General features: G+C 48.6%; 1 protein-coding gene, 4 long non-coding RNA genes and 1 pseudogene across 57 annotated transcripts; 4 read left to right on the forward strand and 2 right to left on the reverse strand.

Moving 5' to 3' along the window:
* Nucleotides 1–4,857: 4,857 nt before the first annotated feature.
* On the reverse strand, nucleotides 4,858–318,298 carry CELF4 (CUGBP Elav-like family member 4). 50 transcript variants are annotated; one of them, XM_084964519.1, is made up of 15 exons: nucleotides 317,834–318,298; nucleotides 238,076–238,158; nucleotides 81,225–81,273; nucleotides 33,993–34,118; nucleotides 33,504–33,583; nucleotides 32,959–33,102; nucleotides 31,870–32,017; nucleotides 29,920–30,069; nucleotides 25,863–25,928; nucleotides 24,216–24,296; nucleotides 19,202–19,285; nucleotides 14,611–14,689; nucleotides 13,984–14,155; nucleotides 7,045–7,131; nucleotides 4,858–5,080 (listed from the first exon to the last, which is right to left on the reverse strand). In XM_084964519.1, the coding sequence occupies exons 1-14, from the start codon at nucleotides 318,117–318,119 to the stop codon at nucleotides 7,078–7,080; spliced, it is 1,602 nt and encodes a 533-aa protein (XP_084820645.1). In that variant the 5' UTR covers nucleotides 318,120–318,298; the 3' UTR covers nucleotides 4,858–5,080; nucleotides 7,045–7,077. The 50 variants fall into 50 exon arrangements, 47 of the variants coding, with proteins under 47 accessions (XP_084820645.1, XP_020951964.1, XP_020951965.1 ...); XM_021096305.2 differs by having other exon boundaries at nucleotides 24,216–24,299; XM_021096306.2 differs by having other exon boundaries at nucleotides 25,866–25,928; nucleotides 33,993–34,121.
* LOC110261198 (uncharacterized) lies at nucleotides 13,327–46,364 on the forward strand. 2 transcript variants are annotated; one of them, XR_014807879.1, is made up of 4 exons: nucleotides 13,327–13,427; nucleotides 13,804–13,932; nucleotides 43,423–43,616; nucleotides 43,784–46,364. It is a non-coding gene; the product is annotated as an uncharacterized LOC110261198 (long non-coding RNA). The 2 variants fall into 2 exon arrangements; XR_002345098.2 differs by lacking the exons at nucleotides 43,423–43,616; nucleotides 43,784–46,364 and adding an exon at nucleotides 27,597–27,769.
* On the reverse strand, nucleotides 179,730–190,809 carry LOC146402809 (uncharacterized). Its single transcript, XR_014807883.1, has 2 exons — nucleotides 190,331–190,809; nucleotides 179,730–184,788 (listed from the first exon to the last, which is right to left on the reverse strand). It is a non-coding gene; the product is annotated as an uncharacterized LOC146402809 (long non-coding RNA).
* Nucleotides 288,389–293,150, forward strand: LOC146402810 (uncharacterized). The gene is made up of 2 exons (XR_014807885.1): nucleotides 288,389–292,012; nucleotides 292,995–293,150. It is a non-coding gene; the product is annotated as an uncharacterized LOC146402810 (long non-coding RNA).
* An 852-nt stretch (nucleotides 318,299–319,150) lies between the features above and the next one.
* Nucleotides 319,151–407,221, forward strand: LOC146402811 (uncharacterized). Of its 3 annotated transcripts, XR_014807882.1 has the most exons (4): nucleotides 319,213–319,413; nucleotides 320,019–320,461; nucleotides 399,075–399,531; nucleotides 403,052–407,221. It is a non-coding gene; the product is annotated as an uncharacterized LOC146402811 (long non-coding RNA). The 3 variants fall into 3 exon arrangements; XR_014807881.1 differs by lacking the exon at nucleotides 403,052–407,221 and having other exon boundaries at nucleotides 319,151–319,413; nucleotides 399,075–401,481; XR_014807880.1 differs by lacking the exons at nucleotides 319,213–319,413; nucleotides 403,052–407,221 and having other exon boundaries at nucleotides 319,729–320,461; nucleotides 399,075–401,481.
* Nucleotides 407,222–422,523: 15,302 nt separating this feature from the next.
* Nucleotides 422,524–439,909, forward strand: LOC110261397 (uncharacterized; annotated as a pseudogene).
* Nucleotides 439,910–576,716: the final 136,807 nt, after the last annotated feature.

The raw sequence follows: 576,716 nt of genomic DNA on the forward strand, positions 1-576,716 counted from the left end.
TAAGCTCACTGCACAGATGTCCCTTATCCACCTTCCCCAGGTGGGGAATTTCCGTTTGAGGTCAATGGCGTGTCATTCCAACATTGACTCTGCAGACCCTGTGCCAGGAGGAGCTGGAGATTTGCCCAGCCCAGTGGCAGTTGAACTTGGAAGGTGAATGTTGGACTTGGAGGCATTCCTGTTCTGGGATATTCTGTGTGCTCTACTGGTGCCCTGTGTGCAGGAGAGGGTAGGACTCAGCTCAGAATAGGAGAAATGTTGGGTCTTTACAAAAACCCAGGAGCTCCCTGGTGGCTTAGTGGGTTAAAAATCTGGCATTGTCACTACTATGGCTCTGGTTACCGCCTGTAACCAATTCCTGGCCCAGGAAACTCCGTATATCACTGGTACAGCCAAAAAATTAAATAAAAAGTGTAAAGCGTGTGTATATATACGTGACTGGGTCACTTTGCTATACAGCAGAAATTGGCACAACACTGGAAACTCTATCATCGAAAAAAGATTTTAAAAACTTTGAAAATGAAAATAAAATGAAAAACCCAGGAGGAGAACGGAACTTGTCACTAAAAGGTCGAGGAAACATTCTTCACAAATTAGCATCACACAGAAAGGAGGGGGAAAGGGAGAGAAAAAAAGAGAAAAGTAAGAGAGGGTTTAGGAGTTCAAAGGGGAAGATGAAGAGCTGAAAGCCCTTTGAAAGTGCTGCCAGAGCAGGGGCTGGAGGGTAAGGGGCAGCCTGAGCCAGTGCCTACCCTTGGAGGAGGCAGAGAGAGGCCTCAAGACCCCACAGTCACCACCACAAGGGTACAGCTGCCTAGCAGGCCAGAGCCAGCCTTTACATGTCAATGCAGCACCAAAAACATTGAGGGAAAACCGAGATATCTACCAATGAAATGACTCCATTACTGGGAGATTGTCTTCAACCAAAATTCATAAGTTGATGTGTATTAAAGCTATGCAGTGTAGGTACAGGGGTTCAGTAGGCAAGTATCTCTACTTTTCATTATGCTTGACAGTTTATAATAATAAATAAAGTCTTTTAAAAATAGGGGAGCTCTGAAGAAATCACTCCACTGCAGGTGGAATATAACCAGCCCTTCAGTGAATACAGAGCCCTGGATACAGAAAGCCCACTGCACTGCACCATCTTGAGCATCCAAGGATTTTGGTATCTGCGGGGGTCCTGGAACCAATCTCCTGCAGATTCTGAGGGATGACTGTACTAGCAGAGGAATATAAGCTGTGACTATAAGCAGAAATTAATGAGAATTGTGTCTTGGGTTTTCTTAAATACCACTGCAAATCAGGGCTTCTTAACTGGGGGAAGATGGATGAGCTTCGGGATACCCAAACTCCCTGTAATCGTGTGCAAAGTGACCTGAGAGTTTTCTGCAACTTTTCAAGGAAGCTATGACTCCCCCCACACACCCCTGCAGGCTAATAAATTGTATTCTCTCTTAAATGTGCTGTGCATGCATAGTTACTTGGTGTGTGCTTTTAAATAGGTTTATTTTATGGGACCGGTGTATTCACATCTGGGCCTGTGTTTTCCATCTCTTAGACAATGGAAGAGGACAAATGTGGCCACCCCCCTGCACAGCTCAGCTCCCTGGGCCCCTCCTGCTCCTGAGTTGCAGCAGTGAAAGTGAGGGAAGACTGTGTCAGAGAGAAGGTTTCCTAGTGGGGGGTTGATGACAAAGAGAGGCCGATGAGGTTCCCTGGGGTCTGAGATAACAGGGGGGCTAAGTGTGGTTTGTGTTAGGGGATAGGGAGGGTCTCATCTGGAAACAATCTCCACACTGAAATCAAGGCTCGAAGGCCTCCCCCAGATAATGATGTGTAAAGGACCACAGGTTAGCATTCGACCATGGCGACTGGCCCCTGGCCCTGGGAAGAAAGAGGAGGAGAGAATGGAGCACATGATTCAGGCATCAATCAGCAGCTGGAGCACTGAGCATGGCTCTCTCCCATGTCCCCTGCAGAGCGGACAGGTGGGGGCTGAAGCCATTCCCCACTCTCTCACAGGTGGCCACAGACTGATGAACACCCAGGCCTCCCTTCTTCCAGCCCCATCACACAGAGGGAGATGGAGACCCTTGGTGGAACCTGCCCATTCCTAGACGGAGCTGCAAGGCTGAAGGCTGGGGCCGGGGGTTAGATAGAATAAAGGAAAAGGGCTGTCCCAAGACAGGGCCTGACAAAGGCTGTGGCTGGTGTGCTTATCTGGTTCTCACCTCAGGAGGACTTGCCCCCCGACCCCCCTACCCCTCTAAGTTCTACTTTACATTCTTCCTCCTTTGGAACCCTCCCCCATACCTTCCTTCTTGAACCTCCTGTGGCTCTCAGGGCTTGGACATTGCCCTGGCTCTGTGTCATGATGCAAAGACGGCAGCACCCCAAGCTTCTCCCTCTCCACTGTCCTCCCACCAGAAGCCTGTCTCTGAGGGCGTTGTCTAGAACCTTCAGTTTTCTCCAACCATGCAAACTGTCAATGCAGTGGAAGGTGCAAGACCAAGAGCAAGATGCTCTGCAGCCAGTCTTTGGTTGCATCCTCATCCTTCCTTTACTGTGGGCCCTGCTTCTACTGCCTCCTTCCCTATCTCCTCACAGCACTTTGCCCCCAACCCAACTCAAGTCAGGTGGCTCGATTTTCCTTCCATCTGAGAAGAAAGGGGCTTCCTGCTGGGTTTGGACACTGTGGGTTTGCAGTGGAGACTTCCGGAGGTGCACACCAATCCAGAGATTTCTCTAGAGGGTTCAGGTAGCAAACAGACTCCATGGAGGGAAGGAACAAAGCTACTCCCAATGGAGCAACCTTGGGACCCAGAGGCCTGCCTGGCCAGATTCCATGAACCACAGAGCACTGGAGAGCCTTTTTTTTTTTTTTTTTTTTTTTTTAAACTGTGCTTTATTTAGGGCTAAGCTGGAGAAAGCGTCATCCAATAGTTACAGAAGGTTACAAGGAGTTTTAGGGAGTTGAGTGTGAAAAGAGCAGTTGTACTGAACTGCAGCAGTTTGTTGTTCTTTTTTCTTTTTCTTTTTTTTTTTTTTTTTTTTTTTTTTTTTTACAATATCTGGACATCCTAAAAGGAGGAGCCAAGAGAAAGAAAAAGAAAAATTTTTAAATAATAATTAACCAACAAAAGAAGGAAAGGAAAAAGAGGAGGCCTGAGAGGAACCAGAGAGTTGTTTTCCTAAAGAAAAAAAGAAAAAAACATGGTAGGTCGGAGGGCAGCCCCCCTCCCCCAGCCTTCAGATGAATTAGACCTCAACAAGGAGGGTGGAAAGGCAGAAGGCCAAAGCAAGTCTTCCCAACGGTGCAAATAAATTATAATAAATATGTTATACTTTAAAATATATGTGTTCTTAAATAATTCAGTGTTTTTTTCTGATTCTGAGTTTTTTTAAGCAATGTCTTTAACTGCTCTAAAGTCATTTACCAAAGATAAATATCGTGCTTTCATTAAATAGTTTTCCTTGTTTTTTTTTCTCTATCATTACAATTAAAAGTCCTACAAAATATGCAAATTTATTTACAGAAAAACAGAGCCGGCATCATTTAAACATCCCTGTTTTTCAAAATTCCTTGTAAACAGTTTCAGAAATTCTTCAAAGATTTTTTTTTTTCTCTCTCTCTTGTTTAAGGTTTTTGTGTGTGTGTGTGTTGTTTAGTTGTTTTAAGATGAAAGTTCCCAGGTCTCCCTTGCCCGGAAAGTCTCTGGAGCAAGCATGGAAGGCGAGTGAAGCAGAGGTGTCCAGGGCTTGCGGAGAGCGGGCGAGCGCGCGCAGCTCCCAGAGCAAAGCGAGGCGAGAGCGGAGGGCCTTCCTGCCAGGGGCGTGGCCTCCACCGGCGAGGGGGCAGCCAGGGGCCCACAGGTCTGGGCGGTCCGGACTGGCCCTCGGGGTCAACGGCGTCCAACAGCACTCGCGGGGAGAAGGGATTGATGCTCAGTCTAAACTCTACAAAAGTACAGTCCTACAACATCTGGGATTTTAGCAGTAACGCTAACTTCTATAGTTTTTTTTTTTTTTCCTTTTTTAAATTTTTTGCTTTCCTCTAATTTTTCTTCTATTATATAGGTATTTTAAACTTCTCCTTTTTTAAAATTCTGTACAACTATTATTTTAAGAGGGGGGGAAGAGTTAGAAGCATTTACAGACTTTTCACAACCATTATCTTGCCTTGTCAGTCCCTTTTTTCCCCTCCTTGTTTCCTCACACTTCACAGTTAATGAGTTCTAATACTTCGTTGCTTTCCCCAAATATCCACCAATTTGTTCATCTTAACAGCTCCATCCAGACATATAATACAGAAAACCATAGGAAAGTGTCATAGACTTGAATGAGGGTAATCAAAGCGCCTCTCAAAGTATCAAAGAACTATTATCTTGCTGTTTTAAAAGCATTGAAGCATTATTTTTCCTTTTTTTTTTTTTGTTTTTTGTTTTTGTTTTTTTTTTTGTCTTTTTTAAATTACATTTTTCATAGAATCGCTCTAAGCTGTTTCAAGAACAGCCATGAGGCAAGAGGAGGTTCTCCTCGGTTCTCCCCTCTATTTGACCTAGAGCTACACATCTGCAATAAAAAGTTTGGTCCTTTGGTCCCTAAATAGCTAAAGGAATGACAGATAGAGATGCTCAGTGGCGGCCTCCCAGCCGCCCCCTGGGGACCAGGTCCCACCACACCGCTTGCCCCAGCCTGCCTCAGGCGCCCACGGGCTGAAAAAGCCCTGGGATTGGGAAGCAGCGGCTCTTCCCAGTTCCCAGCCCTGCAGCCTCCCCATCTTGTCTCAAGTGATTTTGTTTGAAAGTTGCCTTTTTTGTTTTGTTTTTCTCATTTTTCTTCATCTTCTTCTTCTTTATGTCATATATATATATATATTTTTTCCCCCAAACACGTGCCCTCTGAACTCCATAGACGCTATACTTTCCTTGAAGAAATGCGACAGTCACAGAGTGTCTGGAGTCTTCAGCTTGATTGATATTGGCTGATATGTCAAAGGTGTCATCCAACAGTTCTCATTTATAAATATATATAGAGAGAGGTTTGTTTTTTAATGTAGCCCGTTCAGCATCCTGCCCTAAAATGAAGAAAATCAGGGCTGATTAAGCCAAGAGAGGAAACACAAAACACGTCCAAACACCAAAAGGAACCTGCCTCGGGGAGGGGTTAGGGTGGGAGCTCTGAGGGATGGTGGGAGGGAAGAGACCAATATGAGAATTAGTCATGATCATGATACCAAAAAAAGAAATCGACTCTTCTAATCAGAGTAAGAAACCACTGGGAGATCTAATGGTGATGGTTGTAGCTGAGGTTTGGTTGTTGCGCAAGGGTTTTTGATTTGGGTTCCTTTAGAGTTCTGGATTGGGGGTCGGCGAGCTCTAAGGGAAGAATTTGGGACTGTGGGATATGAATTCATAATTAAACTGATCTCTGTGGGATCTAGCCCAGATACAATATGTATACAGAAGCCTAGCAAACAAGATGGAAAACAGCTAGCAGCCCAGCCCACTCCTCCCCCAGATCCCTGACATGAATTTTACAGACTCCTTGCCCAGTTTCCCAGCCAAGGTCAGTGGCTATTTGCGAGGCTATGTATATATATGTATATCTGGATATATGTGTAGAATAATTCACCTGCACATATGTGGATATACATGGATATGTGTGTATGTATATGCATAGATACACACATACACACACACACACACACAATATTTTTCTCATACATGCCAGGGAATTTAGAGGAAATTCAAAACTTCGAGAAAGTGATAGGAGAACCTAAAAGAAGTTAGAACGGATTTAATCATCAAAGTTAAATTGACTCAGACAGTCCTCGATTTGGTTTTGAATGGTGGCTTTTTGGTGTTTTGTTTTGCACTTCAAAGAAAAAAAATCATGATCTGACTAGAATCAGAAAGAGAATGCTTAATCATTGTGAATTAACAAATGAGACTCGTCTCCATTCTAGCAAGCAGCTTCCACTTATACATGGGGGTGACTGGTTACATCAAGAAAGTTAGAACTGCAAAGCCCCCATTTGAGGGGACAACGTCATGCGTATATCAATCCATGCTGGCAGGTTTTTCACACTGTTGATTCAACAAACAGCAAACCGTACACAGCAATCTAAACAATTACAACACCAAATAAAATAATAATAAAATTAAAAAACACTTGTCAAGGACCCTTTTTCAGTTGTAAACAAAAAGGTGCATTTTGCTTTTGTCAGTACTGTTTTTTTCCAAACCAACCAAAAAGCCCTCCCCAACCCCCAGGCCCCCACCTCCCCTCCCCACATTTAATTTAGCAGAAGTGGCTACAATACAAACCTTACAATTGTTCCCGGGCTCTCTCTCAAAGGCCTCGGGCTTTGAACTCTAGGTTTTTGGTTTAGAATTTTGCTTTTTTAAAATCATTCTGTTACTGCAGAGATTTTGTTTTTGTTTCTCCTTTTGAAGTGAGATTTAAAATAGCCTAACTGGAAAAAGACCAGACCTAGGAAAGTGTCAATTGAAAAAGGCCCCCAAATTTCTAGAAAAAAATAAAATCACAATATTTTCAAAGTGCAAGTAAATCAACCACGCATAGATTTTTTTTTTAAAGAAGTTTTCCTTATTTTTAAGAAAAAAAAATAATGGTTTGCACAGTTAAATGATCCCATGTCCGATCATTCGGGAATTCATCTTTATTTTTACTGTATTTTTTTTTTTTTGGTTCTTTTGTTTTTTTCTCTATGTGACATCTAGAGAAGCATAAAAAACGCTGAACAAGAAAAACCAAACAACAGAAAGTAAAACCACTGCAAGCACCAAGAACGAAACGAAAATGAGCACAGCAAAAAAGATTGTGGCAGCACAAAAGTCAAGAAAATGCACGTGTGATCATGACTGGCCAATCATCAACTGATACAACATCCAAGAAAAACGCTCCAATCACAGCACCTCCACGAAACTTGACGGCAATTGTCATGCAACCGATTCTTAGCCTTGTTACATGACGCCATCATGTCACACTGTGAACTTTGAGTTGATTTGAACTTACGGATGGGGGACTGTTTTCTCCACTCTCATGTGATTACGTGAACTTTATTCCTAGCTCAGCGCGAGACTGTGGTGGATTTGACTGGCCCTGGTTGGGTTGTTGGAATTTGATTGAATGACAAAAGAAGAAAAGATTTATATATATATTTATATATGTAGAGAGAGAGAAAGAGAGGACAAGAGTGTGGGCAAGGGGGGGAGGAGGTGGAGGGGGCGGGGAGTGTGGGGGGATGGGGGGGAGTAGGGTTGAGGGTGAAGAAGGGCAAGGAAGAAGTTAAAACAAAATTAAAAGGTTTATACAGCACCAGACCACAGCATCAATCTAAAAGCTCTGATGAGAGAACACCAGTCAAATTATAGGAGAACTGAAAAAAAACTCAAAGGATGGAGGAAGCCAGCAGACAAACGACATGGGCACGTCAACACACACGCACACGCACGCACGCATGCGCACGCGCACGCACGCAAGGTTGTTTATGAAGACACGTGATACACTGTGAACAGCAGCAGAACCTCACACAGGGCCACTAAGGGCATCCGTCATGCGCTGGGAAGAGGAGGGAGGGTGTAGGCCATTTGGCGAGGAGGCCAGAAAAAAAATAATGAAACAGCCCCTCAAACCACCTTGGCCGGCAAGCACGCTCTCTGCTTTTCATCACCCTGGATTTTTTCTCTCTTGCCCAGATGCCTGCCTCCCCAACCTTCCGGTGGCTTCAGCCTGTGGACCAGCAGGGGTGGGGTGGGGTGGGGTGGGATGGGGTTGGGGGGCAGCCTGACAGGGTGGCCCTGTTCGGCTGGGTGGGTCACAGACTGGCTAAAGTTACCGCTGTATCCCTGGGGTCCATCCGCGAAACAGCTTGCGGCCCAGTAGAGTCCACACCGACAGCCACTTGGCCCTCCCACCCTGTCCGGTCCCGCCGCATGGGGAAGGGTGCCTTCAATAAAAGAGCTCCCAGGGTGTGAGGTGTGATCCTCTCCCCTTCCACTGTGCCTCAACCCTCTTTCCTCGGAACCTTCAGAAAATGAACACTTTAAGTTTTGAGATTTAGAGTAAATCGCATCAATATTCTTGGGGTTCTACAAACACACCCTGGCACTCCTGGTTTCATTTCCTAATCACCTTACTCCCTCTGCTTTGCTCCCAAGAGGCCACATGTGGCCAAAGTGAGGCTGCTTCAGGGAACATGAAGCCTTTAGTAGCCCTGCAGGGTAGGTGACACAGGACAAACCACTGGACAGGGGTGTGCGATGATGGCCCTGGATCTCCCGTCCCTGCTGCTGTCACTTGTGATTTGCTGCCCTCCCCAACTCTCCCTCCCCATTTCGGTTCCTTCACCCCCTACACCCCTTGGCCTACCCTCCAGCTTTCTAAACTGATGGGGCTCATAGGCCCTGACCTGCCTTCTTTACTGGTGGTGCCCTAACTGGTGGAGGCTGAGTTCCCTTCTCTGTCACGCATCATCAAATTATTTCAATTTCAGTTGTCTTGAGCACACCACACCACTTGGAGTTCTTTGACCCCACCCAGGGCATCTGGGGTCTCCAGCCGTACCCACTCCTCATGGTTAACCCCTGAGCTCCTCCCCAGCCCCCACTCCTCTGCAGCACCCGGGGGCCTGTGCCAAAGCCTATGCATCAGGCTTATCTGCAGGGTTTCTGATGCACTCAGCTTCTCCATGCAGCGGCTTCCGCTCTCAGCTTTGTGCTTTCCTTCAGGGAGTGTTGAAGGGAAGCCTGGGATTGTGACATGTTACTGTGGATAAGATGCAAAATAGCTAAGAAGTGACTATTTTAAGCCTAAACCCAGCCTCCAGCTCTGCCTGCTCAGAGGAGCCCCCAGTTCCTTTTCCTCCACGGAGCCCTGCCCTGCCTGCCTGTCCAGGCTGGGTCCCTGCTCTTCCAGGGCCCATCATGGGCCTGCCTGCATCTCCAGCCCCTCGTGAAAAAAAAGCCCTTAGACCCACCACGCAGGATGGCCAACTGGCGGGCCCTTGGGGTGGGAGAAGAGGCCTAAGAACTGAGAAGGGCAGTGCCATCAGGGGTCAGCCATGGCAAATGCAACTAAGGGACCTCTAGGGATATGCCCACCAAGTCCAAGTCCAGAGCACCTTCCAGGTGTCCACACCACTGTGCTTCTTTGCTGGCTCCCAGCTTTCCTCCAGCCCTTCAGTGCTTGGTGCTGCCTGACCCTGGGGGTTCAAGCCTGACTGTAACACAGCCTCTCCCCAAAGCTCAAACTGGGGAAATTTCTCAAACATGCTCATCTCTGAACAGCATGGGGAAGCTTGGATCAGGCCTGGGAAGCCCCACCTCAGGACCTGGCTGAGGAAATTATGGTCAGACTGAGGCAATTCAGATGCAGGGGCTAAACAGAGCTGGCCTCTAATGTTCTGAAGGCCAGGCCCAAAGCCACAGCCCAGCACCAGGTAGGTCAGACCCAAAGCACCCATGCCTACAAAGCTCGGAGCGGATGCTGTGCAAAACCACACTCAGAACCCAAGTCCAGGGACCAGGGATGGGGCTTCCAAGGGGTCAAACACGCCGCTCAGCTTGACCTCCCCCCACAGAACCCCAAGGCTGGGTGCCTGCCCACACCCACCCAAGGTGTGAGCCAGTGAGGTCTGAGAGGGGACAAGGGGCTTGAGTGTCTGCCTGGCCCTGGCCACATTCACGTTTTTGCTCATGCTTCTGGCCTGTGTTTCCTTCCTCTTACTTTCCCATCTTTGCACAAACTAAGGAGCCCAGCAGCTAGAGTGGCAGGGAGCAGCAAAGAAGCCAGGGACCCTACACTCCCATCCATCAGGATGGGCAGACCCCACCCTATCCAGGCTTCATTTTGTGAAACCAAAGCCCAACCACGTTCCTCCTCCCTACAGCTGCCCTGCCTGGGCTGGGGGGTGGGGGGCTCTCCTTCCCCAGACCCCCATCACTCCACTTCTGACCCTTGCCTCTGTCTTCACTGCTGGCTCTGAGATCACCTCCCTGTTGCCCCTTCACGCCTAGCTATGGATTGTCCCTCGGTCCCTGCGTAGGTTGGCTCTGCCCTTCTGAGCACCTAGGACTCATCATCTGTAAAGAGCCTTTACTGCCCTAAAAAAAAATCATGCAATTTTTTAAGCTGCCTTTTTTTTTTTTTTTTTTTTTTTTTTTTTGGTTCTTCAGGGCCATACTTGTGGCATATGGAGGTTCCCAGGCTAAGAGTTGAATCAGAGCTACAGCTGCCAGCCTAAGCCACAGCCACAGCCATGCCAGATCTGAACCGCATCTGTGACCTACACCACAGCTCACGGAAATGCCAGATCCTTAACCCATGAGCGAGGTCAGGGATCAAACCCTTGTGCTCATGGATACTTGTCAGGTTCCTTACCGCTGTGCCACAATGGGAACTCCCTAACTGCTTCTGTGGTGCTCTTTCCTCCCTCCCTCACTGGCAGCAGCCACTTCTCACTGCAGTCCTGGAGCCTGGCCCTTACCTGGTACCCACCTTCTGTCTTGGTCCTGGGTGGGGAGGCCTGAATGCACCACTTGTTAAAATCCTGTCTGAATGAAGCTAACGGGTCAACTCTACTGTAGGAATCTACCCTAGGTGGGGGAGGGGTAGTCAGATGGCTGACCCCAGAGAAGTGAGATGTCATATGTGTCCCCTGATATTCAGGACATTCTAGGATGGGAGGCACGGGGTGGGTGAGGATGGCAGTGGGGTTTATCATTCTCCTCACTTGAAAGGGTTAAGAGCACAGCCTCTGGAACTCCCTCCCCTTCTTTCTTGGCTTCAAATCCTGGCTCTACCACTCAGTAGCTGATTGGTAAGTGACTTAATCTGTCTGTGCTCCATCGGTAAAATGGGAATGATAACTACTCACCTTATAGGCGGCTACAGTTATGTCTTAGAGCTGCCACCTATAAGAACTCTGCCTCATGCATGGTAAACACAGCGTGAAAGTCTGCAGTTCTCAGCTTCCTGACCTTTGTATTCCCCAGTGGAAGAACCACTCTGCTTTTGAAGCCACTCCTTTCAAGCCCCCAGCCCAGTCACGACTACTGGCTGGCTCTACCCTAAGGGGCACTTCTTACCTACCTCCCAAACAACAAATCTGCCTTCCCCACCCCTTCATCTGGAATTTCTCTGACCTAAATGTTCTCTCCAGTGATAGGTTTTAGTTTTACATTGAAGTCTAAGAGACGAAGGGGCAGGCTGCTTTTGGGGGAACCACAAAATATACCCACAGGGGCCCCTAAGAATCTCAGGACATGACTATGAAACATGCCCCCTGCTTAAAAAGTCCTCTGATGGGAGTTCCCGTCACAGCTCAGCAATTAACGAACCTGACTAGCATCCATGAGGATGAAGGTTCGATCCCTGGCCTCACTTGGTGGGTTAAGGATCCAGCATTGCCATGAGCTGTGGTGTAGGTTGTAGGCATGGCTTGGAACCCATGTTGCTGTGGCTGTGCTGTAGGCTGGCAGCTACAGCTCAGATTCGACCCCTGGCTTGGGAACCTCCATAGGCCTTGGGTGCAGCCATAATAGACAAAAAAAAAAAAAAAAAAAAAATTCCTCTGATGGCTCCAACACTTGGGTTTCATCATTGAAGAAATGCCTCAAGGGCAGAACTAAACATATTTAAGAAACCGTGTTCCAAGTCACGAAAGGGCTGCTTTCACTGCACTGTCTCTTCTCAGGAAAGGCACCCATCCTCTGGCTGCCGCAGTGACTGTGTGAGCACAGAGCCAGAAGCTCCTTGAGGGCAGGATGGTGACCATGCATCTCTGCACATCCTGGCACTGAGCCAGCATCTGGCATGGGGACATGCCCAAGCTCTGAACCACAGTGTGTGCCCATTTCATGTAGGCCACAGATGGGCAGGGGGGAAACTCAGAAAGCAAGAGAAGCGGACTTTGCTTCTCTAGCCTTGCAGTGAGTAGAGGCTTCAGCCCCCTCCTGGGTGGATGAAGGGTATACTGCTGGCAGGGGTGGGATCTGAGGGGAGGCTGGGAAACTGGAGAGTGCCCTCCCAAACTCTGGACTCTAAACCTCCACTCGGACGTCCAACTGCCACGTGCCTGACCTCTTTCCCAACCCCTCTCCATTTCGGGTCACGACTTTACTCTTCCTGTCACTAGGGCCAAAAGCCAAGTGTCATCCTTCATGCCTCTTTCTCTCACACCCCCTCTAATTCCTTATAAACAGCACCAATTTGGAGATCCCACTGTGGCTCAGTGGTAACGAACCCAACTAGTATCCACGAGGTCGTGGGTTTGATCCCTGGCCTTGCTCAGTGGGTTAAGGAACCCCTGTTGCCATGAGCTGTGGTTAGGTTGCAGACACTGTTTGAAGGTCGCAGATGCGGCTTGGATCTGGCATTGCTGTGGCTGTTCTGTATGCTGGCAGCCACAGCTCCAATTCAACCCCTAGCCTGGGAACTTCCATATGCCGTGGGTGCAGCCCTAAAAACAAAACAAAACAAAAAACTAACAGCACCAACTCCCTCACATCACATCCACTGCTGTCCCCTTTGACTGAGTGGTCCAGACATTAGACCTCTGCTTCAGGTCGGACAGGCTATCAACACACTGGCCAGCGATTCTCCTGAAATGCAAGTTAATCTTCTACACAGGGCTCTCCACTGGCTCCCCTGGACCCACACACCCCCGTTTCAGAGGAGAGGCCTCAGTCCCTACAATGGCCTGTGGGTCCTACATCAGGTGGTCCTGCTCACCTCGGGGATCTCCTTTTCCACTATGCGCCCCACTGCCCATACTCGATCCTCCCTCTCCTCCAGTCACTTTGGCCTCCTGCTGGTCCTTGCACACACTCCCTTTCCCTCACCTTGGAGCTTTACCCTGGCTGTTCCCTCAGTGTGAGGACGTGCTCTTCCAGACCCTGGTATGGCTCTCCGGCTCCCCTTCTTCAAATCTTCACTCAACTGTCACTTTCTCAATGAGGCCTACCCTGACTATCTAATTTAACAGTAACCAACCATTCTGATGCACTACATAAGTTACTCTGTGATCATATGCTTTTGTTTACTGTCTGACTCCCTTCCTAAGGACAAGGACCCTTATCAGTGTTACTGCTGAGTACCTAACTACCTGGCCCTCAGTACTGCTGAAGCAGCGGAAGGCTGGGCAGCCTGTCCCTGGCCTGTGAACCAGCTGGGACTGCAGGAGTACCCCGCCACAAGGAAAACCAGCTGAAGGTGGACTTTTGATGGCCGGGCACATCTCCTCCCTCCCCCCTTCCCCAGGAAGCTGCTTCACCCAGGGGAGCACGTGGCCTGGAAGAGGAGTGGCCGACTGTGCCTCCAGCTGTATGGCAGGACCTAGGCAGAGCAGGAAAAGGTGACACCTGCCCACTCGCCATGGCCTCAGTAAAGCGGGCAGGGTAAGTGGCCCCAGTCCTATACCATCACCCTCCTGGGCTTCTGTCCCATCCTGTTTTGGTTTTGGGGAAAGCTCCCTTTGAAAATCCTGTGGCTCCTCTCCGGATTGAGCTGTGGGGAACTGGAGGGGTGAGGGGGTCAAGTGTCTAAAAGCCACCAGCCCTTCAGGCAGGAGAGCTGGGGAGGGGAGAGTCAAGGAATCTGGGAGAAGGCCCCGGCATAGGCCTGCAGCTCCCCTCTGAGCCTATGCCGCCCTCAAACTCTCCTAGCCCGAGCTTGTCATCTGCTCACCCCAGGGTTTTCTGGCAAACAAGATCGCCAGCGCAGACCTCCTCAGAGCGGTTCCCTCACTCCTGCCCCCTCTTGGCTCTGCGGCAGGGGGATGACCACAGCTCTGCGCCTGCCCCCTAGGCACCGGGCAAGGAGCAGGTCGAGCCGGGCGCAGCGGGTCCAAGGCACAGCGAGGGTCCAGCCCACAGAGGCCAGAGGAGGCGGCGGGTCCGTCAGGTATCAACCTCCCCAACCCCCCATCCCCGCGCCCCGGCGGCCCCCGGTTACCTGTGCGAGTCCTGGTCTCCCCCGGGGGACGCTCCCGCCGGCGCTCAGTACGGGCGATTGGCGTCTTTGGGCCGCTTCAGCTGCACCTTGAGCCTCTTCATGCCGATCTGGAAGCCGTTCATGGCCTGGATGGCGGTCTGCGCGCTGGCCGGGTTGTCGAAGCTCACGAAGCCTGGCGAGACACGAGGGACGAGGGCCTGGGTTTCCACGGGGCCACCCCGGCCGGGAGGGGGCGGGTGGGGAGAGAAGGTCCGGGGGCCGAGGGCAGGGCGGGGCGGGCGGCGGCCCCTCCCCGCTCCCACCGCCCCTCCGGGCAGGGGCGGGGCTCGAGGCTCCTCCCCCCACCGGGCCCCGCCCCCAGCCCGGCCTCGCGCCCTCCACAGTCCGCGTGCGCGCGGCCCCTCCCGCGGCGGGCACAGCCGAGGTTTTCGGCTCGCCGGCCCGCGCTGCCCCCAGCTGGGCCGCCCCCCGCTGCATGTCGGCTCTGGGCGGCGCCGCTCTCCCGGACGCCCTCTCCCCCGGGCGCCGCGCCCGCGGCGCTGCGGGGACTCGGAGAGGCGCCCGCCCCCCACCCCGGCCGGCCCCGGCACCTCAGCCCCCGCCTGCGGTGGGAGAGGGCGGACACACCTGCGGGTGGAGGAGTTTATTGGACACTGTCCTCCCTGACAGGAGGGGGCCTGGCAGCGGGAGGGCGCGGGGTGCCGGCCTGGGGAGAGAGAGGAGTGCGAGGGGAGGGAGGGGAGGCGCCACGGAGCGAACTTCACCGCCGTTTTCCGGCCGCCCCCCTCGCGAGCGCCGCCCGGCCGCGGGGCAGGGCAGAGGCAGCGGCCCCGCCACCCCTCCGCCCGCCCCTGTCCTGGCCGAGGCCCAGGCTCCGAGTGGACACCGGGGTCAGTCCAGACCAACTCGAATTAACCCGCCACCTCGCCCCCAGAGGCCGTCCGCATCACCCTTTTGTTTCTTAAAACACCCTGGCAGCAGGAGCTCTGGCCCAGGACTAAGCACGTGCCCTGTTGATGTGTCCCCGTGAACCCCTCATAACGCTAATAATGGTATAATAATAATAATAGTGAGCTGAGGGCCTTTTTCATGTGCTACAGACTGCAGGAGTGTTGTTTACACGTTGACTCCTCCCAACATCCCAGGACAGACCATCCGTGGCTCCCAATCATCTTCTCAAACATGCAATTCCCACATAGGAATGGATTCGGTTCCCATGCTTCAAAGTCACCTTTCGGAGCCTGGAATGCATCTCTTTACAGAGACCACACTACTTTAGCATTTCCCCAAATGGCCCTAATAGATGCTACTTTAGAAATGGCCTTTTGTGGTCAAGTAGGTCAGATCCCTCTGGGACAGTTCAAGGCACAGGAACAAATAAAAACATCCCCCCTCCCACCCCAATTTCTCTCTTCTTTCTAGCATTGTTTAACCTAATATTTCCTGGCATTTATTTGACTTTAGAGGCCCTTTCTCCTGTGCAATGGCCCTAGATCCTGCTAAATATATGAAACTAAGCTTGGCAAAGTTCCCAGGCTATGCTACACACATGCCTTATTTGGGGTGTGTGTCCCCAAGAGGCCATCCAAGGGTTAGATGTACAGACCCCACTGAAGTTGAAAGCTGCTTTCTTGGTTCACTGTCTATGGGCCCGCCTGCAATTCCTCCCTCATTCTCCCAGTGTAGTGGCTCTTTCTCCCTTTTTACCTCCACCCCAGATGCCACCTCCACCAGTCTCTTTACTCTTTCTCTGCCCTGCATTTGTGCACATTTGCCCTTGCAGCCACATGTCATCAGAGATGGGGGAGGGGTGTGTGTGCAGGTATGTGAGTGTACACAAAAGAGCAAGCATGTGAGCTCAGATCAGAGCTGGGCCCTGGGCAACATAACCAACATCTATATTACTCTACATACCAAATACATAGGAAAGATGTGGGATAATCCATAGTTGGAGATCAATGTGAGTCATCTTTCCACCTCCCTGTCTCATGTCCTCCTGGCCCAACCCTTTCCCGCCAACCTCAATGTCTGGTGACTACAGTGAAGCTGTTAGCAGAGCAGTTTTCAAATGTGTGAATGGGGCATCTGTTACATGCTTTTCCCCAGATTAGAGAGGGTGGGTGAACTAAAAGCCTCTTTCCGTCCTGGGCCAAGAGAGCCTGTGGGTGACAGGCCCCTCCCTAAAAATCAAATATGAATAAGGTGGGGAAGAGATGGAAGAAAGATAAAAAGGCCTGAGGCGTAAAAGGATGGAGAGAAGGTCACAGAGGAGAGGCACTCAGCCTTTGGGACCAGTTCTTGAAGCCTAGGGGTTGGGAAGGATTCCACGCTTAACTTTTTTTCCGGAACTAATTTGGTTAACTGGCTAGAGTCAGGGCAGGCAGCATCTCCCTTGCTTACCTGCCCTGGGCAAGGCTCTGGGCACCATCTTACAAGTTCACCATTTCCAGGCCTGTGTCCCTTCTCCCAGAACCCCCTGCCCCATTCCTCCCACTCCTGAGAAAGCTCCTGACTCCCAGACTGTGGGCAGTGGTGAGGCACGATGCCTTCCTGCTGGCCCTCCAGCCCCTTTTCCAGCTTAGAAGCCATTTGTGCTGCACATCGGCTCACGAAGGCCACTGGATGATTCTGTTTATGCTTATAAAGATCAAGTGGGGCCTTTTAGGAGTTCACTTTAATAGAGGATCACACGTGCAGCAAAACAGCCCCGCCTTTGGGGTGTTAAGGGGCCCTAGTGCCTCCAGAGGGTCTGCTCTGGCCAGCTCCCTCCCATAGCCCATCTTGGGTAACCTTCACAGCCTCTCTGAGAGCTGACGCTAAAATCCCCATTGCACAAACGAGGGCAGGGACCCAGGCAATAAACCACTTGCCCATGAGCACGGGCTGGGCAGAGCTGGGCAGGCTCCGCTGCCAGAGCTGGTGACGGAGCCCAAGAGGCTGAAGGAGGAGCTACTGGATCAGTCAGCTTGACGGGAGCCTATCCTTTCTTAAGGCCAGTAGATATTCAGCACTAGATGTTTGTTCTGGAAGAGTGAAAAGAGCCTGAATAGAGGTATCTGGAGGGGGCCTTCCAGAAAAAGCAGGACAAAAATCTTTGCTGGAGAACTTGAATGCACTCATGGCAAGGGTGGTCTGGGAACAGCACAGCACAGATGCTCAAGGAAATGGCTGCAGACTGAGCCTGCTCCGGCCCGAGTGCCCAGCATGTTCTGGGCTCTTTGCAGTTTTCTTCTGATTTGGGGAACATCTGAGGCTTACTTAAAGAGTAAGTTTCTACACCCATGTTTGTTTCTACACCCATGATTGTAATTTGTGAGAAACACCAAACAGTAGAGGGATGCAAGCCAGTCTTTTCTTTTTGCCTTGTTTTCCCATTTCCCAGAAGCTGGGGCAACTCTGTGCCACAAAAGTACCACAGATCTTCTGTGGCAGCTGCCAGAGGGGAAGGGACAATGTGCAAAGATTCCAATTGCCTTGGGGGACATACTTTGCACCCTGAAGCCCTTCATGGTCCTGGAAACCTGGTCTCCAAACTGGGATCTCTTTAACATGTGCTTCTTGGTTCTTCTACGCTCTTATACCTTCTCCCCTCCCCTGCCCCAAGGGGTGGCCTGGGTTCCCTAGCCAAAGCGGGATCATCCTCTGTCCTCACAGCCCCAGAATGTGGGGGTCAACCTGGAGGTACTAGGCTTCTGGAAGACTCAGCTCTGGTTCCATGTGTAGCTCTTGAGGGACTGGACTCCTTAAGCCTTGGGGACTCTTGAATGGGTCTAGCCCCAGAAAGAAGCTCTCAGGGAGGCAGACGAAGAGGTGGGAGAGGGGCTGAAGAGGAATGTAGGGTGGTGGTGTGGGGAGGGGGTGGGTTTCCAGTTCTGAAGCAAATCAAAACTCAGGATGCCCAGTTAAAATGGAATTTCACACAAACAATGAAATACTTTTTGTAGTACTAGTATATACCCAATATTGCATGGGACATATTACATGTAATACCTGGGAAATATGTATACTAAAAATGCATCCATCATTTATCTGAAATTCCAGTTTAACTGGGCATCCTGTTTTAGCTGACAATCATATTCCTAAATCCTCCCAAGATCTGTCTCCCATCTAACACCTGCCACCAGGAGAATTTCCCCAAAGGATCTTCGCCCCATTACTCCCACCATCGTCCACTGCCTACCACACCACCTGAGGCATCTTCACCTGAATGGTGGGAAACCCTCCCCAGCACAGACCCGCCCTCACAGCTGATCTCCCCTGAACCCTCCTTTCTCCCCAAAGCCTCCTGCTTCCTCATTTACTAACCTTGGACTCTTCCTCCTCCCAGCCCCCATGCCCTCATCCATTCTATTCCCACTGCCTAGAATTCCCTCCCCTTCCTGTAGGTCTCTTTGCATCCACCTGCCTTTCTCACTCCATTACTTGGTGCCTCGCAGATTTCACTGCTGTTGAATGGATGTAATTTTCATCTAAGCTCAGACCTGAGGCTTCCTGAGGGCAGGGTACCAGTTTCCACTTCCTGACTCCTCAACAATTCCAATTCGGCTCTGGTGGCCTGAGGGGGGTGGGTGGGGAGAGGAGGGGGTCACTGGATGGCAAGAGGGGAGCAAAGAGCAGGGTAGACAGAAAAGGAGGGCGGGGGCAGGACAGAGAGGTGGACAGAGGACGCCCTGTGGCAGGCAGGGTAGGGGTCTCAGCAGGGTGGACCCCCCCACCCCAAGGATCATGTTTTTTTTTTTTTTTTACCTGGGAGGAGGGGCCTTTTACCCAGTGGGAGGGGCCACTGGGACTTGACAGGAGAGGGATGCTGGAAGAATGGGTGTTGGCAGACTCTGCTCCCTGCCCCTCCAGCCCTACCCAAGGTGGATCCCTTTCTCAGTGGGTGGGAATGGAGTTTTTTTTGGCTGTGAGGAGAGACTGTCTCTTGGACTGGGACTGGGGAGTTGGGGGGGCCGGATGGGGGCAGGCAGGGAAAGCCAAGAAGCCAAAAGAACAGAAGACAGAAGAGGGGTGAGAGATGGGGGGTTGGGCACAGGGAGCACTTCCGGGACTGGGGAGCAGCGTGAAGGAGCAGGTTAAAAGCAGTTGGACACCAGTAAGTTGGTGCGAGCACCGCCCTGTCCTAGGTGAAGCTAGTTGGTTTGTTATCTTTACCCACCAAAGCATTTACTTTGGTTAGTCGCCCGATCCACAAACACTTTCGAGGAGATGACATTACCGAAAGGGAGGAACATCTGCATCAGCTCAGCGTCCCCAAACTCCTGGGGCAGATGGTAGATGAACAGGTTACAGCCCTCGGGCCCTGCGGTGAGGGGGAGTGGGGCGGGGGAGGAGGGATGGCGGGGTGGGGGAAGAGAGAGACAGAGGAGAGGTGAGCGAGTTAGGCAGCGGCAGCAGGGAGGGGTGGGGTGCGAGGTTAGGAGGGGGGGTCTCATCCAAGATCCGAAAGCGGCCACAGAAAAGTGGGCTCTGCTGAGCCCTGGGTCTGAGCTCTGCTCTCCACCGTGCCCTTGGGCAAGTCACTGAACCTCTCTGCGCCTCAGTGGTCTCTTCTGCAAACGGATCTGCAACAGGGTACCTGGCAACTCTAGGGCTCCAGGGGTGGAGTCGACCAGCAATGGGGGAAACGTGCCAAGGCCTGGTCAGTTGTGGGGGTGAGATGCTGAGGAGAGGCTGGAGGAGGGAGACCCACTGGGCCCCTGCTCAGGTGAGGATGGAGGGAACCACCCTGGGGCAGCCATGCTGTGGAAACCTCACTTCCCCTACCCCCACAGGCAGGACTCTGGGGCCTGGAATCCCCATCCTCCTCCCTGACTGGTCCCCAATGACTCTATCCTCTGCTGCCCTGAATCTTTCTGTTTTTTGGTTGTTTTTGTTTTTGTTTTTTTGCTTTTTTAGGGCCACACCCGCGACATACAGAGTCAGGTCCACATGGAGGCCAGGGGTTGAATCAGAGCTGTAGCTTCTGGCCTATGCCACAGCCACAGCCACACCAGATCCAAGCCACATCTGTAACCTACCATAGCTCACAGCAATGCCAGATTTTTAACACACTGAGCAGGGACAGGTATCCAACTGCATCCTCACGGATACTAGTCAGGTTCATTACCACTGAGCCACAGCGGGAATTCCTGCCCTGAATCTTATACTCAGCCCTGATCCTGAAGGTGGAAACCAAGATTTATCCTGTTGCCTCCAGCAAGCTAGGTGAGCAGAAGGGGCTTCACCACAAGGCTCTGTGGTAGGAGACCCACCAAGCCTCAGCATAGGAAAGACTCCCCATTATTACATGTATAACAGCCCTGCCACTTCCACAGCATCAACTACATGCCAGGCTGTTCCATGCACTTTATCTGCATGTTAATTCCCTTAATCCTCACAGCAGCCCCCTGCGGTAAGTACTATTGTCACCCCCATTTCACAGATGGCAAAAGTGAGGCCCAGAGAGGTTAAGTCACCTACCCAGTCACACAGCTAGTAGGTGATGGAGCCAGGATGAGAACCCAGACCCAGGCCATTGGCCTCTGTCTCTGTGCCTTCCTCTCTACCTACCATAAACCTCAGTGCCCCAGAAACCCTGAACCCTGGTGAGGTCTTTGAAGTTCCGAAATTTCCAGATAGCTAAGGTTTACTTTTTTTTTTTTAATGGCCAAAATGCTCAGTTTTAACTCTTTGAAAGGGAAACCTCCCCAAGGTCCATCTTTTCCCTGCCATCCAAAATAGAGTAGGCCACATATAACAACCTTTTAAAGTGTGGTCATTTCCATGCTTGTTTCCCACCTAAGGAAACCATGCAGAGGAAACAGCTGCACTTTCTAAGAACGAGATAAAAACCGAGGTTCTGATCAGAGGCTGGTGGAAACCAAAGCACAAACTTTAAAGCAAAGGCTGTAAAGCACCAACATGGGCAGATACGTAGCTTTCCCAGCCAGAACCCCGGCTCCCTGGGAGGCGCGAGGCTGACAGATAACCCAGTTTTGAAGGAAGCATCAGCTCTGGAGTCTCTCTGCCCTTTTCTCCCCACCCCCCAACCCGCCTTCCCCAACTTCCTCCCTCCACCCCCTTGAGGTTCACAGCTCATGCCAAGAGTCCTCTGACCTCCAAAGCATTCCCCGGAACCAATGACTTCCTTGGTCCTGGTCCCTGCCCTGCACCTTCTGCCCATCCCCCACCCTCTGGCTTCCCCTCCCTGGACTGCTGACGGCACTTTCAGAACCGGCGCAAGATACTCCCTCACCCACTGCTGGGGTCCCACGGCTGGATTCCTGCAGCTCTGGTGGCCCTCCCCTCACCCCATCTCCTCTACCCACGGTGTGTTCTCACTGCCCTGTGAATGAATCCCCAGCTAGACGTGAGTCCCCTTGGGGCATGAACTAGCTTGAAGGCCTAATCTAAGCCGCATCTCCTCCAGGACCACATCCAGGTCCTCCCCACACCCTCTCGCCTCCAGGGCTCCAGGAGTCCATAGCTTGTATTCAGCAGTCTGAGGCTTTCTCTCCTGTATGTCTGGAAGGCTTTCTCTCCAGCCAGAAGGGGGCGCGCTCTAGGGGCAGGGGCCTCTGCCTTTCCCCATCCTCCTAACTCCTCCCCCCACCTGTGCCTTCCCCTCTCCCCCCATCCCCACTCTTCCAGGCTTCCCGGGCCTGGGCCCCACCCCCACCCCATGCTGATACCCACCTTTAACTTGAGGCCCTCCCTACAAGCTCAAGCTTTCTGCAAGCTGCTTTGTGTGGATGCTATTTCTGTTCTTAAAGAGACAAGAAGCCACCAGGCGCCCAGCCTCTGGGCTCAGTTCCCTCAGCATAGAGTGTGGCTGAGCCTCACAGGGACAGCTCTCCCAGCCCCAACCTGGCCTTCTACCCCTCACCCCTCAACAGTGAGCCTACATATTGTCCTGCTCCAGCTACCCCGGAGCCCTTAGTGCATTCCCTGAACCACAGACTAGAGAGCATCCAGCTGACATAACTGCAGGACTTTGGAGATCAATCTGGTCCCATCCAGCCTTCTGAGAGATGGTGAAACAGAGTGCCAGAGACAGGTGACTGCCCTGTGCCACCGCCCCTCACACAATAACCCAGGCCAGTGTGTGAGCAGACAGCCTCAGGTGCTTTGGGCACCTGTTTTCAGGCTCAGCTCAAAGAAAAGAGACCTGGAAGGGGAGTCCTGACAGCAATCATCGTGTCCTGGTATTTCAATGGCATGACACAAGGGAGGTGACTGTGGTAGAAAGAGGCATGGCTGGAGAAACACAGCCTTTCTCTCCTCTGTGCTTCACACAACCCTGGACATGGCTTTGGGCTGGCTCTAACCCCCCATCAGCCTGTCTCCCCCCATTTTCAGGCTCCTCCTCATACTTTGCAGCACCCAGGCCCTTCCCCTTCCATCCTCCCTGCCTCAGATGTCCATCACCCCATCCCTACATGTTGAAGACATCATCCTGCAGGACCCCAAAGCCTTGCCTGATGACACACTCCCAGGGATGTGAGCTCTCTAGGTATCTGGGTTCATGTCTCACATGTCCCCAAGCCCTGCTCCCCACGGCACTAAAGTCGGGGAGAATGGGGACCACAGTGGGAGATTCCCCTGCCCCAGGGGGGACTGGCCACACAGGGTTGGCTCTAGGGGGCAGGGCCTGGGGGTGGGGGGAACTGAAGTTGCTCAGAAATGGAGAGAAGGTATGCAAAAGAGTTTCAGAGCTAGATGCATGTGTTGGTACAAAGTGTGAGGTGTGGATGGGGCAGAGAACAGATGGAGGGACTGGGTTTGAGGCCAGCGGTAGGGGCTGTGATGTGTGTTGGTCAGAGCAGTGCTAACCTGCAGTTCTGGGGGAGAGGGGCAGGGTTTAGAGATCTCTGAGCCCACAGGCCAGAGTGATGCAGGGAACTGACTATGAAGCAAGGGTGGGTCGGCTTGAAGCCAGTGAGGTGATAAGGGCAGGAAGGGCCCGTGGACACAGCTCTATTCTGGGCCTGGGATGCCTGGACCCTACTGTTTGTGGTTCTGACCTGATAGATGTGGCACTGGAAAGCATGGGCTGGAGGGAGGAGGGCAGCAACAAGGGCAGGCTCCAAGCCCAGGGCCCAGGAAGGGGACCCTCTGATGGGCCATCCAACACCCCTACTTCACAGACAGTCCCAGGTGTGACTCGGAGCTGCAGCAGGGCAAGCCTGCAAGAGCAAGCAGGGGGTCTCTGTGCAACCCTCTGGGTTCCTGTAGCTAGATCCTCAGAGGCCTGGGGAGGAGATGACGCAGACCTCAGAAGCTTCCCCACGCATGTGAAAGATGATGCCTCAGGTACAATTGTGCAGGAGGTGACGAGCTGGTGGGGGAAGGACTGCGTGCTTCACGGTGAGAAATTGCAGGCGGCTGCTGGAGTTTGGAAGGCAGACTCAAGCTCATTTGACCCTCGCACCCCACTAGGGAATGATCGTCACTGTCCTCATTTTCAAGGTGAGGAAACCAAGGCTGATAGAGGAGAGGCTGAGCTGAGAGACACCCAGAAGAGTTTGCTTGAAAGACCAAGCTCTCAGCTGTCCAGGCTCTGGAGCCTGTTCAGAGCCTGTCTGACTACAGGGCTTTGGACCCGCAGACCCACAGGTCCTGTCCAGGACTGGCCCATATCCCACAGCTCTGGAACAGTCCATTGTGGAGGCTACAAGCCATAGATGTGGAGACCACTGGAGCACCCTGGGGCAGGCGTGGTGGCCTGACTGGCAGGATGATCCTTTTCCTGGGGTAGGAAGAAAAGACCCCCTCAAACTGAGCTCTTTAACCTTCCTGCATCTCTAAAAGGGCTTGTTATCCAGCTCCTGCAGGGCTCTGGGCTCTGGAATGGAAGGGCTCTGAGAGTCTTTATGGATTCCAGACTCCTGAAGCCCACTAGCCTTGCTGGCCTGCCCAGGGCCTCCAGATGGGGCTTTCTAGGAGCCCCCCTTTTCACTAGGCCTACATTGGAGCACCCCCATCCCCTGCCCTGGGATCTCTAGGTGACCCTCCTGGTTTCCTTGAGGGCACAGTTTCTGTCCCTGATGAACTGGTCTCCCTGCTCCCGCTCACCACACCAGCCATGAGCAATCCTATTTCTCTCCTTCCTTTCCACTGGCCTTCCCTGACCCTTCATACAACACACAGACATAGTCACCTTGGCAACACCCCAGCGGAAGGCCCAGGTGAGCAACCTCTTTGGGGGGGAGGAGGAGGGAGGGGCATAGGAGCCCTGCTTGCAGACTCACCTTCTCTCTGTTGCTGGGGGATCATTGGAGGTGGCTGAGGAAAGGCCTGGCTTATCTGACCATAGGCAGCAGGGTAGGCGGCTGCTGGAAGGCCAGAGAGAGGAGGCAAGAGCGAGAAACGGTGACAGCGACGCCACAGGGAAAGACAGGGTGAGAGGCAGGAAGAAAGAGAGAAGTTTCAGTTTTGAGCAGCAGAAGCAGATCAGCCCCCCAAACGCACTTCAGACAAAGCCAGTTTTTCAGCAGTCATGACCGAGGATCGGCACAGGGCAGACTAGAAGGGGGGGTGGGTGTGCGTATGAGTGAGTGTGCACAGCCGTGCCGCTGTTTACATGGGGCAGGCAAGTTTAATCCACAATGATGGACAACCCATGGGTGTGGATCATCCACAAAAAAAGGCTAACTAAAAACACCTGAATGCCTGGAGAGGCTCGCCCCGCACCAAAGATTTCCTCTTCTCTGAGTCTGGCACACATACCCTCACTCCCGCTCAAAGGGCACCCATGTGGGAGGTAGGGAGCCACCCTTGGTGTAAACTTGGCCTCTGCCATCCTGCCAGTGGGAGGCCCCCAGGGCAGAGGACTGGGCTGAACAGATCTGATGCCTTCTGTGTTCAACTGGAAAGGGTCGGAGGTGGAACAGGAATGGCTAGCCCCCTCCTCAGCCTGGTCTGGCTCCCAGAGAGGCTCAGGGGGGCTCAACGGGCAACAGAGAGAGCTTCTCCTGGACTCCAGATGTCAGTGGCCAGCTTCATTTGGGTTCTCATGATGGTGACAGGCAGCCCCATCACCCTCAGCGAGGAGGGACCCTGACCAAGCCAGAGAGCAGGACAGGCTGGGTGTGAATGAGTGTGTGGTGGTGGTGGTGGTGGGGTGAAGGCTGTTGCTCATCCCAGGAGTGCGAGAGAAGTATGACTGACAGCTGGCCTTGAGGGGCTCTGTGTGTGTGTATGTGTGTGTGTGTTGCCCAGTCCAGGGGAGGAAGAGAGGTGTGGCTGTGACAGCTGGCCTTGGGCTTCCTAGTAGCTCCTCACTTTCCCATTCAGTGACCAAGGCCATCTGCTTGCCTCTCCTTTTTTCTGTCTCTGGCTGCCTGGCCTCCCCTGTTCCCCATCCTCTTTGCTCGGGGGCAGGGTTGGGGGGGGGCCTCCTGTTGCCGGTATATGGCTGTGGGATGCAGGGGATGAAAACTGCTTCCCTTCACACATATCCAGGCATCTGAGCTTCCAGGGCCAGAGGCTGTGGACTGTGAGGGCCACACCAGAGCTCCAGCCTCGCCTAAGCTGCTCAGAGGCCCCAGTGCTCCTGGACAAACCAGCCCTGGCAGCACCACGGGGCAGGGAAATCTGGCCTCAGAAATGAGTCACTTCACAGCAAGGTTAAAGCTTAGCCTGGCCCATCTGACCAGCCCTCACTGCTATGATGGGTAAGCTCTGCCAGACCGTCAACGGGCACCTGCAGAGAGGGGGAGCAGCCTGGTGGGGGTGGGGTGGGGGGTCTCCTTCTACTGGATCCCTGCCAGTCCCTCCCTGCTCCCCCCTCCCTCACAGTGCTAGATCCTGGCCTGGGTGGGGAGGGGGCACAGGTGCCCAGGCACAAGGAGGTGCACGCAGCTGGGGGACCACCGTGGGGACCCGCGGATACTAACGACCTGCATACTGCTGCACTCCCGCGTAGGCCTGCTGCAGGGGGTCCGCGGCGGTGGGGCTCTGCGCTGCAGGGGAGCCAAGGGGGCAGAGGTCAGAAATGTGCCCCCAAAACCATCCCCTCCCTCACCATGCCCACAGAGATGACACTGTGGCTGCACAGTGGCCTCTGTCCTGAGGCAAGGCATCTGAGGCAGGAATTCTGAGTGAGCTCCCCCCTTCCCCAGCCCAGGGCCCTTAGTAGGGTGGCAGGCTGCCCACCCTGGCTGGGGGATGAAGGCTGAGGCTGGCGGTGGCGGTGAAAGAAGATGGATGGTTCACAAAGAAGGCTGGGAAGGGCTGGGAAGGAGACATCAGAGGATGGCTTGACCATAAGGGACTTGGTGGGGAGACACAAGAGGGATCTGTCCCTGGAGAAGGGCTCTGGGAAATAGGACAATGGGGCTAGAGGCTGTCAGGAGGGCCATGTCCTCATTTATCCACAGAACTCTTGTGAGCAGAGCCCAGCTGGATAAAAGATAAGGCATGGGACACCTCACCCTACCACTATTTCTTCCTGGGCCACCCGCTCCTGCTCAAATAGAGGGAGTCCTTCCTGAATGCTCAGGGAGTTTGCATGAGGCATGGAGCCATCTGTGCACATGGCTGAGACTCCCTCAGCAGGACTGACCACACCAATGAGGTCTGCCACATGGGCTGGGAGAGAAGCAGTGCCCACAGACACCAGAAAACCAGAAGATCAAAGATTTTTTCCACCTGATCTTTTGCCTGGGACATCTATTGCCCCGGGTGAGAGGATCATTGGGTTGATACTTTGGCAAGCCACCCAGAGAGCAGGACTGGGGGGAAAAGCTTGGTTCACTTCCATCACCTTTGTTGTGTCTATGGTGGGCACTGTCTTCAGTAACCAAGGCCAGTGATGACTGAGGTTGGGATGGGATGATCATGGGGACCCAGGGAGATGGTGGGGACAGATGAAGACTTAGGGCATTTGGGGCAAGCTGGAGAACTCAGGGAGGCAGAAAGAAAACCATCCAGGGTCATCTGCCTGATGACCCAGGCCAACCAAACTAAATGGCAGTGCCAGATTTTGGAACCTGTAGACCAGAAAGAGTTCCTCGAACTTCCTGTCTGAGCTGTCATCTCTGAATATCACACCAGAACACTAGCACCCAAGTCTTGGGGGGTCGAGGGGAAATCTTGGGGCAGAAGTCCTTAGAGACCATGTAGATGGCCAGCAGGGGAGCTGAACCCTGGAGGGCACTGCTCAGGGTCAGGGTGAAGATGCAGGCTCCTTCCCACCTGGGGTTGTCCAGACAAAACTCTATCCCTTTATTTCCCCCATGATGGGCAATGGACCTCCCAGTGGTGAGGTGGTAGTGGTGGTGGTGCTTGGTAGGTGGGTATCCTCCTCCCTCCATCTGACTCTTTCACCAGCCTGAGCTCCCTGGAGGGAAAGCCATGTCTTGCTTGTCCTCTTGGGTCTTCCCAGGTGCCCGACCACATAATGCTTTTCATCCAATTAGAAAAAACAATCTCTTCTCTGGGTACGGTTTGGTGCCCTGTGCAAAATATGACCTGCACAATTATCTCTCCCAGCACAGTGCCAGGATCATAGCAAGTGATCAGCAAATACTGTGATGTAAGGAAGGAATGGAAAATCCTTATAATTTGTGAGAGCCACCCCTTCAGGGATGTTATATGACAGTAAAGGCCACACTATGTGCTTCCAGCAGGATGTTGATGAAGCAAGAAGGAAAAGCAGAGAAGCTACCTGTGACTAGGAAGTAGAGAAAGTGTTTCTGAGACCCCTCTCCCTGCTTAATGACCTCATTAGTAACTGCCAAAGACTGAACACTTTGAAGGATCTCGCTCATTACAGCAGCTCCAAACTCCGCATTTAAAGATGGTAAATTAATTTTTTTAATGTACTACTTTTTTTTCCTTCCTTCCCTCCATCCCTCCCTCCTGCTCTGTCAGGGGATTGTTTATGGGATGTGGCAGATTGTTACAAATGGGGGAGAGAAACATTTCCAAATTCCATGAGGGAAATAGCTCACAGATGCTGGCGGGAGTGGGAAAGGAACAGGTTTGTCAAAATTGAGAGATCCAGATGGGCTTGTGGGCAGGAAGGGGTGGGAGGAAGTGAAACCACCCAGATGTGCTGGGGACTATCTCCCAGCCCATGAACCTGAGGTAGAAGGAACCCAGGAACCTGAGATGGGTGGGGTCTTTCTCACCTCCAGCTTGCAAGCCCCTCCCAGTCTGGAGCCCTCACCCTTAAACAACACTCCAGATCCTCCAGGCCCTGTTGCTTCACTCTCTAGGCTTTTCTGGCCTCTTCACTCTGCACTGATGGGTGAGTTGCGGGGAAATCCCTGGGATGAGATCAAGAACAACTGCAAGTTCAAAGTGAGGAAATTATGACTTTGCACTGTGACCCTGTGCTCTACTGATGCTGGTAGAATTTTTATACTTCTGGATGTCTGGGCCTTACTCCAGACACTAAAATCAGAATCTCTGGGCTTCTTTGGTTTTTATAAAGTCACACAGTACATTTTTTGTTTTGTTTTGTTTTTGTTTTTGCTTTTTAGGGCCACACCTGTGGCATATGGAAGTTCCAAGGCTAGGCGTCGAATCAGAGCTGCAGCGGCCAGCCTATGCCACAGCCACAGCACCTCAAGATCCAAGCCAGTTCTGCGACCTCCACCACAGCTCACAGCAATGCTGGATCCTTAACCCACTGAGCGGGGCCAGGGATCAAACCCGCATCCTCATGGATACTAGTCAGATTCTTTTCTGCTGAGCCACAATAGGAACTACCACAGTAGATTCTGATGGGGAACTAGAGTGGAAAGCACTATTTGGCACCCCAAGGCTGAGCTCCTCTATCCTAGTTGGGCCAATCTCCTTGCCATCCCCTGCCCCTGCCAAGACAGCCCCTCCACAGCAGTGTGCTCCTTGCTCATCTGGATTCTTCCATTCCCACCCATCTGTTAAAGTTTGATGTGAGTGTCTCCTCCAGAAGCTCTGTTGGGCTTTGTCAGTCTATAGAATAAACTCTCCCTTCATTTGAATTCTTTAACATCTTGAGTCAGAGAACATTCACTCTGGACCAAACTCTGCTCTAACTTATAGCTTCACTATGATTCTGTTGATATATATTGTGTTCCTGACTGGATTTTGACCTCCCAGGGGATAGACCCATGTCCTGCCCTCCTTCTGGGGCCCTCCCTCTCATCTGTCACAGACTGAGCACTTATGGGGACTTTGTGACCTCATCACTTGTCCTACAGGAAGGAGGACCATGCTGATCTCATCTGTACTACACTGCCCCTTGCCTGTCTACTCTAGGGCTTTGGGCACAGCTTCCCTGCTCCAGTTCCAGTCCAGCCTCAAGACCAGAGAGAGGAGCTGCTCCAAGTCAACTTGGACACTCTCACCACAGGAGAACTGCTAAATTTTAGAGGAACAGAGTTAATCCTCCTTGATCTTGTATGCCTGAATTCCTTACAGTAGGACCTGGGAACTGTCCGTGGTCCTGGTCCTCTGTCCAAAGTGCTGACCAGGATAAAAAATGCATATGCACCAAGGGACTGAACCATTATGTATTAGCCATTTATACTTTCCAATCTATATACTTCCACTTCTTCACCCCCCAAAAAAAGAGTCTTTTCCTGATTAACACTAAATATGCGTTTTTTTTTAATCTTCTATCCCCTCACTTCTTTGGGGTCAAATTCAATCTCAATTAATTTGCAGTTACTAGCCTCTCTCTACCTGGTTGGACAACTCTATTCTCTTTTCTCCCCTGAGGGCAACCCAGGAATGGGGTTCTTTCTCACTCATAAGATTGAAAAATCCCCAAGGATCTGTGTTCTCTCCCACTAGGAGGTCCCTGAAGAAGGCTGGCTCTCCCTGATCACATTTAGGGTTCCACCAAGGAACAAACAGAGAGCAGGAGCCACACATTCCCTGTTATAACAGCAAGGGCAGAGACAAAATGAATGAGAAGTGAGTATGCTATATGCGGAAGGAAGGGCTATCAGATGTGCTTACCTGGGTAGGGGTGGATGCCATTGGCAAACACAGCTTCTGCAGCAGGTTGCCCATTGGCCTGTGGTGGGAGGCCTGTGAAGCCATTCACCCCAATGGGGGATGGGATGCTAGGCACAGCTGGTGCAGTGATGCCCGGAGGGGTGCTGCCACCTGGTTCCAGAGGTGAAGAGGTATGGGGGGGGGCAAGCAGAACAAAGGTGAAGGCCAACCCATGGAGTTCTACCCTGGTAGCTCCAAGGGCCTTGGGATTGACTTGGATTTCACACATCAACCATCAACTTAATCCTATCTGTGAATCAGGCCTTGGGGTACCTCCCTGTATGTAACGATTTTACTCATCTCAACTGTATATATACTTCAAGGCAGAGTCCCAAATCCCACCTCCCCCAGAAAGACATCCCTGACCACTGACTGCTCAACTTTGGACCAGCAGCACATAGACCTCTAGGTACCCTTGACTTTGACCACAGTGATCTTGCTCACTCCAGCTCCGTGAGGATGAACTAATCTTTATTTAGCCACCAAGGGGTTTCTAAGCTATGGCTCTGTTCTCTGCTATCTCAATGGGATCACTGATAAGCAATCTTCCTCCCCATGAAGGAGGTCTTGCTACTTAGAGGAGGTCTTAATTGTGACACTCCCTCACACTGTGGGAGAGAAGCCTTTGCAGAGTTCAGATTCAGCCTTACTCATAGACAAAGTAGACATCCTGGCCTCCTCCAGTTAAGACAAAGGTGATGCTTATTGTGGTGAGGGTTAAATTGGGGTCAGATGACAACAGGCAGTGCCCTCCCTAAATCAGGTGAGTGGAAACCAAGGTGAGGATGGCATGGTGATTGAGGCCATCAGGGCTGGAAAAGGCCTTCCTTCTTCATATAGGAAGGCCTATAGGGCTGGAAAAGGCCTTCCTTCTTCATATAGGAAGCAGGGTATCTCTGTAAATAAGGACCTGAGGCCATCAGGAATGTCTCCAGGTTAAGGATCAGAGCTGTGGGGTGGTGCTCAAGTTGGACCTAGAGATGGCACAGTTTTTTATAGCTTTTAGTTGGGAAAGGAATAGCATGGATGTCAAGAAGGCTGCGGCTACAGCTTGAGGGCAGAGCCAAGGAAGCTTGGTGAACCAGAGCCTGGGGTGGTGGGCCAGCCCTTGGGGCTAGACAGAGATTCTTAACTTTAAAACTATTGACATTTATGGCCACATACCTCCTTGCAAGAAGCTATCCTACACATCGTAGGATGTTTCCCAGCATCCCTGGACTCTACCTACCAGAGTCAGTTGTGACAACCAAAAATGTTTCAGGATATTGCCAGATATTTGGGGTGGGAAGAAGGGGCAAAACTGCCCTGGTTGAGAATCACTGAACTGGACAATAGCCAAGATCCAATTAAAAACATGCTTTGTAAGCAGGCTGCTTCCAAACCCTCTGTCCTTTAATAACTCTTCTGGTTCTCTCTTGCTTGTTGGGTAGTTGTCTTGGAAAAAGCCAGTGAATCTAGGTTGGGTTAAATGGACATGAAAAAATGAGACTCCTTCTGTGCTTGGGCCAGGGACCAAATGGCCACAGAATGGGTAGGGCTCTCCTCACCACCCCCACCCCCTGCCCCATCCTCTCAGACCTCAAAGGGAGATGTTTTCATGTCAATTTCTTTCTGGATATCTATACTAGAGATCAACATGAATTGCTTCCTGACATGGCTAACCAACTTGAATGAAATTCTCATATCACAGACAGCAAGGGGCCCACATCCCATCTTCCCATCGGTCCTCAGGGGTCAGAACATTTTTAAGACAAATTGCCAGAAGGTGAAGCCCTAACTGGGTCCAGACACCATGTGCTCTTGACACAGGATGGTCCATTGGTAGCCGAAACTGGCCAGAGAAAAGGTACCAATTTGGGTCCAGCGGCTTTCCTGCTGGACCAGGCCATGTGTTGGTACCTGCCCACTCACCTGAGGTTGGGGTCATGGGTGCGGCCGCCAGGCCGTTCATGTTGAGGGCCGCCATCTGCTGCATCTGGGCGGCGGCGAAGGCAGCCATGGGGTTCAGGTAGCCACCCTGTGCGACTGATGCCATTAGTGCGGCTTGTTGCTGCATCAGCTGGGGCAGAGGGAGTGGAAAAAATATCATGCGCTTCCAGGGGGTCAGCCCTCCCCACCAAAGGGCTCAGCTCCCATAGACCAGCTAGGCCCTGAACCCCAGGCAGCTCAGACACATGTCCCCACCCCCAACCTCAGAGAGCCCTGCCACCTTTCCCATATCTGTCCTAATTCTCAATGGCAATTAGAGACCACTCCACACCAAGAGAAAACTGTGTTCAAAAGTAGTAATAGGATCTTTGAGATTCTAAAGTTGTAGAGGGGTGGCGGGGGGGAGGGAGGGACTGGCTCCATGGGTGCCAGTCTGCCCTGCAAAAGGACCATTGTTCATGGAGACATGACATCCAAAGCTCTAGGGAAATGTTGGATGAGCCTCTGAAGAACTAAATGGGGATCAATTTCTGTTCAAAATGGTCCTAACTCGGTGTCTGTAGGATAGAGGATGCAGGAGAGTCATGACTAAAACCTCGGGCACCCCCAGTGTTCTCACAGAGGTGAATGGTGACCACAGACAGTGTTGAAGCTGGCCGAGTTTGGACACTGCTGAAAAAGTGAGGTGAGTTTGCATTTTTAGAACCAGAACCCTGGCCTGCCTCAGTGCCAGCCATGTGGGGGTTGCGAATACATGTCTGGGAGGCAGCTGAGGGGGGAGGCTGGCAGAGGCTGCCCCAGGGTGGAAGAAAGAAGTTGAGGGGCTAGGGGCCTGAGGGAGGACCTGTGGGGGAGCACAGGGAAAGTGTAGAGGAGGAGGGTTTTGGGGGACCTCAAAGGACCCCTACCAGGGGTAACCAGAAGGACTGAGGACACTCTTTCATGAGTGGTGGCAGGGGTATTGTGGTGCCAACAGAACACTTGAACCTCTTATCCCCTTCCAACTGGGGCTTCCTAGGATTTGTGGAGAACTGCCGCTCCTGGCCCCCACCCCGCTGTGCCCCCACTTACTGCCTGTGCGTAGGCGCCGTAGGCTCCGAACGGGATCGCCATGGGGTTGAACATGCCCATCTGGCCAGCCATCTGCTGCATTCGCCGCATTGTGCGCTCCTTGTCAGTGTCGGCAAACTTGACCACCAGACTGGATGAGGCTCCCTAGAGCCGGAACTGCGCGTGAGGCCCACCAGCCCTAACCGCCTCTGCTCCCTGACCTGGGCCCGCCCGGTCCTCTCCAAGAAGGGCTAAGGGGGCAGGGGCGAGGGGTGGGCGGCGACGGTGACAAGCACCAAACCTCACCAAGAGATCTGGAGTCTTAACCACTCCCCACCCCCGCCCCCCGCAACAGGCTTTTTCTATCCGGGTGACCTCGGGCCAGTTCCTTAACATCTCTGGGCCTCAATATCCTTGTCTGAGAAATGGGGCTAAACGCCTTCCTGTCTCACAAGGAGGCTGTGAGCGCTGCATGCGTTTGGTACCACGGCTGCTCAAGGGGGCGAGGATATCTCAGTCCCCTATTGCCTCAGTCCCGGCCCTACCCCAGTGCCCTCCACACTCACCGGCATGGTCTGGCTGCCGTGCAGCGCGTTGATGGCGGCTTGAGCCTCGGCGTGGGAGGAGTACTTCACAAAGGCACACCCTGGGGGGACGGGAGAGGCTGAGCCAAGGCGCCAGGGCCCAGGGGAAGGTCAGAGAAGCGCGAGGACTGTAAGGCAGGACCCAGGAGGGGCCGAGGGGAGAGGCGGCTCCCAGAAGGAAGCATAGGAACAGAGATGGTAGTGAGACAGACAACGACAGACAAGGTGACAGAGAAAGACCTGGACCGGACAGAGGCTTCAAAAGCCCTTAGGCCTCCCCGTCCTGGTCTGGACTTGCATCATAGTCTTTCCTCCCCCCCGCGAGGCCAACCCTCCCCTCTTCTAAGCAGCCCTCCCCACTCGTGCTCACCCGATCAAGCCAGCTCCAGATGGCCTGTACTCAGCTCTCCCGGGGGGCGCCCCGCCCACCCACTTGCCCCGCCCACGCCCCGCCTCCTCGCCCCCACGCACCCTTGCTGTTGCCGTCAGGCCCACGCAGGATGGTGCACTCCTCGATGTTCCCAAAGGCCTCGAAGAGGCGGCGCACATCGTCCTCAGACTGCTGCTTGTTGAGCATGCCCACGAAGAGTTTTCTATCTTCTAGAACAAAATTAGGAGATGCTTACCCGGGCCGGAGGCACAGGGCGCGGGATCAGCCCGTGGGGAAGAGAGCACAGCGGAAGGACGGGTTGCAGAGGGGGAGGGTAGGATCTGGGTAGGGGGCAGGAAGGGGGCTTTTAGCTAGAGGGGGAGGAATAACAGGGAGAGGGAGGGTGGGTGGGGCACCACGATGGGGTGAGAGGGTTAGAAGGAGAGGAAGGCAAAGCCAGCCTGTGTGGTAAGGTAAGCACGGGAGCAGGATTGCAGTGACTTTGCCCATTCCTGCCTAGAGGGCAGGCCTCACACTGAGGTGACAGAGCCAATGCTCTAGCCACTCATCCAGGACACCCACCATGTTCCCCTCTTCCCCACTCTTAGATACATATTATCTTCCCCACCTACCTTCACCCCCCAGGTGCTAAAATTAATGTAAAACTGGCAAGTCTGCCACAGGGCCTTTGCACATGCTGTTCTCTCTGCCTGGAGTGTCCTCCACATCACAAGGTTGAATCCTCTCCTGCTAGGTCTCAGTTTAAATATTGTTTCCTCATCAAAACCCTTCCTCCCACTGCTTTATATTCTCTGACTCAGCCCCTCCTGTGGTCCAGCATTCAAAGGAAAATTATTTACTGCCTTGCCTGAGTAGTGAGTTTCTGTCTAGCTTCCCACTCCCCACTGTATGCTCCCTGAGGGAAAAGACCAGGCCTCTGCTGGAGCATCAGTAGCAGGCACATAGTAGGCCCTCAGGACTGAGCTATGGAATGAAGGAGTGAATGCCCTGTGTCTTTCAGGAGCACACCTCTTTTCTTCCTCTCATGTTTTTACCTCCATCTGGTGCTTTTCCTCTTGATCCTTCTTATTTATGCTGCAAAATTCAGGCCTGAGCACTTTGGAGGGCTCGTTCCTAAAGTCTGGTCTCCCTCAGCATCTTCTGCCCATAATTGTATTGAGTACCAAGAGGTTTGCTGACAACACTTAGGTGTGTGTTTAGGGTGAAAGGGATCACATTAGGATGTGTGGTGCCATAGGAGCTTGTGACTGCTGTAGATTTCCCAACCCACAAGCTCGTACTGCCATGTGACATTCACGCCTCCCAAGGAGGTAGGGTCTGTGTTCCTTCCTCTTGAATCTGGGCAGGGCTGTGCCTGCTCTAACCAATAAAGAACGGCAGAAGTGATCAGTTGCCTTGCAAGGCTAGGTCATAAAAAGGATCAGCCTCCCCTCTCGGCTCTTTCTTTTCGGCACGGTTGCTCTGTGGAAGCAAGCCACCATGCTAGCTCACACTGGGGTCCACGTGGAAAGGAACCCAGGCCTCCTGCCGACAGCCAGAATCAGCTGCCAGCATCAGCCCCCAGACGGGAGTTAATGAGTCCTGAGATGATTCCAGTCCCCAGCCAGTGAGTCTTCCGGCTGAGGCCCAGACAACCTGGAGCGGAGACACAAAATCCACGAGCTTAATAAATGGTTATTTAACACCGTTCTGTTTGGAGCTGAATCGTTATGCAGCCATAGTTGCTGGAACAGGCTGGCAGACACCCACTAGATATTCGTCCACTATTCAATAACTGATGCACACAGCAAAGGCTGCAGAAATGCCCACTCCAAACCTGCAGGTGGACATGTGTTCATGGTTTTCATGGAAGGCAAAGAGGGAAGGAGGGGGTGCGTAGGAGCTGGCTAGGGGGTGGGTGGGCCACCACTAGAGGAGGAGGCATGATCGGGTGAAGGGGGTAGAGGGAGAGGAAGACAAAGCCAGAGAGAGCAGTAAGGTAAGCAGGAGCAGGACTGCAGAATCAAGTCCTTCTGGACTCAGAGTGGTTGGTACCTCCTGCACCATAGCATCTCCTACACACACAGTACCAGGAGAGTTCACATAGAGTGAGGGGCTGTCCTGGGGTCTAGAGCAAAGCAGAGGAAAGCTCCAGGGTGCCCTCCTTCACAAGCCACCCCAGAGTCCTCCTCTTCAAGAAGGCCTGCCCACTGCCCTGCTGGTGCCCTCAGCCCCGGGGCACTCAGCGCTGGGCAAGCTCTTAGTGATGAGGTGTTCCTTCTATGTATGGCCAAGGTGTCACAGCCAGTTCCTGTGATCGATGCTGGATCAGGGCACACCTGGAGGGCTTCAGCCAAATTTCTAGGGCTGGAACTCCTGCCCGGCCACCTGCTCCAGCCTGGGTGCTCTGCCTGGGTGCTCAGACCCTGGTAGAGCTGGGCACACTCCCACCCCATTTCCAGGCCTCATCAACTTCGAACTCAGGGCTGGGGGAAGCAAAGACTGGGAGACCAATAGAAAAGAAGAAAGAAGAAGGGGGGAAGCTGAGGAGGGATGAGAGGTGATGGAGTTTGGAGCCGAAAAGGAGGGAAAATGTTGGAGACAGAGGAAAAAAGAATTAGAAGCAAAGAGTAGAGAGAAGAGGGAGGCAGGAGGGGAGGGCAAACAGAGGAGAGAGGGGCAAGGGCTTATGCTTAACTCTCAGTAGCATGAAAACATTTTACATAAAGTGAACTGGATTTTGAAAACTTTCATGGAGCCTCTGCTTCCCCAGATTGACAAGATGCTCCCCCACCTCCAGCACCTTCTAAAGATTCCAATTAAATGAGATTTTCAGAAAGACAAAGTAATGAAAAGCTGCCCCCTGCTCCCTGCTTATTCCTGACCCTCCTGCTCAAACATCTCCTAGGAAGGAAGCAGGAAAGGAAGAGAAAGCCCATCCTCTGAGCCTGATTTAGATTCTGGGGCCACAACCCTGTGCCTCCTCTCCTGACATCTGAATATAATCCTCTAGTATCAATATGACAGCTTTCTGATTGCATTAAAATTCTTCCCGACGTGCCTTTCCATCCAGCCATTTCCCTTTTGCCCAGTTTTTCTTTTTTTTTTCTTTTTAATGCTAAACCTGAGGCATGTGGAAATTCCCAGTCTAGAGGTTGATTCGGAGCTATAGCTGCAGGCCTACGCCACAGCCACAGCAACACAGAATCCAAGCCACATCTGCGACCTACACCACAGCTCAGGGCAACACCAGATCCTTAACCCACTGAGCAAGACCAGGGATCGCACCCTCATCCTCATGGATACTAGTCGGATGGATTCGTTTCTACTGAGCCACAGCAGGAACTCCCCAGGTTTATTGTTGTTGTTGTTAATTCCTTCTTCCCCTCCCTGAAATGGCCCTCAGTTCCAGGCCTGAGCCCTTCCTGCTTGGGGATTTTCCCAGTGTGCAGCGGGACTGGCTCCCCTCTCCTCCTGCCCATCTGGATTTCCCCAGCCTTGACTTCTGGAAGGCTGCCAGGTACCAGAGAAACCTGGCCCCAGACTCACTTCCTCTTGGTGGACCTTGGATTGACCCCACCCAACACAAAGTTTGTTTGTTTCTAGGGCCCTCCAACTGGTCCAGGTTGCTCTGAATTCATTTCCAGTTGGCTTTGGTAATGAGTGAGTGATGCTAAGGCTGCTCTTTCAGACCAGGGACTGGAAGGACCCTGAGTCTAAAGGTGGATCTCCTCCCTCAGTCCAGGCCTATTGGCTCACACCTTCCTCATGTGGTGGATGCTAGGCTTCCAGAGATGCTACAGGATAGAGGCTGGCCAGCAGTCATCACAACAGTAATGACCATGACCTAGGGTTCTCCATCCAGAAGGAAGAGGAGCATCCCCTTGATTTGCCCTGCTCTGACTCAGGGAGATAGAGGTCATAGAGGGGGATGGCCCTCTCCTCCCCTCATCTGGAGAGAAGAACTTAAAGTAACATTTGGACCAGACTCAGGGTAGTGTAGCTGACCAGCTGAGATGGACAACCTCTGCCTGTGTCCCCACCCCCTTGTGCCCTGCTGCTCCTCTGGTCACTCTCCCGAGGTACTATCCCCAAACTGTGTCAGATGATAGGTGATATCATTTGGCCACCGTCTTGAAGCTTATGCCAACCTAGTGAGAGTCTCAGAGCATGACTCCATTTCCTCAGTCTGTCCCCACCCCTACCCCCCTGCATCAGTGACATGGACCCCTACTGCCTGGGACAGGCTGAGCAGTCCCTGACCACAGACCACCTGAGTGATGCAGGATCCCTGGGTGATGGTGGGGTGCTAGTGCCCTCACTTTCCCCTGTGAACACTCAGCCTGAGCCCATTTTGGGCTGTCCTCACTGCTCCCCTGAGGAGATGTTCAGGCAGGTGCTGCTAGAACCGGGCCACGCAGGTCACCTTGATGGGAAGTGAAGCCAGGGTGAAAATGGGCTGAAGATGTCCCTGAGTGGGAGGTTGCTGAGACCACTCGGGAGCCCAGAGATGTGGGTGTGCAGCTTGACAGAGCCTGATTTAGGGAAGGCAGCTCCATTAAGCCCAACTTCCGACTTCCTGGGCTGAGCCCAGAGGCTGGCACAGGAAAGCTTTGGCTGTTACAGGCTCTTCTAGTGACCTGCTGGGTGATGGGCAAATACCCCAAACCTCCCCTGCCCTTGAGTCTTCACATGGGCTCCTCCTGGTCCAGGGGCCGATCCAGGGGTGCATGCTCCTGCAGTCATTCAACAACTGTTTGCTGAGCACCTTCTCTGTGTCAGACACTGTTCCAAGCACTGCTTCTAAGCAGGAAGCAAGAGAGGTGAGTTTGTTCACTGGACTTGACTTCCAAATAGGGAAAGAGGTCATCTACAATGAACAGTTTCCCAAACACGATAAAGGCCCGTGGGGCTACCACGCAGTGGCCCCCAAAACTTCTGTACCCTCCCCAGGAGTAATAAGGCTGCAGAATAGCATAGCTGAGGAGGATCCCAGAAAACACCAAGGCTCCCACTGTTTTTAGATAAGGAGGTCGGGCAGGGAGGAGCCCCAAGACGCCCATTTGGGGGTCTGGACTAAATCCAGGCTCTTGGGGTCTCTTGCCTATTTAATCCTCTTGCTCTTTTAAACTGCAATTACCTACCTGTGTCTGCAGGGGTGAGGGAAGCTGGGGTGTGACACCCCAGAAGGTAGGCACTAGTTCCAGCCCTGCCGGAACCTGGAGAGGGCAACTTAGCTCTCTGTGCCCAGATGTCCTGCTTTCACTATAGGGGAATGGGCATAATCAACCTGCCCTCCACCCTCAGGAGCTGTGGGTAGGGGGAGCCAATAAAACAATGGATGGGAAAAGTACTCAGTCCGTCTGGTAAAGGTGTTTACAAGCCACTTCAAGAGGGGCTGGACCAGAGCCTCTGACCTTCCGCCTGAGTCTACCCTCTGACCACTCCCTCAGCAAGCATTTACTGAGCACCTACAGTGTGCCTGGGACTAGGCTGAACAGAGAGTGTGAGAAGAGTCTTGGGGCAGGTGTTTCCTCTTTGGCGGGTGTTGGGGGGTGTGTGGCTCTCATATCCCTGGAGAATCCAGTCTTTGGCCCCAGAGCCTCTGCCACAGAGCCTCCCAGGAAAGAGGACAGCCAAGCAATAGCCCTGGACTGCAGGGTAGAGAGGCCAGTTGGGAAAGGGGGCAGTGACAACACCCTGAGGGCTTCTAGCAAGAAGTGGGCTGGAGTTACGTCCAGAGGACAGGGGCAGGGGCTCCAGGCCCGAAACAGAAGTTGAGCAAAGACTGAGAGGGGGGAAGGTCCCATTTGGCTGTTCTTTTCACCTGCTTCCAAGGGGTCCCTGCCCAGGACAGGGCTGCAAGAAGGAGGACCGGGGAAGTTGGACTTTACTTTCGAAAAAGTGCCTCTTGCCTACTCTCTTCCCCATCAACACACATATCTCCCAGTCTTCTGGCCTTGGGAGTCCTCTTCTTTTTCCCAAAACCTCAAGCTAATTCTGAATTTCAGTTTCCCAACCTACTAGCATTGGGGGACGCCTCCGGGAAGCCTTCAATGCTGGTGAAAAGGCAGGAGAGTCTGTGGAGTTCCTGCTGTGGCTCAGCAGGTTAAGAACCTGATTAGTATCCATAAGGATGCAGGTTTGATCCCCGGCCTTGCTCGGTGGGTTAAGGATCCAGTGTTGCAGCAAGATGCGCCTTAGATCTGGCGTTGCTGTGGCTATGGTGTAGGCTGGCAGCTGTGGCTCCGATTTGACCCCTAGCCTGGGAACTTCCATTCCATATGCTGCAGGTGTGGCCCTAAAAAAAAAAAAAAAAAGCAGGGAATCTCATGCTTCTTCTCATTCACTCAGAATGTTTGGGCAGAATGGGGCTCCGGCTGGAAGGATTGCATTTTAAAAGGAGAGCCTGAGAAAACAGAGAAACCAGCTACTGATGGCAAATTGAGGGCAAATTGGGGGATTGTGGAGATGTTTCAGGGTGATACCTTAGGGTCTCCAGACAAGCAGAGAGCATCTTGATGGCTGTGAGGGATGAGTGGGCCCCAAGGGAGGAGGCTATGTGTGGCAGCAGCACCGCTTGACTTGCCAAATGCTGGGGCCCTGGCACTAATGCTCAAATTCCAGTTTAATTTTCAAAATTTGATTCGCTCATTACCATCGGCATTAAACAATATTTCCTGCTTAAGGATAACCGGCTGCTGGGGCACCGCGGATGTGCATTCAGATGGTTAATGCCTTTTATGGCGCAATAGACTTTTACTGTTCTCTTCCCTTCAGCTGCCAAGGGAGGGTCTGTAGGGGGGACCTGAGCTGGGGAGAAGGGGGACCAGGGGCTTCTGAGGTTTGTGGCTGCTGGGGTGGGCAGAGAGGCTGCTAGCAGACCTGGAGGGCCTGGCTGGTTGTGGGGGGGCGGGGATGTAGCGCCAGACCTATAGGAGACTCCCTCCTAGGGACCCTGGAGGTGTAGGGGGAGAGTCTGGGGAGTGAAAAGAAATTTCCAGACGTTCACAGTGACTGAGCTGGAGGACTCTTTCCTGCATTTAAGCCTTTGGTCCTGGGGGTGGGCAAAATGGGGCCAGAGCCCAGAGCCGCACCTGCCCGACAGAGGTCATGCAGCCGGGTCCTCAGCATCTCTCAAGCTGTTTGTTTACTATGGGACCAGGGGACATCCAGAGCACCTCCTGGATCCTAGGACCATCTGCTCTCCCTGGGGAGTGATCTCGTGCCCCCGGGCCCATGGCGGTGAGTCTGAGGTTCTTTCTCGGTAACTTCACCATGGATAGTGGGGGAGGGAATGGGGTGGGGAGGATGGCCCTTGAATCAAAGACACACAGACTTGACTTTGACTGGAGGGCTGAGGTCGGGGGCCTCTTGTAGAGAGTTACTGAGGCTTGTTTGTCAAATCCTGGTTGACTGTGCCGTGTTATGCAAGTCACACACCATCCCTGGGCCTCGATTTCCTCATCTGTGAAAGGGGGAGAATAATTGTACCCATGTCATAGGGCTGTTGGGGGAGGAAATTCATTGGGGCACCTGAGGTGTTTAGCACAGGGCCTGGCACAGAGTCGAATGCTCAGTAAATGCAGGTCATGTGCATGTGGGCACCTTACCCAGGGACACTAAACAGGGCCAGCCTTCAAAGCCAAGCTTGACTTTGCCTCCTCTGATCAAAAGGCAGCATTTGGGGTCCTCTGAGATACTCCTGGGCTCTCTCCAGGTGGTCTACCTGGATTGACCCATAAGAGACCATTTCCCCTGAAGTTATACTGAGCCCTGCTACGGGCCCTTTCCAGGAATTTCCAGAACCTTCAAGCCCACTGGCTTCTAAAAGACAAGTAGGTGTCAAAATGATCATCTGAACCAAAATCCGGGCCATTTTCAATCCCGACTCCGGGGGCCTCCTCTTCTCCTCTCCTCTCATCCGTCCTCAGACTAGTGAAGAGAGAAGAGGGAGGATCCTTCCCCTCGCCCCGAGGAAGGCAGCACGCCAGGCCGTCTCAGACCTGCCTTTCAAACAGGGGAGCAGTGGACAAGGCAGGGGGTCGGCACCCCCTCCTCTCCTGCCTGGGATCCCACAACCACCTGCCCTCCTGCTGGTACAGGAGGAGTTTCCAGGGTCCACACCAGGGTTAAGGGCATGCATTTGGGTCCCTCTGCCGCTGTGTGACCGGGTCACTGGCCCTCCAGAGAGCCAGTCCCTGCACTGGGGTCACAGGCCAAACCTAGGGGAGTTCTCCACGTAAGCCACTAGGTAGCGTAGCCGTGCCCCTCTTTGTCCCCACAACACAGGCGGTGGCAGAGCCAGATACAGGGGCGCAGCTGGGCGGGGAGCGCCTGCCTCCCGAGGATAAAAGCCTTCCTGCCTGGGAAGAAGGCTGAAGGAGACATCAAACCAGATCAAAGGCTGCTGGTGGGGGGAGGCACGAAGGGGAGAGACGGGGCTCCCCGCTCCACTGGGGATGCAAATGAGGACCCTCAGCTGCTCTGGCCTCCAGGGGAGGCAGCGCCAGGCCTTGATCTGTGAGCTTTCTCCAGACTCTCTCCTTTTGATGTTGGGGTGGGAGGGGGCAAGAGACTGGAGAACGAATCCGGGCTCCCCCACTCGCATTCTACCAGCCAGCTCTGCCTTCTGAATGCTCTGGGATGGGGCCCGGGCCATGAGTCACCCCCTCTCAGTCTCCTCTCATCCACCCAGGCCCCTCCACAGCCACAGGAGTCAGTTAAAATCCAAGGCAGATACTGTCTACCTCTTGCTCAAACCTCACCGTAGCTCCTGTCTCACGGAGAACAAGGCCAAGTCTCTGACCCATGAGGGGCCACACAGACACCCTGCACACTGAGTCCCCTGCTCCCTCCATCCCTCTGCTCAGATACGTGGGTCTCATGATGTCTCAGGATGCACACTCTGCCCCAGAGCCTTTGCATGGCTGTTCCTTCTCTCTGAGATCATGTCCCAGGCACCTGCAGGACAATGAATTCCAGGAATTCTTGGAAAGTGGGAAATGGATGTCTCCCTGGAGATGAGAGGACAGGGGCCACAGTGGGCACAGAGATTGCAGTGATGAGCTCTGCGGGCGTGTGGGGTGGCGAGCGGTCTAGGAGGTTTGAGCTGGCCCTAGAGGATTCACACGCAGGGTCTGCCAGGTGGAAAAGGCAGGTGGCAGGCATTGCAGGGCAGGGAGAGCATGTACAAAGGCAGGGATTCTGATGGGGCATGCGGGGTAAGGAGCTGCAGTGACATCCCCCCCTTCCTGTTCTCCCACGCACCACATTCTCAACACTTCCATAACAGCCCAAGCCTGGACCCTCACGGCTGACCCCTGGAAGCCTAGCCTGGGACTGAGATCCTGGGTGCAGGCTCCTCCTTGGCTGTGTCCATCCTCCCTGCCCACCAGGTCCTCCCTTGGCTCAGCCTAGCTCCCAGTTCACAGCACCCAGGGGTTCCTCTGTGGTCCAACTGGACTCCTAGGCTCACCCAACTCCGTGTCACCCACGTGTCTTTTTTTTTCTTCTTTTTCTTTTCCCTAGGGGTTGAATCAGAGCTGCAGATGAAGACCTTCACCACAGCAAGAGCAACGCCAGATCTGAGCCATGTCTGCGACCTATACCACGGCAACACTGGATCCTTAACCCACTGAGTGGGGTCAGGGATTAAACCCGCATCCTCTCGGAAACTATGTTGGATTCCCAACCCGCTGAGCCACAATGGGAACTCCACCCCAGTGTCTTCGTGATGAGAGCCACTGCACCCCAATCCCACATCAAAGAACCTCTACTGCCCCCAGATGGCACCGGTCAGACCAGCTCCCTCCCAGGGAGGCCACGGCTTGGCTCTCTTACCCCAGGAGGTAACAATCATTATCACAATAGCAACAATAATTATAATCAGAATGGCTCTCATTTACCAAATGCTTACCACGACCCCAGCCCTGAAATAAGCCCTTTGCAGATACAGCAGATATTTTACCATTTCTGCTGCACAGATAAAGAAAGTGAGGCCCAGATAAGTTCAATATCTATCCCAAGAACAGTCCCTGGGAAAGCCAGGACTCAGACCCAGGTGGTCAGAATGAAGCTGAGCTCAAGGTGACCCTTTTTCCTAGCAGAACCCAGCACTGCCTGGAGACTCACTCTCCATCCCTTCACGTCTGCACAGACAGCTGGCAAAGGCCTAGGGACCCCACTGCTCTGTGTGGGCCAGGGTTTCTGTTCAGAGCCCTGAAGGTGGGCCAGGTGGGGCCCTCACAGGCCGATGCTCAGCTCTAATGGAGCAGGTTCCCAGGGTCCCTGGTTGCCCAGTGACCCCCAGTTTCACTCGCCCCTCTGTCCGGAGCAGGGCCATTTTGAAGTCTCCTGGGTGACTAAAGAAGTAAGCTCTGTCCTGATGTGTGCTCAGGCCTTCCTCTTCCCAGGATCTGGGCTACAAGGTCCTCTTTCCCCACCACACAGAGAGTTCCCTCTACCTGTAGTCCACCGTCTCCAGCCCCTGGTGTCTGCCCAGGACAGAGGTGTGTCTCTGTGCCCTTGGGGGTCTACAGCATGTCTGAAGAGGCAGAACAGAGCCTGGGGACTGTCACCACCCTGGAGGTGGTGGCTAGGGGCACGAATGGCCCCAGCACCCTCTTCTCTTGCATTCTCCGAGGTGATGGGCGGACATGAGGGCCCTGAGTTGAGCGGGAGCTGAGTCCTGGAGGTTCAGCAACGGTGAGGGGTCCAGACACCCTACCCACACCCCTTTCTGCCTCCTTTACCGGCCCTTCAGCCCTTGACCTTATGCCTCTGAGTCTGCGCCGAGCCTCCCAGCAGGAGCCTGGGGCACGTGGCCATGCTTAGCAGAAGTCACCCTTCACTGGGGCTGCAGTGCGCAGCCGGCTGACTCTCTAGGTAACTGATTATACATTTGATCTGCTACCTTATCCTTACCAGGAGTGCGCAGCGCACGACAGACGGCCTGGTGTTCTGTGGGGACTTCTGCGGCTGAACCCTGTTGTCTAATGGGGTTTCCACTGGCGTCTGGCACACTCTCCAGCATTTCTCCCATTGCAGGATAATTTATAGCATAATGGGGCCTTTTTTCCTTTATATCATGTGGGAGCATAAATTATGGCCAGTTTGTCCTCTGCTCTCAAGGAGACAGACAAAGCTGGGCTTCATTCCAGCAAGGAAAGGAGGTTTCTAGAGGGGGTGAGTAGGGGCAGAGTGGTCCATGGGGGGTGGGGAGGGGAGGGGCAGGAGGAGGAGAGACCAGGGAATGCCTAAGAACATTTCATTGACGGGGCAGAGAAGCTAGTCTAGGTGGCCACAGATACTGGGGAAGAAGTAACAGTACCCCCTCAGGGGGAACCACTATAGGGGAGGGGCGCTTGTCAGCCGAGCCTTAAAGATGCACAATTGTCTGCCACCTGCAGACACCCAATCAAAGACCAGACTCTAACCCTAGCCACAGGCTGACCCTCATGTTGGCAACAGATCGTCCTCAGCCTTGCGGAGAGAGTGGAGCTCATGGGTCCATCTCCCTCTTCCCCACCGCCTCCAACCCCCAGCCACAGCCAAAGACAGAATGCCAGGCAAACCTCCTGCCCCTCTGACCCATGGCCCATTTAAAAAAAAATTTTTTTTTAGGGCTGCACCTGCGGCATAGGGAAGTTCCTGAGTCAGGGGTTGAATCAGAGCTGCAGCTACCGGCCTACACCACAGCCACAGCAATGCCAGATCCGAGCTGCGTCTGTGAACTACACCACAGCTCAGGGCAGTGCCAGATCCTTAACCCACTGAGCGAGGCCGGGGACTGAACCCCCATCTTCATGGATACTAGTTGGGTTCTTAACTCATTGAGCCACAATGGGAACTCCCCCATGGCCCATTTTGAACACTGAGGACGAGGTTTGCTTTGCATGGGATGAGGGAAGAGGAGGACACCCCAGCTTCTAACAGCCTGCCGCCTGTCCTCCTGGGGAGGTGCACGTACCTCCAGGTCAAACACAGCAGGAGTCACACCTGAACCCGGATGCTGTAGCTCCCAAGCCCACCCCCAACCCCTGGGCACTGTGACAAGGACTTCTGGTGACCCTGGGTGGGGATGGGGTCTTCAGAGGTCACCTGGTCGAGCCTCCTCCAATATGACCCAAGGTGGTGATGACACTTCCTGAACATTCTGGCAGAAGTCCCCCTGGCCCTCATGCCAGGCCCAGGAGACAGCCTGGAAGAAAATTCCCTCTTTTGTGCCCCGGAGAGCTCAACCCTGCCCAGAGTCCAAGTCCTGCCCCCTAAAGCACCCAAGTCAGCTCCTCCTCCTCAAGACACCCTTCTGAGGATAACAGTAGTCTTGGATCTTGTAAGATGGTTTTCAGCGCTGGCTGCTATGAAATTCACCTGTGGGCTAACAAAAGGTGCCCTGCCAGCCCCAGAGATATGGATTGGTGCAGGCATTTGCTTTGTTTTTTGTTTTTTGCCTTTTTAGGGACGGACCTGCAGTACATGGACATTCCCAGGCTAGGGGTCAAATCAGAGCTGCAGCTGCCGGCCTACAATGCCACAGCCACAGTGATGCAGGATCCGAGTCATGTCTGCCAGCTACAACACAGCTCACAGCAGTGCCAGATCCTGAATCCACTAAGCGAGGCTGGGGGTCAAACCCACCTCCTCATGGATCCATAGTCACCGCTGAGCTATGAAGGGAACTCCCAGGCATTTGTATTTGGTTCTTTGTTGTTTTTTTGTTGTTGTTGTTTTTTTTTTTCCTAAAGCTGCTCAGGTGATAGATAGCAGCACACAGCCAGAGCTAGGAAGGGCTGGGATGGTCCTTCTCCAGGCTGCTCCTGAATCTCTCCTCCAGCATCTCACCTCTGCCCTCTGCCTGCAGGAGCTCAGCCCTTTAGATTGCAGGATTCTGGGTGTGCCAGTGTGGGGGAGGATAGCACCCACCTTCTCTGCCTTGACACTTGAGCCCAGGCATCTCCCCATCCTTCACGAGGCTATCCTAGAAAGACACTGTCCCACTCCTTTCACGGTTTAGCAGGCCTCCCCCTTCTTCATTTCTCCTCTCCTGTGCCTCTCTTCCCTCCATCCATTAGGCCAGCCCTTCTGTGAGAGGAGGGTCCCAGGCTCCTCTTTCATTAGCCCTCTAGTTTCCATCCCATCAGTCTTTGTTCCAGCCATCCAAGCCCTCCTGGAGTCACTGCTGTCCTCACCCCCTTCCCCTTGGAACTGGATGGTTCAGGCGTAAGTACACAAGGACTCGTTGCATTAAAAATGACTAATAATGGACTACAGATAGACACAGAGATGGATGGATGAGAGACATGATTAATACATGCCAGATATCCAGATTAAATGTTGGAAGATAGATAGATACACAGATGAGAGAAAAATGATTGCAGAAAGCAGATAGATTTATGATCAATGGTACAGAAGCAGTGAGAGGTAAATATGGATGGATGGATGGCCAAGATGTTTCTGAGGACTTCAGATAACTGGGACGAAATGTAAAAGATGAGAAAACTAGTCATGGCTACCCATACCTGTTGGGGTATCAGCTCTCAGGGAAACAAGGAACCCTGTTCTGTTCAAGACCTGTCTCTAAGCAACTTCTTTCAGCACCAGTTCCTGAATCTCCACTTGTCTGATGGGTTTGAGGTTGACATAGGTTGCAGTGGGGTTGGTTTCCTGGGGACCGTTGAAGCTTTCCTTTAATTTTTGCCTCTGAGCCCCGATGATATCTAAGAAGGACCTCCCTTCCTGTCTGTCTTCCCCTTAGATGCATGCTCCTCAAAGGCCAAGGCCATGCCCTACAACCCCAAAGAGCACATTGGTTCTTGGCATGAGGCAGGCTAGACTGGCCCTTGAGGTTAGATGGCAGGTGTCAGCCCATATGCTACACACAGATTCATCTATTCACTCCTTCTGCTGGGAACCATGGCCTCAGAGAGGACAATGTGAGCTGACTCATTGGAACCCTTGCCAGGAGCCAAGCACTGCTCTGAGCACTTTAATTTTATGAGATGGGTACCACTATCATCCCCATTTTACAGATGAAGAAACTGAGGCACAGAGAGGTCTGGCTACTTTCTGGAGGTCCCAGAGCTAATAACTGCAGGGTCTCGATTTGAACCCAGAAGGTCTAGCTCCCAAGCTTTCATCCACTGTGCAGAAGGCATTACCTACCCCCATACACTGGATGGTTTCTGTTGAGAGAAAGGGCTGTATGATTTGCAAGATGTCATTATTTCTAATGACTAATGAGAGTATGAGGGGAGTGTCAATTGCCTCAAGAGAACACATTATTTTGAAGTGTGGCAGCATATTAACTAGGGGTGTGTGGCTGGCACTGCTAACTACAGAGGATTCTGCTTTTGTCTCTCAAAGGTGAGAGGCCCTCAGGTTGGTCATATTTAGTGACCATGAAGTTCAATTTACAGAGAGGCAGAAAGCCTACTGTGGGGTGGCGCAGGACCCCTTCTATTACCCTCCAGTCAGTCATGCAGTCAGTTGACAAAGGAGCAAATCTGATCCTTGGGCAAAGTGTTTCCAAACCGGGGCCAGAATGGCCCAGCTAGAGAAGGGCAGAGCAGGATGGGGACTGACAGAGGAGGAGCTACATGGTGGAGCATGAAAACTTTGCCAGGGTGGGCCAGCAGGACGGCTGGGGCCACATGCCCTGAGGACAGGCTGCCTGCCTCCCTTCTCTGGAAAGAGTTGGGCAAGGAAGGGTGGGATAAGGAAGGAAACCTGAGACAGGAGCACAGAAGAGAGAAGGTGAAGGATTTTACTCAACTCCAGTACTGTTTGCTGGAGAACTGTGTTTTGAAAAAGCCAGACACCACCCTCCCACCAGCAGGTCTGGGGGGCGGGGGTGGCTGGAAACAGTGGGGCCCACTCTTCCTGGAGCAGGTGTGTCTGGATGTGGAAGAGGGAGAAGACCCTGGCTCGCTGGCTAGGCTGTCCCCACCCCAGCACCCCCGACTCCCCCAGAGCCAGATGCTTCCGCAGGGGCTGGTGCTGACTGGGTACTTCCACGGTTCTGCCTGCTTCTCACTGCCATGCTGCAATACCACACGGTCATATCCCCATTTGACTGATCAGTCAACCGAGGCTCAGAGAGGCTGAGGCACAGGCTGTGTTTGGCAGTGTGTGGCATCGGTGAGACTGGAGCAGGGTATCTCACCAGCTCTGGTGTGCACAATAGAACTTGACCCCCAGCCCCCACATGCCTGCCCCGGGCCTGGAACGCATCCTTTGGGATCTTTCTATGCCTTTGGCCTCATCATTGCCCTCTTCAGGGAGGTCTTTGAAATGTGGTGGCTTACGTCACCTCAACCGGACTGATGTTGCTAGGAAAACGTCCTCTAGGATCAGAGGGACTAGAGAAGCATTTAGGCCTGGGTGTGGAAAAGGAGAGGCAGGGGAGGCGGCATGATGGGGGCAGGGCTGGGGAAGAATGCAAGGAGTGGGGGAGGGGAGGCTGGTGGCAGGAGAAGGGCTGTGACCTTGCTGTGCTGGGGAGGCCACAGAGGGTGGGGACGGAGGGAGGGGTGTCTGTAATATAACAGGACACACAGTGGGGCTAGATGTATAAGGGCAGTGGGGAGTGTCCCATTTGTTACAGCAGCCCCCTCACCCCCAAAGATAGGCTTAGGGTGCAGAAGCAGAGGCTGAAGAGGCTGACAAGAGAGAGGAACAAGAGGAGAAGAGGGGTGCCTCTCAGCCTAGGTGCCCCCCTTAGTGGCCTCAGGGAGTTATGGCCCTGCTCCCCACTCTCTCCTCTCCCTGCACAGCAACCAGATGGCCCAGGACAGTAGTGCCACTTGACCTTGGGGTCCCAGGCACTGCAAGCTCTGTCTGTTGATGGCATCAGAAATACTTCACTCCTGGGTCGATGTGACTATTTTTCAAATGCATGTAGATGCGGTTGTGATTTAAGAAGTAGCAATTCATTTAAAAGCACTGCTGACTTCAAGGTAGCTTATTGCCATTTTGAACTCTCTCAAACAATGGATACTCAGTAAAACATCTGTCAAGGTGGAGGGGGGCTGATGAATTTTTGATGTTAAAAATGGCTCTTAACCTTGAAAAGTCTGGGCATACTGATCCAAGGAGGGCAGCAGGAGCTCAAAGAGCAAAACATTGCAGGAGCGAACCCTGGGCCTGGCACCATCTCACCCCCAAGACCTCAGCAGACACCAGTGCTGTCACAGGGTGGGGGAACCCCTGCAGTGGGACCCTGGAGCACCCTGGACCTGCAGTTAGGAAATTTTCTAGCCCTGAACGAGTGCCCCAAAGCTGCCACCTGGGCCAGGTGTTTGCCCTTCTCTGAGCCTCACCCTCAAGCTCATCTTTCATGGGGCCAGGAGAGTGGGAGCGATCAAGTCCCAAGGCAGCTTTCAGTTAAAAACCAGCAGTGGATGGTATGTAACTCTGTCGATGCCAGAAGAGGATCTTGCTGTCTTTCTGCTGCTAGAAGTGCCTAGCTTAGTGCCTCACATGACAAGTGCTCAATAAAGGCTGCTGGAGGAAATAACCATAACCCAGATATTCATGAGGTTTGGTCTGAGAACACTAAAGGTTAGGAAGAGAGCCTGGACCCACAGCTACGTCTCTTTCCATCCCACATCTGGCGTTACCAGGATCTACCTTCGGCAAAGATGAAATGGGAGCCCACGTGGGATTTAGTGGACGTGGGCCTGGTTTTGGTTCCCACCAACTGGGATCAGCTCTGCGATGGGGGCGAGGGGTTAGCCTAGTATCAGCACCTCTCCTGGGCGATGGGGTAACCAGGCCAGCAGTTACGGGCTGACCTGAGGCCATGGCGATTTCGAATCCCTTTGAATGACGGGATCACAGGGTGGTTACCTCTACTCATTGGCCCTCCCCACCCTCCACCACACCGGGGACATCTCTCCGGGGTCTCCAGGGTCCACTGAGAACATCCTATTTGGGCCAACTCTGTTAAGGGAGCAAACCATGATTAGATCCAGCCCTTTTGTTTGTTTTTTATTGCAGCTTTTGAGGACCCTACTTGTAGCACATGAAGTTTCCCAGGTAGAATCAGAGGTGCAGAGGTGCACCAGCTGGCCTATGCCACAGACGCAGCAATGTTGGATCCAAGCCGTGACTGCGACCTACACCACAGCTCATGGCAATGCTGGATCCTTAACCCACTGATTGGGGCCAGGGATTGAACCCAAGTCCTCATGGATACTAGGCTGGTTCATTACCACTGAGCCATCATGGGAACTCCAATCCAGCCCTTTTTAATCTTTGCAAAAATTGTCCTGTCTCAGAGTTTCTGTCATAGCTCAGTGGATAATGAACCTGACTAGTATCCATGAGGACCTGGGTTCAATCCCTGGCCTCCCTCAGTGGGTTAAGGATCCTGTGTTGCCTGTGAACTGCGGTGTAGGTTGCAGACACAGCTCGGATCCAGCATTGCTGTGGCCGTGGTGTAGGCTGGCAGCTGCAGCTCCAATTGGACCCCTAGCCTGGGAACCTTCATATACTCCGAGTGCGGTCCTAAAAAGACAAAACAATAAATACATACATAAAAACTGTCCTGTCTCTTGTCCCAGCCCAGCAAAGCCCTGTGCTCCCCTTGAAGGCCTTGTTAATTCTAGAGCACTAATGGTGCACACCCAGGTGATGAAGTTTTCTTTCCAGGGTAGGCACATTTTAACAAGGCCCTCCAAAGCCTTGATCCAAAAGAATGGAGGTGTATGGTGACAAGTCAGGCCCTTTGATACAGGGTGGGGAGAGGTGTGATGGCTTGGGACAAGGAGGCCTTCCTAAGATCTCAAAGCCCCTTATATAAGCGCCCATCCGTTCTGCCTCAGGCGGGGCTGTGCTTGGAGAGGACTTCCTGAAGAGCGGCCTGCTGCCTGCCTCGCCTGCCTCACTGCCAGCACCCTGCCACCGGAAGTGACCCATGCAGGCCAAATACTTAGCACAGTCCCTGAAACGGAGGAAAGTTGCCTGGTTATTAGCGGTGCCTAATGATATTTGCATAGATTAACAGACTTTAATGCAATCACGAATGCCACGATCCCGAGAAAATAATGAAGAAATCCATTACCAAGTCATAAAGTAACTAAGTCAATACAGTAATAATTTGATCCCATATTAGTAATAATTTCATCTCCTGCTGCAAGGCGATTTTATAATGTGCACCGTTTCTGGACACTTTTATAAATTTCACCTTTGTTTGAGATCATTAATTAACAAAAATTTTTTAAATATACTGCTGGTGTTTTATACAATACACTTGTCATTAGCTTAAACTGGCAGGCTATAATAAAATTTATTAAGATGGATGTGTTGGCATTGCTAACTTCTCTTCAAATGGCCTGTAACCCTCTCACTGGTAAATCCCGGGGGCTGCCTGGTGGCAGTGGCTCAGATAGACAGTCAGGACTGGTGGGAACCCATGATATGTGGTGGGTGAGGAGGGAAGCCCTGGTTGCCTCCAGCCACTCTATTAGTTTCCTAGGGTGGCCACAACAGAGTACACAAAGCAACAGAAATCTGTTCTCTCACAGTTCTGGAGGCCAGAGGTCACAAAGCACGGTGTTGGCAGGGCTGTGATTTCTCTGTAGGCTCAGGGGAGAAGACTTCCTTGCCTCTTCCTCGTTTCTGGTGTTTGCTGGCAAATTCTTGGCATTCCTTAGCTTGCAACAGCATCCCTCCCACCTCTGCCTTCATTATCAACATACCATTATGGGTGTGTGTCCTGTGTCTCTGTGCTTGAATTTCCTCTTTCTTCTAGGGACACCAGTCCCACTGGATCGAGGGCCCACCCTGTAATCCAGTGTGACCACATCTTCACTTGATTATGTCTGCAAAGCCCTTATTTCCAAAGAAGATCACATTCACAGGTTCCAGGTGGATGTGAATTTTGGAGGGATGCTATTTAATCCACAACAGGCACTAAGGGCTCCTGGGATCACAGCACCTCCTTCCCCAGGAAGGAAGGAATAGATAGAGGCAGGCTGAGGGGCTGAACCTGCCAAATGAGGCAAGGGCTGGCTAATGGAGATGGATGATTTCCTAGAAGGTTCTCGGACAGGCCAAAGAGGGCCTATAGACCACCTGAAATGGTTCGTCCCATTTCTTATCTATAAGTATTTCTCCTGAAGAAAGAGTTCTTAGCTTTCATCAGATTCTCAAAGGGTCCAGGACCCCCAAAACTTCTTACCCAAATGCCATGTGAAGTAAGAAGGGGTCAGGGAGGGAGGGACCACAGAAACTAATCAACTGACCAGCCAACTAACCAACAAAGTACCCCCAGTACAAAGTTTTACAAAATTTCCAGAATCTTCCAATACTCTCCATCCCAACAGGCAAGGAGAAGGCACAGTGGCTCACATGACAGTACATCTGGAATGACACCTTCCCTGGGGAGGCGTCTTTGGGGTTTGAATGTATAACCCAGCATTTCATCTTCCAGACAAGCTGTGGGCATGAGTAAATTTAAAATTCAGCTCCTATGACTTCCTCTCCCCTCAAGTCCTTGATACAAATGTTCAACAGGAAGGCAAGAAGATAAAGTCCATGAATGTCTCCAGGGACCTCCCTCCCATCCACTCAGCCCTGAGCAATGCCCGGGCAACTTCACCATTTCCCCCATTAGGTGACATGATGCCAGGTGGCAGGTGACATGATGCCAGGTGGTAGGCCAAGCAGCGCCCACTTAAAACCCATGCCCAGCCACCACCCCGGCCCACTCTGGGTGAACTCTAATGGTTCCCAAGCCACCATCACTTTCCTCCAGGGGTCTCTCAAGCCGCCAGTTTGACAATTGGTTCTAGAATGTTACCGAAGGCTGTCCTCAAGAGTGACAAGCTGCCAATTTTTGGAATCCAGTCTCTACCTTTGGAAAATTCGAACCTTGTTCATTGCAGGCTTACAGTGCCTCAAAGATAACTCCCGGCAGCTCCAAGAACAGGTCTGCCTGTTTCATCTGTCTTTCCCAGCCATGGCTCCCACTTTGCTTGAGCCTGGAAACTCAATCTAATTTATAGGGCTAGGTTTGATCTCCTTGCCTTGCATAGATGTTAATTTCCTTTTTACAGTGTTTATCTATATGTCTCATCCTGAAGGCCAATCTCTTGACTGGAGGAGATGGGAGGGATGCAGAAGTTAAACTCTGTTTTCTCTTAGACAGCAGTTTACAGCTTGCTTTCTAAGCAGATATAATTGGTGAGTCTCAGGCAGGAAGGCATTCCCCCAGGGCACCATTCCAGCCCTTTTGGTGTCCATCTTTCTGTGCCATGTGGGGGAACGGAAGTCCCCTTGCCAGCTCTAGGGCTCTGGTTTGACAGCAGAGGGGGGATGTGTTTCCTCCTGTTGTGCCTCCCCTTTCCCCAGGGGTGGGTGTCATGGAAGCAGGGGTCTCCCCTGGATGTTGGCTCAACCCACTCCAACCTCCATCCTAGAAGCCCTGACTGATAAGGGCTGGGATGATCCAGCTTTCCTTCTATTCTTTTCTATCAGGACATCATCCAGTGGTTACTGGTGCCCAAGGCCTGTCTGATACCGGAGAAGCCCAGACTTGTGACTTTTTCGAGAAAGTGGCTGAATCCAGTTTGGGATGGAGTGGCCAAGAAGCTGAAAGGGCTCTGCGTTGCGGGTAAATGAAGGAAACACCATGAATTCAATGCCAGTGGTTCCATGGAGGATTGAGGCTAAACACATGGGCATGGGTCAGACCATATTCCATGCGGAGAGGGCCCAGAACCTGCTGAGGCAGGTATGCTCCCTGGGGGCTCCGGGAAAAGGACAGTGTCTGTTTCTGGAGTCCCTGCAGTGCACCAGTCATCAGCAATGACATTCTTCTTTTTTTTTTTTTTTTTGCTTTTTTTTAAGGGCCATACCCACAGCATATGGAGATTCTTGGGCTAGGGGTCCAATTGGAGCTACAGCTGCTGGCCTACACCACAGCCACATCTGTGACCTACACCACAGCTCACGTCAATGCTAGATCCTTAACCCACTGAGGGAGGTCAGGGATTGAAACTGCAACCTCATGGTTCCTAGTCGGATTCATTTCCGCTGTGCCACAATGATAATTCCAGAAATGACATTCTTATGGTTATAGTTATTTTACAGTTGAGGAGACTGAGGTACATAAAGAGGTTAAGAAGCATCACTCAGTTGCACAATTAGTAAGGGTGGAATTTTATGATCTGTGCCCACCCTCCCACTGGTAGCCTAAGGTAGCGGAAGTAGAACTCGCAGGTGTCACTCTTTTTTGGGGGTAGGTCCTTGCTGGTGTTGGAGAGGAGCCTGGGTTCTACCATAGTCTATGGCCAAGGAGCTGGAGCTGGGTGGCCTGTGGCCAGTGCAGTCACTTTTCTGGGTCTTTGTCTTCTCTTGGAAATAGGCTAGAAATTGGCGGATGGGATTGTTGAGTCCCACCGCTTGGGGCATGGTGGTCTTCGAGGTGCTCTGATGCCTTCAGAGACCTCAGGGGCAACCCCAGCCCCTTCTCTGTCCTCCCTGCTTACTCCATGCAGGATCCCACCTTCCAGCCACTTGGCACACCCAGGGGCATACCTGCCTCTGGGCTTTGCTGATCAGTTGTCTTTTAGGGAATTTGTTTTGAATGTATTGGCTGTTCGTGTTATTTATTGCTCAGCCTGGGACTCTTGTTAGGGTGAACGGGGACTCTATCCAGACACCTGGCAACTCCGGACCTGTCCTGACCTGCTGGGACTCACAGGAGCCCTAGTTCTGTACTGTCTCCCTCCCCTGCTGACCTTGGTTCTCCCCCATCTTGAAAATCTGAGTAACACCCCTCCCTATAATTAATCACTATAATTAACAAATTGTTTTTAAAAATCAAATATAATAAAAAAAATTTTTAAAAAGAAAGAAAACTGGAGTTCCCGTCGTGGCGCAGTGGTTAACGAATCCGACTAGGAACCATGAGGTTGCAGGTTCGGTCCCTGGACTTGCTCAGTGGGTTAAACGATCTGGCGTTGCCATGAGCTGCGGTGTAGGTTGCAGATGCGGCTCGGATCCCACGTTGCTGTGGCTCTGGCATAGGCCGGTGGCTACAGCTCCAATTCGACCCCTAGCCTAGGAACCTCCATATGCCGTGGGAGCGGCCCAAGAAATAGCAAAAAAAAAAAAAAGAAAGAAAACCTGTGTAACACCCCTTCCTAGAAGCCCTCCCTGACTGCTCCAGTCCACACAGGGTGCCACCCAGTCCATCCATGGTCCGACATTATTTTCCTAAGGGAGTCTTTCTCCTGTCAGACTGGGCAGGGTGGGGGCTCAGGGGTTGGTGAGTCAGTGGTGAATTGGAGAGCACCTCCCCACGCCACCCCTGCCAACCAAAGGCTAAATCAAGGAGCAAAATATCCCCTCTGGGCCTTTCCCAAGGACCCACGGGCCTCTTCTGAGCCAAGTGAGGAGCACATCAGACAGAAACCAGACTGCAAAAGCTCTGACCTGGACCAGAAATCAATTAGGGCCATAGCAGTGCAAGGGGGAGATAAGAGGGGAGCAGGGGAAATCAAAGGCTAGACAGCCAGGGGCTGGAGGCCAGGGGACAGTCAGCTGGAAGGAGAAGAATGCTTATAAACCTCACTCTCTTTCTCTCTCTCCTTTCTTGCCCATTGTGTTCACAAGGCAGATCATCTGTGAGGTGTGACCTGTGGCTGAGGGCCCAGGGAGGCCCCCACCCACTCCAGACAAGGGGTCTTGAATCCTACCCTTAGGTTCACCTCTTTGAGGTAAGCATTGATGTCCTCAGGATGCTCTTTTAAAATGCAAAATCACTTTATCCTGTAGTCAGCCTCTAACACTTCAACACAGATTCCTTTATCAGATGGCAGTTCCTCCTGCCTGCAGCTGCCTCCAAGCTCTTGACAAGGGGCAGGAGGAGGGGGTGGAGGAGGGGTGGGGGAGGGGTGATACACTTTCCCAGGAGACAGGCATCCTCTCAGGCAGCTGACCCCTCCTGGTTCTGCCCAGGACACACTATCCTTAGGTCTTTTTTTTTAAGATAAAATTTACCAACAGTGAAATGTATAATCTTATGCATATAATTATGCATATAATTTAATATGTTTTGACAAGTCCAAACACTGATATATTCCACACCCCTATCAAGATATAAGAATATTTCCACCTCCACAAAAGGTTCCCTCATGACCCTCTCTGGGCAGCATCACAAACTCCTTAAAGGCACCCAGTATTCTGACATTTTTTAGCACAGTTCGGTTTTGCCTGTTCTAGAACTGCATGTATAGCATGCTGATGTGTGCACTGAATTCTTTCACTCAGCATCATGTCTGTGATATTCATTGTGTTGTCCTGGCCACTCTGAGGCCGTCTGACACTTCCACGCAGCCCCCTGTCCTGTCCAGGCGCTCCGTGGAGCTTGCTGGGTGACTGATGGTGAATGGCTCTTGGGAGACCTGGGAAGGGAGTCTGGCTGGTGCTGTGCATGCCGCAGCTCCGCAGTTGGTCAAAGGATTAGAGGTATCCAGTGAAGCTGGAATGAGAGGCCCAGAAGAATGGGCTCTGAACCCAGGGATATAGATAGGACTCTAGGGGGACTACAGCTGACCAGCATCATGTTAGGAATGTGCATAAAACCACTCAAGGATGTGCAAATGCTCCCTCTTCTGGGGAGAAGGACTGCAGTTTTTCTCACTGTGACACCCACCCACCCAGGTTCGAGCCACGCCCACCTCTCCTTTGTCACCACAATGACTTCCCACCTGTCCCCTGCTTCCACCTCATCCTCTATAGTCTGTCTCAATGCAGCAGCCAGAGCAAGCACAGTGCCTCCTGCCCCTGATCCAAGCCCCCCAGGGCTCCGTGTTTCACTGTGAATGAAACCCAAAGCCTTTTAAAGGGTCTGCTAGATCCTACATATGCTCTGTTCCCATTCTCCTACCCACTCCGTTTAGGCCTTCCCTCGTTCCACTCCTGCCAGGCTGGGCCCTGTCCTGACCTTGAACACCAGGTGAATGCAGAGCCTTTAATGGGGGTTGTTACTGGCTGCCCAGCCCCAAGTGTAAGTGCTGGGAGGGCAGCTGATAGCCCAGCACTTGTGCTGGTCTGCTGCCGGCGAGCTGACTAACCTTCTGTGACGCAATTGAATGGTTGAATGAAAAGTTTCCCTCAGTTTCCCAAAGGAGTCTGCGACCCAGAAAGGTTATGAACCTCTAGGCAGGACCAGAGCAGCCAAGTCAGTATCAGTCCAAGGAGAGAGGGCTCCCCACCCCCGGAGGGGGGGGCCATGAGGCTAGCGGGAAAGGCCAGACCAAGCAGACAGCGGAGGCAAAATGGAGAGAAGAGAGGGGACTCTTTATCAGCAAGCAGGACTAAGAGTTCCTAAAAGCAAAACAGCTGAGTCTCTTAAATGCACTTGTTGCAAAACTTTCCTTGATTTAATGTTGTTTTTCTGCACCCATCACTTAGAAGTGAGGCGGATGAAGCGGGGTGGGAGGGAATGATTCCCCAGCATCTCCCAGATGGGAAGCTCCTGAGAGCAAGGGTCCTGGGGTCTGATAGGGGGAACAGGGATCAGGTAGAGGACCCAGGGCAGAAAGGGAGCCTTGGAGACGGCTTGGAACCCTCCTACTTGGAGCATCTGGCTTATATGAGGACAGGAGGAGCAAGGGAGAGGGTAGAAGGAAGAAAATCCAGGACCCTGGCTGGGCGGGGAGAGGCTTGGCAGCCTGGCTGAGGACGAGGATGGAAGTCACGGAGGATGGAAGTCACCATGGACTTGGTCAGCTACCGCAGCAGTGAGCGCTGCAGCCTCCAACTCCCTCCCTCCCTCCCTCCTTCGTGTCACTTAATGTTTGCAGTTAAGTATTTACAGATATGTTCCCATGGCAACTGAGGCTTCAAAGTTACTCTCGCAATTCTGTTTTCTCAAATATGTTTCTCTGGTTGATTGCACAGAGGTTTTTGGAAGGTGGCCAGGCCACTGAGTTGCATTTCCAGCCCTGTGCTTCTGTGCCTTTGACCCTCCCCCTCCAGATTCCTATGCAGTTTGTCTGCCCCCACTTCTCACCATCTAAGTAGACCCTCCCGGGGTTGCCCAAAGGTCTGGAGCTCAGAGCCTGCTCCCCTCCACCATTTGGGGAGACCTGAGTCTGAGGTCTCTGAGTGTCTTGAGGTTCCTTGAAGAAGGGGCCTTCCCCCTTCACTTCTGACCCCTGTCACCTGGCCCAGGGCTTGGTAAATATAACTCCTGCATTGCAGACTTCCACTGACTGCACCCCAAGTGAGATCCCACATTCCAGCCCTCTCACAGCACCGCCTGCGTGGTCCCTGCCCTGGGCACCCAAGGCATCCATTCAGAGCCCTTGCTCTGGGCCTGGGCTGGTTGCCAGGAGACAGAGAAGAACAAATAGAGCCCCTCCTTGCACGGAGCTCATCTTTGAGTGGGGACTGGAGGAGGATGGATGAGGAAAAAAAATCAAAAATTCCTGCGCCAGGAATAAAATGAAACAAGTGGCAGCTGGGGCACCTGGGGTGACGTCAGTTGGCAAGTCAGAAAGGTCTGGGTGAGAGGGATGGTTAGCTGAGATGTGATGAAAAGTGATTATACAGACAGGGGACAGCAGCTGTGAAGGCCGGAGCAAGGATATTTGAGAAGCCAGGAGGCCAGGGAGCTGGAGCCAGGGACTGAAGGAGGGGGTGGCTGGAGACAGGTGGAGGCCAAAGACAAGGGGAGGTAGGGGACTTAGACTCCCGCCTGAATGGAAACTTCTGGAAAGTTACACAGTGAAGAGACAGGCCCTGATGGGGCTCCTGTGTGGAGAATGGGCTGTGGAGGTAAAGGCAGAGGCAGGGGGATGGAAAGAAGGGGTTCAGTCATTAGAAAAGAGGAGGCTCAGAGCAGGCAGGGAAGAAACAAATGTGCCTCAGCTAGAGTGAGGGGTCACTTGGAGCTTCCACAGCCCCTGGGTCCTTATGCACTCTTGTCCCTGCCTAACTCCTCATCACTGCCTCCTCCAGACATGACACGGCCAGGAAGAAGAGGCAAGAGCATCATGCCCCTGGAGTTCCCATTGTGGCATAGCAGAAATGAATCCGACAAGCATCCATGAGGATGCAGGTTCGATCCCTGGCTTTGCTCAGTGGGCTAAGGATCCAGCGTTGCCATGAGCTCTTGTATGTCACAGACATTGCTCTGATCTGGAATTGCTGTGGCTGTGGTGTAGACTGGCAGCTACAGCTCTAATTGGACCCCTAGCCTGGGAACCTCCAGATGCAGCATGAGTGGCCCTAAAAAAATAAAATAAAATAAAAGAGCATCATGGCCCTGCCACAGTAAGATGTTCATTGGTTGCTTGTTGCACTGGATCCTGCACCCCCCAAGGGCAAAGAATCCTTTCCCCCACAGCCCCAGAAGCAGTGAAGCTAATGATGTGAGGGCTCCAGGACAGGCCTGAGGACAGGCTTCCTCCCTCATCTCACTGAACCCGTGGCTGCTTCAGGCAAGGCAGGGAATTGGACCAAATTCTTTTCTCCCAGCTCAGCGTGGTCTGACTGTGCCTCCCAGGGGAGCTGACTCCCCTGCTCTGTGCTGTCCATCCTCCACTTCCATGAGCCCCAGGAGCCTGTCTGGGGAGGTCCTGGGAGCTGGCACCCAGGCTGGACTACCCCTCTGTGTTGGACCCTGCCCGCAGCAAGAAGGTGCTGACTTTGCTGATGGTTCACTGAGTGGCTGTATCTCTATCAGAAATGATTTAAGTCACAGGTTTTGTTTTTTGGTGTTTTTTTTTTTTTTTTTTTTTTTTTTTTTTTTTTTTTTTTTGTCTTTTTGCCATTTCTTGGGCTGCTCCTGCGGCATACAGAGGTTCCCAGGCTAGGGGTCTAATCGGAGCTATAGCCGCCGGCCTACGCCAGAGCCACAGCAACGCGGGATCCGAGCCGCGTCTGCAACCTACACCACAGCTCACGGCAACACCGGATCCTTAACCCACTGAGCAAGTCCAGGGATCGAACCCACAACCTCATGGTTCCTAGTCGGATTCGTTAACCACTGCGCCACGACGGGAACTCCAAGTCACGGGTTTAATTGATGTTCCGACTATGATACTAGGAAACATTCTCATGTTACCGTACATCATGGAGCGGGGATGTCTCTCTAGCATTCAAGCCTTCCCCCTTCAGCCTTTTCCCTGCTCTGCTGTCCTTGCCACCACTGTGCTGACCTCTTGATGGCTCTGGCCTCCAGGCCAGACAAAGTAGGAGGCAGGCTGTTGCTGCAGGAAAGCGGACCTGCCCTAGTTCTTTCACCTGGAGCCACAGGAGAGTGTGTGTGGGTTGGGGCTACTCTCTGACCCTCAGGAACGTGTGACCTTATTGAGGAGCAAACACACACATACACACAATACACACGAAAAGGCTTGGACAGAGGCTGGGAGAGGTCAAGGATAGGTGGTGCAAGCAAGGAAGGCTTTCTGGAGGAGACAGGCTTTGAGCTGGACTTTGTGCCCGAGTAGGATTTGGAGAAGGAATGAAGAGAGAAGGAGCTGAGAGCAAAATGTTGGAGACATACACATCTGGATGCCAATCAAGTTGTTATCATTTATTTCTGTGTGTAGCTACAGGCAAGTAATTTCATTCTTTTGAACCCAAAATGCCTCATTCCTAAAATGGGCATGTGATCTTATCATTAATGAAGAACCACCGCCCCCTCTATTCTGGATGCCACACTTCTCTGAGGATGATCGTACCTCGAGGTGAGTCCCAACAGGACTCTTCATGCGGGCTTTTCCTAAGTGACGCTGTGCCCACCTTGTCCTCACATTGGAGGGCAAGGACAGCAGGAGGGGCGGGATTGAGGGGGCCCTCGAAAGGCAAAGGGAATAGGAAATAGAAAAACATTGTAGTTCTTGAGTTCGGGAAGAGAGTTTAGCATTGGTTTGAGGAATGTCAATCTGGTAGGGGCTCATTGTGGGAGAGGTTGGAGATGGGGAGAACCTGGCCAGGACCTTTGTGTGTGGGGGGTGTTCCACTCCCAGGCTGCTTTTCTCTGTATCTGTCTGGCACCTCACCCTCTGCAGGAGCCATTTCAGGCTGGTCTCATGCCACCCGCACCTCTCTCCCTGCCCTCCCCCAGCCACCTTTCTCAAGATCCTCTCAGGAGGGAGCAAGACCTCCAAGAATTGGACTTGGGCTCAAAGTCAGCTCAGAGATGCTATCCCAGGACACCCACCACACAAGCCCCCTCATTTTCCCTCTGAGAGCCCTTTGTACCCCTTTCCTTTCCCTCACACCCTGAACTCTCTTGTGGGAGGTCCAGGAGGGCTACCACCCCAAAGCTCCATCAAGGAGGGGTGTGACTCCATAGCTGAAGTGACTTCTCGGCATCATGGGTCTAGCTTCCATAGCTGAGGGCAAGGGTCATTCAAAAAAAAATGCACAATTGAAAAATTCAGATGATTCAAAGAGTGAGCGAGCAAGCACATCACTTTGTTTGGACTTTGGGATGCAGGTCGACTTTTTCACTCTGAGGGCGCTGGATACTGTGGGAATTTAGCCATTTTAAGAAAAGCCCCAAGAATACTCTGGAAGAACTGTCTGCTGCCCCCTGGCCACTTCTTCCTGGTGAAGATCCGTGGATTTACTCGCTTAATGTCCCCACCACATCGGAGTCCCTCCCCCCTTGCTTCTCTACCCTCTCTTGCTGCTGGCAGTGGAGTGGAGCACCTGTCAGGATCCACAGGATCCTAAGCCTCAAAAATATCCCCTCCACGCAGGGAGCCAGAGGTCTCACATGGCCTCCATCCTCTCACCATGGCATGCAGCCCCCTCCATTAGCACTCACGTCAGCAGCCAGGGACAAGCATGTGGGCTCTGGAAGCCTCCTCTGAATGAAGGGCAGACTGGCCTGAGGTCACATGCGAGGCAGGGACCACAGCCAAACGTGCTGAGGTGACACTGGGTAGCACAGGACTCAGCCCAGGTTTCCTGGAGGTGGTGCAGGTGATAGGGGTGGAGTAGGCACAGGTAGTTGTAGAAGTCCTGGTAAAGGATCATAGATAGGGTACCCTAGGGGATGTTGGGGGATCACTGTAAGTTAATAAAATGCCCCCAAAAGCTATCAGAACAAGGCAGGCTTGCTTGACTAGTGGAGGCTCAAGAAAGGCCTCGGGTCATTGGGTGGGGGATGGGATGAGACCTGCATTCAGATTCAGACTCAGGACAGGAGTTTGAGGACCACCCTTCTGCTGATTTGAATACACACCTTATTGGATACTAAGGAGGAGCAACTGCTCAAAGAAAGAGGAAGAGGCGGTCCTTTCCGACCCCCACTCCCTTTGGATGATAAAACTGTAGCCCACCAGATCGTCTGGGCAGAGCTTCCGTGCCTGCGTACTTGCATCTCTCACAAGCATTCTTCCCTAATAAATCTATTTCTTGTCTATCACTTTGTCTCTTGCTGTCTTCTGCGTGGAGGCATGAAGAACCTAAACCTCAGTGAGTCTAGACATTGGATGAGTGATTCTAATTTAAAACTATGGGTTCAAGTCCCAATCTGGGCTTAGGCTGGGTTCGAGTCCTGGCACATGGGTTCAAGTCCCAAGCTGTGTTCTGGCTAGGTTCAGGCCATTAGTGCTGTCAGTTTCACAGAGAGGAAGGGATAGGACTCATGGGGTCAGAAGCATGGGGACACTCCAGTGGGGGTGCAGCAGAGTTTCCTGGGAGCCGCAGTGGTGGAGGACTGTGGGTAGAAGCACTATGGGGGATCATGGTGCGTCAGCAGGTGAAACCCTTCTCCCAGACCCGCCCTAATTGCAAACCTTCCAGAGGGCAGAGTGGCAGACCCACCCCTACCATCCTTGTTTCCCAGGCCATTCTCCTTCCACATGATGCTGTCACGGAGTGGACAGAAGCAGCCAGGAGCACCAGCTGTCTGAGAACAGGGAGTACCAGACAGGTCAGGGCAAAGAGGGCGTGAGATGGAGCTATGGGGGTGCAGAGTGGGGAGGGGGCCGCTGTTCTCCAGGACTCAGGGGGGGCCCTGGAGGGTGCTGAGCAGGCAGGGAACTGAAAGCATAGGGGGATGGTCCCTGGAGGAAGAAAGCTAGTGGAGGAGGGCAGTCAGGGACTGCCCCAGGGTTCTGAGCACTTCCGCTGGCTCTTATTCGAGGGCCGCTGGACTGAGTGAGAGCCGTTCACGCTGGAGGCTGGGGGCAGAGGGTGGGTGTGTGCGGCAGTGCAGGAGGCTCTCTAGACGCTGGATCTGTGAGGAAGGGGGCGCTCTGCTGGGATCTGGCCTGGTTCTCTCCTCCCACCCCCGCCCCTGAGCCCCCGCGAGGCGTTGCCCAGCCTGCTCAGTCTTCTTTGTAACAGAGCGAGATTAACATTTGAAATCCTTGCAGAGAGCTCCCTCCTTCACTCCCCACCCCTCACTTCTCCCCAAAAAGGGAAACCGTCATTGAAATTGAAAAATGGTGCTCAGTGAAGGGTTTAAAGACATTTTGAATTTAAAATATATTTTAAAGGTCATTTTCAGCCGTAATTATGTTATAATGGCGGGGCTCTTAGCAAGAGGCAGAGTCCCACAGTAGCAGGAGGCCAAATGGGAAATGGTAAGAGCCTGTCTCCAGAAGCCCTCAGGATGGGCTGGGGGTCAGGGTTGGGGTGTGGGGAGGGGGGAGAAGGGGGGTGCAACACCTTTCCTTTTGGAGCCAGTGTCATGGTCACCACTGGGTCCCCAGGAACAGAGGGCCACACAGTTAAATTTGGCCCTGGCATGGCCCACAAAGACCTCCCCTGGAGTAGGACATCTGGGTTTCTGGGGCCCACAGAACCCTGGTGTGGCAGAGCCTGGTGGTCTGGGCCTCCTTCTGTCCCACCTGTCCCCACCTCCACCCCTGCAACCCAAGTAACAGCTTTTACTTCTGCTTCTAGGTTTCCAGGCACTCATTCTGGGGACCTCTGGGCTGCAGTCTCCCCAACTCTTTCTGTTTCATCCAGGCCTGTATTCTCAGCTTCCTGAGTTGTGGGGAGGGGAGGGATGAGTCCACAAGGAGCCCGCGTCTCTACACTTCTAGACTGTGACTCTGGTCTACATTTTTGGGAACAGATTGAGGACATGACTACACTGGCTACTTATTTAAGCCTCAACGCTTTCTATCCTATATCCCCAATTAACAAACCCACCCACCCTTTGGCCCACTTTTCTCCCTCTCAGCAGGTGCACCCGCTCTTTGCAGGAAGCTTCACCCACACAGATGCACAAGCTTCTTGAAGCCACACGTCTGAGGGCCTATTGTTAATTCTAGAAGGGTTGGCCAGGCCCCAGGGGGTTCCTGAAGAAGGCTGGCCAGCAGGCTGTGGGGGGAAGAGACAAAGACAGAGGGCAGGGGAGGAGGGGTGTGTCTGGGGATGTAGGAAGAGCACAAAAGACCATGGAGGTAACCTGGGAGGGCTTCCTGCAGGAGGTGTTTGGGGCAAGAGCCCATGTACAAACCAACAATAGTGAAGACCCAGGCGCAATGCAGTGCACAAATAAATAAGCTGTGGCCTCGGCCCCTCCCAAACTGCGGACACTGCTAGTCCGCCTGGGGAGAGGCAGGTTGGCTCACCAGGCTTCTGCGGGTCGTCAAAGGCAGCAGAGCCCGGCTAACGGGGTGAGGGGCGCAGAACTGGCTTGGGACAGTGTTCTTCGCGCATCGCCCGACCCTCAGCCGCTCTATCCCGTGGGCTTCCCTTGGGAAAGGAGCAACCGATCCCGTGGTAGGCCCCTCTGCCACGCGGACTGACACGATGCCTGGGTCGCCTGGAAGGGCAGGCAAACGGAGGTGGGGGCTGGTGGTCCCAGGGTTCCAGGGGAAGAGTCAGCGGGGGGCGGGGAGGGGGGTTGACGGGGTCGCGGCCCGGGGACCAGAGCCCTGGAGGCGGTGAAAGATGGAGGGAGGCAGGAGAAGGCAAAATATAAAAATATCCTGGAGAAGTGCAGCGCTGGGCTACAGTGTTATTAAACTAAAGCATCTTATAAAACTCAAGCCATTAATAACAGGCTGCCGCCACGTCGGCGTAATTTATTCAAATTGCGGGTCCGGGATAGAGGAGCAGATGTTTCAGAGCTGCTGGTGTCACGGAAAGAGTTCCAAGGGAGGAGGGGGCGGCGCCGCTTTCCTGGGGGGGTTGAGGGGAGGAGCTTGGGGCTTAGCGACAGGCCCCGCCTTCCTAGGAGGTGGAGACCTCACCCCTGGCTGCCGGAAACTGGAAGAGGACAGCTAATTAAGCTCAACAAGTGCCAGGACAGAAAACTGAGGTCGAGGACCTGCAGCCAGGTCCCCTTGCCCAGAATGTCACTGCTCCCATCCTATCCAGTTGAAATGCCATCTCCTACTCAAAAGTGTCCTAGATTTTTCCAGACCCACTGCAGGATGCTGGAAATCAGAGGGACCCGCCACCCAGCAGCTGGTGACCCCAGCAAGTAAACCTCTGGGCCTCAGTTGCCTCATCTATACAATGGAGCAAAGTTACTACCTAATAGTAATGAAATCATGGATTTGAGAGAAGGGGAAATACAGTCACCCACCGGAAGGAACTGGCTCCAGGCAAAGGGAAAGGGTTAAGGCCTTCGGGATTCCAGTACTGCAGCTAGTGGCCCTCATTTGTGGTTAACTCAATGTATTAGAGGTCTTTTCTGGTTTCCTAATGGGCTCATGGATTTTAGCCCAGTCCCAACCAGACTCTAACCCCTCTGTGGCCAAGAATCTTGTAGGTGGGGCTCATCTGTATGTACAGCATTTTGTGTACACGGTGGTGGTGGTAGGACAGAATCTGTGTGTCTGGGGGCCTGGGAGGTGGGGTGCGGGGGAGTTTGGGGTGAGGGTGGGGTGGGGTGGGGGGTAAGGGTTGTTGGGGGAGTAGGACTCTGGTGCCTTTCTTCTCCACTGAGGAAGAGGCAGAAAAGCTCTCGCCGTCCTCCCCTTGGGCTCCTGTTCCTTCAGCACAGTTTTGGCCTTGACCTGGGTCCTAGTGGAGGGACAGGGCCTCAAACTTGGAGTCTGGCTGCCATTTCCAGGACAGAGACCAGGAAAGTCAGCTTGGCCTCTGGGATGTGGAACTTCTATAGATGAAACCCCTCCTGCTGGATTCTGCCTTTCCGGCAAAGCAAACATCTTCCCCATGAAGCTGTTTCTGACTCTAATTCACTCCCCTCTGAGAGTGTTGAATGCTTGGGGGTTGGGGGTAAGGTGGAGATGCTGCCCAGCCGACATCTTCACACTGTGAGTCTGAATCCCCACCAGGCAGAGAACACAGAAGGGGCCCAACAAATTCTGGGTGCCCTGAACTCACTATTTAAAATAGATGAAAAAATGTTTTCTCCTCTTTTCTTTGTTTGGCAGATCTAGATGCTTGCTTATTGAGTAGGCTTAAAGTGGGGCTCGGCCCAATCAAGGGGTGTTCTGTAATGCTCCCCTTGGGTACCCAGTGCTGTGCTTGGGTTCTGTGCCCACTGCTGACAAGAGGCCTTCAGCAGCCCTTGAATGGCAGACACAGTGAGCAGCCCCTGGATACGAGGGTGATGCTCTAGAAATGTCCCAATTGGAAGCAGACACGTCTCTTCCCACAGGCCCAGCCCTGATGGTGCCACCATAACGTGATGAGAGGAGCATGAGGAGGCCCTTCTGTCCCCCACACAGCCCTGACCTGAAATGACACTGCTAGAGTGATGTCCTGTTAGGAAAAGATTGCTTAAACACGTTGTTCTGCCCTTGGTAGGACAGCATCAGTGCCTTTATCAGATGCTGATGCCAGAGCAGAGAGGCCACGCTTGCCATCTCTGGGGTCTGGCCTGACGGTTACCCTGGTCATGAAGGTGGGTGGGGGACTGGCTATCAGAAGCCCAGGGGAAATGTGGGGGCCACCAATAACCCCCCCACGCACCCAGGGGAGGTGGGGTGACCGGGACGGCAGAGGAGGCTTGCTCTCCCCACTCCCACCCTGACCCCCCAAAGCACTCCCTGCCCACGTGGTGGGGCGGTCACTGGCTGCCGCTGGCCCTGTGCCTCCGTTCCCCACAAATTGGATCTGCTCATAGCTCAAGGTTCATTTCAAATGAAGGAGAAAGCACAGCCCCACACTCGCGGGGCAATCAGCGCACTCTGTGATGAATGGAGCCTGTGTCACTCAGTGAAAATGAATATTTCTTTGCGATAATGGCCAGATGGTAGCAACTCTCCGATCCAAATTAAAACATGCATGATAAATGCCAGGAAAACAGAGGAAGACAAAACCCCAACCTGGAGTGAATTCTCTCTATAAATCTTCCCCCTGCACCCCCTCCCCCTCCCCCACGGCGGCCCTGCTAATAGCCATTAAATTATTAAGACGCACTGCAAGGAGAATGCCAATGTCAGCAGCACACGCCCTGCTGCCCACATCTGCCCCCTGCCTGTGGGCCTGACTTAGGAGGGACTGGGGGTGGGAAGATGAAAGAGGGGGATGCTTTTAGGCCAGCAGAGGGCCAGGATGATAGAGAAAGTTCTTGTTTAGAGAGCCCAGCAAGAGCCTGGCCTCTGGTGCAGGGCCAGACACACCTGCCCCTATGGAGGGCACAGTCTCTACTGAGATGGGAAACAAACATCCACTGCCTGACTTCATGGCTCAGACAGAGGGCAGGAGAGGGGTTCCGAGCCAGGAAGAGCAGTGAGGACAGACTAGAGAAAGCATTCTAGCAGGACGGATGCTGGTGAGGTCTCTAACCACCCAGAGCCGGGCAACTGAGCAGGGTTGGAGAGTATGTCCAGGGGCAGGCATGTGCCTGAAAGTGGGCATGTACTTTCAGTGAGGTCTGAAGGCAGCAGGTCCTGGGTGGGGCATGGGTAGGAGTGGGGAGCTCTTTGGGGCTTGTATTTTATGGTGACAAAAGGGTTAGTGGACTTAGGGTTTAATTCCCAAGCCCCTTGCCCCTTCCTGCACAGCTGGAGGCTGGATGGGTCTCTCCCCAGTCTCTCTGACACCCTGTCCAGCTCCCCGCAGGTGGCCAGTATCCCTGCATCCAGCTTCCACCAATCACTGCCGTCTTCCCTCATCTCCACTACTTCTAGCATCTTCTAGGAAACCCTCAACTCATTAGCAGGGCATTCCTCGGAGCCTTCTCCTTGGCCAAATGGTTTCCTTGTCTTTTCCAGACAGGTTCTATGCCTTGGGGCCTGCATCCTTGTCTCACAGCCTTCTCAGCCTGAATCCCCTCCAAGAGGAAGCCTCCTCCAGAATGCCTTCCATGACTGCTGTCACCTGCACAGCTTTCCCCTCTGCCAGCTGTGGCTCCTGCTCTCTCCAATGCTCAGCTGGTGTTCTTGGGACCGTAAACTGATCTCCCCATCAGACGGTGAGATTCTTTAGGGTCCAAAACTCAGCACAGACTTGAAGACATCTTCCTGAACCCCCATGCATCTGTCTTTCACGGTCTGTCAGCTCTCCAGGGAGTTTTTCTTTGTTTATTTGCTTTTGTTTTTGCTTTTTAGGACTATACCTGTGGCATATAGAAGTTCCCAGGCTAGGGGTCTAATTGGAGCTACAGCTGCCAGCCTACCCACAGCCACAGCGATGCCAGATCTGAGCTGTGTCTGCAAACTACACCACAGCTCATGGCAATACCGGGTCCCTGACCCACTGAGGGAGGCCAGGGATAGAACTTACATCCTCATAGATACTAGTGGGATTTGTTTCCACTGTCCCACAATGGGAACTCCCCTCTCTACACTTTTAAGTCACTTGCCATTGGCCATTCGTGTCATGACTTAAACCTCCTGTGTCACCTGGGCCTGTTACTCTGTTGGGATGTGGCAGCTGTGATGTCATGAGTTCGTCTCTGATAGGGTCAAAAAGAAAATCTGTGCTGGCTGGTCCCTGCTGACCTCCAGCCTCTGGAAAGCCTTCCCTATGGTCAGGTGCAGACGGACAATGTCCTGGGTGCCCAGGCTGGCTCTCCTCTGCTGGGCAGACATGCATTTTCTCCACCTGCTCCTCCCAGCTGACCCTCCATGCTAGAACAGGCCTCAGACAGGCTCATCCTGCTCCTGGCTGCATTCGCACCTTGGGAAGTTCAGCCTCAGAACTTCCCCGAATCCCTCTACACGCTTCCCTGCAGTGGGGAGCTGAACTCATCCTGAAGGCTGTGGTCCAGCCTCATCCTTTGTGCCTCTAATGGATGACACTGATGCTGGGATGACTTCCTCTGGGCCTCAGTCCCCACCCTCACCCCCAAACCAAACCTGAGAAGGCAGCAAGGCATGGGTGCTGCCCAGAAGGGCTGAGGTGTGAAGGCTGATTACTGGCTCTGTGACCTTAGGCAAGTCACCTTCTCTCTTTGAGGAGAATGGGAGTGCTGCTAAGGAAAACTTGCAGCCGGTTGCAAGGCTCTCGGTGCTCTTACTGGAAGCTCCAGATGATCTGATGGGAGGACCGAGGGCTTGCCTCTACCCGGTTTTCTTCCAGAGCCCTGGCTTGAGTTTAGCTGCAGCTGTTGCAGGCATTGCCTGGTTCTCATGTGCGTTGTCCTGGTCTGGGTGGGGAAGGAGAAGGACTCTCTAATAGCCGATAGGCATGTCTGAGCAGGAAGACTGGACAGCAGTATAAAGTAGAGAAATGAGCCCTGAGATGGGCCTGGTGAACTTGGATGGATGGGTGAGAAGAGACAGGGTCCCCCCAGATACAGACACTGTGCGTGCACATGCCCTGGAGTGTGAGCAGCAATAAAATCCACAATGTGCCACATCTGGTCTTCCTATTGTAGACAGTGGACCCTCTTCTCCAGCTAAACCAATTTACATTATTATAAAAAAAAAAAAAAAAAAAAAAGATCTAAGATGCCACATTGTTGCCTTGCTTGTCTGTTTTCATGTCTTTGCCTGTACCACAGCTCAGAAGCTACCTCTTGGTAAACCTGTCATCTCAATAATCACCTCCTCCAGGAAGCCTCCCATGTCCCACCTCGTCCTGGTAAATTCGCATGCTCAGGACAGCTCTGGCCCTGGGCAGTATGATTTCTGTTTGCGCTTTGCTGATCACACCTTGTCAGAGGTCCTTACCCCCATCAACCTCTCATTTCCCATGGAGACTGGACTCTAAAATAACCGTAGAAGCTGTCATCAGGGACGATTCCACAGCTCATCAACTGCCTTCCACCTATGGCAGCTCCAAGGGAGTGTCACCAGTCCCTTTGCAACAGGAGGTGGTGAGACCTCACATTCGGGAGGTGTGATGCCCAGCACCGGCCCTGCTGGTCTCCCTGCTCCGGCTCCCTCCCCCATCTGGCTGAGCCACCCTAACCTACTGTTTCTTGTCGTTCTGTGCCTCAAAGCCTTAGATGGCTTCCTTTCACCTAAATGCATCAATTTATTTATTTATTTTTTCTTCTTAGGGCCACACCTGAGGCATATGGCAGTTCCCAGGCTAGGGATCGAATCAGAGCTGCAGCTGCCGGCCTACACCACAGCCACAGCAACAAGGGACCCAAGTCCCATCTGTGACCTACACTGGGGCTCGAAGCAACGCTGGATCCTTAACTCACTGAGCGAGGCCAGGGATCAAACCCCCATCCTCATGGATACTAGTTGGGTTCATAACCTGCTGAGCCGCAATGGGAACTACCAATGCATCCATTTGAAGCCCTTCTGGAAATCAGTGTTCCCATATCTTGCCCTCTCCCCACTGTAGACCTCTCACTCTGGCCTCTTCAGACCCTCCGGGCTTTCCTTCACTCGGGTTACTTTCCCACCTGGGAAACTCTGCCCTTCTTATCTCAAATCCTGTCCCCTCTGAAGGTCAAGCAGATGTTACCCTTTCTGATCTCTCTGGTCCACGCAATCTCTTCCTGCCTCTCATCCCGCATTCGCCTCCTGCACAACCTCACCACTCCCATGTTGCTATCAGGCTGTTCCAAGTGGGATGTGTCAGGGACCAGGAGGGCACTGAGTACATCTTGCCCAGGCGAGGGCTCACTCAGTGACATGATGAAGACCGCCGGGCCCAGGGAGGACTCCCCGTGACATCTCTCGCTTCTCCTGCCCATCTCCTGAGGAAGCAAGCATCTTCCTCCTGCACTGCCTACCCTGTGCCCACAACAGGACTCCATAGGAAGTAGCACAGTGTGGGAGACAGAGGGCTGTGGTCCCCTCTCTCTGTCATTTCTATTCCTGTCATCAGCCCCTTCAGCCTGGGCACACATGAGGCAGCTTTTAAATATCATCCAGGAGCCCATTTGTAATGATTAATATCCCATTTCCCCTGAAACAGTCTTTTGCTAAATTAGCCGGGGCCAGAGGGAATTTGGTGAGGAGCCACGAGTTTCAACTTAACTTGCCGAATGGATTAAAAGAACCTTAAAAACAAAATGCAGATCAATCAACACCCCTTCCCCCAGCTGAAAACCAAAAGTCCATTTAAGCTCAGCAGGTTTGCAGTTAATTATAATTTCACACCTAGGGCGGGAGTTACCGAGGTATTTATTATGTGTGTCGGGTCCCTCTCCAGGGACCCTTCCCACCAGCCGCTTCCTTCTCCAACCACAAAGACCTGTCTTCATGCAGCTGCTGTTTGGGTTTGGTTGTGGAAACCAGAGGACCTTCCTGGAGTTTTAAAATTTATTTTTCAAGGGAGCTTGAGAAAGAAAGAGACAAAGATCATTTTAGGTCAGAAGGAACAAGGGTTATGGAGAATGAAACCCCAGGGTGGGAGAGAAACTTGCATCGTGATTTAGGGAAGCTAATTGTTGAAAATAATTAAACCAAAGTAGGAAGGATTATGGTCAGATATGTGGTAGGACTTCCAGCCCATCGAAGAAGTCAAGCCCTGGGTGGGCCACTTGGCCTGGTGATGAGATGTCTAATCCTCAGCCCTTCCTGAAGGCAGGCAGCCCCTGTCCCAGGCTGCTCCTTTGGGCAACACTGCCGTCTGGGGAGTGGGGAAGTGCTTTAGGTCTGACACAAATTTCCTGAGCTGAACACTGTAATGCCTTTTCTTAAACATCGGTCCAGAATAAATTAGGGACAAAAGTGCAAGAAAGATCTGCTAGGACATTGGCTCTGGGGCTGGTGTTCAAGGGAAAACATTACAATCTACAGCTCGAGAAATTCTGGTGGGAATAGGGCAGGATGGGCTGACAAAACAGGGTTTCTGAACTCAGGAGGAGGTTCAGAGAGGCCCTGGAGTGGCTTTTCTCCTTGATGGTTTTTAAAAGCAGGAGAAGCTGAGGGATGGAGGTGGGGGTGGGCTGGTGGGGGTGGGCACAATGGCTCCTGCGGCCTCTCCAGGTCTCTGGGGTGCTGCTTCCTGGCCGAAGGTTAGCTCTCCCCTAGCCAGAGGCGCACCTTGACCCCTCCCTCTGTGGGAAGGGAGCATGATGTTGAGCTGAGGAGCCAAGGATACTGGGGTCTGCAGGGGCTGAGGGCTACTAAGGAAAATCACTCCCCAACCCAACTCCATCACACACACACGTCCAGGGGCCCACAGTGGAGCACACATACTGCCTGCTTCCAGGAGCTTCTTTGGGGGCACAGAAAGAGCTGGGGGCAGGGGTGTTTCCTGCTCTGTGCTGCAGCCCCTCTCCTTTAGCTGGCTGCTTGGGGCCTCGGTCACTGGACCCCTTCTCAGCCCAGGGTAGCACGCTCTGACTGGGGTGGAGGTGGTTCCATGCGTTTTGAGTTCTCTCAGGCGGGCTACAAACTAGGAGCCCCAAAGTAGAGGTCAGGATGTACTGGATGCAGGGGGAGGCTCCTGATTGATACCCCAAAGGGGAGGGGACAGAGGGGGCAGGGCTTTTGCTATGGGATTTGATTTCAAGACAGTGGCTTGGCTGCTGCAGAAATGAAGCAGCTCTTGGGGCCCGAGTCTCTGCCCACCCTGCCCCCAGGGGACCCTCACCAAGTATCTCCATAGGAATTCACACTGGTCCTCCAACTCTTCCTTACCCCTGCCCCCTCCCCTCCCCCTGAAGTGCATGTCCCATCAGGGGCCATCTAGAATAACACAGTGTTGAAAACCTTGTTTCCTGCAGTCTCAGTATCATTTCAGTTGCATCTTCAACGTGCTGTGGCCCTGGCCCTTTTTAGCCTTATGATTCTGGTACCTCCTCCTGCCTGGGCAAGGGGCTTCCTAGCAGAACCCTGAGGAGTTTCTGTTCCCCCAGAAGCTTTTGTTAGCTGAGTCATTTGTCCCCTCTAGAGATTGGAAAATGGAAACTTCTATATATTGAATTTTCAGAAAGCGGGGTCATTTCATCTGCAGCTCGCGAGGCCGCCTACGGGACGAAATAGCTAGAAAAGTCTGGATGTGAGAAACCCAGCATCGAGGGGCCACCAGTGTGGCCCTGGGTCCTGGGGGCCCCAGGACCTCAAGGGGAGGCCCATGCCTCTCAGCTGGTCCCCCACAGGCCCCCGAAGGCCTCCTGACAGCACACTGTCTGAGTCTGTTTAGAAATAAAATCATGCTCAGAGGAGAAATGAGGAACTTAATAGGATTTTAAAAGCCACAGGAACTGATGGGGCTGCAGATGGTGGAGGGGCCGGGAGGACAGAGTCGGGCCGGTTTTATGGCGGGGAATGTGGCCTTGGGGAGGGCCTCGGAGCCACGTCCACATGCATCGTGTCCAACCTCATTAGTTGGCCCAGTGGGACTCCACTGCCACACGAGTGCTGGCCGTGGTGAAGGGGACGGACACCCTGAAGATGCCGATAAACGGACAGGGAGCAGCGAGAGGCTGCAGGAGCCTCTTGGCTGAGTGGCTGGCCCGCACCTGCCTTAGGTCAAATGGAAATGAATGATTCACAGGCTGTCACACCTGCCCACAACCCTCTGTGGCTTCCTCGGCTTGGCCTGCCTGTCCCACTAGAGACAGACTGAGACAGGAGTGGTGGGGAAGACATAGGCACTGCCTCCCTGGTCTGTAAAGGGGGAGACAGAGGTGATGGAAACTGCTGTGGGGACCTCCAGCTCCAGGCAGTTCTGTAGGATCTGTGTGTGTGTGTGGGGGGGGGACATAAAAGAAGTTCCTTTGGTTCTAGAAGCTTCTTTCTGTAGGGGGTCCCTGGCTAGAGCTCAGAGCCGCTCTCCTGGAGGTCTTCCAAGCCTCTCCCAGGCCCTGCAGCTTGTGGGGAAACCATAGGACTTTATAACCAAAACTTCAGCCCCCTGCTGCGTTCACTCCATACCCTTCCTTCTGCCATCATGGGGCGTCCGTCCAGGCTCCCCTCTCAGGTTGTCTCAGCTTTATCTCCCTTCCCTGGACCTGACAAAGCCCTCCTCAGGAAAACATACCGGGATGGGCCAAGGAGGGACCATGGGAGCACCTCAGGGGTCCCCCCTGCCTGAGTGATACCCCAGCTAGGGCTCTGCAAGGCTCATGTGTTGGCTGGAGCCTGCGCCTGTGGGGTTTCCAGTCCAAGAGCTGAGGGCCATGGGGGCCAGCCTGCAAAGCTGCTCTCAGCCTTGCTCCCGTCCCTTCCAGGGGGCTCCTCAGCACCATCTCTGCTCCCTCTGAGGGAGGTGGCCCCCTGAATCCCGAGTCCCCTCTTTCTCAGGACTCCCACCCAAACCATCTTGGTTTCTAACTTCTCCAACTCATCAGTCTGACATCCTGCTGCATTTTTCTGTCATTTCATGTGGCTGAGAAAAAAACCTGTGGTCCTAGTCTGTAGCCCACCCTCAGTCACTGAGTGGCAGTTAGTTTCTACATCACTAGGAGCAAGTGTGAGACTGGGGGTGTGTCTGCGGGTGCCTTTGTCAGTGTGCATGGATGCACATTAGTGGAAAAGGTGTGAGTGCAGGATGAGGCCTGAGATAGCAAAGACTGCTTCTTCTTTTTTTTTTAGGGCCTCATCTGCAGCATATGGAAGTTCCCAGGGTAAGGGTCAAATTGGAGCTTCCGGCCTACACCACAGCCACAGCAACACGGGTTCTGAGCCGTGTCTTTGACCTACACCACAGCTCATGGCAACACTGGATCCTTAACCCGCTGAGTGAGGCCAGGGATGGAACCTGCATCCTAATGTGTACTAGTCAAGTTACATTACCACTGAGCCACGATGGGAACTCTGGCTAAGGCTTCTGACCTGTAGATGGCTACTGGGAAGAGGAGGGGGTGGTTTCTGGTGATGGGGCCAAGTTGGGGGTGGGTGTTTCTAGGGGACAGTGCACATCTGCTGGTGTGTGTCTGGGAGTGGTGGGGATCGGGTGGGATCTGGACAACGACTGCTGGGCTGGCCCAGGTCTCGACCACTTTCCCTTCTCGGGGGCTCCTCCTTGGCTGCTGACCTTTGTTGGGCCCTTTGCAGGGGGTACACTCCCCAGCCAGGGCCTCTCCCAGTTTAGGCCAGAGAGTATCCCCAAGGAGGTTTGCTGCCTGAGGCCAGGCCTCTCAGAGCCTAAAAGGAGCCCCTACAACCTGGCCACTTGGGGTGGGGTGGGGGTCCCGTCCTCCGAGACCAGGAAGGATTGGGGGGCAGGGCTGCAGGGCAGCACATTCTGGGCACCTGCCCAGATGCTGAGAGTGAACCCAAGAGGCTGAACCTGTGGAAACCAGTTCAGACCCTGACTGTGAACTAGCTCTCGGGGTACATCTGCCTGCCAGGAGGCAAAAGTGCGTGCCCAAGAAAGCATCCTTGCCTCTGAGTTGGCCCCAGGCAGGTGGGGATGGGGTGCCCTCCCCCTGGTACCTCTCTGTCTCCAGCCTGCCCCACTCCCCTAGTTAATAAACTGGCTTGTTTATTTGGGGGGTGAATCTGAGTTGGAATATAACTTGATCTAGCAAGTTTGGTGGGATTAACCGGCTCCTTCTTACAAAGGGCTGAGTCCTAGGGAGATTCTTTTGGTTTTCTTTCCCTGTCTATCTGGAGCCCTGGCTCTTGGTGGTGCAGCGGGCTATCTCTTCTCCTCCTGCCCAAGCATGTTGCTGCTGTGATGCCCTCTCTGCCTAGTCCCCCCGCAGGATCAATGGCTCCTGCTTCTGATGGAGACAAGCACAACTCCTTGACCTTGTGTTCAAAGTGCCATTTTCACTTCGTGTCCTCATTGTCTCCTGCCAAGTCTATATCTCATGGTCCAATTTTCACCTCCTCCAGGAAGCCCTCCCTGCCTGCTCCAGGCCACAATGAGCTCTCTCTTCTCTGACCCCTTGCAGCCCTGGTCTCTCATGTCTTATGGGTAGGTCTGGGAGTTCCTTGTCCAGCCTGGCCCTGCCTCTCTCATTTGGGACCCTGTCCCTCTCCCCCCAGTCACTTCAAGAATGGGCCTAGAGGCATGCCATTGCCTGTGGCACCTTCCCACTGCCCCCTGGATTGGAAAGACTATCCTTGGAGTCAGAGGAGTGCAGAGTACCTGTGTGCTGGTGACTGGCTTTGAATTCTGGCTCTGCTACCACCTCGCTGTGTGACCTGAAGCTAGTCACTTAGCTCCTCTGTGCCTTGTTTGTACCTTTAAGTGAGGCCATGAACTTCCACTCCCCAAGGTGGTTGTAGTGATTTGTTTAAAATCCCAGCCCTTCGAGGGTGCTCTGTAAACAGCAGGTGTCCTGAGGGGGTGGAAGCCCAGAGAAGCGGTGTCAGGGCCAAAGCTCATTCTGGGCAAAGAAGGGACTAGAACCCTGGACAAGAACAAGAACTGCCATCCTGGACTCTTCCTAGGGAGCACCAGGGAGCCCCCAGCCAGCCCCTCTTCCTCACATTCCGATACCTACGCCTCCACTCTGGAGGAAGGTTGGAACTAACCCCACACCAGAGAAAAAGGCACTGAGGTCCCTGTATGTTCCTGACAGGGTGCTGGCCTGTCAGCATCAGCCAGCAATTCCTACCAGGGACCGGAGCCCTGAAAGGTCAAAAGTGGTTCCAGTACACAGGGACCCGCCAACATTCCTCCATGCCTGTCCCCAAACACCCCCCCCCCCCGCTGCCCCGACTGTGGACTGATTCGACCAGGGGATGTTTGTAGCAGCATGACACTTGGAATAAGAAGCTGAGACCTCATGTGACCCTGCAGTAGGCTGCAGCCTCCTCCCGTGGTGAGCAGAGACTTCCTCCTTCTCCGCCCTACCCCTACCCAGCCCAAGACCCCCATGTGTCTCCCCAAATCCTGCTCATGGGCATGGCCCTCTGGTGCACCTGGAATGCAGCTGGAGGGTCCTGGGGGCACATAATGGCCAGACCCTGCCCTGAAAGCCAGGGTGGGGAGACACTCCCTCTCCCTCTGGGGCCACTTCCTCTTCCTGCCCCTCCTTCTCTGCCCAGCTCCCTCCCATCTTCCCTTCTAGCCACTTTCTCCCAGGCCTTCTTCCTCCTGCCCCTTTCCCTTCATCTTCTGGGCTCTTTCCTTCTCATCACATCCTCCTCCCCCCTCTCACGCCCATCTATGCCTTCCATACGCTTCTCCTGTGCCAATTTCTTTCATCTTTATTTATTTAGATTTTTTTTGTGTGTCTTTTTTCTTTTTAGGGCTGCACCTGCGGCATATGGAGGTTCCCAGACCAGGGGTCCAATCGGAGCTGTAGCCACCTGCCTACGCCACAGCCACAGCAAAGCCAGATCCGAGCCACATCTGCGATCTACACCACAGCTCATGGCAATGCCAGGTCCCTAACGAACTGAGCGAGGCCAGGGATCGAACCTGCAACCTCATGGTTCCTAGTCAGATTCGTTTCCGCTGCGCCACGACGGGAAATCCTCTTTCATCTTTTTTTAATGTTCACCTCTCCCCCCTCCTTTCCCCTTCCCTCCTAGAAGAAGTATTTAATGGATATTAAATTATTTTAAACTTTCCCCCTTTTTTTTTTCAAATAGCTTGGTGATGATGCTGACTCAGGATCATCTCACTGTTTAATATTGAATATGCAATTAATAGATAGATGTTTAGGTTTGGCTCTCTTCTCTCCCCCCCCCTACTGCAGGAAGAATAAAAAAAAAAAAAGCTGATTAATCTGCTTTGGGTCAAGTGTCAGCATAGGAGATATATGGGAGAAAGGAGATGAGGTTAGCAGCTTGGAGTCGGAGAGCTATTGCCTCCAAGCCAAGTAAAGGGAGAGATGGTTTGTGTTTGAGCTCAGAGCCGCCCCGGCCAGGCAGCGGGCTTCTCATCACAGGGCTCAGGCCCTGGACTAAACTGGCGGGGTTTTGAGCTGTCTGGTTGCCCTAGAGGGGCCTCCCTTCCTCTAGGGGGCTTCTTCATGCCATCAGGTGTGGAATGTCCCTGCCTTCAAGGTGCCACCTCCTCCGAGGTCTCTTGGCTGCTTCCACCTCTGGGGCCCCTCCTCTGTGGCTGTGGGGGGGGGCCTCTGACTGTCCAAGCTCCCTCCCTACAGTACAGGAGAAAGTGCTTTCTGCCAGGGGGTCTCAGCTGCCTCCTGGCTCTGCCACATGGATAGGGGGTGGCAGGCGAGTCACTGCCTGACGGGGTGGCCCTGGGCTCAGATCCTGCTGGGCCTGCCTCCTGGAGACAGGCTACGGGGGAGGCCTTGCTTCTGCCCGGGGCCACCAAGGAGAGGGCTGGACCGCACGCTGCTCCCCACCAGGGCAGGGGACCCTGGCCTGGGTGTTTGAGGACCTCAATATGCAGAGAAAACTGAGTAACTGAACTGCCAGGAAAGGTGTGGAAAGTAACATAATGTCTTTTTTATCAAAGGAAATCTTGATTACTCCATTTTGCTCTGGTTTCAGCTGAAACGTCCTCCTGCCATCCAATCCTCTTTCCCTCTTCTCCCAGTAACAATTTGTTTCAAATTAGCCAACCAAGAAGAATGTGTGCCCCGACCTGACCAATGGGAAGGGGACAGGTACATCACCTGTGTTAGCAATAAATAGGGAGGGGCTTTTCTTCTTTGTGCATGCTTTTTGAGTACCGGCGCCCTTCTGCAGAGGTAAAGAGCCTTGTTGAGATCTCCCCGTGTTCACATGTCTCATTTTCAGACACTGACGATCCGAGCCATTCCCCAACAAAGGGGCGGGAGCAAGCAGCAGGCAGGCCACCTGTGGCCGCACTACAGTTCCCACAGGATAGGACTCTTGACTCTGAATTTTTTTGTTTTGTTTTGTTTGTCTTTTTAGGGCCGCACCTGCCACTTATGGAAGTTCTACAGCCACAGCAATGCGGGATCCCATCCGCATCAGCAACCTACACCACAGCTCATGGCAATGACAATCCTTAACCCACTGAGTGAGGCCAGGGATCAAACCTGCGTCCTCATGGATACTAGTGGATTGGCGGTGGCAGGGTTACCGCTGAGCCATGACAGGAGCTCCTTGACTCTGAATTTGTGAGTAGCTTTTGCCTATTTTACATTTTGCTATTAGTTTCCTGAAAAATTTGGAGGGAGAGAGAAATTCCTCAGTGGTCGTTGAGCTAACATTAGAGTCACCTGTTTAGGTCCAGCCAGGGGGAGAGCAGGGACAGAAGGTGCTGGCATGGGCGTGGTGTGGGTGTGGGCACTTGCGCTGGAATCCAGGATGGCGGTTGCCCAGCAGAGGAAGCCAGAACCTGGCCTGGTCTAGCCTCTGTATGTAGTGGGAGTGAGGCTCTCTTTGGTGGAGAGAACAGAGACCCCCTGGGGGAACAGGGGCCTGAGTTTGTGAGTGAGGCTGTGTCCTCCTGTTCTGTCCCCTTCCAGATATCTGCCTGTCCGTCCACCTGTATCTAGGTTCAGGATTTGTTTGTTTTTGTTCTTGCTTTTTAGGGTCGCACCTGCTGCATATGGAAGCTCCCAGGCTAGAGGTCGAATTGGAGCTACACCTGCTGGCCTACACCACAGCCACAGCAACACAGAATCCGAGCTGCGTCTGTGACGTACACCACAGCTCATGGCAATGCCAGATCCCAGACCCATTGAGCAAGACCAGGGATTGAACCTGCATCCTCATGGATACTAGTTGGGTTCATAACCCACCAAGCCACAACTCCCTAGGTTGAGGATTTGACCTCAGTGGTCTCACACCCCAACAGGCAGCCATCCTCAGATTTGCCTGCTCTGGTCCAAGCACAAGACTGAAATCCTGCCCTCCCAGCCTGGCTGCCTTTCAGCTGGTCCAGTCCCCAGACTGTGGGGTTTTCCTTGGTGACGTGGAGGCGGGCACATGGGGCGGTGGAGTGCCCAGGAACTGCTACTCGTTTACTCAGGGCAGGGAAGGAACCCTACCATCCAGCAGACCTCAATCCTCTCCCCTCCTTTTCATTCTGTCTCCACTCCAGAGCCCTGTCCTAACCCCACCCATGTCCCCAGGGGGCAGGAGGAGGCAGCAGGGAGTCACTGCAATGCTGCATCAGGGGAAGGGAGGGGAGGAAGGAGGGAAAGGAGGGAGGGGCAGAGACAAATGGGCCCTCACGTGAAGGGGGCTGGCGCAGGCAGCTACTACCTCCTCGGCTCTCGCTGTCCGCTGGCTTCACCTGGATCGGCCGGTTCATCTGCAAGGGAGCACAAAGGGGAAGTGTTAGAGCAGGCCTGGGGGCGGGGGGGCAGACACACCCGCACCCGGAGGTACACAGGTGTTCACAGGGACGAAACACACAGACCATACCCACCCAAACGTACAGAGCAGCTGCCAACGTGCGGGTCTTCATTAAAGCCCCACCCATCTCCCCGCCCCTATGCGGTCCCCAGGGCCCCCACGATTTCAGGATTGGAGACCCTGGTGTCCTCCCTCTCAACTTTGAGCAGCTCAGAATCTGAGGCGTCCCCACAGCGCCTCTCTGGCCCGCCCTGGTTCACTGGAGACAGCTGGTTTTGCCAGAACAGGCTGGTCTCTGGACAAAGACGGACTCCTGCCTGGGCTGGGGCATAGCAGCGAGTTGCACCCCATCTCTGCAAAATCTCAGAGATGCCTACCTGCAGGTCCCAGGGGTGCCCGAGACTCTGGGCCATGCAGTTCCCGGTTGGAGCAGAGCTCAGGGCTGGGGCTCCTGACTGCAGCCGGGCTGTCCCCTCGGGGGTGTGCAGAGTGGGCTACTTGTCTCCGGTGGTGTCTGGGTGCCAGGAGGACAGCAGGGCATCGCCCGACTCCCCCAGCCTCCCAGCCGCCCGCTTCTCTGGGGGATCCATGTCAATGCCCCATTCTGGCCACTAGGGGGCTCTGAACTCCAAGCATCCCGGGCTCCGCAGCCTGTTTTCAATCCTGCTGCTGGCGGCAAAGGGTGGGCTCTCAGCCTCTGAAGTCCCAAGATATTTCAAACAATAAAAATGGTAGGAATCATGCAAATGGAATCGTACTTTCTGTCTTTGCCACTGCTTTTGCTTGTCATGTACCTCCCTTACCCCTTATCCTATGTGCATTTCTCTTACAAACCCTGAGAGGCAGGCAGCACAGGTACTTAATGCCCCCATTTTATAGATGGAGAAGCTGAGGCAGGGTCACCGGGTGGCAGGACAAGCCTGGGAACTGGGTCTGCCAGGACTATTTTGGGGCTTCCATCCAGGTGACTTTTTGTTCCCAATTCCCCTGGTATACAGAGGCTAGACTAGCCAGTCACAAGCTTCCTTCTGGTCTAGGATTCAAAGTGAGTTTTGGCTGCGTCAAGATGACTGGGTGGGGGAGTGTGGGTGTCCGTGACTCAGCAAGGTGAAGATGAGGCCAGGGGAAGGGCAGAGCCACTGCAAAGAAGGACAGAGGCAGGAAGCAGGGCACGGAGCAAAGGAAGCACAGGTGACCAGGGGGTAAGAGAGGATGCTGGGGGAGGGGGCAGTCCACTGAGAGGGGGTCTGGGTGCCATCATTTGCCATCCCTTATGGAGTTGAGGGAGAGGAAGGTGCTTTATACGTAAGCTCTGCCAGCAGAGGAAATTGTGGGGTTACGGAAGCTCCGAATCACAGGGAGAAAGAGGAGGGCCATAACGAAATGCCCAGCTTCATTTAGGGGGTCCTGGATCCCCCATAAACCATCTCCTCTCCAGTCCTTGAACAAAGGGTCCAGAAGGCCAAGCGGGCCCTTGGCTATGGGAGAAGGTCTCCACTCCCAGTTTCCTGTTCTGTGCCTTCTGAGGATCCACATCCAACCCTTTTCTAGGGCGTCCCTCCCTTCTGGAATAGTCCTTCCTCCTAGTCTCCCCAGAAGCTGTAATATTCTCCTCCTCTAGAAAGGCTCCACAGCTGACCTGGACCCAGTTCTGGCCATTATATTCTCCTGGGCATGTTTCTACAGCTTTCTTGCTTATGTAATTATTATAATTCTCTGAGGGAGGGATTATTATCTGTCTCTTGCCAATGAAAAGCCAAGCTCCCAGGAGTGGCAGATCTGGGATTCAGCCAGGGTGGGTAGACATGGTGCTACCAGGGTGGGTTGGCCTTCCTGTATTTCATCTCGTTTGACCCCAAGCTGCTCTGGAAGGAGGGGAACTGGGAAAGACATCCATCTGGCAAGGGGAGATTGGGCCATCAAATGGAATACAACCTCTTCAGCTTGCCTCCCCCCACCGCCCAAACCTGGCCCCCACCACCTCTTGCATCACTCCCTCCTCCAAGTGTTTCCCTCGGCCTGCAAGCTCCTCTCCCAGCCTCCTGCCCTTGACCATGAAGACGTCCTGGTCCTCCAGTGGGAAAGGTCCTACAGGAATTCTCCCTTTTGCATAGAGAAGGTACAGTTGAGGTGGGGGATTGAGTTGCCAGTGGGGCACTCAGGTCTCCCCCTACCACAAATACACAGCACTTCTACACCTACAGAAACATGGATAGCTGCTAAAAAATTATATTGTTGGATTATTGTAACTTCCCCTAGGATGTATGCCAATGGATTAACTTTAACCAAGGAAACAGTTTCAGAGAGGTTAAGAAACTAGCTCGAGATCACACAGGTGGCAAATGGTGACCAAGATGAACTTGGGACTGGGAGTTCCTGCCATGGCACAGTGGGTTAAGAATCTAACTGCAGCAGCTCAGGTTGCTGTGGACAGGTGGGTTCTATCCCTGGCCCAGGGCAGTGGGTTAAGATCTGGCCTTGGTGGAGTGGATTTGATCCATGGCCTGGGAACTTTCAAATGCTGGGGGATGTAGCTAAAAAAGAAAAAAAACACAAATGGGAGTTCCCATTGTGGCTCAGCTGTAATGAACCCAACTAGTATCCATAAGGATGCAGGTTTGATCCCTAGCCTCGCTCAGTGGGTTAAGGATCTGGCATTGCCATGAGCTGCAGTGTAGGTTGCAGACGCAGCTTAGATCTGGCATTGCTGTGACTGTGGCGTAGGCTGGCAGCTACAGATCTGATTCAACCCCTGACCTGGGAACTTCCATATGCCACATGTATAGCCCTAAAAAGCAAAAAAGAGAGAGAAAAAAAAGAAAAGATGAACCTAAGATTGTCGACATCCGCCTACATATTTAGGAGATGCTGGGAATGGCCCAGGACCTTTCAAAGCAGAAGTGTGGGGAGCAGGGTGAGGGTGGGGGGATTCAGACTTCTCCAGGAGGGAGTGGGGCGAAAGGGCATGTGTGACTGAGTAGTAGCAGGCAGGGGTGTGTGAATAGTACCTAGCCGTGCCTCTGTGGAGGGCGGAGGGTGAGAGGAGGTCGCAGAGGAGGCTCCATCCTGGGGCCAGATCACACCCAGGCCGACCCCAAGTGCTTAGCGATTTTGTTGGGAAGAAGGGCACGGACCCGGGAAGACACAGCAAGTCTCTATGGGGTAGCAGGTGGGGTGAGTCCCGCAGATTGACAAGGGCTGGGGCAGAACCGTGTCCATCATGATGGGACCCATTTTCCATGGTAAATTAAACAAGGCAAATGGAATCTTTCTGTGTGTGGAGCCTTCCACCCCAGGGTACGCTACCTTCAGGGAGTGCCCACTGTCCTTGGTACCTGGGTACTGGTGAATGCTTTGTCTCATGGACTTGAGCCTGATTCCCCCAGTACCCCCACCCCCACCCCAATCCCTCCCTGACCTGACCGTATACTCTCTCCTCCACAACTGGGCTTCCTGGCAGCGGGGACCTGGGGGCCGATCCAGCCTCCCCCCTGCCCTCAGCCATGAGCTGGGCACCCACGATAGAAGGCAGTCGACTTGGTTCCCATGGACCCATGGCTCCTCGGGTCATATTTCATGTCCCATTATGATCTAGGGATGGTCAGCATCCGCACAGCCTTTGCGGGGCTGTCAGAGAGTTGCCAGACTAGATGGGGAGAGAAAATACGGCCCGTGCTTTCTTAATTCTCAGCAGAAATAAAGTGTCAGGCTCAGTTGGGAAGATTTCTGAGCTGGAGTAGGCTCTGCGCAGATGCCTCGGGCCTGAAGGCATCTCCACCAGTGTCTCTCTTCCCTGTTCCAGACTCTGGCCCCATCGGGCCTCGCCAAGGCCCGCTTCTGTCCTGGGGAGAGGAGACCAGACCAGGCCACAGAGATGGTCAGCAGGGCAGGAACAGTGAGGAAGGGGAGAGAGGACACAGATAGGAAGGGGGGAGGGGCAATTGCCATCTCCTTTCTCTTCTTCTAACTTGGGCCATGGCCTCAGGACCTCTGGGCTACGTGAGCCCCAGGGTGGCCCCTGCAGGTAAATGTCAAGGACACTGGAGCCCATTTCTTCATGTCTTTCCTTTAACCCCCCCCTCCTTTTTTTTTTTTTTTGTTGTTGAAACATTTAATTAATTAATTAATTTATTTATTTTTATAAGGATTTTTTTCCAGTGTTCTGTCAAATTTCTATAGTTCAGCAAGATGACCCACTCACACATACATATATACATTCTTTTTTCTCACATTATCATGCTCTATCATAAGTGACTAGATATAGTTCCCAGTGCTACATAGCAGGATTCTTTTTTTTTTTTTTTTGCTTTTTAGGGCCACACCCGCAGCATATGGAAGTTCCCAGGCCAGGGATCAAATTGGAGCTGCAGATGCCAGCCTATACCACAGCCGTAGCCATGCCAGATATGAGCCATGAGTGCAATCTACACCACAGCTCACAGCAATGCTGGATCCTTAATCCACTGAGGGAGTCCGGGCATCAAATCCACATCCTTATAGATACCAGTCAGATTCGTTATCACTGAGCCACAAGGCGAACTCCTAACCCATCTCTTGATCCCCTGTTCAGCTGTCCCTCTCAGCCACTGTATTATCTTTCTGGGGGAGGCCTGAGGCTCTGGGCTGGGCATCAGCATCCCCAAGTCCCCCTGTGGCCTTCAGCCCAGGTGATGCCTCCGGGCACCTGAGTAGGGGAACAGCTCCCTGAAGCCACCCTCAGGCTTCTGGGGTCAGTCCTCTGGGGACATCACTGACTCTCGTTGTCTGTGTTCCTGCTTCCAGCCCTGGGGGCCCCCTCAGGGATAGCCAGTGGTCCTAGTCCTGGATTGGAGCCCTCCCCGTTCCCAACTGCAGCTGATGTTGGGCGGCGGTGGTCTGCTTAGGCTGTTTCCCCTCCCTCCCCCATCTCTGCCACTTTTTGCGTCAACACATATCCATGCATTAAACAAGACATTCCATTAATTTCTTCATCATCATAACTTAAGCTGGGACATACCCTTTAAATATTCATTCAGCTATGAAAACTGGGCATTAAAATTTTAATAATGTCAAGCTCATTTGAACCGGGCTCCTTGGGGACGATTACGATACAATTAGAATAAATACGATGATTGAGCTGGTCCAGAGGCTTCACCTGTCCGTCCGGTGTGGCTTCCTGTGGAAGGAGAGGCCTGTGGCCAGTGGACAGACAGACAGAAGGATGGACAGGCTAGCCGGCTATTTCTTGACTGCCTCTCCATCTCCCATACCCTCTCCCTCCCATCTCCGTTCCCACAGGTGTCTGTGCATCTCTGCCACACGCTGTGGGCCAGGACACAGGGGCGTCTCTGGGAAGCTGGCCTGATTAACCCTGAGAGCTCCAGTTACCCCTTTCCTTGTCCTCCTGGTACAACCTGGGCTGTGCTCCTGGGCTTGTTCCTGTGTGAGAGACACTTTCCTGTCTGTGCGTCTCTCCCCTACCCTGCGAGGAGCTCCTTAAGGCTGGAACGAGCACCCCACTTGAGCAGGGGCAGCCTTCAGAGGGAGCTCCTGGTCCCTGAGTGCCCTGGGTGTTCTGCCACCAGACCAGAAGGGGCTGTCCTTACATGGCTTCTCTTCCACTGCGTTACCGTCCCAAGGACTGACATGGAGGTTTTGGGGGTGGGGCTGAGCCCCCACTGTCCCTTCTGCCTGGCACCTGCCTAAGTCAGTGCTGGTGAGAGCCCTGGGGACATCCAGAACTCACCCCTTCTTTGCTCAGGACAGTGCTCACTGCTTAAGTGACACTGAGGCCCTTTCCCTGGAGCTGGGCCTCCTCCACCTGTCTCCTCAGGAACCTGAGCCCTCTGCTTCACAGCAGGGCCTGGAAAGTTCCCCATTCCTCCTCAATGGTCATCCAAGCTCTCTTCTTTCTCAGTACAACTTCCTGCTCTTCCAATAAGACTTCCTTGGTTCTTTCTCAGGCCCCTTGGTGACACATGGCCCCATAATACTTTCTCTCTCTCTCTCTCTCTTGTGTGTGTGCGTGTGCGTGTGTGTGTGCGCACGCATGCGCATGCAAGCACCTGTGTACATGCACGTGACAGAGACAGAGAGACAGTTGTTTCTCAAGCAAAAGCAGAGAAGACCTGATTTTCTACTCACAGACACACACACCCCCAGACCCTAACTCAGGATTGAGCACCCCTGGGCTGTGTGTGTGTGTGTGTGTGCGTGTATGTGTACAGACACGTGCACCCATGCCCAAGCTTGCACAGTACTTATGTGACATGGCACAGAAAAGACCTCACCCGGATTGGGGACTGGAATTAAACCAGAAGAGAGAGGAAACGAGTACAGTGCCTCTTGCAAGGTAGGCTCCTGACAGACATCAGCCTCCATAGTGTTAGCCAATCTGTAACCCAGAAATGCCTTGGATGTCTGGACTGATGCCCTGCAGGGGGCCAGAGGAGGGGGAGCAGGGAGGGGAGATGGTTGGGGGGCAGGGTTACCGTGATGGCCTATGGAGGTGGACAGAGGGCTCTCCAGCTGGCAGCTGAGCTCCCGGATGTACTTCAAGGGTGGGTGTCCAAACCTCAAAGCTGAGGATCCTTTCTGGCCCTTTTGGGGATGTGTGGGTGTCTGGTGATAACCACCAGAAGGGCTCAAATCTCTCCAAACCATGAAGTAATATGGTGATGCTGATCCTTCTTGTCCAAACCTGCAGTGCACACTGGAGACAGTTCTTAACTCTATGTGCGCTTGTGAAGAGCCTGGCCTTTACTTCTCATTGGTCCCACTGTTTGTTCTCATCCCCCCCATAGAACTCAGCTTTCATGCGGTGTGACCCCCACACCAGCACACATGACGGTCACGGAAAACGTGAAGCAGCAGACTTTGTGTTCTGGGGCCTCTTGGGACATCTGTGCCCCAAACCCAACAGCATCACTGCTCTGCAAAGAGAGATATAATTTGCAGGGCTCTTGTTCAAAAAGCATCATTAAAACGCTAGAATATAAAGCTTCCCCTTTCTTCCACGGTCCTTCTCTTTCTTGACTTGTCATTTTTTATTTGCTATTTGATGTCATTTTAAGGGAAGAAAAATATAAATTTAAAATTATTAGCATGGATTTTAGCATTCATCTTTATTTTGCGTGATGCCAGTTTTAAATGCAAACATCAGAACATTTAAGTCCTATGCAGAATCACCAAAATTACACAATTCGTTTCTGTGACTCATGCCTGGAGGGAGCCGTGAGCCTGCCAGTGGAGAGAGATGCAAGGTTGACTCGGGAAGGTTAAGAAGAAAGACAGGGTTCCCCTCAGGCCTGGAGACCCTCACCAGTACCCAGAGCCCCTCCTGCAACATGGGGAATGGGCTGGGCCTGAGGACCCACTCCCGCTGGGTTCTCCCTTCCACTGATATCAGACTGACCTGTGACAACCCAGCTAAAGATGGGCCTCAGAAGTCAAGGCAGACATCACTGTGCCCCTGACCCCCTGCCCTAACCCATGGTGGACAGGTGACCCTCAGGAGTATTACGAATGCTGTGCCAGGGACGTATTGGCTACCTGTGCATGAAGCTCAGCTCTCCTAAGTCAAGGTCTCTGTTGGCCAGACAGACATGCCACAGTGCTGCCAGCCTGGGGTACCACAGGGAGAACAGGCCTGCTCCCCGCCCCTCCCTAAAGCACAACCAGGCCACTGCTGGCTGGCCTCGAGGGCACAGCAATTTCACGTGGGAACCGGAAGGTGCATGGATCGGGCAAGCGCTGGGAGGCAGAACCGCTTATAAGCAGAGCCTGCTCCATGGGCTCCTTCACGCCACAGCCTTCACTTATGAGACACAAGTTCATAGATAAAATTTTAGGAGTTTCAAGGCGACGGTTGAAGAACACCAAAGCCCAAGCCTGGGATGCTTCTGAGTGTGGGGCCCTGAGTGACAGCACAGGGGACCTGCCCATGAAGCTACCCTAAACACAGTGCCTTTCTGGGTCCCCATCACTCTGAAGCTTATCTCCATCCACTGACTCCAGGCATCAGACATCCTTGACCATCAGGTGTTTGCAGGCTGACCGGTGCCCAGGCTTTGGTTACAGGGACCGTTACTCAAAGATGGATCTTTGATGAATTTGGGCCCATTTAGAGAGGACAGATGGAGAATGTCCAGCCTTTAGTAAAAAGGCTGGTGATGAGGAAGCAACTGTCCTGTACAGAGAAGAGAACTCATGAATGGGAGAGGGAGCCACAGATGGGCGGTCTCCAGGCACCTGCCCTCCACCAGGATTTTGCCTTCACAGCACTTAGCAATTCCTAGTGAATAAATTACTTAATGGAGAAACTGCTTGTTTCAAGCCCCAGGAGGGTAGATTCTGAATCCTGAACTCTGCTGGATCCTGGGGTTGTGCACAGTAAGCCCTCAATCACCTTAGAATGGACAGATAAAACCCTGCCCCCAGGTTCCTGAAGTCCCCTAAAGACAAGAAGCATGGCAAAAGCAGGGCATCTTTTTTGTAGCTTGTTGTAAATATATTATTTTAATTTCCTCCTTTATCAATTGCATATGGTTCACGCCATAGAGAGGGGTCAGAGAGTCAGCATCCCGTTTGCTGTCATCATAAAGTTCTGACTCAGGGGCACCATCAGCAATTACTACAGAGTGACACGTGCCTTGGCTGGAGCTCCCTAACCACGGGCCAGACTTCTAGGTGACCCTGGCCAGGCCAGTTGGTGGCGCTGCTCCCCAGGAGTGAGCAGCAGGTCCCAAGGCTGCTTGGGGGTGCAGTGGGCTTTCTTCCTTTTCTGCTCAGACACCTCCCATACCTCCCTCAGGTCTCAACTAGTCCCTGGCCTTGCAGTACATCAGGGATTCCGTTGAGATGCCCATTCTCTCTTTCATTGCCTCGCCACAACTTGGAATGGTTCTGAACCATTATGGTCCCCAATTTGTAGATTTTTTTTCTGTTGTTTAACGTCTGTCTCCACTTTAGGAGGGCAGGCCCATGCCTGTCACGTTCTCACTGCACACCCAGAATGGGGTGTGGCACCCGGCACACATTAGGTGATTAATAAATGCTCGTGAACCAAATGGATGACTGAATCTTTGATCGACCCCATGCCCTGGCATGGTCCCCTCCTGCCTCAGCCACGCCCCAGCGGCAGGAGTGTCCAGAGGTCGGCAGAGGTCACCTGCTGAACAGCCCTATTTCAGGTCCAGAGAGAAAGGCCCTTTAATCCGCCCTCCTCCAGCAAAGTGGTGTTGTTGTACCTTCGGATTAAGAAGGGTTTACTGAAGCAGTGATCACGGTTTAGAGAGACAGCAAGTGAGCGCAGACCAGACAGAAGAACCGGAGGTTATTGTTAAAATATGCAAATCCACAGCCCATTGAAATGCAAGCCCTCCAGATAAGATTTTTAATAAATCTGGTTCCGCTCCCACTCGCGCTTCCAGGAGGCCATCTGATGCTTGTTGGGTCAGGCATGTAGGCCCTGTCAGCTCTTCACCCCTCTCCTTGTTTAGATGGTCCAGCTCATGGCCGCCCCTGAAGTGGTGGCGGGGGGTGGGGGTAGGGGGTTGCAGTGCCTGCCAGCCAAAGCTCTCGGCCGGTCCCTTGCAATGCACTTGAGGTCACTTCTGGGTCCCCATAGAGACATCTGACCCCCATCCTTCCCACTTCTCACCTTCGCCCTCACCTCCTCTCATCTGTCTGAGGAGTAAAGTCCTAAGCCTTGTGTCCTCCTCCAGCGGAACTCTGGAGTGGATCCACCCGGAGACACCAGTCACTTTGCCAGCCATGGCTCTGGACTCACTGTCATCTGCTGCCCTCGATGTGGCCCTTGAGGGGAAGGAGGGAAGGTGGTGGATGAGAAGTGGCCTAAAAGCCCCACTGCTTTAATGACTGTCAGGACAGGAGAGTGTGTGGACCTGCATGGGCTCCGCCATGTGCCTGGGGGAGGACAGGGAGGCACAAGTGACCATGGCAGGTGACAGTAATAAAGGGCTTCCCAAGCCTCAGGCCTCGCTCTGAGCACCTGGTGTGGCTTATGTCCTTCTACCCTCCCTGATACCAGATGAGTTAAGTGAACGAACTCTTGGGGTGGGTGGAGTGGAGGCCTGGGGAGCCAGGAGGGTGTTCAGGGGCAGGGGTGGAACAATGTGGGTGATTTGAGCGAAGAGCCAGCAGGGTGCTGGGGAGTGTGAGGAAAGTCTCAGAGAGTGACAGCAGGCAGGTCAGGTGGAGGCAGGGAGCCTGGTGGTGCCCCAGGAGGGTCTGAGCCTGTGTTGTGGGCTGTGCTGTCCCCTATCAGTTTTTTGCAGGAATGGCCTTGCACTAGGGCCGCATTTAGAAAGAGCAAGAGGGCAGGGTGTGTTCAGCACCAGTGGAGCCTGGTCTAGGGTGAATGCTGAGATCAGGAAGCGCCAGCACTATCTGGATATCTGGCCCCTTCCCTGTCTGTAGGCAGGTGGGGTGGGGAGCTCTGTGCCCAGTTGGTGAGGAGGCTGGGCGGGGCTCAGGGGCCTCTGCAACCCACGCACATCCTCCGTGGTCCAGCCCCACAAACAGGCCCCAGGCAGTTGCTATGCAACAGGCTGCTCTGCTCTGCAGTGTCCAGCAAGCAGCGGGCGGCGCTGACGGATCCTATTGGTGGGACTGCCTGGGGCGGCCCCCTCCCCCTCTCTCTGCTTTCCTCTCTCTCTCCCATCCTTCTCAAAGCCTCCACCCTCTTTGCTCTCTGAAATCCAAGTTAACAGAATGCCTTCCCCTCACCCACTGGGGGCGGGGGTGGATTGGCACAAACAAAGGAGGTGATCCCTCCTTAGGGCTGGTGAAAGGTCTCTTCAACTTGTTTCCAGAAGGGAGGAGCTCCCGGTCAGCTTTTTAGTTTTCCTTAGCCCCTCACTGCCCTGGGGTAGCCTTTGAGCCCCATCTCCATGGGTGGATACCTCTGGGAGGCTGCAGCAGGTAAGGTGGAGGAGAGGGATGAAGGGAGAAGTGCTGGCGATGGATAGAGAAGGTGGGCTCAGCCCTCAGCGGTGGTCAGGGCTTCCCAGATCCACGTGGCCAAGAACAGCCTGTCTCTTTGTCTCCAAGCTCCGTGTCCATCTCACCCGCTCCCACCAACACGCCAGAGCTGCCCTGGCCAGGGTGGGAGGGCCCTTGTGGTCCTAATTAAGATCTGCTGCTGTGGAAACGAAGCTCATTAGCCTGTACCGCCAGGCTGGGTCACTAACCCTCTTCGGGGTGGGGGTGTGCAATTTAAAAAAAAAACAAAACAGCAGTGGATAGATAATTCTGGATGAAACGAGGCCTGATGTAGTTGGGAGGCCTGGATTTCAGTCCTAGTTTTGCTGTATGGGGGGGCAGTTACCTGACCTCTTGGGGATGGAGTGTGGCAAACCCTGAGAGTGTGATAGCTCAGGTGACACACTAAGCACAGTTCCTGGCACCTAGTTAAGTGCTCAACAAACAAATGACAGCTATGCTCCCCCTCCTTTTCCCTCCCTTCCTCTCTAGGCTCCTTGTCCCCCACCCCTACCCCAGAGCCTCTCGTCCACCTGCCCTGGCTCTGCCCTCTCTGGCCCTGTTTCCTGGCACAGCAGTGATGAATGATGTGACCCTTCCCTCTGAGAGCACACTACCATCTGAAGAAGGGCCTTGCCGAAAGGTGTTCAAGCCCACCCTTCCCAGGCCTCAGCTATTCATCACCAGCCACCCATCACCTGGAAGTCCCTTCCTTGGCTCAGGTGGTGGCCCTTCTGCACTGTTCCCATATGACAGTGGTGGGGGCGGGGCTCCCTCCTGCACCAGGGTGTCCCAGTTCCACTCCAGGCAGCTCTGGTGACAAGAAAGGATGTGCTTCTAGCCCCCCTCCCCCCCCCCCCCCCGTTTCCTCTCATCAGCTCTGGTACCAGAGCTTCGCAGGGCAAGGCAAGCCCACCTTCCAAGGCTGCCTGCAGCTACACGGACCTAAGAACATTTTTTTGTTCTGTTTTTTGGGGGTTTCTTTTTAGGGCCACACCCACCACAAATGGAAGTTCCCAAGTTAGGGGTCCAATCAGAGCTGCAGCTGTTGGCCAACACCACAACCACAGCAACACCAAATCCGAGCCGCATCTGAGGCCTACACCACAACTCACGGAAACACTGGATCCCTAACCCACTGAGCAAGGCCAGGGATCGAACCCGTGTCCCCATGGATACTAGTCAGGTTCATTACCACTGAACCATATGAGAACAGCTTTTTTCCGTGAAACCAAGAGAGCTCACACCTCACCCTTGGCCGTGGGGCTCTGGGCGGGGTGGGGGGGCTCTCTCCAGCTGGGTCTGATCTTTCCCAGCCCACAGTGGAACCACTGCCTTCCTGATTTAGACTCTGAGCCTCTTAGCAAGGTGAGTGGGCAGGAATGAGAAGGGGAGAGGGTTCCCTCCCTGAGGGCTGGACGGAGACCCTGGTCTCTGTGCCCCAACAGGGCCGCCTTCCCTCTGCTCCTCCCCATCTCCCTCCAGCCCGCCCCGGAGTCAGATGCTCTCACTCCACCACCTGCCGCACTGGGCTGCCCTGGACTCTGGCCTCTGTGGCCAGGTATAGCCCCCTCCATGGTGGGGGGTGGGGTGTAGGAGGGGAGGCTTTCCCCTGGCGCTCCCCCATCCCAGGACCCTTCCTCCTGGTCTCACGGGGCATGGGGGGTGGGGTGGGGCTCAGTCTCAGGCCCGGAGGGACAGATCCCGGGCAAGATAAAGGAAAAAACAAAGCCCACACCACAGAATGACAAATCTAGAGGAAATTGCTCTTAATCCCACACCACAGCCTGAGGATGCCGGCCAAGCGCAAACCTGAGTCATCCTAGAAACAGCACAGACATTGGCTTTTTGGAATTTGTTTTGTCTCTGGGCTTTAGATTTAATCATTCTCTCTCTCTCCTCCCCCCTTCCCCAACCCCCGCCTCCCTCTGCCCCTTGCTCTCGGTTTTCTAATACGAGGCTGCACCACCAGCTCGTCCAAGTCTGTTTTCCTGGCATTAATTAACACAGCTCTCCAGCCTCCAACAGGCTAAATGATGAATCAGGTTAAATTCCAGACAACAGCCGCACACCACCATCAATTAGCCATCTCCGGGGCAGCTTCATTAATAAGCATCGATCATGGCCAACCTCCTAGAACACGCCAGGGTCTCTGGGTCACGGGCACTGCCCACGGGTGTGTCAGGCTTAGGTGTGAGTGTGATCGAGTGTGTGCGAGGGCTGGAGTGCCTGGTGGGGGTGGATGTGTGAACATGTGTGTAAGAATGCGGGTGTGCAGAGTGAGTGGGTGAGTGGGAGTGTGTGGTACGTGTGTTGTGGGTGTGAGTGGGTGCTTGTCTGTCAGTGCGTGCATGTGAGTGTGTGTGTTTCAAGAGGAGTGTGTGGGGGTGGGATGCTGGAGTGCATGGGTTCACACTCCAGGCAGCTGCCCCCTCCTTGTCTGCACTGTGCCCTCTTCTTTTCCAAATTCTCTGCCCTCCTTGCATGACAATCCCTGTCCCCTGAAAGGGGGGTTCTTTCAGGTGCCACTGGCCCCTTACCTTCTCCCCTGCTCTCCCCTCAGGAACTGTGCCAATCCCCTTCTCTTGAACTTGCACCCCAAGGAGGCAATTCCCAAATCCCGCCCCAGCCCCACCCTCTTTCCCTTTGCATTCTGGATTTTTTTGGTCTTTGGCCCTTTTGTGTGACCTCCAGCCGGACCTGGGTTGTCTGGCTTTAGAGACGTCACTGCCACCGCCCAGTGGCCAGGCTCACACCCTCCAGTACCTTCTGTGCCCACAGGTTGGAATCCAACCCTATTCCAGGCACTTCCATCCTCTATCTGGATTGCCCCCTCATCCTGCCTTGTCCCACATTTCTTGCAGGAAGCGGCCTGATTCTGAACCATGAGGCTTCAGGGGCACCCCCCTACACAGAGGCTAACTCCCACCTCCCCACTAGAGACAAGGTCCCCCTTAGTCTGGTGGCCGCCCACCCCTTGGGCTGTCTCCATGGCAGACTCCTCTGCCCCCGGTGGCCTGACTCCTGGGGGACTCCCTGCCAGATTGCGCCCCCTATCGGCCATGGCAGACGGCTGTATCTCTCCTTCTTTCTCTTATCCTCCGTGTTCAGAGCACCGCCTCCCCTCGATTTGCAGCCTTTCTGAGTGGGTAGCCTCCGTGGGACCAGTGCTCCAGAGCAGTTTCCAAAACTGCTTCAAAGCAGGTGGCTGGGGTCACTCTCAGATGCGCGCCCGGGGCGCTGTGCCCGGGGAGCCGTGGGCCCTAGCGCACGTGCGGGGATGAACATGGCCTCCCGAGGCGGCCACAGCGGATCATCTCCTTAAAGGTTAATTAAGAATCTGAAGCCGGACGGCATGATGCGGCCAGTGACGGCGGATGCGGCGTCTATCCAGACCATTAAACACTAATTAGGTTTGGAAAGTCTATTGAGCTCCCGAGGTCTCATCAAGGCAGGCGCTGGCCCCCGGGTGCCCTTCGAAATGCCAGAGCTGTCACCCCCAACACCCTGGACCACCCTCCGGACTGGCCCCGAGACCCCAGGCTTCGGGCAGAGTCCCGCTTCATTTCTCTCCATCTTATTTTCTCTCCCTGGCCCTGGCCTCCTCACTGCTGCTGGCAGTGTTTGTCTGTGGGTCCGATATCTTCCTTCTCCCTGCAGCCCTTGGCACTTACGTGGCAGCATCGCTCCTGTCTCTATTTCCTCTTTAGTGCCTTAGGGGGCTGATTAGAAAGGGGCATGCGGCGGCCCCCAGTCTGGTGGATGGGAAGCTGACAGTGGCTGCAGAGCTGGCCTGCGTCCCAGCGTCCAGAGAGGAGGATGTGGTGGAGAGACGGGGAAGAGCCACCAGCCCCGCGGCCTTTCTTAGGATTCTCCCCACCTTCAGAGCCTGATTTAAGAACATCCCGAGACGTTCTGGCCTCAGAGCTTCCCTGGGGCTGAACTCTGCCTGTGGCCTCACAAAGACCCTCTCCTTTTGCCTGTCCCTCCAGGGACCTGGTTCTCCTGAGGCCTTTCTTTACCAGGGTCTAATTTCATTCCCCGCTTTGGAATTCAACAAGTGTGGCCCCAGGAAGCTCTCCTGACATTCATTCATTCCCTGCCTCATTCCTTCATGCCTCGGTTTGATTGAAACCAGGCCTTATTCTCCCAGGACTTAGGGAGAAAGTACTCAGGTAAGGACACGCCCTCAGTTACTGCTGCTTCCCTGCGATGCACCCCCCTCCCCCCTCAGAGGACAGGAACAGGTGGGGGTCCTTGGAAGTCCCTTTTCTATTATCTCCCCCTCCCCGCCCCTCCCCCACATCTGTAGCATAAATGGCTTGTCACAGAGCGAAGGGATTTTCCATTCAGTGACAGAAGAATGCCAAATCTGCCAGGATTAAAGATTGCTCCACGCATTTCTGGGTCTCCCAGGCCACAGAGCAGAATTCTTGGTTCGGTTTTTCTAGAAAAATTGTGAAGTAGAAATAAGTTTATCTCCAGGATCCCCTGCAGTGCCCAGGTGTATTTCACCCTGACCCCCTGCCCTATGTTAGTGACAAACATGTCTGAAAACCACCACTGTCACCATCACCACTGTCACCATCACCACTGTCACCATCACTGTCATCACCTCTATTATTATCGTCACTACCACCACCACATTTTATGAATAGAAAATGGCTTAACTCAAAGGGTTGTTGTATTTTGTTTTTGTTTTGCTTTGTTTTCTTTTTAAGGCTGCATCTGAGGCATATGGAAGTTACCGGGCTAGCGGTTGAATCGGAACTGCAGCTGCCAGCCTACACCACAGTCATAGCAACATGGGATCCCAGCTACATCTTCACCCTTTGCCACAGCTCATGGCAACACTGGATCCTCAACCCACTGAGCAAGGCCAGGGAGCGGATGCGAATCCTCATGGATACGATGTTGGGTCCTTAACCTGCTGAGCCACAACAGGAACTCCCAAAGGAATGGTATTAATGGTGGAATTCTGGATGCTGGGACAGGCGAGGGGGATGTTTTAGGCCAGGTAGAGCTTTCTTGGGGCCCCTCACACCACATGGCATGGGCGGCCCCCCACAGCCTTTCTATCTGTGTGATGTCATGGGAATAGCACAACTTGCCATGAATAGCTGTGTGACCATAACTTAGTTCCTTAACCTCTCTGTGCTCCAGTTTCATGGACTTGATAATCCAGGATAGATCTCTACCTTCACTGGATGTTGTGAGCAGAACAAGTTCCAACCTGTGGGTAAAAGTGCCCAAGACCAGGCTCAATGTAGGTTAATTTGCTTCCTTCCATGTTTCTCTTTCGACAACACCCAGTGCAACCTCCCATAGAAGGCAGGGAAAGGAGATGGGTGGTGTCCCAATCATTTGACTCCCTCCACCCCCTTTGACTCAGTCCCCAGGGTCCCCACCATCCTGTGACAGGCAGGACTGAAGTAGGCCTGTGGGCTCGGGCGGCGCTGCCCAATTTCACAAGCACAGAGTATTATGATTGCATTGATTTCCATCATAAATCATATTTCCTATCTTCTGCCTCGCTCTCCCACGTGCCCCAAGTTAAGCCTTGGTATTTTCTTTAGCTGCTTCCACTGTCGAGCTTGGAGATGATATTAGGATAATGATGATAAATTTTACCCTGCCGCCAAGCCACTCCCTCTGTGGGGTGGGGGAACGGGAGTGTTTGTCCTCCCCCAATGGAGCCCTTTACTGGAACGCAGACACTTCTGCTGGGCCTTGGGAAGGAGTTCCCCTGAGCTTGGCTGTGAGGGTCCCACACCTGGACACATGGACACACGGGCCTATGCGTGGAGTCACGTGTGTACAAAGGCTCGGAAGCTTTCTTCCTCGGTGTATTTTGGGTGGACACGTGGTGATGCTGTAGCCGGTAACACCTGGCTGGAGGTCCCAGTCTCTGGATTTCCAGTGGTTTTTTCTCCCATAATGATCCTACAATAACCCTCGGGCTGGTGTCTGGACCTGTGCATTGGGTGTCAGCACACGTCTTCCTACAAACCCTGGGCTCAGGAAATGCCATCCATTCCCCAAAGGCTCGGGCATCCTTTCTGACCTCAGAAAGGCTGCATCCGTTTAGAGGGGAAAGTTGGTTTATGGCTCTCTGACCTTACACCTTTGCCAGCTGGGCTGGGCTTAGCCCTGATGCAGCTGGGATCCCTTGAGTGGGTGACAAAGATACTGGGTCCTGGGTGCAGCGTCGCAGCAGTTCTTGCAAGGCTTTGGGCTAAGCCCCATTGTGGGGGGAGTCCCAGGGTTGTTGTGGGTTCTCTGACCTGGGGGCCCAGCATCAGAGCTGGAAGAAGATTTAATAGGGATGAGGTTTTGTGTCTGACGTTCATTCGTTCACCTACTCACCCATTCAGAAACTATTCCTGATCCCAGTGCCCACTCCGGCCCAGCAGCCCCACAACCTTCGGGTGGACCTCAGCGGTCAGCGCCCTCTCCATCGTCTACCTCACACCTGCTGAACTGAGATCTCCAGGCAGGGCTCAGCCAGGTTTTCTCAGATGGTGGTGCTAAACATAATGGTTCTCTTTTTTTTTTGGTCTCTTTTCTAGGGCTGCACCTGCGGCATATGGAGGTTCCCAGGCTAGGGGTCTAATCGGAGCTATAGCCACTGGCCTACGCCAGAGCCACAGCAACACTGTGGATCAGAGCCGTGTCTGAGACCTACAGCACAACTCATGGCAACGCCAGATCCTTAACCCACAGAGCAAGGCCAGGGATCGAACCCCCAACCTCATGGTTCCTGGTCAGATTCGTTAACCTCTGAGCTACGATGGGAACTTCCATAATGGTTCTTGAAGAATGTGTCCATGTTGATGGAAGTGACAGTGACAGTGAATCACAAATTCAGAAGGTGACGGGGGTGCCATCCCATGCCCATAGGATACCAGTAGCAATGTCCCGGCAACCTCCAGCACTCTTACAGCCCCAGCTGGAATGCCTTCCATGACGGGGCACTCACTCTTCCCGTGGTCCCATTTCTTTCAAAGATGTCAAGCCAAAGCCTGAGCCCTCACAGCTTCCATTCCTTTGTACTCTCGGCTTTCATATAGGAAATGCCTAAATTCTCTTCTTGAGGACAACTGGTCAAAGTAGAGAGGATGCTGAGAACCACCTTGGTGGGTGGGGAAGAACACCAGCCTTTAGGACACCCCGGGGCGGGGTCTCAGTCAGATGTGATGGGCTAGGAAGTCAGATGTCAGCAGATTTGACTGTAACCTGCAGGCAACTGATGGATCCGTGAGTGCGCGACCAACTCCGTGGTATGGCTGTGTGTCCTGCAAGCTGGACTCTCCCTGAGAAATTGGTTGCCTTGGTGATCCTAGAGGAACAGAGGGGGTAGCACCCACTTTGTGCCACCAGCTCAGGATTCTAACCGCTGCCGATGACTGTAGGGGAGGTCCGGGCCACGGGATGACGACATTTGGGTGGAAATGTGTGACATGCCTGGACAGAGGACAAGAACCTCCCTTGGGACCCACATTTTAGGGGGTGTCTAGCACCTTATGTGAGTGAGGATGGTTGTGGGGTGTGGGAGGTGGGGTGAGGGCATTACACTGTCTCTAAAGGGCTGCAAAATGGTGGGGGAAGGGTGTCAGAAAGTGGCAGGAACATATTCTGTTCCAACAAAGGGCCGGGGACTTTATTGGAGCAAGGGGACTGGCATGCAGCAAGGGGACTGCCACCTGTCTTATGAGAGGGCTCCCACAGAGCCTGGGCTACACTTGCACGCATGTTCGGCTAGGCTTCACAGCCACTTAGGCTGCTTCTGACACTAGGATTGCATCATGGTGAAAGAAAGTGCTCCTGGGAGCCAGAGAGACTAAGGCTTTCATTGTGGTTCTGCTACTTCCTGGCTCTGTGACCTTTAACAGCTTACTTGACTCTGCTGAACCTCAGTTTCCTCATCCATAAAAAGGGAAATGATAATTCCTATAAGTAAAGGTTGCTAGGAATATTAAATAAGATATTCACATGAAGCTGCTAACCATGCTTGCCTCCCAGCAGGTACTTATCTCTCTAATAGATTCCTGAGGCCACTAGGCTCAAGATCCCCCTCCTCCAGGAAGTCTGCCTGGTTAACCCTCCCCTTCTTTGACTGCCCTGGGTCTCTCTGGTGGGCTTTGCACACTCTCCTTATTTGTGATCTGCCCATTAATGGGTGACTGCCCATTTGCACTGTCTATGGGGCTTGGTGTGTGTGTTTGTGTGTGCGTGTGTGTCTGTTTGTCGGTCCCAGTCTAAGAGGTTGGAGAAACACTGGAGCTCCTTTTAGGTACCACCTTCAGCTTCTTTCCTCCTTCATCCCCCTCTACCTAGCCTCTTAGAGCCATCCCTGGTTATTCTCCCCTGAGAGGGTTATGGCCATTTTGCATGTGCACAGGAATTTAGACCAGGGGAAAATAACAGTGTTCAAGTGAAAGTGCACATGAGCACACACACACACAGCAGCAGCAGCAGCAGCACATAGCAGCTCTCTACCTCCTCCCAAGTCCTTCTGCTCTGCCAGCAGTCCCTCGGGGCCCTCAATGACAGCAACCTTCTCTGAGCAGCTTCAGCCTGGTGAGCACAAGGGTTGGGCCCTGGCTGGCTCCACCTCTCACAGAATAACTTACCCCACTTGAGTTCTATTTTCTGTTGTGGTGGTCTTGGTGGGGAGGGGTCCCTGCCTCCCCAGGGTTGGGGAGGCCTCTGGGAGTCAGTGCAGAGCAGGAGTGAGGAGAGAGCATCTATTCTCCCTTGTGCTCTGTAGCCACAGGCAGCCCAGCCCCCCAGGGCTGAAACTGCCCCTCCATCCTCCAGGCAGCCCCACCCTCCCAGGGAGCAAAGGCCAGAGTCGGGGGGGGGGGCGGGGGGGGAAAAGAGAGGATGGGAGTCCCTGCAGTCAGCTCCTGGTTTTGTGATCCTGGGCAAGTTAACCTCTTTCAACCTCAGTGCCTTCATCTCGGAAAAAAACAGGGGAAGCAATAACTCGTGCTTGAGCTAGTGTATGTAAAGATGTGTTGTGAGTCTCCCGGGACAAAACCAATGCAAGCGAGTGTGTTTAATTTCACCATTTCTATTAGTGAGAGGAAGCCCCATGGGGTGCAGCCTGTGATGGATTACACGATAGGCCCCCAGTGTCCTGTCCCTCACATGGTCCCCAGGGCATACGTGTGCCTGTGTGAGCACGCACGCCAATGGGGACTGTGTGTGGCGCCGTCTCCATGCTCACATCAAAGGAGGTCGTCCTGGAACCATTTGGACACGTGAGCTTGAAATTGTGTGCGTGCGACAGCAGGAGAGAATGAATGATGTGCTGAAAACAGACCAAGGCCAAGTGGGAACACACAGAAGATATTCGCTGTGATTATGTTTGTGCTGCTCTATGAATTGTGTTTTCTATCCTTACTCCCTAAAAATTTTACTTGGTGAGAAGAGGGAAAAAGGAGTGTGAATGGTTTTGACTATCTCTGTGTCCGTATGTTATCTGCTGGAGTTTTCTTGTGAGGCCCTGTGTGCATTTGAGTTGAGCCACTGACAAGCCACTGGCCGTCGATGATTCTGTGTGTGAGGACCAGGGATGTCACTTCTCAGGATGACATCCCAGAGGCTCTAAGGAGCCTGAAACCTCACAGGGCGCAGTGTTCCACACAACCACCAGATGGCGCGCAGGTGCAGACTAAGGGAGCAGAACTGTGGGTTTGGCCCAGGCAAGGCTTTGTGTTCAGTCTCCACACCTGACCTCACCCAAAGGGGTGGGGGTGGGGGGGAGCATGTGTGTCGGGGGGAGGGTGGCAGGAAGACACCGCCTAACTGCAGACGCGGCACCTGTGTGTACAAGGGGTGGCTAATCTATTCACACGGCATCCTCCTCCTTGCCATGACCCCCCCCACCACAGGCACAGCCCACACTCCATGGCCTGCAAACCCTGGCTCCCTTGGAATCTGTGTGCAAACAAGCTGGTGCCTGCATGTGTGTTAAGCAAACCCCATCCAACCTCACCTGCGCAGACCCTCACCTTTCACTCCTGCCAGGCTGCCCCTCATCATGGTTTGCCCCTCCCCCCTTTACCCACATCACCAAGAACGTTCCCCTTGCCAAGAACGGTCTCCCTCCACCCCAACCCCTACTCATCCTTCAGAAACCTAGGAGTATTAAATAAGATATTCACATGAAGCTGCTAACCAGGCTTGCCTCACAGCAGGTACTTCTCTTTAATAGATTCCTGAGGCCACTAGGCTCAAGATCCTCCTCCTCCAGGAAGTCTGTCTAGTTAATCCTCCCCTTCTCTGAGCCCCTTCGCTGGGAAACTCATTTGGTCTCCCCAGCATCAACCCCTTGCCCCTACCCTTCCCCCACCATTTTTCTTTTTCTCTGACCACCTCACTGCCCACACTGTTTAGCCACTGCCTGCTAGAGATGGGTTATTCCTGAATCTCCCCAGATATGCTGAGTCCTGCAAAGGCAGTGTGGTGCCCAGCATGGGGGGCTGGCCACCCAGAGCAACTGCCAGGTATAAGCCAGATCATCCAGGGGCACATCTCCCCATCTTGCCTCCCTGTGAGCCAGTGCCAAGGACAGACTGTTGGAGGACACCTTACAAGCAGCCTCTGGGACACAGGACTAGGGACTCCAGCTGTGGCTGAACTCCAGAGTGCTGAGAGGCAGTGTGAAGAAGTGGTAACATGGAGTACAGTGGCTCCTGGGGGCTGTTTTCAAGACCCAATGGTGAACTATCCATTTTTCTAGGTGGGTAGGGAAAGATAGCTCTCTTCCATGGCTGCAGCACAAGGAACCCCAGTTAGACTCTGGGAGAACTTGTCCTTGACATGACAAGGAGAGGCTCTAGTGAGAGGCATGAGAATTCTTGTCCTCTAATAGGGGCTAGATCACTGTATACCTTTGCACAACTTCCTGTAGTTTCCACTGTGTCTGCCATCCATGCAAAGACAGCCCCCACACCCCTGCCCCGTTACACACTGGCAAAGGGTTTGCGGAGGTGCATAGCTCCTTAGGAACCTGAAGACAGCAGCTGTAGCTGTTCCCCTCTGATGATGAGGGGCACGTGGCTGGCTGGAGGGGAATGACTCACCCTAGCTGCCCAGCATGCCTGTGGCCCGGCAGCCTGTGGATTTCAGCCCGTGTTGCGCGCAGGAGACCTTCCCCTGTTTCAAAGCCTCTGAGAGAGAGGAGAACCCTCCCTCATCCCCTCAATGCCTGTAGCCCCAAATTCCGCTCTACTCGAAGAAACTCTCTTCCTGTTTGTCCAGAGTCTGCGCAAGCCCATGTATGAGGGATGTTAAGACGCAGTGAGGAGGGGAGAATGGAAGCAAGAGAGTAGAGATGAACTGTGTAATGTGAACTCTCCAGGAAATATGAGCGGCTTCCTTGCAAGAAAGCAAAGAACTTGCCTTTTTAAAGTTTTAATTGTTCTGCAAAAGACCCTAAACGGGAGAGAAAGTGGCGGAGCCAGCGATGGATGAAGGAAAGAGAAGTGGGGGGATGGGGCAGAGAAAATGAGAGGGAGAATCCGGCAGAGGTCCGGGGGCCCAGGGCTGAGCAAAGGTTGGAGCCTTAGAGGGTGTGGCCTGGGGGCGGGGCCTCCACCAGCCTCACTCTGAACCTGGTGCGGGCTGGGGGTCCCCCGAAGGGCGGCTGCTGCCCACACAGGGTAAGAGGAGGATGCTTCACAGATGTTGGAATTAACCAAGAGCTTTGCTTAGGGGATGGGGCAGGCTTTTTGCTCCGTAGAGTGGTGCGTGGGGAATCCCTAGCCGGACTCCTTGCAGAGTGACTGGGCTCCTGGTAAGCTGGAAGGGAGGACACTTCAGGGTGGGTAGCCCTGCAAGCATATGCCTTTGGGGCAGGCATCCTGCAGCTCCAGGCTGAAGGGAACATGGAACGAGGCCCCAGGGAGGCTGGAGACCCTGAGACAGAAATGCAGGAAGCCCGCCCTGAGGCTAAGGTCTCTCCACAAAACCCCCCTCGGGGGTGGGGGGGCCTCTCTGGCACCTGGAAACTCATGCTTATTTCAGCTTACCCACCCCCGCACCCCTCATTCCTCAGCACCTGGTCTGGGGCCGCCCCCCCCTCCTAGCGTGGACCTGACCCGCTGCACCCCCAGGAGTTCTGTCCCAGTTCCTGGAGTGGCAGCTGGGCAGGTTACACACATTTAATTACTAGTAATTAAAAAACTGATTACTCCAAATGGCGCCTTCCTGGGGAGAGGCATGCTGTGCCCGTGCCCGTCCTCCTGGCCCACCGTGGACGCCATCCGTGGGGTGTGAGGCGGTGACGTCACACAGTCACCTCCCAAGTGCGGTAGGGGCAGGAGAGGGTTCGCTCTGTGCAGAACAGCGCCCACCTCCTTTGCCTGGCCCACCCAGTGCCTCACATCACACCATCCAAGCATCACCTACTGAATGAGTCACAAGTCCCCTTCTCCACCTCCTCTGAATGCAGAGCCAGAGGGAGGAGACACGCTCAGAATGTGACAAGTCAGAAGGAATGTGCTCCATGGGGAAGCCCGGGGACGATGGGGCTCTAGGCCCTTAGGAAGGGGACCAGAGATGAACGGAGTGGGAAATAGGCGGGACAGAGTTGTCAGTTTCATAGCTGCCTCCTGGAGTTGACTTGCTTTAGCGGTCATGTGACTGCTATGTGGCAAATATGGATGACTCCGCTCTGAAGGACCAGTCCAGCCCAGGGCATGAGGTCGACATCGTGTATATAAGCAAACTACACACAAATGATGGTCGACTGTGAAAGGGCCGCTGACTGGTCAGAGAAAAGTATTGGGGGGTGGCCAGTTGAGAAAGGACAGTTGGAGAAGGTGTCTCCCTGAGGGTAACCACAGGGAGACAGTGGGGGGTAGGGCAAGGTGGGGAGGGCTCTTGGGGAAAGGGGAGCATCTCGTGCAAAGGCCCTGGGATGGGCACAAGGAGGGGTGGGGTGCAGGGAGCAGGATTGAGGAGATTCAGGAAGGCTAGGGTGGCTGTTGGCGGCAGAGCAGGCTTGGGCTGGGCTGGGGGAATCAGCAGGGCCCCTGGATACCATCCAGTGAGTCCTATTCCAGCAGCGCTGGGGAGTCCTTGATGTGTGTGAAGGAGAGGAATGCCTGATCTGAGCTGCAGAGGGAAGGAGGGGAGAGGGTGAAGGGGGATGGGAGTGGTGGGGATCACGAGAGGTGAGCTGGATATGGGCCTCCAGGACCTGCTGGTGGAGGGGTTGCTGCCTGAGGAAGCGGTTCCCAATCACAGACTTTGGGGGAAACCTCAGGGGACTTACCAGGCTTTGTGGCATGGGTGGGAAGAGAAGGGGAGCCCTGAGCACTAGAGGAAGGCAACAGGAGTGTCCAAAGTCTCCCTGCCACCCCATCCTCCTTGGCAAAACAGGTGGTGACAGTGGCTGTGCAGGGAAGCTTTATCCACAGCCTCACATGCTGATGCACTGCTAGGCTCATCAATTTGGAGACCGCGATGCCAATTACTCATTTATTAATAAAGAGTTTGGGGGAGGGTCCCCACCCGGCACCAGCCTCTCTGTGCCTGAGTATCTGCTTTTATCCTGGAAAGTGTCCTGGAGGGGCTCACCCTGCCCCCTCTGCTCATGCAGGTCCTCCTCAGCCACAGAGGTCTGAGCAGCTGCATAAGTTTTGCTGGAGGTTCCTTCCTGGACCTGCCCCCACCTCATTCCTACCAGAGCACCAGTCTGGGGGCATCAGAGACAGCCCTACACCTGCCTCACACCTGCCTCCATCAGCCCACACCTGTCCTATACCTGCTTCACACCTGCCCTATACCAGCTCACACCTGTCCTACACTTACCTCATACCTACCCTACATTAGCCCGCACCTACCCTATACCTGCCCCATGCCTACTAGATCTCTCTGGCCCCACAGGGAGAGGAGGCTCAAACAGAAGTGGGAGGAGCCAAGAGCAGTGCCCCTGGGGATTTGGGGTGTGGGAGTACCCAGGGTCCCACTCTAGGAAGGGGTAGGGATTAGGGTGGAGGAGCCAGTGGGTCCCAGGAGCAGGTAGGAGGGCTTCCTGGAGGAGCAGGAGGGCAGGGAGCAGAGTCTGAGCCTCCAGATCTTGCCTGCCTCAGCCTGGCCTGGAGGGGCAAGAGCTGGTTCTGGACCTCAGATTAAGGCTCCTTTTGCCCCTTCTTCCCGCTGATTCTAACTCTCTTGGCTCAAACTGGGGCCAATCAGGTGGCTCAGGGGAGCCCAGGGAAGAGGCTGACGGGCCTGGTGCTGGTGGGGTGGGGTGCTTGAGGTCAGCCCGGGTGTCTCTCCCCACACCTGGCCTCCAGGCCTGCCCATCCCAGTCCACCTACCAGTCTCTGGCCCCCAGTTCCCTGGCCTGCCTCCCTCTACTTCCACTGTGTGTCTGGGCTCTTCTCTCTCCATCCCCTTTTCTCTCCTTCTCTGAACAGCTTTGCAGGAAGAACATAGCCATCACCAGCCATTTGATCCCTCTCAGCCTCAGTTTCCTCCTCTGCTAAGCAGGGTCACCTCTCCTTTACTTGGTGATGTGAAACTCAGATGAGACACACAGGAACCTACTGAAAATTGTCCCAGGTCATCACCCCTCCCACGCTGAGTCCTATCCACCCCTAGAGCACAGGGGAGGGGGCTTTGGGCCCTTCTTGATCTATAATCCCCCCATGCTCCCCATCACACAGGCCTCGGGGTCCAGAGGGCCCAGGCTAGGTCTTCCCTTTCTCCCCCACCCCCCACCCCCCCCCCCCCCCCCCGCCTTTTCCAACTGCCTGGATCTGCAGCCTGAGGGATAGGATGTGACTGGGAGCCTTTGAAAGTCTGGGGCAGACTTCTTTTGTGGATTCGCTCAGCATCCAAGACAATCAAGGATCCACCACTCCCCAGCTGCCTCCTTCTGCATGCCTTTCTCACCACTCCCTTCCTTTCCTTCTCTTCTGCAAGGATGCTTTTTTATCCCACATACTGAGGTCCAGGAAAACACCTGGAGGGCAGCCACCCAGGGCCACCCTGTGGCAGTGCAGCCCCCAGAGCCGAGCCCCTGTCCTGCTGTCCCCAGAGAGATGCGGGGCTGGGCCAGGAGAGGTCTGATGACACTCCCCACCCCTGCCACGGTGTTTCCCTGCTGCCCGACTGCTCAATGCACCTCTCCAGAGGTGGATGAGCAATGTGTGAAGGTGTGTCTGGGGCACGTGAGAAGAGCCCTGGGAATGCCAAGACCAGGTGGGGGGCTGGTCTGTGGTTTTTTTCCATTTCTGAAGATGACTCCTGCCCTCCCTCCCTGAACCTGCAAGGACAGGCACTGTCCTGTCCCTTCCCTGGGGGGTGTCTAACAGGAGCAGGAAGGAGGTGGTGGAGAAAGTAAGAGGCTTCCAGGTCTAGGTCAGGAGCCTGGGTGGCCTATCAGCATGCAGATGCGGCTGCCTGGGAGGCAGGGTCCTTTCTGTGTATAGTTTATGGAAGAAGGAGGCAGTGGGCAGGGAACACAAGGGCTTCCAGTAGAGCAGGAGGGGTACAGCGGGCCTAAGGCAGAAGTCCTTTTTTTTTTTTTTTTTTTGCTTTTTAGGGCCACATTTGTGGCATATGGAGGTTCCTAGGCTAGGAGTCTAATTGGAGCTGTGGCTGCCAGCCACAGCCATGCAGGATCCAAGCCACGCCTGCGACCTACACTGCAGCTCACGGCAATGCCAGATCCTTAACCCACTGAGTGAGGCAAGGGATTGAACCCACAACCTCATGGTTCTTTTCCGCTGCACCACAATGGGAAATCCCAGAAGTCCTTTTTTATCCAAAAGGCTATAGAAAGATGTACCCATTCACTCTATTTGCACATACGGAGCATGAATAATTCAGGTCAAGTGACTGAGGCCCTGCTCTGGGGCGGCTGGTGCAGCGGACTCCTGAGGACAGAAGGGGTTGGTCAGAGCAGGGGGTGGGAAGGGCATTTGGGCAGAAGGAGGCAGGTGCAAAGGCTCAGGGACAAAGCTGGGAGTGGAGAGGGGGCAGGGCTGCTGGGTGGGGGAGGGGCGGTGATGCCCAGAGTTCACAGCAGCAGAGAGAAGTGGGGAGGTGCAGGGGGTTGGGGAGAAGCAAAGAGGGACCGGGTTAAGGTGGCCCTGGTGTCAAGGCCAGGGGAGGCGACTTGGTCCCTGTGTCTGGATTTGGAGGGCCACTCGGGCAGGCTCCATGAGGAGTGGCCCAGGGAGGTCCTGGGGACCTAAAGTCAGAGCAAGACTTAAGAGAATTCAGTGTCCGATGGGGTGGATGAGGGCCATCAGCAACCAGGGCCAGGCATACGACAACAGAACCGTGTTCCCACCCTGACAGCTAGGATAGGCAGGGACCATACTGTCCAAGTGACGGTGCCCATTCCAGAAAGTTCTCAATTCAGGGAGAGAGAATTGCAAGTACCTTGATTATCTGTTCCAGGAACTTCCTGAAAATCCATATTCGTGAACAATAAACCACTTGAGCTCCCCCTCTGTGGATCAGACAGCTGGGCAAACCTGCCCCCGAGTGGTTGTTCCCATCAACCTGATCTGCTCAAAACCCTCTGCCAATTCCAGGCCATTATACCTTCAGCCTGGCAAGGGCTGAATTCTTGACTCAACTTCAGCCCAACACCTCTAAGCCCACTAGGTCCACCTGGTGTCTGTCCTTGTGGAGTTTCGTCACCCAGTTTTAGCAAGAATCCTGTCAAGTCAAGATCCCCCTTACCTGCTGTCTTCCCTTAGGAATTTTCCATCTACTGCCTGCCTGCTACCCCCGCTTGACTATACAAACCCCACCTGCCTGATTTCATTTTATTTGGAACTGAGCCCGGTTCTAAACTGAGGTCTCCTATCTCCTATTTCAACAGTCCTTGAATAAAATCTGTTTTTACTGCTTTTCTTTTTTTTCTTTTTTCTTTTTTCTTTTTTTTTTCTTTTTGCTTTTTAGGGCCGCACCTGCAGCATGTAGAAGTTCCCGGGCTAGGGGTTGAATAGGAGATAACAGCTGCCAGCCTAGGCCACAGCCACAGCAACTCAGTATCCGAGCCACGCCTGCGACTTACACCACAGCTCACATCAACACCAGATCCTTAACCCACTGAGCGAGGCCACGGATCGAACCCACATCCTTATGGATACTAGTCGGATTCTTAACCCACAGAACCACAATGGGAACTCCTGTTTTTACTGCTTAAACTGCTGCCCAGCTCTGGTTTTATTGCCACAACCCCCCTCCCCAGACCCAATCAGGTCCCCACGTTGCAAGACCTACCTTCAACCAGACCCCCAGCTCTATCAATACCCCTCCCTTCTGATACAACACTAAGATGGCTTAGGAAGGGGGGCAATGGACCTGGCTTTCTTGGTCAGTGGGTTACTTTGCTGGTTTTTTCAGGGAGACAGACTGAAGGAAATCAGGTGGCTTTTCAAGGATTCTTTGATATCTCAGAGTCTAGAAGATTTGAAAAGTCTGGCTTCAGGGTTGTAGGCTTTTCTCGTAGAAGACCCTAAGATTCTAGGATTCCCATTCCCAGAGTTCAGGCTGGCTCTGACCTGAGTCCTGAGGGTCATCCAGGGGAAGAAGGATGGGTCAGGATTCTAACCCAGGAGGACCATAGACCTGGTCTTGGATCTTACCCTCTCCTCCAGGAAGCCCTCACCCAGAGGGCTTCTCCATACAGCCTTCAAGGTGACCTCCAGGTCGGTCACATCCTTACCCATTTCCACCTTCTCCTTTCAGGTTTTATTTTTGGCCAGGTAATTAGCATAACTCTTCTCATTAATATTATAGTTAAAAAAGAAAAGGTGATGGTGGGGAAGAGAGAGGGTTGGGAGGGAGGGGCTTGCATATGCCAGTAATTGTCTTGACAGCCAAGATCCTGGTGCAATGAAAGTCTACTTTAAGTGGCCCAATTAGCATAAGAAACGGCTCGCCAAAAGTTCTGAAGGCATCGTGTTGATTAATGCAATTTATCTTGCAAACCAGCGGCAGACAGCTGAATCGCTGCTAATGATTATTATATACATTTATACATATTATGTACATGCGGCCTCCTCTCCAAGAAGGGCATCTCTTCCCTCCCTGCCCACCCGTGGCCCCAGGCCCCGGAGAGCCGCACCCGCCTCCACCTGCCCCAAACCTGCCCCCAGGCCTCCAGTGGGTCTCCTGTGTCCTCATCTGCAATTGACTGGTTGCCCAAATGGGTTGCCTGTGATATGAAGGGGCTGGTTTTGCCCTGAACCAGTTGAGCCAGTGTCTAGAAAAAGTGCTTTCCAGAAGAATCTTTGGGGGTCCCATTGTGGCTCAGTGGTAACGAACTCGACTAGTATCCATAAGCATGTGAGTTCGATCCCTGGCCTCCCACAGTGGGTTGAGGATCCAGCGTTGCTGTGAGCTGTGGTGTAGGTTGCAGACTTGGCTTGGATCCTGTGTTGCTGTGGCTATGGTATACGCTGGCAGCTACAGCTCCGATTCGACCCCTAGCCTGAGAACTTCCATACGCTGAGTGTGTGGCCCTGAAAAGACAAAAAAGAAGAACCTTCACTGCTCAGGTGAAGCTTCAGGCAGACACGGGAGTGGCGAGGAGAGGATGTCAGGACATGGAGAACTGGATACATAGCAAGGTTCTAAATGCTCAGCCAAAGGCGCAGTTTGAACAAGGGCTGTATGTGAGGGATGCTGGCAGCAACTGCCTCCCTTCTTTCTCCAGCATCAAGGGCTGCGGGCTATTATCCTGGGTTCCACACCGGAGTACTGGGAGCAGCAAGGGCAGGGGCCAGGCCAGGGCCACGTAAATGTGCTCTGTCTGGGGAACGAGACAAGAACAAAGTGAGCCACCAACGTGACCATGAAGGCAGCCAGTTCTGAGTGTTCCTAGAGTTCCAGGACCATCCTCCAAGCTGGGGCACACCACTCCATCCGTCCTTACATCACCTCCTCCCTATTCTCCAGAAAAGAAAGAAATCTGGTGTGGAGCCTTGACTCCTTAGTTGCCCTTCTCAGCAACCAAATTCGGGTCAGAATCTAGAAGGTGGATCAGAGGTTGGGGAATTGGCTCAGATGTTGGGAGCTGCTACTTGGAGCTTCAGGTAGGAAAGCCTCCTGGGAGGAGGTGCTGGGCTCAGCCAGCACAGGGGAGGCATCTGGGCATGCAGGAAAAGACAGAGGCTGGGGCAGGGGCTGAGCAGAACAATGCCATTGGGGTGGCTCCTTGCCCAGGGCAGGGGTTATAAGAATGCATCAGAAAGGACCCTTTCTTTAGGGCCTAAGGGGCCAGGAGTAAACTTGACTGCATATATGGTTTTATAGGTAGAGTAAGACTCCTGGGGTGGGGGAGGGGGGCAGATGGAGCACTCCCAAATCCCAGGGGACAGCAGTGGAGCCATAATGTTGGCTCCTTGGGAAGGGTCTGAGGTGATGAGGTGTGGTCCTGGCAGACCCAAAAGGGCTTGGAACTGGCTAGCCACAACAGGGTTGAAGTGGAAGGAGCAGCAGGAGGAACCAGGAGCCACCCAAGGGGACGCAAAGGCTTGATGGCAGAGATGGTGTTGACAGTAATCAGGATGCCAGGTGGATGGTGGGGGGCTAGGGAGGAGGGGGCGGTGATGAGCTTGCCTCGAACTCTGCTAAGACTTCAGGTGCAGCTGTCCGATGGAACAGTGGGGTGGGTGGCGGAGACTGGTCCTTCCTTAGGACGAGGACTGGAGCCAGAGGTGTGAGTTTGGAATTTTTCTGTTGTTGTCTTTTTTGAGGGGGTCATTTTAGGGCCACACCTGCTGCAGCATGTGGAGGTTCCAGGGCTAGGGGTTCAATCAGAGCTGTAGCCGCCAGCCTACACCACAGCCACAGCAACATGGGGTGTCTGTGACCTACATCACCACTCACGGCAACACCAGATCCTTAACCCAGTGACTGAGTACAGGGAACGAACCTGTCCTCATGGATGCTAGTCGGTTTCGTTAAACGCTGAGCCACGACGGCAACTCCCCGGAATTTTATTTTTTTAAGACTTAGACTCTTAGGGGAGGACCCAAGTTTTGCTGAGCACCTACTGCATTCCAGGCAGTGTAGCCAGAGATCCCTTTCCCTCCCAACAGCTGTAGGAGGAAGTGGTACTATGGCCCCATTTGACAGACAGTCAAATTGAGTCTAGGTGAGTAGCCTACCAAGGTCTCGTCGAGTAAGGGAGAACCAGCCTAGCCTCACCTGATGCAGCCTGGCTCCAAGTTCACTGCGGGGTCGAGGGGGAAGGGGCACTGTGGACTGAGGGGTGGAAGTATCAGGCTGGGGGGTGAGTGGGGTGCACAGGAACTGGACGTTTCCATCCTCAGGTGGGGGAATATCAAGGCACCTCTGTTAGGATGTTTCCTCCGTGGACCCATGAGTGGCTACACACAGGGTAAACTGGAAGACATCCTGGTCCCCACGAGCAAGTGAAAATGCATCTGTTCTCTCAGCAAGCCCCTGGTCCATTCTGGGTCAGGTTCTGGGATTGGAGGCTGCAGGAACCATCTGGCTCCTGATCCCCTGACTCCTCCCGCTGTGGCCTGTGGGAGGCTTATGATGATGGGATTTTTACAGGATGAACCAAGGCCCAGAATGGGGGACCAGGGAAGAGGCCCTGATCAAGCCTTGCCCCACCCCATGCCCACACACACCACAGCCTCTGTCTCCATCAGCCACAGGCTCCTGGCTCAGTGCAGGGCCCGGTCCCAGGTCCTTTCTTGAAAATGTTGCCATGGGCATGCTGAGATTCTTTATTTTCTGACTCAGGTGGCATCTGTGGCTCGGGAGAACACCCACATCTTCTTGTTTTCTATCAAGAAGCACAGACCTATGGACAAAACCACCTTGGGGCCATCTTGGCCACTCTGTCCAGTTTTTGCTTTTTAATGGGAAAATAGAGTGTGGCACTCATCCACTTTAAAAATGAAAAACAGGGAACATAAAACTTGATTTAATAAAGATACCAAATAACAAAATATTCCTCTGTTCTGTGTTATGGCAATTGAAAGGAGAGTGACAAAAGTGTAGGGAAGCCGCAAAGAGGAAGAGAGGGGACTTGTGGAACAGGGGCCAGGAGAGAGGCTCAAAGGGAAGGACGGGGAAGAAGGCACGGGAAGGACAGGGGTGAGGAGAGAAAAGGCAGTGATGAAGACAGAGCCTGGACGCCAGTACACAGGGGATCCAGTGTCTGGAGGGACCCCCACCATTGAGGGCCCCTGAGGCCCTGCAGTGCCTGTGCTATTCTGCCTGAATCCTCTCCATGGTCCTGAAAGGCATCATTCTGAAAGAGAGGGAGGCATGGAGGCCTCCAGAGCTTCAGCAGCTTGCTCAAGTCTCCAGCTGAGCCGAGTTCTGATCTTGGTCTCCCTGACCCTGATCCACATCTGTCCAGTGGCAGCGGCCCAGCTTGTGCCAGGCGCTTTGCACGTGCCAGGCGCTCTGCAACAGGTGTCCACGCCCTTCACCTCTGCTCTGCCCTCCACAACCGAGGCTCCTCCACACGGCTCCCCCGAGTGACCAGGGCAGCCCCCTCGAGGGCCCCCTCTCTCTCCTCTTCGTCTTTCACCAGCCTTCGTGCTGCTCCTCCCGTAGGACCCCAGGCTTGGCTGCCCCAGCCCCTCTCCTACCCATTCTGCCACCCGCCCTGTGCTCCAGCTACTGTCTCCCTGGGTCACACTGTGTGCTTTTCAACCTCTAATGCCCCTGGACACCATGGAGGTTTGTGCAAGACCTGGTGGGAGTTTTAGAGGAGGGTGTAGGGGTGTCAGAGGAGGTTTCCAGAGGAGCTGAGGTCTGACTTTGGGACCTGCAGGCAGCTGAAGGGCCAAGGGCATCCAGTTGAGGGAACAGCAAGTTCAAAAGTAGAGGGTGAGAGTGCTGGCTGCACAGCTGGAGCAGGACTTGTGAGGGTGGGGGCCTGGCAGGGAGGCCAACCCTCCATAACTATCCTTATCTGTGCTCTCTGAGTCTAGGTGTGCTTTAGACCCGGTGGTGAATCTTGGCTGGATCTGGGCACAGAAGCACTATGCAGGCACAGGGTGGCCAGTGGGCTGCAGGCCCGCCCTCTCGGGCTGATGGACAGCTTGCAGGCTGTGCCCAGTCACCATGGTCACCTGGTGGACGATAGGCTCCAGGAGGATACCCACTGTATCTGACTTGTTCCTGTGGCCTGACACATAGGAGGAGCTCAATAAAGACCTGTCCAATGAGTGAACAGACAGTGAGCCTCAAGGAGAAAGATAAAGGTAGGTACCTTGGAACCTTGGCCCAAGCGGGAGGCTCTCAAGGGCTGGTCGGTGGCCATCTCTGGGCCTGGAGCTGAGAAGCCCAGGGCCGTCTGGACCCCAATGCGACAGCAATTGTTGCCTTTCAGGCTGGAGCTGCCCATTATGCTTGTTCAGGTCTGCCTAAACCCCACTCCAATCTCCAGCCACTGCCACCTCTGGGCCCTCCCCATCTAACCCAGGGATGGAGCCTCAGGGGCACCAGAGGCCTGAAGGCTCCAGCTGAGTGCCATGTCCCCACTGCTGGGCCAGGGACCTCACCCCTGCACAGGTGCCCCAGCTGCACAGTAACCATCCTGCACTGAACTGAGTCTGAGAACGCCTTCCTTGGAGCCCTTCAAGTGGAGAATCCTCCCTGTGGTCTCTTGTTAATATCACCCTGAGAGCTTAATATGTACCAAGCCCCACTCAAGGCTGGGACTACTGATATTATCCCCATTGGATAGATGAGGAAACTGAGGCCTAGACAGGTGAAATCACTTGCCCAAAGATATGCACCTGGTTGGGGTGGAAGCCGCCTGGAGGCAGCAGCCCAGCTCCATCCTGCGCTCTGAACGACCATGATGTCCTTCTGGAGGAGGGAGGGGTCCCTGCTGGCCTGGCTTCTGGGTTCTGGCCGAGCACCTACAGATCTGTGAGTAAGTTCTGGGGGAGGACCAGTGGGAGGGCTTGGGAACCGCTGAGGCTTTGCAACCAGAAGGGCCTGGAGTTACGTGACTGTGAACAAACTACCCACCTGGCTAGGTCTCCACAGGGTTGTCATAGGGGAGAATGTTACTGCCTTCCTTGTGGCAGAGTGGGGCTCCATGAGGGCACATGCTCTACTGCAGGATCAAGCGCAGGCACGGCCCATGGCAGGTGCTCACTCAATTCCAGCTCTTATTAGCAGCCCCTGCAGTGCCCCCAGCCATGTTGGGCACAGATTAGGCCTTGAGAAATTTGGCTGGAGAAGGCCTGTTCATATAGGACAATGGGCTGTCATTTGTATAGGTGCGTTTGCATCGCTGCAAGGGATCTTCTGGAATGTGGCATTCCCTCCTAGGATCTGCTCAGCAAACTCATCTACCCAAAGGGCAGAGTTCAACTGAGAACTCTCCTGGACACAGTGGGTTAAGGAATGCGCCAGACCTGAACAGAGGTTTCGGGAACTTGACCCCTCCACCCCACTGCAGCTGGCCAAGTGGCTCGAGCTGGTTCACATCCAAAGAAGCAGGCCGAGCTCAGCGGGCTGGCAAGCACCGCAAAGGCAGGCTGCCCATTAACAGTTATTTAGATTCTTGTGTTCAGGACTTTTGAGGCCGGTGCTCCTCCCGGAGGTGCAAATCCAGCCTGGGGGCTAACAAAATTAGCCTGCTCAGCAGACAGTCACTCCCCTACTGAGCTCAGAGGTGTGGCCTGGAGTGGTAGCTAGGACCCCCCCCCCCCACCCTGCAGGTAGACCCCTATGCAGTGAGTGGGGAGGCAGCCTCTCAGCTCCACATTCTTTTCTGGCCTTTTTTCCTCCTGAGGGGTCACTCCTGCTCATCAAGGACATTTTAAGTGGCTTTTAAAGCCTTTGCTCACGTCTCAATGTTAAGGCTCCCCTCAGAGCTGCCCAGCTGGGAGCAGCCTGGCCCATTAGAGCTGCTCAAGGGGCAGCCCCTGCTGAGGAGGGCTGGGGAGGGGTCTGGGGGTACCGAGGAGGGGGAGGGAGATGCACGCTAGGGAGGGAGAGGCAGGGGGAGGCCAAGGGGAGCTTCAGAGGGTGGACTGCGTGCACCCTGATGTCCAGGGCACAAAGGCCAGGCCAGGCCATGACGCTGCGGGAGCAGGAAGCCAGAGCATCAGAGAAGCCCCGCAGTCAGGTCCCCACCTGGATCTGTGGTCTGACAAAGGACTGCAAAGACTGCGCATCAGGGGGACCCGACGGGCAGTGTCCCTCAGTCCTGGTGACAAGAGCAAAGAGCTCCAAGCAGAGATGGGCCAGGAGGCTCCGAGGAGGGACAGAGGCCTGGCCACAACCCTTCTGGCCCTCCTTGCCACCTTGACCCTTAGGACCAGAAAAGGTCCTCACTTCAGAATTGGATGAGTGGGGCTCCTTAGGTCAGACGCCCCGCTCTGGGTCCAGCTCTGAGGTTTGTTTGTTCCAGCCCTTGGCTGCCCCTCCTCCTCACACTAAATGGCATTTAAATGTTAATCAAGTCAGGGCTGCCTCTGCTTCACTCCCTGGCGGCTGCCGAAGGTTGAGGCCCTGCCTGAGAGGCAGCCCCACCTGAGCTGGGATTGGCAGTTCCACAGGTCCGTGCAGCCAGCTGAGCCCTGGGGCCAGCAGACCCCGGGCTCCTAGGAAAGGGCTCGTGCCCCAGGCTGATTGCCCTGTGAGGCACCCTGCTGCCCCGACACGGGGAGGACCCCAGGGCTGCCACAGCCCAGAGTAAACTTACCCTAGACTGATCTGAGGGTCCTGGGGCCTCTTGGACCCCGCTTTCCTCGGTAACCCTCCCCAGTTCTCCGAGCCTCCCTCCCTGGCCTTTACCCTCCACCTCTTGTCCATCACCTGCCTGCCTCCCTGAACCCTCCTTCTGGTGTTTTTTGTTTGTTTCTTTGCTTGCTTGCTTTTTAGGGCCACACAAGTGGCATATGGAAGTTCCCAGGCTAGGGGTTGAATCAGAGCTGCAGCTGGACCCTTAACCCACTGAGCGAGACCAGGGATCGAACACACATCCTCATGGATATTGGTCAGATTCATTGTGGCTCAGTGGGTCGGATTCAACCCACTGAGCCACAGTAGAAACTCCCTCTTGTTTTGTTTTTTGTCTGTTTTTCCCCCTATTTCATTCTCACAACACTCTCTGCTTTTGCACACACTGACTCAGGGTTCAGGAGGGGTCTGGGCAGCCTTTCTGTCTGGATGAGAGGGGGTGATATTTGCTCAAGATCCCTCAGGAGATGGAGAGGCTGGCGCACGGTAGGTCCTCTCTAGGCTCTGCTGGTTTATTTCTCCATTTCCCCCGATTCTCTCTGAAGCTCTATCCTTTCTCTTTAAGTCTGTCTTAGGCACACACCCCACAGAGCACAGGGTAGAATCCCACCTTTCCAGTGGCTGACTGGAGGCCACAAGAGCAGAGATGCCCACTGGGCCTTGGAGGGGGGCCCTGGACCTGTATTTGGGGGTGTGTGTATTTGTAGGTGGAAGGATGCAGGGCTGGGTGAGGTTGGAAGACGCTGAGGATTGCTTTTGTGCCTCAAAAAAGCTATTAGGAGCCTCGAGACAAAGAAAGGGAACTTCCCACTCAGTCAATTCCCAGGTACAGAAATTTATCACCTACTGGAACACAGACAAGAAATAGGAAAGGAGGAAACACTTTTCTAGGTATCCAAAATCAACATAAAGAATATATGTTGCAGGTTAAAAAAAAAAAAAAAGTACACATGTTCTTCATACCCTCGATTTTCTCAGGCCTTCTCTTAGAGCCTTATAACTCTTGCTTTAGATAGAAACTTAACATACAAGAGCTCTTAGCACACAAGAGGTTGGAATTAAGACTTTCGAGGGGCTGCAGGTGTTAAGAGAGAGTAACCTAGTAGAAGTGGAAAGTGTCAGCTGCCAAGCACCTTATAGGGAAAAGGGTGTGATCTGGCTCCTCTTTGGTTATTTAAAGTTCCTTACAGTGGCTTCTCCATAACTGAACTTTGGGCCCCAAAGAATGTTCCCTATGTGATGCCTGACCCCCTCCCACTGCTGTGCACCTCTCTGGCAATGGCTCACTGGCCGAGTAGCTCTCCGACTCATGCTCGGCTCCCTCCCCATTCTCTGCTCTTTTCTGCCTGGTCCCTATCTATCTACAATGAGCCCTGTCAGGATGGAGACCACATCTGCCCCTGTGTCATAAGGCACAGACTGCATCTAAAACCCAGGCCCCTCTGGGTGCGGAGACTCTGAAAAAGAATGCTAAAGGGAGCAGTCTCCTTGCCCAGAGGAGGTTTCTTTGTTCTGAGAAATTCTTCATCCTCTGATTTCTTTAACAGGCATGTGTCCAGGGAATTTTTGATGGTAAGGTTTGCGGAGCTTCCCCCCCACCCCGACTCTGGGGAACCCCAGAGGGGGTGCACTGCCGGCCCCTCCAGCATCCTTCTCTCCTTCTGGGCTCCTGTCTCCCCTGTCTCCTTTATAGCCAGCATTGCCACATGCATATTGTTCTTGGTGCCACATGCATATTGTTCTTGGTTTGTTGCTTTTTCCCAAGCTAGGTCTTTCCCTGGGGCGGAAGTGACAAGTGTCCTCTCACTGCTCCCTGGCAGCCACCCTTGGAATTGGCCCCACCCATGACCTGCGCTCCAGGACCCCTCCTAAGTGTCAGGCACTTGGCACTCAGGCCAGAGCAGGGAAGGAGAGCTGGGAATGAACTCCCAGGGTCCTGGGACTTTCTGGCTCTGCGGCTGTGCACCTCGGTCCAGGTGCTGCGATCTATAGGTCCCAGCCCAGCAGGGGATTCTCCTGGGGCGCCCTTTCCCTCAGGGCCCACCCTCAGCAGTACCCCAGCCCCAAGTGTCTGCTCAGTCCCCTAGAGGACCTGTCTGAAACCCTAAGGCACTATCATTTCCCCTTGGTCCTAAAGAACTTAGAATTAGGAGGAGAAACACACTGCTCACAGTAGAACTAGTCTCAGACGCTGTCATAGGGAGTTCCAAAGGAAAAGAGGGATGATTTCTATGCAGTCCAGCTGAGGGGTCCAGGAAGACAGAACAGAAGGGAAGGCGGGTCCAGAAAAGGAGGGCCCACCTGAAAAGCAACAGGTGCTGAAGGAAAGGAGAGAGAGGAAGTGGTGGGGTGGGGGCTGGGGCCATCACTCAGTCCCCAGGGTGGTAAGAATCCAACTGAGTCTTTTTTTTTTTTTGCTTTTTGGGGCCACACCTATGGCATATGGAAGTTCCTAGGCTAGGGGGTAGAATCAGAGCTGCAGATGCCTGCCTACTCCACAGCCACAGCAATGCAGGATCCGAGCTATGTCTGTGACCTGCACTACAGCTCAGGGCAATGCTGGATCCTTAACCCACTGGGCGAGGCCAGGGATCAAACCTGCACCCTCATGGATACTAGTTGGGTTTGTTACTGCTGAGCCATGACAGCAACTCCTTTTGGTTTTTTTGGTTTTTTGTTTTCTTTGCTTTCACACACTCGTTTGGCATTCTTACCGCATCCCCTCAGTGGCATCTGAAGCTCTGCTCCCCTGGAAATGGAGCCAGTAAAAGACCCAGGGGAAGACCAGGAGGTGGGGCTTGGAGAGGGTCACAGAATTCTTGGGGCCCCCAAGCACCTGGATTAGAATCCAAACCCCATCTACCTGCCAGGCTTCTGCTCTTCCCACTAGACCCACAGCCTCCTTGCCTGGGGTGGATCTGGCGCCCCACTACCATCCCACCCTCCTCTCTTCTGCTTGCACCTCTCTCCCCATCCCCTGTGCAGCTTTTCTGGGTGGTCCTTACTGGTTTCCTATTTAGGAGATATTTACCCCAAATCCTGGTGGAAGTGCTAAGCTCTGCAGGGTCTGGAAGTAGGGGAGTTGGGATCCTGCCTCTCAGAAGCTTGAAGCTGCCTTTAGAGATGAGATCTGGGGGATGAGACCTGGCAGGCGATGGGGCCAGTGTCACTGGAGGAGGGGATGTCACAGGGTTTTTGCTGGAGACTTGAGAGATGGAAAAGATGGGGCAGGTGGCCAGGAAGGAAGTGGTGTAGTCAAGGGGGTGGGGCCTGAATGGGGACAAACATGGGGAGGGGACAGAGGCCCCTGGAAAGGGTAGGCCAGGCCTCTTGGCCTCTCTAGCTTCCTTCTACCAGCCTGGGTCCCTGAGCTGCTGTGGGACTGAGAGGGAGGGAAAAGATGCTCTGGGGATGTCTTTCTTGTCCTGCAAGAGGCACTTGGGACAAAAGGGACAGGGGAGCCCTATCTGACTTTCTCATGATGAGCTCAGGTGCTGGGTGCCCACCCAGTGGCCAAGTGGTGTTTCCAGCCTCCCTGCTCCAGGAACAGGGAAGCAAGGGAAGGAAAAATGTAAATCAAATCCAGAAGACTGTTTTTTTTTTTTTTTTTTCCTTAAGAGAGAGAAAGAGAACGAGAGCACAAGTGACATTTGGAGCCATAATACCTTAAAGTCAATATCATTACCTCTGATATTTACTGTCAGCTCTGAGGCGCCGGTGAAGTGGGAAAGTTCATCCATCTCTCCCTATGCCAACCCCCTCCCTCCCCTTTGTGCAATTCCAGTTAATTGTTTGGCTGCATCAACGCCCCCCACACCTGGCTAGCCTTCCAGCAAGGTCAGAGAACCACTGCGTGCTTGGTGAGCAGGTGGGTCAGTGCAGTAGTTGCTCAGAGCCCAGGGACAAGGGCTGAGATTCTCAGAGCCAGGTCCCAGTACCCCTGCCCCCAGGCCTGTGGGTCATTTGGGTCTGAAGCTCTATCTGTGACCTGGGTGTGGTGACCCAGATCAAGGATATAGATTTCTTTTTTTTTCTTTCTTTCTTTTCTTTTTTTCTTTCTGTCTTTTTAGGGCTGCACCTGCAGCATACGGCAGTTTCTAGGCTAGGGGTCTAATTGGAGCTGCAACTGCCAGCCTATACCATAGGCACAGCAATGCCAGATCCGAGCTGCATCTGTGACCTACACCACAGCTCACTGCAATGCCAGATCCTTAACCCACTGAGCAAGACCAGGGATCGAACCTGCAACCTCATGGTTCCTAGTCAGATTCGTTTCTGCTGTGCCATGATGGGAACTCTAAGGATATAGATTTCTTTCAGTTATTCATCCATCCATTAGCTGACAACGTAACCTTCCCCTCCCGCCCACGCCCCTGTGTATGATGCAGGTGAACCCACCATGCGGCCCCGTCCCCAGATGCAGCCTCCCTCCCCGTGACCTCTTGCCCTCGCCCTCATACTCATGTCTGCACAAATGTCTCTTTCAGCCCTTGCTGCCCGCTTGACCCTAGGGTCTTGATCCATCTCCCATCAGGGAGACAGCAGGGCCTGGCTCCCGGAAGGGGAAGGGAGGGGACCATCTCCCTGACCCTGGCTCCTGGCTGGCCTCTCCATCCACTGCCCATCCTGACTGCGGCAGCCTCCCATTGGCCCTCTTCCCAGGGGCCTGGTTTGATTTCAAATCCAATTTTCTGCCATAAAACTTCCTCTTTCTCTCTGTCGGCGGACAGCCTCCGTCACTTTCAGCCAGCAAAGTCATTTTTCCAGCCTGACCCCAGGGTTTGGGGCCACCTTGGCCTGGAGGGAGCAGGCAGCTGTGCCCTGCCCCTCTCCTCCCCCAAGTGCCTGAGCTCAGGCCGGCCTGTGAGCTGAGTCCTGGTGCAGCAGCCACGCTGCACAGGTGAGCTGCCCAGGACCACCTGTGCAGTCTGTGCCTTGAAAGGTGCAGGGAGGCATGTGCTGTCAGTGTACCAGCGTTGGGGCTGTGAGGACCTGGGTGAATCCCTAGAGGCCGCTGTGTGGGTGTCCCTTAAGGACACAGGGCCTGCATACAGGAGCCCAAGCAAATCTCAGTGGCATCTGCCTCCTGGGGTCTGTGTGCTTGAGGAAAGAGAGAGGCAGGTGGTGGTGGGGTTGGGGTGAGGGTAGGGTGAGGCTTACTTAGAGATGCTGCCACTGGGAGATGCAAGCCTGCTGCCCCCTGGTCCTGTTCCACTACTGCGTCTCTGCCCTGGCCTGCAGCCTCTACCACAGGGCCCCCAGCACCCAAGGGTGTGAACATGTGACTCTCTCCCAAGACACTGTGGGGTATGAGGGGCATCAGGAGGCTCAGCTGGGTCCCAGGTCCCAGGGGTCCCAAACTCCAAGGACCATGCCAACCCCTAGATTCCTCTTCACCTGATCTCCTGGAGGCCTAGTTCTCTAGGTCTTGAAAAGAATCTACAAGTGGCCCTGGGGACTCCATGTAGGAGAGAGGGAGAGGTAAGGGCAACTACTCCTCCTGACAGTATGAGTGTGGTTTTTTGTTTTTTTTGTTTTAGGGCTGCACTCATGGCATATGGAAGTTCCCAGGCTAAGGGTAGGGGTCTAATTGGAACTGCAGCTGCCGGCCTATACCATAGCCACAGCAACACTGGATCCTTAACTTACTGGGCAAGGCCAGGGATCGAATCTGCATCTTCATGGATACTAGTCAGCTTCTTAACTCTCTGAGCCACAATGGAAACTCAGCAATTTTCCAGAGTCTCAGGGCAGCATCCTGACCCCTCCCTCTCCTTGCTACAAACCATCACTTCCTCTCTAGTCCCACCATTGCTGCCCCAGTTCCACTCCTTATTGCTCCACACCTATGCCTGATATTACCACTCAGCTGCTCGAAGACATGCTATGAAGGATTAACTCCCCGGCGCTGAAGGATTAGTCTAAATCCTCCAGCCTGGCATTCAGGGTCCTCTGTGGGCTGGTCCCAGTGACTCTCCCAGAATCTCTGCTTCCTCTAACCCCATTCACATCTTCTGCTCCTGTCAGGCCAGGCCACTGACTTACACCCTCTGGGGACCCAGTTACCACAGACCACAGCATAATTTTTTTTTTTTGCCTTTTAGGGCTACACCTGCAGCGTATGGAGATTCCCAGGCTAGGGGTTGAATCAGAACTGCAGCTGCCAGGCTACACCATACCACAGTAACTCAGGATCCGAGCCACGTCTGCAACCCACACCACAGCTCACAGCAATGCCAGATCCTTAACCCACTAAGTGAGGCCAGGGATTGAACCCGCATCCTCATGGATACTAGTTGGATTTGTTTCCATTGAGCCACAGCAGTAACTGCCCACAGCATATTCTGAAAGACACGGCCTAGGGAACCCAACACTGGGTTCCTCACATGAGGATGTTACTGGGCCTCTCTGTGCCCTGGGGCCTTGGGCTGCACAAACTGCATGAGGCCTCAGCTCCCACTCTTCCCCGACTTTGGGTGAGATATGCAAAGCCTCTGCTCCCTTGCTCTTGGGGATCTTGTCTGATTCCCCTGGCTTGCCTCAGTCACATGCTCTTCCAAAGCAGATGGTACCTCCTGCCTGAAATCAAAGAGAGGAGAACAGAGAGGGCCAGGGAGCAGGGGAGACCCTAACTCCCCAAACCTGCAAGCCGAGGGCCCATTAAGAGGTGCCACTAGAAAGCTTCTCTGGGGATAAAGCCCTTTCATTCCTCCTTCTGGGGAATCAGTCACCCTACTTTCCTGAGCCCAAGGAGAAACAGGAGAGGATGGCTGCCACCCTCTGTCCAGGGTAGAACAGTCTTCTCAGGATTATATGCCAATGGAGTTGCTCTGCTGCTCCAAAGCTGGGGCTGGGGGGCTCCACTCTTTCCACCTTGGTTTCCATCCACCTTGGTTTTGGATGTTATTGGAACAATTGGATTTAGAAGGTGTGTGGTGGGGTGTAGGTACCTCTAGGATTTCTCCATGTGCAAGAGGAACTGAGGAAACCAGCTGTACTTGGAGGGGACTTTGAGGCCGTCTGGCCTTGAAGTGTTGCAGAAAAGGAAATAGGGAGCTTGGCAAGAGCGAAGCCATCTTGCTACCACCGTCCATCTTGGTGAACTTAAGGTGACCCATACAAGGGCTCTGAGAAAAACAAAGTCATTAGGACTTGAAAAACTTCGGGCCCCAACTGTTCTCGAGATATTAGAAAAATAGCTAGATTGTACTTGAGGTTAATCATTAAAGTAACAATATAAGACATTCTGTACAGCTATACGTCTTTCTGTATCCTGAATGTAACTAAAGGTTAATGTAGCATGTTAGACAAGTAAGCAAGCACTGTAAATGTATCTCCCCCTTTCTGTTTGGGGTCCATGATTGGGAAGCAATTCCCTGTGGATCTTCAGGTGTAATCAAGATGTGCTCCATCTTCCTCGAGTGTCCTCTGAGGTGATTTCTGGGAATTCTACAACAGCCTCTACATGTCCGGACCGTAAATCTCCACTGAAGTGTCCATTTCATCTAGGTACAGTCATGTCACCACCCCAGGGGCCACACATCCCTCGTATAGCCAGGAGAGTTGGCATCTTTCAGTGTTTATCCTAAATCTGACGTCCAGTAGTTGCCATGAGTGGTGCTCATTTCAGCCTTTGGAGTTACAGAAAACAAGTTTTCCCCAGGAGCCCACCCCGGAACGACTGTTTTCCTCCCTTGGCTTAAACCATGTCACGTGTCATGTGTGTAAATTCTCCTACGTCCTACTTTGTGTCTCTGAGCACACCTGGTGTTTACCAGCCTCTCCTTGGGCCCCAGGACTGGTTGGAAAGCACAGAGCAGGGAGGGACCAGCACATCCTCCTTCCAGGATCAGCACGTCCTCCTTCCAGATACGGCATTTGTCTTAACTCAGTCTAAGGAGAACCCCGTTCCAGGGCAGCTGTGTTATACTGGAGATTCCTATCGCACTGCCAAAGATGCTGGATGCAGCATTTTCTCCTTTCTGTGTATCTGAAGTTAGAATATCAGCCCCAAGTAAAAGCCTCCAAATTTCTCCCTATTGAATGTGATTTTGTTGGAATCTACCCATCACTTTCATCTGCTAAGATATTTTTACATTCTTTTAACAAATTAAAAAAAAGTATTTATTTATTTATTTAGGCTGTGCCCGTGCCATGCAAAAGTTCCCTGGCCAGGGATTGAACATGAACCACAGCAGTGACCTGAGCCACAGCAGTGACAACGCTCGATCCTTAACCTACTGAGCCAAGGGAATTCCTTTTAAAAAAGTTTTTAAAAATACTTTTTATGCATCTTTCTTTCCCCTTTCCTTCCTTCCTTTCTTCTTCTTTTTTTTGGGGGAGGGGGTCTTTTTGCCATTTCTTGGGCTGCTCCCACGGCATATGGAGGTTCCCAGCCTAGGGGTTGAATCGGAGCTGTAGCCACCGGCCTACGCCAGAGCCACAGCAACTTGGGATCTGAGCCTCGTCTGCAACCTACACCACAGCTCATGGCAACACCGGATCCTTAACCCACTGAGTGAGGCCAGGGATCGAACCCACAACCTCATGGTTCCTAGTCAGATTCGTTAACCCCTGAGCCACAAAGGGAACTCCTTCCTTCCTTTCTTTTTTTTTGGTGTTTTCTTTGTTTGTTTTTTCAGGTCTTCACCCTCAACATATGGAAGTTTCCAGGCTAGGGGTCAAATTGGAGCTTCAGCTGCTGGCCTATACCACAGTCACAGCAATACCAGATCTAAGTCGAATCTGTGACCTACATCACAGCTCATGGCAATGCTGGATCCTTAGTCCACCGAGCAAGGCCAGAGTTCTAACCTGCATCCTTACTGGATACTAGTTGGGTTCCTTACCTCTGAGCGATAATGGGAACTCCTATGCGTTCTTTTTCTGTCATCTAATGGATATATGTACCTTTTCTCTCAGTTTTAAGCCACCTAAAAATTGGGTCAGCCTGACGAACACATATGTAGCCAAGTCTGACAGACACATCAGTCAACCACTGATAACAGATACGGTTCAGGGCAGGACCAAGGCCAAAGGCAGCCACTTGATCCTGGAGACACCTCCCTTGGTTGTTACACTCCCAATTGCTACTCTGCCCTTGGAAGAGGTCTTCAGGCAATCCCAGACTATTCTTCCCCAATTGCCCATAAGACCCTCAAGAGAAAACTGGCTGAGGGTTACCCGACCGAAATTGACCTGTCTGCAAAGGAAACAAATTGTCTGGCCTGGCTTCCTGGGTTGTCCTTGATAGCCTCAACCCACCACTTCTTTGTCTAAGCTCTGACATCCTATCTCTTTTAGAATCTTGCTGAGGGCTGGCACGTACTCCCTGTTTTGTTGCTTGAGGAACCAACTTTCTCTTTGGTGGAAACCTGATTTACATTTGCCTGTCTCCACCTCTCAGCATCACTCCCACTTGCCACGCTTTCTCCGAGATCATTAACCAAGAATTCAGTCAACAAACGTTTACCACCCATGCTAAGAACAGGCAGTAGAAAGCCAAAAATTTCCTGGTACCAGGCCTGGGCAGTACCAAGGTCCTAGGGTGCTCAGCCAGTTTTTGGGACCTGATTACTGACCAGAAGCCCTAGAACCCTGGCCTTGGAGGATATGCATGGCCCCTCCTGGGACATCTCATCCAATGTCCCCTTTTCTCAAGGTCTGTGGCCATGCCTCTCCCAGTGGAAAGATCCTTCCTTCCACACAGGACCTCACACTGAGCATCTAGGGACTTCTTGTGATTTGCATGTAGAAAAGCTCTTCCAGCAGTACCAGAAACCTGGTGTGGGTTTTCTCGGTTTGTTGCTGCATTGAGAGGACAGGAAAGGAGAAGCCTGTCTAGCTTCCAGGACCTGGAATCTTGGGAGCTGGAAGCAGGCAGTCAAGGCCCTCTGCTACCCCCAGGGAGGGTGACCATTCACTGGCCTGGGTGGGTGCCCAGTCCTGGGGATGGGTCAAGGGTCACTGAGATATCCACCCGATTCAGGGGCTCTGGGAGAACAAGCCTGTGGGGCCAGAGAGGTCACAGGATGGCCTGGGGACAGGCACCATTCAGACCCTCAGAAGCACAGGTTTCTTTCCTTTCCTTCCAGATGTGCAGTTGGAGCTGGTTAAAAACAGCCTAAGTAATAGAGCTGTAGAAAGAAGAATATTCTTTTTTTTTTTCCTTTGGTCTTTTTAGGGCTGCACCTTTGGCACATGGAAGTATTCAGGTTAGGGGTTGAACTGGAGCTGCAGCTGCTGGCCTACGCCACAGCCACAGCAACATGGAATCTAAGCTTCGCCTGTGACCTACATTGCAGCTCGAGGCAATGCCGGATCTTTTACCCCAGTGGGTGAGGCCAGGATCAAACTCATATCCTCATGGATACTAGTCAGGTTCTTAACCCACTGGGCCACAATGGGCCCTCTGAGGAACTTTTTTTTTTTTTTTTTTTTTGTCTTTTTAGGGCCACACCAGTGGCATATGGAGGTTCCCAGGCTAGGGGTTTAATCAGAGCTGTAGCTGCCAGCCTACACCACAGCCACAGCAATGCAGGATCTGAGCTGTGTTTGCGACCTACACCACAGCTCACAGCAACGCTGGATCCTTAACCCACTGAGTGAGGCCAGGGATCAAACGTGTGTCCTCATGGTTACTAGTTGGGTTCGTTAACCACTGAGCCACAATGGGAACTCCTGATAAACTTTCTTTTGAGCAAGTGATTGGTACAAGCTGTTGAGGGCTGGGGTGGGGTGGTGCCCCGGGTCCTAATGAGAACCCCGAGTGTTAGAAGGTTTCAACCTAGGAGACTCTATCGACAGGACACCTTTTACTGGATCCCGTAAGGTGTGTCACTGTCTCCTTACATGTCACCACAAGCTAGGAAGACACACAGGGAAAAGAGGATTCCATTTTACAGGTGGGGATGCTGGTGGCCAGGAGGCACTGAGGCTAGATTGGACCCTGCCTGGTAAGTAGCAGCTGAGCCACATGGGGGGGGCGCCACTGAGGTCAGTACATCCTACCCACCCACTGACCTGAGACTGCAACAGCCCTGGACCTGTCCCAGATGCTGAAGAGCCCCACGGGGGAGATAAACACCCATGAGGCAGAGCCCCTCACTTCTGGATGAACTTGGTTGGAACAAAGAATGTTGTCATGGTAACAGTGATGCTTAGTTACTGATGATAGGCAGGTCTGAGTATTTACTCACTTGATTTGCACCACAATCCCATGTGAGCAGCACTTAGGATCACCATTTTATGGATGCCGAAACTGAGGCAACAGAGAGGCTCATTAGCATGCCCAAGGCTGCCCAGCTCCAGAGCCCACTGTGTCCCAACACCTCCCTGACCCCAGTGGGAGGAGGCTGAAATGTCCGTGGGGGCACTGCACCGATCAGTGGGAGAGGTGCTGGACAGTCTGGCCATCCAGGTGGCGCATGGTGCCAGCTGGAGGTGGAGGCACGGCAGCGTCCAGGGATGAGTGTCCCTGCCAGGCTGCTGGTGGACGTGAGGGGCCCAGGTGGGCAGGTTCCTTCCAACACGACAGCTTCAGGCAGACTGCCCATGGGCTCCCTGATGGCGGTTGATCTACAGCTGCCGGGTTAAAGGGCTGCTTTAATTCAAAATAATATTGGGGAGTCATGCGCCACCATACATCAGCTCTCTTGCCAAATGAAAAATTTGAGGGGAGAATGTGGGAGGTGAGCGATGGACTGGGAGTGTGCATTTTACCCAAATCTACAGCAATTTACATGCTGGAGAGAGAGCTGTTGTCACAACCAAGCCGCCAGCTCCCAGCCACAGCCTCAGCCCAGAAGTCCCCTATGCAGCCTCCCCACCCCTGCTCCTGAGCCCCTAGTCCAGTCTTCCGCAGGCTCAACAAGATAAAACCCCTTTCTTTCTTTCTTTTTAAAAAGTTATTGTTTTAAGTTTCCCAGTGGCAGGATTTTATTTTATTTTTAAAACTTAAAAACTGCAGTGAAACGCATGATGGGAAATTTAGTATCTTGGCCCATCTTAGCCTTCCCCTGCAGGAGGTCTCCTCTCAGATCTTCAACCCCTCTGGCCACCATGGGACTCCCTGTTCTGGAGTCTGGGTGTTGGCCGAGACCTGCTAGTGTGCAGAGCTGGGTCTCCGTGGTCTTGCTGTCTGCCTATACGGTGCCCTTTCCCACCAGGTGCTCCCAAAGTCTTAGGGGGATTATTATTATTACTTTGTTTCTTTTTAGGGCCACACCTGTGGCATACAGTTCTCAGGCTAGAGGTCACATCAGAGTTACAGCTACTGGCCTGCCCACAGCCACAGTGAGGCCAGATCTGAGCCGCATCTGTGACCTACACCACAGCTCAAAGCAATGCCGGATCCTTAACCCACTGATTGAAGCCAGGGATCGAACCCACATCCTCATGGATACTAATCAGGTTCTTAACCCACTGAACCACAACAGGAACTCCTTGGGGGGATTATTTTGAATCTATCCAGATGGAAAAGCCTCAGGAAGGCCACCGCGTCCATTCCTGCCTGGTTCCTCACCTGCAGAGAGTGACCGCCCTATGTGAGGAAGGCAGAGTAATACTATACTTGCCCTCAAACCTCACTCCTGCTTCTTACTGGCCCTGCAGCTCTGCATCTGGCTCTGTCTACCCAAGCTGTGGCCCCTCCTCTGGGGAACAGAAATGGAGTGAGTTGGTGGCATTGGGCTACCCAGCGGGGGGACAGTGTGCACGTCGGCATGACCGTGCTGTGGGCCTGTCCAGTCTTGGACATGTGTTTTCAGGTGGAGCCTGTGCATGGGGTGGCCGTCACTTATCCATTAGCTGCAGCTGGTCAGGGCGGGGCAGGGGGTGGGGGTGGAGCATGAGGGCCCGAGAGTGTGTGTGTGTGTGTGTGTGTGTGTGTGTGTGTGTGTGTGTCAGTGTCCTCCAAAACCTCCTTGCCGCAGAGTATAAATATTTATACAGATACCTGCCATAAATCTGCCCGCCTGGCAAACAAATGAATTGCAAGCGTAACTTTGGGGGATTTTACGAAAGTGCTTGGGTGGTGATGGGGTTGAAGAACGAAGGGGGCATGAAGGTGACAACGCTGCGGGGTCCGGTCTGGGGCAGGCAGCTGGGTCCCCTCAGCGAGGAGCCTGCCATGGCCTGAACTGTGATGGCAGTGTGGGCTGGATGCAGATGGCCCCCAACCAGAACCCCTCTCACTGACCAACCGCCCTGTATGAAGAATTTATTTAATCCTCCACAACCCTGTGAGGCGGAGGAAACTGAGTGGCAAGAAAGGGAACCACAAGTGCCTCCACCCTGGGGCCTGGCTTGGAGCTGGAGGCCTGAGCGTGGGGATGGAGCTGGGGCCACAGCCAAGCTCCCCTCCTTTTTCACCCCCAAACATCTGCTCCTGATGACCCCCGCCCCCCGCCAGCCTCCCAGGTCACCAGCTCCACCTGCCCCACCTCAGCCCTTCCCCACGGGCCAGAGAAGCCCTTTTTAATTGGGTCCACAGAACTTTATTACCTGGGAGCTAGTTCTTTTGCTTTTCCTGTAACAAATTATCCTAACGATGTGACCCGGGACCAGATGTTAATTGCAATGGAAAGTAATCAATTTTCTTTACTGAGCCCAGACTTGGGGGCAGGTTAGTCGGAGCAGAGATGGGGGTTCTTAATGAGGAGGGCACAAGAGGCATCCAGTGGACTGGGCAGTGCACCCACGACTGCCTCCTCCTGTCCCCATCAGCCCTCACCCCTTCCTACAAGGACAACCCCCTGTCCAGACCTTTCCTGACCTGGCAGCCACCCACTGCTCCAGACCACATCCCTCTAGGGGCCACCTGCCTTCAGGGGCTCCCTGACCCCCATGGAATCAGCTTCACCCTCCTTCTCCTGTCGTCTTCCCTAAGCCCCTTCCTGGCCTGATTATCCTCCTCTTCCCAGCTGGATCCCCCTGCAGCCCAGCCTGGACGCCTCTGCAAACACTGCACCCCTCTCTCCTCTCTGCCTCTCGAGGTGTGCGCTCTCTTCCTCTCATCCCTCTGGCCGAAGCGCAGGACTCCTCTGACCTTCAAGCCTTTCCAGGGCCTATACCCGGTGCTGGAGAATTCCAGGATGATGTGGCTGCAACAGAGCCCCTCTCTTTCCTGCCATGATGCACCTTCCCCAGGAACTTGGGGCTCTTGACTGGAGAACAGGAGTCTAGAACTCTATAGCCTTGCCTTGATGGAAAATGGGTGCCCCTGCAAAGCGGGCAGTAGTGCTGATCTGGCTCACCTCCTGCAATGCCGGATGGGGCAGACACAGCTTCCCCCCGGCCTGGTGATTGCTGGGTCCTAACCTGAGTTCAGTTCATAGGGGTGGACATGGAACTTTGAAAGTGGAGGCGACAGTCCCGCCCTACCTCTTGGGTGCCCCTGGGGTTTTATTCTGAGTATTGGCTTTTAGCTGGCAATGCTGGAGGGTGAGCCAGGGCTGGGGAGAGAATGGGCAAGAGACTCCTGCGAGGCAGGAAGGCAGGGAGTCCGGGCAGGAGGGCGTGGGGGACACTCTTTGGATGGCCCCTCCATGGGTGGACTGGATACTTCAGGAGCCGCGCCCTTTGTTTAAGGCTCTGAGATTTATACAGGTCAAAGGACGACTTCCATGGGGTCCCACCCTGGCTGCACTCACAACTACTGGAGGAACTTAGAAAAGAGAAGAGAAGAAAAGGAAAGAAAAGAAAAGAAAAGAAAAGGAAGGAAAGGAAAGGAAAAAGAGGATTTCCTGTTGTGGCTCAGGGGTAATGAACTCAAGACTAGTATCCAAGAGGTTGTGGGTTTGATCCCTGGCCTCGCTCAGTGGGTTTAGGATCAGGCATTGCTGTGAGCTATGGTGTGGGTTGCAGAGGAGGCTCAGATCCTGAGTTGCTGTAGCTGTGGTGTAGGCAGGCAGCTATAGCTCTCATTCGACCCCTAGACTGGGAACTTGCATATGCCACGGGTATGGCCCTAAATAGACAGAGAAAGTAAAATAGGAAGGAAAAAGGAAAAGAGAAAAAAGAAAACACCCATCCTAGTCGAATTCAACTGGAGTCTGGATGTGGAAACCTGGTCTGGGATGCTTTTAAGCTCCTCGGTGGTTCTCCTGTGCTAGGGCTGAAGACAGAATGGGCTGAGCAGGTGCCAGTGGAAGGGTCACTTCTAAAGGCCTTAGAAATTGTGTGCGGGTGGGTGGGGGACCAAGAAAATAGCCAGGAGAGAAAAGGGAGAAAATGGATTGACATGAATAGGCTGATAACCCAAGTCTTAGGACTGGGCTGTCAGGAAAGACAAATGTGCTCGTGAGAAATGGTTTGAGTTATTCAAGTTGAACGCTTCTGGGGTCTGAGTCAGAGGCAGGACCCCCATCTGAGATGGTGCCTGCTTGGTCTGGGACTCAGGCTGCCCAGCACTCACTCACCTGGACAGGGGTGAGGAGAGACAGCAAGGGCAAGAAGAGGGGTAGCTGGTGTGCAGAGAAGGAGAGGGAGGGGTTCTCGGCCACCCCTTGCTTGGGTCACAGCATGTGGGTTCTGGCATCACAGGGCTCCTCAGCGGTGGGGCAGCCCGATGCGGGGAGTGGGAAGCCCAGCGCGGGACGCAGGCCATAGGGGTGGCCAAGGACAAACTCGCCCGACTTGACAATTTCCCTGAGAGTCTACAATTCTATTAAATAGGATAATGGATTTTAAAATGCCCCGAAAAGCAGAGCGTGCTGGAAGATGGGCGGCGTTATTGTTATTAACAACCACATCCTTCTTAGAACGTCGGGAGGAAATAAATCAGACAACGCTGGCAACCAGCAAGTCCCTTGGAAGCATTCGCTGCCATGAAATAAACACACATATATTATAAACCCCAAATTAAAGGGAAATAGCACCTGAGGGGTAAGCCCTGCATTTGTTTTTGAGGGTCTTCAGAAACCCCACAGATGTTGGGAAAGAAGATCTTTGAGGACATATTTTTTTTGGGGGGGGATGCCCACACCTACTGGGGAAGGAGCAGCTGGAGGGTGCATGGCCTCCATGTTAACATGGGGGGGACAACATGGGGGTCCAGGAAGCCAGATGGCCCCAGGCAGCAGCACCTCCTGAGCCCCCAGTTTGACGGCATCAGTTTGTCTTTTGTACTCTTCAAGGCTGACGAGTCTCCTTCTCCAGAACGTTCCCCACTGTTCCCCCCTAACCTCTCACTCCGCTTTCTCAGCCTCTTTGGTCCTCCTGTCCTGTGTCCCTCCCTGCCACCCTGCTCTTTGGCACCTGGTGTCCTGCCCCAGCCAGAAGACGCCTCCTGGCCAGACTTTCATGGCCTGTGCTTCCTTGTGTGGCGGAAGTGGAGGTGCAGTGGCTAAAAGGGACTGGAGGTTATTTTTTCCTCTCTTACCTCATTAAGCTTAGCTTCCAATTACGTGTTAATGATGCTGGCCACCTTTTGGAGGCTGGAGTTTACTGCCGTGTCTTTAAATTTAATCACCTCCATAACAGCCAGCTCTGGCATCACAAATAAGAGGCCAGGAGAAAAAAAAAGTACAGTCCTTTGCTCCTGAATGAGCCGGCAAAATCTGGGGCCCCACTGAGACCCTCAGTGTCTCCTCACCCTAGCCAAATTCTAGGAGATTCTGAGAACTGTCTTCGAGGACCTCCAGCTGAACTCCCTCTGGTTCTTCATTTATAACTGCACCAAGGGGGATGGAGGTCAGACTCAGGGAAGGACTTTCTGCCCATGTGGGGATGCTCGGAGCCGGAAAGGCTTCTTCTGAGAGAGTGCTTGAGAGAGCCTATAGCCCTGGCTGGCCCTCCCCTTCTTCCCCCCATTTTGTGCACGTGGCACATGATATTGAAAAAAGGCGGGGGTGGGGGTTCAATGTCAGGCTCTCAAGGAGTCTCAGTGAGGAAGCTTAGAACCATCAGCTCCTATTCTGACAGCCAGAATGGAGTGAGAAGCTGCCATTTTGCTCTGGGGCCTTTGCCCCTGGACCCACACTCAGAGGATGGAGGAGTCCCTAGGGTCTATAGGTTCAGGACAAGAATTCACGACTACATTTTCCGCAGCCCAGAATGGATGTTCCTTTTAGCTTGGGGCTGTGACCCCCCACCCTCATGCCCAGTCCAGTATTTGATCTGAACCCAAGGGTGAGTCACTGGGAACAGGGATGAACCTCCCCAAACTGTTGTGCTTTTAGAGATGCAGAGGCAAATTCCCTGACCTTAGCTCCCTCTCAGACCAGCTGCCCTCCCTGCCACATCCTATCAAATCCCACTCCTCCTGCTCCTCACTTTATCTGCTGCTGTCCCTCTAGGGAAACTTCTGTTTTCCTCAGTGCCTGTGTGGTGCTGAGGGCTCCTATCCTGGGCCTCGGATTAAAGGTCTCTGTCCAGAACTCTCTCTCCCTGCTATTCCTACCAAGCCGATCCCCACGTGTCCTTGCCCAACCCCACACCCATGTCCTCCTCTCTATCCTGCTACTCCTAATACTCTTCTACAAGTACTCTAGCCTTCATCCCTCCATCGGCATCCCTCCCTCCCTCTTATCCACTCACCCACCCATCCATCCATCCATGCATCTATGTGCCCATGCAGCCGTCTATCATTCATCCATCCACATCCTTCTATCTATTCATCTACCCATCCACCCACCCGCCTGTCCATCCATCCATCCATCCATCCCAGCACCCATGCATCTATGCATCCATGCAAACATCCATTATTCATCCATCCACATCCGTCTATCTACTCATCTAATCATCCATCCATGCATCTATGCATCCATGCAGGCATCCATTATTCATCCATCCACAATCTTCTATCTATTCATCTACCCATCTATCCGTCCATGCACCCATGCATCTAGGCACCCATGCAACCATCCATTATTCATCCATCCACATCCCTCTGTCTACTCATCTACTCATCCATCCACCCACCCACCCATCCATCCATCCATTCATCCATCCATCCAATAGCCTGTGTTGAGGGCCTATTTGATGCCAGGCCCTGCTCTGGTATTGAGATAAAATCCAGTCTGGCCTCTTAGGAGGCCACACTGGAGTAAAGAATGTAGACAGTCTACTAGCAATTATATCACAAAATCAGGGAAAACTTCTGGAGAAGGTGAGCTTTAAAGGACAACTCACTTTCCTTCTGGACTCAGCTCAGTTCCCTGGGTTGCTTAAGGCTAACTCACACCATATGGGGGCTCCAGAAGGCAGATGGGCTCCCCTAAGTGGGAGCCCTGCAGGTGCCGTGGGGTAGGGACTGACCCCTCTAACACACAAGCATTCCCTTAACAAGAGGCAGAGGAGAGCCTTGCCTCTGCCATTTGAAGATGGTCTCTTGGATGACAGGGGTGGCACCCTTTATTTCTCCACATGTCTTCCCACTGCCCAGGCCAGGACTCAGATGCTGCAGTTTCTTAAAAACCTGGCTCAGAGGCTGTCCTGTGGCTGATTTGCTGACCCTCCAGCTGCCATCTGGATGAAGGCTCATGTTCCTGTTAGTCCCCAAACCCTCCCTCCTGCTTGACCCACTTCTTACATGTAAAGAATTCACAGCAAGATCCCATCCAGTCCCAGTCTCAGCCTGAGCTCTTTCTCACTCATCAACACAGACTGAATGTTTATTGATGGGCCCAGCGGGAGGCGAGAAGGGGGAGGGGAGTGGCAACACAGGGGCTTGTAAAGGAGCCTCCTTCCTGCTCCTGGGAGCAGGAGCCTAGGGCTTGGGAGGGGCCCAATGGTAGTAACTGGCACTGAAGGCCACTTATTACATTAAATCTCATGGTCCTTAAAATGACCTGGGAAGGAAGTTAAAGCAAAGGTAAAAACAGCAAATATAACCCATATTGCAACAGAACAAAGGGTGGGGGAAAAATGTATACATGTAAGAATAACTTGATCCCCATGCTGTACAGCGGAAAGAAAAAACAAAACAAAACAGTAAATGTTTCCTGAGAGCTTTCTAGGGGCCAGCACTGACTTTTAAAGTGCTTGGCATCTGTTATCACACGGCAGCCTGATAATGATGAGATGGGGACTGTTACAGCCCCATTTCATAGATGGAAAAGCCAAATGCACAGAACTCAGACAGCTTGCCTGGGCCCACAGAGCCCATGTCAGCAGTCAAATTATGCACTCTGGTTCTTGAACATGGAACCACTCTATGCTGCGGCTCCATCTCTCTCAGCAGAAGCCCTTTGGAGAGAATAGGAAAAGCAGATCCAGGGAGATTCCAGGCCTACTCCCCTAACATAGAGCTGGTCCATAACTCACTCAGGCTCCATCTCATGCATGGCAACTGCAGACTGGGGCTTGTCCCCCTCTGGCCTTGTCCTCTAGGCTTTGGAGAAGAAGGCCCACTGCTTGCACAAGTCCTGGTTTATTCCTTCCAACTGGACAAAGGCCAGTGAATTTACACATACACACACCCACATGTGCACACTCATGCATGTGTAATGCCTTTTCCATCTGCAATGCAACTAGCAAGCTAGCTTTCTCACTCTTCAGAACACAGGAGGACCAGGAAGTAGGTCATAAAGGCCCCTAAGGTTTATTAATCCCTTCACTGATTCGACAAATGTAAAATATTTACGGTCCATGTATTAAAACTCTTGTGCACTTTGCTCATAGAAGACCCACTCCAGGGCTATTAACTGCTAGTTTACAAACAATGCTGAGAAGTTGCTCTCTGCACCCATCCCCAGAAATATGTGCGCCCTGATCCAGTCACTATTAGTTCCCACGCCAGGAACGCAGCCTGGCACACATGCTCCTGGATAACTGAATGAAGCTTAGTGATTTTGGTTTCCATCACCAAGGCTGATGGGCAGCTGACTGACTGAAGGACCAAGCGATCAGGCAAAGCCACCACCACTGGGAGAAGCAAGAAGCTCTAGAAAACATGGCAGGCAAAGAGATCGGTCCACCCCCTCTGACAACACCACCCTGCAAAAGACAAATTCAGGTCAGGGGAAAATGCCAGGTGAGGTTTTTATACTGAATAAGAAAACAGGGCACCGAAATGCATTTTGGGAAGATATTACCTCCAAGTAGCTAAAATGAAAGTTGGAAAGTTTTGATGCTTGAAGGCGGCAATCCTTAGCCAGCTGAGAACTCTATTATACACAATCCGTAATTTCCAGATGGTTCATGTATAATACAAAAGTCTGTAATATTCAGCCCCAGGATTCCTTCCTCCTGTGTCAAATGCCATGTGGCATCTGTAAACCCCTTCTTTCTTTTCAAAGCACGTCCACCTCCATCCGTTATCTCCTTTGAGTCCCATGACATTCCTGTGAGGTGGGGAGTCAGGTAGTAACCTATTATTTGACAGAAGAGGAAACAGAGGCCAAAAGAGATCCCAGGTCTTGTACAAGTTAGGACTGAGACCCACACAGAGCCAACATCCTGCTGCCTCCTGATCCCCTCTTCCTGTGGGCTAGGAAGGCAGGACCCTCAGGATCTCCAGAAAGAATGAATTGTTCCTCAGCCCAGCATGCCTGTCTGGTCTGGGGGCCCAGATAATTCCTCAGTTTCCGGTAGACCCTCCAGACACCCTGACCATGCTAACTGCTCCCCACCAGCTCTGCAGGGCCCTTCCCCAGTTCTGAGCTGGTATCCCTTCTCCAGCTAATTGTGAGGCTGGGTGGAGAGGCTCAATGCTAGGTGCAGGGGTGGGGAGTGGTGAGGTTGCGACATGGAGTGAGGTAGGTGGATAGGTGGATAGATAGATAGATAGATAGGAGCTGTGCAGATTGGGGGGATGGGGGGACAAGTTTGGCTACTCTGGTCTTGTTATCTCGATTATGGGGGTGGGGGAGGGGAGACTCTCTGTCCTTCCTGAGCTGCTAAATGCTGTCACAAAAACATTTATTAATATGCAAATTCTAAGTGGCAATCTGGACCCAGTCGGGTTGTGCTAATTTGCACATTAATATCTGTCTTCAGGCTGAGCCTCAGCTCTGGAGAGGGAGCTGATGGGGCTGGGAGTGAAGACTGGGGAAGGAGGGAGCAGGAGGCACAGGGCGGAGAGGGGCCTGCAGGGGGCCAGTGGCCCTCAGTTCAGCGAGTTCAGTCTATGATCAAGGCAGGACCAGATACTGGCCTCTTGCCCCTTCTGGTGCCTGGAGGGTCCCGGGGCCATGATGGGAGTCGAGCAGGAAGGGGATGCTGTAGAAGCCTTGGTCCACAGAGAGAGCTGGTGCTGACAAAGAGCAGAGTGAAGGTGGTAGAAGAAATAAGTGGGGAACATCACAGGACACTGGCTAGACAGGGTTACTGTCACCCCACTCATGGTAATGGGCATCTTCTGGGTGGGGGAAAGGCTAAGGGGCCCTCCTGACTCACTTGTTCCTTCCTGGACTACGGCCCATCCCCCACACAGAGAAGTAGCCTCTCCTCTCTGCCCTCCTCAGTGGACTCATATGCCACATTCCGTCTTCATGAATCTGGAGCCATTCATCTCAGATTTGCTGGGTCAACCTCCATCCCAAACCTTCCCTTCTTTTTATCTCCACAGACAGAGTTATATTTGAAACACTGAGTCAGACTTTCATATTAAGAAAACAGATGATCACTGGAGGTCCTGTCGTGGCACAGTAGAAACGAATCTGACCAGGAACCATGAGGTTTCGGGTTTGATCCCTGGTCTTGCTCAGTGGGTTAAGGTTCTGGTGTTGCCGTGAGCTGTGGTATAGGTCGTAGATGCAGCTTGGATCTGGCGTTGCTGTGGCTGTGTGCAGGCCGGCAGCTACGGCTCTGATTGGACCCCTAGCCTGGGAACCTCCATATGCCACAGGTGTGGCCCTCAAAAGACAAAAGACAAAAAACAAAACAAAACAAAAACAAACAAAAAAACCCCCAGATGATCATTGTAAACTATAAATGTAATAAATTTATTGAGTAATACAAAAATAAATAAATAAAAAAGAAAAGAGTGTTCACTTCTAAGGGGTTCAGCAGTGGTGGTGGTGGCAGTGATGGGATGGGATGTTAAGAGGAAAATGGGAGCTGGGTGCAATGTCTCTCTCTACCTTAGCTGGTCCACACCCGTGGTTAATCAGACAGGCCAGTAGCCACCTGAACTGATGTGCCCTTTCCCTTCCAAATTTCTCAACAGACAACACCCTTCTGCTGACTGGCTATGTTCTCATTTTGATTCATTCTTCAAACCCTGGCCTGTGCATCAAACCCTCTCAACATCTTGTCCATTGGAGAATAGACTTGTGGTTGCCAAGGGGTGTGTGTGGAGGGAGTAGGATGGACTGGGAGCTGGGGTTAATAGATGCAAACTATTGTTTTTGGAGTGGATTAGCAATGAGATCTTGCTGTGTAGCACTGGGAACTATGTCTAGTCACTTACGATGGAGCATGATAATGTGAGAAAAAAAGAAAGAATGGATACATGTATGTGTGACTGGGTCACCATGCTGTACAGTAGGAAAAAAATGTATTGGGGAAATAACAATTGATTACAATTAAAAAATGAAATTAAAATAAAAAAATAAAAAACAAAAAAATCCTGTCCAGAATGCTTTTCCTGTGTCAACTTGTGCCACCCACCAGCAGTTAGGAACATTTCTCTGATTGTTTCATGTCTGAGTCTTGTTTCTCTAGCTACCTGAGAAGCTCTTTCCGTAGGAGCTGGCAGGGACCAAACATGTGGCCTGGGTTCAAAACACACTTATCAATTTTCCAAAGCATTTTTTTCAGTTAACACTTTTCACTTCCATTCAAGCTTGTGAAATGTCCAGGCTGTTATTTCCAGGAGCTATACTCAGAGGGCTCAAGTGTGATGTTTATCATTCACAAGTTTAGATTTAGGGATTCACTTGGTTTCAATGTAGCTAAACTTGCAATTCTGAAGATGGCCGCCAGGTGGTGATCTATGCCTTGGTATAGCCTTTTTGCTTTGCGCATATTTTCTGGAGACCATGAATTAATATACTTGTTTTTTACTTTTCTACAATTTAAATTTACCTGCTCTTATGTTTCAGGCATATTCGCTCCCACCCACAAAAGAATGTCTGCTGTGGTGGGACTGACAAGTTGACCAAGAGGGCAACAACATCCTGTGATGTGTGTTGAAATAAACCAAGTGTTCTGAAAGCTGAAGGGAATAATCAGTTCAAAGAAGGGGAAGCCTTCACAGGAGGCAGCACCCAGAGAAAGGTAAGTAAGGAGAAAACAAGAGTTTACAGGAATGTGTGTGTTCCTGGGAAGGGAGGGCCCCTCTGCAGAATGAGAAGTCAGAACTTGCAGAGAAACAGAGGTGAGGATGGGGGAGGAATGAGAAATGATGTGTCGGATGGGAGAGCATCTGGAAGAAGAGCAGGGGCTTCAGCAGCTCCTGGGCTGGACCACCAGGAGCCTTAAACACCTTCCCTTCACCTGCAGGTAGCATGGGGTACGTCAAGAAGATAGCAAGTGTTTAGGAGTTCCCGTTGTAGCTCAGCGGTGACAAACCTGACTGGTATCCATGAAGACAAGGGTTCGATCCCTGACCCTGCTCAGTGGGTTAAGGATCCAGCTTTGCCATGAACTGCGGGGTAGGTCACAGATGCAGCTCAGATCTGGTGTTGCTGTGGCTGTGGCAGAGGCCAGTAGCTGCAGCTATGATTTGACCCCCTAGCCTGGGAAATTCCATTTGTTGCACCTGTGGCCTTAAAATAAATAAATAAATTAATTAATTAAAAACAAACAAACAAACAAACAAAAACCTGGCAAGTATTCCACAACGTCTAGAGGAGTGGTTTTGGGGCAGAGTGGGTGAAAGCTGAGCGTGCCAGCCTTCTGTGGTTGGGAGCTGGGCTGGAGCTACAGGGCTCTGAGGAGAGATGGAGGAGGGTGATGCAGAGATGCAGAAAAGCAAGCCTGGGGAGCGGGGAGGGAGGACTGGATGGTCAAAGAAGGGATGGGTAAGGTGGAATCCATACAGACAACCCTGAGCTGTCCTGATCTGGAGACGGCGTAGATGACAACGACACCATTAACCAAGAGAGAACACACGCTTTCCCACTCATTATCCTTAGAAAAAGTCAAAATAGAACTTTTGATTGAATTAAATTAACTCGAACACGGCGCCATTAAACAGGAGATTGCAAAGTCTTATAAAACAAGCCTATAAAGAAAAAACCACCTAGGTACAATTCAGTCCCTTTCTCAATAATCTTTAACTGTTATGGTCCTAAATAGTTTCTCTTTTCCTAAATTGTTTCCCTTCTAGGGTTTCAAAGAAGAAACCCTTGACTACACGTTCACCCCTTCACTCTGCTCTCACACCTCAGGGTGTGCATAGAGCTGGGTTCTGTGAATTCTCTTCGCAATAAAAAGGTTTTATTGCCTTCAACAGGATAAGTCTGTGCTCTCTTGCAGTGACCTGAAGAAGAAACCGACAGCAGAAGAAAATGAAAAACACACCTCTCATCTGGTTCTGAGGATTTCTTGGCTTGCAGTTTAAGGGGGTGATGTCAGAGAGACAGGGTCCCCAGGGCTGCACTGGAAGCTCCACAGTCTCTGGTGCCTCACTTGGGGTAAGTGTGGGTATTACTTTGACCTTTGCCCAAGGAACAGATTCTAGCAGCTCAGGGACAGAGATGACCTTAAGTTCCTCTGGTCCCCTGTGTTGGGCATGATTTGTGCCCAAGACTATTCAGCAGAAAGCTGGACGCGGCCCCTCCTTTACTGCCTCCCTGCTAATTTTCACTTTGCCCGCAGTCAGGAGGTCTCGGTCAGCGGAGGTCTCGGTCAGCCGAGCCCCTCAGGAAAGCTGGCCCTGCTCCCTCTAGCAATACTGGGGCAAGGCCCTCAGAACCTGCCCCAAGGCCCTGGCTGGCCTCTGCCTCAGTGGTCTGATCCCTGGGTGGCTGGAACCACAGCTAGTCAACGGCTTCCTCAACCACCAAATCTTTGGACAGACCCAGAGGCTGGCTATAAACCAGAGGATCCTGGACTGGGGCCTTTTCTGGCCTCAAGAGGCTGGTGGAAGGGTCCAGGGCTGGCTGAAGCTCCAGATTCTTGTACCCTGGCAGCTCCCTGTGGGCTGGATCTCATTTCTGCAGCATCCTGAGCAGATTACCAGTATGTTCTGCTTTCTGTTCCAGCCCTTTGCTCCTTCCAGCTCTGATCCCAAGAGATGTGGGCCTGCCACCATGCCCCACCCCCTCAAAGCCAAGGCTCAGCAAGAATTATGGGCAGTGAGGGGTTTTGAGACCTACAGCCCAGGCCAGCCTGCTCTCCCGGACCCTCCTCTTTCCCACTAGTCACTTGTCCTTGTCCCTGTTTTAATGTAACGTGCCCTGGGTGTACAGTGAGTTAAATGGCACTTTCCTTGGAGCTGATGTTAGGAAGGGCAGGGACCATCTGAGGTGGGAAAGGGTGCTTCTTAAAGAGGAGAAGGAAGGTGGGCATGAAAGAGTCAGCACCAACCTTAGCACCTTTGTCAGGCTGGATCCTAATGATGCCAGAGCTGGGCTCAGAGGTGGGAATGGGAAATGCTGTCCCCCTCCTGGAATGGGCTGCCTGCTGGCCTCTGAGTGCTGCTCTGGCTCCCGCTCCTTTCCCTCCTCTCCCTTCCTCTCTGATTCCTGCCATCCTCCTCCCTCGTGCTCCTCTCTACCTTCTCTCCCTCCCCTAGGACCAGCCTGGGCTACAGATGTGTCCCTGCAGGTCCTGTGCTGGGATCCTTCCCTGAGGGCCATGTACATACTTTCACGTCTGTTGCTAGTGGGAGGGAGGAGATTATGGGGCCTTTCCAGGTCCCCCGAGGGCGCCTCCTAAGTGTAGCTGGCTCCTCTCCTCTGGAGTCCCTCCCCATCTCCAACCCCTCTTCCCCATAGTTTCCCTCTGCTTCTGCCCTGAGCACCTCAGCCCTCTCCATGCCAGCCCCTCTGTTCATCAATCCCAATGCCCTGGAAGGTGACCACTATTCATCAGTGGACAAGGATTTCCTGGGCGCCTGCTGTGCACAGGCAGGTGGCTCCTCCTCGTGGTCTGTCCTGAGGCTCCTGCTGATGCTTCCCGCCCTTGCTTCCCACCTGGGGCAGAGTCAGCCCCTCAAGAAGGCTAACAGGCCTGAGATCCTGTGTACATGAACAGGGTGGGAGCTGGCCTCCCAAATTAATTTTTTAATTATTTCTTAATAGGGCCTGTGGCACCTGTGGCATATGGAAGTTCCCATGCTAGGATTCGAATCGGAGCTGCAGCTGCTGGCCTACACCACAGCCACAGCAACAGCAGATTGGAGCTATATCTGTGACTTACACTGCAGCTTGTGGCAGTGCGGGATCCTTAACCCACTGAGCGAGACCGGGGATCGAACCTGCATCCTCATGGATCCTAGGTGGGTTTGTTACCGCTGAGCCACAGCAGGAACTTCCTGATGGTCAGTTTAAAGTGAAAAGAAACATGGCGGGAGAGAGGAGTTGGTCAATAAGCTTACAAGCTGGGGACATACCTGAAATGTGGGGCTGGAGCCAGGTGCTCTGATGTGACAGGGACAGAGAAGGGAGTGTTAGGAGTGAGCCTCAAACCTCTCTCAAAGCCTCCCAGCCCTGCTTTGCTCCCAACGGGAACCCATACCCACAGGCGGCCAGTCTAGCTGCTGAGCCCGGCAGGCCACAGGAAGGCAGGGCTCCTAAAATTTATGGCTAGACTTTATGACAATGGAAATATTTTTTTAATTGAGGTTTGCACCACCATTACACTGCTAATTTAATTATTCCCTATATTTCATCCATCACCATCTGATCCTCAGGAAGCAACTAGCTTGTCTTCTTGACAAGAAAGCACCAAATTGATTAAAAGTGTGTTGGGGAGGGGGGCTGGGCTGTGATTTGCTCACTCTGCCTGGCCTATGGGTGCCCGGGGGAGGAGGATGGTGGCAGAAAGCAGAGAGCCAAGGTCTGCTCCCCAGGGCTGCAAAGTATGGTCACCTTCCATAAACCTGCCCCTGGCGGCCACACAGTCATAACCACGCCCACTCACACACAAACTCTCACACTCACACACACGCTCAGACATATTTACAGACACAGCCTCAAGTACACCAGCCAAACACTCAGGCCACCCACACCCAATCTGTCACCCAGGCCCCACACAGGGAATCCACACAGGTCCCAAACCTGCACGCTGCACCTGGAGAGGCTCACGGGTCTTGAAGAGGACACTGTCAGGAAAAGGTCTGGGGCCTCGAAGCTCCATGGATCCTTCCAGGGAGGCCCATCGAGTGTTCTGGGGAAGAGGATGCCTTCTGCACTGTACTCAGGGCCCTGAGCCCATCCTGTTCCGCCCAGGGGAGAGGAACCAGCAGCTCCGGCCCAGTCAGCACCCCAGAAGATCCTCTAAGATGTCTCTACCTGCTCCTCTGTGTGTGCATATACGTGTGTGAGAGAGTGTGGATGTGTGTGTGTGTGAGTGTGTGAGAGAGCATGCGTGTGTGTGTGAGAGTGTGTGCATGCGCGCGTGCGTGCGTGTCAGGGCATGTGGCCCTGTGGGAGTCCCCACTGTGGTGCATGGAGGTGCCTGCGGCAGTTTCTCCATTGGATCTTTCTCTTCTTTGTTCCAGGACATCCCTGATGGCCCCTGGAGCCCTGGGAAACACTAGCGGCTGCCCAGGCCCTGTTACTCACACCATCTCTTGGCCATCCCAGGCGTGGCTTGATTTTCTAATAGTTTTGTGCGTGTGGGTTTTCTTGTCCTACCTGGAGCATTGCTAGGGTTTCTTGTCCCTTTTCCTCCTCTGGGCACACGGGGATGCCCAGGGAAGTTGGCTAGGATGGTCCTGCTGCTGGGCTAGTGGGGGCAGCTGTAGTGTGCTGGGGTGGAGAGGTCTGGTGAAGTCGCTGGTTAGTAGGGTTTAGCCAGAGTGGGGATGGGGCAAAACCATGGAGGGAGGGAAGTTAGGAAGGAAAAGAGGGAGGAGGGAGAGAGGGAAGGAGGAAGGAAGGGCAAAGGGAGGAGGAAGGAAAGAAATGAGGGAGGGAGGAAGGAAGGAAGGAAGGGGCAGTCAGAACCAGAGCCAGAAGGAGGAGCTGGACATGGACTGATGGAGAGGAGCGAGGTGGTGGAGGGGGCGGGGCGCGGTGGCGGCACTGCCATCAGTCACTGTGAAAGCTCCAGGTGCCTGGTGCAGGCCCAGCGGACCCCTGACCCAGCCTGATCAATCCTAATGGAATGGAGCAGAGGGGCAGCCGCTGGAGGGAGCAGGCCGCCCGTCCTCCCTGACGTCCCTGTCCTTGTAACTTTGTCAGCTGTCACAGCGGCCTGGAATGCATGGGCTGCTGGCCTCAGTCACGTCTGGTCTCATCTGGCTGGACAGGCTGCCACTAGATAGGGGACATGAGGAGGAGAGGGAATGGATGGCCTGGGGAGGGGGTCCCAAATCACAGCCATAGGTGGCCAGAGATAAAAGCAGTGGGAACGGGCTGAAGGAGGCTTCTGGGCAGAGGGACCCTGAGCTCTAATTCGCACCTATTTCCCAAGAGGGGCAACAGAGCAGGGACCCCAAACCTTCCTGTAACCATTAGGACACATGGACACATCCTCAGGCATATTGCCCCTCTTCAGGGTGCAGACACAGGTTTGTGCTGGCAATAATTCACCCTGGTGGCCCTCTCTCCTCTCTGATGCCCTGTAGAAGCAGCTGTCTGTCCTGCTGGCTCTTAACTCAGGAGGCAGTGGTGGTGGGGTGGGGTGGGGGTTTCCTGGCTCCAAGTACACCTGTGCCAGAGCAGTCACCTTGTTTGGTCTGTCTTTCAATCTGGGCAGCCCAGCCCCTTTCTGTCGTTGCTGGCATCTGTTGGCGTGTCTGTCTTTCCCACCAGACCACCGCTTCCCTGAGTTGTTCCTCTCCAGGCCCAGGAAGCCCAGGCCTCTCCTGCCTCCCAGCATGGGGAGCAGAACCCAGTGGCAGCTCAGTCCACACTGGCTCTGGGAGGAGTGAGTTCTCTTTGAACCCTGGGTGGGACTGGGCACAGAGAGAGGGTTGGTTTCAGGAGCCAGAGGAGGACCAGAGGGAGGACAGGAATCAGGTAAGATGGGGGAGGGAGGGAGAGGCAGAGCTGGACCAGCAGGACACGGGCAGTTGCCCGGGGTGGGGTAGGGAGCACTCTTCAGCTGCATCATTCCGCCTGCTTTATCCCACCCTGAGAGCCCAGATCCAGGGCACAACAGGTCCCAGGGTGGCTTTTAGGGTGTGCAGCTGAGAGTGGGGAGGGGTTAGTGATGCTGCCTGCAGCTGGGTCATAGGAGCTGAATTCAGGGGACCCCGGGGGTTAGGGGGGGCCTCTCTGTTCCCCTTCAACCAGAATTACTTCCATGATGATGGTTCAGCTACACCTGCTCATGACTCCTCATCACTATGGTGGGGGACATGGGAGAAGGAAAGGTTTGCCCTGAGAATGATTGGAAGCTGCGTCTGGTGGGGGCTCCATCACAGGACAGGACTAAGACCCCTGTTGCCTGCCTGGCCACACCCAGGACACACAAGAAAGCGCTTAGTACACCACCCTAAGCCATCCTCATTTTAACTCCTAGGTGTGCACTTGGCCATCTGTTTTGCATACGGGGCAACACCTGAACCTGCTGTTGAATGGCTCCTATTTCTGTGCGCAGCCTTCGAACGCCACAGCGGAGCTTGGCCCACAGCCTGTTGAATCTGACCCCTAAGAATCCAGATGAGCTGAGCAAAGAGAAGGGAGCCCACTGCAAGGCTAGGGTCTGCCTTCCTTAAAACCACAGCCTGTTTTCTGCACTTGGAAAATTCCTTTGTGCTCACAGGCAGATGAGATGTTGCCTAGTGCAGCCTGGCAGCTCTCCCGAGTGGGCCATTTCCCAGGAATTCCTGGTCCCCAAAGCACTGGACTTGAATGTGCAAAAATCCATTTTGCATTTCAGAAACTCAGACCTATTTTGTCTGTTATTCAAAGCATATGTGTATACACACATATAGACATGTATACAGATACACACACACACACACCACACTGCATCTTCCACTGTCACAGAGGCTGTTGTCCCTGTTTTGGTACATCTGAGATAACTTCATAAAGAAGGAGACACTTGAAGAAAAGAGTAGGGATCTAGGAGGTGAGGAAGGGGCAGAAGAGAAGCAGCCTGTTGTGCTCTGGAGCATGTTTGGGGGCACTTCAGGTTGTCTCAGCCCAAAGTCACTTCAGAGGGGACTTTCCTGCCACTCCAGCTCAGACTGTCCCTCCCCTTTCTGTCCTGTCACCTGCTTCATTCTTTGCGATGGTGTTAGCAGGTGGGACCTTTCAGAGGTAATTAGGTTTAGATGAAGTTATGATGGTGGGGCCCCTCATGATGGGATTAGTGCCCTTGTAAGTAGAGACACCAGGGGGCTCACTTGGCTTCTCTCTCACTGCCATTTGAGGACACAGCTGTCTGCAACCCAGGAAGAGAGCCCTCACCAGGCAATCAACCCTGCCAGCACCTTGACTTGGATTTCTCAGCATCTGGAACCATGAAAAATAACTCTCTGTTATTTTGGCAGCCTGGTCTATGGTGCTCTTGTTACACAGCCTGAGCTGACTGATGCAAGTACTATGTGTTGAATGGACACCTGGATTAGGGGAACAGAACAGAGGCTTGGAGAACAGCTCTGTTCCTCTCAAGAAAACACCGGTATCCTCCCACTACCTCAAGGGTGGACCAGCTTAGCCTGGCAGCCAGAGGGGAAAGCCTGCCCCAGACTACAGACCTCCCTGATGAATGAAGCTGGGACTTGCTCAGAGCCACTCAGGAGCATGGAAATCTGAGATGGTATAAATGCTACACAAAGGGGACCTTCTTTGCTTTCCGGGAATTATCAGGCCTGCCAAGAAGTCACCAAAAATCCCTTTGGAGAATCAGCTATCTCCCTGCTTATGTGGGAATCTAAGACAAAATGACCTTTTGGGGCAAACTTTCACCATCAGGAGGGGCTGTCCAGCCACATGTGAAGGGAGTAGTCGGGATCTGCAGAAGCCAGTGCCCTGAGCACTCAGGCCCAGGTCAGTTTGGGCTTGACTGGATTTGGGCTGCCAGGGGTCCTGGGGGAACACACTGATGGGGGGGAGAGCTTTGCCGGTAGCCTGAGGCCCTCATCAGGGGACTAGCCCCAGTGGAGGCCTGTCCAGAGCTGGTAGGGAGGTAGGGGGTTTCCTGCCAATGGACTGGATTTTGGAGTCTGGCCTGCCATAATCCAGTCCAGCGTCTGAGTCTCTTTTGGTGATGGGGGTGCCCCTCTAGGCAGATTCCTTCACCTCCTAATCAGCACCCCCACCCCAGCCTTGGCATCCTCTGAAGGTGAGCCACACACTGGGGAACCACATGCGCTGAGTGCAAATAAAATTGTGACATTCCTTTATGTGCTTTTTGTGCGAGCCTGTGTGAATAACACTAACAATTGCGACGGCAAAGGCCAAGGGAAGGGGAAAAAAAAGGCAAAAACACCCCACCTCCTCAGAGCGTAGCGCCAGCGGCGGGTTCTGGGATTTGCATGACAAAAACACTCGACAAACAACAACAAATTGCCAGCTTGTCGGAGGCCGCGGGGCGCTCGCGACAACTGGCGAGCTCTCCGGGCGGCGGGCGGCGGCGAACGGCTCCAGGGCCCGCAGGACCGGCCCGCAGCAGATGCTCGCGGGGGGCGGGGCGGGCCGGCCTCGATGCCAACGGAGCCGTGACCATGGCCCCAGCGCGCTGCGCAACATCCGTCACCCACTCCAGACCAGGAGCCGGGGGTGGGGAGGGGGGGAAGAGGGGCGGGGGCGGTACGGGGGCGGGGGCATATCTCTGGGGGGGCGGAACTAGGCCTCCTTTTCTCCATCGCCTGGCGCGTAGACGCGGGGGCACCGCGGGCATCCATCCCAGGCAGCCTGTGGGATGGGGTCCCTGACCACAAGCTGCCCTCGGCCCAGCGTCCCCACCAGAGGGACAGCCCGAGTCTCCCTCTTCTGGCTGCCTGTCCAGCCCCAAGGCTGTACTGGGAGGGGAGAGTGCGCCTGCCCCTCCCTGTGGCGGTCTGGCTCCCCCCACGTGAGGCCCGGGCAGATGGCTGGCCAGAGCTAAATTGATTCATAATGATTTGTGTCTCTCCCCTGCCCAGCAACGGGTAACTTTTCATTAGAGACACAGATGTCTTAATAACGCTATGCCAGTGTCCTCCTAGGGTAGCTCCAGCAGCCACTCCACTGCAGAGGTGGGGGGTGCAGAGGGTGAAGGGAGGGGACAGCTGGAGAGTCCCAAGGAGGGTTGTCTGCCCAGCAGGGTTGCCACCTCCAGGCCCCATATATGTGGGGCCCGTTCCCCCACAGTGCCTGCTGGGGGTGGGAGGGGCACCTCCTAGCCTCTGGGTAGTGTGGATGCTCCTGTGGCCCCTCTGGTGGCCCCTCACTCCTTCCCAGCTTCCCTGCCATTCCCAAGGCATGGCCTTAAGGGACCCCGGTCACCACTCCCAGAGCCTCCAGTCTTGCTCTCAGATAACCCCCAAACTCCAAGCCCCCAAATCCATCCAGAAGAGAGTTCTTCCATAATGGAAAGTGACCCTCTAGCCCCAGGGCCACAGGGGTTACCACAGCTGCCTGGCCTCACCCACTACTTCTCTGTCTCAACGTGCCTTCACTGGGTCTTCTCCCCTGTGGAATGTCCACTCTTCCCCCAGAGCCCAGACACAGAGGGAGCAAGGGGGTCACTCCCTTAGTGATTTTTCTTCATCCTTCCCGTAATGGCACCCCACACTTGGTGCCTATTAGGTCCTCCCTGGAGATATGTAGATGGAATGAGTGTTTTCCTCACCAGCAATTCATTATTTTGGGATTAGGAGCCCCTCTCTGGGCTCCCCTCATAAAACATCCCTGAGGGGTTGGGTTAGGGAGGAGGGAACACTAGAGTCCCCATTTGCAAGTGTGACTGTGTCACTTGGAGCTTTCCAGCCTGGGGGGGAAGACTCCTTCAGCTACTAGGGGTGCTGAAGACCAATCCAAGCCTTCCTGGTGGGCAGGGGCCAGCTCTGCCAGGCGGGCTGTGAGGACTCCAAGTAGCGCGCGCACGCGCGCGCGCACACACACACACACACACGTACCAGACCCAGTTCTGAGACCCCTCTGGTGGTGATGCTCCTATGAGAAGAGGAAGGATCAGGCATAAGGACGCTCTGCCTTGGATGCTCCCCACAGCCCCACTTGCATCCTGCTCTCTTGTTACCCTGCTGCCTCATGGACCCCAGCAATTCCCTCTTGCTCTTCCTTGGAATCGTTGCTCAGCACTGTTCCACCTGCTACTCCAGGTTCTTGCCTGTCTAGGTAAACCCAGCCCACCATGGTTCCAGACCAGATCACGGACCCTGTCTTCTCTGTAAGGGTGACTTCTTTCTCTCCATCCAGGCCACCAGCACAAGGTCTCTGACTTCTTGCATTTCCCTGGGGACCCAGCAGAGGTAATGGGATGCTTCCCTCGAGGCTGGCAACTCCTCTACTCAGCCCACTCCCCACCCCCACCCCACCCCCGACACCTGGCCTCAGATTTCCTGATGCAGCCCCACTGGTGCTACCATACAGTGCGTGCTGCCAGGCTCCAAGAATGTGTGGTTACAAGACAGGAACCCACATTCTTGTCCTAGCTGTGCTGCCCTTTTCCCATCTGTAAATTTTGGCTGTTGAGAACATGCTTCAAGATGGTGGATGGGAATAGGCTTTGTAAAGGATTAGAAACAGACAAACACAAACAAGGGTGAGTCATGTCTAGAGGGTGGGGGAGCGAGCAAGAAGCTTGCATGGCTCACTGTTGTGGTCCCTGCATTGAGCTCAGCTTAGCAGGTGTTTAACCAGTCCTGATGGAGGGAACACAGCAGCCCTGCCCCCACTGAGAGATGGCAGGGGTGAGGTCAGTGGGTTGGACAAAGTGCGGGTCACTTGGAGGCCAAGGTTGGGGCCAGTCTGCGTCAGGGGATTTGGGTTTTTTCCCCTGTGCCTTATAGGTTGTGAACCTGTGACTTTAGTGTCACCAAGAGCATGGCCAAAACACCAAGTGTTCCTCGCAGACAGCCCTCCTGAAGGAAGCCAAGAACCCATCCTTTCCACCTCCCCCAGCATCTCCCAGGCACTCTCGCCCTGCCTGTGTCTTTTGTTTTTCTTAATTAAAGTAGCAAGAGCCAGGATTCCGTCTCAGAAGGTGCAGCCTTGTGTCTGGATGTCTTCATCTCGGCTGTGCCATTGTCGTGCCTGCCTGCACTGGCAGCTGGGTGCTGGGGCTCAGGGGACCCAGGGCAGAGGTGAGCGTGGGAGCCCTGAGCCTGTAGCTCAGCCTGCATGCCTCCCCACTCCCCCCTGCCCCCCCCCCCCCGTCACCTCCAGCTTCCACAAACCCTTACTCCTCCCAAACCTTACGGGGCCCACAGCTCTCCCCTCTGCGATGTGGAACCCCTCACCTGGCTGTGGCTCTGGACTTTCTGAGTTCTCTCAGTGCCGGCACACCCAGCCTTTCACCTCACCATTGGAGAAGCTCGAGGCGCATCCATGCACAGGGGAGTTTGGGCAAACAGTTCATTCCTTCACTGAGATGTGCAAGGGCCCTGTGCTGTGTGCCTGGTGCTGGGCTGGACAAAGCTCGATCCCTGCCCCCCTGGGGACTTTCCAGTCTAGGCTGGGTGGGGGCAGGACCGGCTGGGTAGCTCAGGAAGGGCCTCTGCCTTCCTCAGGTTCCTGTGTCCTCACCTGTAAACTGAAGCCTTCACACTGTGCCCTGAGGGGCCCTGAGGAGTCATTGGAGGAGAAGGGGTGGGTCCAGGCTCTGAGCCCCCTCTGGCCACTTCCTGTTGAGCTGCACAGGTCATGCTGCCCAGAAACCAGACCCAGGGTGGGGAGATAGTGCCTGGTCCTCAGCAGGGACTGTTCAGGGATGCTGAGAGGCAGGTGTTGCTGGCTTTTCATCAGGGAAGAAGTGCAGGCTCAGCTGGGGGTGGGCCTGAGCTGGGACGGGTCTGTCTCTGAGCCTCATGCCTCCTAGGAATCCTGTGCCCCGACCCTGGGGGTGGGGGGTGGCCTTGGATGGGCTTTGTTCTGATACAAGTTTGCTCTACTCTTTGAAGCAGGGTCTCCTCTGGCCCTCTGTCCTGGTTCTGGGCTGATCCTCCCTCCTGTCGCTCCCCACCCAGGACTGGGCCAGGCGGCAGGGCTATAAAGGGGCCCTGGGTCCATCCAGAGTGTGAAGGGCAGGTACGTCAGGGAGGATGAGTGTGTCGGTTAAGGACCAGGAGCCACCAGCCGGCACTGCTGGGAGCCTGGGAGAGCTTTTACAGCCCACGACTGTCGCTGCCTCCCCTTCCCTTTTAATAACAGTCCAGCCAAATTACTTCCTCCTCTAAAGTTCTTAAGTCTGGAGGTCAGAAGGGAGTGGGGCTGGGAAGCGGGCTGGGATGACAGTGAAGATCCTGTGCTGGGGAGAAAGGCCTGTGTGTCTGAAGGAGAGCTGTTCTATTCCGTCGGCCAACAATGGAGAAGGGAGCCTTCCTGCATGGCGGTGGACCCACTCTCGGGGCTGCTTCATGGCCCGGCTCTGGACTGTGAGGGGCCTTGGGGAACTGACCTGCTTCCATCTTGAGGAAGAAGCTGGTCCAGGATCTACGGTCCAGGAGCAGGGTGGCTGGCTCCCCAGGGGCTGTGACTGCTCCCTCCACCTCCATCTCCCCTCCTCCCTGGCCTGCTGCAGGGGTCCTCCCCAGGATAGGTAGGTGAGGAGGGACCAGAACAACACCACACACACTGCCTGGAGTCCCAGGCCTTTGCCTCCAAAGTGTGGGGGAGATGGGCTTGGTGGGCAGAGCCTGGTGCTTGCAGTCACCCCAGCTGCCACCGTGAGGCAGGCTACCTTAGGCGGTCCCATCCTCTTCAACTGGGCGCTGGGGTGACCACATGGCCCCCAGGGGCCTGAAAGGACTAACAGAGCCCCAGATGCGCATGTGCCATGCAGGTGGCCCACACTCCACACAGTGCGCCTTGCCACCGTGATGGCTCCCTCTGTGGTCACCTGCCCTCCTTTCACTCTAGGAGACCCACTTTTGGGTCAGCATCAGTAGGCCCCCCATTTAATGCCTGTGCTGCTCCAGGTAACACGGCATCTAATTCACAAACAGGAGAATAATTCACAGGTGTTTCTCCTTCAGAAATATTCCATCACCAACACGATGCCTGGGGTGATGAGGAGGCTTTTCCTAACAGCTGGATGACCATCAGTCTAGAAGGCCCCAAACAACAGGTGCCACAGACCCACCAGGCATTGCCTGCTAGTGCAGGGCAGGTGTGTAACAGAGCCACACACGTGGAGTCCTCGCTCTTCCTGTGTTGTAGTAGATGCACACCTCTGTCCAGGACTTGGAGGCAGGTCCAAGGGCTTTGTCCAGCTAGTCCTGACCTTGAACACACCTGCCTATCCAACCTAGCAAATCCAACTTTTCCACAGATGGAGAAGCCTGTGTGACCTTGGGCAAACCAATTCAGAGCTCTTGGCTTCAATCCTCCCAGTTGCATCCTCCTTGGGGTCTGCTCTGGTGCAAATAGCCTCTCATGTGCTGTTTCTCATCCATGCAGATGAGTCTCATGGGCTTAGGCTGGTTGGAGGCAGAGATGCCAAGGGAAAAGCAAACGCCACAGGCAGCCTTGGTGAGGCGGTTCATTCCTGGTTCAGCTTGGCTGCGCTCCCTCGCCCCCAGCTAGCTGATCAAACACTAATCTAAGTGCTGTGAAGGAATTTTGAGGGTGCGGGTAACATCTATATCCATTGGACTTTAATGTAAAGGAGACCATTCTCCATTTTGTGGGTGGGCCTCAGCCAGGCAGTTGAAAGAACTTAGAAGCAAGTAGAGGCTTCCCTGAGGAGGAAGAAATTCAGCCTCAAGACTGCAGTGCTAGGTCCTCGAGGCCCTGTGGATTTCAGACTTATCAGTGTCCTCAGAGTCAGGTGAGCCAATCCCTTGAAACAGATCTTTGTTTGTTTATTTATTTATTGTCTTTTTGTCTTTTTAGGGTCACACCTGTGGCATATGGAAGTTGCCAGGCTAAGGGTCAAATTGGAGCTATAGCTGCCGGCCTACACCACAGCCACAGCAATGCCAGATCCAAGCCACCTCTGCGACCTACACCACAGCTCATGGCAACGCCAGATCCTTAACCCACTGAGCGAGGCCAGGGATCGAATCCACAACTTTACGGTTCCTAGTTGGATTCGCTTCTGCTGCGCCACTATGGGAATTCCTTGAAATAGATCTCTTAATATACATATGCATGTATTTATGCATATAAATACTTTTAGTCTGTATTAACCTAGATAATATGTGTGTGTATATATGTGGGGTTCTGTTTCTCTGGAGAACTCTGCTGATACACTTTAGAGAGATGTGTTTGCTGCTTTCATGTTCTTTCAGTAAATACGTGAGAAATGAATCAGGTTGGACTTCAGTAATGTGACTCATGTGCAGTTGGGCACATCCATTGGTCTTAAACACGTCCTCGTCATCACCAATCTACCTGCCAGACTTGGAACTCCCCATCCACCCCATCCGCCTAGGTTCCTAAAGGCAACCTGGATTCCATGAGCCCAGACAAGGTTCCCTGGGCTATATTTTTTAAAAAATTGACTGGTATCTCGTTTACTGTTCTGAGCAGATGATGTTCTCTGTTTATGAGAGAAATTAGGCCAAATCCAACTTTTCCACAGATGGAGAAGCCTGAATTATTTATCATAGGATCATGAATTTGGTTCTGGCAAATGGCAGGGCCGAGGGCGGCTGATTTGTGTTTCATTGTTGGAACAGCTTGATCCCAGCAGGTCCTGGACAGTCTTGACGTAGTGCTGCCCCTGGGCAGAGGCTGGTGGTGGGGATCCTGTTTCTGCTGGCCTCCACTGGTTCGCAGAGGCTGTGGGAGAGTCCCTGACTTGGCCTTTGACCAGCCACTGGGAGGCTCAGGCTTCACGGGGTGAGAGGGGACAGCAGAAAAGACAGTGATATCAGCAGAGAAGATGGTCCTTGCCACTCCCCTTCTGCCATCAGGCCATTCTTTCCTTTAAGGTTGAGCCCTTTCATGTGGGGCTGCGTCTGGCAGCTCAGCAAGCAAGACTTATCCTTGGCTCCTGCTGGGCACAGTAGCATCGTGGAGGAGAGCGTGGGCTCTGTGTTTTTTGGGAACCACCTTTCATTGTGATCTGGACCATCTTATGAGCCAATACTAACTCAAGTTGACCAAGTGCTGACCACAGGTCAAGTACTGTCCAGACATGAACTCATTTTGTCCTCAGAAGAGCTCAGGGAGCCAGTTTCACAGGCAACGTGGACGGGAAATTTCAGCTGCTTGACCAAGACAAACCCATCACCTACCAAGTTCAAGGCGCTTTCAGGCCTAGCTCAAGGCCCCTGCTCCTGCCCCCACCCCCCGACCTTGTCCTGACTTCCCCCACCTCCACACACACCCAGGCTCCCACACCACTTCCCGTGGCTGGGTGTGGGCGGGCACCTTTTCCCTCACTGGGCAGGCTTGCCAGCTCCAGGGAACGGGACAGGGGGCAGGAGGGGTCCCCAGGGAGGGAAGGTGGTGGGTTGAGAAAGATGCTTGAGCTGAAACAGCCAGAGCAAGGGAGAGAGTCAGGGAGGGTAGGAGAAGGGCAGGAAGGGGGATGCTTGGAAAAGGAAGAGCGTGGTAAAGAAGGAGGGAGGAGCCAGCCAGCAATGCTCATTGGACTAAATACAGTCCCGGGACAGCAAGTAATTCAGGCCTGAGTCAGCAAGTTTCACCCATAATTTCTTAAGCATCTGTCAGGCCACTGCCTCCCCACCCCCCACCGTGAAAGGAGCAGCCGCTTCTCAGGGAGCCAGAGCGAAAGCCTCATTTAGCAAATGGAGGGAAGGCTTAAAAATACCACAAGGAGTCACCCTCCATGATGGCGAGGCCACCCCCTCTCCTGCTGCTTTCCACATCCCTCCCCCAGTCCAGAAAGCCACTCCCTGGCCCCTACCCTGGGAAGGGCTGGGGACAAATGGCAGGAGTGGAGGGGAAGTAACAGTGTTTGCACATGACATCCTGTGACACAGGGACCACGGAGTCGTGTGCTGCTGGGATGGTCTGTGTGGCTGTACAGGTGTGTGACGGTGCAGGGGGAGGGGGCCTGCCTGGGCCTGACTGTGTGCACAGCTCTCCTGGTATGCGGCTGAGAGGGGGCCTTGCGACAGGGTGTGTCAGTGCAGGAGGGGGTGACCTCGCAGGCGAGGGCGACGGATGCTATTCTGTGTGGTCCCGCCTGGCAGAGGGGTGGCGCTGGGCAGAAGCGTGAGTGACACATGCCAGTGTTGCCATATGTACACATTCAAATGATGTGTGATGGGTCTTGTGTGTGAGACATACAGTCATCATAGCGGTGACAGAGGCACATGGATCCTCTCAGCTGAGACTGTTCTCAAGGAAAAGGCCATCATCCCCTCTTCTCAGATGGTCTTGGCTACAGACCCCCCAGGTTTGGCCCTAATTTTCCTTTCCTGTCCCCAGAGGCCACCGCCCTCCCTGCCTCAACTCTAGGTGCTACTGGCTAGCCTTGCCCTGGCCTTGCCCCTGCTGTGAAGCCATCTGTCCAGGAAGCCAGGCTGGTTCAGAGCCAATGTCTTCCCCCTTGCATGAGACCTTGAGCACCATCCATTCTTTCTTTTTTCCCTCTCAGGGCCTCCACATGCCTCATCTCAGTTACTCCCACAATAGCCCCACAGCTGTATGGACCCTACTTCATAGCCAATGACAACTCAACTCGGAGAGGCCACAGAATGTGCCTGGGGACAACCACTCAGACCCACCATGCTCCTGTCCAGCTCATGGCCAGTTCACCATCCAAGGAGAAGCAGAGGGTCCCAGCCACATGGTGGGGACTTCTCTGCTCTCTGGACTTCATTCCACATAGAAGGACGCCCCCTTTCCCAAATAACCTGGGGCTCCTTTGAGCAGGGTGGCTCTGGAGTTAGGTGTTTGTTTGTAGATTATTAACTGGTTGACCAAAAGGCTGGATGTGTTCAGGCGAAGGGAGACAGGGAAGGAAACTTGGAGAGAAGGGCTCTGGGCCATGCCCAACAGCGCATGTGTACACCTGGGTGCCCAGGAGCAAGAGCCCTTGTCATCACCCAGCCCTCTCCCCTGAAACTCTCTGGTTCTTGGGGAGCTGCACTCACAGAGGACTTGGGGGTGTCCCAGGAAGACTCAGAGAATAGGATGGAGGGTGCGTACCTTGCAGCCAAGGCCAGTGAGAAGCCCTTAACAGTGCAACCTGAAGCCCCTGACCTTCCAGCCTCTCCCTGGAGTCTGCCCCGGGGGCTGACACTCCATCATTAACACTTAATTTGGGGGTTCACCACTGCCCATCCCCTGCACCCATGCTTTTTCTTGCTGCAGCATTTTCATTTACTCTGCTCTCTCCTAGAAGCCATCTTTTCTATTTGTCTCACCAAACAGACCCTCCTTGTCCAGGCCCCCAGCCCCTCACCCAGCCCTGGGACCACGGGGATATCTCCCTGCAGAATCTGTAGGCAGGTGTCACACCTTCCCGGGGCCCTTTTCTTTAGATCTCTGGTTCCTCCGGCTACTCCTTGCAGGATTTGTTTTCCAGATACTTCCTTCATCTTACCATCTGGTCATTTTCACTAACAGTTGAATGTCTTGTCATTTTGGTGTCATCTGGAGGTTGCAGGCGATTGGCCTCCCAGTTAGGGGGGTATCCTCAGGTGGGGGCGTGTTCCATGGAGATGATCCCCCCAAGAGCCTCTTCACTGGTTCATATCTCTGCACACAGGACAGCTCAATGGTCCACAGCCTCAGGACCAATATGCTCATTCTGGGTCAGGCCCCTGTCCTTTCCATGTGGCATGCATACCAGCTCCTGCCTCTATGTGCCCAGGGTGGGGGCTCTGCCCTGGGCCGTGGAGACCCAGAACTGGGACAGAAGTGCATGCCAGCAATGCCAATGATGCCTCTCTTTGTGTTGCAAAGTGCAGAATGGGCCTTTCTCAGCATATCCGCGGTTGACTTCATCTAGGAAACCTGATTGCGAGTGTAACACTGGCTGGGTGAGTGAGGGTGCGGGTCAGAGTGGCCCTAAAGATGGTTTCCGGTTTTTCTGAGCTCATGGCTGTGTCCTCACCTCTGGAAAGCAGTAGGAGCCCCTTTCTCTACCTGTTGAGGGATGGGGGACTGTGGCAGCAGCCAGGGTAAAGCCTGGGAGTGGGGTGCCTGCGTGAGATGGCAGTGTAAGCAGAATTCCCGCCTTCCTGGACCCCCCTATCTGTCCCTGTCCTTCCCTGCACACATCATTTCCATCATTTTAGGACAAGAGTGGGCTTGGGGGAGGGGGCTGATCTGGCCCCCCCTCTAGCCGGGAGTGGAAAAATCCATCACACACCTAACATATATTTTAAAATAACTTACACGCAGAACACCCCACGCTCCCATTTCTGTGTCTCAGATCTGATTATCTGCAGCTCTCTCTCTCTCTCTTTTTTAATAAAAAATTGCTATAAATCTTTTTGTCACAGGAGATATAAGACGCAGGTTTGCTGGAGAAACTGCCTTGCTGACTTGTTTTGTAGGTGGTTTGGTGTCCTGCTCTGCTTTTTTTTTTTTTTTTTTTTTAAACTCCCCTACAGCTCCAGCTGAATTTCAAAGAAGTTGAGAGTAAAGGAGAGATGTCCCTGGTTGGCATTAAAGGAGGGAAAGAAGTTAGTAGGGTCTGACAATTCCCACCCCTTCTTTACCCCAGGAATCCTAAACATGTTTCCACCACACCCTGGTCCTGATTTGGTCTGTGGGACCCAGCCCACGTGACCGAGTTCATTTAAAAAACCTCATTCCTGGAGTTCTCACTGGGGCACAGCGGAAACAAATCCGACTAGTATCCATGAGGATGCGGGTTCGATCCATGGCCTTGCGCAGTGGGTCAAGGATCCTGCGTTGCCGTGAGCTGTGGTGTAGGTCGAAGATGTGGCTCAGATCTGGCGTTGCTGTGGATGTTCTGTAGGCCAGCAGCTATAGCTCCAATTCAGCCCCTAGTCTGGGAACTTCTATATGCCGTGAGTGTGGCCCTAAAAAAAGCAAAAAACAAAACAAAACCAAAAAACCCACAAAAAACAACAAAAAACCCACAAAAAACCAACACCCACTCATTCCTGTTGGAAAGAATCCTTTGCCTCCGGTATGCATCCCGACTTTGCAGCCTAGGTTGACCGTCTTGTCCCAGGGGGTCCTTTGGGGAAATGTGATGCTGGGCATCAAAGAGCCTGGTCTGTGGGGCTCCCCAGGATCTGCATCATAAATAAACCACAGATGGACATCTTTGAAGGTTACTGTTTGCTGGGAAATTGTCCCAACACACCTGACCCATTTGTCACCCAGGTCACAAAGCAAGTTAAAAGGAAAGGATATTCCCTCAAACCCTCCACTGGGGGTCAGAGTTGAAGAAAAAAAAACCCAGTAATGCTGCATGTGGACCATGGCCCTTTGAGTGCAGGACCCTTCAGGCCTTGTGTTCAGCAGGTGCTTAGCAGGCTGGAGAGGGGAGGTATGAGGCATGTCTCTGAAAGAGAGGCCAGCAAAGGTATCATGGGGTGGGAGGAGGAAGGCCGTGAGCCCGGGAGTAGAGGGTGACGGGTCCAGGGGTTGGTGAAAGAGACCCTTCTGAACAAAATGAACATCTGGGAGAACCTCTGCTGGTCTGCTTACCAGTTCAGAGTGGACCCTCAGGCCTCACGTGGACACACCTCAGGGAAGGTGCACGGCTTGGGGCAAAGGACACAAATCATGGTGGGATAGTTGGCCACTCACTGTTCTTTGGACCAGGGCCAGTTTCCTTACATTTTTGTGCCTCTGTTTCCTTACCAGGGCAGCAAGGATGATGGTTTTGTCTTCAGAGTTGCTATGGTGATTAGAGGTACCCGGAAAGCTACCCTACAAGCCTCAGGCTGGGCACATGGGGATTCTCAGTCATTGTCCCCGCCCCCAACATCACTCCAGGGAGGTTGCCACACTGTGTCTGTCCCAGGCCCTTCCAAGTCCTCTTTACAACAAGGCGGGTTTTGCCAGCACAGCACAAGTGAGCAAGACACAGCGCTGTCCGGCCACTCCACAGCCTCCCCATCTCGTGAGCTGCCGCCAGAGGAGGCGTATTTCATTTGTATTTAATAAAGTCCAGGAGCGCGGCAGTATATGAATCACAGTGTAAGGCACAAAGACGGATACCAGCTAAATGTATATGTATGTGTGTGCGCCTATCTATATATACACGCAGGCACACAGTTATTGGGGTTTTTCAGGCCCACTACCGTTATTAATCCGACTCAAAGCCTGCAGCCCGGTTTAATATATTAAGTGAAATGGTAAGTCTTTATCCGTCTTTGCCTCTGCCTGCTCCCTACCTTCTGTCTGCTCTCCAGGACAACACCACGCATATGCCATATTAGATTCCATTTTGGTCCCGTTCTGATAAGCAGGAGATTAAATAATGAATGAGATTCCCATTAGCTGAATTTTTTTTTTTGGGCATATTTCAGGCAACCTTTTCCCTTTTTAATCAAATCGGCTCTGTACCGCAGAATATTTTTACATTGATTTGAAAGAAAAGGATTTTTTTTTTTAAGGCCTGGTTACACTGACATGGCCCTGTGTACAAAACCTGCCCCCCTCCCGCCCGGCCCCTACACATGCGTTGGGAGTGTGAGGGGCTGGGGTGCCGCTGGGGGGCGCAAAGTGGGATTTAGAAAAGGCCTTGCTCCTCCACCTTCCCTCTTCCGCACCTCACTCCTTCCCTCCCTCCTCTTCCAGTGTTTTCTGCTATTAGACTAAGGGGCTCTGGGGAGACACATGGTCCCTTTGTTTTTGTTAGAGAGTAGGACTCTTCATTGAAATGTTACCCTATGTGTGACAGGAACTATGTGTAAGGTGCTGATCCTTCTGGAAGCTTCTTTCATTGAGTTGAGGCCACTGCCTTCCTCAGGGAAAGATCCTGAGATAACCCTACCTTTCAGAGATGAGGGACCCAGCACCCAGGTTCCCAGAAACACAGGGCATGAGAATCTCACCCTTAACACGCTCCCCCCACCCCAACAGCTTCTCATCCGCCCTGACTAGACACACATTCTTCATGTAAAAATCAAGGTGTTGTATTTTCTCCTCCCAGGGGATGGATATGAGAGGAGAAGCCCTATCAAATTTGGAGATCTCATCACACCTCACGCTTTGATTCTTCCTGCTTTCTAAATGTACAAGCAGGGTTCTGAAGACACAGGCTCCAGCCTCCTGACCATGGGCCCGGGGCTCCCCTTACTGAGTCCCAACAATGCACCAAAGGGCGTGATAGGTGATTTAGGGTCAGGCCTTTCCACGAGGCTTCAGGCAGGTATCCCACTGAAGAGACAGGAGACCGGGGCTCGGCATGCCCAGGTCAGGTGTCCACAGGCCACAGCTAATAAGTATGAGAATCTGGATTCAGGCCTTGGGCCAAACCGGGATGCACACTCTCTCCCATGTGGCTTTGCTGGTGGTATCCCATGGTCTAGCTCTGCCTAATGCAACATTCCCATTGCTTCCTGCTCCGTGGTGTGTGGGGGCATTTCTGTCCCCTTCATTGCTCCCCCTGTCCCCAGCTCTGGGCCCAACTGGGCTCAGAAGAGGCCTTAGTCTCTTGGCTACAGGGGACTAATTGAGGGGGTCAAGGGTCTGGTGGGATGAGGGGGTGCTAGCTGCATTCACCATAACCTAGTCCTGCATGGGCTCCTCCGGACAGCCGGTGGAGCAGACAACTCACCAAGGCCCCTGCACCCAGTGCTCAGGACACCTGAAGGCTAAGAGGGGGCTGAGGCGGGGGGGCCGGGCCTGCTGACTCTCCTCAGACATCTGAGGCCACACAGAAGAAACCTAGAGCCTGACCTTCATATCTTGTGTCCTGGGGTTCTCCCTGGGGATGTGATTTCCCACCCAAGCAAACACTCTCTTTCCCATGGGCTCTCAGAGACGACTAGATCGAACTTGAATGTGGTTGGTGCCGAGCACTCTGAGAACCTGGACTGATGGCTGACCAGGGGCAGGCGGTGTGATGTGCTGTTTCCCACTGAAAGGAAAACTGGGTTCCACAGGAAAGGCAGAATGCTAGAGTTGGGAGCAATCTTGGGGGCATCTCGGCACCCTTGGGGATGCTTCTGGGCTAGGGCAGCGGGTCCCTGCATGGGAGGCCGCCCTTGCTGTGGAACACCCTGTGCTCTAAGCATGCTCTTCATGCTGAGCGAAACCTGCCTGCTCTAGGATACCCTGATAAGGGCCAGGCAGGCCCAGCCTCACCCCTGAAAGCCGAGGGTGGGGGGCTACATGTGGGAGGAGTCGGATGTCCAGGAGGTGAGTTGGTAGAGCCTGGACGGATGCCCTCCTAGCCTTCCGATTCCCAACGTGGGGGAGAGGAAGGAGGGGCTGTGGGGGAGGGGGCCAGTCCATAGCCAGTGACAGACAGGAGGCAAAGGGAGCTGACGGTCTGCTGCAAAGGATAACAGATGTAGTGGACGCTTGCAGGGACCGAGACTCAGTTAGCAGATGGTTCCTTGCATTATCCTGCCCAGGCCTGACGGGCATCCTCCTGGCTCTCTCTGGGCAACCCAGACGCACACCTCTGGGGAGAGTGAGCTGCCCAGGGCCCAAGTCTGAATGTGGCTCTGGCTCTAAGGTTTCGGTTGATGCTTTATACTGGGGATGCGAAAGGCTGTCGGAGGCAGAGACTGCGGCCTTGGGGACGTTTTCTGCTGTTGACCGGTCAGAGGCTGCCCCTCCCTGTGAAGATGTGTGTGAGGTCCTTGGGAGTGTGTGACACGTAAAGGACAGAAGGAGGAGATAAGAGAAGCAAGCTGTGGATGCCCTCGCCCCTGCCACCACCACACCCTCCCCCGCCCCAGCCCCTGCTTCCCTGGCAGCCTGGCCTGACACCATCCCTGGTCCGTGTTCCAGGTCCAATTAATCTCTGCTCTCCTCTGTCTCCTTCCTTCTCCTGCTCCTGAAGACAAGGGAAGGAGAGTGTGCCCTTTTGGCTGATGCCTCCGCTGAATTATTTGAGAGATGAGACTTTAAATGGATGTTTAAAGGGCCAGAGGCCCAGGCCTCCATTCCTGGGCACCTGAAGGTCTGGGCCTGTAGGTAGGGAGGTGCCCTCTGCCCTCGCCTCCCTGTGCTGCCAGGACCTCGGGCTGATGACCTGAGGATGGGGCCTGACATCACTGCTGTGCTTGTGTACATGGGGGCATCCTTGCACATGTGTGTGCTGGTGGGTGCTGTTTCAGCACGCAGTCCTATACCCAGTTTTGCTGTGTACATGTTGAGGAGGGATGGACGTGGTGTGTGAAGGCTCCATGTGTGCCCGCCAACTGTTTCTCATGTGCCCGTGTGTAGGTGTGACAGCATGAGCCAGGGTGTCGTGAGTGAAGTGCCCCCTTTTGTGAGCAGTTATGAGGAGGGTCTGGGCAATGGATGACTCCGTGGTTGGCAGGAGCTGACATGCAGGAGTGCTGTCCCCTTGTTCCTGGACCTCTGTTTCTGTGATGTCCAGAGTCAGTGAGAGGTGCTGCTTTCCCAGAGACACAAACCAAACTGCCTATATTTTAAGGAAAGGGTCTTGGGATTTATCGTGAGTTCAGAAATCTAGAAGAGAGGGAACGAGTGTCCTGAAATGTGAGATCTGTGTGTGTCTGTGTGTGCATGTGACTGTATTGAGTTTGGTACAACCTGATACCTTGTTAGCCACTGGTTCCTGGTTGTGTGTGTAGGGGTATGTGTGTGTGTGTGTGTGTTTATGTATATATGTGTATGTATATGTAAGTGTGCACATATAAGTGTGTATGTACGTGTGTGTGTGTGTGTGTGTGTGTGTGTGTGTGTGTTGAGAAGGAAGTAACTGGAGGTCCAGCTTTTGTCAAACTATCTCCAGGAGATGAGGTTGTGGGGGTTCATTACTGCTCTTTCCTTTTCACACAAAACTTCAGGAATTGATTGGCACTTAGGATAAGTAAGACACATGAAGTCCTGTAGCGCCCACCAGGTCCAGCAAATTGAGCATCTCTTGAATCCAGGAGAAGAGCCAACACTGAGACAGGATTCTCTGCAGGGTCTTGTGCAGAGGGGTAGACAGAGTGGCTGAAGATGAGGTTGGGGCTGGATCCCTGTGTGTTGGGCTCCCAGCCCTCGCGGCTGGTTCTGCTGTAGTGACTGTGCCTCACTCTCAGCAAGGGGCTCTGCCCATGGCCACCCCTCTCAGGCACTGTTACTCCACATTTCTTCCAGTAGCCAAGAGTGACAAGGGTACCTCCTCCTGTTCTGCCTCCTCCATGGAGCAGGTCCTGCCCACTTAGCACCCTTTTCTTTGCTGTGTGTTGTTGTTGTTGTTTTAAACTCACTCACTCCTGTACTACTGGTCAACCATACACACTGCTGCCAGCCAGGTGCTGGGGGATGAGGAAGGTAAAACCACAAAAGACCTTGGAGTCTGCCTTTTGAACTTCAATTCAATCCCATACAAGTTCACCAAGCATTCACTGAGCACCAGGCAGAGGACAAGATAGATATGACACCTTCTTTCACAGAACTTATAGCCTGATGGAGGAGACTGGTAATGATTGTGTTTATAAACCAGAGTGTCTTGGGCCATTTGGGATATAGAAGAGATGGTTGGTGCATGCAGAAGGTCGCCAGGCTGGAGTTCACTGAGACACACAACTTGTCCAAATCAGAGTGGAAACTTCCAGGGGGCAAGGACAACATTTTTCTTCTTGCCATCACCTCCACAGCCCTTATCCCAGGTCTGTCTGGGTTTTCATAAAATATGAAAAGACAGATGAATGGATGGATGGATGGATGGGTGGGTGGATGTCATTTCTATCACACTCTGATCTCTTAGCTTTGGAAGCATGGATTGGTCAACTAGGTCAGAACTCAGCGCCGAGTGGTGGCAGTGACACTCACTGCCTGGCCCCCGGCTCATCCCAGGCTGTGGGGGATGGGCAAAGGAGCCTCCCCTCCCAACCCAGGCTGTGCACACACATTACTGGCTTGCTCCTCAATCATGCCTTTTCCAGCTAGCTGCTCCTGTCACAGCACATCTTGTTAGCCCTGGAGGCTCAATGAAATGGAAATTCATGTTTAAATTTAAAAACAACATATTGACCCTGGGAGCCAGCGATGTCTACATTTTTAATAACTTACTCAGAATGAAGGCTTGGATGAGCATGTATGTTTCTCCGTGTCTGTGTGTCCTGCGTGTGTGGACTTGTGTGTGTCATGGGGTACCTTGTGTTTGTTTATGTGGGTGTCTGTAGTGTTTTCACCCGAATCAGTGAGCATCCCTCTGTCTGTGTGCGTGCGCACGCGCATTCGCTCTGGAGAGCCGTTGTGTGTCCCTTTGAGGATCCAGCTGTGTGAGGCTGTTGTGGGGTGTCCCAACAGGGGAAATAGGCCAATCCTTGTCCCCACTCCTCACACCCCTCCACTCCTCTGACATTTGCTCTGGGGGGGGGGTGGTCTCCCTGTTCTGCTGTCCCTCTTTAGTCGGGCCCTCTATCCAGGTGATCCCATGGGCCAGCTCTGGAAAAAAATCCCAGTCAACTAAGGCCGGCCAGGTCCTCAGAGAGCCCTTCACCCCTTCCATCTCTTGGCTGAATCAGCCTCCACCCCTTGGGACAAGTCTTTCCTTCCCACTCAAGCCCCACAGCCTCCCAGAACCCTATTCTTCCTCCCTCTGTGTGCCATCCCCTGGTATGAAGGCAAAACAAAAAGTCTGACAGGCTGGAAGCCCAGGATTTGGCCCTGTACCACCAGCTGTATAGTTGAGCTAAGGGTCTGCACCCTCTGTACTCCAGGTCTCCTCTGTAGGGTGTGGGGGGCACTGTCAGCTGTCCTGCTATGATATCTTCTCTCAAACCCTGTCTGATCACTGTTACTCTGTTCCAAGTACATTCGCTATTGAGTCATTGATACCTTTTCTGATTTCCACCCTGATGCAGCAGAGATAAACACCAACACTAGATACATGGCAGAGGCTCAGCAAACACTTGCTCACTGACTGAAAACAGTACGATGCTAGTTTCAAATTTCTTATTCTTCCATCCATCCATCCATCCATCCAGCCAGCCAGCCATCCATCCATCCACCAATGGGTTCATTCTACACACATTTCTTTCTTTCCTACTATATTCAAAGATTTAGAAGATAGCTTCTGTTCCTGAGATGTTTGCAGCTTACTAAGGATCATGGTGTGTAGGGAAGAGCAAGGTAAGAAAGGGCCAGGATGCTCTGGGGAGGGCTTGGAGGAAGAAGGAGGATGCCTGAGAGGTGGGATCAGGAAAGGTTTAATGATGGAGGTGGTGGTAGCTGAATGGAGCCCGGAGGGCTGGGTGGGTCAGTTGGGGAAGGAAGGAGAAAAGGAGGGGCCCTCCCTGGTGGGTGCATAGGAGGCATGTTTAGAGATGAGCGAACCACTTGACTTGTCCTGCATGAACAAGTAGGGGGCAACAGTGGAGAAAAGTACCCATCTGTAGCCTAGAGCACTTTCTTTCCCATCACCTTGCCAATCTCTCATTACCCTTAGGATAAAAGCAGAGAGGCTCAATTAGCCCAATGATATTCAGAGATGGGAAATTTGGTCCAGGATGGTTGAGTGTCTGGCCCAAAGTCACACAGCAAGTGCGTGATGAAGTAGGGACCACAACCCAAGTCTCTGGACACTTCAACCTGGGTTGAAGCCCATCCAGAAAGTTTTTTAAAAGGTCTTATTTTTTAACTTCAAGAGAAGTGGGAAAGGGTCTGTGAGCACTTTGTTTCTATTACCTATTGAAATTTGACATAATGCCGTGGCAGTTCCCCCTTAATATTCTGCTGTATATGGAGCCTGACGATTTCCACCATCGAATGTGACAGGTTGGGAAGATTAAAAAGAGGAGCTAAACTAGCAGCAGTTGGAGATGAGGAAAAGTAGCACATTTATGAATAATTTCAGCTGAATCCTCACAACACGACACTCCCTGGACAGAACACATTCATTATCTTATTCACCACGACTACTGCAATATTAGTGATTTGTTACCGAATCAATTATTAATTCATACAGGAGAACGAGGCTCTGTCACTTAACTCTTCTCTGAACATTGGGCCCAGGGTGGGGTTGGGAGGCGAAAACAGCCAGATTTAACCTTCATTCCTTCATTTGGGCTCTTCTAGAATGTGGAAGGACAGTTAAGGGTGGTGGCAAGTGAGAGATCTGGTTAGGGGGAGTGTGTCATGCTCCCCCAAAGCTGTGACCTGAAACCACAGATATCCAGTACACCTGGGGAATGTAGCGCCCAGAGATCTGTCAGGGTCATCTGAGGACATCCATCCATCCATCCATCCACCCATCCATCCATCCACCCATCCATCCATCCATCCATCCATCCATTCATCCATCTAATCCTCTACCCACCCATCCAAACATCCAATTTATTGCCTGCCATTTAAAGTAGCCGACTCAAATAATTTGGTCTATAATCCTCCCTCCTCTGATAACCCATGCAAATCCTTCCAACTATCAGAGCTCTGCTCAAGTGATCAACCCCCAGGACCCACCCCCCACCCCCACCCCCATTCTCTAGCTCTCCAGCTCCTAACCCAGAATTCCCCAGCCCTTTTGCTTGAGGTGGATCCACACTTGACCGAACACAGTTTTCATATGAATGTTCTTAGGCCAAGACTTCTTTTTTTTTTTTTTTTTTTGTCTTTATTGTTGTTGTTGTTGTTGTTGCTATTTCTTGGGCCGCTCCTGCGGCATATGGAGGTTCCCAGGCTAGGGGTTGAATCGGAGCTGTAGCCACCGGCCTACGCCAGAGCCACAGCAACGCGGGATCCGAGCCGCGTCTGCAACCTACACCACAGCTCACGGCAACGCCGGATCGTTAACCCACTGAGCAAAGGCAGGGATTGAACCCGCAATCTCATGGTTCCTAGTCGGATTCGTTAACCACTGCGCCACGACGGGAACTCCAGGCCAAGACTTCTCAAAGTATCTTGAGACCTGCTTCATATCACCTGACTTGCTCTTTAAGAAGGAATACTCTGGAGCCCCACTGTAGACATACTGAATCAGAGCTCTGGGGCTGGGACCTCAGAACAAGCCTTTTAAAGATTCCCACTGTGGCTCAGTGGAAACAAATCTGACTAGCATCCATGAGGATACAGTTTCAATCCCTGGCCTCTCAGTGGGTTAAGGATCTGGCATTGCCATGAACTGTGGTGTAAGTCACAGATGTGGCTCAGATCTGGCATTGCTATGGCTGTGGCATAGGCCCACAGCTGCAGCTCTGATTCGAACCCTAGCCTGGGAACCTCCATATGCTGTGGGTGAGGCCCTAAAAAAAAAAAACAGCCAAAAAAAAAAAAAAAAAAAGAGGACTGGGCAGGGAGGGGGCTGGGGGGGGCAGTCCTTGGGCATACTGCTGGGCCAGCCTAGGAAGCTCCTCTGTCTTCTCAGGCACCACACCCAGGGCTGAGCTTTTGGGCAGCTGAGGGGCTATGGGATTCCCATGTCTAGGCTTTCCTCCCGCCCTTTCTCACTCTGCACGTCCCCTGTTGCTGCACTGCACCTGCTCTGTGTTGAGGAGGTACAAACGCATAGTGCTGAAATCAGGAGGCTCTGAAGCAAGGCGGGTGAAAATGCTGGGGTGGCTGTGTCTCTGGGGGTGGGGAACAGAGAGGGGAGGGGGAAGGGTGGGGGGAGAGGGTGACATAAGGAGGAGAATATGAAGGAGGATGAGAAGGAAGGGGAAGAGAAGAAAGGAAAGAAGAAAGTACAGAGGAAGAAAGAGTGAAAGAAAAACATTAAAGGGGGAAGGAAGAAAGACAGGAAGCAAGGAAGGATGGAGAGAAAGAAATAGTAAATAAAGAAGCCGCCTCCATCGCGGAAGGCTGCCTGCCCCTGAACCAGCACAGCTGTGCTTTCTGGACAGGGAACCTGTGACTAGGCTTTGAGGGGAGGAGGCAGGTGGGCTGGGAGCTGGATCTGGGGGTGAAGCCCATCTGTAGCGGGGGATCATGTTGAGGGGTGGGGGAGGAGGCGCCTCCAACCCAGAGACAGAGCAACAGACTTTCCCTTCTTCCTGCCTGATTCTCTGACTTGACCTGTGGTCCCTCCCACATCTTCCTGGGGCCCTGCCTGCAAAATACAACAGGCCCAATGAACTTCTACCTTTGGCCAAGTGGAACCAACTCCCTTTGGCAGCCTGCGGGGCCCTCAGTGACCTATCAAGGTGCTTCTTGCATGTTAGACCAGTAGCTGGAATCCCCTCCCAGGAGAACACCCTGCCTGGAGCCTACCTAGACAACCAGAAATAGCCAGGGGGGCCAGGGTGACATGGGCCAGGGTGATGAGGACCACAGAGCCCTGCCTCATCCTAATCTTGGCCTCATCCAGACCCTGCCCAGACATCCTGTCAGAACCTCTGGGCATCACAGACTCACAGATGGTGGGTAAGAAATGTCACCTGCTTATAATGAGTCATGTGGGTGATAGTTCATCTGAAGGATGTTCTGGGGCCAACTAAGCCCCAAGTTTCTAAACACGTCCTCTTAACTCCTCAGTTCCCCTAGTACCATGGCTGGCACCTGCCAACACCCTTGTTGTGTCTGATCTCCTGAAGTGTCACCAGTGAGGTACATCATGGAAACACATCTCTCCTTAAGGCAAAGTGGTCTGACCGAAGGCCCCAGCTGTGTCCCCACCAGACTCTCCTTCTGCCCCCTCTCCACAGACTGAGGATGCAACAGGGTAGGTGTGTGGTTGGAGAAGGCCAGCAGCCCCTGTGCCCAGATCTGCAGCAGGTGGTCATTACTGCTGGATAAATAAACCTGGCGGGGGGACATTGTCGAAAAATCTAATTACTGTGTGTCATGTAGGTTTCAACCTTGGTCAAGTACAGGCAGGTTTGATTTATGTGGAGTTGTAAGCTCTGGGCACTTAGGCTGTCCTGGCTGGTCACTCTTTAGTTTGTCTTTTTTTAGGGCCGAACCCGAAGCATATGGAAGTTCCCAGGCTAGGGGCTGAATTGGAGCTATAGCTGCAGGTGTGCACCACAGCCACAGCAATGCCAGATCCAAGCCACATCTGTGACCTACACAGCATAGCTCACGGCAACACCAGATCCTTAACCCACTGAGTAAGGCCAGAGATTGAACCCTCACCCTTATGGATACTAGTTGGGTCTGTTACTGATGAGCCACAATGTGAACTCCCTGACTGGTCACTCTTAGTGGCTCTGCTCCCTCTGTTCAGGACCACAGCCCCCTCTGAGCCTCCAAATGTAGTGCCAGCTTTTCCAGATTTGGGCTCTTCTGGAATCTCAATCCCTTAGAGTCAAAATTTTCAAAGTGAAAGAGACTTTAGAGGCCCCCTAACCCAACCTTGAAAGAGCAGTGAAGAAGGAACCGGAAGGTTTGGGTTTGGCTCCAGTCCCCCTCACTGCGTGGCCCAAGCTAGGTCCCTCTCTTCCCTGATATTTTCCTCATTTTCCAACTTTAACGTGGGATAAAAACACATCCCTGCTTATCTCATACGGTTGCTGTGAAGATAATAAAAAAATATTGCAAAGTCCCCCTTACACAGGAAGAAGACCATTGAACAGTCTTTTTAGAGGAGAAAGTGGTGCCCAGAGAGATTCATATCTTGCCAAAAGGCACCTGCTGTTGGGGAGCCTCTGGGTCCCCTGAGAGCCAGACCTTCCTTCTGAGCAAAGGTGAGGTGCACTTGACAATTCCTTCTGGAAGACTCGGCTGACTTTCATGCTAACCTGGTATCTGCCACGGAGCCGGTGCACAAAGAGTGGGGTGGGAGGGGGGCTGGATGGAGGGGACCTGCTGGATTCTTTTGACAAGGCTGCAGCTCAGAATCCTGCCACAGACTCCTGGAATGCAGGACCCCTCTGTCCTCAAGGGCAGGCGGTGCCCTATTCCTCTGCATTTCCTCAGTGCCTACGGCAGGGCTTTACACCCAGGAGGGGCTCAATCAATGCGACAGAACATATAGGCTAATTGCTAATCAATATTGGGTTTACTTTTCTATGTTTGATTACATGGGCTTACAAATGAATTGCACTTTTAAGTGATGAAACTGCATTTCTTTAAAATGATTCCAGAAGCATCTTCGTGGCTGCAGCTCAAGAAAGGTATACCGGGGAGGAGTTCGATGTCTCTAGAATCATGCACTTTGCAAATCAGGACAAGAGGCAGGGGAGAAGGGATGAGGGCTGAGATCTGTAACCCCAGAGAAACCTCCCACTGGGGGCCCTGCCTCCGGGCTGCCAGGAGCTGGAGTGGAGGCTGAGTGTGAGGATTCGCAGCGTTCATGGAAGCTGAGTGGAGCCCTCATCCCACCCTTTTTGGGGAAGGGGTCAAGGAGAGGGACAGCTCAGAGCCCCCACTGGGAGAGGCCCAAGGATCTACCTCAGGGTATGGTCAGGGTGGGGAGGGGGAGGGAGGTGGCCTTGTGTCCTGGACTGCTGGTCAGGAAGTCAGCTGGCTGCCCTCCCCCTGGCAAAGTGGAGATAACAGCACCCTCAGGAAACCCCAAGGGTACCCAGGAAGGTCCTATCCTGTGAGGGTCCCTGCAGGATTTTTTTTTTTTAAGGGCTGCACCTGCTGCATATGGAAGTGCCCAGGCCAGAGGTCAAATTGGAGCTGCGGTTGCCAGCCTACACCACAGCCACTGCAACGCCAGATCCGAGCTGCATCTACGACCTACACCACAGCTCACGGCAACACCGATCCTTAACCCACTGAGAGAGGCCAGGGATCAAACCTGCAACCTCATGGATACTAGTTGGGTCATTACTGTTGAGCCACGACGGGAGTTCCTACAGTATTTTCATTTTTAAGGATAAAAGGAGCAACAGTTCAGCCAGGTTCCTGGCCCATCTGCTTCTCTTCACAAGTCCCTTGACCTCAGGCAGGGCCAGTTCACAGCAAGGATCCTGGGGAGGGACCCAGCCCTGTGGTGGCACAGGGTGGGCAGAAGGGATGTTGTCCTCTGCGAAGGACTCACAAAACGGCCACTCTGGGCTTCTGGCAGCTGCATCTCGCACTCATGTGAGCCATCTGCTCTCCTTACCCAGCAGCACGTGGATCCAGCAGCACTTGGCGCCCTGCTGGGAGGCTTGGGGGCGGGGAGGTGGGCCAAAGACTTCCCAGACTTGCCCTTGCCTGAAAGAGGCCGGCCATGCAGCGAGGGGACATTGGCCTTTCGAACAGAAGGAGCTGCAGGGGCTGATTTTTATCTGGTGCCCAATGGCCGGTAGCAGCTGTGAGGGGCAGTGTGGCCTCACAGTTAGGGTGCCAACCCTGGAGCCAGACCTATATGGAGTGGAAAGCCTGGCTCCGCCCCTCATCAGCCATGTGACTCTGGGCAGCTCCTTCACTTCTTGGTGTCTTAGTTTCCTTATCTGGTAATAAGAATGGCAGAGCTTAGCTCACAGGGCTTTTAGGAAGAGTGAAGGAAGCAGCTGAGTATGTGAGTGCTGGCCTGTGACCAGGAATCCTCAGGGAAGACTTTGTGTAGGAGCTGGGACTTGAACGGGTGGAGAGAGAGGAAAGTGCAGGGAACTATGTGAGCAAAGTTTGGGAGACCCACAAGGTTGCTGTGTCCCCCTCTGCCTATGAGGTTGCTCTCCACAGCCTGACAGGGGGCCGGGTGGCCTGTGCCCCTCAGGATGCTCCAGCTCCTGGCAGAGAGCAGGGCACAGTGCTTGTCTCCTGAGCTTGGGGGCTGTGCCTGCCCAGAGGTGTGTCTGCTTCAGCAACAGGCAGAGCAGCGGGAAGCTTCTGAGCCCACACTGCAGGCCAGAAGCATCGCCAACACTAGGAAATTGCGTCTCCAGTGTCCCTAGCAGGTCAGAGGCATCTAGCTCTTGGGACGTGGTCTCCTGATCCCCGGGGACCTCAACGGTCTGGAAGCCTGTAAGGGACTCTAGGGCCTCGCCTTCCCCAGTAAGACCCTGACCCCATGTCTTATTGCTCTGTCCTGGTCCAGCTGGAGTAAGGACTAAGATTCCTTGGCCAATCCTCCCCCTCCCCCAACTCACTCTTTTCTTCTTTCCTTTTCCACCATTTGATCCATTGGCTCTTTGGTCCTGACCTGCTCACCTCTGACCCCATCACCTCCCTCCCAGCCTCTCAGGGCACAGGCCCGCCCATATTCTGTCAAGAGTCTTCCAGCCCATGGAGGCAGCGGGTTGTGGGGGCGGGGGGGGGGCGGGGTTGCAGGACCTCCTTGTCCCCCCACCCCTCCCCAGTTTGCAGAGGTAGAAACTAAGGCTCCAAGGATTGACCAGGAAGCATTACAGGCAGGGCTGCACCCAGAACACAGGTCTCCACCTTCCCAGACAAAGCTGTCCCTGCTCAGACTCCCTCTCTATTGCCTGCTGCTGCAGATGCCACTGGGTCTCCGCCACCTTCTTAAATGCAGGAGGCCTCGTCGCTGCCACTGTGGGCATCACAAAGCTTTTCCTTAACCTCGTCAGTGCACAAGCATCTCTGCCTGTGGTGGAGGAGGCAGTCCTTGGAGTCCTTCCGCTCTGATTGACGGCCGCCCCTGCTCTCGATTGTGTCATGTGTGTGAGTCATGTCTCCCCAGCCAGACAGTGACCTGGCCGCCTGCCGCGGCAGCCACGTGCTCCCTTCTCCAGAGTCCCCGGGGCCTGAGCACACAGTGGGGACTCAGTGGAACCCACTGAGTGATAAATGGATTGGAGATGCTGGCGTGAGGGTGACTGAGGTCGACCTTTGCTCTCTGTGTGGAGACTGCGCTCCTGGAGCAAAATAACGGTCAAGCCATCCCAGGACAGTCACGTGCAGCCTGTGAAATGCGAGCTGTAAACATCTGATGTGAATTCAAGCCTCCCTCGGTTCATGTGGAAGCGTGTGGCCCGATTCTCTCCGTGGAAGGCAATCCTCACGCCTCCCTTAAGTCACCCACGTTGGTGTCTTTTTAGAATGTAGCAGAGTGTGAACAAACACGGAGACGAGATATTCCTGGATCCTTGCCCTTAAGAGCTCTCATTTCCAAAAGCCAGTCCTTTGGGTGGAACTCAGATCTCTCTTGCTGTAAGAGATGCCACTATGCTGTGGGCCACAAAGTACTACCTCCATTAGGCAGGTGGGAAAACTGAGTCCTGGGGCAGATCACAGAAGGGGTTAGTGTCTGAGCAGGGACCAGTCCTCCAGCCTCATTAGGCACTTCCAGCATCCCTTCCTCTGTCCGCAAGTGCAGCGAGGGGAGGGAAGGGGATGGCAGCCTGTGTTACCCTGGGATGGCCTGCAAGCGGCAACTCTTGTGGCCGATTAAGGAAAACAGCTGCCTTTTCCCTGCTCCAGCCAGGCCTCCAGTGAAACAAACAAGGGAGACAAATCAGGGAGAAGGGAGGGGCCTGTTGGCTGCCAGGGTCCCCTTCCCTCACCCTCTTTGCAGCTTTGACTCCAAGCTCCTGCCTTTATTGAGTGCACCACTCAAAAGGCAAAGCCATTCCTGCAAGTGTCAGGAGGAAGTGGGGGAACTGGGAGAGGAGACTAAAACCTGGGGGAAGGAGCAGCCGCACCCAACGAACAGAACAGGAGACTGAACGTGTATTATTGTGTGTGGGAGTGTGTGAGTGTGTTTGTATATGTGTGTGCTCCTGTGCCTGGGGGGGAGAGTGGAGCTCTGTGTCTAACGGACGCTGCCTTTTACAGTTGCCCTGGTGACATTCATGGCCACAGAGAAGCCCATACCCTGCCAAGTCTTGGCAAGGAAACTGGCCAGAGATCACCCCCATTCCTGCCTTTCTCAATGGAAAAGGCTCCCTCGCTTTACTTCTCTGGCAGAAATGACTCATAAATGCTCTAGCTCGTCCTAGCTTCTGCTGCGAGCACAGCCCACCCCCAAACCTCTTCCGGGCTCTTCACAGGACACACGGTCTGTCCCTTGGCCTCATCCTCCCAAGCCTCATTCTCTGACGCTCCATGGGGCTCAGAAAGATCAGGAAGCACTAACAATGTTGGAGTCTTAACTTAGAATGGACATCCCCCCCCACCCCAAAAGCTTGCTTACTGGCTCAAGACCAGCACAGTGCAATGCCCTGATGCAGGGCTGAGAGTGCTAGAGGGTGGCCTGGGGGCAAAGGAAGCAGATGTGGCAGACATGGGTGGACCCTGTCTCTTGGCTCTTCCAAGTCTGATTGGGCTATGAGGGTCTTCTTGATGAAATTAATGGCACTGAAGATTTGATGGGAATTTCCCAGGTCTCGTGGGGTGCTGACTCCAGTGGGGACTGGCTTTCATGAGGAAGGGAGCTTCTATGGGACCAACTTGGGTTGGGGAGGCTGCCTGGAGGGGTGGAGCCTGAGGTGGGTCTGCAGTGGCGTTAAACAATGTTGTTGGCAGAGGTGGGGCCTGAGTGCTGCGCCCTTGAACTCATACTTGGCAGAGAGCAGGATGCCTGCCTTCCTATTCTTCTCGTGTTTTCGGCACATGTGTCACTGGATCACTGGATTGCTGTCTTCCTCTGAACCCAGGGCTGGAAGGTGGGTGAAGCTACTACCATGAGGAATTAAAATCGTGGAGAAACCCGCAGTCCTGCCAATAGCATGGTCTTAGTCTCCTGAAGCCACTGCCAAGCCCTCTGAAAAAGGAGAGTAAGCCTGCCTATCCTCCTTTCTCCTTATCTCCACTCAAAACCTTCAGGAGAATGGCTTCAGGAGGCTTCCAGGAGGCTGGCCGTGGCTGAAATGCTCATGGATCTTTTGCTGGGGTTCATCATGCCACTCTATCTCCCCCATAAGGAGCGGAGCCTCGGCCAGATGCCAGGCTGGCCTATTCTGGGCCACCTCTTCCTCTTTGAGCATCTCTCCCCTCTCCCCTCCTAGGTCTCCTCTGAGAAGCCCTCCAGGACTCACACTGCTTGGGCCTAGTGAGACAACATTCTGTTCCATGAACTTGGGATGATCTTGCCCCCTTCTCCAATACTGTGGCTCCTGCAAGGCTCTGATTTGCTGGTATTCTCAGTGTAGGAGTGAGCTACTCTTGACTTTATCCCTAGAAAACCTACACAGGGTAAAGTGACAGGATCTAAGATGAAACCCAGCCAGTGCCCAGGGGTGCTGCCAAGGAACACTGGGCTATCTTGGGAGGCTTTGGGGAGGAGGGTCGTCCAGAAGGAATGGTGGAGGAGTGGTCTGACAAGGAGGAAGAGGTGCAGAGAGGACTCAGAGCGGGGACTGGGCTTGTCAGCATCAGAGGAAGCTGAAGAGGGAAACATGCCTCTCAGGCAGAGAGCTCTGGGCTTTCCCCCAGATGTCCTGTCTCCCTGCCTTGAGGGTCTTCGCCTGGCTCCAGAGCCCAGCACCTCTTGCCTGGGGCACTCTGAGCATCTGTGAGCTTGTATAAGCAACGCTGCCCATGCAAGCACTCAGCGTTTGTGCAAATGCGTTGTGGCTGGGGTAAGGGCTTCCCAGCCGCTTGCTAGCCATGCGTGTGACCACCACAGGGACGAGTTGCTCCTGAGGCTGTGGTTGAGGATCACCTCTGCACTCCCTTCAGCTTCCCCAGCTGGGTGGTTAGGATGGTCTGCCCCCACCCCAGATCCCACTGTCTCCTGTCTCCTCCATCTGGCTAGAAGAGGGGGTCCAGACTCCCCACTCTCACTATCAAGTCCAGGGCACTGGGCTCCAGAGACTCCTCTCTGGCTCCTTGTCCTTGCTAGACTCTGGCCACCTCTGTGCTGTCCCTCACTCTGCTCTTTCAGACCCAAGGGCATTCTCTGTCCCCTGCATCTGGTCCTCTCCAGGAGTGTCCCTGACCACTGTGGTCCACACAGCAGGCCTTCCATTCCCGACACTCCTGTCTCTAAAAGCCTGTGCTCCTTTTGGGACATTTGGTCTTGCCCTATGCTGTCCGGGGACCCAACCGTCAGGGGTGAATGTGGGACTCCCAGGTGTAGAGAGACACCTTATTCCAATGATCTGGGTTTCCCTTCCTGCCAAGCCCAGGGCTGGCACCGAACCGTGCTTGCCCACGATTGGAAAGATGGATCATCTGACCATGATGTCACCTGACCCTTGCAGGGTGACACAGGCAGAACCCCTTAGGTTAAAACGGGGAAGATATGTACACATCAACAAAAGTCTTGGTTTTGACGCAAAGACAAGGCCCTTCCTGGGTTCTAACCCTCTCCTTGTGCCCCAGCCCAGATGACAAAGGGGGTCCCTGAGAGCAGCCGCCTCGAGAAGCCTTCTGCCTCACCTCCCAGCTTGCCACCTGATTTTATTTAATTGCCCCCAGACTTTATTGATACCTCCTAGATTAGAGTGCCTGAGACCTGGAAAATTCACAATCACATGCTTTTTTTTATTTAGTGTAATATTTAGTATATCAAAAGTGATCAACATAACATAATCACATGATTTCTTAAAAAAAAGGAGAGGAGTTCCCGTCGTGGTGCAGTGGAAACGAATCCGACTAGGAACCATGAGGTTGTGGGTTCTATCCCTGGCCTTGATCAGTGGGTTAAGGATCCAGTGTGGCCATGAGCTGTGGTGTAGGTCACAGAGGCGGCTCAGATCCTGCATTACTGTGGCTGTGGTGTAGGCTGGTGGCAACAACTCCGATTAGCTCCCTAGCCTGGGAACCTCCATATGCCGCAGGTGCGCCCTAAAAAGACAAGACAAAAGACAAAAGAAAAAAAGAAAAAAAGAAAAAAAAAAAAAGAAAGAAAGAAAGGACAGAAGGAAAAAAGACAGTGCACTGCTTTTCCACCGAGTTGTTCATAATCATCTAATTAGAGCAAATGTGGTGCACTTGTCCATGGGGAAGAAACTTCATGGAGATTCAAAAAGGAAAAAAGTGGGTTCCCTGGGAGTGTTCTAGGGGCAGGAACTGGCTCCCCGGCACAGGCTAGACCATTTGTTATCTGCAAAACCTAATGCAGTTTGGTAAAGGTCCTAGGGCCCCTGTCTCTGCCAGCTTGGGGACGTAGTGGAAGATGATCACGCCACAAAACATGGAACAGGGCTGCCTGTTGAGGGGACTTTTGTCTGTACAGTGTTTCTCTGATAGGTGCTGGGGGTAGGGCGCCCTGCCTCAGAGAGGACACAGGCAAGGATGGTGCTGGTTCCTTTGCTGTTGACAAGGGCTGGAGGGGCAGAAGACATGCTGGCAGGGATGGACAGTGGCCACTGGAGTAGGATGCAGTCCCTGCCCTCAAGTGGATGTAGCCCCAACTCTGGCTATGGGCTGTCCCCCTAGCAGGAGAGGACTGCTCAATCTGCCCCCAAACATGAGTCCTGGCTGTGGGGCCGTGGAGGCGGGCCTTCACCTCTTCTCCCTACTCCTGAACTTGGTTCCACGATTCTCTTGCGGTTAAGAGCTGTGTTGTGTGCTCTCAGCTGGCAGCCCAGACTGTCATTTCCAGTGTTTCCAGAAGAGCAGGAGTGGACAGAGAACTGAGCAGGAGGTGAAATTCAGGTACACTGGTCCTCTGCCTGACACAGACACTTGAAATGACAGAGGGGAAGCCAGGCACCCTCTCTGGGCCTCAGTACCCCCTCGTGGAAAAGGAGAGCACTTACGGGGGTGGGGGGCTGCCTTCTCGGCTGCCAGCTGTGGTCCTACCTAGGGTTTGGTGGCAGGTTGGGGGCTGTACAGACTCTGGGTCTGGAGGGGGACTGATGGCCCTGTGAAAGAGCCTTAAGGAGGGGCTCAGGGCCATGCAAGACCTTCCTGGGGACCTGATGGGGCGGAGCTGTGGGACAGCCTGTGGAGGAAGCCATGACAGCTCACAGAGGCAATAACAAGCCTGCAGAAAATTGAGAGTGACAATTGCCTTTCAGAGTGGGCCAAGCAAGGCCAGGCTTGACGGTTTCCAGGGCACCAACCTCTTTCTTCCATCAGAAAAGCCACAGAAACTCCCAGCTCAGGGAGGTGAGCAAGGAGGTCATAGGGTGTGGAGGGCTGGGGGCAGGGCGGCCCGATGGGGGTCCTGCTTCCCTAAAAGTCTCATTAGGACACACAGAAAACAATTTGCCAGGCCATGTTGCGTCACCGCCTAGGCGGTTTGCTGCACATTAGATTCATTATTTTACCAGGTCAATGCCTCTGACAGATATTCATTTGTGGGAGATGAGCACGGCTGCTTCTTTTATCCCCACGGATTACTTGGCTCTTCTGCAAAGCGATACCAGTGACTTGCAGAGACTTTAATCCCAATTGCTCCAGACTGTTTACAAGGAGAAAAAAAAATCTGTCCGCACACACAAAAAAGCCAAGTCCCCGTCTCCGAGTCCTGCCCCTTCTGCAGGGCAGAGGCTGAGCCTCAGAAGAGACACTGATGGATGAGGAAGCGGCCCTCCTCCCCACCCCTGACCCCGGGTGAAGCCCTCAGTCCAGAGCACATCCTGTTGAGGGTCTGGGGAAGATCTTTGTCTTGTTGAGTCCTCTTTCTTCCATCAGCTGGAAGCTGGTCTCACCTAGTCCCACCCAGAATAATGGTGCAGGATCACTGGCCCCGAGAGAATCATGGGGTGACATTCTGAACACTGCTGTTCTCTCTCTTTTCCTTCCTTCCTTCCTTCCTTCCTTCTTTCCTTCCTTCCTTTCCTTTCTTTCCTTCTTTCTGTATTTTTAGGGCTGCACCCATGGCATATGCAAGTTCCCAGGCTACGCGCTGAATCGCAGCTTCAGCTGCTGGCCTACACCACAACCACAGCAACACCGGATCCTTAACCCACTGAGCGAGGCCAGGGATTAAATCCGCGTCCTCATGCATACTAGTCATGTTCATTACCAATGAGTCGTAATGGGAACTCCACCCACTGTTTTCTTTAAAGATCTCAGTAGCCCAGGTGGGAAACAGCACAGGTGGCTGAACTGGTGAGTGACTGGGGACGCCTCGCAGAGGGGCTCCCACAGGCCAATGCCCAGCCCCCCAACCCAGCTCCTCCCTGGGCTGCAGGGCATCTGCTCTGTGAATGGCACAGGATCATGATGGATCTCCTCATGTCCCCAGCTGGGTCCCTCTGGGGAGCTGAGTGCCTCACACGGTCTCAAAGAGGAGGGGACCCGAAGAATCCCAGTCCTGCAGAGTCCTCAGTGTGACAGTGTTAGAGGCTGGCCTCGTACCAAAGACCTGCTGTGTAATGCTTTGCTTTCCTTGCAGTCTCCAAACTTTGCACAGCCACACTCTACCAGGCCTGCCTTCTACTGGGTAAAGCATCAGGGTGTGTGTGTGTGTGTGTGTGTGTGTGTGTGCGTGCATGCAAGCGTGCCCATGCATGTCTGTGTGCACCTGTTGTGTGCGGCCTCACCTACCTGTGAGTATGTCCATCCACATTCTGGGGGCAGTGGCTACCTGTCCAGTGGATGAGTAATTAATTGGAGGGTGATAAAGCAATTAGCCCCAGAGCTTTCGAAAATAATGAATGAGGGTCCTGTAGATGTCAATATTTGAAAATACTAATTTAAGGCCTATTAGCTGAAACAAATTTTAATTAAACAGGGAATAATCAGGGTGATGAGAGGAAACTAAAACCTTTGGCCAGTGGCAAAGTCCCCGTGAACGCAGAGAGGAACTGTGTGGATCTGGAGCTTGGATCTGGTCAAGGTGGGCAGGGATGGGATGAAGAAGGCAATGCCAGCTTCTTGCTCTGGGTCTCGATCTTCTCATCTGTAAAATGGGAGGGCCCCTCAGGGCTGCTCTCAAGTAAACTTTTGACTGTGAGGAGGGAGGTGCGAGGCTGGGGGGAGCAGACTCTGAGCGTATCTACTGGGGCATGGCTATGTTTCCAAGAATGTTTACAGGGTGTCACCCCATAGGACCCGGCACAAAAGAGCTTGGCCAACAGCAGTACAGTCTTTGGAAGGACTCAGTCCTTAGGTTTTCCTGCACAGGATCATAGGAGCCCTAAAATCTCAGCTTGGTACAAACTTTAAATCAGCTCTCCAAGAAAGAAGATCTTCTGTCAGTGGGATTATGTGGGACAAGAGGTTCTGCTGGAAAGGTTACTCCCTACCCTGCCATTAGACACCTTGGACTCCTGACAGGACGCTTTTCCAAGGAAAGCGCCTGTATCCACATTTCTCTCACCCAACTCTTCAACCAACCCTCTCTTGGAAGAAGGACCCTCCCATGGATGTGGGCCGCTACAGAGGGAAGTCTGAGGGCCAGGGAGGTGTGTGTTTAAGTCTGTGTGTGTGCCTCTGTGTGCGTCTTTGCATTTGCCTCTTTACGTGTGTCTGTGTGTCTGTGTGTGTCTATACTTGTGCCCATCTTGAATATGTGTATGTGTGCCTATGTGTGCCCATGTCTTTGAATATCTATGTGTATCTATGCATATGCTCATGAGTGTCTGTGTGTGCATCTGCTGTGTGTGTATGTCAAGGGGCCAGGAGTTTCCAGGTGGGCAGAACCAACCCCACAGGACTGCCCTTTTCCCAGGGCCTCAGCCTCAGCAGACAGAGGCAAGGACTTTGGCTCCCACCAGGGTCTTTGTTGGGTTATTTATTTATAATTTGTAATTTATCATTCCACAAATGATCGGAGGTGGAGATCATAGTTAGCCTGGGGCTCCCCTCTGGCCGAGCATGGAGGCTATCCTCTAAGGCTTACCCCAAGAGCCCAGAACAACCTCATCTCCTCTTTGGACTGGTCTCAGCCAAAGACAACACACTTGGCCTCATCCTTCCTTCCCCCGCCTCCTGAGTCAGACACCCACCTGCAGTTCCTGCTTCCCACTTAGCCTCCAGCTCCTCTGCCCGCTCCCTTATCTCTGGGCTCTGAAACCAAATGTCCAGGCCAGCTGTTTCCTTCTAAGATCTTGTCCTTTTCTTGGGCCCCTCCTCCTGCAGTATCTCCCTGGGGGCTGTGGTGTGGGACGCTCGCTCTCCTGGCCACCCCTCTTAAGAGGTGGACTTCAGCTCTGCACCAGATCCCTAGCCACCCGGGCCTCACCTTGAGCCTACTTTGTGGGCAGGAACCACGTGACCTTCTGTCCAGTCCCCTGCCCCTACCTTGGCTGAGGGGGGCTGGGGGCCCCATGCACTCAGTCAGTGCTGCTGGAATTGAAAGTTGCATAATAACCTGGGGCCCCTTGGAAACTTTTCATTTCAACACAGAGACTGATTAAATAGCAACAAAAATAAATTATGTATACAGGGTGGTAAAAGCATCCAGAGACCGGAGACTTGGGGTCTGTGCCTCATATAAATGCAAATGCTGTAATAGCATTGCAGTGGGTCCCCACCCCCACCCCACATACACCTGGGGAGGGAAGGTCAGAGCTGGGGTGGAGGGTGTATAGGCAGAGCGCCAGCAAGCTCAAGCCTGCTGGGGCTTTAAACAAAACCTAAAGCCAGGCATGAGACCCAACCCAGTGCAGAAAGAAAGTGACTCCAGATAACTAAGGTTTAAGGCTGAGTGTGTAAACAAAAGGCTGCAGAAACAGTGTATATGTCTTGAGTCTTCGGGGTGAATGGCACCGAATCTGGGAGGTGCAGGTGGAGTGATGAGAGGGGTGATGAGCAGGGAGTTGGGGGCCTGTTTTCCTGGCTCCACAGCAAACATTGCCTCCTGGCCTCTGCCACTGACCCCCGAACCCCCAGGGCTGAGCCAAAGGGACCCCTCCTCCTGGATGCCCTGCCCAAGCTGCTTGCCTCTTGGGCGTCCTACTCCCCAGAGGAGGTGTTTGCTGCTTCTCTTCACCCTGGGCATCTTGGTTAGTGTTCACATTAGCAGCTCTCACTTGGGCTGTCGGCAGGGTGGAAGCTTTTTATAACCGCAGGTGTCTCTGGGCAGGGCCACCTCCTCCGTGCTCTTGGTCTTGCCAGCTTCTCCCTCCTCCCTGCTTCTGGGGACTGCATCCCAGGGCCCAACTGCTGGAGGCCTGGGCACTGAGTCCGGCCTGGGTCCAGGGATAAGGAAGGGGAGGAAAGGGCTCTAGACCTCCATCAGGTTGGGCATCAAGCTGAGCTGTGTGCCGGAGCCTGTCCAGTCCCCTCTGTCTAGGGACAGCTCTTCCCTGGACTGTGCCTTATCCATCATCTGGCCACCACGTAGTCCCTCTCGCATGCCCTAGGCACCCAATCAGAACTGGCCAACAGACTGATTACAAAGTCATTATGCTGAGGACGAGCACTTCTTTTCCTGTTGGGCTACCGTCCCCTTCTTATTTTTGTGTCTCACTCCTTTATCTTTTTTCCTTCCTTCCTACCTTCCTTCCTTCCTTCCTTTCTTTTCTGTCTTTCTGTCTTTCTTTCTCTCTTTCTTTCTTTCTATCTTTTTGGGCCGGACCTGCAGCATATGGAGGTTCCCAGGCTAGGGGTCCAATCAGAGCTGTAGCTGCCAGCCTACACCACAGACACAGCAACGCCAGATCCAAGTCGCGTCTGTGACCTTCATCACAGCTCACGGCAATGCCGGATCTTTAACCCACTGAGCAAAGCCAGAGATCAAACCCACATCCTCGTGGATAATAGTCAGGTTCATTACCACTGAGCCATGACAGGAACTCCCCCATTCTCTTTCTACTACACAGCTGCTCTGTCCCTTAAGTTATGTCAAATCTCTGTGAACTGGTCATCCTAATAAGATTAAAGTACTAAACTTCTGAGGCAGGTGAGTACAGCACTTTATACTTTTCAAAGGGCCATCTTATTAAATCTCTCCTCTTCTTAACACATCTGCAAGGCTCTCAGGGCAGGCCCCATCCTGCCCAACTCATGGATGAGGAAACTGAGGTCCCAGGAGGCTTGTTTGCATTTGCATAATTAGGACTCCTCAATCCTCAGGGCCTCCATCCTGTGGAAAAGCTGCAAAGGCATGAAATAGGTCTCCTCGCCTTGACCATTTAATTTTCCACTGATTGCAAGGAGTGAGGGGCATGAAGGGTGCCTGTCCACTGCTGTCTCTTCTGGGGCAGGGAGGCTGGGACACCAGGCAGCTGAGCCTGGGGGCCTGCTGGGTCCTCCTTTTGGGTCCATTCCTGCTGGGTCCCCAACCTCCAGGTCACAGTGGCTGAGGAGCTGCCAGCATTGCAGGGGACCTCACCTCTCATCTGTGCACTTCACCTCAGATAGGGGGAGGGGACTGTTGCGAGGGTCACCTGCCTGCATGGGGACTCAACCTCTGGAACTTGCCCTGCCTGGCCCCATCCCAGGAGTCTCCCCACCCCCTGTACCCTACCTGTGCCCAGAGCTGGGAGGACAGGTGGGAAAGAGGACATGTGCTCTCATTACTTATTTGAAAAGACTAAATTAGAGAAAGAGGGAACAACCTTTAGAGAAATCAGGGAAGACAGCACTGTCCTCCGATTTTATAAACAACGATGACCACAGAGTGCAACGAAGGCTGTGTGGACCAGGCAAAGCAAATTCCAGCAGCAGAGGGATGAGGAGGAACTATAAGATGCCACGTAAGCATCTTACTGTGGAGATGCAGGGAAGAAGACAACATATTCTCACTCATATAGATTGGTGAAGAGTTCCCATTGTGGCGCAGCAGAAACAGACCCAACTGGTATCCATGAGGATTCGTGTTCGATCCATGGCCTCGAACAGTAGATTAAGGATCTGGCATTGCCGAGAGCTGCTGCACAGGTTGCAGACTCGGCTAAGGATCCAGCATTGCTGTGGCTATAGTGCAGGCTGGCAGCTGTAACTCTGATTGGACCCCTAGCCTGGGAACTTCCATGTGCTGCACCTGCTGGTCTTAAAAAAAAAAATAGATAAAAGAGTGAAAGAGACAATTCATCCGTGTCATACTGAAAATGAGGGGCCACTGACACTGTTTCAGGGTTATCAGGGTCATTCAAGGCAGGTCCTGAAAGCCCCGGAGGACAGTCCCCAGGACCCATGCCTGGGTACCTGACAAAATCCCCGTGGAGAGACTGGCTCTGCAGGTCCAGACCTGTAGCCAGCACCTCCTCCTACTTACTGCTTTACACCTTTCTCAACAGTCCCCTCTTGCAGGAAGCCTTCTTGAATTGACCTCCTGCCTCTGATGATTTTCATAGTATGTTCTCTAGCTGCCTTCAAACTCTTCATATTTGTTCTTGGTTAGAAGTGATCCTGCAGGTACTGCCAAGTTGCCTTCTAATGTCCAGATCCTGCCCCAACCCCTGGGAGGCACAACAGAGGAAGGCGGTTGCCACGACACATATTTCTGATGTTCCTTAAAAGCAATGCATGGATGGCGTGAACTGGATGAACTGCTCTTGGAGGTGAGGAGTGACGTGGACTGTGCCCCTGTGGAGGGCCGCCCTTCCACCTTTCCACATTCAATGCCTCCTGCACTGACCTCTGCTGGTGAAGTGACTGTGCCTCCAAAAATGCGAGAGCTGGAAGAGACTTGCAAGACCACCTGGGCCCATCCTTCTTTCTGCAGGTAAGGACAGGAGGGGCTGTCTAAGGAAGACAGCCGCTCAAGACTGCCTGGCAGCTAGAGGCAGCCTGCCTGCAGTCCCGGGCCCTGGTCTGGCCTTGCCAATGCACTGTAGCAGGTGGGGTTGTCTCCACAGTGAGGGTCATTCTTTTTCTACTCTCTGGTCCCCAACTAGACTGAATTTGAGGCCAGGATCATGCCTTCTGCTCTGTCTGGGTCCCCAGCATGTCCACCAGAGCACAGAGCACACGGTAGGCAACACATAGTAACATCAGAACCATCGTTTTTGGAAGCTGTCTCCAAGTGCCGTGTCATGGCCATACTATTTTTATCTAGGAACATCTACTAAGCACTGCCAACAACAGAATGGGCCACCTGGCAAGTGGAGTGTCCCTGTTGGAAGGTGGGTGCAAGCAAAGACTGGTGAACATGTGTGAGAGATGCCGGGGAGATTCCTAGAGTGGGCATGAAGATGGACCACAAAATCCTGACGTTTCATCCTCTCCCTAAGGTTTCATGATTCTGTCTCTCTGAGGATGAAGGGACAGATGGAGAAGTAGGTTGGGTAGCACATGTTTGGAGCCCCGGAAGACGGCTTGCTTTGTTGAAACCAGACCTTGAGATTAGCGAGCTCCTTCAGGACCTGAAATGTCTGGAAGAGGCTGAATTCAGAAGGTTTTATTTTTTTAGGCCCGCACCCATGGCATATGGAAGTTCCCAGGCTAGGGGTCGAATTGGAGCGGCAATTGCCGGCCTACGCCACAGCCCCAACAATGCCAGATCCAAGCCACATCTGTGACCTACACCACAGCTCATGGCAATGCTGGACCTTTAACCCACTGAGCGAGGCCAGGAATCGAACCTGTGTCCTCATGGACACCAGTTGGGTTGTTTCTGCTGAGCCACAGGGGGAACTCCCAGAATGTTTTAAATAGAGAAATCTTAGCTGATCACTCAAGACCTGGGAGGTGCTGTTTAGCATGTGACAAGAGAAAGGAAGTGACAAATAAGACAAGAGACAATCAGGCCTGGTGTCTGACTTCACTGAGCTTATAGTTTTGTGGGGAGAAGAGAAGCTGCGCATAAACTCTGAAACATCAACCATAAAAAAGCAAATTAATAATAAAGAGCTCAGAATAAAGAGAGAAGCTGTGTTTCAAGGCCATACGCAATTAGCTGCCCAATGACGGATAGAGTCGACAAGGTCTGGGGTGACTCCGAGGAGGAGGGAGCACTCACTTGCGGCTGCAGGGCTCATGGAGAGCTCTGGAGGCTGGTCTGGCACATTTTTAATCTGTTGTGACCATTGGGATTTGACTTCCAAGGACCATCCAACTGAGCTCATCAACGGCTGGGAAGCCCAGACCCACTCCAGCAGGTCCCCCGGGGGAGGGCATGGGTTACCCCTCATCTTCACTCGAGTGGCTGCCTGTGGCTGTCCCTGAAGGCAGAGCTGACAAGCAGGGGGTTTGGTCACTGTCCCCCTGCCCTTCCTGCCTCTGCAGGTGAGTCTGCTGCCTCTTTTTTTTTAATTAATTAATTAATTTCCTAGTTTTATCATTTATTTTTTTTCCACTGTACAGCATGGGGACCAAGTTCCTCTTACATGTATACATTTTTTCCCCCACCCTTGTTCTGTTGCAATATAAGTATCAAGAAAAGAGGACTTGAGGGCATGCTGATGCCTCTCCTCCCCAGCAGAGAGCTTGGACCGTAGCGGCTGGTCTGTTGATAGCAGGACCCCTGGCTGCAATCAACCAACACCTACCAGCCAGCAACCTGTTCCAGGGGAGAAGGTGGGGAAGAAACTCTGGTCCTTATGCCCAACTCCCCAACTGTCCCTGTGCTTGGTTTGGGATGCAGCCCATAAGTCCAGTCCCCAGCCCCCACTTTCACACCTGAAGCCCTGAGCAGGGAAAATGAGTGTGTCTTTTGCCACTGTGCCTGGGGGAGTCTGGCAGCTTGGTGGTGGTGTCAGTAGGGATTCAGATCTTTGCATCTTCTCTAAAACCCCTGGGGGGAGGAACAGCAAGTCCACAGGAGGGGAAACCCTAGGGGGTATAGCGAAGGGCCAGAGCAGGCCCTGGCCTCTCTTGGAATGGTTCCCATCCCCCCCCCCATTTGGGCTTCCTTTGGCCCATTTTTGGGGGCTTAAGGGGGTGCCCATCACCACCTCCCATGTTTCAGGACTTACTGCCTCAGCATCCTGGCTGCCTGAGAACTCCCTTTTTAGCTGAGCTGAGACAAAGGGGCATTTTTCCCGCTGAACTTTGTCCAGAGAAGAACATGATGAGCATCTAAAAGCCACGAGTGGGCCTCACATATCTTGAGGGAGGCCCAGGGCTTGGCTGGTTGACCGGTGACAGCCCACTGCTTTGTTCCCCGGGCCTGGATGGTGTGTGTGTGTGTGTGTGTGTGTGTGTGTGTGTGTGTGTGTGTGTGTGTGTGTGTGTATGTGTGTATTGGGGGCGAGGTGCTTCTGGCTTGTGGGGTGTGTCTGAGCACCCAATGCGCCACGCGAGTGGTTCTAGCCTGGGTCTGGGTGAGGCTGCTGTTGCCTTCCCCGCTCCACCCCAGCAGCAGCTCCCACACCTCTTGAATGATCTCTGCTCCTCTGGCCACTAAGTTTCTCTCTCTCATCTTAGGAAAGTCTCCGATCCTCAGTTTTATTTGCCGAGCTGAATGAGACAACTGACAGGTTTTGAACTGAAATGATCAAGCTCTTCTCAGCTCAGGATCTCAGCAACACCCACCTGCCTGGGTTCTCTGTGATGAGTCATCACTCAGGTGCCTCCCCAGCCCCCATCTCAGCACACACCTACCAAGTCCCTGGTTCTGGGCAGCAACTCCCAGCAGAGCAAGCTACTCCCTTTGCTTCAGCCTCGATTGACACCCTGGTCCTCTAGCCCATCCAAGCGTGTCTTCCCGGAGGGACAGAACCACCGCCCCCCTGGGTGGGGGGTGCATCTCCTGGGCAGAGCCCCATCCCAGACTCAAGAAAGCCTGCAGAGAGGGGAGGAGAAAACTAGTGGACATGAGGAAATGGGCTCTGTGGGTTAGAGGGCAGGGGCTGGAGGGCGGGTGGGCAGTGCTCCAGGACCTGCTACTGGTTCCTCGGCCTCACCCCTCACCTCTCTCAGGAGCTGGGGAGGGCAGGTGGAGGGAGCTGGAGGCAGCAGGAGTGACTTCACATCTTTGTTGCTGTAGCTGCTGGGCTGAAAATAGTCCTCTCTAGGGCAGGCTGGCTCAGGGTGTGAAAAGCTCCGCTCCCAGGGAGCAGCAGGAACCAGCCAGGGAGAAAAATGAAGCACAGGTCTGGTGCTTGCTTGCTTAGCTGAGGAACACAAGCATCAACTCGGCAACCCTGCTTAGGCTAAGTTTGTCTGAGATGGATAACTACATGCTCATCCCACACAGCTCACTGCGACCCTGGAGATGCCCTGGAGGAGCTCAGACCCTTATCAGTGCCTCCCCATTTTCTGGGGGCTTCCTGCCCCTGGGCTCTGCCCTAAAAGCTGCACACCTGGCAGCATCTTATCCTCCAGCTACTCCAGACACAGGTTGTAGCACCTTTACTTTACAGATGGAACCTGAGGCTCAGAGAAGTTAATTCGCCTGCCTAGGGTCACACAGCCACAGAGGTGGGGGTCATGTGCCAGGGCTGTGCTTCCCCAGCAAACATTTCGGGCTGTAAAGGCTCTCCAGTTCCCTTTCCTATCTTCCTGTTGCTACCTGCTTCCTGCACAGGACAAGTGATGTGAGCTACTGTGTCCTTGTGCTCCCTAGGGGGGCGGTCAGAAGTGGAGGCCTCCTCCCTGGATGCTGGAGGGAGTTTGGGGGCCAGACCGAACGGAGCACTTCCCTCCCTTGGCCCAGTGGTCAGCATCTTAGCGCCTGCATCAGCATGATCACGGGTCACTTTGTATATTCCCAGCACGATCCCCAACCTTCATTTCCACCCTAAAGTACACCAGATAATTAAGTCTCTTTCAGGCCTCCTCAGTATAATGCAGATTAATTTATTATTTAAATATGAATAGAATATTAGCTCATTGTCTTAATAGTTCTGATAAATGTTTGGGGGGAGGGCACAGGATGGAAATCCTCCCACTCGCCCCCTCCCTCCACCAGAATGGAAAGAACCCTGGGGCTGCCAGCAGCTGGTTGGCTGGACCTGGGGGTGGGGGGAGGGGCTCCAGACCCTGGGGTGCACAGGTGGCTTCCAGCATGTGCCAGGTCCTCCATCCCCTAGTTGGTTCTCTTAACACAGGCCCGGCCTCCTGCCCAAGAAAGAAGGGGAAGGCAGGGCAAGCGGGACCCACAGAGCAATTTCCCAAGCTGGAGGCTTTGCCTCAGCTCTGTGGACAGGTGTGGTGGGGTGAGGGGGCAGGGAGAGAGCTCTGGAACTAGTTTTGAGCATCCACGGAGCTGGGAAGCCCCTCAACCCCCTAGTCTGGCCTTCTCAGAAATGCTTCTGGGTCAAAGACATCTTCATGAAATAATCCAAAGGGTGCTTTTGGTAGTGTTGGTTGTGTGTGTGTGTGGACAGGTAGGTCCTAAGGAAACTAGGAGCATGGGTGGCAAACCGTCTTGGCTTTGCTAACACTCTGCTTCCCCACCCCTTCCCATCCTGGGTCCCAGGGGACCAAGGTAAAGCCTAGGAGGGCAGGCCCCCTCCTGTGAGGCCTACAGCTTCTCCTAGAAACAATCTCTGGTGAAGGGAAACTCAGGCTTCTGGCCACTTCCATATCCTGCAAAGATGCCCCCTCAGCTTTCTGATCTCCACAGCAGGCACAGCAATAATAAGACCCTTAATATCTGAAGTAGCACACTGGCACAGGGAACGGAGCCATGGGCCTTCCTGCTAAGCACTTCTGTTATGGACAGAATGTTTGTGTTCCTCCCAAAAGCATATGTTGAAGCCCTAACCCCTAATGTGACAGTATCAGGAGGAGGGGCCTTTGGTAAGTGGCAAGGTTTAGATGAGGTTATGAGGATGGGGCCTCATGGTGGGATTAGTGCCCTTGTAAGAAGAGGAAGTGACTGGAGTTCCATCTCTTTCTACCAAGTGTGGTCCCAGCCTGAAGGAGGCCATCTGCTAGCCTGGATCTGAATCTGGCAGCACCTTGAACCTGGACTTCTCAGCCCCTGTTAACCATGAGAAATAAGCACCTTTAGTCGGAGCCACCAAGCCTGTGTATTTTATCAGAGCAGCCTAAGCTAAGACAGCCTCACTTTCTTTCTTTCTTTTTTTTTTTTTTTTTTGGTCTTTTTGTCTTTTTGTCATTTTTGGGCCATACCTAAGGCATATGGAGGTTCCCAGGCTAGGGGTCAAACTGGAGCTGTTGCCGCCAGATCCACAGCAATGCCAGATCTGAGCTGCGTCTGCGACCTACACCACAGCTCACAGCAATGCTAGATCCTTAACCCCCTGAGTGAGGCCAGGGATCGAACCTGCAACCTCATGGTTCCTAGTCGGATTTGTTTCCACTGCACCATGACGGGAACTCCATTTTTTTTTTAAATGATATTTATTTTTCCATTATTGCTGGTTTACAGCGATCTGTTAATATTCCACGGTACAGCAAAGAGACCCAGTCACACCTACATATATTTTTTTTTCTCATGTTATCCTTATCTTGCTCCCTCATAAGTGACTAGATAGTTCCTAGTGCTATATAGCAGGATCTCTTTGCTTAACCATTCCAAAGGCAATAGTTTGCGTCTAGGAATCCCAGATTCCCAAGACAGCCTCACTTTATAGATGTGGAGACTGAGGCCAGAGAAGTCAAGTGTGGCCCTTTGGCTGCAGAGGGAGTGGGTGGACACAGAACACACAAGGTGACTGGTGTTCCGGGTGCCATGTTGCCCACTGACGTAGGAGGAGAGTGTCCACCTTGGGGGTGCTTGGTAAGGCAGGGAGGGGCAGGAGAGGATGGCTGTGGGGTCGAGGCCCTGCCAGGGCACTGACAGTAGAAGGCATCTCCTCACAGACAGAATAGACGCAGCTCAAGCAGCAACCCCTGAGGGATGAGGAAACTGAGACCAGGAGGTCAGAGCTTGTCGAGGGGAGGGGAGGCACCTTGCCTCCCAAAGCCCTGTGCCCCCACAAGGTCTGAAGACCCCTGGCTGTGCCCCACCTTGGGGTCATGTTACCCTAGTGCCCCCCACCCCCAGGTCTGTAGTCGATCGGGTGCCTTTGGCACAGAAGGTATTAAATCCAGCCAGGAAAAATATATGGGACACATCGTGTGGCTATGGTTCCTTCACACCACCCAGTCATACAGCTGGCAATTAATTTCCCCTATAAATGAAACACCTTTCATATCACTTTATCTGGAGAGCTTGAATTGACAGCAGCGGGTGTAATTTATACATACTTTTTACCCATCTGTTAGCATTCAGGCTTCAGGCTGCTCATGGTTTTTTTTTTTCTTTTTTCCTTTTTTTTCAATTCTCTCCCCAAATTGAAAGGATTAGGTTAGGATTAGGTGAGTGTTTTAACCAGATATTCACAAAGATGGATGGCCGGGTTTCCAGACGGCCAGTGCCCAGGGGAGGCCCTCACACAGCGGTGGCCAGGTGGGGCTCAGTGATCTGGGAAATTGCCTCCACCTGAGAGCCAGCAGCCCTGCAGGCTGAGGCTGGCGCTGCAGAGGGCCCCAGGGACACCCCAAGGCCACCTTTCATTTTACTGATGAGAAAACTGAGGCTTGGAGAAGCAAAGGGACACGTGCAAGGTTGAACAGCTGGTTAGAGGCAGCGCCAGATCTGGACTGGGGTCTGGCTGGAGGGAACCCTGGAGGGAGGGTGGCCCTGTTTTACCCTAGAAGGGCAGAGGAGTATGGAGGAGACTCGAAGTACCTGGCTGGCCAGGGTACAGTTCCTCCTGCCCCCTCGGTGTCCATGGAAGTGGACATGATCCTTGCCTCAGGGTCCTGGGGTGTTGAGATGAACGAGGCAAGGCCCTGCCTTCCAAGGTCATGGGCAGACCCCCAGCCCTTGAAATGGCCCACCTCTGCCTCTCAAGGCCATTGCAAGGTGTCTATGGCCACTGCCTCCTTCAGCTCCTCCTCCTTGCCAAGACTCAGCCCTGAAGCCATTAGCAGAGTGACTCTGTCTGGTTAGAACCAGTGAGATAGTTCTGTATTAATGCAGGGGCCTGAGGAGATTTGGCCATTAAATGTTACATTAGACCCAAGGTGTCCTGTACATGCTCCCGGTGGAGTTTTTCAGGCAGCCTTGGCTGGGGGGCCTTGGCGAGGGGGAACGTGCTGGAACTGACAACCAGGTGGAGAGGGGGGGATGCTGGGCTGTCCACTCCCCCTGGAGCTCTGAGGACATCCTGGAGAACTGCGGAGGAAGGGCAGGCGTGTCCTTGCCTCCCATTCAGCCCCAGCGAGCCCTGCTGGCCATGGCTGGGTGCCCAGGTCGTCCCTGGCCCAGCGGGGCAGCAACCCAGCTCACCTCTCAGTCCTGGGCAGCCCTGATTTCACGTCTCCCACAGTCTAGGAGCACATCCTCCTTATTGGTCCAGATCGCCCGAGTTTTAGCTCCAAAAATACATGCATGGAGGTGAGGGAACAGACAGAGGAGAAGCTGTTTCCCCTTCTATGGAGGAGGTGAGACCCGCAGGAAATAATTAGTGAATGGCACTGGCTTAATTTAAAATACAACTAACTGCATTCTAAGGGGCAGGTGACTGCTGCTCTGAGTGGCCAGGGAGGGAGAGAGGGCTATTGGCTGCAGTCATAGTCTTTCTGTCATCCTAACTACCCAGCTGCCTAACCACCCATCTCCCCCCCATCTAAATACCCATCCACTTAACTCCGCACCCACCAACTAGCTATCCATCTGCTTATTCTAGGATCTTGGGTAAACTGTGCAATCACTCTGGGCCTAGGTTTCTTTGTTGAGATGGAGAGAATTCTCCTCGGATATCCTTCTGAGCTTGTTTAAAGGATCTGATGGACCTGCAGCTAATTTGTAAAGTGGTACAAGGAATATAAATACCAGATGGTGAGTATGTTACAATTGTTGTTACTACAACACTGAGGAGCATCTAAACCCTTTCTGACTTGAGATCTTTTCTGACTCTCTCCTCCCACCCCCTCACCAGTGACTCTGCATATCCATGGAGGGAAGGCTTGGGGATTTGTTTTCGAGTTCTTCTCCCAGCCCTGTAGGGTGGGGCAGATCTGGGAGGAAGCTCCAGCGACCTAGTCACTTCCCTGTTTCAGACACTGTACAGGGAGCTGGCTCCCTCCATGACTCCCACAACTCAGCTCAGGAGAAGGAACAAACCCGAGGAGGGGGCACTGGGGAGCAGGCCTGTGGGGGCTGTAAGAACATTAATGGCTGGGCTGGTTGCAGGGAGACCACAGACAGATGCGGGCTGTGCTTGCGTTTTCCAACGCTAGAGCCTCACAACCAGAAAAAAAAAACAACTGGGAGCTTTAAAAGCAGGAGGCTAATTGTTCGGATGGGAAGATATTATTGACAGGAATGGGGCAATCAGGAAGGAGGTGGGCAGCGAGCAGGGTGGTTTGGCTCGGGCAGCCCAGTCCAGCTGGAGTGGATGTGGTGGGGCAGCCGGGGGGCCATCCTCTTGAGCCAGGTCGTCTGCCTTGTGGTCACCCTCGTTTTTTTTTTGACTTTTTAGGGCTGCACCCATGGCACATGGAGGTTCCCAGGCTAGGGATCAAATCGGAGCTACAGCCATCCGCCTACATCACAGCCACAGCAATGCAGGATCCAAGCTGAGTCTGCGAACTACACCACAGCTCTTGGCAACAATGGATCCTTAACCCGATGAGCGAGGCCAGGGATCGAACCTACAACCTCATGGTTACTAATCGGATTCGTTTCCACTGTGCCACAATGGGAACTCCAAGGTCACCCTCTTTTGGGGAAGTTGCACTTGAAACAGAAGATGACATCTATCTACCCCGGGGTTTTGGGAGTGGCAGCCAGACCACATCCCCATCCAGTACTAAACATATGACCCTGGAAGCCTTCTTTTCTTTAAGGCCCAGTTCAGTCCCCATCTCTCAGGAAGCCCTCCTGATGACTGCAGCTCAGAGACCTTCTCTGAACTGCCCTGGATCTCCGACTTTGAACTGCAGAGATCCTTGATCTTACACCATCCTCTTCTGGACCATTTCCTTGAGCTGGGCTCCCTACCAGGGCCTAGCACAGGGCTGGACAAGCTGCTGGGCCTGCAGGCTGGGAAGGGAGGATGAATTACACAGGAGCTTTAGGAAAGTGGAGGGAGTGGGGTTGCAGGGGAAGGATAAAAATCATCAGCAGTGGTTTAGTTGAAGGAACTACTTGCAAAAACTAGTAACAAGACCTCAACGGGACCCCAAGCCTTGGGCCCTTCACTCACTGCTGGGTCACTGGGTCTTGCCATAAAGATATGAAGATGGAAGTTGAGGATCCACATTCAACATGCACCAAACTTTTTTTTTTTTGTCTTTTGTCCTTTTAAGGGCTGAGCCTGAGACATATGGAGATTCCCAGGCTAGGGGTTGAATCAGAGCTAAAGCTGCCAGCCTACGCCAGAGCCACAGCAACGCGGGATCTGAGCCGCGTCTGTGACCTACACCACAGCTCACAGCAACGCCGGTTCCTTAAGCCACTGAGTGAGGCTGGGGATTGAACCTGCAACCTCATGGTTCCTAGTCGGGTTCTTTTCTGATGCGCCATGGTGAGAACTCCAAACTCTTGATCTTAGATTGATTCTGGCTAGTCATTTGAGAATACTTAAAAACCGCAGATCTCAGAGAAAAAAAAATCATCTTTCCTTTGAAGCAGAAAATGGCCCACTTGCAAATTAATGGCTGGGTGGGCCAAAATCCCTTCTAGGAAGGGAGATGGGATGGCCCGTCCATATCTCTGGAGGAGCAGGAGGAAGTATGGCTGGTTTGAAGACATCCCAACATCAGAAACTGCTGCATGGGGTTGGGCCCAGGCTGTATGGTGAGCAGGGAGAAGGCCCTGTGGTGACTCTTGGGAGAAGGAAACCAGACAGGCTGCCTTCATCCGCAGGGCACACTTCCAAATATCAGGTAACAGATCGTGCTGTGTTTCTCTGGACGTTTGTTAAGAAGTGGCCTGGCAGCCAGTATTTCAGGATGCTAGAGGGGCGGGAGTTACATGCCCAGGAATGGAGGCAACTTGGAAGTCTTAGACTTCTCCAAGGAGCACGTGGCTGCGCTCCATAACCTCCCTTCTCTGCCCTGCTAAGCTCTCCCTTTCCTGCACAGTGCCTGCTATCAACCACACTGCCTTCTCTGTTCCCTGAAGCACTGGGCTAGTTTATACCTATCTTCCTGTCTTCTCCATGCTCCGAAATTCTGAAAAAGAAGGGAAGTGGGCAGGGGATATGACATCAACTGGTTAGAACCAACTAGGTCCAAGATGGTGGAAGAGTCAACTCCTAACAGACCCTGAGCCTTATTATGGGCTCATTGTGATACATTAGCATATGCAAATGGCACGTCCATCCACAGGCTCCGTGACAGTTCCCAGGCTGACCATAAAAGGCCAAAACGTTGGCAATGGCCCAATTCCTGAAAATCCCTACCCCTTCCCCACTGTTGGGACAGTCCTCCCACTGGTTAGCCTATGAAATCATTTAGCCCATAAAAGCTAACCACCCCACATTTCAGTGCCACTGCCTTGCCTGTGGGGACAGATGGCATTCTGTCCATGGAATGTTTATCTCCCAGGCTGCTCTCACCTTCTGAGGTGGCCCACACTCTGTCCTTCTCTTTCAATGAATCTACTTCTCACCTATCACTTTGCTTCACCCCAAATTCCTTCTGCACTGGGGCATAAAGAACCAGAACTTCAGGAAGTCCTGAGAACAGGTGTGTGATTTTAATGAAAAGACAGTGGGTTCAAGTACCAATCTGAGTCTTGGCTGGGTCTGAGCCCCAGCCCGTGGGTTCAAGTCCCAATCTGGGTTGAGTGGTTTCAATTCCACGGGGGCCATAATCCCACCCCTGAAGCCACCAGTACACAGTGTCCTAAAGCACAGGTGGCTACTTCTGTTTCCAGTGAGTCGCTCTTGGGGAGCACATTTGAGGACCCAAATATGAGCTAACCAGGAGGTTGGAACCCTAATTCTAGGCAAGGCCCCTGTGCAGCCTGGTGGGTTGTGGGGTCCTGTCTCCTGTGAATTAGTGCTAGCTTGTAGGGCCTTGCAGGGGGCACAGCTCTTGCCAGTCTCTGCCTGGTGACTTCCTGAGATTTCTTTCCTTTCCTTTCTTTGCTTATAAAAGTAGAGGAAGAAGAGACTGGAGTCATCCTTCTGCTTGTTTAAAGGCAGACACACAGGGAGTTCTGTGGCACAGCGGGTTAAGGATCTGGTATTGCCACTGTTGCGCCTTGGGTCACTGCTGTGGCATGGGTTTGATCCCTGTGGGATCATGGGACAAGGGAAGATCCAGGAACTTCCACATGCTGTAGGTCTGACCAAAAAAAAAAAGTAGATGCACAAGGTCAGCTCTGGGTCAGCAAAAGAGGTGAGGGAGGTTTTTCCAACTGTACCCCTACCCTGTCCCCGCCCCATCCCAGTACCAGCACACTGACTTCTGGTGTGGGTGGGCAGTAGAGGATAAAGCATCAATCCATCCCTCGAGGCTCTCAGAAGAGGGGTCGGGCTTGCCTGCGCCTGGATTCTGGAGTCTGGGGGAGCAGGGAGCAGAGCCTGAGCCCTCTGCATCCCTCCCTCCCCACACGGGTCACCAGCATGGAGCCGAGCCTCTTACTAAACACTCATAAGCTCAATCCCTTTTGCATCCAGTTCATCCAACCTTCATCTACCAGATATTTATTGCCTACCACAAAATGCCCGGCAAGCTGTCAATTAAATACACATTCAATGTGCGTATTCTGAGTGTGGAGGCCTAAAACAGATGCTGAAATTTAGTGGTTTATGTAACTGAATATAGACCCAAGGAGCACATGTATCCATGAAATTCTCATCACGATCTGTGATGCCTGGCTCTCCGTCTCCGCACTGCCACTGAGCACTCAGCACTGGGGGTGCCACCTGGGACCTGTTACTTAATTTCTTCCTGCCTCAGTATTCCCATCTGTGAAATGAGCCACTGTGCCAATTAAACGAGTTTATACGTGAAGTCCTTAGAGAAGACCTATTAGGCTGTGAATTTCTACTGTGTGTGAGAGGCTGAGGGAGGTGCTGACCCCACGGCCCTCGGCCCCATGGCTTTACTCTGCCCCCAGTGCCCCACACCCCTAGAGACCCCAGTGTGGGCAGGGTGGAGGAGACCAGTGTCTGAGTTAGGACTGGGGGACACTGGTTGGTCAGGAGCTGCTTCCTGAGGCTTTGACGGGCTCCCTGAGAGAGGCAGCTGTGCGGGGGAGGTGGAGGGCGTCTTCCTTGAGTCCTTCCATAGCACTGGAGTCCATTTATGGCGAGGTCACTTATGAATATTAAATTCTTTGCTCCGGGCTCTGAAGAGTCCCACTGCCCTGCTCTATCCAAAAGCCAAGGTTACAGACAAAATAAACAAAGCTGCCCTTCTCCAGAAGAAACACACACATTCTCTCTCTCTCTCTCTCTCTCTCTCTCTCACACACACACACACACACACACACACACACACACACACACTCACACCTGCAGTATCAGAGGGGGGAGGAGGAAATGTAGGAGGTGGGGCTGAAGCAGCAGTTTCCACACCCCCAGCTCTCCGGGGATGGGGTGCTGCCTCTCCTGTCCTGGCCCACAGGCTCCCCGTGAAGCCCTGCTCCTCTAGCCTCCCCAGGGAGTTTCTCAGACACCAGGTGCCATCAACCCAAAGCGAGTGAGCAGTCTGACTCTCCAAAAATAGAGGGAGCTTCCAGGAGAGGGTGCTGTTGGAACATCCTGTGCGTGGGATCCCGGGCCTGCCTGCGGGTCTGCAGTGGGTGTACACAGACGGTCAGGCTTCAAGTGCAGAGGGCTGGGGCCTGTCCCCTTGGGAAGGGGGAGGGGCCTCCCCATTCTAACTTTGGTGCACTTGCTAAAAATGCAGTGAGCCTGAGGGTGGGGCCCTGGAATCTCCAGCATCTCCCTGCTGGCTGCCCTAGGTACCGGCTGAGGACAGGTGGAGAAGGAGGGGGGGTCACACATGATGACAGGATGAACCAGCCTCCTTAGGCACCACCCCCCACTCCCACGGGGACAGAGGCCCCAGGGGCTGGTCTGAGCCTCGGCGTGCTGTCTTGCTTCTTCCATCCCTCCCCTGGGAACAGAATTAGAGTCAGGAAGGGCTTTAGTCAGTGTTTTCGGGGGGCTGAGTCCCTGATGAGAGTTTGGAGCCTGCTGAGGAGGGGTCTGGGGTCTGTAAGTCAAGATGCTGGCCTCCAAATGCCTCTGTGTAACTCAGGGTTGTCACCTCATGGGGCAGGGCTACTGCCAGACAGCCCGGGCTGAATTACAAGGACACAGTGATTAAGACAATTAAGCAAAGGAAAAGGTGGGAAGTGGGCAGGGAGAGAGAGGCTTGCAGACGTGCCAACAAGGTGACAGACACAGGGGGACAGAGACAGAGAGACGGGCAGGGGGACAGACACACCGACAAGAACTTGGGAAGAAGGGAAAAAAGAGAGGGAAGGGTCTGATTCATTTCCTATCTCCCACGAAGCTTCCTCCGAGAGGCTGAAAGAGGATGTTTGCTGCAGGAGAGGAGGTGGTGGCCACAGGGACGCCCAGCAGCTTTACGTGGTCTGTTTGCCTATCACCACGTCATCCTCCTCCTCCTCATTATCTACGCTTTGAGTGTCGGAGCTGTGCCAGGCACCACATGTGCGCCAGCTTTTATCCTCATGAATACCTACCTCAAGGCGGGTATTAATATCTCCACGTTATGGAAAGGGAAAGGGAGGCTCAGAATGTTGGAAACTAGGATTCTGACCTGTGACTTTCTAGCACCGTCTTCCCCTCGTGCTTTCTCACTGCTCCAGAGAAGCTTCCAAACATGGAAGGTTTGCTTCATCAGGAAGAGACCAAGCTGGGCTGTGAGGGTCTGTCCCGGTGGGCTGGACTGGGATGTGTGTGTCTGTGTGTGTGTCTGTGTGTAAGAGAGAGAGAGAGGCAGGGCCTGGGACTGTACATATACTGCAGCTGCCCATTCACTGTTTTTTTTTTAGGGTTGCACCTGTGACATATGGAAGTTCCCAGGCCAGGGGCTGAGTCAGAGCTGGCCTACGCACAGCCACAGCAATGAAGGATCTGAACCGCCTCTGTGACCTATACCACAGCTCATGGCAATGCCAGATCCTTAACCCACGAGTGAGGCCAGGGATCGAACCTGCGTCCTCATGGATAGTAGTCAGGTTCATTACCGCTGAGCCACAATGGGAACTCCCATCACTCTTAAACATTCACTATCCACATGCACGTGCCTAATAGACTCGGAGAACAAGAACCTTGTATTCAAGGTGCTCCCCAGGGGAGTAAGAGGGCTAGGCAGCTCCTGATCCCTTTCCCTTCACAGCCACAGCCTAGAGGGGCCAGGCCAAGCCTGGGTGATGAGGCCAGCCCCCCAGGGTTCTCACCCGGGGGTGCTCCCCTGGGAGGACATGGACAAGGAGCCAATTAGAACAGGGGACAGAACACTTCTTGCTGCTGCCCAGTGAGGCCCTGGGTTCCCACCACCAGGCCCCTGATATGAGGGAGGGCAGGAAAGCCTGAGGCCACTGATCCCGCAGGATCGGGTCTGAGTCCTGGCTCTGCTCCTTAGGAGCTTCGTACCTTTGGTTAAAGGTCCTCAACCTCTTTGGGACAGCTTTACCTCCTACAAAATGGGCCCAGGCTCCAAATGGAACGATCAGATGAGAACCCATGAGAACCCCCAGCACAGTTCCTGGCACACAGCAAGCACTTACTGCATATTTTCTGACATTTCTTTTTCTTTTTCTTTTTTTTTTTTTAGGGCCACACTGCGGCTTATGGAGGTTCCCAGGCTAGGGGTCAAATTGGAGCTGCAGCTGCCGGTCTATACCACAGCCACAGCAACACCAGATCCAAGCCGCAGCTGCGACCTATACCGCAGCTTAAGGCAACACTGGACCCTTAACCCACTGAGGGAGGCCAGGGACCAAATCCACATCCTCATGGATACTAGTCGGGTTCGTTTACACTAAGCCACAGCAGGAACTCCTGCTGACATTTCTTTAATTACTAGCCTCATTATTTATTCTCTTTTGGCTTCTCAGCCTTCCTTTCTCCCTACTCCTTAGCCCCACCCCCCTCTCCGCAAACCCTCAAGCCTGTTTTCAGAGGGTCTAGCAGGTGCTGTGCCTCTGCTGTGCTCGGAGCCACTCATGGGAAGGCCACGGGGTTTCTGGGGTGTGAAATTAAGTCAGTTCAATACTCCTGAGCATTTTCTCCGCAGAAGCCTACCATCAGCACAAGACGTGTCAGCCTTTCTCTTCCCCTCAAGGAGTTTCCACCCAATAGGAGGAGAATGGTGAGTGCACAAGTGACTTTACTCTCTCCTTCATTCATTCACTGTTAAACATTCCTACACTATAGTCAGCGATCCAGCAGGCTGGGAGCAGTTGCCCAAGTGAGGAAAACAGAGTGGCATTCTGCCCTGGCATGAGAAGTAGAGTAAAATACAAGATTCAGTCTCATAGAGGCAGGGTCTCATTCTGGGGAGGCTAATGAGATGACACGCCGGGGGGGCGGGTGCTGCCTGTGCCTCCAGCTGCCAAGGGACCCCGGAGCCCAGGAGCCAATCTTCACCAGACGCACTTGGAATCTGAGTTCACACAACTCCAGTCGTATCAGGGAGAGGATTTGTCCTGATTGTAAGCCTCATTTCAGTTTCAGCCGAAGTTTCAGAAGGGCCTCGTGTGTATTTTCTCACTGCATCCTCTCGACAGCCCCGGGAGGCAGCCAGGTTGGGACTGTGTCCACAGCTGTTGCTCGAGACACCACACGGGGAAAGATGACAACTCGCCTGCCATTCCCCACGCTGACCATCAGAGGAGGGATGAGACCCCAGCCTCCCTTGTGTCTGGGACTCCCATTAGGCCCCATTGTCCCCACCTGGATCTCCTTCTTCAACAGCTTGTCCTCCAGCTCCAGAGGCCCCTGAGCAGCCCTGGCTCCCTCAGCACATTCTTGGCAGACAGAAGGCGTGGAGCCCTCTCCAAAGCTCAGTTGCGGTGCCTGGCGGGCCCTGGGGGTGGTGGTCCTATCTGTACCCTCCCTGCCTCTGGAATCTGACCTTCTCTTATGATTTGCATCTACTCCATTGTTCATGTTTGGGCCTGTGTTCCCGATTTGTCGATTGTATATCTTTTCTGGGGGACACTCATGATGTGTTCATCCCCCCGCCTCACCCCAATGTGTGTGCTTTACAAGAGCCGATTGAGCAACCAGCGGCCAGCACCCCTGGCTGGGTGTCCCCCTCACTGTACACAGGCAGCCCCCTGGACGCCTGGCTCCCATTCTGCCACCAGTAACACCTCTTCTCAGAGCTGCCCCGGCCTTAGCAAATGGGGGTTTTCTGCACTCCTCACATTAAAACTAGCCAGAGCCCAGAGGCCATTGAAAGGCCAGTTGTGCAGAAAGCAGCATAGTCAGTACAGATAACTGTGGAATCTCTTCACCATCAACACGCATCCGCTTCTGGCCTTGAACTTGGGGGACCAAGTGTCCTTGAGCCAGAGGCCTTGAGGCTTGTGGTGACAATGGGAGCCTGAGGCCGGGGCAGGTCTCAAGGATGTTTATTTCTCTTCCGGGAGGTCATAGGCCCTTCTGCAGAGAATGGGGCGAGGCCTCTCTGACCAGTGCAGCCCCCTCCATGGCTGAACCCCCTGGCCAGGCCCACTTCCCACATGGCCCCCGGTTGCTTCATGCAAAGGGTTTCCTTATTTCCCTAGCTCTGCTCTCAGCACCCACTCGAGGGTTATGGGGGGGATGCCCAGTTAAGAGGCACTTCTGGCTGGTGGGGTGGGGAATGCAGCCACCTCCACACCCTTCTTCTTCTGCCTGAGCTCTGGGAACAGGCACTGGCCCCTGACCGCGCTCTAGCATCTGGGAGGCTGGCGGGAACTGCCATGAGCTGCTCTGACCGCCTTCAAGGGCACTGCCAGGAATAGATGTGGCCACCCCACCGCCTGCGTGGGTCTGGCAGCCTCAGTGTGCCCTTTCTCCAGCCTCTCTGTGTGCCTTCCGAGGCCGCCTCTGTCGGGGTGGGTGTTCCCTAGGACGTCTGGTCCTGGCTCTTCCCGCGACACAGCCCAGCAGGTGCTCCCCACCCACCTCTTGGCCAACAAACTGCAGCCCCTGGTCAGTCAACTGACCTCTCGATGTCAGTGCGATGCAGGCTGAAGCCCCTGGAGGGTTAGTCTGGACGGGAGCCCTTACTGATAGAGTTGCACCCCTTTGATTTGCAGCCAAGAAGCAAAGTCAGGGAGATGAGGTGACTTGCTCAGTCACAGCTTGCCAGGAACAGAACCAGGCCAGCAACAGCAGCTCCTCATCCCAGCCAGGAGTTTGCAGGAAAGGCGTGGCTCTGAGGCTGGAAGATGGCAGGGCTCTGGGGGAAAAGGGGCACCAGAACTCCTTTGGGCAGGTGACATTCAGGTCCTGAGAAAAGAGGAAGGACGTTGTCCCAGGACAGGGGAGAGAATGGGTTAACTCTGAGCACAGGTGAGCAGATCAGTGTGGCTTTGGCCCCTCAGTGGGCCCATGGGGGACAAGGAGAGGGAGAGGGTGGGCTGGGACTATGCGGAACCGAGAGAAAGGGACGTCAGACACTGAGAGCTCAATCTGGACTCTGCATGCGAGACTCCAGGCAGGTGAGTGGGAGAAATTCTGCCACCAGCCATTGCCATGCAGAGTTTACTGAGTGGCCCCTTGATACTGTGTGACAGGTCCTGTTCCAGGATCTTGTGACAGAGAAGAGAACAAGGTTTCTGTCCTCATGAAGCACACAGTCTAGTGGAGGAAGACCAACACGCAGGTCAGGAGGGAGTAGGCTGTGTGGGGATAGAAACAGTGAAGCAGAGGAAGAGGGAAAGGATGCTGGCTCTGGGGCCAGGAGACAGCTGTTTTTTGGGGTTTGGGTTTTTTTTTTTTTTTTTTTTTTTTTTTTTGCTTTTTAGAGCCACACCTGCAACAAATGTAAGTTCCCAGGCTAGGGGTCAAATCGGAGCCACAGCTGCTAGCCTATACCACAGCCACAGCAACACAGGCTCCTTAACCCACTGGGCGAGACCAGGGATTGAACCTACCTCCTCATGCATACTAGTCGGGTTCATTACCATTGAGCCACAACAGGAACTCCCAAGAGAGCTGTTTTATACTGAATGGCTAGGGAAGACCTCTCTGCTAAGGTGACATCTGAGAAGAAACCTGAAACAAGTGGGTGTGTGTGGGAAGAGTGTCCCAGGCAGAGGGCATAGCAAGTGCAAAGGCCCTGAGGCAGGAGTATGCTGGACCAGCAGGTGAAGAGCCATCTACACCCCGTGGAAGGAAGAGTATCTCAGCTCACCCCCTGAGACCAAGCCTTATCAGAGGCCCTCCTGCATGCAGCCCCCATCTCTTCCACGGCCAGGCAGGAGAGCTGAGACACCTTTGCTGAAGGTAGATATCAGGACTGAATTCAGAATTTGTGACCCAGTCAGGAAGAGAGGAAATGAGACTGAATTCTGAAACTTAAGGATGTGTCCCCTATTTAGCATGAGGCTCTCTTCTCTGCCCACCCTTTCCACATGCGGGCTCTGAGCAGGACTCTATGTCTGCCCTCTGGTGGTGAGAACTGGGGCAGAAGGGGGCCTGAAGTTCCTGCCTGAGGAGGGAGTCCAGAGGAAGGCCCGAGGACTTCCTGGAGGAGGAACCCAAGAAGTGTAGGTCTTAGGAGTGGCCAGGCCAGGGCTAGAGAGGTGCAAAGGCTCAGAGGCTAGATGAGTCGGTGTGCATGCAGGGGGCAAGGGGAAACCAAGAGGCCCCACAGTGGATGGTAAAAAAATTCCCCCATAGGAAACGGGGAAAGGAGGGGGTTCTGGCCACGTGTCTGCTCTCTTCTCTGTTAGGAGTTCTTTCTCTCTCTCCTTCCCTCTTTGTGCTGGTGTCTGTGTTTCTGATGAGACTGAGTCTGCAGGTGCACTGTTGGGATGTCTCTCCGTCTGTCCCTAGGGCTCTCTGTCCCTGTCTCTGTGCCGCCTGTAGTCTCTCAGTTTCCCCGCGGTGCCTCCTTCCCTGTCTGTCTGGCTCTGTCTCTTTTGGTCTCCATCTCTCTCTCCCTCCCTCTCTCCTCCCGCCCCCTCTCCTCTTTCTCTCTGAACAGGAAGAGGCCTGCGAAGCACTGCGATTTCCCTCCCGCCCGCCTCCCCCACCCCCTGTCCCTCCCCAGGTTTTTTTCTCTGCTCCTTATTCAAGGCAGATAAAGTGCACACAGCTGCTCCCAGCTGAAACGGGCCTTAATTGCACCCCCGTTGCCATGGCGATCCCTGATGATCTCCGTGGCTGGAATGTTGCCCTCCCAATCTCCCTGCTGGGGCCTCCAGGCTGCACAGCCTTGCTGGGCCCTGAGCTGACCCCACGTGGCACCCTGGTGGGGCAGCAAGGCGGTCTCAAATGCCTCCCCCCCTCAACCTCAGTCTTGGTCACTCCTCGGGACATTCTTGGGATCCAGAGCGATAATGCACACACTCCTGGCCAGGGACGAGGCATTCCTCTGCCACCAGCCTAGTATTTAGAGGGTGGGAGGGAGGGGATCCAGGTCAGAGCGCTGTGCTCCAGGCCCCATCCCCCCACCTGTGGACCTGCCACAGCCACACCCACAGCGAATGTGGGAGTCTTGTCAATGAGAAGCAGCCATTTCCATCTGAATGAGCCCTGGACATGTGGGGGGGGGGGCACTGCAGAGGGGAGGGCCCCAAAGATCCCTTCTAGGGTGACACAGTTCTGCAGAGGGGGAGTCACAGAGTCAGGCTGCTGTAGAAGGAGAACGGATGGTGACCCCCCACCCCCGAACACCCCAGGAGGAGACAGACACTGAGGAAACCTCCGTGGGATGTGCCTTATGGTGCCTGAGGTCCCAGCACTGCCCCGCTGTGGTCCAGGGATGTAAGACTGTGTGCACACGCGTGTCATGTGTCTGCATGCGTGTGTGTTCTCGTCCACGTCTGCTTGACACTCGCCTTCACAGGACCCTCCCTCGGAGCTCAAGCTGGGCCGCATTAGAGTGTGCATTCACAGCTCAGTGGCTCCTGACAGGGGTCTCGGGGAGGGCAGCCGTATTTAGCGCCCCAGTCAGCACACCCTGAGGAGCCATCAGGCATGAAGTGGGATGGATCTGAGCAGCCCACAAAGACCTGCTGCTGGCCCCGTTGCCTTGTCCTCACTGCTCCTCTCTCTAGGTATCCAACCCCAGCCCTCTGTCTCTCAGGACCTGCAAGGGAGTGGAGTTCCCATAATGTGGGCCCCATGGGCCTCTCCAGGCCTCCTCCCTCCAGGCACATCTCAAGGAGGGGGCTGTTCCCACACTTTCTGTCTACCGGCTCGCCACCCCTCCTGGGTGTCTGAGCCCCCTCTTGCCAAGCAGGCAGGCAGGCGAGCAAGGCTCCATCCTCTAGCCCCTGCAAGAGCCCATGACTCTGCCTGGCTGCCGCTGGCCCCTTCTCTGGGCGGCATGTACTACCTGCTCACCAGCCAGTAGGAGAGCCTGGGGGGATGCCAGCCAAGAGTCCCTTGGAACAGAATGGAATATATTTGGTGGCCCTGCTCTCCACCAGCGATGGTGGCAAGTGAACGCACATCACCCTTAGCCCTGCTTGGGGCTATAATAATAGTAATCATAGCAGTGGGAGTAGTGACAGCTACTGCTTATTAAGTGGTGGCTACGTGCCGGGGGCTGTGGGTAGAACTCCACACTCGCCATGGCCAGTCCTTGAAGCCAGGACTGTGAGCTTCACACAAATGGGAAATGTGTCCCCTGCCTAACCAAGGTGGCCCTGTGCATGGGGCCCTAAGGTGGACCCAGAGATGGTATCTGGCTTGCCCCAGTCCTCAATGAGCAGTTTCCCCATGGGCTGGTCAGCCCCACAGCTCCACAGCCCCACAGCCCCACAGGCTCTTAGGCCCCAGCGCCTCCTGCCTGAAGGAAGGCCACAGGTGTGAGAGGCTAAGAGGTCACCTGCATTGCGCTGGAAGCAGAGGGAAGACTTTTTGCATGAGAGTCTCTGTTACTGGTGCCCCACCATCAAGTGCCCACCCCATCATTAACTTTGAGTCCATGGTTTGCTGCTCTTGGATCATCTTCCCTGTCTCAGACCCCACATTTGTAGGTATTCCATTAATATTTGCTAAGTAAGGAAGGAAATGAAAGATTGAGACTTCTTATCTTGTCTTAGGGTCTCACCCTGACTTCCTTTATCTCATCCCTGAAATGGCTACAGAATTCACCTTCTTCCTTTCTGCACAGCTGAGACCCCCACACAGCCCCAAACCAGGCTGTTGCCTCCTGTTCCTTCCTACTCCCTACAGCCTGAGTGAGTCTTAAACAGGGCTGGCATATCACTGATCTGCAGCATCATGCTCGGCCCAGTCTTCCCTTTGATACCCTTCCCTTTTCCTGAACATACTTCCTACACCTGGTCATTGACCTTGAGGCTTCCTTTACCTGGACCTCCCTTCCTCCATTTCTCTGACTCTAGAAATAACATCCCTTTTGGTCTAATTTAGTTGCCAGGACTCCTACTGACTCATCTTACTAAACCAACCATAGTAATGCCACGTGCTGTTGCTATTTGCTGAATGAACAGAAGAACACCAAGGGGCTTTCAGAGAAGAGGGAGTCTGAAGTACTCCCTAACTCTCAGCTCAACACTAATACTCTAGCCAAGCCCAGGTGAGCCCTTGGGGCCATGGGAAGGGGATTCCAGGTGGAGGCAGAGGCAGAGGCAGAGGCAGAGGCAGAGGAGAACTGGCTCCTGCTAGACCCCTTTGCTTGGCCTGGAGGTGCTGCCCAGACTAAAGGCTATAGGGTTTAAGACAAGAGGCTGACGCTTGAACTGAAAGATATGGATGGACAGTTGATTTCAGGTAGAGCAATGGCATGGAGGTGGGACAATGTAGTGGTGATCAACATGCAGGAGGTCGGCCAGCTCATGCTGAGGGGAGGATGCAGAGGGACCACCGGGGGTCCCCAAGGCACTGGATGTGAGTGGATGGATGGCGGCCAGGGGACAGAGGTAGTAATTGGAAGAAAATGCCCAGAGGAGCCTCTGGCTCATCTTTACTCCTGATGGTAAGTAAGGTGAAATAGACAAACATCTCCTAAAAGGAATCATGGAATCCCCCCTCCCCTACTTCATTCTCCCACCTCCTGTGTGGTCTAACCCAGGTCCTGTCACTCAAGCTGATCTTGGACCTTGCCTGGAGTTGGACTGTGAGCCCCTGGAAGGCAGCTGTCCAACAAGCCAGCCTCACATCATGCCCCTACCCCACCAGGCTTTTCTCTCCATTCATCTGTCTTTCTAGACAAAACCCAATTTCCTTGCTTCCAGACAAACCAATCGCATTAGGAAACGGGAGGTTGCAATTCATGCAAAAGCAAAACAAAATGGAACAAAATAAACATTAGAAACAACCTTGCAAAGATTCATCCTCTAGGAAGCAAAACAAGTAACCTTCACTGGGCGGGAAGTGGTTTCTCACTGGGAAAGGTGCTGGCAGGTGCCAGAGTCTGACCACACTTAGACTCCATGCAATGAGGTGGGTGAGGTGGCTCTGTTCTGCAGAGAAGCCCTGGAGCTTAGAGGCTCATTCTATTCAGTCCCAGTCAGACTACCTGACTCTCGGTGACCCCCCTCCTGGTTGGACAAGGAACTGCATTCTTTGCAGGTCTACCTCCTGCACCCTTAGCACCTGCCTCAGGACAGTCCCTCACATCTTACCAGATGCATGAAACAGGCTTGGATGTGCTAAGGACCTTAATGCAGAAAGCAGCCATCAGTTAACTAGTAGCCATTGCCCTCCTACCTTGCTGTGGCCACACTTGGAGGACACAGGCACCTAGCCCTGGTGTGTCAGTCCCCGCAGGGCCAATGTCCCATCCTATCCCCGTTGGTGAGAGTGTTCTCCAGGGCTGCCTAGAGTTTGCATTGCTAAGTGGTACTTTTTAGGGAAAAAACATCTACATTCATATATATTTCTCTCCATCTCCACTCAAAATCTCGGGGCTTTTAAATATGAGAGTCCTTTATTTCCTTGAAACAGCAGCTGCTTTCATTTAGTTTGATGGATTTAAAGCATTTAGAGGCGGGAGGAGCCGAGGGAAGGTGGTGGATGTCAGGCTACCTACTCGTACCCTGCAAAGGATGACGTGTACCTGGTGCACAACACCTGGGATCTGAGCAAAAATGAATCCTCTCTTCTTTTGTCTTAAGGCTTAGTATTTAATTTGTTCCAAGGGTGCTTGTAAGTGAGATTCCCCCTTTAAAAAATTTCTCCCCCTATTCTTCTCCCTTGCCGTCTCCTCCTCCACTGCCTCCTCTTCCATTCTAAGACTCATTCATGGATCCACTTGCCCTTCACCGTGGTGTTTCCTTTTCCTTCTGTGAAAACACAGCTGGGAGCCAGGGCCACACCTGGACTAATAGGAAGGAACAAGCCTGGGGGACTCCCCAGGGGTGAGAACCCTCCTCCCCCTTTTCAAGACCTGGTGAGTGAGGAAGCAGGGCTGAGGCTCTGAGCCCAGGGTGCTTCTGCCCCCATCTCACGGAGTCAGGGCTGTGCATGGAGTCTCAAAATTTGCAGTAGGTAATGAGAATGGTAGATGGATGGTGATTCTCACGCAGCCAGACCTGAGGGACACAGACTCTCAGGACATGATGTCATGGGTCGTCCTCAGAGAAGCGCTGACCCTAAACTCAGCCGGGTCTTCGGGGCTCTGTGGAGTGGCCTCCCCTGACTCCTCAGGGGTCCACAGGTTCTCTATCTTTGGCTCTTTGGGTTTGTCTCCCCACCAGACTGGAAGCTCCCTGAGGATCAGACATCTTCTTCATGCTTGAAGCTCCAAGGATCGTGATGAGGGAGTCCTGCAGCTGATTCTGGGCTCCGAGGCTTCTGCTCTCATCCTGAAGGTCTCCGGAGTGTCTGGAACCACCCCTGGCACCTGTGGCAGAGGGGACCCAAGGCCTCCATCCTGCTTCTATGCCAGCACCTCCCTCTCTGGCTGCACACATGCCCTGAGGCTTTTCCTCACATCAGGTTAACCCTGGGCCTCCTCCTTCTCTGTGCAAGCTTCCTGGGTCTTTCTCTTCCCTTCTGAGGCCTTGTCTGCATCTCTATATCCTGGAACTTACTCTCCATCACACTTCTTGGTAAGAACTCAAGAAGAGGACTGGGTGGGGTGGGCCCCCTCTCTCAGCCCTGCCTGGCCCACTCAGGTGTTGTTTCTGGCTTTCCCTCACCCCGGCTGGCACTTTTTCATCTCCTTCCCCATTCTCCTGGCCTCTTGGCACAGGCCATTTCACCTTCTTCTTCTCCAGACTCTGAGCTGGTGCTGGTTTGGTGAAGGGACAGGCCTGCTTCCTCCAGCTGGGGCTTCACCTTCCCTGGATGGACGGAGGGGGTGGGGTAGTGGCCTGCCCAGTCCTGCCCTCTGACAGTACCCAGTCCCTAAGGGAACCTTCTCAAAGGGCTCAGGGCCACCCAGCTCCTTGACAAACCCGAGTTTCCTGAGGGCTGTATCTTGCCCAAGGGCATCGGCTGCCATCTTCTGATTGGATTTTCTTGGGTCAAAAACAGAGTCGGCTTTCTTAGCCCCCATTGATAGCTGGGGAAACCAAGGCCTGGGCGGTCAAGTGATACACAGTCCTGAATAGTAGAACTGGGATGGTGGCCTCCTGTGGATGCTCACTACAGGTCGCGTTCCTGGTGAACCGCGGTGATGCCCAGGTTAGGGGGCTGAGTTGTGCAGACAGATGTCTCTGGGCTGCCTGCCCAGTGATCGCTTTCACCAGGTGAGGGGCAGGGCCTGAGGCTGGGTCTTGGGACCCTCCTCTAGTTCTAGGGTTCCACATTTGGGGGTCCAGGCTTCATCCCACTTCTCCATTCCTTTCCCCATCCTTGGATGTGACAGTGACCCATGCCAGCCTGGCTCACAGGCCTCCCTCTCCCAGGCCTCCTGTCACTGGCCCTTCCTGGAAGCATCCTTCCTGGGGTGGCATTTCTCCCGAAAGGGTCGCTGAGACCCCAAAGGTGCAGTTTGAGTTGGAAGGGGCTGGCTCTATTGCTGGGCGCTTGCAGAAGCCAGACTGGCTCCCTGGGACTGGGAGGGCCTCTGAATGTCTGTGGTTCTCCTTATAGGGTGAAAAGCAGGCTCTATGTGATCACTGTCACCCCTACAGCTTGCTTGATGCTGCCTCCAGCAGATGACCGGTGATGGTTGCCTTTAGCTGTGTCCTGGGCCATTGCTGAACATTCCTGATCTTCCTCCTTCTCTGAGGGGTCTCCCCTCCTGAAAGCCCCCTCCAGGGGCACCCTGAGGCCTGTGGCTGAGAGTCCCATTAGGTCTCTGGGCATGAGCAGAGCTTGGAGAGGGGTGGGGGAGGAAGCTTCGTCAACCCACCTCCCAGGCAGTGGATGAGCAAATCCTGGGAGTTAATAGGAGCCACACAAAGCCCTTGATTTGCTCCAGAGATCAAGGGTCAGTCTGAATAACTCATTAATTAACCGAGCAAGGCTTCCTGCTATTGACAAGGTCTGGGAGCTCGGCCTGGGAGCAGACCTCACATCTTGCAGCCAGAAGACCCTCCCCAGCTTTTCCTCCTCCTCCTTTCTTTTTTCCTGCCAGGCACCCAAAGACCTGGGAGACACCAAGAAGGCCGTTCCATCCTCTCATCTCGGCTCTCCCGAGGCTCTGACCTGGCAGGTCTGTGCACTCTGACCCTTCCCCTTTCAAGCCTGATCCCTAGTGATCTTGCTCCAATCCCCGCCCACTCCTGCCCAGCCCTCGGGCTTCCAAGGATCCAGGCGCGTGCTGGCTCCCACACACCTTCCAACGCTGCTCTTGGACGTCTATCACCAGGGAGAGAATGTGATGAGCTGATTCACACTGAGGCTGCGGGCTGACAGTGTTGGGAGAGTAGGTGGGTGGGTGGTGATTTCATTTCAACAAGGTTCACGCTTTGACTTGAAGAGTGTAAGCTCTAATGATGGGACTGCAGCATCAGAGACAGGCTAGGCAGTGGGGTTATTTCGATCAAGAGTCCTTCCTCGTGACCGCTAAGACCAGGGAGTAGGGGTGGCCTCTTTCTGTGTCCGTGGCCAAGGCTGCTCTGTCCTGGGCCACTATTTCCTCCTCTATGAGGGTTCAGCTTCTTTCCCACAGTGTGAATGTCTAAGCACCTGCTTTGGTTATCTCCACACCCATGGCGGATGTCACCTCTGAGTTTTCAAAGTGCACATGGGAACTCCCGCATCTGAGTGTTCTTTGTCCTAAAATGAACGCGTCACTAGAGGAGACATCATGGAGGAGACTGGCCATCCCACCAAGTGCTGCTGGAGAGTGGATGCTATCAGTCCCTAGGGGCCCACGGGGAAGGTCCACTATGGGGCTAGTATGGATAGCACTCTCCTGGCACGGACAGAGCTCTCTTCAGTCTGCTCCTTCTGGAGAGCAAAACATGGTAGGCCTCGACGCAGTTTGCAGCACTGCTGTTATTACTTGCAGAGCTCAGCCTTGCCAATTGACATTTGCAGAGCCTACTACTGCCTGCAGAGTCAGCCGTTTCCGGAAGGTCTCGTCACTGGCTTTAGAGCCTGTTGCTGTTTGTAGAGTCTGGTATTAGCAGAACCAGCCCTTGCATGCAGAGCTCATTGCTAGCCACAAAGCTTGCTTCCATTTGGAAAGTTTCCTGGCGTTTGCAGAGCCTGACATTGCTCGCAAAGCTCAGAGCAGTTTGTAGAGTCTATGGTTTGCAGAATCAGTCCTTGCTTGAGGAGCTCTCCACCAGCTTGAAGAACCAGGTACAGTTTGTAGGGTCTATGGTCTTTGGCAGATGCTGGCTTTGTAAGCTGAGCTCATCAGTAGCCACAAAGCTTATTGCTGTCTGTAGAGCTTGTCTCAGCCTGCAGAAACTTCATTGCTTGCGAAGCTCCTCTTGACTGGAGAACCTGGGTCTATTTGCAAGTCTGACATTGCTCACAGGGTTCTTCACTGATGATAGAGCCTAAGATACCGATTCTACTTCCTATGCCTGGATTATCTGCCTCGTCGTGAATTTTTAAGTATGGTATGTGTGCCTGTACCCCCGAGTTTTGAAGTGTTTTCTTACATTTCTCTCCAAGATGTTCAGATTCTCTCTAAGACATTTGCCAAGTCAGGCTCCACATCATCCTGTCTGGTCTCTGTGGATGCCCATGATACCGGCTTAATGCCTAGACTCAGTTTCCTCTCTCAAGCCAAGGTGCACTTGTTTTCTCTCTCCCAGTGCTAAAAGTCTGTAAAACCAACTGTCTCATCTTTGCTCAGAGCTCTCGAACTCCCAGCCAGGTGCCTGGGTTCTCTTCATGGCTGACTTAGTAAGATCTTATGTCCTACAGTCTACATGCTCTCCTGGGCATGGAGACCTAACATTTTCATATTCACAGATGCTTACAGATGTCATGGATGTGACACCCTGGCAGTAGGAGAATGAGGACCAGATAGAAGTGGAGCATTTGTGCCACATGTAAGTCCAATTCTGTGCCCCAAGGGGCCATATGACCTTGGCCTCAGAACCTGGAAGGACTCATAACTATCACTATCAGTGCTGCCTTGTGGGCCTTTGTGCCCCATCAGGACCGGTTGGGGTGTCATCACTTGTGCAAGGCTGTCCTTGGCCACAGCTGGCACACCCAGTTACCTGTGGACACATTCAGTCCCTAAAACCATACCAACTTAGGAATCCTGTGCTGGACTGAGTGTTTTTTGTGGGGACAGTCTTTTACCTGCATATGTCCTTGGAAGACAGGGTTGGAAGGGCATGATTTGTGATTTGTCATATTGAAGGCCTTTTCAGAAAACCAGAGGGAAGATCAAAGAGCAATTTCCAGGCTCTTCTCACTAAAACCTAGCAATTCGAATTGTAAATGGACAGGCAGCAGTGACCAAGGGAGATGGAGCAATGGGAATCGACCCAGATGTCATTGTATTTCTTCAGGACTTTTCCCAGGTATCACCACTGCCCAGGGCTTGCCACATCTCAACCCAGGTGGCTCCATGTAGGGACCTTAACATCATCCATTCACCCAGACTTCTGCACTCAAGAAATCTGTAATATGAAAACTTAAGACAGGAGGAGGTGATCACTCATTTTTACATAAGGAGTTCTTCAAATAACTCCTGGATACATTTAAAATGGAACATGCTCCTTCCCATGGCCCAGCTATAAATTCAGCTCTTGTGCTGTGGGGTGCTCCCAGCTTGTGGTCAGTTCTGCTCTAGAGACCCCAGGAGCCCAGCGCTGAGGACCTCATTTGACCATCGACTATCGGGGGTCTGGATCTTCCTGACTAGCTCTGCCCCCCTTGCCTTGGGAAGGCCAGAGGTTCAGCTTACACACAGAATCCACAATCCACGCAGAAGGAACTCTCTCCCTTCCTTAAAACCCCATTTTCTGTCCTTTGTTCTTAGAAGAAATTGAGCTCTAGATGCGTCTCACTGTTGGCTTTGTCCACAGGGCCTGAGGCAAGCGCCGCTTAGGAGATAATTCAGAGTGCTAATGGCATACAGATGCATGCTAATTCATGTGCACACACACAAATTAGGCTGCAATTATCACAGGAACTCTTTGCTGATGCTGGTTACCATTTGAACCATCACTCAGCCTTGGTTACCGCAGACGGCTGGTCAGTATGGCTCAGCATGAGGCCTGCCTCTCAGGAAGAAACTAATGGAACCTTGAGTCAACGTCAAGTCACAGCCTGGCGCTGTTTCAATGTGGGAAGTGGGTCTCCCAAGGTTGGCCGTGGGAATGGAACAGGCCTGCTGGAAAATGACATTTAGATCCCATCAGGGAAAGGAAAAGCTAGCGACAAGTGCCAGAGCGTACACCGCAGTGCGTGTGGAAAGCCAGGGGGGTAAAAGCACAGGTATGTACCTTCATTCGACAGCTCCTTCCTGGTTGTCTCCTGTGTGCTTGGGGAGCGTGGGACTCAGAGGATGAGATGTAGGCTGATAAGTGACTTGTAAGACAAGAGCCACCCACAGAAGCAGCCAGTTAACCCACAGGCATGGAGGCTGATTCATTGTTGAGTCCTGTAGGAATTCACTGGGGTCTCCTGGCGGAGGCAGGTCTTGAGGTTTGTAGCCAAGGATGGGGATGATTTTAGTGCAGGTGGGAGGAAGGGCAGCATCTCAGGCAGCCAGAACTGCCTGCCAAGCCACGTGGTTGTACAGCAGAATGGCCACCGAGTCACAGCTGTGGCCTCTGCTTGGTCAGCGGCTGCCATTACCACCTCCTCTTGAGTGCTGCGCCAAAGGAGGCTTCATCGTGCATATATTGTAGGAAAAGAGCCAGAGGCCCAGAGCAGTTAAGAGATCAGCCCCAAGCCCATAGGGTTGGTCTGGAATTAGACTCTACATTACGTCTGTCTGTGAGGATGCTCCAGACAAAGCAGATTGGGGGTAAGTGAGGGGCGGTCTTCATGGTCCTACTGAAAGGGCTCCCAGGAGGACCAAATTCCAGGGAAGAGGGGAGTATGAGCCAGCCCCAAAGATGGTCGTGATGGATAGTGGGCAGCAGGGCAAGGCAAGTGATGAACTTTGCACTTACTACAGAGTGCTTGATTCTACGGAGCCCCCTGGAGCCCAGCAGAGGTGGGAGGGGATCTGGGGATCACCCTGAATCCACTTAGGACAACTGATGTCTTAGGCAGCAAAAAGGAGGAGTGAGGGTTGCTCATCTTCTGGGGGTGTTCAGTGGCCACATCTCCTGTCCCCACCCTCCTCCTTGCTTCCCTGGAGGCTTTCCCTTCTGGCTGGCATCCGTGGGCCCCGCTGGCATCCTGACTTCTCTGTTAATCCCTTCCCTGTGGACATAAAAGAAAAAAGGGCTGCGGGCCTAAAGGGATGGCTGGAGGTAACTTATCTTGGCCAACTGGGGCCACACTGTGTGGAAGACTCAGCGAACGCCCTGAATTCTTCACAGAGTGCTTCAGGGAGCCCAGCCTGCACTCCGCAGGCTGCGGGGAAGGGACCCAGCCCTTGTCCTCAGGGAGCTACTGTTTGCAGAGGCTCGATGAATACACCCAAGTCCCCGGAGAAGCTCCTCTATGGTTCTGACAAGAGCGGTGACACAATTCGAAAGTGCAAATTGAAAAGTTGGAGCCCCTAGTTTGGAAATTATTAAGACCTTTGAACTGGTGACAGCAAAGCAAAAACCAAGTGCCTGGCTGCTGAGCACAGGGCACCTGCCCACGGCCCAGGGAGAGCAGGTCAGGAAAGGAACGGTCTTGCTCCTAAGGACCCAGCCACTCCGTCCCCTCTTTGACCCTTGGACACCAGCCCTCCAGGTCTAAATGGAATTACCCACTGGGGCTTGAGACGACTTCCTGGAGGAAGAGCTTGGCAAGGAATGGCCTCTGTCATTTCCCTGCACCCTCTCCAGACCCTCTTCCCCCTGAGATCAGCCCCATCCCAGCGCCCGACCCGCATGGCATCCAGGCTTAGGAGTGATCCTGCCAACCTAGCACTTTTTTTTTTTTTTTAATCTTGGTGGGTAGTTTTTCCATCTGCCCCCACCTGAGTGTGACACTTCATAATCAGGTTCCTCCCTCCCTCCCTGCAGGGCCATTGAGTCCCTGATGAGGCCTCCCCTGGTTGATGCTGGACTCCAGGCCCCTCCTCCTGACCCTGAACTCGAGTTACCCTCCCTGATAGGGCCCCCAGCCCTGTGGCATATTTACAGAAACGCCACTCAGCAGAACAACCCAAATCAAATGAACGTTAGCGGGAAAGCTGCTAGCTTCCAAATTAGCGGTGCATAATTAGTTTCATGCAGAAACCTCTCAGAAGCACCGGGCGCTGGCTGGTGAGAGAGACAATTAGTTTTTGGGAGGATGAGGAGGAAGAGCAGGGAAGGAATTGGGAGGGGGAAGCAGAGTGGGGAGAAGGTGTTGGGAAAGGGGCGTGGGTTGAGTGAAACACAGATGCATTTGTGCAGCAAAAGTCCGCATATTGATGGTCTGCAGCACCTTTTCCTTGGGCTGTGGGCTCAGGCTCTCATAGCCCACCCAGTAGGGCCCCGCTCTGCTCATCCCCAGTGGTCCAGCTTCAGAATTCCCCCAGCTGGGCCTTTCCAGGCCCCTGGTTGGGGCTGCACGTTGAGACTCTTTGGACCACACTTGGGCCCTCAGGGGAGATGTCCAAGCTTTGCCCACGTCTGCCCCATGACTCAGGATTCTGCCTGGAGTGAGCATGGCTGCTCTGGCTGGCCCAGTGTTCTGTGTGTAGAGGTGTGTTCTATAGAGAGACTGGTTGAGAATCATAGCCTTTGTGAATTCCAGAGCTCCTGGCACTCCCTGGTTCCAGTAGCTCCTTGAAGGGAGGCATCTCACAGCTGGGGAGTATTGAAGCCTGGCTGCAGCTTACCCTGGCTGGATAGTATCACCTCCAGACTTCCAAACGCAGCTCGCTCAGCCCACTCCACACTGGTGACCAGCCCGGGCAGGGGAGGACCCTGGCCTGCTGTCCTCAGATATGCTCCAAGCATAACCACCTGCTTGGCAAGTATTCAATGTTGGACGAGTCCCCAACAACTCTTGGTGAACCCTCTGGACACTTGGTCCAGCCCCCCCCGCCATGCACTCTTCTCTCTCTGCTCCCACATCTCAGGGGGCCTGCACGTCCCTTGGAGGATTCACGGACCATTCCCTGTCCTCATCTATGGCTCCACCTTCTCCTCCTGCTTCCCTCACCACTGCCTTTCCAGGCCCAACAACGTGACTGGTGACAATCTCTGACCAACTCAACTGCATCCTCTAGATGGCGGGCATGGGGGTGGGGCACCGGCAGCCAGCACGATGATGAGTGAGGAGGGGTTGGCTCTGAGGTGGGCTGTAGACATTCGCTCTCCTCCCCCACCCCCAGATACCAGACAATGGGCTCTGTACCCTGGAAAGGATGGCGACACCAATCTAGTGGAAGATTCTCACCTCCTACCCCCAGCCTGACCTGCCTATGAAACACCAAGGGGCTGGAGCACAGGGCAGGCTGTGGCCATCTTGGCACAGCTGCCACTCCTTTTGGTCCTGGGCAGGTCTCCACACCTCCTTGGGCCTTCCCTAGTTCCCTTACCTATCAGTTGGACATAACAGTACCTGCCCTCACTTCCCCAAGGTTTTGTGGGGGGGCCAATGGCAGCAGATAATCAAAGGCTTTCTATCACTGGAGCTGTGCTACCCACTCACAGGTGTTATGCCCAAGCCATGGAGATTCTAAAGCTCATCACCATGGTGAACCTGGCCGAGAACTTGGGAGGACACTGTCTCTTGGGCTGGGGTTCCACTGGGTCTCCTGGCCCAGAGGTGGGGAGATGCTGTGGCCTACCCAAGGAGAGCTCTTTAGGTGGAGGCGTGCAGTCTTTATTGCTTATTATATATTATTTATTTAGTCTTAATTTATAATTGCATGATTGCCAGAGGATCTCAGTGCCATAGGGACAGAAATGCGCTGCCCACTCCGCAATAAAGAATGCTTTTCCTGCCATAAATAAACAGAATAGCAAATCAACTACCCATCAAATTGCCTGGCCCTGGCACAAACAGAATGCCACTAATGAGACACAACACCCATTAGCTTAATGCTTTACCAGGGGAAGAAGGCTGGCCTCTGAGTGCCAGCCTGGACCACAGCAGGGACTGGAATGGGTGGGTCTCCATGTGGGCACTGGTGGAGGGCTCCACCTTTGAGCACCCCAGTGCCAACTAGGCACACCCAAGGGGCTGGGGCTCCTCTCAGTGGGGTCACTGCTGTGGGTTCAAGCTGATTCTAGACAGCCCTTGTGTGCCCAGTGTGACTGTGTGCCCGTGTGCCCTGTCCTGGGCTGGGTGCTGTGGCCACCATCTGAGGAGTCTTGTGTATGTTCCAGGAGATACAATTCACAAATACAATGTGAGCAGGGAGCATAGAGTAAAGGGGCACATGGCAAGGAGCATGGAAAGTTGTGGATTTGGGGAGGGGAGTCAGGGAAGGCTGCTTGGAGAAGGGCATGAGCTCCTCCTTCGAAGACAAGCAAGAAACAGGGGAGGATGCATTTAGTTTCACAACATGAGCACAGGCACGGAAGGGGGAATGAGCAGTGAGCTGGCTGTGGAGATGGGTGCCCAGGGGCTGATGCTGGGAAGGGCGGGGGGATACAGATTGCCAAGGGCTCAGGAGGAATCTGGGCTCTGTTTGGCAGCACCAGGGGGTCATGGAGGGTCCTGAAGTTCTGGGAATATGAGTGTGGCAGAGGTGAAGCCACTGGAGAGCAGGTTAACCAGGGCTCTTTCCCCGACTGCCTTCCGCTGCTGGCTGGGACTAGGCTCTGGGAGGGGCGGGCACAGCTCCCTCTTGCTCTGTCTGCTCTTTATCACTGTCAGCTGCTTAAAGCCAAGCCTGAGCGGCCGCCCTCCCCAGCAGAGCTGAGCTCCCCAAAGATAAGATGAATGTCTGCAGGCCACAGAGCTGAGATGTTCTGGAGGAAGTGGAAGAGGAGAAGAAGGAATAAACACCCGTCACATTAATAAGAGTTTGGAAGAAGCGAGGGGCTGAAGCCAGGAGTCTCCAGATGGTGTTTAGTGAAATGACAGTTTGATGCTTAAGAGGAAAAATGGAGAGGTGGGATGCTGGGAGCTTCGATTTTCTTGGATGGGAGTGAGGTGGGAGTACATGGACCCGGGGTGAGACCTGTGCTCACCCAGGCCTGATGGGGGCCCATTCCAGGTCACAGCAGAGAGGGGAAAATGTCCACTGAGGGGCCCAACCAAGTGGCTCTCGTCCCAAAGATTCAGGCACACACCAGTCCACACATTCCAACATCATCCCCACCATGGAGAACTTAGCAGGCGATTTCTTGTGCCAATGCTGAGTCTATAGGGATGGGCAAGACCCAGTCCCTGGCCTCAAAGAATGCATGGTCCAACATGAGGGACTGACTGGCCAATCCACTCTGGCAATTGAGGAATGCACAGGAACTTCAGGAAATACAGGGCGGGGGTATCTTATTCCTCCCTGTCCAGATTGGGGAAGGCTTCCTGGAGAAGGTGACCAGTAGGCTGAGGAGTTTGGAAGGCTGATCTTGGTTTGGCCTGGCAAAAGAGCTTGGGATACAGGAGAATGTCAGGCAAAGGACAGCAACAGAACAGAGCATGGGCTAGGATGCTGCATGGGAAGATGGTGGGGGGTGTGTCAGGAGCTTTTGGATCCTGGGGTGTCCTGGACCCTGGTGTCAGGTGGGAGTGATGGAGAAGAGCTGGGCTAATGGTCAGGGATGGGTGGGGAAGGGCCTGTCCACAGGGCTTGGCTGTCACCTAGGGGTGTTCACGGGGCCCTCCCCTGCCCCATTCCCTTGTCCATACACAGCATCAGCAGGAGCATCAGAAAGCTTCTCTCTGACTTGCTCCCACAGTGACTGAGATTTCAACCCGAGTGCCCGTCCTTGGGTTAAACAAACCATGCTTTTAGCATCCATCCCAGATGGTTCAGGCACTTTCTCTGCTTTCCCCTGGGAGTGGGCAGAGACCTAGAGTCTGGAAGCCGTGGGGGCTCAGGGAGCACTGGGCCGCAGGGGTGTGGGAGGCCATTTCTCTAATGGGAGAAACTTGGCCCTGGTCATCCTGGTGGAGGCTTTATCCGTTAGCCCCAGGAGCCACGCTACTCTGGGACCAAGAGTCCGGCAGAGACCAGGCCACTGCGGCCCAGGCTGGGGATGAAGTGGCAGAGAGGCTGGCGCTGCTGGTGGTGGCCGGGGTGGGGGTGGGGCAGGCGAGGGAGGGGAGCGGGAGACAAAGGAGAACGAAATGCAAGGAGAGTCAAGGAGGAGTTGCCGGCTTCTGAATCCATTCCGTGTCGATTTCCCCCCAAGTCACACAGCTGCCAGGGTTCAGACAGATGCCGTGATTAGCATTTTAATGCATTTCAGAGGACCTTGTCCAAACTGCTCTGGAAATCAGAAATCGAGAGTTTATCTTCAGCTGTCCCTGTAGAGCTACGTTCTCTTTCAATTCCAAAGGCACCAGAGGAAAAGTGTGCATGCACACGTCTCCGTGTGCCCACCTGTGGGTGTGTGCCGGGATCCCAGCACGCGCATGTCTTCCTCAGTGTGTTTACGTGTACACGCACATCTCACCTGAGTACAGAACTCTGTGCTCACATCTATGCCGGGCACGCCTGTCAATGTGTGTGTGCGCCTTTGACTGTAAGTGCAGGCATGCACCTGCATGTGCCCACAGACAGTGTGCATGTGTGTGCTTATTCCACATGTGCTTCTGCAAGTGTGACTCCATCCAGGCTTACTCACGTGGAAGAGGGGGAGCTTGACGCAGGATGAAAACAGGTCAGTACTGAGTGACTCGGGCTGTCAGGGTGTCCGGGCCTCAGGTAACGGGAAATGCATTTCAAATGCGGCTGTGGCTGCTTGGCCTCCTCCCAAATCCATATTTCCAGACAATACAGGCCAGCGGTATTTTCGAGCAATGTGGAATTTTTGGACTTAGAATTCTACTTCTTTTGGACAGTGTTGGTGTCCTGGTCCGGCCTCTCAGAGGTCTATGGAGCCCCAGACAGGGGCTGAGGCAGCTCCTAGTGGATCCGGGAAGAAGGTGGGGTTTGCAGAGCCAGGAGCCCCATAGGACACATCCTGTGTGAAGCAGGCTGCCCCTCACCTTCGGACTGGTGGTCACCAGCCAATTACCTAGCTTCAGATAGAAGGATTTCCTTCTCCTTTGTTACCCTCTCTGGACACATTCCCCCTGGGAGGTGTGGCTCTCAGCCCCAAATGCAGATTTCCAGGACACCCTGGAAGACAATGGGGCATTGCTTTCCTACCTTAGGGAGAGGTGAGATAGTGCCAGCTTTTAGGGATCTTGGCAACACCAACGGCTGCTTTCTGGGGGCCAGCTAAAACTCTGGGCCTTTAACCCCTGCCAGGCCAGTTCCCCCTTGGTGTCCTTATGGCGGGGTATCCACTTGTAGTCTCTTGAGGCCCCCAGGGTTGCTCTGGACCCAACTGATGGCACAGGGACATCAGTCAGGGGGATGCATCCATGGGAAGGGGGGCCAAGAAGCAAAAGACAATTCCTTGAGAATTTGCTTAATGTAAATACACCCTCTATTTATCTTTTGGCTGTTAATAAATTCATGCATTATTAGAAAATCCCTCATACCAGCAGACCACACTGCGTTAGATCAGCTCGTTTTAAGAGATTTCCTGTTGGCAGGATTCAAAGCCCACACCTGCAGCCAGCCCAGGCACAAGGATTTAACTCCACGCCACAGATAATTAGATCAGTTAACCTCGCAAATTAAAACAAGCACATCGCATTAGCTCAGTTTATCCTAAAAGAAAATATTAAGTTTCCCCAGATAAGTCATTTAAGAAGAAGGGAGATGACACATACTGTCTTTCCAGAACCAGGAAGGGCTTGAACCAGCCATACGGTGGATTAGCCTGATAGGTGACTGATTGGGTTCTGGCCCAGAGGTCTAACAGGGGCTGGATGTGTTTGTGGGACACAGCAGGGCAGGGTGTGGACTGAAGCATGCAAATAGCGGCAAAGCTCCGTGGGGTCTAAGAGGAGAGAGGGACGTCAGTGGTGTCTAGCCTACTTTGCCAGCTCATAATGCGTACCATCCCCGGTGACACACTGGGAGTTCAAGAATGGGGGTTCACTCCATCAAGGAAAGCGTGCTGAGAAGTTGTGAGCCACCTGTGTGAGAAGGTCAACACTTAAGGAGTTGGTTGAAGTCTTGCTAAGTTTTGAACCCACCAGATTATAGAGGGTAATTTGCAAAGTCCGTCTTTGCAAAAGCTATGGCGCAAAACATCTTGATCAACAAACGGAGAGTGTAGACAACCTTACCATCTGCAGGAATATGTCGTCTACCTAAGAGAGGGACATCATCTGCAAGTGGCTCATGAGTTCCCACTGTCACACCACTGCTGGGCTAATTGCATGTGCTTCGTATCTGCTCATTAAAGTAAGCTTGGCAGGACATTAACTTGGAAGCACTTGGACTTTCTACTCAAAAATCACAAAACTGCTCTCAGCAACCCCCTCACAAGGATAACAACAGAAATGGGTATCCCCTCAGCTCCTCTAATTGGGGCAGGTTGACCAGATTCCTCAGTCACGGAGCCTCTTTGAGATCAAGGCCATGCTGCAAACGCGAAAAGACCCAAATGTGGCATCTCGGCAGAGCCATGCTCAGTTGTCCATGGACCTTCACAGACAATGTGCTCTCTTTGGGCTTCTGTGCCTCCCGTGCAAAATGGTAAGGAGACAGTGGCACTAAGGCCTTGCTCCCTCTAGTTTTCTTCTCTCTCTCTCTTTTTTTTTAGGGCTGCATCTGTGGCATGTGGAAGTTCCCGGTCTAGGGGTCAAATCAGAACTGCAGCTGCTGGCCTACATCACAGCCACAGCAATGCCAGATTTGAGCTGCATCTGTGACCTACACCACAGCTCGCAGCAGCACCACACCCTTAACCCACTGAATGAGGCCAGGGATCGAACCCGTGTCCTTATGGATACTAGTCAGATTCATTACTGCTGAGCCACAGCAGGAACTCCTCTCTCTAGCTTTCAGAAATCACTGGGGCATCATTTGCAACATATGGATTAGCAGGCCACACCCCGACTTCATGACTCTGTTTGTGTGTGTGTGTGTGTGTGTGTGTGTGTGCGTGTGTGTGTGTGTGTGCGTGTTTGTGTGAGTGAGAGAGAGAGAGAGAAAGAGAGAGAAACTAAACCCCTATCCTCCTTGGCACTTTTTACACGTCTCAGAAACTTCCCTGTGCAGCCATCACTCTCCTCCTGAAGTGGGAAAAGCCCTTCAAGTGGTTTTTTTGGGGAAGTGAATGTTTCCCTCACCTGCCTCAGGGTCCCAAAGGGAGCCTAATTTCCCCTCAACCCTCTTCCAGCAGGCCTTCCCAAAACCACCATGCCCAAGGCGTGCCAGCTTTGCCCACTGAGGCTGTTCCTCTCTGACTCTGGAAGCTTCAATGGCTCCCGAGTACCCAAAGAGACTAAGTTGCTCAGTAGGAAGTTTAAGTCCACCCCCACTGAGGTCTCAGGTCGCCTTTAACTCGAGACCCCCAACTTCTTCCTGAGAGCCCCAAACTCCAGCCTCCCTTCCTATCTCCTCCTCTGCACATGCTGTCACCTCATTAGAATGCTGTCACCTCATTGGAATGCTGTCCCAGACCCTCTCCATCCACCCAAATCCTGCCTGTCCTTCCCAGGACGGCACCCCTGGTACTCAGCGCAGGGTGGCTGAAAGGCCCTCTGTAGACACAGCTGTATCCCCTGACTGCTCAGAGATGTGAATTTCAGTCCAAAGACTCAATCCATTGTCCTCTAATTGCTTGGCATGTACATCGTTTCTTCTCTGCGGGAAGGAAAGCCCCAGGGCAGCGGGGTCCTTGGCCTCTCCCTCTCCCCTCTACCTGCCAGGCAGCGCCGACCTGGGCTGAGCTCCTGGTGGGTGCTCAGGAAACACTTACCAACTGAATGAAAAACCTTCTCTCAGGCTCTGAGCTGGGCCAGCTGTCGGATGCCAGCTGTCAGAGCTGCTGGGAGAGGCCGAATGCATATTCATTTCAGATCCCTGGGTCTCCTGGACCATCCTAAACCATGTGGGTGCCAGGGTATCATTCTGCTTCTGCTCTCACTGGTTAGGCTTTTACATCTCCTGGGTTCCCCTCACTCAGCTTCCAGGGGTGCTGCCCTTTTTGGGGAGTAGGGGTTGGTGAGTGGGGTGTGGAAAGGAAGGTGTAAGTCCCATGTGGGGATTGTGCAAACTGTCAGTTTACAGCTAAGCTCACACCCCTCAGGGGAAGCTGGGGTGGGAAGGGGCAATCTTGAACCAAACTCTTCAAGCACAGCCAGGCCTTGTCAGGGGCAGGACCGGGGTTTTCCAAGGATGTTCCTGCTGCTTCCATAGTTGGCTTCCACTCTGGGAGATGTGTGGGTCCCCCATGTGGCTGGCCCTGTGCTAGCCACGTGGCTGGGAGGGCTTGCTGCTGTGCACCCTGAGCCAGTCATCCTCCAGCCCAGGGCAGACAGGGGTGGGGACAGATGGAAGGGCCAGGCCAGGAGACTCGCTCCTTAGCAAGCTGGGGTGGAGGGAATGGCCGCAGCAGCAGCAGCAGTGGAGAAACCACCATATGGTTCCCATGTGCGCCCAGGATGTTCAGCACTTTGCTGGCGTCACTTCATGCATCAGTCCCTGGATGGAGGCACTACTGGCACCCCAGAGTTGAGCAAAGGAAACTGAAGCACAGAGAGGGGAAGTCATTTGCCTAAGGTCACACAGCTCAGAGTGGTGGAGCTGGGTTGGCTGAGTTTACAGCCTGGGTCTGCCTCATGATATGGTGGGTTTGGCCTCAATACCCTGGGGCTCCTCAAAGAAGGGACAGATTGGGAGGGCTGGAGTGGGCATGGGGACTTCCTCTTGGATGGAGGCTCGGAGTGCGGGTCAATTGGTTGAGCTGGGGTTGAGGGCGGGGTGGGCACCACGGCGCCGTGGGCCCACTTATGATGGAGACACAACTAAAACGCAGAGAAAATCATGGAATCTTGGTTTACTTCCTGGAAATGACTTGTCCAGTGTAGGAATGACTTGTGTTGCTCTTCCTCCCCGGTCTTGCTCTCCCCATTTGACTCAAACTCAGCTTGAACACTGCGGTGACTGGAGGCTCACTAGCTCCTGGGATAGCCCATGCCTTGTGGGGTGGGGAGGGGTGGGCGGCCCTTTCTCTCATGCTGCAGGGAGAGCCTTGAGGCAGGGCCTGAGGAGCAGAGGACCAACCGCATAGATCATCCCGGGGCCATCTCTGGCCCCTTTCCCCTGACTCCCAGTGCAGCCCTGACAAAGTTATCATGAGGACGGATGCTCACTTCTCAGGCAGGCTCGGCACAGAGCACACACGCCTTACTCCATACCCTAACAACAGGTCAGAGGTACTATTGCTTCCATTTCTGAAAAGTCAAGTTGTCACCATTGCTGCTGTCCTGAAAGCCGGCATGGCCACTTTCAGATGGTGTGCACCCACCAGGCCACAAAGTGAGAGTGGGGATGGGACTACAGAATGCCTGTGACCTGGGGGCAGCTGTCGGGTGGCACAGTGGCTTTTGACTCTTTAATATGTAAGCCACATACAGAGGCACAGAAGGATGCAAGTTTAAGAATGATGAAGATAGAGTTCCCAGCGTGGCACAGTGGAAACGAATCCAACTAGGAACCGTGAGGATAAGGGTTGGATCCCCGGCCTCGCTCAGTGGGTTAAGAATCTGGCATTGCCATGAGCTGTGGTGTAGGTTGCAGATACGGCTTAGATTCTGCATTGCTGTGGCTGTGGTGCAGGCCGGCAGCTGTAGCTCTGATTTGACCCCTAGTCCAGGAACCTCCATATACCCCAAGTGTGGACCTAAAAAAAAAGAACGATGATGAAGATAAACATACAGTATCTAAGGGGCTGAAATCTTCATCCCCCACGAAGAATTCCATGGAATTAGAAACCATGTCAGTAGTTGGCTAAACATGCTGACTTGGCAGTACTGTGTGGAAGAAGCGAGAAGCAGCTCTTTAAACATACTGTGAAGCTATTCTTTCTGAATCAGCCTCCTCATACAAGACTGGGTCATGATTCTGAGCTGAAGGCAAACACTGCAGGTGTGTGGGATGGGGCTGCTGCTATGCCTAGCTTCTTCTGTAACATCTCTAGGAGGCTAATAAGGGAGACTCTCCTGGATCGTACCCATTATCCATCCTCTCTTCCGCTTCACTGACCAAGGCAGTTTTCTTTTCTTTTCTTTTTTTTTTTTTTTTTGGCAGGGGTTGTGCCTGCAGCATGCAGAAGGTCTCTGGCCAATGATGGAACCTGCACCGCAGCAGTGACAATGTCAGATCCTTAACTCACTGAACCACCAGGGAACTCCCCAAGGCAGTTTTTGATCATGGCAGATATGTGCCTCATCCTTGGCAAGATAGCCCCTTTCCCCACCTCCCTTGTAGCTAGAGCGGTCAAGGACACACAGTTCTTGGCCCGATGGGACACACACACACAAGTCTACTGGGGAGGGGCCTGTGGGAAATCTTTTGCCCTCCTGATAAAAAGAACAGACACAGCTGGGCTTATTCTGCTTAACTGTGGGTGTGATGGATGGAGCTGGGGCAGCCATTTTATAACCATGAGGGAAGAGACTCTGATGCTGACATTGTTATGCTGCCAAGCCAACATCAGACCCCAAACTCTGTGATATAGAACAATTCAAAGCTTCATTTGTTGAAGCCACTGCAGCCGAATGTATTTCTAATGGACAGGGTAGTCACCAAAACTGAGGTTCAGGGAGGTTAAGTGGCTCCCCAAGGGCACCCAACCAGGCTCCAGGAAGAGCTGGGCTGCAGTTCGACACTTCTTTCCATGCAGAACAAGACTTCAAAGTCAGGTCTGGAGTGTGGTGACACTTGTGGGGCCACCACCCTGCCTCACGTGCCCCTGTGGAGGTCTAGCAATCATGCAAGAGTCTCCTGTGGGAGTAGCCTGGTCTTGACCTTGGGGTGACAGGAACTGGCGCCACAGGATGCCCTGGAGCCAGACCACTCCCTGATGAGTGAACCCTCCCCCCTCAGTCTCCTGGTCCATAAACAAGCACTGGTAAAGCTTACTTGAAAGCATCTGTCTGATGCTCTTTTGACACATAAATGATACAATGAGCCGTCAGTGAATGGTTCTCGCCACCATCACCTTTCACCTCTTATTCTTGTTTTCTGGGGTCATCACCTAAGGGAACCACTTGCACTCAAATGCCTTTTTGAAGTCTGCTTCTGGAAATACTCAAACTAAGTATACTTCAGAGCCCAAATTAGGCCAATGGTCACCAACATTTTTGAGCACAGATCCAGCCACAGTTTAGATCTCTGGTTCTGTTGACCTTGCTCAGACCAAGGGGAGGCACATGTGGATTAGAGCAGTCTGGAAGAGCTAAGTCCTGAGGCCCTGGGAGGGTGTGGTGGGCAGGCAGGGGAGGCAGGGCCTTCTGGAGGAGGGAAGCGGATGCCCAAACCAATCCAGAGAGAGCAGGATGTCTGGGTCCCCTCTGCCTGGAGCTGCCTGGGCCCTGCAGGCTGTGCAGCTGAAGGTTCTGAAGGGCGGCAGGGGTGAGGAAGGCCTGCTGTATCCTCCCTCCACATGCTCCCCATTCTCACCGCTACCTCCGGGAGGAAAATTCAGACTCTCCTGGCTCCCCAAAGTCTCCCCTCCTTGCTACCTTTCCAGTTTCCCCTCCCTGATGCATACTTGGATTCTATCTCCCCCTCCACAGGGTCCTTTCTGGTCCCTCCACTCATGGTCCCACCCTCTTTTGAAACAGAATGAAACAGAATGAGTCCAAATCATACATTTGACCATTTTATATTTTTTGGGGTCCTATTATTATTTCATGAATGAATTAGGAGTCACTGGCTGTTACTGTGGCAAAGGACACCGAGGTCTGCCATACTCACATCATAGTTTTGTCATTCGCAATCATAATACCTGGATTTATAGCAATCCACAACATATGAAGGACTTCCGCATAAGATTTTCACTATAGAATTAGGAAACAGGCTCAGAAAGATCATGAAGCTTGTCCCAAGTCATCCAGCAGGTTGGTGTCATCCCCACAGGCTGTAAGTGCTCTGAAGGGTGGAGTGGAGGGTTCCACTGGGCACAGAGCCTGGCACACTGTCCTCACACTTGCTTTGTGTGCACTCAGCCACCAGGAGAGGAAGCCACCTGCCTGGTGCCCCCTGGTGGTCTCATCAAGAACACACCACAATCACCTTAGATCCAAACACACTGGAGCCACAAAAAACTGGGGCCCTGAACTCCAGCCAGTTTCTCTTTATAATTATTTTCATGAAGAATTGAAGAACAGGTGTTCCCTTGTGGCACAGTGGGTTAAGGACACAGCATTGTCACTGCAATGGCTCAGGTCACTGCCCATGGCACAGGTTTGATCCCTGGCCCAGGAACTTCCATGTGCCACAGACATGGCCAAAAAAAAAAAAAAAAAAAAAGGGAATTGAAGAACAAAAAAACCCACACTGCTTTCTGCCACCATCACCCAGGCAGCCCATCTTTGACGGGACTTGGCAGCCCACCGTTCTGGAACGATGCAGACCCACGATGCAGACGCCTGGCTTTCTGCTAGCCCACACGCACGCTCTCTAGAAGAAACCCCTCCAGTCCTAGAACACGTTCCTCCTGGAGCAGGAGTTCACACTGACAATCTGTTTCCGTGCCTCATGCTCTGGCGAAAGGTCAACAAACCCCCACACAGCCTTCCCAGGATGTACGTGGGTGTGCCTACCGAGGCAGCCTGGGACCCCATCCCTCTGCCAGCTGACTCACATGTGTGCGGAAGCCTTCTCACTCCTGCTGCCCGCTGCCCAGACGCTCACACCTGTACCATCTGCCACTTCCTGGGACCAAAGCACCTTCCACACAGGGGTTCCTCCAGGCACCAGCGATGGCAAAGTCCTGTTTTTCCAAATGTAACCTCACAAGATGAACTAAGCTGAAAGCCCTCTGGGGAGGGGGGCAGTGTAAACAGGAGAGGAGCCTTGACTCTAGATGTCCTGGAATGCTGCTGGGTGATGCCAAGGCCGGGTGAGGTCAACGGGCAGAAAGAGAAGGTTGCCCCACCTCCACCCTGCTCTGAATCAGCTCCAGGCAAAGGAGCAGGTACAGGAAGCACTGGGGACTTCAAGAGCCGAAAAGGTACAGGAGCAGCGAGAAACGCAGGGTGGCACTGGGTGCCACGGGGGATTGGAAAGCTCTCTGAGGGGTCATAGAAGTGTCACAGGGTAAATGATGTTAGATTTTGGCCTCCAAGGATGATGAGAAACTCCGCAGGAACAGAGGATGACAGGGAAAGAAGAGAAGCCTAAAGGAAGGTGACGGGCTTGGGCGAAAGCTGCATGGACTTGGCGGTCTGTGGCCGGGAGAGGGAGTCTGCGCCCAGCTGAGCCCTGTGGGTAACTGGAGCTTGAGGAGTTTCTAGGCTGTCAGATCTTTCTGTCCCCATGATATGCTTGGCCAGCCTATGATGCATGTGTTGGAGGAGGAGGAGCCTGGAAGCAGAAGGCCATTTCGGTGGGACGGGGTAGGGTGGCCTCCTCTAGGCTCCTAGTATATCCTGAGGTCTCTCGCAGCTGAATTCCTGGGCTCTGCCCATCATCACCATTTTTTTGTGTGTGTGCGTGTGTGTGTGTGTGCCTATAAAGATATTTTCTGGATTGTGAGCCATCTTCACATTTGCCTCCCAAACATGATTGTAAGTTCCTTCAGCGATGGGCTGTGTCTCCCTCATTTTTGTCTGACGCCAAGCACAATACCTCCCTCAAAAGAACTCTGCACAGGGCAGGTAATCCTTAAATGTTGCTGCTGATGATCTGGGTGATGGCAGTCGTGATCCACACTGTGCCAGGGCAAGGGCTGGACAAAGCTGAGGAAGTCTGCCTGGTTTCCTTTGAAAGACTCCTGAGCCGAGGGCAGGAAGAAGGCTTGGGACCAAGGGGCAGAGGTGGACACTGGGGGTGGGTGGGGATCTGGCCCTCCCCTGAAGCCTTGCCCTGGAGCCAGCCATCAGGGGCGGGCAGTCTGGCTGGTGGTGCATCAGGGAGAGCCAGAGCTGACCTGCACTTTATTACACTTGTCACAAATGGAGTTGGGCCGTGGAGGCCAGGAGACACTTATCTTCCTCACCCTCCTACTCTCCCCTCCTCTCCCTGTCATCTTCAGTAATATGAGTAATGCCAAGTCTATTATTCTTAGAATTTTAAAGAATGTCAGAGCCAGCAGGGGCTCCAGAGGCAATCTGGCCTGTTGCCTCCTTTCACAGTCCAGAAGGTGGAGGCCTTTTAGAGGTTCTGAGATGAATGCTTTGTCCAAAGTACCTGGCTTGGCTTGGGTGGAGCAGGTTGGACCTGGTACCCAGGTTCCCTGATACCAGTCCAGGCTGTGACCATCATCTCACATGGCTTCTTATTTACTCCTTCAAGTTAGAGATGATGGCTCTGAACATGAGGCTCTCTGGTTCCTTCAGACAAATCAGTGGGGGAGTCTTGCTGAGTTCTGTTGTGGGGGCCAAAGAGAAGGTGTGAGAGTCATTCACCTGAAAGATGGAGATACCTCTGCTCCCAGGTGAGGGTGGACGGGGGTGGGAAGAGAAGAGTGTTCAGCTTAGGACACAGGGCACAGATCTGGGCAGGAGGAGGGGTTCAAGACATCTCTGTGAGGGATGAGGGAGGGAAGCAGAGGGGGCTGGGGGCCAAGGGCCAGAGTGAAGAGCAGAGGCAAGAGCTGAGGGCACCTCGGATACAGACTTAGCTCACCTGGCACTGAGTCTCTGGATTTAAAGCATCTCTGCCTTCTCTCCTGGAACCTGCTGCTTCATCGTGCTGGGAGGGCGGGAGGGGTTGCTGTGTGCTCAGCCCCTGCCTGTGGCCTGGGTCTGTGGGCAGGTGATGAGGGGCTGCTAGGCTGTCAGATCTGCTTCCTATCAGGGTGGGGACTCTTCCAAAGGGAGGGGCTGGAGAAACTCCACATGTGGGTGGGCTGCGGAGCCCTGGGTTCTGGTCCTAGCTCAAAATCGAACTTCACCTCATTTCAGGTGGGTCACACATTCCTTGTGGGCAGAATTAGAAAACTGAGAGGGAAGTTGGTGCTGAAACCGGGCCACTCTTGGGTGGAATGTGGCCTGTAGGTTTGAGTCTGTAACTGGCCAACCGGAAATGATCTCTAAGGCCTCGATCAGTGGGTTAAAGATCTGGCGTTGCTGTGAGCTGTGGTGTAGGTTGTAGACGTGGCTCAGATCCTGCGTTGCTGTGGCTGTGGTATGGACTGGCAGCTGTCGCTCCGATTCGACCCCTAGCCTGCGAACCTCCATGTGCTGTGATTGCGGCCCTAAAAAGCAAACAAACAAACAAACAAACAAAAAAAACTCTATTCAAGACCTTTCTCTCCCTGCCCTGGAAGAGCCCTAGGGTGGCCCATTTTCAGAGTTAAGGGTTGAATTGTGCCCTCCTCTCCCCACAAAAGATGTTCAAGACCTATCCCCGGTACTTGTCATTGCGACCTTATTTGAAACAGGGTCTCTTCAGAGGTCATCAAGTTAAGATGAGGGCATTAGGCTGGGCCCTAATCCCATACGACTGGTGTTCTTTTCAAAAGGGAAAAATCTGGACACAGAAAGAGGCATGCACACAGGGAAGTTAATGTGACGGCATAAGAACACCATCTGCCAACGAAGGAATGCTCGAAGCTACCAGAAGTGAGGCGAGAGGCACGGAACAGATTCTCCCTTCCAGCCCTGCCATAGTGCCAACACCCTAATCTTGGTCTTCTAATGCCAGAACTGTGAGACCATAAATTTCTATTGTTTAAGACACCCAGTTTGTGGGACAATAGCTCCCAATACAAATACACTAGCACCCCAAATAGCGCCCAAGCCAAATACACTTAGCAAGAAGGACTACAGGACTAGGGAGCAGGAATTGTGCAGGGATCTGTCTTGTGACCTCACCATACGCAGCGGAGACATGTACTGATGGGACCCAACCCACTGTCTGGAGACAAGTCCAAACCTGCATCTACGGGACAGATAAGTGGAAATACATCACATCTCTAAAACAAAACACTTTGATTGTGCCAATCACTGGAAGTTGTAAAACTACCCCGAAGAATTAACAGCCTCCACACATGCTAACTACATCCATCATAAATTTGTCTTTAGTTTCTGTTATCATTTCACTGTCTCTGGGGACCCCTGTCTTGTCATCATTTGCCCTTTATAATTTATTCATCTTGTTCTTGCCTGCATCCTTTCGACGTATCATTCATCTTTATAGTTGTACATAAAATTATATAGATCCTTCCATGGCGGGGCTGTAAGGAGGGAGATGGGCCTCACCAGGGAAGTCCCAGGAAAGCTGGGGGGGGGGTCCCCACTGGAGTACTCCGTGAATGTCAAGGAAGAGGTGGGGGTGGGTGGAAGGAGAGAGAGGGAGGGTGTGAGGGCAGGAGAAGGAGAGGAGAGAGACTGGAGAGGTAAGTGAGAAGGATGAAGAAAGGCTGGGAAATGAGAGGGGAAAAGAGGAAGAAGAAGGTGACCAGGAGGGAGAGAGAAGAGGAAGAAACAGCCATCAAGAGAAAAGATAAGGAGTTCCTGTCGTGGTGCAGTGGTTAACGGGTTCGATCCTGGCCTCGCTCAGTGGGTTAAGGATCCGGCATTGCCCCGAGCTGTGGTGTAGGTTGCAGGCGAGGCTCGGATCTGGCATTGCTGTGGCTCTGGCATAGGCTGGCGGCTGCAGCTCTGATTAGGCTCCTAGTCTGGGAGCCTCCATATGCCATGAGTGCGGCCCCAGAAAGACAAAAAAAAAAAAAAGAGAGAGAGAAAGAGAAGATAGTGGCACTCTGGAAAAAGAAAGTGGGAGAAAGGAGGGACAGAGGTGTCAGAAATCCAATTGAGTTCTTTTTTTTTTTTTTTTTTTAATTTTCCATGGTAACATTTTTCCTGGTAAATTCAAAGAAGGTCATGTTGAATTTCCATAGAAATGCTGCATCCTGAGTGGTGGGGACTGAGTCAGGAGGCTGTGTGATGGCAGCAACGCTGCCCGTGGACCAGGCTGAACCGAGAGGTGGTGGTGGGAGACAGCAGGGAGGAGTGTGTGGGTTTGCTTTGTATTCTCAGGTTGCTGGAGTGAGGGCACAAAAGCCAATCTTTAACTAGTGAATTGGAACTTTAATGTTTACCAAGCAGATCCAGCTCCCACCCTCCCCCAGCCTCCTCCCCCTGCAAGCTCCCTCTTCTCCCTGCTTGCAGGCCTCCTGCTAACTGGACCCATCCCTTCCCTCTCAGCAGCCCTGGTGAGGAGCTTTTTCTGCTGCCACCAGAGCAAAGTGCTGGCCACTGCTGGCCAAGTAGCCTAGTTTTCTCTGATCAGCGGCATCTCTCCCCAGAGGCCCTATGCTCCTAACTTTGCAAACAGATGGGCTCTTCCTGGAAGACAATTTCCTGCAAAGTCCCAAAGGCAGGATGAGCTGGGACTACCCGACAGGGCCTATTTTAAGGAACAGAATTCTCCTAAGAGGCCTCCTGTGCACACTCCTGTGCACTTTTCTGTCCAGTCACAGCTCCTGACCTGTCCTGGGTGCCCTGTCTTCTGGGCTGGTTCTCGGACCAGTGCTCTCACCTGATGCCCATCTTCCTCCCAATGCTCCATTCCCACCCAGCCCATTTCCTGAACAGACTTTTGAGTGACTCTTGCACCCCATAGTTTTCTGGGCTCCCTCTACAGCAACTGGTGGCACTGGAAAGGAGAGGTGGATATTTTGAGTTTCGGTAACAGGCTTGGGGCTGGTCCTGGCTTGGCCAATTATTAAGTGTGTGACCTTGGGCAAACTGCTTAATCTCTCTAATTCTGGGTCTCCTCATGCCTGTGGGGACTCGTGACATCTTCCTCATAGGGGGTTGTGAAGATAAAATGAGATATTGGAGGTAACGTGCTTGCATCATGCCTGTCAGATAGTAAGTGCTTAATAAATGTTAACTGTTATCATTGAGCTATTTTCTACACTACCCTTACTTTATAACAGCTGTGTTATTTTATAACAACATGCTGTCTTGTATCATTGATGTGTGTGTGGCCTCTGTCTCCAACTTAATGGACAGCTCTGAGAGGAGGGGGGATGCATTTTTCTTTTGCCTATGTCTACCTGGACACCTGGCACATTCAGGAAATTCTTATTGATGGATTGATGTTGACAGTACCCTATAAATGATGAAACAGGGAGTTCCCTGGTGGTGCAGTAGGTTAAGGATCCAGCATTGTCACTGCTATGGCTTGGATCACTGCTGTGGCATGGATTTGATCCCTGGCTCTGGAACTTCCAGTGTTGAGTGTGTGGCCAAAAAAATGATGGAACAAGCATTGGGAATGAGGAGGTGGGCTGGAGAGGGCAGGGGGCCAGGAGAGTGTGAGGGAAAGATGGAGATGGAGAGTTTGGGAAAGTGGAATCACTCTGCCTAGATGCCAGCAGAATACACTGCTCCAAGGGACCCCGATGAAGCTTTGTGGTTTAGTAATCTCATTCCACTGAAGTCATGCCAAATTCAAAAACAGTAATCCATTTGTAACACTGTTCCAGGGATGACTCCATCAGGCATCTGAGGGACTTTGGTAAAGCTGGTTCCCAGGGACACTGACCTCTTACTTGTAAGAACAGCCACTGTGATCTGGTGCTTGAGCTTCCACTTATCCCAAGAGAAATGTCAGCTCCCCTTCTCCTCCCCAAACAAGGATGTATGCAAGGGTGCCTCTAGTTCTGTCTCAGTTGTTTTGTTATTGTTCTGGGTGGTGGTGCGCACAGGACAACAATGGGGTTGTTTTTCTTGCTGCCAACAGGTAGCTGGCTGGGAAACAGAGTGGGCTGCCTGCACCATCTTCTCCGCTCTTTCTCTCCTCAGTGAGAAAGTGGAGGGCTGATTTTAATGGATTGATTTTAATGGATCTTGAAGTCTGGAAAAGTGTCTAAATTGCTGAGGTTACCAGCTTCCAGGTTCTTTTTTTCAATTCCTTTCTCCTCAGTCAGACACAGAGCATGCTCGCTCACCAGGGCACCTAGTGTGGTCACCCCAGACAAGAAGCAGTCTCTTTCCACCCCCTAATTGAGCAGGCGGCCATGAGCACCACCTCAGCTGGTGGGAACACCCATTATTCGGTTGAGTGGGAGCATTTTTGCTTGGTCCTGTTCCAGCATTTGCTAGGGGCTCACTTTCTCTGATCCCAAAGGAGAGAACCAACCAACAATAATAGCACTGGTTCTGCTTTCTGGAATCCAAATGACTCCACTTTAAAATGTGGTCATTTTGGTTGTCATTTGTCTCCATGTGAGTTTGTGCAGGGACAATGTTTTCAGGGAAGTTGGAGCTGCAATCTTTTCTTTTCTCCCTGTTACTGTCCACCTCGCCCCCCCCCACCCCCACCATGGCCTGGGCCTACCCTGAGAATTGTGATGAGGTGTCTGAGACCATGGGTCTCCCTGTGAAGCCTTTGAAGAAAGGACAGCATTCCAGGTAACACAGGGGGGGCTCCAGGCTATGTTTTAGCTCTGGTGTTGGACTTTCTCCTGTCTCCTGTCTCCCAACATACATTCATGACTCTTTTTGTCCTGTCTCCCAAACTTGCCCAACTTGTCTTTGTGGTTTCAGAAAAATGCCACTGGATCTCCCAGTATGAAGGATTAGCACAGATTATGGGGAACAGTGTTAATTATCGGTGGAAGGGGGGCTGGCGAGTCGCTCCAATGTGCTCCTGATTTCCCCTGGGCCTTTCTGCCTGGTAATAAGCCTTCTTTAATCTGGCAGGCCCCTTGGTGAAATCAGCACCACGGACAGTGGTATTGATTGCTTCTGAGAAACCATCACAGCTGCTCAACCAAATTACCTTTGATATGTGACCTTTAATGTAATTACTGCAACATCAAAGTATTTCTATAAATTATTAAAGAACTAATACACTCCATCATTTAGCTGTTCTATTATATGTAAAATAAACAACCACAAGTTAATGTTAGATCCTGAACAATCCACACTTGCTACTGAAATTCTCCCAGTCCCCAGCCTCTCCCCCTTCAAAATCCTAAGCAACCCCCCCCCACCCCCCGCCGGCTTCTCTTTCTGTTTCCCCATCTAATTCCAGGCTTTTAGGCATCATGAAACTCCCCAGCAATCTTTCTCAAGCTGATAAAGGGCCTCCCATAACAATGTGGTATTTTCTATTCCATTTGGGTGGCTCTAAAATATCCATCACAATCTCCCCCAAAACAAAGTACCATAAACACTTTATTAATCAGCACAAACCTTTCTCAGAAGCCTTTGATTATCTTACAATATGGCTTTATGCTTCACACATAACATGGGGCGATGTGGAGCATATTTCTGCCATCTTACAGAGGGCACCCAGAAAGTAATTACTATAATATATGTGCATGTAGCTGCGCCACTAAAAAACCAACTGGGGAACGGCCACTGTGCCAGAGCTGGGCTCCACACAAAAACCTGTGCGATGCACGATTTCCATACATTTGCATCCGCGGGTGTGTTATTAAGATGACTCAGCCTCGTGCTTTGCAATCACAAATACCAAAATACAATACAAAGGCTGTCTTCAGGGAAGGAAGGCCCTTCCCACAACTAACGGGGTAAAGAAGGATCTGTGATGCAAAGAAAGGCTGCCCCCGCCCTGGGTTACGCTTTCTCTCTGTCCACCTGGTTAACCTTTCCCCACTGTGGGGCAGAAATGGAACCGTGTGTTTACATATGGTTTGCTTGGTAAGAATGTAAACACGCATGTGTAAATACTGGTGAGCATACATAGAACACACGTGCTTCCCTGCAGAGTCCATTGCATAAGCTTAAACAGTGTACATTTTAAAATTCTTTAAATTATGCCCACAAACACTCACATCTTTCCATTTATCTTTAGATACTCGGTGAGCCGTATATCTCCCCCCCGCGCCTCCCCCATCTCTCTGAACCCACAGGAGAGACCGCGCAGACCCTTGACCCGAGGAACACTTCTTATTTTATGGTGATGAACTAGCCTCGATAATAGCCATGGCTGATATCACGCCCAGTTAGGGGGGCCATAAATAATTCTCTTCTCCCCCGCACAGAAGCTATAAACCAGGGCTGAGGCGCGATAGTTTATCAAAGACGAGGGCTGGCTCCTTAAATAAACCGCGGTGATCTCACTCGCGGCGCCGAGCCCGGGCGGGTAGGCGCTCCCTCCCGCCCCAGCCCCCACCCCAGGAACAGCCAGTTTCCGACGTCGATCCGCCAGTGCTCTGGCGGCCCTTCCACTCCGGGCCCCGCCGGGCCGGCGGAGGCAGCTCCGGGCTCCCGGGGGCAGGGTCACCCCACCTCCTCGCCGCGGACTGCCTGCGTGGGCAGTGCGCGGAGGAGGGACCTGATCGGCTGCGCCCGGGAGGGCCTGGGGGAGCGGCACCCGAGCTTGGCGGCCACCGCCAAGTGCGTCCCCCGCCCGGAATTCCGTCGGGCCTGGACGGCGACGTGCGGAGGCCGCCAGGCAAGGTCTGAGCTCGGCGCCCACGCGCGCCGGTCCCAGCCCGGCGCCTCGCGGCTTCAGGGGGCCCGAGGGGCGGCGCGCGAGCTCCAGAGCAAGGGCCGGCGCCGCGCTCCGGAGCCGGCGATCCTCCAGCCGGCTGCGCCGCCGCCGCCGCCCGGCCTCCCGAAGTCGCCCCCTGTCGGCGCGTCGGTCGCTCGCGCCTTGGCGGGCGCCACTTACCCCGGGCAGAGTCTTCTGCTCGTGCAGCGCGCTCTGGGCCTTCAGCGCTGACTCACGCTCGCAGTAGGTGAGGAAAGCGCAGCCTGGGGAGGGAAGCAAGCGCCGAGAAGGGTCAGTGGGGCGCCCCCGGGCCGCCCACGCGCCCTCCCGCCCGCCCTCCGGTCTCCAGCCCCTCCCTGCTCTTGGTCCCTCTCCCCACCTCTCTTTCTCTCCTGTGCGCTCTACCAGAGCTTTCCTGCCTCTCCGTTTTCCTGTCTGTCTGCTTTTCGTCCCTCTGGTTTCTATTTCGCCTCTTCGGTGAAGTCTCCCCACTCTGCTTCTTCCCCCCGCCACGCCCCCTCTCCCCGCATGTCTCTTCCTGTCCCCGTGCCCCGGTGTTTGTTTCCCTGCTGGTTCTGTTCTCTTTCAGCTCCAGCCCCAATATTTCCCAAAAGGGGAAGCTTCCACCCTTCACCCCCCGCACCTCTAGTTACACTTGACCATGAACTCTTGTTCTGGTCCCTTAGGAGAGATGATTCAGGGACCCTACTGGCCTTACAAATAACGGCTCCATCTGTAAGGAGGACCCCAGGCCAGACTGTCCTTATAAAATGAATGGGGCTGCCCATGTGTCCCCTGCATTGGTCTGTTGTCACATCTGCAGTGATGTCTTCACACTCCCACAGAGGGTTTGGGGACTTGTTCTGCCTCTAATTCCTCCCATGACTCCAGCATATTACACCCCCTGTCCTGCTTCAGTCTCCTCCTGTGTGAACTGAGGGGGCTGACCCCATGGTCTACAAGGTCCAGTCCAGTTTTCCCTCAGCGTGATTCTGACAGTGCGTCACCAGGGAATCTGGATTTTACAGAGCATTGTGCCTTACTCATGGGGTAACTTTTTAATGCCGTCCCTTCAGGTACTGTGACAAGAAGAAGAGAATGCTTGCTGATGAGAGGGTCTTTCTGGGAGTTCCCTCTAACTGCCCAATGTCAGGGCCTTTTCCTCTGCCTACACGTGTGGCTGAGGGTGGCTTGAGGGTCTAGGGCCTTAGGGAAAGTGAAAAAAAAAAAAAAAAAAAAAAAAAAAAAGCCTTGGAGTTCCCATCATGGCTCAGTGATTAACGAATCCGACTAGGAACTATGAGGTTTCAGGTTCAATCCCTGGCTTTGCTCAGTGGGTTAGGGATCTGGCACTGCCATGAGCTGTGGTGTAGGTTGAAAATGTGGCTCTGATCCTGCGTTGCTGTGGTTCTGGCGTAGGCTGGCAACTACAGCTCCGATTAGACCCTTAGCCTGGGAACCTCCATATGTCACAGGTGCGGCCCTACAAAAGAGCAAAAAAAAAAAAAAGCCAACTCCAGCCACCATCAGGCTTGAGTCTTGGGGTCACAGTGGCCTCAGACTTTCCAAAGCCGCATATGACCCCAGAGAAGGCACCCTGTGGACTGGCCACCTCCTAAGTTTCACTGTCTCTCCCATGATCTGACCTCCCAGCCATCTGACCTCCCAGCCTTTTCCTTTGCTCTTACAGTTTCCTCACCTGGTATGCCTTCTCTCCTCATTTTCAAGTCTCCCAATCCCATCCATCTTTCAAGATCTGATCAAGGCCCGCCTCCTCCAGGCAGCCCGCCTTGACTGGTCTAGTCCATCTGAAGTCAACCTCCCTTCTTGACTGCTCACAGCTGGCCATTTGGTCATTCTCACGGCCATTTATCAACTATTTCCTGAGTGCCCTTGTGCCAGTTTTTGTGACAGGTCCAGGAGCCCAGGGCCTCTTCTTATGAGGCCTGTAGACTGCTGGCACCAGTCTGGATCCTAGTCACCAGGCTTGCTCTGGCCTCTCATCTTCCTGGGCACAGAATGCTTCAAGCATCCTCTACAGTTCCTGACTCCTCCACCACTGCCACCAAATGAAAACTCACTTCCTCCTCGTCCAGTGTGAAAATTGGTCCCACTTCCCTTCCCCTCCTAGCTTCAGAGAGGACATGGAAGGGAATGTGTGTGTGAAGGAGTCATAGAGATGGCAAGAAAGACACAGGGAGAGAAAGCTGGGAGTCTGAAACGCTCAGCTTCCATGGGCACTCTGCCTTCCCTAGTTCCAAATCCTGCCCTGAGCTGGGAGGAGCTGTGAGTGCCGAGGAGCCTCTCTCCCACTCCATCTCATCCCTCCCCATCCCGACTCCAGATCGCCCCTCCTCCCCGCTCCCCGCTCCTCCCTCCTGGTCACTGCAGATGGTTATTGATGGAGACACCCGGGGATTGAAATGAATAGCGGTCAGAGGGCCCCCGTGACGTTGTCCCTCGTGCTGCTGCCTGCCTCTCCAGGGGCCTCCGTTCCTCCTGTCCCCTCACTGGCCTTGTCCTCCACCCATGCCTGCCTGCAACTGGGAGGCAGCCTCTGTCTCACTGCAAGCAGGCAAGCCAGCTCAGGACAAGGTCAGGGGCAGGTTTGGAGAGGGACGAGGAGGAGGGAGGAAGGGGAGGAGGAGGAGCAAGAAGGGAGGAGGAGGAGAAAGGAGAGAAAATGACCACATTGTTTCTGTGGCCTAGGATAACAAGGAAAGGAGTCCAGAAAAAAAAAAAAAAAAAAAAAAAAAAGAATCTGTTGCTTTTATCCAGCTTCCAGGAATTTCTGCCACAGTTTTCTTTTTCTTTTTTTTTTTGAGATCGAGAGCTCACAGCAGGGTTGTGAGCTGGAATCTTGGAAGGACCGTCCCCCACCCCTCGGGCTCTGTATGACCTCCCCTGACATCCCCACCCTTGACCTGTCACCTCCTTCCATTCTTCCCCTGCTCACTTGCTCGCCTCCTTTCTGCCTCTCAGCCCCACCAGGCACACTCTGCCCTCAGACCTCTTCACTGGTGGTTCCCTGTGCCCAGAAGGATCCCAGCCTGATGCCTGCAGGCTTGCTCCTTTACTCCTCTCCACCCCCCAGGTTTCTCTGCCTCTCCTGACAGCCTCATTTAACACAGCACTGCCCCCTGCCCCACACAGAACACATGCCTGCTCTCTGACCCCGTGTCCTATTTGCTCTTCTCTTTGGTTTCCCTCACCCCGACAAATTAATATCTTGTGTTTGCTCCTTGATTGGCAGTCTCCTGAGCTCAGATGAGGTTGGGACTTGATTTTGTTCTGTTCCTGCTTGGTTCCCAGTGCCCAGAAAGGGGCAGGTGATAGAAAGATGGATAGATAGATTTAAATTTTTTGTCTTTAAAGGGCTACACCTGTGGCATATGAAAGTTCCCAGCTAGGGGTCGAATTGGAGCTGAGACTGCCAGCCTATGCCATAGCAACTTGAGATCCAAGCTGCATCTGTGACCTACACCACAGTTCACGGCAACGCTGGATCCTTAACCCACTGAGTGAGGCTGGAGATCCTCGTGGATACTAGTTGGGTTCTTAACCCCCTAAGCCACGGCAGGAACTCTTAAATTTTGTTGGAGTATAGTTGGCTTACCCTGTTGTGTTAGTTGCAGGTGTGCAGCAGAGGGAATCAGTTCTACATCTGGTGGTCAACACACATTTGTTGAGAGCACTGAATCCTGAACACCTTGGCTACTTTGGGGGTGCCAGTAGATGTAGGGACACAGCAGTGGTGCTGGGAGGTGATTGCTGCCCCGAGGCCACAGAGCCGTGCTAGACTTCTGTAGTAGAGGCCAGAGGTTGCCTGTGAGAGTTGATAGGGAGACCTAGTGGGAGTGCTCTTGTCCCCAAGGCTTCCTTGAGCCCATCTACCCGAGTCCTGAAAGTGCAGTCACTGTCACTCCTCTGCTCTCCCCCAGCAGATCATCCCCTAAAAAGGCCAGTGCACGGTTCCAAATAGGAAGCCATCTCAAGCAAGACCTCTACCAGCCAGGGGTCACTTCCTAATTCTTCTCTCTGAGCCCCATTTTCTTCATTTCTGACTCCATTCAGAGGCTGGTGGAGAGGGTTAACACCCTCTGCAGAGCTCTCTAGTGGCAGAGTTGTGTAGCCCGAGGGGTCAGAGACAGAGTCCCTCCTCTGTCCCTTTGCACCTCCACAAGGAGGGACCAGCCTTATACAGGGGCCAGTGGGTACACACACACCGGCCTGCTCACACCATCTCTTCAGCCAGCCTGGTGCTGCATCTGACAGTCTGAGAGACAGCTATCTCACTATGGCCCTTTGAGAAAGGCAGATATGGATATACAGTTATTAACTGTTGACTTCTGGTGTTGGAAGGGACCACTTTTGCTCCCTTGCTGGGAGCAGAGCCCTGAAGGAGCCTCCACTTGGCAAGGATAGGGGGCTTCAGGAGGGGAGCGTGCCTTCACAAGGTGCTGCAGAGGGCAGCAGGCCTGGGTGGGGACTGAAGTGGGGGACCAGGGTGGCCAGGGGAGAGAGGGCTCACAAGCATCACCCACAGGACACTCACTAAACTATTTGTGACTTCCTGTCCTCATGGCTGCATCTTACAGGAGTTGAGGAGGGGGCTTCAGGCTGTGAGGGGAGTGCAAGGGAGCGGAGCTCGGCTCCGTCGTCATGAAATCTGCCAGGCTCACTCTCTTGTAACAAGCTGAGGTGTCTCCTGAGACCTGCTCAGTGAAGCCCCTTGGGAACTCCCATTGTGGTTGGGAAATGGGCTTCTCAAGGAGCAGCTGCATTCTGATCCAAGACAGAGTGAGGGACAATGCTGGTCCTGGGCTCTACCTCTGAAGGCTTGAGAAAGTGTGACCATGGAGCACCCTTCCAGGGGATAGCGCTGGTGGCAGAGACATCTCTCCTGGCCTTCAAACCCAATGCTTCCCTTCAGAGTCCTGCCCCTACTTGTATACTTGTGTGCACAGAGGAGAGTACGTGGGTCCACTGCGGCTGTTTGGTGTACAATAAAATGGAAAATCATCAAAAGGTTTCTCAGCGCCAGAATGGTTTTTGTGTGGAGTTCTCTACAGTGGTTAAAAAGATGAAGTGGTTCTAAATGTCCAGCACAGAAAGACACACTATCAGATGGGAGATGAGTTGCAAAATAACAGATGACTATATACACAGCAGAAACCTCTCCACCATTTCCATGCGTGCCTGGATCTGTGCCCACACCATAGCGCAAAGCCTGCAAGGAATCTCACCAAGATGAAAACAGGGAGGGAGGGGTGTCTCATTTTTTGTTTTGTTTGACACATTTAGACCCAGAATGTATTCATGGATCACTTGCATCATCAGCTTAACAACAACAACAACAACAAACTTTGCTAAAAGAGGAAGATGGAGTGTAAAGGGGGTGGGTGGAAATGGGTGAGCCAGACAGGATGCAGGACCCATGGCCTGTTCCGAGGAGACAGACAAAGATCATTGGACATTAGCCTCTTGGCAGATTCTTCATGAAGGAAATTATTGTGGGTGGGTCTTGCTATGGCCCTGCCTCAGAGCTGCCTCTGAGCTCTGGGAGTTGAAGCAGATTCTTTCCACCTAGAAAGCTGTAAATGGTATTTACTTGGGTCCTGTGGCTCCAACTCCCAGAAGTTGATGTCTGGGGGATGGAATCCATGATGGAGCACAGAACCCTCCGCCCTCCCAATCTCCCTGTCCCGTTCTCCTGGGGCCAGGCCAGCGGCACTAATAGCAGGATCGGAGGTGAGAAGCTGCAGGAGGTGAGGTCTGACCTTGCCCCTCAGCTCTCGCCTTTCCCGACCCATGACAGGGATGGTACTCCCAGCACCAGCTCATCACCCGGCTCTCCTGCCCTTCAGGGTCAGCACTTTCTAGCTCATCGCCTCCTGAATGATGGGCTTGGGTGGACTAGAACTGCAGCCTGGTGGAGCAGAAACAGACTTTGGAAATCGAGGGGGGTGGGTGTGGGGCAGGGAACTGTCGCACTGGCAGACAAGTCACACCACAGTGTTGCTACCAGCCGCTGATGGCCTGGCCTCCTGCACGGGATGGTCCCCACTCCCCCCCCACCCCCACCCCCTGCAACCTGCCTCTCCTCTGCTGCTCCTGGTTCCACTGTGCATACTAGACACTGGTCCACATCACATTCCTCATGCTGCCTTCTGACATTTTCCCACTCAACTGTTCTTTACTTGTCCTTCTGTTCATCAGTTTTACGTCTGTCTTGCGGCTCTGAATAGACTGTCAACTCCATGAAGGGTGGAGACTTCGTCAAGGGGATGGATGAGGGTGGGGGACCATGAGTGAGAGTGGCGGGGTTTGAAGGCAAAGAGAGAGAGCAGGATGTGCAGGGGGCAGAGGAGGAAAGGAAGAGGAGAAGGGTGTGGCCTGAAGAGGTTAAGCCAGCCTGGAGGCAAGCAGAGTGGGTGTTCCTGCTAGGGTGAGGGCGGGTGGCATCGCCCTCCCTAGCAGGGCAGTCTGCGCTGAAGGGGCGAGGGGCGCTGCTGATTCCTGAGAAGGTGGGCGGGTGCCCTCTCCCATGTGAGGGAAAAACACAGCGCCGCAGAATTAATTGCACGGAGATGGCAGTAATTTACAAAGCCTCGGTGTTCGGGGATAAAAGGCCCTTGTCATTGTGAAGTGAAGGAAGTACAATTTCCTGCCCAACTCGGAACAGGGCTGAAGCCTGGGGTGTAATCATCGAGGAAGAGAAGGCTCCCAAAGCCCTCCCTCCTCCCACCCCAGCCGGGCCTTGGCTTCCTACTAATTGAATTACAGAATTAGCCAGAGGAAGGTGGCCCTAGAATAGGAAGCTCTGGACTTTAATAAAACATCAGCTCCTCAGGCCCTGCGCTTGGCTTGCCTAGAGGAAGTGAGAGGAAGCAGAGTGCAGGAATGTGGTGGGGACCCCGGAAGGGGGCAGGAAATCCACCAGCCAGCCAGACCTAAGGGTCAAGGAGGAGCTCCCATTCAGAGTGATTTTTCTGCCCCACATCTCCACTCAGCCATTCATTCACTGTGGTGCCTAAAGCCCCACCCAGACTCAGAGCATCCTTTCCTGAGTGGTTCTCATCCTGGAGTTTACAAAACAGACGTGGGCCCCCAGTGCAGGGAAATTAAGGCAGACTGTCTGGGGGTGGATAGAGGGTAGGAGGGAGAGGGGAGGACTTCCAGCTTCCCTGGAAAGAGAGTTCCTTGTTTTCTGAGGCCACATCTGTCCCTCCATCCAGCCCCTGTCCCCCATGGATTGGTGCTGCCTCCCTGGTGCTTTCTAGGGGCAAATGCCTCCTTCCCACATGTGGGGAAGACAGCTGAAACGCAGTTCCTAACAAACACACTCCTCCTCTAGGAATGTCCCCCCACCTCTGGGCCTTCCCCAGGTCTACACCTCCTTCAAGACTCACTGCTTGGTCCCCACTCTTCAGTGAAACCCTAGGAGCCTACCTTGGCCATCATGGTCTCACCTTCCATAGATTCCTATGTGGCTGCACCCCTGACCACTGCTCGTGGCTTGCCCCAAGGGTGAGCCTTCTAATTTGTGAGCTCTTGGTAACAGGCAGAGAAAGAAACCACAGGGCTGGCCCTGCCCTGTCTCTGCCTCCTTTCCCAGTGCCCAGTGCAATCTCTCCAGGACCCCTCCTGGCCATTCCAGTCTCCCTAGTCCTTTTCATCTGGACCTTCCTCCCACCCTCTCTCCCTCTTCCCCTCAGGAGTTCTCTGCTGATGTTCTCTCTCCAGAAGAGAGGGACAATGACAGCTCACCCACAGAACATGACTCTTGCTTCTCCACCTCCATCTGGGGAAACCCAAGCCTCAAAACAGCAACATTTTCTCTGGTTGCCTCCTCCATGCCTCCCTCCTTTGGAACCCACATGTCCTTCTAGGAGTGACTCAGCACCTGCTCCTCCAGGAAGCCTTCCTTGACTACACCAACCCCAACAACTTTTCAAACCCTTAGTGATGGCCCTTCTCATTTTGCAGTTAGAAGATCCATCTTGGTCTACCTTACATTTAAATGTGTCTGCCTACGTGGAAGAGTTCTACTTTAGGAGCAGCTAACTGCAGGGTCCCCTTCTTCTACAGTTGATAGATATTCTTGAATGCAGTGGTTGCTCAACTCCACTCTGGCCCTGACTGGGTGACAGTGAGCTGCATGGCTGGGGCGAGACAGCTGGCTGCAGGGGAAGCCGTGTGTGGAAAGGGTCTGGGATGGGACATCTGCCCTTTGCCCTCAGCCACTGGAGGTGGTGGGAGCTGCCATCTTCCTCCAGAGAGTCCTGGGGGGAGGGATGATGGGGCTGCCAGCCAGGGGGAGAGACGGATGGTGCCCTCAGCCAATGAGTGAGGGCTGTTGGCCTGTTCCCGTCTACAGGGCCCTCCACTGCTAAAACCCTACCCTCAGCCCCCAACCTGTCTTCGGGCTCAGCACTGCCCTCCTGAGTCCACTTTCTTTAAACCAGACACCCCGGAGGAGTTTGAACTGCAGAGGAACTCCATGTTCAAGTGTTTCTCACAGTTAAGCTGGCTGTGTGACATGGGGAATTGGTCCCGGCTCACAATGTCTGTCTCAGCCCTCCTGCCCTCTGTGGCCACAAAACACACAAAATAAAGAGATGGGCCTGGGGCTGTGGGATCTCCCAATGGGAAGCCCCAGGGAAGGGCACCAGCCCTCTCTTTCTCTGCTTGCTGGACACAGGGTGGAGCCCAGTACATTCAGACCCAGGGATCTAATTGGCTCTGGACCTGGGAGGATGAAAGGACCAGCGGGCGGGCCTTTGCCAAGTGTCTGTCCCCGCCACTTGCCCTTGTTTACACCCTCAGTGCTGGAGAATTACATGTCTGGTGTCGGCTGCAACATCTTTATGGCACTGTGAAAAAGGACAAAAAAGGGGGCACGACATATTAATGGCCTCTCCCCCTTTTCAGCAAAGAGGTCTCAGTCTGTGGTTAGGGCTGATGGGCCCATGAGGCTCAGGCTTGGGGGACTGGCCCAGGGAAGATGTCAGCCTTTTTAAGGCCAAGCCCATGGGACAAATAGAACCTGCTCTCTGACATGTGCTGGCAGCCTCCATGCCCCTGCTCTGAGCCGGCAGCTCCCCGCCCCCCGCCCCCTGCTGGTCCCCAGCACAGCACAAAATGCTCCCTTTTGCTCACACAGAGAGTTTTTACTTGCCACCCTGCTGTCATGCCCGTGAGCGTATGATTCTTACACCTCCGAGTGGACCAGGGTGTTATCAGCATCTGACAACTGGGGGAGCCTGTGTGACTTGCCTGGTGGTGGAGCAGAGGCTTGGCTTAGGGCTCAGTTCCTGTTACCCCCTCCTATGCCCTGGGCAAAATCTCAGGGCCGTGTGAGTGGGGAGCTTGGGGTCCTGACAGGGGATGTCTTTCTTCCACACCCCTACCCCACGGCTGGGATTTGGGGTAAGGGGCTCAGGGATGACTGCATTCCCTACCTGCAAGGACCTGGGTCAAGTCAACTGAAGTCTCAGGGGTGGGGCCCTCCCCGGACTGCATGTTCCTGACCTTCCTCCACCCCTGGAGCCCTCCCCAGTGTGAGTCAGGCTTCTCCACAGAGGGCGATATCTGAGCATCAAGGCTGAATTTGAAATGCATGGGGAGCGGAGGAGGGTTCATTCCTAACACAAATACCAGGGTAAATGCTAGAGCTGAGAAACTGAGCTGTGCCTCCTAATTAAGCTGGCCTGGAAGCTTAGATCTTCCTGTTTTGAATTTTCTCAGATCAGGGTATTATCTGCTGAGAAACCAGGCGTGACTCCATGGGAAGGGACCACTGGCTCACTGAGCACCACGTGAAAGGGGCTCTCAGGGGCCTCATTGATGTGACCCCACAATTGCTAAACTGTGGGACGTGGGCAACAGGCAGGGTCTCTGAGGAAGCAAGGCCAGTCTGACTGATCTGAAAGGCAAACCACCACCCTAGTCTCAGCCTCTGCCCTCTGCCTGCCCATCTCTGTGCCCACCTGAAAGGGTCTGCGCCTTTCTCCTACATGGCTGTAAAGGCAGAGCCCCACTGGCTGACTTCAGCCACACTGCTGGCCCAGTCTGACATGTTAGACTCCTCAGTGTCCAGGAATGACATGGCGCAGGATCTAGTGTCCCCAGCATTTGCTGGACACGTGCAGGTCTTAGGCCCACAGACGGAGCTCCGTGAATGCTTTTGGAGTTGCGCTGAATTCCCCTTGCTGGAGCTTTATGGTTGAATGGGCTAAACTGGCGGGGGTGGGGGTGTCATTCCCCATGAGGCTCCCCTTCCCTATGCAGAGAGGCTTGTGGAGGACTCCTTCCCTGGCATGGCCCCGAAGCCCCTGGCACACAGCCCGGAGCTGTCCCCAGCATAGCCACAGAGACTGTCCTCTACCCCCATGATGCCCTGTGCAGTGGGGGTCAGCCTCTCTACCACTTTCTCCCACGGAAGGTGAGGTGATCAAACTTGCAAGGCTGGGGGCTGCAAGTTTATCTCTCCATCCCAGTCACCCTGAACCATGTTCCCCCACAGTGGGTGTGCACGTCACCCCTTTGCTCCTCCTCTTCGGTCCCCTTTGGCCTTTGCTCCTGCTTCTCCCCCCATTGGCATGCCTTCCCTGCTCCTCACACATCAGAGCGTCCTGCTTTGGAACACTCCCCAGCTTCCCAGCCCTCGCTCATTCTCCTCCTCCCACTGAGCATTTCCAGGTCCAAGTGTCTGAAACATAAAAACAAAGGCTTGAAGGGAGTTCCCATCGTGGCTCAGCAGTAATGAACCCAGGTAGGATCCATGAGGATGCGGGTTCGATCCCTGGCCTCACTCAGTGGGTTAAGGATCTGGCATTGCTGTGGCTATGGCACAGGCTAGCAGCTGCCGCTCAGATTTGACCCCTAGCCTGGGAACTTCCATAGGCTGAGGGTGTGGGCCCTAAAAAAGCAAAAAACAAAAAACCCAAAAACAAATAAACAAAAAAACAAGGGCTTGAATTGTTTTCTGCTGTTCTCACCTGTGGGAACTGTGTTTCCCCAACTAGACTGCAGCTCCTGAATCTGTGTCTCTCCTCCTGTATCCTGGACCAAGCCCTGGGATGGGGTCTCACGAGAGCACTTGAACTTCTCAGTATTAGGAGGGGAGAGTCAGTCCACCCCCTTTTATTGCAAACAGGTATCCAGGACCTGCCAGGTGAGGCGAATTAATCTCACCTCTCCGTCTCCTTCCTAACAGGCCCTAATTCGCTTAAAGAACAAAAAAAAATTGAAGCACACCAACCAAGAAATTCCAACCTCAGCATCCAAGACAGGCTATTTTGAAAAGACCAATAGCCAGGAGTCCTGTATTATAGGATCAATGTTTGGAAAATGTGATTTTCTTTTTAAAAGCAGAAAAACAATCTCCCCCGGTCCAGGCAGGCCATCGTCCAGCTCTCACTGGAGGATGCCTTTTCCCTCATGATCTTGGCCACTTAAGCCACTCTTCTGGCCGGGCTTTGGGCTTCACCCAACATCAATAAGATAGGTTCAATCACAGGCATTTAGCAATATTTAACCTGAGGGCTGTGGCAAGGAAGCAGTCAGCACATGTGACTGGGATGCCGGCCTCAGTGAGTCGATCCCTCAAGCCAGAGAGCCCTAGTGCGGATACTGTTCACGTTTTAAGGAGGCATGGGGGCTCTGGCTTTTGCTTTTAAGTCAGCTGTCCCCAATCCTGAGAAGAGCCAGAGGCATGCACTGTCCGCCTTCCTTCACTACTGGCTTACACGTAGTGCCCAAGGTGGCAAGAAGCTGTTGGCAAATGGGGAGGGTGATCTATGGGGGTGGGGTGAGACAGAGCCTGGCATGCAGCTCTATTTCTTCTCGTCCCAGAGACCCATCCGCATGCCCACAGGACCCACCAAGAAAGAGGAATGAACTAACTAACCAGTTGACTGGTACTCAAGACCCAACAAACCATGGGACCAGGACCAGGGTACTCTCATCTGTGGATAGTGTGAAAAATGCCCCATTCACTCATTCGTTCATTCCACAACCATTTATTGATACTCCACCATTTGCCAGATGATGAAAGATGTACTCCCTGCTTTAAAGGAGGCACTAGGTAAAGACACTTGCAAGACCAGGTGACATGCTCATAACAAGTATAATGAACAAGCCAATGTTTGGGTAGGGCTCATCAGTGGCCCAAATGATAATCACTTCGTGATTTGGGGCTACATATGTTGGGCATTAATCTGAGTGATTTACCTGTGTTTTCTCACTTAATATAATAACCCTGTAAAATAGTGCTTTTTTTTTTTTTTTTTTGCTTTTTAGGGCCGCACCTGCAACATATGGAGGTTCCCAGGCTAGGGATTGTGACCTACACCACAGCTCACAGCAATGCTGGATCCTTAACCCACTAAGCAAGGCCAGGGATCAAACCTGTGTTCTCATGAGTCCTGGTCAGATTTGTTTCTGTTGCACCATGATGGGAACTCCTAATATACTGCTCTTATCATCCCCATCTTAGAGATGAGGAAACGAAGGTACCCAAAGGTGAAAAATTTGACCAAGGTCTTGCAGCCAGGCCCATGGTAGAGATGGGCTGAGAGTTGGGGCAGGCTGCCTGTTGAAACTGTAACCCAACCCTGGACTCTGCCCCTCTTGGAGGAGATACTCAATTCTGCCTGGTGGGGAGAATCAGTGCAGGGCTGCTGGAGTGAATCTTGAACCTAAAGAGGCCTCTAGGGAAGGATGTGCTGGGAAAAGGACCCTGCATGTGCAGAGGCAATGGGGTGTGGGCTGCAGGAATGGTTCCAAGGGCCGGAGCCCCAAAAACCCAGCCCCTTCAGAGTTCCTCCCCTGCATCTTTCCTTGGCTTTCCCCCGTCTGTTCTTCCTTTGTTCTTCTCTCCTTTCTTTTCTCCCCTTCCCTCCTCCCTTCCTTTTTTTTTCTTTTTTTTCTTTTTGTCTTTTCTAGGGCCGCACCTGCAGCACATGGAGGTTCCCAGGCTAGGGGTCCAATCAGAGCTATAGCTGCTGGCCTATGCTAGAGACACAGCAACACAGGATCCGAGCCGCGTCTGCGACCTACACCACAGCTCACGGCAACATCGGATCCTTAACCCACTGAGCGAGGCCAGGGATCAAACCTGCAACTTCATGGTTCCTAGTCAGATTCGTTAACCACTGAGCAACGTCGGGAATTCCTCTCTTGTCCATCTATTTAACTTTCATCCTGACTACTCCAGGATACACCTTTTTTTTTTTTTTTTTTTTTTTAACCATCCTGAAACAATGGTAACATCTGACCCTTGGTTTCTGTCAACAACCAGTTGGTGCCTCTGGGAAAACCATTTAACCCCCATGGACAGACAGTTTCTCTCAGCAGGATGTCTGGAGTCCTGGGAGAGGGCTGTGACCATGGAGAGAGGTGGATCTGGTTCCCACAGAAGCCTCTGCCTCGTTCTGGAAATCCCCCTGCCCCTGCCGTGTTGTTTGGATAGTTTCTGTGGCATCTCCCCGCCCCCAGGTTCCTTACCCAGGAAATGGGGATAATGACACTTATCTGCTGGGGTCATGAGGATAATGACACTTATCTGCTGGGGTCGTGGGGATCCAGCAGAGTGCGTGGCACATAATTAATGGGGGGATTACTATTGCTACCATTGTCAGTAGCAGCAGTTGTGATGTAGCGCTAAAGATTCCCTGCAGTGTGAAAAATCGCTTTGGCATTTACACTGTATGGTGGTGTCTGCTCCCCCTGTGTGGGACCTGCCCCCCCCTCCGCCCCCGCCCCCACTGCACATGCTCTCACTGGACAGGGACCCTGTGTATGCTTCCTGCCCTCACACAGGGCAGCATGCAGTGGGGCTGAGTGACTGATGGCTGGCATTGAAAATCTGGGATGCGAGTGTGTTTTGTTTACCTCGTGTATCTAATATGCTAATGACAGGAGGCAGTAATGAGCTGGCAGAGACCTGGGTGACAAAGAGCTGGCTTCATGCTTCCCCAAAGAGGCACCTCAGCGTCAATTGTTTCTTTTGTGGGAGGAATTGTTAAGCCCCGGGAACATGGCCTGGGAGGGTTGGGGAGACTAGGCTGGGCCTATCTCGCTCTGGAGCAGTGCAGGACCTGGCAGCATGGTGAAGGGACAGCTGGGAAAGGGTAGGCACCCTCTGAGGGTGGGCATGGGCTACTCTGCCCTGAGCACTCTCTTCTGTGTTCCTCACTGACTTCTGTGAGCTCCCTGATGCCAGAGTTGGTCCATCCACCATTGACCCTGGTGAACCCTGCTCCTGGCACAGGGCGTGTCGTGGTGACAGGAAGCCCAGGGTGATGGACAGATACTGGTTTGGCATTAGGATGCTGACCGAAGGCAATCTTGTGATAGGAATGATACAGTCACAGTTTGCTCGGTCCCTGTCTCACCATGGCAAAGCATTGGAATGTAGGAGATTTTACAAACTCATGAAAGTCAAAGTACATTTTCAGAGACAGAGAGAGGACTCACGAGCATGCAGGTTAAAAAGAAGGCCTGATTCATTCTGCAATAGTGTTTAATCCCACAATGCGGACCTGAGTGGAGACCCAATGTGATCTTCTGACTGGTCTTGGGCAGGATACCTTATCTGCATGGGGAAGAGCTTATATGATGGCCAGGCGAGGAATGGGTGACATTTCTTCTCTAGCAGGGAGTGAGCAGCCCAGGCTGGTCAAGGTGGGGGAAGGGACTTTACAGTGAGACGTAGCCAGAGGCTTTGGGTTTAATTTCCTTGAAGGGGATTTGACGCCTGTAACAGGAAGACCGCAGCCTTCAACCAGTCACCAAATTCCTCTCTGGACCTCAGTTTTCTTTTCTGTGAAATGGGCTTGATGCCCCTGCCCAGGAGTGTGTGTCCCCAGCATCCAGCACAGTCCTGGCATAGAGTGGGTCCTCGTACACCTCAACTCATCAGTAAGTGAATAAATGGGGATGGGGTGGGGGATCCCGAAGCGTAGGGACATTGTTTTTTTTACAGATGAAGAAAGGAACGTGACTGTAGGTCAGGGTGAGGCAATGATCCCAAGAGCACACAGCTGGTCAGAGGGAGAAACAGCCCAGGTCCACTGGCTGGCCTCCTGGGTTGAGTGAGGAGGGTGGGCCTGTGAGAGGGCTGTGGAGCCCTGCAGCCCTGAGGACGAGAGAGCAAGCTAGTGCTGAGCGGTCAGTGTGGAAGGGCCCAGACAAAACGTGCAGACAGTGTCAGCAGACAGAAATGCATCTCCGGAGTTCCCGTCGTGGCGCAGTGGTTAACGAATCCTACTAGGAACCATGAGGTTTCGGGTTCAATCCCTGACCTTGCTCAGTGGGTTAACGATCTGGCGTTGCCGTGAGCTGTGGTGTAGATTGCAGATGCAGCTCGGATCCAGCGTTGCTGAGGCTCTGGCGTAGGCCGGTGGCTACAGCTCTGATTGGACCCCTAGCCCTAGCTTGGGAACCTCCATATGCAGTGGGAGCGGCCCAAGAAATAGCAAAAAGACAAAAAAAAAAAAAAAAAAAAAAAAAAAAAAAAAAAAAGAAAAGCATCTCCAAGGCTTTGTACCAAATGGAAGGGAACAGGCAGGGGAGACTCACGGAAGGGAGGGAGTGGGTGGCCACCCCTCACCCTGAGTCCAGAAGGTGCCCTGCCCTCTGCTTGGGAAGTGGGGGTGGGGGGCGGCAGACAGGGCTGGAGGATGAGGAGGCACAGGTCTCAACCGCTCATTTGTCCTAGAGGCAAGTAGAGTTCTAGCCTCTGTTCTCACTGCCCTGAAGAAGGTCTGGGGGTGGAAGGAGTAGGCTGAGAAGGGGGTTTTGTGGGCACCCAGGGCCAGGGGTCAGTGAGCTATACCAGATAGAGCCAACCTGAGGCTGGAAATTATCACCTCCTTGAAGGATCTGACTCTGCAGCTGGTCATGTCTCAGTCTTTGCATCCTCAGGTTCTACCCTTTTTCTTGGCTTCCTAGAAATTTCCTTTAGACCTTGGCTTTGTCTTGGATGAGCTGACTGTCCCCCCTGTCCAGGAAGGCCAGTTTGGGGAGCCAACATCCAGAAGGAGAAGCTGGGCATTAGGGTGGTTAAAGGAATGGCTGCTGGGTCTTCTCTCTGGCATTTCTGCTCCTAGTCAGCTGTGGCCCTCACCTGCCACTGATCAGAGGCCCCTGCCCTGGCTTTACACACCCTGTGAGGTGCAAGGCTCACCTCAGAGGTCCCCAGTGGTGCCAGAAATGTGGACCAGAGGCCAGGCTAGGTGAGAGCAGAGGGTCCACAACTTGAGTGGGCAGAGATGGGAGCGGCAGGGATGTACAGGGAGACCCCCTGTGCACCCTGCCGCCCCGCCCATGGAAGCGTGAGAAGATCCAAGGCTGGGAGCTGCAACTTGACTTCAAGGCCAGATGAGGGTCCTGGCCTTGTGGGGACCATGGCTTCCTTATCCATAGAATCCCAGCCTGAGCAGCAGATTGGGATGGAAACCGGCAGGCAGCCTCAGAGTTCTGGATTTTAATCCTGCTTCTACCCTTTCCTCCTTCAGCTTGAAGGTTCAGGCGGGACAAGGTGGAACCCCAGTTCCTGGCAGCTCAGTTCTCTCCCTAAGCGTCCAAGGGCACCTGCTTTTTGCCCAGTCTGGTTTTGGGGGATGGAGGGAAGGACAGGAGAAAGAAGGGCTGCTGGATTTCAATGACACCCAGCCTGGGATAGGGACACGGAGGAAACTGAGAAAGGGGGTATGCGACCCAGTGGCTGAGCTTCTGACCTTGGACGCCTGGGGAATCCACGGACAGCATGGGTGAGCAGGGGGCCTTTTTGGAGGCAGGAGTGTCCCTCCACCTCAGTCCCCCAGCCTTGACAGAGGGGGGCAAGGAGCGGGGTGCATGTCATTCCTAGTGATTGCACTGAGCATGCTCTACGTGGGGACCCGAGGAGCAGCAGGCATTTGCAGCCAGAGATGTGCTCCCAGAACCAGCACCCCCCACCCACATTGGCCAGCACAAGCGAGCCCAGCCTTCCTCTCTCTTCCCTTCCTTTCTCCCTCTTTTTTTCATTTCCTCCATGGCCAGGTGCCTGTCCGGCTACATAGGAAGCGGGGGAGATGCCGGGGCTCAGCAAGCAGTGAGAGCCATCAAGTTTCTGCATCCCCCGTGGTTTCAGCGGTGCAGGCTGCCTCTGCCTCCCACGACCAGTCCCTCCCGTGAACCGCGAGCCACGGTGCTGCCTGTTTTTGTCTGCGGGTCTATATATAGCGATGGAGATGCACACTGTGGAATTGGATTTGATGTAGCCCTCTGGACTCAAGCTAACTTTTGGGGAGTAGTTTTCTTGGGAGCCTGCCAGTCCAATTCCTCCCTCATGAACACTAATTACTGCACAGACCTTCTCCATGAAATCGGTGCTGAAGCCATTTCCATCCAGGCGGCTCTCCAAGACGAAATTTTTCTACTGGGAACCGACAGCCGCAAATAAACCTACCATCTACTTAGCAACAGAGAGAGCAGAGCAAGAGGAGCGGGTGGGAAGCGGGGAGGGAGGGGGACGCGGGGAGAGTGGGAGGGAGGGAGGCTCTGAAGAGAGGGCCCAGCTTCTTCCTTCTGTTCTTTATTTCTCAAAAAGAGTGTAATCAGCGCTCTCGAGAAAGGTGGCGTAGGGTGTTTTGGAAGAGAAAAAGACAGTGCAGTGGCTCAAGTGCTGCAGTGAGAGAGATCCCTGGCCTCTCCAGGTTTTATTCCCTCCAACCCCACCTGGGCCTCTGTCATACTCCAGCTCCCTAGGTCTCACCTCATTGAGGAAGGCCTCTGTCCACACCTCTGCCTGATGAATTCTCACTCATCAGCTAGGGCCTGGGTACCATCCCACCTCTGCCAGGCCGTGACTCCCTGACACATCTAGGTAGCACCAATGCCTCCCTCTGAACTCAGAGGCCCGGGCCAGGCACCCAGCAATGGGGTCTGTACTGCTCTGTGCCCCCCTTGGAGTCTGTGTATGGACTGCCGAGGAAACAGTTGGCACCAGAAGGGACGGGAGCCTTATAAAGCCAGGGCCCCCCTCAGTACACCCCTGAGAAGTCGATACCCTCTCCTTGATTTCACCCAAGACAGACCTGAGCTCAGCGAGGTCAGGGAGGATATTCATGATCACTTGCTACCCAGGGAGAGGCAGGGCTGAAATTTAACTATACGAGTATATGTCCCAAGACCAGATGCTCTGTCCTCCCTCCTGGCTCCTGCGGGGGTTCCGGGGCAGTGCTTTGCTGCCTGCCCACCTCTGCCTCAAAGGTCAGTCTGGGACTCTGCACTCAGCCCCTGTTCTGGGAGTGCTTGCATCTAAAGGACCATAGAATTTCCCCCCTGAGGTTTCCCAAGGCACAGGGCAGGCCCAGAAAGCTCTTGTGACTGGCCATTTGCCAGGTTTGGGCACTCCAGCCAATGAAGCCAGGAAGGCCTTCAGAGCTGCGGGGGTCACGACAGGCTGTGCCAACCTGGCCCCATGGGTAGAAGCACTGTTCCCTCCCTTGGCAGAGCTCCTGCCTCCTGTGCCCAGTGACACTCCACGGTAGGACCCCAGCCCATAAGTCACTTTCCCAGATCTCTTAACTTCTGGTTTCTGAGATCTACAGCCCAGCATAGGACACTCCCTCAAAGTGATTAAAAGGGGTCTAGTACCACTTATGCTGCTGAAGCTTGGTGAGTCCTTTCACCTCTATGGGACTCAGTTTCTCCATCCATCAAATGGGTGTGATGATCCCTGCCCTAGTTCCCACACCTGGCTGGGTGTGTGGGTCCCAAAGGAGATGGAGTGGTACTACGTAGATGCCAGCCGTCTCCCCTCAGGCCCCTCTTCCATGCACCTGGTGTCATGCTCATTCTGAACTCTGCTGTCCTCCAGACTCTCCTGTCTCCTGTTCCAGGCAGGGTGGATGAGGGAGGCCAGGGCTCAGCTCTCCTCTCCAGTGAGAAGCCACCAGACTCAGAACTCCCACTGGGAGGTGTGGAGAGGAGCCCCCAGAAGATCTCTCTCTCTTAAAAGAGTCCCAGGCTGGAAATCAGGAAAGTGGGTTTATGCCCAGGTCCTTATTCGTAAGGAGAGCAGAGGAGTCAAATGAGCTGATCCATATGGCCTTTCCCTTGCAGGTGCTGTGAGGTGGTGAAGAATGGGGCTCACACACTGCTTGGCCCCACCACCTTAGCTGTGTGGTTTGGGACAGGTGTCTTTAGCTACTGTCTCCCTCAGTTTCCTCACCTGTAAAATGGGAGATTACTAGCACTCATCTCACTGGGTTGCTGAGAGCTGAATAAGAACATATGTGCTCGGCTTGGGGTCAGTGTGCTGGTCACTGTCAGCTCTTAGGCTGCAGGCCATATGGTCCAGGCCAGTAATGAAGCACCTTCTCAGGGTGTGTGTGTGTGTGAAAAACAGAGCATCCCAGAGGCAGGACTCAGTTGCCTGGAAGTGTGGGTGTCCTTTGACATCTGCAGAGCCAGTCCCAGCTCCTAGCATCTGGCTGCTGTGTGAGGACTCCTCAGAGGACAGGCCCAAGCTGCTAGGGAGGCTAGTCACCACCAGGCCTGGGTGAGGCCACCATCAGGCAGCTAGGCCACCATCAGGCCGTCGAGGCTGAGCCTGGTGAAGGGAGGGAGGGATTTCTGGTCAAGGAGAGGAAGGAGCTGACTGTCTCAGCAGGAAGTGGGATCCTCACGCAGCTCGATCCGCTCACCAGCTTAAGTCTGAGTGGCTGCACCTGGCCAATACCCTTGAGCCCGCTAACAGTTCAGTCAGGCTGCCCCACGGCACCAGGAAAGCAGTCTGGGCTTCACATAACCTTCCCTTCAACAGCTCTTATATTTTCTGGTCTTGCTTCCCCACTTAGATTCCTGGTTAATCTTCTTTAGTAAAATTCTAAGCTCCTGTCATCAGAGATAAGCTGAAAGGGACACACTTATCACTGGGGCTGCCCTGAGGGGAGTGTGGCAATGGGCATATCTGTCCTGGATGGAGCTCGGGCACAGTGGCTTTTGGGGCCCAGTTGGGGATGACTGTGGGACCAAGACCTTTCCCCCTAAGAAGTTGCTCTCCATCCAGGGAAGCACCCCCCAAAGAGCATCCTTGGGGACAGAGAACCCCAGAAGCAGGCAGAGGAGCATGACCATTAGGGATGCAGGCTTTGGCATCAGACAGATGTAGGTTCCTGTCTGGACTCTCCCACTTCCTGGCTGTGTGATCTTATCCTATGTGAGCCCTACTTTTCAAACTAGACAGTGGAATTGATACAGGCCTGTCGTGACACACGTGACATTTCCTCTGCAGCGCCAGGCCCCACTGGTGTTCCTTTTGTGATGTCATTGAGCAGAGGTGTCCTCTGGATTTTGCAGCCTTCCCTGAATTGCCCTGGGACATGCTTTTCTGGAGGACAGTAAGGTGGTGGCTTTGGCCTCATCGGCAGGGGTCCCTTCCCTGGCTGTGGGCCCGCTGAGCCTTTTAAAGCCCCAGTCCACATCTGGGTCGCCCCCTCTCCTGCCCACCCCGCTGCCCCCTGTTCTCTCAGCGTTCTCTGTTTCTCCTCTCAGGCAGGCAGCTGAGCTGAAAAACAAATCAAAGTTGCTTGCATGTCTTGGAGCCCATGATGCTCCTGCGAAGCGATCCCTTGCTTCCCATTACCCACCCCAATAACTCTTGTATATGGAGTGTGAAATAATTAGCGGTGGCAAAAATAATTTAGGAAACAAGAAGAAACTAATTGTATAAGCTTGTTTGGGGAAAACACAGCCAACCAAAAAACCCACTGTGTAGAGAGGTGTGGACAGACCGACTGGCTCCCCCGAGGTCAAGCCCATGGCTGGCTAACCTGGCAGGGCTCCATCTTTCCAGACTGGCTTTCTCCACCAGGATCTGCCGAGAAGGGCCCACTGGTGCTGGGGCCAGGACAAGCTATCCTCATGGAACCAAGGGTGACTTCCCCAAACACATCTCCGCTGCCTTTGACTCAGGCCATCCTGCAGAGGCAGGCGGGGAGGGAGGTGGATAGGGGAGGAGGTCTAGTTGCCTGGAGCAGACTCATGTGGTCACGTGGGCTTGGCAATCTCCTTGAACCTGAGCTGGGGTCACTGACAGGCTGGCACATTCCTGTTCCCTCTCCTACTGCCTGCTTTTGCCACTCAGAGGCCCCAGCCCCAACAGATGCCCACCGCACAGTCAGCGTGTGCGCACATCAGTGATGCGGTGCTTTCCTGGGAAATGAGGAAAAGCATCCAGTACTGCGAATTTTATGGCCCTTCTGACTTGGAAAACTTTGCTTTCTCCTTGGGCTCTTTTCCATCCCCCAGCTCTTTTCCCGTCCCCCCCTACCTCCCTGCCACCCAGTGCTCCTCACTTTCTGGGAAGTGGGGAGGTCAGGAGCCCTGGTTTCCAAGTGACAGATGAAAAGGAGCGAGAAATGGATGGTTTCAAGATAAGGGGATGAGGGGCCAGAGAGATGAAGTCATCACAGTCACCAGGAAGGCAGCTCTGGGTCCGACCCAGGCTGCTGTTTCTCGCCTTCCTGACCATGCTGGACAATTCAAGACTTCAGGGTTGGATGCCTGCTCCTCTGGACCCCCACCCTCATCTAAATGGAAGCTGGGCCTGGGGTGGGGAGGAAGCTTCCTCTTCCCTTCACGCCCCCTCCTCCCCCGCCTCCTTAGATGAGGAGCATTTGCATTTGTCTAGAACTGATTTATGAAGTTATTTCTTAGGATAGAAACCTCACCTCTCTCTCTATAAGCACCTGTCTGCTAGCTTCTCGCTAATCTTCTCTTGTCTGAGCTCTTAGGCCAACCTCCTAATTGTCCCTTGGCCGCTAGTGCGTCAGTCTCAGGCCAGCACGGTGACTGTCCTAAGGCTAGGTTCTGATCTGTCACTTTCTTGCTTTGAAAGCTTCTGTGACTTTCAATTTCCTCTAAGATCAGCACATATTTATTTCTCAGCCTTATTTCCTTTGTGACATTGGTGTCTCTCATCCCCCTTAGTCGGGTCTCAGTATTAGAGGAATTAGTTTATTACTTTTATTTTTGGCTGTGCCCACGGCACATGGAAGTTTCTGAGACAGGGATAGAACCCAAACCACAGCAGTGACCCAAGCCAGTGCAGTGACAATGCTGGATCATCAACCTGCTGTGCCACCAGGGAACACCCAGAGGAACTACCTTATTTACTTATTTATTCTAAATATTTTTTATTTTTTTATTATAGTTGATGTACAATGTTCTGTCAAATTCTGCTGTGTAGAGTAATTATTTTAAATCTTGGCTCCATAGTAAGAAGTCAAGCAACTGAGAGCAGACCTGGGTTTACTGGGTTGTCTCTCCCCTTTGCTGTTTTCACCTGGAATCACAGTGGCTCCCAGGTGGTCCTTAAGCCACAGTGGCCTGGTGTCCATCTCTCAGATACACTGCTACCTACTAAACATTGCTACCTGGAAGGTGCTTGGCGCCTTTGGTTTAACTTGTGCAAGGGAGCGGCCATTACTTTGCCCACACCTGGACCCACCCTCTTGGAACCCAAGCCAGAGATTTGGGAGGGCTGCCTCCTCCTCCTTCATCCTCCCATGCTTGCAACCAGCCCAACGTGGGTTTCTCCTCTCCGCCGTGCCCCTGTCCACACCCAGACTGAGCATCACTTGCTAGGTTTCTCTCCTGCAGCTGCCAGGAGCAGTCACCTCCTCCCCAGCATCCCTGGGTGGGCCTCTCCTTTATTCCACTTCTTTTCCCTGATTTGGTGGAAATCTGATGCCAAGTTGCCCTGGCAGATGAGCTTGATCAGGGCACCTCAAAAGCCAAACTAGGAGTTCTCTTTGTGGCTCAGAGGTTAATGAACCTGACTAGGTCCCTGGCCTTGCTCGGTGTGTTAAGGATCTGGTGTTGTGAGCTGTGGTGTAGGTCACAGACTCGGCTCGGATCCCACGTTGCTGTGGCTGTGGCGCAGGCCAGCAGCTGCAGCTTTGATTTGACCCCTGGGCTGGGAATTTCCATATGCCTTGGGTGCAGCCCTAAAAAGCAAAAAAAAAAAAAAAAAAAAAAAAAAAAGCCAAACTAAGACATCAGAGGCCATGGAGTCAATGGAGATTGTGGTTGGTGAGCCCTGGGGAGGGAGTGGTGTGTCTGCACTATCAGCCTGGAACCAGCAGGCAGGCGAGGCAGGGGATAGCATCTGAAGGCAGAAGGGTGGTTCCCTCCAGGGAGGCCCCTCTGGGCCCATTTGCAGTGCTAATTGCCTGACAGAATTACAGGGCAGGTGTCCAGGACCTGGGCTGTGGTCTCATTGCACATGCGACAGCTGAGGTCTCTTGTGGGGTGGGAGTCGGGTGGAGCGGCACCCCGCAGCTGATGGATAGCACTAGATATGCTTAGGTAGGGCCTGCCTGTCCTCCAGGCTGACAGATGCCACAGGTGTAGCCGCAGGGGACATGAGCCAGCTGCTTGCATCACATCTGCAGTGTGCCGTTCAAGGTCACGCTGTGAGCTCGAGTGCTTTGGTGGGCTTGGAGCCCCCTCAACATCATGGGTGGGTCCCCTCAGCTAACCATCTCTTCCTGGCTGGGGGAGTAGAAGTGGGAAGGTGGGGTGGGTCCTTTCCCTTGGAGTCAAGCCATCTCAACTGTGCACGTTTTGACACAAACCTTAAGATTAAGGTCTCTGTGCTCAGGGTGAGAACAGCCATTCCTGTGGCTTGCAGCTCACCTACCTTTGAGGTCACCTTTCCTACTGTACCAACCTTTTCTGCTGCCTCCTGAGACTTCTGCTTACATTTTCCCCAAAGCCCCATCCTGACTTTTCTGGGAAACCAGCTTCATCCCACTGGTGGGGCTTAAGGGATCAACCATTGAAGTGGACTCCAGCCTGTCTTTTCCCAACTTATACAAAAATAAATTCCATGGCAGAATGTGATCAATTTCATGTCTACCCTTCCAGTTAAAAGAAAATATTAGCACCTGCAACTGCCTGTCTTTAGTATAATCTAGAGGATACTGATTTCACATGGAGTTTAGGCAGTTTGAGTTCTGGAGTGAGCCACCATAACGCTGGGACACCTAGGCACTGGGTACCCTGGCCAGGTGGGAGAGCCATGTGTGGATAGTTGGAAAACCCAGGAAATGACACCTAAATTTGTGTCACCTCTCAGACCCGATCTATCTGAATCTTAACACGGTCATCTGTAAAATGGGATGTAAATTATCAATTGGGGTATCTCCTAGGATTAGTGAGGGCATGATATACAGTAGGCATGTGCTAAATGTTGAATTAATCTTGATCAAGGTGGAGACCTTGAAACAGACAAGTAGGCTTTAGTCGTATGATCTGGCGATTCCTCTCAGCTATATATTCCAAAGAATTGAAGACAAGCATTCAAATAAATATTTGTTTATATGTATACACATGATTCATAATAGCCCCAAAATAGAAACAACTCAAATGTATATCAACGGAGGAGTAGATAAACAAATTGTGGTATCTCCATACAGCGGAATATTTTTCAGCCAGAAAAAGGGAAGGGAATTCTGATCCACCTAACAGTATGCTCAGTGAAAAAAAGCCAGACGTAAAAGGTAACATATTGCATGATTCCATTTATCTGAAACATCTGGAGTATGTAATCCATAGAGACAGCAAGAGGCCTGCTGGTTGCCAGGGACTGGGAGAAGGTGGGAGTGGGGAGTAACTGTTTAATGCACATGTGGTTTCCTTTTGAGGTGATGAAAATGCTTTGGAACTTCATAGAAGTGAAGGTTGTGCAACACAGTGATTGTACTAAATGCTGCTCGATTATACAATTTTTTTTTTCCTTTTTAGGGCCACACCCGCAGCATATGGAAGTTCCCAGGCAAGGGGTTGAATTGGAGCTGCAGCTGCCTGCCTGCGCCACAACCAGAGCAACATGGGAACTGAGCTGCATCTGTGACCTACACCACAGCTTGCGGCAACCCTGGCTCCTTAGCCTACTGAGTGAGGCAAGGGATTGACCCTACATCCTCATGGATACTAGTTGGATTCTTAACCCACTGAGCCACAACAGGAACTCCCAATTGTACACTTTTAAATGGTTAATTTGAAGGAGAAGAAGAAAAGCAAGAAAACATCCGGGAAACAAACACATTAAAGCACATAAGCATTGCCTTCCCTCTCCCACAGGTAGAATGTTCCAGCTTGGGCTTCTCAATTGCACATGAGGCATGTCCTTGCCCCAACCTGTCAGAATATTAATTAGGCCCTGCTGGCCGAGCAGGGACACTGACCTTCTTTCCCAGAGATGGCATGGGTCCACCATCCAAGTATGCCTCCTGGGCCCTCAGGATGCTTCAGTTTGGAGGATCCCCTATTCCTCCAGGCTTCCTGAGTGACCCCAGCAAACTTTTCTCAGCCACAGAACAAGCTCTGGCCAAAGAGACATCCCCATGTCTGTGGGGGAAAGCCAGCATGAGCTCCCCAACTCTCTGCCTGGGAGGATGTCTGAAGCTCCAAGATGAGCTGCTTGCTCTGGTGACTCCATCCTTAGAGAATGAGACTCGGCCTGCCCTTGGCCCTGGCCCAGGCTTCCTGCTCATCATATGGTCTGAGGGGGTAGCTTCACATTGCCCTGTGGGCTTGCACAACAGTAATATCTCCTCCCTGGACATCTGTTTTCTCTTTGGAAATGTCTCCTCTTCCTTTTCCAGGTGCTCCCACCTACACCTGGGACCCCTCCCATTACAGCACTGAGTCAGCCAGGAAGACATGGCAGCAGTCAGAGCAGGCCCAGAGCTGTGCCTGAGAGTGAGGTGGGGGAGGGTTTGGCACTTGGAGACGTTTCTGCAAAGAGTCCAGCCTCTAGATCTTCACCCAGGGGCACCACTTACCATTTATCATCCCATCTCCTGGTCATGGAGGAGTCCCCTCTGTGTCCCCAGTTCCCAGGCAGCTCTGTGAACTGTTGAATGAGTGAATGATGGATAAATGAAGGGTACAGCCTCTTTCAGGAAGTGCTCGCCAATCTCTCCCTTCCCTAAAATCCACATGTGTTTAGAGCCAGAACCACAAGCTGCCCTAGTCACTCACTCACTCATCTTTCCAACAGGCAAGCATCAGCTGTTCTTGCAAGCCAGGCACTGTGCCAGCCCCAGTCCCATGGTGTGCTGCCCAGGTGACTGATGTTTGAGTCTGGACTCCCTGGGTGCACCAAGCTCCCTGTGAGGAATGGGTCTCCCCACCTCTAGGGGCCCTCCATGGGGCTCTAGCCCATCACTCTCAACCCAAAACGCTTTGCTCCTCTGTGCTCTCCTCTTGGGAAACCGGCTCAGGCTGAGTCTCCCTCAGGGCATGGGCCCCAGAACCCTCACCACACAGCTGCTCTCCTCCAACTTGGCTTGGGACACTCTGGATCTCATTCATGCATTGGACCCCTCTCATACCCCCAGCACTGCCTCTGATTACCCAGGGGTGGATCGCCCCAAACTGGAAGCCCCCGCAGGGCAGGAACACAGATCTTCCCGTCCCCACATCCACCACAGCACGTAACACTCAATAAATATCTCCAGCTGGTAAAAAAGGAGAGTGGCTCTGTGAGCTAGGTTGCTGGATTCCTCTTTTCCTCATGGCTCTCTGCCGTTTTCTTCTTTTCTTTCTTTTTTTAACCTGGAGGGAATACAACTTCAGCATCTCCACCCACTTTATAAATACTTTGACAAATGGTTTCTCTGCTGCCGTGCTTACCCCAAGCAGAGGCATCTGTCATTTTGGAAGCAACAGTTTACAGCCCTTCCGACCTTTAATGCAGAGTCAGCGTGCTGGGGGGAAGGGGGGGTGACATAGAGGAGGGGGTGGGCAGCCAGGCCACTGTAGTTCATCAGGCCCAGAATTTAAAAAACAAAAGAAAGGAAGAAAGAAAGGCAGAAAAACCTTACCCAACTCACAGAGTAATTGCCGTTTCCTTGGCAACGAAGCATCAGTCTGGGGCCCTGGGCTCTGCCATCCTTCCCAGGTCTGGGGAAGGCAAGGGACAGCTGGGAGAGTGTTTCCCACCCTCCTGTGGCATTTGGAAGAAGGATCTGTTTTCAAGTCACTCTTCAGTCACCTTTATTGTTTCTCTCGGTCTCTCAGCTGCAGTTCCTACTTTCCAGCCCAGCATTCAAGGGAAGCATGGCAGGAGGTGCTATGGTGAGGACCCTCCGAGCCAGTTCCTTACCATCAGTGCTTCGTTTGAGGAGATGAATCTCTCCTCCACTCCCTCCTCCTCTCTGACTTCTCAGGAAGTGACTTTCTCTCTGGGAATCTTGCAGAAGGACTTGGCCTTTGGGGCCCATGAGTATACCACCGAAAGCAGGGAGCTGAGGGGAGAGGCCTTTTTTTTTCTCTTTAGGGCCATGCGGCACATGGAAGTTCCCAGGCTAGGGGTCAAAATGGTGCTGTGGCAGCCAGCCTACACCACGGCCACAGCAATGCCAGGTCAGAGCTGCGTTTGCGACCTGCACCACAGGTCATGGCAGTGCCCAATCCTTAACCCACTGAGCAAGGCCAGGGATCGAACCCGCATCATCATGGATACTAGTTGGGTTCGTAACCTGCTGAGCCACAACAGGAACTCCTGGGAAGAGGCCTTCTGAGACATGCGGAAATCCTAGAGGCTGGGAGCGGTCTGGTGTGATCTCATGGCACAGGGACCCAAGCAAAAGCAAAAAAAAAAAAAAAAAAAAAAAAAAAAATGCTTCCTCCAGAGGTTCCGCAGGAAAGGAGGAAAATTCCACCTGCCCACCACCCACCAACCACCTGGACTTGCTGCATGTAGAGACTGGGGATGGAGCAAAGGCTTCCCTTCCCCAGTATGGCTCCCTTCATCCTTCTAGAGTAAGCTCTGGTCTCCCCTTCTCTAAGAAGTCTTCCCTAGTTGTACCACCTCTAACAGCACCATCCTGCCCTTCTGCCTGCCAGCCACACCCCTCCCATTTAGTGCCTGTCTGTCATTTGGGAGGTGAGGTGGCCCCCCAGACAGGGTAGGAGCAGCCTGAGAGCAGGGCTGAGTTTCATCTTTCTGGGTGTCTCTGTGATGACATGGGTGTTCAGCAAACCTGTGTCCATGGATGAGGCATGGGCTCATCCAGTCAGAGCCTTACTCCAAAGAGAAAGGCTCCCAGAACTATTGGACAGGGTGAGGACCATCTTACTGAGGAGCTTGCTTTTTTCTGTTCTTGCAGTTATCCCAGGCTTTCCTTAACCAGGACCAACCTTCTCTTTCCTGTTTCATCTATTAGGCTATTCTCTGCAGCTCTTCTTACTGTTCTGAGACACACCTGCTCATTCCCACTACTCCGCCCAAGTTCACGCTGATCCTAGCCCCTGGAATACTCTCCCTGGTCCTTATGCTTATTTTTATCCAACCTGTGCCTTCAGGCCAAGTTCAAATGCCCCCTCCTCGATGGAACCTCCCTGAGGTGTTGAGGAATCTTTTCACCCCTTGTCCTGCTACAACAGCTGCATTTCTAATCAGTTTTCCCGTATGTCCTCCAATTGGTTCATAATGATCTAAGTCTGTCCCTTTTCCTTTCATGCAGGTGGGTTGCATGTGTGTGTCTGTGTGTGCGTGTATGTGTACATGTAAGCCTTCTGACAGGTGTGGAATGGGCACCTCTGAGCCCAGCAAACAGAAGAGATGCTGACATTCCTGGAGAAATGGTGGAATCAGTGTGTCTAGTTCACAGCGCTTCTTGGTACCTCTGTCTGCATCTTCCCCATCCCAACCCATCGCAGATGCCCAGAGCTCTTATGATCTCTGGCCCTGGTGTTCAAGGTAATCTGCTCTTTGCTCCTCTTCCCCTCATCTGAAGGGGTCTTTGACTATGAGCAAAACATGAGGCCCCCTCCCCACTGCCACTCAGGAAGAAGGTATTATAAGCAGGAAACAAAACTGCCTGTGAAGGTAGCAACGGTTCCTGGTACCCACTAGGTTGGCAAGTGAGGGCTTCTCCACAGTGTGGCACATGATTGGCAACTATTTATTGAGCACCTACTGTATGCACAGCACTGCTAGATGCTAAAGAGTGGGAAGTGGAGCTTCCTTCCTTGGACATGGTGTTGACCTCAGGGAACTCAGAGTTCACTTGAAGAGCAAGGCTGATGCACAAACAGACAAATCACATGAGGAATCAGGGGGAAGTAAAACTCTGTTGGCCACTCATCTGAAATTGACCCACTGGGCCCCAGTCCCAAGCCCACAGAGGCCCTTGTGGTAAATAAACATCTTAAGGAAAGCAAAGGGAATTAGAATTTTAGAAACCTTCCGGTGGTAATAAAATCCGGGGTGTAAAATGGGTTAGGAAATTTATTTTTTCAATATATGATTTTTTGTTCCCTCCCTCCTCTGAAAATCCACATATCTATTTCGCTTCAGGTTGGGGCTCCTTTAAACGGTTTTATTAAAAAAATCATTTACTCTGGGCTTTTCAGTTCAACTTTAACTGGACCGGGTGGAAATTAAAAAAAGGATATTTTAAAAATAAATTATATAAATTACAGCCCTAATTATAAAGGAACTTTTAAAAATGTATCCAAGCATTACAAGAAATTTTTTTTTTAAATGCCCCATTTCCCTGTTCCATTGCAGGAGCATAATTTAGAGACTTTTAACAAATCCTCATCTGTTGGAAGAAGCGGGCACTCCAGGCCCATTTGACTGTGTCTCTTTCTGCGTGCTATTATTATTTGATAACTTTGGGCTTAAATCTGCATGAGAGCCAATTATCTCTCTTTGTCATCGAGCTGGCTTGCTGTTCGGCCGTGGTTTTTACAGTACGGTGAAAGCCTGACAGAGCCTGGAGGAGGTGGATTTGCGGTTTGGATCACACTCGGTTTTGCCTCCCCCGTGACTTCCTTTAGTCCTTTTTTGCTTTCTGCTTTTCGCCCTTACCAATGCAACAAGTAAGTCCTCCTCCCAGTGCTGTGCGGCTCTCTCTGCCCCGCCCCCCCAGGAGTGTAGCAGGGCCCCTCATTCATGGAGCTCATTGTCTTCCCCGTGAGACCAAACAGACCTACCTAAGGGATGGACACAAGGCTGGTGCTGGATCAGGACCTTGGCAGTGAACTGAGGACTTCCTTAGAGGTGGGAGTGCCACTCTCTGTCCTAGGGTCCACCTCAGGCCTGGGAAGTTCCTGTTTTTGTTGCTCCACCAAGAAGAGAGGGGAGGTGATGACCAGAAAGGACAGACAGAGCTTCCAGAGGGGGTGGGGGGCCTCAGCCCTGCCCTGAAAGACTGGACCGGGTGGAGGAAAGGAAAGAATTCCTGGGCAGCGGGGGGAGTAGGGGTGGTAGTAGAGACAGGACCCTGGCTGGACTGAGGTACTTCATCCCACAGGAAAGGAGATGCTTGGTCTTTGCCACCTGGATTGGGCTGGGCACCTGGAGGCACCTGATATATTTTGGTGGAGTGAATGAATGAATGAATGAATGGATAAATGAATGATGAAGCTATGAAGGGAAAAGGATGGAGAGGCTGGAGATGGATCAGGAGGGTTAGGGTCTTAGATCATTCCTCTTCTGGTTAAAACAAGAAAAAAAAAATCACTTTCTGACTTGCTATCATCCTAAGCACAGCAACCTAGGCTGTGCCTTCCCTGTGCACCAGGCCTTTGCCTCTGCTCCCTTCTGGGCCTGTGCACATGCTGTTCCCTCTGCTGGGGGGTTCTGCCCCCATCCACCTGGGTCTTTCTTCCATCACCGTTGCACCTCACTTCCTCTTTGAATTTCTTTTTGACCCCAAAGTCCAAGTCAGCTCCCCACTGACTCAGGTTGTCACTAACTCTTCTCTCCTGGTGCTGACTCTAACCTGGCTCCTGGCCAGCAAAGGGAGCTTAGGGAAGACAGAGCCCTGACCATGGCCACGGACTAAGCCTTATCTCCATCTGGGCATTTCACACAAAATATAAATGACCCTCGACAGTGGCTAGAATTAACTACACGTGGACCAGGTGCTGCGGTCAGCATTTTATATAAGCTGTCGCACGATTCCTCAAGCTGAGCTTTAGAGACGGTGAATAACTTACTCAAGGCTAAACACAACAGACATGGTCGGAAGCTGATTTAGAACCCAGGCAGGTCTGGCTCTGAAGTCTTAGCTATTTCCACTCCGCTATTGGCTATGAGGGACTTGGGCTCAGAGAGGGTGTCTCACCCCACAGCTGTTGTGGCCTGGGCAGTGGTCTCCCACAGCGGCTGTCCCCTTAGCTTAGAGCTTGGCCCTGGGGTACATCATTGGGCTGCCCCCCTTTTCATTTCCCAACCTACCCTCCCTCCCCCAGGAGATGTATTAGGACAATAAGATGGCCTGTTTTATCTCCATGGGAGACTGCCTAGGCCTGAGAGGCTGTGGGGGCTGTGCCTTCTACTTTTGGTACCACCCTCTGCCCACCCCCCAGCATGGGGACTGGGCGGGGTGGGGGGGCAGCTGGCTCTGTAGACTCTGTCTTCCACCTGGCCCTGAGCAAGTCAGGAATTCAGTGGGAATGAGTTGCTCCCCATCGGTGAATTCAGTTGGAAGGCTGGCATCTCCAGCTGAGTGCCCTGCTCCCCCTTCCCACTCAGAGGGTGCCCAGCAAGGGGCCAGCTGTTTGCATTTGGAATTCTGGTGTGGTCTTATTCCTGCTAGAGGGCATTTCTTTTATTTTTCAAATGAGGGCTTCCTGGGAGGTGATGGGAAACTCCACAATTTTTGCAAGAGTTATTGGGCGGGGGTGGGGGGTGGGGGGATGGGGGTGGGGTGATATTGTTCCCAGAGTGGCTACCAGGCAGGGGTGGGCTGGGTCCCCTCAAGAGCTGCCTGGTGGAGGCTGCAACATTCAGCCCACTGCATGGACCATTTTCCTGTTATCATTTTAGCACAAGAGGTCACATGTCTGGGAACCCTCTCAGTTCAGGTCACCCCCTGCCCCTTGCCCTGGTCCACAGGGTGCAGCTGCTGTGGGCACCACTCCCAACTTCACTTGCCTCTCTCACTGGTGGAGTCTGGGAAATGGCTTGTCATGGGTGGTGGATGGAGCAAGGCTGTGTGATGGATACGGCTGTCGCTCTGGTTAGGATGTACACTATGTGGTGATATCTTGCTCTGTGGACCCCCTGGGGCCAGGGACGGGCACCTTCAATCCCACGTTCAAGTCCATCACCATTCCACAGGATTCCCTGAAGTGGGTCACCTGAGTCTCCTGGACACTTTAGGGGAGGCAGGGTTGGGGTAGAGATAATTGCATAGCACAGATGAGGGGCTGTAACAGGGGGAGAGTTTGTTGCAGTGCAAGAGACAGTGCTGGGACTGTGGGGGGTCCCACGGCTTGCTGGGTGGGGCTGGGTCCCATTGGGTCCTCCATGCTCCCTTCCTGGCCACCCAGCTCTTGATCGAGTGCTAACCACTCCAGGGCACTCTGTGGCCCCCCGGGGGGAAGGCCCTTTTGGTGGCTGCTTCCTGGCCTCCCACTGCTGGCTGGCAGGCAGGCGGGTGGGCGGGCAGGTGGAATATTACCCCTAAGATAAATGAAGAAGAGTTTCAGGCCTTATTGGATTATAGTTTTTATTGAACTTTATAAATTCCAATTAGCAGACCCCTGGGCAATAAGCGACATGCAGCCCGTGGCTCACTTTATGGCATGATTATGACCCTGTTTATCCTCCCCTGAACGAGAAGTATTAATGGAGGAAACAGAAGAAGTGGGGGCCTGAGAATACATAAAAACAGATATTGGTGACACAGAAATAAACAGACAGGGTCAGAGAGAGAAAATAACCTCCGGGCAGGCTACGGGGGATGGAGGACCAGAGATGCTGAGAACCCACGGCATCAGAGCCACAGCCAGCTTGCATGCCCTCCTGGCCTCCCTTCCAAGGCACGGAGCCCCCTGACCCTTGATGGCTGCTAGGGCCTGGAGAGCACCCCCCCACCCCGCCCCTGCCACCCCCAGGCAATCTTGTTTGGGCTAGAGTTTGATTTACTAAGTACAGGGCCTTGGTTTTCACTCTGTACCGCCAGGTAGCCCGCTGACTCAAGAGGCCCCGACTCCATTGCTGAGCAGCTTGTGGGCAGCCCAGTGGTTTCTTAATGCTTCAGAGGCGTCCCTTGCTCTTTGAGAATTGGATGGACACTCAAGGCATTTGTCCTAGGAAAATGCCCCTGGTGCAAGCACAGCCATGAATGCACACACACATGTATGCACACAAACAAGCCATTTTGCATAGAGTTTCAAGGGTGGCATTGGATCCCTGAAAACTGATCATGGGTTTCCCGCCCCTCTCTCAGGGGATTAGAGCATCAGGTGAAGAGTCCTGGAGTTGGATGAAACACAGACCTGTCTCTTGTTATTTCCACCTGGAGGTGCTAAGAGTCTGCAGAGAGATGGGCAGCTTCTATGGTCCTGGCCACAGAGATGGAGGTGGGGGGTGCTCTGAACCCACCTGCTTTTCCTTTCTTCCTGGACACTTGAGTGTGTCCTCACTGTACACCGCCACCCCCCTCCCCCCCAGCTTTAAGCCTTTAATAGCTGGGACCCAGAATAGCAACTGGGGAGAGGTGGAGTTTGCGGGTCAGGGGTGGCCACCTTCTCCCAGATTGGAACCCTTGCCAGACTTGCTGCATTTCCTGAGAGAAAGAAGCTTGCTCAGGGGCGCGGTGCCCTCCTTATTTTGTCTGGCTTTGTTTTGTTCCTTCCTCCCCCTTCTGTGGGTCATCTTTCTTGGAGGCTTTGGTGGAAGATTAAAAAAGAAAAAAAAAATTCCTCCTATCAGCACTTTGCCATTGTATGGAAGCACGAACACAGAGGTACCCAAGGAGGCTTTTGTAGTTTGAACAGAATGAAAAATGCTTCAGGTGTTGTCAGTCTGTGGCGGTATGTAAATAAGACACTGCGGAGATCTGTGAGCAGCCCAGCCCTCCCCTCTGTCTGTCTGGGTCCCTTAGGAGTTGCTGAGGATCCCTGGCTGCCAGTGTCCCCCCAGCGGGCCCGAGCCTCACTTGCCCTCTGTGCCTCTGTGATTTATGGAGCCCTGCCAGGGCTTGTCTGACTTCAGATAAGAAATGAGAATGTATGTAAGTTCCAGTGGTCATGAACCACCCGAGCCAAGACTTTTCTAATTCCTGTCCTCTGGAGGGAGGTTAAGCCGGGGGGGCCAGAGCAGGAACTGGGGACTTAGGTGAGGGCCGCAAAGTCCTGGGCTGGCCGACTGGTGGGAGACCAGGTGTTCTCTTGAGGCCTGGGGAGAACCACGAGTGAAGATGGGCCTGTGGATGTTCTCAGGGACCAGGATCCTGTGTCCCCAACCCCTACGGTAAGACTAGGGCTTCCCAAGAACTTGTGGCCCTGGAGGAGGGGGGTTGGGCTGCCAATCAGAGAGACCATTCCTCAACTTCCCAGGTCTGTATTCTCTCCCCTCAAGCCCCAGGCACCCAAATTGGCTGAACTTGACCACAGAAGAACAGGCTGCCTTTTGCCCTGGCCCAAGCTCCCAGGAACAGCTCCTCCTCTCTGCCTACATCCTGGGCCCTTGGCAAAGGCCAGTGGTGCACAGGTCCAGGCCCGGAGCCACAGAAAGCACCCGAGGGTGCTGTGGGCATTGTACCTTTCAGAGAACATTTTATGGGAGTAGAAAGAAGGCCTAGAGAGGGACTGTTTGGTCAGCTAGTGGTTACTTCCGAGCATTTCAGAGAACAGGCTTTGACTCTGGTTTCTCTGCTCCAGAAGGCCTCTAGGTTACCTGTTGACCCAACTGGTGGAGGGCAACAGATTTGGGGTTTTTGTTCCCCTGCGTAGTTGAAGCAAGACAGGTTTGTGTGGGCAGAGGGATGACAGGACCCAAGCGCAGAGCTGGAGCCTAGAGGCCTCTCTAGCCCCACCGGCTCCTTGGAACCCGGAAGTGCTTTCCAAGGAAAGGAAAGTCCTTTCCTTTCAGGGTCTGCCTAGTTCTGTTGGCACCCACACGAGCTAGGGCAGAGGCTTCAGCCTAGATCCTAAGACATGGGCTTATCCCTTCCCACCTAGACTGAACAGTCTTATGACATCATATGTTCCTTGGTGGTCACTTGGTTCCCATCATTCTGCCATAGCCCTAGCAGATGTTCAGCCCAGGATCTGAGCAAGCAGAGGGTCAATGCCAAGTTCGCAGGTGTTGGAATGCAGATGGGCAAGCCTCAGGGCCTTGAGGCCTTTCTTGGCCCCTCTGCAGTCACCCTGCCATGGCCCTCCAGGCCCTTTGTTATGTGAAGAGTCCCTTCAAAAAAACCAGGGGACCTCTGAGATCCTTTGAAAGAGATGAATAAGACATTTTCCCAGGCAGCCTCTTGCCAACTGGGGATGGGGGGAAATGAATGTACCAGGGGGCTTTAGGGCTTCCACCAATGACCTTCCCCAGCTTCTGGAGGCCTTGGGGGCACATCGTGCAGAGTGGGCATGGAGGCAGAGCTGGCCTTCACAAAGCCTGGGCTCTACCCCACCTCTGTCACCCCTTAACCAAGGGACTGTGGCCTTGTCACTCCCCTAGCTGGGCCTTTGTTTTCTCATAGCAAAGTGAAGGAGTGTGCATGGCCGATCTCTGAGGTCAGTCTAAAATACATGGATTCTCGCCACTGATGTTGCAGGCACAAACACAAATTAGCACGTATGGAAAACTGCGGGTGAGTGATAATGCCCCTCAGCCCCCGCCCCAAACACACACACGCTCTTCTCTTTCTCTTCATGCCCCCTGTAATAGATCATACAGGATGGATTACATTAATTTTCTATAAACTATATCAACTTGAGTGACATGTCCTTAAGGGTTGGCTGATTGATATCTACAATGCGGTCTTATAATCTAAAATCATATTAATATTAATATTAAAGATTTTCTGTCCTTTACGCGCACCATTAAATCTGGAGTATAAGGTGAAATTGACAACATACATTTTGACAGCTTATCTATAATAAATATGCAAATCTTGATGCCCACATGTCATCACAGATGCACCGCAGCTCTCTGAAGATCAGAGCCTGCCTGTCTCCCGCGTGACATTTCCAGCAGAGGATCAGAGCACCCGTCTAGGCTGCAGGAGCAGCGCTGTGTGCGCCTTTGCCGGCGGTGACCCTGGCCTCTCCTGTCTGCCTGTGAAAGCCTGTCCTTCATCCTGCCACACAGGCAGGGGGGCTTGAGGAATGACAGTCACCGAGAGCAGGGGACGCCATCTCATGTACTCTAGAGAATGCAGGAGAGTCCAGCTTCTTTTTCTTAAGTCACAGAGGGATACTAGATGTCCCCTTCATCCCTCTGGTTACAGCAGTTTGTCATCACTCAGCACCCAGTAAGTTTAAGAGTTGGGGCCCTTAAGTTGGCAAACCTGGGTCTAACCCCATCTCTACTACTAACTTCTGCTTTTTTTTTTTTTTGCTTTTTAGGGCCACATCCATGGCATATGGAAGTTCCCAGGATAGGGGTGGAATCAGAGCTGCAGCTGCCAGCCTACATCACAGCCACAGCAACACGGGATCTGAGCCACATCTGCAGCACCACAGCTCACGGCAATGCCGGATCCTTTAACCCACTGAGTGAGGCCAGGGATTGAACCCACATCCTTATGAATACTAGTTGGGTTTATTACCACTTAGCCACAATGAAAACTCCACTAACCTCTGCTCTTAACCTCCCATGGCCAGTTTCTGCACCTGTAAGCAGAGAGGGGAAATGTGAGAACTGAATGAGATCCTAGAAGCTGGGTGCCCAGCACACACAGTGATGCCTCAGGAAAGACAGCCCTTAGATTGTTTTTTTCTAAAAGTGTCCTACTTCCTCTGACCCCTGCAATCCTTCCTATTCCTAATTCCTTGCCCTTGTCACACAGAATCTACTGCTTTGCACACCGACCATCTCAGATTCTTCTCTGCTTCTGGCCCATGCTGGACACGAGCACCACCACCAGCAGGTATACACATCTCCCTGTGTCCCCAGACCTGGCCCAAGACCCAGGGGGAGCTGAGAGGGGATGGACTGAGATTGGGACAAAGGAATCAATTGCAAGGGGAACATCTAGTCACCTCTCTGCTGAGACTCTGCCAGGTCCGACAAGATGGTTGTGTGTGTGTGTGTGGTGTGGTGTGGTGTGGTGTGTGTGTTTTGGAGGGGGACAATGAAGTGAGCTTGTAAAATGTATTATCCTTCTCACATTAATAGGAAGGTTGGCAGAAGAGCTGAAAGTGGTGCAGAGGGATTTTAAACAGGTGCATCCTTGTTGATTTGATAGAGCTCCAGGCCCTCTCAGTGGTCCCACCCTCATTGTGCATCTGCTGACAGGGCAGCAGGTGCCCACCAGGGGCCCTGGGGCCATCCTTCTGATCACTGGCTTCCTTCTAGACTCTCTGAGCCCACCTTGCAGGTGACATTGGGTCTCCTGGGTTTGATCCATTGGTTTGAGCCTCTTCAAGTTCCTGGCATTGCATTCACCCTACTCCCTGTCCACTCCCTCCACAAAACCATCCCATATCAGGCCAGCCCCAGGGAGCTGTCTCTGAACTGCAGGATTTCCAGAGTGAAGACCCATAGGACAATGCTCCTTGTCACCTCCTTGTATTGTTCTGTAATTGGTTGGCAGTGGACCGTTCTCCACAGCTAGACTGAAAATGAGGGGGGTGGGGACTGCTTTCTCTTTCTGATCCTCAGAGTGGCTCACTGTGTGGTCAGGCACAAGTGCAGATGTGCAGGTTTGCACCTTTCAGCACTCTGGCTCAGAGTAGGAACAGACGTGAGACCCCATGGATCTGGAGATGGGTGGAGAGGTTCAGCTGTCAGCATCTCTTGAGAGACAGATCACTGTTGACCTGGACCCACTTTCATGCTTCTCTGGGTCTCTTCTGGGGCCAAAGGCAGGGCTCAGAGGGATCCCAGACATTCTTCTGGGATATCAGAAAGTCCCTTCATACCTCCTACCTCTCCTGCAGGGTGGTGTTTTGGAGGGAGCTACATTGTTCACCATTTGTACCTGCCATGCATCTCCATCCCTGGGCTAACCCTGGCTCTGGGATCCAGAACCTGCTGCCCTGACCAGGGCTAAGAAGGTTAGTGAACCAGGCTGGAGGGACAGGCTTGCTGGGGGAGGGCCACTGCTGAGAGAGCCAGCTAGCAGGTACCTGTCCAACTTGGTCCTGGGAAATTCAGGCTCATCATGGGGTACTCATCAACAGACTCCTTCAGCTTAGGTAGCGAGCAGAATGGATCCTAGGGAGATGGCAGGACCCCATGGTTTGCTGAGAGGAACCCTACCTACAGAGATTTTCTGGGCTCCCATACCCATTGTCTCACAGAATCTCTTGCCACGAACCCCTCTGGTCCTTCATCTCAGTGTGAAACTTGAGTCTCCACACTGTCTTTAATACAGAACCACCGATCACCATCATCTACGATGAATCAGTCAACAAAGGGTAAAGAAGGGAGGAGGAGGGATGGAGAGGAAAGAGTGTGTGGCTTTGGGCAACTCTCTCAGGTTCGCTGAGTATCCACAACATCTGCCCTACACATTACTGCCCATTGCTTTGTATATTCATTCCATCTTTCAACAGACTCATACTGGCTCTGAATTACACAGGCTGCCTTGGATGCTGTGGATGGGCTGGGGGTGGGGAGGAGATGGACCCTGCCCCTGCCCCTGCCCCATGCTCTCAGAGCCTGTCTTCTGGTGCTGTAGAAGAGGTTAGTTAAATGAGCTAATGTTTGATAATCCCCGGGTACAGCGCCTGGCAAACCTCCATAAAGCTGGCTCCTCTCTCTGCCTTGAATGAGTCTCATATGGTTGGAGAGAAAAGGCCACTTAAAGTAGGACCAGATAAGATTATGGGGGAAAGCTAGGTAAGGAAATGGGTCAGGCTGAGGGGTGCCCATGGCATTGGCGTTGGTGGCTGGGGAGGGGGCGGTGACAAGGTGGGTGGAAAGAAGGAAAGTGGCTTTGAATGCCAACCCCAGGAATTAGGATTCCATGCCTTTTAAAATTCCTTTCTTTCTCCCTTCTCATTCATCCCTTCCCTGCCTCTCTCTTCCTCCTCCCGCTCCCTCCTCCTCCTCCTCTTCCCCTCTCCTTCCCACAATTAACCCCAGGCTGTCATGATTGCTCCCCGCGGTGACAAATGTTTCTCCTCTCTCCCCATCCCCCCCCTTTTTTTTTAAATTTGTGTTGACTTGACTCGACAAGCCCTAATCCCTGACTCAGCTCCCACTTCTTGTTAAACCAAAGGTAAATTCTCTCGGCGGCCGGCGGGGCGGCCTGGAGCAGGAGGATCTACACCGCGGAGCAGCCGCGGGAAATATTGATATTAGCCGACCTCTGGCGCCGGCCGCCCGCGGTGAAAATAGGACGCGAGGCCAATCAATTACAGAGCCATTAAGGGCAGGGAGGCAGGAGGCAGCGGAGAAAAGACGGGGCTCCCCCCGCCAGGCATCGCCCCCTGGGGGTGAGGAGCTGCATCCCGCGCTGCGCTCCCCGCGCACTCCGGCTACATCCCCCAGCGGTCAATGTCAGTGACCTCATCGCGCGTTGGGGAGACCCCAATGGGCCCGGCGGGAGGCGGGGGCGCTCCGAATCTCCACTCGGACCTATCCCGCCCTAGGCTGACGCTCTCTTTGTCTCCACCTCCCGCCCTTTTTCTGGAGTTCCTGCTCTCAAGCCCCCTCTTTCTCTCTCAGCCAGCTCTCCTCCTTCTTCTCTTTGTTACAACCTCTTCTCTTTCCTTGGTGCCTTTAGCTCCTCGGACCACCCTGCTCTTGTTTTTGTCTGCCTTTCCCTTCCTCCTGAGCCTGCCACGGGGTGGCTCCTGTCACCCAGTGTGTTCTGAGCTCCAGTGGGACTGGTCCTGCAGCATTCTGTCTGGGATGCTGGCTGGTCCCTCCCTTCAGATCTCACACCCATTAACATCTGTTTTCACCAGCAGGAACCAACATCAGGTCTTTCTGATTTGGGGTCCATGACTTCTGGAAACACTTTCCATTTGTAATGTGTTCCTTCTCACTCAGATAATAGCCACATGTTAGGTGAGGACCCCCACATCTAGACCAGGAAACAGCTGTGCTCATGACAGACAGAGCCCTGGGCTGCTGGATTTCTGAGAGGTGTGGAGGGGAGTGGGAACAACCTTCAGTGTTTGGGTGGAGGTGAGGGTCTGGGAGCAGACAGGTTGTGGACTTGAGCAAGCACTGTACTTTTCTTGAGCTGACCTTTCTTATGGGTGTGGAGAGAATGAGGTATTGGACTCATTTGGTGATTGGTTGATAGGTCTATAACATTTCTCCAAACTTCCACAGATTCTTAGACAAACAAATGGCATTCAGGAAGGCTTAAATTGATCAGCTATGATGCTGGAGGGAGTAAGTTGTACTTTTTCCACTTCAAATAAAGATTCTGCATTTTACAAAATTTGACAACGTAATAGCCATATCCCTTTCACAATGTCCTTTGTTCGCCGTTCTCAAAGTGTGGCCCCAGACCTTCAAAATAAGCCCGTGGGCCTCACCTGGGAAATTGATTAGAAAGACAAATGCTTTTAGAAATTCAGATTCTCAGGCCTTCCTCTGGGGAGGGGCTTGGCCATCTGTGTTTCACAAGCCCTCTCTGAAGGGCACTGAAATCTGAGTGTCACTGACCTCAATTATCCCCTCAGCTCTGGAAGGCAGATGGGGTGAAAATGATTCTATCATCATTTTACCTCCGGAGGACCAGTGGCAGAGGACCATTGCATGGCCAGATGGTAGCAGGGTCAGGGGTGGGACAATTCTTGGCTTCCGTGTGAGGCAGCCTATAAGGGTGTTAGAGGTGCATTTTATTTCAACTCTCAAGCACCGCTTCGTGGAGGTAAATATTCCATTCCGAGAGGTGACTGTCATTTGCCTGGCTGTGGGTCTCCTGTGACCTACCTGTAGGAGGTAGAAAGTTTCCAGATTTCTGAGGCTCCTCTGGCCTCAGTGCTTTGGAAGTGGGGATAACTTGAGGGGATAGCCACTTACATGAAAAACAGCATGATTCTTTATGATTGATTTTTTCGTTGGGCCATTGAAAGCAGCTTGCCGTCGAGCTGTGTCTTTCACCACCCACAACCTACCCCAGGGTCATGTCTGGTGCTCCAAGGCCCCCACCTGACAAACAGGTTCCAAAGTCCAGGGAGAAGGCAGTTCCGAGCGCTTGGGGGGCTCTTGGGAGAAGCTTTGGTGTCCAATGGGTAGAGTTTAGACCCCAGCTTTGCCCCTGACGGACTGTGTGGGACCTTGGTCAAGTCTTGTATCCTAAACATCTTGAAAGAGCCCAATTGGTAGAGTGTGGTCACCACCCAAGTTCAGAAACCAGCTTCTCTGGGCCTCAGTTTCCTTGTCAGCAGCTGGACCAGGAGCTTCTCCAGCTGTAACAAACTGCAGCTAATACTGTTAATGGATATAAGCCCCAAACAGCAGAATCCCCAATGCACTGCAATGGTTTTCCCTCTGTCCCCACCTGCTGCCCAGGAAGATGAGCCAGCCTGCCGTCAAAGATCACAACCATCAAGGAAAACATAGCAAGCCCTGTGCTTTGGAGAGCTGACCCAAAGCCAAAAAATGACACCTAACATCAACTTGCCACCATCAATCCAACTTGCGGCCCTCTGGCTACAGGAAGGCTTGCCCGCTGAGGCTGTCAGTGTGGAGACCACAGGTTTGGATCCCACACCGGAAAAGGGTCACCTACCCTGGGCTGACTGAAGTAGGAGAGGAGCTCAAGCCTCCAAAAAACTTTTTCTTTTTTAACCTTCCGTTATCCAGAAAACAAAATTAATTAGACCCCTCCGTTTTCTGAGAACTTGGGTTAATTAAGGTTTATATGTAGTGATCCCCCCTGCCCCCAGTAGTACAGTGAAGTGATGTCTCCATGAAGAACACAGTACTTAGTGAAACTGCTGGGATGGGAACGGATCTTCACTGAGCTGTAACGTCAAATCATGCTTGCAGACAAACCTGGCATTTCATTGAGTTGCAGCCCAAGGTGGGCAAAGAAGCAGACTGTGAGGTGACTGCAGGGGAGAGAGAGGATGCCAGCTGACTTTCCGGGCTTGGGGTGAGGGTGGAATAAAAATGTTTGCTATTGTCATGTCCAGCAGACGTCCTCTGTGCCTCTTCCTGCCCCTTCCTGCTCCTCCAAGGAGCCACCCCAGCTACGGCTCTTTTGATCCCTCTCCTGTGATCGTCAAGCCAATAGCCTGAACCACACGAATCTGCACTTGATTTTGGAATGTCCCAAGTTGCTCCTTAAATCTCTGGGTGTGTTCCACTCACTCCCCAGCTGGGTTTTCGGTTCTTGCGGGCTAGGAGAACTCCCAGGTCTCAGACAGTTTCAATGCACAGCAGGTGCTTAGTAGATACTTAGAATCACAGACAGGTGGAGCTAAAAGCATCCTTACAGATCAACTGGTCCACACTTAAGCTTGAAGGTGAGGAAACTGAGGCCCACCATGCAGAATGACTTGTTGAAAGCCTCATAGCTGGTGTCAGGGCAGGAACTGAAACCCAAATCTTGGCAAATATAAAGTATTTTCTGACTATGCACTATGTTACTAAGGAGGTTGGGAAAGCAAGAAATAGAAAAAAATGATTTAATGAGAGCTTAACTAGGTACATTCTCTTTGGAAATAAATGTCCATCAAAAGGTAGGAAGCTCAGAAATAATTTCACTTGCAAGAATTTATTTTACAGGTGGGATCACACATGTGTACAAGTGGTGTGCACAAAGATATTGATTGTGTATTATTTATTTATGTCTTTTTAGGGCCACACTCAGAGCAAATGGAAGTTCCCAGGCTAGGGGGGTGAATTGGAGCCGTAGGCCTAGGCCTACGTCACAGCCACACACAGCAACACCAGATCTGAGCCTCATCTGAGATCCATGCCATAACCTGTGGCAATGCTGGATCCTTAACCCACTGAGTGAGGCCCGGAATCAAATCCAAATCCTCATGGTTACTAGCTGGGTTCCTTACTGTTGAGCTATAATGGAAACACGTGTGTGTGTGTGTGTGTGTGTGTGTGTGTTTTAATAAAACACAAAACTAGAAATGGAATGTTTCTCAGTAGGGGCCTGGCTATGTAAATGAGTAAATATCTGGATAACTGAATGCTCTGCAGCTACCAAGTGGGATGAAGAGGCTCCACATGAGTGTCGATCTGGAAAGAGCCAGGATATACTGGAAAGTCAAGGTGCATGGCAGTGTGGGAAGCATGTCCTGATTTCCACAACAGAAAGTGTCTGTGGGTGTGTTTGCGTGTGCCTGTCTGTACTTGACATATTTCTGGCAGAAGACACAGGAAACTGCTCCTTCTGGTGAGTGGGAGGGGGTCTGGAGTGGGAGGGGGAATCACACTTCATTGTACACCCCCTTGCACTTTTTACCATGTGCATGTGTTATTTTTATAATAATAATAATTTTAAAGCCTCAACATTGCAGTCTGCTGGATCTGTGTTTCCCCTCCCTCTACCCAGTCGCCTCTCTTGCTGTTATTCTATAAATTGGTAACTTGGAGTCTAAGCATCATCCTTTCAAGTAGGTAATAAACAACAAACAAGCCATCTGTTCTTAGCACATCACTTTACTTTTTAAACCCCCAGATTGCTGCTTTTCCAGGGGGCTGAGGCTCCAGGGTGGAGCACCCCACAAGGTGGAGGTGCAGTATAGGGTTAAGAACCAGGCTCTCAAGTCCAGTATTTATTAGGCAAGACCCTCAGTGCTCTGTGCTTCAGTCTCCTCATCTGTAAAATGGGGATAGTAACAGTTCCAGCCTTCCTGGTAAGCAGGAACAGAGCTCCTGTCTGTCCAGCGTTCTGTCCCAGACATGGGTCAAGGTACCTGTGAACCTGGAGACACTGTCTCTGACCTTGGGCAGTTCAGACCTGGATGCAGCACAGCAGGCTTGCTGCATGAAGGAGCCTACCCAGGAAGCAGATTAATGAGGGCATACCTAAGGAACCCAGCCCCAGCTCCCTCGTGATGGAAAGTGGGGAGAGGGAAGTGGGCAGGGACAGAAAGAGGGAGATAAGATGCTCCAGCAGGTGAGTCAGCTGGTGCCTTGCCTTTCTCTGGGTCCAGGAAGCTATATGTTTTGGATTTTCTTTGCAAGCAGCTGGCAGATCTCTGGACAAGCCGGTCATGACCCTTTCGGGGAGATTGTGGTTTGATACTGGTTGTGAGATAAGAGCCTAGATTCTATTCCCCAGGGGGGTTCCAGTACCCAGCTCTCCACCCAGCGGCCACCAGAGCTTGGGCAGGAATTTGACTTGGTCTCGGTATCTCCACCTGAAAAACGCAGGTACCTGGGCTTCATCTCCAGGGATTCTGACAGTGCACAGTGGGGCCTGGAGGGGGTTGATACAGCGCAGCTGGGTCCTGAGGGAGCTGCTGCGGACAGTCCTGTGGGTTTGCTGGGGGTAGGGGTGGGAGTCCAATCACAGAATGGATGCTAGTCAATGCACAGATTCAAATGCTTTCGGTTACATCAGAGTTGACACTGCTAACTGCTGTATTGTCCATGAAGACTGCATTTCCCAGCCCCCGTCTGCCCCACCCCAACTCTGTCCCTCTTGCAAAGAGGACCGTGGACCAGACTCTGGTCCTGAACTTTGGATGAAGGTGTAATAATTATTTATTAATAAGACTAACACTTAGGCTCTTCACAAATAATTCTCACCATGACCCTCTAAGGTTCTGACAATTACTGTGTCTGTTTTACTGGGGGCGGGTGTGTGTGTGTGGGTGGGGAAACAGGCAGGGAGAGGTTAAGGAACTTGTTGAAGGTCTCTCGTGGGTCATCCAGCTCCTCAGTTCCCCTACTGTGTGCCATTCCAGCAGTCCCCTGTCCCAAACAGGCTCCCCCATTCTGGACAGGCAGAATGTCCAGGGCAGTTCCTTGGTGCAGTTTCCTCTTGTGGACGACCCCAGGCAAGAGCCCAAGTGTCTGCAGCCTCAAAAGAGATGAAACCCCTGCCCCTGCCTGCCCAGCAGGCTGCTTTGAGGATGGAGAAGGGCTGACAGGGGGCGCATATGGCCACCACCATCGTTCCCCATCCCTCCCTGGATCCCTGCCCAGACGGACAGATCACATTTGTTTCCTGGGGCAGCCACTCTTTGTTCCCCTTCCTCCTCCTGCTGGTGATGTGGTCACCTTCCCAGGAGATAATGCCCGCGTGGTTCTGTCCTGACAAGCCCTTTCGGCCCTATCTCTAATCTTCTCTGGGTTTAGGATTAATAGACTTTTTCCTCGTTTAGGATCAATAAGTACAGAGAGAGAGAGAGAGAGAGAAAAAAGGAAGGAAAAAAGTCAGCAGGATTAAAAAAACAGGCTGATAAGAATCTGGTCCAGGTCCTAGAACCCTTATGTTGCCAGTGGTATCTTTCAGCTGGGAAGGGGGTTCGGGGGGGTTGGGTGGGGGGAGGAGGAGCTGGGGAGCCACCTGTGAGAAAATAGGCTCACAGGCTTGTGACTGAGGCCCCAGGACCCTCAGCCTCAAGCCGAGGGAAGGTTCCAGCCTGAATCTCGGTCTGGGAGGACTCTCTGAGTCCTGGCTTGCCTGTCCTGTCTTCCTCCCACGTTCCAGAAGAAGCATCTTTCCCAGCAGCCGGTCCCCACCATTCGGGAGCTGGGTCCCCAAACTACTGCCTTCTAGGCTCCCAAGATCCCTCAAGGGTGTGGACTGTTTAGCTGAGCTTGGCAGCCCCGAGTCCCAGAACCCGAGGTCTTTCTCAGTATTTCACAAAGCCTAATGGAAACTGCACATGTCCCCTTGATGAGCCTGCATGGGGAAAATAAAAATAGCACCTCGCTGCTTTTAGCAAGAATTATACCTACTCCGTGTGGCTAACACTGGTTGTTGCACGCCGCTCTGCAGCTCTGATTAGCCTTTGATTAATAAAAAATGGGATGGGAATCAATTATTTATTTAATAATGGCAGTTTGTTTTAAAGGCAAAAGCTTTAAGAAAGCAGAGGACACGGGGGTGCAGCGGGGTAGGGTGAGAAGGTGCTGAGAGAGAGGGTCTTTGCTGGGAGGAGTTTGGGGTTGGAGGGTTTCTGTCGTGGAGTTGGCATCCTGTGCGCAGGCTGGAGGGCTGGTTTCCTTGGGCTCTCAGAACGTAGGATGCAGCCCCGAGTGAGGGGAGCCAGGTCCCAGCATCCCGGGATCTGGTGCAGCTGGAGTCATTGAGTGCAGGGGACTGGAGTTCAGGAGGGCAGAGCACTGTCTGCTTTGGTCCCTGTGGGGGTGATGAGTGCGTGAAGCCCAGCCCAGCCCCCTCATGCCCTCCCTGTTACCTCTGGCCTCAATCCCTGGTGGACCAACCCAGTAAAATCTCCTTGAGCAATGCCTGAGCATGTGGTCCCTGATCGTCGACGACCTCCCGGCCTCTAGGCCTACACGGTTTATGCCAGCTCCCATCTACCCATCCATGCAGGAGCCCATTGCCCAGCCTGGTCCTGCTCCTCTCTGCCACCAGCTCAACCCGCTTTCTCCTTGTGGCCGGCACTGCTGCTGGTCTCTGCATTTCACAATCACATACATTCATCAAGGCCAAGATGGAAGGACGCCCCGAGCGGCAGCTCCCCAAGTCATCCCGCGGGAGACAGCCTTTCTTCTTCTGAGCATTCCCGGCACTTTGAATGTGTGTTCCTGGGGCAGTTGGGGAAAATGCGGCTTTGTACTTGATTTCTTTGTAGGTATTTTGAGGCCAGGGATGGAATCTCAGTCACCTTTGTTAACCCCTGCCCGGGGTGTGTGGAATGTGGATGGAGGGGTGGAGGCTATCTTTGGGGGAGACTGTACCCCATTTACCTCTGAAACCACTTTCAGATTGAGAAATGGACCTTTAATGGAAATGAGAATAGCCTCTTTGAAGGACATAGAGGAAAGAGATGCTTTTGCACCTGAGAGAAGCAGAGTAGAGTACACGGTCAGGATTTTAACATTTTTTTTTTTTTTGGCTTTTAGGGCTTCACCCGCAACACATGGGGTTGGGGTCAGATTAGAGCTGTAGCCACCAGCCTACACCACAGCCACAGCAATGCTGGATCTGAGCCGTGCCTGCGACCTACACCACAGCTCACAGCAATGCTGGATCCTTAACCCAGTGAGCGAGGCCAGGAATCAAACCTGTGTCCTCATGGATGCTAGTCAGATTTGTTTCCGCTGAGCCATGACAGGAACTCCAACTTTTTAAAAAAAATTTCTGGAAGATAAAGCAGGCCAGGAAAAAAAAAAAAAAAAAGCTCGATGACACCGTAGTATTTCTGATAAAAATGAACTTGGCCTTTATCTATGGAAATAACTGCCCTTTCCCTCAACAGTGATATTCAGGCTCAGTTTCCTCATCTGCCAATTGGGAGGTTAATTAATGTTCCACCTGTTCACAGGGCAGTCACAGACTGCACACGAGAGAAAAGCAAAGCGAGAACTTTGCAGAGGAGAAAGTGCTCTGTCCATAGGCATGAGCTGTCTGTTTAGGTAATTATTGATTATCTAAAGTTATTGTGTTTGTGATCCTCTGGAAAGTGGGATGGTGCATAATTATTCAAGCTCCAAAGTCCTTCTTCCCGGTTCCATTATCTGGATATCTCTCATGGAACTTAAATTTCCCAGAATGATCTGGGTTATTGCCATCACTTTCTTCTGAGCTTACTGGTATGGGCGGCCGTTTCCAGCATGAAGCCTTCCAGCAAGCTCCAGATACCACACCCTTAGCTTCAGCTAGGGTTTCGGGTGCAGGTTTGAAGCAGAACTACATGTTCGCTTATGCACAAATGTCTCCTCATCCAGAAAATTTCCAAAATGTCTGCTTTCACAGGCATTATCCTTTGGCCTCACCCCAAATTCCATGAATGGGAGGTGGGGAACACCAGAGATGGGACCCGATTTGCTGAGCCACATAGAGCCTGTGAGGTGTTCTGCCTCTCACATGGCAAGTGACAAGTTTGAGAGTCAAGGGTTTCCATAGTGGAGTTAGTGTTCCTGGCTCCCAATCTCCCCAGCCATTGTCCCCTACAGAAGTGGTGGTGGTGGGGTCACCTGAATGAGGGGTTTTCCATTCAGAGAATCGATCACCTGGTAATTCAGGAGTGGCTTGAAGAAGTGTGGCGTGTGGGACCACTAAGCTTTTAAAAGAGATGAATTCAAGGGCGACAATTCACACGGCAGGGGATTCTTTCATTTCTAAAAGGATTTCTTCTAAGGCTCTACTGATGAGCAAACACAGCACATTTCAAATGGGATTCATTGTAAAATAAAGAGGAGAAGAAAAAATGAAGAAGACAAAAAGGAGATAATAACAATTTGCATTCGCTGTTTGAGGAGCAGCTCTTATGAAAAGTAAGGCCCACCTGTTTCTCATCAAAGCGCCTGCAAGTCCCTCTCCTGGAGAAAGTGGGGAGCTGCAGAGATGGGGAGAAATTTGGGGGACGAGGATAGAGGTGTTACTGTGATCAAGTCTGTCCTTTGATTGGAAGGACATCTGTCATCTCCCTGGCAGGGGGCAGGGGGCAGGGAGCAGGGAGCAGGGAGCAGGGGAGGTCTTTGAGGTGGGGGCTTGCACCAGCCAGTTCTCCACCGTAAGCTGCCCGTTGGAATCTGCTTCCATGTGGTGTATGGCGGAGTTTTCCCAAAGACAGATCTGCTGACCCTGCCAGGGCCATGGATCTGGCCACTGGGTCTTGACAGATTCCTCCTCTCTCGTTTGTTACCAATGGGCTCCTGGCTTTGGCAATATTTGCCTCACGGCATCAGCGTGGCATTTCCCGTATTCACACAGTTAAATTAGTTAGCTGGATAGAAACCTCAGAGATGATGTATCTAGTTGTCAGTCGTGACTTGGTGCTAATGGCACTACAATTTGGTTACGGCCCTCGCCGTCATTAATCATCTGCCCCCAGCCGGCTGTATATGGGGTGCTGGGGACGAGAGGGTGGGGCCGGCTCTGGCAGAGAGGTGCCAGCACCCAGGCCAGGCCTCTCACTATTCCTCTGGGCAGCGTTCAGACCCAGTCACCGGGCAGGCCACCGCCCCTTGGTTCCCACCGTCACCGCCGCCACCGGCGCTGCGCACCTCTATTAGCATCATGCTACTTATGCTAATAGCAGACCGTACACTATTTCTGAGCATTAACATCTGCTCCAAGCAGCCGACTTTCACTTACAGAAACTGATTTCAGCTCAGTCAAGCAGATAAACAGAGAAATCAAAGCAGGTGGCTGAAAGTGAAGGAGAAATTCTCAATTCCTGCATTCAACCGATGAACTTCACTAAAACCATAATTAATATTCAGATAACTATATTCCGACACATAGAATAAACAAGATCATTTAAAGGATGCAAAATACATCCCCAGGGCCAGAGGGGAAGGAGAGGGAGGGGAAGAGAGGGAAGGCAAGGCAGAGGGCTGAATATGAATGCAGACACTTCCTGAGCTGGCCTATTGTCTGCATGGGCTCAGCCTTGGAGAAGTGGAGACACACCTCACAGAGCCGACAAGCCTGGTGTTTGCAGAGTCCCTTTTGCAGCTGCTGCGGCCCTGGCCATTTGAAACACTCTATGGAATAAGGGAGCGGAGGTGCAGCATCCCAGAGCAGGGCTGGCAGAAACCACCCTCTGCACCAAGGAAAGCCAGGCTTCTGTGGCTGCCTCCCTGCATCCAGGCCTTCTCCTGCATGGCATGGTCGGCTGGCAATTCTTCCTGCCCATGGTCGGTAATTATACAATTCAAAATAACATCTCTGTATAATTTGGATGAAGTGGAATCTAATTCTTTACACTCAAAGCTATGAGAGGGTATATACCTCATTGAGTTAATTTAAGTTTTTTGTGTTTTTTTCCCCTAGATGTTTATTTCAGAAATAAGATGAACACCACCATCCAGGACAAACTGAAGGCAAATGTTCCTGTTCTCCAAAGATCAGCGGCCCCAAGGCTCTGAGCGGCAGACTTGCTAACCAGCAGACAGTCACATATGACTCTCTGATGCACATGGCAAGACCTTGGACCTGACTCACTTTATGTTAGCATAGAATGATAGTGGGAATAACAGGAAAAGTGAATGGAACCCATCATCTGATAGGATATACATTCTTGTCTGTGGGTGCACATGAGTGCATGTGTGTGTGTGTGCGTGTGTGTGTGTGTGTGTGTGCGCGTGTGCATGTGCCCACAGGCATGGGCCATAGATAATTTAGAGGTGTGATTTGAGTGTATTCATGTACTGTGAGCTCCAAAGGTACAGTAAGCGACAGTAAGTGACCAGTCCCGTTCCAAACTGGAGCCCCACTGGAGACTGAGGTGGCCACCAGGCCATGGGGCAGGGGCGGGGGTGGGGGAGGGGGAGGGGGGGCGGCAAAGGAGCTAGATCAGGGGAGTCCTGCTCGCCAGGCTCCAGGTGGGCTGAGCTGGGCCCATCTGACTCCATTCCAGCTGTTCCAAGCGGAGAGCCAGGTCCATCCCCCATGAGAAGGCCCACACTAACTTTTGCTCTGCTTTTTTTTTTTTTTTTTGGTTTCTGTGGCTGCAAGGGCCCTGTGGCTAAACAACAATGACAACAAAATATTATTGATAACTTTAATTTCCACCTGGGGGAAACAGCGTCTCCTTCCCCACACCCCTGCACATATGTCCTGTTTATGTCCCTTCCTCTGAGAATGGTGTTGACAATGCCAGGAGCCCCGAGCTGCGTCCTGGGTGCTGTCAGTGCTCCTCTGGAACCACTTGTGCTGTAGTTGAAATCTCCCCTGATGCCTGGAATTTTTTTTTTTTTTTTTTTTTTTTTTTGGTTTCCTTGGAAATGACTCCCTTTCTGAATCACAGCTGTTTGTGGCAGTTGGGGGAGGTGGGAGGATATTACCTGGAGGGCTGTTGGGAGGGGTTGGGAGGGTGGCAAACAGGCTTCCCCAGGGAAAGCTGAGCACTGTGCAGGCCACCATGGCTGTGGGCTGAGGCTTCTAGGCTTCCAGAAGCCCCTGGAGATGGGCTTTCTGGTAAAAGGTGGGTTGGAGCCTGGACAGCCTCCCCCCACCCTTTCGTGCCTGCAGCCTGACTCTCTTCGGCGAGCTCTCCTGGCCCCCAATCCCCTCCCTAAAGGATCTGGCTGAGTGGCAGCAGTATTCCTGGGTGGGGCTGGTGTGTCCCAGTTACAGGTCCACTGCGGGCCCCTGTGGTGGGCTGGTGGCTTCCTGTCCACCGCTGCCTAATTGGAGTGTCAAGACATCTGTGTGAGGTGAGCCAGGCTGAGGTAACCAATGCTGTTCACCAAGGCCAACTTGGAGCCAAGAGAGGTGCTGACACGTCTGAGACAGGGAGTGAGTTAGTGAGACAGGGTGGCAGCCCTGGGTCTGGCCCCCAGCCTGCCAGTCAGATGGGTTTGCACTGGCTCCATCTCACCCCCACACAGCCTGCAGTCGTGCACATCACAGAGCCATGGCACCCCCGTGCATCTCTCGCTCACCCCTCATGCACACACAGCTCTGTGGGAGGAAGAAGAAGATGCCTCTTGGTGCATGAGCTCTGGGCTGTGGAGGAGGCAGGAGGCACCCCGCCTTGCCAGGTGCCTGATTCACAAGACTCATACACTTATAACCGAGGCAGACGTGGCCCGGCATGGCCCTGTGCCGTCCAGCCCTCATGGGCCTGATGCCATCTCCCAGCAGTGCTGGTGGATGCAGGTCCTCAGCCTGACATTCCTGACTCTCTGCTGGCCTCTTGCCCCTCCCACCCCCGCCTTTCTCCTCTGAATCTACTTCATCCTCCATCTCCTCCTTTTCTCCCTTCACATCTCCAGCTCTGCGCTCTGCACCAGTTATCGCCACCTCGATTGTCACTGTCATCTGAGTCTCCAAACTGTCATCTCCCAAAAGATGATTGCTGGTTCTCAGAGCCAGAAGAATAGCTGATTCAGACCCATCTCCTTTGGAATTCGGGAAATTTCACCCAGCCTGGACAGAGGTGGGCCTGTGCGTGCTCTGAAGACCCTGGGCTGCTCAGCAGGGAATGGGGCCTGCTATTCATGAGAGAGGGTCCCTGGGGGTGTCTTCTGCAGAAGAGCAGCCCAAGTGCTACCTGGCTGTAGCCTTTACCACTGAAGCAGAAAGTCTGGTGCCTGTTCAGGTCTCTAGAGAGGACAAAGTTCCTCTGTCTGCAAAAGGATGTGAACACTGCAGGTCTTTGGGGACCGTTTCAGAATTCTCTCTCCCCCTACCCCCTCCACACACACAGACTAGCAGGAGCTCTTTCTAGCCTCTGAATTGGCTGTGGGGGTGGGCAGATGAACCCCAGAGGTGGTGACAGATGGCGAGTCTCCTCCCTTTGCCTTCTCCAAATGGGAACTACTTTAAGCACGCCCATTTTATGTCACAACCAGGCTCAGGCTCGTCTTGGGAGAAACCTCTTTTATTCAACTGCAGGTGCCACCTTTATGAATGTGCCTGGTTCTGGGAGGGCCGTGAGATTTCTCTTGCCCACCCAAGCGTGTCCCTGTGAGCTGCTTGGATAGTTCTCCCATATGGTATCCCACAACGGCACACCCCACGTGAGTATGTGAGTCTGTGCCCTGTGCGCAGAGGGTCCCAGGCTCTGAATCCAGAACCAAGGGCGGCCACTCTATGGTGGAAGCTGTGCAGTAGTCCTGGTGCCCTCTGCTGGCCACATCTGAAAACACAGGCAGCCTCCAGCCCGTGGCTGGGCAGGACCTTGTGGAAGTCTTCCAGGATAGCCAGAGCTGGCTGAGCCGGGATGATTCTGATCTGTCCCTGCGAGCATCTCTGAGGGACCCGCTCTCTGAACCTGACACACCAGGATAGGTTTCCCCCTTCCCTCATCTCTCCATGGGGAAGGGGCCTCATGCCTGGTTCTGGTCTTTAAAAGCCACATGGTCCTGGATCCCACCGCTCTGGACCTTATTTTGTCCTCTATAATGTCTCAGCCATCCTCAGAGCCCCTTTCCAAGGCCACTTCCGGTTTGTAATCTTTCTCACACAGGACCCCGTCCACATGGAAACATCCACTTCACCTCTGGCTGCCAAGGCCTTGGGCCCCTTTCTCAGGCTCTCAATTCCTGGAGGGCAGAGACCTGTTCATATCTTTTCTATGGTGGAATCCCTGGCAACAGCCACAGCTGATTTTACACAGAACAGGCACTCCGCAAATACCTGTTGAAGATTTGCTTTAAAATACCTGCCCTGGACCAGAAATTCCCTCAGGTGCCCCCTTCCCCCTCAGCTCTGATTCTTGTTCCCCTGTCACTTGTGGGTTGATCTCATCTCCCAGGTGAGATATTAGATCCTAGAGGGCAAAGTGAGAGGGAATCACTGTCCTGCTGCTTCACTGAAGAGAGAAGGCAACGCCAGACCCAAACCATGTCTGTGACCTGCACCACAGCTCACAGCAATGCCGGATCCTTAACCCACTGAGCAAGGCCAGGGATCAAACCACATCCTCATGGATACTAGGTGGGTTTGATACCTCTGAGCCATGACAGGAACTCCAAGAGAAGGCAGTTTTGACTTTTTAGAACGGTCATGCCCACAGCTCTTTCTCTCCATCCTAAACAATAACCTCTTCAGAGCAAAAGAGAATCTGTAAAGCACACGAGAAGTCCCACCTCCATCTAGATTTTAACCATCCTCCTCCGTGTACACCTTTCCTCTTTTGCACCCTCCTCCTTGGCCCCACACCCATCTCTGCCCCACAGGGCAGTCCCCCTGCAGCTCCTCACAGGCTCACTCCCCAGCCCCCGGACTGCACAAGGATGAGGTGATCCTCGTGTCTCATCAGAGTTCTCAGCACCCCCCCACCACAAGTGACTCTTCTCCAAGGCTGCCCCACCCAGCAAACACACTGCCTCCTGGAAACGGCAGGAACAGCCAGTGTTTATTAATAGCTCCCGATGTGCCGGGAGCCACGCTGAGAGCTGTGTGCGTATTATCCCACGGAACGCTCCTAACAACCCTCTGCCACGCTCTGTTATTCTCTTGGCTTTATAAAGAGAAGGCTGAGGTACAGAGAAGTTAAGTCACTTGCCTAAGGTCACACAGCTGGAGAAGGGGAGAGAGAAAGCATGTGAATCCAGGCAGTTTGATTCTGGAGCCTGTGTTCATAGCACTCTTTCAGGTGTGGCAGGAGGTCCGGGGGGTAAACAAGGACTCGGCACCTATAGGACACACATACACACACACCCACACACACAGACACACACAGCAGTGAAGCCTGCTCCTGCCCACGTCAAGTGTCCATACACACACACACACACACACACACACACATACACACGCACACACACGGTCAGGTTGGCATGCACACATGTGATGTTCCCCTGCCTTACCCGCCTTCAGTACTTTAGAGCAGTGCTGTCTGATAGGGTGTTCTGCCCTATAGGGAAGGTTCTACACCTGCTCTGTCTATCACAGAACCACTAGTTGCTTGGAATGGTTACTGAATGCTTGGAACGTGGTTAGTGCGACTGAGGAACTGAATTTTTAATTACTTTTCAATCAATGTATGTGTAAATCGCCACATGTGGATGCCAGGTGCCCAGCTGGTGACGTCATGGGATGGTTGGGGGGATGAAGAGCTGTGATGCGGCCATGCAGGCACTGCGGCCTGGCACGTCAGAGTGCTTGGCAGTGGGTGCGTTTTTACTATCACTTGGTGTGCTCTAAGGGTGCATCACTTTACGTCCCTGCCTGTCCTCCCATCCTGCTACCCAGGGGCCTTTTGAAGCCCACCCTCCTGACAGTGGGCTCTGACCCAGGCGTGGCCATGACGGTGACAAGGAGGGACAGTTTGTCTCCGGGGTGTCTGACAGGAAGAGTCAGGGGGTTGCAGGCCAGCAGAGGGTGGCCTGTGGCTCTGGGGTGGGGGGAACCTTTCACGCCCAGTCTCTCTTGTCCCAGTCCAGCCTCCCAGAGCCTTCCAGGTGCCTAGGGAATGATCTCAGCTCTAATTTGTAAGTAAAACAGCTTATTTCATTGTGTGTTGCTTTTATTAGTTTCCACTTTAAAAGAGAGAAAGAAAGGGCCAGCAGTCTGTCCTGGGCATTTGGTGGTGGCTCTGGGGGCCACATAGAAATCCCTGCAGGGTGCTTCTCTTCCAGAGGTTCAGAGCAGTCACTAGTGAGGTCAGGCAGTGGGGGCGGTCAGGCAAGGGTGTGCGGGCTGCAAGGATGAGGGTGATGGGGCAGGCGGGGCAGGGAGCCTCAGAGGCTGCAGAGCAGGGAGGAGGGAGATGGGCGACCTACATCTCTGTCGTGAATCCGGCTGACTCACCCGGACAGTCCCTGCTCCCCGTCCTGGGCGGAATGCAACTTCGGCATCCTGGGAAAGAGATGGTGGCCATGGCCTTGGCATAAGCTGGAGGGAATAAAGCTATGTTAAGGGCTTTAGGTGGCAGCCTGAGAAGGACAGATTCAAGCTAAGTTCCATGAGACGGGGCAAGGGGTGGGGGGATTGAGGCAGGGGGAACAATGAAAAATCGAGGACTGGGTGGGCATCTGCTGAGATGCTGGGAGCAGGGGGCTCCTGGGACCATGTCTCAGGCTTCATGCATGGCTGACTCAGTGCGCAGCATGCACTGAGCTAATGATGACCCAAATGATGCTCAGACCACACTGGGGAAGAGCAATAATCGCATCTGTGCAGTCTTGTTAAGTCTGTCCTGTTATAAATAACTTTACATCCCATGATAACAGATACCTCTCACATTTAGACCTCCAGCCCAGATCTTCACTCAGCTCCAGGGTCATAATCCATTTGCCTTCTTAATTCTCCACTCGGATGTCTAGTTGGCAACCCACTCTTAGCATGGCCAAGATGGAATTTTGATCTCCCAACCCTAAAATGTGCCAGCCCGGTAAATGGCACCATCAACGGTCAAGTGGCTCAAGTCTTTCTGGGCTCCCAACTTTCTTCTCACTCCACATCCAATCTATCAACAAGGGACCCCCTATTTCCTGAGCACACCTTGAACCCAGTTATTTCTCACATCTTCACTGCCCATCCTAATCCACACCCCCATCATCACTCTCCCAGCTGCCTGCGTCCACAGACATGCTGGTTCCCCACAGCAGCAGCCAGAAAGATCTTCAGGAAATGAATGTGAGATGAAATGGTTTGCAGCTTTTCATACAGTTAGAGTGCAATTCAGACCCTTCCTTGACCTGACAAGCCTGACACAACCTGCCCCCATCGTCCTCCCACTCCCCTCTCCCCATCATCCCCATGAGGCATTCGTCATACTGGTTTTTCTCCTGTCCCTTATACACACGAAGCCTATTCCTGCCTCAGGACATTTGCACCTGCTATTCCCTCTGCCCAAAGAGCTCTCTCCATCTCTGCTTGGTGTTTGTATCTCAGTTTCACTGAGCTCCTGAGGGAGACCTTCTCTGCCCACACAGTATAGAACAGCTTCAGTCACCCTATACCTCATCCATACACTTTAATCCTCAGCATGGCTCTTACTTTTTATTTTTAATTTGTCATCTAACTTCCCTCATAAAAACATAAGCTCCAGGAGAGCCAGGAGTTTCTCTGCCTTGGTCACTGTTGTGTCTCCAGCTGCTAGATTCGTGCCTGGCACTGAGTGGGTGATCAATAACTATTTGTGAATGAATGAATTATTTAATCCTGATGGTGTTTGTCTGAGAAGGCTTTTTGCCTGGGGTAGAAGTGTGAGCTCATGAATGTGTTTCCTGGACTGGCTCTTGTGTACGAATTGCAAGACTAATTAAACTCATACATATTTGTGGAAATGCAAATATAATTTTATTTACCAATGACTGTAATAAAGGTAAATGCTCCTTACTTAAACAAACAATTCACTTTGGGAATAGAGCTGTAAACAGAAGCAATAAATAAACACTCGTTATTGAGTGCTTACTGTGTATGCACTGAACTTCAGGAGCCGGCTCATCTGATCTTCCATCATGGTGTTTACACACCAAGATTTTCTCACCCCCAGACATGGGACTTAATCGGCGCAGGCACTCTTAACCTGGTCTGTAACTCTAGAGGGCCCTGTTTGGCATTCTGGCTCTGCTGCTTCCTCACTGTGTGACCTGGGAAATTACTTAAACTCTCTGTGCCTCCGTCTCCCTGTCTGCAAAATAAAGAGGGAATCTGACCCTTCCCCTAGGAGAACTGGGGGCATTAAATGACATCGCTTGGTTTCGTGCTGAGCACATGATAGATGATAAAGGCATGTTAACCATTTCTTTTATTATCTTCTTATTATTATGCTTATTACCATTCTCCACGCCTGTTCTAGATGTTTCTATATATTCTCATTTAATTGCTGCAATGCTGCATGGAGTCCGTGTGGTTATTTTTGGCTTACAGGCTGGAGCTCGGAGCTCAGGGAATAAAAGGCCTGTGGTCATCACCCAGCTCTTAAGTATTCAAATGCAAGTCTTTTGGACTCCGGATCCAGTGCTTTCTCTGAGGCACCACCACTGCCTCCCCTTGTTCTTTGGGAGAAGAGGATGCTAATGAGGCCCAATCACCACTCCCCCTTTATTCTGTTTTAACTCCTGACCAAGCCCTAGTCACAAGCTCTTCAATCCTTCCAGTTACCTCTGACCCCTGACTGTGGTTTCTGAGTGACCCTTCAAATCTTCTCACACTTGCTTCCAGCCTCCAAGAGTCCCTGAGGGTTGTGTGACTCTAGATGCTAAAACCAGCAAGAACCTCCCCTTATAGGTGATAGACTGTGAAACAGGAAACGTTCTTAGAGGTGATCGATTTCCTTGCCATTCCCAGGTGAGAAAGTGGAAATCTCAAAAAGCTCAGTGATTTATTCCAGGGACTCCTGGACGAGAACCCAGGGCTTCTGCTGACTTCCAGACCTTGACCACAGGAGCCAGGCATCCCCCACCTGACCAGGGCACACACTGGTGTCTGATGGTTGTGGGTGGGGCTAAGTTGTGATTCCTTTCTTTCTTTTCTTTTCTTTTCTTTTTTTTTTTTTAGGGCCGCACCCACGATATATAGAAGTTCCCATGCTAGGGGTTGAATTGGAGCTGCAGCTTCCGGCCTACACCACAGCCACAGCAACACAGGATCTGAGCCATACCTGTGCGATCTACACAACAACTTACAGCAACGGTAGATCACCAACCCACTGAGCGAGGCCAGGGATTGAACCTGCATCCTCGTGGATATTAGTTGGATTCATTTCCTCTGTGCCGTAAGAGAAACTCTAAGTTGTGTTTCATTTATGCTTTGGGCATTGTTTTCCCCAGTGTTATTTCCTCTCAGAGTCTGTGAATCTCTGAGCGCAGGGGCTGTGGCTCTTCCCTCTGCTTCTCACATGAAACGTGGCCCAGCACTGGGCACGCTGTAGGCGAGCAAGCTCAGTATATGTGACTTCTGGGTGGAACTGCCAGCCAGACCTGAAGCAAATCACCGTGACGTTCACAGGAGTATCCTTGGGAGTTGGGACAATGGCTGCTTTCTCTTCTTGTCCCTTCCCATCTCGCTGGCTTTTTGTTATGAGTATTGCTCACGATGGAAACATTTATAATAAACTTCATATTAAAAAAGCAACTGGCCTTTGCTGGAACTGGGGTGACTGTGGCTCCAGGTGAAAGAAGGCGGCTCCCAAGAATCTGTGCCTGAGGTGTGTCTGGTTGAGCCTGGGGGGCATCTGTTGGTGGCTCATGGGAAAAGGAGAGGATGGATGGACACGATGGACACACACTGGCCAGGGGAGGGTGCAGTGGGGTCTGAGGCTATGGTTGGGGGTTCGAGCTGCTGCTGTTAGAGGCTTCCTGGAGGAGGTTCAGCGGAGGAACAGGTCTGGGTCTGGAGGAGGCAGAGGGAAGAGGGTGCACTGGGTAGGGACAGTTTGAGCAGAGGTGCAGAGTGGGAACTGGTCTCCCAGGGAGGTGGGAGCACAAGGGCAGCCAGGCCAGAGGGGGGTGTCTGGGCTGGGATCCCTACCCCTTCTTTCTCTCTCTCACTTGTTATACAGCTACAGTTTCTCTCAGGCTTACTGTGTTCTAGGCACAGCGCCAAATGCTTGGCTTAGATTACTGCATTTCACCCTGGAAATAAACCCATTTAGACAGTGTATATGCCCCCATTTGCCAGATGAGGAAACTGAGGCTGGCCTAGTCAGTAAAGTGTCTTGACCGAGGACACATCTTGTCAGTGGAAAAGCTGGGGTTTGACCTCAACACTGCCTGTCTCACAGCCCCTGAGCCCCCTTGGGAGTGTCTACCTCCCACTGAATGGGGTCTGGAAGGCCTGGGAAGCTGTAGGAGGTGTCAAGCAGGGCCATGACTCCATGGGGCTGGGAGCAGAATAGCTCTCCGCCTGAGTGTATCTGTGTGTCTATATATGTGTAAGTGCGTCTGTAGGTGTCTGTGTATGTCTGAATGAGTATATCTGTATGTGTGAATGTATCTGTGTGTCTGTATGTGTGTCCGTGTGTGAAGGTATCTGTGTCTATGTGTGCATCTGTGTGTGTGTTTATCTGTGTATGTCTGCATGAGTGTCTCTGTGTGTGCATCTGTGTGTGAATGTATCTGTGTGTCTGTGTGTGTTTCTCTGTGTGTAAGTGCATCTGTAGTATCTGTGTTATCTGTGTGTGTATGAGTGTGCCCACGAGTATATACAAGCGTGAAGGGAAAATGTGAGAGTGTAATCTCTGGACCCCCTTCCTGGGGAAGCTGTGTATTTCCAGCATTATGGTGGCCTGACGAGGGGTTTTATGGTGTGACCATGTGGTCTTGGCTGTGTGGAGGTCACTCTCCTGGGGAAGAAGGCTGCAGCCTAGGGACCACAAGGCAGGGCACAGGAAGTTAGGGGACACAGGGAGAGTGTCCAGCTTGGAGGCCGGAGGAAGTCAAAGTATTCTGAGAATGTGGACTAGGCACTGACCATGGGGCTGGGCGTTGCCATTAGGCCACCCTGGGGGTCAGGCATGGAGCCCCCTGAGCTGTTCTTCAACTGCAGAGTCCCTGCCCCATTTTCAGGGAATTCCAAGGTCTGGGGCAGAGCCGTCTTCATTTCTCACCAGATTTCCAGGGAATTTGGATACAGGGGCTCCAGCAAAGGCTAGGGAGGATCAGGGTCTGGCTTCGGCTGCAGGAAGATAAGGCAGGCTTCACCTACGCTCTCTGTGTGCCCGGGAGCTGCCTGCTGACGATGTTTCAGGCAAAGCACAGATGACAGCCCTGGATCTAAGCAGAGGGTAGTGCCCTGGTAGAGGCCAGCATGGTGTTTCCCTCTGACGCACTGGATCTGCGGCTGAGACCGAAGCACCCCGGGCGGGGTAGAGGGAGCAGGTGGGGAGGCTTTCCTCCTGCTGGCCTAGGAGCAAAGTGAGTTCACTGTGGGGCCAGTCTTAGGGAGAGCTTACTCTTCATGCCTGCACCCCGGAGCTGGATCAGCCCCAAGGGCTCCTAGATGAGGCAAAGGAACAGGGCACCTACAGCTAGACACATGGGCTGGGCCCAGGGACCCTGGGCAGCATCTGGACAGAAATACAGATCTGAGAGGGCAGAGAGGCATTCAGCCTGGGAGCACTTCCCGGGAGCCCCACGCTGGCCTCTTTTGCTCTGTCCTTCCCTCAGGACACACTGCTTCCAAACGCTGCCTCTGGCCTTGCTGATCGGGTTTGAGTACCATCTGCTCCCACCCAGATGGAGGCAGTGGGGAGGGGGCCCTCTCTCTCCTGTAGCTGCTGCTGCCCCCCGCCCTGCCCCGCGCAGCTCCAAGAGGAGCTGGGTGCTTAGGGCTGCATTCCAGGGAGCCCCGACCTCCTCTTCCTCATCTCCCAGGGGGAAGCTGTGGGCAGAACGTGAGAAAATGCCACAGATGGTCCAGCCGTGCATCCGCGAACGTAGACAGGTCTCTGGAGGACAGGCTCCCCTAGGGTCCCACGCATTCAGGCTGCCCACACCACATGTGTGTGGAACTCTTCCTCCTCCAGATCTTCCCCCACTCCTCCCCCACACTCTGGCCAGAAGCCCCTCAAAAGACCCCACACTCACACATGCTGGCAGAAAGCTGCCAGAGTGCCCCCACCCCTGGGGAGCTGGACCCATCTTTTCCATTGTTTTTCACATGCACTTAGTAGAAACGCTAGTCTGAGACTTACACACAACCTGTCACTTAAAAACTGGCCCACCTGGACCTGTTACAGCCCACACACGCCTGAGTCCACTCAGCACATATGAGCGAACACAGCTAGGCAGCTCCTTGTCTGGGCCTCCCTGGCAGAGATTGCCATGTGCTTATATGTAGTGGTGTGTGGGCGTGGGTGCGAGTGTGCATGCAAACACACACACACACACACGCACACACACCTCACAGCAGCTACAGTGAAAGGCTCTAGATCCCAGAGCTCTGCTCAGACCCAGAATTTCAGGATGGGGGCAGAGGTCCTGGCTTGAGATGCCTCTGGGTTGAGAGAATGCAGGAGTGGGGGTGGGGTGGTGGGAGTGGGGGTGGGGCGCTCGTCTGAATAGCAAGTCCCAGGATGAGGGAGCTCTGTAACCAGGCAGGAACAAGCAATAGCCCCCTCTGTTCCCTCCCATCCCTTTCCAGAACCAGGGCAGAAATCACAGCTCTCCTACACACCTGACATACATACAACCCACACGGCATCAGCACACATGTAATGCACGGGACCCAGTAAAGCCGAACACAAAGAGACAACACACATCTACACAGCATGCCTCAGGCACACCATAGGCCAGAAACAAGTCACACTGACTCTTCAGAGCCATCTCTCTGCCACGGTCCCCAGAGCTGCCCACAAAGCCTCACCCCGCATGAATGTCAGCAGGGCAAGGCCGTGTGGGACAGGGCAACACACCTGGAGGTGCCTGGAGTACCTGCTGTCCAGTACAGCTGGCCCGAGTCTGTACATGGCAGAGCACACCTGCCCCACTGTCCCAGGAAAGCCTCGGTTTCTGAACGGTTTACTGGTCCTTCAGGTGATGATCATTTAATGAACTCATGCCCCAAATCTCAGTTATTTTCTTCTAAAGAAAAGAAAACCACACCTTTCCTATTCTCTGATGATCTCTTCGCTGTTGCTAACCCTTTGCTCCGTGTGTGTGTGTGTGTGTGTGTGTTCTCTTAATAGAGATGCGTCTGCCAAGCCTGGGACAAGTGTTGTCCTGCATACGGACAGGAGCCCTGCAGGCCCAGAGTCGGTCTGGTGGACAGTGCAGGGCTCAGTGCAGGAAGACATCCTTCCTCGCTCAGAGCCACATAGTGAGGCAACCTAAGTGCCAGCCTCCAGGACAGGCCAGCTGCAGACCCACCACTGCCCTCTCATCCCTTCCAGTTCCTCTTTCCTGGAGAGCACCTTTTTCTCATGGGCCTGCCTTTCCCTGTACAAGATCTGCCCAGGGCCGATGATGTGTGGGCTGGGGGCTGTCCTTGGAAGGCCTGCCTCGGATTTCTCCAGGCTTTTTCCTTGGTCTTGGTCAGATGAGTAGAAATCTGGCTGGGATCCTGCGGGTGGATGCAGGAGGGCAATGGCAGAGGGAGCCTTCTCAGCAAATGCCTCCTGCTGATTTGACATCTACTGAGGATTTGGCCTTGACCTTATGGGGCTCCTGTGCCACGCAACTGTTAGCCAGAGGACCATTGGCCTCTGGCCTAGGACTGAAAAGTGAGTTGAGAGGCCCTCCCTGCCTCCAAGTTGGGCCCTGGTCATCTTCCTTTCTCAAAAGGAGCAGGTTTTATTTCTCTTGCTAGAGAGTTACATGGCTAAATTGTGTCCATGGCTTTGTGGTTTATTAAGCCTTGTTGAGGTCTGGTGTGTGAGTGTGTGCTTCACACACATAGAGATACACACAGACAGGGAGACAAGAGATGCAGACACTCATAGAGACACACACGGACACGGACAGACACACATATAGATACACATGGAGAGGGAGACAAGAGATGCAGATACTCATAGAGATATACACAGAGGGACAGACTATATAGATGCATATATATTCATGTCTGTCCCTCTCTGTGTGTATCTCTATGTGCGTCTCTGCATCTCTAGGTTTCTACATGCCTATGTCTGTGAAATGTGTTTGTGTTTGTGTGTTCTATCTCTGTTCTGGGGGGTGTGCGCTGGTGGATATGGATATCTATATGTGTCCATATTTGAGTGTGTTCCTATGTGTGTCTGTGAATGGGTATTTCTTCGTGTGTCTAGAGATGCGGGTGTGTATGTGTGTCTGTGCACCTGTGTATGCATAAGAGGGTGTGATGGTGTGAGTTATCTCTGAGTGTCTGCAGTGTGTGTGTGTGTGTGTGCGTATGTGTGTTTTCAGAGCCTTGGTAAAAGATTGTGTGGAATGATTTAAGAAAACGTTAGCCTTTAATGTCGCAGGGTTTCAGCATCCCCATCTGTAAAATGAAGGCGATGGAAGAGATGATCTTTTTATTTACTTCCATAAAGGGAGCTGCACTCATGGAAATGTGGTGGGCTTGAGAATATGACAAATTTGGTTGCACATTCTGGCTCTGCATCTCTGCAGCGTGTCAGCTCCTTCGAGTTACTGCTTTGCGAGCTTCCGTTCCCTTGGCATTCAAAGGGGCACAGTGACATCTCTGTCTCAGTTTCATCACGAGGGTTGGATGAGATAAAATAAGCAAGAGTCCTGTGTGTACGCCGTGTAGTAGGTGCTTCGTCAATATTCTCTCCCGTCCACCCTCAGCCCTACGTTCAGCCCGGGCCTCCTATTTCTGAGGGAGCAGGGCTTTTGCAGCTCCCTGTCATCTGACGGGGGTGCTGGCACTTAATACATGACAATGACCCTGGAGATTTTAACTTTTACACCTTGTTTTTCCTTCTCGCAGCTCATTCCATCCCAACCATGACCTTATGAGGCGGGGTGAACAGAGGTCACTGCAGTGATTGGAGAAAGGAGAAAGCTGAGACTCTGAGCTAGGTGGCCTGGCAGGGCGAGGACTAGGCATCCGGCTCCACCCTTAGTGCATCGGCCACCTCTGCAGCAAGCAGTGTCCAGCGCGCAAACACTGCCTGCTCCCAGGGGCCCCTCTGAGGATCCAGCCCAAAGCGGAGGAGCCTTCCCACGACTCCCGATGCACGTGGACCACCCATTCGCAATGCACGACTCCCGATGCTGGACAGATGCGAGGAAGTAGCCTTCTGCGCAGGAATCACAGGGGAGCTTTCATGAAGGGTGGCCAGTCACTCCCAGAGCCGGCTCCTTTCTGCCTGTACAGAGCAGAATCCCTCTTTCCTCAAACAGCTGAGGGTGTTGGATGCCCAGGGCCAGATTCAGTAGCCTCATCACCCATCTTATTTATCGGATCTGACTCTAGGTGATGTCTGCTGGTTTCTCCAAATCCACATCATTAGCAGAGCAGAGTGGTCTGGCCCCTGGGGGAGGAGATGGTACAGGCTTCACATTCCGGAAGGCGCTCCATCTCCCGAAAAGAGTTCTTCAAAGGCGGGGGGCATTTTATATCATATTTAACTTTGGGTAGGTTTGTGAGAAAACAAACAAATAAACTGGCCATTCCTTAAATCCTTGTTGCCTTTTGGCCAAGGGCTGCCCATCAGGCCAGTCCCTGGGAATCTGCCTGCCTGGTCATTGGCCAGGCCTCCACCCTCTCTGGTTCTCTCAGGCCCCTTCCCTAGTTCACCAGTGCCCGTTCTGAGCCTGAGCCACTCTGCGCATCCTGGCAGGATTTGACCAGGTTGTAATTTTCCTTCATGATCCTGTTTCCATTTTTCTTTGTAAAAAAGGTATCAACTCTACCTGGTTGCAATAGGGATGAAAGAGGTAATATATATACAAGAAAGCACTTTATAGATTAAAATGCTATATACATGGAAGGCATACTATAATATAAATGAAATATATAATTTAACATCTCTGATACAGTCTATAAGGTGCATGGCCTGACTTTAAATGACCAAAACACCTTTGGGACATAGGTTATCTAGGGATGATATTTCGTTTATAATGTGGTTGAGAGTATGTACTGTGATCCATCAGATTATATAATATCTTATGACATCTCATATTCCTTGCACAGAGGAAAGCAGAGTCAAAATCAGTCGACATTAGGCTATTTTGGCATTCAAAACACAAGTCCCAGATTTGTGATTTTAACAGCTGAAGCTGGGAGGGAGAAAACTAAAAATACGAATGGAGAAGATATCTCCATCGACCGGCAACGTGGTCCACTGGGCGGGGGGGATCCGTGGGAAGGCAGAAACCCCAAGAATAGGTCTGGGGAAGGGGAGCAGCGGGGAGACGGCCTCTCGGGAGGAGGTGGAAGAGTCACGCTTGGCAGTGATGGTTCTTACTATTTATGACGCCAGATGAGGAGCTACAGGGCTGGTGGTGGCCCCCGAGTCTGCTGATTAGCTGGAGATTATATTGATGATGTAATAAAAATTCACTTTGTCTATTAAGTTTCACCAGGACAATCAGGAGAGATTAGATAAAAATCAGAGGAAATGAATAAGAAGACGGAGGAGGAAAGCCACCAGCCTCCTCCGTCCCTGCCATGGTCCCTGTGCATCTCCTCTTTTCCTGCCCAAAGTGGGGCATGGGCCAAGAAGCCCCCAGCCCCGCCCCCAGGCAAAGCTGAGCTGGCAACGTCCCCAGGCGAGAGCTGGGCTGCTCTCAGCGAGGGACTCGGCGCTGCAGCTACGGAGCTGGTTTAAGTTTACTGACTGTGTTTAATATTTGATTAGACCTCTGGCTTGGCAGCCTCCTGGGTGTACCGGCCCTGCTGGGAGACTGGCAGGGTCTCAGCCCCTCTGCTGCCCTGTGGCATTGGGTGTTGGAGGGTATTCCACGTGCAGCTTTAGACTGGGGGGCCCATGCCCTGTGAGCAGCCAGAGGCCTCCCAGACCTACAGTGGTTCCCTCTGGCCTAAAGGGAAATTCTCCCATTACAGAGGTTTCTTCAGGTTATGGCCTGGGCTCTACAAGGTCCTGGGTGGAGGCATGTGTCACCAGAGATGGGAATGCATTAATGTCCATTAGCCCCCAGGGACCCATGTGCCCAGTTTGATTTGTCAGATCAGCAAGGGGGCAGAACTTCGAAGGGATAGGAAAGGGAGATTATTTAGGTTGAGGACTGTTGTTCCCTGAGAACCCTGGGGTTGGGGGCCTGGAGGGGTCTGGGGGCACTGGAAGACCATGAACCTGCAGGGAGCTGCCCTGTGAGGTTACCCCAGCTCTGTGACGGAGTCTAGCTCTGCTCCTCCCCAGAGGAATCCCAGGGATCAGGAAGATGCCAGGGGTCAACTCCGTGGAAGGCCTGAAAGAGGGGAGTTTCTCTCCCCTAAAGAGGTGGCCACCAACACTACCGTGTTCCGGGTCCTAAAGGTCACCTGGTCTCCTCCTGCTCCTCTGGGCTGAGTTTCTCTCCCAGAGATGGAGGAGACACCCTTGCCGATCCTCTGCAGGAACTGGGCTGCCCAGACACCCTGGCACCCTTGCCCAGGAGTGCTGCCCCCACTGGGACCCATGCTTCCTGAGATCTGCCAAAATTCCTCCTGTTACAAGACCACAGTCACCCCAGGAGACACTGTCCCCAGCTTCACCCCCTCTGTCTGGCTGCCTGCAGCCACCCCTGACCTGGGGGCCAGCACAGAGGAAGGGCAGGGGGCCAGGGGAGATTCCAACACCTAGAACACCGTAGTTTACCGGGACATTCAGCTGAATAAGCCTGTGGGGATGATCTGGATGCCTGCCTAGGTGACAGAGAACATGGGCATGGGTTTAAATATTCCATGAGTAATTTCTCAGCCCAAGTGGGCTGCAAGTGGGATAGCTGAAGGACACTGCAGACCCAAAGCAGATGAGGCTCGTCCTTGTAGGTCCACTGTGGGTCACCCGCTTCCTCAGAAATATCTGCAACCCACCCACCTACCCCTGGCCATGGCCTTTTCTGCCTCAGATTTCTTTAAAGTGAGAAATTCCTCTCTCCACCAGCCTGAGAACCAGACTTCACTGCAGTGGGACAAAAACGAAACAGAATAGAACAAAACGAAACAAAACAAGCGGGCCGTCAGCAAGCCAGCCTCTTGGTTCTGCCTTATTCCCCTGAGCCAGCTCGGCTTCTGCCACCCTCTCTCCCTGGGAGCCTGGGGCCAAGTCCCCTGGGTAGCAAGCTGATACCCCTGTCTGATTACTCCTCTTTTAGGGGTTCCTTCATTCTCTGACATTCACTTTGGGTGGTTTATATTTGTAGGTTTGCTGCTTTCTAGCATACCCAGTTATTTTGGGGCGGTGATGGTGGGTCCCCACCTTCTGAGGAAAGAGCTTGACCCTTAGGAGACAGCCTGACCCTCAGAGCATTCGGGTCCCATGTGAACCTGCCTCTTTGTGCCCCCACCTCACCCAGGTCTTCCCAGTGTGGGGACAGTGTGAGTCTCACCAATAAGGGTGGACACCCCACACGCTCTCTGCTTTGCAGAAGGCTGCCTTACGGGTGGGCGTGAGACCCTGCTGGGGATGGCAGGTAGGTGTGAGACCCTGCTCTCCACATGGGGGTGGTTGGGGAGATGACCTGGAGGCTGACGGCAACTGCTCTTGCCCCTGCAGGATCCTCCTGCCTCTGCCAGCTTTGGGGACCGTCTCCTCCCAGCTGTGCGGTCTCTGCCATGGACTAGATGACATTGGTCAGTACATTCGGAGCTAATATTTCACCAAGAAATGCAGGAGAAAAAAAACCAAGGCTTTGGAGCCTGTGGAAACTACAGACAGAGGTCTCACCCAGAAGAGAGCAGGAGCCTGGTGGCTCCCAGCTCTAGCTCTGTGGCTGCCAACTGAGCCCCTGCTCTGTTGCTCCCTTTCCATCCAGCTGCCTGCCACGGGGACCTGGTCTGCAGAGTGGTTGCTCACTGCTGCCTCTCAGCACACTTTCCCAGCTGAAACATCGCCTGGTCATCTGTGTTCCCCTCCTCTCTCTCGAGACAGACTCAGCTGCCCTGTCCCATCCAGCCCCAGGCCTCATCCTTTGCTCTTCATCCCAGTGGCTTTTCAAACCTGTCTGACACAATGACAACAGAGCTGACTCTACAATAAATCTAATAATTTAGTTATTGAAGTAGTTGAGGTGAGAGCAAAGGGGCGGTCTTAGTTTTCCATTAAAAAGAGTTTTAAAATTTGCAAGAGACAATGAAGCCTGGAAGTAAGCCAGTGATGGCTCTCCTGCTCTGTGCCACTCACTCCGATGGCCCACAGGGCTTTGGTGGCTGCCTAGGGTCTTTGCTGGTCCTGGGTGGTGGGTGTGCCAAATGATGACTAACTGATGGTCCTGTGCCCAGGCCTGGTTCATCAGGCACAGGGTTGAGTGCGTGTGTGTCTTGTGGGGCATTTGGAAATCCCTTTGCAGAAGCTGAGGAATATAACAGTTTGGAGTTGGACCCATGCCAGGCCCCTAAGTATGGAAAAGATTCTGGCATCTCAACAAGTGGGATGAAAGATAAAACTCATGCTGAACTGTACACTATTTATTTCTGAAATGAAACCAAACGCACATGTGTCCTGAACTATACAATACTTTTTGGGTTTTCTGATTCTCCTCTCTCGTTTCACGTTGGCTCTGTTTTGCTGGTGCCCCAGGCCCAGGCTCCGAGTCCCACAGAGCCTGGTCCTGCAGAGGGCTCCCATGCATAAGAGGAGTGCCCTCCTCACCCTCCTGCCAGGGTAAGGAGTAGGGCGGCCAGAGAGGTTTGGAAGCTGAGCCAGGACTGCGGCAGGAGGTGCCTTGGCTTCAGGGGCCCAGTCAGAGAGCAGGAAGTTCTCCCTCTCACCGTCAGAGGGCAGGCGACTGCTGGAGGAGACAAGAGCCCTCCCACACACACTGTCTGGGGGCCCCTCCTCAAGGCAGGGAAAGAGTCTACAGGAGGGGCCTGGCTTATGGGCTCAGTCTTTGGGGCGGAGGAGGGGATAGAACATAGTGGGCAAGGAGGATGCCCTTGGCTGCCCTGAACACCTGATCTGGGCTGGGAAGGGCAGGGTGAGAAAGTCCTAGGTCTGGGAACTGTCCAGGGTAGCTTACGTGGCTGGGGCTCAACTAACAAGGCTATGATGTTACACGGGGGAGGGAGCAGAGGCTGGCCAAGGCCCTTGGATCCTACAGCTGGCTGTAAGTCTTGGCGGGACTCTGAATGTGCCCACAGCCAGGAGGGGTAGGCAGGTTAAGAGAGGATGGGGTGTGGATTAGCTGCTGACGCTCAAGTACTCCCACACCAGCCACAGGGACCATTTCCTCTCCTTCCTTTACAATCAAAGGCATCTCCCCTGCAGCTTAGCAGTTCTATTGCCCATCATCACACCACCATGGGACCTGGCCTCTAAGGCAGCCTCCCTTCCAGCTGCTTCCATAGGCTCTGGAAACAGAGAGAAGAAATAATCCAAAAGCTTACTGGGCTTTACCTATACAACCCTAGTCCCCTCTCCTTCTCTGCTGAGTGCTCCCTGCCACTGGATTCTTTGATATACATACACTTCTCCCTCAGGACACAGAACATGCTTCCAAGGTGCTTCCCAGGGTCGTCAAGGAGGACCAGGAACAGCCTGAGCTGGAGCTCCAGCAGGCAAGGCCGTGAGGGGTCAGGGGCATGTCCAACAGCAATTCTAAGGCTAAGGACACATGGCCTTCCCTTTCCTTCTCACTCACTGTGCCTGTAGGTGAGCCTCAGTGAGCAATGGTTTCCTGAAGTCCAGACAACCCCAACCCCACTAGCAACACTGGCAGGACAGGACCTCTGAGCTTCTGGTTCTGCTAGTCCCAAGAGCCCAATCAGGTGATGGATTGGATCCAGTGTCTTTCTTCCTGGGACCCCTAAGCTGCAAAGTGCACACATGGACATCCCTGGGGGCTGGTCTCCCACCAGGTAACTGGGGATGTGGCTTCAGGCCCACACCAGCCCTCAGAGATGGAGCTCTTCCCACAGCAGGTCCAGGAATGCTCTCCGTGCCCTATCCGGTGAGACCAAGCCAAGCCAAATATTGATTTGACAGAAAGATATGGATAGGTTGGGTGGATAATAGTTAGGGGATCCTATTTCTTTCCTTTCCTGTTCAGAGAACACCTCTCCTCCACCTCACCCTGCTGGAGGCTGGGTGAGGGAGAGGGTGCTGGTGGGTCACTCAGGGACGCCTCCTTCTCCCTGGGCTCCTTCCAGGGGTTTGAGACCACGGGACCTCTGGGAACAAGGTCCCCCTTTCCCACCACGGCCAGCACTTTCAACATCTTTGCCTCCCCATGTATTCTTAGAACCAGTCAATATGATTAATTTTACATGGGCATAATTTCCTGCTCTTGCTGTGGAGTCCTCCCCAGCTTGCCCATCAGCAGTGACATGATACAGTTTCTGGTTATATTGGTCAACCAAGATATTGATATTATTAATAATGGATATCTATATGCTGACCTTTGGCCACACAACTGAATCACTCTGGGCTGGCTGTCACATTTCTTTAAGAGGTATTGATAAGCCCATTACTGGAAGGGCACGTACAATCTTAGGTGTGTGATTTCACTCACCTTCAAGCATCTCCTATTAAAATCCACCCTTGTTGGATAAGCTGGCTTGGGGGACATTGGTGTGTACAAGAGAAAGTCTGCATGTGTGTGCTTCCGTGTGGTGAGTGTATGTGCATGTGTACAGGTGTATGTGAGTATACACGTGAGTTGTGTGTGTGAATGGGTGGGTGAGTCTGTCTTGAACACCGGCCCTTTTAGAGCTGATCAAATAGTCAATTAGAACATTATAGGGAGGTAGCAGAATCAGAGAGTGCCTACAAATACACTGTGATGTAGTGTTTGATCTTCGGATGCCTCTTGTCTCCTAGGACTAGCGCAGGAGGCTTGGCTTTATAAGGATATTATTAGGTTGATGCCTTGTTCTCTGAGTGTACCTGCCAGGCAAGAGGCAGCACTTGTGGGGAGCAGTCTGGCCAGAAGCAGCCACGGGGAGGTGCGCTGAGGGTCACGCTGCAGACTGGACTTTGGGGGCTTGCTGCTCCCCACCTCAGTCTCTTAGCTGTGCAGCAGCAGCCATTCCTCCTGCTCTGCTTTCTTCAGGCCAGAGTGTAGGTTGACTCAGCTTGGCCTCTCAATCTTCTGCACTGAAACTCCCAATCATAGGAATGCTCGACACTCCACAAGGTCTTATTTTGTACACAACGGAGGTGTGGACCATTGCCTAATAGAAGGGTGCTCTGGTAGAATGGATGCATTGCGTGCTCATGTGTGTGCATGCACAGGCACACAGATCTCACTGCTACATCGCTCTGTCACTGCTGTCATCTCTGTGATTGCTGTCATTCCTATGTGGGTGGACAGTGGTGTCAGGGATGGTGCCTCCATCAAATCTGTCTACAGTGATCCATTCCTGCTTGGATGCAGACGTGTTCACTTGTCAGGGGAGCCCCTTCACTTGCCCCCCGTAAAGGGAAGCCAGAGAGCTAGAGAGATCTTTTGGATCCTCAGACATAGTGTGTGAATAAACCAGACATGGATTAATTAGGTGTGACTGCATCATTAAATTAGAATAATGAACAAACAGCCACGTATGGCATTCAAATCTGCCTAGAAGGACTCCAAGGGTTGCTTTCAAGTAAGTCACCTGTCAGTTTGGAGGCTTGGGGGACTCTGGAGGGTGAGGTCCTGTCCTGTCTTGAGAAGTGGATTCTTTAGGCACCACCTACTCCAGGCGAGAACCATCCTTCAATGGGCGCCCAGACTCCACAACTGAATCCAAACAATGGCTTGGTTCAATACAGCATCATCTATGCACGCTTCAGCTGCGAGCATTTCTCAGAGTGAAATACGACAGCAGCACAGGTGCTCAAGAGACAGGAGGGAGAAGTTAAGAGGTGTGGGCAGCGGATGTGAAATGTATTGATCCCATAATATTTATGTGGATGTGCCCATAGTCGCTTGTGAACGTGCCCCCTCCCACAAATATTTACACACACACACACACTTACACTCACACACACATCTTTTGCATTTCCATGAACCCCTTTTTTTTAAAAAAAATTTTACCGACACCTCCCATTTCCAGCCAGATAGATTTGAAGGTGAACCCAGTCTCAGTCATGTAATTTTAGAAACGGCAGCAAAACAGCAGCCCCATGATCTCGGCAGGCAACACCCCTCACCATCCCCATCCTAGGACAGAGCAGCTGTGCAGGAAGATCTGTTTGTCTTTAACAAAGAGGAAGAAGCCACCAGCTAAGAGGAAAGAAAAAAGGGAAGGAAGGTCGCTAGCCTCACTGAGAGAGCAGTGGGATAGCTTAATGCATGGGGGGCTTTGTAAGTCAGATCTGTTAAGTGTCTGGAAACCTTTGATCTGGAGCCACTCTTAACAAAGGTGATAATTAATTAAAGCAGAGTGTATTGCAATAAAGTAACATCGCGGTCAGTTTATGCGCTGTCCAGAGCTGGCCTTCGGAAGTCTCTGTCAATTAAACTCTTGTTGGAGACCAGCGCATTATCAATTTTTTTCCCATGAGCTTTGATCAATATTTTTGGCTGTTCTGTCCTTATGGAACTGGAACAACTTCTGTCCCCACGAGGGCACCCATTTATTTACATCTTGCAGATGGTCACATAGGATTTGTTACTGAGCTGAGCTGCTGGGAATCACTTTGCTTGAGTGTCAGTCAGAGGGGAGATACAGGGAGGCTAAGGGAAACCAAAGGTGGAGTGAGTGGAAAGGGAGCAGTTCTGCGAATGTCATGGTCTGAAAACATCCCCTTCGGCTTCCAGGGGGGCTCAAAAAGGAGGGCAATTACCTTGGGGCTGCCCTGGCTGCTTTGTTGGTTTCTGTGGGTAGGGCTGTGGCTTGGGCTTTATATCCATCCAGGGGCCACTGGAAACTGGATGAGTGGAGACAGAGGAAGCTCTTAGGGCAAAGCACATTAACTCTGGGAATTCCTCTGCCACCGTTCCATTTCTACCCCATCATTGTCTTTTTGCCCAGGCATCTTTATGTGCATCCCCACGTTGCCAAGTAGAACATGGATCTTTCTCTTCAGACCCACTGTCGGGTTTTTGAGGGCATCTTAAATAGCAAGGAGAAGAAAGAAAAGAGGGAGATGGAAGGGGATGATAAAAAGGCTCCAACTAAATTGGGGCCTCTGTTCCCCTCCCCGAGGCTATTTAGGTAGGATTAGATGCTTTCTGTGATTCTTGGAGAGTCTGTGTATTTGAAGGGCTGCAGAAAAGTGAAAGAGGTGAATGTGCTTCCCTTGTAGAGAGCCCAAAAGGAGGGCTGCTGGGTTCCTGGCACCCCCGAGTGTGCTCAGGCTAAATGCAGCCCTCTACTTGCAAGGCATCGCTTGACTGACTTGGTTAAGTCCTGTGTGTGTGTATGTGTGTGTGTGCGAACGGTACAAGAGAACAGTAGGTTTGGGATGCCAAGGGGCAGCAGGTGGAGTAGGGAGCACAATGGGTGGAGGCAGAGATCTCTGCAGAGAGCCGGGCTCTGTGGCTGGACACAGGTTTCGGATGGAAGGTCACGGTCATTTCTAAAATGAGTCAGTAGGTGAGCAGAAGTAGCCAAGCCTTTGAAGGGCAATGAGTAGGGGAAAATGAACCCTCTCCCCAACCTGGACTATTGGGGGGCAGTATCAGGCAGGTGAAGAGAAGCACACCTCCACACTGGAACTAAGATCCAGTTGACAAATCCAAGCCACGACTTCCGAGGTGGGGCATGTGCATAGTCACAAGGACAGTGTCATCTTCCCCTTTTCTTCATCAACTATCTCCTTGATCATGTATACAGCCTTGTAAGATGAAACAGCCCTTAACATCATCTCCATGCCACTTGAATTTGTCATGTCTTATACACACATACATACCCCGCCCCCATACTCACACTCACACCAACACCCACACAGGCTGCAGCATCTTCCCTCACCTAACCCTTCAGTACCCAGAGACACAACACAGATTTTCACACCCTCGAGCCCTTCTCTCAGTATGTCACATGGGATTTCCCTTCCAAGTTCAGAAGCTGCTGCAGTTTCAGCCACTGTCAACCAGCGCTCCCAGCTTCCGGCTGGCATTTTGGCCCTCCAACTTTCAGTTTTCCTTTTTATCTGCCTAGGGTGTTGGGCCTCAATGTTCTACGGCACCTCACTCACCTCTACAGACAACTCATTCCAAATCCTCTGCAGTGAGATCCCTCCCAGGTGGGTTTGGAAACTGACCACCTTCTGGTGAAGTGGAAGGTGTGAGTCCTGCAGTGTTTTCCCCAAATCCATCAGAGGCAAGTGTGATGGACTCTTTTCTCAGCCAAAGAGGTAGCGTCTTGGATATTTCCTCAGGCATCACTCAGAAGACCCTCTCCCATCCTGGTCTCTAAATGAAAATAGTGAGAATGACGATGATGGTGATATGGTGATGATTATGATAACACCAGTGTCCTTGCTGGAGTGTGATTAGATCACTGAATGTCAGGAACGCCCCCTGACAATCAGCTCTTTGAAAGCACTCGGAGAACTTTACAATAGGCATGAATGGAGGTGAGGTTTGCATATCTATGGCATCCATTTTTCTAATTGTTTTCCTTTGCCTTATTTTTGAGCTCTGACTTCATTCAAGAAATGCTTTCCCTTTTGTTTTTTTGTTTTTGTTTTTGCATGAAAAGTCGCAAACATCAGCCAACTAGAGCAGGCAAAGAGAGAGTGAAAGTATACCAAGGGGGTTCTTTCAACCCCATCTAGAAATCCCATTAAAGTCGAGTTGGGGGCGGGGGTGGGGGAAGAGTGTTAACATCTCGTTGAACTGCAGTAAAATCTAGGCCAGCTCTGGTTCCCATATGTGTGGGATGCGCTTAGTCATGCTTGCTCATGGATGCATATACGTGCACATGTGCATATTAATTTATCTCTCTGTGTGTATGTGTATGTGTGTTGATTCTGGAAGGAATTCTGTTTAAAAGAAGGAAGTCTGTTTAAAAGATAAATGAAATCATGTACAACCAGCAAATAACCCCCAGAGTCTTAAATAAACTAATCATTTTCCAATAGTTTTTTCTTTGCTCCTAAATAGAATATCAACATCTGGAATTTGGAGATTTTTTTTTTTTTTTTTTGATGGGGGCAATGATTACTATTGCTAATTTTCTTTAGTGAAACTTAATTTTTAAAGTGTTTTTCTACTTTTCTTATTACAGCTATCACGTTTCTCACAAGGCAAATCTTTGTTTTAAAAGCTATACGTGTGTGTCCAGCCATCCTGCCAGGGTCTCTCTTTGGGCAGAACTGAATTTTTATTCTTCCAAGTATTCTCTTTAAAGTTCCTCTGAACTGAACTGATGCCCATGCTGATACTTCAGCTGTACTGTCTCTTAGACTCATTTGCAAACAGAAATCAGATAGAACCTCACTAGCTTTAATTCACATATCTCAGGAAAAACACCAAAAAAACAGTGAGCTCTCTCAGCTAGAGTCAATGGCGAAAACTCGATGTTCCAAGAATTGTTACACCTTACACAAAAATATGAGACAGAATTTTATGATAATGGTAACAAAGTGCCAAAATACAATTATAACCCTTGCCCTTTCCCTTTCTCCCAGCTGCATCCCAAATCGAGGGGCTTGAAGAATCTCATACTCAGATACCATTGAAACGAGAGGTTGTGCATCCGGTGATGGGTATATTTTAAAATGATATGCTCTCCGGAGCTCAAAGCACAGAAGGTTCCCTTACTTGGTCTCCACCCTCCCTGTCGATGTAGTATGAAAGTGTGAGGGGGTGATGTCCCCCTGCAGCTGTGGCTCCTGGTTTGGGACCCCCACTCCCAAGTGGGGCTGCCAATAGAGTAGATTTTCCTCAATGCAGCAGGGGAAAATCTCAATGCAGAGAGGTCACCCAGGCCACAGATCTGTTCTGACTGGTTAACAAGAGGGACTGTGATATGGACTTGGTGGTTTAGATTAAAATGCATCACAGGCTCTGGGAACAAGCACACATCAGTAGTAAAGGCTGTTTAAACCTTTGGGGACAGCCCTATGTTTATATTACATTAATTCATAAATATTATACTAAATACCACTTAAATTGGACTTAAATGACTTCAAAGATAATGCATTATAATACGGCTATCCAGAGAGCACTAGCCTTTATGTCTCCCAGGAACTCAGTCTTTGCTGCCTCTTATCCTGCTAGACAAGACAAAAGTTATGAATGGATTGTGGCTTGTTCATGTGTGATCCACTCACTGTGTATGTATATGTATTAGCAGGCATGACTATGTGTGTGTGTGTGTATGTATTTTTAGTTACTGCCTCTGTTCTCCAGGAAATACAAGTAATGAAAGAGAAATAAATAAAAAGTGAGAGAAGGGAAGAATTAGACCAATGGGTGACCTGTTTCCCTCTCCAGGGGAGAAAAATTCTATAGGAAGGGGCAAAATTTGTCCTCAGCTCACTTCCGTTGCTTTCCTGGGAGTTTGCCTCTCCCCTCTTTAATCAATAGCACAATGTTTTTCTTTTTGGAGCCTAGAAAAACAATCTTTCTCAAAGTGCTTCTAATGGGGGAGAGAAGGAGACTCTGAGTTAGCCGGGAGAGACTTTGCATTAAACTGGGTTTTCTTGGCTAGGTGTTGTTTCTTCAAATTGTTCTGAGTTTTTTTTTTTTTTTTTTCTTTCTCTCTCTGCCTAGCACCCAGATCTCCCCCTAACCATTTCCTTTTTGATCTCCAGGGGGTGAATTTATCTTGACAATAATTACCCCAGACCACAACTGCTATCTGCTGCCTCCCCAGCCCAAGAACCTTTCTCTGATATGGCTGGGTTTGCTCCACAACACCCACCTACTCCCTCCTTCACAGACTCCCAATTTGACTGGAGTAATTGCCTTTTAAGGTTCACTCTACGCATGGCAGGTATTCCATTAACCCTTAGAACTCTTTTCTTCTTTAGTAACAAGAAATGGTAGGTGGCCAACAAACAGATACCCACCTGAAATCTCATGCACTTAATTTAGTTTTTACTTATTTTTTTTCTTCTTTTAACCAGTAACATACATATTCCATCCTCACTGGAGGCCAGTATCCTGTCATGTCTCTCAATTTTATCCCACTATGACCCATTAGAGGTTAGAAATTCAAGAAGGGGAAAGAAAAAGACACAAATATACCCTGAAACCAGGCTTAACAAAGGCATGTGTTTGTCTTTTTTCCCCCCAGACTCATGTTGTAATTTAGAGTTGGGGGAAATTTAGAAGCCAAATGCAACCCTCATTCTTCAAGCCTCATCATATTTTTTGACTTAACAGTAATTAATCACCAATGGCAAGCGAGTAATTTTTTAAGGTGGCCGGAGGCTTATTTTATCAGGATTAGCTAATAAATCAGGCTGTATCACTGAAGAAGGAGTTCAAACTCTTCTAGGACTGAATAAACCAGACCTTGGAAACTGTCTCATTTATTCAGCTCTCTTGGAGCTTCCAGGCACTGTTAAAGACATTGTAGCCCAACCTTGCCTATAAAAATCTGAGGGATGGAGAGGCAGGAAGTTTCATAGGGAGAAATATATGCTCAGGTTCTGAAGGGTGAGCTTTGACAATGAGGCACCCAGCATTCCAGAGCCAACAGGCCTACCTGTCCCTGACTGAGCCAGTTTAGGGAAGATTATTTAGAAAATGAAGTTTTGCTTGTCCTAGAAATCTTGACCAGATATGTGTATGTATAGATATATGATACAATACATATGAGATAGCTATATCTTAACCTTCTCTACCTTCCTGATGCAAATGATGATAATTCCACTTCTTTTCTATAATACAAGGGAACCCAAATAACATCACAAACAGAGTGATGATACCAGCAAGGGGTCATGAGAATAAACAAGGAATATTGTTTAAGATTATCTTCATTTGAAATAAAGAAGCAAATAAAGTGCTCCAACCCAGATCTCAACGGAAGCTCAGCTTTCCATAACTGTCTTTTTTTTTTTCCTCTAGTGGGTTATGCTTTTTTTAAAAAACTTTAAAATTTCAACCCCCCAAGAACCTATAATTAGGATGGGCAAAGAATTTCCCACCTCTGCTTTTTAATTTATATTACTGCTACTTTAAAATCTGGGGACATATTGGAATGACAAAGGTTTGATACAAACCTTGATTAGCTTCTAGGGAGCTTGATTGGAAAGGAAAAAAACTACAGAGATACTGTTGACTTGAGAGGGAGGGTGAAAAAGGGAGAAACAGATATTATTTCGAAGACTGCCTCCCCATTCCACCTTTCCAGTTTCTCTTCTGAACAGACAGACATTTTCTCCATATTGAATAAAGGTTGGTTTCTCTCTCCAATACAGCCCCCACCCTCACCCCACCCCAACAAACCCAGTATATTTCCATTCTGCTGTGTTTTTGTGCTACTCAACATGCCATTAACTTTAAGATTTACTCCTCAGCAGGCAAGCTGGAAGATGCTAAAGCCAATAAAAACTGCTCTCTGGGACTCCAACTATGAAGAGTTTGGAGCTCTGCTTAGTATTTGGATGAAGGGAGGGCTGGAGAAGGAGGGAGGTTGTGATAGTGAAAACCACTGCTGCTTAGAGAACCAGACAGCTCCGCGCTCTGCACCTAATGTGCCGGAGGATCAGCTCTGTTCATAGCCCATTTGTGGCCAAGGATGAGGCTGCTCTCTATGTGTGGGTGGGTGTGCGTGTGTGTGTTTTCATCTTTAAAACCACCAGTTCCAACACAGCATCTTCAGTAGCTCTCCACACTACTGTTTATTAAAAACGGAACGTCCATACACATCCCTTACAACTTCCTTAGCCCGGTGCTCCTTCTCTGCCTGACGATCAATCTCTCTCAGAAAGCATTTAACTTGCCCACACAGCTCCAGCCCCGATTAATTCCCGCTGCACATCCTATACATTACTGTTAGGGAGCAAGCACTGGGCTAATTTCGTCACCCACCAGCCACCCACACACATTCTACAACTGAACACGTTTGGGGATCTGCTTTGAAGATAATAAAACAAGAAGAAAACAAGCAGGCTGCAGATAATTCCCACGACCACTTTCCTAAAAAGTTGCTGGGTTTTAATTCTTTGATCATTCTGTTTCCCCCTCCTCCAAGCACTCACTGGCAATGATTGCTTCACGGGAAAGAAATAATGCACTATAAACCTCTCTGCATGGTGAGTTTGGGATAATTTAGGATACACCCTCCAAAATGCATATCTTCCACACACAGATTTTTTCCCAAAGCCTTGCTTTTCTGAGGAGGGGATCATCCAGGCTTCCTTGGCCCCCCCACTCCACCCAGGGGAAGGCTGATTCCTTGCTAATTCTTGCTTTAGGTTTTTGTCCCTCCTTCCTTCAAACATCCAAACCCCCCACCACCACCACTTACACCACAACCGGATTATTGAGGCACACAGCTCGACAGGGAGAGTTTACTGTTAAATTGATAGCGAAATAAAAATATCTCTTTGCATTTGTCACCTCTCTTCTTTTTAGACGGCTGCGCTCCTGCTACTCTGGCCCGGAGCGGATCAGACCATCCCCTCTTAGTATTTTCAGCACCACGGCGATGGACAGCACCCTAGGTACGCGGTAGGCTGAGAGCCCGCCAGTCTGCTGCCACCGTCCCGGGCTCGGCCGGTGCAGCCGTCCCCATCCCAATCTTTCAAGTCGCTGTACGCAAAAATCCAAGCCCCGTTTTCCCTCGATCCTCTCTCTCCTTTTCTTCTTCTGCTCCCACTGCTCTCCCCAAGGCACCGCGTCTATCAGTTTCTTGCCCAAAACCCAGCCTTGCCCCAGCAAACAGCTCCCCACGCACCCCAGTCCTGGTCTCTGCTGCCCGAGCGCCTCCCTCCTCGGCGTCCGCCCGAGGCTCCCTCTCGCGCCGTCTCCCGCTCGCTCGTTCGTCGCCGGCCGGCCGGCCCGCCCGCCCGCTCCTTCTCCCCGGCAAAGTTGGGAGGGAAAGGTGCACTCACCTTTGTGCATGCCTGTGAACCTGTCCTTCAGGACCGTAAGCTCGTAGATCTTGCCGAACTCCTCGAAGAGGGGCTTGAGGTCCTTTTCATCCAGGTTGCGGGGGATCTGCCCAATGAACAGCTTGATGGCATCGTGGTCCTTCATGGGAATGGTCGACGGGTTCCCCGGGCTGTGGCTTAATCCGTTCATGTGCCCGGTGCTGCCCGGGCTGCTGCCGAGCCCGTTGGTACTGAGGCTCGCGTTGTCAGCCTGTCCGTTTGCTAACGTGGCCATCTTTATATACATAGAGAAAATCTTCTTTCCTTTTATTCTTTCTCGCTCGCACTCTCTCGCTCCTCTCCCTCGCAAGCTCGCTCGCGCTCACACACGCACACGCATACACACACTCGGGTTCTCTCCCCCTCGGTTTCTCTACACCTCGCTCTCCTCTCGCTCTCTGCTCTCTCTCTTTCTCCTCTCTTCTCTCGCTCGCTCGCGCTCGCGCTCTCTCTCCTCTTCCCCCCCCTCCCTCCCTCTCTTCTCTCTCTCTCTTTCTCTCTTTCGGTCTGAACTGATTCTTTTTTTTTTTTTTTTTTTTTTTTTTTTTTTACATTGAACAGACAGGATCTCTGTCCTTTCCGTTTAAACAGGCTGGACCGGTTCAAGTTCCCTATCAGACCAGGGGTGGGGGCGGCTAGTGTGCGCGCGCGGAAGAGGGGGTCGCGGGGAGGGGAGTGGGCTAGATTTGGTGGGGGGGGCTTCGCGCGGCAGCGGGCGGCGGCCAGGAGTAGGGCGGCTTGGGGCGGCGCCGGCCCCGCCGCGCCTCCCCCGTCGGCGGCCCCGGCGAACAGCGGTGGTACAGTCCGAGACGGCCCCCGGCTATAAATAGCGCCAGGCGCATGGCTCTTCGGGAGGCGCTGAGATTCCCGGCCCCGGCGGCCGCGGGGACTGGGTGCCTGTTAGGAACCGGGCTTCTGGTCTCCTCTTTGCCTTTTGGGAGTTCTTTTTGTAATAGCAGCGGGTGCAACTTTTTTTTTTTTTTGTATTTTAAAAATATTGATTTTCATTTTCGTGTTGGTATGTAGGGGGGCGTTATCCACCGAGCTGCTCTCTATTAGGGCTCCAGGCGGGCGAAGCAAAGGCAGGGATGGCGGGCGGGGCGGCGGCGAAGGTGCAATGGGCTCTTTTTTCTCCCATCTGGTTCCCTTTATTTATTTATTTAGACTAGAAAAAGCGAGCCGGCTTGGAGGAAGTCCGTCCGGCGATCCGAGTGCGCATTGATCAGTGTCGAGAGAAAAAAAAAGCTACATAAATATATATTATGTGGATAAATCTGTAGACAAGAGCGCTCTCTCTCTCTCGCTCGCTCTCTCTCTTGCTCTCTCTCTCTCTCTCGTGCGCGCTCTCTCTTTCTGCTTTTTCCCTCCTCGCATCCCCAACCTGCCAGAGCAGCCCCAAATCTTCGCCCTCCCGCACGGCATCTACCGCCACCCGATCCACCTTGGAAGACGGGTCTGGGGAGCAGTTGGGCCGCGCCGGGGGGACGGGGCGTAGAGATTCGGGCCCGACCCTGGTCCCAGCCCGCCTGAGAAGGCTGGAGGTGGGTGTTTCCGTCCCGGACGGCCTTCCCGCCCGGGAGCGCGGCGGCTGGACTGGCAGGCGGATGGCGGGAGGAAGGTAGGAGCCGGGTGCCTCGGCCCGCTCGCCCGGCGAGGAAGGAGGCAGGTTCTGGGCACGGTGGCTGGTGAGCCAGCGCGAGGGACTGGCTTGATTTTGCCCTTGTCTGCTTTACTGGTTCAAATTGAAAAAAAAAAATTTTTTTCCCCCTCTAAATCCACCATCAAAGAAATAAAGCCCCCAATCGCTCTCCGGGCTGCGGCAGGACCCAGGCTCCCGCTGCGTGCGCTGCCCCCTCGGACTTCGTTTGCAGCACCTCTCGCTCCAGAAGTGCGAGGCTGGGAGTCACGTCTGCTGGCGAGAGCCAAGGGTCCGGCTGCCCAACCCGGACTCCGCCAGGTTCCCCATCAAGCCCGCCGGGGCCAGGACGTCGGCTGCGAGGGAGAGGGAGTGGCTGGCGCGGGAGCCGGGTTCAAGCAGCCCCGCCTCTGGGGGCGAATGCTGGTGGTGAACTTGGCTTGGGAAAACAGATTTTCCTTTTAATGATATTTACCTGCACTCCATCCTCTCCCACATTTGCGTTTCCAGGGCAGCCTCTTCTGGGCTTCAGAAGCCGGAGAAATTAAAATAATGCTCCTGCTCCCTCGCAGGTTGCGGGGCAAAGCTGCTGGTGTGACCCTGGCTGGGCCCCCATCGATCCCTTTCCGGTGTTTTGGGTTTCTCTTTTCTTGCCCTCGGATTATGTGACTTTACTAGACGATACGTTAAAAATGTTATTTAAAGAAATGAGACCCTAGCTGCCTGAAAACCGAGACCGAGCCCGTTTGGTACAACCACAACGCCGAGCTCTCCAGCGCCAGGAGGAGGCCCGAGGAGGCCCCAAGGTTCGCAGCCCCAGGCCCCGAGACCACCGGGGACACCTCTCCCTGAGGATCCAGGGCCCAAACCAAACAGCAAGTACAATTCTGAGAACTGTGGAACTTCATCCTTTCTTTTAAAGATTCTTCTGCCTTTGCTTGATGGAATCTTGTGTAAGTATAGTTGATTCATAACTCGGCTCAGGGCTTACATTATCCAGTGTTATATGATGGTCTAAGAAATGTCAAAGCTGAAGGAATGGAACAGAAACTCACTGGACAGAACCTCTCTGCCATGTGGCTGTGGGCTTGGTGTGCCTGTGAAGTGCTGTCATGAGGCAGTATGTCCCCCTAGTATGCACACGGAAGGTTTGAACTGGTGGCTTGGAGGTGTATGCATATGTCTGGTCAGGATTGTGAGTGCCTGTGTGGGTGCTGTGTGGATATGTACAAAGACCTTGTCTGTATCCACAATCTGCCTTGTGTGTGTGTGTGTGTGTGTGTGTGTGTGTGTGTGTACACCTACCAGGCTGAGATCCCTTCCTCCTCTTTTCCTCAGGACTGTCAGTAGAGGCAGGTAACTTTGTTCAAAACATCTCCTGCCACTGCTCCTTACCTCTCAGGATATCACAATGGCGTGGGATGTATTTTCTGCCATAACAGGGGAGTTAGGAGAGTAATTCCTCCTTGAAGTCTCTTTTTCTCCCTCCCCACACCCCCAAAGTGAAGCAAGGACAAGAGGAAGAGAAGAAAGCAAGCCAGTGGGGGAGGAGGGCTGGGGAAAGAGGGATCTGCACAGGGGAGGGGGTTGAGGTTCACCATCCACTTCTTTCTGACACCACCCCAGCCCCTCCCCCCAGGTTCACGTAAATTATTCACAGGTGTTTCATTATTCATATTATTATTAATAATAATAGCCAATACATAAAGAAAAGCTATCCCTGGGCAGGAGTGAGTGGGAGAGGAGAGCTGTTACTGAAAGGGGGGCATCTGGTTATTTCAGATGCCAGCAAAAACTCCTCCACGTGGTACAGTTCCAACTGCCTCAAGGGCTGCACTTCTGCCCCCTGCACCAGGGTTCCTCCCTGTGTCTCTCTACCTGTGGACCAGAAGCTATTGGGAAGCTATGAGATAGCTCCTGCCTTAGTGAAGGTTTCTCACTCTCCCCTCTCTCCTATTTGAGGATGGCTTATTTTGGACCTGGGTTTTGTTAGGGGTGAACATATTCTCTGCCTCCCAGCTCTCAGGTGTGTGGTGAAATACCCCACCTACTTGCTGGGGCTGAAATAATTCTTGATCTCTTAAAGGCGCAGAGCAGGATCTCTTAGGCTCCCTCCTCTCTGCCACAGCAGAATGTGAGGGATAAAATAACCCAGACAGGTGTCTCAAAATAATGCCACAAAGAAGTAGAATCCCTTAGAAAATAGTAAGGAACACGGAAATGTTGGCACTTTGGTCTCCTTGCCCTTGAGAGTCTAGAAAGACTTCAGTTAAATTTTTTTTGACCTTAGATCATCAAAGAGAAATGTAATTAGGGTAAGAAGGGGCAAAGTATTACTCACTGTGACATTTAAACGGATTTAAAACTTTTACTCCAAGTGCCACTTCATCGCCACAATTATCCCAGCCACTGAGAGACAGAAGGCTGTCAAATGAAAGGGGGCACGAGGAACAACTGCTTGTTTGCTCTCTGAGTTTGGGATTTACATTTTGTTACTGATTCATTTCTGGGGAAGTACGGATCTCCTTGTGGTGGGGATCTGGGCTCAGGTGGTGTCCTGCAGGCCTGGCCATTGCCCTCTGCTCTTTACTCCACTTTGCCCTTCCTCTTCCTCAAGGAGGAAGGATGCCCTCTTCATGCATCCCTCCAACTGGGCCACTGTTACTCCCTCCCTTTGGCATCCACTAAACGTTGTCCCACAGTCTTGGCCATGGCCACATACCCTCAGACTTGATCTGGCTCCCCTGTCTCTGAAGCTTCTCTCTCTATCTAGATTGTGAAGGAAGGCAGAGACCAAGTCATCTGGCCCAAACCCCTTCTCGGCAGCCCCCCTTGACAGTCATGGGCACACAGTAGGTGCTAAAGGATACAGTTTCTAGACACCAATGACCAGTCTGACTCTGTAGGGGGCTGTATTCATTCAGATGGCCTCTAAGGATGGGGAGCTGTGGAGTCCCAGGCAGACTCTCAGATCCCAGGATGAGATCAAGCAGTTTAGAACACACAGAGCAGCTTGGCTTAGAGGCACCACCACTCAGTCATTCTTGCATTGATCCAGTCCTTCCACACTCTCACTGGAAGCAGCAGAGAAGGGAAAGGCCTGGAAAGAACCAGGCTGTCTCCTTAGAGAGACCAAAGTCATACCAAGTGAAAAGCCCCAGAGTGGAAAACAGCAACAGATGGTTAAATGTCTTCCAGGCCTGAGGAGTTCCACATCCACATGGGAGAAAACAGAAAACAACCTAAGTTGCATGTGATGATCTGTGATGGGGGTGGCAGCCTGGAGGAAAGAGGGGCCCTTGTGAAGGCAGGATGCAGAAGGGAGTGGATGGCAAGAGAGCTGGCCTTGGTGCTAGGAGGGCATGAAGCATCTCATTTCTCCAAGGTTTCGTTGAGAACAAGTTGAAAACAGAGCTGCAATCTTCATGGGGCTCCCCTAACAGACCAGACCTCCAATTAAAGTTTTTCTGGAGTGACTACTCTGCCCAGCCCTGCAGAGGGCAGCGAGGGGCGGCTGGAGAGAGCTCTGTATTATTTGGGCAAAGAAACCTTTTCAGAGAGGACTGAGTAATCACACAAGGGCACGACCCAGCTGAGGAGTGGAGTAAAGGTGCCAGAGATTTGTGCCAGGGGATCCCAGAAGGTGGTGTTTGGGTGGACAGAGGCATCCGGGGAGGTGCTCTGATAGAGCTCTGGTCTGGTCCTGCAAGAAGGAGTGGGTTGTCTTGGGAAGAGAGGAGACAGGTTGAAGCAGTGGGTGGAGCTGATGGGCCTGGAGTGGGTAAGGGGCTCTAGGTTCTCAAGTGACAGCGAGGAGGTGGAGGCTTCTCTGTGGAGGTGGGTTGAATAGGCAAGGTTAGGCTTTGAAGGCAGTCTTGGAAGTGTTTCTCATCTTCTCCATAAGTCTAGGGCTTCTGTCCTTGAATAATTTGGGAAGGTTTAGTGATGTAAGGCACACCGATTGAGGTGGGAAAGAAGAGGAAAACAGTGCTTGCCTTCTCTCAGTTAACATTAGCAGCCACCTGCCACCCAGAGTGCATGGTCCAAGGGCCCCTCTGTTCTGTCCTGAGCCCACAGCAGGCCTGGCTGGGGGATCAAACCCCTGGAAGGAGGAAGACAATTGGAGGAAGGATGCTATGTGCTTTGGGAAACCCAGGGCCAGCCCAAAAGGGACTGGCTTCCTCCAGGAGTGCAGACAAGTGCCAGGGCTGGTGAGGAGGGGTTTCTGGGCTTCTTTCCTGGCTGGCTGAGCCCTTGGGACACATGGCCTTGGACTTGTGGGGGCTCTTGTGCCTTGAGCAGTGGTGGAAAATGTTCGGGGACACCTCCAGCCTTTGTGTCAGCATGGATGTGCCCTCCAGGCTCTGATTCCAGGCTTTCATGTCAATCTGGGCTTTGCCTCACGTTTGCTGAGGGTGGGCAGGAAATGAAAGGGCAGCATGCATAGGAGGCAGGATAGTGGGGCCCCGGGCATCAGCATCAGGCATCCTGCATGCTGCCTGTGGGGGCTGGGCAAGCCTGAACTCAGTGAGAGGGATCTGAGTCATGGCTTTCCTGACTGTAAAACGAGACTGTGGTCCTTCCTTCCACCCTCCTTTTCTTCCTCATTTCACATCCAAGAAGGGGAGACAGTGGCGTTTCTGTGAGGCCGACTCAATGGTTCTCATACAAAAGCTGTTAAGGGGAGAGTAGGTACTTAGGGTCAAAATGGGCTACAGAAGGATGTAGAGAAAGTTAACTTCTTTGAACTCAAGAGTTAGGAATTTACTCTTTATCTTCCCAGAGAATTTACATAAAAAAAAAAAAAATGAGCCAGCCTGGGCAGCTCTCAGTCCAACAGAAGCAGGTACTTTTAAACTGCATTTACATAAAGCTGGCTTCAAGTTCTGCCTCACTCCCTTACTAACTCTGGGATCTTGGTCAGTTTCTTTAATCTTTTTGGGGCTCAGTTTCCTTCTTTGTAAAAAGCAAGAGGAATAGAAGCTACCTCATAAAGTTGTGATGACTAAAACAGTAGACGTAGGTGAAGCACTCAGATCAGAGTCTGGACAGCCAGCAATTGTTGGAGCATCACTGATTGGCCACGGGGTAGAGTGCCGGAGGTGCTGAGGGGCTGGCCCAGGCCCCTCCCACATTCTACAGAGGAGGAGGAGGTGCTTCTCCCTCCTGCTGGGGCTTGAGCGGGTCCCATAACTTGCTGCAGGACTGTTTCTCAAAGTGCTCCTGGGAGTGGGCAGCCTTCAGGGAGAACAAGGCTTCCTCATAGCCTCTACCTGGGACCTGCCCTGGGTACCAGGTTGTCGGCTCTCCGTGGCCCCTTCTTACCTGAGAGGTGTTGCCTGCCGAGGCAAGTCCTTTTAATTGTGATGTTTTACTAATTAGTTTTTAATTATGTTAATTTATTGTAGGCGAGCCCTGAGGTTTCAGACACACTGGGCTCACTTTAGAACCTGGAATGGTGAGTCCTATTTATTACACATGCAGTGCTGTGGGTAAATGTCACTTTCCTGTGGGCCACGGTTTCTCTGATAATGTTGCTGGATGGACAGCTTCTCTGCCCTCTCTAATCTGAATTCTCCCCACTGCTGCCAGGCTCCTAGTCTGGCATACCATCTTTTGAATAGTGCTAGGGTTAAGAAAACCAGTGTCTACTGGCTCTGAAGTGACATGGAGTGAGTTGGCTGGGAGGGGACAGGGAGATCCCAACTGGACGGGGACTTGCGTGAGACTGCAGGACATTTACAGCAGGTTGGATCTTCAAAGGGTTGTTCTCTGAGGGTCTCAGACTCACCCCTGGTCCCTCACCCAGCAGCTGAGTGTTGATGAGAGGTCAACATGGAGGCTGTGGCTGCATAGCCTGGGGAGAGTGAAGGAGGGGTGATGAGAATGGAGAGGGCACATGGGCAGTCAGGTCGGGCAGTGATGGCCATGGCAGGCTGTGTAGGCTTGTGTTTTTGACTGGCAGGTGGCCATAGGGCAGGGGTTTGCATTAGGCTGGGCCCATAGGAAAGACTTAGGTCAAGAACTCACTGACCATCTGCTAACCAGTTACTGCTGCTTACATGGAAGAGTGTAATCAGTGGCAGAAGCCTGGGACCAAGAAGGTAAAGACTGGGTATTTATGAAGGGTGGGTGGGAGGGAAGAAATCTAGATGTGCTGAGTGGGAGGGGGCACTTTAATGGGCCCATTTTTCATAGGTCATTTTTCCCGTTCAAAGGATAAAGGTTTGCTACCACTAGGAATATTTTAAAAAGATGCTGTAGATTTCCAAAAACCATCCTCTTCTCACCAAATAATTTCCAGATGGCAACCTTATTTTAATAAGTGTAAAATCTTCCAGAATGTATAAGCAAAGATGTATATATAAATTCTGGCCTCTTACTAAACAGACACATTAATATAAATTTTGCACAGAGTAAAATTTAAAGCAATACAGCCTGTAAGTACAACTGGGTATTTATTGCTTTAAACTATGTAAAGACCTCAGTTACTCTAGTTACATACATGCATAATATGTGAATTGTCTATAGAGTGTGAACTTTGAAACCAGACAGGTCTTTTTTTTTTTTTTTTTTTTTGTCTTTTTGCCATTTCTTAGGCTGCTCCTGAGGCATATGGAGGTTCCCAGGCTAGGAGTCTAATCGGGGCTGTAGCCACTGGCCTACACCAGAGCCACAGCAACGTGGGATCCGAGCAGCATCTGCAACCTACACCACAGCTCATGGCAACGCCGGATCCTTAACCCACTGAGCAAGGTCAGGGATCGAACCCACAACCTCATGGTTCCTAGCCCTCAGCATCAGTTTCCTCATCTGAAACATGAGCATGATAACACCATGTATGACTGTCGTGAAGAGATAATAAGATACTAAAAGAGGAGGAAATATTTAGTACTTGCTACATAGTAGGTGTCTAATAATCTCAGCTGTGGTAATTGGAAGTGTATTAATCAAAGAGTAAACTAAGAATTTCTTTTCCAGGAGTTCTTGTGGAGGCTTAGCAGTTAGCGAACCCGACTAGCATCCACAAGGACATAGGTTCGATCCCTGGCCTCACTCAGTGGCTTAAGGATCGGGTGTTGCTGTGAGCTGTGGTGTAGGTTGCAGAAGCAGCTCGGATCCCTTGTTGCTGTGGCTGTGGTGTAGGCTGGCAGCTGTAGCTCTGATTCGACTCCTAGTCTGGGAAACTCCATATGAAGTGGGTATGGCCCTAAAAAGACAAAAGACAAAAAAAAAAATTTCTTTTCCAGGTATAAATATATAAGCTGCGGCAGAAAAGAGCATTTAGACTATGTGTAATGGGATGTGAAGATTTTCTAAGGAAGAGAATAGTGGGGTTTCTTCTCAGTGTGTTGGGGAAATAAGTGTGGTCTAAGTCTTTCTTTAAGTCTCTCTTGTGGATGCAGTGTTGTTGTGAGGGGGTTTTGGGGAGCAGAGCCAATGTCAGGGAGGGATCCGGGTGAGTTTCTCCCAACACTGCAATTCAGTGACGTCCACTGTATTCAGACTTAGGAAGGGCCCTCGCTGCAGCACACACATAGCACCCCTCCCCTTACCTGGGAGCCTGCACCCACATATCTGCATGTCCAGACCCCAGGGAGGCTTCCACACAGGCCTGCCAGCCCAACACCCCCTCATCGTGCAGGAGAGGGTGGGCAAGCTCCGTGACTCACTCCCTGGCTCTGTGCCCTCTCGCTGAGTCACAGTGTAATTGATCCCTCCCTGCACCAGGTCCTGCTCTCATGTGACCCACAGCAGGGTCATTTCCAGACCAGGGCTGGGGAGGCCGGCCTAGGGAGAGGCAATCCAGGGTTTTTAGAACCTGAGGATGGCCCTGAGCCTTGCATGGTCTTTCCTGGATGTCCACAGAGATGCTGCATTCGGAGGAGTTGGGGGTTGGTCCACCACCACCACCATCCTTCAGTCTCTGTCAGGGTAGGGCTGTCTCTGGAAAAGCTGCCCCAAGAAATAATAAAGGCAGTCCTTGGTCTGTGGGAATCTCCTTGAAGATACCCATGGTGTTTGTGTGTTAGGGGTGACAGTGCCTCATTCTTGTAACCAAATGGAGTTGTGGGCTTGGAGGAGCTGAGAGGTGGGAGGTGGGGGGCTGGGAATATATGATTCACACATCATATAAGGGCAACCTCATGTCATCCTTGGCCCAGAAAGAAAGAACCACCTCTGGTACTGAGGAAATGTGCAACTCAGGCTAGCAGGGGACAAAATCCCAAATCCTTCTGGCCTGGTGTAAGGTCATCTCTGCCAAGATCTTCTCCAATAGAAAGATCCGGAGTGTGGTCTACAAACCTCCTGACCAACAGCTGTCACCTTGGCCATGCTCCTGACAGCATCAGTACCTCACCGGGGACAAGTCATGTAGTTGCTTTGGGTTTCTGTATTCTTCTATAAAATGGGCATGCAGTTCTGTTTCTGCCCCAGGGAAGGAGCTAATGAATATGCAAAGCTTGGAGAAATAGCTAATAGTATTGTCACAAACCTTTCCCCACCACCACCTTTCTCTGTTCCTTGTGCTTGTCTCCACTGAGATCTACACAAAGATCTATGCCCTGTTGGGTCTTTCTTTTAAAAATTTTTTTATTATAGTCAATTTACAATGTTCTGTCAGTTTCTGCTGTATAGCAAAGTGACCCAGTTGTACATAAATATATACATTCTTTTTCTCACATTTTCTTCCATCATATTCTATCACAAGTGATTAGATATAGTTCCCTGTGCTATAAGCAGACTCTCATTGCTTATCCACTCCAAATGCAATAGTTTGCAACTACTAACCCCAAATTTCCAGTCCATCCTACTCCCTTCCCCGTTCCCCGTTGTTAGGTCTTAACCACTGCTCCCAAGTCCTAGTTCTGAGATGATCCCACTCAACCACCCGATCACCCCACTGAGGGCAGAACGGGGTCTTGAAGGGACTTCATGCCAGGAGTCACTTCTGTGGTCATCAGATAACTGAGAGGCTTAGTACTGGCTCTGATGGGACTTGGGAAAAACTCGCTGTATGATTGGGTCACCTACTTCCTTTTTCCGGGCCTTCTCTGAATCACAGGATGGGGACAGTAATCTTTGCTCTGTATACATGGTGGGGAGCAGGGAGGATGGGAGGTAAGGAATGGTGGGATTGCTCCCCCAGTGTAGGGTGTTCATACTAATAGGGCGGCTCCTGTGCCTACCCATCCTGTCTCTGCCTCGGCCCAGCCCTGGCCTCAGAGCAGCCCTGAGAGCACAAAGAGCGGCTCAGTTCTCACATCCATCCTCCTTCTCCTGATTATTTCTCCCAATCACACTTAATAGCTGCCTGGCTTTTGGCTGCAGCCCGGTATATAATAACCTGCAATTATTGTCCACTTAAGCTGTCCCCAGGGCCTTGTCTGTTGCGCTGCCCAGGCTCGCAGCACCGGCCTGCTGATTTCGTCAGAATGGGGAACCAATGGGAAGAAAGCTCTGAAGGGTTGGACTGACAGCTTGTTTGGAAGGGCTGCCAACTCCAGCTGTAGTTTCTTTAGAGATGGGGCCCCAAGAGGTGGCCCCTCCAGTTACACCCTTGTCCAGCCCGAGTGCCCCACCTTTCTGGGGCCTGATACTCTGGGCCATCCCCAGGCTTCCTAGTCCTCTGGCCCCTGCATTTATGCAAACACTGTCCTCATTTAAGCCTCTGGGCCTTTGTTTACCCTTAGCTGGTGCTACCAAATTCTTGCTACTGTCCAGCCTCTGTGTCATTCCTCCTCTCTGCATCCTTATATGGAGGCATTGGCATTTTACATATCAGGCTATTGAAGATCAGAGAGGATAGGTATCTCTCCTAGGGTCACACAGCCAGGAAGTGACAGAATGACAGGCTGATTCCTTGGCTCACTTACTTAACTCATGCTGTGCTGTCAGCTCTCTTTATTACAAGCCCTACCCTGCCTTGGTGGCTCTGCTCTATGCCATCTCCTTTGGAAAGGCATCCCCAGTACGACAGTAGCACTGGTCTCTGCTACTCTGAACCCTACCAGCTCTTGAAATGGAACCTGGTATCCTCGGTCCTATGTGGGCATAGCTCCCATGTCCTTTACCATTTTGAGTCACAAAGCATCTCTGTGTGCAGATTGAATAAATCTGAGCTTTTGTCACTGTTCACATCTCCCCTTCCCAACACTGACTTGTATTCTCCTCAGCATCTCTCCTGGGGCTTGAGCCTTGCAGCTCCAGATGAGGGCTCTTACCCACCTATTTGGGTTATCACTCTGACCCAACCTGGCTCTGATGGTGGTGATGGTGGTGGCAAAAGTCAATTTCTAAGCTATGAAAGAACATGCAGATCCTGCGCTACCACTAGCAGATGGCAGAAATTTAGGCTATTTTTTTTTTGTGTGTGTGTGTCTTTTTAAGGCTGTACCTGTGGCATATGGAAGCTTCCAGTCTAGGAGTCGAATCAGAGCTGAAGCTATTGGCCTACACCACAGCCACAGCAATGCAGGATACCACCCATGTCTGTGACCTACACCATAGCTCACGGCAACACCAGATACTTAACCCACCAAACAAGGCCAGAGAATGAACTCATGTCCTCATGGATCCTAGTCGGATTGGTTTCTGCTGAGCCACGGTGGGAACTCTGAGGCCATTGGTATTTTTGCACATCTCAGAATCTAATAATTAAATGACCAAGGGCACAAGAGAGAGTCCCTACTCCAAGCCAGGCCCTCTATCCTGCATGCTGGCCATCTTGGCATATGCCTGTGTCTGTCCAGGAGCACATCCGTGCCTGTGTTCACATGGTCTAGAGTGTAGGGGTGACAGCAGGCTGTGGGGCCTGTCAGGGCCTGTGAGGACCAGAATCAGGGGTCTCCTGGTGTGTTAGGCCTCAGGGACCTGGGGGCTGAGAGCACTGAAGACTCCTGTGTGCAGAGGGTCCCCTGGCTGCAGTCTGACTGGCAGTCACATTGGGTTCTAGGCTGTCCACAGAGGAGGACCAGGGGCCTAAGGCCGAGTCTTTGTTGCGTCTACCCACTGGTCCAAGCCCCACGCTAGTCCTCTGCCTCAGCCCTACCCACTTCCAGGCTCACCTTTTGCCTGAATGTTCTCACAGGCTCCTGTTCCCAGATCTAGATTCTCAGCAAGAGAGCTTTGTGGGGACACAGTTTGGGGGTAGCCTGAGACCGCCAAGTCTGAGGCTGGCCTGAAGTTGTCTGGTGCCTCAGGAAGGAGCGGGCTTCCCTCCCCTGTGCTACCATAACTCTTAGGTTCTAGCGGGGCAGAGGCCTCAGCTAGCACCACGTGTCACATCCTCCCTCCCCTGCAGTGGGTGGTGCATCTCCTTGGTGTCTGCTAGCCCTGCCTTACCTCTCAGGCTGGAAATACCCTTGCCCCTGGGTACCTGGCCCTGAGCCTGGGGTAAAACTTATTAGGAAGGGCTGAGCAGAGCCTTTGGCAGGGGCAGTGCAGGCCAGGCCAGTTCCAGAGCCAGTCATGCCAGCTACCACCTGCAGTAGCATTTGGGGACTTAACACTGAGAGGGGCAAACAGGCAGTGGCCTTTTTTATCTTTCTTTCTTTTTTGTTTTTATTTTTTGGTCTTTTTTCTTTCTAGGGCCGCACCTGAGGCACAGGGGAACCTCCATAGGTTCCCAGGCTAGGGGTGGAATCAGAGCTGTTGCTGCAGGCCTACACCATAGCCACAGCAACACCAGATCTGAGCCATGTTTGTGACCTGCCACAGCTCAAGGCAATGCCGGATCCTTAACTCACTGATCGAAGCCAGGGATTGAACCCTCAACCTCATGGTTCCTAGTTGGATTTGTTTCCGCTGCGCCACGGTAGGAACTCCCCGTTTCTTTTCTCTAATTGCCATTTTACTCTCCAGGCCCAGAGCCTGGGCTCTTCTGCACTAGGGAGAGTGCAAATGTATTCGTTGGTGGTCAGTCACTTTCTTTCAGGGCAACTAGTCTTTTATGGCAAATCCTCCATCTTTGGATGTTTTTCCCCGTCTCTCCCCTCTGGCCAAGATGGCACTGAGGTAGAGGGAAACTTACATACTCTGTGGTGGGGAGGGAGCCTTGGGTTGTCTTTGTGCCATTGTCTGGGCCTCAATGGGCTTCTCGGGGATCTCCATCCTGGGGGTCCTACAGTGAGAGCTGTCAAGTTCCCCTGCCCATCAGGCCCCAGCTGGACAGCGTGGTCACAGCAGCTTCTGAGTCCCCGTCCCTCCTCTGCTCACCTACAACCTCTCCCCCTCACCCAGGGGGCCAGGGGCAGACCCCAGCTTCCAGTCCTCTTCCTGCATTTCCCACCTCAGACAGCAACCGGACAGCTTCTGGAATTCTCCCACACCTCAGGCAGGTAGGATGCACAGGGAGAAAAAAATTGATGAAATCTCTTTAGCCCCATTTTCTGCTGAAATCCATTCTCCTTTTACTCACCCCTGGGTGGTAGCCCCAGGGTGCCTAGAACCACCCAAAAGGGAGGTGTTGCCTGGTGCCCAGCTTTCAGCTTCCTTTGAAGATGTGTTTTTTTTTGTCTCCCTCCCCCTTTCCCACTTAAGGTCCAGCTCTGGGGTAGGAGGGATAGTCTAAATATCAAGTACACCTGCATTTCCTTGTCTCCCCTCTCGGCTCTTCTCCCCAAATCGGGAAGGCTTCTGAGGTGTCTTCCCTCCTCCCATTGTGCCTGAGAACATGGGGGGATGGTCCTTCAGCTGAGGCACCAGCCCAGCCCATCAGAGCAGGACAACCAGGGCCATTCGGAACCTTCAGTGAAGCCAGGTCCTGCAGTCTGCTTAAAACATTTATAATAGAAAAAAACCAAATATGTCCCTCTGGGGTGGTTTTTAAAACTGGTTTTGATCATTTGAAGAGTAAATCCGTAGCTACTTAGAAAGCTCGACAATCTAAAATGATTCATTTGTCAAATATTTAGGTTAGTTGAGATTTAGCATTTCCTAGTATGTGGAAGAGGTGTGACTATAAATTGATCAGACAAGTTTTATGCATCAGCTCTAATGTACTCTAAGTGGTCCTTCAGTGAGAGCCAGACCCTGAAGCAGAGGTTCTACGTTCTCTGTGGGCACTGTGTGTGTGCGCGTGTGCGTGTTCACATGTTTGTCAGGCACACACATGGGTGAGTGCCTCATCCTTATTGGGGTTTATTATATTTTCTTTGTGCTACTAATGCCTTTGGCCTCTGGGGGTGCTCTATATATACAGATACAGAATTTGAGAAACACAGGATTTTCCACCTGAAAAGAACCTTAGGCATCTTCTAATCCACTTTTCTCCTTTACACATCTGGCAATTAACATCTGAAAAGGTAAAGTGACTTGCTCAAGGGTCAGATACAGAACCCAGGGCTCTATCTCTCTCCCATTTGCTCTCTCTCATACACGCCCCCCCCCACATCCACACACACCCACACCCACACACACCCTATAGTCATGAACGGCTATTCCCTCATTGTTCAGCACATCTTTGTTTCTTTCCCTATCTTCCTTGTGATTCCTTTTCACCTCGTCTGTCTGTCTGTCTTTCCTCCTCCCTCCCTGCTCTGTGTTCCTGCGCCAGGAGCTGAGGTTCTATAGGCAGCAGAGATGCTGGCTCCCAGGAAGCCGCTGGCCAGGCCAGGGCCCACAGTGTTGGGGGAGGCTGAGGCACAGTGCGCCCTGTGCTTCCTTGTTTGCAGGGAGCCTAGAGGGGCAATGCCTCTGCTCTGGGGGGAGAGGCAAAGAGATGGGAGGGGAGTCAGCTCCAGGGCTTTGCAGTCTGAACTGATTTTCCTGGCTCCCTCCCTGGGGGAAGCTGATGTTCTGTTAGGGCGAGGGAATGGGCTCCCTCCTGCGTTGAGTCCCTTTTTCTAGCCTGAGCCCTGTGTGGCCTCCAGTTCAGATACCCTTTTAGGGAAGATGTATGTGTTCCTAGCCTCATGTCCAAGATGCCTGGGAAAGTACTCCCCTCCCATCCAGCCCGATGCCCTAGTGCTGAAGTTTGGCTCCTCAGCCTTAATAGACTCTGTGGAAAGGACTATTTTGATGGGGCTCGTCTTCCAGAGAGGTGTGGAATCTCAGATTGAGAAGGGATATTAGAATTTATCTTCTTTGTGCCACACCCATCGGAGGACTCCATCCTCAAGCATCCCAGGAGTCTCTCCTGTCTGCCTAACCACCTCCAGCCATGGGCTAACTCCTTTGAAAAATCCTGCCATGCCTCATTTCTCTCAAGATGTTCCCATCTCTTCCCTTTCCTGTGCCAGAGGTCTTGAAGTAGGTAGCTACCCTTTGCTGCCTCTACTTTGTTTCTCATGTGTTCTGTAATAGGCTTAGACTGGCTTCTGTCTCTCCCACTTTTCCAAAATTATTCTTACTCATGACATCAGTGGCTTCCTTAGCCAAATCCAGTGGCTACAATTTTAGTCTCTGTGTTAATGTGACTAACCACTTCTTCCAATCATCTTCTTTCTCTTTTAAGAAATACATTGTTCTCTCTTTGTTCACCTGCTACTTCCTATTGGTCCCCCTGACTGGGTCCTTTCTCTGTTTAGTCCTTAAATGCTGGGTAATCCTGGTCTCAGCCTTGAATTTTCTTCTTTTTTTTTAGGATTTGGGTCTCCTAGGGCACTGCATTCTTGCAACAGATGGTGATTTTCCTGTCACAAGCTGAAGGTCCTGATTGAGTATGTCCAGTCTCCTCTGCCTTACTGACCTTCAGTCTCTTACTTTTAACTTCTAGAGGTTTCCTTCGAGAGACCCTCAGACTCAGGGGTTCTCTCTTCCCATGAGAAAAACAATCTCCCCTATCTGAGGTTCCTGTTGCTATTAGTGGCTCCATGATCTGCCCAGTCATTCAGCTGGACTGTGAGTCATTCCTGACCACACACTCTTCCTCAGCCTCCAGGTGCTCTTGGCCACCGAGCCCTTCACATCTTTACCTCCTCCTTTCCAGGCCCTCAGTTTCTCTCCCTTAGGCTGTTGCTGTAGTCTTCCAGCTGGTCTCTTTGTCATTGGCTTTGCCTTCTCTCACCCACATGTACTTCGCACAGAATGGGCTGTCTGAGTTCTGGATCTTCTCACACAAACTTGCCTCCTCAAAAGCCTTTGATGGCTCCCTATGGCCACGAGGATAGAGCCCTATCTCCTGGGCTTGGTATTCCCTCATAACGCACCCTGTCCTCTGTGATTCCTTGAGACCTGTCTTCTGTCTCTTTTCCCTTCCACCTGTGCTTGGTTCTCCCAGCCCCAACTGCCACCAGTCTCTTTTTTTATAGTCATTTGCACAGTTGTCACTCATTGATTAATTATGGGTTGATTCCTCCCTGCTCCCCAAGCCTCAGTAGATCGTAAGCTCCCCAAGGGCATGACTGCATCTTTCTTATTCAATTCTCCACCTGGAGCCTGGCATCCTGTGTGCACAATAAATCTTTATCTGACTGGGTGACCAAAGAGCTTATGTCAGTTTGAGTAGGACCTTGATCCTGTAGATGAGCAACAGGGTGCAGAAGGGCATCCTCACTACAATGGCAACTTGACAGGTTTTTGCGTTTCAGGAAGATTGCATGGGAGCTTCAGGCAGGATGGGGTGGAGGCAGGTGGTATCAGGGACCAGGGACTGGCAATAGTACAGGCCTGGGGTGCTGGTCTGAAATGAGCGACTTTTCTTCTCCTATCCCATATGTTTCCCATGGAGAGCTGAGGAGATGGAATCAATTTGTGCGTAATTAAAAATGAGCAGAATCCAGGAATGGGCCTATAATAAGCTCAGCACATAACTGTGAAATGACCTTACCTTACTGTGGGAAGGCTTTCTCTCATTTTCTGGTCTTTCTAAATCTGTTCTTATTTTATTCCTTGGTCCCCATCTCCATCTCTTCCAAGGGTGGAATCCAAAAGAGATGCTCTTTGTTCAGAGTAATGTTCTGATGGGCTGCTAATTTGTTCATCTTGCTGTAACTCTCTGTAATACACATGCACCTTTTGGATACCACATCTGGAGGCTTCTACCCTGGGGAAGAGTAGCATTGCAGTTGGAAGAGTACAAAAAGTGACTGGGGTTCTGAGGTTCAGATTGGCTAAATTGGTAGTTTTTCCTAGCTATGATTTCTGTGTTAGGAACAAGAAGCATGAGCTCATGCTTCTTTCTCCCCTGGCCCATGTTCTCCAGCCCAGTGACAATTTAGGAGACTGCTTTTCTGCTCTTTGTTATACTAGGTTCTGCCCCATCTCTCTAAAGCAATCTTATAAATCATTGATGAGAATACTTCTATTTTTGTCTTAAATATCCTAGCCAAGAAAGCCTTATGAATACTTTCCAAATCAAGTGCTGGCATTGCACGATGCTTCCTCATTGATGGCAGCCCCATTTCATTGTTTTTGCACTTCTTGGCTCTGCCACCCATGCCAGCAATGCCAAGTCTCAGCTTGGGGGTGGGGACTGACCCTGGCACCGAACCCTCTGGGGACTCTATTTCTTAGGCCGAAGCTTCTTTCCTTCTATCCCATGCCTGCCCCCAAACTTCTAAACCTTGAAATGCTGTAAGTTATGACTGGAATTTATTCCCAGTAAGGTCCTGCCATACAACCTGCCTCTGAACCACTGCCCTTCCATCTCAATCATCATCCATTCTGTGTCTAGGAATTCAATGCACTTGAATGTCAACCCACATTTTTTTTTGCCTTTTTAGGGCCACACCCACAGCGTATGGAATTCCCAGGCTAGAGGTTGAATCAGAGTTGCAGCTGCAAGCCTGTGCCACAGCCACAACAACGTGGGATCTGAGCTGCATCTGTGACCTACATCACAGCTCATAGCCATACCAGATCCTTAACCCACTGAGTGAGGACAGGGATTGAACCAGCATTCTCATGGACACCAGTTGAGTTCTTTATTGCTGAGCTACCACAGGAACTCCTCCACCTAAATTTGAAGGTATGAAGTTCCAAAATTTAAAGACCCTCTCCTGTAGTACATTCCAAACCCCACTAGTTCATAAAGACCATGGGCTTCACCACCATATTCTGGGCATTAGCATAGGGTCTGGTACATGGTAAGCCCTCAACAAATATTTGTCGAGGAATGAACTGAAAAATACATGAATAAATGGATGGCCTAAAGGATTAGAAGCCCTATGTGCTGGATGTCTGCCTCTGCCAGAACCATCTGGACCTGACACCCAAAGATGGTTAATATAGGGTTTTCTGAGGCTCATTGTTAGTCTCTAATGAGAAATTGAGATGGTTCAGAAGCATCTTCCCTGTTCACCCTCCACTTGTTTGGATTTTTTTCTCTTCAATTTTTCCAAAGCATTCATGTTAATAACTTACATTACCTGTTCCTTGCTTGTGTATTGTTTAGCTTGGTTCTTTCATCTGAGTTAGTCTTGTGTTCCTGACCAGAGCAGAAACACCTGGAAGGAGAAATTATGTCCCTTCACTCTGTAGCTCAACTGCAAGAGGGGGCAGTGGGTGTTTAATAAAAGGTTTCCAATTGGCTGATGGAACAAATGGGGCTCAAGCCTGATAACTGTTTTTATTTTTAATGGTTAATGGTTAGAATTGAAGCCTAGGAGGGAATTCATGGTTTATTTTTGGTCCTCTTTATCATGACTGGCACACTGTCTCTGCCTGGTAGTAGTAAGTGTAGCAGATTTACATAATCTATTTAATTGTTTTTCTTTTTAGGGCTACACCTGCAGTATATGGAAGTTCCTGGGCCAAGGGTCACAGCTGAGGCCTATGCCACGGTCATGGCAACATCAGATCTGAGCTGCCTCCATGATCTATGCCTCAACTTGTAGCAATGTCTGATACTTAATCCACTAAGTAAAGCCAGGGATTGAATCCACATCCTCACAGAGACAACGCTGGGTCCTTAACCCACTGAGCCACAATGAGAACTCTGTGTAATCTATTTAATTGGTAGGTAGAGATTAGGAAGAACATTAGGTAAATCAAAATTATCCAGGGCACTGGACAACTTCTGGTATATCTTTGCAACAATTAGATACTTCAAAGAATTCATCCCTTGGTATTTTGAATATTGCTTCAATAATTTTCTTTGTTGTGATGTACATGCCAGTGGAGAATCATGACCCAGGAACTCTGGAACTGTCCATCAGTCGAATACAGATTGGGGTGACGCTCGCCATGATCAGTAACGGGGCTTGCTGACATCAGTGGCTTACTCCCTACCCTCATGGAGCTTACAGGGCTGGGGGAGGCAGATGTGGTTAAGGCCGAATGTAAATATTTGAACACACAGAAAAGGATGAAGTTACTTCTCATCAGGAACCTCATGCGGAAGTCTGTTTACACTAATTGTTAAAGGAGAAATTTGATCTTACAAGCCAAACTTGTACCTAATTCCTAGTAGGTGCTTCAAAAATGTTTTTTGGCAGCCTGAGACAAGACAGTAGTGTTTTAGGAGAAGGAAAAAAAGAGAGGGCTGAGCAAAGCTCATTTTGGACGTGGTAGGTTGTGTTCTGGGCCTGAAACAGGGTGTCTGAGCCAGTAACTGGGGACAAATCTGGTTGGTAGGTTGGAGGCTGAGTATCAAAGTTCTTTTCATTTTTTTATTTTTTTATTAGAGTATAGTTGATTTACAGTGTTGTGTCAATTTCTGGTATACAGCACAGTATCCCAGTCATATATAATTTAAATAGATTATACAGCACAGTATATATACATTCTTTTTCTCATAGTATCTTTCATCATGTTCTACCCCAAGATATTGAATATAGTTCCCTGTGCTGTACAGTAGGACCTCATTGCTTATCTTATTTCTTGAGTTGAGCTGCAGATTTGAGACTTCAATCCCAAGGCAACAAGAGTCTCTGAATGCCTTGGAGCAGATCCGGGCTGTGTTTCAGGGAGGTCAGGCTGTGTTGATGAGAGGGATGTGTTGGGATGGATGGAGCCGGAAGCAGGGGAATCCTTGTAAGGCAACTGCAGACAATTGTGTGGGGGTAAGCAGGGTCCTGAACCCCAGTGGTAGCTGAGGGTGGCAGAGGGGCTTTGTGAAGACAGTATCTATAGGACTGGGAGCTGCCTTCACCAGAAGTGTGTCCTTGCAGCCTCTCCTCTCCTTCTCCCATCACTGGCACATTCCCTAATGTCATCTCTTCCAGGAGTCTGGCACCTGCACCTCCCACTCCACAGGGAGGCTCTCACTCACGGAGGAAACTGGCTTTAGGCAGGTGTATGTGGATGTGAGTTCACCACGATCCCTATTTATTTATACTTAGTTATTTAACACCTTCCTGTGGCTTGTAAGGATTTGCGGAGGACAATGTGAATGTACATAAGCATGTTTTCCCACCAGGTGGGACCTGCAATTCTAGTCTGATTTCTTGTTCAGCAGCACAGTTGAAGGTAAGAACTTTGGGGTGGGTGAGTGGGTGGGAATCTCAGCTCTTCCAGTGGCCAGCTGCATGACTGTCACCAAGTTATGTGTCTGCTCTGAGTGCCAGTGACCATACTTGTGGAGTCAGCATGAGCATAACTAACTTAACTGCCTGGGTTTGCTGTAGGGATTGAATGAGATCAGACATGTCAGATGCTTAGTATGGCACCTGGGCCACAGGAAGCACTCAGATGGAGAGTCAGTATCTCCAAGCTCTTTACCTCGTTGTGACTATTATTTTTTTGGGCATTAGTGGTTCTTCCATGTGGGTATCCTACACTTTCTAAGCCCTTGCCAGGTTGTCCTGTTTGGGACCACCTACCTCACTGATGAGATAAAGAAGCACATATGTTCCACCATGGCACCACCTTCTGCCTAGTTCCTGCTACTCCCTTGCACCAAATCCTGCCCATTTTGACAGACTGACCCAGGAGACATACCAGCAGGTGATAAAGGGGCTAGCATTTCCATTTAAGACTCATTCATTAGGAATACAAAATAAAACATGACCTCTGTTCTTAGAGGCTTCTTAAGGGGAAAGGGAGACACAAGCACACAGATAATCACAGAACCATGAGGCAGGTGATAAAGAGATGGTGCAGAGCTGTGAGACAGCCCAGCTGGGTTTTCATCTGAGTCAAGAAGGAGCAGGTGGAAGTTTCCGTTGTGGCTCACCGGTAATGAACCCGACTAGTATCCATAAGGACATGGGTTCGATCCCTGGCCTCACTCAGTGGGTTAAGGATCCAGCATTGCTGTGAGCTGTGGTGTAGATCTCGGACCTCTCTTGGATCTGGCATTGCTGTGGCTGTGGTGTAGGACAGCAGCTGTAGCTCCGATCAACCCTTAGTCTGGGAACTTCTATATGCCTCAGGTGTGGCCCTAAAAAGACAAAAAAAAAAAAAAAAAAAAAAAGTAAAAAAAAAGAAGGAGCAGGTATTCACCTGGCAGACAGGGGAGGGAGGCATTGTGGTTCATGGAAAGATCAGTAATCCAGGAGCACAGTGTGTTGGAGAATGTTGGGGAAACCCCAAGTAGCTCAGGAAAACCAGACTGTGTTTTTTCTCTTCAAGAAGATGAGAAAAATCTGTTGGCAAGGATGTGGAGAAAGGGAACCCTCATACACTGTTGGTGGGAATGTAAACTGGTGCAGCCACTATAGAGAACAGTATGGAGGTTCTTCTAAAAGTTAAAAATAGAACTACCTTATGATCTAGCAAATTTCACTTCTGGGTTGATACCCCAAGGAAACAAAAACAGGATATCTGCACCTCCATGTGTATTGCTGCATCATTCACAATAGCTAATGATGGAAATGACATAAGTGCCCATCAACAGATGAATGGATATGGTTTTATGTATAATATATAATATTATTCAGCCATAGACAGAAGGACATCTTGCCCATTTGTGACAAGATGGATGAACCTTGAGGACATTATGCTGAGTGAGATACATCAGATAGAGAAGGGCACATACTATATAATATCACTTACATGTGGAATCTAAAAAAGCCAAATTCATAAAAACAGAGAGTAAAATAGTGGTTACTAGGGACTCTGGGGTGGGGGAATAGGAGAGATGTTGTTTAAAAGTCCAAACTTGCAACTAGTAGATGAATATACCCTGGAGATCTAATGTACAGTATAGTGAATAGAAATTGCATTCTTAAAAAAAAATGAAACTGCATTCTTGTATTATAATCATCAAACTTGCTAAGAGACTCAACCTTCATTTTTCCCACCACAAAAAAGAAATGATAATTATGTGATGTGATAGAAATGTTAACTGTTGCTACAATGGCTCTCATATTGCAGTATGTAAATATATCAAATCCACATGCACACCTTATATTTACACAATGTTATATGTCAAATATAAACCAATAAAAACTGAAATAAACCATGTTAATTCTAAAAAAATCTGCAGAGTTCCTAATGGGCTATTTTTGTATCAGGAAACATTCAATAATGGGAAAATCGAGAGCAGGTATGGGGGCAGGTGGACTGGGGACTTTTAATGGGCCATCCAGGTGAACCTCAGATCACCCCCAGCCCATTACTGCTTTCTTTTACAACTGGTCTTTACAGTCAAGCTGTATACTATTTTGCCTGGTATGAAACTAAAATGAAAAATGAATAACTTCTTTTATTTTCCCAGATTTATATAAATGTCTTAATTTTAATTACCTTTTATCCTTCTTTGACTCTGTCGAGAGGTATTCAGTGTCAAAGACTTTCTGGCTTCATCAGCTCAGGGCATCACATCCATCCAGCCCCACTTCTTATCCTGGGCAGAGGGTAACAGCGCTGTTAAACAGCTGTCTTGAATGAACCTGGACAGCCTGTCCCCACACCTCCCTTGAGGCCCTCTGATGGGCTAGGGGCTCCTCATTGGTATTCCCACCTCTCATAATGCTGTAGGAGTTGCCCCAGTGGGTCCATCTGAGAAGAGCTTGCAAAGGGTCAGGGGAAGTTCTGTGTGGGCATCAGGACCCTGCTGGCTCCAAGAATTGCCCTAGTGACTGCGGGGCAGACTGAACCTGCTCTGGGACCATCTACAAGGGCCTCAGGTCCACCACTAGGTTTGGTGCCCTCTGGGTCTTTGATTCCCCATCTCACATGTGTTCCTTTTCATTCCTGCTAAATGCTGAAGGACCAAGGGGGAGCCATTGTTGTTGTTTTCCCTGTGGAGTGTATGAACAGTTTAGCTTCTTCCTCATGTAATTCAAGGGCCATGAGATCTGAACCTGCTGACCTCCGGTATCATTTCTCTTTCTCAATTCAAACCCTTTGCCCTAGTCAGGCAGTGTCCAATGTCTCATTTCCAACAGGATCCTTTGAGCCTGTAGCTCTTGCCTCTGCCTGCGATGGCCCCTGCTCTCCATCATGAGCCCCATCCCAGTCTGCTCAGTCTTTGGAGCCCAGGCCCAGGATCAAACCTCCTGTGAAAGTCCCTGGCTTTGGTGCCCTCACATCTTTTCAGAAATCTGACCTGGGAGTCCCAAGAGTGTTTAAGGGCTGAGAACTCAGGCGGGAACCTCACTGTTAACTCATATCCATGAACTTGATTTTGGGGAAGCCAACTGCTCCATCAGCTTCCAAATGGTGGGCACTTTGTTCTCCTGTCTTCTCTGAGATGGTCTGCACAGGACAGGCTGCAGGAAGGCAGTAAGCACGAGTGGCTTAGCAGTGGGCTGCTCACTTTTGTTTTGTTGAATTTTCCTCTTCAAAATAAGCATTTTCATCTGCAGAGAATGAAGTATGAAATCCAAGCCTTGGAGCTTGAGGGGCGCTGACCAAGCTTTTGCTGTATTCTGACCTTCACGCAGGGGTATGTTCAAACCTCTGAGCAGGTCCTTGCCCATCCCATTGAGCAGCTTCTGTTGACTGTCCCTGCTCTGGAATTGTATTTGGCAGAACTGAAGGTCCCTTCTATATGTCTGACCACAGCCTCCACACCAAAAGGCCCAGTGTGCAGCCTCCTCCATGCCAGGTTCTGAGGGTAGATGGGGAACATCTCAACAGAGACAGAGACTGTGCCTCTGGAAGCTTGGGGTATGGCTTCTTTCCTGAGGGCAGTGCTGAGAGGGTAGGAGATTTGCACAGCAGTAAGGCTTCCAGATGTGGGAGAGGAGCCAAGGCTAAGTCAGGCCTATTTCCTTTTGCCTCTGGTGCAATTTCTTTCTAGTCTCTTCTCTCTGGATCTCTGTTTTCTCCTCTGTCAAATGCACATAACCCACTGCTCACTGACCTACAGGATTGTGGGATGATGACTTGAGGTGAGGTGAGGGGAAATATACTTTGGAGGATGAAGGCTGCCTCTGAGTGAGCAATCAGCACCCTCTCGCCCTTTGTGTGAAGTTAGTGCTGCCTCACTCAAATTTAAACTCTGTTGATTACCAGATTTGCCATTCTTGTTTTCATAGGTTATTGGGTGAGTGGGCTGTACTCTTTTTAAAATCATCTTTTAAAAAAAAATCTCTGGATGTATGGTTTGTGCATTGGTATAACATGCAACCATATTAGTTCATCATAGCAGGACCCATTCTGCGTGTGTGTGTGTGTGTGTTGGGGAAAGTCACACCATGGGGGCTTCTTTTGGCTAAAAAAGAATGCAGAGATATTGAGGTTTATCAATAGGGAGTTCTGTGGCTTCCTACCCCATCACTTTTAAAATCAGCAATGAACTAGGCAGAGCTTGGATAGAGGTGCCCTAGAGGACTTGGAAGTCTAAACCAAGGCAAGGTTTCACTTGGGAAGTAAGTGTTTATTCCTAAAACATCATATTGTGCTCAGGTAGAGCTGCTTTCTCAGCTGTGGAAAAAAAGTCTGTCCTTAAGCCTTGGAGGGTAAGAATGGGACCCTGTGAAAAGGCCTACGTTTGAAATGGAGTCCATTTGGAATCACATCAAAGATGTCTTTGGATACTGGAATTATCAGACCTGCTCCTTCCTGTTTTATTGGAATTCTTATGACCAGAGTATGAGTTTTGGAAATTTGACTGATTTTGTTGGTTTGATTGATTATTAATTAAGTGCTCTGGCCTGCAGATAGACTTTTAATTTTAATTCATTTTTTTTCAAGGACTGCACTCACAGCATATGGAATTTCCCAGGCTAAGAGTGGAATTAGAGCTGCAGCTGCTGGCCTCTACTGCAGCCTAGCAATCTGAGTCTCATCTGTGACCTACACCATAGCTCATGGAAATGCCAGATCCTTAACCCACTGAGCAAGGCCAGAGATTGAACCCTCATCTTCATGGATACTAGTCAGATTCGCTTCTACTGCACCACAGTGGGAAGTCCATAATTTTAGTTCATGGTCAAGATTTTAAAAGCCAGAGGCTGTGGAAGGTCTGAATCTTTTAGCTCTTATTCCTGGGGCTGAGCAGAGAGGGTACTTTGTTATAGCCTGCTTCCCAGCTGTCTTCCCACTTTAGGTCACTTGCCTGGGCCTCTAAGGGTTTGCATTTACAGCCCTGAGATGGTCAGTTGTATTGGTGGATTTCTGTGGGCACTTTTATGTTGACAGGCTAGAGATGTACGTACACCTCAAACTCTTTGTCTTAGCTGGTCACAACCAGCTTTCTGAACTCAAATCAGTCATTTCCCACCCACTGGGCTCCTGCATTTTCTCCACTGTATTTCCAAGTATGGGTGACTGAATGTTCGTGTTTCCCCAAATTCATATGTTGAAATCCTAACTCCCATTGTGATGATATTAGGAGGTGGGCTTTGGGAAGTGATAAGGTCATTAGGATGGAGCTCTCATGAGTGGGATTAGTGCCCTTCCAAAGGGGCCTAGAGAGCTCCCTCACCCCTTCTGCTATGCAAGGATGCAGGGAGAAGATAGCCATCTATAAAGCAGAGAGTTGGCTTTCAACAGACACTGAATCTGCTGGCACTTTGATCTTGGACTTCTAGCCTCCAGAACTGTAAGAAATAAATGGTTGTTGTTTAAGCTACCCACATTTTGGTATTTTTGTTACTGCAGCCCAAACAGACTGAGACACTGGATGTGAGGCAACAGCCCCATGGGCTTGGGCAAAAGAGAGGGCAGGGCTGACCTTGGCTGGATCCCAGAGAATTAAGCAGAGGGATCAGCTTTAAAAGTGGTTCAGGTGGTGGGGTTGCAGAGCAGAATTACTCAGTCCTGGGTTGGGAGTCTGCAGGGAGATATGGTGAGCCTCTAAATGTGTTCCATATTTGAAATTCCATTTGGCTCTTCAGATGTAAATTCTCTAGGAGTTCCCAATGTGGCTCAGTGGGTTAAGGACCCAACGTTGTCTATGTGAGGATGCAGATTCGATCCCTGACCTCAGTGGGTTAATGATCCAGCATTTTCACAAGCTGCAGCGTAGTTATAGATGTGGCTCAGATCTAGTTTTTTCTTGGCTGTGGTGTAAGCTGCAGCTCCAATTGGACCCCTGGCCCGAGAACTTCCATATGTCACATGTGCAGGCATAAAAAGAAAATAAATACATAAATAAATGAATTCTCTAGAAATTTAATCCCTTTAGAAAAAAAAATTCTCTCCACAGGCATTAGAAATGTGGGAGAAATGAAAATGTATGTAATCGTCTTTTAAATATATTTTTCCATAATACTGTCACTTAAAAATTTATGAATGTAAATACTTATTAATTATAAATGGTCGATAATGTATGCATAGAGATATGAAAACATAGAACAAAGTCATATGCTTTGAGTAGAGAATGAAGAGATCTTTATTTAAACAGCCATATCTTTTCTAGAACAGAGCACATCCATTTTAGATACTTAGAGTCCTAGACCAGGGGACCTCTTAAGGCTCTGAAGCCCTATGAAAATACATCTTCTCATTTTCCATCCAGTGAAATAGTTAAACAATTCTGTAAAACTCTGTCTGTTCATCGGTTATGTTGTCTCTAGCTGTGCTCTAACTAACATTGCACTAAGAATTGCATTTTTCTCTCTCCTGACTTAGATTTAAATCTTGCAATCACCGCTGGGAAGTGAGCTGTATCATCTTGAGAAATCAGACCACAGAGACGGGCCTGCAGCTGGCAGGCTGGGTCATCTTTAATCGCTTAACCCTTCATATCAAAGGATGGGGTGTAGCAGCAGATTCCTCCTCGAGAATTTGCCATGGCAGATTTTTCTCAAGGAAAAGCTGAGAGTTGAAATGAAACAGAGTGTGTATAGCAAGAACCTTGCCTTTGAATGGTCTTTTGTGCTTATACAAATGACTGGTTTTACATGTATCTCCACATATCTCTCTTGTGGGTGTGTGGCTATGTCTAGGGGCATGTGAGACTGTGATGCGTACATACATGTGCTTTTATGTGAGACTATGCAGTGAGTCTTTATGTCTACATGTGTGCATGTAAGTATGTGCGTGTGTATGGATGTGTGGTGCATCCAGGGAGAAATTTCCCCTGTATCATAAAATGAGACCCAGGCTATTTAAGGCTGGTATAGCAGATTGTATGAAAAAGTGTCTGTGGAGTTCCCATCATGGCTCAGCGGAAATGAATCTGACTATTATCCAAGAGGATGCAGGTTAGATCCCTGGCCTTGCTCAGTAAGTTAAGGATCCAGCATTGACGTGAGCTGTGGTGTAGGTCACAGAAGCAGCTGGGATCCTACATTGCTGTGGTTGTGGCGTAGGCTGAGCAGCTGCAGCTTCAATTAGACCCCTAGCCTGGGAACCTCCATATGCTGTGGGTGTGGCCCTTAAAAAAAGAAAAGAAAAAGCGTCGGTGATAATTTCTCCTTGTATTTATACTCTCCTAAACTGGCTCTGAACTTACCCAACTATGTGCTTATCTTCAGTCAATGGGACATTATCAAATGTGACACAAACAGACCTGGGAAGCAAGGGCATGTTGAAGCTGTTGTCTTCATCTGATCTTGGAACCCTTAACCCATGCAATGTCAATGAACAGAGTCCACTGGAGATATGTAGCCCAGTGGCCCCGGCCGTCCCAACTGACAGACATGTGAATGAGGCCATCCTGGACTAGGCAGTCCTCATCTCACCTGAAAACTTTATGCAGCCACAGGAGTGATCCCAGGGAATCCATCAAGAGAACTACCCTGCTGAGCCCCACCCAGACTGCTCACCCACATTACCATGAGTTAGTACGAAATAAGTGGCTTTTCAGGATTTCCTGTTGTGGCTCAGTGGATTAAGAACCTGACTAGCATCCACGAGGAAGCAGGTTTGATCCCTGGCCTTGCTCAGTGGGTTAAGGATCCAGCTTTGCTGAGAGCTGTGGTGTAGGCTGGGGGCTGCAGCTCTGATTTGACCCCTAGCCTGGGAACTTCTATTTGCCACAGGTGAGGCCCTAAAAAAATTTAAAAAATGGTGTTTCAAATTACTAAGTTTTGGAGCGGTTTGTTACACAGAAAGAGCTAATTCACTGATCTACTGTGTAATAGAGGAAAACCTCTCTCCATTGGAGGAAGGGGTGTTGGGTGAGAACTTCCATGTGTGAATCATAGGGAGACATGTTATTCCACAGACAAAAGAAATAAAAATTATCCAAATTGTAAGATAAGAGGTAAAATTGTCACTGTATGCAGATGACATGATACTATACATAGAAAACCCTAAAGATTCAACCCAAAAACTACTCGAAATGATCAACAAATTCAGTGAAGTGGCAGGATATAAGATTAACATTCAGAAATCAGTCACATTTCTGTATACTAACAATGAAATATTAGAAAAGGAATACAAAAATATAATACCTTTTAAAATTACACCCCCCCAAAAAAATCAAATACCTGGGAATACACCTGACCAAGGAGGCAAAAGACTTATATGCTGAGAACTATAAAACATTAATCAAGGAAATTAAAGAGGATGCAAAGAAATGGAAAGATATTCCATGCTCCTGGGTTAGAAAAATTAATATTGTAAAAATGGCCATACTACCCAAAGCAATCTACAGATTCAATGCAATCCCTATCAAATTACCCATGACATCTTTCACAGAACTAGAACAAACAATCCAAAAACTGATATGGAACCACAAAAGACCCAGAATTGCCAAAGCAATCCCGAGGAACAAAAGCCAAGCAAGAGGCATAACTCTCTCATACTTCAGGCAATATTACAGAACCACAGTAATCAAGACAGTGTGGTACTGGTACCAAAACAGACATACAGACCAATGGAACAGAATAGAGAACCCAGAAATAAACCCAGATACCTATGGTCAACTAATCTTTGACAAAGGACACAAAAATATAAAATGGGGAAAAGACAGTTTTTTCAGCAGGTGGTGCTGGCAAAACTGGACAGCCACATGTAAATCAATGAACCTGGAACACACCCTCACACCATACACAAAAATAAATTCAAAATGGCTGAAAGACTTAAATGTAAGACAAGATGCCATCAAACTCCTAGAAGAGAACATAGGCAAAACATTCTCTGATATCAACCTCACAAATGTTTTCTCAAGCCAGTCTCCCAAAGTATCAGAAATAAAAGCAAAAAAACCCCGATGGGACCTAATCAAACGGACAAGTTGTTGCACAGCAAAGGAAACCATACCCCCCCTCCCCCAGAAAACAACTTACAGAATGGGAGAAAACAGTTTCAAACAAAGCAACTGACAAGGGTTTAATCTAAAATATACGAACAACTTACACAACTCAACAACAACAAAACCCCCCCAACAACCCAATTGAAAAATGGGCACAAGACCTGAATAGACATTTCTCCAAAGAATATATGCAGATAGCCAACAAGCACATGAAAAAATTCTCGACATCACTGATTATTAGAGAAATGCAAATCAAAATGGCTATGAGGTACCATCCCACACCAGTCAGAATGGCATCATTAATAAGTCCACAAATAACAAATGCTGGAGAGGGTGTGGAGAAAAGAAAACCTTCCTGCACTGTTGGTGGGAATGTAAATTGGTACAATAATTATGGAAAATAATATGGAGGTGCCTTAGAAATCTATACATAGAACTACCATATGACCCAGCAATCCCACTCTTGGGCATATACCTGGACAAAACTTTCCTGGAAAAAGACACATGCACCTGCATGTTCACTGCAGCACTATTCACAATAGCCAAGACATGAAAACAAACTAAATATCCATTGCCAGATGATTGTATTAAGAAGTGTGGTATATACACACAATGGAATATTACTCAGCTATAAAAAAGAATGAAATAATGCCATTTGCAGCAACATGGATGGAACTAGACACTCTCATACTAAGTGAAGAAAGCCAGAAAGAGAAAGACAAATACCGTATGATTTCGCTTATATCTGGAATCTAACATAGGGCACAGAAAAGAAAATCATGGATATGGAGAACAGACTCGTGGTTGCCAAGAGGGAGGGGAAGGTAGTAGGAGGGACTGGGAATTTGGGGTTAATAGATGCAAACTATAGCCTTTGGAATGGATAAGCAATGGGATCCTGCTGTATAGCACTGAGAACTATGTCTGGTCACTTATGATGGAGCATGAGAATGTGAGAGAAAAGAATGTATACATGTATGTGTGAGTGGGTCACCTTGCTGTGTAGCAGAAAATTGACAGAACACTGTAAATCAGCTATAATGGAAAAATAAAAATCATTATAAAAAATAAATCAAATACCATATGATATCACTTATAACTGGAATCTAATATCCAGCACAGATGAACATCTCCTTAGAAAAGAAAATCATGGACTTGGAGAAGAGACTTGTGGCTGCCTGATGGGAGGGGGAGGGAGTGGGAGGGATCGGGAGCTTGGGCTTATCAGACACAACTTAGAATAGATTTACAGGAGATCCTGCTGAATAGCATTGAGAACTTTGTCTAGATACTCATGTTGCAACAGAAGAAAGGCTGGGGGAAAAATGTAATTGTAATGTATACATGTAAGGATAACCTGACCCCCTTGCTGTACAGTGGGGAAAAAAAAAAAAGAGTAAAAAAAAAATCAAAACAAAACAAAGAAAAGCATTCTTCATAATCCTGTTCTCACTTTATGAATTTAAAAATGTGAAAATTAGCTCTTATTGGAAGACTCACCATTAATTCTCACACAAAAATGCATGTTAGCAAGACAAGCTCGAGCACAGGACGATGGTGCTGGCATGCTCCAATACTTTACTGAGTTCTTGGAAAGAAAAGCCTAGGGAGGAGGCTACAGTACAAAATCTACGTGGAGGCTACAACTTGTTCTTTGGAAGGGAAAGGATTCATCTCATCCCAGCCCCCAACCTGTCTGCATGGGATGGGCATCCCTTCAGCCGCTATTACCCAGGAGCTCACCCCAGGCATCTTGACTCCTTGAAGAACAGCGCCTATCACATGAGGCTCTGAGAGAAACAAGATTCTCTTCCTTGCCTGAGGCTTGCCTTTCAGGAGCCTGCCACCTCTTTGGATAATTTACTCTAGGGATGATTGTCCCTCTTAAGGGAAACCATGGGTTCTTTCAGGGACAAGACCTTTACCCTCCAGATGCCCAGGATATCAGGATATAATGTCCAGCCTCTTCTAGATGTCGACTTACATGCAGAAGTAGAGGTTGGGTGAGAAAATGTGTGTGTGTGTGTGTGTGTGTGTGTGTGTGTGTGTGTGTGTGTGTGTAAATGCAAGAATTTTGGCTCAGAAGTCAGGGCACATGACTTTTGCATTCCCAGCTCCAGTCCTATTTGGCGTGACTTGAGGGGGTTTAGGGAAGAATCTAATCCACTACTTATACCAGTACTTTGGGTCTGAAAGATATTTTATTTCTAAGAATCTTCCCTCAAAACAGAGGAATACTCCAACCTTTGTTACCTGTTAATATCTAAATAGGAAATAGCAGAGGTAAGGCCGGGTTAGAGGTGTTGGAGCTCTTAGGGGACTCTGATGCATGCGTGGACTCCAATACTTATTACCTGTCTTTAGGTTTAATCTAAGTCTGGTCCTGACCAGTCTTCTTGTAAATAAATACATCTCACACACTGCCCCCAAACATGTGTTGCATCAGCTAGGTCAGAGGCTCAATATGACTCACTTTTTTAGGGGGTGGGGATTTAAGGATATTATGTTTAGGAGAGGAAAAAATTGAATTATTATATTATTATTAACACAAAAGAAACTGGCTTTATTAAGTACTAGCTATCGCCAAGCCCTATACAAAGCCTTTTGCTCATCGGTGTGTATTATTATTGCTCCGATTTTACACATAAGGAAACTGAGATGCTTCATCGGAAAGTTCAAGTTCATCTATGGCTACTTACTGGCAAGTGTCAGAAAGGAAAGTTGAATACAGCAGGTCTGTCTGATGTTAAAGCACTGCTTTTCTAATTTTAATAAATTATTATGAAATATTTCAATCATACAGAAAACTTCAGAGAACCACACGGCAAGCACCCATGTGCTTATCACCCAGTTTTATTTAGCACCCATGGAAGGCTGCCTTCAAGCTCTGTGCTCTGTCTTACTGTTCTGTTGCTGTGCAAGCACTGCAGTGTTGCTTTATTCTAACTCTTGATATGGGCAGGGCACATCTCTTCATGTTCTTCCTTTTTGTCCTTATTTAATTTTGACCTTTTACTCATGCCTTTTAGGATCGGCTTGTGTCTCTCCACAAAATGTCCTGTCAGATTTTGGATTGTAATTGCATCTAATTTATACATTAGACTGGAGGGTGTTATTAGACCTTTAGAGTCTTCTCAATAATGCAAATGGTATATCTTTTCATTTATCTGTTTCTTTTATGATTCTCAGTAACATTTTGAAGTTTTTCCCTATAAAATTAATTTCTTCTTTCCTTCCTTCCTTCCTTTTTTAATTTTTTTGCTTTTTACGGCTGCACTTGCAGCATATGGAAGTTCTCAGGCTAGGGGTTGAATCGGAGCTATAGCTGCCAGCCTAAGCCACAGCCACAGCAGCTTGTGATCCAACCACGTGTGTGACCTACACCACAGCTCATGGCAATGCCAGATCCTTAACCCACTGATTGAGGCCAGGGATTGAACCCACATTCTCATGGATAACTAGTCAGGTTCATAACCCACCAAGCCACAACAGGAACTCCTCTATAAAATTCTTAACTTTATTTTAAAAATTTTCTTCTTAGGAGCTTTATAGATTTTCTTGCTATTGTAAATGAAACTTTTTTCCCTACTATTTCTTCAAATCATGTATAGAAACATTATTCATTCTCCAAGGATTATCTTTTGTAAATAAGGATTGCTTAACTTTTTTGTTTGTTCTAATACTTAATAGGAGCCTTCAGGTTTTCTATGTATACAAATTATTATTGCACATAAGGCTAGGTTCTTTTCTAATTCTTATATCTCATTCTTTTAATCTTGATATTATTACTTGGCTAGGACAACTAGTACAAGTACTTTTTGTGTGTCTGTTGAGAAAATCCTATGCCTTATCTTTCTATTAGGGCATCCTTATATTCCTTTGGTAAACGTATTTGGTCAGACTTCAGAAATTATATTCCTGAAGTTCATTAGTTACTATTTTACTTAGAATTTTCATATATGTGTTCACAAGAATGTTTTATAATTTGATTAATTGTAGTGTCCTTGTCACATTTTGATACATACTTTGTGTCCCTGTCACAACTAATAAAATTTGATGGGTAACTTTCCTTCATTTTTTCTTTCAAAATTTTTGTACAGGACATAAATGGTCTATTCCTTGCAGATTTACTAAGTCATTTTAATACTGTCTGTTTCTGGTATTTTTTGGCAAAGAAGATTTTGATATTTGATTCTACTTCCATGGTTCTTAGTTTATTCTATTTCTTCTTGAGTCAATTTTACTCCTTCATATGCTTCTTAAAAACTTTCCATTTCTGGAGTTCTCATCGTGGCTCAGTGGTTAACAAATCCGACTAGGAACCATGAGGTTGTGGGTTCTATCCCTGGCCTCACTCAGTGGATTAAGGATCCGGCGTTGCCATGAGCTGTAGTGTAGGTCGCAGACATGGCTCAGATCTGTTGTTGCTGTGGCTCTGGCATAGGCTAGCAGCTACAGCTCCGATTAGACTCCTAGCCAGGGAACCTCCATATGCCGCAGGTGAGGCCCTAGAAAAGACAAAAAAAACAAAACCCAAAAAACTTTCCATTTCATGCATTTTGTGGTTGCCTCCAGCTGGATGCATGTGTTAAGGCTCTTGCACAGTAAAATTGAGGTATTTCATATCCAATCACAGGATCTCTCTTTGTCTAGCCTCACTTCCTGGCCACAATTATGACCTTTTCTTCCTAGAATTTCATTGTCAAATATCTTCACAAACCTGTTGCCCCTGGCTTCCAGCTCTGAGAAGTACACTTAGTCCCTTGATTTTCTCTTCTCTTTCTTGGCCACAACCATTATCTTGCTTTTGAGCTTGGCTATGTTTCTATTGATATTCTCATAAAAAATTTTAACTGTTTGTAGTAGAGAGGGTTGTTAAGTGAGAATACACAGAGTCATCTTGATTAAAAGTTCTCCAGCACCCAATTAACCATGAGACTATGATACCTTTTTAAGTAATCATATCCTTAGGCAATATCCAATGATCCAGCCCTAATATTGTTGACTTATTTAAAACACACACACTATTTTTCCTTGGTGAGTGTGTGGATGAAGTATACATACCTATACACCTACAATTATACACCACAGGGATTTTTTTTTAAATTAAAGAATAGTTGATTTAAAATATGTGCCAATTTCTGCTGTACAGCAAAGTGACCCAGTCACATACACACATGTATATACATTCCTTCCTTCCTTCCTTTCTTTCTCTCTTTCTCTCCTTTTTGCACCACACCCATGGCATATGGAAGTTTCCCAGGCTAGGGGTCGAATCAGAGCTATAGCTTCTGGCCTACACCACAGCCACAGAAACGAGGGATCTGAGTTGTGTCTGAGACCTACACCACAGTTCATGGCAACTACAGATCCTTAACCCACTGAGTGAGGCCAGGGATTGAACCCACATCCTCATGGTTCCTAGTAGGATTCATTTCCGATGCACCACGACTGGAACTCCTACATTCCCTTTCTTATAGTATCTTCCATCATGGTCTAATCCAAGAGACTAAGTGTAGTTCCCTGAGCTATACAGTAGGACCTTGCTGCTTATCCATTCTAAACGTAATAGTTTGCATCTAGTAACTCCAAACTCGCAGTCCATCCCACTCTCTTTCTCTCTCCCCCTTGGCAACCATAAGTCTGTTCTCTAAGTATCATCACAGGGGTTTGAACACAAAATATTTGTATAGTATTTCCAGTGCTTAGAATTGGGTTAATCTTTGGTCCTTGACAAACTCGTATCACTGTGTGTTTGTATGTAGACTCTTTTTGCTGCATGTGTGTGTGTATTTGTCATAAGTACCCAAGCTTATGTACCCACACAAGTGTCATAGAACTAAACAGTGGCACACCGTGCCCAATCTTCTGTGTAGTTTTTCTAGCTCTTCATTTGCATCCCTCAACATAAGCTAGTCACTTTTCTGAGTCTTGAGCTCATCATCCCCGTTAAAAGATAGGTTTATTATGTATGTGCATTTCTAAGACTATATTGCTTGGTTGGTTATTTTAAATTTTTCAGAAAAAGAAATGTTGTCTGTAGTCTCCTGGAACTAACTTTTTTTCAACAGTATGGTATTGCCAAGAGTCAACCATAGACTTATGTGTAGCTGCAGTTCATTAGTTTCAAGTGCTTCACAATATTTCATTGTGATGTACTATAGAATTTCCTTATCCATTTGGAATGTTTCCAGATTTTTTTCTTCCAAGAGTAGTATTGCTAGGAATCCTTTTGTACATCCTTCCTGATGCACATACATACGAGTTTCTCTTAAGTACATACCCAGAAGTGGAAATTGGGCCTTGTAGGATACAGGACTGTTTAACATTATAAGATAATGACAAATTCTTTTCCAGTGAGGTTTTACCAGTTTCCTCTCCCCTGTCAATCCTTTGTATCCATAGTGTCTCTAATGTTTAATAATGTCATCTTTCTTAATTTTTCCAGTTAAATGGGAATCAGACACAACTTGTTATGCAATTCCTTGATATTTCCTCAAATGTTTATTGGCCATATGTGTTTGGTCTTCTGTGAAGTGGTTCTTTATATCTTCTGTCCCTTTTTTCCTGTCATTCCGTTTGCTCCTTTCTTACAGATTTATAGCAGTTCTTTGTACATTCTCGATACTAATCCTTTGTTGGTGATATGTATTGTGATTACAAGTTTTTTTTTCAATTTGTAACTTACCTTTTCCTACATTCTGTGTGTCAGATCTCATTTTGTCACTTTCTTCCCTCTTTTCACCTCCCCTCATTTAACACTATTAACTGTCCTCAGAACAAACCAACTTGACAGAGTCTTGTACCTTATTTCTTAATGTATCTGCATTTTGGTTCCCATGATTTCAAGGAACCATCTGTTAAACACCTGTTAGTGTTCCACTGGTGGACAAATATCTTCAAGTATTTAGGTGAATTTTAATAGGGGGTCCTGAGGCCTAGGATTGTGACTTGGAAGAAATATTTCTGGGCCAAGTGGCCACCATATCTCCACTCTTAACCACCGCTCCATGGGCAGTTAAAATATGTGTAGGATTCACATCCTATAGAACTCTTTTGAAATACAATTCCCTGGGAAGCTTTCATTTTTCTCCAAGTAGTAAAACTCCCACTTCCTGATAGTTTGGAAGATAGGTTTTGTTGTCATAATGCTTTCTCTGTGTGCTGCTTTGCAATCAGAGTTTTCACCACTCAATGGATCCATCACCGAGTAGCACATTACAGCAAACGCATATCCGTTTGCCTCTGTTATTGTCATAATCAAAAGGCGGGGCTACACTGAAATATTTGCTTCGTGCATGCATATCTGTTATCCGAAGGGCCTTTTAACCTAAATGGTGTGCTTTCTGTAATGTCTTTGGTTAATGAATGGGTCTGTGAGGGCCTCAGAGCGGTGCAATGTGGGAAGAATGCTATAATTTCTTTTTAACATGCAGGAATTTTGAATACGAGAAAATGCATGCCAAATTTTATTGCTTCTAAATCTGAATAATTGTATTTCTGGGCTGTGCATCTGGGTAGATAATAAAGCCACAAAACAATTTAATGAAACATATAAAAAATAAAATGACATTACTAAATATTATACTATGAAGAAACTATTTTTTGCATATTGTCACCTAATCTTTCAACCATATAGCAACAAATAATGCAACCATAATTGAAAGTTTTATTATCCATCTGAGTAAATTGAGCTCAAATTTACCTTGTTCTCGTTAGTTGGTGGGCAAGCCTATTGGGGCTACTGACAGGATTTCATTTCTGTGGTGAATTATTTTTTTCTCCTTTTCTATAGAATCTAAAGTGGTCAATAAATAGCCCTGCTGCTTAATCGATTCTGAACCCAGCTCTTCAGAAAGCCACTCCTTGGCCCTGTGACCCATGCTGGCAGCCAGCCCTATATCTGCTGAGTTTCAGAAACTAGTTCCCCAGATCATGACGCTTCCTGGTTTTAAAGCTCCACGAACATACCAAGGACCCAATCAATGTCTTTACCCTCTGCTGCATGCCACGTTCCATTCACACTCCACTTGCGCAGCCCTGGAGGGTAATGCTCCATCTATTTTTTTTTTCTTTTTTTCTTTTTAGGGCTGCACTTAAGGCATGTGGGATCTGAACCTGCATCCTCACAGACACTATGTTGGGTTGTTAACCTGCTGAGCTATAACGGGAACTCTTGGATTCTCCATCTTGTATGTAGGAAATTTGATTGGATTTCTGGAGCAGAGACTGGGAATATGTTGACCAGTGTGGGCCTACTGAAAATGTCTCTCATTCCACTTTGTAAAAGGTCCACCAGCTGACTCCATGGTGTCAGATGGGGTGGGGGCTGTGCCATTGGAAGAAACCTCCTAGCACTTTTGATCTTGAGACTCACATGTGATCCAGCACTGCGTGGTGGACACCAAGACTTGTGGAAATTGGCACATCTTTGTGGGAAAAGCTCTAGTGATTTCAAAAGTGATTTTTGGTTAGGTTTATTACGAAGTGTTCCACATTTTCCTGGAGCCTCAGTTTGGAGAATCAGTCAACCCAGCTTTTTCCCTGCTTCCAAATCTATTGCAGTGGACCTCTTGAGTCTGCCTCAGCTGTGGGTGGCCCTGTGAGAGAGGATGCTCTTTTATCAGCATCCTCTGGATACCTCACCACTCACTGGGCTCCAGTCCTCACAACTCTTCTTTCTTTCTCTCATGTCTGCACTGGGGAGAGTCAGTTAGCAGGATGGGCTAGCTTTAGGCAAGTGAAACTTCCAGAATGGTTCTCCCTATACAGAGCCCTGGGATGGGGTCTGAGCCCTGTTCCATTAGAGTTTTTTTGTCTTGTCTTATTTTGTTTTTCAGGGACCTTGCCCTCCTCTCCTGCCACTTGGCCTGGGTCATGCCAACTCTGTTCATCTGGTGTGTTTCTTTAACGTCATACTTCAAGAGGAAGGGGTTGGGGATTTTCATCTCTTTCCTTCCAAAGCCTTGATGTACTTACGCAGCTGTATGTACACCTATACCCCCAACTTCTGGCTGCATATACAAAAGGGTGGGTCAGAGGAGGAGATCCAGCACCTCTGGACTTACTGCTGCTAGAGGCCATTGACCAGTCAAAAGTTTCCTTCATACACTTCCCCTCCCCAGGCAAAGCAAATCTCTGGGAGCATCTTAGTGATGCTTTTTATCTGCATACATGTCCTAAACTTCTTGAATGTTTTCCACTTCAAAGATAGTGAAATCGCATTAGGATTAAGAAAAACTGAAGTTCCCATTGTGGCTCAGTGGGTTAAGAACCCGACATAGTGTCTGTGAGGATGTGGGCTCCACCCCTGGTATTGTTCAGTGGGTTAAGGATCCAACGTTGCCATGAACTGTGGTGCAGGTTGCATGTATAGCTTGGATCTGGTGTTGCCATGGCTGTGGTGCAGGTCGGCAGCTGCAGCTCTGATTCAACCACTAGTCTGGGAATTTCCATACACTGCAGGTACAGCCATAAAAAGGAAAAATAGTCACCACCCAAAACCCTACATTTTTGGCAGTAAGGTCGTGGTGATACTTTGGAGAAAACATTTTCAAATAAGACTTCTAAGAAATGTGCTGCTGGCTATGTACCAGGGCTTTTGACTCATCCTCAGATCCTGGAGGGGGAAATTGGGGTAGCCAGGAAGGGGCAATGAAGAAGCCAGTTTACTTCCTCTTGCCTTTTGTGTAATTCAGTATGAAGCTTTGAAAACAAGTGGTTGAGCCAATCTTTAATTTGCCTAGGAGCTCTTTGGGGGAGAATATAGGCTCTCCACTCCCCCAGTGAGGACATCTACACTCTTGACCTCTCCCCAGGCTCCCTTCCATGGGCTAGGGGATGGAAGTGAGAAGTGGGGATGGTGGTGGAACACTCAGGCCTCGTGCTCTCTCTGGTCAGATGCAGTCAGTCTGTAGGATTCTGGCCCATGTGTTCTCCAACCTGGTGTGCAGAGCAGGGCCAGCCAGAGCCCCTTCAGCTTTTGGGCAAAGGACTGGCTCGTCCACTTGGCCAAAGAGCTAAACTATGTTGACCTTCAGTTGGACTCCTATGGACCTCTTTCAGTTGGCTTTGAGGGGACAAGGAGGAAAGGCTAATACTAATGTGCCTGACACTGTGATGGAGAAGAAACTGAGCTCAAACTGAATTTGGAAGCAAAGCTTAACAGGAGCGCAGTTCTTTTTTAATATTAGAGTATAGTGGATTTATAATGTTGTGCCAATTTCTGCTGTACAGCATAGTGACCCAGTCATACATCTATATACATTCTTTTTTGCATACTCTCTTCCATCATGTTCTTTTTTTTTTTTTTTTTTTTTTTTGTCTTTTTGTCTTTTTGTCTTTTCTAGGGCCGCACCTGTGGCATATGGAGGTTCCCAGGCTAGGAGTCTAATCGGAGCTGTTGCTGCCAGCCTACACCAGAGCCACAGCAACACCAGATCTGAGCCATGTCTGTGACCTACACCACAGCTCATGGCAATGCTGGATCCTTAACCCACTGAGGAAGGCCAGGGACTGAACCCAAAACCTCATGGTTCCTAGTCGGATTCGTTAACCACTGTGCCACAACGGGAACTCCTCTTCCATCATGTTCTATCACGAGATTGGATATATTTCCTTGTGTTGTACAGTAGGAGGTCATTGCTTATCCCTTCTAAATGTAATAATTTGCATTTACCAATCCCAAACCCTCAGTCTGTCCACTCCCCCTTGCCTACCTGGCAACCACAAGTCTGTTTTCTTTGTCTGTGAGTCTATTTCTGTTTTGTAGATAGGTTCATTTGTGCCATATTTTAGATTCCACATGTAAGTGATATCATATGGCATTTGTCTTTCTCTTTTTGACTTACTTCACTTAGTATAAGAATCTCTAGTTACATCCATATTACTGCAAATGCCATTATTTCATACTTTTTATGGCTGAGAGTTTTCCATTATATATGTGTACCACATCTTCTTAATCCATTCATCTGTCTATAGACATTCAGGTTGTTTCCGTTCTTTTAGAGACTTTTTTTTCCCCTCAATTGCTGTAATTTTTAAAAAACTGAGGTAAAATGCACATAGCATCTACCATCCTAACCATTTTAAAGTATACAGTTCAATAGTGTTAAATGCATTCACATTATTGTGCAAAACTCTTCATCTTGCAATACTGAAACTCTGAACTCATTAAACAATTCCCCATTTCCCCCTCTCTCCATTCCTGGAAAACTGCCCTTCTACTTTCTGCCTCTATGAATTTGACTCCTCTAGGTACCTCATACAAGTAGAATCATTCAGTATTTGAATTTTGTGACTGGCTTATTTCACTTAGCATTATATCCTCAAGATTTATCCTTTCTTTTTTAGGCTTATCCTTTTCTTTATCCACTCATCTGTTGAGGAACACTTGAACTGCCTGCACCTTTTGGCTATTGCGAATTATACTTCTATGAACATGAGTGTAAAAGTGTTTCTTCAAGATTCTGCTTTCAGTTCTTTGGGGTGTATACCTAGAAGTAGAATTGCTGGATTATATAGTAGTTTTTTTTTTTTTTAACAAAGTATCCTTTAAATTTTTTTTTATTTCCCCAATACATTACTTTTTTTATCCTTTTGTCCTTTTAGGGCCGTACCTGCAGCATATGGAGGTTCCCAGGCTAGGGGTCCAATCAGAGCTGTAGCCCCTGGCCTACACCAGAGCCACAGCAACACCAGATCCGAGCTGTTGCTGCAACATACACCACAGCTCATGGCAACGCTGGATCCTTAACCTACTGAGCAGGGCCAGGGATTGAACCTGCAACCTCATTGTTCCTAATCAGCTTCATTTCCACTGTGCCATGATGGGAACTCCAATACATTATTTTTTTTCTGCTGTACAGCATGGTGACCCAGTTACACATACATGTACACATTATTTTATCTCACATTATCATGCTCCATCATGTGGTATATATACACAATGGAGTACTACTCAGCCATAAAAAAGAACAAAATAATGCCATTTGCAGCAACATGGATGCAACTAGAGACTCTCATACTGAGTGAAGTAAGTTAGAAAGAGAAAGGCAAATACCATATGATGTCACTTATATCTGGAATCTAATATATGGCACAAATGAACCTTTCCACAGAAAAGAAAATCATGGACTTGGAGAATATGGTAGTTCTATGTTTGACTTTTTGAGGGACTGCCATGATATTTTCCACAGCAACTGCACCATTTTACACTTCCAACAATACTATACAAGGGTTCCAAATTCCATAAACATTTGCTTCTGTTTTTCTTGAAAATGACCATTCTAATGGATGTGAGGAAATAGCTCATTGTGGTTTTGATTTGCTTTCCCCAAATGATTAGAGCTATTGAACTTCTTTTCATGTGCTTCTTTGCCATTTGTTTATCTTTTAAAAAGAAATGTCTATACAAGTCCTTTGCCCAATTTTAATCGTTTTTTCCAGTTGTATAAGATGTTTATATATTATGGGTATTATTTCCTTACCAGGTATATGATTTGCAAATATTTTCTCCCATTCTCTGAGCTGCCTTTACATCCAGTTGATTGTGCCCTTTGACGGGCAGTTTCAATTTTTGACATGGCCCAGATTTATTTATTTTTGCTTTTGTTGCCTGTTCTTTTAATATCTGAGAAATCTTTGCCAAATTCAATATTGTTAAGTTTTCCCCTATGTTTTCTCCTAATAGTTTTAGTTTTCGTTCTTATGCTTAGATTTTTCATCTATTTTGAGTTGTTTTATATATGGTCCAAGGTCCAACTTCATTGTTTTGTATGTGGATATCCAGGTTTACCAGCGCTATTTGTTGAAAAGACCATTCTCTCCTGATTTCATGTTCTAGACACCCTTTTGACAATTCATTTAACTATATATACAAGGGTTTATTTCTGAGCTTTCTATATAATTACAGTGGTTTATAAATCTGTCTTTATATCAGTTCTGTACTGTTTTGATTACTGCGGCTTTGGAATAAGTTTTGAAATAAGGAAGTATGAGACCACAAACTTGTTCTTTCTCAAAATCTTTTTGGTCATTTTGGCCCCCTTGAAATTACACACAAATTTTTAAATGGTTTGGACTATTTCTGTAAGAAACAACATTATAATTTTGACGGTGATTGCATTAAATCAGTAGTTTGCTTTGGGTAGTACAAACCTCTTACTGACATTATCTTGCAACTGATGAAGACAGGATGTTTTTCCATATATTTGTGACTTCTTTAATTTTATTTCAGGAACACTCTGTAGTTTTCAGCATATGGATCTATAACCTCCTCAGTTAAGTTTATTTGTAAGTATTTTATACTTTTTATGCTATTGAGAATGGGATTGCTTTCTTATTTTTTGGATTGTTTATTGTTAGAGTCTAGAAATACAATTGATTTCAGTGTGTTGACTTTGTAGCCTACGAGGTTGTTGTATTTGATTACAGGCTCTAATAGGATTTGTGTGTGTATGTATGCGTGTAATATTCAGAGTTTTCTACCTGTAAGAACATTTTTAGGAACATTTAAACAAATATTTCCTAATCAATCTTGCAATTCCTCAACAGGTTTTCTTATCTCTCACCTCCCTGACTTTCTTCCTGGTATCCATTTCTGGGAGCTTTCTTTGTTTCTAGTTATGTTACTTTTATTAATCAATTTTGGTGACTTCAGTGTCTTTCTGGTAACCTCTGGGCAATGCCCCAACTCTTCCTTGGTGGGGTTAAGAAAGGCTTCAGGATCTGGTCTTGGCTCCAGAAACCCTGAATTATTCTAGTTCTTTGAACATGCTCTAATTGCCTCAGAACATTTGCATGTTTCCCTCATATTAAATGCCTACCATCTCCCTGACCACTATCTCTGGCTCACCCCATATGTCAGGAAGCCTCTTGAGCTGGTATAACTGGGTTAGGAGACCATAGTACATGGGCTTTATCCCATGATACATTCACGCAGTGTTTCCATTGTTTATTTCTGCATATCTCCCTGACTAGACTGTGGTGCCTGCATTGCATACAGGGTACTGTGGCTTGCCCCTTCATGTCCTTGGTACCCAGCACAATTATGGACAAAGAGAAGGTGCTCAGGAAGAACATACAATGTGCAGCTTTGGAGATAAAGTATTCCATCCTCCAAGGGAAATGAGGCAGCATGGGCTGGAAGTCAAGGGAGCTTGGGAGGGGTCTGCTCTCCCTTTCCAATCTATTAGGATGGGGGTAATTCTACCTACTTCATATAGTCCACACCAAACAAAATTTCATGCAAATAATGCTTGTGAGAATCTACTACCATCTTCTTCCTATAGAAGAAGATGGTACACCAAGATGGAAATGGGTAAGATAAGAAACAATATTTACTTGGAAACTGATTAGGGTGAAACATCCTAGGGAAGAATGCAAATGAATGCAAGGACATAACACACACTAAATACAGAACAGAATAAATGGGGTGGGGAGGATGGAAGGTGGAAGAGGTTTGACAGTGTAAAGAGCAGACTGGAACCCAGTGTCATAGTTTACAATCCTTCCAATAAAGACTGTAGAGGGCTTGGGGCTAGGGCATAAACCATGAAATAGATAGGAGTCCTGCTCTGTTTTCCAGGGTTAGGGAAGGACCTTTCTGGGGACAGCATATGGCCCTTTTCATCAGTCCAAACTTTTCAGTCTCAGTCATCCCACGGAGTAAGGATTACAGCTTCAAGAAAGAAAATGCTATCATATGATGAAATACTGTGGTTTATTAAGCTGCCATTGTGTCCTAGGCTTGGTGCTGGTCCTTGCATGGCTGTTCCATTGTTTTTCTCTCAAAGACACTAGCTCCATGTGACAGATGAACCACTGAAAGTTGTAGACTTGATCCACTTCACAGTGATAGGTATTTCTGGAAAGCACTCCATTGACCATGTAAAACTTGATAAGGATACTTAGGGACTTAATAACCATTTGGGGGCTGGAGGCAACTTTCTTTTTTTCCGAAGTATAGTAGAGGCAACTTTTAATAATGTATTTTTTGAAACTACAAAACTGTTAAGATGATAATTTCAAAGACTTCTACCTCCTTATCGTTAATATTTAAGAAATCAGGTAAAAAGTATCTTCTACTCCCCTGTTGTGCGCACCATGCTTGGCTTAGCACTTTGAGAGCCAGGAGAGAATCTGGAGTCAGCGTAGCCTTACAGACCTGATGTTGGATGTATTTTCCCACATACAGCTCTGAAGAATATCAGCTCTGAAATCGAAGGGGTTTTTCTTTTGTTCTCAGCTGTATCCTTATAGTCAGAAAGTGCCCAGTACATAGTAGATAGATACTCAGTAAATGCTTGTTGAGTGAATCCATCAATACATGAAGTTTCACTCTCAAAAGACAGTTAAAAGCTGTACAAAAATAACATGAAATCCAGATCCAGGATGTGTTGCCTGAGCATTCTATGTCCAAAGTGAAAATGACAGTACCTCTGCCATTATTGGAGAAGGTCAGCTGCTTCCACTCACTTGTTCTAGTTGTGGGCCTGGAGTTGAGTATTGAAGGATGGACAAGTGGCTGGGAATAGGAAGGGCAATTCTGGATGTGTGAGAGGCTTGAGTTAAGCAAAAGATGTGGAAAGGAAGATGAGTACAGATGAGAAACTGAGGCTTCAAGTGGGAAAAGGACCTGTGCAAGATGTGCTGCCTGGGGAACAAGTAAATTTAAACCCAGGCAATATGATTCCAGAGCTTAGCCCTCATTTCTTTGATAAAACTAGATGATAGCTGGGAAGAGAAAGTCTGTGAAGATCTGTCTCAAAGGCACAAAGGAGCTGTAAGATACAAGATTTACGTATATTTCCTGTCCATGGAAGTCTTCTCCACTCAGGATATGGAAACAATACCTGTCCATTTCCAAGTAGGTGAATATTAATTAGAGAACAATTTGGAAATTTTGGGATTAAAAAGTAGTGCACAAAGACAGGACATTTCTGTACCAGCAAATGGTGAAAAATAAAGGGTATTACAAAGAGTATTTTCATACAACTTGATTTCTGCATAGAGAATTCAGACAGACTGGTTTTGCAGACTTCAATAATCCCAGGATAAAAGGTACTATATAAATGCAAAGTATTATTATTATTATCCAGTGGTAGAAAAGAAGGACATTTCAAAGAATGTTTCAGTAGAATACAATTTTGTTTTGCACAGAGAGTTCAAGGGAAAAAGCTTTATTTTATAGACTTAAATAATATCGTTATGGAGCTACAGTAAAATAAATAATACAGATATGGTGTTAAAATAAATAATACAGTTAGGAGGCTTAAATAAATAATGGTGGAGAGAGAAGAGAAATTAAGAGTCCTGGGAGAAGGCGGGAGGGAGATGCAATTTTGAATTATAAGTGGTAGAGAATCGAGGTCCAAAAGTCCTAAAATATTCAGGATGTTTCTACACTGACCAAAAAGATGGCATTGGACAGTTCACAGTTTGGGAGTTGATTTGACAGTGTGTTTTTATTTTTTAGTGATAGGCTCTTCTCATTGTTTCAATGATTGAACTATTAAAACTTTTGGCTGAAAAATTTTAAAAATAATTAAATTGACAATTTTTTGGCATTTACATGAACAACATCCCACCCCATCTCCCCCGATACTTGTTCCTTAATCCTCTATTCTTTTGTCCAATTATGGAAAAAAATGACCTCATTTTCTGCAAAATTCAGAGATGCTTCCTTTAAAAAGCCCATCCCATCCTGTATTCCAGAGAGCACTCCCACCTTCCTCCTCAGTGGATGTGAGTCCTTGCCCAAATGTTGTGGTTCTGATGTTTCTTGAGGGTTTGTGTTCCCATCTTTTTATAGAGATGAGGTCGCAACATTCTGGGCAGAACAATGGAAGCTCTTGCTCAGCCATCAACTTTTTTTACGACCTGAATTCTGAGGAGAGTGATATGGGTACTCTCAAGAAGGAGCAGGGGAGGAGTTGCCATTAGCATGATGGTTGGTTCTGAGCTTGGGGTGAGGACCACAGAAATCAGGCTCCTGCAGGTGGGAGAATTGGAGCCACCGGGGGTCAGAGATCCAGAGAGCTGAAGGCAAGGTGAGGTTTTGCATTCCTAAGGAGGGCATGGGATCCTGAATTCTCCAGGCTGTGGGAAGGGGGGAATGACTTCAAGGTGAAAAGGCCAGAAGAGGCCCATACCTATGCTTGGAGGACAGAGAGATTGCCAAGAGGACATGATCTTGAAGTCTGGGTCAGTTCCAACCTGGAGGTGGGGGTGGTGGTGGTGGGTTAGTCCTGGGCTGGAGGTGGAGATTTTAGCATGGACGAAAGGGCCATTTCCAGCCCAAGTACTGTTTTACTGGACCCTCCCTAAATTGGAGAGGTATTTATTTTTTTAAGATTTTTATTTTTTCTATTATAATTGATTTAAAATGTTCTGTCAGTTTCTACTGTATAGCAAAGTGACCAAGTCATATATATTCTTTTTCTCACATCATCTTCCTTCATGTTCCATCACAGGTGATTAGATATAGTTCCCTGTGTTATACTGCAGGACCTCATTGCTTATCCACTCCAAATGCAATAGCTTGCATCTACTAACCTCAAACTCCCAGTTCATCCTACTCCCTCCCCCTCCTCCTTGGCAACCACAAGTCTGTTCTGCCAGTCCGTGAGTTTGTTTCTTTTCTGTAGACAGGTTCATTTGTGCCATTAGATTCTAGATATAAGTGGTATCATAAGATATTTGTCTTTTTAAACTCTTGGGGCAAGAGAGAAATTCTTGCTCAGAGCATCAGTTCCCTGCTGGGGATTCTTGCTAGAGTGTTACCTTTCATTCTCCACTCAGATGTCCTTAAACACCCAGGTGTCATTGCATTTGCAAAGAGCAGCGTCAGGGAAGCCTCATTTCCCAGATGACAGGGTGGTGTCCCTCTGCTCTCAATGGCTCTGTCCTCTACTGGTCCTTCAAAGCCTAGCATTGGGTCACAGCCTCCTTTAGCTTGACCTTGGTCCCCTTCAGCCCAGCTCCGGTGGCCTGGTGGGATAAGAGCTCACATCATCACTTCTCAGATACTTTCTTTTTTTTCTTTCTCAATCAGTAAATAGAGGATGGACTCCCATCTTCTCTCACCTCTATCAGCTCACCTTGCTCCGATGTAAGGCATGTGGTATTTATCATTGAAGAATTATGGATTTAAAGAGAGGCAGGAAGCTGTGGCTAGCTTTGGAGTTGGGGAGGAGTGGGGGGAATGGAACGAGCCCCAATCCCAAACCTCCTGTCCTCAGGATGTTGCAATGCCCCTCTGAGTTTCCTCCTTGGCTCCTGAGGTTACAGGTCAAGTTGGACCACCCCACAGGGAGAGAATCTGGAAAACCTCTGGCGAGAGAGAGGGGAGGTATTGGGGGGGTATTGTTTCCTCCCCAGGAGCAAGGAGTTGGATGTGATGTTACGTAACTTTGAGGGGAAAGAAAAAACACAACAAACAAAATAGAAAGTCAGGGAAAATATAAATAAAAAAGAGTGCAAAGTTTTATTGTCAACTGCTGCTGTCACCTCCTGGAACTACAGTCGTATCTAAGAAATATGTGACATACTAATAGGAAGTAATTTACCCAAGGATGTTTTTGTGCCTTGAATTGCCTTTCCCACTCAGCTGTGGGAACTTTGTGACTGTATATGCATGAGAACCGGCGCAGTGCCTCAGAAACTTCCCAATTTGTGCACAATGTGACTTTTATAAGGCCATTAAACTCATCTCCGGGAAAAGTGCTCTGGAAAACAGTGATCCACGAGATCTCAAGGAGGCAGACAGAAATGGCAAAATGATGACCAAACCCTCTTGGCTAAAGTGACTTTGAGGGGCTGCTCTTCCTCATCTCACCTGGCTGTGATCTCTCTCTCTCCGTCTCTGCCCTTGAGGTCTTGCGATGGCAGGCAGGCTTCCTCTGTACCGTTTTTAATTCAGAGGTCACTGCCATTTTTTTCTTGCTGTGGTTGGGTGGGGCCTGAGGTTGGGACTCAGGTACACAGGGCTCAGTTCTCAGTGAACTAATGAGCCCAGTAGCTCTGTGGCTAACCACAGAGCTACTGTGACCTCAGGGAGCAGTGGTGAAGCTCCCATTTGGCCCCTCAGAGGCTATGCCTACAGATGGGAATCCAGGCATTTAAAAAGCCGGCAGATCCTCAGTGTTTGGGGAGGAAGGTCCAGAAAGAGGAAAGGTATAGGGAAGCTGGACGGAGAGCACACAAGAGGAGGAATGAAGAAAGCAAGGAGGTTCTTAGAGATGGCAAGAGGGGAAAGAGGGGCGGGGGGTGGATAAGAGAAGCGGATAGTGGATGCAGCAAAGGAGGACAAGGAGGTGAGAGAAGAAGAAAAAGATCAGGAGACTGACCTGCTTATGTTTTTCTCCTCACGTGCCTTTGTGTGCTTGTTCTGTAAACACAGGCAGGGCCACGATCAGAATATAATCAGAATATAGAAGCCACGAAGAAATGAATAGCATCAAAGTCAGGAGAGCTTCCACCAGGGTGGGTGTGGCCATGGGGAGGGCAGGTTCTTTGACCACCTCCCTGCTTCTTCAGCAATGGTCTCAGGTCCTGCCACAGTCCACCTCGGATGTGGCATGCGCAGTCCAAAGCTGCTGGAGGACCGGTTAGGCGTCCTCCTGGCTGAGAGGGGCAGCGGGAAGTGCTGAGCATCCAGAACGGCTGGGGTTCAGCAGAGATGAGAAGTCAGGGATGGGGTGAGGGGGCCGGGAGGGGGCCAGTAAGGAGTTGAGAGAGGGGTGGGGCAGGCCGCTATAGCCTCATGGCTGGACCATGGAGCAGGCTCTGTGCGCAGAGCCACCAGGAAGAGAGACCTGAGGGTACTCACAGGGTGTGGGTGACTAGGCAGGGACAAGGGAGGGAAGGAAGCCAGGTGCCTTTAATTTGTACTCTGGCCTGTATATCTCTCTCTGTGTCCTAGCTTGGGAAAAAAAGAAATGAGCCCTTTATCAATTTTTAATAAATTGAAATGACAAATAATCCATTTAATAAATTATTAACTGAGAAAATTACTGAAAACTGAAATATCAAACAATCATGAGCAAATGCTCGAAGCAGCGTGTTTATTAATAACAAGTCCTGCCTTAGAAAAGCACTGATGCTGTGGTTCAGACGTGGTCACTGTCCCCACACCTGCTGGGGCCTCCACAGGGTGGAGACCCAGACAAGGGGAGCAGTTACTGGAGCCCTTGGAGCCCACAGCTTGACATGAAGGCAGCTCTTGGGGAAGTGTTACCTGGATGTGTCACTTTGATGGGCAGCAGGACAAAGTCCCCAGTTTCTGCCATCATGATCTTGGAAGGGAGCTGGAAATAATCCCATCCCTGGGGTTTAGTTCTTAAAATTAAGAGCTACACGTTCAGAAAAAATTGAGTGTGTGTGTGTGTGTGTGTGTGTGTGTATGCACGTGCATGAAATTCTGTATATATAAAGGATGACGTCAACCCACAGTCTGCCTGGTGTGATGATCCGCTGAGCTGGCTGTCCTGCAACGGGCCTGACAGCCCACACAGGAGGCCTAGGATGCTTCATGGTGGCAGAGGATCTGGCCTGGGGTCCTGGTTGGGGAGGGCTCAGTATTGAGCCAGGAGGGGGCTCCAGTGTCGATTTCAGGAGTCCTATCATAAAGCGCTCTTCAGTGCTCCTGAAAGGCAGTTTGATGTTGTGGAATCTAGGCCATTGTTCACTCTGGGAAATGGAAGTTCAGAGAGGTGGGACTAGCCTCCAATATCAGCGCTAGTGGTGGAGAGGTGGAACCATCCACGGCACAGGTTCTTGGTCAAATGCCCTTTTGGTTATGGCTCCAGATCTTCAGGCTGGTTCTTTTTTTATTTTTATTTAAAACTTTTTTTTATGTTTTTAATTTTGAAATTAAAGTGTAGTTGATTTACAATGTTCTGTCAATTTCTTCAGTACAGTAAAGTGATCCCAATATATATACACATATTGTTTTTTCTCATATTATCTTCTATCATGTTCCATCACGTTGATTGTATATATTATAGTTCCCTGTGCTATACAGTAAGACCTCATTGCTTATCCAAAGCCCAGTTCTAAGCTGCTGGTCCCCAAGGAGCTTCCCTCTCACCCCAGTGCTTCCCCTCTGCCCTCTGGGAACTTCTGCTTCCACATGGAGTCACACAGATCTGTCCAGGGCAACTGGCTCAGGAGGACTCTCGCCACATAGCTGACCACCGCCTTCCTTGCAATGTCCCTGGCCTGTGGTCAGAGACTACAGGCATCCCCTAATCCTGAACACTTCCTGTCTCTAGAAGCGTAACCAAGGCTGCCTGCCTGCCTGCTTCTGTTTTCCCAAGGCTGCAGTAACCCGGAAACATGGTTTCTCCATTATATTCCTGCTGTGGGGCTTGGGGCTAGCCAGGTGACCTCCTTGTGTCCTAGTTCCTTTATCTGTAAAATGGGGATAATAATAAGTGGGGTAATTTGATGACTGGGATTGAAACAGTCCCATTATAAAAATACAATGCAGCAGTTCGAGATGACAGGCTGTATGCTTGAAGATGGTGCTGCAATGGGTATTTTTAGGAAGGAGGGAAGGGGGGAGGGATGGGTGGTTTATAAATGTTTGTTGCATTAAAAAATGTGCTAGTTGGAATTGTGCAGAACAGAGTATCATTTGTTTCTCGAAAAATTCACTGCTGTGGAAATGAATTAGTTTACATTGAATATGTGATGGTTCAGAGAAAGGGATATTAACCCAATTTGCATTTCTTTGAACTGAAATAAATTATTGCCGTGTTTGCATTAGTTGGGTCAACTGGCTGTGATTGGGCAGACCCACAGTGGGGAGGACTGGCCCTGGGCTCAGAAGGTTACAATAGGGTCAATGTGAGCTGATCAGCAAGCCTTCTCCAAATCAGGACTTATTAACCTTTTGGAGGACTGTGGACCCCTTTGGGATCTGATGAAAACCACTCTTAGACCTACCTCATGTAATTGTGCATGGATCTCAGCAAACTCGAGGTCCTTCCACCTGTTGTGGTCCAAGGTGTGGTCTGTGGTTCAAGGTCCAGTGTTCATTGCCTTGGTGTCTCATGCCCAGATCATAACCCAGGTTGGTTAGAGCCCAATTTCTGAGGCCCCTAGCAACCATGGAAATAAAAGAGGGGGACAGCCAAAGACAAGCTCATATGTGTACTCAGAGCTGGGGGCTGTGGACATATCATATCCCCCTAAGACAGTCCCAGAAATGAGAAGAAGCTGGCTATGCCACCTGCACCTTATCAATCACCAGAATTGGTTTGGGGAGCCTAGCTGGCCAGCCACCACCCTGCCCTCACTTCGCCATGGCTGTGTCTGCTTTCATTGCATGCTGAGCAGAACAAACAGTGCCCCACCTGACCCCCTCTCAAGGGCAAGGAGATGCCCTCCAAGCCTGCCCCTGGCCTGCCCCCAGGAGTTTCCTATCAGTGTGGGGAGGGCAGCATTAGCATAGAGCCACCCAGCCTGAAGCTCTGTATAAGCTCATTCGTGCCTGACAAATGGGGCATGAATCAGTGGGGTTTGTGAACCCCATTCAGCGTATGTGGACAGCAGGGGCCTATTGTAGATGGGCGTCAAAGGTAAATCCAGAAGAAATGGAAACTAGAAGGATTCAGGGACATGTGCCTGGAATTTGCTGTTAACTGTTGGACCAGAGCAGCCTAAGCACCTGAACTCTGTAACATTAGAGGAGTGAGGTCATTAGATGGAAGAGGATGGAGAACACCACTTTGCCTTTCCCCCAACAGAGGCTGGTCAAACTAGCTAATTAGCAACCAGTGGCCAGAGAGCCTTATATAATGAGTCCCCAAGCTGAACTCACTTCTGTTGGAAAGCAGCAACTACAGGGCAAGAAGATGACAAGCAGGGACTTAATTTAAAAAATAACTTCAGGGCGAAAAACCTTCTATATCACTTCTCTGCTTAGAACCCATTAATACTGCTTTAGTGATGTCAGGATAAAGCCCAAACCCCTTAACTCAGTATATGACTCACCCACTCCTCTTGACCAGTGGTACTGAATTTCCTGAAGGTTTCAGGCCCCCTATTACCTTTAAACTTTTATTTCTGCTGCTTTCTCCACTAGGGCATCCTCTCCTCCTTTGCATGGATGTCATGCCTTCTAGGCATTTTCTCTGGACCTTAGACCAGGTTTATGCCTCTGTGAAAATACCCATTGTGTTATATTACCAATAGCAGGAGAGGCTGATGGGGACAAGCCAGCCAGAGGGCTCCTTGGGGAGAGCCACGATTTTATTTTATTTTATTTTGCTTTTTAGGGTCACACGTGTGGCATATGGATGTTCCCAGGCTAGGGGTCGAATCAGAGCTGCAGCTGTGGGCCTACGCCACAGCTACAGCAATGTAGGATCTGAGGCACATCTGTGACCTACACCATGGCTCACAGCAATGCTGGACACTTAACCCACTGAGCGAGGCCAGGGATTGAGCCTGAACCCTCATGGTTATTAGTCAGACTCATTACCATTGAACCACAACAGGAATTCCAAGCAGATCCACGGTTGATTCTCTGTTGGGCCCATTGGCCAGCCAGCCTGGCAGGAGGAGCTTGGTAAATGCATCTTGAATGCATGCATCCATAAGGTAATGACTAAATGAAGCAAAGGACTTCAGTCTCATTGTCTTGCATTTCACCCAACCCACTGACTCCTTCTACAGCTTCCAATATGGCTTGTATTTACTAAGCCTCTCTCATCTGTAAAGTGGGGCTAATACTATTTACCTGATGATTTTTTTGTGAGGGAAAATGAGTTAATAAACATAAAATGCAGTGCCTGACATTCACTAAGTGCTCAATGAATGCTCGGTATTATTGTTCTCCATAGATAAGCTGAGTGAGACCAAACCAATGCTGTCCTGAAAACAAGAAATATCACTTCCTTAATCATCCGACCCACTGTTAACAACTAGTTAGTGAAAATGCTTCTAGAAACCAATCTCCAGGAAAAAGTAGAACTCAGACGTGGGACCAGGAATCAGACCTTTGGGGACCATCAGAAGCCACGTGGGCTGCCAGTGTTGCCAGATGTTACCTGACCCATGGTGGTCAGGCAGGGATGGAGGAAACTCTTAGTGGATCCTGTGCCAGCCCCTGGCTAGGCTTTACTTAAGTCAGGGAAAGAATTCATGCTGGGTAAATGAGGTAATGAATGTGCAAGTGCTTTGCAAACTGCAAAGTGCTATACAAATGTGAAGCATTATTACACTCATCTATTTCTCTTCTTTGTGCTCCTAGGGTTTCCTAATAAAAGCTCTTTTTGAAAGCCCTAGGCTGGCTTTAGTTTAACTAAAGGGAAAGGGGGTGTGCAGTGTGGTAGGTAGGGGGAGCCTGGGTACCTTGAGGGTAGCTGAGGTCAGGGCTAGAAAGGGGGGACTTAACTGGCAACAGGAACTGGAATATGAAAAAACAATGTCCTGTGCTGATTCACCCCCCTGTCCCAGGGCCATTTCCCAGGGCCAGGGCCATCCTGACACTGCTCAAATCATTCTAGATACCTCCCTTGCTACCAACTGTCTGAGGCAGGGGGAGAAGTTATTTTCAAGACAAATCGCAGGCACCGCAAATAAGAGTCATAAAGTTGCCACTCAAAAAAAAATCATTCTAGAAAGACATAATGGCTTGTTCAGAGAAGGTTGAGAGCAAAATCTAGGGCCCTGGTGGCTATGAATAAACATGGAGTGGAGTGTCGTGGGCAACATCCCTAATTCCTGTCTCGTGGTTTTCCCAGGCCATTGAAAACCATATCTGTTTTGTGAAAAGGACACAGACTGGCCTGGAAAAGGGAAGAACTCTGATCCCTAATGCCCTAACACCAGGCTCATTTGCTTCTACCTATGTCCAGCCTACTGCTGGGCCTCCTTCCCTACCTCACAGCCATGGTAACCAGGCAACCACAGGAACTCGTGATGGGTTATGTCTCTACTTCAACAAGGTCCAGCCAGCCTGAACAGGGGACCCCAGGCACCAGACCCATTTCCAAGGCAATTATTCATGAATTAATGGTTAAACTCAACTTGCTCAGTGTGTATATATTTGGCAGGGGCTGAGTAGCCCCACCTAGAGAGAGTCAACGTGAAATCTCTTATATCCCATGGGGGTATGAGAATGGAACCTTAGATGATCATAAGGATAACCACCAGGATAATGTCTATGATTCTTTATGAGAGCTCTGTCTCCTTAAATTCTTAGGAGCTGTCTACACCATTGACTTTGCAAAGCGCTAAGCTGGAAACAGTAGATAGCTCTTAAGCTATAAAGCTTTAGCATGAAGCAAGTATTGTGTCTCCATATCTGCCTGTTCACTGCTCCATACCCAGCACTTAGCACAGTTCCTCATTAGGATGGGGTCAAATGTGCTTGTTCAATTAGTGAATAAATGAGAGAATGTGAGTGGACCATCCCAAGGCAAATTTCAAAGGTTTCAGTAAGACAGTATTGAAATAGGTGCTTTGCCCAAATGTCAACTGATTTTCACATGATCAACCATATAATACTATCATTTCCTCAAACAAATGGGTGTGATTTGGAGAGGCCGTTGAGGATGCAAAAGGCAAGGTAGGTGGTTGAAAAACTTTATAAACCAAAAAGAATTTTATAAACTCATGCAGGGAGTGAGCATGGCACACTCAATAGACAGTGAAAACTGGAGGGGTCAGATGTTAAACACTATTTGAGTCATTGGTTTTGTTCACCACTTCTTGAGGTCTTAGAAAAATACATCCATTCTTTCCCACTCCACACCTCCCCTAAAGGCGTTTAAAAACTGCACTTAGGAAATTGCCATTTTGGCTCTGAGGAAATGAACCCAACTAATACCCATGAGGACGCGGGTTTGATCCCTGGCCTTGCTCAGTGGGTTAAGGATCCGGTGTTGCTGTGGCTGTGGTGAAGACTGGCAGCTGTAGCTCTGATTTGACCCCTAGCCTGGGAACTTCCATATGCCACAGGCATGGCCCTAAAAAGGCAATAAATAAATAAATAAATAAATAAATAAAAACTGCACTTAGAATTGAAGGGGGGAGGGCTAGAAAGTCATTGTCTGGTCCTGCTGTTCTCAATATTCAGAGCATATCAAAATCATCTGTGAAACTTTAGGAGCCATAGCTGATGAGGGTCCATCACAAACCCACTCCATCAGGCCTTCTAAAATTAGCCCATGGGGTACATGTTTTCAAAAGCTTCATGGATTATACTGATGTTCTGAGAATGACTAGCAGGGTCCTTCATTTCACCAGTTCCACTGAGTACTTCTATGACATAAAAATGCATTGCTTATTTATATAGCATTTTCTAATTTGTGAACTTTCTTATAGAACGCCCCAAAGCAGTTTCCATATTCCACGTGCCCTCCGATCAGGGTAGAAATCATCCATCAAGAGAGAGTTCCTATTGTGGCTCAGAGGGTTAGTATCGATGAGGATTGGGTTTGATCCCTGGCCTTGCTCGGTGGGTTAAGGATCTGGCATTGCCATGAGCTGTGTTGTAGATAACAGAGGCGTCCAGGGTCTGGCATTGCTGTGGTTGTGGTGTAGGCCAGCAGCTGCAGCTCCAATTTGACCCCTAGCCTGGGAACTTCCATATGCTGGTGTGGCCCTAAAAAGCAAAAAGCAAAAGAAAATCAACTGCCAAGAGCAGGCTGACCACTTGCTCTTGTTTTTAAGGTTGAGTATACTGAGAGCTCTAAGCGCAGCACAGGTGAGTTTGGATGATGATGGAATGAAAGATAGAACACAGGGCTGTGGCAGAGAGGGTCGGGGAGGGGGGCAGAGCAGGACACCTGTGGCACTTCCCCAAGAGTTTCAGAGGCAGCATATTCCAGGCCCAGTTGATTCACCTATTTTTCCTTCATTAATCAGTTGTTTACTAAAGTGCCTACTACATGCCAGGCACTGCAGACACCACGGGGTGTGGGACAGCAACTTAGCCTCATAAAACTGACAGTGGGGGTGGAGGTGCAATGGGAAGAGAGAGAAATAATCAATCAATAATTTTTATATAAATTTTAGTAAGAATGACAGTCAATAAAGAAAGCCCCAAGCTACATGTTGCACTGCTTTTTTTTTTCTTTTTTCTTTTTTAGGGCTGCTCTCACAGCATATGGAGGTTCCCAGGCTAGGGGTCAAAATGAAAGCTACAGCTGCTGGCCTACAGCCACAGCAACACAGGATCCAAGCCACATCTGCAACCTATACCACAGCTCACAGCAACACCAGATCTTTAATTTACTGAGTGAGGCCAGGGATCGAACCCATATCCTTACAGATACTAGTTGGATTTGTTTTCATTGAGCTACAACAGGAACTCCGATGTCACACTGTTTTGACTCTACCCAACCTGCATGTGTTGATGGAGGTGGCTACCTGTATCCCATGATGCACTGGGCCATTACACCTTGTTCTTTCCCAGGGACCTCTTCCTGTGAACCCTCTATCCTCCACCATCTCCCTCACTTTCTCCATATAACTTACATTTTAACATTTGGTGATGCCAAATATTTTACAGATGAGGCAGCTGAGGTCTGAAGAGCTCACAGCCCAGTGAGTGGGGTGATGTACTTGGCTTCGGCCATAGGAACCACCCCCCGCCGCCCCCAGTCCTTTTTTCTCAAGCCTCTGCCTAACTTGGCCTCTCTTCAGCCTCCAAAGAAGGTTGCCTCAATTCCTTCTCTGTCTTTTAATTTTCTTTATTACAGTCAAGACTTCAATTAACTTTTCTCTGTAGAATGACTGTATTAGGTAAAAGTTTGTGTGCGATCCAATAAAACGTCGGATGATATTGAGCATACGTCAGGCAAAGCCTGCAGCCCAATAAGTTATTATGTGTAAATGTTACAACTTTATTTTGAGGAGAATACATGTGTACTATCAAGCCGTTTTATGGATACGCAGCGTGATTGATTATAGCACGCAGATCTGTCACAACAAGATAAACTCAGATAGAATAATCTGTGGATATTTAGGCCTCTGCAATTTGTTATCAAAAGACGCCTCTAGAAATGATAATTCCTCTCATTTCAGCAATTTCTCTGTGCCACTCCCCAATAAAAACCCATTTCCCAAGAGCTGACTTCTGATGCTGGGAGTCCTTGTCTGACTTGTGCCTTTTAACTGTTGTTCATGATGAGCCATGGAAAGTTGTATTTTCCATCAAAGCCATCACTGGCAGTTGGGACTTGGCCCAAAGGGCAGGTGTTGGAGGCGGGGATCTAGGGCTATTGCCTTAGAACAGCCTCGGTTTGTCAGCTAACAAACAAACAAACATGAAAAAAATGGCCATGATTTTAGCCCTTAAAACAGTTTGGGTAAAAATGGATTACATCAAGTAGCAGACTATTTTGCAGATCAGCCCCAAGCAACTTGTTGATAAAAAATAACTAGATGGAATTCATCAGCAACTTTTCAAATAACCATTTGTTTGTGTACAAAAGAGTTGCTTGATTGAATTAAATCAAGCTCAATCCCCCAGCATTTCCTCGAGGCCATTGCTGACTTCATGGTGGGGAGAGGGGTACTGTGACTTTCTTTAGTCTCCTCAAGGGTCTGGGGCCACTCTTTTGATGAGTCATCAATGTGCATTCCCCCTTGGATTCCCATCCAGGGTTATGACCTCTCTCTAATTGTTACACATTTTTCACAAGTATGGAGAGGAGCCTGGTGGAAGGGATTTCTAGATCTGGAGGGGAAAGCCCTGTGTTGGTATCTTCCTCTACTTCCTGTGGCTTCCATGACCCTGGACAAGGCACTTCCTCTGAGTCACAGCCCAATCCTCTGCAAAGCTGTCCTACCTAATTTGCAGGGTTGTGAGGAGAAAATAGGTAAATAAAATATTTAAAGGCACCTTCTAACTGGTGCAGTTCCACTCGAGAAATACCTTTTTTTTTTTTTTTTTTCCATTTCTTGGGCCGCTCCTGTGGCATATGGAGGTTCCCAGGCTAGGGGCCCAATCAGAGCTGTAGCTGCTGGCCTACGCCAGAGCCACTGCAATGTGGGATCCGAGCCGCGTCTGCAACCTACACCACAGCTCATGGCAATGCCGGATCCTTAACCCAAGGCCAGGGATCGAACCTGAAACCTCATGGTTCCTAGTTGGATTCGTTAACCACTGAGCCAGACGGGAACTCCAAGAAATACTTTTGAATATACTCAGACCACTTTGCTTGCTTTGGATGCAAACATGGTCACTTCTGTTTTATTGTCCAGTTCAACCACTAAGACCTTACTGGCTTTTATTATCAGAAAGTCCGGTTCCTTATTTCTTACTCTGACCATGCACATTCTCCCAAGAGTGGGGAGAGAATTGAAAGCTCCATCTGATCATGACACTGCAACTTGGGTGTGGTGTCCTTGCTGTATTCTGGTCCACAGGGCTTATGTTTTCTGCTGGGTGTGTTGGTTCCTCTCCTTTTGGGCCTTCAACTTCTATCAGACTAGATGGGGCTTCTTCACAGGGTTGTCTTGGGGCTCCAGAGGTGGAAATATAAGAAACTAGAAGACATTTTGCAATCTAGGCTTGGAAGTCACATCTACTGTTCAAATCCACCTCTTGATGGAAGATGATTTGCTGCTAAGGATTTGTGGTTATTTGCAGGTAATGACAATAGTAAACCTTTTTCTTAGGGCAAAGGGCTCTTTCTCAGTTTCCATTTGTGTTCTAAGAGGGTGATTTCACTTTTGCTAAGACAAACACACTGGGTAAAAAAAGATCAGGTAGCTACAGAGTACTTAGGGATAAGAGGAAAGAAAGGCTAGAAGTACTGTGTTAGTGTCTGGCGGGGGCTTGAACCTGGCCCCGGGAAAGTATAAAGGCCTCCTTGAGAAAACAAAGTTAAGACTGAGTCCTGAAGGATGTCAAGAGACAGCTGTGTTTGGGGGTGGCAGGGAGTAGAATGTAAGGATCAAAACGAAGTTACACCTCCTGCAATGGGCCACACCAAGGGACCATTTCCAGCTTCCAAGCTGCATGCAATATTTCAGAAGATGCAACCACACAGAATTTCACCAGATATTATCTTGTTGCAAAAAGGTACAAGAAGCCATGAACCTATCATCAAGTTTCTTCAACACTTGGATCTTTGTTGAATTAGAAAAGTATGGCAGGTTGTTGGTTCTCCTGGTCTTAATTTCCACCAGACAGAAGTCAACCATGATCTCCATCCCTGGCCATTGCAACACTGTATTCTATATTTAGCCTTCCAAACCTCCTCAAGTCCATCATCTCTTGGAATTCATACAAAACTCTGTCTAGCCAGATAGAAAAGTCTTCATTGAGTGGATGAAGAAATAGAGGCTCAGAGGGGCTAAGAAACTTGCTCGAAGTTTCCAATTAGTGAGGGCTTGATCAAGGACAGAGGGCCAAAAATAGACCTTTCATGGAGAAATACACAGAAAGAAGCCTCCAGCTTGGCATCAGACCCATACCCTCAGGGTCTCCCGCACCTTGCACAGGTCTTGCTAAACCCAACCAATCCGAATGTCAGTACTTTCTTGAGATGTTCTTTTCAATTTACTTCCCTACACATGGCCAAGTGCCTGACCACAACATTGATGTAGTGCTTCCAGCCCCCACGTGGCCAGAGCATGTTGTCAGAGCAAAGGATACAAGGCTATTATTACATGGCATAGACGCTACAACTTCCACATGACAAGAGGTCAGTCTCTGGTGGGCAGGCGAGGAACCCTGGAGCCATGCCTTATTTAACCAAATCAGTGCACACAGATTGCCCAGCTGTTAGACATGGAGGAAGGACCTCGGGAGCTCCAAGGGAGAGGCCTGGATTAGAATATTTGACAAGGGGATGATGATTAGACTCCCTTTGTGCTGTTGAGAGCAGAACTAGGGCAAACTGCTGAGCGTGTCGGGAAGCAAATTTTAATCCACCACGAAGAAGAACTTCCTACCCCTTTAGAGCTGCCAGAAGGAGAAGATTTTGTCTTAAGTGATCTCTTATCTGTCATTCAGGGGAGTTGCCAGTCCCATTGCTGAAGAGTGAGAACTGACAGAAGAGGCTTTTTCAGTCAAACTAAAGCCCATCAATTTTTCTTTATTAGGCCCAACCATTGGTCCTAATTTTAGATTCTGGAGCAGCATCAAATAAAGCTAATCACTCTTGCACATTTTACAAGAGGGGCTTGTAAATGAGTTTCTAATTGGTGGAGTTTCGGCATGGTTCTAAAGTGAAATGAAGAATTTCAGGCCAGAGGGGAGATATTTTGGGGCAGTGTGGTCTTTTCAGAGCCCTTAAATCATGCTGCAAAACTGACCAGCTACCATCAGGGAGTGGGTGAATAAATGAGAAATCCATTGAAATTTCAGTGGCTGAAGACTCTTTTGGTGGAAACCAAGTAGCAACTGTAGGGCTTTAGAAGTTTTCTTGGAGTCTTAAGTAATGCCCCATGTTCATTAGGCTCAGATTGTGAAGTTGAAGTTCCCAATCTAGGAATTGGCTGCACTGGATGGGTCAGGGGCGGGAGCGGGCTTGGAAATGATTTCTGCCTCTTGTCCACATGAGTGGGGAAAGAATGCAAACTATGAGTGCAAGCAATGCTGACTTTACCCACAAGTTGAGCTTGGGAGGAGCTTCATCCCCTCCTCAAGTCCCTGGCACTGCACATGGAGTGTCATTACTGGAGATGCCCTGGTGGTCACTGTTTGCTGAGAGAAACATTCCATATCACCTGAGAGGTCTTTGAGCATCTTGCTGGAAATCAGGCACGGACAGGTGTCACTGTCATCAAGATGTGTGTTTAGGGCCTCCGCCTCCCCTTTCCCTATCACTCCCCTTCTGCCCTCCTCTCTATGCTATTATTTTGGGCCACTTTTGGTCTCAATTATTGCAGAAGCAAAAATATTGTTTGGATATCATTCTGTGCAGCCCGTATGCTTAGCCCAGGGAGGGTGGCACAATGAATTTCCTAGGTTTTTCCTGCTCTATCAGTCTTTTTTGTTTATTTAACCAACAAGTATTTCTCCTTCTTTTAGGTGGTAGCTAGGAAACACAGCCTGGTTCCCTGGGCATGCATCCATCCATCAATGCATGCATCCATGCATGCATACCTTTATTTGGACAAGCACTTACAGGGCTTTGATATAGTCAGACACTGTGATAGACACTAGGCACACTCTCAGAGTAAAATAACCTCCTCGAGTGAGGAGCTGAGAGATAAACCTGCAAATACTTACTGTCCAGCATAATGATACAGTAGCAGCCATGGAGGTGTGCACAAAAGGCAGCAGGATCCAGGAGGGGCCAGGCTGCCTGGAGAAGTCAGGGATGGTATGAAAGAAGTTTTAATAATTGAGTCAGCATTTTCCAGACAGAGTAGCAGGCAGGGAAATCTCTGTGCAAGGTCCAGAGGTAAGAGGCAGCATGCTATGTTTAAAGAGAGGTTCCAAGAAGGTAGGGTCTACATCTGCTCACCTTTGTATAACTGTTCATAGTGGACCCTTGCCCTTTCTAGAATACACAGGTGTGCATATATCATTGAATTTATGTGCATGAGTTAATTTTTTACTTTCTAGCAAACTAATACTTGCGCATGATTACAAAATGCAAATTTATGACAACACTTACAAAAACCTAGCAGTTCCTTTGCTTCCTGGTCCTCACTCCTGAGCCTTGTTTCCTAAACAACTCTTTGTTCTTCTAAGAGCTAAAAATGGTCAGATTTAATAACTTACCTAGTTTTCTATATACCTACCATTGATTCTTCTCCAAACTTTCTGGCAGAGCTTTGAAAGCCCCTTAGACAAAGTCAAGCCCAGTGGGTGACTGAATGGTGGTGTTTTTTTCTTAGGACCATCCCTCTGGGCACCCAAGCCCTGGCTGTATTGAATATGGACTGGTCCCTTCTAGGTTCGAAGCATCTCTCATGCCTCGGTTTCCCCCACACTGTCTCATTGGATGACCTGCTCTTTCCTGGATCTCACATCCTCTTCATTTCACCTTTTTACTTTGCTGAAGATCCTCTACCAGAAGCTTTTCATGAAAGCACACATGGGGTACAATTTTAGAGCTCTTGCGTATCTAAACATGTGTTTATTATCTCTTCACATTTGACTGACCACTTGACTAGATACACAATTCTAGGGTGGAAATACTTTGCTCTGCTGTATTTTAGAGTCTAGTGTTGCTATTGAGAAGTCTGATGTTTTCCTGACTTTTGCCTCATGTGTGTGTTCTCTTTTTCATCCCCCTGTGAAAATTTTTACTTCTACTATTTATCCCTGGTGTTTTGAAATTTCATACTGAGAGATGCAGTGTACATCTTTTTTCCATTCATATGTTTGGATTTTTGACGGAAACTTTATGTATGTATGTATGTATGTATGTATGTATTGTCTTTTTAGGGCTGCACCCACGGCATATGGAGGTTCCTAGGCTGGGGGTCTAATCAGAACTGTAGCCCCCTACCTACACCAGGGCCACAGCAATGTGGGATCCGAGCCGCATCTGCAACCTACACCATAGCTCATGGCAATGCCAGATTCTTAACCCACTGAGCGAGTCCAGGGATCAAACCTGCAACCTCATGGTTCCTAGTCAGATTCATTAATCACTGAGCCACGACGGAAACTCCTGATGGAAACTCTATATCTGGAATTTCACATCCTTTAGTTCTGGAAATCTTTTTGGGATTTATTCTCTTAACTGCCTTCCTTGTTCTCTCTGGGCTTCCTTTTAAAATTTTTAAATTTATTTTTGTTTTTTATTTTTATTTTTTTGCTTTTGGGGGCTACCCCTGTGGCATATGGAGGTTCCCAGGCTAGGGGTCAAATCAGAGCTGTAGCCCCTGGCCTACACTGAAGCCACAGCCATGCAGGATCTGAGCCGCATCTGCAGCCTACACCACAGCTCACAGCAACACCGGATCCTTAACCCACTGAGCAAGGCCAAGAATCAAACCTGTGTCCTCATGGATGCTAGTCAGATTCGTTTCAGCTGAGCAATGATGGGAACTCCCTCTCTGGCTTTCTTATTTTCGGGGAGCCGAGAAAATACAAGAAGCCGAGGAAGGGAGCTTGCCTGAACCATACAATTCCGAGGGCAAGCTCATAATCAGGAAAAGGGGCCTGTCTGAATGGTACAATTCCAAGGGCAGGTTCCTAAACAAGGGGATGCCTGCCTGCACGGCATAATTCCGAGGACAGACCCCAGAAGACAATAAGGCTCGCCTGCTGACATAGGTGGAAAACTAAACTTCCCAGAAAATAATTTCCATTTTGTGTTGCTGAGTGGGGGTTGTTCCATGGATGACTTAGTCTTTTTTGTTTTTCACTTGCTCTTCAGTTTTCCTCAGTCTTTCCTGATTATTTGCTTAATATTCTCATTTCCCATTCTTATTTTCCTGTGGTGATTTGTGATTTCACAAAATCACAACAATCATATAATAAGAATTTCATCCTGAAGGACTTTCCCCTATTCATATCCAACTTAATTAAAACAGAGTGTTTATCTACGAACCAGTTATACAGTAAACTTTAGAGTTAGGATTTTACTGAGGTCTATAGAAGTTAGACATATATTATTCTTGATCAAAAGAAACCCAGCTGTGAGTCTTGTCCTTGATTTTAGAAACTTTTAGTGGTAGCTGGCTAAGTTGATTTGTATTTTCTCATACTGTCTCCCTGCCAAGGATGCTTTAAAGATAGACACTAGTCTAAAGACAGGATTTTTTGTTTTTGTGCCTTCTTCAGCTTGTGGGAATTGGCTGGCCATGAGATGGTTTGTGCTGGGTCTCCTCTTTCTCACATGATATGCTGCACCTGTTTGTCCTTGAACTGTACTCATTAAATTTAGTTAAGTTGAAGATTTTAGAATGTAATGTATTGCTACTGTACCATGTAATAAAAAAACAAAGCCTAATAGTTAACCAATGTACTTTTAACACTATGATGTAATCTGTAGTGAAAAACTGTCTACATAATCAACCATTGTTGCTAATAAAGTTTGAGCAGTCCAGTGCCCTGAAAGAAGGGACAAAGAGGCTGACTCTGTTCCATTGCCGACGTCGTCCATCTCCGATCGGGATGTATATACCCTGGCTGCCAGAGTTGGCCTCTGGCACTTATTGAAATGTATACTAAGATACTATTGCACCTCCTTGAAGGATGCTTTAATTTTCTTATTATTTGTTTTCTTCACTCCATCTCGTTGTCTTTTGTTGACTTGGTAGAGATTTCTTAGATTTATCTTCTAGAAGTCTATTTAATTTTGCATTATAGTTATTTCATATGTAATACCCATATGTTTTTATTTTCCAACTTTTATAATAGCTTTCTGTTCTTGTTGCATGGCTACTTACTTTTTCTGAAGATATTAACTATAGTTTTTTTCAAAGGAATTATTTTGCCTCCTGTTTCAACTTTGTTTCTTAGGTCCCTTATTTCCAATTTTTTTTTGTTTTGATTTTTGTTAGGTTCTCTTAAATGTCTGCTGATCCTTGTCTACGTGTTCATAGTACAGAGTAAAGAATCATGTTGCTGTCTGGAATTCTGTGGTTAAGGGTGGACCCTGTTGACTGACAGGCTTCAGTGTGGAGTGATTGGGCCCTGGGAATTTGGTTAGTCAACTCACAAATATTAGACTTTCTAGTAATAAACCATCTGGTTTTCTGTTTTATTGTGAGTCTGCTGAGAGCCCACAAGGTGAAGGAAGGTGGGGGTATCTCATCATTGTGTCTTATTTTGTTTATTGATTGATTGTCTTTTTAGGGTGGCACCTGTCAAATATGGAAGTTCCTAGGCTAGGGGTCAAATCAGAGATGTAGCTGCTGGCCTACACCACAGCCACAGCAACATGGGATCTGAACTCACAGTAATGCTGGATCCTTAACCCACTGACCAAGGCCAGGGATCAAACCTGCTTCCTCATGGATACTAATCAGATTTGTTTTTGCTGAGCCATTATGGGAACTCCATTACTGTATCTTTAGACTTGACTTTATGTGGCTGCTTTATGTGGCTGAAAGAGACAGGCCTGGGGCCTGACCCTTAGACAATTCCCATTTAGGGAAGAGGAAGAGGGTGAAATTAATGAAGGGGCAGAGGAGTAGTCAGATGTCAGGAAGAGAACCAAGGAAGGGGATCTGATCGACAGCCCAGATGTCCAATCAGTTTTCTTTAGGCAACCACTGAAGATGTTACAATGGAGGCAGAATCCAGCTTGTGGGGAAAAAGGACATGGAAGAAGGAAAACTAAATTGCCCTTTAGGGACTGAACTCTCCGTCTCACCGGAAACTTGTCCTTCCCTCGGCATAGCTGGCTTCAGTTCATGTTCCTTCTGAAGGTTTTGAGTATATTCTAGAGAAATAAGGAATGCATGCACATTAGCCATCAGAAGTGATTGACAGGAGACAAGAGGGATTCTTAAATGTATGAAAGTAAAACAAACACTTTATTTAAGGAAAAGGCAACTTGAAAAAAAAAAAGCCTAATAAATAACTCAGTACAGCTGGCTTAAGCACTTTAAAGCCAGTGTCTGTGATAAGCAATGAAAACATTAATATAAAATGCTTCACCATAAATGAGTACAATTCAGGCTGATGTATTGCAGCTGAGCCGGCTGTTGGATGGCATGCTTTTAAAGTGATGTTTACAATCAGTATTTTTTCCTTTGGTAACTAGAAGGAGGCAGAAATGGCTGGAAGCTTTGCCAGGGTGTGGCTCTGAGCCTCAGGAGGGAGGGAGCTCCGCCAGGCGGCTGGCCTTCCTCTACTGCTGTTCCTAACCAGCTCAAGATGGGGCAGGCAGGAAGCTCAGAGCAGGGCGATATGGGGCTTGAATGCAGAGCTGGGAGCCTGGGTCCAATCAGGAGCCAGCTCTGAGGTCTGTAGACAGTGGATCTGGCATTCTGGGCTCTCTATCTCCCCAGCTAGTCCTGGAGGTCACATGGGATGTCTCCCAGGTGCTCTGAGACCAGTGTCTTCATGCCCCAGCTAATTCTCCTTCTCTGCCCTGCAACTTTTTTTTTTTTTTTTTTTTTTTTGTCTCTTTAGAGCCACACCCGCTGCATATGGAGATTCCCAGGCCAGGCATTGAATCAGAGTTACATCTGCTGGCCTAAGCCACAGCCACAGCAACTCAGGATCCTAGCTGCCTCTGTGACCTACACAGCAACTTTCAGCAATGTCAGATCCTTAACCCAATGAGCGAGACCAGGGATTTAACCCATGTCCTCATGGATGCTGATTGGGTTCATTACTGCTGAGCCACAACAGGAACTCCTGCCCTGCAGCCTCTTGGCAATGATGCCCATTGAGCTCCTTACCTCTGAAATCCATGCAAAAGAAGCAAGTGCTTCACTCTGACATTGAAAAACATAAAAATGGAAGGGAAAATACTACCATTCTACCCCAGAAGAATCAGATAAAATGGCCATACAAAAAGATGTAAATCCTTCTTTTTAATGTATGGGAAATCTAATAATCATCCTCTAAAGGATATTCCTTTTTTTTTTTTTTTTTTTTTTCTGGCTGTGCCTCAGGCAGGCAGAAGTTCCAAGGCCAGGAATTGAACCTGGGCTACAGCAGTGATAATATTGAATCCTTAACTGCCAGGCCACCAAGGGAACTCCCAGGACATTCCTTCTTATTAGTCCATAACAATAATAGTAAGAGCAGCTCACATTGCTGAGTGCCAACTTATGTGAGGCCCAAGCAGAGCATTGGTGGTCCCTTCTGGGGACATATCCACCTGCTTCCTGTGGTCCTAATTTTGTGCCTGTGTAGGTAACCTCACATCTGAAAGCCCTTTCCTTCTCCCTGTCTCAGGCTTCACCAGGATTCTGCTCCTCCCTTGTTGCCAGAACACTCTATGCCAAGTTTCCGGCAGCCCTGCTGGGTTGGCTGGGGAATTGGAGCTGTTCTGTTTTGTTTTGTTCTTTATCATTGTCTTCCATGAAATAAATCACAAGACCCTTTCTTTAAAGTGTTCGACTGTCAATCATTACTGGGAAAATACAACAGGATAGATGGTGAAGAGGTCAAAGATGCTGGGTCCTCTTCGTAGCTGTAACTAGTTAGTGGACCCTTCCTTCCTCCCTCCCTACTTTTCTTTCTTTCTTTCTTTCTTTCTTTCTTTCTTTCTTTCTTTCTTTCTTTCTTTCTTTCTTTCTCTCTTTCTTTCTCTCTTTCTTTCTCTCTCTCTCTCTTTCTCTCTCTCTCTCTCTCTCTCTCTTTCTTTCTTTCTTTCTTTCTTTCTTTCTTTCTTTCTTTCTCTCTCTCTCTCTCTCTCTCTCTCTTTCCTTCCTTCCTTCCTTCCTTTTTTTCCTTCTTTCTTTCTTTGTCTTTTTAGGGCTGCACCTGTGGCACATGGAGGTTCCCAGGCTAGGGGCCAAATCAGAACTGCAGCTACCAGCCTACACCACAGCCACAGCAACACCAGATCCTTAACCCACTGAGTGAGGACAGGGATCGAACTTGCATCCTCATGGATATTAGTTGCTGAGCCACAATGGGAACTCCCTGAATTCTTTCTTAAGTGATGACTCCAAAGATTCCCAAGGAGGGGGCTGAGAGCCTCTGTGGCTATGTCTGGGGTCCCACCGACAGTCCTGGATGACTCTGGAGCAACACCAGCCTGTTTAGGCTCACCTCTAACTCCCCCTGCTAAGTCCGCCCAGGTTGGGAGCCTCCCCACTCCTCCCAGTTCCACATCAGAGGTGGGTGGATGGGGCTGCTTCTCTGGATTTCTCTCTGGACTTAGACCACCCTACATGCTTTCCTACTAGCTTCCTATGGCTTTTGCTGCAAGAAACCCCAAACTTCGTGACTTAAAACAACATAAATGTATTATCTTATAATTCTGGAAGTCAGAAATTTGGTACAGGTCTCGCTGGACTAAAATCAGGCTGTTGGCATTCCTCCTGGAGTGTCCTGAAGTGAATCATTCTTCTTTTGTGCCTTTTCCAGCTTCTGGAAGCCGCCCACATTCCTTGGCTTATGGCCCCCTTTTATCTTGAAAACCACCAACAGCTGGTTGAATCCTCACACCCGGTCACCCTGGGTCACCCTGATGCTGACACTCTGCCTCCATATTATACCTTTTAGGCACCCTTGTGATGACATTAGTTCCACCCGAAGAATCCAGGCTCATCTCCCTATTTAAGCTCAGCTGATTAGCAACATTATTTCATCAGCAATAAATTACTTGCTTCATCTCCCTCCCACCCCACCACATAATAGGATATAGTCACAGGTTCTGGGGATTGGGACATGGGCAGCTTTGGAGGGGGGAGGCATTGTCTCATCTACCACAACTGTCCACAATTGACTTCTGCTCCTTGAAATTCCCCCCTTCTTGAGATATAGAAGATCAGCTGTAAAGACTGCTTTCACTTTCAGGTAAAACTGGCCTTTACGTGAAGTTAGGCAGACTCACCTAAGTTTCTTGTGAGGCCCCATTGATAGGCAGGTGCCAGCTTTCCAGGAGACTCCATCACCTAGCAACTGGAAGTCTCTTCTGAGGCTGCAAAGATCCTCTGTCCCTATTAGGTCTCACTATCAACGCACTCTTCTGGTCTAAGGGAGCCTCTGACCACAACACAGTGGAGTGGCTGAGGGGCTGTTGTGCCTGGAGCACCACAAAGTGTTCTGCTGCCGGCTGTACTCATTCACAGGGACTTTATGATGATATGCTCTAGTGTTCCAGTCCCAGTCCTGGGAATGGTCTCCTAGAATGCTCATTTGTCATCTAAAATGATCTGAACGATCAGAACCAAGAAAAAAATGTACACACACACACATATATACACTTATATGTATGTGTGTATATATATATATACACACATACATACATACTATATGTATATATACACACACACATACACATACATATATATGTATATGTTCTAAGAAGGAAAGGAGAAGGATCATTTTGCCAACCCCCTATCAGAGGAAGGCCATCTGCTCCCCCAGACATGTTCAGGCTGCCATTACATCCAGTGCACATCATGCAGCTCTAGGACGATGTTTTGGATCAACCACTATGTCACCCTGGGCAAGTTACTTCATCTCTTTAAGCCTCAGTTTTCTTGTTCCCCAAATAGAAAGACCTAATGTGAAGAGGGAGGGAAAAAAACACACCAGATGTGGAATTCTCCTCTCCTTTCTTCCACCACTAATAGCCTCTCCTCACCTTTCAAACTCAGTATCCACACTTACCTCTCATTATCCTTATCATGGTTTTGTTTTTTTCTAAAAAGCCTGGGAATAACACATAGCTATTTTCAGGCTCCCCTCCCTCCATGTCTCTCTCTCTCTCTCTCTCTCTCTCTCTCTCTCTCACACACACACACACACACACACACACACACACACACACACACATGCGCACGCCTGGTTTGTGAATGGAGAGATGCTAAACCCACAGGAGGAAAGAAAGAAGGATGGAGTAGGGAGGCTCAGGAGGTGGAATCATGGATGGAAGAGGGGAAGACCTCTGGGTTCAGAATCATCTAAATTAATTGCTCACACAGCTTTTAGATTTGAAAGTCCATTCCCAGGGCCCAAGGCTGCTCCCTAACCTCTTTCTCTTCTTCCATAGGGGATGATGATAGCTGAGCATCGTCATTGAGTAGGAGGTGGAGTAGGAGGTTTTTCAGTGGCTGAATGCACCAGGAATGATTTCTGGACAAAAACCAGCCCAAATAACTCCCTTCCTTGTAGAAAAAGCTTCACACAAAGGGCCAGGAAAACTCAGCTCTTTGGCATTCTCCAATCACCCATGTGCTTTTTTCCAGACCCAAGTTATAAATCTGAATTGAGCAGATGTATTATATGGAAATGCTTTAAAACATTATTAGGAACAGCTTTTGCATTAGTGGTAATAAATCCATACCTGTAGTCACTCTTCATTTCTGCCTCATTCGTTGATAACTTGAAAAATGTAAATTCTGTTCTAGTGTAAATTTAAGCAAACGAATTGGTGCCCCACCCCCCTCACTCTTCTGCTCCTGTCCCTCCTGATCTACTTGTCCCACTCCCACAGGCCTGCCCCACAGCACCACTTGGGAAGGAGAGGAGGGAGGAAGTGGAGAGCTCAAATCTCCAATCATTGACCTTGACTTCCAGTCCACTGTATGACCTTGAAGGACTTAGGCACCTTCAGTGCCTCATGAGATCAGATACTTCTAAATGGGTCTCAGTGATCTCTGGCTGGTGGTGTTGCCACCATCTGTGTGGACTAGACCTAGGGACCTTTTCTTCCTCTTCCTCTCTTTCCCCTCCTCCTTCTCCTTCTCCTTCTTCTTGTTCTCCCTCTTCCTTCTCTGTCTCCCCCCTCCTCCCTCCCCTCCTTCTCCTCCCCTTTCTTTCTCCTCCCCTTCCTTCTGCTCTTCTTCCCTCCCCCTCGTTTGGATTTTTAGGGCTGCACTGGTGACATATGGAGGTTCTCAGGCTAGTGGTTGGATTGGAGCTACACCACAGCCACAGCCTCATGGGATCTGAGCCACATCTGTGACCTACACCACAGCTCACCAACACTGGACCCTTAACCCACTGACCAAGGCCAGGGATCGAACCTGCATCCTCATGGATGGTAGTCAGATTCGTTTCTGCTGAGCCAAGACTGGAACTCCCCCCTTCTTCTTCCTGTTCTTTTATTCTTTTTCTTGTCCTTGTTCTTCTTCTTCCTCTTCCCCCCTCCTCCTCCTTCTTCTTTTTCTTATTCTTCTTCTATGGCTGCATCCATGCCACATGGAAGTTCCTGGGCCAGGGATTGAAATGGAGTTGCAGCTGTGACCTACACCATAGTTATGGCAACAATGGATTCTTAACCCGCTGTGCCAGACCAGGGATCAAACCTGTGCAACCCAAGCCACTGCAGTTGTATTCTCAAACAACTGCACCACAGTGGCAACTCCAGTACTTGCTTCTAATGAAAACAATATTGTGAAAGTGATGGGAGGCCACTTCTGAGATTAAGTTATAAAAGATTAACTCTCATATCTCTTCTTTTCTCTCTCTCTCCTTGGCTTGCTGGCTCTGATGAAGCAAGCTGTCAGAGTAGAGAGGATCTGAAGGTCACCTCCGGTTAACAGCCGGTGGGAAACTGAGATCTTCAGTCCAATGACCCTTAAATAACCCAATCCTGCTGACAATTGCTGTGTGAGCTTGAGGCAGATCCTGCCTCCTCCGAATCTTGAATTAACTGTGGCTCCAGCCAACACCTGGATTGCAGCCAGTGAGAGATTCTGAGGCTGAAGCTATGCCCAGATTCCTGATATACAGAAAATGGAAACTATTAGAGGTAATATCAAATAATAAATGAAGTTTGTTTTAAGACACTAAGTTTTGGGGTAATCTGTTATGCAGCAGTATGTAACTAACACGCCCCTTGTGTCACAAATCTGTAAAATGGAATCGTTCCCACCAGCCCTCCTAAGTATATCATGAAGAATGGGGTATTATGACATATTTCAGGAAGTTCCCATTATGGCTCAAATCTTACAAACCTGACTAGTATCCATGAGGATGCAGGTTTGATCCCAGGCCTTGCTTAGTGGGTTAAGGATCTGTGTTGCTGTGAGCTGTGGTAGAGGTCAAAGACATGGATTGGATCCCATGTTGCTATGGCTGTGTTGCAGGCCAGCAGATACAGCTCCAATTTGACCCTTAGCCTGGGAACTTCCATATGCTAAAGGTGCAGCCATTAAAAAAAGCAAAGCAAAAAAAAAAAAAAGAGAGAGACATATTTCAATGTTGACACTTTGTTCTGATTATTGCGTCAGTAATAGTCATTGATTTATTCCATAAATACTTACTGAGCACCAATTATAGTTTGATGCTGTGCTGTGAATGCTGGCTACAAAAATGAAAATGACATTCTTGTTTCCTTTGATGAAGTCATGGCCTTTATGAGGAGAGTGATATATTGTTTGGAAATAGAGTGAAATATGATATATTAAAGGTTCCCAAACACCCTAAAATGATTTGGAGTTTCAGATGCCATATACAACCTTATATAACAAAATTGTTTACTAAAGTAGCAAATCTCTAAAGAGTCCTATTCCTCCTTTCCCAGTAGGAGTGCCAACAAGAAAGAATGCATTTAAGAAGAACAGCAGGCTTAGGATTTGATGAGGCCTTTGGGCATAATTCCATAGTCTGTATAGATATGCTTTGTCATTTTGAATCCAGATCCTAGGAAACACTCGATAGTGGCCCCCACACCATTCCAGACACTTGGCTCTGGCCTCATGATGTGCTCCATCCATAGCAGACCCTTTAACGCTATAGTCCTTTAACACTATTCCTAATCCCTCCAGAGTTTGCTGTGATTTCTCCCTCTTGCTGAACCTCCAAGAATCCCTAAAAGTCTAACTACATATTCCAGTACCAGATTTCTCTTTGGTTTCATGTATGTTATTTGCTCACCCATTCATACCCTTTATGCCACAAAATGAAATGGAGGCTCCAGCACCCCCCGCCCCCGAAGGTGAGCGCCAGTGCTGGGCTCCAAAAAGAGCAGACTAAAAAGAGCATTTGTTGAGGACTGGTTGTTCGCCCAGAACCCTTCCAGCACCCAGCTTCACAGTGTGACGGGAGAAGAGAAGTTTAGTCTCTGGATAAATTAAACCACTGTAGCCCAAACCAGGACATCCCATTGCCAGTGAGCCTGAGAAGATTCCCACTCAGCTCTGCATCACAACAAAGGCTGAAATTTTGGTACCTTAATGACAAGAGAGCTTAAATGAAGACCATGCTTAGCTTCATTGCTTCCTTGTGGACGACACTTAAATCGGTCATCTCCATCCATGACCACTCATGGATCCAAGTATTAACCACTTGCAGACTATCTCTGTTCAGAAATTCCAGCTTTAATGCAATCATGGCCATGCAAACCCATGCAAGTTCTCTCAGCATCTGGTCCCCACACATTCAGGCAGCAAGTGCCTTGGGGCCTTTGCACTGTCTTTTCTCTGTCTCCACACATAGACATGGCTTCTTACACCTCAAACCCTTATCCTGACTTCACTTTCATAAATAGTCCTTCTCTGACCATCTTATTAAAAATTGTGATCCTCATCCTCCTCCCCAACCTTGAGCAGCATTTGGCCTGTAGTCATCCCTCAATAAATGTTTTCAGAATGAAGTGGAGTGTTTGAGCAGAGGCCGGAAGCCCATATTTTTTTTTTTTGTATGTGTGGTAAAATATGCATAAGATAAAATTTGCCATTATAGTCATTTTTAAATGTACAGTTCAGTGGCATTCAGTACATTCACACTGTTGTGCAACCATCCCCACTACTATCCATTTCCAGAGCTTTCCCTATTATTCCAAACTCACACTCTGAACGCATTAACTCCTCATCTTCTCCTCCTCCCCTCCCCAGCCCCTGGAAACCACATTCTACTTTCTATCTATGAACTTGATTCTTCTAGGTGTCTCATGTCAGTGGAATTTTTTTGCAGTTTATTTCACTTAGCATATTGTTTTCAAGGTTCAACCACATCACAGCATGCATCAGAATTTCCTTCTTTTTACAGCTTAATAATATTCTATTTAAAATATAGATCACATCTGGAGTTCTCGTTGTGGCGCAGTGGTTAATGAATCCGACTGGGAACCATGAGGTTGCGGGTTCGATCCCTGGCCTTGCTCAGTGGGTTAAGGATCCGGTGTTGCCGTGAGCTGTGGTGTAGGTTGCAGACGCGGCTCGGATCCCGTGTTGCTGTGGCTCTGGCGTAGGCCGGTGGCTACGGCTCTGATTAGACCCCTAGCCTGGGAATCTCCATATGCCATGGGAGCGGCCTAAGAAATAGCAAAAAGACAAAAAAAAATATATAGATCACATCTTGTTCATCCACTCATCTGTTGATGGTGGAAGCCCATATTTTTTTGCAGAGAGGACGCATGAAGGACTATAATGTGGGATGGCAGGTGAGCTTGGTCACCCCTTGTGTTCCTCCTGATGGGTAAGAGCCACAAAGCTGAGTCTCCCACAGATTTGTGGTGCTCATTAAAGGACAGGGACTTCTGAACCACGAGAGGAAGCCCCTACATTTTGGGTATGGAATTACTTTTTTTAAAAATATTTTTTATAATTATTTTAATTTTTTTCATTATGGCTTGTTTACAGTGTTCTGTCAATTTTCTACTGTATAGCAAGGTGACCCAGTCACACATACATGCATACATTCTTTTCTCTCACATTATCATGCTCCATCATAAATGACTAGATATAGTTCCCAGTGCTATACAGCAGAATTACTCTTTTTTTTCTCCAGTACTACAATGAAAGCTGGTGATAGGATTTAGTGAACACTGTGAGGATGAGTTATGTACCTTATGGTTCATAAATAATTAAAAAATGGACTCTATATCTCCAAACATTATTGATATCAATTCTTTATCAAATAGGTGACTTCAGGCTAAACACTAAAACCAGAAAAGCAAAACTTGAAATAAAAACAACAATGACTACAGTCTGGAACAATAGAGACATCACCTTGCCAGTGAGCCTGAGGGGATTCCCACCCAGCGCTGGCAGAACCCGGGGACTTGCTGGCTGGTTGGATACCATCCGGTCCCCTGAGAGGGCCCTCATGTTCCCTCAGCCATGGAACTGCCTCTTTTACCTTCTCTCATTCTGTCTTGTTTCCTCTTGTTTGTTCTGTTTTTCACCCAAGAATGTACCCAGGAATGCTTATTTAAAGGTACATATAACTGTTTTCCTTCTGATTTGACCTTGTACCCCCAGGTAGCGTTTGTTTCTTCTTGGATGTATTTGATGCAATTTAGGGCACTAAGGATGCTTCTTGAGACAATTAAGTGAGCATCCTCCCACCTACTGTCCTTGGGCCCCCCTCTTCTCTCCACCAGCCACTAAGGGCCTGATAGAACACACTAGGGGAGCTACCTGCCTCTCAGGAGAGGTATTTCCCCACTGCTTTCCTCCCTAGAGGCAGGACAAGCTGGGGGACATCTGTCTGATTCCCTGCTTTGGATCAGTGGGTTGTGGGAAAAAGCATCATTTGATTGTTAATGGCAAGATGTGGAAGAAAAGCAGAAGACTAATGAATTCCTGAGGTGTGGGTGTTTGGGACTTGAGATGCTTTGAGGATCCATCTTTTTGGGAACTGGGAGAGATCCTGGGACCACTATGACAACCAGCAAAGGTGGGATTTGGAGGAGAGGAGAAATCCCCAGCTAGAACTCTGAATGAAAATGTTGGAGTCTAGGGTGCCATTAAGACAGTATTGGACTCCAGTTCCATGGGGTTTCTACAGGCTTCTGTGGGCTGTCTGGGGCCCCAACCACCACGCACAACATGGTTTCTATGAGAAAATGCATTTTGAGTACCAGAAAAATGACATACACTCAAACTTTTGGAGCAGAGCCTGCTCTTAAGTTGGAGACTGCTTGAATACCACATTCACAGCTAAATTATATGGATAGGCCTATTTTTAAGACATATGCCTATTTCCAAGACACTTAGCTTACGTAACAATGGGAATTGGAAGAAAGAATTGGTAGAAGTGCTCTTGGTGAGGAAAGGGGAAGATGTGAATATTCACTGTCTAAAATGCATTTCATTCTATATACAAGGGGAGTAGAAGACACAGAATACCTAAAATATTTCAAGGTTTGTATAGTTTGAATTTGAATTCTACAGTAACAAAGAAGATTGAATTAAATGAAGAGGTTAAGGTATGACCAAGGTCTGCACTCTATAGGATTTGCCCAAGTCATGAAGTACCCTTAGTCTCTTGTCTCCCATTGGGCTTCCAGGAAGATGCATGATGGAACACTCAGCGTCAGATCTAATTTTTGTTGCCCCAGATGGGCCTAACCTGCAGAAGCCAGGAATAGCTTTGCATAGGACCCTGTCTTAGTGCCAGTTTTCCAGAGACATGTGCTGCTCAAGGTCAATATCCATACCCATTGATCACCAACTCAGTGTTAAAAACCCTGGCTACTCTGAGTCTTAAAATGAACTAACTAGATTCAGTTCATTTTACCTTACTTCAGATAACTCAGTTCAACTCAGTAATTCATGGAGTTAAATGAACTCATTTCAGTTTAGCTACTTGAAATCAACAACTCAAATCAGCTCAGATGAGAACAGCATTCAACATCCCAAGCATTGGTTAAACCACTTTAGTTGGCTGGTGGAATGTTCTTAACTATGGAAAGTCACGAAGATGGTTCAGTTGGCCTTTGGGTTGGCAGAGAGATGTGGGATGAATTGTCTCCTCCTCTCCAACTGTGTGTATTTTATTCATAGACTGCCCTTGTATCCTCTACAAAAATAACCAATGTAAATGCTGTTGTTTTTCAATTGTGAATTTAAGAAGCAGAGTTTTAGTTCTGATTCATGCCTCCTGTTTGGAAGAGTGGATGGTGTCTCATGACACCAAGAAAGATATGGAGAAAAAGTGGGCAGGACCAGTACCTGAATTCTTGGGGAAAGCTGGCTCTTCTCCACTGTGTGATCACCATGGCATCTACACCCATTCCTTTGCCTTCAAGTGGAGGTGGCCTCTATATCTGGAAAGGAAAGACATGCAGTGTACAGCTTCTCCGTGCCTGGCATGTTCATTGATACAGGCCTGTTTCCCATAGGAAGAGCTACTCAAGTCTAGAAAGATGGATCTATGTGTTGAGAGGGGCAGTGAGTCAAGGAGGGAGGGAGGTATGGATGCTTTCTTGTATCTTGATCATCACAGGGATGAAGAACTCCAGCAACATGGCAAGAACACTAGGCACTGGGTTAGGAGGCCTCAGTTCCGCTTTGTGCTCTGTAACAAACCAGCTGGGTGATCCTGTGCCATCACTTGCCTTGCGTGCAAGCCAGTTGCTAACTTGTCTTTTAACTCTATAATCTGAGCCAATAGTGGTAGCTATGAAGGAAAGATAAGCTGCCTACGTCTCTGGGCACAGTTTTGGCTGGCTCTAACATTGGATAGCTGGAGCTGGAGCAATTTTCAGCCTACATTTGTTTACTCTCCACCTTAATCCTGACCAAGCAGGATAATTTTCAGTCATCTAGCTCCATGAGCCAGTAGAATCTGAAATTGACAGTTTGGTTGTCAATAGATGTCACTGTTAAATTTTTTCCTTCAATACTAGCAGTCTCATCGCTGCCATCAGCACCATGAAGATACTATAAATATATGCCTGACTCTGTATTAATTACTTTTCATTCACTATCTCATTTAGTTTTCAAAATAGTTCCATAGGGAGGTAATCTCCCCATTTTTCAAATGAACAGGCTGGATTTCAGCCCACATCTACATGATTTTGATACTCAGTCCCATAAACCCTAATGATAAAACACCCAATAAGGGTTTTCTGTTGCCCTTTTCTATATTGCCATCTAGTTCTTTGGAAGGGACAGAATATTGTCTTGAAATCCAGCCTTGGGCTTCAAACTTGAAACTCCTGAGTTTTGTCTTGACTCTCTAGTAAGCTTTTGCCTAGACTGTGAGTGTGGATTCTGTTCCTTGCCTTCCAAGGTAGTAGATAGTTTCTGGCTCTAAACAAACTAAAGACCCCTGGCCAGGATGCTACTCCCACCTGAGTTTGATAACACTGGCCATCTGGGCCATCCTGCTGGATCTCCCCAACCTCTAAACTGAGGATCTCAGGGTCCATTGGAGCCAAGACTGACTTCATCACAAAGCTTTGGGGCTCTTCGTTGCTGACTTGAAGTCAACCCTATAGCTTTTGTAATTTCCTGAGCCCTCTCCTGGGCATCCTCCCTCACCTTCACCACCTGCCCTGCTGCCAAGCCCGCAGTACAAGTCCCATTTTAGTTCACTTGATTTTTGCAGAGCATGGTGATCAGCCCCAGACTGGACGATGACCCCAGGGGATCAAGTTAGCGTAGAATGTAGGGATTGCCCAACAGAGCTCTATAAATATACCTTTTGTTTTAATCTTGTGTTCCTTTCCACACCCACTTGCTTCTTTGCCCAGGGAGATCTCTTGAACTCAGAGCCACAGGGAGAGAGAACTTTTCATTGAGGTGGCCCAGTCTTGTTCTGCCTCTGCTCCTTGTAGAATTTGATTGTCTTCCATCTTATTTGTACTCCTTGCATCAGTTGCTGGCAGGCACACCTTTAAAGGAGTTTATCTTAAAATCCACTCTCTCCTGAGAAACAATCCTGTGAACTGAGATTTCTAGGGATGGGTGTGTAGGAGTTTGTGCATATGTGTATGTGTGTAATTAGTGGGATGGTTTCCACTAACTTGGGAGGTCAGAGCTTGCTAACATGGGTTGGGGATACTTAAATGCCCCCTAGCCTTAAGTCTCATCAAACAGACAAACTTCTGCTTGCTATACCACTATTGAATTAACTGGCAGTAATGTTGATATTGTGAAGGGGAGCCAGGGCTTATTAGTGAGTTAAAAATGGGTTACAGCACCATGAGTTTAGATCTTATTTGTCTAACTTAATGACTAACTATAACATATTTTTGGGGGCTAAGACTCTAAAGATCCCTAACAATGCAAATATCATCCTGTGGAAATATCAGTTAACAACAATTAACCATTCACATTCTCGTATAAATTAACTCGCAGATGACTCAATTACCAAGTTCAAGGTCTTTCCATATCTGCAATAACTAATAGATGATCCATTCATTTACTCCATGATTTACTCATCTGAGAATATTTTTCTTATGCTCCCACTGTGTACTCTGTCCTATACAGGGAGACCAAGAGAAGGAGAAAACCTGGTCACTGAGGGAAGTTTTTAGGGACCTAGAATTCCCAGCAGGAAGCAATGATACAGATAAATTATAGTGAGGAGCTAGATGGTGTTATAGACAGCTGCAAATGGTTGAAGCAGGTTTATATGGGGCTGAGATTAGCTCTGAGGAAGAGCTGAGGTCTGCACTGAAGTTTTACTCTTGGAATTGTCCATATAATGTGATGTGATTCAAGTCAGAATGAATAGTATAAATACTGCAGAAGGTGAAAATGGATGGACTGCAGAACCTAGAAAAAGCAGAAGGCTTTCATTAAACCTAAGGATTATGCAATGGTAAAGCATAGAGAAATTCCTTGCTCTTTATTCCCTGTCTATCTGCCTGATTTTATTCTCTCATTAACACTGTCTCTGTCTGGTGTGAATTTCTATCTCCCACCCAATTCCTGCCATCAACTTTACAGGTAGGCATGATGTTCAGCTTACGCATAGTAGGTGGCTAATACGTATATTGAATCAATGAATAAATGAATCATAAATAGGTCATCTTGAGCATATTTGCTAAACCAGATTTATTTTAAGTTCTTGGTTTTGATTCTTCTGAACTAAGATGGTTTATTCCAAACCTGAAACTGGACAGGAAAGGATATTCTCACAACAGATGCTACCTCCCAATCGCTGGTCAGTGTCCCTAGTCTCTCTCTGTCCCTCACCAGTGTTCACATAGCCTTGCTCAAATTCAGCCAGACACACCAGTTCTTTATTTTGCCATTGATGTGGTTAGATGCTGTGGAACAATCAAGCCAAAAAAAAAAAAAAAGTCACCCTTGCCTTCCAAGAACTTAAAATTGGTCATTAGTTTTATATGATAAGCAGCCAGGATTTTTCCAGGAAGAAAGAAATTTTAGATCCAGGCTATGATAATATGTCACTAAAAGTGCATGTGATTCTGATTTCTTTGCTAAACATCAATGCTGTGGCTGCTCATTAGGTTATACCTTTCAGAAGGTAAAACAGCTGAGAAAGAGGAGTGTATATTCCTGACTGATGCGTAATACTCTTTGGCTATGGATCTCTCCACTCAGCCAAAGGTCAGGCTGAGGATGCCCTTCCCCCTCACCCCCTCACTACAACACAGACACCATATCTCCTAGAGGAATGTGATGACTCAGGGTCCCCTTGGAATTCCGTGGGCCCAGACGCGTCACCATATCTAAAAACTTCGGATGTGATTGAATGTACAGCCCCTCAGCTTCTACAAAAGGGCCCCATCAGAGGGCCTCAGCCTCCAGAGGGCAGTTTCCTTTCATGGAGATCCCCCTGGGGTCCACCCACACCCTGGGTTGGGAGACCTGCTCCTCAGCTCAGTTCCCAGCCCGAATGAGGAATCTGGAACTAAGACCCAGGCTAAGATGCTTTTATAATCCATTCTTTCCTCTTTCTCTTTTTTTCCATCTAGGAAGGCAGAATATTTAGACTTCTGCCCAACTCGCAACTAGTTGGCCTTCAAACCTGCACTGTCATTGCCCTGGTCTTTTCCCAAAGGGAAGGTGCTGGACTGACCATCACGATGGCGCCTAGAGAGGATGGACAACTGCTTCCTGCACACCATGATGATAAGTGTGTGAATCCTCCTGTCTACACTAGCTGGGTGATTATAACGATAATAATTCAGACAGCTTTGGACTTTGCAATGATTTTATAATCCAGCAAGTGTCCAGCAGGACAGAATTGGAGGTAGCAAGGTTCATACTGGAGAAATAATGAATAAAATCAGACATAGCCCAGGAGGCCAGGGCGGGGTCCCACTAGTGTTTGGATGGAAGATGTCCAAGTGACATCTGTCCCAAGCTGGGACAGCTTCCAGGACTGGATCTGCATGGAATCCAAACCAGGAGAGTCAAGGAGAAAAAGGGGTGAGTGGACATAATTCTCATGGATGGAGTCTTGACAGGAGAGCCCTTCCTAGTCATTCTATAGGGCTGATAAGATGCAGACACATTTTATGAAGCCCTGTTCCCAAGGTGAGGTATCTCTCTTCTGGGATAGATCCCAGCTTCCCCTTTCCCCAGGGAGTGAGAGCACAGATGGAACTACGCTTGGGATGTAGGGTTTAGGACCAGGACTGTGTCAGTACCACCCCCTACTGCTTCCTGCGCCAGGTGAGGCCCTAGCCCATGCTCTGTGTTGTCACCATCTATACTTGCTTCTCAGCAAACCTGGCCCACCCCGCCTCCATTTGCCTCCTCCTCATCCTCTTGTATTTCTCCATCCACAATGCAGGACAGCATCACAGGGGCTTAGATTAAGGGATGATTATTTCATAGATGACTCTGGCTCTCTCAATGTGCTTAGTATTTGCCTCCTTTTGTATTTTTCAGCTGGAGGTCTTGGGGCTGGCCCACAGTAGGTCCTCTGTCATGTTTGTTAATTGATGGTTTGATGTTTCCTTTTTTACTTATTTTTTTGGTCACACTCATGGCATATGGAAATTCCTGGGCCCAGGATTGAATCCGAGTGGCAGCTGCAACCTACACCATGACTGCAGTAGTGCTGAATCCTTAACCCACTGTACTGGGCTAGGGATTGAATCTGCACCTCTGTAGGGACCACAGCCATTGTAGTCAGATCCTTAATTCACTGTGCCACAGTGGGAACTCCAATTGTTCCTTATTTTCCACACCACTCACATAACTCCCCCCCAGTTCACTAATTTCTCATGGCAGTTGGGACTGAGGTGGGGCTAAATTAATTGACTTTTTTTTTGTCCTTTATTAGAAGTCTGCTTGAGTGTGGATTTTTCAAGCTGCCTTTTTGGTTGGCCCGAGCTGACTCCAGTACATCAGATATGCCAATAGTGCCTTTGACCCTCCTGGGTATAAAACTGGTTTTATTGTGTTTGTAATTTCTGTTGGGTCATTCTTAAGTTAGTAACAAATTTGAAGACAGCCAGGCATGGGCTGGGAATATTGGGATGAGGAAGACCTCGTGCGAGAAAGATCCAAAGCTACCAATTGAGGAATGAGAACAGAGGCCTGGAGGGACCGATCTGCCCCATAGGAAGTTCCAGAAGGAGATCCAGGCTGATGAGTAAAGTGCAGTGTCCCACTGGTACAACAATCACAGGCCACACTTCAGAATTAGGGGCTGGATCAGCAATGGAGTACCGAGATAGGTAACACTCATGAATGCAGGTGCAAAGTATATCTCAAGGCCCTGGGACAGCTGATAGCTGCGGACCCACTCTCTGGTATCTAGAAGGAAATGCCAAGAGCTAAGAAGCACCACATCTGAGGAGGGACTGGGATGCTTTCTTCCTCTCTTCCTTCATCAAATAATTAATGAACATGTCTGTAACTGCTGGGTCCTGGGACAATTTGGTGCATGAACAGACACTCTTTCATGGTGCTTGGAGGGGAACAGAGTAGAACTAATAACCAAATGCATGAAATAATTACACATTGTGAAAAGATCTGTCTAGGAAATAGCACTGAGAGAGTAAATAATTGGTAGTAGGGGTGATTAAAGAACCATGTACAGCATAGCGAACAAAGCTTAGTGTGAAAGACAAGGAAAGCCAAGACTTGAAGCATGAGATGGAGCTGGCCAGCTTCAGAACATAGAGGAGAGAAACCCGATAAAGAGAACAGCGTATGCCAAGGTTCTGAGTCAGAAAAGCTATGGCTTGTTGTAGGAAGTAAAGGGGATCAGGATGGTGGGAGAATGGGCAAGGGAGAGAGAATGGGTTACTGAAGCTGACATACCTAAGGGAGCTGTATCTGGCAGTTAGCTTTTGGAAACAAACAACAACGACACTTGTAAAACAATAATGATGTAGAACAATAAAGATTTATTATTTCTGATGATTCTATGGCGTTCTTCTTGTCTGGACATGTAACTGGGGCTGGATGGTCTAGAATGGCCTCATTTACATATCTAGGGCCTCAGCCAAGGTGGCAAAGGGTGGGGGGGGCACCTGGGCCACCCTTTCCAAGATGCCTCTCATCCTTCTATAGGAAGCCTGGGCTTGTTCTCATGGAGCATGTAGAACTCCTAGCAAGAGAAAGCAAGCTCCACTGAGCAAGAATTTTCCAAGACTGTGCTTGCATTTATTGTTGCTGATATTCCATTGGCCAAAGTAAGTCACACAGCCAAATCCTATAGCAGAGGCCAGAAAAATCCATCTCTTGATGGCAAGTAATGAACAGTATGGAATTGTTTTAATATAATCCCAGGAATGAAAGCAGAAACTTTGTTTGTTAATTGGGTACAAGGTTCAAGTTGGGGTTCATTCAGTTATTCCTTCCTTCCTTTCTACCTTTTCTTAAATAAAAAAAATTATCTGCTGTGTGACAGTCTCTATCCCAGATCTGGTGAGCAAGCATGGACTGTGCAATCAGGTAGTTCATATTATAATGCAATAGGTTCATAAACAGCCACATGCAGTGCAAAAGCTCACAGTGCACAGTGGCCATATCAAATAGTGGAACATCTTTGTATCAGGGATGCACCAAGGTGTAATGATGAGAGACAGAAGAGGAAACCTGACTTTAAAAGGGGGCCCTGGAAGGAGGCTTTCCTGAGTGTGATGATGCCTGAACTGAGTCCTGTAAAATAAGGAAGTGAGGAAGCATTCATGGAACAGGAGGGGAGCAAAGCAGACATCTGAGGCCAGTGATGACTGGCTGCTGAGCCAGAACATGTGAACCTTCAGCTTCAGCTCATCCTACCTTGGTCCTGAGCACCTCCAGGATGCACAGTGGCAATGGTGGCAAAATCAAGGGACCCTAGCAGTGCAGATGAGTTGGAACAGGGCTGGGTTGAACAGTGATGGCAGACAGTCCTGGTATCTACATCTGCACCCCATGCCCAAGGCTCTCTCATCAGACCTTGGACACCTGAGTCACAGAGTCAGTGCAGGTGGGATGGCCTTAGCAGAGGCCCAGGACCTCTTTTCTAGAAATAGTTTCCCAATTCCCCAATACAGACTTTGTCCTGAAGGGACACCAGGGTGTGAGTGTATCATTCTCTGCACTCTACATGTATGGAAGGTGGGGGCTGGGTGGGGGCTGAGAAAAAGAAAGCTTCGCAAGAAATGTGTATATTTATCCTGGCCTTGCCTTGAGAAAACCCAGCCACCGATCCATCAAAAATGAATTTGAGTTTGGATAACATTAGCGTTTAAGGCGATGCTCTTCTCTTGTATTGATTCTCTGTGGGTTGAAATGGAAACAATTTTAGAAATGTAGTCTTAGGTTTCCTTAATCTGTGTGGCTCAGGGAGGAAAAGGCTGTTGTCACTCGTGCTAATAACCACAAGGAACACAGTTCTAAAGTGCTTAGCTGGAAAATGAATTCCAGAAGCCAGCCTTGGCCATGCCTCCAGGGAAGTTGTTTCCTAAAAATTCAGCTTTTTTTTTTTTTTTTTTCCTTTAAGGGAGTTGCCTCAAGTACAGGACCACTTGGGAAATAAAACCTAACATGCAGAATGGATGATTCCCGGGAAGGGAAGAGTGGACATGGGGTGGGGTCCTCATGTCATTGCTCAGGTGAGGGGATGTGGCTTGTGCTGTTGACTTTGGAAGCCCAAGGGAGGCTGCTGCTTCCCACCATCCAAAATATATATTTGCTTGGAGTTCCATTATGAGATGCTTCTCTTTTAGATTAAGGCACTGAAGATACTTGTTCAGATATGTATGATGCTTGACTGTCTTAGCAGGAGGTGTGTTTCATGTTAGCACTGGTCACATATTCAGGGTCCTGAGGTGAGGGACAAGATGGGTGGAGGGTGGAGAGCAGAGAAAGGAGACAGGTTTGTTGCATGGGGCACTTCCCTGAGAAGAGAGAGCAGTGTGGAGCCAGCGAGGAACAGCGAGAAGAACTGGGTTGACTCACGGCAGTGAGGTTAGCTGCCCCCTAAAGGGTGCTCTGGTCCTGCTGAAGAAGCCTTATCTGTTTGTAATTTGGGCTGAGCTTCCCAGAGGCCCAAAATTTGAAGGCTTTTGTCCTAATCCTTTGATGGTAGGGGAGGTAGGGAGGTCAAAATTAGAGAAAGGATAGAAATCAACAGCTCTCATCCCTCAGAACTTGCCTTTTTGCCTCTGGCAACTAGTAGAGCCCTTGTGGGTATTTGCATAATATGGGCTCTATTTGCATAAAGTGTTGGCACAGTTTGCAGTGTCCTCTGGAGGAGCAATCTGTCCTGTGGCCTTTTCTCTGTTTGTCACCTGAGGTTTGTCACTTCACACCTTTCTTTCTTCTTGCCTCCCACTCATCTTGACCCAGATCTGGGGGGCCAGATCGTGGTAGGAGGTTGGAGGGTGATGACGGATGGGTGGACCTGTCTTTCAGGCCACTGAAAAGAGTCTAAAGCCCATGTCTCTCAGGTAGTGGCCTTCCTTTTCCTCTTCCCAGGCAGCCATGTGCCTCCAGTATAACACCTGAGTTTTACCATAAGTAATTTGCTTCTATGGATATGATCCATGTCTCCATCATCAGCCTTCATGTGGACTCAGACCTCAAGCTGTGGATGGGGTGGCCTCCCTGAATGATTATCAGCTGGCTGGACCTCTGGTGATTGGGCCTTCCCTGTTGCACTGTTCACTCTTTAAGGAAGAAGATACTCAGTTCACATCAAGAGTTGGGATTTATATTGGTGGGGCCACCAAAGGTATGGACTGAGCCTCCTAGGACAGAAACTCCAGAGGGCCAGGCTGAGGCTGTGATGCTCCATGTCTGGGAAGGCTGGGACTGTTGCCCAGGTTACCTTGGTTCTCCCTGAGAAGTAGGAGCTCATAATCTTCTGTTCCTTCCATTAATGACCAACCACCTCCTCTATCACTCTGTCTGGTTTTACAGTTTATGTTTACTTGTGCTTCTACTGGTTTGAGCAAAGTCAAGGTTTAAGGCCTTAACAGGTGGGCTGCTTTTGGTATGATTTCTGTGGTCCCATTATCCATTGGCCCACTTTTTTCGTATAAAAATTTCCAGCAGAGAAAATATGACATATTCAGATAATTACCACTGAGCTTATTTGGCCACGATTTGGGTGCCCACTCCTTCAAAGGCTGGTGACCAACATGGGGATTGTCTTTCCCTGAGTTAAGTGCTCATCACCTCAGATCTGACCCAATTCAACCAGCTGTGGCAGACGGTTGGAGGGGAAAAGGGTTATGTTGTTACAGAGACCCATGTAGGAAGAGCCCTTGGAAGTCTTCTGATAGCTTATCCATTTGTCCAACCAGCTCAGGGCTTCCAATATCTAGAGCAATACCTAGCAACTCAATCCCCAACAACTATTTGTGGAATAAATAAATGTATACTACCTAGTTTTTCATGAAAATATTTCCTTTTCACTGACCTAGATTATAAGCATATTTAGCCTTGGAACCCTACCTAAGAATCTAAACACTTAAGGATCAGGTATGCAGCTGGAGATTATTAAATGCTTATACTGCTTGGTAACATAGCAGAGATTTTAAAGGGTATGGCTCACCAGCCCTCCTCATGGGGACTTTGGAGGATTTTAGCTCAGTTTTTCCAGTAGGAAATAATTAGACCTTTGAATGAGGAGGCTGAGCAGGTGGGATAGGGGCCTGAGGAAATAAAAAAAGGTCTTATTCTATGGTCTCATGGGCAGACCATGGACTCATTTGACTATAAAGAGAATGACCCTCTTAAACCTCATTAACTCAACTCCACTAATTTAGAGTAAGCAATCACTCAGACCCTCTGAACTGAATTTTGCTTTCACACTTTGAAAAATGTATCTGCAAAGTCAGTGAGCAGTGTGAGGAAAAGCAGGAAGTAGGGATGGGGGCAGGATCCAGGTGACTGCTGACTTCTAGGCATAGGCCCAGTGTCAATGCTCAGGAAACTTTCCCTGAATTCTTGTTCCATAGATACTCAGGGCCTTCTGTCTGCTACCCTCCATCATGGCCCTTAGCCCAATGCAAAAGTCTAGGAATCCCTTGAGGACAATGACCCTGGTGCCTTTTATGTGTATCCCCAGGTCAGAGACTGCCAAAATAAGTGTTTTTTTTCCCCCGAATAAATAAAGCAAATCTTCCACAGAACAGTCTTTACGTAAAAATGAATCCTGTATTCATTTCAAATAGGTGTTATCTTAGAAGTAGGGTTTTATAGATTTTTTTTAGCCAAGTCCTGGACAAATTGGTCTCCCAGCCCTAGTATTACCACTGTAGAGTCAATGTTGTAAAGGCAACATGATTTTAAATAAAAGTCAAGAGATTTTGAGTAGTTAACCTATTGGTAATTAGAAGTTTAATGTTATGTTTCACTTAATGACAAATGTGCCTATTTCCTCCTTCACTCTGGGATCCCAGGCATGAGGAAGAAAGGAGTGAGTGAGTGAGTGGATGAATGAATGAATGTTTTATAGTTTCCTTCATTGCGCTTCAGGTCCTTTACCTCGTGCAGTGGCCATGTTTCCTTCTGGTGGGATTGGGTGCATAGAGGGAAGTTCTGATGGAATTTGGCAGCCTGAACAGGACTGGCTGGAGCCCAGTTAAAGGTAAGAGCATCTCTGATGGGTTTGTGGGAGAAGGTAAGCATGACATCTTACTCCTCTGCCATCTTGATCCTTCTCCCTCTGTGAGAGCATCTCTGGATGGGCAAACCTAAGGGCAAGGGTAGGTGGAAGGCTAGCTTTGCAGAAGAGACTCTTTTGGCGAGTGATGAGGAGCAATGATGCCCTGACAAAAAGCCTCAGGGGAGTTCTATAAAGGCCAGGAAGAGGGATCATGTGTCAGAAACTGAGGACATGGCCAGTAGATGGCATCCTGTAACAGAGGCAGGTTCCAGGGTCCTGGCCTTATACCCATGGTGCTGCTGTAGTTCAAGGCTAAGAAGCTCCTTAAAAGAAGCAACATAGAGATCCAGCTCTGGAAGGTTTGGAGGATAGGGAATGTTTTTTGGTGCAAAGAAAAAGACATGATTACATTATACATTAGGTACGGACTTTAAAATATTTATTATTTTCAAGAAATTAAAACAAGATGAAAATTTCAGAAGAGAATAAGAAACTATAAAATTATATGACAGATGTTATAAATTAGATACATAGAAATTGTAGGGAAAAACCTATGCCCTAAGTCAGGGACTTTATGAAATGATTTACCTGAAGATTAGATATAACTGAAAAGAGAATTATTTAACTGGAATATATGTCAGAAGAAGATATCCATAATGAAGCCTGGTCATATGAAAGGTAGAAAACAACCAAGAAAAATAGGGCAAGAGACATAAAAGAAACAATGATATGTTCTACCACATTTTTAACTAAAATTCCATAAATAGAGGAGAGAAAAATACTGTATTTTTAAAAAAAAATATAATATTTGAAAAAATAGTATCTGGGAAATTTCCAACAATGTTAAAAGACATTAAGCCAAGCCTTAAAAATGCTAAGCAAAAAAAATTCATAAGCAAAAATTTTAAATCTCATGTAACACATTACATTAAAATTTCAGAAAACCAAAGGCAAAAGAAACTTAAAAACAATCAAGAGTGGAAGGTTAATTACAACCAAAGTGCAATAATTAGACTGAAGAGTAACTTTATAATAGGAAAAAAGAAAGAAAGAAAATGGGCAAAAGACAATAGAAAGGGATTTTTAATCTGCTAAAAGAAAATAACTGCCAATCTAGAATTTTACACCTGAGAAAATGTCATTCAAGAATTAAGGTAAAATGAAGATTGTTTTAACAAACAAAAGGGAATTTGTTACCATCAGTCTTATACTAGATGAAAAGCTAAGGGCATTCCTCAGGGTGAAGGAAGATGAACTTAGATGGAAAAATGAAGATGCAAGAAAAAATAAAGCATTAAAACACAGAGTAAATATGTGACCAAATCTAAATTACTAGTGATTGAACAAAACAATGATAATATGGTCTTGTGGGGTTTAAAATTAATACAGAGTTAAAATAGATGAAAAGGGGGCATGAAACTTAGGAGAAGGATAAAAAAAAAGAGTACCCTAAGGTCTTTTTCCTACCCAGGAAATGGGTGAAGTTGGGCAACTTGCCATTAGACTTTGATAAGTTAAAGATGTAAATTGAAGTTTCTAGTATAACCACTAGGACAAGAGAAAAATGAATTTATAGCTAACAAGCTAATACTTGACTATCCTCTAAAAAATCAAACTGTAGAGAGAAAGAAAGGAAATAAAAAGTACAGAATAAGAGAGATAGACACACATAAAAATGATGAAGTGATAGATTTAAACTCACATATATTAAATACATTAAATGTAAATGGACTCTAATGAAAAGACAAAGACTGTAAGACTTAAAAACATCTCAACTGTATTTGTTTTTTAAGATGTAAAACTAAAAACAAGAGAATAATAACAAAAAGAAAAACATACTATATTAAGATCAGAAAAAGTAAGATTAATAACAAAAACATTGGCGTTCCTGTCATGGCTTAGTGGAAAGGAATCTGACTAGCATCCAAGAGGGTGCAAGTTTGATCCCTGGCCTTGCTCAGTAGTTTAAGGATCTGGCATTGCTGTAGCTATGGTGTAGGCCAGCAGCTGCAGCTCCTATTTGAACCCTAGCCTGAGAACCTCCATATGCCTTGGTGGTGGCCCTAAAAAGACAAACAAACAAAAAAACAAGCAAACGAAAAACCCAAAAATCATTGCTAGATATAGAGAAGATGCTTTAATAATTAAAGGTTCAAATTACTAGGAAGAAATAACCTTTCAAAATTTGCATGTACCTCAAACTATGAACTTAAAGTATATAGTGTAAAAGTTGACAATCCTAAAAGGAAAAATTCAGTGTATATATTTTATTTATTTATTTATTTATTTATTTATTTATTTATTTTTTAAATGTATTACTTTTATTCCCTTCTTAAATCTGATTCTTCTAGTGAGTTTATTTATTTTATTTTTTATTTTTTTTTGTCTTTTTTTGCTATTTTTTGGGCCGCTCCCACAGCATATGGAGGTTCCCAGGCTAGGGGTCTAATCGGAGCTGTAGCCACTGGCCTACACCAGAGCCACAGCAATGTGGGATCTGAGTCGCGTCTGCAACCTACACCACAGCTCACGGCAATGCCAGATTGTTAACCCACTGAGCAAGGGCAGGGACGGAACCTGCAACCTCATGGTTCCTAGTCGGATTCGTTAACCACTGCGCCACGACGGGAACTCCTCAGTGTATATATTTTAGCATTTCTGTTTGTTTTAGCATTAGAACACATTACAGGGATGTCCACTCTTACCACTTTCATTAAACATATTTTTGGAAGTCCTAGCCACAGTAATCAGAGAAGAAAAAGAAATAAATCCAAAATAGAAAAGTGACAGAGGTAAAACCATCACTATTTTCAGATGATAGGCTACTATACATAGGAAATCCTAAAGACACAACCAGAAAACTACTGGAGCTCATTAATGAATTTGGTAAAGTCCAGGATGCAAAATTAACACACAGAAATCTGTTGCATTTCTATACACTAACAACAAAAGTTCAGAAAGAGAAATTAAGGAAACAATCCCATTTACCATCACATCCAAGAGAATAAAATACCTAGGAATAAACCTACCTAAGGAAGCAAAAGATATATACTCTGAAAACTATAAGATGCTATTGAAAGAAATCAAAGATGACACATAGGATTTCCCACAGTGGCTCAGTGGTTAAGGAATCTGACTAGGAATCATGATCCCTGGCCTTGCTCAGTGGGTTGAGGATCCAGCATTGCCGTGAGCTATGGTGTGGATTGCAGACGTGGCTCAGATCTGGTGTTGGTGTAGGCCGGCAGCTACAGCTCTGATTAGACCCCTAGCCTGGGAAGTTCCATATGCCGAGGGAGTGGCCCTAGAAAAGACAAAAAGACCAAAAAAAAAAAAAAAAAAAAAGAGATGACACATAAAAAAATGGAAAGATATACCATGTTCTTGGGTTGGAAGAATCAATATTATCACAATGACTGTACCATCAAATGTAATCAATAGATTCAGTGCAATCCCTATTACATTATCAATGGCATTTTTCACAGAACTAGAATAATATTTTAAAATTTGTATGAGAACACTAAAGACCCTGAATAGCAAAAGCAATCTTGAGAATGAAAAACGGAGCTGAAGGAATCAGGTGCCCTGACTTCGGACTACTACAAAGCTATATTCATCAAAACAGCATGGTACTGGCCCTCTTAACCCTTCAGCTTGATTAAATATTCCAAATTTAGAAAGCTTAAGGCATCCTATGGAAAAATAATTTTAAAAAAGGCCACAAACATTCCCTCTCTCTTTACATAATGAAAATAATAACAGCAAACAGAAATAAAGAAACAAATGAAACAAATGAAATAAATATTGTTGTGAAGCATTAAAAATATTAAAATAAAAATTAAATGTGAGCAAAAAAAATAAATAAATAAAACAGTATGGTACTGGCACCAAAAACAGACAATTAGATCAGTGGAAAAGGAGAGAAAACCCATAAATAAACTCTTGCACATATGGTCAATTACAAAGAAGGCGAGAATATACAATGGACAAAAGAGGGTCTCTTTGAGAAGTAGTGCTGGGAAAACTGGACAGCTAGATGTAAAAGAATGAAATTAGAACACTCTTTAACATCATACACAAAAATAAACTCAAACTGGATTAAAGACCTAAATGTTGGACCAGATCCTATAAAACTCCCCGAGGAAAACATAAGAAGAATACTCTTTGACATAAATAACAGCAGTATCTTTTTGGATCTGTGTCCTAGAGTAATGAAAATAAAAAGAAAAAGAAACAAATGAGACCTAATTAAACTTAAAATCTTTTGCACAGCAAAGAAACCATTAACAAAACAAAAAGACACCCTACAGAATGAGAAAAAAAATTGCAAATGAAGCAACCAACAGGGGATTAATCCCCCAAATATACAAATGTCTCATAAAGCTTATATCAAAAAAAACAAGCAACCAATTAAAGATAGAGTCAGAAGATCTAAGCAGACATTTGTCCAAACAAGACAGATGGATAAAAAGCACATGAAAAGATGCTCAGCATCACCAGTTATTAGAAAAATGCAAATCAAAACTGCAATGAGGTATCACCTCACACCAATTGGAATGACTATCATCAAAAAGTCTACAAAAAATAAATGCTAGAGACAGTGTGGAGAACAAGGAACTCCCCCCCCCTCACTGCCAATGGAAATGTAAATTGATGCAGTCACTATGGAGAACAGTATGGAGGTTCCTTAAAAACTAAAAAATAGAGCTACCATATGATCCAACAATCCTAATCCTGGGCATATAACCAGAGAAAACTATAGTTTGAAAAGAAACATGCACCACAATGTTTATCACAGCACTGTTTATAATAGCCAAGACTTGGAAGCAACCTAAATGTCCATCGACAGAGGAATGGATAAAGAAGATTTTATACATATATAATCCTATACATAGAATAATGCACATATAATGGAATATTATTCAACCATAAAAAGAATGAAATAATGCCATTTGCAGCAACATAAATTGACTTAAAGATTTTTATACTACATGAAGTAAGCCAAAGACAAAATATCATATAACTTATATATGGAATCTAAGAGAAACACAAATGAACTTATTTCCAAAACAGAAAGAGAGACACAGACATGGAAAACAAACTTATGGCTACCAAATCAGAAAGGGACGTGGGGGAGAGGGATAAATTAGGAGTCTTGGATTAACATATACATACTACTATATATGAAATAGATAGCCAACAAGGACCTACTGTAGAGATCAGGAAACTGTACTCAATATTATGTAATTACCAATAAGGGAAAATGATATATATATGTAATATATTCACACACACATATGTATAACTGAATCACTGTGCTGTATGTCTGAAACTTTCATGATAAAAATTTTAAAAATTAATAAAATAATAATAATTAATTACATGAAAAAACCCATAGCCAAAATATAATACTTTATGTGTAAATGTTTACAGATTTTCCTCTGAAATTAATGCCAAGGCCAAGGTGTCCACTATCATCATTTCTATTCAACATTGTACAGGATGCCTTAGCCAATGCACCATGACAAGTAGAAAAATAACATTATTTTAATTGGAAAGCAGGAAGTACAATTGTGAGTATTTATTCATAGATTGTATTACTGTATACATAAAAAATACCTAAACAAATCTACAGATAAATCATTGGAACTTACAAATGGGTTTACCAAGCTTTCTGTAAACAGATCTCTGTTCATAAACAAGTTGATTTTGAAATACCAGCCATAAACAATTAGAAAATTATAGTTCAAAGTGTAAATATACCATTTATTTATTTATTTATTTTTAATTTTTTTTTTGGTCTTTTTGCCATCTTGGGCCGCTCCTGCAGCATATGGAGTTTCCCAGGCTAGGGGTCTAATCTAATCGGAGTTGTAGCTGCTGGCCTATGCCAGAGCCACAGTAATACTGGATCCGAGCCGCGTCTGAGACCTACACCACAGCTCACAGCAATGCCGGATCCTTAACCCACTGAGCAAGGCCAGGGGTTGAACCCGCAACCTCATGGTTCCTAGTCAGATTTGTTAACCACTGAGCCACAACGGGAGCTCCAATATACCATTTAGAGTAGCATCAAGGATATTAAGTAAAATTCTAAGAGAAATCTAAAAAAAGACATGCAAGATGTAAGCCATTTAAGAATAGCCTAGGAGTTCCCATTATGGCTCAGTGGAGGCAGATCTGGCTAGGAATTGTGAGGTTGTGGGTTCAATCCTGGTCTTGCTCAGTGGGTTAAGCATCCAGTGTTGCCTTGAGCTGCAGTGTAGGTCACAGATACGGTTTGGAGCTGGTATTTCTATGGCTCTGGCATAGGCTGGCAGCAACAGCTCTGATTAGACCCCTACCCTGGGAACCTCCACATGCCATAGGAGTGACCCTAAAAAGACAAAAGACAAAAGACAAAAAAAAAAAAAAATAGCCAAGCCACACCTGAATAAAAATAAGAGGATTTATAGAATAGTAAGATTTCTTATAAAGCTACAATAATTATGGTGTTTCGGTACTGTTGCAATAAGATGTTAATAGATGAATGACACAGAATAAATTCCCCTGAAACAGACTTGTGTACATATGAGCACTTGATTTATTACACTATATTGAAGTGGGCAAAGAATGGTCATTTCAATAAATGCTTGTAGAACAGAATAGATCTCTGTAAGTTTCTGACCCCTAACTAACACCATTAAAAATTATTGCAGATGGATATTGTATATAGCTATAAAAGGCAAAATAATAAATCTTATGGAAGACAAGATAGAGAATATCTTCATATCCCCAGAAGAGCAAACAATGCTGATTACATAGAAAAGACTGATAATTTATCTACATTCAAATGTAGAACTTCTTTCCATTAAAATAAATCACCAAGAGAATGAAAAATGCAACCCCAAAAGTGAGGAAAGATGTTTTCAATACTTAAAACCAACAAAGGTTAATTTCCAGAAGAAAGAAAGGTCTAGTAAATACCTTTCTTTAATTAAAAAAAAAAGACAACCCAACAGAAAAATGGCCAAGAGACTTCAAAGAGGTTTCCACAAAAAGACCATGTGTTCACAAGACATTATAGTAATCAATAATAATAGGGAAAATGCAAATCAAAGCCGCAATGAGATAACCCTAGACAGATAACTACAGAATGGTTAATTCAATAAATCTGTTAATAGAAAATTTTTGTAAGGATGTGGAGCAATGAAAGTTCTTATCCAATTCTGGTGAGAGGGTGCATTGATACAACCATGTTGGAAAACAGTTTTGCTATGCTTCCCAGAACTAAAGACACTCTTTTTCTGTGACGTAACAATTTCACTCTCAAGTGTACAGTCAGCAGAAATTCATGCACACATAGGCCAAGAGATAATTTGCAATAGCCAACCAAATGCTGGAAACAACCCAAGTGTCCATCACCGGTAGAATGGATAAATAAAATTTGGTATATTTGTATAGTGGCATACAATTCAGCAATGAGAGTTAGGAAACTACTCCTTCATGCAAAACATGGATAAATTTTGCAAGCCTAATGTTAAGCAAGTGAATACAAACACAAAATAATATATATGTGATTCCTTTTATATAAGGCTCTAAAGGCAATATTAAACTGTAGTGTTTAAGAATGCAAATTAGGTGATACGCTTATAACGAAAAGCAAACAAGAGATTACATGATTGTGGCTACCTTGACTTGAGAAAGAGAAATGGGCAGTGGCAAGGCTTCTTTGTTGCTGGAAAAGTCTTTATCTTGACCTGATACTGGTTGTAAGTGATCATTTTGTAACAGTTTATTAAAGTGTATAAGTATATTTCAGGTACTTTTCTGTATGTGTGGTATAATTTTGCAACACGAAAGAGATGGGACAGAGATGAGAGACAAACAATACTTGCCTTCTTCCTCCTTCTTTTTCTCTTCCTCCTCCTCCTTTTCCCTGAGCATCATATAAGTTCACAAGTTGTAGAAGTATTTTATGTAAAAGCAAAAATAAACATCTTTTCCTAAAGATTTTTTCCTCCTTTTTACAATTTTATTTTCCAAAGAAAAGTATTCTGGAAGACATTAAGAAAAAATGAACTGCCTGGAGTCATTAGTTACCTCAGGGCTCCTCTGTAGTACTTTGCACATTCCATTAGTCTTTGCAGTTGTGGGGGCGGTAGGAGTCATACTGTTTGGGGTTTGGAGCTCTGAAAGCAGTGAATAAACTCTGATTGAGATTTTAAAATACTCTTTGTTCACAGTGATGTTGATGCTCTGAATTCTTCTTGGATTAAGGAATATTACCTACCCGTTTTTGGATGTAAGCAGACCTGGTGTGTGTTGAGAATGCTGAGAAACCACCTCTGATCCTTGACAATGAAGGTAAGCAACCCCTTATCCCACCTGTTAAAGTACCTTTAATCTCCACTTTACTCTTGCAATGCCTTAGGGATTTATTACTTTGGCTTATAATTTTTCTCTCAGGATTCTCTTAAAGGCAGTTGCCCCTGGGAGGAAGATGTAGAGACATATTCAGTGTCTGTCACTTCTGTCAGAATGAAATCCTTGATATTTCCTTCCCTGCCTGATCTCTGAGCACAGGAGAGGTGAAGGAGGGAACAGCCTCCAAGACAGGAAAAAGAGAAAACTAGGGAAGGTTAAGAATAGTCTCTCGTCCTTTTGCTACTGAGTCGTAACCCCTTTTAAATATATAGTTGACAAATATTTTCTTCTATTCTGTGGGTTGGCTATTCATTCTTTCGATTGTTCCCTTTGCTATGCAGAAGTTTTTGGGTTTGATGTTTTGCACTCCCTTGTTCATTGCAACATCACTCACAATATGCCAAGATGTGGAAGCGTGTCCACTAGTGGATGAATACAGGAAATGTGGTAAATACATATAATGGAATATAATCTAACTTTAAAAAGGAGGAAATCTGTTTATATGTAACAACAGGGATGAACCTTGAGAATATTATGCCAAATTAAGTAAGCCAGTCACAGAAGGACAAATACTTTATGGTTCTATTTATATGAGGAATCTAAGGGAGTCAGACTCATAGAAATGGTAGAATGGTAGTTGCCAGGAGCTGGGGGTGGGGAATGGGGAGTTCTATGTGTATTAAGTTTCAGTTACACAAGCTGGAAAATTTCTAGAGATCTGCTGTACAACATTGAGTTTATAGAGTTAACAACTCTCTACTGTACATTTAAGAATTTGTAGGAGTTCCTGTTGTAGCTCAGCAGGTTAAGAACCTGACATAGTGTCCATGAGGATGTGGGTTTGATCCCTGGCCTCGCTCAGAGGGTTAAGGATCTGGCATTGCCACAAGCTGCAGCATAGGTTGCAGATGTGGCTTGGAGCTGGTGTTGCTGTGGCTGTGGTGTAGGCCAGCAGCTGCAGCTCTGATTACACCCCTAGCTTGGGAACTTCCATATGCTGCAGGTGGGGCTGTGAAAAGAAAAAAAAAAAAAAGAATTTGTTAAGAAGATAGGTCTCAGTGGAACAGGATAGAAAGCCCAGAGTTAAACCCACACACCTACAGCCAACTAATCTATGACAAAGGAGGCAAGAATATACAATTGAGAAAAGACCCAGCCTGTTCAATAAGTGGTGCTGGGAAAACTGGACAGCCACATGTAAAAGAATGAAATTAGAACATTCCCTAACACCATACACAAAAATAAACTCAAAATGGATTAAAGACGTAGATATAAAAGCATATACTATAAAACTCTTAGAGGAAAACATAGGCCAAACACTCTCCGACATAAATGACAGGAACATCTCAGATCCACATCTTAGAGTAATGACAGTAAAAACAAAAATAAACAAATGGGACTTAATTTAACTTAAAAGTTTCTGCACAGCAATGTAAACCCTCAACAAAATGAAAAGACAAGCCACAGAATGGGAGAAAATCTTTGCAAAGAAATCAACTGACAAGGGATTAATCTCCAAAATTTATAAACACCTTCTGCAGCTCAATCCCAAAAAAACAAAAAACCCCATCAAAAAATGGGCAGCCAGTGGCTACAGCTCTGATTCAACCCCTAGCCTGGGAACCTCCATATGCCGCGGGAGCAGCCCAAAGAAATAGCAAAAAGACAAAAAAATAAATAAATAAATAAATAAAAAATAAATAAATAAAAAAATGGGCAGAAGAGCTAAACAGACAGTTCTCCAAAGAAGACATACAGAAGGCCAAAAAACACATGAAAAGATGTTGAACATCACTCATTATTAGAGAAATGCAAATCAAAACCACTATGAAGTACCACCTTACACCAGCCAGAATGGCCATCATCAAAAAGTCTACGAACAGTAAGTGCTGGAGAGGGTGTGGAGAAAAATGAACCCTATTAGACTGTTGGTGGGATTGTAAATTGGTGCAACCACTGTGGAAAGCAGTATGGAGATTCCTCAGAAAACTAAACATAGAACTACCATTTGATCCAGCAATCCCACTCCTGGGCATCTATCCAGAGAAAACCACGACTCACGAAGACACATATACTCCAATGTTCACTGCAGCACTATTTTCAATAGCCGAGACATGGAAACAACCTAAATGCCCATCAACAAAGGAGTGGATCAAGAAGATGTGGTACATATACACAATGGAATATTACTCAGCCTTTAAAAGGAAAGAAATAATGGCTTTTTAGCAACATGGATGGACCTAGAAATTATCATGCTAAGTAAAGTCAGTCAGACAATGAGACACCAACATCAAATGCTTTCACTGACATGTGGAATCTGAAAAAAGGACAGAATGAATTTCTTTGCAGAACAGATACTGACTCACAGACTTTGAAAAACTTATGGTTTCCAAAGGAGACAGTTTGGGGGTTGGGGGGGTGTTCTGGGGTTGTGGGATGGAAATCCTATAAAATTGGATTGTTATGATCATTGCACAACTATAAATGTAATAAATTCATTGAGCAATAAAAATATTAAAAAAAAAAACAAAAAGAAACAAACCAAAAAAACAAAAAAGGAAGATAGGTTTCTGGGAGTTCCCATCGTGGCTCAGAGGTAATGAACCCAACTAATATCTCTGATGATGTGGGTTTGATCCCTGGCCTTGCTCATTGTGTTAATGATCCTGCCTTCTTGTGAGCTGTGGTGTAGCTTGAAGATGTGACTCAGATCTGGCACTGCTGTGACTGTGGCTATGGCTGGCAGCTGTAGCTCCTATTTGACCCCCGGCTTGGGACCTTCCATGTGCCTTGAGTGTGGCCCCTAAAAAAAAACAAGATATAGATTTCCTATTTTGTGTTTTTACTATAGAGCACCCCCCGACCCCCACAAAATCATCAGACCATGACCCATGTGTGACCTTGCAAAGGAGATGGGGAGAAGACTGGGTGTAAGCATCCTAGGTTAGTGTAAAGAAAATTCCACAAGACCTCCAAGAGTCCTTGAGGCCAAGTCTGAGTATTTAAAATATTAGGAATTAGAGCCCTTGGTCATTTATGTACCATGTCAATCCAGGAGGAGCACTTTCATTGCCACCACAGCAAGAAAGCAGAGGGATTCTGAGGGCAGTCCCCAGTGCCTCCCTCAGGTGGGAACCTTGAAACTGGCTGACTTCCTCCTTGCCCCTCTGAAAACTTACCTTGAAGCACCAGGATAACTCAGTCACTCAAGCTGAGACCCAATGGCTCCACGAGGCTCTCGTGAGCTTCCTGTTCTTGGGGGCACCCCGAGTCACCCTGCAAGTTAGACTTTAGGGGCAGGGAGAGAGACTCTCAAAGGAGGTGGGAGGCTTATGCTGAGTACCATTTATTTTTGACAATGCAGCTGCTGAAAGGTGCACCATGGTCACATAAGAACCAATCCAGAATTCTATCATGGGAAGATTACACTTGGTTCTGTTCTGAAAAGAGAAGGAAGAAGAAGTCTGGGTTCTGTTATTCTTTTCCTCAGCTCCCTGAGCCAGCGCCACTGGACCTGACTTATTCCCTCTGGATCTCAACATTTCCTAGGACCTGTCTCACCTGCCTTTCCTCTGGACCACTTCTGATGCCTTGGAACAGGATCGTGCATTTATCTTCTCCTCCCTCCCCACAGGGCAGGCCACAGAGCCTTCTCCCAAGTCATCCTTCCTTGTCTCCAAGGCTCACGTGACTTTGCTTCCAGGAAGCATCTACGGCTTACTTCCATCAAAGTTCATCATTCCTATGGCACTTGTGATGTGAACGGAGAACACAGGATCTGCATTGTGGTCTAATTTTTTTCCCTATGTATTTTGTCCTTTCAGTTGACTGAGAAACATCTTAGGAATCTGTTCTTTCCTAGTTTTTGCCAGCACACAATAGGGCCCCTTTTAACATGTATAAGAAATTCCAAATGAACAATCAATAGGACTCTGGGGTCAGGATCAAAACTAATGATTACCTTTGGGGTCTGATTGGGAGAATTACATTGTTTCTGAAGCAAGAGCAAACTCTAGAGGAAAACTATAGTTTTAGGGGAAGATAATGGCATTTTTAGTACAAGGAGTTTGGGAAGCATTGCAGAACGTGCAGTTGGAGAGTCCTGTGAAGGATGGGAGTTGGGGCAGCTGGGAGTCACCACCATGGGGTAGAGAGTGTTACCTTTATCAAGATGTAGTTACTCAGCATGGCCACCGAACCACTCTCAAAACAGTTGGGAGCATGTATCAGGCACAAAAGCTCTCCTTGGAGGTAAATAATCTCTGCAGAAGATGAAACATTACTGTGCTAAATAATTGCATAAGATTATTTAAATAAAAATCCAAGATAACATAAGCGATGTGCAGTCCAGTGCATAACTAGTTGACAAGTGAGAAATACAGTCAGTAAGTCTCATTTGTTCCAAAAATGGAGAACACATTTTAGGCTGGAGAAATCCAGGGTACAAACTTATGCTGCATCTTTAAAAATGGCAGAGAAGAGAAAATTGCAGGTGAGTGCAATTCATTTGCAAAATGGGAAGGGGGAGTGTGTAAGTTAACTTTGGATGTATTCAGAAATGTCCAGGAGATTCCAGCTATAAGGAGATTCCAGAATAAGGCTGTAGCTACACCAAGGAGCCTCACCTGTCAGACTTTAACATAGTTTTGCAAAACGTGCTATAACATGAAGCAAGGGTGCCTGTGTTAGAAGCCACAGGGCTGGGCTCTAATCCCGCTTCACCATTTACTCATGGTTTGACCTTGAACAAGACATTTAATCTTCCTAAACCCCTGTTTCCCATCTGTAAAATCAATCCCTGTCTATGTTAAAGGGCTTTTGTGAAGATCCGAAGAGAAAACATTTGTGAAACTCCCCCAAACACAGCTGTTAATGGATATTGGTTACCATCATGACTTCTGACCTTTTTAATACACACTGTGCCTTCTCCATTCTCTGAATTCCCAAAGCCCCCAAATGCTCATGTTATTAATTTTGACCTACCTGTACCACCTGTTATTATCTCTTAATTGCTTCACGAATGCGTAGGAGCTTCTTAATTAGAGAAAAAACTCACTGTGGGCAAGGGCCTTAATCTTAGACATTCGCCGAATGCTCAGAATATTGTGGGCACATCCTGGGTACTGAAAATGTTGTTGTCATGATTGATTTCTATGTCCAGGAAGACCAAAATAATCCCCAAAGATTTCCCAGAGGAAGTAGATCTTGGGGTTGACATTGACAGATGGGTAAGTAATGACAGGTAATGTTCAAGGGGCAGGATGCCCGGTGAGGGGAATGATGTGAGCAGAGTGCCAGGGGTTTTTTTTTTTTTTAACTTTTCCGGATGCCTGATTTCTCTAGAACATTCTACCAGGTTTTGAAGTCATTTATCACCCTGGTGCTTTGTGAGAAAAGCAAATGAAACAAAACCAAAAGAGAAAATATCCGTCCAGCAGCTGGACAGCTCAGTTATTTTTAGGGACAGGAGGAGAAGCCAGCGTTTGGGACTCAGCAAAACATCACACTCTGTTTGGGGTTGACCGGTCCCTGGAAATGCACAGATCTAAGCATTTTCTCAGCTGTAACTCTCCAGCACATGTGTGTTTCAAGGGAAACTTAGCCCATCTGTTTCTAATTCGTTTACATTGAACTCATCAAAAAAGCTGTTGACATGTCCTTTCCCTGGCCAAGTTCTCCATGGGGTTTTGGGAAATCCCAATATATTATATTATTATTGAATTCTTTTTGGCATTCCAGGGTTGTTGGGTTTTGTCTTCACTGGGAACCAGGGAGAGAATTCTCTGAATTGGAGTAATTCTAAATCCGAAAAGCTCTGCTCTTCCCTCACTTAGTCTCAGTGGCTCCCAGTCTGACCAGCTGGAAAGGAGAAAAAAGTTACAGGCATCCTCAAGGTCTCAGGACTCCTTTCCATGTGCCTGAGGGATGGTCCAGGAGAGGGAGAAAAGTGCTCCAGGGGCAGTTTGGCCAGGAGACTAATTACGGAATGAAGAGCGTTTTAATTCTAGCTACGCTGTGACCTTGGGCCAAAGAAGTTCCTCTTCTGTTCTTCAATTCCCCGAAATATAGTGGAAGAATGATGTTGCAATTTTTGATCCATCTACTAGAGATGGATTATGTGGTTGGTGTGTGGTTTGAGACTTTGGAAACAAAAATATCACAGTAAGAAATTATGATTTTCCACAAACCCAATGGCAATCCTGTCCCTGTGAGCCAAGTGTGTTCACTCCATCTCGAGCCCTGAGCAGGACAATGCTGAATTGTCCATCCTTATTTTTTCTTTAACTCGGTAGGGGTCCAGCCCGGGTATGTAGCTCAAGTCCAGAGTGAGGCTGACTGATCCGTGAAGGATTGGATTGTTGATGTCTGAGTCCCTCAGCCTCTCCATTCAATATACACACTTGGGCAAGCACAGGAGATGTATGTCCTGCCAGCATGGGCAGAACTCCTCCTTCATTAGAAGAGATAAACGTGTACACTCTGCAGAGAACTGAAAGCTGAAAAGGAACTTGGGAGCTCACAGCTCTCCTCTTTATTTTGCATCTGAGGGAAACTGGGACCAAAAAAAAAAAAAAATGTGCCCAGTGCTTCCTGGACATTGATTTCATGCTAGTTCTGTGTCAAGTTAGATCATATTTGGCAGCAATGGATGGAAGAGATTATTATCCCCATTTTGCAGATAAAGTGTTGCTGGGGTACAAAGAAGGCTGATAAATGGTCCAAGTCACTCAGTAAGCAAGTTATAAACTAGAATTTGCACACAGCTCTGCTCATTTCAAAGGTCAGTTGAGACAGAGCTAGTTAGTGAGGTACCAGAACACAAGTCCTGGGTCTTTCAGTCAGAAAATGTGCTAAAATGTAAAAGTTGGGTTGTTCCTTCGGCAGGCAGGTCCTCCCCTTTACAGCACCTACCACTGTCAGGTCCATCTACAAGGGGTTGGCTGCTTGGAGAGAGGAGCCCATTGGCAGAGTTGGAGGAGGTGATGTGAGGGTAAATAGGGGGCGGGGAATCTGAATCTCACACCACCCCAGGGCACTGTGCAGGGGTGGGCCTGTGTGACCTCTGAAGCTTCCAGTGTGGCCACCACGATTGAGCAAGAGAGGTTTAGAAGCCAAGAGGCAGCAATGGCCAGTCAATTCAAAGCACCTCTTTTCAAACCTCTCTAGCACCACTTTTGTAAAGTGGTTACAAATTTGTTACTTTCCAAATTTTCTATCCTTTCGGCCCCAACACAAGAGGAGTAGGTAGGGAGTAAGAGGTGGCTTAAACATAGACCAAGCTCCATATCTCATCTCTTTGCCTTTCTAAGCCAGAGCCTGGCTAGTGTTGGGGGAAGGGAGCAGATGGGTATATGATGGACTTCTGAACAGGGTTCAGCTCATTTATGCTTTTTTAATAATTGGAAATGATTAGCCAGCAATGAGATATGCCTGGGTTGTTATTAAGGATGGGAAAAGGGATTTGACAGGGCCTGTTTGAAAATAGAGATGAGGAAAGAGACAAATCATTTCATGTCTATGCCTTATGAGTTCCAACTGTTCAATGGACTGTTTATCTTCTCTTTTCCCATCCATCAAATGGAGGGAATATGAGAATGGAATGTGTCCTTAGATGAGATTTTTCTTCATCCTCTTTTCTTGGGCACATTTTGCTTATATCCATACTCCCTGGTTTTGGCCAAAAGAAAAAGACCCAGATACTGCCAGGTTGGCTCTTCTTGCCAGATGAGCTACGCAGCACCAGAATGTCCAGATGTGGAGGGAGGGAAAGAGGAAGGGAGAGAGAGAGAATAAATGGCAGGACAAGAAAGGGACAAGGTGTAAGGGACAGAGTGGGTGAAAAATGCAGCAAAAGGCGGAGAAAGAGGTGAGAGGAGTAGAAAGGGAAAGAGAGTAGGGGAGACCAGGAGAAGAATGGATGGAAGAGGTGAGAAGGGGGTTGGGGGAGAGGCATGGGTTTTGGGGTCAGAGCTGGAGCAACTTCCTGCCAGGCCTGCTGCCCAGCCAGCTGCTGGAACATCTGCATCCTGGTGGGGGTGTTTCCAAATGGAGCTACCTCTTCCCTGGATTTCTTCCCCTGCACTTTTACATGCCTGCCCCCGTACGCCCTTCCCACAGTGCTCGCTTTCCCTCTTCCTAATCAGCCACTGACCCACCGATGCTCAAACAGCTATATCAGCTCTGGACGTAGGCAGCGGGTGAGCTGCTGGGGCAACCATGGGGTTAGCCAGGTGAAGAAGTGTTTGCTCTTGGACCTCACAATTCCAGGGACAGGAGGAGCTGATTTGCTGTACCCAGGCTTCCCTGACCTCTTCTTTGAGAACTGAGTTTATGGAAAGCACATGGAAATGGGAGTCAGGGTCTGGGGTGGGGGCAGAGTCACTACAGGGTCTTGGTGAGCTGTGCATCTTCTTGAGTGTCAATTCCATTATCTCTAAAATAAGGAGCTGAAGTCCCATCCTGACAGCTTTGGGGAAAAAAAAATCTCATTTTAGCATCCTTGGCAATTTGGTCCCTGAATTTGGATAGACAGAGTTCAGGTAAAAGTTGAACGCTCTCATCCTCTCCTCAATTCCTTTCATCTTGCTGTGGCACCTCAGGCCTGTGGTGGGGTCTGACCACAGGCGTCCCTGCCATGGTGCCTTTTCTGGGGGAGCGCCAGATGGTTTTATGTGTCGGGGCCAACCTTTAGCCCCTGAAGGAGAAAAAGCTTGTCCTCTCAGCCTCCTCAGCTTATTTAGTGGCCTATTCTCTTCGAGAGCCCCCCATCCCCTGGAGTCAACTTTGGGTATCCATCCCATTCTGCCTCTCTGCAGAGAGATGATCTCTGCGAAGCTGCCACAAGATCTGGAAGGTTCTAACCAGCTAATTTGGTGAAAAGAGCTTCTGGTTTAGCTCTTCCCTGGGAAATCTCACTTTTAAAGGCCATCCTGCTCTTTCTCCAGATGGCTGTTCTCCTGGTCCTTCCTTTTCTTCCTCTGCCTCCTTCTTTTCCTAACTCTTGTGAAGATGTTCTCAGGGCAGCCAGGCCAGGCTGGGCTCTCCATGGCCTTATTTCTGTGGAGGTGGGAGGTGATCTCAGGGGATCCACTCTGCTGGGCAGTGGGGAGAGGCTGGAGGAGGGGGTGGACAATGCCAAACCTCAGCCCCTGTTGTTGTCTGGCCCTGGAAGGAGCCCTGGAATTTGCCTTCCAGGGCTGGTCACAGTTAGACTACTGGTGAAGTCACCCTGGGAACCCCAGCCAACCCTTCCTGAAATTTCCTTCCCTGGGGAGCCCACAGTGATAGAGTTAGGGTGCTGCCCTCCCTGCAACCTTGCATGTTTGTGGGGATCTAAACTAGACTGAGGAATGTCCCCTCTGGCATTTCTGGCCTATTTTAGGGTTTGGTTCACATGGCCCCTTGAAGTCATTTGTTTTTAGTCTCTTTTAGTTTGAGCCTCCTTAAAGCTCTGCATGGATCCAGCACATTTATTTATTTATTTATTTATTTATTTATTATTTTTATTTCTTTTTAGTGTATATGGAAGTTCCCAGTCTAGGGGCCCAATCAGAGCTGCAGTTGCTGGCCTACACCACAGCCACAGCAATGATGGATCCTTAGCTGCATCTGAAACCTACACCACAGCTCACGGCAATGCTGGATCCTTAACCCACTGAGCTAGGCCAGGGATTGAACCTATATCCTCATGGTTACTAGTTGGGTTCGTAATCCACTGAGCCACAATGGGAACTCCTCAGAGAGTTTATATGTGTCCTCAGATGACCAGTGTGATTTGGGGAAGACACTGGAAGTGTGTGTTTAAACATCAAGGAAGCTCCACAGATGGTCCCCAGAAAGGGGATTGACTTTGGGACTGCTACCTCACTGGGAGATGGGTGCAGTGCAGGTCAAAATGTAATTAAATGTCACAGATGTGTTTATCTGAGCTCTTGGGACATAAATCCCAAACACCAAAGTGGACCTATAGGCAGAAAGGGGATTATGGCTTGTTGAACACCTATTGTGTGGCACTTGATACCCCATCTACCCTTCACAACAGTCCTACTAGGTAAGCATTTTTATGCTTTTTTACAGATGAGGAACCTGGGGCTCAGAAGGATTATGAGCTGGGATTCATGGCAACAGCAGATCTTTAATCCACTGAGCGAGGCCAGGGATTGAACCCATATCCTCATGGTTACTAGTTGCATTCTTAACCCACTGAGCCACAACGGGAACTCCTGAGCTAGGATTTCTAGTATAGGATTTTAAACTTGGCATGATTAGATCCTGACTGGCTTGGGGAAGTGTGATGAGGGGGACACTGGATGCTGCTTGTCCTCTGACCCCGTTGGGCCCCCATTACTCCCAAATCAAATTCTTGTTACTTCTCAAAGCCAGTTGCAGACTCAGCCCTGCTGGGAAGGCCCCCCATTCCTGCTTCTCACATTGTCTCCTCTCTACTTGCTGTCTTAAACTACAGCAATGAGCACAGGGAGACCCAAGGAAGTTCACTCTCCACATGGGACCCCATCCTCTGTCAGGACCATCTGCTCCCTGTTTGCCCAAATGGGGCTTCATGGGGTCATGCCCTGACCACTCTTGTCATGGTCCATGATGAAGGAGAAACTGTGTGACGAGTGTAGCTAAGCCACAGGGATTCTCCTCAGCTCCTGTTTGGCCGGCTCTCACCTAAACTAGCTTTATCTGTAGGCAGGGGCAGGGAGGGTCCTTCTGTCTGGAGGTGCTTAGCTGCATCCTGACTGAAGACAGCAGAGTACAGAGGATGGCTGTTCCCCCACATGGCCATCCTCAGCTCCAAACAACTTCTGGTGTTCCTTCCTTTTCCCTCATCTTGTGTGCCAAACTTCCTAGGTGGGCAACTAGAGTCGCACTACAGCTGCTCACTGATGTTCACAAGCATCCTGGGAACCCCAGCCAGCCCTTCCTGAAACTTCCTGCCCCTGGGGATCCCACCCTCCCTTGGATTCTCTGCACTCACCCACCCTGCCAATACCCTCTGGGGTGGGATGCAGTGATGATAGAGTTAGGGTGCTGCTTTCTCTGCAGCCTTGCACGTTTGCGAGGATCTAAACTAGACTGAGGAAGGTCCTTACTGGTATCTCTGGCCTCTAAAGGGTTAGGTTCACATGACCCTTTGAAGTCACTTGTTTTTAGTCTCTTTTAGTTTGGGCCTCCTCAAAGCTCAGTATGGATGCAGAAAATTTATTTGTCCTCAGATGAGCAGCGGGACTTGGGAGCAGACATTGAAAGGGTGTGTCTAAACAGTCCTTCTACCAAGACTCTTAGCTTCTTGGAAGGCTTTTCCTACGCATTTTCTTCTAAATTTGGTTAGTGGCCCTACCCACCGGGCACTCCTGTCACTACTATGGGGTACCTCTGCTTCCTCTGGGCATGGGTACCTCTGCTCTGGGCCAATGTCCCCCTTCACCCCTCCTGTCCCAGGTACCCCTGCCATCCGATTGCCTGCTGGGCACAACTGTTACTGTGACCACCTCCTTCACAGCCCAGGTGATGCTGGAGACTGAAGGTGTGTACAGTCACTGTGTCAGAGGATGCCTCCCTACCTCTCTGTGTGACATGATTTGGGGGGGTCACAAGTAGAAACTTGGGCTGTGATATCTGGCAGCATTTTCCAAGAAGTGGCATTTTCTGGATTTTATTTATAGCCACTATTCCCCTTGGACCTGAGACATGGCTGGACCACATGTGTGAGGGTCGAGGATCATGCTGCTTTCAGCGTGCTCTTCCTCTGCCAACCAAGATTGCCTCCCATGTTCCTGCTTATTTTAAGAGTGTTCTCTGCCGGGAAGCTGCTTAGCCCCTTGTGAAGCAGATGCTGGAGGGGTTCACGGTACCTGGTTTCCAGACTTGTCTTGATCCCAGCTAGCTGAAATGGGGCACGTGCCACTCAGACCCTATCTGCCTCGTTATCAACTCCTCTGTGCTCTTTCTCTCACCTGGAACAAATACAGATGCATGCCTATGTTTGATGGCTGGTGTCGTCTTCTTTCCTCTCCAACCAGCTAAGTCCTACTTCTTCAAGACCCAGCTGAGCCCCCAAGGCCTCGGGGAGCTTCCCGTCAGCCCTGCAATAGTGAGCTCCTTCTGTTCAACTCCCACAGCCCTTAGTTGGAACCACTCATACAATCCTGTGACCACTTTACTCCTGCTATAGATGGGATGTTCGTGTCCCCCCTAAATTCCTATGTTGAAACCTAATCTCCCATGTGATGGTCTTTGGAGTTGGAGCCTGTGGGAGGAGATTAGGTCAGGAGGTTAGAACCCTCTTGTATGGGGTTAGTGCGCTTGTAAATGAGGCCCCAGAGAGCATCTTGCCCTTTTCGCTGTGTGAAGACACAGCAAGGAGGGGGCTGTCTGTGAACCAGGAAGCAGGCTCTTACCAGACACTGAAACTGCCAGTGCCTTGAACTTTGACTTCTAGACTCCAGACTGTGGGCAATGAATTGTGCATAAGCCTTCCAGTTAATGATACTTTGTTATGGCTGTTTGAATAGACTAAGATAACCCACAGGCTGTTTCCTACCTGGTGTCACCTCTCCTTGTCTAGACTGGGTGCCCCTAGAGGTCTTGGAGTATAGGCAATTTGCTTCTCTTGCTTCTTGCAAAGCACTCGCTGCTTAGCTTGGGCTCAGTAAACCTTTGATTGAGTAAAATCGGAGGCATGGTTGATCTGTGTTTGGGAGGCCCTGCTAACCCAGTTCCCCAAGGTTATTAGCCCCTTTCATTGTGCTGCCCTCAAATCCTGACTTGGTTAATTAAGATGCGCTAGGAAGTCTGGGGAACTGGCATCTTCTATTTGCAAACCACACTCTGTTCAGTCCTGCCCTCATCCCCTAAGCCACCTGGTTGGCAGCCTTGAAAGCAAAAGTGCCTGCAGGTCCCTTCCAGGTGTTGCCTCTCCACCTCTAAGGAGGAAGATTTAGTTGTAGGGATTTTGGCAAAGGTTTAAAACCTGCAATAAATAACAAAAAAGTCAGCCTACCATTCTGCATATTTTATAACTCAGTCTAATAAAGAAATAATCCAAGATGGCACCTGCTAAGAAAACTTAGTTTATTGAAATATGACTGTAATATAGAAAAGATGGCTAATACACTAGGCTGCAAGATATTAATGCTCTACACTTCAGCTGGTGTGTTTAAAAGAAATCTCTCGTGTATTTTATTTTATTTTATTAGGAGCCATATCATTAGCTTTTAAAGACATCGTGAGAGAGAGAGAGAAGAGATGTGAACTATTTAAGAAAAAAACCCTCAGCAACTCAACCTGCCTCTCTCTACAGATGAAACAAACAAACCAAAAAAAAAAAAAAAATAAAGAGAGTTTTTTTTCATAAACATTTTTTTTCCTGGCTGGGATATTAGGACAGTATATTAAATTCCCCCAAAAGGAGGCCCTAGAACTATTTACATAATAATATCTCCACTGTGGTTGTGACAGATGGGCTTCACTGACGCAGACATACTGTTAGGGGCTTAGCAATAGATTAAAAAAAAACCACCACAATACTGTGTAACATAATAAAAGTGTATTGTAATGTACATCATAACTTGTGGCCAAGGTTAAATTTGCAGTCGGAGTATGAAAGTCGTATTCCATTATACAAAATAGATGTTACATGGAAAAGCATTAAAGATGAGTTGACTCAACCATTTATTTTTAGTTTATATTTTATTCTACTTTCCTTGGTCCTGTTTATGCAATACTTTTTTAATCATATGATATGACATTGTTGTATACCCCTTCCTACCCCCACCTCGGAGTCAGGGCAGACTGGGATCAACAGACTTCCTTAGTTTTGTGGATTCATGTTTCAGGGGGCCCTGAGACTTTGCTCTACTGGAAAATGGTTGTTTGTTGTTTCTTTTTTTCCTTTACCCAAAGCTTCTTCCTGAAGCTGAGACTAGCAGTGACCTCTGAGGGTGGCTGTCTTGGGTTTATGTAGAATCTTTGGGGACAAGCTGGAGTTCCAGGGCAATGTGGCCATCAAGGGGTGACATGGACTTGGGAGCAGAGACCAGTGGGATCCTTCTCATGGAGGATGGACTGTGAACGCCTTCCTAGGTAACTCCGTCTTTCTTGTCCAGGACTTGACCACTGACTTCAGCCCAGTGGTCCTAGCCCCCTTGAACTTACCCTCTGTCCACCAGCATGTACTGAGGGAGGCACTCTCTTTTCCTTATAAGGAAGTATTTATGGGGGGGGGGTATCTGCTGAAGACTTTTCATTCTCATTTGCTACCCTAAATCTCCAGATGCCTTTCAGTGTCAGTAGAAATGAAGATTTTTTTTTTAAATGAATCACAACATAATAGAATTTTGGATCTAGAACAAGACATTTGTGCAAAAAATACTCTACGTCCTCGGGAGTTCCTGTTGTGGCGCAGTGGTTAACGAATCTGACTAGGAACTATGAGGTTGCAGGTTCGATCCCTGCCCTTGCTCAGTGGGTTAAGGATCCAGGGTTGCTGTGAGCTGTGGTGTAGGTCGAAGATGCAGCTCAGATCCCATGTTGCTGTGGCTCTGGTGTAGGCCGGTGGCTAAGGCTCCGATTGGACCCCTAGCCTGGGAACTTCCATATGCTGCTGGAGTGGCCCTAAAAAAGGCAAAAAGGCAAAAAAAAAAAAAAAACCAAACAAAAAAAACAAAACACCCAAAAAACAAACAAACAAAAAACCCAACAAAAACAAACAAACAAACACCTCTATGTCCTTCATTTTTCAATCTATAAAAATCCTTCATTTTTCAATCTTTAGTTTCTCTTTCATGGGAGTGTTTATGAAGTTTTAATGAAATAAAGTAAAATGCTTACTACATAGTAAGTACTCATCAAATGTTAACAATTTCATTTAATAGTTATAAATATTATTATTATCTCACCTAGAGATGATCTTCTGGAGACTAAAAAGAGCAGTTGAAGGACTGTGCATTTTCCCCTTTCTGAACTCTTTCCCTCCCTGTGTCTCTCTTTCAGGCCAGAGATTAATCTTTCCTTCCTCCTTCCTTCCCTCCTTCCTTCCCTCCCTCTATCTCCTTCCTTCTCTCCCTCTCTCTCCTTCCTTCCTTTCCTCCCTCCTTCTCTCTCTCCTGCCTTCACCCCTTCTCTTCTTCCCTCCCCCTTCCATCCTTCCTACCTGCCCCCTTTCCTTCTTCCCCCCTCCCTTCCTCCCTAACCCCTTTCTCCCTCCTTCCTTCATCCTTTCTCCCTCCCTCCCTCCCTCACTTCTTTCCTCTCTTCATCTTGGTTTCTTCTGTTCTACCCTCTTTCTTTTTGCATGTCCAATATTACCCATATTCAAACCTCCACTGAAATCTCCTCCCCTTCCTGGACTAGCTGTTCACTCCTTCATCTTGACAAGCCCTTGCCTCCTCTGAACACACAGTAACTTGTATCTATACATCCATTTGGTGCCAATTTTCAGGTGGAAGTTAGAGAGAGTGTAATATTAAGTAGAACTTTGAAAAGCCAGGAGAGTTTGCAAGGAGGAAGCTCCATGTTACCAAAAGTTTGACACGGTGCCTCTGGGCCTTGTGGACATGTTAAAGGTTAGCATTCAAGGAGACTAGAATTGCAAGCATTCAAGGAGACTAGAATTGCAAGTAGTTTAAGGGATCACATAGTCCACACCTCACCTTTAAAATACAAGGATGGAGGAAACTGAGGCCAGGTGGCCAGGAGGCTGCTCTGTCAAGGGTCCCACAGCTCAGTGGTAAGATGGTACCAAGCTTCAGCTGGTGGTCGGTTAGCTCTCCTACCACCCTGTCACAGAGGCTGTGTTAGGTGCAGAACTTGATCACAAGACTTCTAAACTCTAAGATGTAAAGCATCCATTATTGTCTTGAGGGTTTTGTTTGGTTTTCTTTTTTCTTTTTTTATGGCTGCGCCTGTGGCCTATGGAAGTTCCTGGGCCAAGGGTTGCATTGGAGCTACAGATGTGGCCTACACCATGGTCATGGCAACACTTGATCCAAGCTGCTTCTGCAAACTCTGCCTCAGCTTACAGCAACACTGGATACTTAACCCACTAAGCCAGGCCAGGGATCAAACTCGCATCCTCACAGAGACAGCGTCGGGTCCTTAACCCATTGAGCCACAAAGGGAACTCCTCTAGAGTTTCTTTTTATCTAAAGTTGTGATTATTTAAGATTTGCTTATCAATAAGTGATCTTCCAACTATTATATATTTGATGAAGGCAGGATGCTACCACCTGCTTCTATCTACACAGTACATGTACTATACAGGAAGACAAATTTAACCAACAGGTGGTCAGTTAGTATTTGTTGATCCAACTTAATTTGTTCTAAACATTTAAGCCTGATTAGTATCTTCACTTTTATCAAGGCCTGCAACCTCTTAGAAGACACTGGTGATTTGGTTGAGGGCACAGCCTCTCTGTCCTCCAAGGCAATTTGGAGAATTTTAAGGCATGCCTTTAGCCAGGGGTCCTCCTTCTGGGGCCAGGCAGGAAGGCAGAGACAGCAGTGAGATACCCCTCCCAAATGAGGAGCTCAGCTCAGGGAACTCAGTCAGGGTTTGCTCAGCAGAGCATGATGAGTGTTTTTGTCTCCTTTTTCCCTTTTCTTTCTGAATTCTTTTTTAAATTATTGGCATATATTTGACTTACAATATTGTATTAGTTTCAGGTATACAGCAAAGTGAATCAGTTATACATATAAATACATCCATTCCTTTAACACATATAGATTTTTACAAACTATTGAGTTGATTGTGCTCTACCGTATGGTAGATTGTGCTATACAGTAGGTTCTCATTCATCATCTATTTTATACAGCAGTGTGTGTATGTTATGATCATCCTCTCAAGTCCTCCCTCCCCCAATGTTTTCACCTATGGTAACCCTAAGATTGATGTTGAAATCTGTGAGTTTGTTTCTGTTTTATAAATAAGTTCTTTTTGTATCATTTTTATTAGATTCCATATATCAGTGATATCATATGATATTTATCTTTGTCTGACTTACTTCACTTAGTATGATAATCTCTAGGTCCATCCAGGTTGCTGTAAATGGCATTATTATTTAGTTCTTTTTTATGGCTGAATAGCAGTCCATTGTATATATGTACCACATCTTCTTTATCCTTTCTTGTTGATGTACACTTAGGTTGCATCCATGTCTTAGCTATTGTAAATAGTGCTGCAATGAACATTGAAGTGCATGTCTCTTTTCAAATTATGGTTTTCTCCAGATATATGCCCAGAAGTGTGATTGCTGGATCATATTGTAGTTCTATATTTAGCTTTTAGAGGAATCTCCATACTGTCCTCCATAGCGGTTGGCACAAAAATCCAGAAATATAAATCAGGATAGAAAGCCCATAAATAAACCAAAGCACCTGCAGTCAACTAATCTATGGTATACAGTGGAGGAAAGACAGTCTCTTCAGTAAATGGTGGTGGGAAAACTGGAGAGCTACATGTAAAATAATGAAATTAGAACATTCTCTAGCACTATTCACAAAAGAAAACTCAAAATGGATTAAGGACCTAAACATAAGGATAGATACCATAAAACTCCCAGAGGAAAACATAGGAAGAACACTCTTTGACATAAATTGCAGCAATATCTTGTTTGATCCACCTCTTGAATGATGAAAATAAAAACAAAAATAAACCAGTGGGACCTAATTAAACTTAGATACTGAGTGTTTCTGTGGTGGGACAGACCATCAACCCTGGGAGGTCAGAGGAGCTGACTGCTTGGGGCAACATTTTGAAGGAAACAAGCACAATCTTCTTAAAAGACTGTCATGAATTTCTATTGCTGCATATAATGGGACCTCAAGCGCAACTGAGCATATGGCTACCTGCATGGAGTTAAACAAAGAGTACTGGAAATTTGAAGAGTATTATCCACACCAGCACTGTTCAATAGAAATAAAACAAACCTAATGTAAAATTTACTAGTAGCCATATTAAGAAACTAAGAAGAAGCCGGTGAAGTTAATGTTATTAATGTGTTTTAATTCAATTTATTTAAAATATTCTAATTCAATATATTATCATTATAAAAATTATTAATGTTTTATATCCTTGTCTTCATAATAAACCTCTGAAATCCTGTGTTTATTATTTACATTTAAAGTCATAGATCAGTTGGGATCAAGTACTCAATAGTCTTATAGGCTGCCGGCCACCATATTAGATGGAATAGGACTAAATTATCTCTCTCTTCTGAAATTTTGCCCTTTGGACCATGGAAGGGGAATGGATTAAAGGACCATTACTTTTCTAACTCAGCTCTCCTTTGGAGGGTTCATATTTCAATTCCTTATCAATATATGCACCTTTAACAATAGTGATCAACTTTCTAAACCTCTTTCCAATGTGGCTGGAGTAGAAATATGACCAAGGATTTAGCACTGGTAGTGTGGTCTTGGACATCAATGGCAGTTAGAAGGTAGCAGGGGGACACTGGATGAGAACAAACAGTTGAGACGAGGATGTGAGTGGCATCGAGGTAATGCCCAGGCCACATGTGGCAGTGAGGAGAGTGTAGGGTCTATAGGATCAGGGCTAGTTGGCTGGACACCCTAGCCTGTCTATAAGATCTCAGAATAAATCACAAATCTCCCTGAATCTCACCTTCCTGGTTTCCTTAAAGCAGAATTATCAGGCTCCAATTATATGATTCACAGGAAGTTATTGGCGCAAACACTGAAGTCCTCAGCATGTGTAAATTGCCAGCCATCCAACTGTGAGTCTTCCAGTAGGGCTGCTACAGTTAATTCAATGGAAGCAGGTTTTATTAAGGGCCCAGCCCAAGGCAAAGATTGTGGCAAGGAAGGAAGTGTCAAAGAGGGAAGTGCACCTGCAGTCTGCTGCCTCAGTTGGAGAGATGCAACCCAGCTAGAAAGGACCAGAAGGCAGAACCTAATTCCCACAAAGAGGTTTGCATAGACAGTCTGAGGGGAGACTGTAGAGAAGGTGCTGTGTGGGAAGGGGGTCAGGGAGGGTGAATTGTGGGGTGGTGAGGTGCCCCAGGCATGATGCAGAGTCTGAAGGGGCAGTGCAGGAGAGGAAAGGGTGTTCCTGGTGGAGGGCACGGCACAAACAAAGGCCAGGAATGGCAATAAAAAGCCACATCCTGGGGGCAACAACAGATCTCCTGATTAGGACACAAAGGGGTGGCCATGAGTCCCTTCCCTGTCTGAACCTTTTTCAGCGAAGAGATGTCAGGCAGGGACCAAATTTCTGGTGCCCAAGTCTTATGTCTTGCCCTGAAAGTGGGTCATCCACTGCAGAGAAGACCACTCCCCTTGAGATAAAAGTGAAATATGACCATGACCAGGATGGGGATGCTCAGATAATCACTGGGGTGGCCCTGGGCAGCTCAGAGAAAAGGGGCTCTGATCTCAGACAATCTCTCGGCTGCACAAGCTGGTGCCAGGAATAAAACTGGACAGAAGCCCCACAGGAAACAAAACTGTCAAGTAGTTCCAAAGGTTCTGGCTTTTGAGCCAGTTCTCTATTATCAGTTTATGATTCAATGTCAGTTTTTTCATAGCAGAGTGTTTTCTGTCATGAATGCACATAATGTACATGGTTTTATACACACACGTAATTCAGATTCCACCTGCATGGCAGGCACACACAGGTGTCCTCTCCCAATATGCACACATGCACGCTCAGAACACACGAAATGGAGGACACTACTGCTCTAATTTGAGAGCAGTGAATGACTGAAGACTCAGGGCTGAGCTGAGGTATGACTGTTGATCAGACACCCAACAGGTAGCTATAGAAGTGACACTGGGGGCACAGTTGTCCCCTCTTCTTTCCTCTCCTGTCAATTTTCTATCAGCTCTAATATCCTTCAAGCTTTGGGGTTCTTGCTTGTCTGTCACTTTTTTCTACATCCTTAGGTACACCTTTTCCCAGAGTTCAGTGGGGTCTAGGAATGTGAATATCGGAAAAGGTCAAATTACCTTCATAATTTGCTTTGGTAGTTTGTGTGGAGGTAGGGGGCTTTGAAAAGTTCCCTCTGCCTCAGGAAACCTGACTATACTATTTTCGGCTCCTTCTTTGAACTACTCCTGCCCAGTTTAGAGGAACCACTCTATCTGGATTTGAATGCTGTGCTGTTTTCTAATGTTCTCTTATTGGGCAGAAAATTCAGGCAGGGGCCATGCTCCTCTTTCCTGTGTATTCCTTACATTCAATGCAGAACTGGGTCCAACTGAACAGGATGGATAGGCAGATAGATAAACATGAAATTGTTAGTTTATAAAATAATACCATGTATAGCAGAAATTGACAGAACATTGTGAATCAACTATAATAAAAAAATAAAAAATAAGGAAATATAAAATAATTTAACTTGCCAGTCAAATCTTGATCTTAAATCCTGCTTCATGGATCTGAAATGAAGCCTTGTTTTTGTCCAGGGGATCTAACACTATGCAAAGAACGGCAAACCAAATTCCAGACAAATTTTTAGTCTCAGCCATGACTCCCACTGCCATGATGGCAGGTAGGTTGAACCATACACACCACTATAGATGAACTAAAAGGGCCCATCAGAGCCAGTCAGATGCAAGGATGGCCCCAATGATGCTGGAAAAACAAAGCTGATAGAATGACTGATGAATCCAGGAGCAAAATGCTGTGTTATTTCCTGTTCTTCTCTAACACACGTAGCTGTTGGGGCTCTTCCTGACCCACTGGTTCATGCCTTCCCCAAGAGCAAGAATGGAAGTCACCCAGTTTTAAAGTCAGAGTTGGCATCAAGGGATTTCTCCAGGTTTGGAGCTAAATTTCACCTCCAAAATTAGATTTTGGCTAGTTTGCACCAAAGTAGACTCCAGGGGTCCCAGTGACCATCGCATTATGACTTCAATCTTCAGTAAGGGAAACTGGCATCTATGTGTACTCTCTAGGTGCAGAATATTGTTCCAGTGATTCTCCCATGCATTATTTTCCCCTAACTTTGATGCCAACCTCATGAGTGAGGATTATTTTAGATAGGACCAAGGCCCTTGAGGCAAGCAGCTCAATGAATGTCACACAGATGGCTGTCAGACACCCAAACCTGACATCTTTGCCCTGTATCCATGGACAGACTTTGAACGGAGAAGAGGGAATGGACTGAATTAATATAGGAGATGGTGGGAAGCACAGGGAGAATTCAAATGGGGTTAGACTTCAGTCCCACATTTACTCTTTCCTTCTACTCAGCAGAGTCTGATAAGTTCTTCCCCTGCTCAAGCAGGACAGTTCAGTGGGCATAGCCTTTCCAGAAAATTTGCATTTCAAGGGGATGAATAGATTGAAAGGGGAAATATCTCCAGTGGTAGTGTCAGATGCCTAATGGCCAGTGAAAGGACTGCTGGAGGTGGGTGGCTAGGTCCTGAGGACTTGAGAACCTGGGCATAAAGCTCTGATTGCTTTTGGTATCTTCTCCCTCTGCCAGACCTTCCCCTCTTTCCTGTCTGGCTCCTCTGCTTTCTCCCTCTCTTTTTAGGACTCAGAGTTGCTAGGCAACTCGGGTCTGGAGCTGAGGATCTCTCTGTAGTGAGCAGCCTCCACGCAGGGACAGGGAGTTCAATGGAGCCTGTGATTACAGGTGTCTGTGCAGAAAAGAAGATGACAGCACCCCCCTTGTTGCCTCCCAGAGACAGAGGAAATGAGATGTCTAGGCGAGGGAGGCAAAGCTTGGCTCAGGCCACTTGGCATCTCCCCTCCCTGTTGTCCTGCACCCTTCTCTCATTTTCCATGCAAGCCCTGGAATCCTCCTGCTGCTCTTGAACTCCTAGTGCCTTACTCAGACCACCGTGACCTGGAGCAGCCAGGCCCTTAACACCTTAGCCTGGAGCTCCCTCAGCTGATCCCCCTTAAGGGGAAGTTACCCTCACTTAGGCAGACCTCCAGGGCTTAACACTGCTGAGTATAAAGAGGTCCTGGTGGGGGAAGAGGGCTACAGGGACATTCTGTACCTTGGACCTGGAGAAGCAAGAGCTATATCCATCTCTGTTGTGCTCAGATAATGAGGGGAAGGGATGTGCCTGTTCATGGTCCACCTGAGCTGCCCCTGGAATCCAGAAGGGTAGTGACAGGGCCAGAAGTAAGTACGGTGAAGCTCAGAGGACAGCCTAAGAAACACTTGCCACTTCAGTGGTACAAGCTTAAACGTTTACTGAGTTAGTACACAGGGCCAGGGACTACCCATTTTCAGTTCTGGGGATTCCATCTGCGAGGAATTACTCAGTATCTGGCCTCACAGAACTAATATTTATAGCGGATGAGACAGCTATAAAAGCAGATAATAGACAGCTAAACAAATACTGCTATTTAGGGTGGTATTTTTGACAGATCCCTTCCGGAGGAACTGTCCTTCTCAGACCTGGGGTGGAAGGGTGTTGGGTTTCCTTCTAGCAGGCATGCCCATCATTTTGGTATGTCTTAGAACAGCGCAGGGCAGTCCTAGTGGCAGAAGTATTTCTTTGCCTTTTTTTTTTTTTTTTTTTAGGGCTGCACCTGCCACATGTGGAAGTTCCTGGGCTATGCAACAGCTACAGCAATGCCAGTTCCGAGCTGCACCTGTGACCTACACCACAGCTTACCACAACACTGGGTCCTTAACCCATTCATCAAGGCCAGGGATAGAACCTAGATCCTCATGGTTACTAGTCAGGTATGTTACCAGTGAGTCACAGTGGGAATGCCAGAGGTGCTTCTAATTGTGTGCATGACCTCCAAAGACCTTCATTGTGTAGCAGAGGATTGAGGAGGTGAGGGATAGGGCTGATGATACTTTCCAGACTGAACCAGCCTCCAGAATGAAAATTGGGGCTGTCAGTCCTACACAGTTCTGGGGAAAGCATGTAATCTAGACCTGGTCAATCAGAACGCAGTGATTAGTTACAAAAGGGCACAAGATCTAAGGTTAGCCAATCAGAGTCCACTACTGCATTCTGGGTAGGAGGAACTCTTTTTCTGTAAGAGCTGCTGAACCAGTGGTCTTTGTTCTCCTTGAGGAGGAGGTAACAAACCCAGAGGAAATCAAAGCCCGGCAGAGAAGGGAGACAGCTGAGCCTGAGGCCAATGTCCCTTTGGACCTTTGGGTTTCATAAGCCATTATATTACATTTTATTTTATTTTTACATTTTATTATTTTATTTTATGAATGCTTAAGCCAGTTAGCATGGGTTTTTACTATGTGGCCCAGTAAGGTTTTTCCATCCACATAATGTCATCACTGCTCCCCTTCCCTGGATCTCTTTGCTGCCCAAGTATCCAGAAATGTCATCCAGACTGAGGAGTCTTTCCTTTGTCCAAACTCCAAGCTTCAGGCCAGGGGACCACTTATTCCCTTTTCTTCCTGTCAAGACACACCTGTCCTGTTCTCCATCTCTTCAGGGCCCTGCCCTATGCCAAGGCTCATTTGATTAAGTTATTGAAGACTTTTTTTAAAAAAAACCTCTGTTTTATCTTTAGTTAATTAATTAATTAATTATGGCCATGCCTATGGCATATGGAGGCTCCTGGGCCAGGGAATTAATCTGAGACATAGCTGCAACCTATGCCACAGCTAGGGCAATGCCCAATCCTTTCACCTGCTGTGCTGAGCTAGGGATCTAACCTGTGCCTCTGCAGTGACCCCAGCCACTGTAGTTGGATTCTTAACCCACTGTGCCACTGCAGGAACTCCAAGTTATAGCAGACTCTTGATGGATGAAAGTTTCTCTGGCCATCAATAATTCTGTGGGGCATTTTCACATTTGGACTGTAGTCCTTTGTGCCATAATCCATGGACCTGGAAATCTAATGGTGGAAGTTCAGGCGCTGTGGCAGGCTGCAGAGAGATGGTTTCATAGGCTAGTGACTTCGAAGTTCTTTGGCTGGATGTTCAGTTTCTCTGCCTGTGTCCATGGCTGAGAGCCAACTATCTTGGCTTGCAGTGAAATGCCAGGGCCTCTACCGCTGTGAGGAGGTCATGTCCTTCTCATAGAAGGAGGGAGAAAGATTCTGAAGGGAAAGATTTTGGAAACAGGCATCCAATGAACCTCTGAGTCCTGGAGTGGCCTGGACTCATCAGTGCCCTTGCAGGACATTGCTCTTCTCCTTCATAAAATGTGAGCTGAGGCCCAAGTACTTTTCTAGCATCATGTCTTGAGTGGGATGTCTAGCATCATGTCTGAGTGACTTGTGGGTCTTCGTGTTTTAGTCCCCATAGGAGCGTGTGAGACATATTTAAATGGATACTTTTCACTGTTCACTCACATTTCACAATCCACTCATAGTTTTCTTGCTTCCTTCCCCACTAGTTTCAGGCTTGCTTTGTGACTTACTCATGTTTGTTCTACGTAGGATAGTGAGTGGGATGTGTAAGGAGTTTAGTCCCAGCAGTTGGGACATTTGGGCTCAAGTCCCCAAATATCCAATATTCAAATAGCAGAGAACTTGAAAAATGTACCTACTACTCTTTTTTGGGGGGCCATGCTCAAGACATTCGCAAGTTCTTGGGCCAGGTTTTGAACCCATGCTACTGCCGTGACCTGAGCTATTGCAGTGACAATGCTAGATTCTTAACCACTAGGCTACCAGGGATCTTCCAAGGTACCTACTGCTCTTGATCTGTGTTCTTATTTGTGAAATGGGAATAGGACCTTTTTCCTTTGCTCATAGTTTGTGGCTTCCGTAACACATTGAATGCAAATGCAATGAAGAGGTAGACGCTGTGCGAAAACACCAGGGAGCTCTTGGCTTGGAAGAGGTCAAGGTGCTGCTTTCTTTGGTTATCCTGCATCTGGGTTCATCCTACCCCAGGTGCCTCTGTTGTGCCACCCAGGTTTGACCCCAAGGAGATTAAAGTCATGACTTGAGCTGTATCTGTGGGGAAGGCAGTGCCGTGTCTGTCATCAGCCCCCTGGACTTGTCTCCAGAAAAGGTTGATGACAACATTACCAAGGCAGCAGGTAGCTGGACAGGTCTAAGATTACAGAGGAACTGATCGTTCAGAAGAGACAGGACTGTACTGAGGTAGTACCTCTACCTCTGCCCTGATCATCATCAAAGTCCTCAAGGAGCCAACCAGAGAGAGAAAAAAAGCAGAAAACATTAAGCTTGGTGGAAATACCACTTTTGATGACACTGTCGATATTGCCTGACAGATGCAGCACTAATTTCTAGTCAGAGAACTCTTTGGAACCATTAAAGAGATCCTGAGGATGGTACAATCTGTGGGTTGCAGTGTTAGTGGCTGCCACCTTCATGACATCATACATGAGATTGACAGTGATGCAGCAGAAGGTCCAGTTGGTTTAGAACTGCAAGGGAAAATGTTTCAGTAAATGAGCATTTGACAATCAGGAAAAAAATACCAATTAATAAAAGAGAAAAAAACACCAGAGGAAAGTGTTACGTTTTGGTAATACACATTGGAAACCAGGGTTGGTCTCTTGTCCCATCAAGGAAGGGGGTGGTGCAAAATTCTATCCAATAGATAGTGAGATTAGGGTTCAGAGAGGGAAAGAGAACAGCTCAGCCTCACATAGCAAGTCTTCAGACTGCGGTGCCGTCTGTGGGCAGAGCAGCAGGCCCTCCTCCTGGCGCCCTGTTGACTGACTCTCCCCATTTCTAGGTTAGAGATTTGAATCAGATACAAGGCAAATGCTTAGGCAAGGAAAAAATGTTTTGCCAGCTTGCTCTACAGGGAAAGAGAGTCTCCGTGATAGGATATGAAGCTGAAAATAGAGTACCTCAGGAAAGAACTATCAGCCGCTGACTGTCTTATGGTGGGTGTGGGGGGCCTCCTCCAGAAAGATGGGAGCTGAAATGAGAATAGGATACAGTCGCTGCCCTGCTGTCCTGTGCTGGGATTTGGAATCCGTGTCATAAGAAAGGGGTCCTGCTGGAAAGTCTCGTGTAGCCATGCTGTCCTGCTGGGGTCTGTGGAATATCCTGACGCAGTCCAGGGCTTGAACAAGGGCCAAGGATTTATCCAGAAACAGCAAGCCCTGTACAAAGATGATCCTGGATTTAGGACAGATGAAAGGTACTTTGAGGGAGTTCAAAGAACGGGCACATGCTCCCCAATGGCTTCTGGCTGGATATTCTGAGAGGTGACGAGGGCACACTTTCCCTCCCAGCTTCTCCCAGGGGTCTTTTCCAACACAGTTTCTCTCCATTACTATATTCCAGAGCTTGCGGGCTTGGAAGTCTTAATATGGAAACTCCTGCAGCGGTGGGAACAGGCTTCTCCCAGCTGGGGTTTGCTAAGGCCATTATTCTGATGATGTTAATGGTGATGATTAATTGGCACTAATAACAGAGATGGTGAAAGTAATGAGGCCAACCTGATTGGGTGACAGGAAAGATGGAGCATGTGGGCACATGATGGGGAAGGTGATATTGACAGTGGTGACAATAGCAGGGAATTCGGTTAGAGAAATTTGTTGAGAAATCTAGGGAACAAATCTTAACTTGAACTTTACCTTCTTGTCTGGGAAAGTAGATTATTGGCAAAAAAATTTAATCTACCTCTGGGAAAGGGGAAAAGAAAATAACTTTTTCTGTGATCAGTTCTGTCTAACCAGATGCTTGTTGTCAGTTATATCAAGTAAATTACAGCATGGCACCAGATTTCTGGTGGGCCCAAAGCAGTGTACATTGAGATACAAATGCAGGCTAATATTAGTGGCCATGAACAAACTTGTGACCTCTCAAATATAGGGTTAATATAAGAAGGAGCCAGTCATGCTCATTTTCCTTCTCTGAACAGTGTCTAGAGAGGAGGGGTGTGAAGAGTCAATTGCTAAACTCTTCTTCAAGATCTGAGACAATCCCAATGTGTTCGAAGAGCATTTCATGCGAGGCTATGCTTTCAATAAATCCTCTACTTTCCTATTTCCACCCTTGAGTCCAGACATTTTTTCTCTTCTGAGTCACTGCGTCCAGTTAGTGAGATGACAGCATTAAGGTGAAGGAACCTTGAGGTTTGATTCCTGTTCATGGCACTGATGACCTTCCCAACAGCAAGGGACAAATTAAGGTCTCTGAGGGCCAGTGAAAGAGGGGAGGGACATGAGTTCCAGGTAATTCCAATCTCACTGATTTCCAAAAACATTAAAAGAAAAAAAGATGAACCAAATTTAATGTTGCCATCCTGTAAAGAGATATTTTGGCTGTATCACTCAATTTTGGTGAGATTGTGAAATGTGATAAGCTTGATTTCAGAATTCCTAGCCTTCTCTTCCTTTAATTTTGCTTCTCTGTGGAAGTCTTCACCCACGAACCCCTGCCTCACTTGTGCACAATTATCTCTCCAGTCCAGGGACTCCCAGGAACACATTCTGTGATGTTAGAGCAGAATAACAATAGTGCTGCTACTGGTTCTGTCACACCATGAACATGTGCTCCCTTCCCAGGGGACTTTCTCTTTAATGAAAGAAAAAGCCTGGAGAAGAAAATGCTTACTCCACGAGTGGATCTGAAATGGTCAATTAGCACAGAGAAGGTCCTTTGCCCTGCAGACTACACCACGTAGGTGGTACCATGTGTGTGGCTATGGCAATGGCAGCTTAATAGGATTGAGGGCTCTGTTGGCCCTTTGGAGTTGTGGTTCTGTTCCTTGCATCCCTATTGACTGGGGGTATGAAGATAGCAATTTCCTGCCAACATATTGGTTGCTAAAGAGGGCCCACCCTTTCCCAGAAAGTGGCTTCTTCCTGAGAAAAGGGTGAGCTCAGAACTGTCAGTTTCTTCATTGGTCCTCTCTTTTCATTAGCTCTTTTTACATTTACAACCCCAGTTCATTCATTTGTTCATTTGTTGTTGTTGGTTTTGTCTGTTTTAGGGCTACACCTGCAGCTTATGGAGGTTCCCAGGCTAGGGGTCTAATCAGAGCTGTAGCCACTGGCCTACGCCACAGCCACAGCAATGTGGGATCTGAGCTGTGTCTGCGACCTACATCACAGCTTATGGCAACGCTGGATTCTTAACCCATTGAGTGGGGCCAGGGATTGAACCTGCAACCTCATGGTTACTAGTTGGGTTCGTTAACCACTGAGCTACGACAGGAACTCCAGCTCTTCTTTTTTAGTGAGTGAAACTTTTCTACAAGCTAGAGGTATAACTGAAAGGAATTACACAGATGAAAACAAGAGTTCAGACTATAAAAGGATAAAAATGGATTTGCTTTGCTGGTTCTCTTAGGTCAGGAAGTTCTTAAGAAGAATCATCAGCATGCATAAGTTTAGAACTAAGGAGTACATGACATTTACCACCCCAGTTCATTCATTTGTTCATTTATATAACAAATATACATGGATTAATTTTCATAGGGCCAAGGGATTTAGGACTGAAATTGTTCCAGAGAGGAGATGTGTGAAGAAGCCACGAAAAAAGGAAGTATTAAGTAAGTTCCAGTTATTAGTTGCTGTGTGACAAACCTCCCCCAAACTTAATGACTTAAAATATAGCCATCATTTCATTTTTGCTATGTCTCAAAGTTCCAGGATTGACTAGGTCAGGCAGGCAGTTCCTGTTTAAGGTCTGTCAGGAATATGCAGGCAGATATTGGTGTTTGTTGCTGGCAGTCGACTGGTACTTGTCTCACTTGCATATGGGTGGAACTTCAGCTGAGGCTCTTAGCCACCTGAACACCTACACTTGGACTCTCCATCTGGCCTGGGCTTTCTCCCAGAATGGGAGCTGGTGTTCAAAAAAAAAAGAGTATCTCAAGAAAAATTATCCTCTTATATGTATGTCTGTGGTCACCTAGTCTGGATTCTGTTATAGTCACAGGCTGGCTTTGATTCCAGGACAGGGAGCATGACCTGCCTCTTCATTGTAGGACAATCAATACCAGTGGTAAGAAGAGCACATGGGATGGGGGAACTTGTTGCAGCTGTCTTAGAAAATACAATTTACTTCAGGTAAGGTAGATCCAGGTATAAGTTGTCTTGAATGATATATTGCTAAAGATCTAATACTAATTAATGAAGACTAATCTGGGATAATTAGTTCTCAATACAAGGAAGCATATGATCAAATGGGTGATTGTATAACAAGGATCATTATGGTGAAAAGAGGGTGAAGGAGTCAATGAGTTCTGAAGTAGTCAGGGCAGATTTCATGGAAGAAGTAGGAATTTGAGCTGACTTTGAAACCTGGGTAGGGGCCATCTATTTTGTATTCATTTCTCTCCCTAAACAGAAAAGAATGATAATAAGCAAAATTACAATTATTGGTAATTCCTCTCATTACCAATGAGATAGTTACCTAATGTTTCCAGTTTTTTTTTTTTTTGGTCTATGCCTGAGGCACGTTGAAGTTCTGTGCCACATCAGTGACCTGAGCCACTGTAGTGATAATGCTGGATCCTTAACCTACTGCACCACAAGAGAACTCCAACCCCTTGTCCCCCATCGCCCCCCAGGAATGTATTACAAATTGGACTGCTACATAACTTTTTGACTTAAGATATTTTGTGAATATTTTCTTAAAACTATTAAATATTCTTCTAAAATATCATCTTGAATGGCTGTAGAGCATTCAACCATGTGAATATGCTTCAGATTTACTTTTAAATCTCTTACTGTTGGAAATGTTTTTTCTATTGCAAAAAACACTGATGAAAATCTTTATGCAGAAATCCTGGTGCTCATCTATGATTATTCTCTTAGGATTAATTCCTAAAGGTAGAATTATTGATCAAAAGTCATCCATATTTTTAAAAACCTTTTATATATCTTGTCATAGTGGCTTCCAGGACAGGTCATGCTGGTTGCCCATCCCACTAGGGTGAGTCCTGTTTATTTACAGGTTTGCCAATACTGATTGCTGCTGGCTGCAAAGGACCAAAGTGGAACTTTGGGCTTTATTCTCCTTTTATCTGATTATTATAAGGGTAGCATTTCCCCATGTATTTATCATTTAAGTTTTTTTAAAAAGTGATTTTCTATTTTAAATCTGTTGCCTATTTTTTTCTGTTGGTATTTTCCTATTGATCCTATTGATTAGTAACAGCCCTTTATAGGTTATTACTCCTTTGTCTAGCACGTATGGTACCATCATTATTTTTCTCATTTGATCTTTTTGTTTGCCAGGTTTGTGTGTGTGTGTATTTTATGTAAGGAGCTTTGGTGTGGCGATATTTAGTCATCTTTTTATTTGTATGTTTTTCTTTTGCTGTTACCTATGAAAGGTCTTATTTATAATAATAGATTAATTTTACCTTGCTTTTTCCTTGTTTCACACACATACACACACACACATGCACACAATATGTAAAATATTGAATTCTCAAGTAAATCTGGACTATATTTTAAAATATGTTCTGAGAAGGGGTCTCTGAAAGATTATTTCCCAAATATTTGCCCAGATGCAGGGTGAGAGGAATTAGATCAGTGGAGGGATAATCCCAGTGCCCTGAAAGGGAGAAACTGTGGCTGAAGCAGAGGGTGGTCTTCTGGGAGTTGTATGGGGGGCAGGCTGTGGGGGCGATGGTGACTGTACTTACCTTCTGGAGGATCTGGGATGCCTGGCAAAGGGAAGTTCTTTGTAGGCAATGAGAACCATTGCAGGTTGGGGAATAGGGAAATTATTTTTTTTCCTCTTCCTGAACATCTCTTGGGGACTTGTTAAGAGTTAGGTCCTCTGGTAAACATACATAATATTTCATTTAATTCTCAGCACTGCCTACGAGGCAGGCACTATTATTATCATCATTTCATAGATGAGATGATTGAGGCTTAGTAAATTGTAGGGCTGGGACTAAGTCCAGATCCAGCTATTTCCAAAGCTCTGTGTTCAACCACTGTCCTTATTCATTTCTCGATATAATTAAGGTAAGGGTTTCAGAAATTTAAACACTGGATAGTTTGGAAGGGAGAGGGGAATGATTGAGCTGAGGAGCTTCTGCAGTACCGGAAGACACAGTGATGAAGACCTATATGGGTGATGCTAGGGGTGGACAATGATGATGCAGAGGGAGGAGGAGAAGCTGGTGGCACACAGTGCAAGAAAGGGGAGGGGAAACTTCTGGGTTTAGTATCTTTCAGTTTTGGCTCTTATTCTAAATATTTGGTGCTCCTCTCTGGCCTTGCCAAGGGTTTTCATCAGCTGATCATAGCAGTTACCATTCTCCTGATACTTAAACAGAAATTTCTAAGGACTAGACATTTCTATGTAGAAATTGATAACAGAACCAAAATTCTCTTTTCCCACCCATCCAGATCCTTGAAGGGAACCAATGTGATCAAGGGAAGTTTTTTTCCCAAAGGATGGAGCTGTATCTTTGTTCCTTCAATGACCATCATTGGAGCATACAGTGAACACACATGTCTGCTGTGAGGGACCCTAAGACTCATTAAAACAGAGCCAGCCTTGGAGTTCCCTGGTGGCTCAGTGGGTTAAGGATCACCACTGCAGCTTGACTCACTGTTGTAAAAACAAACAGACAAACAAACCCCAGAGCCTGCCTGCATGGAGGTAAGAGTTGAGCTGAAATGGTTACTTGCGCTTGTATACAAACATTACACAAAATGGAAAGTTCCAAATCCCCCCAAAGAGTGTAGTTAATGGGTTATGGGAGGTCTGAGAAGAGAGAATTATGCTTGTTGCGAGGGACAGGACAGATAGAATCATGAACTAATAGGAAGTTTTTAAGTTGGGGTCATGCTGGACTTGCTAGAAAGAACAGATACAAATCTTTTGTAATGAGAACTTTCATTCTTTGCAAGCCCTGGGACCTGCCCTTCTACAGACAGGGTGACTCTCTTGGCATTTGTCCCTCCTTCCCCAGCCCCTGAGGTGGTTTACTCTTCAATCACAGTTCTGTCATGCCATAATTACAGTAATAGAAGCAGCTCAGTTTTTTTCTTTCTTTATGCATCTAAGATGGGCTAAGAAAGAGGACAAAAGCAGATGGATAAGAAATAAACTGCAGCTTGGTGCACAGAACATGCATCTTTATCAAAAGAATTACAGAATGGATGCTGCTTTTATTCTCCACCCAGGCACAAACTGAAGTCCTAACTCTATTTCAAAGTCTTCCCTAATAACTCACACTGCATAGATCATCCACAGCCCTTATATTTATAACCCTAATTTGGTCCTGTGGTTCTTGGTAATGGAGCAATCATAAATAGGCTTAGGTCTGCAAGTGCTCCCTACCAGAGTCTCCTTTGCCCCTCCAAACAGGCCCACGAAGAGAGAGAAAAGGACCCTCACTGCTTAGGGGGTCCTGGGTTTGAGTCCCAGCCCTATAAATTCCTGACGATCAATTCCAAGCTGTTACTAAATATCTCTAAGCACCATTTCATTAATCTGTGAAAAGGGGCTAAACATTAGCATTCACTTATTGGGAATGTTGTGAGAATTATATGAGGTTGTAGAATAAACATTCAATACATGGGTCAGATTAATGCAGAATGAGGACAACCGGAAGTCCCTGTTGGATACGATTCAGTCTATTCCATTGAGCTTTCTTAGTGTGGGACCATTTCCCTTTGGGCCGGAAGTCCTTGTTCCATGGTTGCTTCACCACGGTGCCTGGAATGGGTCTCTCCCTTCTTGTGACAGGAGGAGTGCATACTGATGAATATGTTCTTTGCCTTATCATTTGAAATGCCTTCTCAGGTTTTGACATGTGCCCTAGGTTTGGGAACTGTAAGTCAAACTGCGAACTGGCCAATGCTCTCCTTCCCTCTATACCTAACCCAGCAAAGCACATGGCTCACTCTGCTGGATCTACCAGTTTTACTTAGTTATACCTTTACTAGACAGGGAGCTCCAGGAGGGAGGGGATGGGTCCATGCTGTGTATCTCGACATTCCCAGGACATAGCCTAGAACCTGGCATGTGGTGGACATTTACTGAACATTTATTGAATGGATGGCATGATGTAATCTTTGCCCAAAGATTGGTGACAAACACCTGTCGGGCCTTTTATTTTTTAACTTAACCAAACTTCACCACAACCTTATAAACCAGGTACTATCGTTTCCAATTTGTTAATAGAAAAACAGAGATTCAGAAAGGTTTACCAGCTTAACCCAAGGTTGAACTGTGATGTGCTTTCCTTCTCTATACATTGCCTTGTTCACCCTTAAACACTCTGGCTCTCATTATGACCGTACCACTTATTAGCTGTATGGCAGCTGGCCAGTCACAAATCTTATAATCACCTTTTCTTACGATGAGAACTGTCTTGCTGTCTTGGGAACATTTTAATATTTTCTGGATATTCACAATCCTGAAAAATAAGTGACTCATCATGATATTGTTTTGATGAAGCCTGAAAATGGCTTGTCTATTTTTAACATTGAGTGGCAGTAGCTAATAATATTAGGTTCTTTTATCCTACTCTGAGAGGAGAGAGAAGTGAGAGGCCGTGGGGCTTAAGGAGTATGTGTAAGCAGGGGTGGGGGGCTTAGCTCCACATAGTACCAAGGAGAGAGAAACTGTCCTCTTATCTCAAGGACTTTGTCCCAAAGCTGGGCGCTCCAGGCCACATCCGGGTCTGCTTTCTTGGAATCTATACAAGAATCATTCCCAGCACTGTCTACTTCATGATTATACTCAGTTTCAAATGGGTATATCTCTCTAGCTGCACTTTTTGTGTTTCCTCCCTTTCTGGTATGTTCCTGTTTATGGAGCTCAAGTTTTAGCTCAGTGTTTCTGGCAGCTTTCGAATTAGTGGCACCATGTGAGAACCAAGTTTCATTTTTAATTTTTAGAAGTATGAATGAATGAACGAACAAATGAATAAATAAATACATTTGGAGAAGAATTCAAAATGTGTCCAAAAGATGTGTGGTGCAGAACAGGAGAGGCATGAAGGGGACTGGTGTTGCTTCTTGGTGGTTAGTGTGCAGGCTCTGGGATCCAAAGGCCTGAGATGGACCCTGGCTTTGCTACTCACCAGCCCCGAGATCTCGGGTGGGGTTTTTTACCTTTGCAAAGCCAATGTGAAATGTGGCAAGAGCTCTCACATTTAACTATTGCTGTGTAACATATCACCCCTGAGCTCAGTGGCTGAAAACAATGACCCTTTTTACTGCTTGGGTTGGATGGGGGTCAAGAAAGGCGTCTGACCTAGACTGGGTTTCACTGTGGTGGATTCATGTCTCTCATTTTTCTCTTGTACCAGGCAGGCCAGCTGGGGCACAATCTCCTGGCAATGACAAAATTGCAAGAAGTCAAGAGGAAACATACAAGGTCTTTTAGGGCCTAGACTTGGAACTAGATGCTGTCATTTTCACTCATATATCCTTGATGAAAACAAGTCACGTGGTTACACCCAAAGTTAAGTGGAGGGAATACACCCTGCTCAAAGTTATGGATGATGCAAGTGGGATGGAGGGTAAAATATTGGATCTATAATGCATTTTATCATACAACCTTTTGGAAGCATGGGGAAAATTAAAAGAATTGATTCTTGTTAAGGTCCTTCCTTGGTATGTTGTGAGCACTTCACATGTGCTCGGTAGGTTATATAAGTTGTAAGCAATGCATAAACAATAGCTATTATAGCTATTAGACATACTGACACACTATCCCAAAGAACAAGACTCATGGAGTCCTTAGCTGGAAAAAGCCGGTAAAACAGGCTGTGTTTGGATGGGAAAAGGAAGGTTTGCTCATTCAACAAATATTTAATGAACACCTGTGAACCATGCACTGCCCTAGGCACTTGGGATACATTTGATAACAAAGCAGACAAAGATTTTTGTCCATAAGAAGATTAGATTTCAGCAGAGGAAGATATAGGCATAAACAGTATATTGATGCTATGAGAGAATGCAGAGGAGAGTAAGGGATTGGGTGTCATGCTATGCAGGCAGGTGGCAGGATTAAATACAGCAGTCAGGTGGGCCTTGAAAGAAGGTGATGGATTTAGTCAAGTAGACACTGGGGTGTAGGGGTAGGGAAATGTTCTAGTCAGGGGAACACCAGAGCAAAGGGCCTAAGGTAAGGATACAGAGTGTCTTTGAGGAACAGCATAGAGGAAGTATGACTGGAAGCCATGACTGAGAGTTGAGATTGGAGAGGTTGTGGGGAGGAGGGCCTTTCTGCTCATTGCAAAGGCTTCTGTTTAGTCTCAGTGGAGTGGGGTGCGATTGGGAAATTTGGAACACATGACATGAGTCTTAGGTCAAATGCCATGAAACTTAAAAACATTTTAAAGCACATGCCTGCTGTGTTAAGAATACTTGTAAGAAGTCAAGAGAGGCTGTGAGAATACTCAAGAGAAGTGATAGATATTTAGGGTTGAGTGGTGATTTCAGAGGTGGCGAGCATCTTGAATTTGGATATAGTTTGAAAGGAGAGCCAATAGACTCTACTGTCAGATTGGATATAAGGTGTGAGAGAAAAAGAGGAGAGAAGGATGATTTCACAGGTTTGCACTTGAGCAACTGAGATGGGACATGGGATGGGTAGAATAGGATTGGAGTGGGGAAAAATGAGATGTTCAATCTTGAACATGTTGACTTTGAGAGGGCTGTTTGACATTCAAGTAGAGGTTGTCATGTCAGTGGTTGGAGGCTCATGTCTAGAAATTAGGAGTACAATCTAGACTAGAGAGACAGATTTTAGATTCATGAACCATTAGTACATGACATTGTAGGTCTGGTCACATCAACAAGGGGGTGAGCTTGGTAGACTAGATGACTAAGAAGGTGCTCAAAGCACTCAACATGGAGAAAGAGTGTGGAGTCCTGGGATGTGGACGGTGTTGTCAGATTCGAAGATTGGGAATTGATGGGTGGATACAATGTGGAGGTCACCAGGGATCCTTATAAGAAAAGTGTCAGTTGAGAGGTATTTGTGAAAAGGGGGTTTAATAGGAAGCGAGGAGAAGATTTTGAGAGAGAATAGACAGCCCTTTGAGAAGCCCTGTAGCAGAGGCAAACAAAGAAATGGGTCAGTAGTTAGAGAAAAGCTGGGTTGAGAGAGTTTTATTTTAATGGTTGACATAATAACATGTTTATGTGCTGTTAGTATAAACTGATAATATGTGAGAGAATAGGAGAGAGGATCATGACTGGAAACCACCAAAAGAGCCACTCAAGCTTTTCCGGCTTTTTACTCCTGGTATTTCTTACCCCAGTAGGGATATTTATTACATTATTATGATTCTCTCCTGTTAAATGATTGCATCAAGTCCCTTTTGTCATCTCAGTCCCATCATTAGCATCAGTGTTTCCTCTCTTGTTGTCTTATCCCTCCACTTAGGGCACAGCAGTACCAGGGCATATTTTATTTTCTAAATATGGAACCCTGAACAATTTCCTGTGCTTTCCTTTGTTGCACAGATAGGGCCATGAGAAAGCAGAATTGGGTTCCCTGTCATTAGTTCATGAGGCAATATAGATAAACTCTATTTTAAGACACCACGTTCATGTGGAGACCAACTGGGACTGACCATGAAAGAAAAGGATAGGTAGGATGGAAGGCTTTGGCGATTTTAATGAGAAGTGGGTCAGGTGAGCTGTCCTGTTCAGAAGCAACAGGGGACAGTGGTGTTGGGAGGAGTCAGGTCTCCAGTGTCTGTGGCTTCCCACTAAAGGATCTTACTTTTTTTTTTCGAACTTTACTGAACTGGCATCCAAATCCTATCTTAAATCCTTCTCCTATTCCTTTGCCCCAACTGATAGCATTTTCTAGGTCCTAGGAACAGTTTCTCCCTCAGCTTTCCATGAATATGTGAACTTTCTGAAACCAAGGACTATACATCTCATACGTTTCAGGGCACTTAAGTCCCTGTCTGGAGAAGGACAGCAGATTGATGAATACTTGGCAATTCTCAGATTGGGTGGATGACAGGGGTCAGTTGAGAGCAAAGTTTACAACCTGGAAGAGGTATAAGCCCTATAAGTCAGCTGAGAAAAGGGCAGGGTATAGTATGAGACTGGAATCTGATCTTCCTGATCTATTGATGTATTGAGGGTCAGTCTTCTGAGTTTCATCAGTCTACACTGCGAGCATGATGGTCAGCCTCTCTAAGAGGTGGTGCTCTCTGTAGATAATCAGAGGCTTGTAGTTACTAGACATGGATGCTAGTGATGAATGGCTCTCCTACATTGCTGTAGATGTTCTCTAGGGACTCCATTGCTTTTCTGTGATATGCGCCCAGCCCTACCTGGATGGGTGAGTGATGGATGATGCTCATCCCACCCCCACCCCATAACCCTCAGTCCAGCCTACTCTCTAACCCTCTAATCCTATGACTATGGCTTACTTCTCCCAAGTCAGCAGCTGACTTCTGCATTCCAGGCTATACACTTGCATTGCCCTCATCTGTGCTGGTGCACAGGGGAGGGATACAGGGTGTAATTCCAGCAACAACATAAACTGAAGACATTTTTGGCCACTTCCATGTACAAGGAGGTATTTGTGTTCTAATGACCACACTGATTCCAGGTGTCACGTGAGTGAAAGGGCAGCATTGGATGCTTGTGCCTGGGACTCTGAGGCGGGCCTCCTTTTCTATCCCCATTCCCAATATCATCTCTAAATGTCAGTTGCTGCCTCCATTTCTGCTCTGAGAGCATATGACTTTGACTGCACATACCCCGGGAAGAAGTGGAAATTTATGTTTTATTATTAGATGTCACTCCTGAGTCAGCATCCTAAAGGTGCTACTATGGAGGGGAGGGATCTTGAAAAATCCTTCAGGAACAAAGAAGCAGGGGGAGGGTCAGAAAGTGGTGACTGGGATACCCCAGAAGGAATTTTCCACCTCCATCATTCTGCAGAGGGCAAGTTCTGTGCACCTGTTGCTCCCCCAATCCAGGCCCCTCCTCACACAGCGGCTTCCAAAAGGCCTTCAGATTCCAAATGACACCCTCATCAATAAACTTGCATTGCAAAACCACATTTTGACAACACATTTCCCAAATTTAGTCCCCTAATCCACTCCCAGAATATATTATGCTTTGCACCCAACAGATGGATTAGAAGCTTAAATCTTCTGCTTGTTCAGAAACCAACCAGAAACCAAAAATACAAACACTCACACCCTTGCAGGTGTGAGCACCACAGTGGGGGTGAGGGGAGAAGCCTGGGTGTGTGTGCGAGGATGTGGGCACGTTGAGGAGGGGAGGTGAGAATCGCTGCAGGTGTGGAGACCCGGGCGTCAGCTGGGCCTGAGCAGGCTGAGGGGCAACCAGCTGCTTTCTATAAATCCTTCTCAGCTCCCATGATTTAGGGCTCTGTGTACCAGGCAGGTGTGTAGGGTAGCATGAAGTTCAAGACACAAGTCTGAATCCTTGAATGTAGGGGCTGGCGGGGTGGGGGTTGTCTCCCCCCTACACAATTGCAGAGTCAGAGGCCTGAGCTGGGGAACCAAGCCCACAATACCCCCTCTGCACCAGATTCAGAGCCAGATGCCCAGGGCTTGCTCCCCTTCTCCAGCTTCTGCTGGAGACTTGGGAGATTTGAGGGTTTCCCTCTCTCAATTTTTTGGGGGTTCCAAGTTACCATTAAGTCAGAGACCACATTGCATCTCCCCAATGTGCATAAAATCTGCTGAAATCTCTGCAAATGGAGGTTGCTACTTTGAAGGCTGCTGAGAGAGGGGAATGAGGGGAGGATGGGGGTGCTGGGGTACTTATGGAGAATGCAAGGGAACACCCCAGCAGCTGGGTCATTAGAGGAAATTGAGGAGATCTGGGAGGGTCCCTGAGAAATTTCAGAATCCCTTCTCCACTACCTTATTTTTCTCCTCATTGAAAAATTGCTCAGAAGGCAATAAAAACAAGGTGTTCTAATTAAACAGATTTGTTTACATGTTGTGGCATGAAAAACTAATTCAATCTGATATACTCTATGTTTCTGCTGTACTTTTTCTCCTTTCCTTTATATAAAACTGCCCATTTTTAACTAGTATTGTACTTAAGCATCTTAAAGAGTATCCTTGATTAAAAGGAGATGAGCAATTTCCTACTTCCCACAGCTCTCAAAGGGTTGTATCAACAGATCAGGAAGAAGGGAAGCTGTGGGTGGGGGCTCTGTGAGATTTCACTTGCCATCTCTTACACCAGTTCTTGCCATGTGATGCCCAGAAACCTGGGCTCCCTGTCAGGCTGGAGCCTTAGATGGGCTTCCCACCATGACCAAGGCACAGAGGACAAGGGAGCTGGGAGTGGGTGGTACCCTGTTCTGGGGTCTCTCCATATAAGAAAAGGTAGGGGCCATCAGCACAGGTACTGCCCTGAAGGTCGGTGGCCTCAGCACTCTTGCTGAATCCTGTGGTGTCCTGGGAGAGTCCACAGAGAGGAGTGGGCATGAAGAGACAAAGAGGCATAGTCCTAATAATAAGGATGATTATTGGGATAACATAAACAGCATTGTGTGGGAACAGATGGGATGTTGATAATAGAATAAACTTCCTATCCATTAAAATTGTCCAAGAGAGGATCAAGATGACCCTATGCCATCCCCTGTCTAGGGATGTCTAAGTAGAGGCCAGCCTACCAGCCTTCCAACGTTCTATGAAAAGAATCTTTGTTTGGGGTGAGGCCTGCCTCATTTCTCACCACTCCTGGATTCTTAGAGCTGGTAACAACCTGGCAGCTTCTGGAGAGCAGGAATTCTAAGTTTCTAATCTTCAATCCCTTGTATCTTAGCCAGTACTGGAGTGTGTGAGTGTGTGTGTGTGTGTGTGTGTGTGTGTGTGAATATTTGTAGATGTGAATTGAGAGCATCTGTTCTAGACATGTGCCTTGTGTGTTTTGGCCCTTTTGGCTTCATCCAAGCTGTTTCCTTCATCTAGGAGACCCTCCTCCATCCATTCATCCTATCAACATGGAACCCAATCATTTGAACCAAAGGACCTGACCTATGCTTTTCGTGCATTAATTTTTCACATTTATGACCAGTTCCATGTTACCCAGCCTGCCATTTAATAGTGGTACTTGATGAGTGGCTTTTGACACAGTTTGCCCCCCAAATGTACTGTGCATTCTTCTCCTGGCTTTTCTTTTCTATTTTTTTTTTTTTTTTTAGGTCTGCACCCATATATGGAGGTTCCCAGGCTAGGGGTCAAATTGGAGCTATAACCACTGGCCTACATCACAGCCGCAGCAATGCCAGATCTGAGTCATGTCTGCAACCTACACCACAGCTCAGAGCAAGCCAGATCCTTAACCCACTGAATTAGGCTAGGGCTCGAACCTGCAATACTAGTCAGATCCGTTTCTGCTGAGCCATGACGGGAACTCCTTTTCCTTGTTTTTCAATTGCATCCTGTGTTGTTCTGGAGAGGCAATAAGACTATCTTTGCTCATGGATTTAATGGGGGTAACCATATGATAATCCCCTCCCTGCCCCCCCATCTGCCTTCTTCCCTTCTACTCTATTCTATAAGTATCTAATGGACACATCAGCAGAAGGTCCTATAGGACATGAAGGAGGTAGGATTTCTCTAATTTATAACATTGCTGGTGGAGAGTCCCAGCTCCTGAATGTTATTTTGCATCATGGAGAGAGGAAGTCCTGAGATCTGAGATGGAAGAGCCTGCCAGCACAGCTCATCTTCAGCCTGTGGTCTAGAGACCCTGCCTTTTTGTTTGCCTCCATCCTAGCTCTTTTCTGCCCTGTCTCTAGTCCCTGTTCCAGAGACCTCCCTCCAGTAAGCCCAATATATGTGTCTTGGGCTACGAGGCAAGATAAAAGGGGGGCGGAAACCCTAGAACTGTGGAAGGAATTGTGGCCCTGCTGGGCTTCGTTCGTCTACATCTGCCCTGATGGGGTATATGCCATAAAGTCCACAGTGTGGCAGTTATAGATAGAGGCCAGGAAGAGGGAAATGTAGAAAGGCACGGATTTTTTTTTTCCCCGTTTGTCTCCACTAGCTGCCCTTCCCATGTAGGGTCTCAGGATGGCTTTCCTTTGTGGCATCCCACATTCTCATAGTAAATGTACTTAATAGTTGTGCTGATTTATTTCTTCAAAAAGATAGCGTCCCCGTCTTGGCAGAGCGGGAACAAATCTGACTAGGAACCATGAAGTTGCGGGTTTGATCCCTGGCCTCGCTCAGTGGGTTAAGGATCTGGCTTTTCCATGAGCTGTGGAGTAGGTCACAGACATGGCTCAGATCTAGCATTGCTGTGGCTCTGGTGTAGGTCAGCAGCAACAGCTCCGTTTAGACTCCTAGCCTGGGAACCTCCATATGCTGCAGGTGCGGCCCTAAAAAGACAAAAGACAAAAAAAAAAAAAAAAAAAAAGAAAAGAGAGAAAAAGCTTACTGAGATCCTACAATGTGCCAGGTGCCATGCTGGATGATCTGATGATCAAATCCATCTTTCAGAACATTTACCTCGCCTCAAACCTGATTCTTCCCCTACTGAGTCCACCCAGCCCAGCTAAACCACTTTTCTCACCATCCACTGCCTTCCAGAGGTCTCAAGCCCTCGTTCTACCTTCAAACACTGACTCTTTCAATGGGACACTTTCTTCCAACCTGGTGAGTCTCCAGGCACAATACAGAATCCTCCATATTGCTTATCTCCCATTGGCTCTTCAGATCCACACCTTACTTGCCCTCTGCCCTGAAGGATGTGCTGTACAGATTATATCAACAGGCACAAAGCCCTCTGACTTCTGGTTGGTTGGGTCAGTGAGAGAGGACTTATGTGGGGTCAAAGTGTTACCTCTCCTCCTTCCCTCTTTTGGGGACACATTGTCTGTCACTGTAAGGCCCCAACCTTGACAGGGTTCTACACAGGCCTTTCTTTCAGTACCCATGACATTTCCCTCTCCTCATCCCATTCACAGCTCCACTGCTGCTCCTCCTGGCTCTCCTTTTTCTTCCTCTTCACCCTACCTGCCCCAATTGTAGTAAATGCACTGCCAAGAAACTCTCTAGTTTGAGTGTCCCATCCTTTCCTGGAAGGGCCCTGACACATGCCCCCCATTTCTGTCTTCCAGGTCTTAATCTCTAATATTTTGGAATTGCTCTAGGCTTTCTTAATTTTGGCACACATCTAAAAATGCATTCTGTATTCCTTAAAACAATCATTAAAATGCTGACATTTCCTTTGTCTCTCCTGCTAGATCAAAAACTGTCTGGAAAGAGGCCTGGGAGTTTTTTTCTCCTATCTTTTCTAGGACTGGATAGAAAGTAGGTGGTCATACAAATGCCTGTTGGTGGACAGTGAATCATTACACTAACAAGGTCAGGGTAGAAGGTCACTGGCTTAGAATCAAAGTTAAAATTCAAAGATAGGGTTCCAACCTATCTTTTCTTTCTGGGGGCCTGAGCCACCTTGGCCAAGTCACTGCTCTTAGCTTCTTAATTTGAGAAACTGAGATGATAATACAGGTTACTTCACCTCTCCCAATCTCACTTTCATCATTTAAAAAAAGTGTGGTTGTGGTAGTGATTTTCTGAGAATTGAATAAAATCTGATACAAGAACATTTCTTACTTGATGCTTTTGAATTAAATCTGGATATACAGTTTGGTACCAAATATTGAGAACTTACATGTTGATTCAAAAATATGAAAACAATGTATATATACTACCATTGCTAACAGATATCATTTATTGAATATTTTTTAAAAAGTTTTATTAACATTTTCTTAATTTTATGTGATAGGCATTAACAACCCCATTTTATGGAGAAGAAAACTTGTCTTAGAGGTAAAGAACTTGCTTGAAGTCACAGAGTGAGGAGGTAGCAGAGTCCAAATTTATATCCAGGGCATCACCTCTGGTTGTATCTTTTGCTTCAGTGGGACTTCAGCAGAGTCTTCAGCAAGGGATGTCTCTAGGAAGTCACCTGCCCCCTTTCACATGTACTGTGTACTTGCTTATCCCATGCATTTCCTGGAAGGAGGTTTCTTACCTGGAGCTTTCTTTGTGCCCTCTGCACTGGGAGGGGTGAGTGGCTCAGAGGAAGAGGGAGGGAAATGACCTTCCTTCCTTACAGCCTCATCCTCCAATCGAACTCCCAGTTTGTTCAAAGCTACAGAAAGGAATCCCAATAAAACCTTGGCCATGAAAACCATCCACAGAGATCAAGCCATTGGTATGTGTACATAGAGGAATTGACCTGGTAGGATGTCCAGGGATTTTGAACAGAGACTCATCAAAGAATCTAGCCCATAATGTAAAGTTATCAGGAATTTTATACCAGGAGCTTCATTTTATTAGTAACAGATTGACAAAAATGCAAATTCTTTGTGGCAGCCAAGGCAGTAGAATATTTTGAGCTGTTGTCATTATTTGTCTGTGCATCTTAGCCTCTAGTTGATGCTTTTAGGGTCAGCAGAACCCGTAGCAGAAGTAGGCCATAAGATAAAGCTTTATTTAGCAAGAAATCCCTTTTATTTAGGGAGGGAGAGTTGACCAATATAGACCAAAAGTGCGGGAATCAGTCAGACTCTGCACAAATTCATCTGAGTTCAGAGTGACATCTGCCGAAATCTCAAGCAATCTAGGTACCAGTAGACTCAATAGCATAACACCCATGAATCCAGAGAGCAAAGGGTATTAGGGAGAGGGGAATATGAACTTAAAAGTAGGGGCAAGTGTATGGGGCACATACCAGAGATATAAATCAGAGTAGGGTAGTCAGGATGGATTTGCACAGCAGCCACACAGAGGGCACTGAAGTGGGTCCTAGGACAGATGCAGTTGCCCTCTGCCTTTCATTTTAGAACCTGTGTCATGGGTGCTGATCTGCAGAAGGTGGGTGGGGTTACTGCTACCCTGAAGAATGTTCACTGACTGAATACCATTCTCAGAGGACAGGAATCCAAATGAAGGAGCAGGCCTGCTTGGGATTCTCCAGATTAAAGGCCAAAGTGGACAGAGGCATGGGATTATTACACAGTGGTCTATGATACCCAACGGCTAGTCTGGCATGGTGGTTAAGCTTGTAACTCTGGAACTAGACTTTTGTCATTCAAAGTTTACCAACTACTTCTGGGTTATCTATTGCAGAGACACTTGAAGGGAAAAAAACCAAATTTTATTGATTCTTTTAGATTGGCTGGGACTCAACTGGATGGTTCTTGGATGGGGCCTCTTCTGTGATTGTAGTCAGATGGTGGCTGGTGCTGGAGTTAACTCAAGGCTCAAATGGGCTGAATGTCCAAGGTAGAGTCTTTACTTACACGTCTGGAACCTCAGTGGGTGTGGCTACAATAGCCGAGGACCACCTGGGCATCTTTCTTTTCCTTCATAGCCTCTCCATGTGACTACCTTGGGCTTCCTCACAGCATGTCTGTCTCAGGGTAGTTGAACCTCTTACATAGTGGCTGGCTCCTTCCAGAGAAAGTATTCTAAGAGGCTTGGGCAGATGCTGCAAGGCTTCTTATGATTTAGCTACAGAAGTAACAAAGCATCACTTCTGCAAGACTCTTACTGATCAAAAGCAAGTCATAGGACCAGCCCACATTCAAGAGGATGAGTCCACAGTGGTGCGAATGGCAGTGATGTGAATGGCTCATTGCGGGGCCATCTCTGAGGACTAGTTATAACATATCTTATCAATTGTATATCTACAAGGTATAGAGCATTCAATACTTCGGTCTCTCCATTTGTGGATTGTGAAAGGAAACTATAATACCTACCTCCCAGGCTTGCTTATATATTAACATATGCAAGTCAAGGGATTCCTACAGTGACTAGCATGACTAAAGGTTTCAACCACTTTTGGAACTTATTACTCATGCATTGCTTTGGTCGAGCACTTAAATTTCTCCCTAGTATTTTAGTACAGCTCTGTCCTGTCTTCCCAGCCAAGCTGTAAGCTCCTTGAGGTCAAAGATTATCCTATACTTTCCTCCTTAAATTTCTTTTAGTTGCCCTCAATAAATGCGGACTGAATGAAACTGAGAAGGAAAAAGAGATAAGGGAGCTGGGGACCATGCAAACAAGCTCAGGCATCTTTATAATTTTCTCTGGGCTCAGCATTAGCACCCAAGCTCTTGGAGAGCTGACCTTTGCCTTTTCTGGAAAAAACTAATAAGTTTTCCGAGATTGTAAAGGGGGCATTATTAATCTAGTTAATAGATTGCACTGTTTTATGAGGACTTTAGCCCATTAATTGTTTCCATGCAAATGGATGCTGTTAATTACAAATTAATCTTATCTTTTTGTTAAGGCAGGGCCATCAGGACCTCCACTTGGCAATACTTGTTGGCACTTGATATGAATCAATGCTTATACTTGAAAGTAATAAAACTGCATTTCTTTAAAGATAGTTAATAAATCAGTTCTTCATTAATGCAGATAGGCCAGACCCCCTACTTGTCTAATTTAAAGAGGTTCTAATTCATTACTGTGATTCATGTGTTCCCCTGGGGATGGTGGCCAGCAGGGCAGGGCACATAGTAGGCAGTTAATAAATCCTGTATTTTTCAGTTTCTCCCACAGTGGGAGGCTGTCTACTAGTCTCTCTCATCATCATAGAGCATCATTTAGTTCTTCACCAGCCTCTGTACCACTTTTCACATGGTCATGTAGGACCTCAAAGAGGAAACATATCCTTCTAGCAAAGCCTGTTGCTTTCTGTGCTCCATCTAAGCTGGGAGCTCAAGGGTCCTCAGTTGAGAAACTAAGGGTGGGGGACATCAGATATACTGTTGGGGTCAGAGCAAAGGCTTGTCTACCTGGCGCTTGGACTCCGTTACTGGTTGAGGCAGTTGGGTGAGGATCGTCTGCCCTCCTTGTGTCATCTACCTGAGCATGTTGTATGAACAAGTGGGCAGTGTGACCTAATTTTCCCCCAGGATCCGCAAATGATCCATTTTCCAGGGATATCTCCAACCATTTCTCAGCCTGCTCCTATTCACAGGGAAGTTTCCTTTTGCAGGAGAGCTAGTTCCTCCTCATCTTATTTTTTGTCAACCCGGGACAGGGCTTCCACCCAACTTCCTTCAGCCACTGGAATCTCAGGAGCCAAGCCCTGACTTCCTCTGTTTAATGAGCAAGTGCAGGCCAGCAGAAGCAGAAGACTTGCCTATCCCTCTTCATTGGACGCACCAGATGCACCACCAAATTGTGGAGCAAAGTGAGCGAAAAAGAGGAAACATGGCTTCTGTTTTTGGATTTGGGGAGCCAGCAGCATGATGAAACGCTTCCCTCTGTTCCACCAAATTCATTTCTCTAAAGTTCCACTGTGCACAGAACCATTTGTTTCCACATTGTTTTTATTAAACAAGAAAGGCGAGCTTTATTACTGCGCAAATGAAAGCAGCCGGCAAAGACAGATACTTCCCAGATTCTTATTAATCTCCAAGAGTTATGGGGCCTCTGAAGTCCCACAGAAATTAACATACTCCACAGAATTCTCTTAGCAAGTCACCCGCTGTAGCTCTTCTTCCCTGTGGGCAGTGATCCCTGCCCTACCCTGGACCAGCTCCAGGAGGGCTCCCTGTGCCAGTGCAGGACTCCTACCCTCTCTCCCTGTCCCACCACCCCACCCTCTCTTGGGTTGCATGTGTGCTAACCTCAGGCCTCATTTCACAATCCTGGATTTATTTGTACCCCAGTTCTGGGCATTGTCTGGAAATATGGATTTAGGTGTCTTTCAGTTCACTTCCATATACAATTAAATATGTATGGGTTATTTACTATTGTGGTATGGGAGAGTCTTGATGTCTGTGAGATTATATCCTGAGGCCTTTGTGAATCTCAGACTCATGAAAAGCAGTCATGTATAATTCCCTCTCTCTACAAATGCAGTACAGTGATCCATCATTAATTCTACAAATATTTACTCAGTACCAACCAGGAGCTGTCCACAGCTCTCTCTGCCCTCAGCAAGCTCTGGGTATGATGGTAAGGCTGGGGAGATATGGGGGAGTTTGAACAAAGAGATGGCAAAATCTTCTTAGGATTTTCATGGATACCAGCTGCTGGAGTTCCCAGTGTGGTGCAACAGGATCAGTGTCATCTCTGGAGCACTGGGATGCAAGTGTGATCCTCGGCCCAGCACAGTGTGTTAAGGATCTGGCATTGCTACAGCTGTGGCATAGGTTGCAACTGTGGCTTGGATCTTACCTCTGGCCAGGGAACTCCATATGCTGTGAGGCAACCAAAAAAGAAAAAACAAAACAAAACAAAAAACCCTAAATAACATCCATTGTGTTAAGGATGGATTATCAGAGATGAAGACTAGAAGTAAGACAACTATTTAGGAGGATGTCGTAATAGCCCATGAATGATTAGTTAGACCAGGGTGAGCAGGTGGTGGTAGGTGGAGGAATTCAAGGCATCTTATGAAGATAGAGGTCGACACATGTAGAAACTGCCATGGCACCTTCAGATTTCTAATGAGAGGCATGGGTGTGCTTGGGGAAGGATGGATGCTGGGCAGTCAGCGAGGCTCACTCACTGAGAACTCAGCATTATTGGCCCCTGAAGGGATTCATATCCCAGCAGATGGTGACTTCTTGTCATAAGCCTTTTGCAGTCTCTTGCAAGTAGTCAAAGATGGAGCAGTAGAATCTGTGAATACTAAGGTCTATAGAACATAAAACTTGAAAGGCGTGTATTAATTTAAAGCATTTTCATGCTGGTTTTCCATTAAAGAAGTAAAGCAGCCCAAGTGAATTTACAGATGAGAAAGCAAAGGCTCGGAGAGTTTAGATGGTTTTCTGACCTTCACAAGATTATTAGGTCCAAGGTTAAATCCCGGGTCTCCTGCAAGCCTGGATCTCAAAGCACGGCTTTCCCCACAGTTACAGCATGTGGCCTCCTTACTGCACATCCTCCCACTGGGATGGATGGGAAGGAGAAGAAAAAACGACAGAAGGATCTGGTCCCTGTCTTAGAGGAGCTAACATTTTCTTTGCAGATAAGACTCATATACACAAATCTCTTAAGGAGAGAAGTATGTTCTAGGGTGGCATTGTTAAAAGTTTAAAGCAGTATTTGATCAGATACAAGGGTTGGGTTCTGACTACAAGTTTCCCAGCCATTCCCATGGACTATTTAATGATGGGGTGAGGGCTCTAAGGCAAGCATACAGGGCTAGGTTGTGTCTAAAAATTGCAGGTCTATCAATGTGTTTTGATAATTTCCATTCTCTGATCTCATGTTATCTCCTCTCCCTCCCCCTCCCCTTTGGCTCATTGAGGCCAGAAGCCCTAAGTCCTCCTCTCAATAAGCTCATTTCTGCCACCAATGCCTTTGCTACCTTGGTTACCTGTCCTCCCAGCCTTCTTTTCAGAGTGACATTTACATCTTTGGCCTGCCATTTTCCTCCTCAGGGATTCAATTCTTTTTCCATTTATTTATTTATTTTTTTATTTATCATTATAGCCCCCTACATGCATTTAGATCCAGGAATGCAGGTGACCCAGCTGCCATATTGGCACTTCCTCTTTCTCAGGCCTGTTATTTCTCAGGGGCCCCTTTTCCTTCTCTTCACTCTAGGACCTCATGGCTCTGACTCAGCAGATGGATCCTGAGAAGGACTCCCCTCTGACTCGGGTATACCCCAGTAGTAAGAGAATGTGTGAATGTGGGTTCCAGTCCTTGAGCAGGAAGGAGATGGCAGACAAGGAAAGGTTAGAGTGATTGGGATCCTGACCTCATGAGAGAGACTGAGGGGAGCTGTAGGCTCAGTGGATACATAGGAGCCCCATTTTATATGCCTGAGCAATCTCTTCCACATTTCTCCACTTAGGATTGCTGTGGGAGAGAGAGAGAGAGAGAAAGAGGGGGAAAGGAAGAGATAGAGATAGGATTAGAGATAAGAATAGAGGTAGAGATGAAGGTAACCAAAGTGATAGAGGAGGAGGGAGATGGAGGGGGAGGGGGGAAATAAGGAAAAAAAGAAGAGGAAGGGGAAGAGGAAGGAGGAGAAGAGAGAGGAGAGAGGGAAGGGAGATCTGGAAAATGCATAGAACCTAGAATCAGAACTCATGGCTTGAAATCCAATTCCAAATTTACTGATTTTAAGAACTAAACAAATTACTTCTCTTTCCCTTATCTTTCCCTGCAGCACAAAGAATCCGATCACATTTTGCCAATCTAACAGATCAGTCGTGGAAATCAAATGAGGTCATGTGTGCTCATGCATTTTATAGTATGAAATGTCCTTTAATGTAAATGAACACACATGTGTGTATGTATTCGACCCCCTCCCCAGCTGATTTGCATGTTGTGTGATTATAATTGTAGTGCGACATCTTCTACAGGTGCCACAATGATTTCTCTTGCAATTTCTCTTGCCTTTGCCAATTCCCACTTCTGGGATCGTCTTGCCATTTCTAACTATTGCCTTACATATTAATTGGAAGTGCTTCTCAAGCATCTCTAAACTCTTCTAGCCTTTGGGAAGCATCTCTTGATTGCCTAACTACCCCTAATACCTCCTTGCTGCGAACTGTGAGCTTGTAATGGGAGAAATCGATGCAGGAAGGGCTCCTTCCTCAGCCTCATCTTGTCCTTGCATCTGGTTATCCAGCTATCAGCTGGAATTGAGAGTCATTTTAAATGTGAGTACAGGTGGGATGGTGTTATTGAAATGTTTAGAAACTATCATACTTTCACACAATGCCTCTCAGTGTCTGTCCTCGGGTGAAAGATTGTGTGTGGAAAGAAGACAAAGAATTTTCTTGTCGGGCTAAAAAGGCTATAAACACAGCAGATAAAATGGTGGTGGTGCTTCCCACCTCCATCCTGGGATCTGATGAGGGGCGGACCTGTTGTGCAGGCTGATGCCCTCCCTGTAGAGAGAAGCAGTGGCAGATTGGAAGCCCAAAGCTGCTTTAGCAAGTCAGGCTATTTTGAGAGGTGTTTCTCGATTATTTAAGAAACAGTAGCTCCAAGAACAGAAGGGAGCACCTCTCAACCCATTCTCTGCATTACAGGGACTACAGACCATAGAGGGAAGCTTCAGACTTGGGAGGATGCTGGGAGGGAGTGTGGGAGGGAAATGTGTGATGACGTCAAGTTTCCCCTGGGGACACCCTGATAATGCGAACATTGCTTCCATGGCTGCTCTTCTGCATTCAGGAGAGGAGGAAGTCATGCAGGAAGGACAGAGTTGAGTGCCTGTGTGGAGTCCAACTGCTCAGAACCTCTGGCTGTGCCGTAGGATCTGACCCTCAAGCACACCCTAGACTCTTCTCTAGTTAGTTTCTCTCTCTGTCTTATATTCCCAAGCAGATGATCACAACCTCAAGGGTGGAGACCCTGTGAAACACTACAGTCCATATAGCTAGCATAGTGCAGGGATTCTGCTAACTACCATTGAATTGGCAGGCACACAGTGAACCATAATAAACATAGGACACAGGTTCAAGCCAGGCAGTGTTCTGCGTGTTTTATACACATCACTCCTCCAATCTCTCTAAGAGCTTTATGAGGGAAATACCACAATTGGTCCCATTTTACAAATGAAGACACTATGGCAAGGGGAGATTGAGTAACTTGATCAAGGTCACATGTCTAAAGCAGGATAGAGCAGAGTTTGAGCCCAGGCAGCCTGGTTCCTGTATCCAAACTCCTAATCATTGAGCAGAACTATGCTTTCATGCTGTGTGTGCATGTGTTTGTGTGCATGCATGTGTGTGCATACATGCATGTGCAGGTGTTCAGGGCAGAGGGTCCATATCAGCATAGAGGGAAAGTTAGACATGACTGGGAGGATAGAAGCCCATAAGAGAGAAATCCTGGTGGGCTTCAATTAAAAAAACCTCTTTTTAAAGTGTACATCCCTCCAACAATTTATGCAATTCCCACAAATAGGAATACTCCTAAAATAGACCATTCCTTCATATGCTATGTTTGTATCAGTCTCCTCCCAGTCTCATTTTAGAACTTTAGGTAATCTTTACTCCTATTAGTTATTGAAGTTTTGAATTATCTCAGGAAGTCCTTTCTGAGATGGCTCCTCTTTTGGGGCCACCCAAAGTGCCTGGGCATGCAGGCTGTGATCCTGGGGGTAGAGTGAGGGACCCCAAGTAACATGGCTGCTCTCAAGCCACTGTTAGCCTCCTTTCCTTGAGAATGCATTACATGTCCTCAGATAGTGCTGTGAGGAACGTGGCGGCAGACCCTCTTCTGCTTATACCACCTCTGGCTCCCAGCACAGGGTCAGAGTGAATCCCCATGGTATATCAGTTAAGACCCACAATGAGAAGAAATGGCCTCAGCCTGGAGCCCTCTTAGTCTTGTTTGGTTCATGGGCAAGTCTGAGGTTTGCTCGGGGACCAGCCTGAGTGGACTCCAAAGTGAAATTCTCAGCTTTAAGCTTTTTGTGGAATTTTCCTCATTGAGGATGATGCCATTTTCAGAAAACAAATGTTCTTTTGGCCTATTGCATTTGTTATCAGACATCCTATCACTTGACACACTGAGAGAAGATGTGTTTTCGCAGCTGTAGGGATGTTGTCTTAGGGGAGAAATTCCATACAAGAGAAGTTCAGCAAACCTAGTGATATGATTTAGAAGCAATTCAGTAGGTCAGAGACACTTTTAAATCAGAAGTGTGGCAAGGGGAGAGGAGAGGAATCGGGAACAGTTAGTTATTTTGTCTACAAATCAAGAGCACGGTAAACTTTCTCACTTTTAACTTCTATTGAAACAATGACTATAAACAATGGGCAATGCTAAAAACTAATTAAACGGCCCTCCTAAATCAACAAAAAAGGTTAAATTGAATTTTAAGTAACATTTGCTCCTGTGACATGTGCGTGGGGGTGAGAGGGGGTGGGAACGTTCTCCTGGCTGGGCTTTGTCCCGATGCTGACACTGCGTGAATCAGGCTTATTCATTAGCGAGTTGGTCAGCCTATCCTTATTACCTTGGCTGTCTTTGATTTTCACTGAACACTCCCCTTAACCCATCATCATCATCATTATCATCATGCCTTCCTTCAAGCCACTTGTTCAACTAAAATGCTTTTCTGCTTGTCTAAATTTGACTCATCCTATGCATGCTCTCAGTTCTTTCTTTCCTTCAGTCTGCCCACCAGCTCTCCAACATTCCTGCCTCTTAATGGATACCTGGGTGATCACCTGGGTCACTTACAGCTCACTTGTTACATCCAGCTTCATGAAAGCAATTTACTCCTTATCATTCTCATGCTTCATAATCCCCCTGTCCCCCTGCACCCTGCGCTAACCAGGAAGGGCTGGGTTGTGCAGAAAAAAGAGGTCCCCTAATGTCAGTGGTTCTACACTCAAAACAGGATTTTCAGGAGTTCCCATCACGGCTCAGAGGTTAATGAACCTGACTGGCATCCATGAGGGTGTGGATATGATTGATTCCTTATCTTGCTCGGTGGGTTAAGGATCCGGTGTTGCTGTGAGCCGTGGTGTAAGTCACAGACTCAGCTCGGATCCCACATTACTGTGGCTGTGGTGTAAGCTGGCGGCTTCAGCTGTAATTGGACCCTGAGAACCTCTATATTCTGTGGGTGCAGCCCTAAATAGACAAAAGGCAAAAAAACAGAGTTTTCAGTCTTTGTTCAAGGATCCATGCTAAGTGGATCTCCTCCAGCTGGTAACAATACCTTGGGGTTACAGGGCCATTTTAGTCACTGTCCAGGGGTAGCTGCTACTTTTCACTGACTCATCCTAGATGTGGCCAATATCATTCATTTTTGCTTACATTTCATTGGCCAATTAGTCACACAGCTGCCCATCTGCAAGGAAGTTGAAAAATACAGTTTTCAAAGTGTCTGAAAGGGGAGGAGGCCTGGATATTGGGGAACACTGTAATGCCAGCCACACCCCCAAGTAGATAAGAGCTTGGTAAGAGTAGTTTGGATATCTTATATTTCTTAGTATCTTCCATCGTACTTTAGGTATATTAGGCTCTTAATAGTTTGTTGACTAAATGACATCATTAATTACACTCTATGGAGCATGAATTTGTGGCAAGAATTATGCTAGGAACAAGTAGAGTGGAATGAAGACTCATAATTAAGGCATGATACATGGTAGAGTATTCATTCATTCATTCATTCATTCAACAAATGCATATTCAGTGTCATATATTCTAGGCGTGGTTCTAAGCATTTGTGAACAATGTAATGTTCATCGTTCTTGCAGAGCTTGCCTTGTAGAGGAGGAAACAGACAACAAACACTAAGTATAGCAAATAAAGAAACTAAGTAGTATGATCCAGTGTGACAGGCTGTGGAAATAGAAGAAGGAAAAGTAAATAAAGGATGTAGAGACTGAGAGGGTTGGGGTGACAGTAATTTTAATTAGAGTAGTCAGGGCAGGCTTCAGTGAAATTATTTTGGAAAAGAAGTAGGTGAGCAGGTATTTGGAGGAAGAGCACCTGGGAAGAGGGAACAGCCTATGCTAAAGAATTAAGCTTCGGGATGTTTGAGGAAGAGCACGGAGTTCAGTGTGGCTGCAGTGAGACAGTGTGTGCAGGGGGAGATGAATTTGAAAGGATTATGGGAGCCACATCATGAGGCTTTCAGGCCCTTTAGTTTTCCCTCTGCAGCAAATGGCAGGGTTCTGATGCTTAATAATACACAAGTACATGTGTGTTTTATATGTTTTCATCCAAAGAGGAAAATGTAGACTTATTTCTCATTTGCATATGAAGTTACATTTCTTGACTCTTATATCTTATTTACCTTTTCAGAAAACTTTCTCATGTATTACATCATAAAATAGTAATTATAAAGATAGGAGAGTCTGGCACTATTATGATCTCCCCTCCCATTTATGTCCCTTTTATGAGTGACCTAGATGGAAATCTTGCTTAACGTCCTTGTGGCCCAGCTTCTCAAGGCCTTGGGCTTTTAGAAACTGACTACATCTCCCTTACCAACCTCCCAATACTCATATCATAAGGTCTTAGAGAAAGAAACTTAATCAACAGAGTCAAATGGGCAGTGAGATGAGTTCCACATAATCCCCACTCTCATTGAATCTGAGCATCTCTTAATAAAGCTCACAGTTGTTGTGGGGAAGGGATACAGGGCTCCAGTCTCTCCAGCCTGCTGAGCCACCACCTGCTCCTGGTAGGGGCTGCACTGCTAATCCCTTGAGCATCACCGCTTATTTCCCAGCCTGCTTTCCCTTCCAGGAAGAAAATAACCACTGGTTTGTGAGTTACATCAGAGTCTCTCCCCAGTTACATCAGTGTCTCTGTGGTCACCGCCTACATCAGGCTCCCAGTGACCCCAGAGTGATGACCACCCTTCTCTGGAACTCCTGGGGGGCTTCTTTTTAACTGACTGATACCTTCTTGCTCATGTCTCATTATTTCCGGACTGGTAAATGTAGGGCTTCTGCCTTTCCTTTCCTAAATAGGCCAGGCTTCAGTTTATTTTTGATTATTTATTTCATTGCTGCATATCTAATAGTGATGGCTGGATACGAGACAGACTGGGGAAGACGGTTTCGCAATCATCCCTGAATTTGCTGTTGGACTCGAGGTCATGAAAGCCCCACGTCAGGCTCCTATGCTGCCTGGAGGAGCTCTGCTTGGTTTTATTAGTGTATCTCCAACAACTGTTAAACAAACACTTAGTCAATGATGGTCATTACCTCCTGCCAATCAGGTGTCCTTTTCTGAGAATATTAAGTCTTTGATGAATAGGTTGTCCACATTCCCTCATTTGACTCTTGGCCTTTCCTAATTGTGGTGATTACACTTCACCCTTTTCTGCCCTTTACTGCCCTGGATGCTGAACATGACCCACCCCCTCCCCAAGCTCCCTTGCAGCCTCTGTCTGTCTTCCTGTTGGGTTCAGCAGTGAGGGTGATGGGGAGAGGGGGTCACTTACATGTACACTTGGGACAGCACTTCTGGCTGTAGCTGTTCCTCTACGCCTGTAACTCCTGCCAGGTGGGTCTGGTTCCAGGACTCTGGCTCTCCCTGGGTTCTGGTAAGGTCAATTCCTCCCTCTCCCAGTCCCTCAGGCCCGTGTTGTCCAAATCTTCTGGTGCCTTGACATCTCCTGTTGGCATCCTTAAACCTGCCTCTAGTCCCATCATCAAATTCTTCATGCCTTCTGTCTCCTGCTGGCTCCTCAGTGACACACCAATAAACTCTTCTTTCTGAAAGTAGGGACAGAATGGCTGTAGGTCCTGGGGACCCCTGCTGCCTCCTCTCCTAGAGTTTCTCTCTTTACCTTTTTTCTGCTGTACAGTTTGATTAGGTGACTTCAACCATGGTCACCCTCAGGGTTGAGGATAAACTAGGTCATCCACCACTGAGGGTATACTGCCGTGGGCTTGAGGCAGGGGTGGGCACGTTGAAATAAGAAGGTGTGTTCATCACTTCAAGGTTGTCCACAGGCTGGCCGTGGATATATGAAACTTCATACCATTGAAACAACATGTATCATGATCCTAAAAAAAATGATCGTTAATATTTACCTTTAATATCTGGAAGGATTTGGGGCATGAGAGATTTCACTAAAAAAGCAAGATTTGACATGCACCTTGAAGGCAAGAAAGTAGGATATTTAGAGGAAGAGAAAAAGGGGAATAAGGACCCAATTCCAATGCTACATCCAGAAGTAATGATTCCCCAACTTAAGGAACTTGGGAAGAGGCTAAGACTTTGTTTCTCTCTAAGACTTTGGGCTCAGTGGGCTACTGCCCTTGGCTGGGATCTAGGGCACAGCTGTAGAGGTGAGCTTTCCTCTGCACAGCTACCCACACCTCAGTGCTCTTCACAAACCTTCACTATAGCCCATAGTTGGATTCCCTATGAGAGTGTGGTCATTGGACCTCTGCTTTGTCCTTGTTTCCTGTGGGTCTGATGGGGACCTGTGCTTTTGGGACCACACTCAGGAGTGCCATCCATCTATCCAGCCACCCATTTTCCTAATTATTTATTTACTTGCTCAGATCAATACAACTATCTACTTTGTTCTTATCCAATCTAATTGTATGTCTACACAAAACCATCCTGCCAATCCCCAGCTGTAGACCCAGCCATATACTAGACTCAAAGTGATGGGCACACACAGCTGAAGAAAACTGCACTACCCCTAGGCCAATGGTGGAGCCACAACCTTGCTAGATTCTCAGCATTTCCAAGCAACTGCTTTGCGCATCCACGATCTCCTCTCATTCCTAAAGATTGTCATTTCAGACCCTCTTCCCTCCCACTTCTGACTTGCTGACCTCTCCGGACCCCTTGGCTATCCTTACTGCCTTCTCTACCCCAACAGAACAGACTCTTCAAGGCCTGGCTGCTGAATAAGATCAACATGAGAATGATTCATTTCTCTTCCTTGACATCCTCTTTCACTGTTATCTCTCTTACCACTTTTCTTTTGCCTAAATCCCTGCCATCTCCCCATATCAATTCATGGACCTACATGCGAATTCTCCAATGGCCTCCATGTGCCTGAAGCTGAAGTTCTTTTTTTGGTTCTTATCTTGCTTTCTGCAACATATGGCAACACTGTCCCTCTTCCTGCAGAATCATGGTAGATACTCTCTTCTTGTGATCTCCAGGATTCCACTTCTTCTGTGGTCTCCTCTTCTCCCTATAACCACTCTCTACATCTCTTTCACTCTCTGTTCTTCCTCTTCTCCTTTCCTAACTCAATGCCTAAGCTCACACTCATTGTCCTTTTCTCTCTTTCTCTGTCTTTATCTAAAGGCATGGAATATAGGCATTGCTGATGTGGGTTTGAGCATTTGAATCCTGGATCCACCACTTCTTAATTGAGAAACTTTTTATACCTTGCTGTGCCTCCATATTGGAAGAGAGCCTAGCTCATACTTGTTATCTAATTAGCATCAATTATTATTCATCCAATTTTCTGAGCACAACCTAGAAACAATTCCTGACTTTTTCTTCTTCATCCCCTCATCTAATCCATCAGCAAGGATCTTGATCTTCTTCTTTTTTTTTTTTTTTTGTCTTTTTGCCATTTCTTGGGCCGCTCCCGCGGCATATGGAGGTTCCCAGGCTAGGGGTCAAATCGGAGCTGTAGCTGCCAGCCTATGCCAGAGCCACAGCAACGCGGGATCCGAGCCGTGTCTGTGACCTACACCACAGCTCACAGCAACGCCGGATCGTTAACCCACTGAGCAAGGGCAGGGATCGAACCTGCAACCTCATGGTTCCTAGTCAGATTTGTTAACCACTGCACCACGACGGGAACTCCGGATCTTGATCTTCTGATTGCCTCTTGGAGCTGCCCATTTTTTGTTTCCTTAAATTCATAGATTCATGTAAAGTTTGATTCTTAACTATTTGTTTCCAGCTTTACCTGCCTGATCAAATTTTTAATTTGTAGCCAAAGTAATCTTTCTAATATATAATTATGGATTAATCCATGCTTAAAATCCTGCAGGATTGCCAGTGCTTTCAGGATGGAGTCCAAATGCTTTGGTATGCAATGGAAGACCCTCACAGATCTGCTTCCTGCTCCTTTCCAGTCATACTTCCTACCACTTGCAAGTTTCCCAATATCCCTTCCATGACCTCACCATCTAATTTCCTAAAGATGCTCATTAAACATGGATCCAGACCTTCTGGATGAGACTCACTGGGATAGAGGGTCCCAGGAATCTGTGTATTTGACAAGTGTCTCCCATCTTGTATGTCTCAGTACTTCAAAAAATTGGAACCACTGATTTAGAAAATATAGCAAAAGAGTGCACAGCCCTCACTGGTAACAAGAAGTCAAAGTGAAAGTAATCAATGGCTAGATGATTTAGTCCTGGCTGTAAATGGAAGGAACTTATAGAAAAGTGCTGTGACTTTTATGCCTCTTTACCTACCTTTTGCTCACTTCATTCTATCACTCACCAGACCTATTTTTTCCCCTATTTTGTGAAATATGGGAAGAAAGAATCACTCCATCTACTCTCCATGGACTCTCAGATATTCCCTCCTCACTATTCCTGAAATAAGACCCATGACTTCACAAAACAAACAAGTTTTATTTAAATCCTGGAATACTACTCCTGGGCATATATCTGGAGACAGCTATAGTTCAAAAAGATACATGAACCCCAATTTTCATTGCAGCACTATTTACAGCAGCCAAGACATGGAAGCAACTTAAGTGTTTATCGACAGATGAATGCGTAAGAAGATGTGGGGTGTGTGTGTGTGTGTGTGTGTGTGTGTGTGTGTGTGTATACATATACATACATACTATAGAATATTAGTCATAAAAAAGAATGAAATAATTCTGTTTGCAGCATCCTGGATGAACCTAGAGATTATCATACTAAGTGAAATAAGTCAGAGAGAGAAAGACAAACATCATATGATATTGCTTATATGTGGAATCTAAATTAAAAAAAAAAAATGGAGGAGTTCCCGTCGTGGGCAGTGGTTAACGAATCCGACTAGGAACCATGAGGTTGCGGGTTCGGTCCCTGCCCTTGCTCAGTGGGTTAACGATCCGATGTTGCCGTGAGCTGTGGTGTAGGTTGCAGATGCGGCTCAGATCCCGCATGGCTGTGGCTCTGGCGTAGGCCGGTGGCTACAGCTTCGATTCGATCCCTAGCCTGGGAACCTCCATATGCCATGGGAGTGGCCCAAAGAAATAGCAAAAAAAAGACAAAAAAAAAAAAGAATAAATTACATTTATAAAAAAAAAAAAAAAGAAAAAGGACACAAATGAACTTACTTCTAAAACAAAATAGACCTATAGACACAAAAACCTTACAGTTACCAAAGGGGAAAGGGGGGGTGAATAAACTAGGAGTTTGAGATTAACATATACACAGTACTATACATAAAATAGAAAACCAAAAAGACCTACTTCTTTAGCACAGGAAACTATACTCAATATTTTCTTGTTTCTTTCTTTCTTTCTTTCTTTGTATGTTTTTCTAGGACTGCACCTGATAGGGATAGTGTAGGCACAGGTGGTTGAAGTTCCAATAGGAGATCACAGATAAAGAGGGAACCCTGGGGGATGCTGGGAGACGACTGTAAGTTCAGGAAAGCCATCAGAACAAGGCAGGCTTGCTTGACTAGCGGAGGTGTGCCTCAGGTCATTGGGTGGGGGAATGGGATGAGGCCTGCATTCAGATTCAGACCAAGGGCTAGAGTTCAAAGACTGCCCTTCAGCTGATTTGAATACACACCTTACTGGATACTAAGGAGGAGCTGCTATTCCTGGAAAGGAAGAGGTGGGCCTTTCCAACCCCCATGCCCCTTGGATGATAAAACTATGGCCCACTGGATCCTCCAGGCAGAGCTTCCTGTCTGCCAGCTTGCATCTCTTACAAGCTTCCTATCCTAATAAATGTCTTTCTCACCTATCACTTTGTCTGTCACTGAATTCCTTCTGTGCAGAGGCATAAAGAACCTGAGCCTTGGTGAGTCCAGACACAGGGTGAGTAACTCAAATTTAAAGGTGGGTTTAAGTTCCAATCTAGCTTTAGGCTGGGTTCGAGTCCCAGTCTGGGTTCTGGCTAGGTTCAGGCCATTAGTGCTGTCAGTTTCACACCCCTGGCATATGGAAGTTCCCGGGCTAGGGGTCAAATTGGAGCTGCAACTGCCAGCCATAGCCACAGTCATAGCCATGGCAACTCAGGATCTGAGCTGCATCTGTGACCTACACCACAGCTCATGGCAATGCCAAATCCTTAACCACTGAGCGAGGCCTGGGATCAAAATTGAGCCCTCATGGATACTAGTCAGGTTCATTACCAATGAGTCACAAGAGGAACTCCTATACTCAGTATTTTCTAATAAACTGTTAGGGAAAAGTACTGAAAAATAATATATATATAGATATATGTCTATATATCTCTATATCTATCTCAAAATCACTGTGCTGCATATCTGAAATAACAACATTGTAGATCAACTGTACTTCAATAAAGGAGTTAATTTTAAGAAAAATCTTAGGTTGCTTTTGTATTCTTCTCAATTGGATCAGGGTATGAGCTTTGTGGAAAGAAACATAGGACCACGCGTGAAGTGTGAGGGGAAAATGAGGTGAATTCTAACTTTGTTTTGGAGTCAGACTTCCTAGGATTTAACTTGAACAAATCCACACATTCCTTTGGACAAGTCATAGATCCTCTGGGCATTGCATTTGGCACCTTTAAAAGGGAAAAGATGATTATCAAATTAGTAGCATTAACATACCTTCTTCGTGGAACCAATAAGAGAGTCTAATAGGAAAAGAACTGTGAAAAAACCTTTTCTTTAATTTCTTTTTCTTTTTTTTTTCTTTTTTTTGCTATTTAGGGCCACACCCACAGCATATGAAGATTCCAAGGCTCGGGGTGAAATTAGGCATGTAGTCACTGGCCTACACCACAGCCTTAGCAATGTCAGATCCGAGCCACACCTGCGACATACAGCTTAGCTCACAGATAACGCTGGATCCTTAACCCACTGAGCGAGGCCAGGGATCGAACCTGCATGCTCATGGATGCTAGTCAGATTCATTTCCGCTGTGCCATGAAGGGAACTCCTGAAAAGAACCTTTAAATCTTAAAAATATCCTGATGCAAAATGGATTAGGAAGCCTTGAAAACAACATTCAACCCTCTGATTATTAGTGTAATTGATATGTTTCTTCCAAATGTGAGATGGGCCTTGGTTGTGGGTGGTAACAGGGGTGAGGGGCTTGTTGTCTGAGGAGGGGATACAAAGGGTCTATCTTCTGAAGCGAATGTTAACAGCAAGAAGGGGTGCATTTCTACTAGCCATTTGCTTAATGTTTCTCCATCATCAGTAGGCCATTCCACATCCTCGCCTGTTTTCCCCTCTTTCTTCGGGAGCAAACTGAGCTTCTGTGAATCTTAGAATTAATCTTTTTGGAACACCAGGCTTAACATGTTGATACCTGCTGAAAAGTCTCCAGTGGTGATGTTTCCCACCCTTGTCCCCATCCACCTCTCAAATTGAAGCTCCCACAGGTTCCTAAAACCCATCTCCATTCCAGCCCAACTGGTTTGATCATGCTTCCAACTCAGAGCACCGCCTATTGTGTTTAAGGCAGGCTGACCGATAGTAGAGAATGTTCAGGACATGTTTCTTTGGAGGTGAAGTTTATCACTTTGCTAGGCTCAAAGAAATCCTTTTGAAGGAATTCTCAGTGCCACTTCGGAGTGTTGCGTCCAAAGCGGTCAAGTTAGATACCAGTTGGGATTCAATCGGAGCTCTGCACCCCATCATCAGAATCCATATGAAGTCAGCCAGTTTTTCCTGCTTAACTTTGGTAATCCTCCATTCTCTCTCTCCTTTCCTTTCTCCTCCCTTTTGGCTGCACACACAGAGGAGGGCCAGGTTTTATTCTAGCAAACTTGGGCAACAATAGATATGATTGTCAGCCTCCCTGGGGCTGGCTGGGTTTTTATGAAATTAGACATATTTGTCTTGATGTTTAGGAGCGAGCATGAAATTCAAATCTCTGTGTTGGCATTCCGCGGGCTGGGCCTTTAATATTCAATGACATGACTTCATTGCAGTTTTGACAACACTATATAGAAGCTGTGCTTACCATTGAAAATTAAAGCCACTGAAAGCGTTGACAACAGCAAAATTGTGAATGCTTCCCGGCTCCTGAAGTGATTGCTATTCCAGTTTGTCTAGAAGTGCTTATTGTGTTTGTAATGCCGTCAGTTCCACTTAAAGACAACTTGAAGTCGATGCCATCCAGGTAAGTACCAAAGAAATCTCCATCCTCTTTCCTCTCTCCACTCCTCCATCGCCTCCCACACAATTTTTCCACTGAGGGCCTATTTGTATTTGGTTATAGAGTCCCCTGATACCCTCAACTTCTAAGCTGGTTAATTGCGTTTCTCTTTCAAGTTCCCAGGTTAACCAGACTTTCATTTTTTTCCCCCTTTGTTCATTTGCCTTTTCTTTTTCTTCTTCTTTTTCTTCCACATGAGTATGAGGGAAACTGAATTTTAGTGACTTACCGTACAAATCCCCTGAGCGTGTGTGTGACTCATCTTCTCTTGTGTGTAAAGCACATCTTGGGTGGGGAGGAGGTGAGGAGGATTTGGTGTCGGAGGAAGGATTATAAAAGAAATGCTCCTTTGAAACTAATACTGAGAGCAGGGAGAGACTACTCTATTAACCGTGACTTCAGTTTGGGCCTTTATAATGCTGAAAATGGTAAAAAGAAAACTTAAAATAATGATTTAATAATGGTCAGCTTTGCTGTCAGTGGTGGTGGCGGTATTAAAGCAGAGGAACTTGTGGAGAATTCTGACAGCCTCTTTCCTAGGTTAGAGGCTTGGTTAAGTCTTTGAAGGAGATTTCCTTCCCTGTCACAAGTCGACTTGGAGTGATTTTATCAGAAAAAAATTCTTTATACAAAGCCTTTCATCCTCCAGCAAGCTGAGATGCTTGGAATGTAAAACTAAGATGCAAATAGGAGAGCTGAGAGAGCCAACTGGGGCCGCTGAAAGCAGTAATGGTGGAGAGACCCTTGTGACCGATGGAAGGGCATTGTCTGGAGGAAGGGTCTGGCTTGAGAGAACAGTGGTGTGGATTATCCACATCAGCCATCGTGGGGAGCCAGTGAGGGGCAACTCTCAGGTTCCAACCTCCTGCTTTCCATAACACATTCCTCGTTGTAATCCACTTTCCCACTTTTCCAGGTCCCGCTGGACAAAAAGAGGTTTCTTACAATGATGACAAGCATTCCTTTCAGTTTCCAAGCAACCTCCTTGGAGTTTGGAAAAGAAGAATCCTACTGGCAGAGCAGGGATGCTGTGGGGCAATTTGAATGGTGAGGCACCAGGATACAAACATCTGTACCTGTACTCTTCCTGGACATGCTGTAATTCCTCAGAGCTGGCATTCATGGCCCCTGGCTTTTCCGAGGGATCGTGTCATGAAGGGGAGCTTGGTACTCAGATAGCTTCTCAGGAGGCCCTGGTAGTTAGAGATACCGTGTTTGTTACTTTTCAGCAGCCCTTTGGAGTCTTAACAAATTGTTGGTGTCAAAAATATTCAATTGAAGTAAAGACATGGCTGAATTTTATAGTTTCTAAAATGTATTTAAATAACAGGATTTTAAAAAATTTCTTTGACATTTATTGGCTTTCCCATACCCTGGCTTGTTGTTTATCTCCTTAAATGGCCCACATGGATTTTGATCTAATTTTCTTTTTTTTTTTTTTTTTTTTTGTCTTTTTGCCTTTTCTAGGGCCACTTCATGTGGCATATGGAGGTTCCCAGGCTAGGGGTCAAATCGCAGCTATAGCCGCTGGCCTACACCAGATCCACAGCAGCACAGGATCCAAGCTGCATCTACGACCTACACCACAGCTCACGGCAACGCCAGATCATTAACCCACTGAGCAAGGGCAGGGATAGAACCTGCAACCTCATGGTTCCCAGTCAGATTCATTAACCACTGAGCCACCATGGGAACTCCATGTTATTTTATTTTTATTTTTTATTTTATTTTTTTGTCTTTTTAAGGGCCGCACCTGCAGCATATGGAATTTCCCAGGATAGAGGGTGAATTGGAGCTACAGCTGCCCGGCCTATGCCACAGCCACAGCAATGTCAGATCTGAGCTATGTCTGTGATTTGCACCACAACTCATGGCAATGCCAGATTCCCAACCCATTGAGCAAGGCCAGGGATCAAACCTGCATCCTCATGGATTCATTTCCGATGTACCACAGTGGGAACTCCTTGGCTCCTTTTTAGATGCCAGACCCGTGACAATTATTATAGGCCATAAACACAGGCTAGAGCTGACAAATAGTACATATAGTCTCACACGATGGTTAGAATTCTGAACTGGACTTGGAATTGCATATACTTCCCTGCCCTGATCTGAACTGCTTTGGGGTAGAAGTCTGGGTGGGAAATTATGCTGTCTGCTGCCCTCTGGCTCCCTGCTTATATCCTCCCTGACTTGAAGACTGGAGGCAGGAGAGGGAGGAGTGGTGAGTGGATGAAACAGAAACTGCTTGGCTGGGGATATTCTGATCTTTGGTACTGGCCAAAGAATAGAACTGACTCTTTTTCTTGAGAGCACTTTCTTGGGATCTTCAGAGGCTCCCTGCTGGGCCCCTTTGCTCTGAAGTTTGCCTGACCTCTGAGTGACCCTTGTCTAATTCAGTTGGATGTGTGTGACATCTTCCTTTGCTGTGGACATCCAGTGGTACACCTTGAATCTCTTCTGATGAGGGCCCTCCTTCTTCTAGGTAGTTCTATTGGCTAGGATGCAAAAACGTCTTAGGTAACCTCTATCCACCTGGCTCACATCTGGTCCATGAGAAACATTCATGGATCTCTTTTATTGGAGTGAATGGCAATCATGGTGAAGTTTCCCTCACCATTGGAGCCATTGGTCAACTCTGCCCTCACCCAGCATATTTCCAGGTGGGGGTCGAATTTCTGGCCCTAGTCCCCTTAATCTCCTCAGATGTGAGTTGGCTGGCAGTACTCTGTGTTTTTTAACTGCAGAAATACATTAATCAAATTTCTGCCCATGGTTCTGTTGCTGAACCCCTCATTAAGCCTGGGGAAAGACTATGGTCTTTTCCACGTTCTTTAGATCTTCGACAGAACCTAGGGGTCCAAAGTTGTGAAACCACATTCTACCTCTTTTCCTTTGTAAACTTCTGCATAAAGGGGTAAGATTGAAAAATGTATCAGGAAGTGTTGCATCCTATCTTTTTGTACAGGCTGGCCTCATCAAGAACCTTATAGTCTAGATGAGGGGCTGCAACAAAATGTGAAAAAGGTTAAAAAGCAAGAAGAGAGATGTTACAAGTCAAGTAGCCTAAAGTCTCAATTCACAGTACAGACAATTAGCACTGTGATTCAGGTTAGGGTTTGGGTGGGTGGAAGAAATGGAAAACAGGGTGGAGTCATAAATGTTTGTGTTCAGAGCATTCAATTTTAGCGTTATTGCAATCTTACTGTTTTCTAATGTGAAATTCAAGATGCAAGCACTCAGAGATGAGCGAAGCTTCAGTGGTTCTCCTGGCTGGTTATGAATGGCTAAGAAAATGCATCCAGGTCCAGGTGGCTTCTGAAGGGAAGTCCTGAGGATGATGAAATACACACTTATATTAAGCACTATATGCATGTACACCTTGTCCTTTTAACTGACATATTTTTGAGAAACTCAGTACATGGGAGAAGAGGTAAACTTGGATCAACAACATCACTTTGCAGAAACATTTATACACCCAATTCATTCAATATATATATAGACACAATGCACCATATTTCTTAAGAATCTATTTCAGGTAGAATATTAGGTAGGTATTGTGAGATACAGTAAAGTTTTTTAGGTAGCTATGAGATGAGAGTCATATACCCCACAACTAGACTCACTACTGGGGACAGTGTAATGACACATGTGAGTGTGAGTACCTGGTCAGTTCAACAGGAGAGATGCCTTCATGCTACCACAGTCCAGGAAAACACCAGAAGATGAGAAATGACTGTGTCTCACTTTGGACCTCACCTTCCTGGCTGTGCTCAGTCATGGCCTTTGGGATGCCCAAATGCACAGGTATAAACTGTATTCAATGCTGGCAAAGACTTTGACAGGATCTGTGACACACCACTCTCTATGCTCAAAGAGTTCAGCATTTCTGGAATTCTTTGGTAGCACTTAATAAGCACCCATTGCATTTTCTGAGACGTAGTAGGTCTTCTCTAAATATTTGTGGGTTGATGGAGTGAGGACCTGATCTGGAAGGTCAGGGTCACGTGAAGCAAGGCATCTCTGGCTTTGGCCCTGACTGGGAAAGACAATTCAAAACTTGGGTTGGCGGTGAAGGGTGGGGGGAGGGAGATTCCCCAACAGCACAGAGATGCTCGTCAAGAGCCTTTGTCTTCCGGGCATTTGGCAGGTATTGGCCTGATGTCTCCCTGGGAGGATCTGCTACACAGACTTTCTCCCTCTGGAGGAAAATTACTCTATTTATTATAATCCTCTCACTAAGCTTCTGCTAGGGGACACTTTAAATTGAGGCAGCTTTGGGGATAAAGTGGCAGAGAACTCCTAGCTCCCCATAGCCTCTTTATTGCCAGAAGGTTCTACTTTGTGAGTATACTAATTTTCTATTCCTGGAACTGAGGGTCATTTTCTCCATTGCTGGTCCTGTTGGGAAAGCTTCCCACAGACCTCTCTTCTGGCATGGCTCACCTCCCTGGGGACACAGGCTGAAGGAGGAATTTCTTCAGCTTTCGGCTCCCCTCCCTGCCGTCTTCCTCTGGAGGGCGCTCGTGATTTCCCTCTCGGTGGAATCAGCTAGTAAAATTCTAGGGTGAGAGGAGGGTTCCTTCCTAAGGGCATCTGCTCACTAATGTTTGTGTAAGAAAACTAATTGCTGCCGTTGAAGGTTGGGAGCCCCATGTGAGCCACTGCAGGACCTCTCAGGTGCCTGAACTTAGACCACTGGATGACTTCCGGTGAGCCCACGTCCTAGAGCAGCAGAGCACAGAGCATCTTCCGGTGGACTTGGCTTCCTCTCCTCCCTCTGTCAGTATGGAGGTTTCTGAGGTTATAGACTGAATCCGCTGTTTAATTTCTAACCTCCCATGGCTCCCAATTTAGGGCTCGCCTATGGGGTCTAACCACTCAATTAGGGCAGGCACTCAAGGCAGTGGCTGCTTCAACAGTGTGTTGTGGGAGGTGCCCACACGTCCCCGATCCAAGAGCCTTTCATTCCTCCACAGCAGCCTCCTTCGGGGTTTCTTTATCTGGGAACATTGTGCTTCTTGGTTAATGCCATGACAAACATCAGGTACTGTTGGCCTGAGAGCAACACTGGGACATGGGTTAGGCCTTGAAAAACTGGGGCAGTCCAGGGAGAAGGGCTCCAGACTAGTGAAAATGGAAACTAATGGTAGAATTAAAGACAACAAAGAAAAAGCTCCCCTAGTTTTGACATTTGCCAAGAGTGACCCCTGTGGTCCATCACGTGCCTCTCTGCAGGGTTGCAAACCACTTGCTCTAGTTTTCTAATAAAATAACTAATCTTTATGGAGCACCTGCCTTTTAAGATAGGATATTTTTTCTTCCTCCTTTACAAATGAATGAATGGAGACTCAGAGAGATTAATAATCTTCCTAAGGCACCACAGCCAATTGGCGGCAGAGCTGGTATGAAATCTGGGTCTGTTCCCAAAACTGGTCTGCCCCACAGTCACTCTGTCACTGTTGAACTTTTCTGTGCCCTCTCTCTCTCTCTTCCCTTCTCTTCTGAACTTGGTACTGACACGAATTTGAAGGTAGCTGGAGAATACTGATTTATCTGGACCTTTCATTTGCTTCAGTTCTAGTTATGGAGGAAGAGCACAGAGAGGGCTGGGACACAGCCTAGAACACATTATGTGAAAGACCCACAAGGTTTGCACACTCTGATCCTGTTCATTCTTTTCTCTCCCTCCTGTTCTTGGCAACTGTCCCTTAAGCCCGTCTGTTCTCTGCCTCTAATATATTATGCTGATATTTTATTACCAAACAATTACATCCACTAATTTGAAAAGGAAACGAGCAGGAAATTGCAATTATAAGAGTAAAAGCAATGCTCTTTTATTTCTCCCCTTTATGCATATGAAATATGGTTTGTCATTGCTGCAAAACAGACTTTCCTCCTCTTCCATGGATCTTCACTGCCTTGTCTTTAATAATTGAGCAGAAACAAGAGTCATAATTAGATTCCTGATAACAGAGAAGATAGCCATGGGTTTGCAGATGTGGAGGCTCAGCTTGGAGCCAGGGGACTGCCACCATCCTGCTATGGGAGAAAACACACTTCATGCTGTTTCACTGGAGTACTTTCCAAAGCATTCTTTACATTCACAGTCCTCTATGTAGATTATTTGTTTCTTCTCTGTCCTTGCTGTGCTTTCCTATCCCGTTGACTCTGGGCTTGGTCAAGACTTACTTTTGTCAATGGAATATGAGTAGATGAGATGCACATCTCATTTAACGGAGCAGAAGCTTTCAATGTGTTTGCATGATTTGGCCCTGCTTCCCTTGACTGACACTCAGGATGGAGGCTGCTCCGTCTTGGTCCCTGAGTGATTATGGCATGCAGAAATGCCCTGCTGACTCCTGATGGATGTGTGGTGAGAGCGAGAGGTAAACATTTACTGTTTTAAGCCACTGAGATTTGGAGCTGTTTTTAAATCATAGCATAGCCCAGCCCACCATCCTGATATATCTGTGATCTTATTTGGCTCCTATTATATCCATGGGGAAAAGGCTGATGATCCTGGGAGGTGTGTGGAAAGAATGTGTGATGTGAAATCAAAGGGACCTGAGTAAGAACACTTTTTCCATATTTGTTGGTTCTGCTAGCTTAACCAAGCAACTGTGTCTCTGAAACCCTGTCTTTTTATCTGGAGCAAAGGAATAAGAGTACTTACCTTAAAGATTCCTGAGAAGCAGAATCAGTGTATGCCAGAGGTCCTGGCAGAGTGCCCATCACAGAGTAAACACCTAATAAAAGAGATTATTCAAAAGTATTAACTTAAAATCCCTTTTGACATTATCTTCATTGAATAGATGGGAATGTGGAGGCTAAACCAGCTGCGCAAGCTAATTTCATAACAACTGAAGTGTGAACTTCAGCTTGTGGATTTTAGGTCCAGAGCCATCTACCTGGACTAAAATGTATTCACTGAGTTTTATGCCTGGAACTGTGCTAAGGGGTCTGGGGTAGAGGATGGGATCAGGGGAGGTGTCTAGAGGTCAAAACACTGATCCTTGGAGGAAAGCAGTCTGCATAGGGAGATGAGCTAGATTCTAGAGTTAGCCACAACACAGCAACTCTCCTCAAGTTCCAACTTTGGGTGCATTAAATCACCTGAGTGGCTTATGAAAATGCAGATTCCCTGGTTCACCCTAAAATTTCTGCCTTAATACTGTCCCACATGATTAGAGGAAGTAGAGCATAATGGGCTCTCACATCAGGGTCAAATCCCTCCTCTGACACCTACAAATTAATGACACAATCTTAGGCAAACTCTCTGTGCTTCAGTTCCTTCATCTGGGAGATGGGGGTAATACAGTTATCTTACATCTTATGGTGATAGGCAAAGCTTATGGCACTAAGCAAGCACTCAGTAAGTGCTACCCGTTAGTACTCTGATGCAGAGGTTCTGGGAACCACTAGTGCAGAAATTTCTCTAAGGAATGGTTCAGGACAACCCCTTCCCCTGATGGTCTAGCTGAGTATACCTCATGTGGATTTGGGGGGCAATGGCCTTTACTGTTGTGGGATCTACGGTGGGGGTGAATTTCAAATTGGGGAAGCTTTGAGTGTGGGGACTTTGGGTCAAGCAATTCTTGGTGGTTGTTAAATTTATTACATTTATGCTGCCTCTTCTGCTCAGCGTTGCAGAGGTTTACTCCTGGAAGAAGACCCTCATTAGTGAGCTTTGGTTGGGAACCATCTCTGGCTGGCAGGTGGGCAGCAATCTGGAGAAGTTCCTGGTACTTGGTGGGCCAGGGCTGGAGTCAGGGATGGATTTGTTTCAAATGAATTGCTTCACTTATTGCTCTTGCCCTGTGCCAAATGCCTCATTTTGTCCCTTGCTCAGCATCAGATAAGAGTCAGTTTACTACAAGAGTGGTTTTCTCCTTCTTCTTTTTCTTTAATTTCTTTGAATAATTCATGTCCAATTTAGGAGGATTAAACATGGTGTGATCTCCACTCCAGCAAGAGTGGCAGGTGAAATTGCCTTCCCGGAGGAGGCAGAAGCTAGCTTCTCAGTACTTCCATGGACTGTTTGATGCTGGGCCTTTGGGGCTGTCCCTCCCCTTTGTCCCATTTGCCTGTACTGGCTCCCTGATTTTTCTTATCCTTCAGGGTCCACTCCTCAGCAAACTATCCTCCTTGTGTGACACACTTGGGCTATGAGAAGGCAGACTGGGTTTTCTTATGGGGAGAGTTGGGCTCAGAGCTGGGAAAGGCTGCTGACTTCCTGGGCCCAGGAGGCTGCTGCCACAGATGTTCTGCCCTGAGCCAAGAAGGAGCTCTAGAGCTTGCAGAGCACGGCTACTAAAGCATACTGGCTGCAGGCATGCAAATACCAGCTCTACAGCTGCTTGCAGGTGGGGACTGTGGGCAACACTTAATCTTCTTATTGCTCCAGAGTCCTTACTTACAGGAAAGATGAGAACGGTGCCTCTTCACTGTGTTGTCCTGAGCGTAAAGGTGAAAGCATAGAAATATAGAAACCTGAAAGATAGAAAACATATAGAAACCACTTAGAGTAGGATCTGGCATTGGACAGTCTCTCAATGAACATTAGCTATTATCATTATGTACCTCCTAGATCAGATTTTGAAGTTTATAATGAGGTATAGGTTTTACTGTATTTTATTTGTCCAGTTAAAATTGATCTAATTACATAAAGGATTAATGAATACCTTCTCTTTGTAAGAATTGAAACATGACTATGAAAAATTATTTCCATTTTGACTGTTCCCATTCCTAGCTCCTCCCAGCGTTGATTGGTTTTAAGTTTGGTATGCAGCCTTCTAAGAATTTTCAGAAGGCATCTATGTACATACATGTGATTGTGGAAAATAGTAGAGTATATGCAAGTATCTACCTATCTATCTATCATCTAGATAGAATGGTGTATGCCTAATATGTCTTTTATTTTATTTTATTTTATTTTATTTTATTTTATTTTATTTTATTTTTCCCACTGTACCGCAAGGGGATCAAGTTATCCTTACATGTATACATTACATTTTTTCCCCCACCCTTTGTTCTTTTGCAACATGAGTATCTAGTAATATGTCTTTTTCACTCTACATGTATCTTAGATATTATTTCACTTCAGAACATAGAAATGTACCATACTTGCTTTAACAACTTCATCCTATTCCATATTATGGGATATCACATTTAATTTAGCCATTGTTTGATATTTCCCCTTATTGTAGACAGTACTGTACTAAATACCCTTGTAGATGTCACTGTATGTATTCATCTTAAAATTTTCTCAGGGATTATCATTTTGCCCTCTGAAAGTGGTTGTGCAAACTTGCGCTGCCCTCAATTGTGTAAAAATTATGTGCTTTCACATCACCTCATCATCTTTTTAATTTAACCTAACTTTAGTTTTTCCAATCTAAAATGTGTAAAAGGATACAGAATTTTACTGATGTTTTAATTAGAATTTTCCCTCTTTATAATTAAGTGGGGCCACTCTGTATATTTATTGGCTGATTGTATTTTCTCTTCTGTGGATTACCTATTGTGTTTTTTGCCTATTGTTTTACTGAGTTATGTTTCTTATTTATTTATTTCAGTATACTTTACTTATTGTACTAGCTTTAGGTGTAAAACATAGTGATTTGATATATTTATAGATTATATGCCATACAAAGTTATTATTAAAATATTGACTATATTCTGTGTAGCCCATTGCATCCCTGTGTGACTTATTTATTTCTTAATTGCTAGTCTCTTAATCCCTGCCGTCTATTCTGCTCCCCCTCCTCCCCTGTGGTAACCACTAGTTTGTTCTCTGTATCTGTGAGTTTGTTTCTGTTTTGTCAAATTGGTTTGCTTTGTTTTTTGGATTCCACATAAGTGAAAATATTTGTTTTTCTCTGTCCAACTTACTTCGCTAAGTATAACACCCTCCAAGTCTACCTATGTCATTGCAGATAGCAAGATTTCACTCTTTTTTTGAATGAGTAATATGCCACTGTATATATAGATATAAAATGATAATATATGGATATATTTATATAATATCTTATCCACTCAGATAAACTCAATAAAACTTCAACGTAAGACCTGAAATCATAAAAACTCCTATAAGAAAACATAGGCAATACACTCTTTGACATCAATCTTAGCAATAATTTTATGGCTCTGTCTCTTCAGGCAAGGGCAACAAAAGCAAAAATAAACAAATGAAAGCTAAACAAACTAAAAAGCTTTTGTACAGTACAGGAAACCATCAATAAAATGAAAAGACAATCTGCTTCAATGGGAGAAGATATTTGCAAACAATATGTCTAATAAGAGGTTAATATCCAAGTTATATAAAGAACTCACATAACTCAATATCAAAAAATCCCAAACAACCTGAATCAAAAATGGGTAGAGAATCTGACCAGGTATTTTTCTAAAGAAGACATTCAGGTGGCCAACAGTCACATGAAAAGACAGGGAAATGCATATCAAAACACAATGAGCTATTACCTCACACCTATCAAAATGGACACTAACAACAAGACAATGAATAATGGTATCGGCGAGGATGTGCAGCAAAGGTAACGCGAGTGCACTGTTAATGAAAATGTAAATTGGTGCAGTCACTGCAGAAAACAATATGGAGATTCCTCAAAAAATTAAAAATAGAACTATCTTGAGGAGTTCTCATTGTGGCTCAGGGGCTGAAGGACCTGACATTGTCTCCATGAGGATGCCAGTTTGATCCCTGGCCTCGCTCAGTGGGTTAAGGATCCAGCGTTGCCGCAAGCTGCAGCATAGATCACAGATGTGGCTTGGGTCAGGTGTTGCTGTGGCTGTGGCATAGGCCTGCAGCTGTACCTCTGACTTGACCCCTGGCTTGGGAACTTCCATATGCTGCAGGTGTGGCTGTAAAAAAAAAAAGAAAGAAATAACAAAGAAAAATAGAACTATCTTATGACCCAGCAATTCCACTTCTGGGTATTTATCTGAAGAAAACAAAAACACTAAATTGAATAGATATATACATCTCAGTGTTCACAGCAGTATTGTTTATAACAGCCAAGATATGGAATCAACCTAAGTGCCCATTTACAAATGAATGGATACATTTATTTTTCTTACCTATTTTTGCAAATCTTTTAAAAATGTATTTTCTACCATGCATTGTTTGCTCTTCGTCTTCAATATGTTTAATTCTGGTTCAGTCTATTTTTATCACCCTGTTCTTTACTGACTTGCTTTTGTATCCTATTTTTAAGTAGACTTTCCTCATCTTCAACATCATAAACACATTTCCAACATTTTTTTCTGTTTTTAAAAAGTATTAACTCTTTCCTCCATCTGGAAGGATTAAATCTTCCCTCCATCTATTTAATTTTGTAAATAAGGTAAAGTGAGATCTAATTTTTTGCACTAGGCATTGAGCTTAGAGCTTTACATACACAATCCCAGTCATTCAAAACTAGCTGAAAAGTTTGGCATTCTGACACTCATCTTGCAGATGAGGAAACAAGCAGAGAGATATGCAGTAATTTGCCCAAAGTTCCCAAAGGCCGATGCACAGCAGCCATCTGAAGTGACATCTATCTGTGGGAGTCCATAGGTCTTTGCATGTCCCAATGCCTCTCCCAGAGCACCCTGCAGGCTGAGCACTGGATGATTACACTAAAAGGAAGAATTTGGATCAGGTAGGGAAGACCCTCTTCCCTTTAGAACCTGAAATCCCTGAGCATCCCCGAAGGCCAGCAAGGCAGCCACTAAAGGGGCAGCAAACTCTGAAAAGGACAAAGAATCCCACAGCCTCAGTAACTCTGCTTATGTGAATCAGCTTTGAGCAGTGCTAATTTCTGGGATTTGGGAAGGTCTTGGTGAGCATCCAACCCAGGCAGGTTCTGTCGCCCATCACTAGGACACTGGTCAGGCTTTTTTCCTCCCTTTACAGCAGAGGGTCTGAGAAATTGGGAGCAACACCTTTTCTTTGTTACTCTTTTGTACCATATCCCTCCCAAGGGAGGTTGAGTATGGGGTGGGGTTGTGAGAGGGGCAATGGAAAGAAGAGAAGAAGTGCTCTCTCTGGTTTTACCCTGCAAATCTCACCACCCCCAGCCCCTCTCCACTCACCTGTGTGGGCTGGAAGCCTGGCTCAACCGCTCCCTCTCTCCCCAAAGAGCTGTGAACCACACACTTAGCAATGCAGAGAGATGGCTCCAGGCACCCTCAGCATTTATTATAAATCACCGAGACAGGAAAGATATGAGTCCCCACCTGCAGAATCACTGAAGCAGCAGCGGTGGGCATATCTTACCTGAAAACGATTTCCCTGTTTACGCCTCAGCACAGAGGGCTTCGGGGGCCAAACCCAGAGGAACTGTTCCCTGGGGCAGCATTCTCAAGTCCTGGGACTGTTTTCTTGATATGATTCTCACATTGAGACCCTTTTCAATGCTGGCATTTTCTGACCTCCCTTAAGCTGTCTCCCCTTTAAAGTATGCCTTCCAGGCCCCTCCTTCTTCAGAGGTATTTTCACCTTCTGGCATGAATCAGGATACATTTTTGTTATCTTCTACCTACCAATAGGTTTTAAGCTCCTTAAGGGGAGGGGTGGTCTTTGTGGGAGATCAATGAAGGGTATTTCATTTCTTTTTTTTTTTTCATTTCTTTTTAAGAAACCTATAGGGGGAAAAAAGGTATAGGGAAAAAACTCCAATCTTCTTTTTTTTTTCCTAAATAAAAAGAAGCTGATCTCCAAATTAATTGTTATCTTCTCTGTCCCCAGAACGCAAAGCAATCATCCTCACCCCTGAAACTTTTGTCATGGGGTTCTTAAACCTGTGATGCCCTTCTCTGTGTCTGAGCTGATATTTAGACTCTCGGTCATGTTGATTAAGCTGCCCTTGATATGTTCCTTTTTACCCCAAGCGCTCACAGTGAAATGGGAGATGGGGGAGAGGTGGTCCTTCCTGTGGGCCTTGCCCTCGCATCTCCCGCTCGGCCCTGGAGCTGACCCTTTGTGCCCCAGCCACGGGGGAGGCTGTGCAGAGCAGTTTACCAGGCAGTTCCGGCCTGTGGTCTGGACCAACCGGTGCTGCCCTTTGCTATTCAGATCAAATCCCATCATCATCAGGCAGGGACCCCCTCCAGATGGCTCCATACGCGCACAGATGCTGCTTGGAAGGAGTGGGGGAGGCTCTTTGGGCCCAACCCGTTAGCACATCAGCTGGAATCAGTTTCCCAGACTAACTAGTGCATCCTATTGGCTCTGTCACTTCAGGGTGGGCAGTTTCCTACCCAGACTCCTTAGTTTCTCTTTTGCAAACTCAAACACATGGTAGAGTGTATGTCCTAATACTTTGGATTTAGCAGCCTTCTCTATTGATGGAGACTAGTGGGAGAAAGAGCAATATTCCCTTTACTGAAAATTATTGAGGAGATCCTGTTGTGGCTCAGTAGTTTAATAGCATGACATAGTGTCCATGAGGATGTGGGTTTGATTCCTGGCCTTGCTCAGTGGGTTAAGAACCCCGCACTGCTGCAAGTTGTAGTATAGGTCACAGATGCAGCTCAAATCTAGTGTTGCCAAGGCTTTGGGGTAGGCTTGCAGCTGCAGCTCCGATTTGACCCCTTAGTTGAGGAACTTCCATATGCCGCAGGTGCGGCTGTTAAAAAAAATATATATATATTGAATTTAGAAAAGATGATCCTGGAACCATGGAGTTCTTCTGGTAGCACAGCCGAAATGAATCCAACTAGTATCCCTGAGGATGGGTATTCGATCCCTGGTCTCATTCAGTGGGTCGGGGATCTGGCATTGACGTGGTGTAAGTCACAGACAGGGCTTGGATCCTGCATTGCTGTGGCTGTGGTGTAGGCTGGCAGGTGTAGTTCTGATTTGATCCCTAGCCTGGGAACATGTCCATATGCCATGAGTGTGGCCCTAAAAAAAAGAAAAGAAAAGAAAAGATGATCCTGTGACATCTCCTACCTGCCTCGATGAAGGTGGCTTCCTCTCAGATCATTGTTGGGCTTGTTGATTATTTTACTATTTGTGGTGGTCCCTTGAGGTCAGAGTGCAACTTTGCATCCAGAGCCCAATCCTTTCCAGAGGTGGCTGCAGAGAAGTGAATCTTCCCCAGGAAGCAGGTATCCAGTGGGATGGGCCTCTCTGGCCTTGGGTGTCCATCTTGGCTGTGGAGCCTGTGAGGGTCTCAGTGTACTTGAATTGAATGGAGGGAGTTGCATGCTGCCTCCTAGTCCTGGTCTCTGCTGCATCCATAACCATCCTGGTTTGCCAGTCTATCCAGATGCAGGACAAGATTATCTCCCTTATGTAATCTCTGACTCTTGGAGTGTTCCCGCCTGGGCAGGAAAGTGAGCCTTGTGTGTGGTCCACCGGGGTGTGGGATGGTGACAAGGTGAGTTTCTGGAGGACCAGATGACTCAGGTGTTGGGTATTGGTGTGCTAGAGCCAGCTTCTGCCTGTGCCCCATGGAAGAAGCTCCAATTTTGCCAACTCTGGGGGATGAGTTTGGTGAAAAAGAAGGTAGTTTCCCTACCAGTTCCATAGAGGATGCTTTGGGAAGGGTGTCCCTGGCTGCAATTAGACTCTGTTTATTCCTCAGGCCTGAATGAATGATCCTGTGGGAAAATGTTGCATGGATTGTGGTTTTGGAATAGGGCAGGGGGAGGCAAAAATCTGCTGGGGAAAGCAAAGGGAACTGTGGGGGTCTGGGAGGTTTGGTCATGAGTCAGAATTTGCTAAAGAAGGAACAGGAGGAGCCCTTGTACTTGAGATTGAGGAGTGGGAGATCCCACATGCTGTCTGTAGAACAGAGCCCAGCAGGGCAAAGAGTGGGCTATGGGGGAGGGCTGGGTGGTATGGGGAACAGGTGGGAGTTGGGGGGAAGAAGGGGCCAGCAGATTCCTATGGCATATAAAGCCTTGAGTGTGACTAGGAATCCAGATTTCTGTCTGTAGAAGGGAGAGAGCTTCTGAAGACAGTATAGGCTGTTTGTTTTTTTGTTTGTTTGTTTATTTATTTATTTATTTTTAGGGCAGCACACTTGTGAAGTTCTCAGGCTAGGGGCTGAATCAGAGCTGTGGCTGCCAGCCTACACCACAGCCATAGCAATGCCAGATCTGAGCCACATCTGCCCTACATTGAAGCTTGTGGCAATGCCAGATCCTTAACACACTGAGTGAGGCCAGGGACTGAACCCTCATCCTCATGGATACTAGTTGGATTTGTAACCTGCTTAGCCACAACAGGAACTCCTAGGCTGGCTTGATTTAGAAAAAGGCACATTGCACATGGCTTTTGGGCAACGAGTGACAGCATAAAGGGCCCAGCTGTGCCAACAAAGGGCTGCTTCAGGTGCTTTTGGTTTAGACTGAGCCTGTGATTAAGGGGGAGTCTCTGGTCCCAGAGGGCCAAGGGCCACAACTGTCAGTTTTCAGAAGTGACCTGCATGAAGAGGCCTCTGGGAAGAGAATTCCAGCTGTGATTCAAGTCAGGCCAAGCAGAATCTTCAGAGTTCATGGTGAATCCAGCACACCCTCCTTCTTAGAGTGCAGAAGAGGCAGCAGAGCCTGTGCTCCTGCCCTTGGACCCATTCTAAGTGCAGGAGAGGCAGAACCCAGTTCCTAACACTTTACCAAGTTGGTAGGGTGTGGTTGACTTAGAGTCACAGGCAGTGCTTTGGGAGGGCAAGAAAATGGATCAGAAGGAGGTTTGGCATCTCAGGGTGGGGAGAGGGGAAGGGACAAGTGAGATATTGAAAGGCAGAAAGGAAAAAATGAAGCCATCCTCAAAAGAAAACTGTCCAAACTGCTTTTGCAAGTGCCATCAGTCAACATGTGAGGGACCATCTTCATGTGCAGAACTGTGCTGGAAGCAGGTCCAGATCAAAGACAAATAAATGGAGCCCTGCTCTCCTGACACCAAACTGCCAAGAAAGACACATTCATTCATTCATTCATTCACTCATTTGTTCATCCCATAGACAACAAATTCCTGCTATATGCTGAGCCTGTGCTGGTGGTGGAAACCTGACCCCAATGGGAAGGAGACACAGTAAGCTAACTGGATAAAGGGCTAAACTGTCTTAAGAATGCCTGCGAGGTTCCAGAGGGTTGGGGTGATGAGACTGAATTGTGTGTGGCCAGGAAGAAGACCTCCTTGAGGAGAAGAGTGATTGAAGGAGACAAGTTTATTGAACGAGCCTCACAGGGCTGGAGGTGATCTGTAGGAGGACCAGCTAGTAAAAACACACTTGAGATGCGCCGTGATGAGGGCAATGGTCAAGTACAAAAGAGTGCTTAGGAAGAAGGAAGAAGGATCTCAGGGGCCATTGGGAGGGGTCAGTGGTGTCTGTATAGGAAGGAGCCTCAGGCACCCGAGAAAGGGCCCCTCTGAGCCCTGTGCTGGGTCTGTGATGCTGGTGCTGTGAAGACACACAGACCCTAGGAAGGAGGAGGAAGAGCTTCAGCTCTCATTCCTGTGAGCTACTCTGTGTCTCAGAAAGGCATTTGGAAAGTGGGGAAATGGCTTTCTGATGCTGCTGAAATGGGCTTCCTGGGGACAGATGTGCTTTTATGCCCTGTTAACAGATGAATGGGGGCAGGTTGAAGCTTTGAAGTCTCTAGTCCTCTGCTGGGACCTGAACCCAGACAGGGACCCCTGCCGACGGCAGCCCCTGAGGGTAAATGGGCAGGTCTGGGAGGCAGGGAGGAGAATTTCTGAGGCCTGGGAAACAGCTTCCTGAGGGCATGGGCTGTTTCAGGTTCTGCTTTTTCATTCAACTTACACAGCCTGCTCACAGGGCCATCTTAAATATCCTTGTAGTTGCCTGGTGGCAAGGCTCCCCATTATTGTGTGCGGCTGTCTGCAAGTCTGCCTGAGGTGCTTTTCTCGCTTGGCTTAAACATTATATCATTTGGGTTAAACAGTGCCCTCTTTGGGACCCTCTTTGAGTCTAATATGCCCATTTGTTTTTTCTGGGAGGTTTCCAGAGCTTCCCCACATGGTGCCTCGGGGCTCCTAGGCTGCCTTCTGGGAAACGTGAATGTTACGCTGAATACACTGTACTGTTAGGGTCTGCTGATGTCAGTCTTGCAGCCCTGTGCCTCCCATCTTCACGTGGGTTCCCTTCTCAAGGCACCAGGTGCACATGCCACCCACCTATGAGCATTTTGAAGGCTGAATGCTTTTCACTTCAGGAATGCCTGGCAAGCCTTGATTGGGGCTGGCTGAAGGTCTGGGGACTGGAAACACATTGAGATCCAGCTCCATAGAGGGGCTAGGTTCGCTGCAACACCTTTTATTTCCTGATAGGAAAACAAGCATGAACCTCTGTGAACAAGCTGAAGTCCTAAGGACTGGAGTCAGTGGGACTTAGGCTGCTTGGATTGCTGTAACAAAGTACCACAGAGTGGGTGACTTTTGAGCAGCAGAATTCACTGCTCACCATTCTGGAGGCTGGTAGTCCAAGGTCAAGGCCCTGACAGATTAAGTGCCTGGTGAGGGCATCCTTATTTCCTGGATAGCTGTTTTTGCTGTGTCCTCACATGGTAGCTGGGACTAGGGAATCTCTGGTTCTCTTTTCCAAGGGCACTAACCCCATTTATGAGGGGTCCAGCCTTGTGACCTAATCATCTCTAAAGGCCTCAACTCAAAAAATCAATGTATTAAGAATAGGGGTGGCACAATGGACTATTACTCAGCCATTAAAAGGAAAGAAATACTGGTATTTTTAGCAACATGGATGGACCTAGAAATTATCGTGCTAAGTGAAGTCAGTCAGATAATGAGATACAAACATCCAATTCTTTCACTGATATGTGGAATCTGAAAAAAGGACAGAATGAACTTCTTTCCAGAACAGATACTGACTCACAGACTTTGAAAAACTTATGGTTTCCAAAGGAGACAGTTTGGGGGGTGGGGGGATGTGCTGGGGTTGTGGGATGGAAATCCTATAAAATTGGATTGTGATGATCATTGTACAACTATAAATGTAATAAATTCATTGAGTAATAAAAAAATAAATACTGAGCTAAAAAAAAACCCCAAGAATGTTTAAAAAAAAAGAATGGGGGTAGGGCATAAACATGAAGTCTATAGAAGAATGAATAAATGTACAGGAATGAATCATAGAAAAAGCAAGGATTACCAGTTTCACTAGTTTTCTAATTTTATAATGAGATTCTGTCTCCCAATACAGCCACCATAAACAATCTCTTGTTGGCAATTAGAGAAACACCAAAGGGATTTCTTTTCAGGGTCTCTTCCTTACAGACCCATTTGCCCTACAACACAGAGAAAGTCAGTCTTCAAATGGGATGTTGGGGTAGTTGACTCAATTCTCCCCACCTCAGTTGACCCAGAGAATTTAGCCTTGAAAACTGCAGACATCCAAGTTTGGGGGAAATCTAAATACATACAGTGGCCCCATTTCAGGGGCCCTAAAATTCAACTGAGATTTTTGAGACATTCTAGGAGTGCATTAGAATCTAAGCATTTGAGCAGAGAAGACAATATAAGTTCTTCATTGTGTATCTGTACATCCAGCATAGTGCTTGGAAGACAGGAAGTGCTCAGTAAATGATTTTTGGGTGAGATGTTTCGTATTCAGTGCTGTTTAATCTCTAGTAACTTGGGTAAGGCTGTGACTAGGCCTTGGAAGGGAGCAGGCCCTGGAATTAGATTGGCCTAATTGCATTTGAAGGACGTGGGGCCTGGGGCGGGGCTTTGGTGTGATAGCAGAACTCCTGGTGCGCAATGGATGTTGGCCTATTAGGAACAGGAATGTCCCAGTGAGCAAGCAGCCCAAAGTGGAGAGCAGCCTATGAGGAAGGCTTCCATGTCCCAGGCACTGCTCTAAGCACACTACGTGAGTGTTACCTCCTTTCCTCCTCACAGCCGACCTGTGAGACAGGTAACACTGCTCTTCCTCTTATAGCTGAGGAAGTAGAGTCAGAGTGAAGCCATGACATTGTCGGGTAAGTCACTGGTAAATGGAACCAGGACTCTGCCCCAGGCTAGCTCACTGCAGGTTTCATGCTCTTCTTCACAAGCTCCCTCTATGGCTTCTCTGCAGAGTAAGGGGAACTCAGAGTGGGCAGCATGAAATTGAGGAACCCAGCAGTCAGCTTATTTAGGTAAACTCAGCAAGTAAGCATAGGGTTAGGGAACAGCAGTCTGTCCTGAGGGGTCTAGAGTAAGGCGTACCGCATCCTACAGTGACTGGATGTTGGGTTGTTGATCAAGATGAGGATTCACACATAGGAGCAAGGCAAGAAGACAGTGACCAGAATCAGGTAAGAACATTCCATGGATCAAGAGCTGGTCCAGCCTAACTAAAGCCAACAGCACTGAGTCCCAGGCTCTTGTGAAAGATCTCTGAAATACTCCTACTCCAGGCTTGCTGTTGATCAAATGCTAGGGCAAGGCCAAGTGTCAATCTTAGAGTGTTTTCTTAACATGCTCAAATAGGGGGCAGGGGTAAAAAGCAGAAATAACCCAGCTTCGTCTGATACACAGACTCACTCGATTTCTTTTTGGTGAATACATTTCTTTAGGCCCATCCTGATTTTTCAGGCCATACAACTGGGGCTGGTGTTTATTCCAGGGTTGTGTTATATGATGGGGAAAAGTTCCTCTGGAGAAAAATTCTGGGGCTCATTAAACAGTGGGTAGAAGAGCATGAGAGAATGAAGGAGGGAAGTAAAGAGAAAATTATGGCAGGATTATGTATTCTTTTCCTCTAGGAAAGGACCTAAAATAATTGCATCTCCTGTTTGGAACATTTTTATTTTCCACACTTCATTCCTGTTTATGCAAAGCAGTGGGTAAGGAGAATGCATTCTTAGGGGGGATTCTCCCCAGGAAATGCAGTACTGAGCTCACAGGACTTTCAGGGCACTGCAGAAATTGTTTAGAAATCAGAATTCACTTATAATGGAAGATTGACCAGAAGTCCCTCTATCCCACTTTGCTATTTAAATACTTTGTCCTTATGAGTTTTATTTGGATGAATCAATTGGCCCTCCTTGGAGTATAACTATAGAATTTTAGGAATGCCTGTACAAGGTTGTTTAGTACAAGCCCAGGCTGGGAAAATTTCCCTGTTTGCTTGTTGGGGGGCTTTTTGTGAAATAAAAAAATAGTAGCCATTACTTTTAAACAGCAGCCTTTGTGAGTAGCAGGCCTTCTCCAAGTTCATCCTTTTCTTTTAAGTGGCCAATGCCTTCATTCGCTCCATCAACCATTAATCACACCAGCTCATAGGACACAACTTCATAGCAAATTGACCCTAAAATATAAACAGAATATAATGGCTTTGTTTTCCCATCACTTTGGCATTGACATTATAACAGAGGCCTTGACTAACACTCAAGGATGTTGTGGATGGTTGAATTTCCAGCACTGGCCACAGGCTGGCTTTCCTTAAGCTCTTTGAATAGCACCATCACTCCACTTAAGAAATAACTTTCCTTATAAATGTCCTTTTACTTATCTCCCTTCATGATTTTACTAGGAATGAGCCCAAGGGGCTAGCTGTTTGGAAAATGCTTTGATCTGCATGGTCTTCACTGAAACTGACAGACTGGAAAGAAAGGGTAGGAAGAGAGCTGGGAACTGTTCTGCAGAGTAGATTTCAAAAATTTTTCACAAGGGTGGAAGTTTCCTAAGTTCTGTCCAGGGATATCAGTCTTTTTGTTTTGTTTTATTTGTTTTGTTTTTATATAATGATTTTTATTTTTTTCCATTATAGCTGGTTTACAGTATTCTGTCAATTTTCTACTGTACAGCATGGTGACCCAGTTACACAAACATGTATACATTCTTTTTTCTCACATTATCATGCTCCATCATAAGTGACCAGACATAGTTCCCAGTGCTACACAGCAGGATCTCATGGCTAATCCATTCCAAAGGCAATAGTCTGCATCTATTAACCCCAAGCACCAATCCATCCCACTCCCTCTCCCTCCCCCTTGGCAACCATAAGTCTAGTCTCCAAGTCCATGATTTTCTATTCTGTGGAAAGACTCATTTGTGCCATATATAAGATTTCAGATATAAGTGGATATCAGTGTTTAAGCCAGGAGGCAAAGGGAGATTTTGTGAGCATTGATGAACACTGGTCTTGGAGGAAATGGAGGAATAAGTTAGAGAGAGAAATTGAGAGAAGACAGAGGGGTTTGGGGTTGAAGAGTGGCTTAAACAGAAGTTTATTTTCTTCAGTTCTGGAGGTTGGAAATGTGAGATCAGGGTGTCAGCAGGGTTGTTTTCTTTGCTTGTAGATAGTCATCTTCTCCCTGTGTCCTTACATGGTCTTCCTTCTGTACATTCTATGCCTTTTCTTCTTATAATGACACCAGTCATATTGGATAAAGGTCCACTTTAATGAACTCATTGTAACTTAGTTACCTCTTTAAAGGCCTTATCTCCAAATACGGTCACATTCTGGTATTGGTTTGGTTTCAACATATGAATTGGGGGGGGGAAACAATTTAATTCATAAAAGTGGCAAATGTGGTCCTTCATACATAGGGGGGCAACTCTTGGCTGTGGAGCATAGACTCTGGAATCTAGAACACAGATACTAGAAATCAATCCAAAAGGGGCCCCAAGGGCCATAGATCATCCATTGATTCTCTAACTCAGCTGCCTATTAAAAAAAAATCACCGGGAAGAAACTCTGATGCCTGAACACCCATGCTTTGATATCCTTATACAGTTGGTATGAGATGGGGACCAGAGTTGGGTAGTTTTAAAAAACTCAGGAGATTTTAATGTGTGGCCTGTAGTTATACCACTGATGTAATCCACATCCTGACTTTACAAATAAAGTAAAAATAGCTAGAGAAATTTGATGACTTGTCCAAAATCAGGAAACTTGGACTAGCACATAAGACTTGATTTGGGTCCCAGGACACTTCTGCTAGAACAGTTCTTCTTGTTCCCTAAATCCCGATACCCTATCAAGGTTACTGTGGCAGGCAGATGTCATGGGTCTCCTGATCATCAATGAAGGACTCCTTCTTCCCCCAGCTGCTGGGAATGTTGGGGCCCTGGGCTCACCCCCCTGCAGAGACTGCTAGGTGATGGTATAGAAAGATGGGATATTAGCTCCAGAATTCCCTGGAGTGACTGTACTGCAGTTCAACTCATTCTTTTTTTTCTTTCTTTTTATGGCCGCACCTATGGCATATGGAAATTCCCAGGTTAGGAGTTGAACTGGAGCTGCAGCTGCAGCAATGCAGGATCTGAGCCACATTTGCGACCTATGTTGCAGCTTGTGGCAATGTTGGATCCTTAACTGAGGGAGGTCAGGGATTGAACCCACATCCTCACAGAGATTATGTCGGGTTCTTTAACCCACTGAGCCACAATGGGAACTCCTCAACACCTCCTTCTACCCAATCCTATTTCTCCCACAGACTCAAGGTGTGGGTCCCAAAGACATCCCAGTAAACCTTTTTGTCTACCAATCTTCATCTCAGAGTCTGCTTTCTGGGCAGCCTAGCCTATAAGAAGTCCGACCTGTGCTCATAGCTCTTTTCATTAGTACTTACTGAGTGTTCATCAGGTTGGGCGCTTTGCTAAGTACTTGGAATTTGAAGAGAAATCAGACCCAGTTTCTACTCAAGCTGCCTGTCACCTATGTGAAGTACTGGTGGTCAGCTGCTGACTCCAATGCCCTGTTCAAGCTACTGTAAATGAAAGTACTGTTATGGAGTTCCTGCTGTGGTGAACTGGGTTAAGAATCTGGCTGCAGTGGCTCAAGTCCTTGCAGAGGCATGGGTTTGATTCCCAGCCTGGCACAGTGGGTTAAAGGATCCAAAATTGCTGTAGCTGCAGTGTAGTTGCAGCTGTGGTTCAGATTCAGTCCCTGGCCTGGAAACTTCCCTATGCCATGGGTTATGCCATAAAATTAAAAAAAGAAAAAAACCCAGAAATTGATTGACACAATGCTGTAAATAAACTGTACTCTAAAAAAAAAAATGTGCTGTCAGAGCATTTGAGAAGAGAATGCCAATGCTTAACTGGGGAGTCAGCCTGGGCCACCCTGGACTGTACTTCCTGAACTTTCTAAGCAGTCTGTTTAGGAGACTAGGCACCTTCTTGCAGCAGGGCTGTTCTTGCTCACCTCTGCAAGCTTGCCTCTTCTGGATAATTTTTAATACATGGGTGGTAGAGAAAAATGTGGCAAACAGAGGCGAGATAACAGAGAAGGGTACAAGAACAAGGTTGGGGAGAACACAGTGTGAAGGTCCAGTTTGGGTTTCCCATCTGTTACTCAGTCTTCCTTCCTGAAGGTCATTTCCTCTGTGTCACCCTCAAGATTAGGCCCCCAGAGCTCTTGTACTCATCCCTTCACTCACAGAGGTGCTAGAATCAGATGGTGACCTGTTAGAGGGAATAATGTCAGATTCAGCATGCTCTCTGCTGAGGGAGACTTGCCCTCTGTGTTTTATTCCCAGCGATGGAAGAGAAAATGGGCATCAGCCAGATGGTAGACAAGGTTTAGAAGCATTCAAAGGGTCTTTCTCATGCTTCTGAAATAGGAACCAACTGTACAGATAATCATGTAGGCCTATGTCACCACACCTGGTTGGCATAAGCAAGAGAGAGCCCTTGTGACAACCATCCCTTTGTGTGCAATGGATGAAAAGGGGACTGGAAAGCATGCCGTACTTAGGAGGAGGAGGTCCTTAACTCCCTGATCTCAGGCAGTCTCCGGCCTCTCATGGAGCAACTGCTGTGTGCCCAGCCCTGACCTGGGTGGGACAGAGCCCCTGGTGAAATGGAAGCGAAGGGCCCAGGCTTGGAGCAGCCTCCAGCAGAAGTGGGTCAACAGGCACAGCATCACCAGGTGTCTCCAGGCTGGGAGGAAACAAACAGTCTGCACCCTTGGGGAGCCCCAGGCCTCCTGGCCTAATTTCAGAGATGTGGTTTCTGCCACAGGCCAGTATTTAGGACACACATGCATATTTAAAAGGCCTAAGAACAGACACAAATATGACATTAACATGTGTAAATGGTTACAGATGACTGGCTAGAGCCAGGGGACAGGACAGAGAGGCAGAGCCCAAAGCAGGAGGTCCAGAACACATGGGGTCAGCCCATCAGCCCCCTGTCAAACCAGGTGGCAATAGGGATAGGAAGAGCTCTTGGCAGCACCAGGCACTTCGTAGATGCCGGTTGGTAGGAAACTTGGTCCTCTCTTTTGAATGAAGTTCAGGATGAACATGAATAGCATACAATTGTCTGCGTGTGTATGTGGTAGCACAGACATTATCAAGGAGGCATATCCGAGGAGCTTCTAATAGACTTGCTGGAGTGGTTTGTATATACAAAGTTCATGATTCATGATTCATAAACATTTTTTTTTTGGTGTGTGTGTGTGTATGTGTAATGTGTGCACACAGTTGTGAGGGCTTCCCTTACACTGGGGTGAGATAGAAGATGCCAATACATGCATTTTTCCAACCCACCTTCTATCTTTCTCTCTCTTAACCAGGTGGCCACCCCCATGCATCCTGTGGGAACGGTTCCTCTCCTAAGGAGTCAGATCTCAGGCCCAGCTCTAGACTCTTTCTTGCTTTCTGGCCTGAAGATGAGAAGCAGTACACCACCTGATAGGTATTAGGGGACAGTACAGATGGGGTGAGGTTGGCACAGGTGGAAACCCAGGTTTGTCTGGGTAAAATGTAAATTTCCTCAAAATAAATTAAATCTGGAGAAACTGAGACTTTAAAAAAATAAAATAAGTGAAATCTGGAGGAACTGAGCAATTTTTAGAAGCAGGTAAAGAAGTAAGTTGGAAAGACAAGGTTCCTTCACTGACAGAGACTGAGGCATGACTTTGATTAAGAAACCACCCTGATTTGGTGGCAGATAGCGGTTCACAGAATATTGATTGAAATGAGTAGAATTAGTGGAAATAATTTCCTGAATTCTTGGGTCAAAGAGCCCCATGTCATCCCTCCTATAAAGAAGACAGAAGGTAAAGGAGGGGTTTGATCCAGGGCAGCAGATGGCCAGGCCACATAATGGGCAAAAGGACCTGGGTCCTGGATAGCTCTCTCTTAGCCTTTTGCTGATGGGGTCGGGGAGGGATAATAGCAGGGCTTGGCAATAGCCCTGGATGCTCAGGCCTGATTTCAAGTGCATTTAAAGTGTCTGAGGCCCAGGTGAGAGAGTGGGTTGAGGAAGACATGGCTGCTAGTGGCCCCACACATAGAGCAGTGATTCCTTTTCCATCCCATCCTGTCACCACTGACCCTCACTGCCCCAAACCCACTCTAAGCCTTTGCTTATACTTCCACATCTACCTGGAATGTCTGTAACTATCTTACAGTGATCTACATCCCACCCAACTCTCCAAGGCTTGGCGTAAATACCACCTGCTTCAAGAAGCCTTTCATGATTATTCTGGCCCGTAGTGCTCTGATAACTCTCCTGTTTCCACTCCCTTCACTCACTACATCTGACTCATTTTTGCTACTCTGCTGACCACCCTAATGTTGATACATCTCAGGCATCACCCTGGACCTTCTTTTTCTTTGTTTCTTTTTTTTTCTTTTTTGCTTTTTCAGGGCCACAGCCTTGGCATATGGAAGATCCCAGGCTAGAGGTCTGTCTAATTGGAGCTACACCTGCTGGCTTACACCACAGCCACAGCAACACGGGATCCGTGTCAAGTCTGCAAACTACACCACAGCTCACAGCAATGCTGGATCCTTGACCCACTGAGTGAGGCCAGGAATCAAAACTGCATCCTCATTGATATTAGTGGATTCATTACCACTGAGCCACAACGGGTACTCCCTCTTTTTCTTCTTTAATTACACTCTCCCTTTTCAGGGAATTTCTTCACCTTACTTCTATCCTTCTAATGATGACTCCAATATTCAAATATTCAAATGAGTGGGCCTGGCCTTTTCCATAATCTTGATCTTTTCCAAGAATCCAACTCTCTTCTCCTCCTCTCTTCTTGGTTGTCTAGTATGAACCTCAGATCTCAAGCACCCCAAAAGGAAGCTCTTTGTTTCGTCTGTTAACATTTCTTTTCCTGGACTCTACATGGTGCTACCATATATCAAGCTGCTTAAACCAAACAGAAGCCAAATCCTAATTTGTTTCACTCCTTTATTTCCTGGCTACCATTCATTGGCAAATCCTACTGACTGCTTAAAATAACATTTTGCATCCTTCTGAACTTTTCTCTCTCTTCCCTGGACAGGTCAGTCTTCACAATGGGGAATATTCCAACAGCTCATCTCCTTCACCTTTTTTTTTTTTTTTTGGCTGCCCCTACAGCATATGGAAGTTCCTTGGCCAGGGATTGAATCTGAGTGACACCTGTGACCTACACTGCAGTTGCAGCAACACCAGACTCTTTTTTTTTTTTTTGTCTTTTTGCCATTTCTAAGGCTGCTCCTGAGCATATGGAGGTTCCCAGGCTAGGGGTCTAATCAGACCTGTAGCCGCTGGCCTACACCAGAGCCACAGCAATTCCAGATCCAAGCCGTGTCTGTAACCTACACCACAGCTCACAGCAACACTGGATCCTTAACCCACTGAGCAAGGTGAGGGATTGAACCCACAACCTCATGGTTCCTAGTCGGATTCGTTAACCACTGAGCCATGATGGGAACTCCGCGACACCAGACTCTTAACCCACTGTGCTGGGCTAGGGATTGAACCCATGCCTCAGCAGTGACCTGAGCCACTGCAGAGACAATGCCACAGTGGGAACTCCAGATTTGACCTCTTATCTAAATCCATTCTTGGAGTTCCTGCTGTGGCACAAGGGGATTGACAGTATCTTGGGAATGCTGGGAACTCTAGTTCGATCCATGGCACAGCACAGTTGGTTAAGGATCTGGCACTGCCACAGCTGTGGCTATGGTCTCAGCTGCAGCTCAGATCTGATCCCTGGCCTGGGAGCTCTATATGCCATGGGATAGACAACAAAAAAGGTAAATCCATTTTAGCACATGCACTCCTCTGCCCAAACCCTTCGACATCTTTCTATCACATTGAGATAGAAGCAAACTTCTTCTCCTGGGTGCAAGTCCATCTCAGGTGGCTTCATGGGGTCTGGCCTCTTATTTCATTCTCCTCTTGCTCATCCCACTCTCCCTACACTGGTCTTTCTGTTTCTCAGAAGCCCCGGGGTTGTCCCTTCCTCTGGTCCTGCTTACTGGCCGTTTTCCCTGAGGGGATGCTCCTCTCCTGCATCTTCATGGGGCTTCCCCCTTCCTATCAGGTGGTCTCAGGCCAGATTTTACTTCCTCCAAGAGGCCTTTCCTGACACGGACTGTAAAGTATCTTCTCCGTCACCGTCTGTCTTACTACTGCTTTATTTTCTTCATCGCATGCACCACAACTTGAAACATGTTTATTTGGCCTGTTTGTTCGTTCGTTTGTTTGTTTGTTTATTTATTTATTTATTTATTTATTTCAGGGCTGCACCCTCGGCTTACAGAGCTTCCCAGGCTAGGGGTCAAATCGGAACTGTAGTCCCTGGTCTACACCACAGCCATAATAGCAATGTGGGATCCTGGCCATGTCTGTGAACTACACCACAGCTCACATCAACAGTAGATCCTTAACCTACTGAGCAAGGCCATGGATCAAACCCGCATCCTCATGGATGCTAGTCAGATTCGTTTCCACAGCTGAGTCATGATAGGAACTCCTGGTTTATTTTGAATTGTCTATCTACCCCCCACTAGAATGTAACCTCCGTGAGGACAGAAAGCCTCTCTGATTCACTCCCCTGCTGAATCCCAGCTCTCAAAGCCATGCCTGGCACAGAACTGGCACTCATTGGGTTTTTATTTAATGATTCAATAAATGAATGCATACCAAAGAGATTCTTTGCCTTCCAATACTTTGCTTTTCTTGAGAAAAGTTTCCAGCTATGAGAATGGCCTCAAGCTGAGAGTAATTTTTATTCAAAAGGATTCTGTCTGGATATTTTATCCAAACAACATACATTGAAGTTCCTACGCTTTGCCTAATATTTTGAGATGCTATTGCTCTTATCAATCTATTATCGAAGAGAAGGACCATATCTGCCCTCTATGTTTTTGGCAATGGGTTTCAGGCAATTGAAGATCTGTGTTCCAGCATGCCCTTCAAGCCTCAGTAGCCGGGTGAAGAGGTGGTGCTATGCCAGGGAGGGAGCACTGGGGCAGGACGGCAGGGTGGAGAGCTTTGCCACAGATGAATTACAGCCCACTGGGGAAAGTCATAGATCCAAATCTTGTTTTCTAGCTTATAAAATGAGCTTCATGATTGCAGTCCTACACAGACATAGAGAACAGACTGTGGTTGCCAAGCGGAAGAGGGGTTGGGGATGGATGGATTGGAGTTTGGGATTAGGAGATGCAAACTACTCTATATAGAATGGATAAACAACAAAGTTCTACTGTATAACACAGGGAACTATATTCATTGTCCTGTGATTAAACATAATGGTAAAGAAGATAAAAAGAATGTATGTATATGTGTAACTCAATCACTTTGCTGTACAGTAGAAATCAACACGGCATCGTAAATCAACTATACTTCAATAAAATAAATTTTGAAAAATAAATAACTACAGTCCTTCTGGCTTTATGAGACTTGTGAAGGAGAGGGCAAACGTGTATATTTAAAGGGGAGGTGGCTGTCACTCCTAATTTTTTTTCGCTCATTCATCCATCAGATATTTCAGACACAGTGCTGTGTGGCTAAAAGGAGGGTGGGATGTGCACTGTAATCCCTATCTGTGATGCACACAGAGGTAAGAAGCTGAAAGGGCAAGGGTACCTAAGCCCGGTGTAGTAGTGCACTGTGGGATTTAGAGGTGGGGCTGTGATCTCAGCTAGCAAGCTCCGGAGACAGGGGAAGATGACATTTTGATGAAGTCAGAGCTTACCCAAACCCCTCAGGAGTCTGCAAGAGTGCTAACCGGGGGTCAGCATGGCTCCAGCAGGCTGTTCAGAATGAGGTGACCGCTTGCGGCCAAGGCCATCCTCCCTGACCCTTTTAGAGTCTCCTCTGTGGTGAAGCTTGAATTGTCCTGACCAGCAGATCCTGAGGCTCTGGAGCAAATATTCTTCCTCTTATAAAGACCTTAAAATTCACAGAGAAACAGGAGAAAAAAGGCACAAGCACTGATTGCTTTGTATTGGCTGTTAATTGATTCATTCTGTGCATTTTTCTGCCTTGCCCCAATGGGGGTTCAGTCTTCTCTGGGGGAGCCAGGCTGTAGTCAGAACCTTAGAGTTTCACAGGGTTCCTTGGGTCTGAGCTTGCCTAAAGCTACTATTTCCAGTTGGGGAAATCTTTTGCTCCAGTTAGCACTGTTTCTGCTGCAGCCCAGTTCCCTCTGCTCTGGTTTCCCTGCATAGAGCTCCCCAAGCTTGGGGCAGACAAGTGCCTGAGCCTAGGGCTCTTCTGAAGTCACTGGGGGAAGAGGAACTGGCAGGCAGTGGCTGGGGGGTTTCTGCCCGAGAGTCCTCAGTTCTATCCTCAGGCGGTACCCCCAGAGAGGGAAGGCATCCCCTCATTTCTTCCTCTCCAGGTCGGAAGGGTCTGTGACAAGGAGAAAAAAGGATGGAGTGATATAAGGACCATGCTTCTGGAAGAAAAATAAATGTGGATAAGCTTGATTTTTCCTTTTCTTTAAAGTGCAAGTTCTCTGTATCGTGCAAGTAGAATGAATGTCATCTGAAATAACGTGACTGCTTTTCTTCCTTTTTGCATAAACAAATTTTCATGACACAAGTGGGAGGCAGTCAGGGTGAATCCCCATCCCCCAGCCCAGCAGTGCCAGATTTAGCAAATAAAAATACAGGATGTCCATTTAAATTTGAATTTCAGATAAATAAGAAACAATTTCGGTGTGATATTTGGGACATACACTGAAATTTCACTTTATCTCTATCTCTAGCACCCAGGTTGACTGTCAACCCACTCACAGCTCTGGTTCCAGGATGGTCCCCTGCCCATTCCCTCAGGGACCTGGTGCTGCTTTCTTGCCAGATTCCAACTCCAGGTAATCTGCATAAGCTTCTGTGGGAAAAAGAGTCCCCTCTTCTCAGGACCTAAGCCAGAGCCCCTGGCTCCTGGTGTTACCTAGAGGAAGATTATGTAAACACACAGACCTGGTGAATAGGGTTCTCTGTGTGGGTTGCACATTGCAAATGTCTGGGGAGCTTAAAGTACTGATGCCTGGATCTCATCCTTAGGGATTCCAGATTAATCAGTCTGGGGTATGGTTTACGCACAGGGTTGGGGGCGGATTTCAAAATCTCCCCAGGTGATTTTAATGAGCTTTCAAGGTTGAGACTGAGGTCTTAGAGCCACCAATACAGAAAAGTGCAGGTCTGGCCTGGGGTCTTGGGTGACAGGGACTTCGAGAGAGCCACCCATTCACTGAGAGTGCTTAGGGTTCCAAGATGAGGAAAAGTCAAGTACATTCCTCAGGAGCACTGAGATATGCTAGTCTTTTTTTTTTTTTTTTTTTCCTATGGTTTGCAATTACTGTTTTACAGATTTCTTTCTTTAATTGAGGTATTTTTTTGTTTTTATTTTTAAATTTTATTTACTTTTTATTATTAAGTATTGTTGATTTACAATGTTGTGCTAGTTTCTGGTGTATGGCAAAGTGATACAATATATCTATATATGTATATAGATATATACTCTTCTTCAGATTCTTTCCCTTTATAGGTTAATAAAATTTTTTTTTTCTGTTTTGCTTTTTAGGGCCACACCCTTGGCACATGGAGGTTCCCAGGCTTGGGGTCTAATCAGCTACAGCTGCTGGCCCATGCCACAGCCACAGCAATGCCAAATCTGAGCCACCTCTGTGACCTATACCACAGCTCACGACAACCCATTGAGCAAGGCCATGGATCGAACCCACAACCTCAAGGTTCCTAGTAGGGTTCTTTTCCACTGTGCCACAGTGGAAACTCTGATAAATTAATAGAAGGTTTTGATATGATATCCTAGTCATGTTTCATGGTCCTGGTCCTCAGACAGTGTGAGAGTCTTGGAAGGGAGAACTAAGGTATCTGCTCTTGGCTGTCCAGGTGCTCACACAGCACCTGGGGACAGAGGCTTCTGTTTACCTCCCTAGAAGCTCTGAAGCCCTGGCCTGGGGCCAGCAGAGCCATGTGTGTGTGTATGTGTGGTCAGCATGTGCTACATTAACCAAGGAAGACTTGTATGCTAGCAAGACCTGTAGGTGGCCCAACTCTCATTCTATAGGCAGCTGTGATTGGCTTCAGTTCCTCCTGGGATGGGGGCAGTGCAAGGAAAAAGTGGGGAAGGGAGAAGGATGGCATGTGAACTTGCCACTGTGGCTCACACTTTGATGTCTGTGCTAACTGGGGCAGGGAGGAGCTCCCTGGGGGAACTGGATTTGGTGTTACGGATTTGGTGTTGTCACTGCTGTGGCACAGGTTAGATCCACAGCTTAGGAACTTCCACATGCTGTGGGCATGGTCAAAAAATAAAGGGGCAGGGAGTAGGGTGTAATGATACTAACAAGAGTCATCAAGTTATGATCTAATCAAATTTGTGATTGTCATTTTGACATATTCCTATTTCTGTTATAGAAACTGCAGATAGTATTAGTTATACAGGTATATAATCCTTATCCAAACCCTTAGGACCAAATTCATTTTAAAATTCAAGACTTTTCAGAAAGGTAAAATGATCAATATTGTTTATTAGTAAAATCCTGAGGGCAGCTGGGCAGTGTCCTATACAAGTACACCCAGAGTTCTGCCAGAAAACTCACTAATATCAATGCCAAGTGAGGTAGATGAGCATCATAAAAGCCTCATGAAGTCCAGGACTGGTTATGAAAGTTCTTTTGGTATTTAGATATTTTTGGATTTCGTGAATAGGAGGCTGTGGGCTTGTAAATCCACCCACCTCATTTATGGAACATTAGCTATTTGGTAGGCCAGGTGCCAAGTACGTTAAATGCTTTACCCCACTGAAACCTCACAGAAGTCCTGCTCACATTATTACCCCCATTTTGCAGATGAGGAAGTGGAGGTATGAGGTTAGACAACTTTCTCATGGTCCATGGCTCCAGAGTGGAAATTAGAATGAAATTCAAATTCTGTCTGACTCTGGGCTGAACTTTGCAGCCCTGGGGGCTGCAGGTGGAGAAGCTGAGGAGGAGTGCACACAACACTGGGCAGATGTGGGCTGGATGATGTAAGCAGCCTTGCTGGGAAGGTGTGAAGACATGTGTATAGTGAACACGTGGGGATGTTCTTGTGGGAAGCTATGTGGGCATATTTATGTCCCATAATTTGTGAGTTTGTGTGTTTTCCTGTGTGTTGTGGGGGCTCTAGGTGTGTCATCCTGTGCCTTTGTGTGTGGGCTGTCTGCTCTTGTCTCTGTATCAGCAGTTCTGGAGCCTTGAGAGGCACCCATGTCACATTTCTGCTCTCAAACAATCTGCAGCATAGGAGGAGGGGCTGAATTCTATGAGTTTCTGTCCTTCTCAGGAGAGATGGGGCCTTCTGATGGGGACCTGGTGATGGAGACTGTCCCTGAAGGGCCCTGGTGGAGAAGTGGGTGCAGGTCAGCCCACAGTCACATGGGGCACCAGGGGCACCTCAGCAGGGAGCCACCAGGGGCACCTCAGCAGGGTCAGTAAACTGTGTCTTGGCTCATTTATTTTTGAGGAGATAGTTCTTTGGATAAATGAAAGAAATGCAGATTTCCAAAGATTCCTAATGGAAGTTACTTATTACTTTTTCCTTTTTTTATGGCCACACCCATGGTATATGCGAGTTCCCAGGCCAGGGGTTGAAACTGAGCCATAGTCGAAACCTATGCTGCAGATGTAGCAACACTAGATGCCTTAACCCACTGCACCAGGCCAGGGTTTGAACCTATGCCTCCAACACGAGCCTCTGCGTTCGGATTCTTAATCCACTGCTCCATAGCAGGAACTTCTAAAATTACCTATTTATTAGGAAAAGAGATAAAGATGGAAACCTTGATTGAGTCCTTGGTTTGTATGGTTGGTCCACATATTGGCAGCCAGTTGTACTGTATGTAGTTAGTGGGAATTCTGGTGGAAAACTGTTTACTTTTCTCCCAGACTGTGCTTTGGAGAATGAACCTGGCAGTGACTATGACTGAGATGCCCAAACCCAGGCAAGCAGGGTCAAGCAAGCGATAATCTTGAGGGCTGGGATTCGGGTCTTTGGCAGTCAAATACATGGGATGAAAACCCACAGCACACCAATTCAGAAAAAAATCCAAGGATTCATATTGCCAGGGGCTCTTTTATTATCTATGCTCTCTATGGGAGCTAACATACATTGATAGTCTATTGCACTTAGTCATTTATCAGCTGCTTTTCATTTATTTTATTTTATTTTATTTTATTTTATTTTATTTTATTTTATTTTATTTTATTTTATTTCATTTCATTTCATTTCATTTCATTTTATTTTTCAGGCCTGCTCCCGCAGCCTATGGAAGTTCCCAGGCTAGAGGTTGAATCAGAGCTGCAGGTGCAGGACAATGCCACAGCCACAGCAACGTTAGATCTGAGCCACTTCTGCAACTTATGCCACAGCTTGTGGCAATGCCAGATCCTTAAATCATTGAGCAAGGCCAGGGATTGAACCCACATCCTCATGGATACTAGTTGGGTTCTTAAACTGCTGAACCCAAGGGGATCTCCCATTTTATTTATTACTGAGTGTTACCTCCAAGGAAGGTATAAAGGTGTTTTTATCACCTTTTTAGAGAAACTCACAGAGTTTGGGTAGCTAATCTCAGGTCATCCTGCTAGAAGGTAGCAGAGCTGGGATTTGAATCCCTGACTCCTAGGCTGCCATTCCTTTGCTGGCTACCACACTGCCTGTGTGATTCCTTCTCTCTGTGGATGCTACCACCAACAGCGTATGAACTCCAAACCATTCAAACATTGATTTTCATTGTTTGAATATTTCTTGTGTTTCCCTGGATGCAGTTAGGCAGATTCCTAGTACAGAAGTGACCAGTTGTAATTAAGTTCTCTAAGCTGGGATTCGGGAAAATTGGGTTCTAGATTTAATTCTTTATCCCTTACAGCCTCAGCTTCCTCATCTGGAAAACAAAGTGGTTAGCAGTGATGTGGCCGGAAGCTTTTTCAGTTAAGGTTAGGTTAGTTTCTAACCCTGAGAGCTCCTTTGTCTTATTCATAAATTTTCTTTAGTGTCTGCTGCACAGGGCTGGACATAAGGTGGGCATCAGCAGACTCTAAATCCTTAATATATTTAGTGCTAATTCATAGTGATTTCTTACCAACAAATGACAAAACACTAAAACTCAAAGTGCACATCAACAAAAACATAGTTGCTAATATTCTCTGATCTCTTTTTAGGTGTTGGGCCCACTTCCATAAGAACAGGAGGAACAATGGAATAAATAGTGTGCTCAATGGGTTCCTAATGTAACCATTGTGGTGAAAAGGGAGTCACTGGACGCCTAAGCCCTCCTGAAAGCCACCACAAACACCTTGTCATCAACATCAATTTTTCAATGCATGATTGAGTTTAAGAGGCATTAATTTCAAAATGAAACAATGGTTTTCTTCGGTAATTTCTCTGTTGTGGATGCAACTGTCATTTCTGCTGACCTGTCAGTTGTCAGATATTATCGAGTGCCTATAGAATGCCAGAGAACTGATTTTATGGGTGTTTCTACTGATTGAGCCAGGAGAAGAGGGACAGGGAATTATAAATGAGAGTTGTCCTCACTGCACCTCCCTTTCCCCATGCTGAAGTTCAATGTAAAGCTCCAGTGTGGTACCTGTTCCCCTCCAATTATGTGCTTTAAATTTCTCCCCTCATTTTGCCAACACACACACACACACACACACACACACACACACACACACACAGCAATTGCATTCACCTGTAGTTTCCATCCCATTTCTGTTTGGCATCACAGAACCCTATCAATCTATTATGACTCAGGACATGTCCGTGAGGCCTTCATTCAGTCATCAACTATGTGTAGGGGAATGATTCATTTGTGCCATGTATTAGATACCAGATATAAGTGATATCATATGGTGTTTGTCCTTCTCTTTCTGACTTACTTCACTCAGGATGAGAGTCTCTAGTTCCATCCATGTTGCTGCAAATGGCATTACTTTGATTTTTTTTTTATGTCTGAGTAGCATTCCATTGTGTATATATACCACATTTCCCTAATCCAATCATCTGTTGATGGACATTTGGGTTGTTTGCATGTCTTGGCAATTGTGAATAGTGCTGCTATAATGGAAAAAAATTCTTATACATATATACATATATATATAAAACTATGTGCAGGGGGTTTGGGTGTGACTGTGGAAAGTTGAGATCAAAGTCAAAATGGTAAATTGGAGAAGGGCCTGGCCCTGGAATTTGCCCCACTTCCTGCTGGGGGAGATGGGCCCAGGGGTCCCAAGGGTCTGGCTCTGTGGAGCCATCCTGCCCATGTCCTCTGGGGATGGGAATTTGGAGCTCACCCCAGGCATCTCCTTCTGCCCCTTCTTCAGTCTTCTCATTTTGATTTCGTTGCCTGGCAATCCCATCCCCTCATGACCTCTAATTATCATCATTGTGCTGACAATTGAATAATGCCCCTTCTCAGTTGTCCTGAGTTTAGACTAGGCATCCTGACTTGCAGGTACCTCTGACTCAACTTCTATAAACCCAGCTCTACTGTGTGCCCCCAAAGAATATCCTAGACATGTCCTGCACACTCACCCACTGATGCCTGCAGGAACCTCGGGGTCCCCCTACAGTCTTGATACCTCTAACCTTCACATCTAATCAGTGAGGGGCTAAAAGGGAAAAAAATTAGTTGTAACTAAATTTTTTTAAATTAGTGAATTTACTAAAATTTAACAAAAATGAAAAAGATTTCCATAAGTCTGTAGCATGATGGGATTTTCTATCACCATTCTAATCGAAAAACAGAATTTTACCAGGAGACGTAACCCACCTGCCACCTCCTTGTCACTGCATCCAATGGTAACCACTCCCCTGACTTTTAACATCAGTGACTAATCTTGCCTGATTTTGGACTTTACACAAACCAACTCACACATATACATCTTTTGTGTCTGGCTTCTTTCACATAACACAATGCTTTCACTCAACACATCTAGGCTGTGATATGTTGTCAGTTTTTAATTTCTGAGTACCATGTAGTATTCTTACTTCAGAGTAAGGGAGTTTTGTTATAAATTTGTGTCTTCATCAGGGCATTTGAAAACATTCTAAATAAAGTCACTTCATGGGAAGTGTCCTTCCATAATGCTTGTCTTTAAAAGCAGAACATTTCTGTTTGTGATATTTGAAGTAAACAATAAGAAAAGTGTGTTCCTCTGGAGAGGACCAGACAGTCAAGGCGCTGGGAAAAGTAAAAGTGAAATTCCTTCCATTTTCCAGAGTTTGTGCACTTTGCTGTAGTTTTGAAGGAAAAGTCATGCTTCAATTAATAACAGACAACGGAGTCAATATGATGGGAGCAGAGACAATGATGTGATCAAATGCCAAGAAATGACTGACGGCTGAAAAAATATCATGTGAGCCAAAGCAATTTCTCTTGACTTCTAACTTTATTCATCCAACGAATAACATTTCATCACAGTTTTATCAATGGAATGCAATTCCACCCAGATCATTCTGTCAACGACAAGAAACAGCATCAAATCATTTTGTCCACACAAATAAATCAATGGTTGATTATTATTTTCTCCCATTTGGGATCCAAGCAGGAGAACTAAATATCTTGAGTAAAACAAAGGAAAGAAGAAAAAAAAATGATTTCTATGTTGACAAATCAAGTTGGGTAAATGCAATTTATGCCTCTTTTTTTTTTTTTGACACATGCGGATGTGAGGAGAGAGAAGCAGTTTTTAAATTTAGAGCAGAGACAAACTGTAATAATAAACACATGGAAAGAAAATGCAACCACTTATTGCTTTTTTTAGCTACCATGGCATTTCCAGTTCTTCCTTTTTGCTTGTGTACTTCACTTTACCAGGATTTCTCCCTTATTCTTTTCATGTTTAGTCAAGTTTTGAGAAAAATTAAATTGCAAGGGCTTACAAAATCCGAAATGGGGAGGTGTCATCCTTAAATGACAAGCTTGTGTGTGGGGAGTCCTGGTTATCAGTCAGGCTACTTTTCCTAGTCCTACTATTTTTTCTTGCTGCCACATCTTGATGCTATTGAAAGGCCCTCTTCCAGAGTCCTTGTTGTTGGTCCACTGCTGGATGGAATGAAATATGTTTTGTTTTACAAATTGAAGTTCATATTCATGTTAGACATGATAAAGATATGCATCAGAATTTTTCACTTAATGCAGTGCAATGGATTGGTGTTTCCATCCTTCAAAGATTAGGATTCTCATATGCTGAAATCCTAACTCCCAGTGTGATGGCATTAAGATGTGGGGCCTTTGGAGGTAACTAGGTCCTAAGGGTGAAGCCCTCATGTATGAAATTAGCACCCTTGAGAAAGACACAGAAAGCTCTCTCACTCTTTCCGCCACATGAGTATAAAAACATAAGTCAATGGTGAGAAACTGGGAAGAGGGCCTCCGTCAGAACATGACATGCTAATGGCCTGATCTTGGACTTCCAGCCTCAAGAACTGTGAGCAATCAATTTCTGTTGTTTATAAGCCACCAGTTTTTGCTATGGCAGCCTGAGCTGATCAACCTGTACATTATATCATGAACGTCTCTGTTAAATTTGCTGGGGGAGGGACGAAGATCCTCACCAGGATCTTGTGTAGGGAAGGGTTTGCTTCCCAGGCTGATCAAGTCAAGCTTGACCCTTGCCAAAGTTCCCTGGGCCACAATTCCCTCACTTTATTGCCCTCCCACCCCAGCCCATTCCTGACTATCTCCTAAGACCCTAGCTGTGGTGTCAGAGGGGTTCCGGTGTCTGAAATACTGCTCCTTTTTTTCTCCCGAAGACCACCATGGGGGAGGCACTTTCTCTTTGTCAGAAGCACAGATACAAATGGTCTACTCACTGTCCTTCCCTGATGATGAGCCCTTTTAGCCACTGAAAGCGAGTCATCTCTGTACCTTGATTGTGATTTATCCTCCTAAGGACGACTAAGGTTATTCTAGTCAAGAGAATAAAAAATGAAGAGAATAAATACAAGACAAGTTCAATGGGGTATCAAGTTCCACATGCAAGGCCAAACTAGACTTCAAATTCCTCAAATTTGGTGAATTTATCTGTGTCTCCAGTACACACCACTGGCCTGTGATGAAGAGGGACTTAACAAAGATGTTTTTGAGGATAAAGGTGGTGATGATTGGTGGCATGACATTTAGCAGAGTTCAAGGAGATTTGGCTCTAATCCGAGGACATCCATCTAAATAAGAGCTGTGATGAAAACAATGACAATTTTTAAAACAACATCCTTTTTCTGATATTAAAAGGAATGCTTGTTTATTAAATTAAAAAGCAAATACCCAGAAGATAGAAGAAAACAGAACATATCTATATTCCCATTTCTTAGTTAAGATTTGCTATGTTTGAGCTCTCTTTCTCTTTCTGTATCTCTCTCTCTTTCTCACATCTACCTTTGTTCTGCTTTACAAATTTAAGTTCATATTCATGCTATCGATGATAAAGTTACTCATCAGACTTTTTCACTCAGTCTATTATATGAACACATTTGTCCAATTTTTGAAAATTTTTTTTTCCAAAGCCCTATTTTGAAGGCATGAAGGTTCTTCTATAGTAATTTTTTGAAGTTAAAAATATAGTATTTTGGCAAGTATTTCTGGGAAACCTGGACAGCTGCATGCAAAGCAATGAAACTAGAACACACCCTCACACCATGCACAAAAACAAACTCAAAATGGCTGAAAGACTTAAAGAGAAGACAAGACACCATCAAACTCCCAAAAGAAAACATAGGTAAAACATTCTCTGACATCAACCTTACAAATGTTTCCTCAGGTCAGTCTCCAAAAGCAACAGAAATAAAAGCAAAAATAAACCAATGGGACCTAGTTAAACTGACAAGCTTTGGCACAGCAAAGAAAACCAAAAAGAAAACAAAAAGACAACTTACAGAATGGGAGAAAATAATTTCATTTTATTTTATTTTATTTTTTTTTGTTGTGTCATGTGGTAGTTCTATTTTTTTTTATTATTATTATTTTCCCACTGTACAGCAAGGGGGTCAGGTCATCCTTAGATGTATACATTGCAGTTACAGTTTTTTTCCCCCACCATTTCTTCTGTTGCAACATGAGTATCTAGACATAGTTCTCAATGCTATTCAGCAGGATCTCCTTCTAAATCTATTCTAGGTTGTGTCTGATAAGCCCAAGCTCCCGATCCCTCCCACTCCCTCCCCCTCCCATCAGGCAACCACAAGTCTCTTCTCCAAGTCCATGATTTTCTTTTCTGTGGAGATGTTCATTTGTGCTGGATATTAGATTCCAGTTATAAGTGATATCATATGGTATTTGTCTTTGTCTTTCTGACTTATTTCACTCAGGATGAGATTCTCTAGTTCCATCCATGTTGCTGCAAATGGCATTATGTCATCCTTTTTATGGCTGAGTAGTATTCCATTGTGTATATATACCACATCTTCCGCATCCAATCATCTGTCGATGGACATTTGGGTTGTTTCCATGTCCTGGCTATTGTGAATAGGGCTGCAATGAACATGCGGGTGCATGTGTCTCTTTTAAGTAGAGTTTTGTCCGGATAGATGCCCAAGAGTGGGATTGCAGGGTCATATGGAAGTTCTATGTATAGATTTCTAAGGTATCTCCAAACTGTTCTTCATAGTGGCTGTACCAGTTTACACTCCCACCAGCAGTGCAGGAGGGTTCCCTTTTCTCCACAGCCCCTCCAGCACTTGTTATTTGTGGATTTATTAATGATGGCCATTCTGACTGGTGTGAGGTAGTATCTCATGGTAGTTTTGATTTGCATTTCTCTTATAATCAGCGATGTTGAGCATTTTTTCATGTGTTTGTTGGCCATCTGTATATCTTCCTTGGAGAAATGTCTATTCAGGTCTTTTGCCCATTTTTCCATTGATTGATTGGTTTTTTTGCTGTTGAGTTGTATAAGTTGCTTGTATATTCTAGAGATTAAGCCCTTGTCAGTTGCATCATTTGAAACTATTTTCTCCCATTCTGTAAATTGTCTTTTTGTTTTCTTTTTGGTTTCCTTTGCTGTCCAAAAGCTTTTCAGTTTGATGAGGTCCCATGTGTTTATTTTTGCTCTAATTTCTATTGCTTTGGGAGACTGACCTGAGAAAATGTTCATGATGTTGATGTCAGAGAGTGTTTTGCCTATGTTTTCTTCTAGGAGTTTGATGGTGTCCTGTCGTATATTTAAGTCTTTCAGCCATTTGGAGTTTATTTTTGTGCATGGTGTGAGGGTGTGTTCTAGTTTCATTGCTTTGCATGCAGCTGTCCAGGTTTCCCAGCAATGCTTGCTGAATAGACTTTCCTTTTCCCATTTGATGTTCTTGCCTCTCTTGTCAAAGATTAATTGACCATAGGTTTCAGGGTTTATTTCCGGATTCTCTATTCTGTTCCATTGGTCTGTCTGTCTGTTTTGATACCAGTACCACACTGTTTTGATGACTGTGGCTTTGTAGTAAGAAAATAATTTCAAATGATGCAACTGACAAGGGCCTAATCTCTAAAATAAACAAACAACTTATACAACTCAACAGCAAAAGACCCAACCACCCAACAGAAAAATGGGCAAAGGACCTGAATAGACATTTCTCCCAGAAAGATATACAGATGGCCAACAAGAACTTGAAACAATGCTCAACATCACTGATTGTTAGAGAAATGCAAATCAAAACTACCATGAGATACCACCTCACTCCAGTCAGAATGGCCATCATTAATAAGTCCACAAATAACAAATGCTGGAGGGGGTGTGGAGAAAAGGGAACCCTCCTGCACTGTTGTTGGGAATGTCAGCTGGTACAACCACTATGGAGAACAGTATGGAGATATCTTAGAAAACTATACATAGAACTACCATATGGCGTGGAAATCCCACTCTTGGGCACTCTTATGTACAGACAAAACTCTCCTTAAAAAAGACACATGCATTCATATTTTCACTGCAGCACTACTCACAATAGCCAAGACATGGAATCGAAACAAATGTCCATTGACAGATGATTGGATGCGGAAGATGTGGTATATATACACAATGGAATGCTACTCAGACATAAAAAATATCAAAGTAATGCCATTTGCAGCAACATGGATGGAACTAGAGACTCTCATCCTGAGTGAAGTAAGTCAGAAAGAGAAAGACAAATACCATATGATATCACTTATATCTGGAATATAATATACTGCAAAAAGGAACCTTTCCACAGAAAAGAAAACCATGGACTTGGAGAATAGACGTGTGGTTGCCAAGGGGGAAGGGGAGGGAGTGGGAGGGACTGGGAGCTTCAGGTAAATAGATGCAGAATGTTGCCTTCGGGATTGATTAGCAATGGGATCCTGCTGTGTAGCACTGGGAACTCTGTCTAGTCACTTATGATGGAACATGTAATGTGTGAAAAAAGAATGTATACATGTAAGTGTAACTGGGTCACCATTCTGTACAATAGAAAAAATATATAAATAAATTATTAAAAAATACAGCATTTTGGGGGCACTTTTATACATTTATATACATATATTGGTGCAAGTCTCAACTTATTTCTTTCTCATTTTTTTAGGGCCACACCTGTGGCACATGGCAGTTTTCAGGCTGGGGGTCAAATTGGAGTTACTGGTCTCAATCACAGCAATGCCAGTTCCCAGCCACATCTGCAACCTACACCATAGCTCATGGCAATGCCATGTCCTTAATCCACTGAGCAGGGCCAGCGAGTGAACCTGCACCTCATGGATAATAATCAGGCTCGTATCCGTCTGAGCCACATCAAGAACTCCACCAACTTATTTCTTTAGGGAATATTGCTAAAAGTAAATTAAAAAAAATCAACATTGAATATTGATACTTAGTAGTATGTTATCCTCCAGAAAGTCTTAATCAATTTAGACTTCTGTTAACAACATTCGGAAGCATGTATTTCCAATGTAGCCTTGTCAGAATTGAAGAATGGAATTCTAAAAAAGGAAAAGTAGTATTTTAGTCTACATAAAATACTAAATACTTTCTTAGTTTTGCTTATTTTTTTTTTTGCCCTTTGAAGTTTCCTGTTCATAGTCTTGGCTCATTTTCTATTGATCTTATTTTTTGTAGAACTCTGATGCATGGTACAAATATTTTCCCCAGATATTTGCTTTTGCTTAAAAATTAAGTAAGGATTCTCCCTTCCTCTTCAGATCCTTACACATTAAAATTTATTTAGTCTTTCCTTTAACAATGTCTTTCTTTGTTCTTAGGTTTAGATCATATTTTAAAATAACATACCTTTTCATCTGTTTTATCCCCCCTTACTCCCTCCCTCTCTTCCTTCCCTTCATTTTATAATTAATCGGTCAATTCCTCTGGGGTATTGTATAGGACAGATATCTAACATTTTCTTTTCAAATATGTAATAAGTTGTCTAAGAGGAATTTATTCAATATTCTCTTCTTTCTCTCTGACTTTGAGTGTCATCTCGGTCAATTTCTGAATTTTAATTTGTATTAGAAGTTATTTCTGGAAGAGCTTTCCTGTGCCTTGCTTCATTTGGCAATTCTTGCTCCAGCATCACATTGCTGTAATTACTGGGTTTTGTAATACAGTAAGTGTTACTATCTGGTGGTGTTATTTTCCATTTATTACTCTCTTTTCAGGGGGTTTCTTTGTCCATTCTTTGAGATGGACCTTTATCTTTTCAAGGGACTTTGGCAGTTTGCTTAAAAGGAACTGAAACTTATGAGTTATTTTTGGAAGAAATGTTGTATTAACAATTTTTTTTTCTTTTTGCCATTTCTTGGGCCACTCCCGTGGCATATGGTGTTTCCCAGGCTAGAGGTCGAATCGGAGCTGTAGCCGCCGGCCTACACCAGAGCCACAGCAATGCGGGATCCGAGCCATGTCTGCGACCTACACCACAGCTCACGGCAACGCCAGATCCTTAACCCACTGAGCAAGGCCAGGGATCGAACCCAAAACCTCATGGTTCCTAGTTGGATTCGTTAACCACTGTGCCACAACGGGAACTCAAAATATTTTTTTGAACAAAATATTTCTTCCTGTTCAGAAATACTATTTGTTCCTGGTTTATTCAAGACTCATATGGCTTTCAGTAAAGTATAATAGTTTTCTTCATCAAATGCTACTTATTTTCTACATTTATTGCTAGATATTTCATATATTTGCTGATATTTTTTGGTGGAAAGCTATTGAGGGGTGTGTGCATTTGAATGTGTACGTTTTTGAATGTGTCCATAAATATTTTGGTTGCTTCCGATAAGTTTTCCTTTTGCCCTCTTTATTTATATATAATAATTAGTGAACTTTTCTTGCTGTGTTGCATTGGATTCTTCCAAAGTACTACGTAAATGCAGCGATATCTGGTATCCTTTGTACCCAGTGTTTCATCACTTAACCAAATGTCCATTACAATTTTAAGATAGGATTTTTTTTAAGGAGGAAAGCTTTATTCTTATTATCTCTCTTTCTCTCTCTATTAGGGATATTACTTTCTTGAAAATTTGAAATGATATTGGTGGATTTTTAAAATCATAACAATCTTTTATTTATTTATTTATTTATTTTTGTCTTTTTTGCTATTTCTTTGGGCCGCTCCCGCGGCATATGGAGGTTCCCAGGCTAGGGGTCTAATCGGAGATGTAGCCACCGGCCTAAGCCAGAGCTACAGCAACGCAGGATCTGAGCCACATCTGCAACCTACACCACAGCTCATGGCAACGCCGGATCGTTAACCCACTGAGCAAGGGCAGGGACTGAACCCGCAACCTCATGGTTCCTAGTCGGATTCGTTAACCACTGCGCCATGACGGGAACTCCCATTTTTTTTTCTTTTTTTAAAATTTTTATTTATTTAATTTTTTAACAATCTTTTAAATTTCTGAAGTTAACATTTGCCCAATACTTTTCTTACTTATGTTTTTGATTTGTGTTAATATTTTGTTTGAGATTTTTGCATTTGTATTGTCAGTAAGTAGTATTTTAAGGTGTGTGTGTATATATGTGGGGGTGTGTGGATATATAAGTGTGTTTTCTCTACCAATTATCAGGGCAATGGCAAACGAACTGGAAATGTGCCCATTAAAAATAAACTCTGGAATATTTTATATAGAATGGAAATTGTCTGTTCCTTGAGGGTTATAAAACATATATTTTTCCTGTGCCATTAGGAGATAAAAAATATTTACATTTTGAGATTTTTCTATTGTTTCTGATCAGTTCAGCTATTCTATCTCTTCATGATTAAGTTTTTAAAATGTTTTTTAAAATTTTTGAATTATAGTTGATTTTCAATGTTCTGTCACTTTCTGCTGTGCAGTAAAGTGACCCAGTTATACCATGATTAAGTTTTGATTCACTTTTATTTTCCTAGAAAATAGGGCCCATTTCATCACTGTTGTATAATTTAAAAAAAATTATGGATTTATTAACTCCCTTATTTCTAACTTTTTGTTTTCGTGTCTTTATTATTTATTTGAATATAGTTTTGAGACATTTAGCTATTTGAATTTTCCTTTCAAAATTATATTTTTAGGATTTATCAGTTTTCTCATTTCTAATTCATTATTTTTAAGTAATTTTTAAAATTTCTACTTTCCTTAGGCTTATTTCTCTTCTGATAACCGTTAGATATTTATATTCATATTTCATTTTAAATTTTAACAAAATTAGTTTAATTAATTTTATAGGCCTCAATTATCACTGAAAAAAACTTGGTTGTAATACAAATGTTTTCACATATAATTTTCAATTTGACAATTTTTAAATAGTCATTTTAGCATTTTTGACCTAGTGTGATTTAGGAATAATTTTTCATTTTCCAAGTGATTATATTTTATTGTTTCTGTTCTTTGTCATTCAGTTGCAAAATTTCACCTCTTTGCAATTCATTCAGATTTTATTATGGTTACTATAGCATACATTTTCACAGTGCTTCAGGCACATTTGAAAAGCTAAAGTATTCTCTATTGGTAGTATATAGTGTTAGCTTCCATGTCTGCTATGAGATACCCAAGATGAAATTTAGTCCTAAAAGTTTTGCAAACATAATGGAAAGGTAAAATGTTTGATGAGTATCCCTTATGGGACCAGAGCACAAGCAGCTGTTGGAAAAGGGTATGATCTGAAGGTAACTGACCTTCCCATGCTCAGTCAGTGCCTGGAATAGGGATCGAATCTAGGGAGGCCAAACTTAGCCTAAGGAGATACACTAGACAGCTGGACAGGCAAGAGTGGAACAGGGAGGACAGCTTAGGGGGACCTTGCAGGTAGGCTGGGGCTGACGTCCAGAAGTGAGTGTATCTGTTGGCAAGGATAATCTGTTGTCTCTTTCCCTTTTTAGGAGGACTGGGTAAATCCTGGGTAAAGGCTGTAGCCTGCTCTTGGCCATGAGACTTCAAAGAAAGGTCTCTTTTAGTGTAGAGCATGAGGGAAGGGGAAATGAGGTCTCTGAGATGTAGGTGGGGAGCCGAACTGATCCAGAGGCAGCAAAGATGGCAGCCAGACAGCTGGAGGAGGCAGCCAGAGTGGATGGACATGACGGCTTGGTCTTCCGAACCGATGCTGCATCCCTGGGGATGAGGAGCCCCAAGGGGCTATGCAGAACAGCTGGAGGCACTTCTAGTGTTACTGGCTGCCTGGACACATGGGTGCTTAGAATGATCACAAAAGGAACTGTCAATTGAATTTTCTTTTAGGCCCAGACTAGAGTGGTTTGAAGACATTTAAATTAGAAATATGTTAAATAAACGTTATGAATTATAGTATTTGGGACCCATCACTCTTTGCTGGCAATATGATCAGTCAAACTTTTCTGTGATTGCTCTGTAGCCCTCAATGTTCTCATTTTCAGAGACTCTGCTTTACATTTTATGAGACTATAATATAGTGTGGGATGAAGATACACATTTTTTGTATGCTAATTGTGGGTTATAACCATAATCAATTTAAAATGCCCCCTTGGTCTACTTAATGCTTTGTTTGCAAATTCTATCTCTGTCTTCTTTTTGTGTACCTACGTCTTGGCTAAGCATTTAATCTTTTTTTCTGACCTGTGTGAGTTGTATCTTGTGTATTTTTTTTTTAGCTGAACAAAAAAGCCTTTGTCTATTAATTAAGGAGTTAATTAGATTGATAGTTTTTTTCCCCCCAAACTGATATATGTAGTGGACATTGCTGTCCTCTGCCCAGCACTTTTTCCATCTTGTTTTGTCCTAATGGATCTCAGATAGCTCCAGGAAATGATCCCAGCCCTGGGGTGGACCTGATGGGTCCAAATGTAATCCTACACTCTGTCAGTGATTAGCTAAGGAATGGGCAGGGAACTCAATTTTAGCTAAGTCATTGAGAAAGGAAATGGGTTTAGGGGCTATTTTGGAGAAAAAGTCTTTGTTTCCAAGGAATTCACAGGAAAGGGCCATCTCTTTTCCCCTGGGTGATCACCACATCTGAATGCTGCACCTGGAGCTGCCACAGAGCATGGAATGCCACCTTGCCACCCTGCTGAGGATGGAGTCCTCCCAGGGAAGGTAGGACAATGAGATGGGAAGAACCTGGACTCTGGAAGATAGCCCTGAGCTTCTGAATCAGTGGCCCTGGGGTTGCTCTACACCTTGCATTCCTGTTAAATTTGGCAGTTCTTTTTTGTCCTTTAAGCCAGTTTATAACAGGGTTGCAATATTTGTGGCCAAGAGCCCCTAACTGACACATTGTGTTTATTTCATGTTTTTACTTTTTATTTCATGCTTCTTATCCATTATTTCTTGTTGCTTTTTGGTTTTCTGTCATTTGTGTTTAGATTGCATTTGATTTGCTTTTGTTTCCTCTTGGGAATTGTCAAGTATGCATCTGGATTTTAATTTTACTAAAAATTGAGCAGCTTAACATACTTAGGCCTGTATTTTTACAAGTTATCAAAGTCAATATAATAATGATAATTATGATATTATTATTGTCACTGATGTTTGTTGAGCTCTTAATATATGCAATGCACTGTGCTAAGCAATGTATGTGTATTTTGCCATTTAATTTTCACTGCAAGAAACGTGGACACAGAAAGTTGAGTAACTCCCTCGAATGAAGCAGAAACAGCCAGTTGCCTGCTCTGCCGATGAGGGAATTAGTGCTGTTTCACTTCATGCAATGCTTTTAGCTTTCTATTCACTTCCTGTTCTTTTCTGGTTACTGGGGAATTTTGGAGCCAGATATTAATAATTAATTATTTTTATATTATGTATATTCTTTCAATTAAAAAATGTTTTCATTTTGTTTTGATGCCACATTTCCTATAACTGTTTACACTCAGTTCTACATTCAAATGGTTTTAATTCCCACCACCATTCTTTTTGAACCCTGATTTTTTTTTTTTTTTGTTCTGAATTGTTTAACATGGTTTATTACTGGATTTAACTGACCTGTTTTTCAGCAATTACATTCAGAAGATATATTGTTTTCATATAGTCTGCACAGAATCATCACTTAGGTGATTGTAGAACTTCCCCAGAAATTCTATGTATTCCTTTGATGTATTCTCATATTTAGTGCTGAATGGAAATTTAAGCCTGTTCTTTTCTTTTCCCCCTTGCAGTGCATCTAGGTCACTTCTATCCAGGTGCTAGTGGTGTGTGTGTGTGTGTGTGTGTGTGTGTGTGTGTGTGTGTGTGTGTGTGTATGTGCATGTGTGTTGTTTTCTTATACAATTAATTTTCATTACACAAGTAATTCTTGAAAACATTCTCCTTCCAAATATAAAGATCTTACATTAAAAAAAAAAAAACAAAAACACAACACAGGAGCTCTCATTGTGGCTCAACAGGTTAAAACATAACATAATCTCTGTGAGGATGTGGATTCGATCCCTGGACTTGCTCAGTGGCTTAAGGATCCAGCACTGAGATAAGCTGTGGCATAGGTCTGTGGCTGTGGTTTAGGCTGGCAGCTTCATCTCCAACTTGACCCCTAGCCTGGGAACTTTCATATGCTGCAGGTGCGGCCCTAAAAAAAAGGAAAAAAAAAAAAACCCAAACCTATTTTACCAGCCTTTCCTCAACTCAGGCCCTTTCTCCTGAGGTAACTTCTGTGAGCGTTTTGTGTGAATCCTTCCCAAATTTTTCTCTGAATTTGCATATGTACATCCCTAACTACAGCCAACACTTAGGAAACTATACTCCAGGGAAACTGTATTCTGAGGATATATGTGGAAGACCTCAGCGAGGGCTTTGTGGTGGGGTGGGGTTGGGGGGGACAGACCCACCTCATAACCTAAGAAAGAAGACCCCTCTCTCCCACAGTAGATGGTTGGCCAAGCATCTGGTGAGGTAGGGCTTGGATCTCTGATTCAAGATTGATTCCAAAAGAAAAAGCGAGGCCATCTTCTCAAGCCTGTAGCCTCATTTTCCTTGTCAAGCTCTCCTACCAACTAATCTGCACCTCAGCTCTGGAGCTCATGTAACCAGTAAAGATTCTCTCCAGATTCTGACCAAGGTGTATTTATTATTTAACAGTGTTATGTTTCTCATTTTGTCATGTGATTTCAAGAGGGTCTGGCAAGAGCAAAATCCCAAATGTGACTAGCAAGAGAGCACCTTAGAAAAAGAACAGGCCATGTTACCTGGAACTCTGGGAGAAAATCAGGTAGATCTCAAGCCCTTGGCCAGTACACCTCTAATCTTCTGATTAGAAAAGAGGGAGGTCTCTTTTTATGAGAAATCACCTTGTCTGGTGAGGGTGGTGCTCGAAATCCTGAGCTAGAGGAGATCGTGGGAATGAGGGGGTGCTGTCCTTGGTCTTAACCCTAGAGAAACAATTCCCAGATTCTGTCCCACCAGATAAACCTACTGTACACAGTCCTTACGGATCACATAAGATTTGTTTTTCAAGGGAACCAATTTAGTCAAAATATGTTTTCCCATTTTAATTACTCCTATAATTTCCAAAGAGCCAGTAATGTTCTAGATTAACATGCCAAGCTGCTGGCATTCCTGGCAAAGGCAAGGGAGGCTGATGTGCCCAAGGAGCTTGCCATGGGTAGACAATCTGGGCCAGGCTTTAGAAGTTTTGAACATAGAGCAATTAACTACCTTTATAGAACATATATTTTGGTGTCATTCATGTCTATAAAAAAGGAACAACCAAAAAGACTGGGAAGGAAGTGCTGACGTGCATCTGTTGGGTTGGCAGCTCCTAGCCTCGCTTTGCTTAGTGAGTGTCTTCTGGAACCACTCAATCTAGTGGTCCTCTCCCCACCCACATCCCTCTCCATCTTGCCATCTGTTTGTATTTCCTTGTGACATTTATGGTTTGAACTTATCTGGGGTATACCCTTCTTGCTTGTCCATCTCCCCCTCTGGAATGTACCTTTGATGAAAGTAGGGGTCTTGTCTGTCTCATCCACTGTGTAGCACTTGTTCAGAGAAGTGCTTGTCATACAGAAGACATTCAACAAACATGCATTTAACTTGTTGAATGAACCCACAGGTTAAATTCCTAATGGTAGAAATTTGGATCCTGGAGTCTCAGGTGGGGAAAGAAAACATGAGGCAAGATGGTCTCAACTACATGGGGATGCTGTTTATGTTAGAAAAGCTTCTAGATTCTGTGTGTGGTCAAGTCCTTAAGCTCATAGCCAAGGAAGCACCTTATCTTTTATACCCATGAAAGATGATACTGAAAATATGTTGGACCAATGAGCCAGAAGATAAACATGAATATAGACAAATTCTGAATTTGGATTTGAATTGTAAGTTGCACTAATAGAAGATAGGGGAGATGTTTACTTAACAATGACTTAAACAAAAATTTGTGTTTTGGCTAACTTATCTTTTGTGAATTAACAGCATGACTAGCCATTAAAAATTTATAATATGAATGGGATATCATGTCTAATAATGCAAATAACACCAACACTCATTGTAGTCACCACTTATTTTCTGCTAACCACGTGCCAGGCAATGTGTTTAAGGCTTTTTTAGATAGGACTGCACCTGCTGACAACCTTATTATTATGCTCATTTTTATGGATAGAGAAACTTAAGCTTTGAAAGTTTAACTTGTGCCAGGACACAGAGTTAGAATGTGGTGGAACCAAGGCAATCTCATTGTAAAACCTGCTGTTCTTAACTGCTGGTTGCCATGCTGCTCTATGTTGTCTGAACATATTTGGGGCATTGAACTCAATTCTAGGAGATGCATTTTAAGGCAGACAATAATCCGGCTTCACAGGGAGGTCACTGGAGTGGTAAAGGGTATAGAAACCACCCTTCTATAGAGGAACATTCAAAGAGAAGGTGGGTTTTTAGTGCAGAGGATGGATGATGGGAGGTGGGGGTCAGGAATGAAAAGGTATCAAATGGAAGAGAGCAGACCTGCTCTGCTCAGCTCTAAATGGCAGAACTGGAATAGCAGATGGAAGTTACAGTGAAGCAGATTTCAGCTTGACACAAGAACTAACTTTCTAAAGATTAAAGATGTGGGCTGCAGCTCTTGAACCCACCCTCCTCCACCCTCCAAGCCTATCTAGCCATCTGTCAAAGATGTTGGGCCTCAGGAAGGAGTCCCTTCCACTCTAAAAGTCTAGGATTTTCTAGATAGGTTTAAATTTTATTTAAAAGAAAAGTAAAGATCACAGGAGCTGATTTGAAGTGAGTCTTGTCTAGGGGTAGGAGGATTATATTATTGAGTTCCTTCTCGCCTTTTGAGCATGTAAGTCTTCCACTGGGATGATAACTGGGGCACATTTGAAATCAGGAAAGGGGACTCATAATTCTTCTGAATTTAAATCTTCTTTAAAAATCATAATTCTTTGATGGCATAGCTGCACTGGGCAGGTGCTACTTTTTTTAACCCCACCCCTCTCTGCCCCATTCCTCCTTAAACCTATCCAAGGTCAAGACTATTCCCCATCCTGTTTCTGGTGGCTCCTCCAACTCCTCCCATCCCTAGATACACACAGAAACTGCAGATTAAAAAGTACCTGTGTCTATAATTCATGAAACTCAAAAAGCAGTATGAAAAAGAGGAATGAATTCTACATGATTATAAGGAAAGAGAAGGACAAAGCCGGCTCCAGGTGCATTTCTACAAGCCAGTGTGGACTGAGTTTTCTCCTGAGAAAGTATCCTTATTTGTGTTTCCCCACCAGCCCCCTTGGCGCAGAGACCATCTACAAAGTGATAGATGACACAGGCTTATGTGCAATTTCACAAGGTGTTCAAAGGGGAGATAGAATCTTGGGGTGTGATTTAAAGAGCCTCAGCCCCTGAAATTGTACTTCTATGGACCTTAAATTTTACAATCAGAGTGTTGCTCTTCTGAGTTAACATTTCCCTAGACATTCTTCTAAAGGTAGTTCATGTGGGAGGTGAAATGCTTTGACTCCTGATGTCATCATCAGAAAGGAAGTCCCAGAGGTAGCAGTAGTTTACTGATTACTTGTTTCATACCAGGCACTATCCTGCACCATGGTGTACTTACCTGATTTAGTATTCATAGCAGCACTGTGAATATATACTATTACAATCTGCATCTTATACATGAGGAGACTGAGCCTTAGGAAGGTTAATACTTTGATAAAATCCACACAGCTAGTTAATGGTTGCTATAAACTGAATGTGTCCTTTCCAAATTCGTATGTTGAAACCTAATCCCCAGTGTAATGGCATTTGGAAGTGGGGCCTTGGGGAGGTGATTAGGTCCTGAGGGTGGAGCCTTCTTAAATGGGATTAGTGCCCTCATAATAGAGACCCATGAAGGTCCCTTTGCTCCTTTCCCCAGGTGGGGACACTGAGGAAACCATCATCTACGAACCAGGAAGCAGGCCTTCACCAGGTGCTGCATCTGCCAGTGCCTTGATCTTGGACTTCTCAGCCTTCAGAACTATGAGACAAATTCCTGTTGTTTATCAGCCACTCAGTCTGTAGATCTTTGTTATAGAAGTTTATATTCAGACAATGGTGGAGATTGGATTTGACGTCAGAACCTATACTCTTAACCAGTATATACGACTGCTGTTTACACTCTAAATAGAGTAACTACCTGACTCTCAGAAACAGGGAACAGGACACTATGTATGCTTGTATGTGTGTGGGAATGTGGTGGCAGGTGTTTATTGTGAAATAACTCTAATCCTAACCCTAGGTAAATTACTAATCTAGAATTTATCTGAGGTGGTTAATGTAATTCTGATTTCTGAGTCAGTAATGTCATTACTAACATTTTATAATTTGCCTAAAGTCAATTGAAGGTACCTATCAGGAAGTGATTACTTACTAACCCAGATAAATTCTTCCTCCCTCCCTCCCTTCCTCCTTTCCTCTCTTCCTCTTCTTTCTTTCCTTCTCAATTACTCAATTATATCTGAGTATTTTCTCTGTGCCTGGCCATGTGTTATATACTGGGATTACAAAGATGAATAAGGTTCAGTCTATATTCTTAGGGAATTCACAGCCTGGAAAGGGAGTTAAAAAGTAATTACTATTTAACATGGCAATGTTTATAAAGGAGCAGATTTTCTAAAGTAGTATTTTAAAGAACACTCTTTGGCAGAATGTTAAGTAAGTAAGGCTATCAGGAAAAGGAAGTATTTGAGTTAAAATGTTTGGAAAATGCTGGGTTAAATAAAATGAAGCATGCTTTTCCTTACTAGGGAACTTTCAGTTAGCAAACCCTCAAATTGCTAATGTGCACTGTGAATTTCCAAGAAAGAAAGAGAACATATTTTCCAAACCCATTTGACCTCAGATTCCCTTTTTCATCACACACTTAATAAAGAATTTATTCATTTTTATCTCTCTCCACCTCTCCCTCTCTCCATTCATTCATTATCCATCCATCCATCATTCACCCATCCATTCTTTCATCCATCTCTCCCTCTTTCCATCCATCATCAAATCATCCATCCATCCATCCATACATCCAGTCATCCATCCCTTCGATCCATCCTGAGTGTCCACTATGTGCCAGACACTGTGCTACATCTTGGGAATCAATCAGTAAACATACATGAGGAGTTGGTGTTTTAGTTGGGAGATCAATATAAAGAAGAAAACAAATTATAAGATTATAAGAGTGTGGTAAGACTCAGGTAGGAAATAAATAGAGTTCTAAGATGAGAAAATAAAAAGAGTAATCTACTTAAGTAGGTGGTTAAGAAAGCCCTCTGTGTGCAAAAGCCATTTGAAGCGAGTACCTGGAGAAAGAGGATGGGGCAGCTCTGCAAAGAGCGAGAGGAAGAGCCATCTAGGAAGAGGAAACAGAAAGTGCCAAAACCCTGGAATGCAGAAAGGCTTGGCAAGCCCCAGCTCCAGGAACTGAGCTTCCTCCAGGATTGCCAGTCTGCTTAAAGGCACATTTTTAAGAATTAGAATCTCATCATCATGATATAACAGAGTTGGAGGAGACTCTGGCACCATCTCTTTCAAGTTTCTATTCAAGAGTGTCCCAACTTTTAAGACATAGGCTACCTGCTGTGCTTGACTCTCTTTATAGGGTTTTCTCCTTTAGATGGGGGGTTAACTTCAGCCCCCAAATATAGCTGGGGTGTGTGTGCTTGTGCTATTTCTCTTTCATATGAAATAAGGACCAGTGAAGATTTAACAAACTGCTGTGTTTTTAAAGGAGAAAACTTCTCTCGGAGGTATAAATCCCAATACAAATAATCATAGTCAATAACCTTCATTCCAGTCCAGAAATAGGAGACAACAAGACTGAAGGGGGGATATGACAAAGAAACAAGCTGGTTTCTTGACTCAGTGGCTTGGGAGGGGAAGGAGGATAACTTTGATTCTTGAAGCCCGAGTGCTCTGCTCCCAAAGCTTTTATCTTTCAATTCTCTCTGCAAGATTAAGCATTCCCAAACACCACTTTTATGGTCTCTGCCCTGGTTCAAGGAGTTACAATGGATCTTCTTTACTGTCAAATCAACTGAACACCTCTTCGCGAGACATTCAGGGCTATCCATTATCAGCATCATTCTCTTCTGGTTGACCCTCTGGCTTCTCCTTGTCCCCCTGACCCTTACCTCTCAACCCAACCCGATACACACTACACACACACACACACACACACACACACACACACACACACACACACACCTCGCAATTAGGGCCACAAGGGAATAAAGAAAATAATTCAAGCTTTGGTGTCACAGTCTTGGTTTGGTCTTCTACCATGTGCTGGCTGCCTGACTGTGTATCTTGCAGACCTTCAGCTTCCTCATATGTATTAACAAATAGTAATAATATTTCCAGGTAATAATAATACTTGGCATATTGGATTGTTATTGGAACTCAGTTGTCAAAGTATCTTTCCTGCTGTGGGCTAGAAAGTGCTCCCTCTTCCGGAAATCAATTCTTTCATTTTGCTTGCTCTCTGCTGGGGTCCCTGCCCTTTGGTTCTCCCATCCTAATTTAGACTTTACTTAACTGTTTACAGTTGGCATTTAATTAATTAATTAATTTATTTATTTATTTATTACTGGCTTATAGTTGACTTACAACTCTGCGTTAATTTCTGCTTCACAGCTGGCCTTTAAAATACAGATTTTGGTTCTCGCTGCATCTCTCACAACCTGCTTTCCTCCACTCCTCGTTCTTGTTTTCAAGTAACCCAGCATGGTCGAGAACCTTCAGCTCTCAGTTTGGGAGGGAGGGTTGGAAAGTTACTCTCTGAGATATAACCTTAGCAAGCTGAGACAATCAAGGTCTACCCCCATCCTCTTGGCTCATTTTTGCTCAGTCAAGAACATCCCTTGTTGGCTACAAAAGACACTCCTAGGGTTTCTGGTCTTTTTATGGTCTTATGACTCTCATCAGTCACTGATGCATGTTCTGTGGCTAGAGATGCCTTGTAGTTCCCTGACTTACTGTGACCTAAACTAATTAAAAGTGAAGATGGACAAGTTTTGTTCCAAACCTAGAACTCAGCATATACGGCATATATTCTCACCATAGCCTTCACTATGGCCATTGTCATGCCTAAGGAGACTCTTGCAGATCATCTATGCATCCTTCCTCTCCACAGTAGAAGTCACAAGTTCACAGGTGAGTGAGGATAGGGTGCGGACAACTTAGTTCCTTTTCCTAGTGTTGCTACTGATTGGGTAAGAGGTTCTTCTTCTATTACCCAGGATTCCTGGATGTCCCAGCCAAATGAATGGCAATGTTCAATAAACTGGATTAGCAGAGGATGGTCATAGCATCATCTCAGGCTCCACCTACACATAGGTCAATAATACCAGCATAGAACAAGTCTCTTTCTTTGCCAGTAGCTGGAGAAGAAAGACCAAGAAGGATTCATTCAATCCTGGGACACACCTGAGGATGTTATTTTCCATGAAGTGATGCTTTAAGTCTCTTGTCCTTGCTGCAAGAAAAGAATTGTTTGGAACTTGGAAATAACGAATAAAAGAAGAAGGTGTGTTTTATGTATATTTCAGGAATTTCACTCATATCTCATTAGTTACTTCTGTGCTACAGGATCATCTCAAACAGTAAGAAAGACAGAACATGATCTTTGATACTGGGTGCTTTGCCTCCTTGAATTAAATTGTGGTGATTCTGTTTGCAGGAAAGAAAGGAGATAATATTTGATAAGCAACTAAGTACCAACAGCTCTGGTCAACTTAGCCTTCTTCTCACTTCTCTGGGCTCCTCCCTCTGCAAGTTTTCATCCCAAACCTGCTTTTTCTCTGTATTCTTTCATGTCACTGGTACCTACATCAGGACTAATGGATGTCAGGCCACACTAAAGGAACTGCAAAACACTTTCTGGTGGTCTCAAAACTCGTTTAAGAGTTATTCTCACTTGTTCTGGGTACTAGAGGCCATTTGATAGAGAAACAATGACTCTTTTTCTGTACAGATGATAAAAGACCATTTGGAGCCTTTTAAACTGACAGCAGTCAATCCAGTGGTATTGTGACCCTGCCACCTCCTTGTATGCCCACCAAGACATGGCCAGGATCTTCCTTGTCCACTTGACCCTGAGCCCCTGGTACTAGGCCACAAGCTGCTTCTGAATAGAGCCATGACTTAGGCACCCACAAGATACAAAGAGTAAGTTTACATTAAGCATTTTGTGGATTGATTCATCAGAATCCAGAGCAGAGCAGAATTTTACCTCTTCAAGGAAGCATTTACTGATTAAGGAAAAGCGAAGAGATAAATCTTTCCTTTCTGCCTTCTTCCACCATTTAAGTTAAATCACTCTTAACTTTCTCTCCCTTCAACCCCATTACCACTATATCTTTTACTATACATAGCACTGTTGGTAAGATCCCACTGGATGGATTAGCTAAATGAATTGGTACGTGGATCAACTGAGGCCAATGTTATGGGCTCAGCTTCCTAATGGACCACTTTATCCATGGTATTTTGAGTGGCCATAGACTCCTCAGACATTTTTCAGTGGAGAAACCCATTCTTGCTTCAGGTAAAAAGATTCCGACAGGTGCCGTTTAGGTGGATCAGGAACCCTGTTTTAAATCCAGGCACTATATTATGTGTATGTGCTTCCTGAGTGGCCTGAATCAGGGCCCCTGGGATTAGAACATCATGCTTATAAAGTGAACTTTCTATATCATTCTGGAGCCCTGGTACCTTTCCTCAGTTATGTAGTTACAGACAGACCCCCTACCTTGCAGCTCCAGTCACAGAACACCCAGATACAAAGGATCCTTTAGTCTAGTCACTTTCTGATACCCTAACCCAAGTGCTTTTCTCTAAGAATTGGCCTTAGGGTTGCTGGGTTCTAAGCATTGGTACTGTTATGTCCTTTTCATCCTTGGGTAACTTCAACATGGGGCCCCAAGTGTGAAACCACCCCCTTGCCCTATCAAGAAACTGAATTGTAGATTCCCTTCGCTCCCGCCACAAACTGCCTTCCCAAATCAGTCCCAGATGATATAACCTCAACTGCACACTGGCTTCCAAGGGCCAGTCACTGAGCTGATGTCATATGTGATCCAGGGTACCATCCACACCACACCATCACTGCGGAGAATACCCACAACTTCCTCTCCATTTGGCCACATTTGAATTTTAACTTCAGAAATAGAAAACTCCCTAATTGAGGGCATAGACCACCTTAAACTCTAGAAAGAATGACTTCTTACTTTGGATCCAGACAGTTTCTTCTTAATTCCAGTTTCCTACTAAGCTGGCCACAGATAGATCCCAAGCCCAGACCCACAGTTACACCATAATCATCCTTATACTTGTCTCTTGTTCTGACCACTCCTGCACTCTTTCTTTGGTCCTATATTGCTCCCTATCAGATAAATTATTGGCTTATAGCAAATGGCACCCAGGACTCCAGCCTCAGTGCCATCTCAAACCCTGGCCATGGACTAGCAAACCAGACATAGAAAGACCTCTACCATCAGCTTACTGCAAGCCATAACCACATCATTTAAAAAAATTAAAGTATAGTTTATCATCACTTTTTAATGAAAAAATTAAATATATAGGGTAGCAAGAAACATATATTTAACCCTATGTGGTTGTCTCCCAGCTCCAACAATTATCAGTACATGGCCATTCTTGTTTCATTCATATCCTCGTCCACTCTCTTATCCACACTCTCCTTGGATTATTCCAAAGGAAATGCAGATAAATCATATCTTATAATTTTGGATTGTATCTATAAAATGTGAGGGCTTTTTTGAAAAAGATAGGCAAATTTATTACCATGATAAAATGATCACACCTAAAACATAATAAACTTAGATATTCCTTATGCACAAATATCTAGTAAGTGTTCATGTTTCTCCAATTATATTATAATTGCATATAATTCTCTGATTATATATACTATAAAACTATATAAAACATTAACATTAAATTAATAATATATTAAAAGATACATATATATGTATATTTCCAACTTGTGTGATACAAATAAAGTCTGCACTTTGTTATTGCTTGACATATAGCTTTGTCCCTTCTAATCTATGTTTCCTCTTTATTACTTTTGTTGCATTTTTAAAATTGCTGTTGAAGGAAATTACAACTATTAAACCTTAAATGTGGGGTCATGTTGACCGTTAGTTCTGGCCACTGATAAACTGGCAAAGGCTGTCCCACAGAAGGAAGGGAGTGAGTGTGGAGTTGTCCCTCAGTACAGCCACTGACTGTGTCACCAGTAAAGCTTCTGCCCTCCAACTAGTGAAAAACACCAGAGGATGGATAGTCTTACATGTGTTAATGTCATTCTATCTTCTCACTGCTGTTTCCTGACATAGGGTCATAGCAGCAAAGATGCAATGAAACAACCAGTGTGTACATAATAAAATCCTACAATTATACACACAGAGTAGGCTGACACTGTCCTGCCTACCCTTTGGTTATGGCAATAAGATTTACACAAGACAGGATTCATAGTCCAGAGCTGGGACAAGTAAAAGGGACCATTAAAGATAGCCAGTACCATCCCTTTTGGGAGTTTAGGGAAGAGAAGGGGTTTGAACTGAGAAATCACCTGAAGGGAGGGAGAAGCATCCAGACAGCAACCCATTCTGGAAAGGAAGTGCTCTAATCTCAAACCTGCCAGGCTCTGATGAGGAGGACTTGATTATTTCTAAGAGCAGCAAGTTGTCGTTTGAGTGTTGGGATTTTTGAAGCATTTGCTATGATTAGTGTTGAGTGAAGTAGCAGAAAACAGCATCTTCAGCAAGTCCGTATTGCCTTCCGAGGAAGGATGCTCCAAATTCTTGGCTGGTATTCAAGTCTCTGCCCATCATTTCTTAGGCTGTTTCAACAGCCACAGCTTCCTCTTTTCTCCTGCTGGAATCTTCTCCAGGCAGACTGAGCTCCTTGTTGCTTCCCAAACAGGCCATGTGCTTCCTACTTATTTGCATCTGCTCATGTTTTTCCCTACGTTTGGAATGCCCTTCCCACAGCCTTCTTGAGTACATGCCGTCCAGAATTCAGGATAACTTTCAGGCCAAACAGAAACAGTTAGGAAACAGCCAGAGAGCGAGTCAGCTTGAATACACAGTAAAAGAAATACTAATTCAGAATGACCCGGAGCTTGGCACTGAAATGTTCCTAGATGTCTAAGCAGCTAGTGGAAGAGCGTGAACCAGGAGAGATGTCACTCTAACCTGGTACCCACACAAATGCTCAACTCATCCAAAAGGAAAGATTGATGAAAACATGTTCAAAAAATTACACATGCTCAGTTCTTAACATAGCTCTCATATTTAATCATAGGGAACGTTTGTTTTGGTTTGAATTTCTCACGTTTTCAGACATCACTTTCTCTCCCAAACTAGGTCATTTGAATTATCTGCTGATAGTTCAAATCTGTAGATAATTTGCTTTTACTCACATTCCTAAGAACTAATTACCTGTACATATAAAATGATGAAATCTCATTATATTTTCTTTTAAAACTCTGACATGCATTTAATTACATTAGTCAATTATTACTGTACATGCTGAGGATTTGCTATTGACCAGCTCGTGCTGGAATATTTACTGCACAGATGTGTTACTTTAATTAAACAAATGTGATTACACACATATCAATTTTTATTTGGTTTCAAAGCCCAGAATCTAAAAGTGATGCAGTTGGCAGAGCTGTGCGGTGTAGTGCTGGCTCCCAGGACGCAGCGAGAGGCTCTTTTCTGAGGGAGTACTGAATGCCTGCAACTCTGCGTGGGAACTTTTAGCTACAAGTGAGTTTTTTTTGGTGTGTAAGTGCCATTGAGCAAACCAATAAAGGGAACAAACCAACCAGCTCTGAATTTCCTAGGACATCTTCAGTTTTGTTCTCTTAAATATAAAAAGCAGTGAGGGATTGTGACTGAAGAACCATAAAACTTGAATCTCAATGTCAGTCCACCTGAGGGTAGGGATGGCTTGGGATTGATGCTTGGTTAATAGGTGAGCTGATATTTATTTTTAAAATCAGGGCTAAATGGGGACAAACATTGGAACATTGAACTTGGTCTCTTGGGCTTCTTTCTGTCATAAGCTACAGTAAACCTTCAAACCATGTGGCTAACATCCAGAAGGATGACCCTATCTGAATGCATAGTCCCAGACAAGCAGTTCTGAGTAACAACAGGAAGACTTAGAAAATCGAAGTGTGCTTTATGAACTAGAGTAATATTCTACGCCTCCTGATAAAATGATCGCACATACTTAATAGCAAATAGTCTTGGGTAGTAATAAAGACAATAAGTCTTAGGTAGTAATAAAGGTAATAAGTCAATCCATCAATCAATAAACACCAAAAACTATATCAAATGCTTACTGGTAGGCACAGGCAGAGGGGAGGAAGATCTGTCCACACTGGTGTAGACTAGTTGTTTTCCTCTGGCTTCCTTCATCTCACACTGTGTTGTTTTTCACAGGTGTTTCTTCTGGGCATCATGGGCATGTGACCTGAAGAGCCAATTCAATTAGTTGGGTCCGCCAAAAGTTCTGCTTACATTATATCTCCAGGTTTCCTGGATGCAGACAGCACATCCAAGGACCAAGGATGAGGTTGGGGAACAAATGTCATGGGACCATGCTTGAGTTCCCCAATCCTCCCTGAGCGTGGTGAACTCACTGAAATGCCAGAGTGTGCCATCAACTCTAGGTGCAGTGAGTTTTGCTATAGGAGAGGCAGCAAATTGTCGCATGAAATATAAAGGTCCCGGTCCCAGACTTCGGGGTGAGACAGAACACCAGGAAGTGAAGATTTAACCCTTTGTGATGCTTTCCTCATGACTGTGATGGTGAAGACACACGTGTTGCCATTTTAGGGATTGGTAAGCATGTGTAATGCCTAAGATTTAGTAGGTTCCCAGGAAATTGTTGGAAATTAGAGGAGTGGAAGTTAGTGTGGACCAGATAGGAAAATATGATTGTTGGAAAAACTACTAAATTTTGGTCACTTTGCCTATGCTGTTCTTCCTTTTAGCATGTGGCATCATTTTGTTTGTCCCACCCTACTGCAAAGCCTATGGTTAAGCATTTGCAGAGTTTTAAGATGAAAGTTCTCCAGTCCAGTTTCCTGGAAGTGAGTTGCATAAGCTCTTTCAGCTATTAAGTGGCAGAGTTAGTAGTCAAATCTAGGTCTTCAAGATAAATGTCCCTTGCATTACATTTCTCTATGGAATGCCTGATATACACCATCTGTGGAAATATGCATTTACGAAGAGGGATTGGGGAGGGCAACGATTATTCTAAACTAACAGTGATATTTCATACATTTCTGTCTCTCCCCTGCAATGATGTTGGGATATGTACAGCTTCTTGGGAGGTCTCAGATTATCTCTACAAGGGGCTGCCATTTTTCCTATGAATTAGATTTGAGTTTTCCAACCCATGTGGCCTGAAATACTAATCCTCTCACCCAGTTAGGGGTTATGTAAACTTCTCCAGGTTCCAAGTCCCCTCTTCTTCACCTTGAGATTCCATAAAAATACAGTTAACCCCTGAACATCACAGGCTTAAGCTGTATGGGTCCACTTAATACACACATTTTTTTTTCCAATGATAAGAATTACAGAAATACAGGTTCCCTGGCTGTTTGAATCTTCAGATTGGAAACTGTGGGTACAGGGAGATGGCCATAAATCATATGCAGATTTTTGAGTGTGCAGAAGGTTAATGCCCTTGACCACTGCATTGTTCAAAGGTCAACTGAGTTATCATTTTTTTATATGTGCCATGAAATAAACAAGTTTGGGAGGTATCAACCTGACTAGACTAGCTGGTTCAGAAGACAGCATCCATCTTTGCTTTGCCTTTGAATAGCTAAATAGCCCTAGCATAGCAAATTGCTTGAGCCTCAGTTTCCTCATCAGCAAAATGGATATAATTTTATCTTGCAGTTTTGCTATAAGGATTCAATGAGACTGTCTAATATGGTGTCTGAAATATCAGATGCGATCAATAACAGTGAGGTGAATGTGCCACTTTTTTTTTCAGTTTATAATTTTGCTTGCTGCAGTAGAGAGTACAGCTTCTGGCTTTCCCCCACTTGGGTAGATGGAGTCAGGAGACAAGTTAGCTGCTGGAGTTCTGAGCTTTGGCTGTGATCTACCCCTGCCTCATCTCAAGTTCCATGCTGCCTGCCAGCCAAGGTTCTGGTCTGAGGTGGTCACTACTTAGAGTGGAGACAGGGACAAGGACCTGCTGGCTTCACCTCCTAAAGGGAGCTCAGCTCAAGATCAGTCTTGCACCTACAACCCATCCAGCTCCCTGCCTGCTGATCTCATTCTTTTGCCAGGGCTAATTACACTTAAAACCAGATTTGTAGGAAGCAACATGCGTGCACACACAGCCAAAGCTTGGAATTGCTTACCCCCAAACAAGTTCCCTCCTCCTTCTGCTCCAGTTCTTCTGTCTTACCAGAAGCAGGGGTGGGAGTGGGGGAAGAAACGGAGTTTGCACTGCAGTGCTGAGGCAAGGCGTTTCTGGAGTCATCCTCCACCTGGCCCCATTCTGGACTTGCTTCAAATCTGCAGCTGCAGGTCACCAAGTGGAGAGAAGCCTCGCCAGGCACTTGGACTCTTCTCCCTTGCCAGGGTCAGTGTGGGTTGAACCCAGCTCTGCAGGGGGTGAGGGCTGGGCTGCTCACCCACTGTACCTCATTATGTATTCCTTCATTGTTTCCTATGCAAATTAAGTTAATGAGAATTAGGAACATAATGGAGCCCATTCACCGTTCTAGTCGCTAGAAAATGGGTTTGACTACCAATTTTCCATTACAGCTGTTTTGTAATTACCGTGGAATACTCTGAATTCTAATGGAGACGCGGAACTGCCTGACAGCCTCTCGACTACTTTTTTTTTTAAGGAAGCTTTTTTTTTTTTAAAAAAGGAAACCCAAAAACCTTATAACATAAAAGCCTTTCTATCAGAGTGCCCTGGTGAAAATTTCTTCCACTACTATAGGAAGGATCTTTCCTAGGGTTAGATTAGTTACCTGGACATCCCCAACTTATTCCTTGCCTTGGAAGCAAGCAAGGCAGATTGTGCTGTCACATTCAGCCAAGAAGTGCCCTCTGAAGTGATCAGAGCAGCTCAGGGTTAAGAGCAGGCACTGCTGGGGGCTTGATCTGACCTCCTCACATCCCTCCCCTCACAGGCTCCAAGTGGACACAGACCTTACTCATCCGTTGCTAAGTTCTGTACACTTAAGATACATGGGTATGATTATAGAGGTATTCCTTGATATAAAGAGTCTTTTTTTTTTTTTCAGTGAAGACTCTGGGAAGAAGAACATGTTAAAAATCCAAGAGGATGCAGGCTTGATCCCTGGCCTCACTCAGTGGGTTAAGTATACGATATTGCTGTGAGCTGTGGTGTAGGTCAAAGACACAGCTTGAATCTGGTGTTGCTGTAGCTGTGGCATAGGCTGGCAGCTGTGGCTCTGATTAGACTCCTAGCCTGGGAACTTGATATGCCACAGGTGTGGTCTTGAAAAAAAAATCCAAACAGTTCAAAATTTGCCTCTAGTTAGTTCAAAAGGACTGGAATGCAAGATGCAAGGGGGGTGAGGGTGGGGCTGCTGACTGTGAGCATTCAGAAAAGAGTATGGAGGCCATTGTGCTAGGCTAAAACCTCAAGATTTTATTCTTTTTTTCTGTCTTCTGTCTTTTTTAGGGCTGCATCCAGGGCATATGGAGGTTCCCAGGCTAGGGGTCCAATCGGAACCGTAGCTGCCAGCCTATGCCACAGTAACACAAGATCCAAGCCATGCCTGCGGCCTACACCACAGCTCATGGCAATGCCATATTCTTAACCTACTGAGTGAGGCCAGGGGTTGAACCTGAGTCCTCATGGATACTGGTCAGGTTCATTAACCACTGAGCCATGACTAGAACTCTAAGAGTTTACTCTTAAGATCTCTTAAGCAAAGCAGACATGATGAGGGTTTTAGTTTAGGGTATTCTAGTTTATTTTAGTTTATTCTAAACTAAACTAGTTTATTCTAGGTATTCTAGTTTATTTTAGTTTAGGGTACTCTAGAGTGTGGAGAAGGAATTTGAACATAGATATCTTGGGGGTGGAGTTGTTTTGTTTACAGGACACATAAAACTCAGGTGAAGGGCCTTGATGGTTGTACACTGCTTCTGATCAATGAGGGAATCATGAAGGTTTGAACTACAGAGGTGACATTAGGATGGAGAGAAGTAGATGGATTCTAAAGGTGTTTGGGAGGTAGAATTTTATGAGGAATTGAGTAGTTGCATATTTCAGGGTAACTCAGGGAATGCTAGGTAACTAATCTAACCCTAGAAGAGGTCAGGCAACCCCATCAAATCAAAGGGTCCTCCTTGGATTCTTGGGTGATACAATTCATGAAGATATAGCAAGATTGAAAGCTAAAATTTATGGAGAAGATAATATGTGGCAGGCACTGTTTTCTTTTATGTGTGACACTCACATTACCTTCATGGTTCTTAATGATGTAAGAACTATGATTAACCCAAGAGAAGTTGAGACATAGGGAGGTTAAAAAAAAAAAATTCTCGTCCAAGATATCATAGGTAGAGAGCCAGGACTCAAATGAGGTGAATTAGTTCCAGGCAGGTGGTCTGGTTTCATAGACCAGGTGGCAATTCTTAGAAAAAGAGATTTGCTCTGGGGTGTGTGTGTGTGTGTGTGTATGTGTGTGTGTGTGTGTGTGTGTGTGTGTATGAGAGAGAGAGAAGAGAGAGAGAATGGGAGAGGGAGAGAGGCAAAGAGAGAGGGAGGAATATCAGTTCTGGATGTGGTGTGAGGTTGGGTTGATAGGCTGCAGTTCAGGAGGGACGACTGGGCTTGAAAACAATTTTCAAGTGAGGTGTCAATGTGCAAACTGACATCTGAAACTGTGGATGATACAGAATCTCCTGGGAGAGGTGGGTGAGGACCTCTGGGAAACATCAGTTTTTGTTTGCTGGACTTAAGAAATGGACCAGTAGCCCAAGGTGACAGCTAGGAGAAGGTGATGGCCCAGAATCTGAGGGAGAGTGTGGTTAAGCTTCAAATCCCTGGAACTGAGGAAAAATAAAGATGCATTTTAGATTGGTTCTCCAAAAGCTAGATCATGAAATAAGTAGCTTATCAGAGGTGATTCAGGAAGCTCTGGGAAGGGAGTGGCTTCATCCTTAGACAGGACTTCAACACTTTAACTGTTTTCCTTACGTGCTCAGAATACACTTCCTAGTTTCAGCATCTTTTGCCACCTGGAGAGGCTGAGAATTTTCAAGATCAAGCCTTGATTCCATTTTACTTAATAGTTCTTCCCTCAATTTCTATCTCTTCTCACATTTTACCATAAGCAGCAGGAATAAACCTGGGCAGGCATTCAAATATTTTGTTCGGAAATCATGTTAGCCAAATAACCAGGTTCATCCCTTCTAAATTCTGCTTTCCCCTTATAGCAGAAGACCATTTTGCTAAGCTTCCTGTATTATATAACACGGATCCCCTTTCTTTAGTTTCCAATAACATATTCTTCACTTCCTTCTGAGACCTCGCTAGCAGTGTCCTTTGGTATATATTTCTACCAACAATCTATCCAAGGAAATTTAGGCTTTCTCCATCATGCTCCTCAAACCTTTTCCAGCCTGTACCTGGTCCTTAAGCCACTCCCACATTTTGGGTGTTTGTTACCATGCACGCCACTTGGGATGAAGATTCTGTATTACTCAGGATTCAATGAAAGAAACAGAATCAATACATACACGTATACATAGTAAAGATTTTTTTACAGGCTTACAAAATAGTGGGAGCTGGTTAAGCAGTTCTGTAAGGCTAAAGTGTCCTCATCTGCTGCTGGAGACTGAGGTTTGAAGACGGGGGTCAGGAAAGGAAGATGCTGAGAAGGCTGAAGCTCACAAGCACAAGCTGAGACCCAAGAGCATGGCCTGAAACCTCTGATATTGGTGTTGATGTTCTCATGCAGGAGCTGGGGCCCCCATCCCAGAGCGGGGCTGCGAGTCAGAGTTGTTGATGGAGGGCTCAAGGGAAGGCAGAGACATTTCCCACCCATGAGGCTGCTGTTTCAAGACACTGAGGTGAATCCGCAGAGCAGCCACAATGCATGAGTTACAAAAGAGCTGCTGCTTCATGTCTCCCTCTCAACCCCCAAATCTCCCTGTAATGTCCCTTGTGGCTCATCTTAACCATAAACATACAAGAAAGGAAATCATGGGAAATCCAGTTTCAAGTACTGAAACCACATTACGCATTACAAAGCCATCTTGCCTGTGTTCTGGTTACCCCAACATCTCTGAACTCTTGTCCTGGGACGCTTTTCTTTCTCTCTGTCCTACCTTGTGCCTCAGCCCCAACAGTACCTCCACTCTTATTAGCCCTGGCATGTCCCCAACATATTTGACACTTTCATTACAGTACCAGTCAAACATATGATTTTTAATTTTTTATGTGTCTACCTCTCTCTCTGGACTCACAGCTCCTTAAAGTAATATGCCGTATCTCTTCTTATATTCTTTTTTTTTTTTTTTTTTTTTTTTTTTTTTTTTTTTTTTGGCCATGGCCCCAGCATGTGGAAGTTCCCAGGTCAGGGATCAAACCTGAGCCATAGCAGTGACAATGACAGATCCTTACAGGTGGGCCACCAGGGAGCCCCTTCCATTATATTCTTAAAAGTATTGCCTAGCTTGTGGTAGGTATGAATAAGTTTGAATGAATCATAGAAGTCACTCTGTCTCTGATCTTTAGTGTGTTTGGATAAAATGGTATTCCAACTCATGAGAGCACTGCAAAGATGAAATATGCTGGTGCCTAGGTCCTGGAAGGTTATTCATAGAAGCTCCAGAATTCTCTGCTTGCCTAGCTCTGTGGTGTGGCAGATGGCTCCTGAAGGCCCACCATCCTTCAAAATAGGGCTTTGTCTAAGTTGTCATCCTAGGACCATCTGGGTCAGGAAGATGGCAATATCTAGAAGAGTGCTATATGTTTACAAAGCTCAGGAAGGAGATGCACTGATAAAATTCCCCCTCCCCATTTTTTTGAGGGGAGAAACCTATGATGCTTATACATGAGGATTCCCCAGTTAGCCTAGAGATAAAATGATCCCAACTTTGGGAAACCATTATCAAGGAGATATGATCTTTATGGACCTGAGGAGTTAGTGTGACATTTGACTTAGATCTTACCTGGGGTAGTGAGCAGGTCAGGTTCAGATCCAGGTATGCAAGGTCATCTGTCTGTATATTTGTTTATTTGACACATATTTATCAAGGATCTGCATTTTTACTAGGGCTGCATTAATGCTGGGGATAAGGAGGAGTTCATACATGTAATACGCTTAGCATAGTACTTGATGTCTATAAATCCAAATATTTGCTAATATTGTGTTTGTAATTATTATTATTATTAAGTGATACATGTAGTTCTCAATTTATGCTCTTTGTAGACATGAGGTTGTTACCTATTTTTTTTTCTCTTTCCTGGTACTTGGTAGGCTTCCATGTTGTGTCATCTAGATTGATTATCGGATTCTTGACTAATTGTTATAATTTATTGAATACATATGTGCCAGGAACTGTGCTAACTACTTTAATTCCATAGGATTTAGGATTTGATTTGGTTGCATATAATGTGAGAACACCTCTGATTTCTTCCTGTCATGTAGAAGATGCCCAGACATTATAGCCAAGTCTATTAAGGTAGTTCTACCAGGTTATTAGGAAACCAGGAGCTTTCCTATCTTTTTGTCTTATGAGTTGCAAGGGAAGCTGGGGAAAGTAGGACTTTAGTTGAGGGGCATGATTGCCCTGAATAAAAATTAGGCTCACTTACCAAGAAGGAAGGGGAGCTGGCTATTTAGAGGCATCACAGCCTTGCAGACCTGAGCACCTGATTCTATGAAAAGTCAAAAGATGACATCTCCTCTACATCCCAGGTTCTTACAAAGCCTGAGGAAAATAGAAGATGCCCAAAAGTATTGTTAAAGTAAAATCCTTGTTCAAATGTGGCTTAGAGGAGAGGTTGGGTCACTCTCAGATCAGTGATAGGGAGTCTGGCAAGACAGCATACTGATCCAGGAATGCATTTTCGAGGTTGGCTTATAGAAATTTCAAGGGTCTAAGGATGAGATATTGTCCAGACCTGGTATTTCTATTTACCTCTGCTCCAGCCACTGAGGGAGAAAATTTCTGCTCTGTGTCAAAAGGGAGACAGATGTCAGTTTTTAAAGGAAAGAAGCAGAGGGCCAGTAGCCACCTCTCACCAGGACCTAATTCACACTCAGGGAACATTTGATCCTCTGGGCTCTGAGGGAAGTTTAATTGAAATGCAAAAACCAAAGGTCAAAACCATGTAAAATTTAAAGGCCATTTTTACTATTTGACAAGGAACAAATTGTAACTTTATATTGCTTTTAGATGCAATTTTGTTCAGTGAAATTAGATTATGCTCAACTAAAGCACCTTCTTTAGAGCTTTTAGATTAAATATTAGAACTTATTAGAAGGACCTTGATTTCATCAGTAAATACCAAGGAAAATATTTGGTGGAAATGCAGCTGCCTAATTTGCATTAATACAAACGAGAACTATTAACCTTAGTTGATTAGCATATTCATATGTACTGTAGTCCCCATGTATTTAAAATAGATTCTGCTAGATTCCGATTACAAACTCAGTGTATGCATAACGCTGTGAACCAGAGCCTTGGCAATAGATTGCGCACTGACTGAGGGTTAAGGTGCCAGAAGGAGGCAATTTTTGAAAGAATGCTAGTCTCAGGATGTATCCATAACCTGATACCATGCAGTGCCTACCCCATTCCAAAGTCTCTGAGTAGCAAATGAACTGAGGGATAGTAACTCAGGATGGAGCCTAGGTACTTGGGGAACAAGATCTGTCCAATAAGGCATCTGTGAGTGCTTGTATATTTCATTTATTCATGTGTTTATCCTTCATTAGCTTAACACATATTAATTGTGTGTCCATCACACATCCAGGTGCTAGGATTGGTGCTGGGGAGACTGCTGAGAATAGGGTTCATTTCCTCAAGGAGCTCCAGGAAATGAGACCTAGCTCTTCAGATCTGGAGCAGATCTTCTGTCCTCCCACCTGCTTCTGTGACCTGGTCCTTTCACAGATGAGAGTGGGAGGAGCTGGGGGCAGGTGGGGGTAGGGGCTGCTCTGGGAGCCTGTAGATGATGCCAGCTACCCCAAACCTTAAAGGAAAAGACCCTGCCCCAGGAAGATGGGGAGGGGGCCATTTGAACCTGTTGGGTGGGGTTCCTGAGGCATCTCAATAGGAATGAGGGAAGAGGGTGAGCATAGGTTTGGGGAGAGAACACAGGTTCGGGGGAGTGCAGTGAAGAAGGGACTGGACAAGAGGGAAACACCTGCTGGCACCAGAAATTGGTCCATTTCCCTTCCTGCCAGCTCCCTGATGCTGGGATCCAAATCAGTTACTTGAAAGTCAGTTTATTCTCAGTCTTGTGTAAAGTGATGTTTTTTTCTTTTGCAAATAAATTAATAATCTCCTTTGGACATAAAAATGAATTCTGATATGATTTAATTTCATTTCTGATAGATCTTTTAGGATCTCTGTCCTTTTCATACCCAGCAGTTATTTTATACCTATACACACACACACACACACACACATATATGTGTATATATATGTCATATATATATATACACACACACACAATAAAATACATAATAATATTTTATAGAGTAAATAGTTACGCCCAATCTCTGACCTGGGATTTCCATTAAGTTTCCTGGAGCAGAAAACAAGGACAGGCCTCCAGGAAACCTAGGATGGAGGTGGGTATGACATGAGGTAGGCATTCTGGGCCAGCTCTTTCTTCTCTCTGCCTTCTCCAGGGCCCATTCCCCATGACATATGTGATTTGGGACCTTGTGCCTCAAGAAAGGGCACTTTGTGTTCTCTGCTCCTCCAAATTAATTTCTTTTGCTTTTCCTGTGTCCAAGGCTCCAACTTGAGGTGATGGAGTTGGTCAATGTGCAGCTGGTACACTTGACTGGGTTGATACACTTAACTCACAAATAAGGTCATTGTCCCTTAACACATAAAAGTCCATGACCTCTGAGGAGGGCGGCCCTCTAAAGAACATGGGCATTTTCTTGTCCATGTGTCTGTCCTGGTCCCAGGGCTTCCAGAGCAGGCATGTGTGGAGTAACACTTCTGAGATGGTGGGTGACACCAGCTACACAGGCCGGGCGGGAAGTCAGTATTTGTCACTCTCCTGATGATTCCATTTATTTACTTTGCTCTTCCATGCTGTCACCTACCAAGTGGAATCCTGGATTTTTGGTGCCAGAAACAATTTTAGACATTGTTTTATTTTACAAATAGAGGAGTGAAGGCTCAGGGGGTCTTGAGACCATCTCAGTGATACAGTCCAAGCCAAACGTCACATCTTCTGAACCTCAGCCCAGAATGAGTTACTGATGCTTCCCAACATTTATTTAGTTTCCATTGATCCAAGTTGCCCTCTGTGTGCATGGTAACCAGAGGTAACAGGTTTTAAAACATCCACAGGAAGAGAAAGGTTCCATGTTTTGTGACTTTCCTTGATTCTGGACATTCATTTGTTCATTCTAACAATACCTGCTGAGTCCCTCCCATGTCCTGGTCCTGGAGAGGAAGCCGTGAGCAGAAAGAAAAAGCCCTGGGCTTGGCAAGTTTACCTTCTAGTGATGGGAATGAGACAATACAAATATAGCTACCAGGTGAGGATACTGCTCTGAGGAACCATTCAGCAGGGTAAGGGGGGTGGACAGAGAGCAGGATGTTGTCCTGAGATGGGGATGTGCATTATCAAGGAGCGTCTGAAGGTGGCGAGGAAGGAAACACGAGACTGCCTAAGGAGAGTGTATTCCAGATAGAGGCAGAAGACCCAGCAAGAGATGGGGGAAGAGACAGTGTGGCCTGGGAACGGGAGAGAAGGTGGACTGAGGACACTGAATAAGAACCAGATCGTGCACTCACATGTGGTGGGGGGACAGCATCTGAGGTATTATCCAGTTCAGTGCCTTTTGATAGTGAAAGACCTCCTATTGGAATCACACAAGGACAGACATAAATGGTAGGATCCTGGGCAGGGGGGGTGCTCAGATCTGCTGGGCAGGTGGGGGTGCTCAGATCTGCTTTGAAGGTGAGTGTGGGGCGCTGGCTCCTGCTGTGGGTGGTCAAGGACCTGCCATCTTGACCACAGGCTGAGAAGGGGCAGGAGAAGAAGCAGGGAGACAGTTGGGATCAGTGCAATGATCCAGGTAGGAGAGGAGGGGCTGGGAGCAGGGGCTGGGGATGGAGGGGGAAATGGCTGGATTTTAGAGACTCGTGGATGGTGAGGGCTGACAGGATTTCCTGGCAGGTTGGATGGATGGTGGGAGAGAAAAGAAGTGTCAGGGAAGAGTTCCCATTGTGGTTCAGCACTTTACGAACCTGAATGGTATACATGAGGATGTGGGTTTGACCCCCGGCCTCAGTCAGTGGGTTAAGGATCTGGCGTTGCCATGAACTGTGGTGTAGGTTGCAGATGTGGCATTGCTGTGGCTGTGGCTGTGGAACAGGCTGGCAGCTGCAGCTCCAATTGGACCCTTAGTCTGGGAACTTACATATGCTGTAGGTGAAGCCCTAAAAAAAAAAAAGAAAAAAAGAAAGAGAGAAGTGTCAGGGAAAACTTCATGGCCTCAGTGGCTGAAAAGTCAGTTGCCTCTACCGATGTACAGGAGACTCTCTGGAAATCAGGCTTGAGGAGGAATGAAGAAGTTGATTTTTTTTTTTTTTCTGATGCAACCGATTGAATGTTTGTGTCCCCTCAAAATTCCTATGTTGAAACCTAATCCCCAAAGTGATAGTATTAGGAGATGGGGTCTTTTGGAATGATTAGATCATAAGGGTGGAGCCCTTGCAAATGGGATTAGTGCCCTTATAAAAGAGGGCCAGAGAGCTCCCTATCCCTCCCACCATGTGAGGTTACAGCAAAAGGACAGCTGTCTATGAACCAGGAAGCAGGCTTTCACCAGACTCCGAATCTTCTGGTGCCTTGATCTTGGACTTCTGGCCTCTAGAGCTGTGAGCAATAAATTTCTATTGTTTGCAAACCACCAAGTCTGTGGTATTCTGTTTTAGCAGCTTGGACGGACTGAGACATGTATTATCTTGGATGTAATATCAAAGAGAACGTGTCATATGGAGTAGAAATAGCAGTCATTGGAATATGTATTTGGTTTTGGAATTCCCCAGGGACTGGATGATGTCTCTGGGAGATTGAGTCTAGACAGGAAAAGAGGAAGAAGTGGGCCCAGGCCCTGAAACCTTTACAGGTTGGAAGGACCAGGAGGCCACAGGAAAAAAAAAAAAAAAAAAAAGGCTGAGAAGAAACAGAGAGATGAGTGGGAAGCAGGGGGAAAGTGTCCTAAAGTCAAGTGAGGAAAACACTTCTGGTCTCTCTCCTAACTGGTTCCTTATGGCCATGTTTTTACCAGGACAGTGACTGGGGGCAGGATTTCACTGGAGGAGGAGGAAAGTGGTGAGAAGTCAGCCCTGCACCCTAAGCTGGCGGCTGCCTTATGAGGACAGGGACTGCTCTCTCATGAGCAGTGTGTGTGAGGGAAGAGAGGCTGGCATAAATGAAAGTAATCTCTGAGCTGACCTCTCCTGGGGGAGCAGGAGCTGTGAATGTGGAATGTGCCATCTGGTCAACCAGGGGCAAACATTCCTTGCTCTGGGGCCATTAACATCCTGGGATCTGACCTCAACTATAGGTGTGTCTGGTAGAGAATGAGAATTTGTGAGGAAGCAAACATTCCTTGCTCTGGGGCCATTAGCATCCTGGGATCTGATCTCACCTATACAGGTGTGCCTGGTAGAGAATGAGAGTTTGTAAGGAAGTTGCCAGCCAGACACCAGGAAGTGATGGTGGTGGTGTTGCTATACCAGACTCCCAGGAAAAAAAGAGCAGAGGGAGATGGTGTCAGGCCTCTAGGGGCGGGGCTAAGAACCAGCACTGGGAATTACAGGCAAGAACCAAGATCAGGAACTTATGAAATAAGGGGAAATTGGAGTTTCATGGAGGCCTAGTGGTTAAGGATTCAGCATTGTTACTGCTGTAGCTCAGGTTCATTCAGTCTCTGGCCAGGGAATTTCTTCTTTGTCTCTGTAATTTGTGCTACCCTTTTCTGTTTAAATTGAAACAAATATGAGGGCTTGTTTTCCAGGGAATTTCTTCATGCTGCAGGCAGTTATGACCAAAACAAAAAAAAGGAGAACTTGGGGTCCAGATTTAGGGATCAGATCCAACTTTGCCACATCCCATTTTGCCCTTTCTGAGTCTTAGTTCCCTTGTCTCTAGAATTGGGTATATTCTTGCCTCATCTGGGTTTCCATAAGAGTTAAGTGAAATAGGAGTTCCCTGGTGGCTCAGTGGGTTAAGGGTCCAATGTTGTCACTGTTATAACTCTGATTAAGGATGTGGATGTGGCACACATTCAGCTCCTGGCCCGGGAACTTCTGCCTTGGCAGCAGTTAAAAAAAAAAGTTAAATGGAATAAATTATGCTAAAATCAATCTATGTAGACCCAATTCATTATAAAAATACAATCATTCATCTTCTTTGTCTCTGTAATTTGTGCTACCCCTTTCTGTTTAAATTGAAACAAATATGAGGGCTTGTTTTCCAGGGGAAAAAAATAAAGAACAGCGGAAGTAGTCTTTGGTTGGTGGGTAATGGAATCTCAGGGGGAAAAAAAGGAAAGTGTTTGAAATGCTAGTAAGATCACTTCTAGTTCAGGGATGACAGTGGTGGTGAAGACATCATATTTGTGTGTAGCTTTATGGCTGTCAACAGGATCCCTTACACATTATCTCACTAAAGAAGACCAGGTCTAATCTGCCCTTCCAAAGAGGCTGCTGATGGAAATAATGGTGGCGTCCGAAGCTGGGACAGCTTGCTGAGCAGACATCTAGTTCATCTCCCCTCTCAAGAGGGTCACCTAGACACTCCTACCTCCCCACTCCTCTCAGGATACCATCCGAGGCTGATGTGAGAAGTGTGCATGGGAGCCCTAGCCCTGCCCTCTGTCCTCAGCAAGGGCTGGGACAGTGCACAGCCTGTGAAGTGTCCCAGCCCTCGATCCCATGGAGCACATGCCTGAATGCAGGGACACAGTGTGGTGATGGACATTCCAAATGTCTGGACATACCATGTCCACACCCCATGTTAGAGGCTGATACCCAGCCCTCTCTGGACTCTGCCACTAACCCATCCTTAGATCCTGTGGCTTCCATCTAATACCAGAAGGGTCCCTGAGGAATTTGATAACTAAGTGGAGGCTCTGACTAGCAAAGGCTCAAGTAGGGGCATCAGCCTACCCAAAATCCCCACCCTGGGGGTCCAGGGTCCAGGACGTGGGTGTTTCACCTGTGGGGGAAAGGAGGGAGCTTGGTGGTGAACTCAGCCTCTGGAGTGCTACATCCCAAGGCCTGAACAGGAAGGGCAGAAAAGCCATGCTTGCTGAGCTGGGACTCCCAGGATGGTGGCTGAAGTGCGTTTTTTGGTGACTAACACCTGCCTTGCTGATGGCAGTGCCCTGAGGCTTAGGTTTCTCCAGAAGTGGAGGATTCTTTTTCCATCCTTCTTGATGGATCTATATGATGCTCACATCCTGCGATGTGCTCCCCCGGGAGGAAGGCCTTTTAGCCCTTTTTGGTGCCCATATGTGCAGTGATTTTTATAGGTCAAGTCCAGCTTTTCAGCTCCAGAGGCAACAGGTGTATCTCCCCCACCCACTCCTTCCCCATGTGTGGCTCCCAGCAAGAGCCTGGCTCAGGGCTCAGGAAACATCCAGGGAGGTAAAATGCTGAGGCTAAGTGTTGAGGCTCCACTGTGACAACATGAGTCCAGCGAGCAGATGGTGGCAGTTGAAGGGGTGTATTTTTGTCTCCACAGTGTCATAAATCATCAGAAATCAGCTCCTGGGGCTCCATCCCTTCTCCACCTATGACCCAGAGGTTGCATCTTCACTCAGGGCCAGATAAAGCCCAGTCAGGAAAGAGACTGGTCCCTTCCCAGACAAGACCACCAGGGGGCAGTGGAGCACACTCTCAGGCTGCTTGCAGCCGCGGGACCAGGAACGGGAAGGTAGGCAGAAGCTTCTGAGGCAGAGGGGACAGGCTCCATGACCCTACGGTCCGTAACCATCCTCAGTCCCTTCTCGGAGAATGGAAGGACTGTGCTTTGGCTTCATATAAGCTACCCTTTATATTTACACAGAAACTATCTGACCTTAGTAGCCTTATCGTCACTTTGTTCTGGACTGTCACTCTTATTTCCTAAGAGCCCAGAGAGGTTGTGTCACTAAACTGAAGACACACAGCTATGAAAACTTGATTTTTCATGGTGGCATTTTGTCACCCCCCTCCCCTGGGACCTTTCTTATTGCTCCACAACGATGAATCCACTCCTCACCTGGGAAGCAGACGTGTAAGCTCCACTTTATACCTTTACCTGTAATCTCTTGTGGGGAGGGAATGCCTGCCTGGAATCTGCATTTTTAACAAGCTCTGATAACCTGCTAAATGGAATCCTTCCCTCGTGGGGGAATCTGATCTGAACCAAATTGTGAAGAAAGTGATTTTTTCCTTTAGTTTCCCTGCACCCCTGCTTCACACTCATTCAGGGTTTGCATCACTTCACTCCTGCCAGCCCATGGTGGCCACTGCTCACCTCTGAAATCCCCCCAACCTGCTCCTGCCAAGGGCTTGTCTCCTTGGTGTCCTCACCTCGCACTCTGAGGAGGCTGACACTGAGCCGCCTTTACCACCATTCCTTCCAAAGTGACAACAAGTTAATCTGATTTAAAAAAAAATCAATTCTAGTGGGATTAAGATAGACCGTTGCCCCAACAATTGGTCAATCCCAGTTATCATGGGAATTGAAAGCAGGGCTTTCTGGACAGAACATCACAGTTTGGGTTCTTAATCCAGAAGTGCTGGATTACATACGGTGATACAATAAGGATGGGAATTTCAAGGACAAATAGAGAGATGCACTCTCAAAGATAGAGATACCTGGCACTAGGGTTCTGCTTGACGGGTGTTTAATCTACACTGTGGAGGCAACTTTCATTGAAAAGAGCATGTATTGGTCTTTTCATAGAAGACATAATATATGTGCATGCAAAGAATCCAGGCAATATAGAAAATTATAAAGAGAAAATTAAACAGACAATTGCTATCACCCAGCTGGGTTAAGACAGGAAGTAACATCTGTCCAGACACCTCTTTATAAATGTGACCATGATGAACAATGCCTGGCATATAGTGGCATCTATTATGTGCCAGACATCATGCCATGTGCTTCCCATGGATTCTGTCATCTAATCCTCACTTGACCTAGGGGATGGGGATGATAGTTTTTTTTTCCTAATAGATAAATAAACTAGAAATGAAGAGTTGATTAATTTATACAGGATGAACCACTGTTATGTGACACATCAGAAACCTAACCCATCCTTCCTTCACTCCTGAGTCCTATTCTCCTGATCTTATCTCTGCATACCCCATAGACACACATACCCAGCAGATACACACCATCACTGACACATGTAGACATCGCAGGCAAATATAGCACACATGCACACGCAGAACTCATATGTACTGTCCTTATAACAGTCACTCGCACACTGCAGGTACTCAGAGAATTTACACACAGACATATACAGAACCCACACATGCACCCACAGAATTTACCTACACACACACACACACACACACTGCAGATGCACAGATCTCTCATACATATGCTGAAGGTATAAACACAGAACACACCCACATGCACACATTGCAGACAATCACAGAAAACTCACACACACACATCACAGATATGTGCACAAGACTCATACGCTACCCAGGCACACACCCACAACAGACATAATCACATCCACATAGAGATGCATAGACCATCCCCCCAACACACAAAGTCTCCTGAAATCTGTTTTTTAAAAAGCATTCACTATGAACATAAAGCCTTTATTCTTTTAAAAGCCTTCATAGAGTTCCATTCCATAGATCTATCCTGATGTTTCTGATCACATCCTATTGATGACTATCTGTGTTTAGGAACAATATTTTCATTCCAATAAAATGGCAATAATGGAAAATTACTGGGTTTTAATTATATGTCAAATAATGTGCATTATACATGTAGTCTTCACAGCAATACTGTCTTTAACCCCGTTTTGCAGATGCAAAAACTGAGGTTCAGCGCATTTAGAGCTTCTAAGTGACAGAGCCAGAAAATGTCTCCAGACTTACTCTCAATATGAATTGGCTTTCAACAACCCTGCTTGTTCATACATGTCCCTGTTGAAAAAGTTCCTAGAGGAGGTATTCCCAGTCCAGGGTCAAATACCTTCTCCATTTTATACAGGTCGCTGAACTGACCTTCATATAAATGTATCAGTGAGTATATTCCCTAAGCCCATGTGCAAATGTTTTATTTCCCTTTAACTTTTCCAGGACTTGCAATTTTTTTTTTCTTTTTAGGGCCATACCTGTGGCATATGGAAGTCCCCAGGATAGGAGTCAAATCAAAACTGCAAGTGCAGGCTACACCTCAGCCATGGAAACATTGGATCCATACTGCATCTGCAACCTATGTCCCAGCTTGGAGCAACGCTGGATCCCTAACCCACTGAGTACGGTCAGGGATTGAACTTGTGTCCTCACAGAGACAATGTCAGAGGCCTGGGCATTTCTAATCTTTGTCTATTTGTTAGGTGAAAAGTTATGTCCAAGTATCAGACAAATCCCTTTAGGGAATCAGGTTTTGGTTGACATGGTCAGAGAAAGTTTTGTGGTGGAGGAAGAAGGCAACATTAAAAGATGAGTAGGCTTGCATTAACAGGATATTTCTCTTGGAGACAGGGACAGCAGCATTAGCCAACAGCCTGGGGTTCTTAGTGGTCTCAGGGCTTCTAACATGTTGAATTGTATGCAGATGCCCTTGAAGCTTGCTTCTCATAGTGGCACTCTGTCCTGAGGCTCAAGGTTTGCAAGTTTTGCACCCTGTAGACATAGACCCAGTGAATCTTATGATGTAGAGGAGAGAGTGTGAAGGAGAGGGTGTGGTCTATACCCGATATCTCCTGAACACCATGTACACTTAGGGTGACATAAGGGGTCATCTCAGAGGTATATTGGCAGTGGTTTTGGACTAATTTGTGGACTATTTACTCCAGGCTTCTTTTCAGGGCCCCCCTTGAAAAGCAGGCATGACCAGAGCAGCTCCACAGTACCAAAGTCTGTTGCCCTCCAGCCAGAGCTGGTTGCAGCTAGAAGATATGATCTTCCTGTGTGTTTCAGGCCTGCATCTCACACAGGTAGCTACTCATTGCCGTACAAACAGTGGCTCTCCAGCTTCTTATTTTATTAGACCATGATCGAATGATGCAGTCAGCTCTGGAGGTAAAGCTGGGTCTGTGTCGTATCCCCAGCCTGCCCCCTGCCTCCTTGTCGCAAGCTGCCTGCACTAGCCCTGCCCTGTCTCCTTCACCACCTGCCAAACTCTTTAGCTCAGCTCAGTGCCCCTCAAGCTGGGCAGAACCAGGCAGCAACCAGAGTTCGCTCAGCCGTTGCAGATTTGACACACGATCAAAATTGCAGCTATTCCTGTCGCAAATTCTACCTTCTTGAGCTTTACTTGCAGCTTTTTCTTGCCCGAGAGATTGTATTTCCTGCTTGTGTTGTAAATTTACTTCTAAGTGGCTTCCTTTGCAGTGGTAGAAGAGAGAGCAAGAAAGGAAAGAAAGGGCCACAGAGGAACCATCCTTTCCATAGCCCAGGTGTCCTGAAGACGTGCATTTCTACAGATGGAGACTTTTGTCCTAAGAGCTGGAGCCCCAGAAAAGAAGCTGATTATAGCCAGGAGAGAAAGCATGGATTCTTTTCCCAAGTGTCTGAAAATATATGTCAAGGACTACAGAGAGTCCTGCAGCAGGAGGGCATAAGATTAGTTGGCTTTCCTTTCTCCTTGGACATGTCTTAAGAGGGGCTTTTCAGCCCTTGAGTCCAGAGGGTGATCAGTGTTTCACCTTGTTAATCTGGGTGTCAAATGTGCTTCTGACCACCTGGGTAGTTCCATAGGAAGGGGGTCCCCCAGAAGGCAGGGATTTCAATGCTTTTGGTAAATACAATAGACTGAATGTTATTTCCAATTTTTCTTTCATATCCTTTGTATTATTTTTTTCATACATTTTACTTTAACAGATGTTGTAACGCAATCCATTGCTTCTTTGCTTTAGACTGTTATATTTTAGAGCTATTAAAATAAGAGTAAAGAGGATTTTATTTCATTTTCATCCCTCTTCATTTGATTTGTGTAGAGCCCAGTTCTGTCTGGTATTATATTTTTTCTGCCTAAAACTTTCTTTGATCTTTCTATAGATATAAGTCTCCTAACAATGAGGTCTCTCAGTTTTTCATTGAGCAATTAGTTATATCACATTCACTTTTGAAGACTTCTTGTTGTTGTGTTGAGTATAACAAATTGGCAGTTCCCCCCAATACTTTCAAAGACCATTTCATCTTCCTTTGGTTTGCATGGTTTCTGATGAGACGTTCAATATGGTTCCTATCTTCATTTTTCTGTAAATAAGATGTCATATTTCTCTATCTTCAAGATTTTACTTTGTCTTTGGTTTCTAGTAATCTTGATATGACATGCCTAGTTTTGTTTTATTTTTCCCCTTGCTTGTTGTCATAACTATCATTATTTTTAGAAAATTCTCAGCCCTTACTGTTTCATATATTTTTTCTCTCCCCCCGCTTCTCTGTGCTCATTTACTACTACTGCTACTGCTACTACTGTTGCTACTACTAACACTATCCTTCTACTAATATTATTACTACTATTTTAATCTTTCCGTTTCAATTTGGGTAATTTCTACTACCCTGTCTTCGAGTTCACTGATTCTTTCCACAGCTGTGTCATCTAACTGATGAGTCTTTCTTCATGTCTGTTACTGTGTTTTCATTTCTAGCATTTCCTTTTTTTTTTTTTTTTGTCTTTTGTCTTTTTAGGCCCACACCTGTAGGCATATGGTGGCTCCCAGGCTAGGGGTCCAATCAGAAATGTTGCTGCCAGCCTTTGCCAGAGCCACAGCAATGCCAGATCCGAGCCACATCTGTGACCTACACCACAGCTCACAGCAATGCTGGATCCTTAACCCACTGAGTGAGGCCAGGGATTGAACCCACAACCTCATGGTTCCTAGTCAGATTTGTTTCTGCTCTCCCATGATGGGAACTCCAGCATTTCCATTTAACTCTTTTTTTAAAATCTCTATTTAATTGGTTTCCTCTCTGATCTTTATGATTTCCTTCCTTCTGCTGATTTTAGGGTTTTTTTGTTCTTCTTTTTCTAATTCTTTTATGTGGGGGTTAAGATGTCCATCTGAGATTTTTCTTCTTATTCCTTTTTTTTTTTTTTTTAGAGGAAGAGCTGCATTGCTATGAACTTCCCTCTAAGCACTGCTTTTGTGGTATCCCATAGTTTTTTTTGAATGGTTGTGTTTTCTTCTTCTTTTTTTTTTTTGGGTCTTTTTGGCTTTTCTAGAGCCACTCCCATGGCATATGGAGGTTCCCAGGCTAGGAGTCTAATTGGAACTGTAGCCACCGGCCTATGCCAGATTCACAGCAATGACAGATCCGAGCTGCATCTGCTACTTACACCACAGCTCACAGCAATGCCGGATCCTTAATATACTGAACAAGGCCAGGGATCGAACCCACAACCTCGTGGTCCCTAGTCAGATTCATTAACCACTGAGCCATGATGGGAACTCCTGAGTGGCTGTGTTTTCATTATCATTTGTCTCTAGGTATTTTTTAATTTCTGTTTTGATTTCCTTGTTGACCCATTGTTTTCCTTTTTCTTTCTTTTTTTTTTCTTTTTTCTTTTTAGAGTTGCACCTACTGCATATGGAAGTTCCCTAGGGGTTGAATCAGAGCTTCATCTGCTAGCTTACACTACAGCCACAGCAATGTGGGATCCAAGCCATGTCTGTGACCTATACCACAGCTCACAGCAATGCTGGATCCTTAACTCACTAAGCAAGACCAGGGATCAAACCTCTTCCTTATGGATGCTTGTCAGATTTGTTTCCACTGAGCAACAATGGGACCTCTCCATTTAACTCTTTTTCTAGTTCCCATTTCTCTAATAAAATTACCCATCTGATACTGCATGTTATGAATTTTTTCGCTAGAGCCTTTAACATATTAATTTTAGCTTTAATTTCCCTGTCTGATGTTTCCAACATCTGTGTCATGTGTGTTTCTGCTTTTGTTGATTACATTGTCCCTTGACAATGTTTTTCTTTTTTCTTTTTTTTTTTAAACCCTTGCTTTTTGGGGTATGCTTTATAAGTTTTCTTTGAAAGAAATATCTTGTGTAGGATACTTAAAGCTAAGGTAAGTAGTTTGTATGCTTGAGTTTGGGGAGTTGCAAGAATGTAGTTAGTTCATTTGGGTTTGAGATTTGTTGTTATGATTAACTTCCATGCATCATGTGCTTCCAATTCCTCAAGCATTGCCCTGTCTTGAGTTTGGGTGTTGATTTTCCAGAGAGTTTTTGTCAATATCTCATTCATTCTTTCTTAGCCTTTTCCTTTATGGTATGCTTAAAGAAAGTTTCTTTTCATGCTCTTGTCCCTCTGCCACCAGTATGCTACTATCACTTGTGACTTGACCATTCTTAGCCTGTGGTGTACAGCATGTATATCCTCTGTTCTTTTCATTAAGTGTCAGTCTTATAAAGGCACAATCTCTGGGCCTCAGGGCTCTGGTCCTCTCAGTGCTCCTGACCTGCTCTGGGGGGCAATCTAGGCCCAGTTCAGATCCTTGCTTCTTCCCAAAAGGAGGAAATGTTTTGCTTTCTCTGTGATTTTTTCACTCAGATGTGAGAGGATTTACCTCCTTGCCCTAAGATAGTGTGTGTTGCCTTCTCCCAGAAGTTTAAGACTTTTATTGTGAAGAGGGAATAGGCAAGGAGAATCTGGATGGGGTTTTATGCCTTCCCTGCAGCAGCTGCTGATCTCTTTCCTCAGGCTTGCACTACAAGGGGACACTTCCTTTGGACTCTCATCAATCTTTTTTGTGATCACTGGTTAGGTGTATATAGCAGAGCCTGTGAACAGGTGCATGTTTCCCTTATATCTGCATCCTCACGAGCTCTGTAGTCTCTTGAGACCCATCACTTGGCCTTAACGGTTCAATAACAATTTTAGCTGAATTCTTACCAACGTCTGGCAGCATTTGCCCCAGGTAAGCAAGTGCTCATGTTCTCTCTCTCCTTGCACACACTTGTATTTACTTAGATTTCAGATCAGTTGTCTGTTCTGAAAGCTCAGATAGCTGACAAGTTCAAGCAAACTTATAAATTTGTAGATTGTGCAGCATTTTCTGTTGTAAGAGTGGGAGGTATGCTTTTTTTGGCTTTCTACATCTTCAGGCAGAAGCCAGAATTAGCACTATTCTTAATTCTCCCAAACTGGAAGCTACAAAAATGTCCATTAATAGTCAGATGGATAGATATATGGTAGTGCAATCACCCAAAGGATTACTATATAGCAATGAGAATGAATGCAGTATAACTGCATAAAACAATGTGGATATAGCTCATATGTAATGTTGAGCTGAGGAATCCAGTCACGAAAGAGTATATGCTGGATAAATCCATTTATATAAAGTACAAAGCTAATCCATGCTTTTAAAAATCAGAGGAGCAATTACTTTTGGATGGCCAGAGGCTAGAATGGAGGACAAGGGGTCTTCTGAGATACCAGCAATGTTCTGTTTCTTGATATGCTTGTTGTTTCTATAGATTTATATTTCTGAAAATATAATAAGATAGGTATGTATAATAACAACTGTCTGTATATTATGTGATCAAAATATTTAAAATTCTCAATTAATATAATTAAAACATAGATTTATAACTTTTTAGATAGCTAGAAAAATAAAAGCAGCTAGATCAAATCCAGCAAAAGAAAGGAAATTAAGTGAAAGCTACGAAATCTTATAAAGTACTAAAGCCTAAGGACATCAATTATGGCAATAAATATAAGCGCTTATAAATGTTCCCCATTAAAAGATAATAAAATAAAATAAGGCTCATATATGTTTTTAATGATGTGCTAATGTAAAAGGACTATAGGTGAGTACTTTCCTCCTTAGGTTCTGTCTCCTCTTCTTAAATTATAATTGTGCTATCACCACGATCTTATTGCGACAATGTACCAAATTTATTAGGTGGTGGATGGGACAAGGATTTTTGAGGACAGGTACGAAACACCAGGTCAGTGAAGGTGATAATTTGGGACACACACACAAATGTTTAACTCTTGCAGCTTGAGCTGGTTCTGAGCTGGATTACCCAAACCTCCTGACCCTCATTTCAATTTTCAACACTCCAGAATACTACCTCCATGACTCCCAGAGAATTCTGGCTTTACGAATGAGACTGGGCACCAGAGGATGATGCCACCCTTTTCTAGACCCTAGGAAAGGAGCGTCGTACAGTGTGACAATTAGCTAGGGAAGTATAAAGGGAGAGATGGAGAAGTCAGGTCTGGAGGATTTGGATCCAGAAGGGAGGCTTTATAAGGGAATTAAATAGAAGGGTTCATGTTCACTGAGCTGTGAGAGTCCACAGGAATAGACACAGCAACTGTTCTTATCAGGACTTGTTCTGTGAAGACAGTGTGGGTTTGGGGTGTTTTTTTCACAGTGCTTGTTCAAAGACATCCAAGAAAACGGAGACCTGTAGATGAGGCTTTGAGTGATAAATGGACCTTAGAATTCATTGCTCCATTTAAAAAAAAGAGATGAAGTGATTTGAAAACAAACTTTTAAGGACTTATTAAAACGTCATACTTGGAGTTCCCGTTGTGGCGCAGTGGTTAACGAATCCAACTAGGAACCATGAGGTTGCGGGTTGGGTCCTGCCCTTGCTCAGTGGGTTAACAATCCGACGTTGCCATGAGCTGTGGTGTAGGTTGCAGACGTGGCTCGGATCCTGCATTGTTGTGGCTCTGGCATACGTAGGCCAGTGGCTACAGCTCCAATTAGACCCCTAGCCTGGGAACCTCCATATGCCATGGGAGCAGCCCAAGAAATAGCAAAAAGACAAAAAGACAAAAAAAAAAAAAAGTCATACTTAAAAATTGATCTTTATAACTTCCTAGAAAATTCCACATTTATTATATAATTGAAGTTATGTGAATTCCCTGTTTAGGGGTGAACAATGTAATGTGCATCTAAGATTATTCCTAGATTAAATTATCAGGGAAAAATATTGTTATTAATATTCAGTAAACACACTTGAGATTCCAACTATGTGTCATATGCAAAATAAGGACCCTTATAACAAGTCTCTATTGTCAAGAATTTCAAAATCAAGTCACAAAGGATTTCCTGTTATGGCTCAGCAGAAACAAATCCAACTAGTATCCATGAGGGCAGATCAGATCTCTGGCCTTACTCAGTGGGTTAAGGATTCTAGCATTGCCATGAACTGTGGTGAAATTTGCAGACACAGCTCAGATCGGTGTTGCTGTAGCTGTGGCATAGACTGGCAGGTGCAGCTCTGATTTTACTCCTAGCCTAGGAACTTCCATATGCAACAGGTATGACCCTAAATAAAAGCCAAAAAAAAAAAAAATTAGTATCAGAGAGTCATGGGGCTAACAAGAACTCAGTGTTATAAATACTGTTATTGCAGAAAGTTGTGTGTTGGAAGACAGTTCTCCATGGTCTCTCAAGTTTCTCCATTTTTTTTTTTTTTTTTGTCTTTTTGCCATTTCTTTGGGCCGCTTCCGTGGCATATGGAGGTTCCCAGGCTAGGGGTCTAATCGGAGCTGTAGCCACCGGCTTACGCCAGAGCCACAGCAACGCAGGATCCGAGCCCCGTCTGCAACCTACACCACAGCTCACGGCAACGACGGATCCTTAACCCACTGAGCAAGGGCAGGGACTGAACCCGCAACCTCATGGTTCCTAGTCGGATTCGTTAACCACTGCGCCATGACGGGAACTCCTCTCCATGTCTTTTAAGTGAGGCACTACCTGTCCCTTGTTTTGGATTATCTTTTCAACTTTGTTACTGAAATGAATAATTTTGGAAAATGGAGACTATTTTCCTATTGAGCAAAAGGCAGATGTGTTTGTTGCCTGTTGTAAAATATTCGGCTTCCCTAAGATCTTAAGTTTTTCTCCAATAACATCACCCATTTTGTCTGTAGATGCCTTCTAGCCACCTTTGAGGTACCCTGTAGGAATTTAAAACTGGAGAAAATGCTGATTTTCTGGCTACTGCAATGCTATGAGAGATAAACTGTTCCTTATTTTTGACTCAAAGTCTTATGTCTCCTCTCAGCGTCAGTGAAACTGTGGCAGGCTAACTTGTTAGTTTGTAGATAGGATAAAATTTCAAACCCTTTCACAGGTCTTGATACATGCTTCTATGAAGATATGAAGAAGGTGTACTTTTTAGCTAATAAAGTGACAATATTATAACAGGATATGAAAAGTGTTAGGAAAATTGAATCTGTAAGGATGTGGGTGAGAAAAGTCAGGCGTGGAGGGAGAAGAAAAGTGAAAATCCAGGTAGGAGAAGTAGAATCAGTTAAGGGCCAAGTTCTGGGGAGGGATGCTGAGGGCTGTTTTAATTAATGTCAACCAAGAATGTGGTTATTTTCTTGAAGGCAAGGAAATTGAAGAACATTAAATAGAAGATAGTATCTCAGATTTAATGTTTGGAAATGTCACTTCAATAATAGCAGAGAGTGAATTTGCAGGGCCCAGATGGAGGCAAGGATCTCCAAAGATCAATTGGGGGCCACCAGAGTAATCCAGGTGAAGCATGATAAAAGTAGAAAAAAAAAAAGAAAAAGGATAAAGAGGAGGAATACTTTACAAAATATTATGGAAGTAGAATCAACTGGTTGTGGTGACAGAGCAGATTTTAGGCTGAACTTGTCTTTGATATCTGAGTAAATAATGGTGACATCTATCATCATAGACAGTGGAAGAATAAAGGGTCAGAGCATTCATAGGGGTATTTGGACTTAACATATGTATGTAGGTATTTGGTTTAGAAAAAAAGTGACCACAGTAGGAGGCGAGAGTATGTATCACTCTTGTTGGACAATTAAGGAAATTGTCCTGAGGGTTAAGTGGATTGCTAAGGACTATAGGTCAGTGAATTAATAGTGGAATCTGGATAAAATGAATAATTCACTGACCTTTTCATTCTGTTTACTAGGGCCACTGTCAGCTCTGTCATAAATTTCTTATCCATTATCAAAGGGTGTTGGCTTTATCTGGAAGATGAAGGAGCTGAAGGGAGAGAAAACTAGGAACTACGTTTTTTTTTTTTTTTTCATTTGACAGATATATTAGACCTGTTAGTTCATTGACAATGTGGGCCAAAGAGAGTCTGCTTTATTAATGAAATAGCTCCCAAAAGTGTATTCTTAGAAGTGCTAATCTTAGATGGCTCAGGAAGAAATATATTCTTCCAGAAGGCAGACGGTTGTATTTGAAATTATTATTATATATTAGACTAAGATTATTTACAATTGCATAAGGTTTGCCCTGAGTTTGTGTATATGCAATCTTAAAACACCCCATCAGTCTACTTCATGAAAACGGTGAAAGGCCATGTACGTCATATTCCTTGTTTGAGTTTTGCTGTTATGGACAGACATTTTATTACTGGTTCAAAAACTGAGTTGTGGTATGATTTCAGAAATCAGTTATTCTGTTTGGGCTTCAGCTTGGTGGCTGGAAGACAGTAGGGTCTTACATAATCTTCAAGGAGTTTAAAGAACTTTTACCCATCTAACAGGCTAAAAGCGGCTGATTATTCCAGGGAAGGGTATGGAAAGTGTATAGATGAGGACCAGGGTCAGAACATTAAAGATATCCACACTTAACTACTAAGACAACAAAGAGGAACTTAAAAAAAAAGAGAGAGAGAGCCAGTGAAGAGGTCAGAGAAGGAACATTTGAAAATGGTATTTCCATTTGTCTTTTTCTAAAAAACATTCACCACTATGTATTAATGAATTTTATAAATTGTTTGGTATCAGCTCTTTTTCCATGTCTATAGAGGGTTGTGTGAAAGAATATTAAAGCCTGCGAAATTTGAGTTGAGTATAAAAGATTTAAATTTCTGTTTAACATAAGAAGCATGGAGAGAATTGCCCCTAACACTCTCCAAAATAATTAAAAGGAAAAGACTTGCCCACTCTCTGCAATACTACTTACCTTAGAATTTCTTCAGTCAAATCTATACATAGAACTTCTATATGACCCTGCAATCCCACTCTTGGGCATCTATCCGGACAAAACTCTACTTAAAAGAGACACGTGCACCTGCATGTTCATTGCAGCACTATTCGCAATAGCCAGGACATGGAAACAATCCAAATGTCCATCGACAGATGATTGGATTCGGAAGATGTGGTATATATACACAATGGAATACTACTCAGCCATAAAAAAGGATGACATAATGCCATTTGCAGCAACATGGATGGAACTAGAGAATCTCATACTGAGTGAAATGAGCCAGAAAGACAAAGGCAAATGCCATATGATATCACTTATAACTGTAATCTAATATCCAGCACAAATGAACATCTCCTCAGAAAAGAAAATCATGGACTTAGAAAAGAGACTTGTGGTTGCCTGATGGGAGGGGGAGGGAGTGGGAGGGATTGGGAGCTTGGGCTTATCAGACACAACTTAGAATAGATTTACAAGGAGATCCTGCTGAATAGCATTGAGAACTATGTCTAGATATTCATGTTGCAACAGAAGAAAGGGTGGGGGAAAAGCTGTAATTGCAATGTATACATGTAAGGATAACCTGACCCCCTTGCTGTACAGTGGGAAAAAAAAAAAAAGAAAAAAAAAAAGAATTTCTTCAGTCCTGGGCTATGTTCCTCTCTCATTGCCATGTTGTCTTTACTGGGTGTCTTGTTTTTCCAATCAAAATGTAAATTTCTTAAGATCAGCATGCCCCCACATATTGGGTGAGCAACACATGTACCTTAACTTATTTGCTTAGAAAATTCTCAATCTTCTGAGAATGATGGAGTCAAACTTGGAGTTGAAGACTCAAGAGGAGTGGAAATGTTTATAGAGTTCGCTTGACCAAAGGTAAAGTGCTTTCAAGGTCCTTCAGGCACTGAAAACATGTGAAATACTCAAGTGGAACTGAAATTCCAGAGTCTCAGCTTGCCATCTGAACTTCCGATCACTCTCTTGCCTTCTTTGCATCGGTACCTCTAAGTGAGGCAGCTCGCCTTTTCATTTTGTGGGAGACACAGTCTCAGAAAACAGCTGCACTCAACTGTGGGACTTTAATGGTACACATCACTCCTGGTCTTTGGCAGGAGATGTCCTTGGCTCCCAAAATAACCTTAACCACAGGGTTAAGATTTCCCCATAATTGAAGAGTACTGAGAGAAAGTATCAAATGCATGAGGGCTGATGGACATTTAATCTTGCTGTAGTCAACAATTTGGGCTTCCTTTGTAGTCACATTGGAGCTAGCAGCCAAGACTTCATCTCTTGGGATCCAAGTTCCCACCATAAGAGGATGAGGGGTCCTACAGAGAGTTGCCACTTTGAGAGAGATCTTGTTCAGTGATGGAGAGCAGTCAGATGTCAAGATGGCTGTAAAGGAGTGCTTCCTCATACTTGAGTCATTCCAGCAATTGAGTCTCAGGGTTAACTGAAAGGAGTTAAGTTAATGCCTTTAAAGTCTCCTTGGTTTCCTAGTCCTGCACCCTTTTTTGACACCTCTCTCTCTCTCTCCTTGGATTGTCGGTAACTTATACTCTTCTTCCTTTCTGAAAAACCTTCCAATTTTATCTTAGGAACAAATGCCTGGAGAACATAATATAGTATGGCTCCATGTGTATATTTGCATTTTAATAAGAAGTAAAGATTTGAGCACAATAAATATATTGGCCTCTAGTGGAGTAGTTGTCATCAGAGAGGTAGGCAGTGCATTTTGAGTAAGGGGACTTCTCAAATGCTTATTAACTTGCTTTCTTAGCCCTTTTTTTTTTTTTTTTTTTTTTTTTTTTTTTGCCCTATTATTCTCCTATAGGTATCCTATGAACACATTCCGGCTTTCGGATTTTAGTGCTTTTTCTGGGACTGTTCCTTTGGAAAGCTAACGTCACTACTGATAACTCCTACATTTTACCTTTCAAAAGCTTGTATATTTATCTAACTGTACCTCAAATGCTACCCTGAGCGGTTTTCAAGTTTCTGCTCTTGAAATGACTTCCTCATTTCTCTTAATTTCCACACTAATGTGTTCCTCTCTTGGGGTTTGCATCCCTTCTTACCTACTCTTTCAGTTCTTTGAATCATCATTTTGTGGCCCATAGAAGCAATTTTGCTTTTTGCATAAAATGATCATTGAGTCTCATGTGCCAGTCATTGTCCTTGGTGCTTTTGAATTCGCTATCAACAAATGTGTGTTGATTTAGATTGAATTTATTTATCCCATTCCTTATCATTAGGAATCCTTTTTGTCTGTACTACATGTGTTTGCTTTTGCTTATTTCGACTCAATAGTCAGGCATTGTGATGATGTTTAAATAGATGTACACATTTGTCAAAACCCATCAGATTTTACGCTTAAGATAGGTAAAGTATATTTAAGTAAATTATACTTTAATAAAGTTGCTTTAAAAAATGGAGGTATGCCTTTCTTCTGTTGAGGCTGACATGTCAAGGATCAAGGACCAGGAAATCACTTCCTCTTGACGGCCTACCAGTTACACAGGCAGGGGACACACGCGTCCTGACTTGGCAATAAGGAACAGAATTTTACAGAATAGACCTCCGTCTGAGAGAAGCCTTTGAATCAGCCTGGAAGCCAAAACCCCCTCAGGTTCAAACATCCGAAATGTGCAATTGTTAACTAAATCATATGCTTGTTTATTATAACACAACTCTTTTCATTTATAGTGTGCATTCTATATTATATATAATGATTAGAGTTGCAACCACTTAATTTTATTGTAGTCAGGCAGTTAAACATAAGTCATCTGTTTTACTAAAGATAATTAAATTATCAAAATAATTTATTATTATAATATATGGATTCCCTGGGTTTTAACCATCATATTATCTTTTGAAACCCAGATCATATTTCTCTTTAGAGAAAACAAAGTCCCAGTCTGGAAGAACCTGAGTCCTAACCTGTGGAGCCCTGCCCAGGTTATCTATCCTTGGTCTGGACCTTTCTTTGTGAAGCTGCCCTCCTACAGGCTTCCTGGGGCTCATCAGGGCCACTGCACCTGTGAGGCACTTCTGACTCCTGTGCTACTCTCCCTAGGCAGCGCCTACTGATCTCCCTCCAAGTGACTCACTGGATGGGTATCCAGACTCTCAGTGGCCCACTTCCTGTTCAGATCCCCTCTTATTACTCACTTCTACAAGGAGAGCCCCTATCTCAGGCCCATTCTGACTTAGCGCTCCAAATTCCAGGTCCCATTTCTCCTATTCAGCTTATTTCCAAACTGCCAATATCTCAATTGACACCCAGTTTCAAATAATGCATCTTTCCAATTCCATCGACTACAGTTATCTATCTACTTGTTAAAAACATAACAATTCTAGCACTGCTGTTTATCAGCCATGTGGATGGAAGTGAATGACTTAACTTCAGTGGTGAGGATATTAGCTCTCTCGTTAAGATTTATTGCGAAGATTCAATAAGTTGATCTTTGTAAACAGATAGAACAGTATCTGGCACCTGAGAAGTGCTATACACGTGTTTGTTGCTATTATTATTATTAGACTCAGTATTAAAAATCAAACACAAAACATGGGAGTTCCCGTCATGGCTCAGTGGTTAATGAGTATCCATGAGGATGTGGGTTCGATCCCTGGCCTTGCTCAGTGGGTTAAGGATCTGGTGTTGTGGAGCTGTGGTGTAGGCTGCACACAAAGCTAGAACCCGCATTCCTGTGGCTGTGGTTTAGGACAGCAGTTATAGCTCTGATTAGACCCCTAGCCTGGGAACCCTCAAAAGCCTCTGGTGTGGTCCTAAAAAGACAAAGACAAAACAAACAAACAAATGAACAAAAAACCATAAAACATGCAGCTCACCCCTAGGATAATGAATAAATATTGGCAAGGTTTGGGGAGTCCTTAGCAGACAAAAGATGACAGATGACTTTGGACAATGGGACACCAGAGAAGAGATGAAGAGAGGAGTAATGCCACAGAAGAGGAAGAGCGTGGGCAAGTTTTATGATCTTGTTTAAGGTCTTGAGAAATTTCTTATGTCAGTGAGACTAATTTTTCTTGTCACTGTCAGCCTTTGGGCTGAAGGGTTGCTTATACCAAGCGCCTTCTTCATTTTATGAAAATTCCTCCACTAAATTCTGTGCAAAGCCTTGAAGAGCAGATCTCCAAACTGGGCCTGATTCCTGACAGCCAGAAAATGTGACCAGAAGGTTGGCGTGAGCAGATTCACACATGCTATGTAAAACGAACTCTGAATGAAACACCTGAGCACGAGATATCCTGGAGAAGAGGGGTCATCCAGGAGTTACCAACTAGGCTGAGAGACACTTCAGCAGGCCCAGCCATGTTTATCTTATCCTTAGAGGAGACTGCATATCCTGGGAGGAATTGAATTGCCTTTCTTGGGGTGTTATCAACTGATGAGTTGGGGTGTGGCTCATGATGCTTCCCAGCTAACAGCAGAAGAGTAAAGGCAACTTTCATTTGGCAAATATTCTTATATAAGATCCAACCCTCTATTAGCTACTAATAACCTGCTAGGTGGGGCTTGATCTGTGGCACTGAAGAGATGAGGAGAGCATGGTTTCTGCCCCTAGTGGGGGCTGTCCTTCAGTTGGGGAGTCAAGACACTCATTCATTGACAAGCATAGAATGGCAGAAACTTGGTGGGCATTTAGTAGTTAAGACCCCATTGATCCACAGGGAAAGAATTAAAGCTCAAATTAGCTTAAGTGAAGAAGCTTAATTTATTGGCTTATAAAACTGGGAAAATAAGGGTAGTTGTCCTCGGGGTTCATCACATGCACACAGTCTCTCTGTCCACTTCCCCAAGTGCTATCTTCCTTCTGTTCTGATCTGGTGGGTGACTCCCTTGCACTGAGATGGCCACTACAGTGTTAAGTTTGTATCATGCCATCCTAGCAACATCAGAGGGAAGAGAAAGCACCTCTCTTTTTTGGAGGATGACCCATGTTTGAGTAGCTTGGGCCATCTGATCATTCCTGGCCAGTATCTGTAGTCAGAGTGTTGAGCTGCTTGGGTAGGTAGGCCTAGGGCCTGGAGCCACTCTTAAGAACTAGAAAGGGGGGTCCTGCCCTGTGAGAGCCACCTGGAGTGGGAGAAGGACAACTCTCTAAAATAGCAAGGAAGAGAAACAAAGATCCGGTGCATCCTGGGATAGTAGATGCTCTGTCCCTAGGCCTGAGATGCTCTGTGAGTCTGGAATTTAACGTTGTGGAGCCTTAGCAGAGGGGTGCACACTATGAGCTTGTGAAGGATGACTTCCTATGAAGAGTGGTGCCTTTGGTGGGAAAGCTGTGTTCCTCTTCTCATGCAGAGAGAACAGAACCAGAGCAGGGAAACAGTCCTGCTCAGCCCAGCAAGTGGCAGTTATTTAATGGGGCCCTTGGTTAAGCCACTTCGGAGCACTCATGCTAAGGGGTGATGACCTCCAACCCCAGAGCACGGGTGCTCTGGTAAAGGCAGCCTGTAACCACCCAGAGTGTAATTTGTCAGAGACATGAAGGTTAACATTTTTCTTCACAAAAAACATCTTTAATGACCATCAGCAATCAGGACCTCCGATTTCTATCTCATTTGAAAGCTTTTAATGCTTTCAGAGGGATAGATGGGGTGACCTAATAGGTCTCTTCCATCTCTGATTTTCTGTGATTAATGAAGTTCAATTGTGCAGAATAAAATGGTGAGTTTCTTAGTGTCGGTTCGGCTATATTCCCTTTGCTCCTCCCTGTTTCTTTCCCCATTTTTTTTTTTTTTTTTTTTTAGACAGATGATAATCATGCACATTTTCTCTTAATGCTTCAGGGGAAAAAAGGACTTTTTCCTCTGAGCCAGACTTTGAAAATGTCAAGGTGGGAGTATTTATCCATGGTGTAAATTGTTGCCAAATGCCACAAGCTACCAGTCATTTCCTCACCACCCGGAGAGATTGTGGCCTGCATTAAAGGCACTAGGAGTACTGTAAGTATGAAAAGATGTTGTGTTTATAGTGCAATAAATGCTTTTTTTCTAAGGACCTTCATAAGATCCATTTAATATCATGTTGATTCTTGTCTTCTGGACAGGAGTGTTGGACTGTACTGCCTTCTGTTTGAAGGGAAACTGAGGCCAAAAACAGTGAGGGGGCTTTTCTAGAGCTGCCTGTTGGGCAGGGGAAGGCACCTACCTACCCTTCTCAGATTCCACTCTGCCGCATCTGGGGATTTTAGTGCAATTTTTTAAAGCATCTCTTGAGGAGAATTCTAGAGGAATTTAGTGAGGCTTTTTCTTCACTTTGTAGCCTGAAGATTTTTCTAGGCAGAAAGTCATCTGAATTATGGAGAAGCAGACCCCCACAGAACTGCCTTGGGAGCTGCATGTTTTGCACCCTCACACATTCTTTGCTTTTGGAAGGAAAAGCCTTCAAGAATGGGGTTTCTTTGGGTTTATGTATTCAGTTTCTGTTCTGGCTAAAGAGCACTGATGGGGCCTCTCAGAATTCCTGGTTATGCTGCTCAACAGGGAGGGCAGTAAAGCAACCTGACAGAATTACCTCTCGGGATGGGAAGAGACTCACTAGTTGCACGTTTCTGCTACCAAGGAGCCCCAGGACTGTCTCAGGAGTCAAGACCTTGATTTGTAAAAAAATCTATCCAAATAATCAAATACCTCAAATGGCCGAATGAGAATACTTTCTTGATTTGGAGATCCTGGAACGTCACAAGAGAAAAAATGATTTCCAACATCTCATCAGTCAGGGCACTCTAGCATGAGTTACTGTAGATTCCATGCAGTGGGGCCCCATATGCCACAACTTTTCACCATGGCTTCTCAAACATACAATCATAGCTAAGCCTGCCTAACAAGGGATGACATGGAGGTGGTCCTGCAGCTGGCCTGTGGCCTGGGGATGATTTCTCTCTCACTAGATGAGGGTGGAAAGCACTCTTTTGAGTCTACATCTGGAGGAGGAGTTAGCTTGTCTGACCCAGAGTTCACTCATTTGGGCCATGGCTTTGGTGCTACCTCCATATAAGTAACATAGGGGTGAAAGTTCATCTCCACAGCTCTGCCTCTTTGTAGAGTGGAGCCTCATTAGGTTTAGAAATGAAGTAGGTATTGCTGCTTGAAGCTGCATAGAGGGGAGAGTCGCTTTCTTAATTTGGAAACTGACTTGAAGTTGCTCCAGTGGGGTGGCTCCTGGTGGGTGAGTTCCAGTGAATGGAGCCAGTGTCCATGCAGAGCTTCAGTGGACACTTTCTTACCCACAGTCTAAGGACTAGTACAAAGAGTATTTCAAAACCTGCTTCTTCTGTGAGCCCTGCTTGACAACTCCAGTCTATAGTCCTCTCTTCTCTGACCTGTAGTATCAGACTAGAGAATATAACATAGGATGCTAAGAATAGAGTTTTTCAGATGGGTTCCTCGGACCACAGACATTTTAATCAACTTGAGTATGTATGTTAAATGCAGTTTCCTGAGTGAGACTCTGGATAGACCTGCTGAGCTGGAATCACTGGAGGCAGGTCTCTAGGATCTTCATTCTGCAGATTCAACTCTCCCATAATGCTTAGGCACACCCATGTTTGGAATGATGGAAATAAGTTTTTTTTTTAATTGGATTTTTGATTGTGGTTAAGTATACATAACAAAATTTACAATTTTAGCCATTTGTAAATACAGTTGGTGGCATCGAGCCCATCCTCACGACCACTGTCCATCTGCAGAACATTTTCATCATTTGAAACTGTGCTCCCTTGCACTTCCCATTGTGGCTCAGCAGTTAATGAATCCGATTAGGAACCATGAGGCTTCGGGTTCAATTTCTGGCCTTGCTCAGTGGGTTAAGGATCTGGCATTGCCATGAGCTGTGGTGTAGGTCGCAGATGTGGCTCGGATCCCACGTTGCTGTGGCTCTGGCGTAGGCCGGAGGCTACAGCTCTGATTAGACCCCTGGCCTGGGAACCTGCATATGCCACAGGAGTGGCCCTAGAAAAGGCAAAAAGACAAAAAAAAAAAAAAAAAAAAGAAAAAGAAAGAAACTGTGCTCCCTAAACGCTAACTTCTCATTTCCCTTCCTCTCCTCTCCTCTTCCAAGCCCTGGAACCCACCATTCTATCTTTTCTCTTCTGCCTCTAGGGATTTGACCACTTTAGCTACCTCATATAAGTGGAATCATACAGTATATTTCTTTTTATGATGGGCTTATTTCACTTAGTGTAATGGCTTCAAGGTTCATCCGTGTTGTAGCATGAGTAAAAAATTCTTTATTAAGGCTGACTCATATTCCATTTTCTGTATATATCACCTTTTATTAATCTATTTATCTGTTGCTGGATATTTGGGTTGCTTCCACCTCTTGGCTTTCAGGAACAGTTCTGCTATGCAGATCAGTGTACAAATATCTGTTTGAGTTCCCCCTTTCAATTCTTTTTGGTGTATACCCCAGAGAGGAATGACTGGATCATATGGTAATTCTGTGTTTACTTTTTGAGGAACAGCCATACTACTTTCTAAAGTGGCTGCACCATTTTACCTTCCCACCAGCAAACTATAGGCCTTCCAGTATGTCCACATCATTGCCAACACTTTTTATTTTTTGTTCTTTTGATACTTGCCATCCTAATGGTGTCAAGTGGTACTTCATTGTGGTTCTGATTTGTATTTGATTTGTTTGCAGTGATTACTTGTATGGAACATCTTTTCTTGTGCTTGTTGAGGTGGCCAGGGGTTTTGACCATATCCGGCATGATGGTTCTCAACACTAGTTGCGTGTTAGAATCTCCTTTGGAATTGTTTAGAAAATGATGGTTCCCAGGGCCCATCAATTAAATCAAAATCCTTTGGAGTAAGATTCATGCATCAGCACTTTTCATAAGTGGGGTTGGGGTGCTCTGGGTCTCAAATCACAGGACCCAATTGGGGTCTGGATCTATCACTCAGTATTGTCCTAGTTTGGGCAGATCCCTTTTAACTGCCTTTCTCATTAGATGGGAATAATAATACCTAACTGGAAGAATGATTTTGAGGTTTAAATGAGATATTAATATGATGACAATGAAGAGTATTACCAGTAGTAGATGAATATCATGGAAGAAAAGAGAGGGGGCCACTCTGCTATTCTCTGCACTTTGAAGATAACCATGAGAGACTTGTTCACCTTGGAAGAGAGGGAGACATAGTGACTGTTAAGGTCCACGAACAGTAGTTCTCACCTTGGCTACACAATCAAATCGCCTGGGGATTTTTAACTCACCTGTGGCATCTTCATCCACCTGCTTTCCATGGAGCTCTAGAGCTCTGGTCTAGGTCCCAAGGACAGTTGGGTCACCACCTCCTGGACATGATGAGGGAGAGTTCATGCCCTCTGCTAGTCTAAGAAGTAAATCTCATTTTAGAACCACAGAAGCCAAAGAGGTTGCTTCAACCTCTGAGGGTCTCAACTTCAAAAACAGCCCCAAAATAATATGAAGGAAAAAACAGTGCTAGTGTCTCTCTAAATCTCCTTGGATTTAATGTCTATTTGTCAGAAAGCAGGTAAGTCACTGATTTAAGCATATGATTTCTCACTTGATACAATATTCTTTTAACTTCTAATCCCTATCCTGTAATGTTGGCACATATGATTGGGATAATACCATTTTATTATTCTTTAGTCTTTTAGTATGATGAAGAACCAAATGGCTTGATATAAATCAAAAATTTAGTTCAGGCTCTTTTTGTCTATTGCATGCATTCAGAAAGAATTTTCTTTGATCTCATAAGGCAATTATTGGGTTTTAATTAAGTGACAGGTGGATTTTGAGAATAGTAATTTTTGGAGTTCTATATATCAGTTTTACAAAGCTGAAAAAAATCTACAGTGCTTTCTGGCAAATACCACATTTCATACCCAACCAATGGAGAGTCTTTTTCACATTTTGGACATTTAATCAGCAGTAATCAAGCAAAAGTGTGTTCTGAAATATCTTCCGTGGCCCTGGTTGTCTCCTCTTTGTGTTCAGTTCCTTTTTAATTCAAAAATGTTTGTGCACATGGATTTGCATCAGAAAGATTCTTGGGATTAAAGCTCAGGAACTTCTCCTGGCACAATTGGAAAATGGGTCCAGCGGGCCTTAATCAAATTCAACCAAAGTTGACCTCCACTACCAGCTTCCTTTTTACTCACTCACTTCAGACTCATAGAGCTTCATTAGTGGTTGGCTGTAAACCAATTTTTAACAGGCCTCAAGTTACAGTATTTGCTGATTTCCACCACACACACACACACACACACACACACACACACTCCTCACACCAGGACTGATTTCAAGCTATCAACTGTACTTCAGTGTGGAGCAGGGAAGGAACGTGCATATTTGGTTCTGGCAGTTGGACCCTGTAAGAGCTGGCTACAACTTATTGCTGCTGGCCCTAATGCTGTCAGTTTCTCCTGCCATCTTTTTTTTTTTTTTTTTTTTGTCTTTTTGTCTTTTTGTCTTTTGTTGTTGTTGTTGTTGTTGTTGCTATTCCTTGGGCCGCTCCCGCGGCATATGGAGGTTCCCAGGCTAGGGGTTGAATCGGAGCTGTAGCCACCAGCCTACGCCAGAGGCACAGCAACGCAGGATCCGAGCCGCGTCTGCAACCTACACCACAGCTCACGGCAATGCCGGATCGTTAACCCACTGAGCAAGGGCAGGGACCGAACCCGCAACCTCATGGTTCCTAGTCGGATTCGTTAACCACTGCGCCACGACGGGAACTCCTCTCCTGCCATCTTAACAAGATTTTTTATCAGTCATTCACATTTTAGTATGAATTCCAGTTCCGTAGCTCCCAGTCTCAGATGATGTGCGTTTCTACTCTGGCAGAGAAAGGGGTCTTTCCCTGCTAATGAGCAGGTAGAGAAAATCTTCCAGGGAATATGAGAAGACACTTTTAAAATTACATACCTATGTTGTGGGGAGAAATGAACATATAAAAAGAAGTCTCTTGCCTGTGTGAGCTTGGGCAAGGAATACTTCTTTGGTCCTGGCATTTCTCATGATGAAGTGAGTCAGCTGGCCTCCCAGGGCTCTCCAGCCCTAAGTAACCACTCCCAATGGTACCTGACTCTACCCAGTCTTAATCTCAAAGCTAGCAACGGAGGCAAACTGTGGCAAAATGGACCAACTGTATTATATCATCATGCTTGTCTACTCCATTGAATATTTTTGAATGAAAAGGAAGAACTGCATGAGGGAGTAAATGCATGAAGGAGTAAATAATAAAAACTCCACATACTTTGTAATATTCTTCTCCCATGACTGGCATTTGCTAATGCTCAGAGACTCTTTTCCTTGTAATCAAGTGGAATGTATTTATCATACAATCGTTACCTTATTAAGCTATAATAAATGCCTAGTTAAGTGCATACAGGCCGTTTCTGTTGCAATTTAATTACCAGAGCAGTTAATTAGGCAATATACTCCATCACCATTTTTATTTCAAGGGTTCCTTGACTTTATTAAACAGTTTTGAGGAAGAACTGGTGGACCTAAAACCTTTAGTTAGGAGAGGGAGAGAAAACCATTAACTGCTGCTGCCCTTTATTGAGTGCCTACTGTGTGCCAGCACTTTATAGTAACCATCTCCAAATTCCCACAGTGACTCATTTAAGGACTGTGGACAGCAAAAAGGTATATTTCAGGGGGCATGGCCAATCTAGGGTCAATGACAATTGCACTTGCCTATCACAGGGGCAGTTGTGCTTGGGAACTGTGGGGAGAAGAACCAGGTACTGTGTACCTAGTGGGCCTCCTTTCCCTCAGAGCTGGCACCAGAAAGCCCCCTCAGTGGTCCTGGAGTTCTAGCACTCTGTTTCCCTGAGGGGCGTTTTTTGGAACCAAGTGGGAAAGCTCAAATACATCAACATTTATATAGCTGGAGAAAAACAAGTGAAATTCCATCATTAAAGCTTTAAGTTCTGAAAGATGTGAAATGTACCTGCTCATAGAAGTCTTTGTATCTTGCAGCTCTTATCAATCCATTGAAGGACCCTAAGGGATAGATACTGACCTGGCTAACAGGGGAAGGGAAGGAGGATGGTGGGAGATTGGAAGGATGTGAGAGAGGAGGGGGAACAGGGAGACAAATTTCCAGACTTTAGCTTGTGCAGAGTACTGTCCTGAAACAGCATGTAGACTAGCTCTGAATAGAAAAGACTGAAAAATTAGTGGGAGGACTTACCCAGTAGAGGAGTAGAAGGCACAGGGCTTTGAATCCAACCATCATGTGTTTGAATCCTCATCTGATTATTAAAGGGACTGCTTTCTGCTACTTGGCTTCTTCTTTGTACAAGGAGCCTGGGAATTCCTTCCTCTTACACCAGCAGCAAAGGTTAAGTGAGTCAGTGTGCACTGGGTCTAAAGTGACTCATTCTTCCCTCCCAGCTCCCAAATGGGTACTCAGTATACACAGGATAGAAGCCAATACATTCTCATTGATTTGTCATTTTATCAGGCATGTGGCTTGGTGTTATATAGATGGTTGCAACGCTATTAAGCAAAGAGCTGGCTCCTTAAAATTTTAAAGCATTTAAGAGAGTATCCTACACATATATGAGCCATTTATTAAATATACTTGAGGGAGTTCCTGTCGTGCCGCAGTGGTTAACTAATCTGACTAGGAACCATGAGGTTGCGGGTTCAATCCCTGGCCTTGCTCAGTGGGTTAAGGATCTGGCATTGCTCTGAGCTGTTGCATAGGTCACAGACCAGGCTTGGATCTGGCATTGCTGTGGCTGTGGTGTAGGCCGACAGCTACAGCTCTGATTAGACCCCTAGCCTGGGAACCTCTGTGTGCTGCAGGAGCGGCCTTAGAAAAGGCAAAAAGATAAAAAAATATATATACTTGAATTTGTTAATCATAGGAATCATATTGATCACTTTGAAATATGATCCATTATTATAGTATTTTTAAAGAATATTTTTATTTTCTTATCCATTCAACAGCAATATATTTCTGAACTATTTATTTATTTTCTTGTTTAGCTTTTTTTTTGTAGGGGGAGGAGGAATCTGTATACCCTTGAGGGAGGGGCCTTATACGACTTGCCAACCTTTGTATTTCA

Source organism: Sus scrofa, chromosome 6 (genome assembly GCF_054392235.1).
Source record: "Sus scrofa isolate SSC_HxYL_T2T_F1_AM1 chromosome 6, Sscrofa_HxYL_maternal_Yorkshire_Landrace_v2.0, whole genome shotgun sequence".
NCBI lineage: Eukaryota > Metazoa > Chordata > Mammalia > Artiodactyla > Suidae > Sus > Sus scrofa.

What these genes read in the sequence shown, in the direction of transcription:
- CELF4 (XM_021096297.2), bottom strand. Translation starts at nt 318,119, where the DNA reads ATGTATATAAAGATGGCCACGTTAGCAAACGGACAGGCTGACAACGCG. An exon ending in CCTGCGCCAGCCCCCTTCAC is followed by an intron (nt 34,122 to 81,194) that starts GTGAGGGCCCAT and finishes ATTTTGTTCTAG; the next exon opens with AAGATAGAAAACTCTTCGTG. An exon ending in ACGGCAGCCAGACCATGCCG is followed by an intron (nt 33,103 to 33,503) that starts GTGAGTGTGGAG and finishes TTCCGGCTCTAG; the next exon opens with GGAGCCTCATCCAGTCTGGT.